At 46.4% G+C, this 574,306-nt stretch overlaps 7 protein-coding genes, 1 long non-coding RNA gene and 1 other non-coding gene across 24 annotated transcripts; 4 read left to right on the top strand and 5 right to left on the bottom strand.

The window, feature by feature from the left end:
• Window positions 1–14,563: 14,563 nt before the first annotated feature.
• On the top strand, window positions 14,564–35,789 carry CDC42EP4 (CDC42 effector protein 4). 2 transcript variants are annotated; one of them, XM_058561475.1, is made up of 2 exons: window positions 14,564–14,911; window positions 33,780–35,789. In XM_058561475.1, the coding sequence occupies exon 2, from the start codon at window positions 33,887–33,889 to the stop codon at window positions 34,955–34,957; it is 1,071 nt and encodes a 356-aa protein (XP_058417458.1). In that variant the 5' UTR covers window positions 14,564–14,911; window positions 33,780–33,886; the 3' UTR covers window positions 34,958–35,789. The 2 variants fall into 2 exon arrangements, with proteins under 2 accessions (XP_058417458.1, XP_058417459.1); XM_058561476.1 differs by lacking the exon at window positions 14,564–14,911 and adding an exon at window positions 15,378–15,980.
• Window positions 35,790–49,646: 13,857 nt separating this feature from the next.
• CPSF4L (cleavage and polyadenylation specific factor 4 like) lies at window positions 49,647–58,332 on the top strand. Its single transcript, XM_058562057.1, has 7 exons — window positions 49,647–49,788; window positions 50,338–50,388; window positions 52,360–52,512; window positions 55,332–55,427; window positions 56,444–56,537; window positions 56,986–57,025; window positions 58,186–58,332. The coding sequence occupies exons 1-7, from the start codon at window positions 49,686–49,688 to the stop codon at window positions 58,330–58,332; spliced, it is 684 nt and encodes a 227-aa protein (XP_058418040.1). The 5' UTR covers window positions 49,647–49,685.
• Window positions 58,333–63,813: 5,481 nt separating this feature from the next.
• C18H17orf80 (chromosome 18 C17orf80 homolog) lies at window positions 63,814–76,543 on the bottom strand. Of its 4 annotated transcripts, XM_058561474.1 has the most exons (6): window positions 76,292–76,387; window positions 75,674–75,784; window positions 71,664–73,173; window positions 65,844–65,951; window positions 65,177–65,281; window positions 63,814–64,011 (listed from the first exon to the last, which is right to left on the bottom strand). In XM_058561474.1, the coding sequence occupies exons 3-6, from the start codon at window positions 73,144–73,146 to the stop codon at window positions 63,989–63,991; spliced, it is 1,719 nt and encodes a 572-aa protein (XP_058417457.1). In that variant the 5' UTR covers window positions 73,147–73,173; window positions 75,674–75,784; window positions 76,292–76,387; the 3' UTR covers window positions 63,814–63,988. The 4 variants fall into 4 exon arrangements, with proteins under 4 accessions (XP_058417457.1, XP_058417455.1, XP_058417454.1 ...); XM_058561472.1 differs by lacking the exons at window positions 63,814–64,011; window positions 76,292–76,387 and adding an exon at window positions 76,522–76,543 and having other exon boundaries at window positions 64,018–65,281; XM_058561471.1 differs by lacking the exon at window positions 63,814–64,011 and having other exon boundaries at window positions 64,018–65,281; window positions 76,292–76,388.
• Window positions 76,544–76,677: 134 nt separating this feature from the next.
• On the top strand, window positions 76,678–94,020 carry FAM104A (family with sequence similarity 104 member A). Of its 3 annotated transcripts, none has more exons than XM_058561470.1 (4): window positions 76,678–76,930; window positions 81,767–81,866; window positions 91,097–91,215; window positions 93,323–93,497. In XM_058561470.1, exons 1-4 carry the CDS (start codon window positions 76,710–76,712, stop codon window positions 93,405–93,407), a joined length of 525 nt encoding a protein of 174 aa, XP_058417453.1. In that variant the 5' UTR covers window positions 76,678–76,709; the 3' UTR covers window positions 93,408–93,497. The 3 variants fall into 3 exon arrangements, with proteins under 3 accessions (XP_058417453.1, XP_058417450.1, XP_058417452.1); XM_058561467.1 differs by having other exon boundaries at window positions 76,685–76,930; window positions 91,097–91,159; window positions 93,323–94,020; XM_058561469.1 differs by lacking the exon at window positions 91,097–91,215 and having other exon boundaries at window positions 76,685–76,930; window positions 93,323–94,020.
• Window positions 94,021–94,575: 555 nt separating this feature from the next.
• On the bottom strand, window positions 94,576–109,644 carry COG1 (component of oligomeric golgi complex 1). 2 transcript variants are annotated; one of them, XM_058561465.1, is made up of 14 exons: window positions 109,306–109,643; window positions 106,397–106,641; window positions 106,066–106,247; window positions 105,752–105,922; window positions 103,404–103,560; window positions 102,645–102,855; window positions 101,483–102,274; window positions 100,786–100,932; window positions 100,149–100,310; window positions 97,159–97,286; window positions 96,571–96,679; window positions 96,020–96,129; window positions 95,862–95,940; window positions 94,576–94,769 (listed from the first exon to the last, which is right to left on the bottom strand). In XM_058561465.1, the coding sequence occupies exons 1-14, from the start codon at window positions 109,618–109,620 to the stop codon at window positions 94,632–94,634; spliced, it is 2,946 nt and encodes a 981-aa protein (XP_058417448.1). In that variant the 5' UTR covers window positions 109,621–109,643; the 3' UTR covers window positions 94,576–94,631. The 2 variants fall into 2 exon arrangements, with proteins under 2 accessions (XP_058417448.1, XP_058417449.1); XM_058561466.1 differs by lacking the exon at window positions 96,020–96,129 and having other exon boundaries at window positions 109,306–109,644.
• A 17,597-nt stretch (window positions 109,645–127,241) lies between these two features.
• Window positions 127,242–129,004, bottom strand: SSTR2 (somatostatin receptor 2). The gene has a single exon (XM_058559431.1). It carries the CDS (start codon window positions 128,920–128,922, stop codon window positions 127,813–127,815), a length of 1,110 nt encoding a protein of 369 aa, XP_058415414.1. The 5' UTR covers window positions 128,923–129,004; the 3' UTR covers window positions 127,242–127,812.
• A 42,312-nt stretch (window positions 129,005–171,316) lies between these two features.
• On the top strand, window positions 171,317–550,256 carry SLC39A11 (solute carrier family 39 member 11). 9 transcript variants are annotated; one of them, XM_058561455.1, is made up of 12 exons: window positions 171,323–171,386; window positions 174,699–174,764; window positions 198,119–198,237; window positions 202,684–202,722; window positions 236,997–237,155; window positions 307,050–307,170; window positions 400,860–401,030; window positions 479,816–479,980; window positions 483,962–484,031; window positions 544,821–544,919; window positions 547,580–547,738; window positions 548,560–550,256. In XM_058561455.1, exons 2-12 carry the CDS (start codon window positions 174,722–174,724, stop codon window positions 548,636–548,638), a joined length of 1,224 nt encoding a protein of 407 aa, XP_058417438.1. In that variant the 5' UTR covers window positions 171,323–171,386; window positions 174,699–174,721; the 3' UTR covers window positions 548,639–550,256. The 9 variants fall into 9 exon arrangements, with proteins under 9 accessions (XP_058417445.1, XP_058417440.1, XP_058417438.1 ...); XM_058561454.1 differs by having other exon boundaries at window positions 171,325–171,386; window positions 307,050–307,191; XM_058561457.1 differs by lacking the exon at window positions 236,997–237,155 and having other exon boundaries at window positions 171,320–171,386; window positions 307,050–307,191.
• LOC131418034 (U6 spliceosomal RNA) lies at window positions 383,157–383,259 on the bottom strand. Its single transcript, XR_009222829.1, has one exon. It is a non-coding gene; the product is annotated as a U6 spliceosomal RNA (small nuclear RNA).
• On the bottom strand, window positions 436,393–440,757 carry LOC131417697 (uncharacterized). Its single transcript, XR_009222740.1, has 3 exons — window positions 440,668–440,757; window positions 440,410–440,453; window positions 436,393–436,477 (listed from the first exon to the last, which is right to left on the bottom strand). It is a non-coding gene; the product is annotated as an uncharacterized LOC131417697 (long non-coding RNA).
• Window positions 550,257–574,306: the final 24,050 nt, after the last annotated feature.

The following is a 574,306-nucleotide window of genomic DNA, read 5'->3' as shown; positions in this document are numbered from 1 at the left end:
TAGTGTTTGGATCACTTCCCTCCCAGCATTGATCATCCAAGTCAACCAGGTCCTTTGGATTGGGATTTTATTACTACTTAGCCAGAGCTTCAGCCAGGGCCAGGGTTACCTCAGAGGGCACAAGGGGTCAAAGCCCAAACAACATCACCCATTGCTCTGGAGGATCCGGATGCAATGACATCCTCGGCCGTGACCCCGTGGAATCTGCCCTGGAGGCTGGTTGCAGGGACGTGGGCCCAGTCTAGTACCAGCCTGACTATGAACTGAACAGAGGGCCCCTCCTCGTGGCCCTCATTCAACATGCAGCTCAGGAGTGGGGCTGCTGGGTAGTGGGGGCTGAGCTGGCTGCATCTCCTCCTTTGCTCCAACTTCCTGCAGCAGCATTGTCTTCAAGGCTTTGGGATCTGCTCAGCAGCTCCTTGTGGGGCCCAGAGAGAGTGGCTGATGAATAGAGTCACCATAGGCCCTGCTTTACACCTGTTGTCCTGGTGTAATTATTAATACAACTCTCTGGGCCGGCCCCGTGGCTTAGTGGTTAAGTGCTCGCGCTCCGCTACTGGCGGCCCAGGTTCGGATCCCAGGCGCACACCAATGCACCACTTGTCCGGCCACGCTGAGGTCGCGTCCCACAAGCAGCAACTGGAAGGATGTGCAACTATGACATACAACTATCTACTGGGGCTTTGGGGAAAAAAAAAGGATGAGGATTGGCAATAGATGTTAGCTCAGAGCCGGTCTTCCTCAGCAAAAGAGGAGGATTAGCATGGACGTTAGCTCAGGGCCTATCTTCCTCACAAAAAAAATAAATAAAATAAAAAATAAAAATACAACTCTCTTTCACTTTGGTCAATAAATTATCTGAGGGGCCGGCCCCGTGGCGTAGCGGTTAAGTGCGTGCGCTCTGCTGCTGGCGGCCTGGGATTCGGATCCCGGGCGCGCACTGATGCGCTGCTTGTCAGGCCATGCTGTGGCAGCATCCCACATAAAGTGGAGGAAGATGGGCACGGATGTTAGCCCAGGGCCAGTCTTCCTCAGCAAAAAGAGGAGGATTGGCATGGATGTTAGCTCAGGGCTAATCTTCCTCATAAACAAATAAATAAATAAATTATCTGATCTTCCTATTGATGAGTGATACTTGACAAGGGGCCAGGGCCCCACTTCAAGCCCCTCCTACAGGTGGGCCCTGGGACTGCTGTGTTGAAGTTCTGAGAGAACTAAAGGGACCATCTCCTGGACACAAGCTGTGATCTGGGACTCGGTGGGGGCATGGAAGAACCAGCAAGTCAAGTTCCTTCCAGCACTGGGTATCCTGCTCAGTTCTGCCTCAGCCAGGATGGGATACTGTGACCCCAAATTCAGAGGGAAGCTCATCTCTCTTATTGCTTCCTCAGACCCTATGTCCCGCCGCTTGAGGGTCTGTGCTGTCCTGAGGCCCGTTCTCCCTCCTGAGGGCTCCGGGACACAGGTACTAATGTCTGGAGGACACTGCCCTGCGTAGACCTTTCTCACGGAGGGGGTCTTGTTAATAGAGTTGCCTGAGAGAACAAGAAACACATCCTCCTTCTGTGGGATCTCCCCCGCCCTCTCCCCACGCCCACTCCCCAAGACTGATGGATTGTCCATGACATTTGATAGAAACTTGGGGGAAATCCTCGCTGGTGCAAGGCTGTCTTCAGGAATCTTACTGGTCAGCACAGTTGATAGAGCAGGAAACACAGGCCTTGGACACAGGAAACCCGGGTTCAAATTAGGGTTGCCAGATAAAATACAAACCAATTTTGCATGGGACATATTTATCCTAAAACATTATCCATTGTTATCTGAAACACAAATGTAACCGCATCCTCTCTTTTTACTTGCTAAATCAACCAGCTGCCTCAAAATCTAACTCTACACCAGATGTAGAGGCTGTTGCAAAACTTTCTGTACCTCAGTTTCCTCCTCCAGAAAATGGGGATGCTGAAAACTCCTCTGGATCCCTCCAAGAAAAGAAGGTATTAGAAGGGAGATTACATGTGAACATAATTTGTGAACCATATAACACTCTACACTTGTAAGGGATTATTGCTATTGTTCACGGATAAAATGCCACTTATATGGAATCAGCCAAGAGCTTCTGGCTTTAGGCACAATTCCGACTCATTCAGTCCTGACTTCCACTCCCTTACCAAGTCCTGTTCTACCCAGCCTCGGGACTCTTCCTAGCTGGAAATCAGGTCCACAGAACACTTCTGAATCTTAGAAGTTTGGATGTCTCTTTGGGAGAGCTACACCTGCATTTCGGAGTGTATTGGTCATGCTAGAACGCAGCAGCACACTCAGATAAGGATCATTTGGGGAGGGTTTCACGAAGAGACCACACACCATGTTGTGGTAAGGTGTTCGGGAGCTACACAGGATACTACAGACCCCAGGGTTAGGAACAGCTGGGTGCCATTACCACCCCGGGCCTGACGTGGCGAATGGAGGAGGAGGAACTGGAACCTGCAGACAGAGAAGGCTGGATGGAGAGAGAGACGCCACCCAGGGGCAGGTTGGGAGCTGGAGAAGCACCATCTCCCGACCTGGACGTAGCTCTCCTTCCGTCCTCCACTCTCCCGCCTGGGCTTCTTATGGTCCAAACTCAGCAGAAGTCAGAGGGCACTGGGGTGCAGTCCATACAGGCCAGCGTCCCCAGGGGCACAGAGCAAGGAGGAGTGTGGACAGGGGGGTCCCAAGCGTGCCAGCAGGCCCACAGCGGTGCTTACTTGTGCCTTCTGATGTTGATGTCCCCATGGAAAGTTCCACTCTTAGACCCAAGGTGAATGATAGGCTCTTCTCTTACTCTCTTTTCTCAGTGTTGATAAAGAGTGGAATTAGACCTACAGATGCTTGCTAGGAGCTTACACCAGAATAGGTGGGATTTTCTGGTGTATTAGAGAATTTCAAGGGTCTTTGACTTTCTGTTGCCTGCAACCTCCTACACCGGCTAGAGCCCTAGGACAACAATGGCGAGAGCTGAACTTTGTCGGGCCGTACCACACCCAGCACCGTGCAGAAGGCCTTTTTTTGCAGCATCGTTAATCCTCAGAGCAGCCCCACGATGCAGGAATTTCACCTCCTCCTCATTTGACAGATAAGGACACTTAGATGTGGAGAAGAGAAGGGACCTGCCGGCTAAGTGCCAGAGCCGGGATTGGACCCCAGGCCTCCCTGGCTTCACTGCACACCCTCTTTTAACCACCAAGCAGCCTTCTCCCGGGGTTCAGACAATGCTGGACCTGGAGGAGGGGATTTGGGCACCTGGGGAGGCCTTTACACTCTGGGCGGCAGGCCAAGCAGGAAACATTGTTTCAGGATAACGATGTCCCCAAGGGTGGGCAGACGTTTTCCCTAAAGAGCCAGATAGTAAATATTTCCGGCTTTTCAGGCTGACAGTCTCTGTTCTAGCGAAAGCAGCCAAAGACGATACACAAATGAACGCGTGGCTGTGTTCCAATCAAGTTTTATTTATGGACACTGAAATTAGAATTTTAAATAATTTTCATGTGTAATGAAATATCATTCTGGTTTTTATTTTTTTCCGAATCATTTAAAATTGTAAAAATCATTCTTAGCTCATGGGCCACACAAAAACGAGTGAAGTTTGCTGACCCCTGGTCTAAAGTGGCTTCTGGTCGAGTCTACACTTGCTGGAACCTCTCTGGGGTTCTGGTGTGACCCCTAGATAAGGTAGTCGAGGGTACTGTGGTAGGTTGAATAGTGTCCCCTGACAATTCATGTCCACCTGGACCTCAGAATGTGACCTTATTTGGAAGTAGGATCACTGTAGATGTAATCAGTTAAGATAAGGTCGTACTGGATATTAGGGGGGCCCTAAATCCAGTGACTGGTGCCCTTCTAAGAAGAGGAGAGGACACAGAGACACACAGAGAAGTCCACGTGAACACGCAGCCAGAGGTTGGAGTGATGCATCTGCAAACCAAGTAACGCCAAGGATCGCTGTTCTGAGAAACTGGAGGATGCAAGGAAGGAGCAGTCTCTGGAGCCTTCAGAGGGAGTATGGCCACGCCCACACCTCGATTTTGGACTTCTAGCCTCCAGAACTGGAGAGAATAAATTTTTGTTGGTCTTTTCCGACAAAGGAGTAATGAACTCTCTTTGGAGCTCCAGTGTGACTCTTTTATCTCTAGGAGTTTAGTTCAATAGACTCGGGTAGGCTGGCAGGATCCCAGGAACAGGCAACCCCTGACCTCAGGCTCCCCTCCCGCTCCTCCCCCAGCAGTCTTACATTTCTGTAGAAAAGTGCCAGCCAGCCCTGCATTAAACTGGCAACTATGGGATGCTTGTTTTCCTGTTTCTCCCCAACCTCCCCCCTTCTTTAATTGTTTCCACCTCTCTACTAAGAACTAAACAACAGCCATTACCCGAGGTCAGGAAAAACCCGCACCACCACCAACCTGCAAAATATTAATCACAGATGCTGGTGACCAGAACTCCTTCCGGGGGCCTGTCTCCCTCTCTGGCCCTTGCTGAGTAAGCACAGGGGGTCGGGAAAGTGCTAGGCGCATTGAGAGCTGGGAGCAGAGAGGGTGCAGCCAGCCCACGCGTGGGTGGAGGCAGGACCTGCCTGCTTTCTGGGACTGGCACAGTGCCTGCTACTCCGGGAGGCCAGGCAGGCTGCTATCTGGGTCTCTGGGACTGCATACCCTTGAAAAGCAAGGCTCCACATTCCCCAACTTCTAGGACCCAACAGCACAACAGTGCCAGATGGAGAAAACCCCAATGCAGTCAAGGATGCCTGTATATATGAACAACAGCTCACGCTTAGCCAGACACTTTCCTAAGCACTTTGCAGAAATTAACTCACTCATTTTACAAAGGCAGGAGCTGAAACACAGGGCCAGGTAAGCTGCCCGAAGTGACAGGGCCAGGGGCTCCAGTATCCCCAATGCCTGGGGACTGTCCCAGCCAAAACACCATGTGTCCCAGCTGGAAGAGAGCCCCTCAGGGTAAAAGGACCTGCCCTTGTTCCTGCGGGGAGCTGGAGGTAGAACCCCTTCCCTGACTCCCCGTCCTGGACTACTTCTGTTCCACGGTCTCTTCTGGGGAGAAAATTATTGCCGTAGTTCGTGGCTCCCGGATGACATTGAAACACGGTCAGCAAACTTGGCGTTGTTTACCTTAGTGGCACGTGTTGTGAAGGCATTGGCCAAGAGCAGCGAAGATCCCGGAAGGCTCTAGAAGATGTGGATGGAGGGGAATGGCGGGAAGTCAGGGACGCCACCTCAGAAGTGGCCCCCATGTCATTGCTTGGAAGGAGATCCGAGGAGGTGGGGCAGATGGAGGCGGTGAGCTGGTGGGGCCAGCAGGGTGGCTATGACCACATCTGTTTGCAGTTTTCCGGCTCGCCTCCCCACCCCCACCTCACCCTGCCCTCTGTAATCAGCCTGCTGTCTGTGCTTGTCCGGCCTCGTCCCCCTGCCTAGACCCGTCCTGCAGACGCTGGGCCGTGAGTCAGAGGCCGGCTCATCTCTGTTGCCTTCTGTCGGCTCTTGGGATGGGGGTGGAGTTGTTCCAGTCACGACACCATGACTTCACCTCAGGGGGAGTTCCTGGGGTGCTGCCCCAGCGAGCGTCCTGTGCACGGCCTGGACCAGGGGGGACACCCTCAGACGCCCCAGGATCGGGCAGCGAGGACACACAGGAGAGAAGCAGGCTGAGTGTGAGGGAGATAACAGCCATGCAGCACAGTGACTAGACGGCAACTGACACTAGACCTCAAAAGAAGAGAGACTCAGGAAGTGGGTCAACTGCAGGACCTGCCGGCCTCCTAAAGGGGCAGCACTCTCTGACCGCTGCCCTGGAGGAATGAGAGCCCCGTGCTGCCAGGCTCTTCTGAGTCTTCCCAGAAATCCAAGTTTAATGTAAATCCCCCTTGTGCTTATTAGCAACTGAAAATATAGAAAGATTTTAAGCATTGTTGTAGCAGATGGTATCTTCCAAAATGGTTGCAACAATATTGCCCATCGCATGTGCTCTTCTTGTAATATAACTTTGACACCCCTCCCATCGAAAGGTGGAGTCCATGATCCCTCCCCTTGAATCTGGGCAGGGCCGGGCTTGTGACTACAGCAGAAGTGACGCTCTGGGACTTTCAGGGCTAGCTCATTGTTATGGGTTGACTTGTGTCCCCACAAAGATGTTGAAGTCCTAACCCCCAATACCTGTGAATGCGACCTTATTTGAAAACACAGTCTTTACAGATGATCGAGTTAAGATGAGGTCATTAGGGTAGGCTCTAATCCAATATGATTTGTGTCCTTATACAAAGAGGACATTTGGACACAAAGACAGACACTCACAGAGGAAAGACATTATGAAGACACAGGGAGAGCACCCTGTGAAGACAGAGGATGAGAGCAATGAATCTACAAGCCAAGGAGTGCCTGAGGCTACCAGAAGCTCAGAGAGAGGCATGGAAAAGATTCTCCCTCACAACCCTCAGAAGGAACCAACCCTGCCAATGCCTTAATTTTGGACTTCTGGCCTCCAGAACTGTGAGACAGTAAGTTTCTGTTGTTTAAGTCACCCAGTTTGTGGTCTTTTGTTATGGCAGCCCTAGGAGACTAATACAGTCATAAAAGGCCATATAGGGGCCTGCCAGGTGGCATAGCAGTTAAGTGCACGTGCTCCACTTTGGCGGGCTGGGGTTCTCCGGTTCAGATCCCGGGCACAGACCTACGCACCACTTGTCAAGCCATGTTGTGGCAGCGTCTCATATAAAGTAGAGGAAGATGGGCATGGATGTTAGCCCAGGGCCTATCTTCCTCAGCAAAAAGAAGAGGATTGGCAGTGGCTGTTAGCTCAGGGCTAATCTTCCTCACCAAAAAAAAAAAAAAAAAAAAAAAGGTCATACAGTTTCCACCTGGTTCGCTTGGGATGCTTGATCTTGGGACTTGGCTGCCATCTTGTGAGAAAGCCCAAACTATCCTACATGGAGAAGCCATACATGGGTGGGCTGGCTGACAGCCCAACTGAGATCCCAGCTGACAGCCAGCAGTAACCACCAGACATGTGAGTGAGGATGATCCAGAAGATTCCAGTCCCCAGCCATTAGTCTTCCCCCTTTAAGTCTTCCCAGCTGAGACTCTTTACATCATGAAGCAGAAACAAGCCATTTTTCTGTGCTCTAATCCAAATTCCTGAGACCCATAGAATCCAGAGGCATGATAAAATGGTTGTGTTTGGAGGCATTTGTTCTGCAGTAATAGTACCTGGAACAGTTGATCTTCAGACTGCATCCGACCCACAGGCCAGAAGTTTGCCTTCGGATGAGACCAGCAAGGCTGGCTGTGGGCTCTGCAGGACTAAAACGCTGCCCAACCTGGAGGGATGGCTTCTCCATGCCTTCTGGGAGAAGGGGAGGCTGGAATGTGAAATCAAAAAGGTGGGAAAGAGGGGGAGGAGAAGAGCTAAGGTGCAAGGACAGGATTATCCAGGTAGAGACAGGATGTGTGCACAAGAAGTCACCCTCAACTAGCAAAGATCCCATTTTAAGAGCCTAGGAGCCAGGAGATGCTGTTCTCCAGGACACTTGGAGGAGGGAGCTCTGCAGAGAAACTTGTGAGTCTTGCAGCCCCACTGCTGTAGGGCCTCGCAGGGCTTTTTGGAGATCAGATGAGCTAATACATGTAAAACCCTTAGAAGAATGCCTGGTAGCTTATGGAAACTGACATATAATGTGGGTTTACTATTGTTCTGATCAGGGTTGGGATTTTCAGACAGTGTCCTAAAGCCTTGGGGTCTCCCAGAAGTGCCCCAAGAACTGCATTGACAGAGGTAAAGTGGGAGGGGCTCTGGGACCCTCACCCCGCTTTAGATACAGCAGGGCCACCTTGATGTTTTATATCTTGTGCAGTTTCACTTTGGGGGTGGAGGGGAAGATTCCCCTGCTTATACAAATAAAACCTTTGAAAACCACCCATGTAAGGGAACAAGCACTGGTCTGGGGTTAGAAGAGCTCACTCTTGTCCCAAGTTCTGCTAGCAGGTGGCTGTGCGACCGTGGACAGTCACTTTACCTCTCTGGATTTTATTTTCTGAGCAACCTAGGTGATCGCTAACATTCTATCAATGTCCCTAAAGTAGCAAAACTATTTGCTTAAAAAGAAAGGGAAAACATTCTCTTCTGCAAATATCCAGGTAATTAGTTTATTATAGATTCAATTACAAGGCCCATAAGCCTCCTCAGCCAGGCTCTCTCTCCCTGTTACCTGCTGGTGGCCTTGGGCCAGCAAAGTTCTGCTTTGCTGGAGGACTTCCTGGATGCCACAGAGCCGAGACTTCACTCGCTACTCAGGAACTCTGCTGACCTGGGCCTGGGACCTGGTCTGGGGCAATTTGCTGCCTGAAGCTGACTCTTCATGGCTAGCTTTTGCCTTCAACCACAACTGCTTTCTGGAGAGCAACTGGCTTGTGGAGGTGACAGAGGGCTTGGGGAGTGGAGACAGCTAGTGTCCTGCGGCATCAAGCCATCAAGCTGGGAGAGTAAATTGGCCTTGACATCAGGCTAGGATGAGCTATTGTTTTGACTCAAAGGCTTCGCAGGAGCAGAAGGACACACACATGTGCATATTATACACACACACACGTGTGTGTGCACACGCACACAAGACAACCCTTAGGAAACGGAAACCTCTGGAGGAGGGAAAACAAGCTCCGCAGCCACGATGATGAGCTTGGACGATTACACCCAGCCCATAACCACGTTTTCTGGCACCTCTTCCCCCTCGTCCCCACAACAAGAAGGGACGCAGAGATGCCAGGCCCTTCTCCACTCTTACCACTTTCTTTGCAGCCATTGGCTCAAGACACATCTCATTGGCTTGCATGTGGGAGCAGATTCAGGAGGGAAGACAGACATCTCTTCAAGCCCCTTTCTTCCAGAAAAGCCTCCTTCTGTGTGCCCAGGGAGCTAGGAAAGTATAGGGAGACCCCGGGGTCAGACAGAAGTCTGAGAGCATCAGAAGTTCAACCCAAGGGCCTGGGGTTTTAGCGGGCTCAGTGCAAAGGGAGGGATGGAGGTGGGAGCACCCCGACAAAAAGCACAGGCACAAGAAACCACTGATTTGAGGGTCCTGTTCCTTTAAGCGCCTGGAACATCTGGGTGGATATGTCACATCACATTGGTACGTGGAGGATGCTGAGTGATGCCTTCACCCGTGGGCCATGCACTGAGCCCCAGGAAGGGATTTAATTGAGGTCTTTGGTGTGGATGTGGGCTGAGGGAGGAGGAAAGGCAGAGTGGGACATTACTGTGGCCTCCTAAGAACTGCCTTGAAGCAGGGTGCGTGGTTCTCCTCGAAAAAATATAGAACTTTCCTGGGAAGATAGGAGTCTGCCTGCTTGGTGAAGATGGTGCCCACTCTCCCCTAGCAACCTTCCCTCACCCGCCATGGCTCAGTATAGTAACAAGATCACTCAGGCTTCAGCCAAGATCTGTTTCCTTTCCTGCCCTCTCGTGGTTTTGTGGCTAGAACTGTGGGCTCTGGAGCCTGACAGCTTAGGTTTTTCCAATCTAGGATCTGGATTTAGCTGTGTAATCTTGGGGAAGTTACTTAGCCTTTCCTGTTTTTAAGCTGAAAGATGGGAATAATGATAGCCACCACTCCCTAGGATTGAGATGCAGAACTCCTAACCTACAGTAAAGTACTCAGCAGTGAGCCTTGCTTTTTCTAAGTGCTCCTTATTTAGGCCACATGTGCCTGGGAGCCAGGCTCTCGGGGAGAAGAAAAGCCTCTTTTGGGCACAAACAGAAGCTCTTCCCTTCCCCATGGTCCCTTTTCTTTCCATCTCTCTGGCGGCCCAGGAGGGGTTCTGGCTATCAGGGGCTGCCCTCCAGCAGAGCTGGGTCTCTGTCTACCCTGCCGACAGACAATGACAGAAAGCTCCGGGGCAGCCCCCCGGAGCCTGACAGACTCCTTTATCAGAAGTCCAGGACTGCCTCTTGCAGATAACGTGGTTCATTTTTTTCTGTTAGCTCAATTCTGGGAAACACAAATGGGGATGGGCCCACTCTGTGCCCAAGGCGAGACGCTCAGGAACAAAAACTTGGTGCTTAATTTTGAGACCGGGCAGCATCCAAGTGGGGACCACGGACCTCACGCCAACAACATGAGGTGGGTACCCATGTGGTCCCCATTTGCAGATGAGAAAACTGAGCCCTGAGAGCTCAAGTGACTTCTCCCAGGTCATACAGTGCCAGTTAGGATTTGAGCCCAGGACTATCCGGCCCAGGGCCTGTGTTCCTAATCCAGATCTTTGAGCCCTTTGAGCATCAAGAGGAAGCCTCTGCTGAAGGGCAAGACTGGGCTCTCCTACTTGTCCCATCACTGGTGGGTGAAGCTCTGGGCTTTAGGAATCTGGGGACCACACGGAATATTCTTCTCAGGGTCCCTGCTTCTGATACTCGCTGTTTTTAGCTGAAGTCTCTGCTATTTTTCTGAGGAGCCCAGAGCTGTGGCTGTATCTTTCTTGCCTATCCTTTTCTCCCTCCCAGATAAACAAGACATTCAGTGTCATCTCCCACCTTCCTGGAAATGTCCCGGCTCAGTGGTCAGGGGCAGCATGTTAATAACATGACGATACACAGTGACAGACAGGACTCCTAAATGGAGTGTGAAGGGGCCTGTGCCATCTGTCCTTTCCCTGGCACAGGGACAGAGAGGGCCACGGTACCCAAAAACCTGAAGTTTGACTTAGCAACAATAATAATAATAGTAGCTTGGATCCTTTACATTGAACTTGACAATTCACAAAGCAAGATCACATGCGTTATATCCTTCCATCCTTCTGATAACCTCCTGTGGTCCAGATTGTTACCATGCCCTTCCTACAGATACGACTCAAACAGACAAAGTGGCTCCCCAGATGTCACCCAATCCAGATGTTCTGACGCCATGTCTGGACTCATTTCCAGTAAACTCCATGGCCTCTCTGCTCTGAAACCACCCCTGACCCACCTCATCACCTTCTTCAGGCCCAGCTCAACCCTACTGCTGCCTCCTGACCCCAGAGTCCCCAGCCTGGTGAGCAGCATCTCTCCCTCTGGGCCAGGGGTCATCTGAGACACAGTGCCTCCCTCACCCCCTGAGTCCTTGGGTGCTGCTGTCCTGGGAGGATGTATGACCCTGTGGATGGTCCAGCAAGCTCATTGAGGGGGTTACTAAATACAGCTCAGCTTGAGGCCAGGGTTACAAGCAGAAGAAGAGAGGCCTGCAGGGTCCTGGACTCTGCTCATTCATTCTTCTGGCCAAGGTACTACGTGCCAACCCACACTGGAGATTCAAACGCCAATCAGACACCATCCTGTCCCCAAGGAGCCCATGGGGGGACTTGTTTTACTGTCTAGGTGCATTGGCTGCCCCAGAGCCCTGATGTATGTTAACTCCCTGGGGGGAGGGTGGGTTCCTCCCTCCAGGGAGGTGCCTGGAGCCTGGGGCAAAAGAGCCCCCAGAAGTGGGCTTTTCCCACAGTGTGGAGGGGCTTACCCTGAGTCCTAGGCTCTCTGCCAATAGTCTGGTATCCTGGGGATTTTCCCAGGCTGCTCAGGAGAAGTTGCCTGGCCCGTGAAAGGGCTCCAGGTGGTTCCCAAAAACACAGAACCAAGGAGTTAAAGAGCCTCTGCCCAGCAGGGTGGGAGTGAATAGCCCAGGGAGGGCAGGTCCTCAGCTCACCAAACTCTGCTGACATCAGGCCCTGGTGACACCCTGCGTTGTCCACTCAGGACCATCTCTGCAGAGCTCTGTGGGAGCGTGGGAGACTCAGGATAGAGGCGGGAAGTCAGAGCTTTGTGTGCGAAGGAGTCTTGGAGATCAGCTCATTCCAGAAAGTGAAATGACCTTCCCAGAGCTATACTTTATGGCAAACACCTCTATAGTGAGTGGGGCCCCCAACGTCTCTATAAGGAAATAGGATTAACATATATAAGGGATCCTCTTAAGGGCTGGGGCAAAATGATGTTGTGGGAGATCAAAATTGGCCACCCTGAAATATGTCTCTTTACCTTGATTATTTTCTCTGACCAAACTGCCTAAAGAACTTAACACAGAAGACCTGTTCCAGGAAGGAGTTACTATCATATGATGGCTGTACTGTAACGTAAAATAGATGTTACAATAGGAAAGGCACCAGAAGCCCATCTTATCAAAAATTCTGTCTCTCCCAGGCCACATTCTCTAGGTGGCCCTGCAAAGAGTTGCCAGACAAACATTTACATTTACAAGGGAACTCTCCATGTGTAAACGTATCTCCCCCTCTGTATTGGGAAGAGGGGGGGATGGCCTTATCTGTGGAAACTCTTATCAGCACTGAAGGAGAGGACTTAAATCTGCATACCCTTGATTACTGTAATTTCTGTCTCCCTCCCCACCCCTAACATCCTCCTTTGTCTTTAGCTGAAGATAGTATTTAAGATGAGAATCTCTGCCATTGTGTTGAGAAACTCAGTTTCCCTGGTTTCTCCCATGTATACATGTTATTAAACTTGGTACTATTTTCTCCTGCTAACCTGTCTTTTAATTATTTGGCCAGCCATAAGAACCTTGAGGGAAAGGGCGGAGGGAGAGTCTCCCTCTCCCCCGACAATATGAACTAAAATGCCCAGAACCCAGTGCTAACAAACACTGGGAGGTGTGAGTTTGGGGCGGGCAGATGCACGTGGGAGCAGGCCCCTGCAGCTGTAAGGATCACGCATGCCCAGGTCCCAAGGGCAGGCCCCAGCAACTTGGAGAGGCAGAGACACACGCCCAGGCCTAAAGGCTTATAGGTCAAGTTACACCAAAGGTGCAGTTAAGACCTCAAATCCCTCTCCAAAGTCAGGGGCTTAGAGCTTGCCAGAAATTTCAAGGTAGGTATTCAAGCTTCAGGTTTTTCATTTTCATTTTGTTTCATTTCAATCAGTTCCCTAAATATCAATAGACAGCTCTGGTCTGAAAGGTTGGAGCAAAACTTAGCCTCAGAGGATACCTAGCGGGCAGAGGCTACTTGAAATTCACAGGTCTGGAATTTCAAACACCAGGGAATATTAGCACTTTCTTGCAATCATGCCTCTCCACCAGGGAGCCAGCAATGCAGTGCAGACCAGTGTCTAGCAGCAGCAACTGAGCTCCTTCCCTGGGCAGCATGTCTCCACTGTGTGCGTCCTGAGGGCAGGGACAGGGCTTTATTTATCTTTGTCCCCAGAGGCAAACCTCAATGAATGTTTTTGGTTTTTTGTTTTTTTGTGTGTGTGTGAGGAAGATCAGCCCTGAGCTAACATCTATTGCCAATCTTCCTCCGTTTTTTTCCCCCTTTTTCTCCCCAAAGCCCCAGTAGATAGTTGTATGCCACAGCTGCACATCCTTCTAGTTGCTGTATGTGGGATGCCGCCTCAGCATGGCCAGACAAGCGGTGGTTCGTTGGGCACCCGGAATCTGAACCCGGGGCCGCCAGTAGCGGAGCGCGAGCGCTTAACCGCTAATCCACGGGGTCGGCCCCTCAATGAATGTTAAATGTTTTGAGGAAGGAGCCTCAAATGCAGAGCACTGAATTTGTATAAGGGGCAGAAGAATTCCAAAGGGCCTGAAAGACTTTGTCCTGGAGGTATGCTTAATTGATATGTAATCTAACTGGGAAGGTCAAACCCCAGACACCTGTAAAAAAGAACAAATTACTAACAGCCCTAAAGACAAAACAATTTGTTAAAAATGGAGGGAAAGATAAGGGGGGGAGGTGCCTCGGAGAATCAGGAAGGTTATTTTGGGAACAGATAAGACTTAAGCTGTGATTTCAGCAGGAAAGGCCAGCAGTGGGGGAGGACTTACAACTGGGAGCAATGTGGGGGAAAGCACCAGCCCAAAGGGACCACTGAGGGGTCCCCTGGAAGGCCGTTTTGGTGAGAGGGAGTCTGGAGCCTCAGCCATCTCCAGCCCCTTCCTTTAAAACCCAGGGGAGGGAGCGACTGATAGCATGAGAACTTTCACGTGGTGCTGTGTCCGCTTTCCTGTTGAACGTTTCACCGCTGGCATTGATTAGTAACGATCATTTACAAGTGGAAGCGATTCCTCTTCAAGACCCGAGCCCCAGGCCTGCTTCTCATAGCATTCAGGCCTGGTACTCAGGAGCTCATCCCGCTTGAGGTTCAACTGGAGCAGAACTTGCCTCAGCGGATACTCAGGAGGCAAAGGCAGACTTGGGAAAGTGGGCTGGCCAAAGACAGGTCACCCTTCTTACACCCACTCTGGGCCTGGCCTCGGGCTGGCTCCTCCCCGCCCCGCTCGTTTCCAGGAAGAGCCTGGGATGGAATCCACGACCCGGGCGGCGCCGACCCTCGGGCTCCCTTCTCCCGTCGGTCCTGGGTCCGGGAGGGAGGGAGCCGGGAGCACCGCCGGGACGCGGTTGTCGGTTTCCAGTCACTGCTCCGAACAGGGAAGAGCCTTAGGAGGGCCTCGCGCTGGGCCCCCGGGGGAGTCGCGCCCTGATCCCGAGGGCCCGGGGTGGGGGGTCGGGGCCCGAGCGCATCGAGCGGGGGCGGCCCGGGGCCCCATCAGCTCGGGTCCTGGCCGACCTCCGGGCCCAGGCCGCCCCACCTGAAGCTCCGAAAGTCTCAGGCTTTCGGATTTGAACCTAGGAGGCCGAGCGGCCGGGCTGAGGTTCCCAACAGCCATTGGCTGCGGCGGCGCCGTGACATCAGCGCGGAGGGGTGCGGGAGGCAGGGCGCGGGAGGAGCCTGGAAGGGGAGTGTCCGAGCGGCTCCCAGCCCTGAAAGCCCGAGAGCGAGAGGGAAACAAACGCGGGCGCTGACATGGGCCGCCAGCCCCGGCGCCGCGCGGAGCCCACGGAGCGGAGAGCGCAGCCGCGCCGGCCGGGCGCTCGGGTCTCTGCGGACCGAGGTAGGCGACGGGCACCCGCTTCTGCCGTAACAGCCACCTGCGCCCTGCGAGGCCTGAGTGCGCTCGGCTTGGGGGGCTCGAGCCCCCCTATGGGGTGGGGAGGATTGAAAACGCCGCGATAGGGGACCGTGGGGCGGGGAGAAGGGCACAGAGACCCCCACTCCTCGGCGCCGGTCGCTTCTCACCGCGGCGCGTGCGGGACGGCTCGGGAGCCCGGGACCCGAGCCACGCACCCTGTGTCCGAGCGGAGCGGGTTTGGGGAGGAAAGGGTGGCAGCCGGGCGAAGCCTCTCTCCGACTCGATTTCCTCTTCCCAGACTGGGATTCGCTGGTCCGGCCCAGGGCGCTACTGGGGGTGGGGGTGGGGTGGAGATGGGGGTGGGGTGGGGTGGGACGGGGGCGGGGAGCCGGGGGTGTTAAAGGTCCACCCCCTTGCCCAGGAATGGGGTGTGTGCCGGTGTGGGCAGGAGCACAACAATCGGCGGCGCGCAGCCCGCGGTCTCCCCAAGAGGGGCGTGTGTGCGCCCCGAGTTCTCCATGAATAACCGAATTATTCGCTTGTAGTGGTAGAGGCGTGTACACACGCTCTCTCGTACACACACTGCAGCACACACCACCCAACGTCACCGGGCCGGGGAGAAAAGAGGGAAGGAGCTGCCTGGAAGGGAATGGCCGAGGAAACAAATACTCTCTCCGTCCTCCCCTCCCTCGCGAACCCTTCCCTCCCCGCCAGGCTCCCGCCCCGCCCGCCTCCTCGGAAGACCTGGAGGCCGAGGCGCCTCTTTGCGGGGTGGGGCCCGGCGGAGCTGGCGGCCCCTCTGGAGCCTAGGAGGGAGCAACACGCGGGCGGGACCCGCGCGCGGGGTGCACCCGGGCCAAAGCGCTGCTGGCGTGGCCGCGGGCCGGGAGCGGTTGGTTAATGATTTAATCACCCGCTTGGGGCGGCAGAGCTGCGATGGGCCGTCTCTAGCTCCGCCCTCTCCCTGGAGCGCCCCCAGCCGGGAGTACAAAACTGCCCCCTGCCCCTGGTTCGTGCCCTGTGAGCTCCTCTGCGGGCTGGGCCGCCGCCGGTGAGTGCCCTGGCCGGGGGAGCTGGGCGGGAATCGGGAACGGGGGCTGGAGGGCTGAGGCTGGGCGGGCTCCCTGGGAGAGGACTGAGCCGGGAGAGAGAGTGTGAGTGAGTGAGTGAGTGTGTGTGTGTGTGTGTGTGTGTGTGTGTAAGAGACTGGGGGAGGGGTGCTCCCTGCTAATTCAAACCAGATTGCTTGTGTTTCCCGACGAGGTACTGCAGCCTGGGCTTTGGAAGTTTTCTTTTCTCCCTGGGAGAATGGAAGGGAAATACGATGATTTTTCTTTCCTCGTTGTCACCACTTGCAATCTGACCGGCTGCCACGGCCCTCGGCTGCGTCCACGGTGCCTATTCTTTGCCCCTGTATCTGAGCAGTTGAATGGGGAAAGGGTCCCTGGGCTGTGAAGCCCCCGGCTCCTCTCTAGAGCGATTGGGGTGTTGGAGGGAGAATCTCCCTCATCCTTACCCCAGCAGCCATCTGGACCAGAGAAAGCCTTCCCCAGCCAGCCAGCCAGCGTACACAATGAGGGGCCCAGTTACAGGAGGGCCTCCTGCGATGCAACTTCTCTGCACAGTCTGGATTTCTAATACTCCTCACGCCTCCGCCCCCTTTCTGAGGCTGGGGTGGAGGAGGGGACCACCGGCAGGATGGACTGAATTTTAAGAGAACAAAGAACAGGGCACAAAGGAAGGGGGAGCTGAGCTGTGGATTTTCCCCAGAAATGGGGAGTTGGCTGGACCAGGGCTGGGTCCAGCCAGGCCTCTAGGTGGCCCCAGGGCTCCGGGAGCGATAATGGGGCATCCACTGGAGACTGGCGAGGCTCCTCCCTGTGGGGTAGCTAGGACCCTGCTGTGAGTGGGGGTGCCAGGTGGGTTCCAGCTTTCATCAGGTGCCCCGGGTGAGCTGTCCATGTGACTGACTGATTAGTGTGGTTTATCTCCTCTGAACCTGGACTTTGCCCCTGCACTCCTTGAGGACAGCTGCTCTTTCCCACTACAGGGCTTCAGTGAAGCTTGGGAGGTATCCAAGTGGGTTCTTCTGGTCTTCCCAGGGATCCTGGTAACCTCGCAGGGACTGGGAGGGAGCTGGTGTGATAAAGTAAGCCCGCTCCCAGGAGGTGGCAGTTTGGGGTGTCTTGGCCCCTCTGATGTCTCCCTGAGTTCCTGGGGCCCCTGCTCATTGAGAACCAACTGCTCATGTTGCACTCCCCAGCTCCAGCCTCTACTTTGAGCATTTCTTCCATTTTCTGAGGTTTCCATCTTTTTCTCTTTCTTGGCCCCTCTTCTCTTTTCCCCTCATGACTCTCTTACACACGCCCACCCACTGATGATCATCCCCATCTGATATATGCACCCAACCCACTCCTGTCCTGCTGCCTCTTAGAACCTGGCAGTCCAACTCTCACGGGACTGGAAACCAGGGAGCCCCAAGCAAATAAGAGTCTTATCTACAAAGTGGGACTGTGGGCGATGGGCATGTGTTGGCCTGGGAGAGGGATCTTAGATCCTTCTTTTCAAGTCAGGAGCTTTCCCAGAAGGGCCTCAGCTTGGCTGTGGTTCAGGGATTTCAACCCCCTCCACCTTTGGAGTGGTTGACTGATTTCTGTGGCCAGCACAGGCTGTGCCCAGGTGTGTGGCAGGCAAGGTGTGCTGTTGACCCACCTCTGTCTGTCTCTCCCTCCTTCTCTGGTTTGGATTAGTTGGGAGGGGAGAGCTCAGAGGTCAGAGCATCCGGGATTGCTTTTGGGCAGTGACTCTAGCCTCCTTTGGCTGGAGGTTCACGGGCTCAGAGGAGCTTGTCTCTCTGTGGGGGAGGGAGGAGTCTGTCCCTTGGAGGAACAGGATCTGGGTTGATGCCAGAGATAAGGCTTGAGGGCGGAGGCACAGGGGTTGAGCAATCTTGCCCTGGAAGCCGGGCTTAGGTTTTCTGACCTATGTACCAGAGGCCTTTCCTCAATGTTGGGAAAAGGAACCAAACCCTGGAGTGTTCTGGTGGAGGGTCTTGGAGGCCAGCTCCAGCAGTATTTCTGGGGTGCTCCAGGGGGGATAGGCCCATGCCAGCCGTCTCTGGACAGGGACCTGGATGGTTGTGCTGGGAGGGATTCGTATGTGGCTGGGCGCGGCCCTTCTTTTCTCGCCATGCGTGTGAAGGAGGTGAAGGAAGTTTAGCCATTAGTTTCCCACATTCCCCCTCACCGTGTCCCTGAAGCTCCAGCTTGAAATACGCATCTTGTGGAACTTTGGGCTTCCTTCCAGTGATGTCCATCAGAGTCTCCCTCAGGCACTGCCAGCTTGCAGCGCGGGGCTCCATGCCAGGGTGGCAGCGCTGGCATTCAGAGCCCTCCTTTGCCAGGAATGGAGCTTCCTGGTGGTCTCCACTCAGCCTCCCCTGTGGAGGGATGGTCTCTCCTGGGGGTCAGGCGAGGGCAGTTTGGGGCATGTCCATGAATGAGGGCTTACACTTCTTACCAGCCTGGAAGAGACCGCTCCGCACTGCTGGCACTTCCCCCTCGCTCCTTCATCCCAGAGGCTGAGGGCATCTGAAAAGCAGCAGTGCCAAGACCACTCGGGCCACCATCTTCTGTCCTGGCCATCAGAGTGGCACATGGCATCAGCCACGGCAGCCTCCAGCCTCCCTGGGGGTCTCTGAGTTCTCCCCAGACCTGTGTCCACACAGTTCTTTTGGTAACTGAACTTGACCTGCAGGCCCTGGCTTCTGATCTCCCCAGTGTGACGGTGACGCCAGGCTCTGCTGCTCCGGCTTCTGTTCCCTGCCCCTTTTCCTCTCCACCCTCAGGTTCCCACTCAGTGCAGCCCTTCTCCATCCCTTAGAATGTCACCCTCGGCCCTGAAGCATCAAAAGGGGACTAGTGCCTGCCCCACCCCACCCCCCACCATGGGGTGTAGTAAGGCTCAATCCAAAAGTGGGAGTAGCAAGGCTGAGAGAACTCAAAAGGAACCTCCTTAGGGCTGGCAAGACAGTTTACGGACACCTCTAATGCGAATCTGGTTCCGTACAAGGACCAGGCTGTGTTTTATTGGGGGTTGATCATGTTGAGGTTTTGTGCATTCTTTGTTGCTGGTAGCACCCAGGGTCCCCCAGAGTCCCAAGTTATCGGACCCTCATCCTAGGAAGAGTGGGAGGAGTTTCTCTTTTCCCTCCTCCACCTCGTCTACCTGTTTCCAACTGAAATCAGAAAGAGCTTAAGTCCTGTCCCGAGAGAAGCCAGGCTCCTCCACTCTGCATCAGTAAAGGTCAGAGGTAAAGAAGGGAGGAGGGAAGTCAGGCGGGGAAAGAAACCATGTCTCTGGCCGCTTGACCCCACCACTGGTAGGGACTGCGATCTGAACCAGGGTTTCGGAAGCTTGGAGCACCACTCCCCCCACAACTGTTCTTCGTAAGGACCCCAAGGACTTTGAAAGCGGTCAGCCCTGGGGCCTTTTGGATTAGGTCTCCTCAGGCAGCACTGGAGGTGTGTGTCCCGGGTTAATAATGTGTGTTCTTTGAACTTAGGGGAGTGACAGTGGCCAGTGTCACTGGGGATGCTGGAATTCTCCTACCTTTCAAGGTATGGACACAGGGCACCTGCTGAGAGAGTGAACATGTCACAGCATCATCTTCACGGCAGATATGTAAGGGTGCTTACCCCTTATGCGTGCTTGTGCTAAGGGCTTTACATATATTAGCTTAGTTAATCCTCACAATAATGCTAGGATGTACATAATGTTATCAGTCGCTTTGAAAGCTAATAAGGAAACTGAGGCACAAGTAACTTGCCCAGTGTGGCCGAGCCAGCTTATGACCTGGGAGTCAGGCTCCAGGGTCCATGCTCTTCACTCCCACGCTGCACGCTCCAGCAGGGGAAGATCTGCCGGCTCTGGAGTGAGTCCAGATCCACCCGGCTCCCTCTGGAGACCCCCGAGTGTCCTTTCACTCCCCACTCCTCAGCTGAGCACTCTGCCCTTAGGAGAAGCAAAGTGAAACCAAACAAGGCCAGGCAGATCTGATTTCAAGCCCCGCCGCTTCCTTCGGAGCCCCTGCAGGAGGGAGGAGCAGCCCGGTCTCTCCCAGCTGAGGGAGACTTGCGCTGCAGGGGGCGGTGGGGCCCCTACCGGGCACCCCTTCCCCTCTCCTGGCTCTTCCCTCTGTGATGGGAGCTGGAGAGCTGGCAGCTCCCGGGAAACACACATCTCCAGGAAAAGCCCTGTAATCAAGCGAAGTTGCTGGATGTCCTTCCTCGCAGTCTTGGCTCCAGAGTTGTCACTTCCTGTTACTCCCAGGCCGTGGCTCACTCCTTTCCCTTCGCTTCCCGAGCTGCTCTAATCCCCAGGTGGTGAGGGAGGCTTTCTCCCCCCGCTCCCATTGCCTTCCCTCCCCTGGCCTGAGATGTAGTCCTGGGGTGAAGAGGGAGGTGAATGCACGGACAAAGATGAAGGAGCAGACTGGAGAGAGTGGCTCAGTCCCAGCCCACGAGGAGCCGTGTTCCCAACAGGGTGGACTTCCTAGAGGAGGGGAGGCTGTGGTCTGTATTTCCTAGGACTTCTCTGTACGTTCCCTGGAGTGGTGAGGAATGGGGTGCCCAGACGAGGGAGATTTTAACCTGAAATTCTATGCAAAACTGCATCCTAAGGGTGTTCATGCATCCACAACCTCCATCAGATCTCAGAGGCCTGGGCCCCAGCAATGCTTCTGACCCTTCCCTGATATGCCTTACGGTGGAGTGGGGAAAGTCCAGGGCTCAGAATCAGGCAGACTGGACTCTTCTCCCAGCGCTGTCCTTAGCAACTGTAGCCTGGGGCAGTCATTTGACTGTAAGCCTCAGTTTCTTATCTGCAGATGGGGCTGATGATACTAACTCCATGGGATTGTTGGGAAGAATACATGAGCTAAAGTCTTTCAAATGCCTAGGACAGTGTGTTATTTGGGGGAAAAAAAGAAAGAAAGAAAAATTAATCAAAATTAAGCATCTAGCTTGGTGCAGAGTAAAAGCTCAATGAAGGTTAGTTCTCTTTCTCATACTTCCTCCATGACCCATAGTCCAGGGAGGGCATGTCCATCTGAGGTCCACGAGTGGGATCTAGGATATCATTTCCCGGAATGGGTTCCTTAGCACACAGTCTTGATAGCTGGCACATCCTACCCTGGGAAAGAAATGTTATTCCACAGCTCTCTTGATTACAAGTCAGTGTTTAATAGACTGGACATCCTCTTCTATATTTTCTAGCAGTTAAAGGGTAAATTATCCAAGCCATAGTGTGTTTTCCTACAATTTGGCCTGGCTAAGTGATTGGCATCACCTTCCCATAAACTGTAGGAACTATAAATTCTCTAAGATGATTGAGAATATCTGTACGAATCCAATGGTGTGCATCATGATTGATGGAAATACCCTAGAACAGCGCTGTCAATAGGAATATAATGCTAGCCACGTATGTAACTTTAAGTTTTCTAGTAGCCACATTTTAAAACCTAACAACAGGCGAAATTAATTTTCATGTTTTATTTAACCAAGTATATCCAAAGCATTGTCATTTCGCCACATAATCGTAAAAATATTAATGAGATATTTTACATTACTTTTTCATACAAAGTCTTCAAAGTCCAGTGTGTGTTTTACACCTATAGCACATCTCAATTTGGATGCTAAATTCATAAATTTAGAACTTGGATTTCATGAAATTGATAGTTGAAAAAGTAGATTCACGTACTCAAGTTGTTTTAAAGATACTTAAGGTTTCCAATAATTGAATCAAGTATCAATTTTTTTAATTTAAAATAATTAAAATAAAATATAAAATAACTAGTCCCTTAGTTGCACTAGCCACATTTCAACTGCTCAACAGCCCTATGTGGCTAGTGGCTACTGTCTTGGATGACTGAGGCTTAGAATGTCACTGTAAATGCCAGGAACAGAGATGTTCCATGTCAGTAGTAGTATTCAACATTATATTGGCAATTGTAGCAAATATAACAAGATAAGAATGAGGAATGGAGGAGGCAGAATTATTATTAGTTGCAGATGGTGGGCTTGTCTACTTGCAAAGCCCAAAAGATTCAATCATAGAGTTGATTAGAGTGTGTAAGAAAGTGCAAGCTTAGTAGAGTGACCGTTAAATATATATAAATAAAAAAATAGTAGCTTCCCCATATACCAGCTATAACCAGTCAGAAGATATAGCTATGAAAAGGGGGAGGATGCAAAACCCATTCACGACACCAAGAGACCATAAAATAACCAGAATAAACATGACAAGAAACGTGTAAGACTTGTCGGAAGAAAACCCACAGAATTTAATGGAGAATGTCTAAAAGACTTGAATAAATGGATATGAGGAATTGATGTTGTGACAAAAGCGGTTCTTCCCACATTAATTTATTGTTTTCTTTCAATTCCGGTATAATCCCATCAGGATTTCTTTTGGAACTTAATAAAATGTTTCTAAAGTCCATCTGGAACTACATTAGAAAAGCCAAAAAAATTTTAGAAAAAAGTTAAAGGAGGGACATTATTACCCTACTAGATACTCAAAACGTATTTTACAGACGGACAGTGTAGGCCTGGTTTAGGCATAGCAGATAAAGAAGTCTGGAAATAGACCCATGGGTGGGTGGTGTCTGTATATAACGAATCTAGTATCTGCTGAAGGTAGCATTTGATGCTTTACTTGTATTTTATAACAATTCTATAAGGAATCAGTAACTAACATTATTGTTATATTTTAATTTTTTAATCTATTTTAAATGACCCACAATTTTATAAGCCACAGACATCTTTACTTTGGTGTATTTCTTTCTAGTATTTTCCTCTATGAGTAGTTTTTAGTTATTACATTACCTGATAGTTTTAGAAGAAGTGAATATTGTCATAAACTTGGGAGTGGGGAAGGTCTTTGCTTCATGGTATTAAAGCCAGAAACCATAAAACAGGTTTGACCATGTGAAAATTAATAAGCACTCTATGGAAAAGAAAACAACAAAATCACCACAATGAAAATGAGTGTATGATAAAATTTGCAGAAATATTTGCAAAATATGATGGTCAAAAAATTTTAATAGCTTTAATATTTTAAAAAGTCCTACAAATCCCTTGGAAAAAGTGAAGCCCGCTCCACCCCTAGTAAAATGGGCAAAAGTCTTCAACAAGCAATTTACAAGAGAAAGAATACGGATGCCAATAATATATTTTTTTATTTTTTATTTATTTATTTTTGTGAGGAAGATCAGCCCAATAATATATAGTTTTTAAACGCTCACCCTCATTAGTAATTAAAGAAACGCAAATTACGAGTTTGTGAGGGTGGTGGTTGCTGTGTTTTGTTGTTTTTGATTCAACTAAATAAAATATAACGCCTGGTGTTGAAGACCATCGTCCCATGTTGGTGGTTCTGTAACTTGTAAAACCTTCTGGAGAACAAGTTAACAATAAGAAATGAAAGTAATTGGGCCGCCCCGTGGCTTAGCGGTTAAGTGCGCACGCTCCGCTACTGGCAGCCCAGGTTCGGATCCCGGGCGCGCACCGACGCACCCTTCTCCGGCCATGCTCAGGCCACGTCCCACATACAGCAACTAGAAGGATGTGCAACGATGACATACAACTATCTACTGGGGCTTTGGGGGAAAAAAAGGAGGAGGATTGGCGATAGATGTTAGCTCAGAGCCGGTCTTCCTCAGCAAAAAGAGGAGGATTAGCACCGATGTTAGCTCAGGGCTGATCTTCCTCACAAAAAAAAAAAAAAAGAAAGAAACGAAAGTAATTTAACTCACTTATAAGGATGTATCCTCCTGAAATAAGAACTTGCTCAGGCTGAGCTGGAAGTATGTTTGTTACAGAGTTCAAACAAAACTGAAGCAGCCTAACATTCTTCAGGGGCCCACTGAATGTAAAATTTGGGAAATTAGGACTTAATCTAAAATAATGGAGCGTTATTTATTAACACGTAAACATGTTCAACCAAATGTAAACAATGGTTGGCTTTATTTATCCATCAACAATGGAAAGTACTGCTTGTGTAATAAAAGGGTAAAACGTTGAAATCAGCACTATCTGATAGAAGCACCATGCAAATCTCATATATAATTTACATTTTTATTTATTTATTTTTTTGTGAGGAAGATCAGCCCTGAGCAGTATCCACGCCAATCCTCCTCTTTTTGCTGAGGAAGTCTGGCGGTGGGCTAACATCCGTGCCCATCTTCCTCTACTTTATGTGGGACACCGCCACAGCATGGCCTGACAAGCGGTGCCTCAGTGCATACCTGAGATCCAAACCTGGGCCACCAGCAGTGGAGCACGCGCACTTAACCGCTACGCCACGGGGCCGGCCCCTATAATTTACGTTTTTAATAGCTACATTTTAAAAGGTGAAGTTAACATTTTATTTAACCCAATATATTCAAAATACTGTTATTTTAACATGCAATCAATATAAAAATATTAATGAGCTATATTACGTTCTCTTTCTCTAAGTCTTTGAATTGCAGTGTGTATCTTACCTTTTAGCACGTGTCGATTTAGATGCCACATTTCAAGTACTCTATAGCCACATAAGGCTGGTGGCTGCCATATTGGACGATGTAGGTATCAATTATTTAATAACCCCCAGAGAGGCAGCAGAAAGTGAAAGTCACTGAGAAGTTCTGGTGTGGACCATTTCTTTCTTCCCTGTGCAGTTCACCCGATGAGCCCTGCTCTGACAAGATCTTAGTGTCCTGATAACCGGGGGTGAGTTCACCCCCTTCCCCAGCAATACTCCTCTCTCCCTGCCTCCCCAGCAGGGATGCCTGGGGAACGTGCATCGGCTGCTTGCAGCTGTGGGAAGCACGTGGTGAAATTGAGGCCTTGTTCGCATTCCCTTTCCCTTTCCTCCAGGAAGAGGCTACCAAAGCTCAGGGTGTTTATCTCCGGGAAATGGGATCTGCCGGGACGAGGCTGGGCAGTGGCACCTTGGGCCAGTGAGCCTGGTCTGGATTGGCTGGCAGGCAGGAGTGTGGAGCAAGCACAAGGTACCCAGCCTGGCAGGTTCTAGGAGAGAGGTTGGGTCAGGGTTCTGGTCTTCCTTCTTTGCAGCTGGAACTACGGAGAAACACAGGGTGGAGATTGGAGCAGCACAGGCATGAGAAATATTTGAAGCAGGACCTTGTGCTCGGCCCATTCCTAAATATGCCAGTGGAGTGCAGGCTTCTACTTCAGGGTGGTCCTCCCCACCCACCTCTCACCTCCCAGGAAATCAGAACATTGGGAGGTTCCTCAGAGCAGGAGGTGGGAATGAGATCCTGAGTAAGGAGGAGCCCGTCTGAGACATCCCTGGGAGCAGATCTCTAACGGGGAGTCAGTCTAGTGAGCCTTGGTTCCAAGGTCTACCTTAGATAAACAGCCTCCCTGATCGCATCCTACTCGTGTCCCTTCGTGTGGACATTCTGAGCTGTGGACATCTGAATGGGCCAGGGGGCATCACCTCATACAGAAAACCATGTGTTCCAAGGTCTGCCAGAAATGGGCTCAAATCACCATTTAGTAGCTGGGAGAGTGAACGAGGGCATTCACCCCATCTGAGCTTCAGTTTCCCTTTCTAAAAAATGAGGGCAATTGTGACACCCTCCTTGCAGGGTGAGGGGCATAAGTGTAGGATGTCCCCAGCACAATGACTGGCATGTAGCAGTCACCCAATAAATGGGAACTGCTGCCAGTCTTGCTACTTCTGCACACGACTTGGTGGTTGGCCAGTTGCTGGAACACTGGGGTGCTGGTTGTCCTTGTGTGACCCCCGCTCCTCATTTTCCCTGCTCCCTTGCAGCCATCAGAAGAACTGAGCTGGGGCTGTAGAACCAGCAGAAGCAGAACCTTTAGCTGCCCAGGGTGTCCCAGATAGGATCCCACTGTAGGATCGCCCATGTGGGAGGCTGGCCTCCAGCTTAGAGCTTCAGTGTCACTGGAAATTGTCCAGTCTCCGGTGGTGGTTGGGGAGGATTGTTATCTCCCATCTCTTGCTCAGTTGAGGAGGCTCAGGCTTCAGGAAGCAGCTGTTGGGAAGTGAGTTCTTTTGGGGGAGTCCTAAGCTCTCTGTTTCCCCTGACACCAGGTTGTTATAGATTGCCCACTTTCTCCTCCCAGACAACTTAGAATAAAACGAGGACCTAATAAACATGTCCAGCTTGCAGGGGAGGGTTTGGGGGGTAGAAGAGAAAGAGAACAGATGTCACTGGGAGATGTTTTGATATGAGAGAGTGTGTGGACCAAGACCCATCCTCACCCAGCCCCTGCTCCATCCCTTGTACTGTGCCCTGAGAACTAGATAGTTCTAAGCGGGTTTTGAAATTAAAAGTCTTTTCCGTAAGCCTTTGATGCTTTGGGATTTTTATTATTATTAAAGCAGCATTACCACATTAAAATAAACTTAAAAAATAAAAAGGCTGTTTTCCTCTCAAGGCTGACATAACTCTTAATTTCTCCGCATGCCCTTTGAGTCTTTATTCGTGAATGCCTGTTTGTGCAGGGTTGTGATCACTGTGTGTAAACAAGTACAAGGTCTGCCTGTTTTCCCTTCCACTTAGTGCAGTTTGGTAAAGTCTCCACAGCCCCCACTTTTCCTGCCTGCAGGATCATCTGCTGAGCCACAGCTCCTGGTTTTCTCAGCCACTTCCTTATTGTTAGCTATTAGCTTGTTTCCATCTTTTGCTATTGTGAATAGGGCTTCAATGAATACCTGTGTGTGTGACTCTTTTCCTGCTTTGAAATAGTTCCATGGGGTAGGTTTCCCAGTCTGGAGGTTGCTGAATCAGACTCATTTTAAAGCCATTATTTCAAGAAACTACCATAGTTGCTGATGCCCCAAGACCACTCCATCCTGGGATCATTTGGACTCTGACAGCTCTTGGTCCAAGGTTTTGTACCTCTCTGCCTGCCTGGTGGCACCGAGTACCTGCTGCAGGGGGAGAGGGAGGTCCTTCCTTTTCCCTTTCCCAGCTCTTACTATGGGCATAATATGGGTAACAGACACTAGAAGGTCTAGCCTGGTGCCTGGCGTTGTTAGCATGGGAAAGACCTTTAGACTGGGAGACAGGAGGCCTGGGCTCCTGTGCCACCTGGGTCCCTCACCAGCTCCATGGCAAGTACTTCTCCCTGCCCCAACAGCCTCGTCAAGGCCACCAGGGTGAATAATCTTGGGGGTGTCCTCCATCTCTCCGTCTTGGGAATCTATAAAGTTGCAGGATGCCTCAGTGGGAGTCATTTGACACCCCCAGGTGTGTGCAAGAAAATCCACTGGGATGTGGGAAGAAAACACCAGCACTTCTATGTATATTGATTTTTTTAAAAAAAGAAGGAAAGCTAAAACTTATTAATTGATGCGTGGATTGACAATAGATATGTATATAATCTACAAAAAATACACGTATGTATATGTACGAATGTGTATATATGTGTGTGTATATATATGTACACACACAACATAAATTACATGCTCCATGTTTTTGATGTGCTGGGGGCCCCCACTTTGGATAATGCATGGCTATTTCAGTGGCTGAAGCCTGGTGTGGGAATAAAGCCTTGGCTTCGATCCATGACCTAGGCCAAGTCCCTTAATTTAGTGTCTCCATCTCTGAGAGTGTGGTCCTTCCACACCCAGGTATTTTAAGGACATATTTGACACAGATACACAAGTGGTGCGGGAGCTATGATGAAGATATTTCATGTTCCCATCCAGGGCTTTTTTTTTTTTTAATTGTGGCTATTCAGGCTCAGATTATTTTCAGACAATGCTTCTTAACCTCCTGGTACAAAGAGCGCAGTTTCAAATATGAGGGCTTTTGGCAGTGCACGTGAAGGAACTGAGAGATTCTGAATAGTACTACAGTCAGCAAAAATCTCCACACAGCCCCCGCTGAAGTTCCTCTGGAAACATGTAACAATGTGGATCAAAGCAGCCACAGTTCTTGCCCATTCACTAGCTGCCCATCAGTCCTGTCGCACCGTTGGAATAAAACAGTCTTCCGCTTTCACTGGGGCTACTTATCTTCACAGGATAAGGCTGGTGAACGTTCCAGAAAGCACCAGACCTTTCTCTGGTGACAAAAGCCATAGCCTCGAACCTCTCAGAGAGAGTCGTAGCCCGTGTTACACTGAGTTTCTTGCACAACCTTTTCAGAGAGTTGTTCCAGCTGACAGACGTTGTGTAGCAGAGTGCCTCCCCTGTTTTTGCAGAGTTAAGTTCTACCTAGTGGTGGAATGTTGGTCGCACCCCTGGGAGAAAGGTCCATGGCCCACCAGGTGAGACCCACCACTGGGAAAGAGGTTTGAAGTGGCCCTGGAAGGCCTGGCCCCTTTGAGTCTGCCCTTTCTCTCCTCCCTCATCCTGCCCCTCAGCAGCTCCTGGTGCCTTTACCTCCAAAACATGCCCTGAATGTGTCCCCCTCTGTCCATCTCCTTAGCCACACCTGCATCCTGGCCCCCATCCTCTTTGCCCTGAATTCCTGCTGCCCCTGCTCCATGCCTCCAATGCCAGCAGCCATGGGAACTTCCAAATAGGAAGATCGGATGACGTCTACTTAGGAACTGCTGTTGGTTTCCTTGCGCACCTAGAACACCATCCAAACTCCCACCTGGTCTTACAGGGAGTGCCCTGTGCGATCTGGCCTCTGGGTTTTCATTCCATTCCTCAAATGCCACAGCTTGTTCCTACCTCAGGACCTTTGCATGTGCTGTTCCCTCTGCTGGAATGTTCTTGACGTGCCTGGTTCCTTCTCATCATTCAGTTCTCAGCTCACAGTGCCCCTTCCTCAGAGGGCCCCCCCCCCAGGCCCATGACTCCCACACTTGCTTGAATTGTCCCTTGAGGTGACAGTGAGGACTATGAGATACTGTTTAATTAGCTTGTTCACAGCCCCGTTTCCCACCCACCCACACTCATACTACAGGTGTGCCCTGGGAAGGCAGGGGCTTGTCCACCTTGTTATTTTCACGCTCTGTCTCCAGGGCCTAGAAGAGTATGAGAAAATTGGTGAGGATGCAGTAAGTCAATGAATGAATGAATGAAAGAAAAAGTAAATGAATGAAGACTCTTGTAGCCACAAGTGAAGTCATCATGCGCCAAATGCCCCCTTCCGTCCACTCACGTTGGTGTCCGTATTGGGTGGATGGTTAGAACACCCCTGGGAAACGATGGAGGGGCAGCCGGCCGGTGGCGTGGGCGTTGAACATGTGTACTCTGTGTGCTGGAGTGAGCTGCGGGGTCAGCTGCAAAGTGGGAGACCTGCCTGGCTGCCCAGGAGAGCCCAGGTCTGTCTCCTGCCTTGGGCCCGGCTGCCAGGGATGGGCCACTGCCTAGGCATCTGGAGGGCGTTGGTCCAGCCTGTCCTTCTCTCTGTCTAGGAGCTGCTGGGCTGGCTGGTCTGGGAGGGTAGTGCTCTCCGTGCAGCGTGTCTGGGAGGATGAGTGAGAGGTCCAGGCCAGGGCTACGCTCTATAGCCCCAGGAGCAGAGCTGAGCCGAGGGTGTGATGTAAACCCGAGCAGGGGTCTGGCCTTCCAGGGAGGCTCCTTGCTCCTGCCTTGGAGGAGCATCCCGTGGTCAGTGGGGCCAAGGGTGCAGGAACCGGGTTCCACCAGAGGCGGAGGAGAGGCAGGGAGAGCTGTGAGTTGCTGCTCCATTTTCCTTTGCTCTGCCAGGAAAGTGGGACGTGCTTCCGGGGAGGGGGGTGTCCCACCCAGGGCAGGCCATGGGGAGTGGCCACCCTGTCGTCAGGCAGGCTGTTTTAGCCACTTCCCCAGAGCTGAGTCACTGTGCTTAGCAACACCCCCCACCCTGAGCCACCGGCTCCCTTTGGCACGATCCCCTTCCGGGGGTGCACTCAGGCCTCCTGCACTGCCTCCAGGACGGGCCTGGGCCACCTGCTTGTACTTAAGCTCCGTCTCCTCACCCCCAGATTGTTCTCTGTTAGAAGCTTAGGGTGACGATGTCACTCAGCGGCCATGAAACCAAGGACCTAAAAACAACCCAGGGAGTGAGCTCTCCCTAGCCCTTGAGCCCGGCCTGTCCAGTCTGAGTTCTAGCTCAGGGAGCCCAGAGGCCCAGACCTCACCCCGCCCCGGGACTGCCAGGTCCTGCAGCCCCTCCTCACTGGACAGTGGGACACGTGGGAGGCTCCATGTGGGCCCCAACTCTCAGGACTTTTTCATGCTGGATATTGAAGATAGCTTGTTTTCTCACAAGCCACAAAGCCCCGTTCCCACCCCAGGACGCAAGACCACAGGCAGCAGATAGCATCGGCCAGACTTGTCGCTATCTTTCTGGGGTGTAGGGCCGTGCAGGATGCTGGCCATCCCAGGGCTGCCCTAGGGGTTTCCCTGCCAGCCCCCCTCTTTGCTGCTCTCTAGACCTACCTACAAGAATGTGCTAGGAGAGGGGTGAATGGGATAGTGGGGACCCTCCTCCCCAGGATACCTGGTCCCTGTGGGTGGCCACAGGGGTCTGCACCCTCTCTGCTGAGTCCTGGGTAGCTGGGCCTGTGGTTTCCCTTTCTCGCTAGTGAGCACTTATAGTTGAGGAAACCACCGCACTTAAAGTTGCTTCCTGGGCCTGGGGATTCCTGCCATTCTAGTGAAACCCTTACGCAACTCTGGAAGTTCATATAATGTGTTCCCACAATTCTGACTGTTTACATCCCCTCTCTGCCCCCTTCCTTTCCTTTTTTTTTTTTGTTGACCTGGTGAACAGTACACGCTTTTTTTTTTTTTTACATATGTGTTCTCACTCCAGGACTGGGATTCTCGATCTGGGGCAATTTTGCCCCCCAGGAGACATCTGGAAATGTCTGGAGACGTTTTGGTTATCACAAGTGGGGGAGGGATGCTACTGGCATCTAGTGGGTAGAGGGCAGGGATGCTGCAAACACCCGACAATGCATAGGACAGGCCCCACAGCAAAGAATGATCTGGCCCAAAGTGTCAACACTGTCAGAATCTGCTCTAGGATTATACAAGAACTTTCTGGAGGCAGCAGCCAGGCTCTTCCTTTCTCTGGATTCCTCTGGCTGCAAGTGGGGAGGAGCATTCTATTGGTGTTGGTAACTGACCAGTGATGCTACCCACCAAAGGCCAGAGAAAGGCCTGGAGTGGAGAAGAAAGAGCGCTGGACCAGGAGACCAGCTTCCAGCCCAGCTCTGCTCTCGAGGCCATGAACCGGGAGAAGTCACTGCTTCAGTAAACCTCTCTCTTTTTTAGCCAAAGAGAATTTTCCCCAAAGTTTGGCCTGAAATCCCTCAGGCTTCTGCTGCTACCAGAGGGTTATATATGGCAACTCTTTCCTGAAGCAATGGCAAGGGGAGGACCCTGAGGCCAGTAGTTTTCATGCATCTAGTTTAGGGGTCAGCAAACTATAGCCCACAGGCCAAATCCGGCCCACTACTTGTCTTTATAAAGTTCTATTGGGACACAGCCACACCTAAATGTTGACATATAGTCTGCTGCTGCTTTCCTACTACAAAGACAGTTGAGTAGCTGTGACAAAGATGGTATCGGCCACAAAGCTGAAAATTTTGTCTCTGGCCCTTTATGGAAAATGTTTGCCAGTCTCGGGCCTAGCTGTTCCATGGCTAATTGTTTAGAGGCTAGGTCTCAGGGTGTGGGCAGGAGGGAGGGTTCAGGTTAGGGGTAGGGGAAGCTAACTTCTCCAAGGTTTTGGTGGGGAGGAGGAGAGTGAGGAGGGAGAGCTGATTGTAATGGGGCACCCAAGGCCTTCCAGGAGAGTCCTCACCTGGCTCTGAGCCCAGCCCAGGTCACCTGTGTGGCAGGTCTGCCCTGGTGCCTGGCTCCTGCCGCCCGCCCCAGAGAACTTTGCTGGAGTGACTGCCTGGGTGGGGGTCACTTGCAGGCGGGGGAGCCACCAGGCTGGGCAGCAGCAACCGGACAAGGAACAAGAGCGTGGGGGCTGGGGACTAGAGGGCACAGAGCGGTCAAGCCGGGAGCCCTGGAGCCGTGCTGTAGGCTGAAACGAAGCCAGTGCTGTCACTGGGCTTGAGAAGGCAGAAAGGGAGAAACTAAGGAGCAGGGGCAAGTGTTGGCCATTCAACAGGTGTTTGAAGGCCGACTGTGCCATGTACCGCTAGATGGGATTCAGTGGTGAACAGGCCCTTTGGAACTCTCCGGAAGCTCATAGTCCAGTGGGAAGATTACAGGCCAGCCAGCAGGGAAGAATGATGTAGCCAGTGCCTGCTGAGAGAGGGGACATCCAGAGTGCTGGGGGCTGGGGGGAGAGCTGGCCGGGAGGACTCTCCCTGGCTAAAGACGGTTTCCCGGAAGAAGTGACGTCTCAGCTGAGCCCTGAAGGATGTTGGGTGAATCAGGTGACGGGGTATTCCAGCAAGGAACTGCATGTGTCCTATCCTGGAGTCCAGGAGACAGAAGCTCCGGGACTGGGGCAACGTGCAAGGGTAGCAGAGCAGCGAGTGATGGTGTTGGGAAGGGAGGCGGGAACTGGTCACCAGATCAAGGGGTCTGCACTGGGGAGTTATGTTTTAGCTAAAAGGTGGAGGATGGACTGGAGAGGGACCGAAGGAGAAGCAGGGAGCCCTGTTGGGCTGATGGCAGGGGCCAGGTGGGATGTGGTGGCCTAGCTTGGTGCAGTAGCCAGGAGTGGGAAGAAACCTGGAGGGGGCACTCACAGGTTGAGCTTTGCAGTGGGAAGGGTGGCCTGTGATGAGGACACCATTGAGAATTGTGCTGTTAGCAAAACGGGTGGCCCAGCACTGCCCTCACCCACCGTACTTGGTTACATCCCTGCACCCGTCTCTCCCTACCCTGCTCAGCCCTGTGCTGTTGGGTTTAGCATCTGGGGCAGGTCCCACCTGAGGGAAAGGGGCTGGTTTCGCTCCAACACAGAACTTCAACTTGGCCCTTGCCAGGAGCTGCGTAGGTGGGTGGTACCTCAAGCTTTCAGATGGCCCCCTGCTGTTCTTTGGTTCAGGTTAATCACCTGGGGGTCTGCAGATCCTAAGGGACCTAAGCCATCTAGGGTCTAGTCCCTGCCTCTCTGCACCCCTAATGATTAAAGAAATTGGGAGAGAGTTTTCCAGTCTTGATTTCCCTGCGAGGTGGAGGGTGGATCCTCGGCAAAGAGCTTGGGGCCCCACCATGGAGATGTCACAGGCGGGATCCTCATTTATGGGACACCCAGCACGGACTGGAAGGCTGGGGAGCTGGTTCTGTGGGTCCAAGTAGCCCCACCCCAACTCTGATTCAGAAAGCAAGCTGGGCCGCCCACATATGTGGAAGTGCCAGGCAGCGTCTCTCTGGGCCCTGTGCTGTCCTATCCCTCCTTGGCAGACTGTGACTCACAGTAACTTCACAGGGATGGAGGTCAGACAACAGGAAGAACTTACAGCATGTCTCCAAACTAGCTGTTCACAGGAGTCAAGTCATAGACTCAGAATTTCTTTCCTAGACTAGTGTGTGGAATCGCCTATGCACCTCCACATCCTCAAATGTGGTCATGTTCTCTCTAGCAGCATCCTGGTTGCAGGGCCAGGTGGGGGCGCTGCGTGTCCTTTTGAAGAAACATCATCTCTTTCTTGAGTTTCAGGGAAAGTGTCTGTGGCTACTTGAACTCTAACCAGATTTGCAAAGAGCGCTCCCCTAACTATAGAGCCTGTGCATGAGTAAATAGGCAGGGTTATACAATTGATTGCTGGCTCATTTCACATTATTTCATTTTGGTGGGAGCTGGGGTTTAAATAACACCCATGGGTAGATGGGCTTCTGTGCGTGACCAGCCTGGGTTAACCCTTTGCCTGCTGTTCTCTTCTTGCAGCTCTATGACCTCCTCCTTACCACCCCCTCCACCCACCGGACTTCAGATCTGACCCCAGGCCTGCCCGCTGCCTCGGGAGGGCCAGCCTCCCCTCGTCATCGGGCAAGATGCCGATCCTCAAGCAACTGGTGTCCAGCTCGGTGCACTCCAAGCGCCGGTCCCGAGTGGACCTCACGGCCGAGATGATCAGTGCCCCACTGGGCGACTTCCGCCACACCATGCACGTGGGCCGGGCGGGGGACGCCTTTGGGGACACCTCCTTCCTCAACAGCAAGGCTGGCGAGCTGGACGGTGAGTCCCTGGATGAGCAGGCCTCCTCCTCATCCTCCAAACGCAGCCTCCTGTCCCGGAAGTTCCGGGGCAGCAAGCGGTCACAGTCGGTGACCAGGGGGGACCGGGAGCAGAGGGACATGCTGGGCTCACTGCGGGACTCGGCCCTCTTCGTCAAGAACGCCATGTCGCTGCCCCAGCTGAACGAGAAGGAGGCCGCAGAGAAGGGCTCCAGCAAGCTCCCCAAGAGTCTGTCGTCCAGCCCCGTGAGGAAGGCGAACGCTGGGGAGGGCAGCGAGGAGGAGGCGGGCGTGGGGGAGGCGGTAGCCCGGCGGAATGGGGCCACTGCCCCCCATTCCCCCGACCCCCTCCTCGATGAGCAGGCCTTCGGGGACCTGACAGATCTGCCCGTCGTGCCCAAGGCCAGCTTTGGGCTGAAGCATGCGGAGTCCATCATGTCCTTCCACATCGACCTGGGGCCCTCCATGCTGGGCGACGTCCTCAGCATCATGGACAAGGAGGAGTGGGAACCAGAGGAGGAGGACGGCGGTTACCGTGGTGACGATGACCCAGCAGGCAGTCTCACCGAGGCTCCCCCTTCAGTGGCAGAGGCCCCTCCCCTGACAAGGCAGGAAGGCAAGGCGAGCCCGGACTTGCCCCCGCTGCCCCCCCAGGCTCTGCATGACGAGGGGTGGGCCGCGGCAGCCCCCAGCCCAGGCTCAGCCCGCAGCGTGGGCAGCCACACCACGAGGGACAGCAGCTCCCTCTCCAGCTGCACCTCGGGCGTCCTAGAGGAGCGCAGCCCTGCCTTCCGGGGGCCAGACAGGGCCCGGGCCACTCTCCCAAGGCAGCCCGACAAGGAGTTCTCCTTCATGGACGAGGAGGAAGAGGATGAGATCCGAGTGTGAGGTGGGCAGGAGGTGGCGGCTCCACACTCTTGGCTTCATCTCCTCCCTGCCCCCAGCCCACCACCACCTTCCCCCCTCTCCCTTCCCCCTTCCCCCTTCTGGTGCATGGGCAGCCAAGAGCCTGGCTTCAGCCACAGATCCTGGACCTCATGGATGAGGGGCATTGGCCAAGCCTGGGGGCCTGTGGAGGACTTGAGGAGCTGGCCTGGGTGCCGACTGGGTGCCTGACTTCATTGCACACCCTGCCCTCCCCAAGCTCTGTAGGACGGGACTGTGTTCTGGAAATAGAAGTCAGTTTTCCGTTTCCTCCACCCTGGCCTCAGATGGATGCCAGACGTCAACCTGACTTCCCGCCTCGTGCGGCAATAGCAGGTCAGCTCAGTGGCAGCCTCGGTACAATGGCTAAGGACACTTGGCTCACCTTGTCTCTCCTGGTGTTTCTGCTGTGACTGGCGGTGGTTGCCAGGGTAAATGCATGTGGCAGGAGGAAGGCGGTGGTCACACGTCCCAGCCCCTCCCTACTCCGTCCCTGGCTCCTGCACCGGAAGCCTGGAGCCCCTTGGAGTAAAGCTGGACTGAATATGTACACTAAACGCGTCCCCTTCCCGGGGAAGAGAACAGGATGGGGAACGGAAGGAAATCCCTGGGCTTCTTGAATTTTCAAGAAGGGGCCCTTCCAGGACAACACTAGGAACAGGCTGCAGCACTCGCTCAGTCTCTATGGGTTTGTTTGTTCGTTCTTGTTCTGTTTAAATCCTTCTAGAGCAATATCAGGAACGTGTTAGCAGGTCTGCCACCAGAAGGAAAATCAAATCCTTTTAGAAAACCTTTATACTAAGCGCTTCCAAACTTTATTTAGAACTATATGGTGTCGGTGTCTGTGCGTGTATGTCTCATTCTCCCCACAGCTATTAACAACTAAAGGCGGCCAGTGTCGAAAATTTCTGGAAAATGATTTTTTAATAATATATGCTTCCTATGGAGGGATAAAAGCTTTTTTGACTGGGTTATTCCCTGTCTGCCCCCTGCCCCGACACACACACACACACACACACACTCACACACACTCTCTCTCTCTCTCTACTTCCCCCTCCTTTCTTGGGCCTCTCCCAGCTGGCCCCCTCCCCCACTTCTGGGGCAAGGGTCCAAGGGTACAAGGTTCCCAGATTTAGCATTATAGTATAAGTATGCCGCATGCCATATTGGAACATACTTATGCTAAAAAATTACTTGCTGTTATTCCTAAACTCAAATTTCCCTCTGTGTCCTGTAACCTGCCCAAGGGGACTGAGTGGGAGCTCAGGTATGAGCCCCAGGGTTAACTGATGATTATTTTTCTGTCCCGTGAACAGGCTGACCCCCCTCCTCCTGACCCCTTGTAGCCAATGAGGGGAGGGACAAACAGAACTAACTAGCCCAGGATCCAGCCCCTCTAGTCTCCCATATTTTGCCAGATCCTGGCTCAGACACTAACTTAGTTCCTGATTCGAGCGCCCTGTCGGTGCATAGCTCCCACGGTGGGGGAGGAATCGGAAGGGTTGTGCAGCCTCTGCCAGCTGCCCTTGAACCCCATCCAGACAGTGGTCAGTTCCAGATTCTAAACTGTATATTTTTTTCATGATATTGTTAAAACAGTGAGGAAACATTAAAAAAAGCCCTATAGCACGCCTGGTGTCTGTCTCTGCTTCTGGGGAGGGGTTTTTCAGGAGCGGGGGGATGGGGGTGTGGATTGGGGGTCCTGGGGCTGCCCGTGCCTCCACAGCACTTGGGGCCCTGATGCGGTTTCTCCCTCCATCCCTTTGGGCCCCTCCCCTCCTTCACTGGCCTCCAGCCGCTCCAAGGACAAGGCCCCACGTGCCCCTCTGCCTGGGCAGGCCCTTCGGGGCTCTGGGACTTTGGCGTCCCAACTACTACATACAGTTGGGGGCCTTCGGGCACTTGTCTCTTAGCTGCTTCATGCCTCATACTTCCCATCTGTGAAATGGGAATCCTGCTGCTCTTGCGGGCGGGCGTCAGACACAGTCACTGACATGGCGTTGGCACAGTTGTTAAACTGAGGGAGGCTGTGTTCTCCCAAGCCGCAGGTGCCGACACGTGGGAGCTGTCGCCACCAGGACACAGCAGGCTCTGCAGGCTGGAAGAGATGCCACCCTCCCCTTTCCTCTGCTTTTACCATCTGACCTGGAGAAGCAGCTTACAGGCGGCGTGTTCTCCGTTCAGCCTCGTGGCCCAGTGGGGTAAACTCGTGTCCCCATTTTATAGAAAAAACATGCCCAAGAGGCCACATGGCCACCTTCTCCAAAGTCATCAAGTAGTCAGTCAGAACATTATTGATTCAAAATGCTCTTCACCTCACCACTCAACGGGCACCTCGAAGCTTCCTTCCTCCAGGAAGTGAGGTTGGGTGTCTGCCCTGGGGGAGCTCACTGTATCCCCCAGCTCCTGCCTCACCACCCTCCCTTCCTCACAGCCGCCTTCCCCTCTGCCTGGGCGTCTCTAGGAAGGGGACATCAGCCTGGCAGGGTGGCTCTCTGCTAGCTGAAGCCCCTCACACACCCTCCTTCCCACCTGGGCCCGGCGTGGCTGAGTTCCTGGAAACCCGCTCCTGCCTCGAGCGTCTGCAGAGAAATTTGGGCTTGTACCCATCCTCCCTCTCCCTGGGAAGCAATCAGAAGCATAATTAAACTGTCGCCCAGGTCCCTCTGCCCCTAGAGCGGCTCATTAGAGCTAACAAGGGACGGGGTTAAGAGGAGTTATGAGCAGGCGGTGTGGTGGCCCCGAGGGAGGAAGGGAGACGGGGTGGACTGGGGCACATCCACAGCCCAGCGGGGATGGGGACCCTGGGGGCTGCAGTCTAGCTCCGGGCCACCGGGGAGAAAATGCACTGTTCATGAGGCCCAGGTGTGTGCAGGGAGAGCACCCAAGGAGGAGCTGTGGCTCCGACACAGTGCAAACTCCTCGCTCCACCACAACCACGCACCCAGGATTCTTGAGGGGCTGGGAGAAGTCAGCCACCCCGAGGCCGCACACCTGCTTTTTGACTAGATGGAAAAGCGCCAGCCATTCAGGAAGACCCAGGGGCCTGTGGAGAGACCTGGCTGGCCCCACACCTTCAGGAGTATGCATTCTGGTTGGGGGCCCAACGGGCCCACCAGACAAGTAAGGGATAACCAGGGAGGGGGAGCCTAGCCAAACCAGCTCTAATCTTGCTTCGCTCTGTGGCCTTGGGCCAGTTATTCTCCCTCTCTGGGAGGTTTTAGTTTCTCCATCTTGAATTAGGCACAGCTTAGTTGTTTTCAACTTTTTACCAGAAGTTTTGTTTGCAACACAGTCACATGTTGAACCCCTATACATCAACAGACCCAAGCCAGAGCTTCCCCAGGTGGGGTTAGGGTTGGGGGGGTCCTTACTCTCTCTCTTTTGGTCTCTAAGTTTCACCCGAGAAACCTAGGGCCTCCGCAGAGCATGTCTCACCTTAAAGATGTTCTGTAGGGGCCCTTCTACCTCTGACAACTCAAAGCAGGAGCCAGGAACTTCTGGGTAATAATTTAGTTATTTTAATTCAGATCACAGCTAACATTTCCAAAAATGTGATGGGACCCCAAAGCCTTCTGCCCCAGACAGGGCTGCAGTTATGGCCTAAAGATGTGTTAGCACCAGCCCTGCCTGCCCCAGTCCAGCCATCATCAGGGCCTCTCCCCTCCACCTCCCCCCACCCCACGAGGGCTCTGCTCACAGTTATTGGCCACATACAATTCTGTACTATTAATATGATAAGGGCTGTGTGTGTCAGCTGTTGGGACTGCCTTATGCCAGGCACTGTTCTTTGTATTGGCCTCACTTAATTCCCACAACTCTGTGAGGGCCATACTGATACCACCTGCATTTCACAGATGAAGACACTGAGGCGGCTAAAGGTGAAGGAACCGGCCCAGCCCCACTGGGCTCGTAAACGGAGGAGCTAGACACAGACCTGGGCATGGCTCCAGGACCCTTCCTCACACCCACTATCCCAACCTGATGATTTACACATTGGGAGCCGGAATGACCAGGTGGGGCCAGTGACCTGGCTGGACGGGGCAGCAGAAAGAGAGGCCCAGCTGACAGCCCGACTCACGTGGGGCTATGTGCCCAAAGGAAAGGCGTGCTGCCCGGGGAGGCGCTGGTGGCCCCCAGCCCCTTTCAGCAGCAGCTGCTGATTCATGGTGTCCAAAGGGCCCACCAGGTAGTGCAGAGGCCCTGCCCAGCATCACTCAGGGCTGGCCTCTGTCTCTGCTGGGTGGGACCAGGGCCCCGGGCTGGGCCCCTTGCCTCCCAAGCCTGCAGCCTCTGGCCTGTGTTCCTGCTGGTGTCCAGGTTGGTCCCACAAGGTGCTCACCTCTGACTCCATTCTCACACACACCCAAGCTGCCCCCTCCTTCAGTATTGCATCATGTCCCCAGAAGAAAGTGTTCAAAGGGATAGAGGATGTCAGGACACATGAAGGAGGGGATAATTAGGGTCTTCAAATTTTAGGATCTGGTCCCTCCCTGCCCTCATTTTACAGAGGGGAAGACAGAGGCTGGGAGAAGGCGGCACTGGCCAAAGTCCCATGAGTGGAGCAGAGCAGAGCAGAGCAGAGATTGTGAATTGGACCGGGCTGGCTTTGGCTCTGTGGCATGGAGATGAGGGACAGCAGAGCTGGGAGTGCGGTAGTTGTCAGCGGGCGGGGGGGGGGGGGGGGGGGAGGTCCTTTTCAGGTGTGTGCGGCACTCCCCACCCCTCCCCGGCTCACCTTAGCCTTCACACAACAGCCTCCCAAAGTGCCCTAACTCCCCCCACACTCGGGCAGGGCCCTTCCTGGCACGTCTCTCACTTGCAGTGATAAACTGTACCAGAAGTATCCCTGGACCCCGAGGACCCTGAGTGAAGATGAAGGAAAGTTAGGAATAAAAACGGGAGAGCTTGTCCGTCTAACTTCCCCTTTGCAGTCTCCTGTAGGTCCGTGGCTTCCTGCCAACAGCCAGATGGGAGACTGGAAAGAACGTTTTGGGGGAGGGAAGGGATTTGCGGGCAGATGGCTTTGGTGGCTTTGCCTCAAAAACCTGTTGCTTTAACCCACTGAGCTGCTGTTCTCCAGGACAGAGACTCCCAGGAGGGGCGGGAGGAGCCAAGGAGAGCTGCCTTCCCGGCAGGACTCCAGCCCTGAAATGATACTTGGCATGTTGAAAATATCCGTCAAGGCCACAGGGCTCTGCTGAATTTTGTTTTGTTTTTACGCCCTGCTTTGTTCCAAAAAGGATTGGAGACAGTTTACAAAAATATGTAAAATACAATAGGATAAAATTAGATCAGAGAGAAAACAAGGCTAGAACAAACAGCACAGTGAACCAAGAGGGTGGTACACAGAAGTGTTCTCCAGGTGGGCCTCCACAATTCTCAAAGGTGGGCTGCAAATTGGGCTCTGAGCGTCCCACTAGTCAAAGTGAAGAGGGAAATCCATCTATTATGAGACTCACAAAGTCCACAAGGTTGAAACGATCTCAGAAGCAGCTCAGCTTTTTTCTGACACTGAGGTCCAAGAGCCATTCTCTTGAGATCTTTGAAGAGGTAGGGGTGGGGTCCCAGGCACCATCCTCAATAATAGTCTCATAACAGATACAGTCATGTGAACCCCATCGGGCTGCTTTTCTGCTCAGTACAAATTGAGGGCTTGATGCCAAGATGCAGATCAATAAAACCAAGGCTATGGAGGCCAGACCCAAGTGATCCAAGTCATTCACTCAAGAGATACCATTTAGATTCTTCCAAAGCAGGATTTCTCAACCCCAGCACTACTGACACTTGGGGCCTGATCATTCTTTGTTGTCGGGAACCATCCTGTGCATTGTAGGATGTTGAACAGCATCCCTGACCTCTACCCACTAGATGCCAGTAGCATCCTCCCAACCAGTTATTATCAATCCAAAGTGTCCCGACATTGCCAAATGTCCCATTGGGGACTGAAAACCACTGCTATTACAGGAGTGGTGAGATACTTTTTTTTTCCACATAAGGGCCAATTTAAGACAAAAAAGCTTTCAGGTCACATGTTTTTTGCTCAAAGTGAAAAAAGTCTTATGGAGCCTCCTGGGGTGAGACATACATACTTGCATCTTAACCTATCTACTTTACTGAGAAAGCTGGCACTTCTTTTTAGCCAGTAACATGTCACTGTGAAGGTATTATCTGAGAAGTCGCCACACACGACCTTCTAGTCTCTCACCCTGGAGTCAGCCTAAGGAATGTATGAGGTGGCCCAGGCCTTGGGCTGCTGTCTGCAGATCCAGGGCAGTGAGCGGCCTGTGTCATCTCCCTCCCGGCTGACTTGGAAGATGATACTACATCAATATCATTTCTTGAGGCCAAGTTTCCTCCCCTGTCCCCCGCCGAATCAGGGCTGACGATAGAAGGTCTTAGGTGGCATTCTCTGAAGACAGAAATCCACAGCACACATTCACTTATTCATTAGATATTCACTGAGCTCCTCCTATGAGCAAGCACTCTGAGAGGCACTCGGGGTGGGGGTACAACAGTCCACAGGACAGGAGACAAGAAAGACACGGCCCCAGGGCATCACTATGAATTTTGTGGGCCCCTTCCCCCATAAAACTGTTAAAATTATATTTTATAACTGTGTTAGTAAAAAGATGAATGTATTAATATTATAAAGAAAACCTTTTCTTCCACCTAAAAGTTCATATATTTTCTTCTGATTTTAAAAGAAATTAAAACATTTTCATGGGCTTCTGCAAGTACTGAGGGTCCCAGCACTGTACCTGCTGGAGATCCTGACGGAAGGAAGGCACATGATGGTAGCAGAGCCCTGCCCTCAAGGGCCTGGACGAGGTGGGGGTGGGGTGGGGGCAACAAGCAGACCATCAACAAGCAAGGAAATGAGTGAAGGCATTGCATATGGTGCTAAGGGCTTTGGAGGAAAGAAACGGGTGGTGCTGGGTCAGAGAATGCCCTTGGGGAGCAGTCTAGAAGAGCTGATGGGGAGGCCTCCCTGAGGAAGTGGAGTTTAAACCAGACCCAAGGGGGAGGAGGAATCTGTGATGCAAAGAGCAGGGACGATGACGTTTGGGGGATCGAGGACACATCTAGCTTTGGCCTGAGCATCTGGGTGGTGGTGACATTCCTGAGAGGGGAAGACTGAAGGTGACACTGATTTCAGGGCAGTTAGAGTTTGTTCTCAGACATATGGAAGCCATTACAAGGAGAAACAGCAAGAAGGCAGCTGTCTGTGAGGCGGGGGCTATAGACTAAATGTTTGTGACCCCCCCCAACCTCATGTTGAAGCCCTAACTCCCAACGTGATGGTATTAGGAGGTGAGGGTGAGGTCTTGGGGAGGTGATTAGGTTTAGATGAGATCATGAGGATGGGACCCCCAAGATGAGATTAGCGTGCTTATAAGAAGAGGAAGAGACACCAGAACGCTCTCTCTCCCGTGTGAGGACACAGCGAGAAGGTGGCCGTCTGCAAGCCAGGAACTGAATCTGTCCAGAGACAGAATTCAAAGCCAAGCCAAGAAGTGAGACCAAGGGCAGCTCTACGGTTTGATGAACACCCAACAGGACGGAAGGTCGGGATGGGTGGGCTTCTCCCCGCTGGGTCCTGCTGAGTCTCCCCCCAGGGCTCTCCCTGGGTCAGGGTGGTTTACCCAGGCTGCGAGTGAGGAGGGGCTGCCCTCTGCTTGCGCGCTCCTGCCGCCCACACCCACTGGGCTTTGAACACAAAGTGGGCACAATTGACTCTTTGTCAATAGTCGGGGCCTGGAGGGTTTTTCCATCTGTACTCTGTCTGTCTGCCTTGTGACCCAAGAATCATTTAGAGATAACAGCCTGGAGGGCAGTCTGTGGTGATGAAAATGGAGTTTTTCTTCCAGACTCAATTGACCCAAAGGCAGATCAAACTTGTGACCTTGGCCCCCAATCCATCAAAGTGAGTGCACCAGGCCGTGGCTGGGAGAATTAATCCATCATGGTGTCCAAGGCCAGCTGGCGGTTCTGTGTTCTCTAGAAACCTTCCTCTCTCTCTTCCAAGTGAGGGCGAGGGGTTCGTGAACCCCAGGAGGTACGCAAGACCATCCACTGAGACATGGGGGATATTAGAACTTTGTTGATAGTTATGGTTTATCTTGGCCGTCTACATTTTTCTATTTTACAAAGCACAGAATGCTTTAGGGCTGTGGGGAAGTCTCCTTTCCTGGATGGCTTTTCAGGAACTTCTGGATTCTAGCACATGGGTTGCTGGAAGCCCTTCTTTCAGGCCTTCCTTGGAGAGTGGGCCAGGACTTTGCAGCCAGAAGGCTCTTTCTAGAAGGCAGATCAGACCCCACACTGCAAGTCTGGCTCCTTCAGTGACTCCCAAGGCCCAGGTTCAAGGCCCTTCCCAAGCCGGGCTCCCAGCCCCTTGAGCCTCTCAACAGCTGACTAGCCAGATCCAACCGCAAAGAACCAGAAGTGGTTTCCCAAATGCATCGTGCTGCTACTGCTGGGAATATTGTCCCCTATCGCCTTGACAATGCTCTACCCATTGACAGCTTTGTTTCACATCCTCCCAGAAATCTTTCTTTGATAGCCGAGTGAGAGCTAAATGGTCTTGTAGTTGCTTTGCAAATGCCTTGCATCCTACCTTGTAGGATTCAATTGCCTGTTTATTGGTAACTTTCCCCTGTCTCGGTTTCCTTATTGTTGCTGTACCAAACTACTACAAATGTAGTAACCTAAAACAACATGAATTTAGTATCTTACAGTTCTAGAGGTCAGAAGGCTGAAACGGCTTTCATCAAGCTAAAACCCAGGCTTTGGCAGGTCTGCATTCCTTCCGGAGGCTCCAGGGGAGAACCTGTTTCCTCGCCTCTTCCAGCTTCTAGAGGCCGCCTGCATTCCTTGGCTTGTGGCTCCACCCTCCATCTTCAAAGCCAGCAGTGCAGCATCTTCAAATCTTCCTCTCTCTCTTGCTTTCCTCTCTCCTTTGCTCCCTCCCTCTGACCCTCTTGTCTCCCTCTTAAGGCTCTTTATGATTACATTTGGCCCAGCCAGATAATCCAGGAGAATCTCGTCATCTCAAAACACTTAACCACATCTGCAAAGTCCCTTTTGCCAGGTAAGGTAACATATTCAGAGGTTTTGGAGATTAGGACATGGGCCTCTTTGGGGGGCCATTATTCTGCCTACCAGAATAACGATAGCGGCTGTGTCGTCTTCATTCTGTATCCTCCAGAGTGAGCAGAAGTTCAAAAATATTTTGAGTGAATGAATGAAATAATGAATGAATGAATGAATCCCCAGAGGCTAGGCGGGAGCAGAAGCTAGACAAGGGATGCCAGAAGGACTGTGGATAAGTAGAAAGAAGCCAGAATATAACCTGAGCTGGCCCCACGATGCCACTTCTGCCAACTCATTTTCGCCAGTGGTCTGGGCCTGTGGCATCCCCTGAGCTGCTTGTGACAGGACTCATTTTCCACAGGGCACAGAGCAGTGGGCAGAGTGGGGACCTGTGGAGGCTTCCCTCTGAGCCCCAGGAGGCTTAGGGCAGCCTCTGCTCAGTCTGGAGGGGCTCTGGGCACAAAAGCAGAAGAGAGGGGAGGGCGACTGGAAGACCAAGACACATGGTGGCAACATGAGGAGAAAAGTTATGGGGACCCCCCCTGGGCCAGGGCTGACTCCTTGAGCCCAAATGTCTTGTCTTTTTGACTCTCGGACCAAAAATACAATCCACACGGCCACTCATAAGCCCAGTCATGATCTTCGATCTCGTGGATCTTGGTTGTCTTACCGGCCGCGGGTGGGGCCATTTCCCACACTGCAGCTTGGTAGGCTGGAAGGAGCTTGGCTTTGGGGTCATGCAGACCGAGCTTGTGGTCTTTGGGAAGCTCATCTAAGCCTTTGAGCCACAGTTTTCTCAACTGTAGAGGAGAAACAATAATGACTCTCTTTTCAAGGTTTTGTAGGAGTTAGAGTGTACACAGTCAACTTCAACTCATTAAGTCCTAGCACTTGGCAAACGTTGGGATTCGAGGTCCCCATTCTGACATGTGCTGGCTGTGTGAGCTTAGGCAGTTGCTCCACCACTCTGGGCCTTGGTTTCTTTGTAAAATGGGCAGAAGCAACTGGAATGGCTGCAGTGAGGACCAGAGAGGACCCTGGTGAGAAATGTGGGGTAGGTCATTACTCCTGTTAGTGCGCCCCAACCTCCGGGGGAGAGAGATGCCTTTCCCAGAGCAGAGTTCCTAGAACCACTGGACTCCCAGAGACCAAGCTCCCAGGCAAAGACAGAGCAGGACCATCCCGACACTGGACCTCTCTGCCCTGCACTTCAAGTGGCTATTGTGAGGCCAACAGCTGTCCCCAGCAAGTGGCATCTCTGGGGCACAAAGAGCAATGGAGAGGGCAGGGCACACTGGTGCGTGCATTGTCCCTGGGGCTGAGCAGCAGCAGCTGTGGGTCACTGGGGGCTCCTCCTGACTCCCACTCCCTCCCAACACCGTGGCTATTCCAGCCGCCAGGCCCATCCCTCCTGGACCTAGAGCAACCCTCCAACAGCACCTGAACAGCGTGGAGCCCCTGCCCCCACAGCACCTTGAATCAGGGGTCCTTAGGAATAATAAACTTGAAGAAGGGGTGGCCCTGTGGACAGGACACCTGGGGCCGTGAGCACCAGGCCACACCCATTCCTAATGCCTCATGGCACACATCTCCTGGGAAGGACAACGCTAATAACACTACTCCCCCATGTCAGGCATCCACATGTACTTCTCACTTATCCTCAGGCCCCAAGGAGGTCACGCTATGGGTCCCATTTTACGGATGCAGAATCTGTGGCTGAGAGAGGAGATTAAATGACCAGCCCAGGATTACAGGCTGGGGACTGGCAGAGCCAGGATTTGAACCCTGGCCTGCCCGATATCACAGTCTGCACACTTTCCACGAACCCAGGGTGCCCAAGTGGGGAGTAAGGCAGACGCACAGATACCAGGGAGGAGGGCGTGGCCACACTGTCCAGAAAAGCGCTGGCTGCAGCTGAGCCGAGGCCAGGGGCTGGGCACAATGACCTCTGCCAGTTCCCGGCAGCAGAGAATTCTAGAGCTCCCTGCACCCCTGCATTTCAGAGCAACGCGTTTATAAAGGGAAAAGGGCAGGGTGCTGATGATTCAGAAAATCTGCAGTGGGAATTAAATGAGAGCCTCATAATGATGGTGATTAAAAATTAACACCACTGTTTAGCGATTTGCGCGTCCACTTTGCAGCCATGAATTAATTAATAAATGAAAACACAAGTGCTTGGGATAAGCTCCAGGGCACAGAAGAATGGATTGTGAGGTTCCAGCAGGGACATCCCAGAGCTGGGACCCCCGGCTCTAGCCCTGGCCCCTTCTCCAGGGCGCTGCCAGGGCTTCTCTGCCTGGGGCTTGCTCTTCGTCTTTGCAGAATAGGGGTGCCGGTCCACTTGGGAGCTATGAGGTAGTATAAACAGCAGCGGGGGGCAGCCCCCCCAGTCTGAGTGAGACAGAGGAGAAGGAAAGGGCCTGAGAGGTGGGAGACCCAGACCCGACTCCCAGTGCTGACACTAACTAGCTGTGGGACCTGGGCAGCCACCCAGCTTCTCTGTTTCTACTTGCTCATCTGTAAAAGGGTCTTCCAAAGCTCTGTTTCCAAGTGGGAAGATGTGTCAGTTTCCTGGGGCTGACATAACGTTACCACAAAGGTGGTGGCTTAAAACAACAGAAATTTACTCTCTCACATTCTGGAGGCCAGAAGTCTGAGATCAAGGTGTCAGTAGGGATGGTTCCTTCTGGAGCCTCTGAGGAGAAGCTGTCCCACGCCTCTCTCCTGGCTTCCGGTGGTCGCTGGCCTTCCTTGGGGTCCCACAGCAGCTGTACAACTCCAGTCTCCTTCTCTGTCTGCACACGCCTTCTTCTCTGGGGCTCTTCTGTTTCTATGTGTCTCAAACTCTCCTCTCTCTTCTCTTCTAAGGATACCAGTCATTGAGTTTAGGACTCAGCCTAATTCCAGGATGATCTCACCTTGAGATCTTTAACTTAATTACACCTGCAAAGGCCCAATTTCCAAATAAGGTCACGTTCACAGGGGTTAGGACTTAGACTATCTTTTCGGCGAGACAATACAACCCACACCAGAAGGTATTTTGGAGAAGCAAAAACCATGAAGGCAAGGTGCTGTCATTCTTATGCCAAACTAATGAAGCACTGGGAGAAGGGACTCCATCTCCACACCTGCGGGCCAGGCACACAAAGGTGGGATGGGGAGTCCAGGTGGAAGGTGGGACCTTGACCAGAAGAGGAGGGGAGAAGCTGGCGGTGGGTGGAGGGAGGAGTCTCTGCTGGGGCCCCTTTCATGCTCAGCCCTCATCCATGAACTCTTCTGGGCCACTAGAGTGCTGGGAGGGCTCTTAGTAGTAGTAGTAGTGGTAGTAGTAGTAATAGTAGTGAGGAAGATTGGCCCTGAGCTAACATCTGTTGCCAATCTTTCTCTTTTTGCTTGAGGAAGATGGTCCCTGAGCTAACATCTGTGCCCATCTTCCTCTCTTTTGTATACGGGACGCCACCACAGTATGGCTTGATGAGCAGTGTGTAGGTCCGCATCCAGGATACAAACCCGCAAACCCCGGGCCGCCGAAGCAGAGCACGTGAACTTAATCACTATGCCACTGGGCCCACCCTCTAATTATTATTTCTGATCAGCCCCTAAGCAGCCTTCTGCCCCTGACTTTCCCCCACAATCCATTCTCCAGGGTGCTGTGCCTTGCTCTCCTAGCCCTTCTGGGGCTCTCCATTGGCTTCACGACAAAAAACCAAGCCCTAAACGACATTCCAGGTTCAGGTCCCTACTCCCCCAGTCTTGTCACCAACCACTTCCCTTCTCTAACACCATGCTTCTGCCAAACCAAACCCCTGACCCTTGACCTGCCACGTTGCTTCAATGGCCCTGTGCTTTCCTACTGCGGGCCTCTCTTCTGCAAACATTCTCCCCTCATCATCACCAGACTCTCCTTTGAGAGCCCTCCCTGCCATCCCTCCCTGCCCCTGCTTATGCACCCCCCCCCACTATTGTCATCCTGTTGTGTAATTGTGTTGTTGAATGTCTGACTCCCCCACTTGACTGGGCCATCCCTGAGGGCAGGAACACAGGCCTTTGTTCTGGAATCCCCAGTCTCTAGTACAGAGATGCTCTGTGGATGTTTGTGGAAGGAAATCCTCAAGAGACCTGGATTTAAATTCCATCGTTATCACCTTACCAACTGTGTGCCCTTGGCCTTGCTGAGCCTCGATTTCCTCATCTGCCTGCTCTGCCAAGTTGGAGTGGGCCTTAAATGAGCCTGTGTTGACAGATGAATGTGTTCTTGGGACGACTAATCAATGCATGTGAATAGGGCCAAGAGAAGCAAGGGCTCTACCCCAGAGACCCCTCGTCCCCACCCTCCCACAGCCCCCAGCTCGCCCCTCGGCCTTCCCAGGAATGTCGTTGGAGGGAGGCCCAGGCTTCTGGAAACTCTTGAATCCTTTCCTTGCCCCTCCCAGCCTCGGCTCCAGGTGTCTATCTCTCCAGCTATTTTCTTTTCTGATCCGAGTACAAAAGAACAACAAATCTAGGAGCGACAGCCACGGGAAACAAAGCCAGCAGGCTCGTTCTTGTTGGCCGGGCTGCGGGCCTGCAGGGCGCTGCCCCCCTCTCGCCGCTCCCTCCAGGAAGGAGGGCGTTTGGGTTCTGTGGGCATCAACTCCAGTGCGACTCAGCTCCAGTTGGAGGGGGAAGGCCAATTAGGGGCCAGAGCAGGGGGAGGGGGGCAGCCTGCTCTAATTAGAGCCCTAAAATGCTCCTTTGAAAGTGCTTTCAGATGTCCCCAGCCCTGGGGGCAAGGGTGGTGTAATCATAATAAAACAACATTTGCATAGAGATTTCGTTTACAAAGCAGTTTCGCAGGGGCGGGAGGCGCTGGGTGGCCCCGCGGAATCCTGGCTGGGAGGCCTCGGCCTCTGGCTGGTCCCGCCCCCCAGCCCAGCTCGCGCTTGTGTGCGAGGTAAACAAAGCGCTATTCATCCGCGATTTCCGATTCCCTGGATTTCATTCCTTTCCCCCTCTGTCCCATGAAGAGCTCACTCCGGGCTTATCACTCAGGCCAGAAAAGGGGTGTCAGGAGCCCCAGTGGGAGGAGTTGGCTGGGACCCGATTGGGAGGAAAGGGGGAGGCAGGTCTGCACCCCCCATCCGTCCCCACACCGTCTGGCCCCCGAGCTCCTGCGACTCAGAACAGCCGCGCTGTGGTCGGTTTGTGCAACTCCTCCCAGCGAACCTGCGGCTGTGTCTTCACGGTGCAAGGATAAGCGCGGGTTTGGTAACGTCTGTGCGTACGCTGTGTGCGTTTGGGAACACGCAGAGATAAGCAGTGTGGGTCTTGGCTAATCCCGCCCCAGCAGCGTGCACTGGGAGTGGGACTTGTGTACACAGTGTGGGGGTGTGGGGCCCTGGGGCGTCTGCACCTGCACCGGGTGGGAGGGTGAGACAGCTGGGTCGCACTCTTGTACAGCTGTGCCTAGAGAGTAGCCCGGCAGCCACCTGGCCACCAGCGTCTGGGGAGAAGGGGCTCGGCAGCAGACTCTGGCCCCTTAAGGGCTCCAATGAGTATATAGGGTCCACCTGCAGGGGCTTGAGCAGCTTTCAGCAGCCCCAGCGGGAGATGGAAGATGCAAGAGGTCATTGCCGGGCTGGAGCGGTTCACCTTCACCTTCGAGAAGGATGTAGAGATGCAAAAGGGAACTGGACTCCTGCCTTTCCAGGGCATGGACAGTGAGTGAGGACGGCCGCCCCTCGGGGACACCACACCATCCTCCCATCCCTCCCCCAGCCTTCTCTACAGGCTCCCTGATGGGTGGCCCCGTCTCTCTGCTGCTCACCAGGGAGACTGACCGGGGAACTTGGGCCCACTGTCTGGGATTCCCAGCTTAGCCCCTCTCTTCGCAGGGGCTCAGGCCTCTCCTCTTACATCCTCTTCCGGGGGGAAAATGGGGCTGGCTTCTGGGCAGCCCATTTTCCAGACTGGGAAAGCAGGGACACACAGAAGGCGAATTGAGGGAAGCCAGGCAAGGCCACATTGGCCTCCCAAGCTCCCAGGCTGGACTTGGGCCCCTCCCTCACCTCTGTTTCAGAGTTGGGGGGCTTAGTTGTTGAGGTCTGGAGGCTGGTTCTGGAGACCAGCATCCAAAGGGCCAGGACATGGGGGTCCCAGCGCCAAGCCTTGGGGAGGTTCAGGGGGGACTTGCTGATGGGGGTGAAGGCCCTCTGGCAGCTGCAGCCTGTGGGGACGCTACCTTCTTTCTTCGCTTCTTCCCATTCCAGAGTCGAACTCAGCTGTGTGCAGCTTCTTCGCTAAAGGGCTCTGTGAGAAAGGTGGGTCAGCAGGTGGGGCCTGAGATGGGGCCAGAGCAGAGGCTGGCTGGGCCGCATTGGGTTTAGCCTGGCCTGGAACAGGGTGTCGAATTTGCTCCTGGGGAGGGGAAGCTGGGATGGGGCGGAATTTTAGACTTAAAAGTAGGCAAAGGGCGTGGGTCCATCAAGAAGCCTGCCAGCCCCCCTCCCCCAAGGCTTTCCCTGACTCGGCAGCATTAATTAGGGTAGCCAGGGCTGCTTGGAAGGGGCATTCCTTTCTTTCCACCTTGTTGGGCCTGGGAGTTTCGTGAGTTTCAGCCTGTGTATTCCCAGGAGGCCCCTGACTGCTTCATTTTCTCCTATTTTCCTCCTAGCCAGGGAAGTGGCATCCTTCCCCCCACTCTCGTCCTATGACTCAGTATGGGACCTGGTCACCTGTTCTGTCCATTCCTTATGTCCTAAGGTAGCTCTGGCCACAGTCTATGAAATGCTACCTACAAACATCCCCTCTTTCTCCCCTGCCCTGACTTGGATCAAGCTGCTCTTCCAAGCCCGTCTCCCCAAATGTAGCTGTTTGGGGCGGGGGGGCTGACCCAAATACAGGGGTTCTCAGCTTTTCTTCTGGCTCATAAACCACTCACAGGCTCTTCCTATAGAAATATACAGGTGCCCAAAAAGTCTTGCCTTCGATTTGGGGGTTCCCAGTCCCCCTGTAGATCTAGGTTAAGAAACCTGCCAGTATGAATGAGTTTAGGACCTGCTTTTGGGATCCGAGTGCTTCTGTTCTCGGGAGGGTGGGAGGCTAGGGGGGACCCAGGCAGGGAGGACCTGGAGCCATTTTTGCCATGTGCCTTGTTTGTCTTGGAGCCAGCCTGGGGCAATTGGGTGAGAAGGGAAATGAGCTCATTGATCACTCGAGGCTTTGTGAAGCCAGGACTAAGTGACGCCTCCTCAGCTCGGCCTGTTCAATCTCTCGAGTAGTGGCTCACAGTGAGACCCTCTTGCAAAGAAAGAAAACTGGTCTTGTGGAAGCTCAGACTCAAGTCAATGGCCAGGGGTGAGGGGAGCGCTATTTAAAAAGAACCTCTGGGGCTGGCCCCATGGCATAGCGGTTAAGTGCGCGTGCTCTGCTGCTGGCGGCCCGGGTTCGGATCCCGGGCACGCACCAACACACCGCTTGTCAGGCCATGCTGTCGCGGCGTCCCACATAAAGTAGAGGAAGATTGGCCCGGATGTTAGCTCAGGGCCAGTCTTTCTCAGCAAAAAGAGGAGGATTGGCATGGATGTTAGCTCAGGGCTGATCTTCCCCACAAACAAGCAAACAACAACAAAAAAGAACAGCTTCCCAGCCCCCCTCAAATTCTATGAGAGAGTTGGCTGAGCATGAGGCCAGTCCTGCTTAGAAACTTAGGACCTGGGGTGTCCTTCCTGCTGATGGCAACACCACGTTAATGAAAATGATAAAGAGGTAAATATAATATTTCCATTTCCTTCTAAATTGTTTCAAAGTTGGCTTTGATGTCACCATGTTAGGTCTCCAGAATCAGGAAATATAACGTTTATTTTTTTAAGACATGAATTCAACAGGCCCTTAATGAGCACATACTGTGTGCCAGGGACTGTGCTGGGTGGGGGTCCAGGGTTGGAAACCCGCTCTGCTCTCTTGGGGGAACCCAGCTGTAAGCCTGGAGGAGGGGGGTAAGGCGCTGTGGGAGCTGTCCCAACAGCCAGGGGCTTCCCGGGGTTTGAGAAGGACAAGGGCAGGCCAGGCAGAGAGGAAAGCTTGGGCAGAGGGGTGGTAGTAGGAACAGCCGTTAAGACAACAGCATGTCCATGTCCTCCGTGTTGTCTCAGGCCCTCAATTCTTGCCTCCCCCAGGGTCCAGGTGAAGGGAGGCCACTTGGGGTCTGAGACCCAGCCCTTTCCAGGGGTGAGCTCGGCCAGGCTGTGGACGAGTGGGGGCCTCCCAGCTGGGTGCTTGGGTGTCCCCAGGGAGGCTCTGCCCGTTCCGGCATGACCAAGGGGATAAGACGGTGGTGTGTAAGCACTGGCTCCGGGGGCTGTGCAAGAAGGGCGACCAGTGCAAGTTCCTGCACCAGTACGACGTTACCAGGATGCCCGAGTGCTACTTCTACTCCAAGTTCGGTAATGCCCCTTCCTGGCTCTGGCCCCGCACCTGGGGGTGGCAGTGGGGGCCGTGAGATGGGAAGAAGGTTTGGGAGGGGCACCCAGAGGAGGCCTTGCATGTCCCAGGTGGCAGACCAGGCTTGTCTGAGCCTCGGATGCCAGCCTCTCCAACCCCCTAGGAAAAGTGGAATTGTCCTCTGATGCCTGTTCCACTGCCCCACCAGGCTCAGGCACACACCAGCTACCCCCAAGGGAAGGAGAAGTGGGGGCTGGAATCAAAGCTGAATTGCTTCCCTCCCCAGACCTGGCTAGTCACACTCCCAGACTGACTGTCTGGAAATAAGTCTCAAATGGTCCATCTGTCAGTCAGTCCTGGGGTTGGGGCGGGGGCAGGGCGCAGGCCAGCGTTTCTGAAACAGCAGGCCTTTGGGAGCCACTTTCACGATGCTTGCCACACCCACGAAGCACCTGTACCGCTGACCGGTCCCATCGTCTACTCTTTCAACTGTCTTGCTATTTTTAACTCTTATTTTAGAAGAAAACTTGACTTTGCTTCCATAAATGGAAAACTAGCATCACTTATTGGCAATAAAAGGTAACTGTAAACATACATTCATGGGGTTCAGAGTATAGCCCCTAAAATTATCTTGTGTGGTCAGGTCTGGACCAGCATCTTACCTCCCTCTGACCTCAAGTGCTCCTTTTGTCATCCAAGGACTACATGGGGGGCAGCCCCTCATTGCCCCCCTCATTCCATAATGGAATCTGTGAACGTGTCTCAGATCTCATCCCTCTCCATAAAACTTTACAGCTCAGTGCTTTTCAGAGCTGGAAGGAGCCTTAAGGATTATCTAGTCCAGTGGTTTTCAAACTGTGTTCCCAAAAGAGTGACCTGGAGGGAGAGAGCGGGGACAGTCTCCAGGGACACCTCTGACTGAGGAGACTTGGCTTTGAAACTGAGCCAGCTTTGGGGGGCCTGCAGCTGCTCCTCATTAGTGTGATTGGCGGGGAGGTCATGGGTATGTGGGAAGAAAGCAAAGCTTCCCCCTAGGTCAGCAAGAGCTCCTCCCAGGCCCAAATTCTGTTTCCTCCCTGCTCTTCGGAGTTAAGGGCCGGCCGTGGCAATTCATGAGGGCTGCCTGAATGTGCTCCTTGAGAGGAAGGGCCAAGTTTGTCTGGAACCCAGCTCCCCTTGGTCATGACCTAAACCTCTTTCATTTTAAAATGCCACTTATTTATTCCTTCAACAAACCTTGGCTGGTTTTCTTTTGGGGATCGGGGACTGTGCTGGACATGGCAACAGGAATAGGACCAGGTCCCCTCCTGCCCTCAAGTAGCTCCCATTGTGAGGGGCAGGCGTGTACATCAATGACTGCAATACACGTGACCTGTTTTTGCTCTTGGAGTAAATGAATATCTTTAATAACATATCAAAGTAATTATCATTCTTATTGGTAGTAAACTGTCTTGTCTTAAAAAATATTGTTGGGGAGGTGTGGGAGTGGGAAAGGGCAGTTGAATGGGGCCTGGGAGCCCAGGGTCCCTGGCCCTGCTCCTGGACGTGCTCCTCAAGAAGGTACACTGGGTGGCTCTGCAAGGCCGATTGGAGGGTGGGGTGCGGGTGCCACCTGCTGGCCGTGAGAGGAAGGCAGAGACATGCATCCAGGCCAGGGCAGAAAGCAACACCTTGCAGAGATGACTTCCCATCGTCTCCATCTATCAGACGTTCACCAGCGATAGGGGGATGTCACTGCCATTCCTTAGAAGGCTCAAGCCCAGAGCTAGCTCTCTACCAAGTGCTACACCCTGACGATGAGTGAGTGAACCCCTCCCCAGTGTGAGGAAGTGGGTGACAGTGGGCACGACATTTCCCTTCTCTGAGCACTGGTGTCCTCGTGTGTGAAATGAAAGGGCTGGGAAAGAATGTGGTTTAAAACTCTTAGGAATCAGTGGTACTCTTCTTCACTTTGCAGAAGCCCAATGTATAAAACAGATTTCTTTGGAGCAGTTTGAAAACCAGCAGAGGACACGCTGCAAAGCTCCTTTTGGCTCTGAAGAGCACTGAGTTGTAGACTTTTGAGGAGGATGAGATTGGAAAACACCAATTCTCTACTTGAATGAGGTGAAAAATAGGCTGAATCTTCCCGCATGTTTCCTTTAGAGCCCTTGGGTCCCTAAGAGAAATCTAAGGGCTCTTACAACAACTCCTGGGTCATCGATGCAAACAGGTTGGCTCCTTCTAGGAGACATGAGTCTTGGTCTCATCTACAGACAGATTACAGGACAGGCTAGTGAAACTGCAGGTGTCCCTCTGGGCAGCATCTCTCTTCATTCCCGTGCCAACTGTGAAGCAGTACTCGGCTCTTCTTGGCATTTCCACCAAAAAGAACCACACCCAGAGGCTCTAGAAGCAGTGCAGGCTTCACTGCAGAGATGAAGAGAGAGCTTTAACCACAGCGCATGGCTACATCTGCATTCAGTGTCTTCTGTCTTCTTGGGTCGTTAGCTGCTAGCTCTGGGTCTCCCTCCATTCCTTCCCCCTAATAGCCTCTAAAAGACTTCAGCTCCAGTCCCTCCTTCTGGATATCTGGCCCTGCCCCAACTCTTCCAGATGTGGATCTTCATACCCAAGCCCTGCTTAGCAAATGTTATTGGGATCCACCCTTCTTAGATTGCAGGAAAGATTAGAAATATCCTGCTGTCTTCAAAAAGCCGCTGACGACCAGAAGGAAGGGAAGTGGCTTATATGCAAAGGGCAAGGTCAGTCCAGCTTGGGGAAGGCGGAAGTGACCGTAAAGATGAGCCCGCTTATATACAAAGAACGCTGGAATTTTCAGGTGATTGCAACAACAAGGAATGTCCCTTTCTTCACGTGAAGCCAGCTTTCAAGACCCGGGACTGTCCTTGGTACGACCAAGGTTTCTGCAAGGATGGTGAGGCCCTGACAGAAAGGGGATGCTGGGGAATGTGGGTGATCAGGATTGGGCTCTCCTGTCAGGCGAGGGATGCAGATTCCTGGTGAGGCCCCGTGGGATCTGCCCCCAGGTTGAAATCCCAACAGAAGGCCTTTCCATAGCTCTCCCCAGGCTTGTTCCCGTGGAAAAACCCTCTGTGACACTATGACATGCAGCGTGGTGTGGCACATGACGGGCTTCCTGGAGCAGGCTGACTTGGGTTCAAATCCCAGTGGCTTCAGAATGTGTCGGCTGCCTGACCTTGAACAAATGACTGAACTGCTCATTTCCTCACTTCTAAAAGGGGGAAACACCTCCTCATAGGGCTGTTGGGCTGGTCAGATGCAGGACCCCATCGGAAGCCCTGGGCATAGGCTCTGGCCCACAGGGACACTCAGTTCACGTGCATTCTCGTCTCTATTCCTCTTACCCACCTGGGGGTGTCCCGAGTGTCACTTAAGCATGTCCCACCTACCCCATTACAGCCTCACTTAGGAGGAGGATCCTCAGCAGAGACTCTGTGCTCTGAGCACTTGTGTCCTTTCTTTTCTTGTGTCTTCAGGTGTTCTTACTGAGTTCTTGGCAGCGTTGGTTTTGGGATCGTAGGGGAGGGGTACTGAAGGAGGATTAGTAAGATGTGGGGGTAGACTTTCTTCAGCTGTACCTTCCAAAGCTAAATAAATAAAAGGTAGCAAATTATGGTCCACACCCATGTAAGTCCTCCAAGACACTGTGTTAGGGACACTTCCTACCCTACCATGTCAGGACTGGCCAGCTGACACCTGCCCCAACACATTCCAAGGTTCCCTTTCGTGTCTCAGTCACAGGACTAGGAGGTAGGTGCTGCGGGGCAGTCTGAAAGGACGGGAAGGTTTATACACCCCTGTTAAGTGGAGAGCCTGTGACTGTCCACACCCTTCCCGGTGAGCGCTGTCATGTGTGTTTCCCCCCTTGCTCAAGCAGACGCTTCTGGCCATTTTCTCTTTGCCCAGCAGGGTCTCGATGTAAATACCGCCATGTCCGCAGAACAATGTGTATTAACTACTTAGCTGGCTTCTGTCCCAAGGGACCCAAGTGCCAATTTGCACAGTAAGTATGACCCCACCAAGTGCTGGGCCCACTCTCTGGCTTCCAGATCTAGATCCTTCCGTATCTTCACTGGCCCAAGGTGAGAAGTGAAGTGTCGGGCAAGCATGTGCCCACAATGTTTTCCTTGCCTTCCACCACCCCCCCACCCCCCTCCTCAGCGCTGTTACCTGCACTGAACTCACCCAGGCTGTTAATGTATGTTCATGCTGGGGATGGGCATACAGCTCTTCACAAACTGTTCTAGAAATAAGAGTAGAAACATTTAACACCTACCTCCCCCCGCCCAAATCCTTTGCAATTCTCCCTCACTCCCTGGCTAGGATACGGCTCCTTCCCTCGGGGTTCTGAAACAGGAAATCTGCAGCAGGCTGGTGCCGAGCATGTTAATGAGCAGGCAATGGGAGGGTTAGAGCCAGGCTGTAATTGTCTTTCTCTATACTTCCCTCAGTCCCAAGATGAATCTTTTATTCAACCCAAGTTATATGAAGGTGAGTGCAGGCAGGAAGGGGGCAGACACGTCTCCCTCCCTTTATGCACACTCTTCCCTGGGGAACTCTTACACCCAAGCACTGCACCATTCCCAGCCACCCTCACTCTCACATGGGCTGCTCTGAGTACCAACCCTGGGAAAGGCACACGCCATGGTGTGTGTGTGGCACATACATGTGGTTGTTCCTCCCAGACCCTCCAACCTCTATAACCTCTACTTCAGGGAGGACTTCTCAGCTCTACCCCTGAGGCTTTCCTTCTCCTTAGCTGGATAACACACGTTGGTTTTTGTTAAAGAACACGGAGCCCAGCTCAGGACTTGTGGTCCAAAGTTGCTATTGTGAATCGGGGCCATTCTGATTGTGCCTCATCCCTATGGGAACTGATACTCTCCCAAGCACTGATGAGAGCCTTCTGATATCAGGGGTCAGCAAACTACGGCCTGCAGGCCAAATCCAGCCCATTGCCTCTTTTTGTACAGCTGGGGAGCTAAGAATGTTTTTAAGACTGGGGAAAAAAACCCAAAAGAATGTTTTGTGACATGTGAAAATGGTAATTTCAGTGCTCATAAATGGTTTTATTGGAACAGGGCCAAGCTCATCATTTACATATTGTCTCTAGCTGTGTTCAGGCTTACGATGGCAGAGTTGAGTGGTTGCAATAGAGACCAGATGTCCTGCAAAGTCGAAAATATTTACTGTTTGGTCTAGAAAAAAAGTTTGCTGCCCCCTGGTCCGGATGACTGAATGCTAGACTGCCAGTTAAGTCTGATGGAGGCCGAAACAGGAGCGCAAACCCTGGGGGCAGCTTCTGAGCTCTTGTTAATTAGTGGTCCTATATCCAGTCAATCAGCAAGAGGAAGCCCACAACCAGGCTGGGATAGCAATGGCAAGGGAGCAGGGCGACCTCTGCTGGTTCCGAGTGGGACCTTTGCTAGAGGGTGGGAAGCAATCTTCAATGACTGGGGAATTCACAAGCCCATTTCTAACTTGCATCAAAAGGTATGCTTTCGGCAATTAAAATTGTACACAAAGGCATTTCAAACCCTGGTTTCAGCCTGAACACCTGGCCAGAGCCCCTGCCCTCAGTGTAGTCGCCAGGTCTGCACAGAAGGAATACCTGTGGCAGGTGTCTCCTCACCACTTCACTTTATCTGCAGCTCATCAACTGGCCCCGGGGTTCAGCACCTCCTGCTGCTGCCTGGGAACCTTGCAAGCCCCCTCCTCTGACGGAGCGCCTGCTTCTCCACCTGCAGATGAGGCCCCACGAGCACCGGGTCTCCTGCTGCCTGGGCTCACGGCGCTAGAGCAGGGCCCAGGCTACAGGGTGAGTCAAGGGCTGACCGGACTGGCTGTCCCTCTGTTGAGGGCGAGGGAGAGGTGATCGGCTGCAGAACGTGTCACTCCTTTTCTGCTGCAGATAAAACCATGCTGGGGTTGAGGACAGTGAATTAACCCAGTTTCGGGCACACTGGTGAAACAAATGTTACCACTGGAGAGGCTCAACCCCCTCATCTTATTTGCATCTCTTGCCAGACAAGACTGTTTCTTTAAAAGCCAGTAAGTTAAATATCTTTCGTTTCTGATTCTGCTGCCTACCAATTCTCTGAGTGACTTATACACAACGTCCTTAAGGTTTGGGGGGCAGTTTGGTAAGGAAGGGAACGTAGCACCTTGGTTTTCCTTTTTTGACTATCTTCTGGCTTATCAGGAAGAAAAACATCATGTTTTCTCCTATCTTCATGAGATAACCTCTAATTGTCCTGAGCTTTGACTTCTATTCTGCAAGACTATTCTAACAGGATGAGGTGAGGGAGCAGAGGCCCTGCCCTTCTCGTATGTTTGATTTATTGGCCTCTGAGCCTCCAGAGCCCTGTTCTCTGAGGTAGTGATGCTGGGCTTGAATCGCACGGTCTCTTTCAGGCCTGAAATGGAGCTTCATTTATGAGCAGAATCCATCAAATTCCTCAGAAAGCCAGCTAACTATCTCCTATGATTCCCTGGACAATTGAGGATATTTCTCTTGGGATTTGAATTTATAAGAAGTCGTATCATTACGAAAAAATAACCTCTGGTCTGTCTGGGGAACCGAAGACCTTCTAGTGAAGACAGCCAGTGGCCATTCTGTGGGACCCTCTGTTCCCACGTTCCAGTGAGCCCACTGTTGGTCTGAACAGGAGACAAGGTGCATAAGCAGCCTGCTGCACTTAGGTTTATTCCTTCTCCTGTAAGTGCATGAGCTACCAAAAATACAACAGGATTGGAGGCAGGCTGACTGTGGCGGGATGCGTTATCCATAAAACAGGGGAGCAAAATGTATGTAAAAACCAAAAGCACAAGTGTATTGGAAATAGTCATTATCCCTAGCTCAGCTCCTGCACTGCTACAGACAAGTCCGGGCTGCACGCGGCAGTTCCTGTGTACATGGCCTCAACTGCTGCTATAAGCTGGCAGTTAAATCCAGTGGTTTTCTTTAGTGTGACTGCTGCTTCCCTGTATGGCTTCCTTAAATTTAAGATTATATTCTGTGCGTGCCTATGTGAGGAATTACAGGGAGGTAGATGGTACACACAAGGCTTACCCTGGGGAGGTAAGGAGGTGACACGAAACACTTAATGCTACACTATCTCTGCCATTATACACGTCCAACACCAGTGCAATTTAATCCACTGGGAGAAGAGCAGGGAGGCAAAGTGGAGCCTTTTGGAGAAATGGAGAACAGGTCAACAATAAACACATGCAGTGGGATGGGTCCCCCTTCCTTTGGCAGATGGAGACAGCTGCCTGGCCTGCCTGGGGCTTGAAGGTGCGGCAGTCTAAAAGAATGCTGGTCCAGGAGACAGACTTTGGGAGTCTGAATGCCAGCTCCACCCTGGGCTGCATGTGACAAATACCACATAGCTATGTAGACACATTACTTAACCCCCTCAAGCCTCAGTTTCCTCATTCTGGAAAATGAGAGTGATAATAGCACCTGCCTGGGTGGTTGGAAGGATAAAAGGAGAGAACGCATGTCAAGAACTCTGCACAGCACTTGGCACAACGCACGCACCCAAATGGCAGCTGGATTTCAGTGTGGATCGTGGTGGGCTCCCTCTTGGTTCAAGTTTAGAATCTGAACATAGTATGATGCCACAAGAGGTTTTAGAAGAGCTGTTATTATTTCATTCCTGTGTGTCAGATGTTGCTGGAAGTAATAGATGCAAGACTTCTAATCTCACCACATGTCTGCAAAGTAGGTATAATTATCCCTACTTTACAGTCCAGACCAAGGAGGCTCCATAAACTAGATAACTTGCCCAACCTGACACCCACCCATTTCACGGGTGAGGGCCTGGAAGAGGCAAATGACCAGAACAGAGGCATATATATATATTTTTAAATCTTTTTGTTATCAAGAGTGATGGTAGTCATATGTAGAAGGAACATGGGGGAGGCAGGTATTGAGAGGAATTAAGATCGACATAAATCACAAAAAAAAATGACTGAAAAGAATAGTGGCAGCAGATAGGGTTTCCCATAAAGTGTAAAACAGCCCATTGATAATACAACAAAGTCATTTTATTTTTAATAGCTAAATATTTTAACATGTATGAGAAAAAATGTACTTTCTGTAGTAAACTCAATTATTTTAGATATTACCACTGAGGATTAAACTCAAGTAGGTGGCACCAGGGATAGACTAACTTACAGACCATGTGAGTTACAGCCAGGGTGTCCAGACATGCCTATGAACATTCCCAACCTTCAGTAACAGAGCCTCGCTGTAAGTCTTCTCAAGGATGGAGAGGAGCCCGGGTATCGCTGAAATTCTTCTGTAGGATGGATGGGGAGGTGGATATGGATTGCTTGTATAGATTCTCAGGCTGAATTTCTATGCACATTGCTGGAACACTTGATCAGGAATTCACGATGCTGCCCTGGAAGCAAAATCTAAGCACTGTTGCTTACCTAGGAAAGCTCTTGCCAATGCCACAGAAGAGGATTTTAAGAGATTAAGGAGGATGCTTATCACGTTAGGGGCATTCTTGACTTCTTTTTCCCTTGGCTTTGTGAAGAGATGAGCAGTTCCTCCTGCCATCTGAAGTGCATGGGCTTCTGCAGATACAGCACAGTCTCACTTGTCTATGATTCCAGTTTTGAAAAGAATTTCTAGTCTTTCTGGATGAAGTCTCGAATCTGCCAGACCATGTACACAATTGGGACTGGCTATGCAAATGAACTTATCTGTAGGAACACTGGCATATATGAACAAACTTGCCTAATCCTCACAAGGCAAGTTTACATCAGTATTGCAAACTGGAGCTCTGATGTACATTCCTCAATCATGCTGAGTTTGTTTTCATCTGACTTTAGGAAAACAATCAATTAGTTATCAACTTACCTCAACAACTCAAACTATTTGGACATTATGAAGAAATCTGTAAGATTTGATAAAAGGTCTCCGAGTATTTTCTCACCCCAGAAGGCAGCAATGAGTAGACAGGGAACCTTTCCCTCTGTTGCTTTGTGGACGTTATCAAATAACTTCAGGATCTGGAAAGACTTCTGATGGCTTCTTGAAAGTTACCCACATCATTTTATTTAAGAATCAGTGCTCAGTATCTAGTTCAAAGAAATCAGTTAAGACTTTTTTTGCTCTTTCCTACTACATGTGAGTTAGAATTCTTGGTACTGACCAATGTCAACCTTTAGAAACCCTTTGGTCAATGTAGGATTCTGCCTTTGTCTTAAACTTGGCAATATGAAGCCGATATCCCTTTAGAACTGATGGATCATTAAACTGGCCATTCTTCTCATTAGAGAATTTATTTTCAGGGATGTAAAATACTTATTGTGACCCTAAGTTAAACTTTGTCGTTGTCTTAGCATTCTGATGACAAGTGACACTAGTTTGTTTATAGTGGTGCTAAAAATGTTCATGATGAAAATCCTGGGGGGCTACAAGCTGCCCCTTGGTGCCACCACTGCACTTACGTGTTATGGGTGGTTCAGGGGCAACACCAGGGCACTAAGGCACTAAGTCAAGAAAGGCTTCGCCTACTTATATGTGTTTCCTAACCCAAAAATGTCTTAGAGCAGCGATCCCCAGTCTTCTTCATTGCTCCAACATAGAGACCACGAGGTGTCATACTCCTCCAAGGGTGGAGGTCGGCACACTTTTCTGTAAGGGGCCGGATAGTATTTTCAGCTTTGCAAGCCATGTGGTTTCTGTTGCAACCACTCAAACCTGCCATTGTCGTGTGAAAGCAGCCACAGACAACACCGAACCAAATGAGCAGGGCTGTATTCCAGTAAGACTTGATTTACGAGAATAGGCAGTGGCTGGATTGGCCCTGCAGGCCTTTGTAGTCTGCCGGTCCCTGCTAGAGGGGACTGGGAACTGTGAAAGAGGACACCGCTGGGAGGTCATTCTCATCTACCTTTGAACCTTGAGAGTTTCTGGTCTAGAGTAAGGACAGAGGGGAGGCGCAGGAGAATCCCTCCCTAAGTGTGTCTCTTAAAGAGCATTTACAAAGAATAGGCACGAAGCCCTTTCAAAAAGAAAGATACTGTTTTTGGAGTTTCACTGAAGTTCCTAGTAATATTAAACTAAAATAAGTAAATGTAGTACTCTTCCCTCAACCATGAGTTCTTCCTTATGGAGGATTCCAGTATACAGGGATATACTTCTGAATACCTTGGTGTTAGCCATGAGAATCTGAGGCAGAATTCAATTACTCCCACTGGCGATAATTAGAGGGAGAGGGGAATAGGGGATTGGGAAGAGAAAAGGTAGATAAAGCAGAAGGTGGAGCCAGAAATCAAGTTTTGAGAAGAGAGAAGGAAGAGACGTGCAAATAAGTAAATGCTGGCCTTAGGACAGCACGCTTGCTTTTTTGTAAATTTGAAGGAGCTAGGACAAAAGAGGGACTGACCTCATGTATTTTGGCATGAAGACATCACAGGCAAAGCTAAGACAGAGGCATATCTGTATATGATATATAACCAACCCCGTACTGGGAAAGGGGCTGGAGAAACTGTTATCCATCTGTGTTGTCTATGGTAAATCTCCTCACAGCCTTTTCTACCTGTAAGTATCCAAGTTACTCTCTAGGGCCCAAAGCAGAAGTCATAAAATTACGAAAACACTGGATATTTTGATGGGGGAAGAGACACAGAAAACCTACCAGCCAAAACAACCCTAACAAACTGAGAGGAATATCTAAATACTCCTTTTAGTAACTGGGATTCTGAAGTTTCCAGAAGAGAGAAATAAACAGAAACCATTTTCTATTATACGAATTTAAGGTGTATAAAAGGTGACTTAACATTCTGTTTAGTATGCTATTTTAATTAGCTTAAAAAACATTTGTCAAGGATTTTCCACAGGCTCACCTGCAGCTCTGTACTCACCCTCGCTTTTTTTCCTCACACCAGCCAGAATCTGGTCATAGACCCAAAAGAGCCCAACCATTCCCAAGGGGAAGGGCCTGATGTATGCTGATTTTTTGCCAATTCAAATACTATTCTATTCCAGTATACATGTAGCCTAGGGTCTAGTATAATATGAACAGGAAAATGCCAAGGTTTAGAGAACAATTTTTAGGGAGAAAAATTTAAATTGAGATATTGGTTTTTACTGAGAGTTGGGAAATAGTTATTTAAAAATTTTAACCATAAACGTAGTCATGTTCATGTCTCCTTAAACAACAAGCCTTTATGATTAAACAAACTGAAGTTTTTTTCAATAACTTTCACATACTTTTGAGAGCAAGCCAAAGAAACATCCAGAAGAACCAGGTCTGTCCACATTAAAACAATTTACTTCCTAGATAATTGTTTTAGATTCCAATAATTTTATTCTTTTCCCTCCCTCTCCCTGCCCCAAATACAATTTAAACTGTTAAATATGGGCTGCAGTCGTCTCCACCGTACTCTCCCTGGAGTTCCAAACTTCCGTAAGGGGTGTCCAGGCCAATGTTACTTACGCCAGCGCTGCAGCTCTTTGGATAAACAGAGATAAATGTAAGGATCCGAGAGGCCACTTCTCTCGACTGTTTCTACCTCTCGCCTCTACAGGTCACTGCGCTGTATTTTTGTTTTATAAATTTGGAAATAAAGTCTTAGGCACAACAAGAAGTTTCTGCTTCACTCTCTTCAGTCTCAAGGTATAGATGTGAAAAATAACCTCACTATCAACTAAATGATCCCTTCCAGGCAGGCAGAGCACTAAGGGCAGGCCTCCCCCTCTGAAGGAAATGACGGGAGGTTTTAGGTCCCACAGGCAGCTGGAGCACAAGAGGGCAGGGCCGCTGCGCCTGGCCTGCCGCAGGCCCTCCTGCTTCTGGAGCTGCTTGCTTACGAGGCACTGAATTAGCCAGTAAACCCCGGCATTTTAGAAGTCTGTGAATTCTGCTGGCCTCTAGTGCTCATCGTTATCTTGCACTTTTACACCACAAGTTTTCATCTGAAAGCATCTCGGCTTTTTTTTTTTTTTTTTTAATTGTGGAAAAATACTGGGCTTTTAAAATATCTTCTTATAAATGTCTTTTTTATTTTTAACTATATAGGATATATTTTTATAAAACAATACTTTAAAAAAATAAGCAAAAGTTATCTTTAAAAGAGAAATGAAATTCAGCCATTTTCCTTCTGGTAAGATTTAGTGCAAGCTGAAACTCATAACTAGAAGGGTGTTTGTTTTGTAAAAGATAAAAGTAGATGAACCCAGACAGCTATAAGCCTTGGACACACTGATGAGTGACAGCTGCATTCTGTTTCTCCTTTTCTCTTTTGAGGTATCAACCTGTTTGGTTTCAGTCCTAAAAAAGAAGTTCTTAGGGAGGAGCTAAAAAGTCACCAAGAAGAGCCCTGATCTTCCAGCAGGCAAACAGCTTGAAGGCGAAAACACAAGACCACCAGATCTCCAGTGACAACATTAAATGGAGCACAAGAGCAATTATGTAAATGCTAATCAAATCTTATAAAGGCCATTATAACCAAAACCTCCAGTAAAAAACCCCAGAGCCTCAGGCAATAATAGCTCATTCACTAAGGCGTGTCAGATACTGCAAAAGTGTAATACAAAAAGCACTTTGGAGAATCCCTTAGAGGTGCCTATAGTGGGATGTGACCTGTAATTGAGGCTAAAAATATAGAAAGGCTTACTCAGATGCCTGAAACTCCAGCTACAACAAAGGACGAAGTATCCTGTGAAGAGCATTGTGATGCCACCAACTCCACTCTTCATGGTGGTGCTGCACCTGATCCAGCCTGTTAAAAAGAGACATGTCTAATTGTCACAGTGACATGTACCTAGGGGCCACAACTTGTGAGTTATTCAAGGAGTCCCAGTTAGCTTGGGCAATGGAATTGTGATCCAAAGAGTTTACATACCACTATATATATTTTTTTTTACACAGATGAAAAGGCTAAAATAACTAGACCTTAGTTTTAATAAATTTAAATTAGTTACTCTTGTTTTGGGGAGTCTGGTTAAAATCTTTAGCAGGGAGGAGATGTATACGATTGGTTAACTTGAGATTACATTCTTCCTGGCTTTGGGACCATCAATGTGGGAAAGGGAGATGTAGGGGCAGGTATTAAAAAATGAAAGCTGTGCAATAAATGGCAGCTGCTACTGTGTTAGCTTTGGTGCTTTCAATTATGTCAGACTCCGGAATGAAAACAGATAAACTGAAGAGGAGGAAGACTACACACTTGTCTCTTTTTCTCTTTTCTTTAGCCTTGCTGTAACAGTCATGGTTAAAGTAAGAGAAACTCCAGATGCTTGGAACCAGCAACAGAACCCAACAGTCAAGGACTCCAGCCTCACCTTTCTGTACAGCTCCCAAGAGTCTCGTTAGAGAGAAGTTGGAGGTTGTAAGCCTGGTCGGGGGTTCCGAACTCCTTACAGCAGTCGAACTTCTTTCCAACAAAGGAACTACGGTTCCAAACAGAAGTCACTGTTGATAGTTCATCTAAATTCACCCTCTTCCCTAATACTCAGTACCCAAGGTTGCCAGGGCTAGGCCACAGGAAAAGTATCAAGAGGTGGATTAATGTCTGTATTGGGCTGCAGCTAACTAAGTGCTGAAAGCCCAAGCAGTCTATTCCAGGTCAAAAAAAGGTTCTTCAAAAGGCTGAAGGAGCCCCTGGGGATCAGGACCCAGATACCTTTTAGACCTGATGAATATATTACCCAGATGATCGATGTGTACATGCTTAATGAAATGAATAGCTTGTATCTGCTAAACATCTTAGCAAAAAGCATGACCTTCTACTATTATCATATTAACTACTACTTGTCACTACATCTATAGTCAACATGTCTATTACCCCATCGCTACTACTGACAGGCAAACATTCTTATTTATGTTCAACACAGGAATAAGTAGAGTAGAACCAGAAAGCAGTGTTTCTGCTACTTAATTACATTTTTCCTGCACCTGTGTTTCTCTTTCATGACAGGCAGGGAATCTCTACTATTGCTGGTTCTCTGGCCTTGGTTTGGTTCATCAGGCTAAGGGAGAAATTCAGCAAATATTTATGACAGGTTTAGCAGGTGTGGTAAAAGCCGCTGTGAATGTAAAAATACTATCCAGACTACCATCATTATATTAAGTAACAATGAAAAGAACCATGCTGGCTTCCAAGAAATTACACAGAAGATAATCTCTTGCAAAGTGAAGATTAGTCTCTTAAAAAACAAAGCAGGACATAATCTATTCATCTTGAAAAAAAAATCTGAAGAAAAAGATGGGGAGAAAACTCCATGAAAACTGCAATTGTATAACCACTTTCTCTGCAGCGTCAGGAACTGTACGGCTCCTTGACTGTTCTTTCCCAGGCAGTGGAGCCTATTTACTTCATCACAGGTTCAGTCCAACTTAACGTGAATGACGTCAGTTCAGCCCTGAGCTGGGATATATTAGTACCCAAGGCCCAGGAGAGGCCAGCTCAGAGCCCACACAAGTCCTGTTCGAGTTTTTTTCAATGCTTCTGCCTGCTGCCCAGGTACTCTGGGTTCTGATCGACATCCTTACGGCCTAGCTGTGGGTCTAGGACTGCTATCACCGCCTGCCATCCTTCTGCTGTCTCATCTCCTAGACACTCTCCTTCACCTGCCAGTGTTGACATCCTTACATTTCAAACCCAGTGACAATGGCTTCACTCAATACAAACGCTGAAAACCCTCCTCCACCCTCTCTACCTCTAACATTTCCTGTCATCCGTCAGGCCTTGTCAGAATCCCAGACGTGTGATCTCTCACCCCTTATGTCTCTGGCTGCTAATTAATCACATGCTCTTTTCTAAAACACCCCCTTCATGGACTCCTCTGGCTAATACAGGACCCAATCCTGGCTTGTCATATTTGTGCTCAAGTTCTGATCCTGACTATTCTGAGCCCCTTCCTCACATGGGCCCCATGTCAAACATCTCACACAGATACCCTATTGATGGAAATCCTGTTTGAACGCTAGAGAACAGCCTTTAATTAGCCGTTTCTTGGCCTTTACAAATCCATGACCCTATAAGGTTTTCTCACTTTACCTTCTAGTATCCTCGTCAGCCAAGTTTTGCTTTCTGTAGTTATATGAATTATGTTTTTTTCAAACCACCCTTTCCCTCGCCCACCATTTGTTTGGGAATATTCCCCTGCTGGGTCTGAGGCACCTGTTCCATTGCCATCACCTACATCAACAGTTCTTAAACTTGGCTGCTCTTCAGAAACACTTGGAAAACGTTTGAAAATATGATTCTTAGACCTTACTTCAGAATTAATCTCTGAGGATGATGCCTAGGAATCTTTACAAAAAAATGCCCATGTGAAACTGCTGGTTGTCCAGACTTGGGAACTAAGGACATTGATCTCTTAAACTTTGAGTCCCCAAAGACAAGGCCCTGAATTCTGCAAAGGCTCAGCCAAGTGCTCCCAGCTCAATGCTCTCGAGGCTACGCAGACTCTGAAAGCTTCCCTTTGAACAATGAAAACCAATTTCTATTGCTGAGGACTCTTAGACAATTGTACTTGAGTCTCCTGAGATTTAAATCTTGAACTTCTAAAATCTATTTTCACTAAGGCCAGGAAAACTACTCCTTTTGGTACTAAGTCCATAAAAATCTTTGTCTCTGAAGCTCAAAAGATGGCTCCTAATGCTGCTGAATTCCATAAGCCTAATTCTCTTATTCCTGATTTACTGTAACACAGTGGCATCCTCAGAACAGTCTGCTTTGGGATTCCTAGCTTAGGCCACCAAAATATATCCATTTTTTGTCAGCCATGAGAGCTTTTGGTTCTACCTTGTCTCATCAAAACGACAAGATAGTCTTTTATGCCTCTCAAGGCCCTGGGTACCTTTCCATCTGGTGGGATCACTTCACCTAAGTTTACTCAGATACCCTGATATATGAAGACTAGCTGCTGTTATAGGTTTCTCTATGTAGAAAAGAATATCTGACATTATCTTGAAGCCCAAAAGTCCAACAGAAGAAACAGTGCCTGGAAAAGCTTGGCAAAGACCATCACGCAATGTCAGATGTCAACTGTCAACTGAAACTTGATGTTGGGCAAGTTATTTATCTTCTCTGAAACTCAGTTTTCTCATCTGTAAAAGGGGATAAGCCCAATCTCCCAGGTTTGGTATAAGATTACCTGAGATAACCTATGTAAATAGGCAAGTATTACACCTGACATATAGTTAACTCAATAATTGTTAGTTCACTGGCCCTGCCTGGAAGTAACAAAGAAATGAGGTGCCTTCCTGAGATAAAGAAGGCTGAATGGTCTATCAAAGGTCTTGCCTGCGTAAGAAAATATACACCACATGCTCTTCTGCAAAGATTCTAAAAAAGTTCATTTTAATTTGCAGTCATTGGAGGTAGACATTACCTGGTGAAATTACAAAGCTTTCTCAGGAACCACACTACCTTTTAATCCTTGTAGATTTAGATGGCCTTGCTGAAGTCCTTGGCCAACTGAGGAATAAGGTCTTGACCTGAGATCCCAGGGTCTCCTCTTGTATCCTCTGTTCATTTGTGGCAGCATCAAAGTCTGAACATTAATCATGGAGCCAATTTCTATAGTTTTTCAGTTTCTAACAGAACTAAAGGCCCAGTGATAGCCACATTATTGTCTGATATAGAAATCCAAACTAATCACATATTATAGACTGTAACCAATAAGAGAACAAATTAGTTTCTAACCTCTATTCTAGAGGAACTTCTTGTTGATGAAAAGACTATTTTTCCTCCATATTCAATCTCACAAGCCTAGTGATTTAACGGCATAAATTACTGTATCTCTTACCTTATTATTACTGTATTCTTGGGACCTATTAAAGTGTGTCAACTAATAAATCAACCATGACATCTACCACTAACTGCCCCACAGAGTAAGCCTGAGGCAGAGCTTAAAGACCATGGATGTGTAAGTCAGATGGACATGGATTTGAATCCTGACTGCCCCGTACTGTAGGAAGATGGAAGATGTGTGAAGTTCAGATTCTTCACCTATAAAAAAGGACGGACAGTGATATCACCTCGGAGTTGTTCTGAGGGTTAAATGAGATGATAACGTAAGCACCTAGCATGACGACTGAAACCTCATCACTTGATAAACATTAGTTCCCTCCCTAAAAGTGAAAGTGGATGTATCAAGAACACGCCTTAGCACTATAAAAGATAGTGCAGAAAATAAAGAAGACTTTCCACTTGCTAGAGAGATTTGCTATGGGCTGCGTTTGTGCAATTGAAAAACACAAAGAAGTACAGAGATATAACAAACACCCATGTTTCTAGCTATGGCATATTTTCTACAATATAGTTTAGTGGAAGGGATTAGACTAGGTCTCAGGAAACCAGGTTCTACTTGCAACTCTACCTGCAACTTGCCAACAATTTATTGGCAACACAACCTAGGACAAATCACTTACTCTCTGTGGGCCTGTTTCATTATCTGCAAAACAGAAAATCAGGGGCCGGGCCCATGGCTTAGAGGTTAAGTGCGCGCGCTCTGCTACTGGCGGCCCGGGTTCAGATCCCGGGCGCGCACCGACGCACCGCTTCTCTGGCGATGCTGAGGCCGTGTCCCACATACAGCAACTAGAAGGATATGCAACTATGACATACAACTATCTACTGGGGCTTTGGGGGGAAAAAAAAATCACCTGCCCACCTCTCAGCGTGGTGAGGCTGAAATAGGAAAACAGATGGAAGCACTCTGAAAACCACAGAGCAAGACAAAGGTTCATATTAATTCTACGTTTCATATGGAGAAGGAGCTTGACACTACAATTCTGACCTTGAGACTATAACTTTGTAGACAGCCTAGATGTTAGACCTGTTTGCAGAACTGGGAACGACTGAGGCAGCTGAAGAAAATGCAGCTTTACCTAGTAACGCTCTTTCCTTAATACACTGCCTTTGAAAGCACTGAAGAGGGATAATTAAAATACAAAAGGAAATAAAAGTTTTCGAGACCAGACAAATTGGGATTTGGTGAATACGTGAGCATTTACAAACTATAAGAGGGAAAAAATATATCCCCTCCAGAAGAGCTAATACAAGTTTTTCAGGTATAAATCTATCGTGAGTTGCTATAGACTCCTGTCAAAATAAACCTAAAAGAGCCAATGCACATACACAAGATGGATGCCTCATTAAACTAACTGCCCCTAGAGAACCTAAAAAAAGAAAAAAATCCAAATTTCCTGGTGAAGAAAATGAAGAAATTTATGTGTTGTAGCCAGAGAGGTAGTCCAGTAACTAAGGGTGGGAGTCAGCAGAAGCAAGTGAGGATGCCTCAAATGATAGTTGGGAACTTGTTGGCTGCGACTTGTGGCTGTAGTCCTAGCCACCAGTTAACCTATTCTAGGCATTAGCAAGGAGCATCTAGAAGTTTCTGAAGAGACAGATTCACAATCCAGATCAGTATCCATGTCCAGTCTCTTCCCCCTAGTCTTTCTTACCTAATCTCTCACGTTCTGAGGCTCAGTATCTGGTTCCATTCTTGGGTCCTAATCTCTGTGGACCAATTTTTCTAGTGCATGGACTTCTACAACTTTTGCCACTCTCTATTCCTGGTCCTCATCTCCTGAACTTCCACTTCCACCTATCTGCTTTGACTGCCACACATCCTCGGACAGTTTTAAACCCATCCTGCCCCCAAGTTCAAAAATAGCATCTGCTGGTACCTTCTTTGCTACCCTAAATTCCTCAATATTGCATTTGACCATAAACCTGGAAACTATCTTGTGTACAACCCGGTCCTGATTGAAATCTGAACACGGTGCTTGTTCTATTTAGGTGGACCATGAAGTCTTTATGCTTTTCTTGAGTCTGTTCAGCCTGAATACCCACCCAATTTCTACTGGCCATACCTCTTCTCAGTGTAGAAATTCAACTGTTATCAAAATCACCAGCCAGCCTGTCCTAATGCAGCCTTCAACTCCTGGTGGAGGGGAAGGGAGAGTGATAAACCACGGTTACTGACCCCTGGAGCAAGAAGTAATGTTTTAAGTCCAGTGCAGTGGAATGCCTACCTAGACGTAATAAGCTAAATGAGTGAAAATATCAGTATTCTGAACCTTAATGATTCAAAAGGCACAGAACTGTTTGGATGGGCTGGATGACCCTTGGAAATTAGCGTGTTTACCTTGAGACAGTCTTTCCCCCTGGGGACTGAGGAGCTGGGGCTTCTGGGCCATTGCATTCCAACACCGAGGCTGCCCTGGCAACACCCCTAGGCCAAGATAACCAGGATAGAGCTCTGGAAACCACTCCAGCCCCAGGGAGCTAGGAAGTGTCTTCCTGTCAGCGACACTGATCTGACTGGTGAAGGGGCTTTCAGAAGTGTGACCCTGGGTTGAATGTAAAGACTGCTGGCACCCAGGCTGTGATACTTGGGGCCGAGAGCCAGATTGGGGCTGCAGAGAAGTTCGTTCCTCACTCTCCATCAACGCCTTTACATTAGGGACTCGATTATGATTGCAGGTTTCTGCTTTCTCTTCTTGAAGAAATTTTATAGCCAGAGAGGTAAGACTTTGATTACGTGACTGTGATACAGAAAGGAACTCGTGAGTTGTCTCCCTTGGCACGAACAAACTTAAATTGGGACCTTCATCTTGAGAGTTCTTCTCTGTGGCTGAATCATCGGTATTGAAGTCCTTCTTAGAGTCATCGCTCGTGGAAGTCATTTCTGTCACACACACACTTTTTTCTGCATTTCCTTTTCTCCCACATGCCTCTACTTCAAGGTTAAGTCCTTTTTCCTGCTTCTCCCTGACTTGGATTCTACCTAATGGGCTAACTTTAAAACTTAAAATTTGTGATTCTGTGTTCTTTTCCTGAGACTCAGAGTCTCTAAAATTAGTAGAGACATCCGAGAGGCGATCCCCGGCCTTGGAATCTCTCTCACTGTTTGACAACGATGATCTTACTCTTTTAACCCCATAATTGACATTCAGGGGAGAATTATGATAATCATCAGTAGGCATATCTGGTAATTTTGCTAGAAGCTTCTGTCTTGGGGGATCAATTTTGTCCAATCTTAAATTAGCAGAAGTGGTCTGTACATCATTAGGTAAGGCTGAAGAATATTTTCTACCTTGATTTGATGAAGAAGGAAACAATGGGCCAAGAGGTAAAGATGCTTCAGTTTCTGAAGGATTACTTCTACTTTCCCCTGATTTAGGCAAATCTTTGGCAAGTTCTTTTTCAGGAGTAGTGTTCTCTGATGCATAAAACTGAGCCTTAGTTTCTCCCTGGAAAGTAATCTTTGGTTCAGTATTTTTTAACATTTTGAGGGAGAGTTGAATTTGATTCTTGACGTCTTTATGTGTCTTTGTATTACCTGCTTTTTCCAAACCAGCTAATAGTGGAAAGGACTTATCTGTCCGTTCTGGTGTGTGCCTTTTCAACTTAGGATTTCTTTTCTCCTTCTCTGTCCCAAACTCCCTCTCTTTAGCTTGAATTAAGTCTTTGACTGGCCCTTTCATTTTTTTAGCAGGTGGGAGTGTAGGTGGCGGGGAGTGACAAACTTTCTGATCAGCAGGTATATGTGGTCCTATCATCTTACAGTGTGGCAAGTGGGATTTTAATCGCTTAAATGGCTTTTTACAATACGGACACACTTCCATTCTGGGTGGAATATCACTCTCCTATTCCTGAAAAAAACAAATGTGACATTATGAGGAGCACATAGTTTGTAGAATAAATACCAATATTATATTTGTGTCGTACCTTTTAAATTCATTTGGAAGAACTCACATTGAAGGAACTTATTAAAAATTTGTTTTGATCCATTCTTTCTCTTACAGAGATAGAAAATAGAAGACACAGTTTGATTTTAGATAAATATTCCTGGCTCCATTTCTGCTTGGTATTTTATATTTCTTAAAGTCTTCTAAGAATCAGTCATTACAAAAGACAATCAAAGAGGTTTTTCAACATCCTTAACTAGAAGGTGAGCAAGACCAAAAGACTTAAGTCTAATGAATTAATTAGTGGAAGGAACAGATGTCCAAAATACCATTCAGAATAAAATGTTTGCTATTTAAGGTTGTAGCAGGTCAACTGGATATCACATGAGTATAAAAAAATTGTTAAAAACTCTTAAACACATCATTCAAGGGAAGAATGGTAAAGAATAAAAAACTGAGGCCAGGATTTGAAGGTTGTTGATTAGAGTAGTGGTTTCCAAAGTGACATATGGAAGATCCACTGGGATGCAAGAAGAAAATACTAGAACTTCCATTATCTAAGCACGAGAAATGAAGCTCTACTTTTAATATATTAGTAATATGCATACAATCAAGTGTCGCTTAATGACGAGGATACATTCTGAGAAATGCGTCATTATGCAACTGTGCCGTTGTGCGAACATCATGGACCGTACTTACACAAACCCAGATGGTATAGTTGACTACACACCTGGGCTATATAGTACTAATCTTATGGGACCACCATCATATATGCAGTCTATCATTGACTAGGACATCATTACGTGGCACATGACTGTAGATATATACATAACACACATATATAAAAGTACACATAATGCACAAATATATATGGAGAGGACATGCTCTCAAATTTTTTAATTGTAGTTTGTAGTACAATGGATTATTGGCAAATTTGTTTAGTTTGACATCTTTTGTGAAATTTACACCATGTAAAAACATTAAAAAAATTTATACCATGTTTCATTTGTACCTCTTTGTTATCTTCTTGAGTCAGGAAAAACAAATATTTAATTCCAAAGCCCTGCTGAAAGTTATTTCCTTTTTTTTACATTTTTTATTTTTTCTATAAAGTTCTAGAGGGCAGGGAACATGTCTAACCTGTGCACAGCTGTATTCTCAAAACCTAGCACTGAGCCTGGCATGTGATATCTGTTGAATGAATTCTTTCTCTGGACATACACCATTATAAGGTACTGTGACTGCGAATATTTTCTGACCACTATATAGGTCAAAAAGTGAGACCTTGAAACCACTAAGAAAACAAATAGATATAATGCTGGCCAATCAATTTATCAAAGCAAGCAACCCACCTTATCCTACATGGAGTCAGGCAAAACAAAACTGTTTTCTGCCAACAGACTTTACAGTAATTATTCCTACTTTGGAGGTACCCCTTTGACAATATAATGAAAGTTATGAACCGTTTATTTACAAAAATACACACACTGAAGCTAGTCAACAGGCTTAGGCTAATAACTTCAGAAGGGGCTTGAGACTTCTGTTAGACGTGTCTGCCTCTACAGTACTCCACCATCACACTTAATCCTACTAGAAAGATCCCTGTACCCTCACATAACAACGTCTTAATGTGGGTCCTGATTAATAAAGGAAAAACAATAGTATATACTGGAGTATCTGAGGAAGCCATTTGGTTTAAAACTAATTTGGCCTGGGCCAGCCCCATGGCTTAGCGGTTAAGTGCGCACGCTCCGCTACTGGCGGCCTGGGTTCGGATCCCGAGCGTGCACCGACGCACCGTTTCTCCGGCCATGCTGAGGCCGCGTCCCACATACAGCAACTAGAAGGATGTGCAACTATGATGTACAACTATCTACCGGGGGGCTTTGGGGGAAAAAAAAAAGGAGGAGGATTGGCATGGATGTTAGCTCAGGGCTGAGCTTCCTCACCAAAAATAAATAAATAAATAAATAAAACTAATTTGGCCTGACCTTGTTTTTCCAAAAGGGCCTGACATGGCCTCTTGAGCATGCGTTGTACATCTGCTTTAAACATTTACTGTGTTCCAAAGACAAGAATGATGCCCCTAAAGATAAGGATGTAACTTCCCCCCATATCAGCATTTCTTTAAGGATAAGCACCTCTTCCTGGAAAGCAAAGATTAATTACCCACCTGCTGTGCTCACCTTGTGACCACTGACCTGCTCACCACAGACCTGCTGTGCCAGCTAAGCATGTCGTGACAATAGTAAAAGAGATATTCCTATCATGTGTGATGTGTGCTCTCTGTTCGAAGACAGAATATAACTACTCTGTACACCCACTGCTTTGGTGTCTTCCTTCCTTGGGGAAGGAAGGCTCAGGCTATAGTCCTCAAACTTGGCTCGAAATAAACTCACCCCAACTTTGATTTATAGATTGACTATGAATTATTTGCGTTGACAGTACCTAACTGCTCTCTTACCAGAGCTTCTCTAGAAGGATGCTAACTTTTCGGTGGTTTCTCCTCGATCTCCATGCTTCACGATCTCCATTCCTAGTGTGGCGTAAAGAAACTCGATTTTAACGTCAGTCTCTGGAAGACACAATCAGAGAAGTAACTCGAGCACACACAGTGAATAAATGTGGCACAATGCTGACTCAAATACAAACAACCGGGGTATCAGCAGGGTGCAGTTCCGGAAGGCAAGAGTTAAGGCTTCAAGAGCCTCTCCGGCACAGGGCCAATCTCAGCTACGCTAATCTGCGCCCTCACCTCCAGCGCTCTCCTGGACGTCTCCTCCCCTGGCCTGCCCTCCTCCCAGCTCCCCTACTTTTTCCGAAAGCTCCCTGCTGCCGCCAGCGGAGTGGGCGGGGACCGCCGGCAGCTCCTGCGACCGGGCCGGCCTCCCCACAACCCCAGCCCCAGGCGCTGGCACCGCTGGGACACCCAAGGGGCTCCTTCTGGGGCTCCGAGAAGCCCCCACCTGGCCTACCACTCGATCGACTGCCCTCTCGCCTCAGAACAACAGCCTCCAGACCTAGCGCCTAGGCCGTAGGAAACAGGCCCTCCCGTCAGACGCCCCCAGGGCAGCGCCCTCACCTCACAAGCCGTGCAACTCCAGGGAGCCCTCGTGCCAAGCCCCCCACCGCAGCCCACGCGCGGATTCCCAACTCCCCCTGCCGGGACCTGCGGCAGGCCGTCTGCGCGACTGCCTGATGCTTTTCGGCTATTTTTTTAAAAATTGCTACCTCACAGGGATTTAACTCAAATACTCGTATCACATTATTATGGCATAACTTAATTTAATTTAAACCTGACTTGACTTTTACCCTGTCCCCGCTTGGCTACAAACAGGCGAAAACTCGGGTCACCTCGTAGGAGGTCCTCCCTCCCAGAAGCTCCTAGTCGCTCCTCCCCCTCCAAGCCCGCCTCTTCCCGTGGGCGGGGTTACCGGTCGGCGCGGCCGGGATCACGCCACTGCGCAGCCGCGAGAAGGCGGTACCACGGCGGCTGCGACATGGGGGGGCGCGGGGCAGACGCCGGAAGTGGCAGTGGTACGGGTCCTACCGAGGGGTACTCACTGCCGGCAGCGTCCACCAGAGCCGGGGCGAGAGCTAAGGCCCGAGGGGGTGGGCGTGGCGGCCGCCGAAACGCAACACCCTCTGTTCGCTCTTCTCGCGGAGCGGCGCCGCGTCGCTCGCCTCCACCGGCTGCCATGAGCGAGCGCCTCCGCCCCAGGTGAGACCGCGGGGACCCCCTTCCTCTCCAGCCCCTCGCCGATGCTCCGTCTTGGGGGATGGAGCCGAGGGGGCGCGCGAAGCGGAGTCCGAGCAAGCGTGGGCCTTGCGGGTCTCCATCTGGGTGCCCTGCGGTCCGCGGGAGGAGGGGAGAGGGATGCGCGAGTGATCGGGGTACCTGGCCCCTGAGGGTGCTGGAGGAGCGACCCTCCAGGGTCTCGGTCTCTCCCCATCCTATCTTTTCTTCCTCTGTCTTTCCCTATTTGGAGTGAAGTCTGGTCAGTCCCGGGAGTGAGACGGTGGCCCTACAGCGTCCCTGTCCTAAATTTAGGAGGATGGGGGGATGGGAGGAATGTGTGATCTTCGAGAGGGAGCCCCTAGGGCGTCTGTGAGGGGACAGGGCGGGGAGCTGCCGGCTCCCCAAGGTCAGAAAGAAGGATTGGGCTTAACCCTGCCGCTGGGAAGGATTCGGTTAGACTGAAGAACTTGTGCCCTGGACGGTTGTGAACACAGAAGGGCAGCTGACCACAGTGGCTTGCGGATTCTCGGGCTGTAGCATTAAGAAGAGGCAGGATTCTAAACTGTTTGCGTGGGGAGCCGTTTGACTCCGAAGGCGGGAGATAGGATTACATCGCGATGCGCTGCTTTCCCACGGAGCGTGGCCTCAGGACCCGTAGGGGTTTTAGGCTTGCGTGTACTGAGTAGAGGCCAGACCGAGCTGCGGTTTCTTTCTTTTCTTTTTTTCTCCTTATTTCCTCCCGTAAGAAGGTGGGGAGGAGAACGTTGGGATTGGATACCTTAGAATGAAGAGGATCAGCATTACTTCAAATTAGAAAAATCCCTCATGGTGAAGTTTGGAGTGAAAACCTATAGATTACCAAGTCCAACTCTTTCGTTTTTCTGATGAAGAAACATTTAGAGAGCTCCGTTGATTTACCTGGGTGTTTCCAGGTTCACTCCTTTCCTTTATTCTGTAATAGTCTCAGTGAGACTTAAGTGAGTAAAATAGGATTACCTTGGCAGATTATGCTGGATCTTTTCTTGTTTCATGTTTTCTTGGCTCTGAATGTAATTGATAGTCTTTCCACAAGTACCCTGCTCTGAAGCATAGTTAATTCATCGGATTAAGGTTCTGGACAGCATCCTGAGGTTATTTGGTCTAGTAGTGAGAATATAGGGTTCTCCAAATTTCTGCATAGAATTATTGCTTTGGGTCATGTAGTGAGTGGGGCATAAAGCCTCTACTTGTATAGAAAAGTAGAGTAGACTAAATAGGAAATTAGGGGCCCAGTTACCAACATGCTACCAAAGTTAGTTACGAGATCTTTAGATATAGTAAGTCTCGGTTGACTGCCATTTTTTTTCCTCCCAAACCCAGTTTATACTTCTGATAGTCTCTTGGGATGTCTCACATATCTGAAAAAGTCTAAATATTTCCTACAAAAGATTCCTTTTATCCAGGGCTGTACACAGATAATCTGAATGTGTTTACACTGGTAGCAGATTCATTTTATCTAGTACACAGATAATCTCAACCTGTTTATACTGGTAACTTCTTTACTGTGGAAGAAGTCGTTTGATTTGGATAGGAGTTTCTTACCTACTTTTCTCGTCACCCCATGTTTCATGGAGTATGATGGACCAGCTCTGCCAGCCCTAGCTGTCTTAGTATCTCCAAGTCAGTTCACTTCTCTGGCTCTCTTTCCTCGATTTTAAGATGAAGGGTTGGTCAAAGGTGGTGGTTTTTCAAACTGTTCCACAGTATAGTCACATGTCACTTAATGACAGGGACACGTTCTGCTAAATGTGTCATTAGGCGATTTTATTGTTGTGTGAACGTCATAGAGTGTATTTACACAAACCTAGATGGACTAGCCTACAATACACCTAGGCTATACGGTACTAATCTTATGGGGCCACTGTTGTATATGCAGTCTGTCCATTGACCCAAACGTTGTTATGCTACGCATGACTATTGCCTGGGGTGGCTATGGAGCGTGGATGTGTGGCAAGGAAGCCCCTACTTGAGCCAAAATAGATCCTTTATGTCTTATATATATTGAAGGATATTTTTTCAGTGGGAAGAAAGGGTTCTGTTACTTTTTAAAAAAAGGTTGAAAACCACTAGTCTCTGTCCTCAAAGATTTCTTCTATGCCCCATCTCTAGGAGATGACAGAAAGGTTGGAGAGAAATGAAATGATGAAAAGTGAGGTAATCAGCCATCCTTAGAAATAACAGATGCTGAGCAATAATCTGTAACTAGATGGAAAGAGAGAATATTATCAATTTTAGGGTGGCTGCTAAAATTTATAACCTGGTCTGTGGCATTAATGTTGAAAGTTGTAATCTAACTGATTGTGGAGATAGGGTTGAGTGTGAAGCTGTGATCTTGGCAATTATTAACGATATTGTTGCAAGAAGAATGTTTCAAGGACAGAATCTGCGAAGAGCCTAGAAAAGGAGAATGAAGAATAGGTAGGGCTCATTCTTAATCCAGTACCATCCAACGCAGAGGCCCCCCAACAGGCCGAAGAGATAATTCTGGTACTTTGAGAAATTAGTTGATTATGAGGCAGGGATATTCCATGTGACTTCCCCAGAGTTTAGTTGAAATCTGCAAAACCAGCCCATCCTCTTTCTTCTTACGCTCTTTTTGTCTTGCAGCCTCCTTGACACTCATAATCTTGTTGCTAGAAGGATATATCCCCCATTATAGATGAGGACACTGGAAAGTTTTGGTCAGGCTCATAAGTTTGGTTAGAGTGACTCAGCAACCCAAAGCACAATCAGCTGTTGGCACACTGATAAAGGAAGAGTTTGGGGACCAACATACTGCTGTTCGATGAGTTTCTCTTTGAGTGTCAACTGGCCTTCCCTCAGACATTGCTCTGTAGTTGCATCACATTCCTACGAACATTCTCTGGTCATATTAGGATGAAAGTAGCAATTTCTTGGTTCAGATCTATAATACACATCCATTTAATGGTTATTAAAACCTGGTATTCATCTAGTTTGTAAACTTCAAGTACTTCAAAATAATGTGTAGATAAGATCTAATCTCCTGGGAGAAGGTAGGGAGCAGAAATGATCTTATTTTATAAACAGCTGAGTCTTAGGATGAGATAAATGGTGTAGCCTTCGGCAGGTTGGTTAATGCTTTATCGGAACCACACACCTACTGTTTATCATTCCAAAACTAAACTGGATCCATACTCATTAATAAAGTTATATGTATTCAGACTGTTGCAGAGTATAGGGAATTAAGCTCAAGGTGATGACTTCAAGTTTCTTCAATATCCAGACGTCAACTCAAAACCTTCGGATTAAGGGCCTGCCATGTAGGCCCTGCCAGCCTACTCACATAGAAAGTATAATACTGTATAGAAGATACTGTATGCTCAAATCCACTATTTGCAAAAAGATGTTTTTCCCTCTAGCTATAGAAATTGGAACCTTTAAGAGTTCTCATTATAGTAAATGATGCTGCTTTGTGTAAATTGGCCAGCACTGTCCAATAGAATTTTCTGCAGTGATGGGAACTTCCTGTGTCTGTGCTGTCCAATACAGCTGCCACTAGCTCCACGTGCCCATGGAGCATTGAAAATGTGGCTAGTGTGACTAAGGAACTGGATTTTTTGTTTTTTGTGAGGAAGATCAGCTCTGAGCTAACATCGAATGCCAATCCTCCTCTTTTTGCTGAGGAAGACTGGCCCTGGGCTAATATCCGTGCCCATCTTCCTCTACTTTATATGGGACGCCGCCACAGCATGGCCTGACAGGCGGTGCATCATTGCGTGCCTGGGATCCTAACCCGGGCTGCCAGCAGCGGAGCGCGCGGACTTAACTGCTATGCCACCAGGCCGGCCCAGGAACTGGATTTTTAATTTTATTTAATTTAAATTTAAATCACCACATGTGCTAGTGGTTAACATATTGGACAGCAGAGTTCCAGGCAATTTGACTTAAAATTCTACCTCTCTTAATTTATTTCTGTTTTCTAACTGGGGTTTAGAAGTCCTTTTGACAGCACTTGATTTTTGCATAGAACACGTACAAATTTTGTCTCTATTGCACATCTGAAAATACTTAACTGAGAAAGATGTGTGATTTTTCTTTAAACCTGGAATTTTTAAGCAGCTTGTGCCACAATCTCAAAATAACCAATCTGGTGAAGTAATTTATATCATAATACTAGGGAGTGAAGTGAGAATGATCAAGTTAATGTGTCCAAGAGCAGCCTTTACAGTGATTGTCCAGAAAAGTAATTTAATACTTTAGAGGGCATGGAGCTTTTGTTTAATGTGATAATTGGGGAAAAATTAGAGATGAAAGGAAACTAGAGATTAGAGGCTACCACGGACCTCTAATGAGATTCCTGTGTAGCACCATTTCTATATGGATTTTGAGGGTAAATAGGCAAAGGCAGCCACTCCTGTCTTAGATGTTGTCATATGGAAGGGAGCAAAATGAGGTAACTTGGAATTGTAATTTCAGAAAATGTAGAAAGACAATAACCTTAATTAGGTGGAGTTTGAAAGCTTAGTCATTAACGTCTTCCTGCTCCTATTTATTCCCAATAGGCATTTAAAATTGTCAAGCTTCTTTTTAGAAATTAGTTGTGCTAATTTAAGATTGACCTTACTGCTGCTGTTTTATATTTTTGCTCTTTGTGCGGTGATCGTGTATTTCCAAAATTTTTTACCTGTTGAGATATCATATGATGAATGATATTTTCTGAGGTGAGCAGGCAAATTTATATGTTGTCATGGTTTACAATTTTAAGTGTCCAAAAGATCAATTGTTAGGTATTTTTTCCTTCTTGTGATTTAATTTCAGGAAAAGGAGAAGGAATGGCAATGAAGACGACCACCATCTTCCCCCTCAGACCAAAAGGAGTAGTAGAAACCCTGTCTTTCACGATTCCTGGGACACAGAGGTAGGAAGTGTGGGCAGAGAGTCTCTGCTCTTTTCGTTACTTGAGCTAAATAACCCAGTTTCTTCCGTGTAATTAAAATTATTCTTCAAATAAATAAAAGTGATCTTACTTGATTACAGTGGTTTCAATCCTTTTTGAGTCATGGCCCCTTTGAGGAATCTATGCACCCTCTTCCTGGCAAAACGGTCTATGTCTGCATATAGTTGTATGTACACACACTCCAGAATTTGTATTTATTAGAAGTTTCACAGACCTTTGAAAGCCCATCTTTGAACCCCCTATTTGATATTTCAGAAACCAACTTATTTTCTAGTAGTTTATAAACCATTAATTGTCCTTAAGACAAGTATATTTTGTTGCTTCCATTCACGTCTTTAAGAGAAACTATATAAGCATTCAGAACATATAGTGTATATGTATGCAAAATCCTATTTTTATGTGTTTTTACTTTTTCATTGTGTTGTTCTAAAAAGAGCTCTTTTGGGAGGTAGAGGGGAGGGGAGAGAGAGGGGGAAAGAGCTCCTGAAGCTTTGGTTTCCTGAAAGAGTGCTTCAGTATGCATCCTGGGGAGAAATGTTCTGTGCAGTCGAAAGGCTGGTCTACAGTGGGGAAAGGAAGCTAATATTGAAGTGATGCTACTATTAAATTATGCACCCAAAGACCTGACCCTTAACAGCTGTCACCCTAACAGAGAAGCTCCTCAATGGCAAAGATTCCTAAGCCCTAGCCTCATAACTTAGGAGAATTCTGTATATCACAATTCTTGCACAATCAAAATAATTTGTACTTTAATTAGTTCTTGATAATAGGATTTGACCTATATGCAGTCTTTACCAGAAATCCAAAGTAACTCCCAAGGGAAAAAAAATCAGTAACTATCATGTCGGTAATACTCATTCAGGAACAATTAATGAACAGTGCAGATTAGATCCTTCTATATGGACACTGGAGTTTCTGTAGCTTTTATCTTTCAAAAAAAAAACTTTTACCTTTTAAAAATCTTTGTATCACTTTTTTTTTCCTCTTTTTTCTTAAGATTAACAGAAAGGTAATTGAGCTTTTGTTTAATGTGATAATTGGGGAATCTCACAGATGAAAGAAAACCAGTGATTAGAGGCTCCCATGAACATCTAATGATAAAACTGTAACAATAATTGAGTTTCTATTATTCTTTTGAATTATAAGACTATGCACTAAAAGACTGTTGCAGTGGTTACTTTCATGGTATCAGCGTGAATATTTCTTTTCCTGTGTCTGTATGTAAATGCCGCTGTATGATGTTTACATTAGTTCAAATGGATAGTTGGTCTCTAACTCTTTGTATTGATCTTTTTTCCCTATATCTACAGTTTTGATGCCTGAGAACAGGAATATCAACGTCATTTTTTAAAAATTAAACATTTGTGATCTCTTATTTTATATAAGACTCATTAGTATTAATTTTTGTTTTAATTGCTGTTTGTGGAAAATGACCTTCACTCCCTTTCTAAAACCTGTGCATTGGTATCACAGAAGAACACAGTGTGTTGTTATGCAGCCTCTTGGTTCATGTGTCTTGTTCTTACTTGTCCAAAGAAATTCAGCGGTTAAACCACTCTGTAATCATTAGTCTGAAGGATGGACTAGATTACCCTTGTTAATTAACAGTGACTACAGGTGATTTTTGTCTGTCATGGTAATCTGTCCTCGCTGGTAGACCCCTCATGGGCAGTTGGGACCATCCATTTCAGCCTTGCAGACTGAACGTTTACCAGCACTTGGAATGAGTGGCCTCTTGTGCAGGTCTTCCACAACCGTGGGATTAACAAGTAATGAGGCCGAGTGAACCCAGGGAGAGCCAGAGAAGCAAAAGGCAGGGGAAGACCTTTAAAATGGAAAGTTAAGCCCTGAATAATTGAATCGTCACCACTGGAATAGATCATTATTGTTTATTGCACAAAAATATCAAGTGTAGGAGCATTTGGCTGCATTTTGACAATTGTATATAAAAGGGAAAATAATAAAACAATTACTAGTGGATTATTTTATTAATTTATAAAATATATTATTAATGAAAATGTTATCTTTTAATTCTAAGGTAGGGGCAAAGATGTGAGTTTCTTTACAACTAACTTAATTAAGAGAAACCATTTCCTTGTCTTTCCTGAAATACTTAAATAATTTTAGAATTCTTTTTCTTGTAACTTGAAGAACTTTGATTTGGAGGGAATTTGTTTTAATTCTAAGAGAGATTTAAAATTGTTATTCATAATTAATTTCCTAAAGTTACCTTTTTCTCCTAAATGTGGTAATATTGGCAAGTACTGGGAAATAAGATGTGAGGTGTTTGAATTATGTTCGTCTATAAACTATGCCACAAGTAAATCATAATTATCTGTAAAACGGAGATAGTATATGCCTCTTTTTTCCCTAGATACTGTGAAGCTAAAGAATGTGAACTCACTTGCCAGATTAGATGTGTAAAGAGAAACTTTTAATCTACTTGGCATTTTCTTTCTTTCATTTTAGTAGGTATTATTATTTCTGCTTTTCAGGTGGAAAAATTGGGGCACAGGAAGATAAAGTAACTTGCCAAAGATACTCAGCTAGTAAGAGGCAGGGTGGGGAGCCCCAAGCTTGACTCCCCAGCTGCTTGCTCCTGACCATGGTATGTGCTGTCTCACAGGAGACAGGACGGAAGTTCTGAGCGACTTGGCTAAATATATCCAGGGGCAGCTAAGTTCTACACATCCCTCCAATCATGGGAACAGAGAAGAATAATTTTCCTCCCCCTATCTTTTAGCTGGAAAATATTTTTCTGAGTAATACTCTGATATGGTATTAGCTAGAAAGCAATTTTAGATTTCTAGCTAGAAAAAGTGAAGAAATTGGGGTCTAGTGATTTTTTTTCAAAACTCTTAATTGGTCTTTGAATTGAAGATCTTGAATTTTAATTCAAGGGACTTAGATTTAATGACTTGTGAGCCTTAAGATATTATTTTTTATGTATTTTATTTTTATTTATTTTTTAATGTTCATTTTTTAAATTTTTGGTGAGGAAGATTGTCCCTGAGCTAACATCTGTGCCATTCTGCCTCTATTTTGTATATGGGATGCTGCCACAGCATGGCCTGACGAGCAGTGTGCAGGTCCGCACCCCGGATCTGAACCCATGAGCCCTGGGCCGCTGAAGCAGAGCGCGCAAACCCAACCACTATGCCACCGGGCTGGCCCCTCTATTTTTTAAATCGAGATGTAATTTAGAGGTATAGGAATAAAAAATTTTTTTGTAAAGCCATTCTTGATGAATCATGTTAGTTAATGTCTAAGTCAGCTTCATTTTTATCTTCAGTGAGCCAGAAATGAAACGATTGATCAATTTGTGTTCCTGTTGGGTCCTGTACAAAGGTAGCCACATTCCCTGATCTTGGACAATTATTTGGATGGGTAAAACTAGCTCGATTTCACTTATTTAAATTTGTTCTCTTAGGGGCTGGCCTTTTTGGTTTCAATTGTATCTTTACTTGTAGTAGGTGTAATGCTCTTTGCTTTCAGCTTTGATATCTTTATCTACAAATTACACTAGATGTTTCCATGTAACTCTGGCTTCTGGTATGTAGGTATATGCCATATAAAAAGTGCTGCTACCTGAATAAATAAAAGCAGTGTCTTTTTTAAATACGAAAACCCCAATTTTTTTTATACCTTTAACTCACCAAGACCATTTTGATTTTTCAGATCACTATGAAGTAAAGACAAGTAGAAAGTAAGAAAATGTGGAGATAAAACAGAAGTGGCTTACCTGGAACAGCCTCTGCCTTTTTCTTGTCTCTACTAGAAGGGGAAAATTTTTGATGTCATAATCCTAAAATCCCAAGGGTGTTCTTTTTTTTTTTTTTTTTTTGAGGAAGATCAGCCCTGAGCTAATATCCATGCCCATCTTCCTCCACTTTATGTGGGACGCCGCCACAGCATGGCCTGACAAGCGGTGCGTCGGTGCTCGTCCAGGATCTGAACCCGGGCCGCCAGCAGCACGCTGCTCCACGGGGCTGGGCCCCCCAGGGGTATTCTTAGTGGGAATGTAGAGGCGTTACAAAAAAACAACAGAACCAGGGGAATCCCTGTGTCATGAAAATTAGGATTCTATAAACCCATTTGTTTTAACTGATAAGAATTAGCAGAATGTTGGGTGATTTTTTTTTTAATAGTGTGAATTTGGATGACAGTGGGAGCATTTAGCATAATTTTTTTAAAAGATATCTTAAGGCTCTTAGTTTTTGCCCATCTCATCTTTAATCTATAGTCGGGTAGTAGGTACATCCTAAGAGAACTGTTTTGGCAGACTCTGGGGTAAAACTGTTAGGGTTGTGTGTTTAAAACCCAGTAGCAAATTACCTCTGAAATTAACCTCTAAAAGGGTCCGTTCAAAATAGAGGAACACGTCTTTTCAAAAGTTAGTCTAACTTGTAGTGTGCATTTTAAGAAACTTTGCTCCCAGTTGAAGTCCTTGAAGTGTTTGTAGTACATCACGTCAACTCACAGCATATCAAGCTGCCCCAAGCGGTTTCATATTGAAACTGAATGTTAAGTCTGTTAAGTAATGAGGATACAAACCTGTTTTTCTACAGGTGAGGATTATTTTTTTGGCCTGTTGAAATTTCAGCAAAATGAAGTGATAGATAATGGAATATTTTAGTTAGGAAGAAACTTAAAACATGTTATGTGGTCCAACTTCATCTTATAAAGATTGACACAGAAAAGTGGCCACCTGCCTTTTCTTTCCTTGCAGATTTAGAAAGTGGTTTAAATTAACCTACTGAATTCATTTGGAGTCTTATGGTCTCACTGGTATTCGCAGACCTGGAGCCCTCCTAAATTATTGGCCACTTTGGAAGCACAGAATCTTATTACATTAGATGCTCGGACAGACTTGGCAAGGATCATCTCTTGCACATAATTCAGATTCTGCAGTGGCCTTAGAATGATGTTCATTATGACTCCAGGCATGGAGTATATGCAGTGAATGAGATTTCTTTTTTCTTTTGAGGCTAACGTGAATTAAAAGCACCAATGAATGAGGAGATGGAGGTGAGGGGAAGCTGGGGCTTGAAAGAAAATAAAACACGCTGTTGATCTGGTTTTCTAATTAAGAAGAGAAAGTATACAGCTCTAGGTAATAAATACAAACATTTATTCTGGTTCTGTTTTTAATGAAGCAGAGAGACTCAGTAATTAATAATCCTGCCTGGGGGGCTTTCTGAAGGTTGTTAGCAGAAATAGTCTTTGGAGTTACTTCATTTCTACCATGGGTATAAATGGGTTATCTCTTCAACTGACTCCACACCCTGGGAAAATCAAGTGAAGGGTAGGCCTAGCTGAGGGACCAGCAGTTCCTTACCTCTGGTATATCACGTGAGCCCTGCGGACTAAGAGAATGAACTGCAGCTTCCCTGTCCTCTGCTTCATGTTTATATAGATTCTTCCTTTCTGCCGCAGAGAAAGAAGTGTCCGTCTGCCTCTATCTGCTATACTTTCTGTCAAGGCTCCTGAAAGTTCTTTCTCGTATTTCTCCCTTCTCTTAACCTCGTCTGATTCTTCTCATCCACTGCTGCTTTGATGAGCTAATGTGCTCTTGCCCCTTCCCAGCTAATCTTGTCTCTGCCTTATTTTCCCCTAGGCTCACTGTGTGCTCTCTCTCTCTCCCCTTCGCCACCAGCCATCTTCACTGCTGGTGCTTGCCCACCTGCCTTCCCTTGTTTCGGGATCCTGGCCGCGTCCTTGACTAAGGCTCACCGCTGCTCTTTCCATTCAGCAAACACATCCTGAGCACCTCGTATTTTCCAGGCATTGTCCTGGGTGCTCAGAGTCAACTTGGATATCTCCTTCATTTCCTTCCTGAATCCCTCCCATCTCCCTCTGGGTGTGACACGTATACCCCTTCATTTACATTGCCACAGTCCTCATGCGGGCCTGCTTTCGTGCTTGATGTATTAGAGAACTTCCCAGCTGGGCTTCTGCTCAGTCTGCCCTACCTCCTTCATCCCACACAGATCCCTAGAATCCTCACTCTTAAGTCTAGATCTGTGCATGTCTTATATGCTCACAGCCTGTTCCTACAGACTTTGGGGCACTTGATAATCTAGCCATAACTTCTCATGTATATTTTGTCTTACCAACTCTTCCTGGAGTGGGCCCAGCCACACCACACTATTAGCTTTTCCTCCCCAAAACACTCCTTTCTTCTGATTTTGCTGTTATTGTTCTCCCTGATTATTACACCCTGCTTATTAAAACTCTTCTTCATCCCTCTAGGCCCAGTTCAGACACCATGCATTTTAAGGAGCCTCTCCTAGTTCTCTCCATCAGCACCCATTTCTAGATTCCTCTCACTGCGATAGCTGTGTACCACTGTATTGGTGGCTGTATTTCCACCGTATTCTTCTTGATTAAACTCAGTAAATTCTCATTGAATGGTTAAGGAGCCCCAGTGAAAGACCACCTGGTACACAGCAGGCACACAAACATTTGTTTGGACAACGGTTGGATATCAGAACTATCTGTGGCTACTTGAGCCAGGTTTTCCAGAGGTGGGGCCCTGGCATGAATGCTTTTTAAAAAAGCCCACAGGTGATTCCAGAATAGACTGTGTCATGACAGTTCTGAGTCTTACCCAGTTGTCTGCAGTTACAAAGACGTGTACTGGTAGATTTTATTATTGCCTAAGCGAATCTAGAATCCTCCCTTTTCACACAGATCTTTACCACAGGATTCTTAGGAGTTGTCTTGGTATATTTAGGGAGATACTCTTGGTCAGAATCTTCCTAACTTTAACTTTATTGGACTTGTCTACACATGGATTTGCAGGGGGATTTTATTTCACAGATCGTGACCTTATTCTCTTTTGATTTGTAATACAAATTTGTTGTCAAAATACCCTGGTCAGATATTAGCACTGAGCCTAAATGGAAAATTCAGAGAAAAGAAAATGAGCGTTGGAACTGTCGATTTGGATAAATTTTCTGGTGAGTGGTCTCTGTAAGGAATCAGGATCATGGAGATAAGATTCCTATTTGATGAGTCTTTCTCAGTCCCAAAGTCTTTGGACTCTCGTTTCTCTTCGGTAAAAGAATTTGTCGTCTTTTTAAGAACAGGTGGAATGAGGTAGACACTTCCGTACTAGTTTATCAGTTGTAATTTTCAAAACCATGCACTGTCGAGTAGTGGTCCCTGACCCCCGCCCCCCAAGCAAAAGCTCTACTAAGTGGGGAAAATATGATTTTTTTTCTATCTTAAGTTCTTTGGTTTTATAAGACAAAACGATTTACTTCTGTGTGTATCTTAAGGCACTGATAGAGACTTAATATTCGATTTTATGCCTTTAGGGTTAAAAGGAAGTAATGGTCTTTGCTCTATTCCATAAAGTAGACCACTTTGATGGCTGACGGTGTTAAAATTGGTATAGTAACTTTCAAACTTTTTTGACCCCGTCCCAATAGAAATGTTTTATTTTGTGACCCAGTACGTACCAAATGTAGTTGTGCATAATTGAACAAAAGTTCACGGAACAATTACCCTTAGTATGTTGCACTCTGTTTTCTTTTATTATGCTGGTTTGCTACCCACCAATGGGTTCAGTTTGAAAAACACTGGTCCATCTGTAGATTGTGAGATATTCCTTAAAGCCTCCCCAATAGTGAGAAGACTCGTCTGTTGGCAGGAAATTGGCAGGAAATAGGAACCAAAACGTCTTTGAAAGAAATGTATTGTTCTTACGTTTGATGCGTATATATGTAGCGTTTTATATGTATTAAAATAACACATCAAGTGCATTCACAAGATTCCCAGATTCTATATAGGCTCTCTTTTATTGATTTAAAAGTATCATTGGCCTGCACAATGCAACTGAATGCAACTGAAGCAGTTTTAGAGGTTCTTAAGTAGTTAAGGGAGGCAAAACGGTCTTTCTGGAATCTTATTGACAGTCTCTCTCTCTATTTTTTTTTGGTGAGGAAGATTGGCCGGGAGCTAACATCTGTTGCCAGTCTTCCTCTTTTTGCTTAAGGAAGATTGTCCCTGAGCTACCATCTGTGCCAGTCTTCCTCTATTTTTTTGTATGTGGGACACTGCCACAGTGTGGCTTAATGAGTGGTGTGTAGGTCTGGGCCTGGGATCCGAACCCGTGAACCCTGGGCCGGGAGCACGCATACTTAACCACTACATCACCAGGCTGGCCCCCAATATATATATAAGTCTCAGTCTTGAAGTTAGAGGTAACTGAAGACCTTAACTCTATTTTGTAGTAACATTCGTTAGTTCTTATCATGATCAAATTTTTTTTCCTCAAAAGAAATTTTTTTTGTAGAAGCTATAGAAAATAAAGATATTAAAACTAACAGAAGGTCCACGGGGCCGGCCTGGTGGCGTAGCTCTTAAGTTCGCATGCTCCGCTTCGGCGGCCTGCAGTTTGTAGGTTTGTTTCCCGGGCACGGACCTATGCACTGCTTATCAAGCCATGCTGTGGCAGTCCCCCATATAAAGTGGAGGAAGATGGGCACGGATGTTAGCCCAGGGCCAATCTCCCTCAGCAAAAAGAGGAGGATCGGCAACAGATGTTAGCTCAGAGCTAATCTTCCTCACCAAAAAGAAACAATAATAGAAGGTCCAAATTCTAAATATTTTGGCATATATATCCTTCCAGACTATTTTTGGTGTACATATATGTAAACATTAAAGAAAAACATTTTAAAAACCAGCTAACATACTATACATACTGTTTTGTAACTTGTAAAAAAGATAAGGACATCTTTCAATATTGGTATGTATACATCTCTATTATCATTGTTAACCGCTGAATAGAATTTCATTGTTATGAATTATAAGCCATGTATAATACTTTTTACACATGCATTATAATTTAACCAGTTTCTCTACTGGTTAGACATTTAGGTTGTTTTCAATTTTTAGCTATTATAAACCAGGCCACACTAAATATTTTTATACGTGTCTTTATGAAGTCGAGTTACAAGGTTTTTAAAATGGACTAGAAATTGCAGGTAAATGTATCATCCCCCCTTTTTTTTTTTTTTTAACAGTTATTGTACAGAAATCTTTTCTAACCTGTTTATTTTAAAAGAACTTTTACCTTTTCTCAGAATAGTGTCACCTTTACTACTATAGTGTGAAATAAATATAATTTGAGACAGAAACTTGACTTAATAGAAACTGATTCTAGTTCTTGCCTTCATTTTCAGATAGTACCTGTAACGAAAAACAGTAAAGAAAACAGACTAAGAGGAAACAAAGTGTCCTGCGCGGTGGGTTTCTTATCTAGTGGAGTAACCTACTTGTTAAATATTCACGACCTCCCCAGGTGCGCCAGCGGCAGTTCTAGGGTGTTCTACTCAGGTTAGGAGAGGCTTTTATGGAAAACAGTTTTATGTTTGAATTGGCTTTGACTTCTTAAGTCTTTGAGTAGATGTAATTGCTGCTGCTGCTGCTGCTGCTAACCCTGCCATCTGACTTTATTCAGCCCATTATAATGCTTTCATGAATATTTTTTTTTTACTGTAGAAAGATAGGTTGTCCCCTACTACCTATGGGCAGTGGGATATGTGACCTATGTTAAGTAGCTCCAAGTGACCTATGGACCATGATGAGTCTTGGCTTAAGCCTTAATAATGGATGCCTTTCATGAACATTGCTTTCTTTGCTGTTTCAGATAAGTATATCTATGTACGTACAGTTAGGTATAACTTTTGATCAAAAAATGGGGAGAACTAGTATTTTAAAAATTACTTTTAGAAAGTATTTATGTGGAAACATTTTATTTTGTCTATGCATTTATTTTTATAATGAAAATACATAACAACCACATTGCAAAAAAGTTACAGTTAAGGGTAGAAAAAATAAGCAACTATAATCCCTCTATTCTAACATAACTACTATGGTCTGTTTCTTTCCAGTCTTTTTTATTATGTGTAGATTTTACATAGTTGTAGGCAGACATTTCAAAACCCATGTCTTGTCTAAGGGAATATAAATTTTGATGTATCAAAGGGCTAAGTTAAAAAAAATTATACACCAGATCATTAATTACTAGAATTCTAACTTTCTCATACATTGATTCCTTTCAGCACAATATTGTGTTGAGTTGTAAATAGAGAAGGATACTGCTAATTAAATTATTGGGGTTGTCATTTATTAGAAATGCAATATTAAAATTGTAAAATACCAGGGCCGGCCCCGTGGCTTAGCGGTTAAGTGCGCGCACTCCGCTGCTGGCAGCCCGGGTTCGATCCCGGGCGCGCACCGACGCACCGCTTTTCCGGCCATGCTGAGGCCGCGTCCCACATACAGCAACTAGAAAGATGTGCAGCTATGACATACAACTATCTACTGGGGCTTTGGGGGAAAAATAGATAAATAAAATTATAAAATAAAATTGTAAAATACCTTAATTCTGAAATGGATCCTTACCATTGCCTTCTCTTTTGAGAATCCTAGCATTGGAAGGAATATTTCTGAGGGCGACTCTTACTAGGGATCTGCACGTATCTTCTTCAAGATGACTAAGACACCAAGTCATTTTTTACATTAAAAAATCAGGCACGCTTGTGCACACACATATTAAATTGCAAAAATAATATAACTTTCGGGGGCCGGCCCGGTGGCGCAGCAGTTAAGTGCGTGCGCTCCGCTTCAGCGGCCTGAGGGTTCGCAGGTTCGGATCCCGGGCGCGCACTGATGCACCGCTTGCCAAGTGTCCCATATAAAGTGGAGGAAGATGGGCATGGATGTTAGCCCAGAGCCAGTCTTCTTCAGCAAAAAAAGAGGAGGATTGGCATTGGATGTTAGCTCAGGGCTGATCTTCCTCAGGAAAAAAAAATATATAACTTTATAAAAAGTGTATTAAAGTCTTTCAGGATATGTGTTCTGCATTCAGAGAATATAACTTCATGTCCATGAGATGATAACCACAAAATTGTCACAAGTTTTTATTTTTTGTTTTAACTTGTGCCCAGGAGCCATCTTGTTATGAGGACACCTTTTTTATACCCTGTACCAGTGGCTGATACTTTCCCTTGGAGGCTGAGAACTTCCTCTTTTGATTATTGGCAATTATTGGAATGAATGATAAAAGCGGGTAGAGAAGATGCATAAAGGAATGAAGATGTAGTGGAAGGGCTTTGCCCTCGGCAGGCCTGTGCTGGAATCTGGGCCCTGTCACTTCCTAGGAATCTGTAATGGGGATCTAACCCCAGTTGACCTCACAGGGTAGTTGTGAGGAATAGAATGAAATATCTTATCTTAGGTGGACGTACTTTGTAAACTGTAAAGTCCAGTGTATGTTTTGATGCTGGTACCCCTCAAACCTAATAGGAAAAATATTCTTAAATAGGGTATTGTAAATTTAACTACAGTGTAGCTCTTAAGAAACAAAATAGCCTAATGGTGACCCTGTTTCTTTCTCCTTCCAGTCTTCAAGCAGTGACAGTGGCGGGAGCAGCAGCAGCAGCAGCATCCACAGCCCGGACAGGGCCAGTGCTCCAGAAAGCAGCTTAAACCACGTCGTCGCCGTGTCCAGCCCTAACACCCCTCAGCCTGTGCCCGAGCAGTCTGCACTATGCCAAGGCCCTTACTTCCACATCAACCAGACCCTGAAGGAGGCCCACTTTCATAGCCTACAGCACCGGGGACGGCCTCTGACTTGATGCGCCGGCAGCTTCTTGCCTTCTGTGAAGGGACAGCGCTGTGCAGATTTGATATTTCAACTTATGATGTTTTAAAAAATTGCACAAAAAAAATGCCTGTTGGCTTTTCAGTCTATATTTGAAATAACAGGTTAACAGGCAGTTGTTTACTTGTGGTTTTGCTGCACTATTGCAATTTCAAAGGGGCTTTGAAGCAGTTTTTTATAGGATTCTTTTAAGGGTGGGTATCAAATCCATGTCAAGGTAATGGTATGAGGAAATCTCATCTGTGTGTGGATTCCATAGTTTGTCCAGTTCAGATTGATTTCCAAATCTGTCAATTAGAAATTCTACTTTATGTAAAAAGGCCTTTTAAAAATGCGGGATCTTCAATTTTTTAAATTCAATAAACTAGAAAAGAGTACCTAGTTTCCATGAAAAAACATAAGTTTTTTTCCAAAATACAGAAAGCTTGATTCAGTCTTGCACTGAAATTAATTGCCATACTACCTCTTAGTATGTAGATGTCCTGTTGAAAGTACCGTCTCCTTCGTAACAGGAGAACAATCAGATCTCAGTCGAGACTGCGGAAGTGAAGTACCCTCCCTAATAACTGTTTTCTCTCTTCGTTATATATTTGTATTTCCAGAGAGAATGTCTTTCAGACTCTTGTATACCCAGATGACTTGTTACCATTATTCCGCCAGAGCCTACATGTCAGACTTAGTAGAAACATCGCACGGTTCTGAAAGTCAAGAAATAAGTGATGACTTGTTGTCTTACTCACAGACTGGTTATTTCAGCAGCTTATGTGATGATGTCACTGATGATCTACCTTGTAGTGTCAAGAATTAAGGTGTTGATAAATGCTGACAAAGTGTGAGCTCTCTGAACTGATGTCTGAAGTCCCAAGTGTTGTGAAACTTGGATAAGGGTTCACTCTATGCTTAACGTAACCCCTAACTGTAACTAGGGGGCCACATTCCACCACTGAAACTGGAAAGACTAGTGTGGCTTAGAAACAAATGGGCGGAGGCACCTTTAGAAGAAATAATGCAGTAGTATTTATTTAGAGAGAGAGAGAGATGTTCCCATGTTACTTAGTCATACTAGAGAGCCAACCAAGTTTGAATAACGAAGGCGTAGACGAGTCTTCTTCCTCACTGACAAGCTGTCTGAACAAGGAGCCAGGATGCGTCGGGTCATCTGCTTGGGAGAGTGCCGGGGGGACAACCTGCCATTGCATGTAGAGGAAAGTGCCTTAGAGTCTACCCGAATCCTCCTGCCTGCTCACACCCTCCACTTGGCGTCCACACAGCACACACAAGCAGATCTGAGAAGCACGGATAGCTGTAGGAAGGGGGCTTTGCTCCTTGTCAAGGTTTGAAAAGGACATAGGGGACAGAATGAGATTTTATTATGTGACAGAACTAAAATTTGAAGATGAGGACTAGCATAGGAAAAGGGTAAACACATGTACCTCCTTTCCATGGTTTGTTCCTCTAATACGGATAGAACTGAAAGGTCAGTTACTTGAAGTAGAACTTGAGAGTTGTGGGAGGAAGTGACAGCACAGGCCCATGCTTACAGAGTGGATGGTTTGTGCAAGAACTGTTTTTTTTCACTACCATCCCCCAAGTTTTAAAACCAGATGTTTGAGGAGGATTTTGGATCGTAATGGGTTTGATGGCAGGGAATATGGAAAGGATGCGTTGCTAATATTTTGTCTAACAATAAAGCAAACAACAACTAAATGCTGTAAGAAGACAAGCTGTTTGAGCTCTCAAACACACGTGTACACAGCACAATTCAGAAATACCCAGGAGGACTCCTGCAGGCTTATGGATGGCAGCCTAATGAAACGAAACGTGTATTAACAAGAAAATGTAAAACTTCAGAAAGCAAATTTCCTTTTATTTCCCACCCAACTAAAAGAAATGGAAGATGAAACCATTACCAAAACAAAACAACAGTTTTTCCAAATAAGTGCAATCATAGTGCTGTGTTGGCAGTTAACTCTTTTAGCCTATTAAAAACAAGAAATAATCTCCATCCTGTCCTGCATATTTTCTACAGACAGCCTTGGCAGCCTGAGGTACATTTCTATTATGAGGCTACTTGAGAGTGTAAATGGGCATCTTTTAAAACTTCTATTAGCTCAAGCTAGGAAAACCTTGTACTTCTCTATTGCGCCGCCATTAAAAGCAGCATTAGTGCATTGTGTCCTTGGGTTCTTTATCAGTTATTAAAGGGGAGCTGACTGGGCGGCTTGGTGGGAGCTGGGGGCAGGATCAACAGGGATGAAGCTCTTGCTCTCTGCACTAACCTGGGCTTTCGTTTCGATGCTTCTGCTGGTTGATTTGGCCTTTCGGGTGCTCGTCATGCTCAGTGGAAGAAGCCCAAACCTACGAGACAAGATGAAGGAATTTCGGTAGCACGAACAGGAAGATTTGGGGCCCGGCAAAAGCCTCTTGGCATCATTACCTGATCTGACTCGATGCCAGTGGCAGTATGTTATGGGGTTCCTGGGAGTTGAAGGTACTGCTCCTGGGGGTGAACTGATTCTCTGTACCGGTAACCAGTCCAAACAGAACCTGTCAGACGGAGGGAGCAGAGTAACATGCTGGCTGGGTTTTTTATTGTCCAGTTAGAAAATCACTTCTTGGTTAGAAATCAATCACACTGCTTCTAACCATTTTGGGGAATGTTCCTTTGAGTATGTTAATGCTTCAAAATTACTTTTATCACTGCCCACAGGTCAAAATCTCAGAGGCAAATAGCTCTTTTATTCCTCGTTCTGAGGCCTTGATAAAACCTTAATAATCCCTATCTACAACGAAAGGGGTCAGATTGTGGTTTCCTCGAGGTGAGATTTTACCTAATCCTCTTTCAGCCCTTAAACTAAACTCAGCTATTGGTGTCTTACCCTCCTCCCAACATTGCCTCCTGGAGAATTAGCTGCTGGAGCGGGTTTATTTTATAATTCGAGCCTGTGGCACTTCATTCACACTGAGCATGTTTTGCAACTGACTTACGGAAGTTCGCTGCACCAGGCGATTAAGGTTGCTGTTGAGATGTGGTGTGAAAACATCCAGGTCAAATGGGTCAATGAGTCCTTCCAAGTAGTCAGCTACTTGCTCAATTCTGAAAAAAGGATTAGGATTATTATTCTCCACATTTTTAGGACAAAAACCAATTTTATGGTATTTTAATGCTATAGAAATCCTGAAACTGGATTTATTCTCCTTAATTGCTGGCTTAGTACCACTTGTCACTGATCAGCGTACTTAAGTCATCCTCAGGAGTTGGAACCTGACGTGATGCCTAAGTCAGGTCCATTCCCTCCCCGTGTTGTTTTTAGGGAGAGCACTAAAGGCTCAAATTATACCCAACAGTTGGTAGGCTGAGTCAGAAGAGGAATGAGATTCCACCTACTACACTTGACCGTGGAATTTATCCAGCAGGTGGCCACTATTTGTCTTGCTGGTAATATAAGCACTTACTGTTTAAAACAAACAAAACTAACGTGCAATAAGAAGCTGACTCTTCGGTGGGTTCCCAGAAAGGGGCTATTTGCATTTGGAAGAGACTGCACTGGAAGAGCCAGTGTAGGGTGAGGCTACCTGGAGTCCTGTTTGCTACGGCCACTTTTCACCTCTTCACCCTTGGCTGTCAGAACGATGCTGAGATAACGCAGATCATAAAGCAGCTGCAGTGCCCGATTCTGGGTCATTGGAAATGCACCTTCTTTCTGCAAATGAATTTCCCGTCCCCACACATTAAGGGATGACTTACTACACGAGCACAACAAACAGCTTCATGTTTTGGTTGAGTTACAGCTTGTTATTTCAGAAGCAGAAGCTTTTTATACTCATATGGCCAGTTTACACTCACAACAACAAAAATAAAATATTACAAACTTGGTCTTAAAACTAAAAGCCTAACAGCAGGGAAGAGACCCCGCCCTTAAAAAAAAAGGCCTCAGCAGGGCTGCCCACTCTCACCACTCCTGTTCAACACAGTACTGGAGGTTTTGGCCAGAGCAATTAGGCAAGAAAAAGGAATAAAAGGAATCCAAATAGGTAACAAAGAAGTGAAACTCGCACTATTTGCAGATGACATGATTTTATATACAGAAAACCCTAAAGAATCCATTGGAAAACTATCAGAAATAATCCACAACTACAGCAAAGTTGCAGAGTACAAAATCAATCTACAAAAATCAGTTGCATTTCTGTATGCTAATAATGAACTAACAGAAAGAGAGCTCAAAAAGATAATACCATTTACAATTGCATCAAAAAGAATAAAATACCCAGGAATAAATCTTACCAAGGAGGTGAATGACCTATACAATGAGAACTACAAGACATTATTGAAAGAAATCAATGATGACATAAAGAAATGGAAAGATATCCCATGCACGTGGATTGGAAGAATAAACATAGTTAAAATGTCTATATTACCTAAAGCAATCTACAGATTCAATGCAATCCCAATCAGAATCCCAATGACATTCTTCACAGAAACAGAAAAAAGAATACTAAAATTTATATGGGGCAACAAAAGACCCTGAATAGCTAAAGCAATCCTAAGAAAAAAGAACAAAGCTGGAGGCATCACAATCCCTGACTTCAAAACATACTACAAAGCAATAGTAATCAAAACAGCATGGTACTGGTACAAAAACAGACACACAGATCAATGGAACAGAACTGAAAGCCCAGAAATAAAACCACACATATACGGACAGCTAATTTTCGACAAAGGTGCTAAGAACATACAATGGAGAAAGGAAAGTCTCTTCAATAAATGGTGTTGGGAAAACTGGACAGCCACATGCAAAAGAATGAAAGTGGACCATCTGCTATCGCCATTCACAAAAATTAACTCAAAATGGATCAAAGACCTGAAGGTGAGACCTGCAACTATAAAACTCACAGAAGAAAATATAGGCAACACACTATTTGACATTGGTCATAAAGGAATCTTTTCGGATGACATGCCTACTCAGACTAGGGAAACCAAAGAAAAAATAAACAAGTGGGACTTTATCAAATTAAAGAGCTTCTATAAGACAAACGAAACCAGAATCAAGATGAACAGACAACCCACCAGCTGGGAGAAAATATTTGCAAAACATACATCTGACAAGGGGTCATCTCCATAATATATAAAGAACTCACACAACTGAACAACAAAAAAACAAATAACCCCATCAAAAAATGGGCAGAGGAAATGAACAGACACTTCTCCAAGGAAGATATACAGATGGCCAATAGGCACATGAAAAGATGTTCAACATCACTAATCATCAGGGAAATGCAAATCAAAACAACACTAAGATACCACCTCACGCCCGTTAGAATGACTATAATCACCAAGACAAAAAACAAGTGTTGGAGAGGATGTGGAGAAACGGGAACCCTCATACACAGCTGGTGGGAATGCAAACCGGTGCAGCCTCTATGGAAAACGGTATGGAGATTCCTCAAAGAATTAAAAATAGAGATGCCCTATGACCCAGCCATCCCACTACTAGGAATCTATCCAACGAACCTGAAATCAACAATCCAAAGAGGCTTATGCACCCCATGTTCATTGCAGCATTATTCACCATAGCCAAGAAGTGGAAGCAACCTAAGTGTCCCTCGAGTGACAACTGGATTAAGAAAATGTGGTATATATATACAATGGAATACTACTCAGCCATAAAAAAAGACAAAATCGTCCCATTTGCAACAACATGGATGGGCCTGGAGGGTATTATGTTAAGTGAAGTAAGCCAGAAGGAGAAAGACAAACACTGTATGATCTCACTCATATGTGGAATATAAACCAACAGACGGACAGAGAAAACAGTATTGTGGTTACCAGGGGCAATGGAGGTGGGCACAAGGGGTGAAGGGAGTCATATATATGGTGATGGACAAACAAAAATGTACAACCCAAAGTATCACAATGTTAAAAACTATTAAAACATCAATTAAAAAAAAAAAAAGAAGGCCTCAGGTGCTGTAGATGGTTATTTCAAAGGAAAAAAAGCTCCTTGCGTGAAGTAGAAGCATTTTGAGGAAGCTCAGGAGACAGGACTTACCTGAATTCTTTCCAAAATCAGGAGTTCGGCCTGTCTTAAACATGTTACTGATGAAATGGAATATACACAGAATGCTTCACAGCAGGTATGAGAGGAGCAAAGAGTTGGGAGACAAGAACCCCCTTAAATGAGTCCCTCGTGTCCACACCCTGGGCCCTGCAAGTCTGCCAACTTCCTCACAGCTCCCATATCTGTGTGACCAAACTGGATCCTGAGGAAACTGAGAGGTCAGTGATCTGCCCAACGCCCGCCGTCAGCACATGGCGGGGCCCAAGCCGGAAACCAAGTCTCTGACTCTGCAGCTTTCCCCTTGCACTGAACTGCCTTCCAGTGAAGACCCGCTTGACCCTTGCGAATGGGTGGAATTAAACTCGCAGAGCTGGCAGCCACTACTAATTAGATAGGCCGGGCGGAGTGACCCATAACACATGGAATCCTTGATGTGAACTGCCCAAAGCCAAGAAAAAGCTAAGGTTCTTATTTCTGTTTTTAATGGAAAAAAATTCAAACACCTACCTTCATCTGTTTTTCTTCTGGAAGTTTCTCATAGGCAGCTACTACTTGAACCATACAGCTTTTCAGCATCTCCTGCAGTGTCACCTTTGGCAAGGCATGGCCTCCAACCCGATTAATTTCCTGGCATAAGCTAAACAGGAAGGACTGTACATACCAGGACGGCTGAAAGAACAAAGGAACGTTGAGTTGCTAACCTGCACCATCAAATGATTCGCGGTGAGCGTGGGGCCATTATCGTTATTAGGGGAACACTCCAGGACCGTGACCTCGCCAATTAGACCCTCTCACAGCAGACAGTTACAGACACAAGGGACATTTGCTGTCATTCCCTTGGCGGCCTGGGCCTGACCTGGCAGGTGGCACTGTGTTTTACTGCTGTTGCTGCTTTCCCTTTAGGGTAAGTGGTTCACTAATTAGCACAGAGCCCGTGCTACAACAGGAAAGAATCATTAACTAACTTCTCGAACAGTCTGTTGTTTACTTTGCATCCACTTTGCCCCCACAGTAGAAAGTTATAAATATTACTTTCAGCTCTACTTCAGAAGCTGTATGTTGAATGATTTTCTTGTCTGTCCTTTCCACATGGCAGGTTTTTCACATGTCAGCCATGGGCTCTCTAATGCTGGCACTTGCTTACCTGTATAGGGAGTCGGATCTTGGATGTGACGCTGTTGCCAGACTCTGCTTCCTCCTGAATTTCTAGTTCATCCCAGCTGGTGGCCGTAGCCAGGACTGAGCCAGCATCATCTAAAAGTAACGACTGGGCGAATCCATGAGCCAAAACCTGGTAATAAAAGGCAAATATCCACATAGGCCACTCCGATCCTTTGTGTAGAGTTTATTTTAAATTACTAGAGTAATCTCGAGAACTTCTTCCGCTGCCTAGATCACGTGTGGGATGGTGAAGAGCAAACATCACTCTTCTTTTGGCTAATTACTGGATATCAGCAATGGGAATTTTGTTGCTAACGCTAGAAATCTCAGGGGCTATCTCTTAAGACATCAGTGGAGATTACAGGGAATGTGATTTTTAGGTTGAAGGGCAGGAAATATAGACCCCTGTCCAGGGAGGAGGTCTTTCATTCTCACCAGGTAGAAGGGAAAAAAAATCCAGGTTTTCTGTCTATAAAATCTAGGCTAAAAATGAATGGAAAAGTTTTTACATTTGCACTCTCTGGCAGAGATAAGTGAGAGTAACTGTATGAAATAAGAATTGTTATTCCCTTACTATTTAAAGACCTTATTGAGGTTGGCCAGCCTGGAATATGATAAAAGGGAGACAAAACGGGGACTCCCTGGTGAGCAGGGAAAGAACCCATTTCCATGCCCCTCACCTTCACAACCGCTGAGCTCCAGACCCGGTAACCCATCACACTCTGCTGGAGGAGGAGTTCCTTCACTTCCTGCCACTTGGCCTGCATAGGAATTATTTCCTGCGTTTTCCCCTTTCCCTGTTTTTTCAGAGCCCTAGAGTCCCTTGCTGGTTTCTCCGAGCTCCCCGATTTTCCCAAGATGCACTGCTTCAGGTGGGGACACAGTTCTCCCAGGGACTGGCAGAGTCTGGCCATGAACAGGACCGCATGCAGCTTGACACCACTGAGCACATCCTGCTGCCCTTGCACAACGTCTTCAATGCTCTGCAGCTCCGCCCGGATGCAGTCTGTGATGTGCTGGATGCACGCCACCGAGTGGGTCCGCAGCATGTCCTGCACGGTCCCAGCATCGGCGTATCTGTCAAAGGCACAGTTCCTCGCTTGCAAGGGGGAGACGTCCTTGGACAGTGACGAGTCACCAGAGGGAAGGTAAGCCAGGAGGTCCTCCAATTTAACCTTCAGTTTAGAATCGAGGGCAGAACAGAAGTTCTGTACACATGGGCTCACAGCCTGAGCTTTCATGGAGAGCCCACTACCGGCAAACTGACTCCGGTTCGCCACGTTGACCCAGGCGGCATCGGGCGGCAGGTCATTAGGACTCTCGGACCAGAGGAAGAGAGCCATGTTATGCTCCAAGTGGATGTGCTTATTTGAGGTGGAGTTGCTGGTGCTGCTTTCAAGGTCCTGCAGAGCTGAAACGAGGAGCTCTTTGGAGCTCGTGGAGATGGAGTCGAAGCCTTCTTTGGTCAGAGTCTAAAAGAGAACGAGAACATAGCTCTCATCATGATGTCTTTCAGGAAATCTCAAAACACGAGCACCAACTGGCAATCCATCCTAGCATTCCAAACGTTCTCCACCGTGCTCATTTGTTGGCAGAGAACAAAGTCATCACTCATGGACGTGGACATGTTCCTGAGCAACTGACAGAGGCCTGGTCTCTTTTTCAGCACCAGAGTCTGGATCTCTGTTCATTTCTACGGTTCATTTATCCAGAAGAGCCACCCCTGGAGTAAGTCAGCAGGGAAAGAATACACTTAGGAAGCGACAGGAGTCTCCCCAGACAGTCAAAGATCACACTAGGATTGGCCATAAAACAACTGGACCGTGTGACTTTCCACCTTACCTGCAATCGGTCAAGGAACAGTTGCTGCATCAAATCTTCCCAGAACAAGAGTGGCTTCTCCAGAAGCCGCTGACATATCACATCCCAGCTATGATTGGTGGACTCGTTGGTAAGTAATTCCCACATGGCATCCCGGATCCCTGCGAGAGCTTTCATGCTCTTCACATACATAAGCAGGTTGGTGATCCCATTTTTAATATCTTCATTACACCTGCAACAAAATCATTTTCTTTGGGACCCATGAGATTCATGGTTTTCACACTTTTATTAAGAAAAACAGCAGGACTCCATTTGAAAACCTCTTACCTGGGTCCCAGTATATAAATATATTTATCTGAGAGCATTTATAAATATATATAAACACAGCATTTCTGGCTCGATTGGGGGGTGGGGCCTGTAGCCCTTTTACCAGGCCTACCCTTGCTTCCCTGAGACATCTAGAAGAAAGTCTAGAGCCCTGTAGAATGGCTTCAAAAACCAGTGCCTTAAATAAAAGTTTAGGAGTGGCAGAACTCTTACATAAAGAGAATTTAAAATCTTTTACATAATATTTTGAAAGACAAATTCCTCCTTGGTTCTCCCACAGTGGGGGCTAACCCACCATGAAGGCAGTAACAGGTGGCTGAGTGAGTGGCTGGCATGACCTAGGGGGTACCCAGAAGAGCAGGCTTCTCCCTCATTCCTCACTGGCCCTTGTATGGCCACATACAAGGCTGCATGCATGGCTCCCCCAGCCTCGGGAAAGCTCTGGCTACTTACATGTGGATCCATTTCTGCAGTGTATCTTTCAGGTACTCCTGGCTGATGGGATGTGCAAGGGTTCGGAGCACTGGCTGGAACTCAACGATGGATGCTGGCAGGTGTTTGAACCAGCTGCAGAGCTTCATCTCCTCTTGGAGAACACCAATGCCCTTTCCTAAAGAGAAGGCCAGGTGAGAAGTAAATGGGCCAGCCTTTGAATAGCATATTTAAAAATGGACCCGAAGGAATTTCCAAAGATCATCTAGTCTTCCTCTGGGCACGCCAGACTGGAACTCTGAAATAAGGGGAAAAAGAAAAGTATAGAATATACTTTCCAGGGCCTCCCTCATCAGAGAGTGTGGCAGCCTCCCTCCAACTCTGGTCATCTTATTGGTTGAGAAGAAGACCAAGGACAGGGAGGAAAGGAATGAGGAAAAAGAGAGAGGAAGAGGAACGCAGTGCTGTGCAGACCTTGACATTTTATAAGCAGAACTTCCGTTGTCACAAAACAAAAGGCGATGGTTTCCCTTTCCTCACCATCCTCCTCCCTCCCCTGAACTGATGACCACTCGTTCTGATCATGAGCTGTGGTAGCTCTTTGACCTCTTGAGAAGGGCACAGGCCTCCGTGGTGCAACTCTAGGAGGCCCGTTTGTGGCATTCTGTGTGCGAACACCCTCTGGACTTGGAAACCCAGGGGTCCTTCTGAGGTCCCTTGTACTTGTTTTCCATGACAAAGCAGCCAATACTCACCTCTCGTGAGAGGGAAAAAGGATTAAATGTAAGCACTGAGAGGAAACCAAGGCATAAGGAAGTGGTCGCCTCGCTGAAAGATAAAGCAAGGCAGAGATGAGACTACTTAACACACAGCTCTCTCTGAAAATGACACATGGCTGTCGCCACACCCCGCTCCTTTCCCTTCTGCCTTTGGCTGTCTCCTCCGTCTGACCTTCATGTTCTGGAGTTTCCTGAGGCACAGTCCTGTGTCATCCTCTCTTTCTTACTGATGACATCATCCATCCCCATGGCTTCAAACAACAGCCTTGTGCAGGGGCGCCACAGATGTGCGTCTCCGCCAGACCCCTCCCGCTCTGTCCCAGACCCACTGTCGCCTGCCTACTCCACATTACACTCCAGGGTCTCAACTGTCTCCAGTGTAACATTTTCAAAAGTGAGCTCATCACCAGCCCTTTCAAACTAGCTCCTTTTCTAGTAAACTCGGACACTTCCCTTCCACACTCTGCACAGCCAACCCATCGCCACATCATCTCCTCATGAACAGATGTCCAAGTTGTCCAATCAGTTCCATCTCTACTGCCCCCATGGTCTGTCACCTGGGTCACAGCGACAACATCCTAAGTGAGCTCTCAGCATCCACTCTAGCCCCATGGGGATCCACTGCCACATAAAAGCCAATTGCACTTAATTCCATTTGGGATAAATGCTACCAAATAAGAGTACAGGATCCATCGGAACATATAGCAGAAGGACCACCAAACCTGGAAGGTCCTAGAAAGCTATCCATTATTCTCTGGATAAAATCAAAACTCCCCAGCCTGGTCCACAGGGCTCTGCATCATCTGGTCACATCTCTTTATTTTTTGTTTTGTGAGGAAGATCAGCCCTGTGCTAACATCTGCCAATCCTCCTCTTTTTTTTTTTTTTTTTTAACTGAGGAAGACTGGCCCTGGGCTAACATCCGTGCCCATCTTCCTCCACTTTATATGGGACGCCGCCACAGCATGGCTTTCCAAGTGGTGCGTCGGTGCGTGCCCGGGATCCGAACCGGTGAATCCCGGGCCGGCGCAGCAGAGTGCGCGCACTTAACCACTTGTGCCACCGGGCTGGCCCCTGGTCACATCTGATAGACTAGCCATGTCTCTTCTCATGCTGCTCTTTCCCTCACCCAATACCTCTTAGCCTCACCTGCTCTCTTTCAGTTCCTCAAATATGCTAATATCTTCCTTGCCTCCGGACCTTTGCACATTCTCTTCCCTTTCCTGGAACTCTCTTCCTTGCCTTCTTCTCCCGACTAACTCTTATTCAACCTTCACATTTCAGTTTAAATGTCACTTCTCCAGGGAAGTCTTCTCTGACCTTGGTGAGGTCCCTCCATTCAATGTGCCCAAGTCAACTTGTACTTTGCCTTTATAGCAATGACCAATATTGATATTAAGCAGATATTTGTGTATTTGTGAGTTCAATATCTGCCTCTACCACTAGACTGTGACCTCCACGAAGGTGGGGGTCCATATTTGTGCAGTTCACAGGTGTACCCCCAGAGCCTGGCACAGTGGCTGGCAGATGGTAGATGCTCAGTAAATTAGTGAACGAACCAGAGAATAAAAAGGGTGGCTAAGAGCTCACCAGTGGGGTGCTGGCTTGTGATGGTCTCCAGAGTTGAGAAGAGCAGGCCACACGGCAGGGATGGATCCGGCAGCAGGCCTTCTGGTAAAGTGTAGAAAAGGCCATGAGCCTGGTTCAAAGTGGTGGCCAGCAACTCCACTAATGAGCAAATCTGAGCCTTGATGCCAGCACCTACGAAAAGAAGCCATCCTCTTTTAAACACTTTCTTTTAGTAAAGTTGAAAATAGAGAATGCTCTGGATGCTTGTCTCCCTCAGCCCCTCCTTCTCCATTCACATGTTTAAGGACCAAATTTTAGAAAAAAGCCACACCCACCATGGTTCGGCTGGTTGAGAAGTTTCTGAATAGCTGCCTTTCTGGCCAACAGGAAGTCTGTTAGGGCCTGGCGAGGAGAACTCTCTTCTAAGAGCATTATGGAGCACAGGGCCTCAGCCACGGCTTGGTCAGACACAGCTTGGCATTTGAGCAGCATCTTGCTTTCGTGCAGAATGGCTGACCTAGAGCGATGATGACAAAGGTCAGCAGGGAAGTTTTTACATCTTGGGAGAAGAACCTTGGTACATCAGGAAAGAAGACACGTTCCATAAAACTGTGGTGGTGAAGTGCGGCCATCACCAGAGAAGATCTTTACGCTGGATCCACTTACCGGAAGTGGCTGGCTGCTGCCACCTGCCGGATGAGTATGGGGAATCGGGAGAGGACGGGGCTGTATCGGGAACTAGAAGAATCCAGCTGGAGCAGGTTATGAAGGTGGCAGCAGAGCAGGTAGAGCTGTGTGGCGTGCAGATACCGAGAGGCCTCCATCGAGCTCCAGATCTTCTCAGGAATTTCTAAGAGTAGCTTGATCTGGGCAGCCATGCTGTAGAACTTCTCCTGGGATGGCTGCTGTGGCTGCAGGGAAAGGCACAGAATGAAGTCAGAAGAACAAAGGCAAGGTCAGCGTTCGGCAGGCTTGGGGAGAAATGCAGGGTTATTTTTAGGTTACAAAGCCTTCATTAAGCCTGATTTGATGCCACTCAGCCGGGCATCAAAGTTCAGTATAGTAGAATTACTGGAGTCAGGAGTGCTGTGCAGCCCCACTGGTTTTTCCTATCAGTTGTGTGCACCTTTGCTCAGCCCCATGGAGAAGCAAACTTAATCTGGTCATCTCACAGTCTGGTTGTCAGTGACCCTCGTAATGTCTCAAGAGCACGGAGCCGTACGGACCACCACTCAAGTGAGCTTTCTCCTTCCCTTAGTTATGATGTTCCGCCTTCCTACATTTTCTCCTGCTTCTCTCAGTGCATCATGGACTTCTTTGCTGGCTGTTCCAAAACCCTCCACCAAATCTTCGTCTGGTTCGGTTCTTGTGCCTCTACTCACTCAGTCTGTCCTCTTACTTCAGGATTCTCTTCCCTCAAACCTTACCTCTCAGCAGAACACTACTACCACATCATTATTTTTAGTTCTCACCACTCCCCTGAATCTCATTCGAGCCCTTCTGCTGCTACCTGGTGTTTCACTGCCATTCCATAATCAGTGTATGTAAAACTAAATTCATCTCTCTATCAAAAATTTTAGCCATCTTACCTCCCTATATATCTTAGCATATACCACCACTCTGCTTCCAAATTCCCAGGAAGTTCATGTCCTTCTGATGGTTCTGTGGCTATCGTACTATCTAGCTACCATCTGTTATCACTTCCATGAATCTAATGCAGGTCATTATCATCTCACACTTAAGATTATCCCAAAACATCTCACGTGTGCTGTGTTCATTCTCTACCCATTCCAATCTACCCTTTTCCTTTGCTGTCAGATTAACCTTCTTCAAAGGCCATTTAGATCACATCTTTGCTCAGTTCTAAAAGGCTCCTCACTGCTTAGTATCTTAGCCCAGTGGTCAAGGATTTCCTCTCCTTCCACTACTTTCTTCCAGGGGCCCTTGAATCCCTTGGTTCTCATGTAGGGGGGAGAGGGGTGATTTCATCCCCCAGGGAACATCTGGCAATATCTGGAGACATTTTTATTATCACAACAAGGGAGGAGGGCACTACTGGCACCCAGTGGGTGGAGGCCAGGGGCGCCTGTCAACATCCTACAATGCACAGGACAGCCTCTGCAACAAAGAATGGTCCAGCCCCAAATGTCAATAGCACCAAGGTTGAAAATCTCTGCTTTAATCAAACTGATACCTGTTTTTAATTGTCTTTACGTATTCCAGACCCATATTCCAAATCTCACCTGTCCCAAAGGCCCCTCCTTACTGAAAAGAACCCAAGCCTGAAGTGATTTCCTTTAGAATTCTTCTGGAAAATGAACACAATTATTTTGGGAATCAATCATCTATTATCCTAAAATGTTTTTTTCTGCTATTCTAAATTATTTACATTTTTATTACCAACTTTCCATGGATTTAATTCCTCCACTAGATGGTAAGATCCTTCAGAGTCAGAATTGGGGGACTTCTGTTTCTTTATGCCTTGAACACAGAAGCCACTCAAAAGTTTTGTGAGTTTGACTGAAAATAAATCAGATATAACAACGATAAAGCTAAATACATTTGTAAAGTCAGGCATAGTACAAGTTAGCTTTTTAAGAAACATTGAAGCATGACTCAGTTATAGCAAAGGCTGGCCACCTACCGTGGGACAGGTGTTAAATGCACAGCTTACAGAGGGACAGTCTCTCATTTCAAAAATTAGCGAAGTATTTCCAACCTTCTATGGTTCCATTGTGCAAGCCCAGCCTACTGACCAGGATTCTTCTAAAACCCAGGTTGTTTTAACAAGTTCCAAACTGGAGCTAAATTGTACTTTTGCAATTTCTTCTTCCATGGGGCTGTAAGGTTCTTCTCCCGGGTTGTTAAGAACAAATTCCTTCTTTACCTTTCTCACTCTCCATGACGGTACACTTTGTCATCCTTAAATCAACATTCTTTAGGAACACAAAATGCTGCTCCAATATAAGGACGTGTTTAGGGCCACATCCTTCCACATCAGATCTAATCATTAGTTTGGGGGGAAAGGCACTTAGGATATAACCTGATTAGAATAACCTTACTTCCCTAAAATGAAAATGTTCCACTGTTAAAAGATGATCGCTTGATGGCTGGTACTATCCTCCAGCAAAGGGCAGAACAGCTCTTTGGGATTGTGGAAGTTATTCTTGGGAGTGGGGTGGGGTGCGAGGAAGACTAGGATGAGGAATAAAGGACTTGGGAGGGAGGTGTCAATATAAGGGAGAAATCTGTTCTAAGAACAATGTCAGGGAATGAACTGAACTGAGTAGCGAGAGAGATCTCCGGCGTTTTCATCTCAAGTTGCAAGGGAGAGCCCAGCGCGCCCGCCAGGGAGGTCAGGGCATCAGGGGCCGGGAGTCAGGAAGGCTCCTGAAGAATCGGCCGGACGGCTTTTTAAGAACGGATCCGCAGCCTGTGAAAGGACAGCGGACGTTCGCCCCTGAGGAGGGGACGCCCAGAGCGGCGACAGGCTCCTCCCCAAGCCGGGGAGGACCGACGGGGGCGGGACCGACCCCCGGGAGTGGGAGGGCGGGGCTCTGGGGTCCCGGGCTGACCTGCGGGTCCCGCGGCGGCCGGGGTGCGGCCGAGCCGGCCTGGCGCAGACGCGCGCAGTACTGGTCGGTGGCCTTCACGGCGTCCACCAGCCCCTCGGCGCAGCGGCGCATCTGGCCGATGGTGTCGGCCGCCTCGATCAGGTCGCGGTACCGCTCGCCCACCATCTGCCGCAGCTCCTCCTTCTTGTGCTCGATCTCGGCCCGAACCTGGCGCTCCAGCCCGCGGATCTCCTCCGCTCCATGCGTCTCGAAAAGCGCCGCGGGGTCGCGCAGATCCAGCCGCTTCAGCGCGGGGGACGCGGCCGCAGCTGCCATGGTGGACCCCTCGGCGGTCGGACAGCTCACTTCCGCCCGGCGGCCCCGCCCCGCGGCCATCTTGGTTGGGGGCGGAAGCGCCGCCTCCCCGCTGGGGCCATGCTTGTTGCGGGCGGGCGATGGGTGGCGCCGGCCCTGAGCGGCATCTTTTTAAAGGGAGGGTGTGGTTACGTTAGATCGCCCAGGCTGACCGTCCGTCTGCTGAAGCCCTTTCCGGCGCAGGCGGAGTCTTTCCTCGTCGGAGTTAATTACCGTAGTCAGGAATCCGCCGTCTGCCTGTAACGCTGCAGCGGGCCGCTCGTGTCCCTTACTAGGCCCCTGCGACGACGCGATTGCACTCTCGGCCGGCCCCCTTCCCCTCGGACACCCGCAGCCGCTCGGTGTCCTGGACCAGCTGGGAGCCGGGTGGACGCACAGGGCTGCCCGTGGGTGCTGGACTGAATATTCGCTCCCTGTGCTCCCTGCTGGTATCGGCATGCAGCCTCCTGTGGCGTCTTTGTTATTCGTTATTTTCTATGGTCATTAAACCAAGGCAATGTTAGAGAAGAGAAGAAGTTTGAGTCCGTGTTTGTTTTTTGGAAAGAGTAACTTCACGGTTGCTCTGACCCGGGCCGGAGCGCAGGCACAGGCTGCCCCTTAAGGGGATGCATGTGCGCTTGCTGTGCTTCTGTTTTCCTTTTGTGATTGACTCGTTCTTTGGGGCTGTCGTTTTTGTTTCAAACTAATGTTTAACCACTAACGATGTTTCCCAGATATAGCCTTACGTTGGCACCAGCCGGGGGAGGAGGATCGTGGGCGGAGAGGAAAAGACCATAATGCCTGAGAAAATATAACGCCTAGGGGGTAGGAGGGCGCCTAGCGCTGACTCAGTAATAATAAAACTTGGAGAGTATGGCTTGTTTCTTGTATGTATTTCCAAGACCTTTTCTTTTAAAAGACATTTATTATGGAAGATACACCCATACTAATGTAGAGAGAATGGTATAATGTGCCCACCTGCCAGGTTTTACATTTACTAACCCGTGGTCAGTTTTATCTTATCTATATCCCTACCCACTTCCTCTCCCACACACCACCTCCCAGACATCGAAGAATTTCAATCTATAAACAAACCATTCATTTATAATACTCTAGTTTACTTCACAATAGCCTTACAATGTAGGGAATATTTTCATTTTACAAATGGATCAACTGGGACCCTGAGAGGCAAACTGATTTACTCAGTAATGATATAATTCTCAAAGTCCACAAAATTATGTGTCTGATATACACATCAGCCCTGCAAGGTAGGTAGGAATAATTCTTCTATTCATGACAAAAACCCGGAGAAGCTTATTTATACCTGCCCAAGTTACACAGCTAAGTGACAGAATCAGCACTGGGACCTAGAATTTTGAATTCCTGCCTCTTGCCTTTTTTACTTTGCCATACAACTGCCCACAAACTCAAAACCCTCCCTATGGCAGGTCTGCAATTTGCTGTCCCTGCAGTCCCATTCTGTAGGGGACACTTGTTGGTGTTTGGCTGCCCAGCATCTGCAGAACCGCTTTTCTATGTTTGGGCAAGTCACTTCTGTATGGCAACATCTTTTCGCCTTAAAGCTATGCTGGGATCGGCCAATCAGACAGAACCACCTGCGACTTTCAATGGAGAGCTGGTGATGTCAAGAAGCAGGAACAGTGGAGATTTCATTTTGGTGGTGGCAGAGGTATCACCTTCAACATCACTCTCCAGGGGAAGCACCCAGCTGCTGGTGCTGGCAGTGGTGCTGGTGGCAGCTATGGGTGACCACAATGATGTCCTCACCAGAACCACCCTGTGGCATGCTTTGCCTGGATTCTGAGTGTTTAGCTTCCTTTTATTCTTGTCTGTCCCCTGAGCCTGCTCCCTCAGCTTTCCCAGAGATTCTATGAGCTGTCCAATATCTTACTGATAAATTTCATTTCTTTGAAAATCAAAATTATTTTCGGTTGCTTGCCCTAGAGACCCTAACTGACACACACTCCTGCGAGTTTCCAGCTCCGTGAGGGTTTGGCTGACGTCTATCTAACAGCAAGAGGGAGGGAAGTCAACGTATCAGTCAGGCTGTGTGGACCTGCCTGGGGGTTGTATGAGGTGGCTTGCACTTGTGCACGCACCCGTCATTTCAGGTGGAGAAAAAGCAAGCTTGTCAGCTGACGTCTCCACTGTGGAGTGTGTTCTGAAAGCAGTGGTTTCCCTCCCCTTCCTCTCTGCTTCCCCAGCCAAGTTCATCTGGCTGCCCTGAAGATGCCACTGTTGTTCTTCTGCCTGCAGAACTGAGCACCTAACAGAGGCTGTTATCAAACTTCTCCTTGCCTGGGCACTGGAAATGCTCTGGGGTTGGAGGAAATGTATCTTTAACTCTTTCCTCTCCTGTCTCTATTCCTATTCTCCTGCTTTGAGGGAGCAGCCCCTTCCTCTTCTGCCTGCCTCTGCTTTCTAGCCCTATCAAAACCAGGATGTGGACAAAGAGCCCGGCTCCTGCAGCTGAACAAGGCACTGTGCTGCGGACAGAGGGGCAGAGATGAGAACTAGAGTCTTTTTTCCTTCTCTCGAGGAGGTGTGTGTGTAAAAGGCACCTCCTAATTTTATTGCCATCGTTTAGTTTTGGCTTACGGATGAGTGCCTGTGTGTGTGTATTGCGTGGTAACTCTTGGTGTCAAGTTTTCTTCCTTTCACCTTAAATCCTTAGGGGTAGAATTTTAAACATCCAATGTTTAAAGTTCAAGAGATTATGTTTAGATCATCCTGGGCCCCTGAAATCAAACCTAGGCATTCTGCCAATTATAATAGCTGTAATTCTGAGCACCATCTAGGTGCTTTGCATTATTATCATTAATTCTAACAATAATCCTACAGCATAGGTGGTCTTACACTCATTTGATGGGTGAAAGTTCAGCGGGACCAACTACCCTGTCTGAGATTACACAGAGAGTCAACGGCCGAGCCCGTCTTCAAATCCCGGTCAGTCTGACTCTAACGTCCTCGATCTTTCTACTTTGTCACATTATTAGCTTCTAAGAAAATTTCAGGACATCAAGAGACAGATGGGCCAAACAATTGTGAGCACCATTCAGATGGTACCTGCACTGCTTCCCACCCTTTGCCTGAAGGCGGGTCTCTGCCATTGTACGGGCAGTTTGGGGGACCCAAACTGGAGATGCTCTCCAGTGATGTGGCGGCGGGTGGCACAGGGGTGGCCATGCCCGGTAGCAAAGTGTCTACATGCTGGAGCACCATCTTTCAAAACTGGGAACGCGTTCTGACATTTTTACTTTCTCTAGGCCCATCGGCACTCTTATCTCATTCAGAACATTGAGGGGGCGAGTTTCTCCTTTCTTTTTAATAGAAATATATAAAGCAAGCCAGCATAAGGCCTAAAATAGAAGAGTTTTTAACAGATTTTTGCAGACACCACATGTTCTTCTTTTATGCAATATGTGGTCTACCACGTGGGAAAGGGTCCTGTAGACCTTGGCTCCCAGATTAAACGATTCAATAAATGTTTGCAAAATGAGTAAGTGGTGTCATGCGTATATGTCACGTAATCACAAAGCGTCTACTCAAAGGATGCATTGGAAAAGGCCAAAGGGTCTTTTACCCTCGATTGCCTAATAGTTGAAATACACAAAGCAGTAAGACGGTTCACACCCGTATCACACTTCACTGCCTTGTTTCAATACCTGTTCTTTCATGCCAGGTGGCTGTATTTTTGGCCTGTATTCAAGCTGAAGAGTGAATCTGCTGAATCTTCTATCTGTATCCTGATGATGTTGGAGGGAGGGCTCTTCTCTCACAGAGTTAGGATGGACTGGGGACTGGGCACACCCAGAGAAGAGATAATAAATGGAAGAGACAAAATTACCCAGGAAAATTAAAATAAGAAATTTAACTCTGGCTAAGTTAGAAGGAACGGAAAGGGAGAAAGCAAGAAAGAAGAAAAAAAGATAAAAGAGAGGAATATGACAACAAATTAACAGAGAGCGAAGAAAGGAAAGGGAAATTTGACCTGGTAAAGGACAGACTATGTCAATAAAAGGAGTGTCAGGGCCTGGGCAGAAGGCTGGATTCCACACTGCTGCCCAGTGGGATTCAGACATTTGGTGTTTACTCTTGGCTGAGATGCCAATGGGATAAAGAGAGCCTAATGCAGTCGTCTTGACATCTTATCTTTATGGCAGTGTTTATCAGCCTGTGTCTACTGGAGGTGACATTTGTAGTAGAAGGGACGGGTATTTGACTTAACTGTTTGCAGATACCTGAGACTCTGCCTTCAACAAACAGCCAGGTAGGCATCACACCTGATGGAGGGAGCCTGGACAGCTGGGCTACACACGTTCTCAACACCTTAACTACAAAAGGTGATAGCAAGGCTCACACTCCAAACTCTTTGTCCTTAACTAGTGTGTAATTGAGCACTTACTATGTTAGCAAATTCTGCTGGGGGGTGCTACGAAGAATACAAAAGATATTTGATTAAAAGTCAACGATTCTGTAACCAGCTCTCGCTTCTTTTCAAGTCTCCTACATTGTCTCTTCCCCTCCCCCACCCGTTCCATATGATGAGCTTTCTCATATGTATGGAGAAAACAGATGTAATCAGACAGGCAAGTCCTCATATTAAATCGCTATAGCTACAAACCTGCTTGAATATATACTCACACCTTCTGCCTTCTCTCTTGTTGCAAAGAACAAAGCATTCCTGGTCCTTTGGCCTCTCCACTTGACCTCTGAATCTCACCCTTCCCACCTCTCAAAGGCCTCACTTCCTTCTCTCTCCTACATAGTTTTCTCCCTCTCAGTTGGATCATTCCCACTGTCTTAAATATATTCTCTAGTGTCTCCCATCTTTGTCTACATGTCTCCTTCTAGCCCCTGCTCATTTCTCCTCTCCTCATCTCAATGAAACATCTAGGCCTTTGGTAATTGCTCTCTCCACAAGTCACCGCCCATCCTCTTCCTCAACTCCACCCATTAGGGCTCCTTGCATCACCACTCCACCCACCAGAAGGCCTCCCTTTCCATCTTGTCAACTTGTCAGTAGTAACTTCTCAGTTTCTGGACCTTTCAGCAGCATTTGGCTTGGTTGATCTGCCCCTCATTGACACAGTTTCCTCTTGACTTCTGTGGCATGCTCCAGGGGCTTCCCTCCTACCTCACTAGCCACTTCTTCTCAATCATTTTTTCTGGCTCTTCTTCCTTGCTTGACCTCTCAATGTTGGGTGGGCCCAGGCTCAAGCTTTGGCTATGGTCCCCTCTTGGTCTTCTTTCCCTGTCTAGGCTACCCCATCCTGCCCTGTGGCCATAAGAGTTAGAGGGCACTACAAGTGGTTCAGGTGGGAATTGTGATGGCGGTGGAAATGGAGAGAAAGGAACAGATGTTTGCAGATGACTCCTACATTTGTACTCCAGCCACGAGCTCCTGGATTATACCTCCAGCTGCCTCCTTAGAATCTCCACTCGGATGTCTAAGAAACATCTCAAACTTAACACGTCCAAAATAATAACTCTCTTCCTGAGACCCATCCTATACTCTCCTGCAAGTCACGCCTATCACAGGAAATGGAACCACCCAGTTATTCTTGGCTGAAACCCAGGAATAATCCTTGATCCCTCTCTCTCACCATCCACACCCGCTCCATTTACAAGTCCTATAGACTCTTCCTCCAAAACAGGGGTTGATGAACTTTTGCTGTAAAGAGCCAGATAGTCAATGGGCTTTGCAGGCCCTGTGCTCTCCATTACAACTATTCAGCGAGGCCACAGTAGCACGAAATCAGCAATAGGCAGTAGTAAATAAATGGGCGTGGCTGTATTCCAGTAACACTTCATTTACAAAAACAGGCAAAGGGTCAGTTTTGGTCCATGGACCATGGTTTACTGACCCCTGATCCAAAATATATCCCTGTCCTTTTCCATCTCCACTGTCACCACCCCAGTCCGAGTCATCAGCTTCTCATCTGAACCACTCGAGTTACCTCCTAATTCCCCGTGTCTGCTCTTGTCCCCTTTAGTCACTCTCCTCACCACCAAAGCAAGCTGAATCCTCAAGAGTGTGAAGCATCCCCTGCTTCAAACCTCCAGTGGCTTCCCCTCCCTTGGAGGAGACACAAACTCCTGTGGAAGACCTCCAAGACTCTGCATGACCTCGCCCATCCATCTCCCTCTTCTTCCTCCTCTCTCCCTCTGCTCTAGCCTCACTGGTCTTCTTTCTGTTTCATAAACAAGGCTTGGCTCACTCATTTCTAAGGCCTTCACTCTGGCTGTTTCTTTTGCCAGATCTTCACATGGCAGTCGCCTCCTCTGAGAAGCCTGCCTGGGCCACCCCAGTCTAAGGTAGGAGAAGCTAATATTTATCAAGGGCTCACGCTACGTCAGCCACTGTTATAAACTCTGAATAGGAACTGCCTCGTTCAATTCTCACAAAAAACCCTCTGAACTAGACCTTGTTCTTGTCTCCACTTTATCCAGGAGGAAACTGGGGCCAAGGGAGACTATATAATTTGCCCCAAATCATCGAGGAAGTAGCAGAGCTGAGATACAAACCAGGCTGTCTGGCTCTGGAGCCTATGACCTCAGCTACCACTCTTTACTGTCTGTGTATTTTCATCATAGCATCTGTCACTATATTGCAATTACGTATTCATTTATTTGTGTACTTGTTTGAGTGTCTCCCCTACAACAAGGAGCAGAGATCTGGTCTGTCTTTTGTCTCGCCAAATTCACAGCTTCTAGAACAACGTCTGGCACACAGTAGACACTCGATATTTGTTGAGTGCATGAATAATAATTTAACTTTGTAATAAAATAATTTATTGGAATGCTAACAAATCTGTAAATATTCAAAGTACACTTTACCTTAGAATTCCTATGAAAGAAAGAAAATGATCAGATTTACTCTAATTTCAGAAATGTTGAATTAATTCATATTCTGATCCACCCTCCCCTCTCCCCCAAATTATGTGAATTCTTTGGACTTTTGAATGTTACAGCATTAGAAAGAACTCCCGTCCATTTTAACCTTCTTATTCCCTTATCTCGCTGCTTCTGGGCTGTGCATGAGTGTATTCACACACGTTGATATTCCAGGGCAGCAACGCTGAGGCCGAGCATAAGTTCAAGGGGAGGTGGTCACTGCCAAACTGGTTGAATGTCTTCAACTTGAGGACAGAGATCTATAAGAGAAGCTATTGTATTACCGTAATGCTGCCCTCGCCTTACTTAGAGAAGTACAATGGCTTCCCAGGTACCCGTAGCTGCCATCTGAGAATATTCAGCTGTAATGATAAAGGTCTGGTGGGATATTTTCCTCATGGAGACAGCATAACAGGAGAACTAGCTTGGGAGGAAGCAGTTTTCAAATCCACCTTTCCTGGGGATGAGCCATTGGCAGGATCACGCCCCAGCCTGGGCTTCACACAACCTAAAATTATACATATCAGCTAAAGATGGCTTAAAACATTTAGAGTTCAAATCTCGGGCAATCAGCTCTCCGAGGAAGCTGCAGAGTATCAGGAGGAGGTATGCTTGCAGGAAGCTCTACTAAGCTCTACTTTACTGGCTTGTGAAGTTTGTTTTTGTTGTGTTTTGTTTAAGTTCTACCAGGTAAACCAGAAGCATCAACCCTGCTTGGCCCAAGGCTGGATGATAAAAGACTCTGAATCCTTAGACACGAGAAAATTTACACTTTGGGTCTTTTGGAAATATAGTTTGGGGGAAAATGCAACCATTTGACTAAAATGAATTGAATAGCCAGGTCAGTTTTTGATATGCTTTTGATATAGGTGGGGGGAGGGGGAGCATATACTACTTGACCTTCGAATTTGAAAAGTTGTGTGGATGAGTTCTTGCAAAGGGAGACCATAAGCTGTATTCTGCTCTGTCAGAGCCCAAAGCAGGGTGGAATCTTCGGGAGTTGACCCCTCAGAATACTATGTGAGTGGGTGGAACTCTTAACCTTCCATCCTTTTTGCAGATCCCAAGCCATCCAATGGTTATTTTCTGAAAATCTAGTCGATCCTCTTAGGATTTAGAGAGCGCTTCTAACAATGGAAGGCCCCAAGGGCCCCTCAGTTATGGCTGTTCCTTGGCGGAAGTTTTAATGAACTGACTCCAGCTATTCCAGTAGACCAGGGGCAGCCTTGAGAGTGCTGGGGTTCTGAGATGGGGGGATATCTCTTGCATTAGCATGCTAGTGATTTTCCACGTGCCTCCTCCCACCACCCTGTCCACTCTGTGCTCCTCCCTGGGGGCTGGCTTCTGTGGACTGTCTCATTTGGCTCTCTTGCCCTCTGGCCCTGGTTGAGTTCAGCCATGGGAAGAGATCAAAAAGGGATCCACTGTGCTTCTGGCTGTGGCTGAATTACTTTATGACCACAGCTCCTGTCAAGTCTTACCTTCCTCATGGTTTCAGCTCTCTCTGGGCTCTCACAAAATCATCCCTACCCTGGCCCCTTCGGCTCTAGGGCTGGTAAGGGCTTCCACCTTTAGCTAGTCTCCTCATCGACCTCTTGCTGATTCCCTTACGCCGCCCCACACCTCTGTACACAGCTCCTTCATTACATTCGTTTCAGTTAAACCCCTTTGAGTGTGCCATCTGTTTCCAGCTGGACCTGAGAGCAATACAGATGGTTATAGACCCGGGATTAACGGCGTGATCCTCTTCCTCTGGTTAGCACCAGGCCTCAGGACAACCACTGTCTCACACTGGAGGAAGAACAAAGAACTACCTCAGCAATTTGTAACGTGCTGTGAACTGGTAAATTTCTAGAATGCTTCAGTAATATGAGGCTCTGTTCAGGGAGGTGAGAAGTTACATCCCTGGACCATTCTCGTGGAGACCACAGTTTAGTTAGGCTTAGCAGAGGAGGAAAGTCCTCTGGCCAGAAAGGAACATTGTGTGTAGATAGAAATCGTGTAACACCTTATGGGGCAGACACATAATGCGTTTACTTTTCTGCACCTGACTTGCATCAGATATCTGGTTTTGTTAGTGCCAGCTAAGCTTCCTAATGGCGTAGAAGCCAGAGTTTAATGTTAGCCAATTTGGAAAATGGTTTGTTGTTTACCAACCAAAATGTTTCTGGTTTTGCTATGATTAAAGGTGAGGGGAACCTAATATTTACTGGGCCCCTCTACATGCCCAGTAATAAGGAGATCAATTATTTAAAATATTTTCTTTCCTCCAGTCTTTACACAGTCCTGTAAGATAGGAGGTGTTACCCCTGTTTTGCAGACAAGGAAGCGTGGGCTCGGGAATGTCAGGCGCTCGCTCCAGGTCACACATCCCACAGGTAGAAGTACAATTCTTAACAAAGGGGTTAAGAAGGCAGGTTCTGGGCAAGTGACACAAGTATGCTAAGCCTCAGTTTCCTCATCTGTAGAATGGGTGTCAGAGCAGGACCTCCTGCAGAGCTCTTGTGGGAATTGAATGAGGTGTCCCATATCAAGTGCTTAGAACAGGGCTTGGTACATCATGAGCACTCAGAAACTTAGCTAATTTTCTTTTCTGATTTTAGCAGTCTAATTTGTAGTTAAAACTCTATTTTAAGCAGCTGGAAATTTTTGTTACGTTTTGATTTTGAGTGAAAGGAAGATGAGAAGATGACAAAAGTTGTGTTCTTTGACCTGATTTTAAAACTCCTGACGTCTCTCTATCATCAGTTTTGCTATCAGCAAGACCTGGCCTGCCTTTACAGCATTTTTAGGGCACCCTTTCATCATTTGCTTTACAATGAGTTATCCATGCTTTTTAAATTAAGCTACAAAATCTGGAAGACATCAGATAGGGCCATTAAAAATCAGCCCGTGGACAAAATGGGATTCACCAGTGGTTATCTATTTTTAAGCTTTTTTTTTCCTTTTGCTTCCAGACAAATGATTGCTAAGACATCTAGAAAAGATTTTGTAGGCTTTTCGTTTGGCTTAGAGTTTAAAATAAATTGTAAAATTCTAAAGTTTCCAGTTCAGTGTTTTGGGAAACCTGGACAGCGTGGGTTATGTCACCTAGGACTAGGCCCACTTTTCTTGACATGTGGGGTCTTTTTCAGAGGCAGCTGGGAACAGAGGTGACTTCACATAGCTGGCCTAATGAACAGACTTCAGTCTGAGTCCCTTCAATTGAGAATAAGATTTCATGTGAAGGTAGTTCATAAAACAGTACACTTGCAAGTAAAAAAAACATAAAGTCACTAAAAAGAAATGTTTGCTTCTTGCTTTCTAGTATATACAATCAATTATAACAGCAAAGATAGAGGTAAATTTATCTGACAGAGAAACACACACAATTACAAAGGCAGTTACAGCTTATTTGAAAGCAACAGCAAATTTAGCTATTTCACCAAAATACTAGACATGCAGGAATGACATGTTAGCAAGAATAACCACATTCAAAATACTGTAAGAATAATAAAAATATCTAGCTTATGTGCACGCCTCTTCTTGACATATTAAAACCATCAATTACATCATGTATTGAAACTGTTTTTGCAGTGGGGGCTGCTGAAGGCTTTTTTGGATGTCCCAGGCAGGTTTCCTCGTATCCATAGAGCATGGAAGGAGAAAGAAAACTCTATTAAGCCTTCAAAGACAGGGGTGGAAACGAGCCCAAAAGCTTGCATTTCACTATCGCCGGCACCTTCAGAAAGTGGGGCAGTGACCGTGTCAGCATCAGTCAAAAGAGCAGAAGGGGGAGTGAAATGCAGTGTGAGAGCCTGTGTGTGAAGAGTTTTCAGTCTCCTTTGGTAATGATTGATCTACTGTTTGTAAAAACCCGCTGTTGTTTGTTGGTGAGTGACAGCTGGAGGGTGATGGATAGATTAACTATGGAATCAGGAGTAAGTAGACTTTAGGAAAAATGCACCTTACAGGTTCAACTATCTTTAAACGCGTTCTAAAAGTCAACTCCATACACTCTGCACTCTGTTCTTTCCTGTCAAGATGGTCTGCAGGCTGCTGGAAACGTGAATGGACCCTTTTCTTGGGGAAAAACTTTCAAATCATTCTTGGTAGTTGAACTGTCTCCTGTTACGTTTGCTCCCGATCAAATAAGGTGAGCTTGGTGGCTACTCGTGGCACTTCATTGTCTGGCTAGTCTGGCTGATTTCCTCCTCCAAACAGATGGGAAACCAGTCCTCGTTAGTTGGTTGTTCTGACGAGGAACCTTTTCTCCTGCTCAACTATGTATTAAACTGCTTCTGTCCGAGGCCGTGCAATGACCAAAGGGAGGGAGAGATGGAAACACAGAAGGAGGCCTGGCTCTGGCTCATCTACCCGTAGGATTAAACGCCTCCGCTGACTGTTTCGTTTCAAATCAGTTCCCAACCTCATTTTATGAAAACTAATTGTGTCCTTCTAATTGTTTGAAGGTGATCATTATAGAATTCTCAAAAAGAAAAGGCATTTTTAAATTTTCAAAATAAGTATTAGAGAACACTGTTTTGAAAGAAAGATGGAGGATATAGTTAAAAGAAATTAACTCTGACAGGCTAAATTTCAAACATGTAAGACTCTTTGCTCAACAGCAGCCCGTCCCCTTGTCTTGACTCTACCCAAAGTACCTGGACCTCCGATGACTTTGGCCCTCTTTAAGGTGAAGCCAACCTCTGATGACAGGCTTTACTGCTGACACGACCTGCCACTCCATTGTTTCCCTTTGGTTCTTCTCCAGCAATTAGGATTTACTTTATGGGTCCTGGAAGCCATAAAGGAAGCCTGGAAATCCCAAACCCTCTTAATATCCTTTTCCATATCAACCAACAGCCCAGAACCATGTTGCTGATGGCAAACCAGATTTTGTGTCTGCTCAGTTGGACTAGAAATGTTCCATTTAAGGTCGAGGAGGAATGGGTTTCCTTGGCTGCAAAGACAGCCCCCAGCAGAGGCCACACGCGGCGTGGCTGAGGATGCTATTCTGCCACCTTCCAGTTGACAAGCCTTTGGGACTAGGAGAAGTTGAAAGGTGGAGAGGAAAGGTTGAAAGGTGGTGGCATGAAGGTGCAGAGGAGAAGGAGACATCTGTGTCTGATGCCTCCTAGAGCAAGCCTGCGATAAATAAGACAGCACTCGTCCACCTGGGGGTTTGGAAGAGATATTTTGGAGACAATTTTAATCTGCCAAAAAGCATTTAAGCTGAAGCCAAACAAAGTGAGTCTTTATGCAGTCTGAGCCTTTGCTCTGCGAGCGTCTAGCCTGCGAGTTGGCAGTGCGGCTGGGACTAAGCTAACATTAATTAATCTTAGGAATGAACCCTGGAGATCAGACTTCTGTTCATCAAAGAAGAATATAACAACACTTTCTCCTTCATCACATACTGTCAGGGACTTAGAAAGCAAACAAGATGAGCTGATGTAGATGTCCCCAGCCATGGCAGTGGACTGGAGTGGGACAGTGGACAAGGGGAGGACTTCTTTTATGCTTAAGAGACTCTTTTGTGGAGGTGCGCTCACGGCTGAGGAAGAGAATGGCAATTCGTTTTCGTGGTGGCTGAGCATCTCAGCTTCCCCGGAAGTGTTCAACTTCAGATTTGTATTAAGAAGCACAGAGGAAGAAACGTCTGTTACGATGTTGTTCTTGATGAGAATCAATTTGAGAATTATTTTGAGTGGATTTTCTGCAAAGAAATTGTATTGTTTTTGTTATGCTCAAGTATTGCTGTTAGCAGAATGTGTCCTTTAAGTCGGTTGACTAGTGCAGATGATTGTAGTAAACCGTTCACACCTTTTTGCAAACTTTATTTTTTAAAAAATTTGAGATGGCCTGTTATTGCAGGGCCAGCTGGCTGGGGCTAGGCATGCAGTCTGTGATCTGGCACAGAATCCTCTCAGTGAAAAACTAGCTCATGCACAGTGTCCCCCTCCCCTATCTAGAAAAAACGTGACTTAACATCCCTAGACTTCAAATGAATTGGCCAAATTATAGTTATCTCGTTCTGTGGAAAGCCTTGGAGAATCTCTGCATTGGAAGTCTTGCCTGAAAGCTATAGAATGTGTATTACGTGTGTGCGTGTGTGTCACGTGTATGTGCATGCATATCATATGCACACACTTGAACATGCCCTTCACATGCATGTGTGTCACGTGTGTGCATGTGCTCTGTTGTGTCTCGTGTGCATTGCATCAAGTGTGTGTGTGTCCGAGAGCACAAAATGTAGCAAAAGTATAAGCTGAGGTGAACTTGCAAGCCTTAGAAGACTGTCCACGTCTCCTGAGAAGGGATGCTGGTTAATGTTAAGAAAACAACTAAGCCTTGGTTATGTTACACAAGAACCATTTGGGTTCCTTGTTAGAAAATAATACCCATGAGAAACAATATCAGCTCACTCTGTGGTGACCCTATTCCCTCACCTGGGGATGGGAACCCTCCCAAGAACTGATACCCCAGCCATCTGTCAGGTGGTGGCAGCACTGCCCAGGGGCAGCATTGCTGCTCCTTCGCAGAGCCTGGTGAGTTTACGGGTAGTCCTGTAGAACTGATCATGGGTTTTCCTTTTTTGAGACGAGCAATTTTCCCACAGGGTCCCCGCACTGGCCACTTTGTAATCTATTCTTTGTGAGGACCTAGGACAACTGTGTTTCCTTCTGTGTCCAGAGCTAAAACAGTCTTATTTGGTAGGCCAAAGCATGCCCTTCTTTCTCTCTTCAGTGACTGCTACTGCAAGGGGACCTTGTCTATTGCTTAAGCAATTAGAGGCGCCAGTCACTGAATAATTAGAGTGGGCAAGGCTGTGGGAAGCCGTTTTAGATTTCCTTTTAAGTGGACCTTGCATCGTGTTCCTCAACAGGGTTTTCTAAAAGCATGGGGCAATTCTATCTCTAACCAGTACATTCCTTTTCTGCTTCTAGTCCTAGCAGGATCAGGATCAGAAGTGAGCCAGCCACCTCTCCCAACCAGACACCATTATCCTGGCAAAGAAGTCCTTTTCTCCCCCTGATCTGTCCCTTCAATAAATGCCAGGAAAGAAGAGAGAGATGAAAAAATGAAGCCTCTCCACTTCTCCGAATAAACTCCCTCTCTACCCACCTGAAGTTGAGTCTCTGTGCCATCAGCTCTCTCAGGTTTAAAATCTTTGTCCAACAGGAGGCAGACGTTCACCGAGCCCAGTAATAAAGCCACAGCATTTTATTTAAGGACATTATACTCACTTTTAATCTTAGGAGAATCAATAATGTTTTGTATTCAGCTTGGCTAAGTCTTGGTTAATATTTAGCTCAGTTTTTAAGCACAGGCCAGATACATACAACCTGACACATCTAAAGGAGAAAACCGGATGATCAGCCTGTGTTCTGTCACAGCTGATTTAAAGGAAGGGGTGGGCAGTCATTGAAAGTGGCAGTGGGGGTGGAAGGTGGGAAAGCTTGTCCTTGAGCTGTTATTCTCAATCCCAATGGTAACAAAGATACAAAAGCTTTTCACCTGTAAGTAGAATACAGTCCCTGGTGCCTACTTTCCAGATGAGCTGCTAGAAAAAAAAATGAGAGACTCTGCCTATGAAAATATTCCCAGAAATTCACATATTAGAAGCAAACAACCACTTAGGTGAAGGTTTGCTCTGATAGAACATTTAATTGGAAATTCGGTGTTTTTGAATCTGGCAAAAATGTGGATTAGACAAGTGACTGATTATAAGTTATTACTTATAAGCTCAAATGCTTGGATTGCCAACTATTATGATTTTTACGATGACACACGTTTCAGAAACACTAATCGGTCCCTCCCAACCATATATGGAGGCCTTGATGGTTTTCTTGCCACCTCTCTTCAACAAGGCCAAAGTTCATTTCTGCCTTCCGTTGTGACTTTACTGTCTTGATTGAACGGTCGCATTTGGAGCTGATTAGGAGCATGTATCTCGACAGCCATTTACTTCCTACCTCTCTCAATGACCGACTGTACACTTTTCCAGCATGGTGCTCCTATCTAGGGCAGCTGGGGCTGAAAGCTTCAGCAATCAACACTTGTGTTCCGTCATGGAGAGGAGGTTAAATCTGTGTAAGCAAATAGACTCCAGGTCACTGCCGGCTCTGGAAGTCCCATCCGCCAGCCCACATTTTCTTCTCAGCATACCATTTATGATAAATAAATAAATCCATGCAAAAATAAAAAGAGGTGCAATTATAAGATGAGGCTATAAGGAAAGCTGTTATACAAAAATGCATGCAGTAAAATCCCACACCATTACTAAAGGGAAGGTCAGATCAAGTTCAGCTCAGGACTTCCTAGCAGCCACAACTAATGGAGGGTGACTCCTCCTCCTCCTCCTCCTCCTCCTTTGTTTCTTCTTCAAAAAAACAAGCAAAAGAAGTAAATGCAGTGTCCTTCCATCATCCAGTGTCCTTCTCCTTGTGTCTTCTTAGACTCTCCCAAGCTATGGCATGAACCCCACCAAAGTTTCAACTCTATGTCCAATATTACTCAACTCTCTATTACCAAAGCACAAGTTAACATCGTTCCACACAGGCCACAACATCATACTATCTCTCCTGATACCTTTCTCACTAAATCCACTTAGGTTTAATCAGCTCTTAACTACCCATGCTAATGGAAGCTCAGTAGTAGCTTGCATAGTCCAAATGATCAGATATCCTAAAATCAATGGCGTACATTACTGTTTATTCTCTCCCAGCATCCAGCAGGTTTATCTTCATAATTAAATGCTGAATTGAGGCTAAGATTAAATTTTAGAATTAAAATTGTGTTAACATTTAAATTAAAATGTTTATTCCCTCTTTTGGATAAAAGAAACAACCAGAGAGCAAGTCATCCTAGAAGGAGATATTTCAAAAAGTGGAGAACATCCTTTCATATAGTAGAAACCTGACTGCTTATTTGGACAGACTTGTAGCATCCAACTCAAAGCCCTCATCTTTTAGCCTTAGAATGATCATCCTGCTGATGAGTACCCACCATGTACCTGGGTATGCATTTCGTTTTGAGACTTTGGGTGGCTGCTTGGACCTCAGCCTCCTTGGAGGCAGTTTCTTTGATTACAGGGGCGTAAGTGCTATAGAATTAGTCTATCTGCCTTGAATTTATTTCTGCCAATTCTTGGTCCCTTGGAATCACTTCCCTGAGTAAAAATCAGCATTTATTCAAAGACTCGGGAACATCTCATATTATAATAATGGTAAAGTTGGGTTTAAAGCAGTTCCTTCCAAATCTGTCCATGTTTTTATGAAGAAGGAGGAGGAGGAGGAGTCACTCTCCATTAGTTGTGGCTGCTAGGAAGTCCTGAGCTGAACTTGAGCTGAACTTTCCTTAGCAATGGTGTGGGATTTTACTGCACGCATTTTTGTGTAACAATTTTCCCTATAGTCTCATCTTATAATTGCACCTCTTTTTATTTTTGCACGGATTTATTTATCTGTCATAAATCTCATTGAATATCTTTTTCTAGGCCACAGTAAGTACTTTTGGGAATGAGGTGGCACGAATTATATAGACAGATAGAATAAAGGCAGCATATTAACAACAATAGCCACAGGTGGAGTTCTTAGTCATTCTGACTGTCAAACAGCTCTTGCTTAGGGAGCCGGAAGAGGAAACCTCATTTTTAAATATGGTAAAATCTGTATGTGAGACAAGAAGAGTGAGGCTTTTGCATAAACCCAGAGATGATGGCATCCTTACAAACACTTGAGTGTATATTTGTTCATACCCTGGAAATTGTGATCAGTGAATGAAATGGGTAACATTTCCTATCACTTGTATACAAGCCCATCTATAATTTTGGGGACAGACAGAAAAACGTCACTGATGCTGTGAAGTACCTGTCTATGACAGTGCTTGAGGAATAGCTCATAGAGTCCGTGGCATTAAAGGTCAATGTTTAATGTGTATGCGATGGGTGAGGAAGGTGGTGTGGGCATACCTGTGAGGGATGGGACTCTTGCCAACGCTCACACCCACGCACCCCCTACATGCTACATATTTATTGTTTGGTGCATGTGATTATGTTTTAGGAGCAATATCCTCAGGTCTTTAGTATGCATTGTGATTTTCTTAGTGCCCAGCTTTGTATCAAGTCCTTAAAAAACCCCTTTGAGGAGCTGTTGAATTACATTTCCATTTTCTTTCATTAGGAAGCCATGTCTGGCGTTAAAAAAAAAGTAATTTCATGGTTTCTTATAAAGGTGTAATTTTGCTTCGTTCTTATTCATTTTCGTGGTGGGGAGAATAAAATAGTTTCCCCACAAGAATTACAGTCCATTTTTTGCCTTTCAGTTCAGTGATTTCCACCCCCTCTCCCCTTCCATGGCTCCCAAAGAAAAATTAAAGCAATTTGAGAAGAAAAAAATGCAATCTTATAACAAAAACAGGCCTGTCTTGAAAACACAATGGTCAATGACCACAACCATTTAAGTCCTTTTGGACAAATGAATAATTCTTTGATTATATCTAAGAAGAGAAAACACATGAATTTATGTTCTGTGTCCTCAAATGTCTTCTCCCTCTCCCTTTTTACTTTCATCTAACTTGCCTGAAATTAATGAAGCAAATACCCAGGGGCAGATGCAGGTTTTGTGAGGCTGGAAGCTTATACAATTTAAGGAATCCTCTCTAAGAAAAAGAATACAAAAATATCTTACTTTTACAATGTCTTACAAAAACGTATGGCCATGTGAACATATTGCCCAAGTAGGAGAGATCCCTGAAGCTTAAACTTTATTGGCTTCATGGTATGTCCATTTCTGCAGGTACCATATTGTAATAAACGTCCACCTCTACTATGCACACTTGAATTTGCTACTTGTGTACTTGAGCACAGGAAACATAGGTAGTGACTGTACAAATAGGAATATAGAAGTATAAGTGTAAGACCACAACATTACATACTGGGTTTTAAACACACAAACACAGAGATATAGTTTTCTATTTTTCTTGAGCTTCAGCATTTCTAAAGGTCATATCCAGGCATGATCTCCACTTCTCCAGACTTTGAATTGTCTGCCTGCCTTTAAATCTTCACTTTCAGGGAGAGGTAATCAATTTAATACATTATCGTTCACTCAGACAAGCTGACTCAAACACTGTTCTTTGAATTGGACTCATGCTGAGCAATTCCCTATTCTAGAAGCCAGGTGTGATGGGTGGGAGGAAGGAAGGAGGTGAGGGTGGGGAGCACACTGCCAGTTGGCAGAGCTTGGTGTTTTATTTATTTATTTTTCAGGCAGTTCAGATACTGGTCTGGAGGTCTCCATTGAGGAGGGTCCTCTGGGTCTCCGTGGTCTCATTCAGTCGGGATTTGTCCTGCTTACTGTCACTCCGTTCCCCGTCATCTGTGCCGCTCACCTTGACCAAGCAGAGGACATTCTGGAAGCTCTTCTTGAAGTTGTCAGACAAGAAGGCATACAGGATAGGGTTGGCACAGCTATTAGCGTAGGTGAGGACCACTACAAAGTCAAACATGCCTTTAAGGGCTGGAGTGGGACTGATGGCCACAGAGACCGAAGAGACATTGAATATGTAGAAGGGGAGCCAGCAGAAAATGAAGACAGCCACCACTATAGACACCATCCGGGTCACCTTCTTCTCAGACTTTTTCCTCTTAGAGGAACCCACTCGGATTCCAGAGGATTTCACTTTGATGATAATGAACAAGTAGCAAAGACAAATGATGGTGAGGGGCACCAAGAACCCCAAGATGAAGGTGTAGATAATGAACCCAGTGTACCATGCCCCAGATTCACCTGGCCAGTTGATGGTACAGCTGCTTCTCCCCCACTGGTTGCTCCGAAGCCCAGCATATATCATGATAGGCAAGATGACCAGCAGAGAGACTCCCCACACAGCCACATTGATCATCTTGGCTGTCCGGGGTCTCCTCCACTTGGCCGACTTGATAGGGTGGACCACAGCCAGGTAGCGGTCAACGCTCATGACTGTCAAGCAGAAAATGCTGGTGAACTGATTGATGCCATCCACAGTCATGACTACCCGGCAAATGGCCTTGCCAAAGGGCCAGTGGACCAGAGCCACCTGCATGGCCAGGAAGGGCAGACCCAGCATGAAAAGCTCATCTGCGATGGCCAGGTTGAGAATGTAAATGTTGGTGATGGTCTTCATCTTGGCATAGCGGAGGATGACATAAATGACAAGCGTGTTGCCACACAACCCAATGATACAGACCACAAAATATATGAACGTGAGGACTGCATTGCTGGTCAGATCATAGTATGGCTCTGTCTGGTTTGAGCTGTTGGCAGCTGCCAAGGAGCCATTGAGGTCAAATGAAGAGGAAAGCCATGCATGGCTCCCATTGAGTAGTTCATATGCCATATCCATGGCTGCCTTGCAGTCTTAGGCTAGTTCCAACCAGCCAAAGATCTTAATCTCACCTTAATGGGTCTTGGAGGCAAAGGATCCACTGTGACATCTGCAAGAAAAAAGGAAGAGGCTCATCAGTCAGAGGCTACTTAAGCTTTCACCAGCTTTCCATGTTTCTGGTTTACTCTCTCACACATACTCTTCAATGGAAAAGTGTATCTTTCCACATCAACGTTGGAGCTACCAGCCAATTCTCATCAGTGTGCAGACTTTTTCAGTTTTTTTCCAATAGTGGGGAAGGGTTTGGGTTAAGTCATCATAGTTTACCTTGTCATCTTTGGTGATGCACATGTGGGAGATGGCTGTGGCTGCAAAAAACGTACTTTGATTTGTAAGAAGTTGACTGGTCCAAACGGTAAAAAGGCAGAGCTTGGGGAAGTCCAGCCCCTGACCTCAGAAGGCTCTGACACTGGCATTCTTGGCCTTTTCCCCGTGAGGAAATCTATGCTGACTTGTTGACTGCTTTGGAGGCTTTCTATTCTGAAAACCTCATAGTGGAAAAATCCCAGACTTTAGAGGTAAAACAAACCAGGGTTCCACCCCCGAGCCCATGTGACCTTGTGCCCGGCACTCAATTGCTCTGACTCTCATTTGTCAAAATGGGGTGTCATGAAAGTTAAGTGATGAAATGTATGTGAAAATGCTTAGCATTGTGCTGGGCTCATAATCGGAACTCAAAAAATGTTATCTTTTCCCCCTTTTTCCTCTGCCTTCTCACTTATCTCTAATTTATTGAAATCTGCCTACACAATGAAAAATTTATAGTCTTAAATATTAAAAATAAAAATCTGACTTGCCTTTATTTTTAAAATGTATGCTTTAGTTTATTTTTGTTTCTTCTGTTTTCGTTTCTCCAGTACCCAATGCCTGACCTCATGCCTAACTAAGAAAAGAGAAGAGTCCTTTCCTAAAATCCCTCAGCGAGACGCTGCTCCAGAAGGCTCATCTTCTAACACTCCGGGGAATTTGCCTGAGATCCCCCGATAAAGGAGAAAAACAGGAGCCAGGCAAGAGGGAGGCAGGCTCATTCACAGAAGTGAATTCCAAACCCTGATGTGGCTCATTCACATTCACCATCCCCTTGATCTTCCCAACCATCCTATGAGGTGGGGATAATTATCCCCATTTTGCAGATGAGGAAACCAGGGCTTAGAGAGTTTAAGTAACTTGCTCCTATTCCCTTGTACATAGTTGGTGGAGCTGGGATTTGAACACAGGACACCTGAGTCTTCTGAGCTTTTCACACCATCACCATCTGCTGCTCAGTGAACTGGAAAAATAGTGGCAGATAATTGGGCTTTGGTTTGAAGAAGCTGACTCCTGTTTTACCTCCATGCTGAGAAGATAATTATAACATTATTGGTTTGGCCTAAGATATAAAACAATAACTCATCAATTAAATGATTTATCTACAGTCATTCAGAAAAACATCACCGGGTGGCTTCTTTGTTCTGGACACCAAGGACACAGGAATAAACGACATGGCTGGTGCCCTCTAGGAGATGACAATTTAGGAGGGGAGACAGGCAAGGAATTCATATAGGGTGTGAATTGCATGGAGATATGACCAGAGGACTTCAGAATGCCTTCCTCTCCTGGGTGATTCCTAAGAGGAATGTTTGAGCTGGGTCTTGAACAAATGAAGAGTGAAGCAAGGAGGGCAGGGAAGAGGTCATTCCAGGAAAAGATGGTCAGAGGGCAGTGTGTTCAGCACATAGTGGGAATCATGTACTTGGTGGACACACTTCCTCTGAGCGGGGCACTTTTCCTGGTGCCTGAGTGAAGACTGGAGATTGCTCCTTTATGCTGGAGAGACTGCTGATGAGTTAAAGGGAACTTAGCCAGCAACAAGTACTTGAGGCTCCTTGCCCACCTCTGTCTCTGATTCATTTTGCACTGCCAGGCACATTGCTTATTATTTCTGTGCTAATTTTTCCCCACCACACAACTGTCTGTAAAGTGGGGTCTGGTCTTTGTGGCTGACCTTTTCTGCAAAGTCCTTTAGAGACCCAGGATTTAATGTCCACATTGAGTAAAAAGCATAAACTGGCAGCTATTAAAAATAGAAGCTGTAGGGGGCTTCCCGGTGGCATAGAGGTTAAGTTCACGCACTCTGCTTCAGTAGCCTGGCAGTCTCGGGTTTGGATCCTGGGTGCGGACATATGCACCACTTAGCAAGCCATGCTGTGGCAGGCGTCCCACGTAAAACAGAGGAAGATGGTCACAGATGTTAGCCCAGGGCCAGTCTTCCTCAGCAAAAAGAGGAGGATTGGCAGCGGATGTTAGCTCAGGGCTAATCTTCCTCAAAACAAACAAACAAAAAACACACCAAAAAACAGAAGCTGTAAAGAAACCACTTTTGGTATCCCTGGATTAACTTGGCTTGTTTCGGCTATCATTTCTGACTATCTTGTCAGTTACTTTGATTTACAGACCCAGACTCCTGTTTAAGCCACCTGCATGAGAGTGTACATCAATCACTAGCATTTCCAGGGTGCCATCTACGTAACATGCAAAGTCACACTCCAATGTCTGGGTAAGACTGAAGACCCCTGGTTTGCAGTAGCCCTGTCTAGAGCTTCTGGGATAGGGATGATGATGGTGCAGGTGTGTGAGGGAGGGCTGAATGCTGATCTCCAGCCCTAACTCTGACTTTTGGGCTAGAGACTCACTCAATGGGGTGGAATTGCATGGGGTCAATTTTTTTCTGAAACAAGCTGAGAACAACATTCTCCCCTTTTGAGACAGGCAGCAATAGACAGGGTTCAGAGCTTGGTGAAGGTGGCAGAGGTGGTAAGCTGTGAGCTAGTCCCGAGTGGGAAGGCTTCTCCAAGGAAGAAATGAGTTTAAATCACAATGAATCTTATTTCATCAACAATGAAGTCAGCTCCCTAAGGTCTCCGAGTGACTTCGGCTTCATTTGGGTCCCATTGAAAGCCGAGTCCAGTGCTGGGCAGGCAATGCTTACTGAGTTGTGGTCAAATTAAATGCAGAAGGAAGTTTAGTTTTCTGCTTTCTTTATTTTTCCAGCCTAATAATTGTTAGATACTGGAAGTGGCTGGTTGTTGGTTTCCTCTAAGACTGAGTCTGGGATCTGTAGGAGAGGCGGGTGAGAAGGGTCTGGGCATCCCCTGCCCTTCCCGGAGGAGCTGTGGTTACCCGCCTAAGAATTGAGCGTTGGGATGGGAACCGGGCATCAGGGGTGCTCCTAAATCCTATTCAGCTTCAGTTTTTTCCTTCCCCCTAGCATCTTTTCCCCATTCAGCTCCCACCCTCACTTCCCTCCGAGCCTGCTAAACCCGAGCCTGTCTCTGGGCGGCTGGAGGGTGAGCCCCACTGGCGGTAGAGACAATAGCCAGGTGCGGGCCACCGCCGCGTTAGAGCGCCTAGGAAAAGCCCCAGGCGGCTCTGGCCAAAGGGCATGGGGGAGAAGGGAGACTCCGGACTGCCCAGATGGTTCCTGGGCTGGCACAGAAAATCCTCCTCCTCGCCATCCAACTCGCTGACCCTCCGACCCAAGGGTTTCCTAAAAGATTCTTTGCTATTTCCAGGAGGACTAGGGGAAGATTAAAGATTGTGGTGCCAGCACCCCCGTCTCCAAATGCAGAGGCGGGGCCGAGGCATCAGGAATAGCTGGGAGCGGGTGACAACCGCTCCAGGACTCGGCCAGCGACTCCGGGGCGCGGGCCACTCAACGGTTCGGTCTCTCCCAATCCAGGCAAACAGTCCTCTCCGCCCGGGCGCCGGGGAAGCGGACTCGGGACCGTTTCGGATCCGTGTCCCAGGCCAGGAGAGCAAGAACAGCGGGGGGAGCCCCTCTTTTCTCTGCTCCGCCACCTGCCCCTCATAGGCTCGGATGTCGGGGTGCGCGCCCTCAGGAGCCCCGGCGATGTCCCCCCGACCAGCCTCGCTCTCCTCGCCTCGGGGCTCTTTTGCAGGCGGCTGGGAGAGAAGTTATCCCCGTTAGCTACCACCTGGACACTCGGCTGCGGGATGAGGACTGGACGAGGGCGCACGCCACGCACACCGGCATGCGGCTGTGCGGACAGGTCCGTGCCAGCACACACGACCCACAGCCCCCTACTCATGCCGGGACACCCGCTGTCGTTCTTTCCCACCAAAATGTCCCCCAAAAGGCACAAGAGCGGAGAACCACGCACCGCAGGACCTGCACTCCGGCACACCGAGGCGCGCACCACCATGCAGCGCAGATGCACCAGGTGCCCAAGTGCGTCTCTGTCTCTCTGTCTCTCTCTGTCTCTCTCTGTCTCTGTCTCTCTCTCTCTCTCTCTCTCACACACACACACACACACACACACACAGAGGCACTCCCACACACACCTCACCTTTGCTTTTCCGCTGCAATCCGCTAGCTCGGCTCGCCGGCACCAAGCGGCTGTCCCCGACCCAGCGGGGCGCCAGGGCTCGCAGCAGCTTGACCCGCACCCTGTGCTCGGCGTCCCGAGCTGCCGGCTCAGGCTCGCCCCTCGCGCCGCGGAGAAGTCGCCGGCGCGCAGACCCCGGGCGCCGAGCCGCGAACTGAGGCTCCGGGCGCGGGTGGCTGCCCCGCTTGCACTGGCCCTGTGGAGCTCGGGCCCCTCGGCACATTTTCCCCCGCCTCCCGCTCCCGTCCCGGTTACGTCACGGCAGCTTTGCTCCGCCTGCCTGGTCCTCTGGGAGGACAGGGGTGAGCCAGGCGGAGAAGCCTGCCTGTGGCTTCCGGCAGAGCTTGCAGGCAGAGTGGGGGGTAGTGGGGGGACCCACATGCGGGGGCGTGAAGGGTCAAGGGATTTCGGCCTCCCCAAGACTTGTGGCAGAGACACAGACTGCTTTCCCTCCCCTTTTACAGAATCGGTTCAGTTTCACCCAGCATATTCTAGGCAGCTGGAGTGGCGGCCGGGGTGACCAGGACTCGCCCCGGGACCTCTGCCATCTCCTCAGTCAGACAAGTTTGCAAAGCTGTGTCTACCGTGGGTCATCCCTGGGAGCAGGGCGCAGGGCGAAGGGCGCAGAGAGCAGGGCCAGGGGAAGGCAGGGAGAAAATGGGTCCAGGAGGAACCATGCAGCGGCCAACGCCCCTCCGCAGAGTGTGTGCGCCGGCACTTTGTTTCCAAAATTCAGTTCAAGGAGCAGGCAGAAGCTCCGCAGGGGAGCGACTCATTCCAGCTCTCCCAGCTTTCCAGAGCTTGGAGGCGCAGTGGCCATAACCATGTCCGCGGCACCTGCTGCTCTGACCCAGCACAGCCCTCCTCCTACGCTGTGAGGGAGCAAAGGGGAACATGCGAGAAGTGGGAGTTGTGTCGCATCAAGTTGCAGCTATTTATTTTTTGACTGTGATGATTCAGCCTCTTTTCCAATAGTGTAATAAGTCATAATCAATCCTGCAGCCTCTCCTTCCTCACCCTCCTCCAAGTACACACACTCACACTCACCATCCTGAGTAGTTTTGGAGGATGGGAAAACAGACAGCAAACAGCAACAACAGTTTTCTCTGTGGACGGAGCTGCCTTTGACTGTCATCCTGTTATCTGATTTACAATTTACCAGTGAAAAGTTAGTCAGAGGCTGTTTAGCAGATAGGGTGAGCCCTAGAGGTGGGCAAGTGACCTGGGAAGGGAACCACCAGCTAAGGTCACAGTTTCTATCTGGACCATCTCATTTCTATCTGGACCAAACTGCATTTGGGGGTACCCACTGTAGGAGTGGAAATCAGGGTTTCTGTTAGATTTGTCTATTTCTGAGCTGTTGGTTGTGATGGGGCTCGAATCCGTCAGCTTGGTGCTCAGGGGCTAGACGGAGGTTGAGCTGGTGACTGCCTCATGTCCCAGCTGATCTGGGAGGCAGCTTCTCTTTGGACTCATGTGTGCAGGGGAGAGGGACCAGGGCAGGTGGCTCACTGGAAGAACCATCAGCTGGAAGACGGAGGGGTAGGGGTGAGACCAGGAGGGCAGAGAGGAACTGAACTCAGGAGACCTCCGCACGCTCAGGGGACTCAGCTGCAGCAGGAGCCCTTGTTGCCACCTCTACTTTAAAACCAACGACCCAACTGGTTTCCAGGAAAAGAGGAGGGAAAGGCAGATCCAGGAAGTGCCTACTCCACTCTCAAATTCTTTTCCTGGGGACCGTGTTATCTTTTCAAAGGTCTTCAACTGTTGATGCCAAACTCATGTATCATTTAAAAAAAATAATCAGTTTTCTAACCTATACAAGAAATGAACCATTGGTGCTCAAAGCCCCCTCCCCTCACAGGTGACCCTGATGGGACAATGCATGGTTCTGTTTTTAGTTTTAGTGTGAGCACTACCATCCTGAAGGATGAGCTGAATGACCATCTCCCCTCAAGGCAGCTCTGGTGATTAGTTTGGCTCCCCTCTATATGCTTGTTGGTTCCCAACGTCAGGAGTTCCCTGGGTGAAAATCGAAACTGCTCCCCCTCCCCCGCCCAGCCAGAGGGCAAGGAGAGACGGAAGAAAGAGGCAGGCCACTCCAGATTGGTAGGTGGCGGTTTTAAGAAGCAAAGGAACTTACTTATGAGGCTTGTCTCGGGTGGCTGCAAGACGAGTAGATCTCTGTACCAGGGCGCAAGAATCTTAAAAGTTGATATCGATGCTTTAACGGGGTTCAGTCACGTATTCAGTCCAGATGGTCTCAACAACACATTGCTCTCTCAAGGCTGCATCCTTGAAGTGGCTCCTCGTGCGGGACCGGTGGGCAGAATGTACATTCCAAGGACAGGGGAGGCAGGTAAGGATCCTCCGACTGCCTGGGTCCAGCTTGTGGGTTAAGTGGTGGTCAGGTCTTCTCAATGGCCTCCTCCAACAACACTCTTTACCTCGGATAACCTGATACAGTGAAATCCCTCTTCGCATCCTTTCCTTGTGAAGTCTTCTCTCTCCCTTCCCCGTAAGTCAGGTTGGGTGGGCCCAGCCTGCAAAAAGTACTCGCCCATTCACCTCAGGCACGCCTGTCTCCACTGCAAGGCTGGGTGAGTGGGGTCTGAACAACATTGACCTTGACAGCAGAAAATGGGTAATCTAGAACAATTGTTGATTTTGTCCAGATAATATGGGCCTCCCCTTCCCCCCTTTGAATGCCTTGAAAGAGCTGTTTGACGTTGCTGCCACCTGCCCTCAGCAGCCACCCTCAGGTTCCACTTTCGTATCCGACTTCTAATGGCTATTCTTTTGACTTTCTCCTCCATCTGCTGAGTGAAGTCTGTGCTGTGACTCTGGGGCTGTCTCTTCTCCCTCTGCAGCTCAGTAACTAAGTAACACAACCTTGAGCCAGAAAAATCTAGAGGTTAGAGAGGAAATAACCGCTGCACTGGTTTGTTTGATATCTTTAAAGCAATTAAATAATACCCTTTCCTCTTTCAGCACTTATCAGAGGGACAATAGACAGCAGGAAATTAAGAACAGGAGCAGGACAAAGGCCCAGGCCGGTGCTCAGCCTGTAACATGGGGAGATGCTGCTCAGTTCACCTTCGGTGAGAAGTTCGCAGCCAAGGAGCACTGACGTAGGTACGCAAGTCCCAAGCAGGTCGTTGTGTCTCTTAGCGGCTTAATAAATTAAATGGGGGAAATTGTTCATCTGCAATGAGTTTGCTGGAAGTAAGCCTTGCAGTTAAGCCTGGAGGAAAGCAGGAGAGCCCTGGGAGGAGGGCTGGGCCTGGTTGGAGTGGTGGATACCAATCCAATCATCCAGTGTGGTTTTTATTGTCTCCATGGGAATGCCAAGGATGAGGTTCGCCATTTCTATCGATGTGCAAAGAGCAGTGCTCCTGTTGTGGAGAACGTACAGATGGGACAGAGGAAGAGGAGGGCCCCTGCGTGATGATCATATTACCTGAACTTCCCGGGACACCCCTGTTTTCAGCTGTTCTGTCCTTTGTCACCCACAAGCCATCTGCATGTTACCAAAATTGAGATCTTGGCTTCCACGTTCTATCTCCAGACTGCACCTTGTACCTGGTGGCATGAAAAATCCTTTCTGACATCATGGGTCCTGATGTTTAGTTTGGAAAATATGGAATATGGTCATCAGAACTTTTTAAAAAATTTGGCCATTTGGCATAGTGGGTTTATCTCTTCAGATACAGAAGGGGTTAATGTGAGGACCTTTCTTTGCTTCTCTTTCCCCCACCCCTTGACAGGTGTGAATCTGGCTTGACATGTCACCATTTTTCTCTATTAGCATCCCCAATCCACAGGGGATACCTTGGCTGAGAGAGTGAGCAGGTGATAAGACCTGGAAACCATCCCAAATAAGTGTAGAATCAGGGATCATGGTTAGAAGACACTATGGTTAAGATGTTATTCCTTTTTCTCTTCCCTCCCCAATTTTAGCAGAAATGCACATAAACATAGAATCCTGGAGCCAGAGGGACCGTAGAAATTTTCAAGTTTATAGCTCACATCCCGTCATTATACAGGTAAAGATACCGGGCTCAGAGAGGCCCAGTGACTTGCCCAAGGTCATCCAGCTAGAGAGAGGCAAAGTCCAGAGTGGAATCAGCTCTTCCGGATTGCAGGTGCATGCTCTTTCCACGCGAACATGACTCCACGTGGAGTGTGAAAGCTGCAGGAGAGGATTTCCAGCTCTCCCCACCCTCTGGCCCCACACTTCTCTTCCACCAGTACCTTCTCCCTGATAACCAAGTCCCTGCTCTCTCACCCTGGCCTGAGTCCTCGTTTTCAGTCCCTTGGCGACAGAGTTGGAAAACACGTGACCATCCCCCTCTGATTTTTCCCAGAGTGTGCTTTCTAGAGCACTGACTCTGCAAGGCGCCCTGTAGAAAAAGAGCATGACCAGTCTGGGAAACATTCACTCCTTCTCTTGAAGATCCACCAGGCTTATTAACAACATTCATAGGTAACATTTATTAAGTAGCTGTTATATGCGTCGGGGGCTGAGCGTTTCACACATTTATTTCATTTAATGCTCCCAACCTTTGAGGTATGTACCCATTAGTATCACTAACGTTGTTATTTTGAGAAATCTTGCAGTGAAGAAACCTGTTCATCTTAAACCCAGTGTTTCCCCAATTTATTTAGCAGTGAGAACCTTCCCTATGAATAAATTTTCACACTTCTTGAGTGTTTATGGTGTGCCAGGCACTGTACCAGACACTTTATATTAACTTATTTAATCCCCACTGAAGCCCTATGAAGTACGTCACCACTATTACTCTCCCACTTTGTGCATGAAGCAACCAAGGCACGGAGAGGTTAAATACCCTGCCCAAGGCTACACAGCTACCAGTGACAGAGCTGACCCACTCTGCCCTCCCAGACACCAAGGCCTGAAGCACGGCTGTGAAGAGCTACACATATTAGAGAAGGGGTCCCTCCTTCCTCCAATCAGAGGCTGACTCAGGTGGAGGAGGGGCTGGTCCTTCCGCCAATGAATAGCCTTAATTGTTTAAGCCCTTTTTCCCTCAGTCTGTCTCCCATCTCAGGGTGTCTTTGTTGATGAGTTCTGGATTGTTTCCAAGTTCTCTGAGGCCCTGACAACCACCCAGTCTTTTCTAGGACCCCTTTTCCCTTCCCTTCCAGACTGAGCCAGGTAACTACCAGTGTCTGGGGCTCTCCTGCTGTCTGACCTGCCCCCCACGCTGACTTGCTCATTAGCCTGCTCCCCCTGGCAGGCCTCTTCCTGAGCAAGGGGAGCTGCCTTTAGGGTCAAATTTATAGACTCACAGAAGCCAGATGGCCCTCAGAGAGCAGCTAGTTCAGGACTTCGCAACCAGGCTGCACATCAGCATCACCTGGGGAGTGATTTTAAAAACTAAAGATGCCCTGGTGCTGTCCTTAGTGATTCTGATGTAATGGATCTGGGATGGGGCCCAGACAATTTTTTTAAAGCTCCCCAGATGACTTTAATGTCAGCTAGAGCTGAGAACCACTAAGAGTTAAACCTTCTCCTTTTAGAGGTGCAGGAACTTTGGATCAGGGAAGTGAGTCTCTCTTCTGGGTCAGACAACAAGCAACTGAGCCTCTTTACTTCAAGTCCACCGCTATGGACTCACGATGCCTTCCATAGTTCCAGGAATCCGCTTACGTGGGTAGAGGGAGCGCTGGGCAGCGTTTGTGCAGGCATGGGGCCGGGGAGCTTCTGCTCTACTGGCAGATGGAACCAGTTTTCCTTCTCATAGGGATAAGCCCCACTGAGTTGCAAACACCCACGTCTTGTCGTGTGAGATGAGGTGGGGGTGGGGGAGCGGACCCCGGTGCCTCTTGGCAAGTGCCCATTGCAGATACACTGTCTCTAGTAGGAATGAGTATTCACAGGCCGTGAGAGGTGGGCAGCAATTTCACAAATGGGCCAGAGCTAGTAAATGGGACTGTCGCGGTGGTTTTTTTTTTGTATTTACAGCAGGGAAAATCAGAGCCAGGTTTCATCCTGGCCAAAGTTATAGAATTACCACACTGATCATCCTCCTATTTCTGGCACATTCCTTCCCAGGGTCTGTGTGCCTGTGTGCCACCAGCAGCCAAGGACCTTGGTGGGGAATCCCACCACATCCTTTCTCCATGGAAAGCTCCTGCTGGCTGTGGACATTCTCCTTGTCCTTTTCTTCCTGCTCAAGTGGCCAAAATCATAATTCATTCTTAACGGAACGTAAAATATTTACATTTTAAAAGGATTGTGGGAAGGAACAAGCCCACAGGGGAGGATCTCCAAGTGGAGGTGCTGGCTTGATGTCGGCGGAGGGGTCTCCATGCCGAGAGGCGTCTGTCTCTGATGGCAGAGCATGTAGCTGTCTCTTAGAGTCAGGAATTTCTGCTGCTGACAGGGCTTTCTCCCCCAAGAAGCGAAAGCCAGGAGTTAATCCAGTAACGGCAGTTCATAGATTTAAATGCTGTTTCCCAAGAGGCTGCAGTTCCTTTGCTGGCCCCGGGGTGGGGTGAACGCCCTGAACTCACCACCCGAGTAGGCCTCTGCCAGTGTGGGTCCGAGGCCTTGCAGGATGGGACCCAAAAGCCCATCCCTTGGCCTTTCTTTTCTCCTCTTTTCTCTCTTCCTCACCCCCCTGCCAATCCGGGGATGGAATCAAAATGATTGCAGTACCTGGAACCTAGTTCTTTCCAGCAGATTCTGAAGTCTTTTGGAATAAGCAGCCTCTCCCTGTCTCCCTTTCCCATGGTAGTTGTGTCCCCTCTGGCATCATCGATGAGGGTAATCTCCTCTCTCCCGGGTCCCTGTGTGATCGGCTGGCCTTGCTGAGCGTGAGGCAGCGGCAGCTTTTCGCAGCCTTGGCGGGGGTGAGAGGAGGAAGCATTGAGGGCAGATGCAGATTCCGCAAGGGGACCTTTTACAACCCAGTGGATTTGGAAAAGGGTCTGGAAGAGCTGTCTTGGGGAGCTTAGCACCTGTTCTTGGGCTGCGTGCTGAAGCCCCAGGTGAGGCTGTCACCGAGTGGTACAGAAGTTTGTGTGAGGCAAAGAGGACAGATTTTCCTTCCTTTCCGCAGGAGGTGGCTCCATGAAGACCCGTGCGCATTGACACAGGCTTCATGGTCAGGAGGGGCTTCCTTGAGCCAGGTGAGGCCCGGTGATGAGACCTGGCCACTTTCCAAAAGCGAGAGTTGGGTGGCAGCTTCTCCCTTCTCCCTTGCGGGGGCCCTGTGTCAGCTTTGTTTGCTGGTCCTGCTGTGGGTCCCCAAGCTGCATGGTGCCTGCCTGCTCATCTGAGGCCCCAGAGCAGATGGCTGGACCAGGGAGGGGGGTCCGAGGCTTCCACACCCCACAAATCATTCGTGTGTCCCCTCTTTGCTCCCACAGCTCCTCCTCCTCCTCCTCCCCTTCCTCCTTCTCCACCCTCTCTCCCACCCCACTCTCCTTCTGCAGCCAGATCTCCTCTTTGACAGATTGTCCCCTTACTGCTGCCAAAAACTAATTTCTCTGTGCCACTTCTGATACTCAGTCTTTCTCCCTGGCAAGACCCTTTCTTTTTGTTGTGAAGCGTGACAATTCCTGGGTTTTGTTTCCATCCTGCTAGAATGTGGAACCCTTTTGAATAACTGGATTTAGGGCTTAGGAGGTGTCTTTGCTCCTAGTAGAGGTGGGTAAGCACCTAGTGGGGCCCTAACCCGACCAGACAGAGCAGGTGACAGGGGAGATGTGGCGTGGCCTCATCATGGGATGCTGCAGGACTCACTTTAGGGTTCTTTCCATAATAAGCTCATATAAACAAAAATTAAAATTTTCATACGACCTTTCTAGGTATACAAGGCATATACAAATTTTAAACTACTTACCAGAATATGGCTTGTTCTAAAAATCAGACCCATCCCTAAAAAATGATGATGTGGCACCGATGAATCTATTCTAAACATTGTGCTTTGGGCTCCAAAGTGAATTTTCAAAGAGGCGTTCCAAAAATGATTTAGCAATGGCAATGTTGAATGCATATTTTGTTTTCCAAGATGAGCAATTTTTAGCACTATTAGATGTGAGACTGTTTAGAAATAGCCAGTACTCACTTTGATGTATAGTTCTGATGTGATTGGCACAAAAAAACAAACCAAAATCATAAAACAGGCAACTGACAAGGTGATCGTGCTTCTGGAGATGATATCTGCACACGATGCTCCTACACAGGTACACACCTTCATTCATTCATCCATCTATCCATTCAATAAACAAAAAGACCATATCAGAGAAAAAGGGAGAAAAATTGTTTTCTCAGCTCTGCCATCAGACGTCTCACTGTGTCCTGTGAGGTCTGTGAGGGAACTCAGAAGCCCCCACGTCAAGTCCTAAATCCTTAGCAAGTGCTCAAAAAGTGTGCAGAGCAATAATTTCATTTGATGTGCTCTGTGGACCTTTCAGAAACCAGATGTTTTTTGTGGTCTCATATCTCACATAGGGAAGAGGCTAAAAAGGTTGTCATCTCTAAAACTGTCTTTGTCCCTGTTTTTGGTATCTTGCCACAAAGCTGGCAGTCCGTCAAAAAGCAATTAGTGGTGCATGACTTAATGAGCATTTGATGCATTTCTTTCGCGGAGTAGGAGGGCAGAGCCGGAGCCCTGAGTAGACAGAGGCTGCCTGGTGCGCTCGAATTACACATCCTGGTTAATTTCTTCTAAAATGATATCATTCTCTCTAATTTGAGGTCCAGATCATAAAATACATGCCGATAATACACGCTGATCTTTAGTACAAGCTGGTAGAAGGATTTGTTTGGCCAGTAAAATCTTTTTATTTTAAATTTAATTTTATTTTTATCGAGTTATATATGTACATGGTCAAAATGTCGAATCATAGGATTAAGCTTCTGATGAAAAACAGCAGACTGCTGCGCCATCCTTCTCCGTTTCTGATGCACTCCCTAAGGGCAAACACTTGCAATTCTTTTTGCCGTTTCTTCTGCTTATTTACCTCCATGTTTACAAATGACACACTTGTGCTTCTATTTCTGGAATTTTCTGTTTTAGATTCTATTGATTTCCTACTATGAAAGATCCACAACTCACCTCTTATACAATGAATTTCCCTACCCCCTTTCCTCTCAATATGGTTATCACCCTTTTTGTCAAATCAGTGGTCAGTGTTTGCATTATTATAACTATGTAAATATTACTTAAAGCTGATCCGAGCACTATTCTCTGCGGGCCTCTTCTTTCTTGTAGAGGCTTTTGTTTTCCCCGGAGTTAATGATTACCCCTTTGGTTTTTTTTTAATGTGAATGCTTGAAACTGAGGTATCACTTTTATTTTATTTATTTATTTACTTTTTTCTTTGCTGAGGAAGATTTGCCCTGAGTTAACATCTGTGGCCAATCTTCCTCTTTTCTCGCTTGAGGAAGATTAGTCCTGAGCTAACATCTGTGCCAGTAGTCCTCTATTTTGCATGTGGGATGCCACCACATCATGGCTGGTGAGTGGTGTAGGTCTGCGTTCAGGATCCAAACCCGTGAACTGGGGCCACCTCAGCGAAGCGCGCCAAACTTAACCACTACGCCATGGGGCCAGCCCCTGATTACCTCTTTTTTAAAAAAACAAGCTTGCTTATTTTTCTATATAACTATCCATAATTCATCCCCAAATTCTGACACAGTTGAAAATCTCTAAATGTATTCAACATGTTGGTTTCATTTTTGGCTTGGAGGCATCCTTCCTGGATCCCTTTGTCTTTCTGCTCAGTCTGGACCGATTATCCTCTAAGTCTGTTGCATTGCTATCATCTCAGGACTTCTCTTCACCATCATCCTGAGGACTTTCTTGCTTTCCAGTGTTAGTTTTCTGTTTCCTCTTTCTAGCCCTGTGTCAGGCTTCCTTCTTTGTTTTAGTGAAACGTGACCTCCAGGAGCTTCTTGAGAAAGAGTATGTGGTAGCCAGCCTCCAAGACAACCCCCAGTAATCCCTGTGTCCTGGTGCCCTCCCACATTGTATCAAGATTGGTCTATGTGACCAAGAGAATACAGCCAAAACAATGGTATGTCACTTTAGAGATTAGGGGATAAAAGACATTGTGGCTTCTGTCTCCGTGAGTCTCTCTGGCTTGCTGTCTCCTCTCCTCCTATTCCCCTCCCCACCCTCTTCCCCTCCCCTCCTCCTCCTCCTCTCCTCCTCCTCCTCCTCCTTCTTCCTCTACTACTTCTTCTCCTTCTTTTCCCTCTCTTTTTTTTTTTGTGAGGAAGATCAGCCCTGAGCTGACATCTGATGCCAATCTTCCTCTTTTTTTTTTGCTGAGGAAGATTGGCTCTGGGCTAACATCCGTGCCCATCTTCCTCTACTTTATGTGGGACGCCATCACAGCATGGCCTGACAAGCGGTGCATCGGTGAGCACCCAGGATCCGAACCCGGGCCGCCAGCAGCGGAGTGCGTGCACTTAACCGCTATGCCACGGGGCCGGTCCCCCTCCTTCTTTTCTTCTTCTTTTCTTCCTCTCTCTCTCTCTGATCATTCTTCCTGAGAAAAGCCAATTGCCATGTTGTGAGCAGTTCTTCGGTGAGAAACTGGAGCCTCCAGCCAACAGCCACATGAATGAGCTTGGAAGTGGATTCTCCAACCCCCGTCAAGCCCCAGGTGACTGCAGCTTCAGCTGACACCTTAATCGCTCCTTCATGATCAACTCCCAGCCAGAACTACCCTGCTAAGCCACTCCCAAATTCCTGACTCGTAGCAAATATGAGACAATAAATGTCTATCGTTCTAAGCTACTAAAATTTGGGTGATTTGTTATGCAGTAATAGATATGACAGCAGTAAATTTTTTGATACTGTGCTTATCTAAGTCTTTATTATATCCTCACTTTCAACTGATGATTTGACTGTGTATAGAATTCTATTCTATAGTTAGAAATCCCCTTCTCTAAGAATTTTGAAGGCATTCATCCCTTGTGTCCTGGCTTCCTGTGGGTGTTGATGTGTCTAATGCCTTTCCTTTCTATGTAGCCCTTTGGAATCTTCTCTTCATTGCAGGTGTTAGGAAACTTCACGAGGCTATGACTTGGAGTGATCACTTTTTTCTTTTATCATTTGTTGTGCTTGGCATTCAGTGGGCCTCTTTAATCTGGAAACTCATGCCCCTTATTTTTGAAAGATGTTGTTACATTCATTTTTTGGAGATGACTCCACTTCTCTTGTCACTGGTCTTTCTTTCTGGCACTCCTATTAATTAGACAGACCAGTTCTCCAAACCTCTTGGCTTTAATATTTTATTTTCTATCTCTTTGTTGTTTATGTTTTTCTTTCTGGGTGATCTTTTATCTTCTAACCCTTCTATTACATTTTTTATTTCAACTATTGTATTTTTCATTTCTAAGAGCTTGTTCTGTTCTTAAAACATTCTCTGTTTATAACCTTCTGTTCTTGTTTCGTGCATGTAATATTTTGGTATCAAGTTTATAAGGATTTTATTCATTTTTAATTTTCTTCCACTTCTTGCTTATCTGTTTCCTTCAGATTCCTTTATCGTATTTGTTTTTATCTGTCTCTCAAGGCTTTCTGCAGATGTCCTTGGGGATTCTTGAAGCACTATAATGCATGTTGGAGGCTGTTTGTGCACAGGTGTTGATTAGTGGATTCAATGTAGGATTATCAGGTGGGGACCAGGTCAACTGGTTGGGAAACCTCCCTAATCTTTAGATTGTTTTCATCAGGGCTGCCAGCTTCCCCAAAATCCCTCAAGCTGGATCCTGGGGCTTTATAAGCCTGGCTACCAGTGCTTTTAGAACAAAGTAGGAGAAGATGGTTTAGAGTTTCACTGTTCAGTATGTCGATGTTCATTTAATTTCCCTGTTTGCAGTATTATTCCACAACCCCACCTTCCAGTGGACCTGGTGTCCCCAAGTCCAGGCTGGCTATTTCAACCACTTCACAGAGTGAACTTTATTTTTTTGGACTGGGATAGGGGCAGCTACTCAGTGTGAGGCTGGATCTCAGGATCTAACCACTTCTTATAAAGTCATTCGATCATCCTCCTCTTTCTGACCTACCTGGAGCCTCCAATTCCCGGCTCTTTCTGCAGTTCTGCAGCTTGCGTGGGCTTTTTTTCTGATTGACTTTACCCATTCGGGGTCATATTTCATTTTCTCTCTTCTGCGAAGTGCTTTACCTCCTTGGCCATTTTCCAACTTCCAAAACTTTGTTGGCATTTTCTTGTTTGTTGTCATTTCTTCAGTCATTCTGTTCTCCCTACAAATTTTTGCTTTTTAAAATTTCTTTACTGTCATTTTAGAGGAATTTGGAAGGGAGAGGAGAAAACTGCCTGCGCTTCATCTGCCATGTTTACAGGCGGCCTGCACGGGGGGTTTTGTTTGGTTGGTTGGTTGATTTTATTCTGTGTGTTTATCTACATGCATGTTTTTAGTTTTTGTTTGACTGTTTTTAACCAGCTAAGTATTAGTGGCTTGGTTAGCTTTAGACTTGGTCATTGACTTGGCTAGCTCAGTGTTACCAAGCTTAGATCAGCTCACTGCTTTGTCCCCAGCCACAGGATGACTTGCTGCCTACTCCAGAGCTCACATTCATTAATCTGGTAGTGGTGGGGATGGCGGCCACTGAAAGGTCCAGCCCAGAGTGGACCTGGTATGGTGCCCATCTGTTCACTCTGGACGGACTTAGCTTCTAATGAACATAAATCTTTTGCTGGAAATTGGGCCTGTGACTAGCAAAGCGGAGTGGCTCCCTCAAACATGTGGAAATGTACCTTCTTTCTAATTAGGGTACCAATACATGGCGGATGGTTATCAATTGATCTTTCAGGGCCAAATGATGTAATTGACCACCTCCTACTTCTTGAAACTCTGTCTTCCTTGAACCTTCCTTCTTCCAGCTTGCTACCTTCTCCTATCTCTCTGATCCCTCATCTGTCCATCTCTTCACTTAACCAAATCTATTGAGCATCTGCTATGTGCCAGGTCCTGACTGAATAAGATACAACTCACCCATCATGATATGTGTACCGAGGCTATAATGGGAACCCAAAAGGAAGGGCCTCAAACCCAGATTTAGGTTTTAGGGAAGGATGTCCAGAGCAAGGGCACCTGGGCTGAGACTTGAAGGATGAGTAGGAGATTTTAGAGTAGAGAAGGAGCTTAAAGGTACTCCAGGCAGAAGGAGCAACAAATGCAAAGACCTGGAGGCAAAGAAGAGCCTGGTGACAGGCAAAAAGTCATTGTGATTGGGCCATAAGGTTAAGGAGGAATGGGTGACAGGAGTTGGGATTGAAGAGGCAGATGGAGCCCATGCTATGTACATCATACTAAAGAGTTTGGATTTTATGCTGAAGGGAATGGGGGGATTTTATCAGGAGTGTGATAAAATCAATTTCTCCTTTCACGGAGAGAACTGGCCTGGGTATGGAAGAATGGATCAGAGGTGGATGACACTGGTTGGGGGAAAGAGAGGACCAGTTAAAAGGCTGCTGGGGTGATTCAGGAGAGAGGTGATGAGGGCTCAAACTGTAGCAAAGTGTGTGAAACAAGAGCCACGAATTTGAGACCTTTAAGAGGGAGGACTGTGCAGACCTAGTGGCTTATTGGATTTATGGGATGAGGGAGTGGGGGTGCAGTGGGGAGATGGGCACCCCTGGATTTCTGGCTTCAGAAACTGGATGGATGGTGGTACCATTTACCCTAGAGGAATAGAGGAGGAGACTGCATCGTGGGCAGAGGAGAGTGAGTTCCGTTTTGGTTGTACTGAGTTGAGATGCCTACGGGACAGCTAATGGAAGTGCCTTATAAATGGCTTGATCCGTGAGTCTAGATAACTGGGGAGAAAGAAACTGAGCTAGACATTGAAATTTGGGAGTTAGTATCTAAAGGCGATGGTTGGAAGTGAAGGAGTAAATGAGGTCATCCAGGGAGAACATAAGGGTGAGAAAAGAATGGGGAATGCCAACATTTAAGAGATGAGTCCTGGGGCTGGCCCGGTGGCGCAAGTGGTTAAGTGCGCGTGCTCTGCTGCGGCGGCCCGGGGTTCGCTGGTTCGTATCCCGGGCAGGCGCCGACACACTGCTTGGCAAGCCATGCTGTGGCAGCGTCCCATATAAAGTGGAGGAAGATGGGCACGGGTGTTAGCCCAGGGCCAGTCTTCCTCAGCAAAAAAAGAGGAGGATTGGCAGATGTTAGCATAGGGCTGATCTCCTCACAAAAAAAAAAAAAAAAAAAAAGAGAGATGAGTCCTCTAAGAGATAGAGAGAGAGAGAGACAGAGACAAAGAAACAGAGAAAAGCAGGAAGGGAGCCTGATTGCTGTCCCGGAGGGCAAGAAGAGAGAGAGTCTCGCAAGGAGGGAGGGTTAAGGAACAGGAGAACTGAAAGGTGAATGTTGGATTTAACATCCGGGAAGACACTGGTGCCTTGGGAGGTGGTGTGGGCAGAAGGCAGATGGCAGCCTCTTGAGGAGGGAGGAGGCGTGGATGGAGAGGTGGTGGAGACGGGAAGTGTAGTCAGTTCTTTTAGCAGCTGAGTTGAGAAGAAGAGGGAGACAGCAATGGTTAGAGGAAAGCATATGGCTGAAAAGAGTTTCTTTTTAAAGGTGGTAATGTTATATATATGTAACAGGAGAGGGAGAGGGAGATTGATGAGATAGGAAGAAAGATGGAGTCGGACAGCAGATGAAGCTTCCTTGCATTGTGTTTGGAGAGACTTGTACCTACGGGAAGTGACTGCAGGCTGCAGGTGTGTGGGTGTGGGTGTAGACGTGGGGTGCATATGCAAGAAGCAGGAAGAATTTGAGAAATTTTTTTCGTCCATGAATCATTCATGTAACAAACAGTTTTGAGCATTTACTCAGTTCCAGACACAGCGTGTCTTGCTAGGGATAGAGAGATGAAATGAACCCCAGCCTTCAGGGACCTCATTGTCTGGGAGGGCAGATGATGTCCACAGAAAAGTGTGCAAAATGTTAGGGGAATCCTGCCTCTGCCTGGAGTGGGGTGGGGTCAAGAAGGTGACGCTGTGCCTACCCTGGAGTGAGGTCTGAAAGGATACAGAAAGAATTTTCCTCGTGGACACAGGAGAAAGTGCATGCTTGGCCATGTGGTTTAACCACAAGTGTTTATTAAGCACCTGTTCATATTCGGCACTGTGCTAGGTACCCTGGATGTAACGGCAAATGAGATGCCACTCCCCCTGAGCGGTATGCACATCTGGCAGAGGAGACATGCAGGTGGTTTGCACGTAATGTGCTAAGTGTTCTGACAGTAGAGTGGGTGTCCTTCAAGGGGCATAAAATGTAGTTTGATGTGGAAAGAAAATAGAGTATGGGAGAGGGAAAGGCAGGCAGGGCCAAGGTCAAGGTGTAAAGGGTCTTAGGTACTATTGTGAGTCGAACTGTGTCCCCCTAAAACATATGTTGAAGTCCAAACCCCCGGTTCCTGTGAATCTGACCTTATTCAGAAATAGGGTTTTTGCAGATGTAGTCAAATGTGGAAATAAACCTAGACCACAGAAACGAGAACAAGCAAAAGCTATTTATTCAGAGCTTGCTATAGCCAGGAATCAGCCACCATCAATTGCATTTGGCACAGACTCAAAGGCACAGAGGAGTGGGAAATCTTTGTAGTGGAAAAACGAGAAGGCCTGTTTTGCCCTGATTGGAGGCTATTGGAATGGGGAACTATAGGTGGGCTAACTAGGAGCAGGGCATCCTGTGCGATTGGTTAGGGAACATATTTGGCTATCTCTGGTTGGTCCTAAGTTGGAAGCAGGGGCAAAAATTAGAGAAGCTGTCAATTTTTAATCAAGTCCTCGCCGTTTGGGGCCAATTGCTACAAGGGTTACTCTTTGGCTTCCTGGACTGGTTCCTGAGATAAAGGGCTGGCTTCCTGGACTGGCTGCAATTATTGGTCAGAGTTCTCTTTTTATATATGATCTGGCCATTGTCTATTTATATATTTAGTCTCTCACAAGTTAAGAAAAGGCCATTAGGGTGGGTCCTAATCCAATACGACTGGTGTCCTTATAAGAAGAGACATAGAGACACAGACAGGGGAGAAGGCCATGTGCCAATGGAGGCAGAGATTGGAGTGATGCGTCTACAAGCCAAGGAACACCAAGGATTATCAGCAACACCAGAAGCTAGAAAGGGCACGGAAGAATTTTTCCCTAGAGCCTTTGGAGGGAGTATGTTCCTGCTGACACTTGATTTCAGACCTCTAGCCTCCAGAACTATGTGAGAATGCATTTCTTTGGCTTTAAGCCGCCAGTCTGTGGTACTTTGCTGTGGCAGCAGCCCTAGGAAGCTAGTATAGATCTCCTACTGGGTGTTAGCTGGGGGAGGGGCAGCGTTTCCTGTGCATGTGGTCTGTGGGCCGCCAGCTTCGATTTACCAGAGGGCTTCCTAAGAATGTTGATTCCAGGCCCCTTGCACATTCCCATGGAACTGGAATCTCCGGAGAGAGGGCTGGAGAACCTGAACGGTAGCAAGATTCCCAGGTGATTCTTACACATACTAAAGTTCCTGTTTTTGCTCATGGACAGTCGGGAAAGGATTTGAGGTAAGGGAGTAATGCAATCAGACTGTGCCTAAAAAAGTTCATCCCGTGGGACAAGCAATCTGTTTCTTCAGCAAATATCCTACAAGGAATACAAAAACAGGATGGAGGGGAAATCTGTAAGTTAAAAATGTCTGAAAAGACATATGAACCAATTCAGCGGTTAGTAAGTGACAGAGCCAGGTCTGTGTGTCCCTGAAGCGTATGAGCACTGCCCCCACCCCAGTTCTCACAGAAGCTTCCTGACCTTCCCCCGCCCCCCATGACAGAAACATATCCCCCCTCCTTTTTGTTTGGGGAACAAGGTTTGCTCATAGGTCTTCACAATCGGCTGCTTCTTTTTCTTTTATCTCTCTGCTGGTCCTCAAACATTAGTGTGCACAAGAATGGCCTGGGACACTGGCCCAAAGCCCAGACTTCCTAATTTAGCAGATGGGAAGGAGCCCAGGAATCTGCATTTAGACAACCTCCCCAGGTGATTTCTCTGAGGTCGGCCTGTTCCTGGTATGCAGTAGGCAATGAGCACGTGAACAGATGGGCCACGGTTGCGTCGGTTCCTGCCTGTAGGTCAGATCCGTGTCTTCATCCCACCCGGCTCCTTTCTTCCATACTCTTGCCACCTGTTTCAGTCTGCTCAGGCCACCATAAGAGAATACCACAGACCAGGGGCTTAAACAATAGACAGTTCTGGAGGCTCAAAGTCCAAGAGCAAGGTGCTGGCAGATTTGGCATCTGGTGAGGACTCTCTTCCTGGCTTGCAGACAGCTGCCTTCTTGCTGTGTCCTCACATGGTGGAGACAGAGATCCTCTGTCTTGTGTCTCTTTCTTATAAGGGCACTAATCCCACTCAGGAGGGCTCCACCCTCATGACCTAACTACCTCCCAAAGGCCCCACCTCCAAACACCATCAAATTGGGGATGAGGGTTTCAACATGGATTTTGGGGGGACAGAAACATTGAGTCCATAGCACCACTCCAGGAGGAGATTGAGGCTTTGGACCATTTTTGGGGGGGGGGGGGAGTAAGGGTGGTGGGAAAAACCAGTCCTGTGTCTTGCCCGTCATGTACATTTTCAAAAGAGATCTTGCTCACCCTCCTCCTTCCCAGCCCCCACCCCGCCCCTAGCCACTTTCCTGGTGACCATGCTCATTGGAACACATCTCTTCTTTAACAAAACAAAACAAATTATTATTGTTTTAATTACAGAAGAATTGCATGCTCAATGAAGGTAACTTGGAAAACACAACAAAGCACAGAGTAAAAAACAAAAACCTGGGTGACCCTCTTACCCAGACCCGGCCTCTGTAAAAATGCTGTGCATGGCCTTCCAGCCTTTTCTGGGCGTGGTGTAGCTTTGTATACACACACCCTCTTCCTCCAAGCACATCCAGCAGCATGGTTTCCCCAGCCTCCCCATGCTCCTTACTGCCCCACGTGCTTTGCGGGATTCCAGACCCATCTGTGCAGTCCCCAGCTGCCTGCTCCCTCGCTTGCTCACTCCTTCCGTAGGAATCACTGTCTTTGGATGATATACTGCAGGCTGATAATGCCACATGCTTGACTGACAGCACCGAATACTACATATTCCTTTTTCCTGTCCTCCTCCTCCCTGCCCAAGGACTGAGGGGGGTTGGGGGGGAGGGTGACATCCTCTATATTAATGTTGTAAAATTTTCGCATAGCAAGTGAGAAAGGTCAAAGACATGGATTCCCTCTGCTAATTGAAAATTAAACAGCCAGCAGGGGGTATTTCCCTCTGTCCCTCTCTCCCCTTAGCAGAGATATCCTCTTGATGTCTACGGACAGGCTCTGTCCCATCTCTTGTTAGAGACACGGAGGCTGGCACCCGCCCCTGCGATCCTCGTCTGATGTTGCCAAATGTCACTGGATCATAGTGACTAGAGAGAGTTATGGTTTTATTTGGGGGTAATAAACACGAGCTGCTTCAGAACCAAGAGCAAATCCTGTTTCCATGCAAATGTAGTTTGTAATAAAAACCTGCCAGGACAGAAGTATGGGGACTACTCTTCCCAGCAAATTGCTCCCTTTGACAGAGCATTCTTCAGTTACTCTGGGAGGGATCAAAGCAGCTGTGGGAAAGGTTCACCTCTGAAGGATTTGGGTGTGTGGCCATTTCTGTTGAGTGAAGAGGTGACAGGGAGGCAGGAAGCCGGGCAGGGTGGCTTGGATATTGTAAAATGTAAGGCAGAGAAACAGCCCTTGTGCTTTCTCAACATTGTCGGCAAAGCCATATTTTAAAGTCATATTTAAAGTTCCTTATTTAACAGTCCTCCCAGAGCTGGTAGAATGAGTGCCCTACAGATTCTCACTCTGAAGATGAGATTGGGTGAAGGAGGAGGGGATACAAATATCTGCTGTGTGCACTCTCTGCACCTCGCCCAGTTATGTTGCTTTAGGTGCAGAATCTCACCCGATCCTTAAGATAACACATAATCTCCCGGGATTGTGTCTTCCCGGGACAAATGAACTACCCACCCCAGCTCCAGAGAGGTCGGTGACTTCCCTCAATTCTGGCAGCTAATTGATGCGTAATTGGAGCCCTTTTGACTCTGAAACCTGAGCTCTTTTCCCATGCTTTTGTTCACCTTCCCTGCTCACTGAAGGAGCCCAAGGATAGACAGCCAAGGCTATCCCAGAAGTCCAGAGAGAATGGTATTATCTCGAAGCTAACGGAAGGGCCCAGCGCTACCTAGAAACAGATAGGTTTCCAGGAAGCAGAGTTGAAAGTGGACAAGACCCCTCAGGGGCTCTGAGAGTCCAGAGGTGCTTCTGGAGGAGGGTGGTTCTTTGTGGGGCGACGGCAAGCAGATGGTCCAGGTGCCATGTCAACTTCATCTTCCTGACCAGCTGTCACTAGGAAAATGTGCCCTCGGCTGAAAAGAGCCACAGAAAAGAGGGGAGAGAAATTCAGTCATCCAGAACTTATTTATTTTTTATTCTTCTCCCGCCCCCACTGCCAGATGACGGTGGTCTTCATGGGCTGGAGATGGCAAGAAGAGCCTTCCAAGTCAGCCATTCGTATGATGAATTGCTGGGCTCTGAGGTTTGTGTCTCCAGCCGGGGATTGTTTGCCCCACCCTTGCCCGCACCCACTGTCAGGTCATTCCCCGTGGTCCATCTGTGCGAGGCTGCTGTTTGCGTACGCTAGCGCTGGGCAGCTATCCGGCCAGCAGGTGACTGCAGCCCGCCTGACAGCAGCATTGCCGGGCAACACTGGATGAGTTTCCCACAGATCCCACTTCAGCGGTAAGGCTCCTTGCAAAGCCCAGTTTCTGCCCAGCACGCTGCGGGAACATGTCCTGGGCCGGGTCAGAGACAGCGGGACTCCACCCCTGGAACCCATCACAGGAGAAGTGGTCAAAAGCACTTTGATTGAGAAGACAGTTATTTTCTCCAAGAAGTGTGTGTGTTTGTGTGTGTGTGTGATATGTAGTACGTGTTTGAACTGATCATTTTGGTGGACCATGGGGAAAATTTCACAATGTTTTGCAAACTTTTCAAAAAGGATTTTTGTTCTTTAGAGTTTTCTTCTTATGATTTCCTCCCTATTTAAAATTTTCTGATTAAAAAATATTTTTTTTTTTTTTGCAAATAATTCCTGCTCTATGCTATTGATGATTATTACATTTGGAGACTACTTTGGTGTCCAATAATAGAGGCTTGATGAAATGTGCCATTTTTGTAAAAATAACTAGATGCATGCATGGACAAGGATATGAAATAGCCAGTGTTTCAGAAGCTCACGGTATACAAGGTGTCTGCTCAGGGCCTGGCAGACCTTATTTCATGTAATCCACACAACAAGGAACTTTTTTTTTTTTAAATTATTTATTTATTTATTTATTTTTTTCCCCCAAAGCCCCAGTAGATAGTTGTATGTCACAGCTGCACATCCTTCTAGTTGCTGTATGTGGGACGCGGCCATGAGGCCGGAGAAGCAGTGCGTTGGTGCGCCCCCGGGGATCCGAACAGGGCTGCCAGTAGCGGAGCGCGTGCACTTAACCACTAAGCCACGGGGCCGGCCCAGGAAGGGACATTAACATTCGCTTTTTATAAGTGGGAAAACAGATGGTGGAGAGGTCAAGGAATTTGCCCAAGGTAGTGGGGTTTTAGCTCAGGCGGTTTAAATCTAGGGTCCGTGCTCACAGCCACTGTCCTCGAACTAATGCTGCTTGTCACAAGCGGTGAGATTGTGGGCATTTCTGTATTCATTCTTGTCTCTATTTGCTGACTTTTAACATGCACACATTGCTTTTGCAATAGGGAAAAAACTTCAAACTATATAAAAGTAGAGAGAAAATAAAAAGATAAAAGAGTCTGAATTTTTTTGGAATGAGAAGAGTTTAAAAAATTACCAACCCACGTTCATCCAATTATTCGTGCTTTGCTGTTCTGGGGGTGCTTTGTCAATTTGCAAAGTCGTTACAATAACCAAGTATGTATTTCTGTCCTACGTTGGTATACATATCACTTTGTAATCTACCCTAATTTGTTTTAAGGAATTGGTGGACACTAAGACTGTTTCTAACTTCGCTATTCTGTACACAGAGCTGGAAATAATTGATTGGAAATAAATTAGATGTAAAAACCAGAAAGTAGAAGAAAATTGAATTGTAGAAAAAATAAAGTGTTACAGGGGCCAGCCCCGTGGCATAGTGGTTAAGTTCGCATGCTCCGCTTCTGCGGCCTGGGGTCCGTGGGTTCGGATCCCGGGCGCAGACCTATAAACTGCTCATCAAGCCGTGCTGTGGCAGCGTCCCACGTACAAACTAGAGGAAGATTGGCACAGATGTTAGCTCAGTGACAATCTTCCTCGAACAAAAAGAGGAGGATTGGCAACAGATGTTAGCTCAGGGCCAGTCTTCCTCACCAAAATAAATAAATAAATAAAATAAAGTGTTATAAAACTACTTCAGGGTGTTCCAGAATTACTAATGTTTGGGGAGACACTGGATCAGTAGTTTGGGTCAGATTGTCATCTTGACAAAATTACATTCAACCAATTGCATTGTAATGGATGCTTGTCTTTGTGGTTGCCCACCGAGAGAACTGTCCGCTGTGTGGAGGAATCCCACTTTATGAGACAGAGCTCACCTCTGGAATAACCAGGTATGGGATTTCCCAGCCTCCATTGCAACTGGGGCATGGGTGCTATGAGCTGGGAAATACTAATTATATGTACCTGCTTATCGCTTTGGATGAGAAACCAAAGGGACCTTCCTGAATCCATTCTTGGGAGGGTGGTAGCGACAATGGTGATTATGTCCTGATTCCAGAAGGTACAGTGACAGTGGTTCTGGAAATGGCGTCCAGGGTCTGTGATGATGCAGACTGCAGTGCCTACACCTTGGAGGTTGTAGCACCGCCGTCCTCACTGGGTTAGTTCTATGGTGTAATTGTAGGATTGCGCCTGGCTGTTTACCTTTGCTCCTCCTGAGGATTCTGCCAGCTACTCAATAACCATTTAATAAATTTTATTTCTATTTAAATAAATCAGAGTTAGTTTCTATTGCGTGCACCTAAAAGCTCTGATGAATGCACACGTGCTACCATTTATTTCCATATATTTACCATGCATACCTTTAATCTAATAACTTTATAAATAAAATGATAGTAGGGCCAGGAAACAAATTAAGGATTAAGAAAGTTTTTCAGAATTTAGGTGCTTTAAAAATTAATACAAGGGGCCAGCCCCATGGCATAGCGGTTAAGTGTGAGCGCTCTGCTGCTGGCAGCCCGGGTTCGGATCCCGGGCACACACCGAGGCACCACTTGTCAAGCCATGCTGTGGCGGTGTCCCATATAAAGTGAAGGAAGATGGGCACAGATGTTAGCCCAGGGCCAGTCTTCCTCAGCAAAAAAAGAAGAGGATTGGCATGGATGTTAGCTCAGGGCTGATCTTCCTCACACACACACACACACACACACACACAAATAAATTAATACAAGATATTTGCATGATTATAATTTATGGGTGAGTTAAGTTTAAAATTTTATGGAAGTCACTGGAAAGTATTCTAGAGGGATCTTATTTCTTCCAGCTAATAAATTGGGTCGAATATTGAAAGTTTCCAAGGGCCATGCAGGTTGGAATGAAAACATTACTTATAATGAATCTCATACTTAGTCATTTTCCCAAGTGATGGTGCATTTGCATAATAGTAGGAGTTTTGTGATGAAGTCTTTTGATTTTCTACGTGGCTGCAATTCTAGCCCATTTAGTCTAATGTCATATTATTAATAACCCATTCTTGCACACCATTGAAATCTCACTGTCTGGGGGATATCCAAGAAAAGGAAAATATTCTTTTTCCAGCCATCTTCCCCTTCTCCACAAAAGTATGAAACTACATATAGATGTCCTTAGGTTTAGGATTTTGTGAGGTTTTTTCTTTTTTTTTTTTTGGTGAGGAAGATTAGTCCTGAGCTAACATCTGTTGCCAATCCTCCTATTTTTTCTGAGGAAGATTGGCCCTGGGCTAACATCTGTGCCCATCTTCCTCTACTTTATATGTGGGACACCACCACAGCATGGTTTTGATAAGCAGTGTGTGTGTCCACGCCAGGCGTCTGAACCTGCGAACCTCAGGCCACCAAAGCAGAGTGCGCAAACTTAACCACTACACCACCGAGCTGGCCTCAAGTTTTTTGAGCATGTATTTTATTGGGGTTTTACTTAAGGTTAGTGAGAGGAGGAAGTTCACAAACTAGAATCTAGAATGCAAGGAGTTGTTCATATATTCTTGTTCAGCAAGAATCCTTTCAACAAACTTTCCCTGAGTCCTTCTCAAGTGGCTCAGCTCTAGGTGCTGAGGCCATGCTTTACTTACGATTAATTTCAACTGCAAGGAATAGAAAATCCAAAAGAAGAGTGGCTTACATTAGGTAGAAAAAGCTAGAAGTAGTCCAGTGATGGTATTGTGTCCCCCATTGCTAGTGACCCAGGATCCTCCTGTCTTATTGCTCTACTGGTGGTTGCTTTCATCCCTAAAATCCCTTGTGGTCCAAAAGGGCTGCTACAGTGACAGCCATTGCATCACATTCCCACCAGCAGGAAAGAAGAAGCAGAGAAGAAGAACATGCTTCCTCCTTTTAGGATACTTCCTGCTTGGAGCTTAGTCACATGAACTTGCATAGCTGCAAGAGATCCTGAGAAACATAGTGAGGCCATATGTCCAGCTAAGAATTGGGGTTTCTTTTATCAAGGATGAAAAGGAGAATGGATTCCTGACGACGGCTAGCTGTGTCTCCCCTAAGCAGTTGTAAAGAAAAGGATGCGCTTTTTTTCCTGAGGGAGGAAATCAACATGTATACTTGTTAAACACCAGGCAGTGTATTACACGTGTTAGTAGTGGCTATGGGAGGGTAAGAAGGGAGAGGCAGCGTAGTATAGTGCAGAGGCCCACCAAACCTGGTCTAGAGTTTGACTTCCTGGGCTTGAATTTGTTTGACATCTCCTAGCTGCGTGACCTTAGTCAGGTTCCTCACCCCACCCCTGCTTCCTAGGACTGCTACATAAAACACAGGATACCCAGTGTCCCAATATTTGAGACAAGCTTGTACTAAAAAAATCATTTGTTATTTATCTGAATTTAAATTTAACTAGGTGTCCTGTATTTTTATTTGCTAAATCTAGCAACCCTACCCCTACCCCATCTGTAAAATGGGAGTTATTCAACTTAATAAACAGTTAGCCAGTGAATGAATATATATATTTATATATTCAAATAAGTATATATATATTTATATATATTAAATAATATGTATTTTTATATATACACACACATATATACCCTGAGAGTTTATTATGTGCTGGATACTGTTCTAGAAACGGGGATGAAACTTACACTATGAGATTATTTGAAAACAAGAGAACCCACGCAGAGAGCTGGGCCTGGCCCAGATCAGAGCTCACTGACTAGTTATGTCGAGGCGACTCCTTGTCTTCGGCCTGGGGAAGTTCTGATGGAGAAGTGGCTGAGGGATCCCAGCAGGACGACTGCTGACGGGCGATACTTTGGCGCCCGTGACGGGGCAGACAGACGCTGACCATGCTGAGTGGCCGTGGGATGTGTCCTGCCCACCCCAAGATCCAGTCCAGGCCCTTGCCTCTCTAAAAAGCCTTCTGGGGCTCCTCTGACGAAAGCCTTCTCCCCCTCTGCTGGATGCCTTGTACATGTGTTTATACCTCTCTTTCAGCCCTTAATGAACAAAAAGTCCGTCCACCTTCTCTCATTGCATAAAAGATTGGAGGTGCCTGCATTGGTGCTGCTTTTCTATTTCTCTCTCTCTCATTATTATTATTACTTTCTGGAGCTCTTGCAGGGTTATTTGATGTTCTGTGGTCTCCCTGCCTCGTTTGTAAACTTCCCCAGTTCCAGGGCCATGGCCCACAGTCCACAAGACACGGTCCTTCCAGGTTCGGTAGCTGTAAGGTGCCTCAGTGTGTCCTGAGAGGTAGACCCCACCAATCTTTCGAGTCTTTGGATGAAGAGTAAGTTTCACCTCCCTCCCCATGCCTTTCTCTGAGCATCACCTGGGGGAGCCTGCAGAGCCCTCTCTTGGTCTGGCCACTGGCCACAAAGCTGTCAGCCGACTGCGTGGCTCTCGAGCACCGACCTCAGGAGCTGCCACAGTGGACAGAGGGAGGGTGCACCTGACAGCAGCCCTGCCTCAAGAAGTTTCGAGTATTGGGCCTCACTGTGAGATCTTATTTGAAGAAAGGGTTGCTTGACTGAATAAAAAGGAAAACTAAAGCCTCTATTCTAGATGAAGGGTTAACGACCTGGTGTCTATCGATACGTTTCAAGGCACCGTGAACCCGTCTGAATTTATATGCAAAACTGGGATGTGTATATACGCTTGCAGTTTTCTGGGGAGCACATCCATAATTTTTGTCAGCTTTTCAAAGGCATCCCTAACTAGAGAAGTTTAAGAGTGCTTCTTCTAGGGACAACTCTGATTTCTTATTTGCATTTCAACTCCAGCTGGGCCCAGTGTCTCCTCCCAGGGTGGTGCAGCCCGTTCCTCTGGAGTTCAGTTCCCTTTAGACGCTATCTGAGTTCGCCTCCGCCTCCCCACCTTGCTGTCGGTGGGGCGGTGGGGGGTGCTCTGGGAGCGCAGATGCATCTTAAAATCAGCCTGAGTCAGGCATGATTAAGAAGGTAAATCTGCTAGGGGAAGTAGAGGGAGACAGATGACTCCTATTAGCGTCTAAAACCAATTATAAATGCTTTTGCATTATCTACAGCTTGGGATTTTCTGTGCCACTGCATGCACGGTTGGGAGTTGGCTGCTCTAGGGTGTAGAACAGCAGAAAAACAAAAGGGAACAGGGGACTTCTTGGCCCTTGAGTAAGGAGTGAGGCACTCTGCCCTCTTCTACAGTAGGGCACTGTTTTCTTTCACTAGAGCAGAGGTTGGCAAGCTTTTCTGTAAATGGCCAGAGGGTAAATATTTTTGTCTTTCTGGGCTATATTGTTGCAGCTACTCAACTGTCCCATTGTAGCAGAAGGGGCTGTAGACCACACGTAAATGAATGCCCATGGCTGTGTTCCAATAAAACTTTATTTAAAAAAACAGGCAGCAGCAAGATTTGGCTCATGGGCTCTAATATGCGCACCCTGGAACTAAAATTTATGAGGGCCCAGGTCACGCCTGCTTCCTCCTTTCCTTTGAAAGTTTCAAACAGTGCAGGTTAACATGCTCCTGTGGCTCCTGCTCAGTCCCTCTGGAGTCCCCTTGTCTTCTAGGAGAGACTCACTTTGATTGTAAATTGATCTTGATATTTTTTGTGTGTGTGTGTGAGGAAGATCAGCCCTGAGCCAGCATCAGTGCTAATCCTCCTCTTTTTGCTGAGGAAGACTGGCTCTGAGCTAACATCTATTGGCAATCCTCCTCCTTTTTTTCCTCAAAGCCCCAGTAGATGGTTGTATGTCATAGCTGCACATCCTTCTAGTTGCTGCGTGTGGGACGCAGCCTCAGCATGGCCGGAGAAGAGGTGCGTCGGTGTGCACCCGGGATCCGAACCCGGGCCGCCAGCAGCGGAGTGCGCATACCCAACCGCTAAGCCATGGGGCTGGCCCGATCTTGATATTTTTTGGGCTGCGTTTTGTGCAGCCTAGTCCTTGGCAAAGAGCACTTTAGCTGACTTTTCTTGTTAATGACTCTTGTTTCATAAGCCTGTTTAGATGATCCCCCTACAACTCCATCCAGCTATATAACGCTTTTCCAATCTGTGTTGATGGGTTCCTGGAGACAAGAGATGGAGCCCAGGACTCCTCAAGGGCATTGCTATCCAAAGCCTCACCCACCAGGGTCTTCCCCACTCACAGCCAGGCAGCAGGGCCCTTGTGGGTGCAGCCGCCCTCTCAGAGGCCCATTTATGAAAAAAAATTAAAGACGTATAATTATACATTCATCTACACAGGTATCTACAGCATTTAAAATTATGGTAAAAAACATATAAGATAGAGTTTACCATCTATGAGACAATAGAAAATATGTATATTGGTCTCTGTCCCAGTTCCTGGCACAGAGCTCCTGAAACCCTTGTAAATTCCTGAGTGATAAGAGCACTGGGAGCATCTTTTGTTCTGATGAGGGGGCTCTGGGGGGGCTCCTGGATGGGGGCTGGTCACCGGAAAGACCAAGCCATGATTAGAGGCTTGGAATTTTCAGCCCTGCCAGCATTCCCTGCAGAAGAGAGAAGGGCTGAAAATGGAGTTAATGATCAATCATACCTACATGATGAAGCCTCCGTAAAAGTCCCCAAAGTAGGGGGTTCAGAGAGCTTCCAGGCTGATGAACACACCAGAAGTTTATGCACCTCAACTCCACGGGGATAGAAGCTTCTGCACTTGAGACCCTCCCAGACCTCTCCCTGTGCATCTCTTCATCCGGCTGTTCACCTGGATCCTTTATCACATCCTTCAATAAACTGGTAAATGTGTTTTCCTGAGTTTTGTGAGCCACTCTAGCAAATTAAATGAACCCAAAGTAGGAGGAGGTCATGGGAACCTCTGATTTATAGCCAAGTCAGACAGAAGCTGTGGGTAACCTGGGGACCCACTACTTGCAATTGGCCTCTGATGTGGAGTGGAGAGCAGACTGAGCCCTTAACCCCTGGGATCTGACACTGTCTCCAGGTAAAGAGTGTCAGAATTGAGTTAAATTGTAGGACACCCAGCTGGTGTCATGGAGAATTGCTTGGTGGGAGGAAAAACCCTCACACATTTGGTGACAGAAGCGTTAGAAGTGAAATGATCCGTGTGAGCAATAAAGGAGACACACAGGAGGGAAATACCGAGATTTTCCAGTACCCCATCTTAACCATTTTTACGTGTACAGTACAGTATTGTTAACTATATGCACGTTGTTGTGCAACAGATCTCTAGAACTTTTTCATCTTGCAAAACTGAAACTCTATACCCATTGAACAACAACTCCCCCACCGCCCAGCCCCTGGTAACCACTATTCTACTTTCTGTTTGTAGGAGTCTGACTACTTTAGATACTTCATATGAGGGGAATCATACAGTATTTGTCTTTTTGTGCCTGGCTTATTTCACTGCGTAATATCCTCAAGGTTTAGCCATGATGAAGTGTATGTCAGAATTTCCTTCATTTTTAAGGCTGAATAATATCCCATTGTATGTACATACTACATTTTCTTTATCCTTTCATCTGTTGATGGACATTTAGGTAGCTTCCACTTCTTGGCTATTGTGAATAATGGTGCAATGGACATGAGGTGCAAATATCTCTTCAAGATTCTGTTTTCAATTTCTTATGGCTATGTACCCAGAAATGGGATTGCTAGATCATATGGTAATTCTATTTTTAATTTTTTGAGGAACCTCCATACTGTTTTCCACAGCAGCTGTACCATTTTACATTCCCACCAACACATTTACAGCTTTTATTTTTTTTTAAAAAAAAGAAAAAGTGTAAACAGGATAGCCTATATAGTTTTATTCGCTCGTTCATTCAAAAATATTTTTTGAGTGCCTACTCATGGCTAGGAACTGGTGTACTATATTAGACCAGATAAATCCTTGCCCTGTTGGAATTACAGGCTTGTGGGGGAGACAGTCAATAACAAAAAGAATTAATTCCACTAGAGAAATTCCGCTAGAGAAATAAGAGAAGTTATGTTTGGGGAGGTGGGGAGGAGTAGCACTGGGGCTTCCAGGATAGAAATGGAGGGAGTGGTCCCCCTTACCTCCCTTTCCCAGTCAGGTAAATGCATTTGCAGAAACCCACAATTGAAGACTTTGAAAAATTGGGGTGAAATTCATGTAATATAAAATTAACCATTTTAAGTGAACAATTCAATGGTATTTAGTACATTCACAATGTTGTGCAGCTGCCATCTTTATCCAGTTCCAAAACATTTTCATCACTCCAAAACAAATCCCATACCATTAAGCAGTTACTCTCCATTCCGCCTTCCTCCCTGTCCCTGACAACCACCCATCTGCTGTCTGTTTCTATGGATTTACCTGTCTACTCTGCCTATTTTGTATAAATGGAATCATACAATATGTGGTCCTTTGTGGCTGGCTTCTATCACTGAGCATAATGTTTTCAAGGTCCATCCACATTGTAGCGTGTGTCAGTGCTTCATCCCTCTTTATGGGCGGATAATCTTCCATTGTACAGACATATTGCATTTTGTTTATCCATTCATTAGTTGATGGACATCTGGGTTGCTGCCACCTTTTGGCTACTGTGAATAGTGCTGCTATGTACATGGGTATACAAGGATTTGTTTGAGTACTTGTTTTCAATTTTTTTGGATCACAGACTTTTGCAGCTTAGAGATCACTCAAGTTCCATCCCATTATAAGAGGCAGAGCAGTCAAGACTTGGAAGCAACCTGGGTGCCCATCAAGGGATGAATGGATAAAGAAGATGTGGTATATATAGACAGTGGACTACTACTCAGAGATAAAAAAGGATGAAATCTGGCCGTTTGTGACCACATGGATGGACCTTGAGGGTATTATGCTAAGCAAAATAAGTCAGAAGGAGAAAGTCAAATACCGTATGATCTCACTCATAAATAGAAGATAAAAACAACAACAAACAATCACATGGAGACAGATATTGGATTGGTTGTTACCAGAGGGGAAGAGCAGAGGGAGGGGGGTAAAGGGATGATTAGGCACATGTGTGTGGTGATGGGCTGTAATTAGTATTTGGGTGGTGAACATAATGTAATCTATACAGAAATCAAAATATAATGATGTACACCTGAAATTTATATAATGTTATAAAACAATGTTGCCACAATAAAAAATAATAAATTAAAAAATAAAATGTGATTAATTAAAAAAAAATGAAGAGGCAGAGCAGTGACATGACTTTGCCACAGCAAGTTGGTAGGAGATCCAGAGCCTGGACGGGGCTGGGACTTCAGGCAGTGTTCTGACCCACACATGCTGTGGTTTCACTTCCATTGCTTTCCCGCCTGGTTGGGCTGGCTTCAGCAGGCGCTGAACCACGTTCTGGATCTTGAAAAGTCTCTACTCTTCTCACATAGTCCCCAACTCCCGTAAACCACCTTCACCCAAAGAAAAGCACAATCCATGCGGTCAGTCATTCTAGAGTCCCACAAGCCCCTGCCCACTCCGGGCTGTCTGGCTCCCACCTGTAGCATCTGCAGGGTCCTCTGGAAGGTGTCTCCTGAGGCTCTGATTTCCCTCTGAAGTTCCTAAGAGAGCTGGAGGGAGGACCAGGCTGTCCTTGGGGAAAAGGTGGGGTTGGCATTGGAGGTGGGCTCTGACTTCACACCTGCCTCATGTAATTCCTTTTGTGAGGTCGCCTTTGCTTGGGGGCAATGATAGATGTTATGGGCCAGTAGAGGTGACCAGGGGACATTGTGGAAGCCCTTTCCCCAGGAGGAAAGCAAAATCTTTCCCTCGGTGGATCCCCCCCAAATGGATCCCCCCAGTGGATCCCCCAGAGCAAGGAAGAGGTACTTGTCCTGGGATTGAGATTCAAAAGATTCTAGAATTCTCTAATCAAGTTGCAGAGGAGGCCAAAGTCCTTGGTTCTGAGGTTTTCTCTTCAGATGCTTCTGTTTCAGGGTGAGTGGTTTGTTAAACTCCAAGGATTACCATTTGGTAATACCTGGATGTGCCATCATTGGTAGGATTAAACATAAGCCAGAAAGAGGAAGATGGGGGAGTGGGAGAGAAAGAAGAACAGAGCATACACAGTAGAAGAAGACACACACGTGAGAGAAACCTACCAAGGTGGAGAGAATTGTGCCTTGTGGGACCAGTAGCCTAGTTGTCTCCCTGTCTCAAAGTTCCCTTGAGGGACTGAATTTTCTCTAGAATTTAAGCCTTTCCAGCACTTAGCAAGGAGTCCATTGTGTGGTTGATGCTCAGTAATGAATCAATTACTGCAAATGAATTACATCTTCCATTGGAGTGAGGCTAGGATGGGGCATGCAGAGCTCACCAAGCTGCCATCTGGCCCAGACCTTTGGGACTTTTTCTCCCCTGAGATGGTAAATCATTTGTTGGGCAGCCAAGTAATGTAGTTACCTTTACTCCAAACAGAATCAACAGGAAATATCAACTGGTAGTTAGGGTTCAGTTCTGGAAATAATCATGTTTCCTACCCAGGTCACCCTGGCTTCAGGTCCTCAATTGTCTGATTGACAAAGGTTGTGAGAACTCTGTATTCACTTATTAGTCTAATGGACAGACTATATGGTGGCTTCCAAGGGCAAAGCTGCTTTTATGTTCCCCTGTAATCCTTGGGCATAACTTACCACTGGGGAACATCTACATTATCTAATTTATTCCTTTGAAGCATTTCATTTTTGTTGTTTGCTGCTTAAAGGTCATTTCCAAATAAATGTGGAACGAAAGGTCACTGCACCCAGCAGAAAAATCATCATAAAGCAGCTTTGGTCCTGTTCAATTCCAACGCCGTCCTCCTTGCTGGCAGAGCCTGTTCTTTTGGTTGTATGTGGCTAATTGTGTCGCCTTTTGCTTCTCGGCTCTGGATTTGGGGATGGGAGTTAGCAGTTGAATGGCAATAGGTACAAATCTCATTGCAAATCTTTGTTTGTGGAAGTGCAGGCTAAGGTGCAGGGGCGGGAGATGGGGATTAAGTCATTTCCAGAGATCACCAAGGAGTAATACAAGTTCTGGCTGGCATTACTGAACAACCATGCTCCTGGCCCAGATGAGTTGGATGCCAAAGACTTGTAGATGAAATTGTGGATTTGCTGAGCAGGATTTTGGAGGAACACAAGGAAGGGAGATTATGGCAAAAGACCAGGGACGTTCAACTTTGTCTGTGTTTTCCAAATAGTTAAGAAAGAAAAGACTTCAAACCAAGACTTGTTAATCTACTGCCAGTCCCAGGTGTGTTCTTAGAATAGCGTACACTGTAGATGGTCTGTGTGCACTGAAAGACTTGAACTACAAAGAAGAAGCTGTTTGGCGTTATCCATTGGCTTTGTTGGCTGGTAGATGTGCTATGGACGTGGTACCGTGGGATTTTAACAAGGTGTTCAAACCACTTGGGCCTGATGATTGGACAAGCTGCGTGGGCTTGAATGCTGCCCATAAGGGCAACATCCCAGGTAAGCGTGGGTCAAAACAGAGGGAAGGGTATCTGCACATAAAGATGGGTTGCCAGAATAAGAAAAAAGAGTTATGGTTAGGAAGATCAAGAGGATCAAGGAGGAAGACAAACTGGCAAAGAACAGTGGGAGGACCAGAAGTGAGATTTGTGGTTGGGAGAGGAGAGAGAGAGAGGTGGCTTGTGTAGAGCATGTAGAATTCCACAGACTGGCTTAAATTGAAAGAGTGGGACAAAGGTTCTGTGCTGAGTGCTGTACCTGTACTCTTCCTGCATCACAGCAGCTCTGAGTTCTCTCATTTTATAGAAGATGAAACAGAGGCGCCAGTCAATAAGAGCTATAGGCAACGTGGGAATCCTGGTTGTTGGACTCCAGGGCTCATACCCTCAACTACTTACCACATGGCTCTCTGAGGATACAGCTGACACAACACACAGGAGGACCTCAAACACTGGGGGAAGGATGTCAATGAGGTGTCATTACTGCCTATCAGATTTGAAAAAAAAAATTCCCACTCACCAATACTGGAAGTGGAATTTGGAGAAATCTTTCAGAAGTGTGATTTGGCAGTCTCTATCAAGATGAATATGCACATACCCCATGACCCAGCTTGCACTTCCAGGAGTGGATCCTGTAGAAATATCCTCATCAGCACTTAAAGATATATAAACAAGAGCAATCATTAGAGCATCGTCTATACTAGCAAAAGATTAGAAACATCCTAGAAGTCCTTCAGGAGGGGACTGGTCAACTAAAATACAGTTCATCTCCACAATGGAATACCATGCAGCACGAATAAGAAGGAAGAGGTAGAGACATATGGATGGGCTTTGGGAGATATCTATGGTGAGAAAAGCAAGTGCAGACTAAGATAAATATGATATTATACAATAATATAATTTAATAATTATGTAATTAATATAATTATATATTGTATAAATACAGAGATATATGACTATACATATGTGGGTATATATGTGCATTTGTATATATGCGTATGCATGTATATGTACATATGTACATATACACACAGATACATATATATATATACACATGTATACATATGTGTGTATATATATAAATAGGTGTGTGTGTATACATATATACACATATACATATGTACACATGTACATTTATGTTTGTGTTATATACACATATACATATGGGACGATTTTTTTTCTTTTTTATTCTTTTTGATATTTTCCAAATTGGAGAAGGACGAGGCACAACATGAGAAGAATCAGTAAGGCCGCATAGACAGAAGCTGTGTGCCATGAGGAGGGCGGGCAGGACCCACCCTTCCCCGTCCTCGGAGCACTCTGAGAGGGTGTATGCTCAGCCGTATCACACTCCGAGGGGAGCGGCATGGGTGGTGAGGGGCCTGGGCTAGGTCATCAGAAGAACAGTTGGAAAAACCCATATTCAGGTAGGAAGAGGGAAGAGTTGGGATGGCCTGAATGCTGCCGTTAGGTAACCGCAAAAAGGTGTAGGAGGTTCCAGAGGCAAAGCTAGAACTACTGGGTAGAAATTCCACGGGGAGAGACACAACCCACTTACCAGATTGGCAGTGGGGTTCTTGTCACACGGAGGGTTCAAGAAGAGGCCACACATCCACTTCTGGAGGATGTTGTAGAGGGTGTTTATGCATTTTGGTGTGCCACACCCCCAGATCAGCCAATGACCACTGATCTGGTACAGCCATCGACTAGAATGAGCTAAGGCAGTGATTCTCCACCGTGTCTCTGCCCTGACACTCTAAAGGATTTGTGGCCCTTCAACCCCCAACAGTTTCCCCAGGGCAGTTATTCTCAATTACAGGACCTTGCCAATCCAGATGTATCTCAGACACTCCTGTCATTAGTGTGGGGGCATGCCTCAGTCTCTGCCTGTAAAATGGGCATGGTATATCAGTAATTAGCTTCAAAGGTTGTTGTGAAGATCAAATGAGTTGCAACAAGTAAAGACTTTAGAGTGGAACTTTGTGCATGATAAAGTATTAGCTATTATATATAATTTTTAAAAATTCCTGAAATATCTGCCTGCCCTCTCCACCCCTATCCCTAACCTGACCAGTTGAGAATCTTTAGTCTAAGCTAGAAGGAGATCTTTGAACCAATGGATTCATTGGTGAATTCAGCAAATTTGTTTATTGAGTGCCTATGGTGCAGATTCATTTCTTTAGGTGCTGGTGATATAAGGCTAAACAATATCAGCATTGTCTGTGAGCTCTGGAGCTTTCATTCCGGTAGGGAAGACACAGACCAATCAAACACAACACGACACAACCCCTCCCCCTTTCCCCTACAAATAAAAACAGATAAATGGCGTGTTGTAAGTTAAGTTTTCATCTGCTGATCCCAAGATCCACACCCTTTTCTGTGCCCCCTTCATTCAATGAATATTTAATGATCACCTCTAAGTATTTAAAATCCACCCTGCTGTGCGTTGTTCTATGCCGAACCACCAGCCCTTATTGACACCTCTGGTTCCTGAAGTCGGTCCTTGAAGCTGAACTTTCTAATTCCCAAAGCCCAAAGGGAAAAAAGGATCCGCCTCTCTCTCCAGGCCGGGCTTGCTTCAGAGGCTGGACCAGTGGGTTTAGCCCACTGCTGCTCCCCGTGACACGTCAGCCACTGGCTCTGTGTCCCAGTTCCCTCTAGGTTGTCTTTATCTGGCTGTAAAAAGGTTATGTTAGCCTCTAGTCAGTTCCTGTCAGATCAGTAAGGGACCTCAGAGCTCACACAGGCCCTGAGAGAGAAATCTGGTTGAAAAGTCGAAGGGCTGATGGCTGGCAGCATAAATGTCATCGAGGGCTGCTTGTCATGCTGATGCGCTAACTGCCCTCTCTGGTTTCATGACTGACTTGAGAACTCTGGGGTCCTAGGTACTACGGAGGGATTTGTCTCTGGTTCACAGGCCCTCACAGATACCCTATCTCAGCTCATTTTCAAGGGTCAAAGCCAGCCTCTGCCAGCAGCACACAGCTGTGGCCCAAATGTCCAACTTACTTAGCCCGGCAACTTACCCCGTAGTTTATTATAGACACTCTATAATTGAAGAGGAGCATCAACTAGTTGGAGGGAATTCAGAGGAAATCCACAACGAGGCTGAGAGGATTGGGAAATGGGACTGATGTAGGAAGAGCCTAGGCTCAGAGGAAGAGCCTAGCAGAGGAGAATAGAGCTGAGAAAAGGCCCATTTTACACATTATCGCATAGAAGATAGTGACAAACTGCAGTTGAGCCTTGCTGAAGAAAAGGATTAAACTGTATCACAAGAGATTTCAGTTAGACCAAGCAAAATTTGATAGCAGAATACTACACCTTATTGAATCTAAGACTCCATCAATCTGAGGATGTGCTATTATTTTGAGAACCACCAAGAAAGAAAAAGAAAAACATATTGCCCAAAAATGACATGACTTGCTTGTACTTAGAAATTTTAAATTTTACTTATTAAAAGAACTCTTTTATACTTAGTTTTATATTATGCATATACATAAAGGAAAATATACATAGATGCATACATATATATAAATATATATGTTATGAATACATATGAAGCAAAGATAATTAAAATTAATTGGAAGGGGAATCACTTCCTGAAACTTCCCCATATCTGAGCTTGATGCTTCTCAATCACTTTTCAAGTCAGAGTATTTAGGTAGTATTTTTTTTTCTCATACAGTATAATCTCCACCTAGAGTGTTGCTGACCTAGCATTTCTTAAAAGAATCCATAAAAAAAAGAATCTCTTGATTTAAGCCAACTTTGTAGATTTAAGCCAAATATGTAGAGGAGCATTTCTCAGCTTGAGCATCATCCAAATGTCCTAAAGGGCTTGTGGAAACAGAGGTTGCTGGACCCCACTCCCAGAGATTCTGGTTCAATAGGTCTGGCGTGGGGCCTGGGAATTTGCATTTCTTGCAGGATCCTGGGTGCTGCTGATGTGGTCCAAGGACCACACTTTGAGTAGCACTGATGTAGGACTGGCCCACTCTGCCTCCTTCAGGAATGTTACTGAAAACATTTGATTCCCCACCTCCTCACCTGTTCTCCATGACCATCTATCTCCCAGGGGCCAAAAGAGTCCCCCTCTGCTTCTTCCCAACCTCCAAGGCCCTACTGAGAATTTTATGCCTGTGCTTCCACTGTTGGAGCCTGATCAGGCCGTGATCGCTACTTCCCACGTGCCACCTGGGTGGTGGCAATTGTAACATTGCAAGATGAATCAGATTTCTGAGATGCCAAATTGGGGTAGGGTGGTAGTTCCTGCATCTTAGAATCAACAAGATACAGTAGTTTACCTTCTCTGCATGCCTTGAGGGAGGGTGAGGCTCAGGCCAACCTGGAGGCAGAGGTGGGAGCTTCCCCTTAGTCCCCAAGCCTTCTGGAGCTACTCAGACAGCAGCTAGCAACCAGCACTGCTGACGGTAGGAACGGAGCTGCCAGTGCCCTGGTTTGCCCTTATGCCTTATGTTACCAGGAGGGAGGATCCAGCCAGATGGTTTCCTCTGGTGATTCTAACAGAAACCACCCAGTCGTTTTTTTTTTTTTATTTTAACAATGCTGTTAGAAAGCCTCCAGTATCATTCAGCATGGCACTCTAATGAAGAGGGGAAAGGCCTTCCTTGTGCTCTGCGGGTTAAATAATAAAGAGCAGCTGTAAGTGGAGGGACAGGCGGCGTGAGCTATGGCAGCGGGGCTGCTCGTCTTCATTAGTGTCATCTGCAGAAAGCTTCATCTTAGACGTGGGGTGGGCCCTGAGGTCGCCCAGCTGGTCTCTCCAGGAGACTGCAGAGATCAGCTTGGCCTTGTTTTCGAGAGTTTAATGAACTCCGTGGCAGGCAGAAGCGCCCTGATGTCTCCCTTCCGTTCTTGTTGCCCGAAGAGTGTCTCTTCTTTGTCTGAGATGGTGGTTCTCAAGTGGGGGCTGTTCTGCCCCTCAGGAGACATTGGCAATGTTGGGAGACATTATCGGTTGTCACAACTGGGAGAGGGGGCCCCTGGCATCTAGTGGGTAGAGGGATGCTGCTAAGCATTCTACCATTCACAACAAAGAATGATCCAGCACAAAATGTCAATAGTGCTGTGCTTGAGAAATGCTGGCCTAATAAACAAAGCAACCACTGAATCCAAGATGTTGTTTTGGACCGTTGCATTCTCTTTCTTGAAATCTGGAGGAAAGAATGAAGAGAGGAAATAAAACGACTCTTTAGGCAGTATCCACTGCAGTCCTCCTGCAGTGTGATGCTGTCATTGCTAATAAAAAGCTGTAAGACACTTGGCACTTTTGGATGGTTTCTCCTGATATTGAAACAAAAAAAGAAATAGCACATGCACAGACTCACAGACTGCTTAAGGGATAAATTTTATTCAAAAACCCCGTGTTCCTCACATTTGATGTCTATAGGAATATCATGGGGATCTGGTTAAAATGGAGATTCTGATTCATCATGTCAGGGTGTGGCCTGAATTTTGCATCTCTGCCAGGCTCACCACTTGGGAGCTCCTAGGCGGTGTCCGTGTTGCAAGCGCATAGTCACACATTGAGAAGCAAGGCACTAACCTGACCTTTGGTATTCCTAAGCCTGTGGGGGGCCTGGGATTGTGGCTCCCACCCGTCATTTACATTTGGATAACAGGAGAGGCCTTTGCAAAGCTCTGTGCATGAAGAGTCAGCTTTCCTTCACACGTGTGATGTGATGTGGCGTGACTGACTCATCCTGGTTTGCCCAGAACTGTTGCAATGTAAACCAAAAGTCTTGCATCCAAGAAATCTTTCAGTCCTTTGAAAACAGGACGGTTGGTCACCCGGTGAGCCCCCCTATATCCCCAGGGGAAAGGTAAGGTTGGACCTTTCGAATTTCCTTTAATGAGGAAGGCTCTGAAAAGGAAAGGGGACTCAAGGAAAGCTTTTTATTTAGTTATGTCAGTTTCTCTCCTTTTCTGGGAATAGAAGCGGGTATGATGTCAGGAAACTCCACTGCCTAACATCGGGGCACATTTTGTGTCACCAGGAGGATTGTGTTTCTCCTCTTTTACCTGTAAATTGTGCTGTTCACCAAAATGTCCCTCAACCTTCCGTCTTTCCTTCCTCGTATCCCTGCTACCCACTGCTTCCAGACTCTTCCCCATCTCCTCCTTTGAGCAGGCCACACCCCTACTCTAAAACTTTCAGCATTTCCTGACAAGTTCTCAAGGATTTTGCCCTCAAGGGAATAACTTTGGAGTGGGTAGAAAAAAAGTGCAAGATGTCCCCAAACTCTTAAGTAGCTCGTATTCTCAATGGGTGACAAATATATATGACTCATCTTTTTGAAAGGTCAAGATTTTATATTACTAAGGTCTGCCATGCTAGACGGAGTGCAGGGTCTGTGTTGATGTGGATTTGCAGGTGAATTAGGGCAGACTCAGTAAGGATACCATCTAAACCCTCCCTTCTGTGGCTTAGCCAACTTCAGGGTAGTTGGCCAAATACCCCTGGTTAATTTCTGCCTCTGGGCCTTTGCTTAAACTAGTCTCCCCATCAAGACTGCCTTTTCCTTTCCTCTCTGCCTACCTACATCCTTTACTGTTCTATAAGGATCTCGCCGTCACCATCCCCTTCACTCTTCCAGCCCTTCATGATCTCTCTTCTAGGACTTCCAGCATTTAATCGATGTGGTACTGGTTTCCAACTGAGTAGTAACCACAGTCTGGCCCGATAAGGGTTCAAAGACAGGGCAGCCTCTTCAAGAGAAGAGAATGAATAAGCATTCACGGTCGGGGAGACCATCTTAGGATGAGCCCACCAGCCTCCTGGACCAGCAGCTGCACTGACTTCTTTGATTAATTTCGCACTTAGGGCTTTTTGTGAGATCACGTTCTAGAAGTCTTGCCTGGGAGTGTGCACTGTAAAAATTGAGTCTTAAAAAAATGTAGGTCACCGCTCATTTATTTGACAAATACTTATTAAATGTCTTCTCTGTTTACTGGAGGGAGGGCACACATTCATTATAATTCCCTTTAGGGGTGAAAAACCTAATTGGTATACATGTTAGAACAGCAATGGACAAGGGGTGGGAGCTACTGACATAGTTAACTGTTTTGCGTGGATATATTTACATTGTTGTTTTCCTGGTTTCTGGAAGCCAAGGACCGTGTGTTTCATTTATTCTCTACCTCCTGCAGCCGTGACTCCCAGCTTAGGGTTCCTGAGCTTGAAGGACCGCCTAGTATCGTGTTTATCAATTATTAATGTTTCCAAAGGCCAAATGAGGCAAATTAAAATCCAATTTCTTTGCTTTTGGCTGGAATGACAGCCTCTTAGTTCTGTAGCCCTGATATCTCATGTTGATCTGAAGCTCTGATTGGTGGTTACATTAGTGTGTCTTGGATGAATAAAAAATGGGGAAAAGAATTAATTCTTGCTTAACATTGACCAAAAACTATTTTTGGGGGGGTGTGGGGTTAGAGAAATAATAATAGGGTGATTTATAGTTAGCACAGAGATGGTTACACACTAGATAATCAATGCTTGTTAAAATGAACACAAAGTAGATTTTGGTATTAAAATGGACTACAGCATGCTTCCCCACTATGGCTATAGAAAGTTCTGGAAGAACTCAGCATAGCCCTCTCAACTCCAGAAGCAGGCACCTCAGGAGACAACATTCTAAAGTCCAAATGCCATGTGGTCCTGTGATAGCAGCTGGATATGTGTCAGGGGCCCTGCATGAAGCCCCACTTTTTGTACTTTTCTGGGGATGGAGGGAGGAGAAAAGGAGTCTTAGACTTGAACACTTTGCCCTGAAATTGTGGTTTCCTGGGAGTATCCAGGGAGCATTTGAAATGGCCAGAGGAATGGGGTCTCTGGTGGGTAGTGGGAGCCCACACGTCTATGGGAGCCTCAGGGCTCAGATGTTCTGTCTGAGCCAAGGCCCCGTCAACCATCTGTCTGTGAAACTAGAAGGCAAGAGAGTGAACGGCAGTGTGACAGGCTTGCCTGGCGGTGACAGGCAGTCCCCAGGGGCTCCGAGAGGAGCACGTGCATGGGGGAGGGAGGGAGGGACTTCCTTGGGCCTTTGGGTCTCATCACGTGGAGACTACCTCATTCTGCAGCTGGCCTGTTGAGGAGCTAATGAGGTGAGGAAAATTCTTGGGAAATGATTGATTAAAACAAATCGTGGAAATTTTCAAGGGAACCTGACTCTCCAAAAAGCTGAGTGTTTCAAACATGCAGGTGGCTTTGAATATAAGCACAGAGAGTCTATTTTATTGACTGAGAGTCTTGTGCTGAGGATTACGGGTACCTTGACTGGGCTTCGCTACTGACTTTAGGTCTTATTGAAGCCCAGGGAGCCTCGTTTTCTGTATTCACTTTTTTTTTTTTTTTTTTTTTTTGTGAGGAGATCAGCCCTGAGCTAACATCCGCCAATCCTCCTCTTTTTTTTGCTGAGGAAGACAGCCCTGGGCTAACATCGGTGCCCATCTTCCTCCACTTTATATGGGACGCCGCCACAGCATGGCTTACCAAGCAGTGCGTCGGTGCGCGCCCGGGATCCGAACCAGCGAACCCCGGGCCGCCGCAGCGGAGCGCGCGCACTTAACCGCTTGCGCCACCGGGCCGGCCCCTGTATTCACCTTCTTTTATACCTAATTAAGGTATTTTTAAATTATAAAAGGAACGTAACCTTATAGAAAGGAGAAAAAGTTCTATACTCTCATTACCCGATGCCCCAACTACTGTAATTTGTATGAATTCCCTTCCAGTCTTCTGTTACTTGCATATTTTTTTACTATTGTAATAACAAACGGCATATATTTTTGTATATTGATTTTTTCACAAAACACAATATCATACTTTGTTTCCTATGCTGCTACAGTGTTTATCATTTTGACTCACTGCATAAAAGTCCACTGCATTTATGTTTCGTAATTTATTGAACAATCCTTCTTTCGTTGAGCATTAGAGTGATGGGTATCTTTTTCTCCCTATATTTAAAAAAGTTTTATTAAGCAAGTTCCTGGGAAATCACCCTGCTGTGCCAACCCCCTAGCAGGAGCAGAGGGCACAGGGCGATTTGCAGGGCCCCGTCGTTCTTTTAATTAGACAAATGGTTTTCTGAGTGCCTTTTATGTGTAAGGCTTTCTGTCTGTGTTATTATCTGTTGCAGGCTCCTGTTGAGGTTTCTGGAATATGTGGCAAGACTGTAAAGCCTCGCCTGTTATGACGACTTCAGGTAAAAGGCCAGTGTGAATCTGGGTAACGTCTCACATAGTCTTTTAAAATAGTTGTGGAAGTCTGACCATGAAAATAACTGTAGTATTCAGGATGTGTTAAGGATGTGGAACAAGAATGAGCATTTGTTAGCGGTATATCTGGAAAGTACTTGAAATATTTTTATTAGCTTTGGTATTCTGACCCATTTCCCTGTAGTCTTGCTTACGATAGTCATTGTCATGGCTGAGCTGGAAAGCTGTGACTCTAATCTGACAGCGGAGGATGAATAGGGACTCACAGATGAGTGAAATGTGGGAGAAGTGGGGCTGATGGGAGATCTGGGTTCCAGCCCTGGCTCTGGCACCAACCAGCTCTGCATCCAGGGTCCGTGCCGCCATCTGTCAAGTGAGAGGCTTGGACCAGAAGCTCTTGGAGGCTCTTCCCAGTGCTCAATTTTATGGTGTAAGCTCCAGCCCCGTGTATATGTGTGTGTGTGGTAGGGCTGCTGCAACAAAATAGCACAGACCCAGTGACTTAGAAATTATTCTCTCACAGTTCTGGAGGCCAGCAGCCCCACATCAAGGTGTCGGTCGGCAGGATTAGCCCCTTCTGAGGGCCACGAGGGAAGGATCTGTCCAGGCCTCTCTTCTTGGTGTGCAGATGGCCGTCTTCTCTGTGTCTTTTCATATTGTCTCTCCTCTATGTGTGTCTCTGGGTCCAAATTTCCTTTTTATAAAGACTTTAATGATTTCACCTTAACCTGATTACCTCTGTAAAGACTCCGTCTACAAATAGGTCACATTCTTAGGTACTGGGGGTTAGGACTCTAACTCCTGAATTTTGCGGGAGACACAATTCAACCCATAAGAAGCCAAAGAATGGAGGCTGAATTAGGAAGCCTGGTACCTCCCTGTTAGGTGCCCCACTCCGTTACCACAGAAACATGGTGTTCTCCTTTTCTCTTCCTTCCTTCCTTTTCTTTCTCTCTCTTTCCTTCCTTACTTCCTTCCTCCCTCCCTCTCTCTCTTTCTCTCTTTCTTTCTTTCTCTCTCTCTCTCTTTCTTTCTTTCTTTCTGTCTCTCTGTCTCCCTCTCTCTCTTTCCTTCCTTCCTTCTTTTCCTTCCTTCCTTTTCTTTCTCTCTCTCTCTTTCCTTCCTTCCTTCCTCCCTCCCTCCCTCTCTTTTTCTTTCTCTCTCTTTCTCATTTTCTTCCTTCCTTCCTTCCTTCTTCCTTCCTTCCTTCTTTCCTTCCTCCTTCCTTCTTTCCTTCCTTTCTTTCTTTTCTCTCTCTCTCCCTCCCTCCCTCCTTTCCTTCCTTCCTTCCTTTCTCTGTCTCTCTCCCCCTTCCCTCCTCTTCCGTTCCTCCTCCCTCCCTCCTTTCCTTCCTTCTTAGTTTTTCAAGGATACAAAAGAATTCCTTAAAGACATTTGGATAAAGCCTTGTTCCAGATTCACAGCTGTGCTCTTGCAGTCTGTGACCTGGCACTCTTTTGCTTTGGCGATTAAATCAGAGAATCAGAGCGTTCAACATAGGAAGGACCTCAGAGGTCACCTGGTCCAACTCTTAAGTTTTGCAAGTTCAGAGAAGGCAAGAAACCGGCCCAAGGTTGCCCAGTGAGTTACCTGCAAAATCAGTGCTCAAACTGCAGTGCCCCGCTTCCTTGGAACAGGCCTGTGTGCTCCAGCCTTGATTGCTTCTGTCGCTGCTGCCACCCCAGAGAAGAAGCTGGCAGGTCCTCCAATCCAAGGTCACACATGGCTTAAGTGACAAATACCTCCCTTAATGCCCACGTGAGCACTGTCATGTGCAAACCCACAGACCCAAAGGAGGGCTTTTCTGAACAAGAACTCAGGTGTCTGAGAGGCTCTTTGGCTAGGAGATATTTTACTATTTTTATTCACCCTCCATAGACATTTTTTGGGAAAAATTGAAAATGATGTGGTTAAGGATGAGCTAGGTTTCCCTACAGTGATTTGTCATGGCAGTGGGGGGTTGGGAGGGTGTGAGAGGTGAAGGAGGTTGGACCAGCAGGCAGAAATGCTGGCAGGAATATGGAAAGCGAGTTAACTTAGGGAAGTAGATGGATCATTCGGGAAAATGGAGTTCCTGGTGGGAAGTCGGAAGTTCCAGGCACCTGTCTGCCTGTGCAGCCTTCCTTCTGATGGCAGAGGGATGGGGGAGAGTGGGGTTGTTGAATATTTTGCTCAGGGCAATTCCTGGTGCTTGGGGGCTTCTCGCCTTCTTGTGGTAGAAATGATACGAGTCAGAGTGTATTAGTCTCCTGTGGCTGCCATAACAAAATACCACAAACTGGGTGACTTAAAACTACAGAAACTGATTCTCTCAGAGTTCTGGAGGCCAGAAGTTTCGACATCTGAAATCAAGATGTCAGCAGGGCCACGCTCTCTCTGAAGGCTCTGGGGGAGCATCCTTCCTTGCCTCTTCCAACTTCTCGTGGCCCCAGGCGTTCCATGGCTTGTGGCCGCATCACTCCAGTCTCTGCCTCCGTCTTCACATTGCCTTCTCTTCTCTGTGCCCCTGTCTTCTCCCTTTCTGTCTCTTATAAGTAGTACACATGTCATTGGATTTAGGACCCATCTGGTTAACCCAGGATGATCTCGTCTTGAGACCTTTAGTTTAATTACATCTACAAAGACCCTTTTCCCAAATAAGGAAACATTCACAGGTACCAGGGGTTAGGGTTTGAACATATCTTTTTGGGGGCCACCATTCAATGCACTACACAGGGCTTCTCAGGGTCCCTGACAAGTGGCCACACATGTCCAGCCCTGGCCTCGTTCCCACCCAGCTCAGTCTGAGGGGGTCTGGAGAGCCTTGGGGTCTGCTCCTGTCTTTGACTGTGGATGGTTGCGGGACAACCTCCCCACCTTCTTCCCTTCTGCACTCCAGGGGGCTTCCCTCCCCACCATCCCATCTTCTGTGGCTCCTGGCTTGCTGGTCCCATTCCCTGGGGCGAGGGGGACAGTAGGAGACCACCGTCCTCCCTGGGAAGGTTCACCCAGCCCTACCCTGTCCCTACATGAGCTCTCTCTGAACCACAGCTAATCCACAAAAATGAGTTTTATTTCTGTTCCCCAAGAGAGGAATAAAGCTGCTTGGAATCCTGGCTCCTTCCCCATTCCCTGGGGCCTCTTAGGATATTTGTAGGCCCCTAAAGAGCTCCTCCTGCTTTTAGAGATCTCACACCATATTGCACCAAGCACATTAAAATGCTCCCGCATTCCACATTAAGTACTTTAAAGACTTTTATAATTTTGCTTTTGAAATTATTTGGCTTTAAGCTTATTTAATTTATGATTGGCTGTGATTTCTTGGCCATTACTATGCATACTTACGAATTTTCTTGAAGTGAGAAAAGCTAAGCCTGAGATTGTTTTTCGAATGTAATTAAATTTTTATGAATACCAAAGTCAACGATTAACAAGATTTTATAGACATTGAAACATTTACTAATTTAAATTTCTAAATTTCTAAGGTTGTTTTTTTGAGCCAAAAATCCAGTATATTTTTTCAATTCTTTACCATTTCATGGGCCCCGGGAAAATGTGGAGACCGCAGGTGCTATGTCTACTAATTTCTGATTGCTGAGATGGCCCTGCCTTTTTCCTGGTCTCGTCCCTCCTTCCCACTAGGAATTGGATTTTCTCTTTCCCAAATCCCAGGCTCCCCCGGTGGGGTATTCAGCCCCTATTTCCAATCTCCTAAGATTGTCGACTGCTTCCCTCCTTGGGCTGGGTGGGGTCAGGACTTCTGGCTTTAGTTGTAGTCTCCCTTACACTTTCCCTCCATCCTGAACGTCCTTATTCTGAGTCTCTCTGTGGACTTTTTTGCTACATAACCAACCCTGGCCTGATTTCCCAATTTTCACATTGTGGCCTTCCTCAGTCTGGCCTTGCCACCCCCATCTCAGTGATAGCCAGCTTCACGGGCTTGAGACCTGTACAGTTGCACAGGGCCCCATGCTCAGAAAGGCTCTGCACTTGGTTTAATGCTCTGCTGTTGCCATCTTGAGATTCCTATAATTTTATCTTTGAACTCAGGTTTTGTGAGCAAAGTCTGATGGGACAATGGAGTCTGCAATGAGCAGGGGAGAGATGCAGAAGAAAAGAAAAGGCTTTATATTTTAGTACTTTTTTGTGTGTGTGTGAGGAAGACCAGCCCTGAGTTAACATCCATGCCAATACTCCTCTTTTTGCTGAGGAAGACTGGCCCTGGGCCAACATCTCTGCCTATCTTCCTCCACTTTATATGGGACGCCGCCACAGCATGGCCTGACAAGCGGTGCCTCAGTGTGTGCCTGGGATCCGAACCCGGGCCGCCAGCAGCGGAGTGCGCGCACTTAATCGCTATGCCACGGGGCCGGCCCCTATATTTTAGTACTTTTAATGGACTTTTTTCCTGCCTTCTGAATAAAGAACCTCCCATTTTTATTTTGTACCAGGCCCCACAAATTATATAGTTTGTCCTGACTAGTAATGATGGGGGGCGCGGATGGAGTGTGGGTCTTGGTGGTTCATAGAACAGTTGGAGAAAGGTGTCAGTGGAATTAGATGCTTCCAGGTCAAAGGAAGTGTATTTGTTTTTTATGGCTGCTGTAACAAATTATCACAAACTTAGTGGCTTTGAACACCATAAACTTATTGTCTCACAGTTCTGGATGTCAGAAGTGCTAAAATCAAGGTGTCTGCAAGGATGCACATTCCTTCTGCAGGTTTTAGGGAAGAATCTATCTCCTTGCCTTTTCCAGCTTCTAGATGCCGCCTGCATTCCTTGGCTCATGGCCGTGTTGCTCTGACCTCTGCTTTCATTGTCACATTTCCTTGCACTCTGACTTTGCTGCCTCCCTCTTTTCCCGCCCAAGGACCTTTGTGATTTCAAGGGCCCACCCAGGTAGTTCAGGATCATCTCCCCATCTCAAGATCGTTGACTTAATCACATCAGCAAAGACTCTGTTGCTGTATAAGGTACCTATTCACAGGTTTTAGAGATTAGGACTTGGACATCGTTGTGGGGGGTCAACGTTCTGCCTACCAAGGGAAGCTATTCGTTTTCTAGCTTAAATCTCTAAACACTCACCCAGGACACATCAGGTTTTGTGGTTCTGAAGTTTATACAATTTTAAGCATCCTCTTTACGAAAAAAATTAAAAATGTAGGTATGAGAATGAATATTACTTTAGCATTAAAAAGGAATCACAAACCTTAGATTGAGGTCCTTTTCTTCTGAGGCTTCTTTTGGCACTTATCAAATGCTGCCGGCAATGCGTACCCTGGTTCCCTCGCCACCCAGAACACTCTCCACTCCCAGCAACCCCCTTACGGGGGGTGGGGGTCCTGAGCTCGGGCCATTGTCTCTCTATCCACCAAAAGAAGGGGATTATCTCCTGTTGATTTGTCCTCACTGGCTGAAGAGACTGCCCAGCAGTGGAGGGCATGGATGTTTCCTGAGGAATAAGAAAAGGAAAGAAGCAGCTAAATAATAATGCAACAGCTTTCGTAATAAGCCTTAATTTACAATGCACAATAAGTGCAATGTCCCAGCATCCAGACTGGAAGCATTGTGAGGGCAGAGGGTGTGTCTGTCTCATTTACTGGTGTGTACCCAGTGCCTCAGACATGCCTGTCGCACAGTTGGCGTGCAGTCAACATTTGCTGAATGACTGAATGAAACAATGGGTTATTCACGTGATCCATATGGCTATAGTGGACGAAGTAGAACGTTTTTGTCCAGTGAATCCCTGTAGTAAACCTATCGAAGTGGCCTCCATCGAATTACTTATGAGACGCCACAGAGTTGTTTGAAGCAAATGTGGAAAATATGGAAAACTGATTAATGCCGATTATCATCTCAGAGACACGGCTGATTTCATATTTAATCAGTGGTGGTTTTTATCTGGTAATTCCATATCTTATTAAGCTGGCAGTTGAGCAAGCTTGGGTTTGCATTTGAAATGCTTATCACAGTACTGGAAACTTCTCTCCCAACAATAGATTTACATAAAGGCAGTAGAACCTGCACTTTTATGCCCTCCCTTGATCATGGCTGGTGCAGGGTCAGAACCAAACATTAGACAAAGGTGAGAACGGACCTGACTGCTGCCTCAGTTTCTCCCTCAAGCCCTCGAGGGTGGCTCTTCCCTGTAAGAGGCTCAGAATAGTGACGTCAAGTCACTGGTGTCTCCTTTGGAGGGTGCTTAGGTAAGAGGCTGGTCAGAACCTCCTCTTCACTGGTTTATCAGTCATATTGGAGAGCAAGGGTCAAGGGCAACCAGGTCTGTTCCACCTGTTGGGGAGGTACTGCCAAAGCGCTTGCAGGCATTTCCATTTAGGAAGTCCTGTGATGTCATAGGTCCTGATGATGTTATCAGAACCTGAAATAAGCAAGACCCAAAGGGATAGAGGGGATCGTGCACATAGGATGGTTGATTGTAGGTATACTTCTGCAATGATTGTGCTGGATTATAAAGACTTGTTGGCAGTTGATTCTCTTTATTGCATTTTATGGTGAATCAAATGCTAACTAGTGCCTTGATTGAGGCCGGATGCTTCTTGAAGGGCACCTTAAATTTTAAAGAGTGATTTTTATCATTATTTTATACTAAGGAGATTTATTTTATGGGATTGCACTAGGGTTTCTCAATCTTGGCACTGTTGACATTTGGGGTCAGATAATTCCTTGTTGTGGGGGCTGTCTTGGGTCTTGTTGGAAATGTAGCAGCATCCCTGGCCTCTACCCACCAGCACCCTCCCACTTGCCTAATGTCCCTTGTGGGGCAAAATTGAAAGCCATTGGATGATACTATCAAGTCATGACGGAAGTAGCTGGGACAATCTGATCCAGTATACAAATGTTACTTCTATCATGACTCTCAAGAAGGTCTTTAATATGTAAAGTGTAGCCAACAAATAACACTTTTGTATCTGACCAACTTATCCATTTAATAAATACTGAACATCTACTATGTGCCATGCACTAGGGACATAGCAGTGCAAAAGACAGACGTGGTACTGCTCTCATGGAGCTTGCATTTGAGGGGACCGAATAAATAAGAATGTCAGATATCAAGAAGTGCCATGAAGAAAATAAAGAAGGGTTTGGAAGGTCTATATTAGAGTGGGTGTTCAAGGAAGGCAGAGGTGATGCTTGAGCTGAGACGCAAATGACAAGATCTAGCCAGGTGGAGTTCTGGGAGACACACTCCAGGCAGAGCTTCCAGGTAGTGTTCCAGAGGGAACAGCAAGTGCAAAGGCCCTGAGGCTAGAGTAAGCTTGGTGTTCCAGCAGAAGGCAGACCAGCCTGGCTGAAGCAGAGTGAGGAAGGGGTACAGGTGGTGCAGAGGTGAGCAAAGCCAGGTTGCATAGGGCTTCATAGGTTGAGGAACGGAGCTTGAGTTTTACTCCAAGGGCAATGAGGAACCCTCAGAGGGTTTGCAGTAGTAGACTGACAGGATTGGACTTGTGTCTTTAAAAAAATCACTTTGGCTACTGTTTGGACAATGGGCCGTTGGGGGGATATACAATGAGAATCAGGAAGATTAATTAGGTGGTCAGGGCAGGATGACAAGTCAGAGCTGTCATTTTGGGCAAAGGTGGCAACAGTGGAAATGGAGAGAAGTGGATGAATTCTGGATATATGGCTGTGTTACTGCACAAAGGGCATGATCTACTCGTTGCGAGACAAAAGCCGATCGTCAAGAGGCAAGATGGTGGCAGAGAAAGGGCAGTTTATTACAGCTTGCTAGCAAGGGGGAAGGTGGCTGACTAATGTCTCAAAGAACCATCTTACAGAACAAAGACTACAGGCCAGTTATATAGATGGCGGGTCTCCGGGTGTGGGAGGCATCCATCTGGTCTTAGTTCCTGATAGTCTTTTGTTTCACTGGATATGCATCAGAGACTGGAGCAACACCCTATGCCCTGATCTTTCAGTTGTCATTGATGATGGCTGTCAGCATAGACTCTCTGCCCAGGGGTCATCACATTCCTAAGGAACTCAAAAGAACAAAGTTATCAATTTACAGCAGCTGGGAGGGGCCATAAAATCCACAGTTAGTCAGAGGTCATTCAAATTTACCATATGGTTTCTTTTCTACAATATGGCTTCCCTTATGTCAACCTTGTGTTGAGCCAGTATCAGCGGGGGATACTTAAAAAAGTCCCCTAAACAAACAACAACAAAAACTCCCTTATATTTCAACAGCACTTCTATAAACCACCTATTACTTGCACTGCTATGATCCCATTAGCTATCTGAGCACCACTTCCAGCCCTGAGTTTATCATCCACACTTTGCCGAAGGAACCACCTGCCCCAGGCTAAGAGGCTTATCTCAGTCCTCAGGATGTGTCAGAGGTCACCCTTCACGAAAGGGAAAGAAGTGGCAAGCAAGAAAGGATGGCGAGGCAAACCATGTGTGTTTAGTTGATCTCTGTATACCAGGGTCCAGCAGAGTGCCTGACACAGAACAGAGGCTCATGAAATACTGTTGAGCAAAAGAATGAATAAATGAAGGAAGGAGAGAGCATCGAGGGATAATAAGTATTCAGGTTGCCGCGATGGGTGCTGGGCTGGGTGTTGGATGCTTCACTCCAGTCACAGCAACACGGAGAGAGCACTGTGTTCTTCCCAGACTCAGGATGGGGAGACTGAGGCTGAGAAGGATTGGGGAATTTGTCCAAGGAAGCTCACACGCCAAGCTGGAATTCCTCCTGGGCTGTCAGATTCCAAAACCTGTACTGGATTGCTACATTACCTCCTAAGAGAAACAAGATCTGAGAGAGGGAGAGAGGGAGGAAGGGAGAGAGAGGCAGAGAGAGAGAGAGAGAGAAGGAAAGATCCAGGACTCATTGGGCTGGACCATGTATGCCCAGCTCCTGTGTATTGTCTACCGCCCCCATCTTTTCTGTGCAGCGGCCAGCTGCTCCCCCTCGCCCACCCTACCCCCATGCTCCAGGGGAGGTGCTGGCAGGTTGCTTAGCCAGATTAAGCCACAGTGATTCCCCTGGAAAGGGCTACCATTCCGCTGCCCTGTGGTTCCTTCTCTGATTGTCAAGATCAGTTGGTTGTATGGCCTTTAGGCACTTAGTCCGCCTTTTTTTTTTTTTTTTTCCCTTTATATTTCAGTTTATTTTCTTGTAAGTGGACAAAACTTTCTTTTTGCAGAAGGGAATAAATGAGAAGGTAGGGAAAAAAGATCAGAAGAATGGAAAAAAGCATCTCATAGGCAAAAAGTTAAATAAAAACCTCTTCCATAGAAAATAATCCTCCTTTGTCATGGGAAAGATAGGGGCAGGCAAATTTGATTTTTTATTTTTTATTTTTTTTCATTTAAAATTTTTCCTCTTTATTTTCTTTTTTTTTTAATTTTTTGTTTATTGCAGTAACATTGGTTTATAACATTGTAAAAATTTCAGGTGTACATCATTGTACTTCTATTTCTGCATGGACTACATCATGTTCACCAGGAAAATACTAATTACAACCCATCACCACACACATGTACCGAATTATCTCTTTCACCCTCCTCCCTCCCCTCTTCCCTTCTGGTAACCACCAATCCAATCTCTGTCCCTATGTGTTTGTTTATGGTTGTTATTATCTACTACTTAATGAAGGAAATCATACAGTATTTGACCTTCTCCCTCTGACTTATTTCACTTTGCATTATACCCTCAATGTCCATCCATGTTGTCACAAATGCCTGGATTTCATCGTTTCTTATGGCTGAGTAGTATTCCATTGTGTATATATACCACAGCTTCTTTATCCATTTGTCCCTTGACGGGCACTTAGGTTGCTTCCAAGTCTTGGCTATTGTGACTAACGCTGCAATGAACACAGGGGTGCATGTACCTTTGCAAATTGGTGTTTTCAAGTTCTTTGCATAAATACCCAACAGTGGAATAGCTGGATCATATGGTAGTTCTATCCTTGATTTTTTGAGGAATCTCCATACTGTTTTCCATAGTGGCTGCACCAGTTTGCACTCCCACCAGCAGTGTATGAGAGTTCCCTTTTCTCCACATCCTCTCCAACACATATTGTTTCCTGTCTTGTTAATTATAGCCATTCTGACGGGCGTGAGGTGATATCTCATTGTAGTTTTGATTTGCATTTCCCTGATAGTTAGTGATTTTGAACATCTTTTCATGTGTCTGTTGGTCATCTGTATATCTTCTTGGGAGAAATGTCTGTTCAGGTCTTTTGCCCATTTTTTAATTGGGTTGGTAGTTTTTTTGTTGTTGAGATGCATGAGTTCTTTATATATTTTGGAGATTAAGCCCTTATCAGATGTATGGTTTGCAAATATCTTCTCCCAATTGTTAGGTTGTCTTTTCGTTTTGTTGATGGTTTCCTTTGCTGTGCAGAAGCTTTTTAGTTTGATGTAGTCCCATTTGTTTATTTTTTCTATTGTTTCTCTTGCCCGGTCAGATGTGGTGTTTGAAAAGATGTTGCTAAGACTGATGTGGAAGAGCGTACTGCCTATGTTTTCTTCTAGAAGTTTCATAGTTTCAGGTCTTACATTCAAGTCTTTAATCCATTTGGAGTTAATTTTTGTGCATGGTGTAAGGTAAGGGTCTACTTTCATTTTTTTGCATGTGGCTATCCAGTTTTCCCAACACCATTTGTTGAAGAGACTTTCTTTTCCCCATTGCATGTTCTTGGCTCCTTTGTCAAAGATTAGCTGTCCATAGATGTATGGGTTTATTTCTGGGCTTTCGATTCTATTCCATTGATCTGTGTGTCTGTTTTTGTGCCAGTACCATGCTGTTTTGGTTACTATAGCTTTGTAGTATATTTTGAAATCAGGGAGTGTGATACCTCCAGCTTTGTTCTTTTTTCTCAGGATTCCTTTAGCTATTCGGGGTCTTTTGTTGTTCCATATATATTTTAGGATTCTTTGTTCTATTTCTGTGAAAAATGTTGTTGGAACTTTGATAGGGATTGCATTGAATCTATAGATGCCTTTAGGAAGTATGGACATCTTAACTATGTTGATTCTTCCAATCCAAGAGCACGGAATATCTTTCCATTTCTTTGTGTCTTCTTCAATTTCTTTCAGAAATGTTTTATAGTTTTCGGTGTACAGATCTTTCACCTCTTTGGTTAAGTTTATTCCTAGGTATTTTATTCTTTTTGTTGCAATTGTAAATGGGATGGTATTCTTAATTTCTCTTTCTGCTACTTCATTGTTAGTGTACAGAAATGCAACTGATTTTTGTATGTTGATTTTGTATCCTGCAACTTTACCGTATTCGTTTATTACTTCTAAAAGTTTTCTGGTGGATTCTTTAGGGTTTTCTACATATAAAATCATGTCATCTGCAAATAGTGACAGTTTCACTTCTTCCTTTCCAATTTGGATCCCTTTTATTTCTTTCTCTTGCCTGATTGCTCTGGCTAGGGCTTCCAATACTATGTTAAATAGGAGTGGTGACAGTGGGCATCCCTGTCTGGTTCCTGTTCTTAGAGGGATAGCTTTCAGTTTTTCACCATTGAGGATGATATTAGCTGTGGGTTTCTCATATATGGTCTTTATTATGTTGAGGTACTTTCTTTCTATACCCATTTTATTCAGAGTTTTTATCATAAATGGATGCTGTATCTTGTCAAATGCTTTCTCTGCATCTATTGAGATGATCATGTGATTTTTGTTCTTCATTTTATTAATGTGGTGTATTACGTTGATTGATTTGCGAATGTTAAATCATCCCTGCATACCTGGAATAAATCCCACTTGATCATGGTGTATAATCTTTTTAACGTATTGTTGTATGCGATTTGCTAGTATTTTGTTGAGGATTTTCGCATCGATGTTCATCAGTGATATTGGCCTGTAATTTTCTTTTTTTGTGTTGTCCTTGTCTGGTTTTGGTATCAGGGTAATGTCAGCTTCGTAGAATGAGTTAGGGAGCTTCCCTCCCTCCTCAATTTTTTGGAAGAGTTTGAGAAGGATAGGTATTAAGTCTTCTTTGAATGTTTGGTAGAATTCACCAGGGAAGCCGTCTGGTCCTGGACTTTTATTTTTGGGGAGGTTTGTGATTACTGTTTCGATCTCCTTACTGGTGATTGGTCTGTTCAAATTCTCTACTTCTTCTTGATCCAGTTTTGGAAGGTTGTATGATTCTAAGAATTTATCCATTTCTTCCAGATTGTCAAATTGGTTGGCATATAGCTTTCTATAGTATTCTCTTATAATCTTTTGTATTTCTGAGGTGTCTGTTGTAACCTCTCCTCTTTCATTTCTGATTTTACTTATTTGTGCCTTCTCTCTTTTTTTCTTGGTGAGTCTAGCTAAAGGTTTGTCTATTTTGTTGATCTTTTCAAAGAACCAGCTCTTGGTTTTATTAATTTTTTCTATTGTTTTTTTGGTCTCCATTTCATTTATTTCTGCTCTGATTTTTATTATTTCCCTTCTTCTACTCATTTTGGGCTTTGTTTGTTCTTCTTTTTCCAGTTCCTTTAGGTGCATTGTTAGATTATTTGAGATTTTTCTTGTTTGTTGAGATAGGCCTGTATCGCTATAAACTTCCCTCTTAGAACCGCTTTTGCTGTATCCCATAAATTCTGGCATGTCGTATTTTCATTTTCATTTGTCTCCAGGTATTTTTTGATTTCTTCTTTGATTTCTTTGTTAACCCAGTCGTTGTTCAGTAGCATTTTGTTTAATCTCCATGTATTTGTGGCTTTTCTGATTTTCTTCCTATAGTTGATTTCTAGTTTCATACCGTTGTGGTCAGAAAAGATGCTTGGTATTATTTCAATCTTCTTAAATTTATGGAGACTTGTTTTGTGGCCTAATATGTGATCAATCCTGGAGAATGTTCCATGTGCATTTGAAAAGAACGTGTATTCTTCGGTTTTTGGATGGGATGCTCTGTATATATCTACTAGGTCCATCTGTTCTAGTGTGTCGTTTAAGGCCAATGTTTCCTTACTGATCTTCTGTTTGGATGATCTATCCGTTGGTGTAAGTGGAGTGTTAAAGTCCCCTACTATTATTGTGTTACTGTCTATTTCCGTTTTTATGTCTGTTAATAATTGCTTTATATATTTAGGTGCACCTACATTGGGTGCATAGATATTTACAAGTGTTATATCCTCTTGTTGGATTGTTCCCTTGATCATTATGTAATGCCCTTGTCTCTTTTTACAGTTTTTGTTTTAAAGTCTATTTTGTCTGATATGAGTACTGCTACCCCAGCTTTCTTTTCATTGCCATTTGTGTGGAGTATCTTTTTCCATCCCTTCACTTTCAGTTTGTGAGTGTCTTTAGGTCTGAAGTGTGTCTCTTGTATGCAGCATATATATGGGTCTTGTTTTTTTTATCCAGTCAGCCACCCTATGCCTTTTAATTGGAGCATTTAGTCCATTGACATTTAAAGTAGCTATTGATAAGTATGTACTTACTGCCATTTTTTAACTTTTTTTTTTTTCTCAGTGTTTTAGTAGTCCTTCTCTGTTCCTTACTTCTTCTATACAGAATTGATGGTCACTTTAGTTTGACCTCTGTCTGAAAGCTGTACTCTTTAACTCCCCTCCTCCCTCCTTTTATGTTTTTGATATCATAGCTAACCTCTTTTTTGTGCATTTGTATCCATTACGTTCTAATCATGGAAATAGATAATTTTTCCTATTTGTGGTCTTCTCTTTTCCCTTTAAATCAGTCCCTTTAACATTTCTTGTAGCACTGGTTTCTTGGTGACAAACTCCTTTAATTTTTGCTTATCTGGGAAAATTTTGATCTCTCCTTCCATTTTGAATGATAACCTTGCTGGGTAGAGTATTCTTGGCTGTAAGTTTTTTCCTTTTAGCACTTTAAATATATCGTGCCATTCTCTTCTAGCCTGTAAGGTTTCTGCTGAGAAGTCAGCTGATAGCCTTATGGGGTTTCCTTTGTATGTAACTTGACATTCTCTTGCGGCTTTTAGGATTCTCTCTTTATCTTTAATTCTGGACATTTTGATTATGATGTGTCTTGGTGTGGGCCTCTTTGGGTTTATCTTGTTTGGGGCTCTCTGTGCTTCCTGTACCTGGATGTCTGTTTCCTTCCTTAGGTTAGGGAAGTTTTCATCTATTATTTCTTGAAATAGATTCTCTGCCCCCTTGTCTCGCTCTTCTCCTTCCGGGACACCTATAACACGGATGTTAGTGTGCTTGATGTTGTCCCAGAGGTCCCTTAGACTGTCCTCACTTTTTTAAATTCTTTTCTCTTTTACCTGTTCACCTTGGGTAATTTCTTCTAGTCTTTCTTCCAGCTCACAGATCCGTTCTTCTGTATCCTCTACTCTGCTTTTGAGTCCCTCTAATGAATTTTTCATTTCCAGTATTGTATTCGTCATTTCTGATTGGTTCTTTTTTATATCTTCCATTTCTTTGTTGACATTCTCACTGAGTTCATCTATTCTTCTCCCCAGATCAGTGAGCATCCTTAACACTCTTAGTTTGAACTCTCTGTCGGGTAGGTTGCTCATTTCTGTTTCACTTAGTTCCTTTTCTGGGGTTTTGTCCTGTTCCCTTACTTGGAATGTATTCTTTTGCCTCCTCATTTTGCCTCTTTCCCTGTGTTTGTGTCTACGTATTAGGTAGGTCAGCTACGTCTCCTGCTCTTGGATAGGTGACCTTATGTAAGTGATGCCTTAGGAGGCTTCCAGTGTGCTTCCCTCAGTTCTCAATGTTCCAGGGGTGGCCCCTATGTGGGCTACGTGTGTCCTTCTATTGTGGCCTGTTAGCTCTCCCTATAGGCGCCCAGGGGGGCTGAGTTATGCTCCTGGCCAGCTGTTGTTATGCTCAGCTGCTTGTAGTTGTTGTGGGCCCTTCAGTCTCTTTATCAGGTGTGGGGAGCCCCAGCACAGTTGGCTGTAAGTTCTAATACCACATTTGTGTTGCAGTATTTCTTTTAACTGAGTAGGCCCCCAGCGTGGCAGGTTGTTAGGCTCAGGGCCTTACAATTGCTGTAAGCCTCTAGCCTATTAGGTCTCTTGTCAGCTCTCTGAGGATTGCAGCTGGGTGGGGCTGGCCTCAGGCACAGGAGCACCCAATTTTTTCAGGCTTTGGAAGGTGGGGAAACCTCCTATGTGGGTCTTTGAGAAGCACAAGTCTTCTGCAGCTGACAAGCCCTGTTGCCCACAGGTCCATACACACAGTCAACACAGTCCTGCCCCGTGTGAGCGCCCCGACCTCCCCAAGCGGACCCAGCCTCACCACGGCGGGAGCCCCACACACTCAGCCACCGCCCCACACTCTCCACCCACTCCTCGTGCACACCCTGCCCGCTCAAGTCGGCTCAGTCGCCAGGCTGCAGAGAATCCAGTCACCAATCTATGCAGGCCCACAAGTTGCCTGAGGGCTTGTTGTTGGGTGGGGCCAGTCTCTAGGGTGGGCTGCCTGCCCTGTCTGAGCTGGATTAAATCGGTGCTCTAGTGGGTGGGGCAGACCTTGGGCTAGCAGGCCTCAGGGAGAACTCCAATGGCGTCTGTGTCAGCACGCTCACACCAGGCCACGACAATGGCCGCCGCCAATGTCCCAGTCCCTGGAGAGGTCTCACCCCTCACCGAGATGCACTCAGGGCCTATTAGGTGAGTCTCTTGTCACCAAAGCACTGTGCACCTTTCTTTCTGGTGATTTTAGGATGCTTTCTGGAACGGGTGAGTTTGTGTGCGGGCCCTTTAAGAGCCAGTTTTAGTTTCTTTGTGAAGCGGGTTTTCTGGGGGTGCTCCCCAATGCTTTAGCAGCAGGCAAAGTCAGATATTATGCCGCTAGTGTCGATTGTGCTGAGTCCACAAAATGCCCACAGCGGGGGCGCTCCCCGGCTCAGGGCCCCGCACCTCCAGGGAGGCTGCCTACCTGTGAGCTGCTCCTGGTGGCCGTGAAGCTGGCAGCTTGTGAAGGCGGCGTTTTTCCTCTCCGGAAGGGAGTCTCTGCCTCTTCTACCCCAGTTAGGATTGTCCGTTGTTGCAGGAGTTCCTCTCATCCAGTTTTCAGTTCTGTCTCAGGGGTAATTTTTCCACCAGTAGTTGTAAATTGGCTGTGTCCGCGGGAGGAGGTGAGTTCAGAGTCTGCCTACGCCGCCATCTTGACTCCCTCCAGTCGGCCCTTTAATTAGCCCCTGCTCTGGTCTGTTTCTGCACACTTCATCCCTCCTCCCCTCCCCCAATTTATGGAGGCTGCAGGGCACGTTTGCTCGTGAGAGAGAATAGGCATGTGCTGGGGGCTGGGCTGGAGGTAGAAGCCAGTGTACTTAGCTTTAAGGAAACAATGTTTTCTTCTGGTCAACACTGGGCACTTCTTACCCTAAGGGGGTGAGGCAGTTTGTATGTTTGGGTTGGGGTGTGTGTGTGTGTGTGTGTGTGCGCGCGGGGTTTATTGGGAAAGATGGGAAATGGTAGGACTTGTCTCTTAGGGGTTGGCCACTCCGCTTAAGGGTGCTGGTGTGGTTTAGGGGAAGTGAGAGGTTCTGCTGATCGGGGTGTCAAGTTCAGTCCTGTGAGCCCTGAATGTCTGAGGCAAGAAGAACACCATCTCTGGAGTTAGCTGGGCTTGGTTTCCCATACCGCCCTGTCAACCTGGGGTCACTACAGAGCACTCCTGAGCCTTGGTTTCCTGATCTGTAAAATGGGGTGTCTCAGTTCATTCATGCTGCTATAACAACATACCACAGGCTGGGTGGCTTATACACAACAGGAATTAATTGCTCACAGTTCTGGAGGCTGGAAGTCTGAGCTCAGGGTGGCTGCCTGGTCAGGTGAGAGCCCTCTTCTGGGTCACAGACTTCTCCTTGTGTCCTCACATGGTGGAAGGGGTGAGGGAGCTCTCTGGAGCCTCTGGTATAAGGGCACCAACCCACTCATGAGTTCCACCCACACGACCTAATCACCCACAGGCCCCACCTCCTAATGCCATCACCTGCGGAGGTTAGGATTTCGACATAAGAATTTTGGGAGGACACAGACATTCAGACCACAGCATGGGGATAACAATACCTACCCTTCAAGGCTGTTGCGGGTTTTAAATAAGATGATGATGTAAAGGGAAAGCGTCTGGCTCGAGGTTGGGGACTCACCAAATGTCACTTGCCACCCCCTCCCCCCCTTCCCCACATTGGGTTTACCCAGGCATTGCCTAGAAGCGTCTTTTGAGTACATACTGTAATATATGGCACTATCCCAGCTAGGGGCAGGGGGTCAGTGAGGACCTGGATTCAAACCTTGGGTCTCTGTGTTGAATACAAGAGTGAAGTCAGGTCCTGCAGTATAAGCTGGCCTTAGAATCCAGATGAAGTTCTGTGGGACCTCAGAGGATGGGGACCCCATTTCTCGTCACAGGTGGGATATGTGGGAGATGAGGTCAGAGCAGGGGTGCTGAGGGAGATTGCATTAAACCTAGGCCTTGAGGGATGGTGGGATTTGGATTTGGGGAACTGGGAGGCAAAGGGCAGTTCAGTAGAAATGGTATAAAGGGAGGTATAGGGTGGGGGAGGGGGAGGGAAGCCTGTGCAAGGGGACATTGAGTAGTCCAGCCTGGTTTGGCCAGGGGGCACAAGGAGGAGAACACTGGGAGACAAACTTGAGAAGATTTAGTCAGAACCATATCATGGGAAACCTTGAATTCTAGGCTGAGGAGTTTGGACTTTACGCTGAAGGCACTGGGGAGCCATTGAAGGTTTTTGAGCATGGAAGTGACATGCTGTGTCTTAGGCAGGTTAATCTTGGCGGTGGTACACAGAACAGGTTAGACCAGGATGGAGTGGTGGAGGGTGATTGCTTTGACCTGGGTGAGAGGTCTAGAAGCTGAATCTTTATAACAGCAGTGAGAAGGGAGAGAAAGGATGGGGCTTTTTTTTTTTTTTGAGGAAGATCAGCCCTGTGCTAACATCTGCCAATCCTCCCCTTTTTTTGCTGAGGAAGACTGGCCCTGGGCTACCATCCATGCCCATCTTCCTCCACTTTATACGGGACGCTGAACAGGCGAACCCCGGGCGCACACTTAACCGCTTGCGCCACGGGGCTGGCCCCCAGGATGGGGCTTTTTTTTGTTGTTGTTTATAAAACTTCTGATAACTTTTCATTATGAAAAATTTAAACATGTACAAAAGTAGGCAGAAAAATTTAATGAACCCTTATGTGCCCAGTCACCAGCTTCAACAGTTATGAACTCATGGCCAATCTTGTCTAATCTCTACTTCATCCACTTGCCCCTCTCATGGTATTTTGAAGCGAATCTAAGACATTGTGCTACTTCATCGCTAACTATTGCAGTGTGTCTGTGTGACTGTGTGTGTGTGTGTGTGAGGAGCAACATTTTGGAGGTTGAATTGATGGGCCAGTCTGTTTTCTCCATGTGCCTGCCACTTACATGGAATATCACACAGACTTGAAATGGCTGGTGCTATGGACGAAATTGTGCCCCTCTGAAATTCACGTATTAAAACCCTCACTCGCAATGTGACTGTGTTTGGAGATGCAGCTTTTAGGAGGTCATTCAGGTTAAATGAAGCCATAAGGGTGGGGTTCTCATCCCATGGGAGTAGTGATCTTATCAGAAGAGGAAGAGAGAGAGAGAGACCTCTCTCTGTCTCTCTCCACGTGCATGCACCAGGAAAGGCCATGTGAGGACGCAGTGAGAAGGCAGTCATCTGCAAGCCAGTTGGAGAGCTCTCACCAAGAACCGAATCTATACCCTGATCTTGGACTTCCAGCCTCCGGAACTGTAAGAAAATAAATATCCGTTGTTTAAGACCCCGGTCTGTAGTATTTTCTTATGGCGGCCCAAGCAGACTAAGACAGCTAGTCTGGCTCTCTCCCCAGTCTGGGAATCTCCTGAGGGCAGAAACCACGCTACATCACCAGGTTCTCTTCCTGACACAGTGAGTGGATATGGTGTGATTGTCAGTGTGAATGAGGGACTTCCGCTGGACAAAAGAGCCCTGTTCCCGGGCCGGCCCTGTGGCGTAGTGGTTAATGCACGTGCTCTGCTTCAGCAGCCCTGGGTTCACAGGTTTGGATCCCCAGCGCACACCGATGCCCCGCTTGGCAGGCCATGCTGTGGCAGCGTCCCATAGAAAGTGGAGGAAGATGGGCACGGATGTTAGCCCAGGGCCAGTCTTCCTCAGCAGAAAGAGGAGGATTGGCACAAGACGTTAGCTCAGGGCTAATCTTCCTCACACACACAAAAAAGAGGCCTGTCCTATTGGATCCTCTGGTCTGTGGCCTCTGGGTAGGGGCATTTTTTCTGCCCTGCTTACTTTCTGGTAGGGTCATCAGGTAAAATACAGGACACCCAGTTACAGTCAAATTTCAGATAAATAACAAATATGTTTTTAGCATTGTGTGTCCCAAATATTATACAAGACATACTTATACTAAAAAATTACTTGTTATTTATCTGAAATTCAAATTTAACCAGGCATCCTGTTTTTATTTTTGGCTAAATCTAGCAGTCATACCCTCTGGTCTTTTTATAGAAGGCCTGGAGAGCAAAGCCTTTGACCTGGCGCAGTGGTTCTCAAAGAGCCGTGCCAGGACCAGAGCATCAGCAACTCCTAGTTCAGAACAGAAAATCTCAGGCTCCACCCCGATTTACAGAACCAGAACCTCGAAGCGTGTGGCTTCACATAAGACTGCGGAGGCTTATACGTGCAGGATGTTCTCTGCGGGGCCTCAGGGCTCTGTTGCACCCGCCCGGATTTGTTCCCGAGCCTGCAGAGGGCTGAGAACCGGAGAATTTATTCTTCAGGCAGGCTCTGCCAATCGCAGCAGGGCGGGGCGGGGCCTGGTGGCTGGAGGGACACGTGTGCGGGGAGGGAAGCAGGAAGTGACTTCGGGAGTGGAGCCGGCCGAGCCTAGCGAGCGGCGGCGGGGGCTGATGGAAGTGGAGTGGGGGCTTGAGAGGGCACTCTAGTGAGTCGGCTTTTCTCTCCTTCGGCGCCTGCGGTTGGGCTGGAGGCCCGGGGTCTGGGGCCGTCAGAACAAGCGCGTGGGACTTGGAAGGGCAGCGTGGAGTTTGGAAGGGGGTGCCCCTGAGGACAGGAGGGGGTTGGAGGAGCAGCAGGGCGCCTTTGGCAGGTGGCAGAGGAGGGAGAAGGGTACCCGGAGCCCCCTCTGCCCCGCTCCGGGGCAAGCTGGAGGGCGTTGACCTGCCTGCCTTAGACACTGGTTCTCCAAGTTCCTCTTCATTCAGCGCTTCACGGTGGGCGTGTGGGGGACCCAGGAGCCCTGGGAGCAGAGGTGGCCAATTCCAGCCGCTCAGAGTCCCCTCCCACTGGCTCTAGGGGTCAGCAGGACCTCTTGAATTTGCCTGGGATTCTGGTTAAGGTGCAGCAGGCCTGAGATTATGCATTTCTAATCAATCCCCAGGTCAGCTGTTGCGCGGACCACAGTTTGAGTAGTGAGGTCTTAGAGAACTTTTCCACAGTCATATCAGCCCAAACTCGAATGTTGCTGGATTCCCCTCGTGGAGTCAGGGCATGTATGTGCAGTTTCATTAAGTGCTGTCTCCACCTCTGCACCTTCACCAACATCTTGAAGCTGACTCTTGGAAGCACGGCAACAGGTTTAAAAAGGAGAGAAAAGAAAGAAATCCTATATTACCTGGGATTGCCTCATGTGCTGCTGTGGTGGAATGTGTACACATGCAGGGTGGTGTTGGCATCTTTCAAATTGGAGTAGGCAGAGAATAATTCTGCCTCCTGCAAACTAATCAAGGTTTATGTATTCAGCTCACGAGGAAGTCCGAGCCCCATTGCAGAAGCTAGTTTGTAGCTGCTGTGGCTGGTGCTTTCTGTTCCCAAAGTGCTACTGGTCTACCTATTGGAGAAAACTTTTTGTTCTCTTGGGACTCTGCATTGGCCTTGCCAATCCTTTGTAGGGCAGGAGAACTCACTTTCTAAAGCTCTCGATCTTGTAGAAGTTGTTCCAGTTTTAGATTAGTGCTTTGTACTTTATAGTGCATGAGAATCCTCCATGGAACTCGATAAAATGCAGCTTCTGATTCAGCAAGTCTGAGATGGGGCCTGGGAGTCTGCATTTCTAACTAGCTCCCAAGGGGACCAGTGCTGCTGGTTCTCTGACCACCCTTCTGGTTGTGAGGATTTAAAACAGCAAATGGAAGAAGCTTCTCCAAGGAGCGTTGGGCTTGCATTGCCAATGATAAATGCTGCCACTGTTGGGATGGAAGGGTGGCCTTGGTCTTCCCTGTGTGTCCCTTTTTCTTATATCTCAGGTTGCTCAGGTGTAAATGGAGACAGGCTCAGAAGAGAGTTTTCCCCTTCCACAGGCCCCCCCCGCCCCCCGGCCCCGGGAAGACCCATGAGCTCCCTTGTTTGCTCGTGGCTAAAACCCACGTTGACTTTGGTCTGTTGGCAAATGCAAATACTTCCTCTTTTCTGTAGCTGTTGAAAGACGCATTCAATACTGGAAAAAAAGGTGTTTTTTTTTTTGTTGGGACCCCTCTTGGATGATGAGTACTAAGAGGATGATAGCTATGTGCCTTTCTTTGTAAATGCTGTTTGAAATTTTATCCACATGCAGCTAGAAATAGATTGGTGTAATGATCCAGATGTCTTGGTTTAAAAACAAACACGTACCACTCTTTTTAGGGTGCCATAACAAGATGACATATGTAAAAGGATGGGTTTTTTAAAAAATGATTTTTTTCCTTTATTTGGTGCAGTCACTATCGTGAGTTCCATTTAGACTATGGGGACACAGTCTGAATCCGTAGATCTGTTTCTCAGAGGTTTCCAGGCACTGGGCCCAAGCCTGGGCTCCCCTGGGCTCATCTGGGTTCACTTGGACTCAGCTGGGCTCATCTGGGTTCGCTTGGACTCACAGCCTTCCTAGGTTTGAATCCTAGCTATGCTACTGAGCTCCTTGGCATCAGGGCCCCATCCACCCTCTGCCAGAGTTTCCTTCCAGGGTCAGTAGCGAGAGGCAGCGTCTTAGCTCTTGATCTGCGAGCCCAGGGTTGCTGGCTCCTCGCAGAGTGCTGGCAGGCGCCTGGCAGGGCTGTGCCCAGTGGGGTTGTGTCCAGCCCTGTGGGTACCGGAAGACCAGTGGGGAGCTGAATGAGCCTTTTGAGATGACGCCCCTGAGCCCTGATGTTTGTGTACCAGAACACAGGGCTTTTCACCAAATGGGTTTCTCTGCCTTGTAACTTTCCACAGTGAGAGTCTGATTCCCTGTAATTTCAGAGCTAGAATTTAAAACATGTTGAAAGTCTAGAGGAGGTTCCTTGAGTGAAAACAGGAGGGAATGGTACTTCCCTTTCTTTCCTTTGTGGGCAGTGGTATGACTTCAGCTTCAATAGCAGTGTGCTCGGCTGACTGGGGGAAATGCCACTTATGGCTCCGTTTCCTTGTCCTTGCTGAGTGTCTTATCAAGGTAAGCTGGCCCTTTTCAATTCAACAAGTATTTTTTGGGTGCCAGAAAGCCCTATTTTATAGGGGTGCTAAATGTGAAGAAGCATCATCCCTGTTCTTAAGCAACTAATGATATAAAAGATGAAGGAGGCAAGCCCACACAAAGAAAGTGCCAAAGGTGTGCACTGGGACAGGAGTGGAGAGGGATCAGGGAAGCCTGGAATGGAAGTTGGCATTAGGTGGGTAACAGAGGGTGCTCTGGGTCTAATGGCTGGAGATTGGGGAGGAAGGCGTTCTGGGAGGGCACCATATGAAGAGAGACTTGGAGCAGGAGCACCTGGGGGTGGTGGAAGGTTCCGTAAATAACACGGTTAAGCTGGAGTATGGTGCCCATGCAGGGTGTAATGGTAATGGAGACATAAGCCTGAAGAGTCACTGGGCTAACTGACGGTCAGTGATGGAGGATATCCTGGGCAGGCCACGGGAGGCTCCATGGGGAGCTATTGAAAGTTCCATCAGGACTGCGGCGGAAGAGCTTCAAGAGGGAATCCGAGCTAGTCACCTGTATTCGGAGGAGACAGAACCCATGACAGGCAACGGCCGGTGGAACAGGCAGGATGTGTGAGAAGGCTGCGGTCAGACCCTTCCATGCTCCCGTCCTCCAGGCTAAATAATCCACATTCTTTGAGCTCCTTCTCTTGGGAACTATTTCCCAATGTTGTAACTTCTTGTGTGGAGTCTTCTCCTCTGGCATCTCCCTAGGTGTCCTCACGTCTCTCCTTTCAGTGTTGGATGATTTCCCATTCCTAGGGGGACCAGGATGAAGAAGCCCGACCTGTGTGCTTGAGGTCATGAGGGATGGCATGGCAGGAAGGTGCATACCACCAACCCAGACACAGGCCAGCTAAGTGGAGGGTGTTAGAACACCTTAGAACATGTGCGTGTCATCGAAAGGGACTGCCAGCGGTTGACCCTCTCTTGCTCCTCTGCACACAGCTGTATCCAGCATGCTCCAAGGCCACAGCCCTGTGTTCCAGGCCTTGCTGGGAACCTTCTTCACCTGGGGGATGACGGCAGCTGGGGCGGCTCTCGTGTTCATATTCTCTAGTGGACAGGTGAGTTGTCTTGCTTCTGTTCTGGAAGTTCGTGGGGACTCTTAGCAAGCTCTGAAACCCGTCCACTCCACATAGCAGGTGCAGACTCTTTAATGCCCCTGGCCACACCTCCAGGTTATGGATGATGTTTGTCCTCTTATTTTCTCCCCTCTCCCAGGCCCGGACAGCAGGTGTGTGCAGCTGTAGACACGGTCACGGTCATGCATTGCTTGCTTCTCCCCTTCTGATTTGGAGGGAGTAGGAAGTGAGAAGCCCAGTTACTCAGGCTCCTTTAGCCCTCTGCCTGATTTCTATCTTCTCCTCTCCTTTCTTTCAGGCCTAGTGTGGGTGGTAATATGCATGAGTAAAGAAGAACAATAAGTTTTGGATGTAACTGTCCTGTCCGTGGCCTTGAGTTAGCTGGGATGATTGAAAGACCTTGGGGGAAGGGAAGGGTATCAGTTCCATCTCCAGGGCTCTTCATTCCTCCCCCACCCCCTGCTCAATGAATCCAAGCAGACCCGCCTTGCCATACCCCTATAGACCCCCACACCTGTGCACCCCACCCCTACACATCCTCCACGTATCCCCCCAGCACCGTCACTCACCCTTATCCCCCACATACCCCATGTACCCATATGCCCCCACACCCCCACATCTCTCCTTCCCCCCATACCTCACACTTTTCCTACACACTCTACACATTCCGCCATACCCCCACCCCTCCACATCCACATCCACAACCCTCCCTACCCCCATATCCCCACCCCTCCACACATACCCCTGCACCCTCCTCACTCCCACACCTCCACCCCCTACATCCCATACACCCTCACATACCCCACACATATCTCACAACCCCCACATTCCACACCCACACCCCCACATTCCACACCCACACCCCCCACTCATCCCTCATACCTTTCCCCCACCCTCTACACCCCTCCCCCACAGGCATTCCACATACCCCACGCCACTCCACAACCCCCACCTACCTCATATGCCTAAAATTCTTTTCTCCAACCCTTGACTCCCTCAGTCCAAAGGCCTAGAGGAATCCATCAATATCTTGATGAATGCAAAGTCCCTACTTTGTTCAGCAGGCGCCCTAGAAAGTGTAGGCGTGGTAAGCGAGTAAGTGATTTAAGATCTATTTAAACATGCTGTGAGGCAGATCTGGAAAGTAAAAGGCGTCTAGGAAGTTGGCAAGCCAGGCACTCTTGTTTGAGACCAGAAAAGCAGGTATTGATGCTGGCGATAAGATCCGGCCACTGCACTGCACTCCCGCCTCCTCTCCTTCCCTGGAGGTTAGGAGCCTATCGGAGACTTGGAACTCAAGCCACACAACCCGAATCCCAGGTTGCTGTCTCCCAGGTCACTGTCGACAGGGAGTGAAAAGTTTCGAAACCCAGTTTTCGAATGCGACACACCCAGGAGCTGGAGGAGAGGGCGCTAGGTTACCTTACCCTCCTCCTCTTTCACGACGGCCATGCCACGTTTCCAGGGCTCCCATCCTTGCACCCGTCTAGGGAGAGCAGCCCATGTTTCATCTTCACCAGTTTCTTTTGTGTTGACAAGGAATGATCTGAGTCGCAGTAGCTGGGGTCTACCTGGCCGAGCTGGCTGTTGAGGGCTGAGTTAAATGAGCACAGCGGTGAGTGGAACTCCACAGCCCCGTGTGGCCCCCGCCCATGCTAGGGGGGCTCTTCAGGGGAGAAGTCGTTACAGAGGTGGCCCCCTCTCCTTTGGAACTGCAGAGCCCCTAACTTGTCTCGTATTTGGGTAACCACCCAGCTCAGTAGAAGGAATTGCTTAGACCTTTCTCTGTGTGGAGGCATAGAGGGGAGCCCCAAGACCACCCCCACATTCGATGATTCACCAGAAGGACTCACGGGACTCAGCATGTGGTTGTACTCATGGCTAAGCTTTATTACAGAGAAGGGACATACAGTAGGATCAGCAGGGGAAAGACACAGGCGGAGTCTGGAGAAGTCTATGCACAGGCTTTTGATGCTTCCTCCCTCCTGTGAGGGGGCACATGAGAATGCTCCTTTCCCCAGCAACGAAAAATGCAGTTAACATGTGTGTGATGTGTCTGCCCAGGAACGCCTGTTAAAAAGACTCAGCCTCCAAGGCTTCTGTTGGGGGCTGGCCGTGTGGGCATTCTGTGCTGTGCTACTACCAAAATTCCAGACTCCCAGAAGGAAAGCAGGGGTCCGCATCAGTCACCTTGTTTGTGAAACAGTCTAGGCACAGTGACCCACCCTCATCAGTTAGGGAATGGAGGCAGCAGTTCAATGCCAAGTTCCCAGAAGCCAGCCAAGGGCCAACCTTGCCATCAGGACCTTCTAAAGACAGCAGGCTTGGGTGGGCTGTGTTAATTAACTCTTTCTGCACAGGAGGTGTGTGTGAGAAGTGGGAAAGGGCACGCCTGGGGAGACCAAGGCCACCATAGAAGTGAGCCCACAGGTGTGCACTCTGTCCCCCTGACTGAAATGGGGGAGGATCAAAAAGTAGACGCTCAGCCATCTGTTCTCTGCTGTTATCGACATTGGCTCAGCTTCACTCAAAATTCGTTTTCCTGATTTAAAAATTCACATTTTAATTGTGGGAAACTTATAAAATATGGAAAAGCTTAAAGAAATAATAAAGAAGTTCCTGATCCTACTTCTTGGAAAGGAAAACTGAACATATTTGTTCAAATTTGTTCAGTTGTATTTGAGTATACATAAGTATGTACTATCTATTCTCTTTACATAATAGGGATCAAATTGTGGAATTTTTTTATAAGTAGCTTTTCTCGCTTGATATCATAAGCATCCTCCTGTATCCCTAAATGATTTTTTGATGACTTTGATTATTTTGATTCCTTTCATTACCTAGATGGCTATATAATATCCCATCATAAGGGTGTACTGCAGTTTATTTAGTCATTCCCTAACCGTCGGACAATTAGGTTATGTCCTTTTTTGTTGCTGTTTTTAGAAATAGTCTTATGATGAACATAAATCTTTGAGCACGTATCTGATAGTTCTTTGAGATAAATGTGTAAAAGTGGAATAACAGATTTATTGACCTTAAAAAAAGTGTAATTTTTCTTCTATCAGTATCCAGTTGAATGCTGACAGAATGATTTTACTTGACTCTTTTATTATATTTGTCTGATTTGGTTAAATTATTTGGTTAGACCAACTTTGCTTATGTGGTGGCATGCCTAGAGAAGAATGTCATTTTTATGGCTCACTGGGGTCAAAACCTTCCATCTACCTCACAGCCACTCAGAGGTGGCTGGAGATGACTGACCCGGTGGCTCTAGCTACCCAGACTTTGTTGGGAGTCTCAAGGATCAGGGTGATCAACACCTCAACATGCCTGTAACATGTACATGTGGCTATAGATTGTATCCCTAACTTAGGCCACCTCTTTAAAAAATTTTTTTAGTGAAATATAAAATGCACAGTGCACATTTCATAAGTGTACATCTTGATAATTTTTCACAAATGCCTATGAAACTAGTACCCAGATCAAGAACTAGAACAGGACCAGCCCCTCAGCAGTCCTTTCAGGCTCCCTTCCTATCACCCACACCCCCGACCCCCATTCCAAGGGCCATCCCTCTCCTGGTCTCTAACAGCAGAGATTGGCTTGCCCTGTTTTTGTGCGTTATATAAATGGAGTAATCATATAGTACGTGCTCTTCTGTGTCTGGTTGATTTCACCCTATTTATTTTCCAGTTTACTGAATGCCCTTAGCTGATTGTGAGATTCCTTTCTATATATGTGTGTATCTCATGTGTGGGTTCTCATTGCCATGTGGTATTCTGTTGTATGAATACATCCTAATTGATGTATGCATATCCATTATATTGTTGGTGGGCATTAGGAGAGGTTCTAGTTTTGGGCACTCACAAACACTGCTTCTGAGAGCATTTCTGTGCATGAGTTTGGTGAGTCCCAACGTGCATTTCCGTTAGGTGATGACTCAGGAGTGGCACAGCTGGGTCATGGAGTCTGCAGATGTTTACTTCTAGTGGATGCTGCCACTTAGTTTTCTGAAGTGGCTGTGCCAGTTTGCACCCCCACCTGCAGCGTGGGCAGGTTTTGGTTGGTCCACACGCTCCTCGCCAACACTTGTCAATTTCCATCTTTTAGGTCAGCTACCTACTAAAGGTTTATAATCATCATTTGCAGAGAGAGCCGAGTAAGAGGCCACACACAGGCCAGTGCAAGCCAAATGCCACACTGAGAGAGTACTTGATTGGCTGTGGGAAGGATGGAAGGTTTTAAAAAATATTTTTCCTTTGGTTCTTGGCCCATTTTGTAAAGGCTCGGGTCCAACTTTCCAGACAGGTTCACAGACTCCAGCGTGGGCCAGTCTTTATTCACGTGGTTTCCTTAGTTGTTATGGTTTCCTCTTGTCCCAGGAAACATCCCTTAGAGACTGAAACATCTTGTTTTCATTTTCAGAGGCGGATCTTAGATGGAAGTCTTGGCTTTGCTGCAGGGGTAAGTAGCACGTGGTAGGAGGCATGTAAACGGAGACGTGTTGATTCTGACATTTCTCTGCCAAGGGGGTATTTCCAGTCTTTCCCCATGCGCCCTAGATACATCTCTGTAATCTCCGAGTGCAACTGGCCCCCTCTTATCACCGACCCTGTTTATTTCCAGTGTATGGAATGCCCAGTGAAAGAGGCTGGGTGGGCAGCTGCCTCAGGACTTGTAAAATAAGATAATATTTAGGAAGGACCTAGCACAGGGATTTGTTGGCACAAATTAAATATTCTCTTTCTCTCTTCCTCTTCCCCTTAAGAGACCTTTTATTGTAGACATTTTGAACATGTAAAAAAGTGGGGAGAATCCTATGGTATACCCCAGGTACCTGCACCCACCTTCAATCATTATGTCAATAACGCTAATCTCTCATCTGTCTTCCGCCAACCTTCTTGGGAGGTTGGAATATTTTGTGAAAGCAAATCCCAGACATCATGTAATTTCACCTGTAAATGCAATACACGTCTCTAACTGAATGACTTTTTTTTTTTAACACATAATCACCGTGGCATTATCACACCTAGCAAAATTAATAGTAATTCCTTATTGTAATGCATGCAACACCCAGTCCACATTCAGATTTCCTCCATTTTTTTCGGAGGGGTCTTCTAAAATTGTTTTGTTAGAATCAGGATCCAAACAAGATTTTCATATTGAATTTGTTTGTTATACCTTTTAAGTCTCTTTTATTCTTTGACAGTCCCATTTTTTTCCCCCATGCTAGTAATTTGTTAGAGAAACTGCATCATTTGTCTGTAGAATGACCCACATTGTGAATTCGGCTCACTGCCTCGTTGTGGTGCTGTATGACGTGTCCCTCAGTCCCCTGCATCTCCTATAAGCTGGGAGTTCGACCTAGAGGTTTTTGATTAATCCAGACTCCATTCTCCAGGCAGGAATGAATATGTTGTGGTGTTATGTATTCTGGTTGCGTCAGTCACATTAGAAGGCACATGATGTGTGGTTTTCCCTTTTGGCTGATCAGGATTTGGTTCCTTTTGCCTGTTTTGGTAGTCCTGCGATCTGCAAAAACTGCCCTGGGGGTGGGACCTCCCAGAGGTCATCTAAATCAGCAGCCGTCAGACTGGAGTCCGCGTACTTTTGAGAGCACGGAAAGACTTTCCAAGTGTTACATGGGGACATGGAGAGTGTTAACAAAATCAGTTTCCTGGTCTTCAGCTTCCGGTTTTGTTCTCTTTCCCGAAACTGCTCTGCCTGAGATGCCCTGACAGCAGGTTCTCCTTGCCGCCGTCCCTGGCACGGTTGCCCTCTCCCACTTTACAGAAGACAGACATTCTCTTGCCTTGTTACCTTGTCTCTGGGGAGCACAATCTCCACGCGTAAACAGAGGGACCTTGGAATGTTGGTGCTGGTGTGGAGAAAGTGAAGGACTCTAATCACTCACCACTGGGCACGAGTCCTTTAGTAGTTAGGATGCTGTCCCGTCCTTTGAATGTGGATCTAATCAAATTGTTAGCAGAGAGATCCTTAAAAGTAATTTTCCACGATGGACCACTCCGGGATTTGGGATCTGTAACTTGGAAAGAGTTCAAAGAACAAAATGACAACCTTGTAACAAAATATCTATTTTTTTTCCATCTTCTTGAACACACTTTCTCTTTGCTTATGTTGAAAAGATAAAAAAAAAGCAAAAATAGAAATAAAATTGATGTGTAACCCTGTCTTATTCTAGCAATGGCTACTTAATATTTGTCCATGGATATATGAATGAATTGAAAAAACAAGAAAAAAACCTCACTCATGAAAATATGCATTTCCAAGAATATTTTACGTTTTCATGTTCAATTATTATAAAATAGTGTACTATATTTTTGTTGTTATGAATCTATTCTCTGGTGCTAATAGTTGTAATGGTAACTCAATCCAGGAAATTGTTAAGCAGTTCGAGCCCTAGGCTCCCAGGAGATTTAAAAAAATTACATTGAAATGTATATAGATATAAATATATTGCAGAGAGGTATGATAAGGAAATCAATAATAGACTTGCTAGTATAAAACATGAGTTGCTCTAGGATAGAAATCTGTAGGGAAATAGGACTGAAATACAAGTCAAGGAGAAAAAGAAATGATGTGAATTTTCTGACTTTTTAAGAAGAGCTTGCCTTGTGCGTGTGTCTAGAATATAACCCAGGAACAAAAAAGTGCATAACACATAATGCACAGTTTAGTTTATGTGTATTTTTAAGTGAATAATGATGGGAATCAAACCTCTATGCTGTTTAGATCCCACTAGGTACATTGAAACAACTGATGAAACAGTTTTATTTAAACATGTCAATATTTATATGCCAGAAGTTATATCTTTTGCAACTTGTTAAACTTAAGATGAAAACATTTTAAATGTCAATTTCCAAATGAATAGAGGGGTACTTAATTTTTTGGAATTCTTATGGGGGCACACAGACAGAACGTTTGAAGAACTCTGTTCTGTGCTGTCTTACTGCTTTGGACCTGGCATTTGGGTGTTCTGTCTAGTTTACTCTTTTAGGCTAAGAGCCACTGTGAAATTTACGTAGCAAAAGACAAAAACCAAAATAAAACAAGAAAGGAAACCACAGACAAAACAGATCGAGCATAATGGTCTTCAGGACATGTAAGAATGAATTTGGGAGCATTAGAACATGACAATGTAAGGTGTAATTTCCTTAAAAAACGTCATCAGACCAGTGTATTATCGTGTTCACTTAACTCTGAGGATCTAAAATAGTTTTGCTGGTGATTTTTAAAATAGTGGGTAGAAAAAAGGAGATTCTAAAATTTATTTATCAGAAAATAAGTCATATACTTTTCTGAAGTTGACCTTGAATCTGAGCTAGTTGCGCAAAGGAACCCCTGTCAGGTCACCAGATACACAGAGAAAAGTGAAAGGATGATGTGGGGACAGATGGGACTCAGACTCGGGAGATTTCAGTGGCATTAGTGACTGGAAGTGGATTCTCATAAATGCCTCCCAAACTAGGGACAGGCAAGAGAGCCCCGGTGGCCTGAGCTGTAATAATTGCTTGTACTTATGATGGAATAGTTAATATTTAATATAGGTAACCCACTGGCTAGAGCACTGGTTCTCAACCAGGGGCGATTTTGCCCCCCATGGGACATTTGGCACATTTGGTTGTCACAATGATATCTGGTGGCTAGAGGCCAGGGATGCTGCTCCACATCCTACGATGCACAGGACAGGCCCACTTACCACAGAGAGTTATCTGGCCCAAGGTGTCATTGGTGCCAAGGCTGAGAAATCCTGGTCTAGAGCATTTTGATGTATCATCTCTGGTCACAGAGTAGAATGTGTAAAAATTCAGATATATTTAAAGTTATAAAAAAAATAAAAAGAAGAAAAAAGTCCCCTTGCCTTCCCCCCTTGCCTCCCAGAGGTCAGCACCATTAACCCTGAGTGTGTGTCCTTGGAGAACTTTATTATGCATATATGAAGTGTTGGGACAGTTAGATGTGCCGTAGTGCCTGGTATCCTAAAGGCTTTGCTTCCTCAACTCAGCTCTGAGATGCTTTGAATAAATATCTTGAAAAAGGGAAAACTGGCCATCAGTCAGTTGACTGGGGTCCCGTTGTACCTTGCCCAGGTGTAACATGTTTTTACAGTCAGCTGTGTGTACCTTTATGTGTGTGTTGTGTGCACGCTGAAGTACGTATCTGATAGAATGCCGCAGTGATGTATTTATATGATCTGTAATTGTGCACCAAAACAGGTGTTGCTGTAAGGGAGATTCTGGGCACAGGACAAGTGTATTTTAAATGTGTTTAGCAATATATTTTGCAGGTTGTTTTTTCTCATTAGCGGGGCCTTGGAAGCGTTAATCAGTTCTCCTTAAATGACTCCTCTTGGAATCTATTTGCCTATTTTTCTCCTGACTCTTTAAATCACTCTCTGAGTCTCCACTAATCATTGTCTTTCTCTTCTCACTACCCATGTCTGGCTTTGACTTTAGCCTGAGGCATAAGCTTAATGGAGAAGAAATATTACTATCAAAGAAAAAAAAAAGCATAGTCATTATTCACTGTTAGAATCCTAGAGTAATGCAACTTTAAAGCTGGAAAAGATTCTGGAAGATTATAATAGCTGATATTTATTGAGTCCTTACCGTGTACAAGGTGCTCTGCCAAGCACTGTATGTAGGTCATCTCATTTAGTTTTCCTAACAACTCTGTGAGCTATGTACCAGGGGCTGTTGTTTCCCCCCACTTTACAGATGAGGAAGCTGAGGCCCAGTGAGTGTAAATAAATTGTTCAGGATCACACAGTGAGCAGAGGCAGGATTTGAGTCCATAGTCTGACCGTAGAGCTCCCACTCTTAAACCGCAATGCCTCCTAGCTGATGGCTGGTCCAGCTGCCTCTGTTTACAGACAGGAAACCAATCCAGGGAGAGAGTAAATGACTTATCCACAATTGGAAATTGCTAGATTGGGCCAGAGCTAGGACCAAACCCAGATGAGAAGCCAGGGGCTGCCAGCATTTAGCTGCATGACCTTGGGCAAGCTGCTTGGTCTTTCTAGACCTCAGTTGACTCTGTTAAGAACTGAGGAGGTTGGACTGGATGGTTCTTTCAGAGCTTCTTGGATCTGCACATTTAAAGAGGTGAGTTCTCGCACGTCCTTTGGTTGTAAGGCCATTGTGAAGTCTTGCAGTTCGTTGTGGGTTCATCTGTCCACCTCCTCGCCTATTCAGTGGTAAATTTAAACATGTAATTGAATATCTTTTCATCGGAGCGAGAAAGCAGTCATCGTCTCAAAAGATAAATGTTGAAATGAGTTTGAAGAGGCTGAAACGTTGAGGGTCACCGTTTTAGTTTTCTTTGCTCTGGTTCTGATGTCTCTCTTTGGTGAAGCTTAAACTAACTAGGAATTTCGAAATCCATGTACATTCTCTCTCATGGAGGAAGCACTTGTGTGGAATAAACATGACCATAAAGCTGCGGAAGAGAAGGACGGCCTACCAATCGAGAATCTTACGCCTAGGCTTGAAAAGGCAATTGAATATCTGTTATTTAATCCCACAGGGAGCTGGTTTCTTGTGCAAGACATGATTTTCTTGAGCAGATTTTGGCTGAGTCTGCTTTTGTGCAGCAAGTGGGGAATAATGTTTTCTCCGAATAACTGGCTTGCTGTTGGAGGTTAATGATGCTCTCCAGTGATGGCCGCTGAGTCTGGAGGGGTGATGGTGACCGGCTGTTCTCCATTTCCATGGAGAAATGGATAGGAGGAAATGAACTTAAATTGTAGCATGAGGGAGTCAGGGAAGAGATTTCAGCCAGATCCATTGGAAGGGTTTATTCTAGAGGGAATAGCAGAGAGAGAAAAGCGGGGCTGGGGAGCAGCCATTGAATTGGATCTTCAGAAATCCTGGCTTGTATATTACTGGCTCTGCAGATCCTGGATTGGGAAGTAATAATTGCTGTTACCTTTTCTGCTTCTTATTGCTTTAGAGGTAGGGAAGCCCAATATGTCCTAATGGAAATTTTTCGATGTGAGGTCTTTTGGACCACACTGAAATGGGCTGGGCCACAGCCAAAGTACCACCAGACGGTATGAAAGGAGTGTGTTAATAGGCTCTGATGAGGCTCCTGCAAAGATCGTTGCTCTCTGTTTCTCTGAGTCAGGACTTTCCCCTTTATGAGGCTGAGAGAAACACAGGGCTCCAAGATGGCCTCTTAGGGATGTTGAACATGCTTGGACCTAGAGCAGATCCTGCCCCTGCATCACTTCGACTGGATGACTCACCGTAGCAGTTTCAGGGCAATTATCCAAAGTGGAGCTCCTCTCTTAAATTTGCTTTTTCAAGGTTTTGGGAGCTGGCGAGCCCCAGGGCCTCCGAGATTCTACTCTCTGCAGGTTTTCTTGTTCTGCACTGAGATGCAGTGACCAGGGAGGTGATGTTTGTTTGTTTTAGGGCTAAGGCTGCCCTTTAGATGGGTGCTCAGTGGAAAAGTGAGGAGCTGTACTAGGGTTGGCTTGGTGGGACTTTGAGCTACCAGCTTCAGGGATCTCACTTGCCAAGCTGAGTGTGGCACAGTGCGTGAAGAAGATGTGGGGAAGGGCCTTAGTAAGCATGACTATTCACAGCCTTGCTCCAGGGTTATTGGCACAGTCTTTAAGGGGCACCTGCCGCTTCTGCCACCTTTGCTTTCTGCATAGCGATGCTGCAAGACACTGACACTCCAAATGCTCATCATCGAGGGATTGGGACTGTTAAGGTTTGCGTGACAAGGCGTTTTATTTTTAAAGGTCTCAAATGACCAGTTTCCAGTGGGAAAACTTCTGTGTCTCAGCTAAGATGAACTCAAACCATGCCAGGCCCGGGCAGGAGACATGGAGCACATCATGGGAGACAAGGCTGACTTTTGACCTGGCTCTCCTGGCGCCCAAACAGGAGTGGTTCTTGTGAGCTCGAGGACGATGTGATGACAGCTCTGTCCCCTGGTCCTCCCCTCATCCTGTGCACCATGGGCCAGCAAGATGAGGACCCTCCTTCCTAGCACATCCTGACTCCTGACTCCACACTGGGAGGAAAGCAAAGTCTTAGTGCAGGGAGAGGGAGTGGCAAGGTGAGAGAGGAAGAAAGGAGAAGGGGAAGAAAAACTCTCAGGAAGGAAACAGATTATTATTTTTGTTATTGTATTTTTTCTTTTCAGTTTCATGCTTCAGATTTCCAATGTCCTTATAAACAGTGTGGGGGAGGAAATGATATATTACCTTTTCTCTACGGTGACGGAAAGGAGCAGCATTTGTCTTGGTGGAAAAGCTCGTGTGTATTCTTTGCCCTGCTGAACATCTGGGGCAGGGGTGTGGCCCTGAGGCCTGCCCAGAGCCCCCTGGACCATCACCTCACTTCCCTGTCTGTCCCCATCCTCTCTCCCCTCCTTCCCCAAGTGCATCCTCAGGCCACCTCCACTGTCATGGCCTGGAAACCTTCCTTCCCCCTGTTCCCTCTGCCTTTCCTTCCAGGCCTGGGTATACTCTATAGATTGGGCCAGGGCATTCTCCTTGGGGATATCTGTTTCTCTTTGTTTGAGGGCATCTTGCCTGATCCCATGAAGGAGAAGGTGAGAGTGTATGTAAGTGATGAGCAAGAGATTAAAAGGGGCCTCGAGATTCCGTTTAGTCAGATGTGAATTCTCCAAAGTCACAATAACTCTTATATATCTCTCTATAGGAAAAGGTAGATGTTTAATAGATATTTTACATCTTAAAATAGATCTTTTTATTTTATTTTATTTTTATTGATGTTTTAATAGTTTTCAACATTGTGAAATTTTGGGTTGTACATTTTTGTTTGTCCATCACCATATATATGTCTCCCTTCACCCCTTGTGCCCACCCCCGACCCCCATTGCCCCTGGTAACCACAATACGGTTTTCTCTGTCCATGTGTTGGTTTATATTCCACATATGAGTGAGATCATACAGCGTTTGTCTTTCTCTATCTGGCTTACTTCACTTACCATAATACCCCCCAGGCCCATCCATGTTGTTGCAAATGGGATGATTTTGTCTTTTTTATGGCTGAGTTGTATTCCATTATATATATATACCACATTTTCTTGATCCAATCGTCAATTGAGGGACACTTAGGTTGCTTCCACTTCTTGGCTATGGTGAATAATGCTGCAGTGAACATAGGGGTGCATAAGCCTCTTTGGATTGTTGATTTCAGGTTCATTGGTTAGATTCCCAGTAGTGGGATGGCTGGATCATAGGGCATCTCTATTTTTAATTCTTTGAGGAATCTCCATACCGTTTTCCATAGAGGCTGCATCGGTTTGCATTCCCACCAGCTGTGTATGAGGGTTCTTGTTTCTCGACATCCTCTCCAACATTTGTTATTTTTTGTCTTGGTGATTATAGCCATTCTAACGGGCGTGAGGTGATATCTTAGTGTTGTTTTGATTTGTATTTCCCTGATGATTAGTGATGTTGAACATCTTTTCATGTGCCTATTGGCCATCTGTATATCTTCTTTGGAGAAGTGTCTGTTCATTTCCTCTGCCCATTTTCTGATCGGGTTTTTTTGTTTTTTTTGTTGTTCAGTTGTGTGAGTTCTTTATATATTATGGAGATCAACCCCTTGTCAGATGTATGTTTTGCAAATATTCTCTCCCAGCTGGTGGGTTGTCTGTTCATCTTGATTCTGGTTTCGTTTGTCTTGTAGAAGCTCTTTAATCTGATAAAGTCCCACTTGTTTATTAAAATAGATCTTTTAAGATGATTTTAAGATCATTTTTCATTCATTCATTCATTCAGCAGTTAATGAGAACCTGCTGTATTACCGGCTCTGTGCCAGTGCTGAGGATTTGAGGAAGTGATAGGAGATGGTCTCCGTCTGTAAAGAAGTAATGATCTAGTGGAGAGGTGGGCCCACTACACTGGTGGTCCAAATCTGGCCCTCTACCTGTTTTTGTAGATAAAGATTTGTTGGAACCCAGCCATGCCCATTTGTTGGCATATTGTCTGTGGCTGCTTTTGCATCACAGTGGCAGAGCTGAGGAGCTGGAATAGGACTCTTACCCACAAAGCCTAAAATATTTGCTGTCTAGCCCCTTACAGAAGTTTGCTGACCCCTGATGTGGTTTATGGCAGGGTATTCTGAGGCCTGGTGGCTGTGTAAACAGCCTGAGCAGGAAGATGATGGACCATCAGGGTTACAGCTCTGCGCCATGCAGGGCCTGAGCTGGAGGTCTCGGAATGCTCCCTGGAATGTCTGGTGTTTCCCAGTAGGTGATTTCCTGGGTGCCTGGCTTTGTGGTGGGCCCTCCGGAAGGGGGCCTGGCCTTTGCTTATGAAATCGACGCTACTGCTCCCCCTTTGCAGGGGTGGGCCCTTGAAGAATCATCAGGGGATGGCTTTGCAGTAAAGCGTGATAAATCATGTGGACCCTTTTGCTCCATTCTCCTTGTCACATAAGGCACACTGTGTCAAGACAGATGGCCAAGGGCAAAAGCATGCAATTTGAGGTTGTGAAATAAGACTAGATTTCCCAGCTCAAGCCAAACTCAAGTTCGCAGCTGTCATTAGCATCCGTGGTCTAGCAGAGTGGGCTAACTTGGTCTAATGACCATGGTAGTTCAAGTCTAAGGGGCTCTCTGGCTTTGGGGATACCCCTTCATTCTGATTCAGTGGTTTGCTGCCCTGGCTGTACATCAGAATCACCTGGAGAGATTTAAAAAGGCCAGTCTGGGGCCAGCCTAGCGGCATAGTGGTTAAGTTCACGTGCTCCGCTTCGGCAGCCGGGGTGCATGGGTTTGGATCCCGGGCGCAGACCCACACACCGCTTATCAAGCCGTGCTGTGGCAGGTGTCCCACATATAAAGTAGAGGAAGATGGACACGAATGTTAGCCCAGGGCCAATCTTTCTCAGCAAAAAGAGGAGGATTGGCAACAGATATTAGCTCAGGGCCAATCTTCCTCACCAAAAAAAAAAATAAATAAATAAAATAAAGCCCCGTGCCCTGGACACACCCTGGACTAACTACATCAGAGCCTCCAGGGGTGGGATGAGGCTTCAGTAGTTTCTGGAGCCCAGGTAATTATAATGTGCAACCAAAGCTGAGAACCCTTGTTCTGATGGGGACTGTGGTTTAATGAAGGATGGGCTGGTGTCTGGAAAAAGCAGACTCCCTTCAGAGGCTCCATGCAGCTGTGTGGCTAAAAATCCGATGGAGCCAATGCGTTGGGTTGGGGTGATGGTTAGAGGAGCGCTGGACATGGAGGCTGGGGCCTTAGAACTTGGCGGGGGGAGCCCAGGAGGAGGCTGCTGCCTGTCTGTTGCAGGCTCCATGGCAGTCCCCCACGTACTTGGCAGTTGCCTTGGCTCCCAAGTCTGGTTGATTTTGAGGCCAGCCTGGGGTGGGAAGGGGGCAGTTGTACTCTCAGGTTCATTTTCCAGTTGGTCAGGTGACAGTGGACAGCTGCCCCCTGGGAACTCAGGCTCTTCCTCTGGGCTCCCTGGCCCTTGCAAAAGAAAGATGGGAGGCAGGATCTTTACTGCTTGGAGAACTTGAGCTTGAATTTAAATTCCGCTTGATGCACAGTCCTCGTTGGATCACATACTGTGTCTGGAAAATCTCCGGACTGGCAGGGCCTTCTGGGAGTCATCTCAGGCATGCCTCTGCCATCAGACAGGACAATGTTTCACCGAATCTAGACAGATGGTGGGAGTATAGCCTGTTCTCAAAGACTTTCGTGAAGCAAGACTTTACACTACTTTTTTTTTTTTGGTAAGCTAATTGAGTGTTTAGCTAGCTTGTTAGAAACTTACCTAATCTAAATGTCTTTTGCTACAATTTAAATAATAGAGTAGCTGACATCATTTCTCATAGGCATCTTAGTACAAATCACATTAAAAAGCATTTATTTAGTGTCAGTTCCTTTGAAAGATACTCTGAGTGCAAGGGATCAAAGTTAATATTGGTTAAGTTTGTCCTTTAGCCTTTGCATGCCAAGACCAAATCTATACACATGTTATTAACACAAGTACTTTGTGCAAAGGCTGCCATTGGATTGCACATTATTGCTTTTCAGCAGTGGCTTGCTCACAGGAAGGGAGAAGAGCTAGTAATCAAAGCGTTGTCAAGGGCCTGTGCAATTTCAGAAATGGCCCAAACATGTGTTCTGTTTGCAGAATAGCCATTTATTTTCTTCTTTGGAGAGCACCTGCCCAGCGTGTGGGAGCAGGGAGAGAATTGTCTTCACGCCAATCCATCCACCATTTAGTGAGACCTACTATGTGCAAAGCATTGTGGGGAGCATGCAAAGAGGCAAGATATAATCCCTCCCTGCAAGGGGCTTACGGTGGGCCTGGGAAGAGAAGTCACATTCACTTGTAATCGTGAGACAGGTCAGCGTGTGGTTGTAAGAAGGTAACGGACAAAGAGTGGTGGGAACCCAGGGACTGGGAGGTTACTTGTCGTTGGGGAATTAGACCTTATTCGTGGTTGAAGCTCAGGTTGGAGGGTAGGTAGAGTTGGGGGTGGGGAGGGAGCAGGGGAAGAAAATGAATTGTAGGCAGAAGGAACAGCAAATTGGAAGCATAAGAGTGGACAATGCAGAGCTGTTGAAGGAATGGCGATTGGTCTGGTTGGGAGGTGGTGCAGAGAGGCAGGTTGGGGCCCGGATATGGACAGCCTGGGGTCCCGTGGAAGCGAATTGCTCTGTTCTCCAAATTGGTGGGGAGACCTTGCAGGTTTTTGAGCGGGTGACATGATGGGAGCTGTACTTTCAGGACGTGTGTGCTGTTGGTAGCAGACAGCGCGGCCATAGGGGGCGTGCGGGGGAGGCTCTTGCACCACCTTAGGTGACGTCTTGACTCATTAGAGGCCTTGACTTCGGGCAGAGGCAGAGGAGTTAGGGTGGGAGAGAGCAAAGGACGCTTCTGCTGGAGAACCAAGAGGACTTGGCAGTCCTTTGTGAAGGTACCCAAAGAGGGTTCAGCCTGTCGCAGGTACTGTGTTCCGGGGGCTACTTCCCCTGAATTTGGCATCACCATCCTGGCTTATGGGTGGAGGAGCTCTACCAGAAAGGAGGAGGCGAGGGGATCTCTAGGTTTACCCTGGGCCTTTCTCATTTGAGTGGGTTTGTACTTTGGAATCTGTGTGTTGGGGTGGTCTCCATGGCAACCAGACACCTGCGGCTCGTTGTCCTGATGGTGATATTTCCTGCTGCTCTGCTTAGGATTAGATTTGACTGAGAGTAACTGAGACCTGAAAAATAGTGGCTTAAACTAGAAAAACTCCTCTGAGGAAGAAGAAATCCAGAGACCGTGGCTGGGAAAGTGGGTCAGTGGAGTCACCAGGGATCTAGACTCCTTTTTTTGCTCATTGCTTTGCCCCAGAGGGGAGCCTTTGTCTTTCTGGCCCAAGGTAGCTGCTAGAGCTCAGGTCATCACATCTGCCTTCTAGACAGCGAAATGGGAGGAGGGAGAGAGATTCCCTGCAAGTCCTGCATGACAGCTCCACTTAAATCTCATTGGCCAGAACTTATTCATATGACTTCATCTGGCTGTAGGGAAGGCTAGGATTCATGGCCTTTTAGCTGTGCTGCAATGTGCCTAACTAAGCATTGGAATTCTGTCACTGAAGGGGAGGGGAGAACGGAAGCTGGGTAGGCAGTTAGCATTCTCGGCCACGCGACCTGGTGCAGAGAGAACTTTGATCCCTAATGCTGCTATTGGTTTACCTTCTCTGTGTACCTTTCATATAGGCCGTTTTGCAAATGAGTTGTGTTGTTTCTTTCTTTAAGTAGTTCCTTTCAAAAATGGAGGAGTAATACATGAACTTGGTAAGAAATTCAAGTAATACAAAGAGTATACAATAAAAAACAAGTCCCTGCGTCTCTTTGTCTCAGCCAGGGCTTTGGGGGTCCTGAATGATGGAAAACCTAACTCAGTCTGGCATAAGGAAGAGAGGAAACGTATTGGCCCACACAATTAAAACAACCAGGCGCAGAACTGGGCTTAGATACCGCCTCACTCTGGATCACAGGACGTCAGCAAGACGTGACGTTTCTCAGGATGGTTTCTCCATCTCCTGGCCCTGCTTTTCTTTGTGTGGCTCCGCTTTCAGATACTCCGTCCACATCCGCTCAGGCTGAAGTCCAGAGGAAGGGAAAGTCTTTCTTCACAGCCCAGACGGCCTTGGAATTGAGCTTCATGGGCAAGGAGTAACTGGCCAGACTTGGGTTATGTGCTCATCCCTGGATGGTAATCACTGTTGCCACAGAGATGTAGTGTGTTAATCGGCCCGGCCTGGACCACATGCCCTGTCTCCTCTTTCTCCCATTAGATGAAGGACAGAGACTAAGAATGACTAATAATGGGGGGAGAGATGCTTCCTCTGAAGCAAAATTGAGATATTATTGCCAAAGTGGGTAGAATGGATGTTGGGTAGCCAACATACAGCGAATGTGCCCCACACTCTGCAAGGTACAGCAGATGTCCCCCCCACTCCTGTGTCAGTTAGAACCCACACAAACTTAGTGGCTTAAGTCAACAACAGTCTATTATTTCTTAGGATTCTAGGTGGCTGGGCTCAGCTGGCTGGTTATTTTGGTCTCACCTCCGGTCACTCCTGAGGCCACAGGCATCCGGCAGCTCGACAAGGCTGGAGGGTGTAAGAAGGTGTCACTCACAGGCCTGGGGCCTTGGTGCTCTCTATTGTCTGGGCCTCTGTTCACACGTGGTTCATGGGTCAGTGGTGCAGCGTAGGCTTCCTTATGTGGCGGGGAAAGAGTTCCAAGAAGGTGCAGGTGGACACGGCAAGGTGCCTGGAGGCCTAGACTCTGGAGCTTACACTTCTGGCATGTGATATTGGCCAAACCAAGTTGCAAGGCCCACCCAGATTCAGTGGGTGGGAAAAACTCTCTAGATCTTGGTGGGAGGAGCCTGAAAAATATCTTGGCTCTGCTCTACCATCTCCCACCTCCCCTTGCACGTGATGCCTGTTGACAGCCTCTCCTTCCAGAATCAATATTCCTTTTTCATCGCCTGGTGCCTTCATTGTTGGTGCCTTCATTGTTAGTGCCTACAGTCACTGGACCCCTACACAGGGTCTCCATTTGTCTTGTTTTCTCCATCTTGCATCTCAGCTTCCCTTTGGGCACCAACCCAGTGAGAGGAAATGCTGGCTTCCTAAGTTTCCATTCAGTTTGCTAACTTAAACACCCAAGGAAGAAATTTGGAGACGCGGTGAAGTTTAATTTGTTCTCTGTACGCAGCAGAGAAGCAAAACCTTTATGGACCCAGATTAGTCATAGGTGTTCTGGTCTCCTGAGAGGAAAGGGTTTGGGCTAAATTCTTCTCAGTACAAGGGCTACATTGTTCTGGAAGCAAGAGTTAGCTAGTGGGTGAGGTGGCACTCTGTGGCTAACAGTCATGTTATCTCCCCCGAATCTTTTCCTGTGGGGGACTCACGGCCTTTGGAGAGGCGTGTCCAGGCTGTGGAACTGGAAGAGGTCGGGGGAACTACCATTTTCACATTCTGTGCTTCAGCATTGCTTGGTTTTGTTAACCTGCACCTGTATTACTTTGATTTTTTTTTTTTAAGGATCAGAAATTCCCTTTCAAATTCAGGCATCAGTCCTCTTCCTTCTTTGCAGGAGAGTCTCTGCCTCATTTTATGAACGTAATTTATGGATATCAAGAGCATTTTGCTGAGGGCGGAGTGACGGAAAGAAAGTCTGTCCTGGTGTTTCTCGGGCAGGTGTGTAGGCAGAGCAGAGATAGTGCCAGACTGTGGTTTCTGTCTCCCCTGGTGCCCCTGACACGTGGGGACCATGGAGCTGTAATCATGGGCTGAGAATCCTTGCTTGCGGCCTTTCCCAAGGCCTGGAGAGGTTTGTCAGCCTCAGGATCGGATGCAGGATGGAGCTGGGGGTTTTCTTGGCCTCACTCTTCTCTCCTTCCCGGATGCCTCCCTCCCAAGGAATGGACCTGAGGAGTGCCTTGTAACACTGCCGCGTTCCCTGGGGGAGAGGAGCTCTCTCTGGGTGGGCAGCTCTGTTCCTACGCAGTAATAGAGTGTTTGAGCTCAGACAGGGAGTCTGGAGCTGTGTGTGTGTGTGTGTGTGTGTGTGTGTGTCTGTGTGTGTGTGTGTGTGCCGGCTGTGTGTGTGTCAGCTGAGCTGCTGACAATCCCTGTGATTAGCGATAAGTCCTTTAACCTCCAGGCGTCTCCCAGCTCCACCGAGACTTGAAATCCTTCCCCTCCTACCTTGTGCAAATGGTAGGACGAAAAATCCAGTCAAAACTGTTTCATGCTTCTGTGCCCTCCGGAGCTGAGAGAGCACAATACCAGGGAGGCAGACGCTTTAATAGCTTGCTAGTGCAAGCTGATCTGTGCCGTCAGGGTGCCCTGTTTGTAATCCCACATCTGATTTGGGCTCGGGGCCATGAGCTGTTTCCCCAGACTTGCCAAGCAGCGAAGGAATAGAACCATCAGGCCCGATGGAGATTTCGGCTCCATGAGAATTGTGCATTGGACGCACAAGTGAAGGGAAAGCTTCACACTTACCTGTGCACAGATTTTTTTTTTTTCTTTCTTTCTTTTTTTTGGCTGTAGCATTTCTTTGCAAACTTCTCTCCATTTCTGAAGCTCTGGTCTTCTTGTGAAGAAATCAACCACGACAGCCCTGGGGCTAAGTGAGTTAGTTCTCCAGGAGGGTGGAAAAAATATATATCTGTTAAATGCATAAACAAGGGGAAAACGGATTAGTATTGTATTTAAGGCAGGAGGAAGGGGCGCAGAGTCATTGCCTGTGCGTAAACTTTAAGTAGATTACCGATTTGAATTTGTGGAACACTCTGTAATTATGCATGAAGAGATCTGAGGGGTGAGGGGAGTCCATGAGCTGACTTCAGGGAACACTTGCATCATATGGCTTGTGAGTCCTAAATATTATTATGTGACATTGGTTTATTGTTTCATATTTTTCAAAGCACATTCCCATCCATTACCTCATCTGACCCTCACAGTAATCCTGTAGTTTGTAGGTTTTATTATTTGCATATAATAGATGAAGAATGTCCTGCATCCCATGCTGGGCTCCTTTGTCTGACCTGTCCATAGGATGCTTAGGGCAGTCGGGAAAAGAAAGGAGCTCCAGGGATCCTCCTGGTCACCGCCCCGCCCCACCCCGCGGTGTGTCAGGCACTGTTTTAGGCACTGGGGTAAAAACAGTAAACAAAGCAAACAAAAATTCCTGCCCTCCTGGGACTGCCTTTCTAGCAGAGACAGTCACATGATAAACAAACTCTACAATAAAACAGAATATGTCTGCCAGAGATAAGTGTGATGGAGAATGATAAAGGAAAGGAAGAGGATAGAGTACCCTGGCAGGGGTGGGAGTCATGAGTATTGCAATCTTAAAAAGAATAAATCAATAAAGGCTGATTGATATCAGCCCCTCCCTATAGGGGAGGCTCTCAATAATTTTTTTTGATGTAGTGAACAAATAAACAAATGCTCAAATGGATGGGTGGATGGATGGCTGGCTGGCTGGATGGATGTGGATGGAGGGATGGATGGGTAGAAGAGGAAGGATAAGTTCTACCCCTCTATAGATCTGTGCTTACTTTGAGAGCCTAAATGTGCCTAAATATTTTCACCCCTCCCCCCAACTTCATCAATCAATATGAAGCATCCTAAGTGTGACTTCATCTCATGTAGCCCCTGGAGAGGGAGATCACCTCCCTGCTGGAGAGAGACAGCGTCCCACTGGCTTGGAACACGAATGCTTGTGGATCTCTGCAGGTTGAATTGGGAAGTAAATTGTTGTCAACTTGTCAAAGGAGAGTTTGCCTGTCGTTTACTCCAACTTGGCCTTCTCTTTATGGACCTAATTCCTGAAGCCTTAGGGTTTGCCAGCTCTGTCCCTCTGGGAGCCTGGTCCCTTCCAGATCCTTGCCATTGAGAGTTGTCTCCCTAAGGAAATTTACCATCTTATTTTCCCCATCATAATCTACCAGCCCCTCCAGGGTGGGATTTAGTACTCTTGACAAGCATCAGTAGCTCTCCATGCTTATTCTACGTAGCACTTGTCTCTAGATTCTAATTGCTTGTTTACTTCTCATCTTCCTTCCCAAACTAGAAGCACCTAGAAGGCAGTGGCTGTCTTCTTCACTGTTGAGTCTTGGTCCCTAGTACAAGGACTAGAATATAATTGGCACTCAAAAATATTTTTAAAATAAGTGTTGAATGAGTGTGGTGTGTGCATTAGAGGTTTTCTGGGTTTAGGGGTTCGCTGCCTTTAGGCCCAGCCCAATTTCTCCAGGTCTTCTCTGTGCACTGACTGCCATCTCTGGAACCTCAGAATGAAATCTCAAAGTAGGCAGTAAGAAACCTTCTCCACTGAGTCTAGAAGGAAATTGGTCTTTCTGATTCTCCCAATGAAGGAAGAAACTAATTGAATGTAAGCTCGTTACATCTCTGAAGCACTTTGAAAATTTCCCCACGATTTAATTATGATGTACTGCTCAGGATGTAGTCATGCCAGGAAATGTCTTAAACCATCAGCCATGTGAGATGAGCTGAGGGCAGGGGGCAGCAGGCGCCTCGAGGTGCAGCCTTTTTCCCAATGGACGTGTGCTGGGGTAGTATAATGAGCTCTGGACTCACCTTGCTTGGGTTTAATCCTGGTGTCTCTACTTAATAGTTGTATGAGCTTGGGCTAGTTACTTATGTTTTTTGAGCCTCAGTTTCCTCATCTGTAAAATGGGGGTAATAGCATTGTCTCCTTTATAGGGTTGTTGTGTGGATGAAATGAGTAAGTATGTTTGAATCGCTTAGTGTAGTGGTTGGCACATGATAAATGCCCAATACATCTTGATTATTTTCTCATATCAAGAGAAATGGGTGGAGGACCCACGAGGAATTTGGGATTGATGTAATTTGGTGAACTTGGGTATTATGACCATTGGTGTTACTGAGCAACCCTCTTATCCATCCTCAGTTGATAACCTTCCCCACACAGACTCCTCCAAACCTTCCTTCTCAGCAGCAGGATCTTCTATAATTTCTTTGTTCGTATATAATTTTTGTGTGTGTGTGTGAGGAAGATCAGCCCTGAGCTAACATCCATGCCAATCCCCTTTTTTTGCTGAGGAAGACCGGCTCTGAGCTAACATCTATTGCCAATCCTCCTCCTTTTTTTTCCCTTTTTCTCTGCAAAGCCCCAGTAGATAGTTGTATGTCATAGCTGCACATCCTTCTAGTTGCTGTATGTGGGACACGGCCTCAGCGTGGCTGGACAAGCGGTGTGTCGGTGTGCGCCCGGGATCCGAACCCGGGCCGCCAGTAGCGGAGCACGTGCACCTAACCGCCAAGCCATGGGGTCGGCCCCCTGTTCGTATATAATTTTAAAAAATGGAATCATACCATACATAATGTTTAAAAACACGTTCTTTCACTTAATATATTCTGAATATTTCCTTGATATTTTGGTGGTTGCATGGTACTCCATCACACAAATTGCCCAATAGTATCTGTTTTCACCTTAACTGAAGTGTAATTGAAGTGTACACTAAACTGCACACATAGCTGTGACATTTTTCACGAATGACTTACTGGACATTTAAGTTGGGCTCGATTTTGGAATCATTGTTTATTTTTACAATAGATGCATACATCTAGAAAGAGCAAATGTTAATAAAAGGCTTATTAAAAAAAAACCCAGCAGGCCTCTCCCTCACCTCCCATGGCCTGTCTCTTTTCTGGAAGTAACCACTTTTGTCTGTTTCTTGAGAAATTTTCTCCCACATTTCTGAAGAAATGTCTTCTGCAATTTCCTGATTTGGAACCCAGTGTCCTTCAGTTCTGGTGAATGTTGTCTTATGTTCCTTTAATAATTTCCCCCGCTGGTCTTCTCTTCTCTCTTGATTAGTCCCATTAGTTGGCTAGTGGACTTCCTGGACCGAGCCTCTCATTTTCCTCTCTTTTCTCTCTTTATTTTATAATCTCTTTGCTGTTTTGTTCTGCATAGTGGGAAATTTCATTGACTTTAACTCCATAAAAAGAGCAAATGTTTCTTTTTCGTTGTTGTTTTCATAGTTTCAGTTTCTGAAAACTCCTTCTTGTTCTCCCTGTTTGTTTTTTTTCTCTCCAGCGTCCTGTCATTTTTCATGGGTTTATTCCATGCTGTCTCATCTCTCTGATGTTAATGGTAGATTTTTCTCTTTATAAATGTTGTCTGTGTGAATTCCCTGGGTCTCCTTTGAGATCCTTTGTTTTTCCTGTTAGTTTATTTTCTCAAATCGTTTGCTCTCATAATAGTAAAAATAGAGCCGTATAATATGCAGATATAGTGGCTAGCATTTATAGAGTCTTTAGGCCGGTTTTTGCGCTGAGCATTTTACCTGCATTATTGCATCATAACAACTCTAGGAGATAAGCACCACCTTGGAAACAGTCAAGAGCAAGGGCTCGGGAGCCACACTGGCTGGGGTTGAATCTTGGCTCTGCCGCTTACTGGCTGTGTGACTGTTAATTGCTTAACCTCTCTAGGCCTCACTTTCCCCATATGTGAAGTAGGGATAATAACAGTACCTGACTCTTCGTGTTAGGAGGATTAAGAAAGTTCCTAGCACATGGTCAGTCTTTATGTAAATATCGTTGTTATTAATTCAGTTTTACGTATGAGTGTCACTGTTATTTCCGTTTTCCATGTGAAGAAGCAGTAGCCCTGGGGAGAGAATCTCTTACCTGTGGTCTCCTAGCTGGGAGCTTGAAGTGGTGCAGTTTGGATTTGAATCAGGTCGTCTGACTCCTGAGTCTTGCCTTCTATCTACCATGCCTTTCATAAGGAAGGAGAGAAAAAAGATGGCAGATATGCCTCAGAATTGCTGGTGGGGCTAGCAAGGTTGCCAGATAAAATACAGGATGGCCAGTTAAATCTGAATTTCAGAAAAACAACAATTTTTTGCTATAAGCCTCCCCCCCCGATTATTCATTATTTATCTGAAATTCAAATTTAACTGGACGTCCTGTATTTTTATTTGCTAAAGCAGGCAACCCTAGGTGGGGGGCTTTTTTGTACTCTATCCAGACCCTTCTTGAGATTCTGTCCCATCACTCCTGACCTCTTGTCCTCCCAAGGGTCTCTGCCCCAAGGGTCACTGCCACCATACTGATGGGAGTCTTGTGCATGCCTCAGGTGAGTTAGGACAGAAAACACTTTGAGAACCCATGTTTTGATGTGTGGTGAAAATGAAATGTGATTTTGTTGGGCGTAAGAGGTGGCATCTTTCCTTTTCTTTGACAGTGAAGATCTTGCCCCTGAGCCTCACTGGTAATTTCCTTTGAGCCAGGAGAGAGTCACAAAGCCAGTAGATTGGTGGTTTGTCACCTCTCTGGAGGGAGATCAGCGAAGTGGGGGAAGCTCCTCATACCTTGATCTTTGAGTTTTCTCAATGGAACCAGACAGCTCACTCTTCTCCCCTCCTTCAAATGTTGGCAGAGGCTGTTTTCTTAGCAGCCAGATCTGGGACAGATTGGATCAGCATGAGTGAGTAGTGGTGTTGGGGTGGGGGAGGCTTGACCAGCTGGTGTAATTGTCCATCAACTAGCCGAAGTTGAGAGGGTGCTGATGGATTGGTGGCTGGGTGCCATGGAGAGGTTGCTTTGGGCAACATCGTGTTCTCACTCTCTTTGTAACCAGCTGGTGAAAAGATTCCATAAAGATGCTGCCCCACCACTCCCACCCCACCGCCACCTTTTTTAGTCTATCTGGGGTTAATGATTTTGATAGGCTGAAGAATTCTGGGAGTCCTCCCTCATCTAGATAGTCTGAATCTACCTTGAAAGTAGTAATTGGTGTACTTGCACCTCTCCATTAATCAAAATAGTGGGTCTTTGGAAGAAGAATGGCAAACTCAAACAAAAAGTCTAAATAGTATTTGACTTGGGAGCACTGTGGTCTTATTTTGGGTGCAGCTAAGATTATTGCCAATGGGCACTCCAGTCCAGGTGTGCGTCTCACACACCGTAATTGCTTAGTGAATGTTTGTTGAGTTCCACTTGGGAATGGGAACTTAAATTTGGAGCAGGACTGGGCTTGACGGCTAACGCTTTTTCAGCTCTTTTCCTCTGTTTTGGCAGAGACAGATAGAATTAGGTTGTTGGTCAGTAAATTTGAAGCCCAATTATGTCTTGGGTGATTTTCCTTGTTATAAGGAAGTTACTATAGTCCAGGACCTCACCAGTGGAGACCTGTGGTCACTGGGAATGGAAGCTGGGAGGTCCTTTTGGGCATGATTGTCATGCTTGCCTAACACTGCTGACACTTAGGGCTTAAGAATGGCCTGACACTCAGCTCTGGGCCTGGGCCTTGTCAAGTTCTAGGTGATTGTGTTGGATGATCCAACCCCATCCCCAGAGGGACCATTTTCCAGGTGGACCCTGGAAACTGGATACCCAATATTCTGTCCAAGGTGCAAACGTGGCTCATTAGAATCTGCGGCAGCCTTCCTAATGCTTTAAAAATATGAATATAATTTACATGTAATAATATGGCCAGCTCTTTTTTTTTTTTTTTTTGTGAGGAAGCTCAGCCCTGAGCTAACATCCGATGCCAATCCTCCTCTTTTTTGCTGAGGAAGATTGGCCCTGTATGCTCAGCTTTTAAAGTGTCAGCCCAGTGAGTTTTGACACTTGTAGACACCTGTACAACCACCACCCCAAATGAGATCGAGAACATTTCTGTCACCCCTGAAAGAGCTTCTATTACCTAAGTCAATTCTGTCCCTCCTCCCAGGCAATCATTTTATCATTTCCACCACCATAGATTGGTTTTGCATATTCTTTTGCCTAAATGGAATCATACAGTGTATGTGTGTGTGTCGGTATGTATATATATACATAGTACATATGTATATACATATATATATAGTGTTGTTCTTTCACTCAGTGTAATGGTTTTCGGATTCATCCACATTGTGATATTAGTAGTTTTCTCCTTTTTATTGCTCAGAAGTATTTCATTTTATAAATTTACTACCTTGTGTTTATCCATTCTCCTATTGATGGGCATTTGGGTTGTTGCCAGGTTTGGGCTGTGAGTAAAGCTACTGTGAACATTCTTGTCTAAGTCTTTGTGTGGATGTATGTTTTCCTTTCTCTTGGGGAGAGGAGAGGAGAGGAATTACTGGGTTATAGGGTAGATAGATATATTTTTAAGCTCAAGCGCCCCTTCCTAGTTTGGAGAGTGTACACGATCTTGTGGGCCAAGGCCCTGCCCATCGTTTTCACTGGGTAGGTGTAGCTAACAAGAGCCAGCTCATTCAAGCAGGTCCACATCAATTAATAACTGTAATTGAAGCTAAATGTAAATGATTATAATTTTAGCTGTCAGGTTTAATTCTATAAAATTACATGAAGCTGGTAAATTATGAGGGCTTTTCGATAAAACGAAATTAGGTACAGATATAGCCCCTGTATGAATTTGATTCATGCTTGAGTCGTGACTAATTCACATGCCAAATTTGAAAGCTGACTCAAGGCAAAATTCATGTGGCCACCCGTCATGGGTTTCTGATGGGTGACTTGATATTGAACGGACACGGCTGACGTCATTCTGGTGGGTCGCATGCTGATTTCTTCCTTCTTCCCCGTCCCTCTGCCTCCCTTCTGGTCAGGACTTCACCTCTTGCTCTCCAATCCAGGTGAATCTGTTCAGTAGGTTGTGGCGGGGTCCTGGCTTCTGTAGTTTGGAAACTCCAGGTGATTCTGGTGTGCAATCAGAGTTGGAAACAACCCACCCGATGTCTTGAGTCCAAGCCATTCTGCCAGGCTTCTGAATTATACCCAACTATCTTATGGTACCCCAACACACAGCCTTTATTTCAGCCAGGCTAATCGCCCTGCAGTCCCCACAACATAAGCTTTGGCATGCTTGCCTCCCAGACTGTTCTCACTACTCTTCCCAGGTAGAAGGTCCTACCCTCATTTTTATTCCCAAACCGTGTCCAACTTTCAAGAGCCCTTTGCCATGTTTTCTTTGATGTTCTGCTTTTTTACAACATTGCCATCTCCTTTCTTGGAATGACCTTAGGCTTTCTTCAGTTATCATTCGTTTATTGGATGCCTTCTCTATTTATCATTTCAGATGTCTTCTGTAGTCTCTCTTATTATGGTACATAGCCAGCTCCTTGAAGGCAGGACCCAGCCCCCTAGGATCTAGCATAATGTTGCTCATGTAATAGTCACTGATTAGGTACTTGTTGATTGACCTTTAAAGATTAATTTTATATCTGATTTGGAGACAGAACTTAGAGACAATACTTGGCTTCTGTACTTTTGGAGTAATTACTGCCTTGATTTATATGGATTGCAAGTTTGTGCCTACTCCTTAATTATACAGTGGCCTTCTTGAGGTTAGAGTCCATGTTCATTTGCATCAACAAACCTAAGGGGGACCTAGTCTGTAGCAAGCCTCGAGCTAGGTGCTGTTATTTTGAACTCTGTGTTTCTGTCTTCTGTAGACTTTTGTGCCCTTTCTTTAGAGGCGTGCTCATTGAATAACCAATACGGATTTTCTGTGCATTGTAAATATCTATGTGCGATAATTTCTTCTCCTCTTTTTATTAACAGAGAAATTTTTTTTTGTGGCGTGGATTTTCTTCCAGTCTTTAAACTGTCATTACCAGCATAAAAGAAAGGCTTAACTGCATCCACCATGCCAGAATATTATGATGTATCCTTTAGGAACTCTTCACAAATTAATTTTTATTTCCAGAGCTGAAATTATTCCAAAATGAGCACTTATGCAGAAATGAAAAGATTTGCCTGCTGTGAGCTAGTGTTTAGCTGATTGTTTTTGATTATTCTGTGCTGGTACCTCTGACACCAGAGGGAAATTAATAGCATTATAAAGTCTGGATCCCTTTGGCATTTTGCACGATATTTTGAGAAAAAGGATCATATGAGTTTTGTTAGATTTTGGAAACTACAGAAGGGAAATGGGAGATTTTACTCTCAGGCAACATGAGAAAGAGCTTGCAAATATCTGCTGATTTTTTAAATGTCTCCTCCAGTCCCTTTCAGCCTTCTGGTATCAAGGCTTGATTTAGGAGCCTTCAACAAAAACACACAGTCCAGGTGGGTGTCTCATTATCATTTGGAAACATTTCTGGAAATCGAGTTTTTGTACATAGGATCCTTTTCTCCCGTTGAATTTTCACTGTGAAATCAGGATCTTCTATTACTAAAACATTCAACTAATTTTATTATAAATTGATTTATAATATTTGCTTCTATATATTTATATTATTTTCAAATTATATTATTAGTTTATTTTTATTGTTTTAATTTTTTTGGTGAGGAAGATGGTCCGTGAGCTAACATCTGTTGCTAGCCTTCCTCTTTTTGCTTGAGGAAGATGGTCCCTGAGCTAACATCTGTGCCAGTCTTCCTCTACTTTGTATATGAGACACTGCCACAGCATGGCTTGATGAGCAGTGTGTAGGTCTCAGAACCCGTGAATCCCAGGCCGCTGAAGCAGAGCGTGCAAACTTAACCACTATGCCACAGGGCCAGCCCCTATTAGTTTATTTTAAAAATTTCCCCAAAGATGTGCATGTGTAGTTTAAGATCAGGTTGTTCTACAGGACTTATAACAAAAAACAGCAGTCTGCTGACCTTCCCCACCCCTGATTCCTATTTCTCAGAGATAAGCATGAACGGCCATTTGAGCTGTTTCTTCAGCTTTTTGTTTCCATATTTCTCAACCGCATGCTTACTCTGCCATTTCTCACTATTTCAACTTTAAACTTATCTAATGACTTCCTGGTGTGGAAGATGAGGATTTGGTTCTCTTATTCCCACCTGCGTCCTACACTATAGATAACACTGTGTTTTTTAGGTTAGTTCAATAGACACAGCTTAATAGTAGAATATTATTCAGCCATAAAAAGGAATGAAGTTCTGACACATGCTACAACATGGATGAACTTGAAAAGCGTTATGCTAAGTGAAATAATGCAGACGCAAAGGGACAAATATTGTATGATTCCATTTATGTGACATATCTAGAGTAGGCAAATTCATAGAGACAGAGACAGATTGGAGGTTACCAGGAGCTGGGGGAGGGGAGGGGAGAACAAGGAGTTAGTGCTTAATGGTTATAGAGTTTCTGTTTGGAGTGTTGAAAAAGTTTTGGAAATAGTGGTGATGGTTGCACAACGTTATGAATGTAATCGATGCCACTGAATTGTATAGACTTTAAAATGGCAAATTTTGTTATATATGTTTTACCACGATAAATAAGCAAATTAATAAACAAATAAAAAACAGCTTACATTGTTAAGACTGTAAATATTATTCATTTATTTCCTTTCTTGTGTAATTTTTGTGGTTTCCAGAGTTAGCAAAGGTCTAATTTTTGTCCTTTGCCTACTTTTGGGTATCACTCGTTAATTGGCCAGTAGTCTCCCACCCGGAAGTGAAATCTCTCCTCCGCACATTCAGACCTATCAGGGCTCTGCAGTTTGCTCTTCCCGGGAGCCCTCCAGACCTCTTCCCGTCAGGCACTTGTTTTGCAGGTTGTTGAACTGTTGCTCCCGACATCCTCCTTCACCACCAACCCGGGGATTCCCCTCATTTCTCTCCCCTGTCATCGACTTTCTTGTTTTACTCCCTCATACGGTGAAGACACATCCTTGAGTGTCTTCCTGAGAAAGGGTGCCGGAGAGGCAAGGTCTTCAGGTGGCTTCCCTGGAAGCAGAGCCTGACATGGGGACTCCTGCACAAGGAATTTCTAGAAGACATCCTCTAGGAGAAGCTGGCTGGGCAGTGGGAGATGGATGGGGCCGGGGAAGAAGCTGAACTGAGACGCTGGGTGCTCCCGTTCGGCACGGAGACTTTTACTTTTTCTTCCTGTTTCCAGTGTGGTACCCAACCTTTAGCTGACGGGGGTCCCTGAGTGTCTGGTGGGACAATTGCTTGGCCGCGTGACGTACGGGAAGAATCTGGGGTCTGAAGGCTTCTTACCCAGGCTTTCCGCCAGTGCTCTTTATTGGCCCATCTGCATTCCCATTTCCAGTGGCTCCAGGGCCCTCCACCCATCCCTGGGCTGTTCTGGGGTTCTGTGGGGTGAACCACCTCTCTCTGAGTCCCTTCCACTGGGCTGAGGTGTCAGCCTTCTCAGGTGTCTGCCAGTCATGACCTGCTCCTCGACCTGCCCCTCTCTTCTAGCTTCCAAAACGCTGTGGCTGCCACCGCCCCCCCCCCCCCTTCTGTCTTTGTGGTTGAGGTCTTCGCATCCCTTTCCTTTCACTCTACAGGAATTTGGGAGAGAGCAGCTTGTGTTCGATCGGCCACATTTAACTAGAACATCCTAATTTTGTGATACTCCAAAATGGACTAGGGATTTATACATTAGCACAGTAAACATTGCTATTGCAAACATTGTCAACATAGAAAATTATATTTGGAGGGAAATTACTCTCTGATTAGATGTGCTGAGTAGGTGAGTAGGTGACGTTGTGAATATTATTGTTTTTAAAGAATTTCAAACATCTAAGAGATGGAGTATAGCTCTGGGATTAAGAGCATGGCTTGGGTTTCAAATCCCGAGTCTGTCGTTTCTAACTGGGTGTTGCTGGGTGACTTACTCCACCTCTCTGAACCACAGGTTTCAAGGAAGTAAGGTGTGCAGGCATGCAGTCCACTCTGACTGCCACGAGTAGTGCAGCCCCAGGCCAGTTGCTTTGCTGACCCCACAAAGCAAACTATGGGTGCTCTTGGCTTCATGTCTTTGCTGGCACAGCTTATGCTCCTCAGCTGGAATGACCCCCTCAATCTTCTCTCAGGCCTTAGTAACTGTTACTATTAATTTTTAATAAACTCTTTGTTTTGGAAGTATTTTAAATTTTCAGAAAAGTTACAAAAGCAGCACAGGGAATTTCCATATACCCTTCACCAGTTTCCCCTAATGTGAACATCTTGCATAACCACAGTACATTTGTCAAAGCTGAGAAACTAACATTGGTACATTACCATTACCCAAAGTCCAGACTTTATTTGGATTTCACCAGTTTTCCCACTGATGTCCTTCTTCTGTTCCAGGATCCAATCCAGGAAACATGTTGCATGTAGAGTGTTCTTGTTTTCAAGTATAGTCCACGAGAGGGGAACGTGTGCCTTTAACTCAGAGCCGTAGACTGAAAGTATAATATACGTAGCTTTGTTTTGAAACCCTCAGTTTTAGCTATGCTGCTTGGAGGGGATTATATTTTGAGCCACATAGTTGCTTGTTTCCCTACCTCTAAGGCAGTCATGGGCTATTAATGGGTTTCAGTTTGTGAGGTCTGATATGTCTTGCAGAGGAAAACGTTTAACAAGATCATTATCACTGTTTATTAGCTGCCAAATATTTCCTGGTGCTGGGTTTTCTTGGAGTAGCTTATATCACAGTAGCGGGGAATGTCCATGGGATTGATTACATTTGGTTATTGCTAAAGCTGATCCATCCCAGGCTGTGGTTCTTGGATGCTTTGCCTGATGATAAGGAAGACAGCAACTTAAACATTGTCTTTACTCTGTAGCTCTTAGAATTTCTTAAAAGACTCTGGGTCAATGTGGGGGTGAAGGATGGTACTGACTTGATCTGGGGATGGGACAGTCAGCTTTGGATGGCATTAGCTTGCTCTGGGGCTTTGGGAAAGCCACTGAATCTCTTTGGGTCTCAGTTTTTCCATCTGTTAAATGAAGCTTTTGGACTAGGTAGCCTCCTAAAGTCCCTTTCAGCTCCTTTTCTTTTTTTTTTTTTTGCTGGGAAAGAGTCGTCCTGAGCTAACATCTGTTGCCAATCTTCCTCTTTTGTTCCCCCTTCCCAAAGCCCCAGTACATAGCTGTACATTCCAGCTGTAGATCCTTCTGGTTCTTCCATGTGGGCTGCCACCGTAGCATGGCCATTGACAGACGAGTGGTGTGGTTCTGTGCCCAGGAACCGAACCTGGGCCGCTGAAGTGGAGTGCGCCGAACTTCAACCACTAGGCCATCAGGGCTGGCTCCCTTTCAGCTCTCAAGAGTGCAGATCTATCAGTAGACCCTGTTCAGTGGATGATCCACTGCGCGGAGCGCGCAGTTAACCGCTAAGCCACAGGGCCGGCCCCGCCCCATATAATTCTTAAAACAACTTTGTTATATAGTATCATTGCCCCCATGTTAGTTTTTCTAAATGGAGCGGCAGAGAGCTTAGGTTATTTGCCGAGGGCTACCTAATTAGTAAGTGGCAGAGCCAAGATTCAAACTCGGCCTTGATTCTAAATCCTGCATTTTCCTGTCCATTATATACGTGGACTCAGGCAAAGGGTTTAGGATGCTTGGAAGAAAGGGCGGGAGTAATGGGTCTTGATGTTTTGGCATTTTCACAGATGGAAGTGGTTGGGCCAAGGCAAGGGTGTGTGCAGGCTTCAGCACACAGCCGGGGGGCAGTAGTCTAAGACAGGGTTCTAAGAGTTGGTTAGGACAAGCTCAACTTTTTTTTCTAAATTGAGGTAAAATTCACATAAGATTAACAATTTTACAGTGTACAATTCAGTGGCATTTAGTACGTCCACAATGTTTGCTTGCATCCATCACCTCTATCTAGTTGCCAATATTTTCATCATCCCCAAAGGAAACCCTGTACCCATCAAGCAGTCACTCTCCATTCCCTGCTCCCACCATCCCCTGTCAATCACTAATCTCACTAATCTGTCTTCTATCTCTGGATATTTCATATAATATGTGACCTTTTGTGTCTGCCTTCTTTTTTTTTTTTTGGTGAGGAAGTTTAGCCCTGAGCTAACATCTGTTGCTATCCTCCTCTTTTTGCTGAGGAAGATTGGCCCTGGGCTAACATCCGTGCCCATCTTCCTCTATTTTATATGTGGGATGCCCGCCATAGCATGGCTTGATAGTGGTGCATGGGTCCGCAGCTGGGATCTGAACCACGGACCCTAGGCCACTGAAGCGGAGTGCGCAAACTCAACCAGTATGCCACCAGGCCAGCCCCTGTGTCTGGCTGCTTTTGCTTAGCGTGTTTTTGAGGTCCATCCATGTTGTAGCATATATCAGTACTTCATTCCTTTTCATGGCTGAAAAATATTCCATTGAATGGAATATTTTGTTTCTCCATTCGTCTGTGAGTGGATATTTGGGCTGTTTCCATCTCTTGTTGATTATGAACAAGATCAAGATCAATTTTTTTTTTTTTTTTTTTTTGCTAAGGAAGATTGTCCCTGAGCTAACATCTGTGCCCATCTTGCTCTACTTTATATGTGGGACACCTGCCACAATGTGGCTTGATAAATGGTGTGGAGGTCCGCACCTGGGATCCAAACCTGCAAACCCTGGGCCGCCGAAGCAGAGCATGTGAACTTAACCACTACGCCACCAGCATGGCCCCAAGATCAATTTTTTAATTAACTCAAGTCATGCGTTCATTCACTTGTCAATGTGTAGAGATGGAAGTTGAAGTCATGATAGTGGCTGAGATACCAAGGGAAGCGTGTGAAGAAGAAGGAAGCCAAGGCAGATTCCACCTTGGACATGGGAAGAAGAGAAGAGTACATACAGCTTCTCAAACGTCAGCTTGCCTGAAGATCACTTGGTTCAACGTTCAGGTTTCTGAGTCCTGCAGTAGACCTACCAAACCAACCAAGGACTGAAGTTAGACATTCCGTCCATTTTTTTGTTTATTTCCTCCTTGGCTCTTTTTTTTTTTTTGAGGAAGATTGGCCCTGTGCTAACATCTGTTGCCAATCTTCCTCTTTTTTCTTTTTTCTCCCCAAAGCCCCAGTACATAGTTGTGTATCATAGTTGTACAGCTGTAGCTCTTTTATATGGGATGCCGCCCCAGCATGGCTTGATAAGTGGTGAGGATGTCCATGCAGAGGATCCGAACTGGAAAACCGCGGGCCGCCGAAGTGGAAAGCGTGAACCTAACCGCTATGCCACTGGGCCAACCCCTCCTCCTTAGCCCTTTTGCAGGAGTTGTTGTTATTGAAATGCTCACTCCCTTGAGCAAAACAATTGGACTGCTTTTGTCTTAGCAACATCTAGCTTGGAGGATGGGCTCCACACACTTTCCCATGGGCTCAATTGATCGATTGTGCTTTTCATTTTCTTTTGGGGAAGAAAGGCAAAAAGGACTTTGGGGGTACAGTGAGGCCCCTGCCACGTGTGATGAAACCTGATTGTGCCTTCCTTTTATAGACAAAGGCGGGGAAGAGGGAGGTACCGGTGGTCGGCTACTCATGGTTACAACTGATGTCTTCAGGGCTGACGCTGTCTGCCCAATTTTTGCTTGTATAGGCATGGTTGCAGCTGCAAGAGGACTTTTGGTATCTTCCATCTGGGGTCATGAAGGGACTGGCTGGCAAGGATTTGCCTTTGGAGCCCATCCCTGGAGTCTTGGGCCCAGTGCTCACCTCCTCCTCCTAGGTGCCTCTTTCTCCAGGCTCTGCTTCTTACGGGTAATTGAGGGCTAATCAGATACACTGCTTCCTGCTTCTGTATCAGCTAGTTAATATGTTACTACACCCAGATTAAAAAATGCCTAACAGTTAAAGGAGCTTTGCTGGTGTTGAGAGTTTCAGGCAAGCCACCTATGTTGGGAGATTATTAAAAAAAAGAAGGCTTATCGTATAATCCAGTAATCATACTCCCTGGTATTTACCCAAATGAATTGAGAGTTATGTCCACACAAAAACCTGCACAGGGATGTCTGTAGCAGCCTTATTCATAATTGCCAAAACCTGGAAGCAGTCAATATGTTGTCCTTCAATAGATGAATTGATAAATAAACGGTGGTACATCCAGACAATAAGTCAGCCCTGGTAGTCTAGTGGTTAAGATGCGGTGCTGTCACCGCTGAGGCTCATGTTCATTTCCCGGTCAGGGAACCACACCACCCGTCTGTCAGTTGTCATACTGTGGCAGCTGTGTGTGGCTGTGTTACTGAAAGCTATGCCACCGGTATCTCAAATACCAGCAGGGTCACCCATGGTGGACAGGCTTCAGTGGAGCTTCCAGACTAAGACAGACTAGGAAGAAGGACCTGGCTACGCACTTCCAAAAAAATTGGCCATGAAAACCCTATGAATAGCACTAGAGCATTGTCTGATATAGGCCAGAAGGTGAGAAGATGGTGCAGAAAGCCCGGGCAGGGTTCCGCTCTGCTGTGCACAGGGTGCTAGGAGTCGGAATCGACTCCGTGGCACTAACAACGAAATAGAATGAACACCACCAAGAGTGATCTTTAATGTGGACCTTGGATGTTAGTGGTGTGTCATGTAGATTCATCAAATGTACCTCTGTGGTGTAGGATGTAGAGAGTGGGGAGGTTGTGCATGTATGGGACAGGGAGTATGTGGGAATTCTCTATACTCTCTGCTCAATTTTGCTGTGAACCTAAAACTGCTTTAAAAAATAAAATTAAAAAAAAGTAACATATACAGGGCTGGCCCCATGGCGTAGTGGTTAAGTTCGCATGCTCTGCTTTGGCAGCCTGGGGTTCACAGGTTCGGATTCTGGGCACAGACCTACGTACTGCTCATCAAGCTGTGCTGTGGCAGCATCCCACATACAAAATAGAGGAAGATTGGCACAGATGTTAGCTCAGGGCCAATCTTCCTCACCAAAAAAAAAAAAAAAAAGTAACGTGTGCCTTTATGTGCTGTATTAGTTTCCTGTTGCTGCTGTAACAAACTACCACAAATTTAGTGGCTTAAAACAACACAAATATATTATCTTGGTACTGGAGGTCAGAAGTCCAAAGTGGTTTTAACTGGGATAAAATCAAGGTGTCAGCAGGGCTGGGCTCATTCTGGAGGCTCTAGAGGAGAATCTGTTTCCTTGCCTTTTCCAGCTTCTAGAGGCCACCTGCATTCCTTGGCTTATGACCTTTTCCCATCTTCAAGCCAGCAGCATAGCATCTTCTAGTCTCTCTCTCTGACTATGACTTTTGGTTTTGTCATCACATCTTCTCTCTAACTGACCCTTCTCCCTCTTACAAAAAAGACCCTTATGATGACATTGGCCTCACCCAGATCATCCAGGATAATCTCCCTATCTCAAGATCTTTAACTTAATCATAGCTGCAGAGTCCGTTTTGCCATGTGAGGTGACATATTCACAGGTTTTGGGGATTAGAATGTGGTCATCTTTGAGGAAGAGGTCGTTATTTTATCTACCACATATGTCCTCTAAATAACTTTTCTTTGGGCCCTTACTGTCATTTCAGACAGTCAACCCAATACCGTTTCAGGTTTGTTCTTTGATCGTTATCTGGTTTATGTAGGAGGCAGAGAGGCTGATGAGGAGAAGAAATGAAGGAAATCCAGTTGGGTCCTGGATTTGACTGGAAGGATAAAGAACAGTGATCCTCAAGGAGGGTGCCCACCTGAATTGTCTGGGATGCTTTACCATTTCAAGCATCCCAGATTCTGGCAAACCCTCCCCTGAGAGGCACATCTCTTCTGTCCCACCTTGCATCACTTGTCCATGAGAACATTGTGTATTTCCACATGTAGGGGCAGAAAAAAGTTGGCACCCAGGGGCGCAGAGGGATGAGAAGGAGCTTTGACAGAAGAGGTTGGACTTTGTATTGAGAAGCAGTTGGGGAGCCGAGGCTGGGGAAGTACCCCAAGTGACACTGAAAAAGATGGGACGTGGGGAGGGATTGGAGGATGAGATGAGTGGCCTTACCTGGATCATGTGGTTTTAGCGTCGTTGACAGTGGGACTATATGGGAGGCCCTGAAACATGCAAAGAGAGAGGTTGCTGGACAAGTCTGTGCCTCTGTGCAGCTCCTCTCTGGTGGGGAGTTGACCATGAATGGCAGCTACCAAGGGCTGTTGAATTCTAAAGCTAGTGAGACAACAGCCTGGGAAAGAGATTAGGCCATGGCGTAGAGATGGAGCCCACAGGCTTCCTTTGATGGTCTCCTGGAGCTGAACTGATAAGACATTTTCCTTCTTTCTGGGAGTTTGTGAGGCAGATGCAGTTTTCTATGGGCGGCACTAGGACTTCTGCTGGGAGAATTGAGCCCAGCGCGAGTGACTATGTGTGAATGATGGTTGGCAGAAGGGAAATCACTTTCTGCATGGATTTGTTCTTTATTGTTGCTTTTGTAATACCTGGTGCTGTCACTCTGAATGTTATTTTGGAGATGGATGATGCAGATGTTTTGTTTAAGGCAAAGCATAATTAAGTCATTTTTGGAAACCCATTCAGCATTTGACATGTCAGTGATGACTGTCCTATGGTTATGATGGGGAGTGGGTGTACTCTAGCAAGAAAATGTCATGGCCTCTATGAGAGTAAATGACCGTGGATGAGTGTTTAATTCAGTCAACACTGGAGAACCTTTTATCGAATTGACCTCCCTGAGATTTGAGTCCAGATTCGTTTTTCTCTTTTCACTCGTGTTTTTCCCCTCATTGAGATGATTATGGTCCTACTTGCTCAGTTCCCTGCAACTGCCACTTTTTGGCTTTGTGACCTTGAGCAAATTTTCTTATTACTTTGAGATTCAATTTCTTTATCTACAAATAGCAATAGAAAACAACACCTGCCTCCCAGGGTTGTTGTGATGATAAAATAAGATATCAAATGTGAAGGTTGGTCCCTGGAAACAGTAGGCGATTGATTAAAATATTAGTTCCCTTCTTTGTTTTTAGAGATAAGAAAATTGACAAGACTCATGGTTGCCTTCAAATATTTCAAAGGCTGTCAGGTATCACAGAGCAAAGGCACATTCTTTAGTGCTCCAGAGAGCAGACCTAGAGCTGATAGGTAAAATGGGAAGGAGACAAATTTCAGCTCAACATGAGGAAGAACTTTGTGATAATTAGAGCTATCTTATAATGCAGTGGAGCATCTCAAGTAGTGAGCAACTTGTCCTGGAAGTATTCAATTAGGACAGAATTTCTTCTTTCTTTTTTTTTTTTTGTGAGGAAGATCAGCCCTGAGCTAACATCCATGCTAATCCTCCTCTTTTTGCTGAGGAACACTGGCTCTGAGCTAACATCCACTCCCAGTCCTCCTCCTTTTTTCCCCCAAAGCCCCAGTAGATAGTTGTAGGTCATAGTTGCACATCCTTCTAGTTGCTGTATGTGGGACGCAGCCTCAGCATGGCTGGAGAAGCAGTGTGTCGGTGCGCGCCCGGGATCTGAACCCAGGCCGCCAGTAGCGGAGCATGTACACTTAACTGCTAAGCCACGGGGCAGCCCTAGGACAGAATTTCTCAACAGTATTCTTGACATTTGGGGCCAGATAATTCTTTTTTGTGAGGAGCTGTGCATTGTAGGATGTTTACCAGCATCTCTGGCCGCTACTCACTAGATGCTAGTAGCAACCCTCCTCCTGTCCTCCTGCCCCTAGTATGACAACTAAAAATGTCTCCAGATGTTGCCAAATGTCCCCTAGAGGGCAAAATTGCCACAGGTTAAGAATCACTGAATTAGAGGCTAGGTGACAGCAAACTAGACTCCATCCTCCCGAGGTCCACTCCATTCTACGCCAAATTGAGTTCTTACAACATTAGTCCCAGGGATTCTGATGGTGGCTTTTTGGTTTGGGATAGAACCTACCACTGAGGATTAAAGGCCTCATACATGTGAAGTTGTGGGGTTCAGTTTGAGCCATAGAGAGCAACTGAAGTCCCCACTTGCAAGGCCTTCTGTGGATGATTTAATGGCTTGTTGCTCATTGTGGTTTTGCAGGTCATGTTAGCAGCTTCCTACTGGTCTCTCCTGGCCCCCGCGGTTGAGATGGCCACGTCCTCTGGGGGCTTTGGTGCCTTTGCCTTCTTCCCTGTGGCTGTTGGCTTCACGCTTGGAGCCGCGTTCGTCTACTTGGCTGACCTCCTGATGCCTCACCTGGTGAGTACCACTCTGCTTTGGGCTCTCGTGTCAGGATATGTCCAGCTCTGTGCCATAGATTTACTTCTGTTCAAACTTGATATACCCGTTAATGTCTCTGTTAAGTAGCCAGTGATATTGAAACAGATATTTCAAGCCATGTAGGGCTTTTACCTAGAGGAATTGAATTGCGACATTTTTCCTAAAAGAAAATAAGCTCTTGGCAATATGACTAAGCATCCCCTTAGTTACATTTTGGTAAGTTCAGATTTTAAATGTCAGGTTTTATTATAAATAGAGAGAGCAGCTGATGCTGTGCTGTGCCACACTGAGTATACGAGCAGACTTGGAAACTGGGAGAAGTGAGTGACCGTGGTCATGGTCTTGACCCTTAAAGAGCTTGTGATGTCACCAGAGAGATGACAACACACCCAACTACAGCGTGAGACCATTGACAAAGCATCACACCACAAGGGCTTATTAATAGGAGGATGAGATGGGAGGACTGGGCAGCCTGGTCCTGGGTTTGAGCTCACGTTTGCCAGTTACTGGTTGTGTGTCCCTTCTCTCTAGTTTCTTCCTATAACTTGAGGCTAACTCCCCTGAGGGGCTGCAAAGTCAAAATAAAAAGGCACCAGAATTGGGGGCAAGCCACAGATTTTAGGCTTTCATACTTAAATAGGGCTGGTGGGTTGGGTTTGGGAACGATGCAGGTGTCTGCTTTCAGAGAAGCATGATACGAACTACAGCCTGAAGTCTCGCTCTGGTCACTGAACAGAGTCAAGGTCAGGTCCTGAGTTCATAACCGAGCTGCATGGGCTAGAAAGGGGTTGTTCGCTTGTGCTACTGTCAGTAGACGGAGGTCAATGTCAATAAGAAGGCAGTGCAAGCCATGCAGCCTTACCAGATGCTGTGTCCTGACAAGTCCTCGAGGTGGGCAGAAGCCCCCTGTAAGCCCTGAGCTGCTGCTTGAATTCTTTGCTCACCAGAAAGGGAGGAGGCACAGGAGGGATCATATGGGGGAGAACGGGGTCAAAGGACATTTCTTCTGTTGGATCATGGCACGCAAGGACTGGTCAGGTTCGCTGGAGTCAACTGGACATGTACCCCAGGGGGTAGGCCGATGTTCTCTTCCCTGCCTGCCTGCCTTCTTTCTTGCCTTAAATTCCCTACTGGAGAAAGAGAAGGAAGAATTCCTAGGAACTTGGCTTAGTCATGTCACAGAAGGACCAGCCTCTGGACCAGACAGCTGGATGTGATGGTTGGATGGAGAGCCATGACGTTGTCTAGGAGGAAAGACCATGTGTCGTTTTTTATTTTTTACCAAGAGCTTGAATGGCGGTGTCAGTTTCTGCCCGCTGGGCCCGAGCTTCCTTGCTGTGGAATACATCTGCTGGTAATAGCTTCGAGAGGTCCTCAATGTGGGCTGCCGTATTCTGCTCTCAAATCCACCCTGGTCAGGTGTGAAGTTGCTGTTGGGATGTATTCTACTCGCCCTGGCCGGAAGATCTTGCAGCCAGTGGCCTTAATTGTGAACAGCAGACAGGGGGCTGGCTCTGCACAGCCCCTGCTGGGTCTCGTTCTGCCCTTCCCACCTGGGCCCACTGGGCTTCTGAGGCAGTATCTTGCAGAGGGCTCTTTGCAATCATGATGGGTCACCACTTCTTGGTGCTGGGGGCAGGGAGGGGCAGTCAGGAGTATTTGATCAGCTGTCCGAAGGTAAGGGCTTTCTCTGGGCAGTGTAAATAGTCCTTGGCCAATTTGTACTGTGTAGCAAATACTGTTTTTTTTAAACCTTTTGCTTCATGTTTGTTCTAGTATATGCTTTGAATGTGGAGAAGATCTCAGGGGAAAGTCTTGGATAGACTACACAGAAAATTAGGAATGGTTTGGTAGTGTCAGGTAAACATCTAGGGAGAGAATGAAAGGGTTCGGAAATGGGCCTGATAACCATTAACACCCAGAACCTTGCTAGTTGGCGGAAAGATCAGCCTGGCAGTAAACAACTGTTCTAGGACATTTTAAAAGAAATTAATTCTTACTGTCACTGTGAGAAGGGGAATTTGTCTTGGAAGCTCTTATAAATAGATAAGAATTATTTATAATTGCTGCCGTCACTGAATACAAATGTTGCCGTAAGAGTGGTGCCTGGAAACAGTCTGTCCACCATCGCTCTGAGCCAGGCTGAAGGTTTCCCTTGGTTTCACTCTTAATTTGCTTCCCACACCCAGAAAGGGCAGCAGCTGGGATCTATGGAAGGTGCTTCCTGGAGTCTGAGTTAATGGGTTTTGATCCTGAGTCTGTGTGGCTGTCCAGCATTGATTGAGCACTCACAGGGAATGTATTGAGGGGAGGGGGGGTCTAGAATTTGGTTTCAGAATGCTCACTGCTCTTGGAGTTTATGAGCCTGTGGCTTCTGAGGCTGTGGGGAGTTCTATAGGAAAATTCAGCTTGAGACCTTTTCAGTTTCCAGTTCATTCACCTTGTGACAAAGCCCCACTGTTCAGCAGATGGCCCAGGAACAGAATGAAGTCATTAGAGCAAAAGGCTTTGGCTGCAGCAACGATGGAGGGGCTCTCATCCTGCAGAATAGACCCTGGGATAAAAGGGGTGCCTGCCTGCAGAGAACTCCAGGACCTCCTTTCTGTCCTATGGGACAGTGCATGGAGTTCAACCAGTGAGAGGAAGTGAGTCAGTGTCCCTGTCATCTCATCTGGAGAAAGGAGCCCGTGCAGGAGTCTGGTGAGGGCAGAAATGTGGTTGGAGGGGTTCTGCAGCAGTGCCCTGACTCGAGCCCTTCCCATGACCATTCAAGCACAGGTTCCACTGCCTGCCAACATCAGAGTCACCCGCCCTGGTTATATTTATGTATTCAGAACATGAAGGGCAGCAAGACTCTTGGGTTGGTGGGAAGGAAATGGTTAACTGACTCTGTTCTCTAACTCCACTTCCATTCACTCAGCCTTTCAGATTTATTTGTCCCCCTTTTGGAGCCGAAGCAAAATATTGCTCATGAAAAGGATTTTATTCATAACAGCCTGTCAGGTTGAAGCCACTGTGGCTTTGTTAACTTCAGATGCATCGAATCGCTCTCTGAACTGGGTATTTATTTTCATTTATTTATCTGGGAATAAAGGAGGGAAGGCTCATGCAGTAACTATTAACAGGAAATACACTGACAGGGATTTACAGAGACTTTGCCAAATGGTGTCTTAATGAAAGGGGAAAGGAGGCAGGGGCAGGCAAGGAAGGTGCAATCTGCTGGCCTGGGAAGAGGTCTGGCAAAAGGATGGATGATGGGGAACTCGGTTGGGCCAGCCCAAGCTCAGCGTTACCCTTAAGATGGCCCTAGGGAGAAATGGAATGGACCTTGAACAGCTGTTGGGAGATATTGACATTCTTATGATCTTTGCAGTTTTGCTTCTATCTGAAGTTAAGAGTGGCAGTAGGTGGGAAGCCTTCACCTATAGTTTAAAGCAGACATTTTCTGCTGGTGGGTAGAGGGGTAGGGTGGGGGAGAAGGAGGTGTATGTCTCCAAGGCCTCATGTCCTCTTTAGTCCCATTTGTATTACATCAACACAATACAAACATCTCATTATAAAATTTAAAAAAAATTTATGTGAAAGTCCCTTCCTGCTACGGACTGTGTCCCCCTGCCTCCCCCAAATTCATGTGTTGAAACCTAATCCCTAATGCAACAGTATTTGGAGGTAGGGACTTCTGGAGATGATCCCTCATGAATGGGATTAGTGCCTTTATAAGAGGGACCCCCTAGAGTTCCCTCACCCTTTCCCTTCTGCTGCGTGAGGACACATAAATACCATCTATGAACCAGGGAGCTAGCTCTCATCAGATACTGAATCTGCTGGGGCTTTGATGTTGGACTTCAAGCGTCCAAAACTGTGAGAAAGAAATGTCTGTTGTTTATAAGTCACCCAGTCTATGGTGATTATGGTAATTTGTTGTAGCAGCCCGAACTGACTAAGACACTCCTCTATTCCTGTCATCTCCCCAGACCAACCAGACAATCATTGTTGTCAGTTTAGTGGGTATCCTTCCAGATTTTTTCTCTTTTTTTGTTTTCTTTAAGATAACGAATTATGTTGTCTCTTTTAAATATTGAAATATGAACATCCACATTCTCTTGTATTGTTCAAGTATGCTTTAAATCAACTCTATAGCAATATGAAGCCTGACTCCATTTAGATCTCCTTTCTCTTATTTATGTGCAGGCATACATTTTTACATTTTTACACAGCTGGAATCAGTCTGTGCATTCTCTTGTGTGTTATTTTTAAAATCGAAATGATTTTTATCTGCATCATTTTAATACCTATGTAGCATCCTCCCATCTTAGTGTAGTTTGCCCAACAGTTTCCCCATCGTTGAGTAGTTAGGTTGCTCCGTGCTTTTACATATGTATGTATGTGCATCTGGAAATACAATTCTGTTTTGTGTTTTCTGAGAAACAAATGGTAACATGCTGTCTGTGTTGTTGCACTTGCTTTTTTCGGCTTGCTTTCCATCTTGGCAGTCTTCTCTCTGGGAGATGTGAGCTCCCCACCCCCTCCCTTCCCTCTCTTGGATTTGACATCTTGAGGAGGCTGCCCAAGGACCGCAGGGGGAAGGAAAGGTGGTGGGAATCTGACTGTCTGCCGCTCTCCTATCTGCGAGAGCATGGCTGATAATCCTGCCCAGACAGGCTCCCGGGCAGGGAGATTAGCAAGCAGTCTGGCTACTGCTTTCTTCTGAGGTCCCTCCTTAATTTACCTGTGTCCCCAATTCTGTTCAGTTTCTTTTAGTTTTCTCTGTGATGGCAAAGAAGATGCCTTTGCTGAAAACTTAAATGAGTAGTATGTGCACGTACTTTCACACGCACCCAACTTGTGCTGGTGTCAGTATTGGTTGGCTGGAGTTGCTATGAGGGGCCACATAGGACAACTGTCTGGAAGTGACAGGTGTCGTAGGAGGCGATTATTCCCGCCCCCCCGAGGGGTGTTTGCATGTTTTTCTCTCCTTCATAGATTTTCTCCATCTTTAACATTCTGATTGTACTTGACAAAAGCATACCTTACAGAGAAAAGGAGAGAGAGAGAGAAATGGCAATATCTTGCAGAAAACAAAAACGAGAAATTGCAGTGGCATCCACCTGAGAGTCTATAGCAGAAGCCTGATATTGTCAGACAAGCCCAGCTAACTTGATAGTGAAAATTGGCCTCGGCCTCAGTCTTAGTATTCTCTTTCTTATACTTTGTTGAAGTTTGAGGTATGCGATTCGAGATACCGTTAAGGTGCATCCTGGCGTTGATCGATTGTTGAATTTTGACTGGGCTGGAGAGAGTGTGGGAGCATGACTCTGCCCTCAGCAGAGGCTGGGGCATGGGGATGGATTGGCAGCTCTGTTATCTGTGCAGCCCGGTCAAAGAGGGTTTTGCAAACGGGCCTTTTGCTTAACTATCTGCACATCTGTATTCATTTCCTAGGGCTGTCATAACAGAATACCACAGACTGGGTGGCTTAAACAGCAGAAATATATTTCCTCACAGTTCTGGAGGCCAGAAGTCAAAGATCAAGGTGTTGGCAGGTTCAGTTTCTTCCCAGTTCTCTCTCCTTGACTTGCAGATGCTGTCTTCTCCCCGTGTCCTCACGAGGTCTTCCCTCTGTGCGGGCGCATCCCTGGTGTCTCTCTGTGTGTCCAAATTCCCTCTTCTTATAAGGACACCAGTCAGATGGGATTAGGGCCCACCCTAATGTTCTCATTTTAACTCAGCCACCTCTCTAAAGGCCCCATCTCCAAAGGCAGTTAAATTCTGAGTACTGGGGGTTAGGATTTCAACATATGAATTTTGGGGGAGGGCACAATTCAGCCCATAACAACATCTTCTAGGTTTCTTTTGATGTTTATGGTACTAGGATTGAAAGGGGACTCAGGTGGAGATCGCTCATCCTGTGGATATCATTGGAGGCCATCAGTTTAGGCACTGGGTGTTCTGAACAAGGGCTGCAGTTCTCCTGGCACCTGAACTGGGCTGACTGGGCATACCCTGAGGGGCAAGGCATGCTACCAAATACACAACGCTAATTAATACTTTAGTTTCTTTGTTTTTAAATGTTTTTCACAATACAGGTTGAACACGTGTTTTATTTTGTGAGGAAGATCAGCCCTGAGCTAACATCCATATGCCAATCCTCCTCTTTTTGCTGAGGAAGACCGGCCCTGAGCTAACATCTATTGCCAATCCTCCTCCTTTTTTTCCCCTTTTTCTCCCCAAAGCCCCAGTAGATAGTTGTATGTCGTAGTTGCACATCCTTCTAGTTGCTGTATGTGGGACACCCCCTCAGCATGGCCGGAGAAGCGGTGTGTCGGTGCGCGCCCGGGATCCAAACCCGGGCTGCCAGTAGCAGAGCGTGCGCACTTAACCGCTAAGCCATAGGGCCGGCCCCAATACTTGAGTTTCTAGTGGAGCAAACCCGTGAGCTTGCCAGCACTGGAAGCAATGACTGATGAGTCCTGGCTGGGGAGCGTTGCACAAAGCTTGTCGTTTAGAGGGACTCCTTGACAAAAGAGATGGTTGAGTCTTGTGTGAAGCAGACGGGATATTTCATCGCACTGGGGCCTCCTGGCACACTGAGGCGGCAGACCCTTCACAATGTGATATTTGGAGAGAGTGGTATTCAGGCCTCCTGGGTCCCAAGCACCCATTTCTAAGATGTAGCTAGAAGCCACGGTTGAAGTTGTTTCTTTTGCCTTTATATGCTTTCTGCAGCCTCCTGTGAGGAGCCTCACTCCTTTTAGGAAGATGCTCAGGTGTTGCTTTGGTCCCGTTGGCAGGCAGAGGAGTTAAAAAGGGGGTGGAGGCAACCTCCTAGTGTGGTGAGCTTGCTGGTTCTTGGAGAGAACAGCGGGTTGAACCCTTCCACGTGCTTGCAGGGAACGTTTAGCTGCTGGGAATGCAAATCATGATCTCCCTCTCCTCCCCTCCATGTGCTCTCTTTGTTTTCTAGGGCTGGTGGGGAATACTGCTCTACCCATTTCTCTGCCTGTGTGTGTTAGCTGTGCACACCATCCTGGCTCGTGGAGGCTGCAGGAAGAATGTCTGTGGCTTTGCAGCCAGTGGCACAGAGCATCAGAGAGTGCCTGCTTTCTGGTTTTTGACCAGAGTTCATAAACTGCTTCTGTTGGTGGTGTGTATTCCCAGAGTACCCTCAGTGAGTCTGTCATGAACACACACACATGCACATGCAGCGCACATGTGCACATGCGTGTACTCGTGTACACACACACACACACACTCACGGAAGCTGCCACTTCAGTACAGGTTGGCTTGCTGAAGGGGACTCCCCAAGCACTGAATGGTTCTTGTTATTGTAAAAAGTGTCTTCCTTGCCATCTGTTGAGCTAGGCAAGATGTTTATGAGTAATATCCAGAAGCCACCATGGAAATTTATTGAACCAGTGGATGGTTGGCAAAGACCATCTACAGGCTGGACAGCTAAAGGAATCTTAACTCTTTCCTCCCAAAGGTGCTGGGGTATGTCTGTCTGGCTCACAATGCGATGGATCAGGAGGTGTGTTAGGAGGGAGGGGGGGTGTGGTGGAGGTGGGAAGGAGCAGGGAGGTTGCCTTTGGTGCTTTCTTCCTGGCCGGATCCCTAGGTAGGTGCCTGATGCATCAGTGCCAACAGAGCAGGTCCTAGCTGTGCCCCTGTTGTCCATCTCCTCTCAGATTGTGGTGCTGGTGGTGATAATGTTGATGGCAGGTCCCAACGCTGGGGAATCAGAGTCCCAGGGAAGGTAGAGTTCTGGTATCAGAGAAGAAAAGAGGAGTGAAGCGTGGGGACAGAGATGTGGTTTGGCTAATTCTTAGAGAGGAGTCAGATTAAAGCCACTGGAAAAACTAAAACATTATTCTCTTCCATATTGAGCCCTGGGGATAAATGACAGTGGACACATCAGTGATAGTAGTATATGGCACCTCCTTCTGAAAATGGCAGAGGGCAGCCCTGTGTCTGCTGTCCAGGTGGAGGCGAAGGGATTTTCATCCCTGTGTCTCAGAAGCACACTGTTTCTCGAAATCACAGCCAGTTCCCTTTGGAGCCTCCTTTTTCCAATTACATGGGTGAGCAGTAGGAGGACTTACCTTGACTCGAGCAAGACGGAGCTGTTCTGAATTTAATGCAAAAACCAAGAGATAATTATAAACGCGATGGCAGTGGTGAACTGCTCAGAACACTGTCCCTCCAGCGTTTGTCAGACTCTCTCCTGCTTACCCTATGGGATGTGGTTTGGGTTCCTTCCCCAGAAAGCTTCCCTGACTCGCCCCATGTCTTGGTTCCATTTTGTACTTCTCCCATCCTGGCCCTTCTCTTCCCTGTGCTGTCATTACCTGTGGACTTGATCACTTGTTGCCTGAAGGCAGGGGCCTGGGCAGGGACAGGTCTGCTCTGGTCTCCCCTGTGTCCTCTACACCAGCACAGCCCCTGGCGCATAGTAGGTCTTCAGGAGGTATTTGATGAATGAATGAATGAGTGAGTGAATGAATGGAGATGTTGGGACGATCAAATGAGATCATCTTTATGAAAACCCCTTACAGCTTCTAAGTTGAAAGTGCTTAACACCTGTGAGTTATTTTCTGGAAGCAGATCCGTGACCTTTGCAATTGACCACTTTTTGGCACTACGGACGTGAGGCACAGATAATTAAACATGCAGGCGAAAAATAGAAAAACTTAACCTGAAATTTGAATCTGTTATGATTTTTCATGCTGTATTTAATTTCTTAATTATGTTTGCCTAAGAAGCTCAAGATTTATACTGCCATTTAGAATAAGCATTTTCTGAGCAATGCGATCAGGAAGTGTGTTAGGTGGAAGGTGGGGTGGGATGCAGCTGGGAAGGAGCAGGGAGGTTGCCGTTGGTGCTTTAGAAAAATACTGACACCTGAACCTCCCTCTGGAGGTTCTGATTCATCATGTCCAGGGTGGGGCCTAGGTTTCTGAAACAAAACATCCCCACAAAGGCTGTGATGTTCAGCCAAGGTTGGTGACCGCCGACTGAAGGCTACTTATAACCCGCTTTTGTTCAGGTGCTGTTTTTTGGATGATTCACTGCAATTCAAGTACCTTTCACTTTCCCTTTGAAGCCAAGTCTTACTCTTGCAAAAGGCTCAGAAAAGAAGGAAAGAAGGACTCCCTGCAAATGAGTGAGGGACAGTCCCAAGATGAAAAGGGGGAAAGGATCTGGCTCCATGGTTGCAAACTTCAGAGCACACCAGAATTACCTGGGAGACTTAAAAAATGCAGATGCCGGAGGCCCACCCCAGATCCAATGACTTAACAAGCTCTTGGGATAACACCCAGGCACCTGCATTTTAAACTAGGTCTGTAGGGGATTTTGATGCTCCCCGAAGTAAGAAAATCACAGAACAGTGCAGAAAGGCGCATGCAATGCTGGAGGAGTCTGGGAAACTGTGGTATCTGAGGGACATTTACAGAAAACGTGCTCCAAGACCTTCCTGTATGCCATGGTCTCCTTAAGAAGTTTATTTTTTATTGAAATTAAATTCATGTAATATAAAATTAACCATTTTAAAGTGAACAATTCAGTGACATTTAGTACATTAACAATTTTGTGCAACCAATACTGCTATCTAGTTCTAAAACATTTTCGTCGCCCCCAGACGAAACCCTGTACCCGTTAAGCAGTCGCTCTGCATTCCTCCCTCAACCCCTGCCCCTGGCAACCACTAGTTCACATTCTGTTTCTATGGATTTACCTATTCTGGATATTTCCTACAAATGCAATCACACAATATGGGACCTTTTCTGTCTGGTTTATTTCACTCAGCATAGTGTTTTCAAGGTTCATCCACATTGTAGCATGTGTCAGAACTTCATTCCTTCTTATGTCTGAACAATATTCCATTGTATGCGTATAGTGTGTTGTTCTGTCATCCACTTATGGGCATTGGGTTGTTTCCGAAACCTTTTGGCTATTGTGAATAGTGTTGCTGTGAACATGGGTGTACACTGTTCGAACACCCATTCTGAATTCTTTTGGGTATATATCATAAAAGGTTTTCCTTTTCCAACTGTTAAGTCAGGTCAACCTAGGTGGACAGCCAGGCTGGTGGCTCAGCTGACCCACAGTTAGCTGGGGTAACATGGTAAAGCCCTCTGAAGCTCAGCTCTGTATAAGGAGTGCCCAGGAGGACAGTTGGGCCATTAACAGGGCCAGTGGGAGGGGAGGTCTGGAGGGGGCTGGTCGGGGCAGTGCGGTTCAGTTTGACTGTGCCTTCAGGCTAGCTTGGGTTTTAAGTGCCTTTACTTTGCATGGTTACAGCGGAAACAGTGAGAATAATCTTATTAAAAATACATTTCTGACCATGTCACTCCCCATCCGAAATCTTTTGATATCTCCCCTTCAGGTCCAAGCCATTTTCTTTATCTGTTTTCTTTTTCATTTAATATGAACTTACTTCAGGGCTCTCCTCCGGGTGCCTCCCTGCCTCCTTAGCTTCAGCTCTGGCCGATCCTTCGCCACCCCCCACCAGCCACCAGCCGCTGCATCTGGTTCTCGGGACGCATGGTGCCCTTTGTCATCCTGAGCCTTTCCTCGTGTTCTTTCTCTGCCAGAAACCACTTCCCTCCTTTAGCCTTCACCTAGCCAGCTCCTGGTTCCCTTTCAGGTCCTAGCCATAGACATCCCTTCCTCGAGAAGCTGTCCTGGAGCTCTGGCCTGGGCCAGGTGCTCCTGAATCTCTGGGGCCACTGCGCTGAGCTCCTGCGTGGCAGCTGCTTCCCTGCTGGACTTAAGCTCCTTGGGGGCAGTGGCTTGGTCAGTCTTGTTTGCTCTGAGTCCCCAGCACCTGGCGCAGAGGCTGGCACAGAGAGAGGGCTCAGAAAAGGATTTGTTGGGGGAAGGAGCGAGTGTTTGTTTAAGCCTGGAACTTTATTTATCATTGAGTGCCCCAGGCCTACATCAGTGCCTGGAATGTGCTAGATGCCATGGTCCCCTCCAACAACTCCCAACATGATAAAACTTCCTCAATGTGTGAAAGGAGAATTATATATATTATGCTGTATGTATTTACATATGTGTGTGTATATGTGTATGTGCATGTATGCATTTATTTAAAAAATTTTTTTTTTTTACAAATTGAATTCTAAGTAAAGTGCCTGAGGGCAGAAGGCTTGTGTTGTGAAGAATCAGGTGGTCCAATGAGCTAGTGCAGGGTCAGCAAACTCTGTCAGGGACCAGAAAATAAGTATTGCAGGCTTTGCAGACCACATACGGTCTCTGTTGCCTCTTTAAAATCTTTTCTTTCTTTCCTTTTCTTCTCTTTTCTTTTTGACAACGCTTTAAAAATGTAAATAACATCCTTAGCTCATAGGCTGTGCAAAAACAGGGCACTGGCTAGATATGGCCCACGGGCTGTAGTTTGTAGATCCCTGATCTAGGCCAGTTGCTTTTTAAACTTTCCTTTAGTGGTCTCATGTTGTATGCCTGTCTGTGTTGCCTTTTTTCTTGATGATTAAAATTATGTATGTTAATTGCAAAAAAAAAAAAAAAAGAAAAAGAAATAGAGAGCATAGAAAAGTTTCAAGAGATAAGAAAAATCTGCTTTTAATCTCACCACATGGAAGCAACTATTTTTCATGTCTTGGAACATTTGCTGTCTGCATGTTTTCCTGTTGCTTTTTTCTGTGGATGGGAAATGTCATAGAATAACTCACAGTCGGGGAGCATGTATTGTGTGCTGGGCACTTTACGTGTGTTATCCTGTGAGGTAGGTGCTGTTGTTAGTTTTATTTTACAGTCGAGCAAACTGAGGCTCACTTGTGTGAGAACAGATGCAGAAGGAGTGGTCTCCCTAAGAAGCAAGCCCAGTGTTGCGTGGGGGGTGATCAGGGATGCGTGTGTTGAGGTGGAGCCTCTGTCACCAGCCCCTGGGTGGCTGGAAGGAGCGGAGCCCCTGTGTATAGCATAGTAGGGCAATTTGTTGTTGCAGCAAAGTGCAGCCCATCCTGGTTGATACTCTGCATCACTGAGATGTTTGGGCAGCATCAGTGCTGGTTTTGCCGTGCTATCTGGAGTCCCTTCTGTCCCTTCATTAGAGATGCCAGGGGCACTTTGGGGAGGATAGTTTTTGTTTGTTTGTGTTTCCTTATTGCTCAGCTACCCCATTTGGGCTCTATCTCTTGGGATGCAAAAGAGGAAGGAACAAAAAGAGATGCTCGTCATGGCTTTATGCTCACCATTGGATTTCGTGATGGAAGGAAAGTGTGTGCGTGGCCATGGATGCCTGTTCTCTGTGAGAGCAGAGTGTGAAGTGTCGGGTAGGGTGTGTTCCTCTCTTCCTCTACCAGAGGGGCTCCAGGTCCGTCTTGGCACATTTTCACTGTTACCACAGCCTTTCTCCTCCCCTGATTCTCCTGATAGCCTTCGTAAAAATAATTGCCTGCTTTGTCTGACACCCTGATCCTGACTTGGCTCACCCCTCCCCATTTTGCTAGAAGCTGCTTGCATGTCAAGTTTCCATATGGTAGCACAAGTGGCAGTTGGAGGAGTCCCAGGAGACTGGCTCATTGGTGATGCCCAAAGTTTCTCTGTGGCAGAGGTGCTTTAGGGCAGGACCTGTAGGTAATGAGCCTGGGGAAGTGCAAACTAATGCTGGGCCTACTTGCTGAGAGAGTTCTAATTTAGCATCACAATTAGGGGTGGAGGTGGGTTATTTATCTTATACAATGGTATTATGTTATGTGATAATATATTACGTGATGATATATGATGATATTCCATATTGGCATTATGTAATGATATAGCATTATATATTATATCTTCATTCTTTCCAACACCCTCATGCTCTCCACTCAAGTCCACATTTCTAGGTTGAGATAAAGCTTTTTTAGTGGCAACATGTCATAGTGGAACAAGCATGGGCTCTGGATCAAATTGCTCTGGATTCATAGGACTGTGTGTCTTGGGGCAGTTACTTAACTTCTCTGAGCTTCAGTATCCTTATCTGTAAAATGGATATAATTCTACTTGAGAGAGCGGACATGAGGATTAACTGAAATAATGCATATAGAGTACCTAACACATAGGCTGGCATACGGCAGGTGTTTAACAAATGTCAGTTCCCTTATATCAGGAAATGTGGAAGTTGCTGGGGATGACTTTTTGGTCATGTTTCTTACTTGCACAAGTTGTGGATTCGGGCTTAAAATATCTGTGTACGCATGTGGGTGTGAGTGTGTGTGTGTGTGTGAGAGTGGTGTGTGTGTTGAGGGGATGTGTCTATGTCTTTGTGAATGCTTGTGATCTTCAAAGGAGGAGGCCTCACTGTGATGTCTGCTGGTCTGGCCTCTGGGCTCTAGGAGGCGAGATGTCCTCTCATGGGCTGTGTGGCTATCCCATAAGCAGATGGCCCCCTTCTTTATACCACTCCCGAGGGAATGGGGTGAAAAGTTCTGCCCATAAGACTGCATCCTAGGACCACAGTCCATCTTGGCCACTTCTCCTGTGCCGTCTTTCCCTCAGAGGGGTTGTTCAAAGTGAGAATAACCAGCTGGCCAGTAAGAGACAAAAATGGCTTGACCAGGTGAGGTAGAAACCTTCAGTTATCTGGTGCCTTAACTTAAATGGCTGGATTTACTTGACTCACATAACAGGTTGCTAGTAGGCTGTCAACCTGGTTTGACACCTAGGTTGTTGCTATAGACTGAATTGTGCCTCCCCTGCCCCCCTCAAGTTCATATGTTGAAGACCTAGCCCCCAATGTGATGGTATTTAGAGAGGAGGCCTTTGGGAGATGATTAGGTTTAGATGAGGTCGTGAGACTGGGGCCCTCATGATGGGATTAGTGTCCTTATAAGAACAGACACCAGAGAGCTTGCTCTCTCTCTCTCTCTCTCTCACTGCCACGTGAGCACACTGAGAAGGCAGCCGTCTGCAAGCCAGGAAGAAGGCTCTGTTGTGTGTGTTTTTTCCACATCACTAAGCAATTCTCCACCAGCTGGTGTCCTACAATTCAGCTCAATTCTGACACTGTCTGCCTGGACATAGCATTAGATCCCACAGGTTAAGGTCTCAGTTCTACAAGACGGCCTTCCCCGACTTCAGAGGCTAATTGCAAGGCCAGGTTGTCACCTGTGCTTCTGACCAACCAGCTATATAGATCAGAGGTTCCCATGCTCCCCTCCCTCGTTTTGATTAATTTGTTAGAGTGGCTCACAGATCTCAGGAAAACAGTTTACTTACTCGATTACTGGTATATCATAAAAGGATATAGCTCGGGAACAGCCAAGTGGAAGAGATGCATAGGGCAAGGTATGGGGAAAGGACGCGGAGCTTCCGTGCTCTCACGCAGCACGCCACTCTCCCCAAATCTCCACGTGTTTGTCAACCCAGAAGCTCTCTGAACCCCGTCCTTTTGGGTTTTTATGGAGGCTTCATTACAAAGGCATGATTGATTAAATCAGTGGCCATTGGTTATTGACTCAACTTCTAGCTCTTCTCCCCTCCCTAGAGGTCAGGGTTGGGGGGGTAAGTTTCAACCCTCTAATCGCTTGGTTGGTTCCCCTGGCAAGCAGCTCCCATCCTTAGATGCTTTCCAAAGGTCACCTCATTAACATAAACTCAGGTGTGGCTAAAAGAGGTTTGTTATGAATACCAAGACACCTTTACCACTTTTATCACTTAGGAAATTGCAAGGGTTTTAGGAGCTCTGTGCCAAAAAACAGGGACGAAGACCAAATACATATTTCTTATTATAAATCACAATATCACAAGGGTCCTCACTAGAAGCTGACCATGCTGCCACCCTGCTCTTGCACTCTCAACCTCCAGAACTTTGAGAAATATATTTACGTTGTTTAAGCCATCCAGTGTATGGTGTTTTATTATGGCAGCCCAAGCTAAGACAGTGGTGAAATCTACAGCTGTTGTCCCAAATCTTGGGTGACTCAATCCTTTGCCCCTTGCATTGGTCAGTGCCACTCTCTACAGCCATCTCAACCTGGCTCAGCAGTCTTGTCATTGTCCTTCTAGGACTCACCCCTAGGACGTCTCTGTGAAGTGTCCTCTTGCCCTTTTTCTAATGTGGGGTCGGATTGTGTGCTCTGCCTTCTCAAGGTTCAGCCCAGAGTCTGGTCTGCCTTCTTTCTAAGAACTGGTGTCAATCTCCTCCCTTCTCTGCCTGCTGCCTTCCAGTTTCTTTGTAAGGTTCTAGTTTTCTTTCTAGACGGCAAAATAATTGATTCATTTGAAATATGGTGTTGGAGGAGAGCTCTACGGATACCCTGGATTGCCAGAGAGATGTACATGTGGGTCCTAGAGCAAATTAAGCCTGAACTATTGCTGGAGGCAAAAGTGATAAAACTGAGGCTGCCCTACTTTGGGCACATTATGAAAAGGCAGGATTCGTTGGAAAAGACAATAATGCTGGGAAAAGTAGAAGGCAGCAGGAAAAGAGGAAGACCAAATATGAGATGGATTGACTCCATAAAGGAAGTCTTAGGCATGAGTGTACAGGATCTGAGCAGGGTTGTTGAGGACAGGGCATTGTGGACATCACTCATTCATAGCATTGCCGCTAGTCAGAGCCGACTTGACGCCTCGTAACAAGAAAGTTTTCTGCTCTCCAAGGCCAGTCAGACATGTCCGAGGCCATTTGTCAAACCGGTCCTTTGTAGCATTAGCAAAGTAAACTCCAATTTCTATTATGATTTTGCGAGGCCCATCTAGTTGAGATAATCTTTCCATTTCCAGATATTTTGGGTAAAGGTTACCTTTCATCACAAGTTTGGAAAAATTAAATATAGACGAACATTTCAACAACTTGTACATATTTGCTCGGGTATCTGGGCTTGGGAGGCCCAGCAACATGTTCCACCTGTGGTTTATGTGGTAGGCTGCATAATGGCCCTCCGAGATAACCAGGTGTTCATCCCTGGGACCTGTGAATGTTAGTTTCTATGGAAAAAGGGTCTTTGCAGATGTGCTGAGGTTAAGGATCTTGAGATGGGGAGATCAACCCAGATTATCTGAGTGGACCCTACATGCAGTCACAAGTGTCCTTATAAAAAGGAGGCAGAAGGAGATTTGACACAGAAGAGGAGAAGGCATTGTGACCACGTAGGCAGAGACTGGAGTGACAAAGGTCTGAATCAAGGAATGCCAGGAGCCACGAGAAGGTGCAAGAGGCGAGGAATGGATTCTTCTCTAGATCCTCCAGAGGGAGCGCCGTCCTGCTGAGACCTTGATTTCACCCCAGGGGTATCAATTTTGGAATTCTGGACTCCACAACTGTGAGAGAATGAATTTCTGTTGTTTTAAGCCATCAAAATTGTGATGATTTGTTACAGCAGCCACAGAAAACTAACACAGTCTGCATCTTTAGTTCTCACCTGGGGCCACTGCCCCTCCCACTATGCAGGGCAGCTGGCGTTGCTCTGTGCCGTGGAAGGAGTTCAGCAGAGTCCTTTCTCTGACCAACTTACTGCTCATGGTTAATACCTTTTGCACATCTAAAAGCTCAGAATAGATCAGTGACTTTTGCACACATTCAGTAAGAGTTTGATCCCTGACTTCTAAATGCTTCAAGAGGTCGAAGAGCAGAATTGCCACTGGCACGGGCCCTGGAGTCCCACTGACTGAGATCAGATCCATGCTCTGCCACTTGCTGGCCGCGGGACCTTGAACTAGTCACCCAACCTCTCTCCCGCTGTGCCCGGCTCTACCTACTTCATAGAGATTGTTGTAAGGATTGAGTGAGCTGCCAGGTTTCGTTGATTCTAAGAAACGTTTCTGCACATTTTAACATCTCTAAAATTGGGATACATTTTACAGGCAATGCCGGGTCATTGTCTAATTGGAAGCTTACTTTTCTTTCTTAGTGATATCCTGAGGAATGGTGTATCTTAGAAGATAATAAGAAGGCATAATAAGAAGGCAATTGGAATTGATGAATATGGTGATCCATGCAAATATGCTTAGCTCAGTCTGCGCATTCTAAGAGCCAGTAACTATTAGCAGTGATGCTGTTGTTGTTATTTCAGTTGTGACAAGCAAGCAGAGGGTTATAGGCGTGATTTCACCATTCTCTTCTGCGCCTCACACTTTTGTCTCTCCTCCCCATGCTTGGGAACCTCTCCTGTCTCCAGTCTTTTCCATTCCCGTGGTACAGCCTCTCTGCATAACCTGGTGCAGGGGTGTGAGAGCAATATGTCTGGTCCTATCCTCCTCTTGCCTCCCCATGGTGCAGAAACCGTCCAGAAACCATCCATAACCTTGCTTGCTGGACTTGTATGAGTTGAACTCGCTGTGATGCCCTCTGACTCTGAGACCTTAAATCTTGACTTGTCTGTACATTTTTCTTCCCTCTTATTTTTGTTTCTATTTTCTCTGGTGGCAAATGGGATACTCATACTAGGTCTTCTTAAGGTTAGGGTTCTGTGTCAGTCAGAGTCCAGTCTGGGAGAGAAACCACACCAGCCATTTGAACAGAAAGAATTTAATATAAAGAATTGCTGGGGCCGGCCCGGTGGCGCAAGCGGTTAAGTGCACGTGCTCCGCTGCGGCGGCCCGGGGTTCACGGGTTTGGATCCCAGGCGCGCACCGACGCACCACTTGTCAAGACACGCTGTGGCGGCGTCCCATATAAAGTGGAGGAAGATGGGCATGGATGTTAGCCCAGGGCCAGTCTCCTCAGCAAAAAGAGGAAGATTGGTAGATGTTAGCTCAGGGCCGATCTTCCTCACAAAAAAAAAAAAAAAGAATTGCTAACTAGGTATAAAGTTGTAAGCTAGGGTAAAAAGAGAACTCTAAGATATCATAGAGGTGGTAACTGGTGAAAGCGGCTACCCCACCCCTAGGGATGAGGAAATAAAGGAAGAAGTTAGAATTATTAAAACTTAGAAACTTAGAGGAGGGGCCCCTCAGAGCTGAAACTCAAATGTCCGGGGAGGAGGTGCCAGCAGGCTGGTGCTGATGTCTTTGGCTGGGGCACAATGAAGCTGGTTCTGCGAGTATCAGTAAAAGTCCAAGCTGGAGCTGGCTGATACTACAGGAAGGAATTGCCGCTGCCATAGTGAAGCAGCACTGCTGGAGTGATGCTCACAACAGGAGCCAGCAGACAGGAGGGAGCATGGACCTTCTTCAACTCCCGTGGTTTCCCCCTAGCTTCTCTGATTGTCAGAGCCTAACAAAGAGCAACTCGCAAAACAAAAATGTAGTTTGCAAAGCCTCAGCCCTAGTGTCACAGAGATATAGATACAAGCATTTGGACTGGTTAGGATTTTAACCAGCTTCAGTTGGCCCATGAGCCCCATGATATTGTATATGAAAATGAGTGTGTCCATCAGTCAGGGTTCTGGGTTGCAAGCAACAGACACCGACTCTGGCTGATTAAACAGAAATGGAGCTTGTAAAAGGACACCAAGTAGCTCCTAGAATGTTGCTGGGGGAGGAAGGAGCTGGAAATCAGCCTCAAGGCTCAGCTTTCAAGAACAACACACAAAACCAAGTCACTGAACTGCTCTGATGAGCAGACAACCGCTGGCCATGGAGCACCAGATGCCTACAGTTTGCCCTGCGTCCGCATCCTTGCTAGACACATGACTTGGATGCAGCTGCTGCCACTTTTGGGCCAGCCAACACCAGAAAGACAGAGGGGAGAGGGGAGAGGAAGAGGAGAAGAGATGAGATGAGGGAGAGAGAGAGGAGGTGCCCAGCTGATTTCACTACCTTCTGAGTCAGTCTGGTTGGGTACATCTGATTGGCAGGGCTAGGTCATGTGACTGTGCCACCAGCTGCAACTGGGCCAAGAAACGGTTTCTGTTATAGGAAGAAGTCTTTGCCCTCTACTGAGTATCATAAAGTGGGCAGTTCCCCAGACACATCAAAGGGTTCAGATACAGGATAGCCAAAATAAGAGAAAACCAGCTACTGTACAGGGCAGTAGGAAATGGGTCAGTCACTTTGGATGGATTTCCAGAGGAGTCTACAATCCCCAACATGCTAACAATGGCTGAGGATTACTCCTTAGGGAGTGCTCATTACACGTGTGTAAAATTCCCTCTAAATATAAGGGCTCAATAAACCCATGGTAATGAGAACCCTTTGATGGTTGAGGTTTCAAGGTGTTCAGCAGGTTTACTAATGATTAGCAGCCCAAAGGGAACCTTATCTGGCAGAAGGCTAAACCTTATGAGATTCCTGGGTGGAAAAGGTCTCTTTGAGCCCAGTCTGGTTTTTAATTAATTTTCCAGCAGGCTTGCAGAGTGGGAGGATCAAATGTTATTGGATTGCAGACAAAGGCAGGGCTGGAAAGAAGGAAAGTTTTTGAGGGTGGCGTGAGAGAATGAGGTACAGTCAAAAGTGAAGACTAGAATTTGGATAGTGGACAGCTCCAGAAAGAGATCCTTGGATTGTTATAAGAACCTGTGAATTCTCTTTTCTTAGCAGGGTGCCTTCTGAGCTGCTAGGGCTGGAGAAGTTAGCCACCACCTTTCTTGTGGGAGGTAGGGCGGTGCTTATGTCACTTCAGACGTATTGCCTTCTCTGAATCATCATTGTTATCATCCTCATCTTGTTGTCATTCTCTGTGAGACCCTACAACCACTTTTGATATATGCTCCAGTCTCACCACAGTGAAGTCAGAAAATGCTAACGAATAGCTATTTAAAAATTGCTGCTTTTCTCATTTAATCTCTTTTCTGGTTACTGTCACAGAAAATATCATCAGCTGCGTTCTATCTCTCAGAGTTGGGGAATCCTGGGTGGTCAGGCTTTCCTTGCATCTTCACTGAGATATTTCAGCAGGGACCCTTTCCCACTCTGTTCTGTGGTTTGGTGATTGGACGACTTTTTTTTTTTTTTTTTTTAATTGCGGTAACATTGGTTTATACCATTACATAAATTTCAGATGTACATTGTTATATTTCTATTTCTGCATAGATTACATCATGTTCATCACCCAATGACTAATTACAATCCATCACCACACACATATGCCTCATCATCTCTTTTGCCCTCCTCCTTCCCCCCTTCCCCTCTGGTAACCACCAATCCAATCTCTGTCTCTATGTGTTTGTTTGTTGTTGTTTTTATCTTCTACTTATGAGTGAGATCGTATGGTATTTGACCTTCTCCCTCTGACTTATTTCATTTAGCATAATACCCTCAGTGTCCATCCATGTTGTCACAAATGGCTGGATTTCATCGTTTCTTATGGCTGAGTAGTAGTCCATTGTGTATATATACCACATCTTCTTTATCCATTCATCCCTTGATGGGCACTTAGGTTGCTTCCAAGTCTTGGCTCTTGTGAATAATGGTGCAGTGAACACAGGGTTGCATGTATCTTTACACATGCATGTTTTCATGTTCTTTGGATAAACACCCAGCAGAGGAATAGCTGCATCATATGGTAGTTCTATCCTTAATTTTTTATTTTTCTTTTGAGGAAGATCAGCCCTGAGCTAACATCCATGCTAATCCTCCTCTTTTTGCTGAGGAAGACCCGCTCTGAGCTAACATCTGTTGCCAATCCTCCTCCTTTTTTTTTTTCCCTGAAAGCCCCAGTAGATAGTTGTATGTCATAGCTGCACACCCTTCCAGTTGCTGTATGTGGGACGCGGCCTCAGCATGGCCAGAGAAGTGGTGCGTCGGTGCGTGCCCGGGATCCGAACCCAGGCCGCCAGTAGCGGAGCGCGCGCACTTAACCGCTAAGCCACGGGGCCGGCCCTGTCCTTAATTTTTTGAGGAATCTCTATACTGTTTTCCATAGTAACTGCACCAGTTTGCACTCCCACCAGCAGTGTATGAGAGTTCCCTTCTCTCCACATCCTCTCCAACACTTGTTGTTTCCTGTCTTGTTGATTATAGCCATTCTGACAGGAGTGAGGTGATATCTCACTGTAGTTGTTTTTTTTTTAAAGATTTTTATTTTATTTATTTTTTTCCCCCCAAAGCCCCAGTAGATAGTTGTATGTCATAGCTGCACACCCTTCTAGTTGCTGTATGTGGGACGCGGCCTCAGCATGGCCGGAGAAGCAGTGTGTCGGTGCGCACCCGGGATCCGAACCCCAGGCCGCCAGCAGCGGAGCGCGTGCTCTTAACCGCTAAGCCACGGGACCGGCCCTCATTGTAGTTTTAATTTACATTTCCCTGATAGTTAATGATGTTGAACATCTTTTCATGTGCTTGTTGGCTGTCTGTATATCTTCTTTGGAGAAATATCTGTTTAGGTCTTTTGCCCATTTTTTAATTGGGTTGTTAGTTTTTTTGTTGTTGAAATGTATGAGTTCTTTATATATTTTGGATATTAATCCCTTTTCAGATATATGGTTCACAAATATCTTCTCCCAATTGTTAGGTTGTCTTTTCGTTTTGTTGATAGTTTCCTTTGCTGTGCAGAAGCTTTTTAGTTTGATGTAGTCTCATTTGTTTATTTTTTCTGTTGTTTCCCTTGCCTTGTCAGACACAGTGCTTGAAAATGTTGCTTAGCAAATGTTATGTTGCTAAGACCGATGTCGTACTGCCTATGTTTTCTTCTAGAAGTTTCATGGTTTCAGTTCTTACATTCAAGGCTTTAATCCATTTTGAGTTAATTTTTGAGTATGGTGTAAGATAATGGTCTACTTTCATTTTTTAGCGTGTGGCTGTCCAGTTTTCCCAAAACCATTTATTGAAGAGACTTTCGTTTCTCCATTGTTTGTTCTTGGCTCCCTTAGCTGTCCGTAGATGTGTGGGTTTATTTCTGGGCTCGTGATTCTGTGCCATTGATCTGTGTGTCTGTTTTTGTGCCAGTACCATTCTGTTTTGGTTACTATAGCTTTGTAGTATTGGACGAGTTTTTTTCACTGTGAGGAGTACCCCAAAGCAGCCACATGTGTCCCAATCCCATTGTGATGGACATCTAGAATTGTAGATTTTTGCAGCCATTTGAAGTCTTCTGTCCTAGGCTGCCATTCTTCTTCCCCTTTCCCCCTCACCCTCTACTGCTCCTTTCCCACCACTTCTTTTTTCTGTGATTCATTTAGTGCCAGATTTTGGTACCAGGCATTTTGCTAGTGCCAGGGATAAAAGGCCTTATAATTATATAAACAAGCAATTACAAAGCAGTAATTGCTATAATGCAAAAGAGTGTAAGATGGGAGCACTGATAAATAGTGACTCAGTCTACTTGGGGGAGTCACGGAAGGCTTTCTGGAGTTGGTGCTTCATTTAGACTTAAAGGTTAAGTTGGAATTTGTCAGGTAGATGGCCTTGACAGGAGGTGGTGGGGTATGCATTTCAGACAAAGGGAGCAGTATATCTAAAGATATACTGCAGCAGGCTGTCTCGTTCATTGTTGCTGTGGTACAAAGTGTATGTGTTAGTTAGCTATTGCTGCATAACAACCAACCACAACATCTCAGTGACATACAACAATCAATAAAGATTGATTTCCTAGCTGTCTGCTAATTGGCTGGGACAACTCTGCTGATATCAGTTGGGCTCACTCATGCATCTGTGGATCAGCTGGGAGTCAGCTGATCTTGATTACTTTAAGCTGCAAGACTGTGGATAGGCAGGGTAGCTCAGCTCCAAGTGTCTGTTATCTGCCTTGGACTGGGGCATGTTCTCCTAGCGAGGGCAGAGGCATTAAAGGAAGAGCAGAAACAAACAAGGCCTCTTGGGGCCTCAACACAGAACTGATCCACTGATGCTTCCATCCACCTGTCATTGGTGGATGGAAGCAAGTCACTAAGCAAGTCACATGGTAGAGTCCAAAGTTGAGGAGTGGCTGTAATGGATTGACTAGTGATCCCCCCAAATTCATGTCTTTCCTGGAATCTCAGAATGTGACTTTACTTGGAAATAGGGTCTTGACGGATATAAGTAGTTAAGATGAGGTCATACTGGAGTAGGGTGGGCCCCAAATCCAATATGACTAGTGTCTTTATAAGAAGAGACACAGGAACAAAAGACAGAGGGAAGATAGCCATGTGAAGATGGAGGCAGAGATTGGAGTTCTGTGACCACAAGCCAAGGAGTGCCAAGGATTGCCCAGAACCACCAGAAACTGGAAGAGGCAAGGAAGGTTCCTTTCCCTATAGGTGTCAGTAGGACCACGGCCTTGCTGACACCTTGATTTAGACTTCTGGTCTCCAGAACTGTGAGAGAATAAATTTCTGTTGTTTTAAGTTACCCAATTTGTGGTAATTTGTTAATGGCAGCTCTACTAATAAGTAGGAAAATATACTATGTCCATGATAAGGCCATGACCAGAGCATGGATGCAGGGAGAAATAAAGGACGGGGGCCCATCATTCCACCTGCCACAGAGAGTGTGACAGTGGTGAGAGATGGGGCCAAGGCAGGTAGGCAGGGTGTGGCATATTATACAAAGCATTTATCCTGTAGGCAGTGGCGAGACTGAAGGTTTTTGGGCAAGGGAGTGACATCTTCAGATTTGCATTCTAGAAAGAAGGCTCTGGGATGATGGAGAGCAGTGTGGAGGAAGTTGGGCTAGACACAAGCTATTACAATAGGCCAGGTGAGAAAGGAGGAGTGTAGGAATTAGGGCAGCACTTGAGGAAGAAAATGGGTAGATCTATAAACAATGTTTAAAGGAAACAGTTGGATTTTGTAGTCAATTGGATGTGGGGATAAAGCAAGAGAAGAATGTAGATTGATTCTTATTTTTGGCTTGCGAAACTGAGTGAGTTTGGTACCTTCCCTTGAAAAGTGGACACAGCAAGCAAAGGAGCTGGTTATGGAGATGCGGGAGATGAGGAGTTTGGTTTTTTTTGGGTCAGGCCTGGTGTGGTGCTCATTACACCTGCTCACCTTCTCTTAGTCACTTCTTAGTCACAGACACATCTACCTGCATGGAAGGCAAGTCACATGGCCAAGCCCAAAGGCAAAAGGTGGGGAAATACACTGTGCACATGATAAGGCCACAGCAAGGACATGAATACAGTGAGGGATAAAGAACGGGGGCCCTGGGTTCAGTTCCAAGGTGCGGACCTACACCTCTCATCAGTGGCTATGCTGTGCCGGCGGCTCACATGAAAAATGGAGGAAGATTGGCAACAGATGTTAGCTCAGGGCAAATCTTCCTCAGCAAAAACGAAAAGAAAACTGAGGCCCATCATTCAGCCTGCTGCAGAGTGTGGCAATGGTGAGAGATGAAGTCAAGACAGGTAGGCAGGGCTGTATCAAATATAATCTAACTCTGTGTCCAGGAAGAAGAGGAGAATGTAGGTATTGGTGGGAATGGCTATTGGCTGCCTGATAGGCTACCACAAGCCCTCTGAGGGCAGGATCTTGTCTAATCCACCTTCGTATCCAGGTGGAAACCAGCACCATGCTTTGGCTATTAATCTGTTAAATTTGCCAAAATGACCCTCCTGCCCCCGATATATAGTATGTTCAGAGTATCAAGAAGCTAAAAGGCTACCATTTTTGTATTGGGCATTTTATTTGCAAGTCCCATGGATTATAATAATTCCCACTGTCGTTTGGAGAGAAGATTTGGAGTTGAATGATGGACAGAGCTCATACATATCTAAGATAGCTCTCCAGCCCCTATCCAGAGAGAACCTTCTACTTAGAGTAGGCTGGATCCTGTTTGTCGGGCACCACTGACTTCCACAGAGCTCAGGTTTTTAATTACAAGTGGCCCAAACTCGTACTCTCCCTACTCATTTTTAACTTTTTTATTGTGAAATATAACACACACACGTAGAAAAGTCCATACAACAAATATATAATATAATGAAAATTCTAAAGCAATACGTTTGTAACCATCACCCATGTCAAGAAATTGAACCCCCATGTTTCCCTTCTTGATCAATTCCTCTTTCTCCCTGCCTAGAGGTCACCACTATTATGACTTCTATAATTACTTCCTTGCTTTTTAAAAAAAAAATATGGTTTCATTCGCTATGTAAGCATTCTCTAAACATCATAGTTTGTTTCAGCTTTATATAAATGGAAGCATTCTGTGTGTATTCTATGCATTTTGCTTCTTTTGCTCACCATTATATAAGTAAAATTCATCCATATTGTTACATATGGCTCTTGTTAATGCATTTTGACTGTTGTATAGTATTCCATTGTATGACTATAGCACAATTTATTTATTCATTCTGTTGTTGGTGGACCTGTTAATTGTTTCCAGTTTTTGGCTACTATGTACAAAGCAAACAAGATATTACAGGATGTTTGAAAAAAATTAGAAACCAATTTTATAGACCCTAAGAGAAGATTTGAATAATAAGAAGAGATACCATGTTCACTTATGAGGGGACTCATTAAAAACTGGCCATTTTTTCGGGGCCGGCCCGGTGGCTTAGCGGTTCAGTGCGCTCGCTCTGCTACTGGCGGCCGGGGTTCGGATCCCGGGCGCGCACTGATGCACCGCTTCTCTGGCCATGCTGAGGCTGCGTCCCACATACAGCAACTAGAAGGATGTACAACTATGACATGTAACTATCTACTGGGGCTTTGGGGAAGAAAAAAAGGAGGAGGATTGGCAATAGATGTTAGCTCAGAGTCGATCTTCCTCAGCAAAAAGAGGAAGATTAGCACGGATGTTAGCTCAGGGCTGATCTCCCTCACAAAAAAAATAAAATAAAATAAAATATATTTAAAAAATAAATAAATAAAAACTGGCCATTTTTTCCCAATACAAATCTAATACAATTTCATTAAAATCTTCACGTGTTTATTTTCTGATGAAAGTTGTCAAGCTAACCATGTAGTTTATATAGAAGAATATAAGGCACTTCTGAAGGAGAGCGAGAGAAGAAGGAGGAGGAAGAGAAGGGATCTGACCTTCCAGATGCCAAAACTTATTAGTAATTAAAACAGTGTGGCATTGTCCCATAGCTGTGCAGAGCCAGTTGGGAAGACTGGAAGCAGTCTCATACATATATAGAAACTTGGTATACAGAACATGGCAGAGTTATCATTATAAATCGATGGGGAAAGGATTGACTAGTCAATAAAAGTTGGCACGATTGGATCTTCTCCAAAATTAGATTCATATATCCTATGCAAAAATAATCCCGGATGAAGTTGGCAAAGCTTAAAAAATATTTAGAGCAGTGGTTCTCAACACTGACTGCACGTTATAATCACCTGTGGGCACTTGTAAAAAATACAGATTCTAAGTCTTGCCTCCAGAGATTCTGACTAAAGTTCTGTGTGGTAGAGCCCAGGCATCTGTATTTTTAAAATCAGTTGTATTGAGTTATAATTTACATAAAATGCACCCATTTTAAGTGTACAGTTTAATGCATTTTGACAAATGTATATACTTGTATAGTCTTCACCACAACCAAATTGAAGATTTCAGAATTCCCCCAAATTCCCTTGTACCCCTTGGCAATAAGCCCCACCTCCCTCCAACCTAATCCCAGGCAGTCACTGATCTGCTGCTGTTGCTGTAGCTTAGTTTTAGGCCTCAGTAGTTAAAAAAAGCTCTTCAGGTGATTCTAATGAGTAGCCAACTAATGATAAAAGGAAGCGCTTAGAATTTGGTGACGTTAAAAAAAACAAAACAAAAAAATTATCTATGACAAAAGACACCATGAAGTTAAATCCAAGCCAAAGCCTGTGAGATGTTTGTAATGCGTATAACTGACAGAGTACTGGTGTCTAGAATATATAAAAATCTCCCACAAATCAATGAGAAAAGGGCAAACCGTACCCAATAAAAAATGAACAAACTATTTGATTAGGAATTTCAGAGGAGGAAACCCTAAAGGACCAACAAATGCATGAAAAGATGCTTAACATTACAAGGAATTAGAGAAATGCAATTTAAGTTTTCATCCATTACATTTGACAAAAAAGGAAAAAAGTTTGACAATATTGAGTACTGACAAAGGAAGATTTGGGCAAATGGGAACTTGCATGCACTGCTGGTGCGAGTGCAAATTGATACAACCATCTTGGTGAGTAATTTGGAAATATCTAGTAAAATTGAAGACTCACATATTCCATGACTAAGCAATTCCAATTTCAGATATATGCTCTCTAAACATTCTCGCAAATGTACACAAGGAGCCATGCATAGGAATGTTCATTGCAGCATTTCTTGTAATGGGGAAAAATTGCAAATAAAATACCAATCATCGGAAGAATGGATAATTAATTGTGCTAAATTCATAACAGAGTGTGCTAAATAGCAGTTAAAATGCATGAGCTAGATCTATATATTGACATGGATAAATGTCCAATATTTAGCAGAAACCAAAAGTAAGTTGCAGAATGCTACATGCAGTAAAATATTATTTAACTAGAGTTTGAAATTTATAAAATAACATGACATATTTTTATAGATATATAAAAATATATAAACATGTCTATTGAAAGTGTAAAAACACAGCTATGAAGTGTACCCATGAGCTTTTCCAGATATTTAGTACCTCTAAGTGGTGGAGGGAGAGAGGAGCTTCAATTTTTTTGCAATGTTTTATTTTAAAAATCAGAATCAAATGTAGTAAAAAGTTAACCTTCATTAAATCTAGGTGGGAGGGAGATGGATTTTGATCTTGTTAATTCTCTGTACTTTTCTGCATCTCTGAAATAGTGTCTTCAGGAGACTTAAAATCTTAAAATTGTAAATAATAAAAGTAAATGACATCAAAGTGAAGGAAAAAAGTTGTATTTGACAGTGGATTGGTGGACTTCATGTAATGGTTACCAGAATCTCTCTTCCACATTTTGTAGTAATGGTCCCTGGCCTTGCATAGTCCTGTAATTTAAGTACTCTAAATTCTTGTATATAGGCTTTAAAAAAAATGTGTAAGATTTTGAGGTGTGTGTGTGTTTGTGTGTGTGTGTTGGGGGAGGGGCAGGATTATTACAAAATCCTAATATTAAAAGGAAATGCCTACCTTGAGTGTATTCCCACCATTATAATTGAACCCCCCTCCTGTTTTTCCTTCCTGGTCATTTTGTAGTGAGTGCTCTTACATTTCTAATTTTGATAACTACTGAGAATCAAGTTGTCCAAATTTGATAATCTTTGGGTTTGTAACTGGTCATAAGAATTTATTTGTTGTAGTCATCAAGGTACTGCGTTGGTTTGAATTTCAGTGTTCTAACTTTAAAACCAAACAGGACACAAGGGTAGTGCATGCCACCAGTTCTTATTTTGTTTAATTAAGTTTTCAGCTATTTCAGCCTCTGAGATGGAATATTTGTGATGTTATGCCTTTCATGTAATGAGCTATATAAGCCATTTACAGCATCATCTGCAAATAGTGTGATAATATGTACCTAATATGTACATGTGCATTATCCATTTTTGTGCTGTGTAATTTAGGATGCCTTCTTGTCGAGAGAGAAAATTGCTCTACCGTTGAAGACAAAAGAAATTACTGGAGAGCCTCTTACAAGAACGTTCATTTTATTCTAGGTGACAGTAATGTCCCCAAATAATTAAGTTTTGTGATGTCCATATGTGAAGCCCATCACTGGAAGAGCTGTCTTCCAGAACTCAAGTCAAGCACTGATGGATAATCTATGCAATGGCTTGTGTTTAATTTTCAAGGTGGGAACTTATTACTTTTCTCTTAATGAATACAATGCTCCACCTCTTGAAACAGTGGAATAAGGAAAACTGTCTCCACTCAGAGCCTGGCTTGATAAACTACAGGAGGTGAGGATGCATGACAAATTGTCATTAGAAGTTAACTTACTCCCAAGTACAATGCTAATTTCTTAGAACGGTAGATGCCCTTTAAAAATCTGATAAAAGGCAAAAACAACGATACCAGGCTGGGTTGTTTAAAGGTAATCTGTATCCTTAAGACATATCTTGGGATGATATAAACAGAATGCTTTGACATAAATTGAATATTTATACCCTTGCTATTATCGTGTTATAAGGCATGATAGTTGCTCAAGCAATTTAAGAGAAACTTGTACTGCACGCTTCTTGTTCATTGTTATCATGGTAAAATCATTTCATTGCAAATAAAAGGATTAAACAATTAGAGGAATGGAGATACCAAAGATACCAGTGTTTACAAAACACTGTAGAATGCATCCAAGCTCTGGCCATGCTGTGAAACTCCAGCCTCTAGCACTTAGTGAGGATGGCCGACTATTTTCTTTTTTGTTCTTTTAGTTTTCTTTTTGTTTATTGTGGTAAAAAACACATAAAATTTATCATCTCAACTATTTTCAGTGTATGGTTCAGTAGTGTTAAGTATGTTCACAGTGTTGTGAAACAGATCTCCAGAACCTTTTCATCTTGCACATGTGAAACTCTATATCCATTCAACAACTCCCCTTTTCCTCTTCCCCCAACTCCCACCATTCTACTTTCTGTTTCTATGAATTTGACTACTTTAGATACCTCATATAAATGGAATCATATAGTTATTTGTCTTTTGTGACTGGCTTCTTTCACTTAGTGTAATGCCCATAAGGTTCATCCATGTTGCAGCATGTGTCAGAATTTCCTTCCCTTTTAAGGCTGAATAATATTCCACTGTATGTATATGCCACATTTAGTTTACCCATTCATTTGTTGACAAATATTTGAATTGCTTCCACCTCTTGGCTATTGTGAGTAGTGCTGCTATGCACATGAGTGTGTAAATATACCTTTGAGATCCTGCTTTCAATTCTTTTGAAACCCAGAAGTGGGGTTGCTGGATTATATGGTAGTTCTATTTTTAATGTTTTGAGGCACCTCCATATTGTTTTCCATGGCGGTTGTACCATTTTACAATCTCACCAATAGTGCACAAGGGTTCCAATTTCTCCACATCCTCCTCAACACTTGTTATTGTTTTTTGTTAGTAGCTATCCTAATTGATGTGAGATGATATATCACTGTGGTTTTGGATTTATTTATTTAGTGGATTGTGGGGTTAATTGTTCATTCTATTCTATTTATGTTGAAAATCCAAAAGTCTTTGCTAAGTGCCCATTCAATCAAATTGGATATACTTTACACAAGTCCGTTCAGTGATTACCTAATAAGAGACAACTTTGGGACCTCACAGAGCTTCGTAATACCCTATCCTTTTATTCTTCCCTTTCTTGTGTAAAAAACTATAGTCTTCGTAGTTGAAGACAGTAACTAGGCCATCCCTTAGTTTTTCTGGTGCTAGGTAGCACTTATTGAGTACTTAGTATGCGCTAGGCACTGTTCTGAGCCCTGCCCGTGTGTTAACTCTTCAGTGCTCAACCCTATGAGGAAGGTACCGCATCATCCCCATTTTACAGATCAAAGAATTGAGTCCCAGAGTGGTGATGTGAAGGATTCCAGCCTCAGTGCCCATGCTATTGACAACTGTGCAGTGCTGCCTTTATTAATTATAAATAAATTATAAAATAATCCTAATTCATTTATCCTTTCCTCATAATCATTTGTCTTACATTCACTGAGCATCTGCAAATCTTTTCACACCTGAATGTGTGCACCATTCACCCGGGGATCTTGTTAAAATGCAGATTCTGATTCAGCAGGTCTGGGGTGGCCCCAGGATTCTTTATGTCTCACAAGCTCCCAGGTGAGGCTGAGCTGCTGGTCCCTGGGGCCCACTCGGAGTGGCTAAGGGATGGAGGATACAGCAGTAGAGCAGCAATGGAATCTCACGGTTGGAGAGACCCTTGAAGGTTCTGTGGGCCGGTGCCTGGCGGGTGGCATTTCGTACCCGACCCTTTGATATTCTGATTTAGGAGGCCTGGGCTGGGGCTCAGATGTCTGTATTTCTAAAAAGCTTCCCAGGGGGCTTCAGATGCATTGCCAGATTTGGGAACTGGCCAATCTGGTCCAGCTCCCCAACTACAGTTTGAGTCACTGCCTCAACATCTCTCCCTAAAGGTTGTGTAGAGACTGGGAAGTCCTGCTTTCAGGACCATCCTGCCTTTGGGGGGAACCTAGGGTGTCACTGGAGAGTGTTTTAGTTTCCTAGGGCTGCTGTAACAAGTGCACAAATTGAGTGGTTTAAACAACAGAAATTTATCATGTCAGTTCTGGAGGCTAAAAGTTGGAGATTAAGGTGTTGGCAGGGCCATCCTCCTGAAGGCTCCACGGAAGGATCCATTGCAGGCCTCTCTCCTAGCTTCTGGTAGTTGTTTGGCTTGTGGTAGCAAAACTCCAGTCTTTTCCATGGCATTCTCTCTCTGTCTCTGTGTCCAAATTTCCCCTTTTAATAAGTACACAGTCATATTGGATTAGGGCCCACCCTAATGATTATATCTTAACTTGATTATCTGTGTTAGGTGCTGGAGGTTAGGACTATAACATCTTTTTTTTTTTCTCCCCAAAGCCCCAAGACATAGTGGTATATCATAGTTGTAGAGTTGTAGCTCTTCTATATGGGACGCCGCCTCAACATGGCTTGATGAGTGGTGAGTAGGTCTGTGCCCAGGATCCAAACCGGCGAACCCCAGGCTGGCAAAGTAGAATGCAGGAACTGAACCACTATGCCACCAGGCCGGCCCCAGGAATATACCATCTTTTTGGAGGACACAGTTCAACCCATAACAGGGAGATAGGGCATAGATAGCTGTAGGATTAGCAAATGCAATATTAAAATGTCAGACATTGGTGTTTATAGGGGGAAAATGAAATTGGGGTCCTATGTAAATAAGAAGGGTTTGGATGGAAATGAACATCTCAAGTAAATACCACTTGACAGAGTGGGGTATAGCAACCAGCCCTGTCAGCAGAGTTGTGGGCAGACATTCAGAAAGCAATGGTGTGACTTATTCCTCCCTCCATAGGCACCTCCAGTTTTTTCTGCCCAGACCTGGTGTGGATCTCCCTCCCGGGCCACTTCAGCTCAAGCAGATCAGTGCTTGTCCCTGGTGCCTGGTGGAGGGGCATCAGCCGTGCCAAGTGGGTGCACTCCTGCGTGGGCTGCAGCCCCAGATGAGTTAATGTGCTGTGCCTAGCCGCTAGCCTGGGCCTCCTAGTGCTCTGATGGCCTAATCAATGCAGACTGAATTGTTGGAGGGAGCGACTTCTTTGTTCCTAACCAGAGAAAATCGATTCTATAAGAGTGTTATTGCTGCTGCACGCAATTCACTAGAGTTATTGGTTAGCAGAATCATTAGCTTTAGGAGTAAATGAAATAGACTTGGGATACTGTTATGTTTCAGATTAACAAATGGCCTTCCTCCTCATTCGTTTAGCGTTCTGTTTCCAGGGGGAAATGGTGGATGACTCAGGGCCTGATGAAATACTTTGTGGCACAAAGGACTGGCCACCAGATGCCGTGTGACTGTGCTTTTCTCAGCTCCTGTAAGAGGCTTTGCCTTCCTCAGTGGTTCTCACACTTTACCTTGTGAATCACCTGGATAGCTGGGTCCACCCCTAGGGTGTCTGGTTCAGGAGATCTGGAATGGGGCCCGAGAATCTGCATTTCTAACAAATTCCTGCGTGTTGCTGATGCTGGCCTGGGGACTCCACTTTGAGAACTGCTGTCTTCCTGAATAAAACCCAGGCTCCTGGGAAGCCTTTTGGATTCAGTGTGCCTAGGCCTGCCTGTGCCCCACAGCTCCCAGGGAATAGGAAGCTTGTGCTTGAGTTTTCAATAAGTGTCGGTGCAGCTGGTTCTTTTTTTGTGTGTGTGAGGAAGATCAGCCCTGAGCTAACATCCATGCTAATCCTCCTCTTTTTGCTGAGGAAGACCGGCTCTGAGCTAACATCTATTGCCAATCCTCCTCCTTTTTTTTTTCCCCAAAGCCCCAGTAGATAGTTGTATGTCATAGTTGCACATCCTTCTAGTTGCTGTATGTGGGACGCGGCCTCAGCATGGCCGGAGAAGCGGTGTGTCAGTGCGCGCCTGGGATCTGAACCCGGGCCGCCAGTAGCAGAGCGCACGCACTTAACCGTTAAGCCATGGGGCCGGCCCGCTGGTTCTATAATTAGCAAGTAATGTTGCAGATAATGTGTACTGACGTCATTTAGTGGTGACGGGCCTGGACATTTCTTCCGTTCAGTTTGCCCCCAGGTCCTCACCAAAGTCCTAGTTTATGTTGGCCTGATCCAACAAGAAACCGCTTTCTTGGGGAACGTGATTACATATCAACTCCAACCCTGTAAGGGCCACGAGTGTGTATCTCAGTCTACAAACCCAGATACACCTAATATCTCTTTCTGAGCTCTCATTCTCTTGAAATGGCAAAAACTCAGTCCTCGTGAATTTAGAGTTTTTCTCCATTCCTCTCCCCTCTCCCCAGCCTGGCTGGTGCATCATTTCAGAGGTTGAGGGTCCCACGCATCTGATCTGGGTCCTCTTTGGCCCCCACAGATCGTTGCTGGGTTTTTCTTTGTTCCCTGGACCAGGGGTCGGCAAAGTTTTTTTTCTGTAAAGAGCTAGATCATAAATATTTTCAGCTTTGTGGGCCATATGGTCTCTGTGGTGACTACTCAGCTCTGCCATTGGAGTGTGAGAGCAGCCCTAGACAATATGTAAATAAGTGGGTATAGTTGGGTTTCAATAAAACTTTATTTACAAAAACAAGCAGTGGGCCAGATTTGGCCCATATGTAGTACCAAGCCTCTTCAGGTCTCTTGGCTCCCTCTACGCCTGTCTTGGGTGGGCTGATTTGTTCTTCTGCTCTGTGAACCTCTCTAAGGTCTTTCTCCTTCATGGGGGAGCCACTAGGGCAAGGGCTGGTTTTTGCTGTTCTTCCCACCACTGGATGGTGGAAACTTAATGGTCTTGCCTTCAATTCCCCCTATTTCAACGTGGCTTTGAGGCTCCCAGGATTATTCCACCATTCCAGTGCTACCCTGGGTCAAAAGAAACCATGAGGCTGTCTAAAGTTCTCTCTGCGAAAACACCCCCTGCTGCCATTTCTCTGGAGCGTGCCACCTGCCTTGAGCTCCACCCAGGAAGGAGGCCCTGGCGCCCCCTGCTCTTTGATTCCCAAATCCCTCTGGGGATTCTGTGGTTTCTCCACTCCCCGTGGGGCCTGGCCCATGTCGGGGGACAGATCACAGGGCTCCTCTTTCTCAGTACGTACCAATTCTCAGCCCTACCCACTTCACTCCTGACTTGTTTCCCACTATTGGGAATCTTTATCAAGCCTGGATGGAGAGTACCCTGACTTTTATTGGAAAAAAATAAAATTGTATGCCCATGGCTCACCATTCAAAAGGTACAAAAAGGATGTACAGTGAACAGTGAGTCTCTCTCATCCCTGTCTCCCTGTTACCTGTTTCACGTCCCTGAAGGCCACCACTTTTAACCAGGTTTCTTCTCTATTCTTCCAGAGATGCCAATGCCTATCTATGCATGTAGGTATAAGTATATGTCAATACTGCTTTGCACCCTGATTTCAACACATCTTGGGAAGGGTTCCATATCAGCACAACTATATGTGCTGTCTCTTTTTCTTTTCTTTTCTTTTTTTTTTTTTTTAACAATTGCATAGTATTCCATCAAATAGAGGTACTATAACTTATTTGATTAGTTCCCTGTTGAGGGACATTTAGGTTGATTCATGTCCTTTGCTCTTACAAACAGTGAGGTAGTGACTATCCTGGTCCGTTATTAAATAGACACTCTCTTTGTTGACCTTGACTTAATGGAGCTGCTTCATTAATAGATGCTCTGCGTTTCTGTTGTCTGTGACAGTTTCAGTACCTGCTGGTGAGACCCTGCCCTGCCGTCAGCTCACCTAGAGTCAGTTGTTTGTTAATGCAACTGTTTATGCCAGTTATACTTGTTGCAATAATTTCATTGAACCAAATGTTACACAAACTGATGAAATATGAGGTTGGAAAAGGAGAAGTTTTGATGAAAGTTTAGTCAACTGCTTTGAATAGATTTGCTGATGTTGAATTCGCAAATTTCTGTCAAATAAGGCATTGTAGAGACAGCTGTCAAAGACTGGGCTACGAACCAGAAATATTGAGAAGGCCTCTGTTTTCAGATTTCTTCCCATGTGTCTTTAAGTCCTTACACCACTTTAGAGAAACCAAGTCTGAAGATTGTAGATGAAGTATTATAGGTATGGTTTTTGTAAAATGGATGAAGCGGAACTTGATCGGTTGACCTATAGACACTAAAATGGCCTCTGTGTCACCTCATAGGATGGGCAAGTTAATGCACGTTTATTTGCTTGAAATTAAAATTGTTTGGGGGAGAGATTCTTCCCTTTGTCCACTTTTAAAATTAACCTACTAATGACCAGTTTGGACCATATTAGAAGAGAGAATATCTACTGTGTGCGTTTGGGTCCATGTGAACATGTCTGTAATATAAATTCCTAAGATTAGGATTATGCAATGGTTTGTGAATTTTCCATTTTTGTAGAAATTCGCAAGTTGTCTTCTGTAGAGCTTGTACTGATTTACACTTTCACCAGCAATGTTTGAGCATGACTTTCCTCACATCCTCACCACTATGGTGTTTTAGGAGACTTTTTGATTTTTTGTAAATAGAGATAGGTGAAAATGGCATTTTATGGAGTCTTAATGGGCATTTCTCTTCTTATAGTCAGCTTGAGCATCTTTCCATATGTTTCAAAGCCATTTACATTTCCCTTTCTGTGAACTACCTGTATCTTTCTCTTATTTTTCTGTTGCATTGTCTTTTCTTATTATTTTGGAGTTGCTTATATATTGTGGAAATTGTCATATTATTATAATTATTTTCTCAGTTTGAAGCTTATAACTTTGTTTATGATACTATGTAGATTTTTATTTATTTTGTACCTATTTGAACTTATTAGTCTTTCTTGAGTCATACGTAGTAAAATATTCCTCATTCCAAATGATTAAAAATATTATTTATTTTTTCTATGACTTTGTTTTCATTTTTTACTTTTAAACATTTGATCCATCCCCAATCCATTTTGGTATAAGAAGGTAGGGATTAAAATGCATGTATTTCCAGATAGTTACTAGAAGTCCTAATACATATGTAATTTGTTGAATATACATCTTTTCTCCATTGATGTGAAATGCCTATATTGACTACTAAGTTAGAGAATGTATTTATTTATTCATTTCTGGATTTTTTTCATCCTAAGGTGAATAACGTGCTACCGATTAGCCACATGTAGCTATTTAGCACTTGAAATGTGGCTAGTCCAAATTGAGATGTGCCGTAAATGTAAAATACACACCAGACTTTGAAGATTTAGTAATATATATATATAAAATATCTCATTAGTAACTTTTATATTGCTTACATATTGAAGTGATAATATTTTGGATATATTGGGTAAAATAAAATATATTATTAAGATTAATTTCACCTGTTTCTTTTTACTGTGTTTATTGTGACTACTAGAATATTGAAAATTATGTTCGTGGCTCATGTTATATTTTTATTGTACAGCACTGTGTTACTCTTTTCTGCTGTATTCATATATACACTTTCAATTATTGGAACTCTGTTTTGTTATCTGTTAGTTTTCCCGTATTGCATTTTGTTTTCAAAAGTTTCTGGATTATTCTTACAGCCTGTTTTTCCATATGAACTTCAGAATCAGCTGTCTAGTTGCAATAACATCTTTTAGGTATTTTTATGGGATTTGTTTCAAATTTATAGATTAATTTAGGCAGAAGTGACAGTTTAGAAGTGACAGCTTTATGATGATGAGAGTTTCTATCTAAGAACAAGGTATGCCACTCCATTTATTCAAGTCATTGATATGTCCCTTGGTCGCATTTAAGTTTTCTTCGTAAGGATTTTTCAGATTTCTGATTGAGTGTATTCTTGGGTATTGCATTTCTTTTTGTTTCTGTTATGAGATCTTTTCTTTCATAATGTATTCTATCTGGCTGTTGTTTTTGCATAGGAAAACAATTGATTTTTTCAAACTATTTGTACTGAACCACCAAGCTGAATACTGTTATTGTTAGTAATTGCTCTTTAGACGATTCTCTGAGATTTGTATATATACAATAATATCTTCATAAATAATTATGGTTAATTTTTTCCCCAATTTTTATACCTCTTATGTCTCATATCTCTCTGTCTCTCTTTTTCTCTTTTGTCTTATTGTACTGATAACCCAGCTTTTAATTATCAGATATATTGTCTGTTCCATAGGTTTTATTTCTATCCCCTTGTCCCCTGCTACTCATTCAGTGAAGAGTTTACATTTTATTTTTAGTGTTGTGCTGTTCTTTTTAACTCCTGAAGCATTTACCTGAGTGATGGGGCTGCCTGACTGGGAACAGCAAAAAGCCTATGGATACAATGAAATTCTGGAAAATAGCCCAATAATTCAAAATATTTGACACTGAAGTTGGGGCAGATGTGGGGAAGTTCATTAGCACAAGACTTTGTTTTTAAAAAAGATGAGATTGGGGCTGGCCCCGTGGCGTAGCAGTTAAGTGCGCGCGCTCCGCTGCTGGCGGCCCGGGTTCGGGTCCTGGGCGCGCCGGACGCACTGCTTGTCAGGCCATGGTGTGGCGGTGTCCCACATAAAGTGGAGGAAGATCGGCACCAATGTTAGCTCAGGGCCGATCTTCCTCACACACACACAAAAAATACTAAAGATGAGATTGGCTTTATATTTGAGCAGCTCTTATGTGAACACTAATGTCTTTCTTGTTATGCCATTTTAAGAACGCGGTCTAGGGGTTTTAACGACTATTTCACCATACTGCCAAACTTTCGGAAGTGATGTACTGCCTTCTCTATGGGTTTTCCTTTCACCGTAAGTTTAGCCCTTTAGGATCTAGTTGATGTTTCACATGTTGTTTAAGCAATAGCTGTGAACCCAGCACTGCTCCAGGATGGTGGAGAAATGAAGAGTAGAAAGGGAGGTCTGTGCCCTCAAGAAATGTACAGACTCTCTGAGGAGACAAAAGCCACGCACCCAAAGTGCGAGAGGGCAGTTCATGACATTAAACAAGCCAGGACATGGGGCTGTGTGTATTACACATAAGTGTGCTATGTGTTTGGGCATATTTGAGTGGGGTTGGGGGTAGGTAATGATGAGCAGAGGGCCTAGGAGAAGTGCAGGACTGAGCTGGGAAGAGGACAGAAGGGCTGTCCAAGTCCAGGAAACATCTGCTGGCCAAAGACAGGGAGCCTTCTGGTGGGGAAGGCAAGAAAGGCACATGATGGGGGGCATGGAACGTGAGACAGGTCTCCTTTTGTTCTCTCCGCAGCTGGAGGCAAATGTAGTTGTTAAGTAGGGGAGATGTGATGAGAGCCTAGACCATTAGAATGGGAAGGGACTCCAGGAATCTTCTGCTCCAATCTTCAATTCATTCAGAAATCTCCTCAATAGCATCTTTGCAGGGGGCTGTTCAGCCTCTATCTGAACAATGATGGAGAGCTCACCTCTTCACAAGGTAACCTTCTGTAGTTCAGTGCAGCTCAGATTGTTAGAAAATCATTTTTTCATCCTGAGTTGAGCATGCTATGAGCCAGTAGTTTTAAAATGAGGTAATTTCAGGCAAGACACCTGATTTTTGATCTCTTTTATTTTGGCAACTGAGGTTGGTGTTCCAGCTTTCAATGGTCCACTGGAGCTGAGTGGCTGCTGCCCTTTCTAGGTGAAGTCTGAACTCCTCTCCAGCCCTCCCTCCCCTCTCATGCGCTCTCAGACGTGAATACATGTGTGCTCATTAGGTTTCTTAACTGAGCCCTGCCAGCTATTTGGTCTTGTGACCCCTGGTTTTGAATTTTGGGGGATGGATTCTATGCAATGCTTATAAGTAGATAGTATCTAGAATCGAATTTACCTTATTTTTTAAAAGATCATATGGTCTTTTATTACTTCTGAACCCAACAGGTTTTTAAATTCCAAATTGTTTTGTGCTTTCCCATTTTCATACTATTGTTCATTTGAGTTCTTCTGTCCCTGAACTCTATCTATGGAAATCCTTTCTTTCTTTGAGACCCAACTTAAGTTTCACTTCTAGAAAACCTTCTTTGAGGATCTCGACCATCTTCTGAACCTCCAATAGCATTTTTGTTTCTGTTCCTATCATGTGGTACTTTTCAGAGACTACTTTTGTTTCATATTCAATTCATGGATTGCAGACTCCTGGATTGCAGAGACCATTTGTAATGCATCTTTGTCTCCCCTACAACTTCAGGTTTGTTGCTTTCAGAATACTAGCTGTTCAGCAAATATTTGATTATTGATTGGAAGCTAAAGGGGAGAAGAGAAGGTTTGGAGCTGCTGCTGTGGGGAATAAGTCACGAAGTTGATGGCTGGATGAAGAATTGCCAAAACGTGTCCAGCCTTGGTTGTTAAGTAAGCTTATGTGACTCAGATCTCTCTGCATACGTGATTTTGTCCAGGAGCAACCTACAGACTAGGAGGAGGCATAGAGAAAGTGTGCTTGGAGGCATGGAGTAGGGAAAGAATGCACATTTAATGAATGCCCTTTATGTTCAGGCATTGTGAGCAACACAATGCTTAGGTGATTTATTTGAACTTTAGAACCATAGGCAATATTCTCTCCTGTTTTACAGTTGGTGAAACCTACACTTGGGCAAGTTAAATAGCATACCCAAGGCTAAATGGCTCAAAAATGGTGAAGCTGGGTGTTGAACTCAGTTCCGTCTGACCCTAATCCTGTTTTCTCAGGACAGTGGGGACGGTTCACTGTTCTCATCGGTGGGGCTGGCTTTGCAGAAAGTTGGATGAATGCAAGTCTAGCGCACCAGCGAAAGGAGCCTTGAAGCAGCTCATGAAGTGTCCCATGGGGGGAGGGCATCAGTGGAGGTGATGATATGAACTACGAGGACAAAACCTAAAGGTGAAAGCAACCTGGTGGCCTCCAGTTGTGCATTCCACCCAGTACAGAAATCTTGGCTTCAGTTTGTTTAACAGGCAGTCACCCTGCCCTCTGTTTTGGACGATTCTATGAACTGGAAACCTATTATTTCACAAGACAGCATATTCTCCTTTTGAACAATTTTAAGAGTAAGGTAATGTTTTTATTTCTCTGTTAAAATGATACCAAGGAGTGGGACAAAGGAGAAGATGAGAAATGGATTCTAGAATTACTATTTGGCTTCAACACAGGGATTTTTCTTATCAAGCAAGCAACATAAAAACTCGGCAACTTTTCCTAGACACCGTGCTTACAATCAGAGAGCTCTTTAGAGCAATTTAACAGCTAAGTTCCCAAACAGGGAAGCAGTCTTGAGTTGCGTTTCTGCTGAATGTCCCAGTCTTCGTGGTGGGAACAAGTTCTGTGGATGACTGCTTGGAGGTCGGAGGAAGTCTGATGCTGGGGGAAAATGATTTCTTTTCCTTTTCAATTAAGTGGGATCTTCTTTAAAAGAAACACAATCAGAGGAGACTCTCAAAACCTCCTGGCATCCTGTTTCTGCCCAGGCTGCTGGCTTTAAGCTCTGTGGCTAAGGTGGGACTCCATGCGTGTTGAGAAATAGATGTTGGTAAGGCCTTGCCTCTTCGATTTGTTTTCCTCCCAGAGGTTTTCCTGACTTCAGCAGTAACCTTCCTTTACCACAGGCTTTCTGAGTCACTTGAGGGACAGAAGGCATTTTGGTGGCTGGGAAACATAGCTTAGGATGTGCCCATTGGAGACTTTAGTGGCTTTTAGCAAACTCAACATAGCCTTTGTTGAGTAGAGTGCGAAAGTATCTCAGATGCCAGCCAGAGTAAAGTCTCCTTGAGCTGGAATGAATATGTTTAATACAAATAAATCAACCATTTGACATGATTTTCTTTGACTTATCCTGGGCTTGAGTATCAAAGAGGCAAGGGATAGCCACTTTTTGGGTCCCTGATTTTCTTTTTAATTCGTGGACTCTTTTGTCAGAGACTCACCAGATTGCAATTGGAATGGAAAAGTAAACTGCAAAGGACTTGTTAGATGCCCAACATAGGCAGAAAGGGGTTCATTTAGTGATAGCAGGCTCCTGACATGATGGGTCTCAAAGCCTCCATGAGGTGACACTCCAGAAGCCTGAGTCTATGACATTGCACGTGCACATCAAGAAGAGAGGGCCTGAGGTCGGCCTGGTGACGTAGTGGTTAATTTCTCGTGCTCTGCTTTGGCGGTCCACCATTCGTAGGTTCAAATCCTGGGCACGGACTGACACACTGCTCATCAAGCCATGCTGTGGCGGCATCGCACATACAAAATATAGGAAGATGGGCACAGATGTTAGCTCAGGGTGAGTCTTCCTCAAGCAAAAAGAGGAAGATTGGCAATAGATGTTAGTTCAGGGCCGATCTTTCTCACCGGAAAAAAAAAAAAAGGAAAAGAGAGCCGTGCTTTATGCCTCAAGGGCTGACTAGGAAACAAGACCATTCAGAGTCTAAAAAGTCTTTTAGGATGGCTGTTGCTGGGGTCTCTAGGAATTCCTGGGGTAGACCCTTCTTTGAGGGCTCCTGACAAAGTTGGCGACCATCTCTTCTTCATGGTCTATGCATCTTCCTTCTACCTTTTTCCTGTTACTTCAGAGTCAATGGTGGAGCCATAGTCATGATATTTACAGCTTCTTGGGTGGTGGGAGGTGGCGTTATGCTGGGAGATGATGTTTCTAAGAGCAGAGGTCTGGAGTCAGATTGCTGGCTTTTATTTCCCAGCTCCTCCAAGGAGCTGTGTGTCCTTAAGGAAGTTAGTTCAGGTCTCCAAGTCTTAGTTTACTCATTGGTAAAAGAAGGATAAAAATTTCACTTACCGCATAGGATTGTCTGAGAGGATTAAATGAAAACATCCATGTAAAGCAATAATCTCAGTGCCTGACATTCAGTTAATATTAGCTATTATTATCTTAAGTGAGACTCTTTTAGCAAAAATGGCTTCTTATTTAAGCAAAACTCTGAGCCCTGAGGTTTCAGATTGGAGGGAGAGTCCATTGCAGGCACCTAATGAAATCCAACTCTTTCCGCGATCTTCACTTTTGATTAATATCACTCTCCCTTTAACACAAAAGTATGGACCCAAATACTTGATTCTTCTTTGCTGAGATAGGCCAACATTTATAAAGACTTTGTTAACTACTAAGGGAGGACAACAGGGAAATAAACAAGAACCTAAGAACAACTAGCTTGCAAAGTGCAGGTCCACTTCCAGGATCTTGGCACCTTCACTCTTCCACGTGACAAATGAGATAACTACAGTCCAGCCTCAGAAGGTTGGCACGAGCTCACAGACATTTTACTTTGATCCTTTTCTCCCTAACTTTGAACTTTTCTCTCTGTCGGGGCCAATCAAAGTCAAAGACCCCAAGAGGTGAGGAATCCCCAGAGCACCTTCTCTTCCTGAAGATTCTCCTTCAGGTGCTAAACCTCAGAGGGCCTGGACTTTGTTTCATGGTAGAATGTGGTCTTCCCTTATATCTTTGTATTTCTCCCTCCTTAACTACCAAAAGAAGCTATGACCTTACAGTGGGAACATCACACTGGCTTATTTACACCTCTTCCTGATTTCTCCAGGTCCCCTCTGCAGCATTTGCCGATTCTCTGCTCAAGGGCGCAGCACCTGTTCCCTCTAGTTCTGCTGGCTGGCGTGTGCTCTAGTGTAGGGTTCTGGCTTACTTTGGCTGAGAGTCCAGTTAGGTGAGAGGAGCTGTGATTCATTAGGACAAAGAAGGGACCTTTAGTTCCTGTGTGTCTTCTGGCCCTGCATCTACTTAGCGGTGGAAATGTTTTGACAAGTGGACTGTTCCATCCCTGGTTCATTTTTAGACACCAGGAAGGCAGCTGTTATTATTAGGGGTGTCAGGCTCTCCCCGCTCTCCTGCTGGTGTGTTTTGCTGTTATGTTGCCTGGTGGGTCCTCTGGTCAGCCCTGTGGACGTTGGCTCATTGAGTATTTCTCTTTGGTGAACCCCATTGCAATGATCACTCTACAGAGAACCTGGGGCTTCCTTCCAGGCCTGTAATGTTTTAACTTTGTACATTTCCCTCAGAGATTTTGCAAAATTAAGGAAGCAGTGCAGTGGTGGTCATTGTTGATCCCGCTCCATCCTTGCCAGGAAGCACTAATTACATCTCTCAAAGCTGAGCATAAGCATTGCACAGTTCAAGTTTGAGAGTCATTGCTTTAGGAACTTATTGGACAACAATAACAGGAGAGCGAAAGAACAAGGACCACTTAAAATTTTTAGCCGTAAGTTCAGTAGGGTTCATCTTTGGTAATCTAACCCTCATTTCTCATATGAATCTAGATATTCATGAGTACCAAGATGCTTTGTTATAGTTGGTGCATTAATATAGTTGGTGTCTTAGAAAGTCGGCTGGGAGATTTTAAACCAGGTGGCTGAGGATTGTGAAAGGACTGTCTCTGGGATGCTCCAGTCTAAGCCCTTCCCCCTCAAGGTCCACGACCTGCACGTCAGCCTTGCCTGGGAGCTTGTTAGAAGTGCAGAATCTGGGCCGGCCCCGTGGCTTAGCGGTTAAGTGCGTGTGCTCCGCTACTGGCGGCCCGGGTTCGGATCCCGGGCGCGCACCGACGCACCGCTGCTCTGGCCATGCTGAGGCCGCGTCCCACATACAGCCACTGGAAGGATGTGCAATTATGACATACAACTATCTACTGGGCCTTTGGGGAAAAAAAAGGAGGAGGATTGGCAATAGATGTTAGCTCAGAGCGGGTCTTCCTCAGCAAAAAGAGGAGGATTAGCATGGATGTTAGCTCAGGGCTGATCTTCCTCACAAAAAAAAAAATCTTAAAAAAAAAAAAAAAAAAAAGAAGTGCAGAATCTCAGGCCCTGACCCTGAGCCACTGAATCAGAATCGAGGTTCAACAAGATCCCTGTGTGATTCTGGTGTACGTGAAAGATTGGGACGCATGACTCTAAAAGCTGTAGAGGATGTAATCAAGATCTTCCAGGAGCAGTTACGTTGTTCTCACTCTTTATACCTTGGGTAAGCTGTAAATCATTCCGGAACTTCAGAGGCACAGGCTGGTGGTGGCTCAGGAAGCTGAAAGTGGTGGGGTAGGTGGGAGGGTAGGTGAGTACTTGGCTTTAAAGCAAATCCCCCCCAAAGGGTGTTGAGCTACCTGAACCACAGTGTCTGAAGGAACACGAGGGATTTAGGGCAGTTCAGGCCAGTGTCAATACCCAAAAAGGTCCAGAGCCTTGTGTTGTGGGGAGGTGGTGTTGGGAGTTTATATGTATTAGAGATGCTTGGACTCAGGTGGGAGCTGGGTCTGGTTCTGGTGGATTTTTCCAGGAGAAGCAGGATGTCCCGCCAGCATCCGGGTGCAGCTTTTCTTGGAGGGAGTTCTGATGCCAATAGGATGTCATGGTCCCAACAGAGCAGGCTGGCTGGGATTAAGGAAGGGCTGCTGTCCCAGCTGGAGAACTAGTGTGTTCTCTAGGGGGGTGGCGGGAACAGGTCACAGGAAGTGGGCGTGCGGCTTTGCCTCCCGTTACCTTGGGCAGCAGCACTGGTTTGAGAATCTGCCAGCTGCTTGGTCTGAGGTCTTGGTTTCCTGGCATGCCACCTGCTTTAGGCACGATTTGTTTAGGTCCGATGTTGGAGGCGGGATAGAGGGTGAGCCCTGTCGAATGGCCTCTTTGCAGTCAACTGAGTAGGGAGGAGGCAGATTGTTCCAAAACAATTTACAGCATCTTGTGTTTCCATGCCTTCCCAGTCCCCTTTCCTAGAATGTTCTCCTGTCTCCTCACTGCTTCTCAAGAGCCAGGTGAGGATGGATGAAGTTTCCCAGATCTTGTGTGCTCTCGGAGCGCACACCCCGCTCTAGCAGCACTCCTGTAGTATGAACTATCGGCGTTGCGTATTTGGCGAGTGAGTGCCTCCTTTTTGTCCTCACTTGTTATGTTTCTGGCGTGTTGCTCACCTCTTTGAAGGCAAGCCCCAGGCCTCACACCTCTTTGTATCCCGGGGCTGAGGACAGTGCCTTATCCAGAGTCGGCTTTTCCATCTCCACTGCTGACGTCCTCATCCATCATCGGCTCTTTCCTGGAATTGCCTCTGCAGGAGCCTCCTGACAGGTCTCTGCTTCCATGCCCCCCCTCACCCCCCGCACTGTCCAGTCCGTTCTCTGCATGGCAACCACAAGGCTCTTTAACACCTATAAATCACCGCACGCCAGCCCCTGCTTAGAACCCTCTGACAACTTTCCTTTGCACTTAGCATTACGGACAAAGGTCAGTCCACAGCCTCGGCTCCTGCGTAGTGACCACTGCCATCTCACGCATTCTTCCCCTGACACCTTTTCCAGCTCTGTCGGCCCCTCTTTTTGTTCCTTGAGCTCGCCAAGCCCTGTTCCACCTCCAGGCCTTTGTGCCTGCAGCTCCTTCTCTCTGAAATCTGCTTTCAGCAGCCCTATGCCTGCCTGCCTTAGTGCAGATATCACCTCCTCCCTGACCCCCTGCAAGGTGCCTGGCACTCTCGGTTTATTTTCTTTCTAGAACTTGTCACTATTCTTCATTATCCAGTTTGTTTCCAGTTTGTTTTTTGACGTCTTCATTGTCTATCTTCCCCACCAGAATGTAGGCTCCTTGAGGATAGGGGCTTACCGGGCTTGTTCTTGGCCAGATAGTTGGCACCTAGCCCGGTGACTGTCACCAGTAAATGCTCAGTAGATATCTGAGGAAAGATGGATGGAAGAAAGGGAAGGAGGGAGGGAAGAAGGAAGGAGGGAAGGAAGGAAGGAAACAAGCCAGGGGCGGGTAAGATAAGCACTATTCCTAGGGTCTACAGACAGGGCCCTGGGCCCCGGGAAGTTCCAGGCAGCCAGGTTCTCTGACTCTGCAGTTCTGCCTGCACCTGCAGGCAGGGGGATGACCCAGAAGGCTCCCCACGGCCATTCCAGCTAGAAAGCCAATGATGATCGAGAACCTTGGAGACTGACACTTTGTTAGCTTTTCTCTGGTGGTAGCTGACTCATCGCTGGTTGTCATTCCCACAGCTTTGCGGGTGAGTGAGGCTCCTGGGAACAAATGCTAATGGAGTCCATTTCCTGGGCCCCTTCGCTCTCCAGGGCAGCTGGCTGGCTGATGGTGTTTTCCAGGCGGTCTCAGCCACTTTATTGTTTATCGAATGAAGGTATTCATTCGCTTTGGGGGCTGTTGCCCTTTGGATATTACCACTAATGTGACTCATTTCCCCAAAGCCATTGTTGCTATGTGGGTGTTTCTGTGTCAGCTGTTTATTTTTGCGTATATTATGTAAGGTCCTAGCACCTCATGGTTATTTTCCGCACATCTTCCCAAGTCCCTTTCTCTGGGCATTGTGGGGAGCTGCTCTTTGCTTCTTCACATTCTCTGATGCTTTTGCAGGTGGTTAATCTAAATCTTGTTGCTGGTTTATCTCACCAGGGTAAGGGGGTGTTTCCTAATGCCTCAGTGATGTATAAGACAGGCCTTGTCCTGCTCGGACTAGGCCCTTGGGCCACACCCCTTTCTCTGCCCTGGTATGTTATCTTTCTCTTGCTTCGTAACAAATTACCATAAACTTAGTGGCTTTAAACAGCACTCAGCTATTAGCGCAGAGTTCTGTATGTCAGAAGGTCTGAGTTCTATGCTGGGGTCTCACAGGCCAAAATCAAGATGTGGGCTGTCAGCGTTCTCCTCTGGAGCTTGGTGCCCTCTTCCAAGCTCATCCCCACTGGCAGAATTCAGCAAGACTGTAGGAGTGAGGTCTCCATTCCCTTGCTGGCTGTTAGCCAGGGGCCTCTCTCAGCTCCTTAAGCCACTGATGTTCCTTCTCACATGGCCTCCCTGTCTTCAAACCAGCAATGGTGCCTCAACTCTTTCTCACTTTTGAATCTCGCTGACATCACCACAGAAAGCTCTCTGCTTTTGAGGGCTCATGTGACTAGACCAAGCCACGCAGGTCATCTCCCTGCCTAAGGTCAACTGTGCCATACAACATACCACAGTCACGGGACTGGCAGCTTGTCACAGTCATAGGTTCTGGGGATTAGGGCAGGCCATCTTTGGAGGCCATTTTAGAAACTCTGCCTTCCACACCTCGCCCAGGAGTTGAAATGTGTGATCTGGAGACCTAACAGAAAGATTTCCTTGCCTTTCTGCTAATTAAGACTTTCTCCTCCAGTGTAGTTTTCTCAACAGTGGTTGCCAACAGATGATTCATATTTCCTCTAACATGTCAGTTATTACTTTTTTTTTTTTTTTAAAGATTTTATTTATTTATTTTTTCCCCCCACAGCCCCAGTAGATAGTTGTGTGTCATAGCTGCATATCCTTCTAGTTGCTGTATGTGGGACACGGCCTCAGCATGGCCAGAGAAGCAGCGCGTCGGTGCGAGCCCGGGATCCGAACCCGGGTCGCCAGCAGTGGAGTGCGCTCACTTAACCACTAAGCCACGGGGCCGGCCCTCAGTTATTACTTTTTGAAAAATGTTTAAGTGAAAATTGGGATGGGAGGTGAGTGCTGGACCTGGAGACCAAGTTATTATTTGTGATGTCCAGACACCTCTGTTCATTTATTCAGGAGGTGTGGCCTTAAAGTGGCAGTTCTCAAAGTGTGGTCTGGGGACTCCTGGAGGTTCCTTGAGGTGCTCTCAGGGGACCTGAGAGGTTAAAATAATAATAATAAATGGAATCACTAAAAAACTAATTAACTTTATATCAATATGAAGATATTTGCCATTTTCCCTCTCATTCCCTCAAAGCCTGAGTCCTTGCTGACACCTGCCCTAGGCCAACTGCCAGGACTTTTTCCTAAGAAATAATGTTCTATCACACTTTAGCCATTGCTAACTTTCTCCCTTTGTTACAGCAGCTGAACCGATACTCTGCCAGATACCCACTTACTGCTTCTTCCTTTCTAACAGAACCCCACTTTTGTTTGAGCTGGTGATGTGCCCAGCTAGAAATCCTTGATCTGGCAGCCTCCCTTGCAGCTAGACCCACATGATAGGGATGGCAGAAGTCTCTAGAAGTCTCTAGGCTTTCCTTCTCTTCTGCCCCTCACCCTTCTCCTTCATGGACCAACGTGGCAGCTCCTGGCAATGCAGCACCCATTGCTAAGGGCGACAGGGCAGGAAGCCAGAGGAGCTGGTTCCTCTTGGCAGTGTTGGGGCCACTGCACCAGCCTGATTGTTGACCCCTGGCCTTCTTGCTGACTGAGACAAATATGCCCTTTATGTGTTTAAGTCACTGCAATAGGGTTTTATGTTTCTTCTAATCAAATCTAATCTTAACTAGTTATCGGGACCAACTTTTGTGCAAGGAAAAGAGAGTTTCTATAATTTTTCTATTTTACTACTGGTTCAAATTCCCTAAGAAAAGGACATGCAGAACAAAGCTTGCAGGTATCCACAGTGGGCCTCAGGTATCCGTGGTGGGCATGAGGGCTCAGCTGGAAGCCTGTGTGGTGGCTATAGAGAAAGGAGTCAGGTCGAAGGAGCTGGTCGTGGTGTACAGCAACCCACAGCATCTTCCTTCCTGCCCGACCTACCACAGAGGCTGGTATTTATTTTTTGAGTCCTGGACAAAGAAAAAGAACGTCCAACAGGAGGTCTGTCTAAAACCTGACCTTGGCAGAGAAGGTGGGGGGGCAAGAGGCCAGGCAACGGAATGTGATGACTACAGTGATTTCCATGGGTAGGACAATATCCTGTGTCTGCAGTCAGCTCCAAAAGGCCCAGGGTAGACTGTCTTTGTGGATGCCGCACGGACCCCAGGAAATAACCTGTGTTTGGCAAAAGAGAACAAACTTAGAAACTGCGACCTTTTCTTTGTAAGCGTCTCTAATTACTAAGTCTCCGTTGGCCCAGGGTCCCCGAATGGAAATGGGAGAGGGTATTGATTAGCTCGATGGCTCTTTAAAGAGCTAGCTGTGTTTGCCCTCATGCCTCATAAGCAGGCAGCCTCTTTTCTGTCTCCATACTTATTGGATTTTAGTTGGCAATGCATACAAATATTGCGCTCCCTGGGTAAATATTAGGCTTATGATTGGATGGGGAGACCACAGAGTGAATCTATTAAATGGAAGGGTCGGCCAGGAGGGCCATCTATATTGCAATGCCCAAACCTGGCTGGGCTGTGAATCCTTCCCTCTGTCCTCCTTTGTGCTCTGATTCTCACCCTCGGCTTTCCTAAAGTGACAGGCTATGATGGCCGTCATCCATGGTGACGGAGAAAGCAACGGTGCTGATAACCATAAAATGTCTTTCTCTGTTCTACCGTGGGATACGCTTTCATACACTCACTTAGATGTGAGTGACTGAGATTTTGTTACAACTACACTAGGTCCATTCTTTTTCCCCTTCCCTCTTGCTTCCATTGCTAAGATGGTCCCAGTCATAGTATCCGTGGAATAATAATGATGATGATGATAATCATAGCTAATATTAATTGAGGGCTTATGACATGCTAGGTGTCCTGCTAAACTCGTTATACAAAAGTCTTTATTCTCACTCCAGAGAGAAGCTCAAGTCACAGCAGGTGGGAAGCAGAACTTGGATATGCATGCTTCATCCCAGAGTCAGAATATCAGCTCCTTTTTGCAAACCACAGACGCTTTGTAGATAAAATCTTGTCTCCCCAAATGGCTAAATTGGAGGTCTGCAGCCCCTCCATCAGCCGCAGCTTCTCTTCTTTAATCTGCAGACCAGTTTAGGTGTTGTGTGCCCAGTTATGCTGGGTGGGCCGTGGCTCCTGACAGTTGTCCTCCTAGGGGCTCGCCCTTCTGGGGAAGGAAGAGTTTGACCCACAGGAGCGGTCCTCACACTCTGCTCCAGCCCCAGGTGACGGGAGCTGTTCAGAACCGCTTCACATTTGTTCTTTGCTTGCGTCGAGCCCCACTTCCTTGAAGAGCTGTTGATCACAAGGGCTGATGGCGGTCTCACTCTCCTGATTTTTATGTGTGCTCTCCATCTGGATGGAGCATAGGAGAAAACACATTCTCAGTCAGGAGGGGTTTGGGAATAAGGGCTGAGATTTTCATTAAAATTGGGGGCATTGTGCCATTTCCTGTGGGAGGTAGAGTGAACAGTCAACCCAGAGCTTTTTTTGCCACCTGAGAAATAAACTGATTTTCAGAGAGAGAGAAAGAAAATGAGAATGTTTGTGTGTGTCTGTTGGGTGAGGGCTGGTGCATACAAAGCTTGATTATTTCTGTAAGCAGATTCTAGAGGTAACTGGCTGCCAAAAATCTCATTTCAACTCAAGTTCTCAACCATTCCCAAGTCTATTGTAAGAGATGGCCGTAGTGAGTGAGCCGTCACTGTTTTACCTTCTCCTTTCTCCTGCCTCACTCTTTGGTAAGCGGAGATTGGTTGAAAAGCATGGACTGCGAGAAACAAGAGGTCTGGGTGATTCAGAGGCAGGGTGTTCGGCCTCCTGGTTATATCATCTGGCAGCACAGGGGAGGTACTGCTGAAGGTCAGCATGTGTCCTGGAGAGGCGAGCGGGGACACTGAGTCCCAAACATCCTGCAGAGGTGCGGTAGAGGGAACACAGGGGAGAGCCTGATGAACCAGGCTCTGAGGACTCGGGCCCCGCGGGGTGAGCTTGTGGAGTTTTTTTCAGGAGAAATGAGTTTCCATTGGTTCTCTGCTTTGCTTCTCCTCACCCCCTGGGGAGGTGAGAAGCCCCGTGTGACCCCAGGACTCAGGGTCCTTTGACTCAGGCCTCCTGGATTGCCATTCTCTTAGCTAATCCTCCAGCGCCTCTTTAACAGGCATAAAATGGGAGGCTTCCGGGGCAAATCCTGGTGTATTACAGCTGACTTAATTCTCATCGGTGAGTTTGCCCTCAGCAACATGTCAAAAGCTTAATTTTTCATGTAGATATTAAGCTGATGTGGCTGTTATATATTTTCTCTTATTGGCGGCTTCTCTTCCCTGTCTCTCTGGCAGTTCAACAACACGTATGCTCAGCATTCTCTTTGTTTCAGGCATAAAAGGGAAATCCTGCATTCCTGTGATATGGCTGGTTCCTGAGTGCTGTAGCTTCTGATGAGGGACTTGTCACCTGTAATAAGCTCATGTTTCCCAGCCGAAATAAACAGTATTGAAAATTTAAAGGAGAGAAAGTTGCAAGCTAGGCTTCTGACTCCTGGTTCAGAGGAAAAATTTGATTCCTTCTTTGAGGGGGAGGGAGAGACAGAGTGTACTCGGTTGATATCTTTTCTCTAAACCCTACAAATGACCCTGGTTTATTTGGTGATTATTTTTCCTGCTTATTTTTTAAAAGCTAGCCTTTTAACCATTGAAAGTGTAAAGGCTAAACAGTTTGGGGACTTTTAAAAGTTATTTGAGCAAAAGACAAGTGCTCTGTGGATCCTGGGAGGCCCTAGCTGCAGCGCAGCGAGCTGGTGCGGCCGCCACTGGCCTCTCTCCCGGGGCACTGATCCTCAGACTCAGGATGAGTCCATTTTAGGAGGAGGCGGCTCTGCCCCAGCGGCTGGAATGCCAGGGTTGGGAAGAATATTCCGGAGGCCATGATATTCTGGAATGAACTCGTCTCACCATGGCCGCTGTGTCACACATACCCTCTGGGCTGCATGATTTTTAAAAAGTATTAAAGATAAGACCAACGTCCATCGTCTTTGATCACCATCTACTCTCAATGTCTTCTTCTCCCCGGTAACTGGGGAGATGAGTTTGGTGTGTCTTCTTCCAGATTGTTTCCTGTGTATTTGTATACGCATATGTCTTGAAAATACAGAGGGGGGTGTGTGTGTGTGTATGTGTGTGTGTGTGTGTGTGTGTATGTGAGAGAAAGGGAAAGAGAGAGAGAAGGAGATGGAGGTGGGAGGGAGGGGGAAGGTGGGGGGGGAGTGGGGAAAGAGAGAGAGGGAGGGAGATATGGAGAGAATGGGGGGAAGGGAGACACGGGGAGGGAGATAGAGAGGGGGAGAGCATGAGAGAACATAAACGGCACATTGTTTATGCCTCAAGGTCCCCTGGTTGGTGCTCTGTGCTCTGGAGATGCTGTTTTTTTGTCCCCAGGGGGTTTAGTGGACAATTGAAATGGATCATATCTTCTGTTTGTCCCACCCCCCTGCCTCCTTCTTGCACATCTCCCCTGAATTTGACTGTTTTCTTCTCAACTCTCATCCTCCAGCATGTCACAGCCCTCCCCGGAAGCCCTCCCCTGAGTTTGGATCCTGGTGGCTGCAACTGAAACCGGCTTAGTTGTGTTCTCCCGGGAACCAGCCAGTTTTCCTGTCCTGGCCCTAGGCCGGGCCCTTGTGTTTGGGCTCCATTAACGTGTCCAACCCTGTAACTTTTCCCTGGGCATAGCGTGGCCCCATCTGTGAGGGAATGCTTCCCAGACACGGGAAAAGAACCAATTCCCTGCTCTCTCAGTGCTGAGACACTGTGGCCTCCCCTTCCGTGGCCCTGGCTTCCCATGGGGACATTTCAGATAGGGGAGCCGAGGCCTCTGGACTCTGATCCACTCGGCAGGGAACGGTTAGGGGCCATAGCAACGCCTACTTGGGAACTCAGCCAAAAAACAAAAAAAGAATAAATAAAAAAATTTTTTTCCTCTTGGTTAACTCTTTGGGGGACCCAGGGCAGAGTCCTCAGCCTTCGTGTAGAATAGTCTGTGGCTGAGGCTGGTCAAATCTGGCTCTTGCATTTTTCTCACTCAGTAGGTGGTAAACACCAGCCTCCTTCCTTGGTCCTTTCTCCTGGCATTGGGGTGGAGTCTGGGGCACCTGGGAGGGCTCAGGAACCAAGTGCGCAGGTGTGCTTGGAAGGTGGGGCCTCTGGATGTCAAGTGACACTCTGCTCTGCCCACCCACCTGCAACCACAGGCCAGGTAAGGGCTCTGGGCAGAGGTGGGTGAGTGGCAGTGAGGAGGGCTGGGGGATCTGACAGCCCATTAGTCATTTCCCTCCCTGTGACCTTAAGCTCGGCCATAGCCCTTCAGACTCTCACCTAGTTACCTCCACACAATTGTCCTGGTCTTAGTAATGGGGGGACAAAGGAGGCAAAGAACATCAAACAGCCAGTTTGCAGTGAGTCAGTCCAAACGGTTTCCTGCACTGAGCTCTCTGTATTTACCTTCACAGGGCATCCCTCTAAATTCAGTAAGGGAACCTTCCGTTCCTGCTTGCCCCCTTAGCTCAGGGGGTTTCTTGGGCAACAGCTAATTTTCTAGATACACATTTGATCCTACTACCAAATCTGAACATTGCTTACCAGGCCTCAGGGAACACGTTAATCTTTTCTCCTTGTTCCCACGCTGGCATGCAGGATGATGTTACAGGTTAGATGAAGGACCATGCTGCTGGAGGAGGAGGAGGAGAGGAAGGAGGGGTCTGAATGATATTAGTTGCCAGTGTGGAGGCTACAGCAACTGAGTGTGGAAAAGAACCATGCAGGCAGAGGAAAGCGCTCTCCTTAGATGTGTGGTCCAGGGGCCAGGACGCAGTTAACCCTGGATATTAACCTGTCTCGTTGATCCCACATATCCTGTCAATGACTCTCTCTCCAGCTGGCTCTCTCGTTAATCCGAGGCTGATTTGCCGGCCTCCTGCATCCACTCGGAAGGTGTACAGTGAGAACGCCTCACAGATTGTTCCCCTTGCGGATAAGTGATGGAGAAAAGCAGTCAGTACTTTTTGCCTCTGATGGGTTTGTGTTTTTTGCAAAGGGCTCTTTCCTCTGGCTGTTAGAGCTTTCCATGATGGATTATTTTTCTAGTTTAGAAAGGGACGCTTGTGATTTTTCTCTCTTAAATTAGTCCACCTCTCCCAGGAACCTGTGGACGCATCAACCATTTGGCCTCTTTCTCAGGAGGGCACTCTGATGTGGAGGCCAATTTTAGGACTTCTGCTCTGATATATTTGTTTTCTGGGTCTTCTAAATAACAGGGACACACACACACACACACACACACACACAGACGCACACACGACACATGCTTGCATATTCATATTCATCTCAGCAGGATGCTTTGTAATATAAAGGTATAGTATCTCACCGTAGCAGGTCCATGAATTTCTGAAAATAGTCACCTTCAACCTGTTCACGTCTTTCACCCATGGATATTTTCTTAGCTTCCCTCTGTGGTAGGAAGGGAGTTGTTATCTACAGATAATCTTCATGGGAGAAACACCCATGCCTGAAAGAGCCTCAGCTAGTTTGTGCAGGTGTCACTTTTTCTTCGTTGAGGCCCTGCCTTGAAGCCCCGGGGTATCCATCCGCAGAAGAGCTGGGCATTCTTCCTCTTCGAGCCCGTTGGGTATGATCTTCCCACGAGGAACCTCTACCTGAGAACAGGCACTCTGCTACCCTGTGTCATTAGAGGTGCCAGCCTAAGCCCCCCTTGGATGCTCTTCCTGGTCTAGAGTGGCTGCGTTGTTGTCCTCTGCTGGGCTTGTGACCCTGATCCAGCTGGGATGAAGTCCCACCTTGCAGCCAAGGGCTTTTTCCTCTAGATGCACCACATAAGTGGCTTGAAAAGTTATGGGAAGGAGTGGTTGGTGGGATTCTCCCGTCCATAGAGCGAGAGTTGATGTCTTTGTCTGAAACTAGAAGTTTGTAGTTTTATAGAAGGTCAGGTGTAGAACAGGCCTTAGGGATTATCTCATCTGAGTCCCCTTGTTTTATGAACAAGAGTTGAAGTGAGTTATTAACAGATCTTCCTTTCTGTTCAGATTTCACAGCTCTTGGGGTGGCATGACAGCCCTGCCTCTCTCTGTGACGACCACAGAAATGGTCGTCCATCCTGGTTTCCTTCCCACCATTTAAGCCTCTCCCTCTTCCTTGTACTTTGATCCATCTCAGCATCTTTCCATCCTTTCTTTCCCTCAACTCTTGTGGGTATTTCTCTACCCCCCTTACATGCTAATGCCCAAGTATCTCACATTAATACTTAGCTCTGAACACTGAGTACACGCTCAATTTCTTCTTTCTCTTTTTCTTTTTTAATAGGATGATGATAATAAATAGTTTGATAATAAATAGTTTCATGCCCATTTTCTGGCATTTGAGAAGGATTTGACTTGCTTCATTTATATCCTTACATCCCTGTAGAGGCCGTCCGCTCCCTGCTGTGAGGTGGTTGGTGGGAATTGGGAGTCCAGCCTAACCATGGACTCAAACAAAACTAAGTGGCTCATCCAGGGACCAAACATGGCCTTATTAGCCCTGTGTTTATAACTTTAGGCTAATTTGTTCTCATCAGACTAATTAGCATATCCCCACTGTCCTGCAGTGGCCTGGGAACTATCCTGATTTGTCACTTGGCACTCTCAATTCACTTAGTCCAAAGGTCAGCCTTGTAGGACCACGAGCCTGACTCCTTTTTCTGAAACAGACTCAGATGCCCTAACTATCACCATGGAGCCATGCAAGGAAAACCCACGTGTGCCCGGATGGGGCACCTCTACAGGCCCACCTTTGGACTTTGGTGGGCCGTAGGAGCTTTTGTCTTAGTGGGCCCCTTCCTCCACCAAAAAAAGTCTAAAAATTATAGTTTACAGCTATGTTCTTATAAAGATGAATATAATCCAGACTGGATTCATTACTATGTATTTGTTATTTATTTTTTCTTCTGATTTTAAAAGAAATTAAAACATTTTCGGGGGCCCCTAAAAGTGGGCCGCCAGGCACTACACTTCCTGTTCCTAATGGATCAGTTGGTCCTGAGGTTGATACCTCTTAATCTCAAGTTGGTGTACCCATTGCCTAGCAAGCCACATACTGAGACATCGGTGCTTGGAGATGGAGAAAGATTTATTCGAATTGACCAAAACAAGTAGGTGGGAGCCTGGCTCCGCTCAAATCCACCTCCCTATTTGAAACAAATTTCGAAACAAAGTGGTCACTCCTGATAAGCCTCTGGGCAATCTGACTTCTGCACTTCCACAGCTGCTGACGCTGGCCATCCAGTGATCGTAACCTCCCTGAAGGCATACTCTTTCTCCTGCAAAACAAGCTCACAAATCCTCGAGACCCCTGAGGCACCCCTCAAGTCAAACAGGAAAAACAGCAAATTGGTTTAACATCTGCAGTACCCCTCAGGTACCTGGCTTCAAGGCCTCTTGAAGCCTCTTCCCCAGGAGGACTGAGCTGAAGCCTCTGCCTGGTGCAGCCTCTGGAACTCCCCACCTTGCCATGGTTTACTGATGAGTCAGAAGACACTGGATTTGTTTTATGAGGTTGGGGCTCTGATGGAAAGTTTGTGCTACAAAGAGTTGGTAGAATATGAGATCTTCTCCATAACATTGGCCCCTGATTTAGTCATCTAAGGGAAGGTTTAGACTCTAGAAATTTCAGAGTAATAGAGATGTCAGAGGAGAGAGTTTTGTACTGTAGGCATTGTGATTGGTGGAATTCTGAGTTGGCCGCTAGGAGTTGCACCCCGTGGAGTGCGTGCCATAGAATCCTCTCCCTTCAGTGGGATTTCACTCCCGTTAGGTCACTGCTCAGGTTATCTATCAGTTCACTTTGTGTTCATCAAAAGGGAGATTATCCTGGGTGGGCCTGACCTAATCAGGCGAGCCCTAAAAAGAGGGACTAGGCCCTTCTTGAGGTCAGACGGATTTGAAGTGAGACAATGTCTCCTGCTGGCCTTGAAGAAGCCAACAGGCATGCTGTGAATTGCCTATGGGGGACCAGGGGGTGGAGGCTGTGTGGCCAAGACCTGAAGGTGGCCTCTAGATGCTAAGAGCAATCGCCAGCTGACAGTCCAAGAAAAGGGGGACCCCAGTCCTTCCCCTACAAGAAACTGAATTCTGCCAACAACTAGTGTGCTTGGAAGAGGGCCCTGAGCCTCAGATGAGATTGCAGCCCCTGCCGTGATCTTGATTTCAGCAGTGAGACTCTGAGCAAAGGACCCACTTTAACCCATCCTTGGATTCCTGAACCGTGGAAATCGAAAGATAAGAAATGAGTGTTGCTTTTGGCCACTGAATTTGTGGTAATTTGTTGTGCAGTGGAAACCTCTTACAGGCATGCTGTGTGTCTCAACTTGGTTGTTTACTTTGGAACTTAGGCTTAGAAGAGAGAGAGAAAGGGAAGATATTGGTCCCCGAATATCCACGGCAGGAAGCAGAAAACATCCCTTTTAGAAGCGAGCTGCTTCAGTACCCTCTCAGCTGCCAAGTCCTCATCAAGCCCAGATAAGTTGAATAATTAATTCTGCTCCAAGCAAAGTGCTGCCTTGGATAAAGCCCCATAAAACAAATCGAGTATGTTCTTCAAAGCCGCAGTTTCTCTTTTGAAGTGTTTTTCATGTCATTTGCACGCTATTTCTTTAGCATAAAAATGCCTGGGGATTTCCACCCTCACCCCAACCATCTCCCCTCCCCTCCCCGCCCTCCTTTGAGTCACTGACTGGCCCCATTTTCCACCTTTTCTAGCTGGCTTCCTTTGGGCTGTATACTCTGGTCAATAGTTCCATTTAGGAAGCTGTGTGTCTCAGCCTTGAAGGCAGCAGTTATCAGGAGGCAGAAAGACGATTTTCAGAAATGGTTTGAGGTTTCTGATCCTGGTGGTCAAGGCCCCGTGGGGATGGGATGGTAGTGAGAAGACTGCTGGCTGTGAGCAGGGGCGGGGGGCTGCGGAATTGATGGAGACACTGACTGTGAGGGTGAGAGGCAATGACGTTACCGTGAAATCTTCCCCACACCCCAGGGCCCTGCCAACGTCCTTGGCTCCCCTGTCCTTCCAGGCCTCTCCCGGTGGATGATGGGCAAAGTCGTGCTTTGTCTGAAATGGTTTAGGAGACAAACACTGAAGCCGTCTTGACATCTCAGCCCTGCTGCTGATCTTTCTCTCCTGGTCTGCTGGAGTCGGTGCTTGTGTCTCTGGTCTCCTCGATGGATGTCTGATGGTTCAGTGCCTCCAGCATGGTGCTGAGGGCACCTCTGTCCCTTCTGATGACCAGCCTCCCTCTGTCTTACTCTTAGTTTAGGCCATCTTGAACAACAGTAGTAACATTTCCCCATTTTTCTCTTGTGGCCTGGAGACCTGGTTTTCAGGTTGGGTCATTACTCCCATAGACTCTTGCTTTAGTTTCCATCTCTCTGCACCAGTGAAGTGAGTTTTCATGGACCATTGTGTGTAGGCCAAGAAGTTGAGGTTCGTGGTTCCATATCTCTGGGATTCTGCCAGGACCGAAGAGACAGGAGCACTGATTGCCCCTCTGTGTGAATACCATGCTCAGACAGCTCTCTCCGCTGAGTATAGTGGCGCCCAGTGTGTGCACATTCCCACACGTGCCCCTTGGGTTGATGGGGTTCCACCTTGAAGCCTACATTGCCTTAGCATGTTCCTGGGTGGTCACAGCATGCTGGTGGAGGGGTAGTGAGATTTGGAGTCAGAAGTCCTGGGTTCAAACCCTGCTTGTGCCTCTGATTAACAGTGTGAAGTGAAATAAGTCATTAGCTTTTATGACTTAGTTTCCTCAAATGTAAAGTGGAGGGTGTATTAGTCTTCTAGGACTGCTGTAACAAAGTACCAAAGACTGAGTGGCTTAAACAATAGGAATTTGTTGCCTCACGTTTCTGGAAGCTAGAAGCTCACGATCCAGGTGTCGGCAGGGTTGGTTCCTTCTGAGAGTGGTGAGGGACGGATCTGTTCTAGGCCTTTCTCCTTGGCTTGTAGATGGCCATCTTGTCCCTGGGTCTTCACATCGTCTTCTCTCCATGTGTATGTGTGTCCAAATTTTCTCTTCTTATAAGAACACCAGTCATATTAGTTCCTATAGGAGGGGGAAGAAAATTCCTCTACCCACTCTAGGTCCTTCTGGCTAGGCTACGAATTAAATTGACATGAGACAGAATAACAGGAGAAAAATCAAACAAATTTAATAACATGTATACATGGGAGAAACCCAGGAATGTTGAGCAACTTGGCCATCTGGTCAAAGCTGCCACCTTCTTCAGCTAAAGGCAAAGGAGGATGTTGTGGGTAGTGGTTTGGGATTTCAGAGGGGAGGAAGACAATTTACATGGAGATGGAAATGCAAATGTTTGTTAAACAAGTTTTGCTGGGTCAAAAATGGGTGTGTTGGTGCTTTTCTATCACACCTATTTTACATTATACTGTAGCTATGTGTGGCATTAGCTCCTTCCTGGGACAGGCCTTCTGTGTTAGATTCTTTTGGGCAGTTTGGGGGAAGATCAAATGCTCCTCCTCGGTCTTCTGAGCCTTTATTATCTTCAGCTTGAAATAATCTGCATACCAGAGTGGTGTATCTTGGGGCGGGCTGCCCTGAACCCCATCAATCCCATCCTCACGACTTCATTTTAATTTAGTTACCTCTTTAAAGATCCTATCTTCAAGTCGAGTCGCATTCTGAAGTACTAGGAGTTAGGATTTCAACATATGGATTTTAGGTGCAGGGAGAACAGTTCAGCCCATAACAGGGTCAGTGATGCTCGCTGTCAGTCTACATCACAAGAAGATATTGAGGATCAAATGTGGTAACACAAGAGAAGGCACGTCAGAAGCTGAGCATGGTATAGACAAGAGAGTTTGTACAAAAAGAGTTGTTTTCTGTAACATTGGGGTCAATACCAAGGATACTTCTTTCCAACCCAGTCCATCTTCTCTGCCTCAGCTCACCCTGGATCTGGTGTTGTGTTGTTCTAGTACTTCCATTCCTCACCAGAAGTTTATGGGAAAAGGCCTCTTGAGCAATCAGTCCGCTCTGTGGGTTGTGACTGTCTTACAAGTGGCTCTTTTGCTCTCTCTCTGTTTTTCTGGGAGGCAAGAAAAATCATTTTATGGTTGTCAAAGCTATAAAGATTGGTGATAAGCCAGCCTTTAGCCTTTCCTCCTCAGCAGTGCTGTGATAAAGATCTCTTCTCCAGTGCTGATAGTGTTACCGCACCAGGTTCGTTTTGCCCACAGCCCAGAAAGCCAATCACAGAGACGATGAGATTGCAGAGAGCGAGGGTTTTATCACAAGGCAGCCACGTGAGGAAACGGGAAAATGAGTCTCAAATCCACTTCCCTGAAAATAGGGACTCAGGAATATTTATCTGGAAGGGGGCATCGTGGTCTGAAATGTGGAGATAGATGATTGGAGGTGAGGAGAGGTGAGGTAATTGATGATCTGCGCGGGCATAGTCAGACTTCATGCCTCTTCATAGGGTGCGTGTTCACAAAATGGCAGCGTTGGCATGACCCGAGGGTGGAGTTTTTAGCCTCTTGACGTCAAAAGGTTGCTTATCGGACATCTGCGCAGGCCCACTTGATGGGTTGGTGGTCTCAACCGACCTGAAGTGGACAAGTGTTCGAATTCCTGAAAAACAGCTCAAACATCCATTACCATGGTGACCCAGGCTTCAAGGAGATGTTATCTATAGGAATCTAGTGAGAGTCAGATAGCATATTGCCTAAGTAGCACAGTTAACAATGGGCGGGTAAACAGCTAAAACTATAGCCAGTAATTGCAAAAAGGAAAAAAACTAGTCTTTAGTCCCTATCTACTTAATCATCAATGGCCAACTTTTTGCTGGTTTCAATAGTAGAAGGGCTGGGATTTTTTTAATTATTATTTTTTTTACTGTGGTAAAAAAAAAGATGGGTTGAGTTTCATAGAATAATTACCTTCTTGGTTTTCATAATCTCTAGCTGGTGTGACTACAAGCACACGCGCACACACACACACACACACACACACACACACACACGATAAATTCTACTGACTCATCTTTAAGGATGATAAACAGACCTTGATTTGTGAAAGTGATAGATATTGGAGGCCAAGGTACTGCACCCACCCTTTTTATTTTTCTGGGTAAACTATGATCATGTTCCAGTATAGGGAGAAGTATTTTGCTGAATATTCTGAGCGTTGGGCACAGAAAAGAATTGCTTTGAGAACTGTTCCCTAAAGCCTCATCTGCTGAATGTTAATAGGTTTTATATGTGGCCAAATCAGTATGGGAAATGTAGGATTAAACAAAACCAGTACTTTGCTGTGGGATTTCTCGGAGTCTTTGCTTATGTATGGACTTTCCCAAACTTCCTGTGTTTGTCCGTGGACTCCTTTCTGTTGGAGCATCTTGTGGAACAGGGAACTCTGGGAAATTCAGCTTAGGACAAAAGGAATCATTAAAGAGATTTTTGTCCACACACACAGGTGTGTATGGTGTCTCCATCAGCGTGTTACTTTGACTGCAGTAGGCACAGAAAGTAGTGACTTAAATAGTTTCCGTTGTTTGAGCTAGGAAAACAATCATTAGATCACTATGAACTGCTAAGTTCTCAGTATTAGTATGCAATGTGAGGGCAGAAATTGCTGTATTTGAGTGGCAGTTGATAGGGAGGGAAACATGGAGAGGAGAATCCATTGTTTTGAGCTATAGGCCAGTGTTTTTCTTATTTGACTAGTATATGTATTCATTTGAGAGGAAATAAAACTCACACCTTCCCATTGTTGATTCGAGCTATTTTTACTGTACTGTTATGTACCCATTTATAAGCATAAATATGCACAAGCATAAAGTTAGGTATACGTTAGGCCTTAATGCTTTTGGCTCTTCAACAGTTGTGAAACCAGAAACTTGTCAGTTCACCTCAAAACAACAAAATCGATAACGTCAAAATCAACAATATTTTCGTGATGTGGCAGATGATGTTTTGCTAAAAATAAACCACCAATCGCAAGTGCCAGTGGTATTGACTGCCACGATCAGCCCCCTTTGGTTCTGGCAAGTCTGTCCCACGAATGCTGCTGGATGGAGTCAGCTGTCCCACTGCTGATCTAGAGCTATTTGGAAACCTCTATCATCTCGACAGGGCTCCATGTAGTAATTTGGCCTGAGCTTGGCTCAAACACATCATCTGTCTATTGAGTCTGCCCTCAACAATTAGCCCTTGACAATTAAAACAGGGCTGCTTGGTGCCAACTCAGTTGTAAACACAAATACAAAGGCACTGAAATCGAGCTGTAGGATTTTGTTATAAAGAGGTCACCCTAGTGATTCACATTGTTGGTGTTATTCTTTTCTTTAGATTATTGTTTAAATGAAAATGCAAAATTAAAAAATTTTTATGGAAAACTTTCAGACCTCTGAGAATGTGCCTTTGGGCCCCCAATTGAGAAACACTGTTTTAGGCGAATGAGATTGAGTTTGTGGGTTTAATTTGGAGCAGTTGTTTGTAGGCTAGGTCCATGGAGGGCTGCGTGGAATTCATGGGCTCCCTGATATTGCATGGATCATTTGTATGCCTGTGCATATGTGCTGCAGTAGATTGCAAAAATGGGCAAAAATTCCTCCCCTGTTGTCATCCATACTCTGACAACATAACACTAGATCCTCCCAGTAAGAGGTACAGTTGATTTTTCCTGGAAAAATCGTCTGGATGGCCATTGACTTGCTGTGGTCAGTGGGATCGTAGCAGATGTGGTGCAAGCAGACTTGAACAGCACTTGATGTTGGACATTGCCTTCTCTTGCTGCCCCTGAAACGCTGAGTTTGCCATATGAATGCACCCTATCTAGCCTGCTGGAGGATCCCAGGCCACATGCAGAAGAATCCAGGTTTCTCAGCCAAGAGTCAGCCAACTCCTGCCTAACAGCCTGCCAGCTGCATGTGCTATCCTAAAGCATCCAACCCCCTGGCAAGCCATGAGCTGACCACAGATGCAGAGGTGAGTGCAGGCAATATTAACTGAGCCCAGGCAGATCAGCAGCAGCGCCCAGGTGACTGTAGACTTATGAGCAATTGTAACGGATTGCTGTTTTAAGCCACTAAATTTTGAGATGTTTTGTTACCTAACAATAAGTGTCTGATACATGTGCATTTTTTTTCTGAGAAGAGAAATCTTGTCTTTTAGAAGATTTTTGGAGGGATCTGATATCCTCCAAAAGGATAATATAGGTCAGAAAAAAGGTTCCTGAGAAAGACCAGCTAGGGGTTCTCAAACTGCTGGGAAGCCAGAAAAGGCTCAGAGTGGATGATGTGGGTATATTTTAATGAGTTCTAGGACTAGGTCTAGTAGTAGGCTGAGAGCGATGGATAATCATTAAGAATTAGAGAGAGGGCCGGCCCTGTGGCGTAGCGGTTAAGTGCGCGCCCTCTGCTGCTGGTGGCCCGGATTCGGATCCCGGGCGCGCACCGACGCACCACTTCTCCGGCCGTGCTGAGGCCGTGTCCCACATACAGCAACTAGAAGGATGTGCAACTATGACATACAAGTATCTATTGGGGCTTTGGGAGGAAAGAAAAAAGGTGGAAGATTGGCAATAGATGTTAGCTCAGAGCCGGTCTTCCTCAGTAAAAAAGGAGGAGGACTAGCATGGATGTTGGCTCAGGGCTGATCTTCCTCACAAAAAAAAAAAAAAAAAGAATTAGAGAGAAAATACCTCATTATTCTTAGGAACTTGCATTCCTTTAGATTTGTATTATTGTTTTAAGGAAAAGTTATATTTTGAGTTACAAGGAAAAACGTAATGGTTTGGAAAACTCTGTCAAACTCCATTTCTGTGTCAGTCATGCTAGTGGGAGACTCAGCTGTTTGGACCACAGTCCTACAGGCACTTACCTGGAACAGCTATTGGAGTCTTTGCAGACTTTTGTCTTTGCAGACTTTTGTAGAGCTGTATCTTTGCAGAGCTGTGTGGTGTTTTAAAATCTGTTTTATATGGTTAAATAGGCTTGATTATGAAAAGTAATTTGGCATCAGAAATAGAGAAGGTTTTGTCCCTCAAAAGATAATTTGAGTAATAGCATACCTATGTAGCTTAAATATAGCTGGAAATCCGTAATTAACTTCCGCCATGGTGAAGCTTCAGGCTAAGGTCTTGGAGGAGACGGGGAGAAAGCCGGAAGATGTGGCCTTGGAGGGATCATAGGCTTCAGAGTGGGGAAATCATACGTTCAGGTGGAGTCAGCTGGGCTGCCTTCCTCTGAGTATTTCTGTCAGGAGGGGGATGCAGATGGAAATTTTGGATGGAGAGTCACAGGGTATCTTAGCTACCCATCCTCAGGGCCGATACTGATGATCTTACACAATCTTCAAGAGGATAGAAGCTGGGGGTGGATAGAAAGTCATGCTTTTTGCCGTTAGCTGGAATGTTTTTAATACTTTAAGCCTTTTCTTCCCCTCTCTGCACTAATCCCTTCTTCCTTCTTTCTCAGGGCCTAAACACTTTGTGATTACCTGGATCTTTGTTTTCTCTGTTATGCAACGTTTTTCCTCTTGTTTTGGAGATTTTTGTAGTGTCATTCATTCTGGTAAGTTAATTGAATTATTGAACACTGACCCTGTGCAAGACAGCTCCTGCTTTAAGAATCTTAAGGTTTTGAGATAGCCAAGGAAACTGAAAGTTCCTGGGCAGTTTGGTAGATGTTATGACAGAAGCATGTGTGGGATGTTGGAGGAGCACAGAGAGAGAGGCATATTTAATATAGACTAGGCTGGGTTTTATCCAGGAAGGCTTCCTGGAGGAGGGAGCGCAGGCTTCTTCAGCTAGAATTTTAAAAGCGTCAAGTATGGAACAATTAGAAACTTGAAAACCTACCTCGCTGGCCACTGATTGTATGTCATGCTGTGGCTGTAGGGAGAAGGGACTGAAGCTGAGTTAGAGGTGCAATCCTAGTGCCTTGGACAGGGCAGGGTGAATTGCGCTTCAAAAACCATTAGGGACCAAGTACTTTGAATGGTTATTCTCCTTGTCTTTGAGGCTCCTGGCTGTGACCCATGATCCCTGAACATGTAGGCAAATCCAGGCAAGGAAGACGGCAGTGACCTGCCTGCTAGAACTGGAGGCAGGATTGTACCCTCTCCCCAGTGTCTGTGTCCCTGTTTGCTTTGAGGCCAGCCACTCGTCACCCTGAGCCAGCCTGGCCCTGGGCAGCAGGCTGCAGCTGGGCTGCCCGGGAGAGAAGGTCATCTATTATGTAAGCATCATCCATATTCTGACTGGTGATCAGGGGCGACATTTAATTTTTTTTCCGTTATGTGGAATAATTTAAGATTGTGTTACGAGTGTCATTATTATTGCAATTTCTCGGTAATAAAAACAGCATCAATTATTTAACATCACCTTGGGTGTCTGGGTTAAGTGGGGATGGCAGGAGGCTGAAGCAGGGAGGAGGCAAAGCCCACATAGGGCTCCAGGCCCCTTCCCCAGCATCAGCGTGCCCCGAGTCCCTGGGGGGGTGCGGCTTCTCCACTGGGGTGTAATGCTTTAGCTGTGGCTGGCAGGGGCCACCAATTAATCCTCTGACCCTTGCCTTCGCACTTCATCAGGGAGTTTCAACCTGCTGACAAACCTCAATTAAAGAGACTGCACTCCATGGGGCTGGGGAGGTGCCATGTCATCACAGAGTCCCCGGGCCCAATTAACATGACAGGAGGTGTGTGTGGGTTTGGCGAAGGTCAGGCTTGCCACAAGTATGCTGGCGAGTATAGAGGTTAGTCGACTTTGCCTTCTTCTGACAGCTGTTAGTAGCAGTGACCCATCCCAGTGGGGGAAGAACCAGAGACAGGTGAACACATCGAAGATTGCTCCTGGGACTCGGAGCAGATGCGCCAGGCTGCTTGCCTTGAGTTTTGGGGGCTGCAGGGCCCTCAGAGCTTGGGCACCTAATGGCATTTATCCGCTTGTGCTTTGCGTGGGGGGCTGTGGTTGGCCGTGATAGACCTCACCTGGAGATGAGTGCATCCTGTCCGCTACACTCCAGGCTTTTCCTTTGATGACTCATTTCTTTAGGGTTCTAGGAACATCAGCAACCAGCAGTTGTCTTGCCTGGGGCAGCAAACCCTGATGAACAGCACCCAGATTTTATTTCTTGAAGGAGATGTACATATTATTTTTGGAAGCCTTTTTGTTTTCATGTAAGGCATATTGCAGGGCTCCCCACCCTCCCATTTTATTTCCTCCTTCTTTCCCTTTCTCTCTGCTCCCTCTCTTTTCCTTCTGGAAAGTGCTAATTATTCTCCAGCTCTTGCTCCTTTGCAAGGCCTTTTCAGAGTAGGTGAAAGTTACTCTGTTTATTCTGAGTCAGGGACTTGCCCCAAACCATTAATAATAATAATATTAATAAGAATAATAATAATTCTGTCACGAGAGGACAGCGATCCCAAGTTCCATGGCCCTGGATGGGTGTTGCCTGGTGTCTCCCAGCAGCCGCCTGCCTGCTTTCTGTACCAAACTAGATTGGAGGACTGGGTAGGGATGGGGGGTGGGCAGGGAAAGGACTTAGGGGAGGGAGTGGTGCAGAAGGAAAGGAGACTTGTGGCTTGGGAAGAAGGAGCCTGTATATTGGGCGCCTTGACATTTGGGAGCTGCAAGGTGACAAGCAACCCTGAACTGTCAAAGCCCCAGCAGCCCAACTGAAGCTGCCAGGGGGTGGGAGAGGGACTCATTACCCCACTGGTGGGCAGCCCAGCAGGCTCTCAGGGCTGTGGTGGAAAGTCAATAGCAGCTTGCATTAGTCACCTGTTTGCTCTGGAAGGGATCGTGCTCCCACCTTCCTGTCCTCGCAGGGCTGCAAGGACTGAGTGAGGTAGTGTGAATGGAAAAGCTTTGCAGGGATTAAAAAAAAAAGCCCCAGAAGTGTAAGAAAGTGATAATATCAAATAAAGAGGGGTGTGCTGCCATCAGCAAAGCAAGAGGAGGATGGAGAGAAGGAGTTTCTCCCTGGGGTCTTGGTCACTCCGGCACAGGCCAAGGCTGTGTTTATTTAAGGCTTCCGTAAAGAAGTGCAGCACCCCTCCACCTGCAGTCCACATGCTCGGGGCACAGACGGGGCTCCATGGAGCAAGGGGTGGTGTCAGCCCTGCACTATGAGAGCCACCTTGGCCCCCCAGGTGCTTCCTGACTTTCCCCCACCGTCATGGGCTCTGTGATAAAGCCACCAAAGCAGGGCTGGCGTCTCCTACCACGGCTGTTCCTTGAAATTCCAAGGGATGTGCTTCTCTGTTTCCCTCATCAACAGTTGAGAGTGGAGGGTAGGAGATGTTGGGAATCCCAGAAGGCAGTCTGAAAGGAGCCCTGGGAGGCCGGCTGGTGCCTGGGCTCAGAGGCGTGCAGAGAGCGTTGCCAGTCGTGGGGTGTAGAAGAAGCTGTCCTTGGCATCACTCTGTGAGTGCTCCCTGCAGCTCCCATGCTGCACAGCTGGCCCCAGCCCTCCTGAGGCTCAACGAGGGATCAAGCGATAGGAGTGGGGGGTACAGTGTGTGTGTTGGGGTACAGGTGGAATATGCTGGGTCTTGTCTAGGTTTTCAAAGGGCAGCTTCTAAGTGAAGTTGGGGTGGGATTTTCTTAGTACGCCCCCACTCCCAGCACTGAAAGAAAGCAATACAACCAACAGAATATAGGTTGATAAAATGGTAAAAGGATGTGGCACGGAAGAGGGAGGTTTGCCCTCCTGTTCCTTGCCTGAAACGCTGTCTTCAGAAATCAGTGTGACTTCTTCCCTTACTTTCAGGTCTTTGCTCCAATGCCATCTTCTCAGAGAGGCCTCCCTCAGCGTTGATCTGAAGGAGCACTCCGTCTTCACATGTCATAGTGAGCAAGCACATGTGAGATGCTGGAACAGGGCCTGGCGCAACGCTGGAACCCAGTACATATCGCTGTTTTACGGGGACGGCTATGATAACCATGGCTATGACTTACTTTTCTTCTTAACATTATCACTCCCTGGCACTCTTCTTTTGTAACGTATTGTTGGTTTATTGTCTGTCTCTGGAAGGAGAATGCTAGCTTTAGGACTTGGCTGTTTTGTATCACCAGAACCTGGAATAGTTCTGGTACACTGTTGATGCTTAATAAGAATTTGCAAAATACATCAAGGCAGGCAGGCAGGCTTCCTAGAGAAAGTGGCAAATTCTTATCTTTACAGGAAAATGAAGGTCTGTGATTTCCTAGCATTACCAGTAATACAGGGAGCTTTGGGGTCTGATCATCCTAAGTCTTTTTAAAGCAGGGTTTCTCACCCTCGGCACTATTGACATTTGGCCAGATCGTTCTTTGTTGTGGGGGCTGTCCTGTTCATTGTAGGATGTTTAGCAGCATCCTTGGCTTCGACCCACTGGATACCAGCATCACCCCTCTCCCCCACCCCCACGTACAAAAATGCCTATTGCCAAATGTCCCCTGGGGGGCAAAATCACCCCAGTTGAAAAGCACTGTTCTCAATTAAAACCAGAATCTCTCCAAGCTGTACCTTACTAAATGGGTTCCAGTCAGATAAGCAGCTTCGAGCCTATTAATGCTGCTGCATTTCTGCTGTAATAAAGTGGTTCTCTCTCCAGATTCTCCCCCCAGTTACGCATCAATCACATTATAAAAAGAAGGAAGACAAAGGAAGGAGAGTCAGCCGACACACTCTCACAGTGAAACACGGCTTTTATTGCTGCAGTGATTCCTCAGATGTCAGCGTGAGATGTAGAATTAGAAATAATTAAAGCATATAAACAAACAAAGAGCTGTGACTGCATGGCCCATGGCACATGGCACAGACACCAGCTGTCACTTGGGGGAGGCTGGAGGGGGTTTCTGCAGGGGGAGAGACTGGCCTTCTCAAAGTGCCTTCTGTCCCCAGGATTCTGTCCATCTGTAGTGTCAACCTTGACTGTGATACGGTGTGACAGGCTGCCTCTCTCTGTGCTTCTCCGTGACAGAGCCATGAAATCCTACAGACCCCAGGATTCTACAGAGGGACCGGAGAACTTTAACGAGGGTGGCTCAGGCAGAGCCACGAGGCTTTCTTTCCCCTTTTAAAACAAGGTTAAATGAGGTATTGGCATCCTTATTAAAGTGCATGATAGAAGATATTGCAAATAAATGATCAGGACAATATCAATGTATTGGACAAATGAGAAGACATGAGAAGAAGGCCTTATGTGTTCATTTTTAACATTTAGTTGGAAAGAAATAATGAAATAAAATATCTGAATCATTAGATTCTCTTTCTGATCCCTGATCAACATGTCAATGAGAAAACGAGAAGGCGTGTGTGTGTGTGTGTGTGTGTGTGTGTGTGTGTGTGTGTGTGTGTAAGACACAGCCAGGCATAACGTTTGTGAGATTCCTTCACAAAAGAAACTCACCCAACAAAACAGTTTTTGTATTTGCTTGTAAATGGGTGCATTTCAGTGATTGGGTCATAAGCCTTCTCTCCCATATTAGAGACACATATTTTAAATGGAAACTTCTGTTTGTTTGGAATGATTTTTGCCTGGTTTTCAAAAAGTAGCTGCTGTTTTTTTCCCATCCAGATGACTCTACTCACCTTCCCTTAGCGTGTTTGGATGAAAGTGGAGGTGTGTGTTGGTGGGGTCACCGTCTTCCTTGTTCCCCTCACGGTCTTGTGCATTTGTAAGCCGTCTGCAGGGTCAGGGGTTCCCACTCATACCTTTGGCCCCATCATGGAGTCATCTGACTATAAGCTCCGTAAGAGCTGGGACTTTGTCTTGTTCACCAAATATTCACAGAGTTGGCGGCCAATAACTATTTGTTAAATAAATGTGGGGATCAAAATTAAGACTTTGCCTAGTTAATGCAAAAACAGCCAAATTAACTAGTTACAGACAAAGCAGAAGGGTGATGTGGTTGTTTAAGGCCATTGGGACTTAACTCCAAATATATTGTGTCCTCCGAGACTCTCATGGTTTCCTTCCTTGGAGGTGCTTTTGTGTGGATCTCTTCCCCTTTTGATCTCATGAGAAACATGAAGATGGTGAACTCCTAAAAATGTGACCTTGGTTCCTGTACTGAGGCTGCCACCCAAGCGAACCTGCCGTATAGGCTTCTTTTGATAGTCCAGGAACTGAGTTCATTGTGCCATTTGGTGATGATGCGTGGAGTGGGATCTTGATGTTTGGCCCCCATCTTGCCCCGTATGTGTCTGTCCCATTTCCAGGATCAGCACCGAGCCCTCAGATCCGGTTTTTGTCACCCCAAAAGTTCTACAACCAGAAAGTTTGTTGTTTCCTAATGACCCAGGCTTCCTGGCCTGACAGCTGGGTCTGGCCCGGGGACTGGCCACGCCTTGGAGCTCTTGGCAGAGATTGGCAAGCTGCCTGGGCAGCTCTGAGCTGGAGGGGGCTGGGGAAGGAAGGTGGTAGAGGTGCTACAGTGACGCCACTGCTTCTTGTTTCAGGGTGCAGCAGAAGACCCCCAGACGGCCCTGGCACTGAACTTCGACTCTGCGTTGATGAAGAAGTCTGATGCTGAGGGTCCCAGGCTGCTCTTCCCCGAGAGTGAACTTTCCATCCGGATAGGTAGCGCTGGGCTTCTTTCAGGCAAGCTCTTTGCTGCAGACCCTGGGCTGAGTTAAACGGGGTAGACTCGGGCCTGGTGGTAGGGGGAATGATGAGGGAAATGCCAGGTGCTCTGTCCTAGCCCTCCAAACTACTTACCCCGCTATTGCATAGGGCTCAACTGGCGTCTGCCCCATGCCTTCCTTTCTCGCTTGTTCTCCAAACCACCTGCTTAGTGCGCACAAGGTAACATTGCCTTTTGATCGTCTTTCCAACTTGGGCAAGTGGACCAGGGCCCCCCTGATGGGGTTGGGCTGATTTGGGTTAGAGCATATGGGCATTTGTCCCTCTGTCTCCCTCTCTGACGGACCCGAATGCTCCTTTCCATTTATGTGACTTTCGTCTTTTTGATTCATCTGGGAAACTGTGGATGTTTCTCTCACTGATTCGGTTTGGAGCTAGAAAACCTAAAACCACTGGCAGCAGAGTCATGCCTTCCCTCTTAAGTTGGAGGGAATGTGTCCCTTGAGAGGAATCAGATGGCAGTTCCTAAACCTCTGTGGGGGGGTGCAGGCTGGCCGTTGCCCACTGAGAAGGAGTTGAAGGTGTACTGGAAGGACTCTATTGTTTTCCCCCTCCTTGCCCAGTCATCGCTCACTCAGGGCATTTGGCTGATTGAAGGGCCCATTAGCATGAGGAGAGGTGGGTGCCCTTCTTTTCCTTTGACTTTAAAGTCCCGTGTTTAACCTGCAAGCCCCAGGCGCTGTGAAGTGTTTGTCCCTCGCCCTCCCCACTTCTTCTGTAGACCATGGATTTAGGAACTAAAACCATGCAAATGATGTTGAGGAGGGGTGCCTCCTTCCTTGCACAGACTTCTCTCTTGAATGAACTGGGGAGAAATAGACTGGAGACTGGTCACTGTCTTCACATTAGTGATTGAAGGGAGAAAAGTCCTTTTCCGTTTAATTTGGTATTTTCACTGTGTATGGGCTAAGATGACCTCTAGACCTCGGGGACAGTAAATGTGCAAAAGTTACAGCAATGGCGCAGCCAGTTCTCAATTATCTGTGTTCAGATTATGTCCTGCATGAATTATTCATGGAGAACTCGGATCTCTTCTCCACTTGGGTTAATCCTCACTACCTCCCACAACTTCCGATGTGAGAAATAAAAATTCATTTAGCATGAGCTCCAGTAATAGAGGGTTAACACGAAAAATCTGCCCCTGCCTCGAATCACACATGTCATTCATATTCAAATCAGAGTGACTTAGGTGCTGTCTGCTGTTCTCCTTTTGTTGGCAAGTCAGGAGCTGCCTGGTGACCAGGATTGGGTACCGTCCTCCAGTAAAGCTTGTCATTTTTCAAGCCAAGTCGTGGGAACACAGGGACAGGCTTTCTGTCACTTCTCACTAGCGATACTGGGCTAGTGCTCCTGTGTGCCCCTTTGAAAACTGTACAGTCCTGATTCTGAGCCTTCTCCAGGATGAAAAAGTTGGCCAGATTTTATTCTATCCCATTTTTTAATCTTTGAGGCCACAGGGGGAGGGTTCAGTGCCTGTCAATCAAAAAAGGTAAAAAGTGGCCATCCCTTTGATGGACCTTTTCCAGTGGGACCACGGGAATACAGGGCCAGTGGGAGATGGCTCTGCAGGGGTGTCTCCTGGCACTGCTGGATCTTCTTGGCCACGCTAGGGTGAAGCGGTGAGTGGGGGCTGTGTGGGAGGGAGATGCAATCCTGTCCACTGCTCAGGAACACCTAGGCACAGCCTGTTACCAGGTTACCAAGCAACCCTCGGCCATTGCTAACTGTTGAGGTACAAAGGCACAGGAAGCCCTTAAGGGAGCATGAAGATGTTTTGCCAACACTGAGATAGCCTAGCTGTCTCTCTCTGGAAAGGTCTCTCTCTCTGGAAAGGTCGCTGCTCTTCTCACCTGGACACACCTGTGGGTGTCAGGCAGTTGAAGACTCTAAAACTGATAATGGCTATTTGATGACTGGCCTCATGCAGATCAAGTCTGAATATGCATTATTTGTACCATCTGGATTTGCCCTTAAGCTTGCTGTAAATGGAGCAAGGAGATTGGTTTAATGGGTATTTAGTGATTAACGTCAGCCTTTTAAAAAATAATATTGGCGCTGCTGTTATAATGTCCCATAATTGGTTCAGAAAGAGCAAAAGCCAGAAGAGCCTCACTGTGGGAGAGAAGATTCAGCTGCTCTGAGCGGCGGCAGCATTCTGAGCTGGGAAAAGCATTTATGAGATACTTGCCTATTGATGTCTTGGTGCCAAATGTTTTACGATATCAACTATTCTCAAGGCTGGGGATATTTTGGGACTTAGCTAGACTAGAAGTTCTTTTAAAACTATCAATCTCTCTCTCTCTCTCTCTTTTCAACTATTTGTTTATCTATCTCCAATTAGCTTTCTTTTAATTAAAAAAGTAGTAACATGGAAAAAAATGAAGAAGTAATTTTTCTTCCAACCCAAATCCCTTATGGTCCGGGCTCCCATCTCAGACTCAAGCTGTTTCTAGTTTCTTGTGTCCTTTCAGAAATATTGTGTGTATACAGTCATACTTGGCCTGCTATTCTGTACCTTGTGTTTTTCACTTAACGGCACATTTTGGTCTCTGTTTCCTGGGGCACTCATCGATTCATCCCATTCTTGTTGTTGGCCATGATCTTACCTAATTAGTCTCCTCTTGGTGGTCCTTTAGGTTGTTTCCAATCTTTTGCTGTTATAAAGAATGTGACAGAGAGCATTTTTATATGTACATCTCTGTGGGCTATTATAGTGTTGAGTAAATTCTAGAAATTAGGCCAGGGGTTCTATACATCTGGGGTCCATGAATGGGCACCAAAGGGTTCATGAACCTCTTGAAATTTTATGCAAAAAAACTTGTGATTTTGGAAGGCAAAGGTCTATAACATCCCTCACACTTCAGATGGCTTCATGACCCCAGTGTTCATCTCAATCTTGAGTTTCTCTGCCTCAACCTCCCCCATTCAGCCACCCATTTGGGCTTACTTTTCTTTCTTTCTCACTAGCACTCTCTTTATAGGCTGAAGTAGGGTAGTAAAAAGTGAATCGATCCATTCTTTTACTAATTAACTGCCCCATTTCATTGTGGTGTTTGTTCTGAGGGAGGAAGTTGAAACTCTTTGGGAGGTTTTTTTCATTTATCCGTTAGCATGGCAACTGGAGAACTGTCTGCAATTTCGTCTATCTGCGGAAGGGACAGGAGTAGGCATTATTTTCCAGTAGAGAAAGAGGTGGATTTAATTTGGGAAATTATTTACTTGTGAAGTGGCACCTATTGATTTTCCGTAAACCTTTCCAAAGCTTGCTGGGGGGAAAAGTGAGTGGGTACTGAAGTCAGGCAAGCATAAGCTGTAAGAAACTCTGGTTACAAACAGATTTTTCTTTGATGTCCTATTCTTTTCTAATAGGAGAATTCACCTGGCAATAATAATTCTACCTAGACAGCCTGGCAGATTAGAAACCATGTTTTGCAAAATGAAACCGATGCAGACCTAGTGTTAAGTGGGTTATGAGTTTGGATAAACTGCCATCACCAGTCCATTAGCAACATTTGTTTGTGTCTTAGTCTAAACTCTTAAAATCTTGAATTCCTTATTGGTTATGCTACTGATTTGCTGGGTGGTATTCTCCTGTGGAAATAGAACTGATCTTTGGAGAGAAAATTTGCCTTTTCTGACTCAGGGTTCCCAAGTGCCCGACCCCCTGATTAGCACCTCTAGCACTTGTCCGTGCAGAGCCCTGATGGAGTTCAAGTGTTCTTTGATCCCCTTCTCCCTCCTCAAGGCACCCTCATTTCTCCTCCAGGTATCATACTGTCGTCTTTTAATCTTGTACTTGGAATCGTTTCTCTCTTCTATTTTCCCTGTTAAACATCCTCGCTTAGGTGCTTCTGGGAAAAGATTTGATAAACTGATGAACATGGGGGTATTAACCACTGACAGCTTTTACTACTGCTCGCGTGTTCGCGTTTTAACTGGGGACAGTTTCTCTAGCTGAATGATGAACCCAATAGATGTCTTTTCACACTGGCCTTTGGAGGATTATATTTTTCAGCATAGTGTGGGGCTGTGGGAAGGTAGCCAGGCTGTGTGAGGTGGAATCCCTTCTTGGAAGATAACTGCCCATTCTCTCTGTAAGACCAGCCAAATGTATTCAACACCCAACTCCTAGATTTCCTTGGCACTGAAATTCCTTAGAATAACCTAATCCTAGGGAAGGAAAGAGGATTTATTTAAACAACTTCAAGGCTCCTACTAATCGCTTTTTTCTTCTTCCGTATCTTCTAACTTTCCATGTCTCCCCTGAAGAAGATGCTCCTTCTGTTGCTGGCATTTCCGGTCTAGTTTAGTAAACTTAAGTTTGATCAAGAGTCAGATGTAGCTCCTAGAAGAAATTCTGAGTGTTTCTTTATAACTAGGTCTCCAAAATAGTGCATTTAGGGAAGTCTCTGAAATGTTACTAGTAATTTTAACTTTTTATCAGTAAGATCTCTAAAGATGAAAGAGTAACTTTACAGTTATTCATGTAGATTTAATGTCTTGGCATGTGAATTTAGCAGTTAAACTCCTTTTTTTTTTCTCCCTGTAACTGGTTGGTTAGGGGACACTTTAAAGTCTTTTCCTGGCCTGAGAGGAGTTTCCTGGGGACTAAAAAATAGGCAGGTCCTGGAGTTGTTCCTTGTTTCTGGGCTGGGGCCTGTCACCTGGATTTCTTCATTAAAGGGTTGGGAAAGAACCAAACATGTCAGCACGTGGCAATAGCACTCAAGGCTATTAAAATGTGCCACATTTTATTTTATTTTTGGTGGGGAAGATTAGCCCTGTGCTAACATCCGTTGGCAATCCCCCTCTTTTTGCTGAGGAAGATTGGCCCAGGGCTAATCCGTGCCCATCTTCCTCTACTTTATATGTGGGACACCTGCCACAGCATGGCTTGATAAGCAGTGCGTAGGTCCGTGCCCAGGATCTGAACCTGTGAGCCCCAGGCCACCCAAAGCAGAGTGCACGAACTCAACCACTATGCCACTGGGCTGGGCCCTAAAGTATGCCACATTTTAACACAAAAAAATACAAAAATATTTTGCAGAAGGATGAAGAGCAAAGTGTTCAATAAGAATAATTACCAGGAGCTCTTTAGCATCATGGGTGTTAAATAAAATAAGGAAGTAATACAGAAATACCCTCTTGAACAGGGCGCTGTGTAGGTGGCATGAGTGACTGTTAGTGTGTCCCAGCTCATGGGAACATTAATAGATGGATACACTTTATAGATGCTTTTGCTTCTGAAGAGTGTTTTATTTCGCCTAATATTTAGCACTCAAATAGCACTTTTCTTGTTTACTTGCCTTTTTTTTTTTTTCAGTACCGATTTTCTAAGCTAGGCAGTCATCTTGGAGTGCATTTTCATGAGGGCTGGGCCTGGAGGCAATTTGGCACTTGTATACATTTGCTAGGGCTGCCGTAACAAAGTACCACAGACTGACTAGGTGGCTTAAACAGTAGCAATTTATTTTCTCACAGTTCTGGAGGCTGGAAGTCTGAGATTAAGGTGTCGGCAGGTTTGATTTCTTCGGAGACCTCTCTGCTTGGTTTGTAGACCGCCGTCTTCTCCTTATGTCTTCACATGGTCTTCCCTCTGCCTGTCTGTGTCCTCATCTCTCCTTCTTATCAGTCATATTGGATTAGGGCCCACCCTGATGACCTCATTTTAACTTAATTACCCCTTTAAAGATCCTATCTTCAAATACAGTTAAATTCTGAGATGCTGAGGGTTAGGACTTCAACATATGCAGTTGAGGGGAACACAATTCAGCCCATAATAGCACTTCACATTTTTTTTAAAAGTTGTCTTCCCGTGGATGGTAATCAACCTAAAAGAATACCAGAGAGAGGTTGGTTCTCTTTCTTTCTTCTTTTAGATTCTCTTGCTGTATTTCTGTCTGTGTATCTGTTAGTCTCATGCCCAGATGGTCTGGGAACGCTGAGTAAGTGGTATGGGAAAAAGTTGAATGAAGTTGAAAAGTTACTCAGAGAGAGCTCAGGAAGACAGTTAAATGATATTAAGTCTGATCTTTTATGACCGCTGGCAGGTGCATAGTTTATGCTAATGAAGTTAAAGGGATGGGGTAGTTCTGTCCACTGACACCATCGCCTAAAGTGAGGGACTCAGGTAACTTTGGGGAAGATTGTTACTAATACACGTTTGATGTGTAGATACTCTCCTGACTGTATGTGCTTCCTAGGGCTGCCATAACTATGTACCACAGACTGTGTGGCTTAAAACAACAGAAGTTTATCCTCTCACAGCTCCGGAGGCTAAAAATCTGAAATTACAGCATTGGCAGGGCCACACTGTCTCTGAAGGCTCTAGGGAGGATCTTTCTTTGCCTCTTCTAACTTCTAGAGGCTCCCGGCATTCCGTGGTTTGTGACTGCGTCACTCCAATCTCTACGGCTGCTGTCACACGGCCTTGTTCCCTGTGTGTGTGTCTGTGTCTGACTCTCCCTCTCCTTTCTCTTATAAAAACACCAGTTGTTGGATTTAGGGCCCACCCTAATCCAGTATGACCGCTTCGTAACTTAACTGATTACATCTGCAAAGACTATCTATTTCCAAGTAAGGTCACATTCTGAGGTTCCGGGTGGACATGAATTCTGGGAGGACTTTTCAACCCCCTACCCTGATCACTCCATGACCAGGCTTCAGGAGCTTGGTTAGTCTAGAGGGGCTCGTTTGTCATGTCCAAGCGAGGGAGAGGGGCGAAAATGAGAGGAAGCAGGAGAAGGCTAATCCTGGCAGTAATAAAAACCCATTTAATTCATCAGGAGCCTTTAGAGCAGCTACCCAGTCTCTTCGTTTGAAATATTCATTGAGTGTCTACTGAGGAGTTAGGGATACTGTCTCCTTATGCAAAATTTAACATTTCCTGGGCTGGTAAGTTCTATCATATTTGTAAGAGTTCTGACACATTCATTTCAGCTCATAAGTCTATTAAACCGGGAAATGTGTTTTTAATGTGCTTTTGGGAAACAGAGCAGACAAGTAGCTTGGGCAGCGTCCGCCCCTGTTAGGATATTCCTGCCAGGCTTTTATTACCCAGAAATGTAGAAGGCTGCTGCAGAAGCCAGGCAAACTGGGCTCTTGACATATTCTTTTGTTTTGTTTTTCAGATGTTATCTTTTGCAGAAGTTCCTTAAGCTGGAGAAGTACGGGGTGGCACTTTGGTTTCAAGTATTAAGATCTTCAGGAATCCTTTCTATTTATTCACTCCCATCTCAATTGTTCCCCTCCCCACTTTTGCCTGTTATGTAAAGTGCCTAAGAAGGAATGGAAACTGGTGTAGAGCCCGTGAAACTGGGAGGACATGGAAGCCACGTACTAAGATAGGCAGCCTTAGAGAAGGAATGGGCTGGTGGGGAAGATGAAGAATTGGGGTCTGAACCTGTGTAATACAACAACAACAACTCCAGCATCTGGGATGGGTTGGTACAGCCCTGCCTTAAAGAAAAGGAGTCAAACGATAAGCTCCCTTCCCCCCAGCTTTCTTTGTCAGCACGCGCTTCTGTTCGACTTCCCATCTCCCATTTGGGTTATGTGTATTCTAGTATTTTCTTCTGCTTTCTTCTTTCTAGGGCATTTCCCCTCCTGGGACCAGAGAAAGAAAATAGCTCCGAGTACAGTATCTGAAAACTAATTCAGTTGTGTCAGTGAAACATGATTTTGAGGGTCGTAGCATTTTGGAGCTGGAGATGTTAACGGATGCGCCAGCGACTTGTGGTTGGTTATCCCAAACTGAACCAACTCTCAGGACTCTTGACTCCTTCATTACCCCAAACTAATCACAGCTTGGGGGGGAGGCAGAGGTGTTCCTTGAGGGTGGCAGAAGAGGATGCACAAGATGTCTCTTGCGACTCTTACAGGTGGTGAGCCAGAAGTTACTGCTCTCTTCCCTAAGAGCCCAGGCTTACCTGGCGATTTCGCAGCGCTCATCCTCAGCAGGCCTCGGCAAGATTGGCTCAAGTCTATCTTAGTAAATGTTGATTGTGTTCTTTCTAGTAGGGAAGCTCCTGTGGTACACATCAAAACAATTAGGAGATACGTGCCCTCGAGGAGAGTCTTCTCAGGAAACAAATATGGGCCATTATATATGGTTCAACAAAACTATATGTAAACCTCCAACAATCGCATAAGTGGGTCTTGAATATGTCCTTGGGGCTCCCACACAGAGCCCTCCATTTTGAGTTATTTCTTTATTTTTGGATAAGGAGTGGGGTAGAGTTTGAGGTTCAGTTTTTTTTCATATGGATGTTCAATTGTTATAGTACCACATATTGGAAATACTGACCTTTCTCCATTGAATTGCCTTTGTGCTTTTGTAAAAAATTAATTGGCCATATTTGTATGGGTCTATTTTTGGATGCTGTATTCTGTTTCGTTGGTTTATGTGTCTATCCTTTCACCAATATCACACTCTCTTAATTATGATAGCTGTATCCTAAGTCTTAAAATCAGATATTGTGTGTTCTCTCACTTTATTCTTTTTCAAAATTGTTTTGGTTATTCTAGTTTCTTTGCCTTTATATACAAATTTTAGAGTGAGCTTGTTAATATCTATAAAAATATCTACCTATGGGCTTCTGATTGAGATTATATATCTATATTTATATCTACTATATTTATATTTATATCTACTACTATTTATATCTACTATAAATCAAGTGGATTTATACTTAAATATTTCCTCTTATGGTGCTATTATAAATGATACTATATTTTAAATTTCAGTTTCTAATTGTTCATTGCTAGTATACAGAAATATAATTGATTTGTGTGTGTTAGCCTTGTATCCTGCAACCTGGCTAAACTCGTTTATTAGTTCTAAGAGTTTTTTGGTGGATTCCTTGGGATTTTCTATGTCATGTCTAAATAGTACCAGTTTTATTTTTTCCTTCCAATCTGTATGCCTTTTAGAGTCAGGCGTCACTTAATGACGGGGATGCATTTTAAGAAAATGTGTTGTTAGACAATTGCATTGTTGTGGGAACATCATAGAGTGTACTTACACAAACATAGATGGTGTAGCCTACTGCACACCTAGGTTATATGGTATTAATCTTATGGAACCACTATCGTATATGTGGTCTGTCGTTGACCAAAACATTGTTATGTGGCACATGACTGTATTTCTTTTTCTTGCCTTATTGCACTGGCTAAGACTTCTAGTATGGTGTTGAATAGGAGCAGTGAGAGCAGACATTCTTGCCTTATTCCCGATTTTAGGCAGAAAGCATTCACCATTAAGTATGATGTTATCTATAGGTTTATGGTAGGTGAAAGGCATACATATTTGAAAAGCCAACAGGTTCCTGAAAGATGTCACAGTACAGAAATGATATAGAGTTGGAGTGGGCCAGAGACAGTTTGACAGTGAGACTGGGTTTCAATTCTGACTCGACCTCTTAGCAGCTGCTAGACCTTGGGCAACCTTCTTAACCTCTCTCTCCCTGAGTTTCTATATCTCAAATGGGAATAATAGTAATTACCTCATGGAGTTGCTGCGAAGATAGGCTAAGTTGGTACATGTAAAATGCTTAGACTAGTGCTTAGTGCATTGTATGCCCTCAGTGAATACTAGTTGTTGTTATTCTGTCTGGACAGCAGAAAAATTGGCTGAAGCACTCAGGGTGCCTGGATATGGGATTTTTTGGCCCAGACTGGAGATTTTGCTGCCCATATTGGAAAGTACAGAGAGCTTTCCGGCTTGGATGTGGATTCTCCAGTCACTGAGCACATTTGGGTCTATAATGTTCTCCAGGTGCTCAGACAGATGTACAGCATTTACGTTTGGGCCAACTCCGGGATAGAGTATCCACACTGGAAAAGAAGATTGTCCCTAAGCTGGAAGAGGAGGTTTCTCAAAGGCAAAGGAAATCCCTGAAGAAATTAAATAAGCACAAATTTGTGGTTAAGAAAACATATACTGTAAGATAGATATAAAAATTATAGAGAATCGGGGGGTAAGGAGGAGAGGAGGCTTGTGTGTGTGGTGAAGAGCAGGGAGATAGAGTCAGGATATGTGGTAGATTTGATAGTAACATGGGCTCCTAGAGTCATGAATGGACCATGCTCCCCATCACTGGAAGGATTCAAGTACAGGCTAGGTGACCAATGGTCGGAGAAGTTGTAGAGGGGTTTCCTGTGTAGTGTGAAAATTTGGGCTGAGTAACTTGCTGAGACCCCCTTCCTGCTCCACAATTCCTCACTCATGACCCCTCTAAGAACACCTGGTGATGGCCTTCTCTGTCCATCTGGCCTGTAGGGGAAGGGCTCGTGTGACCTTAAAATCTGGTGCAGCGCATTCTGGTCTGAGATCTTGGGAGTCTGAGAGTGGGAGCTTGGGCACAGGCACGGTCTCACAGGTGAGTAGTAGTGGCAGGTGTGGCCCTCAGGGGCTGCAGGTGTCTTCTCCAGGCTTAGCTACACAGCCTGTGCTTTTGCAAGGTGTTGCCATGGTAACCTTTCCCCTTCTTTCTGCAGTCCCCCAGTACTTCTGGGCTTAGTTAGCAAGATGTCTCCCCTTGTCTGGATTCATCTCATCTCCTCTCTTTTCTCTTAGTCTCTCCATCTGTCCTGTCTCCCTCACTCGCCTCTTTGTATCTTGCTCTCTGAACCTCCCTTTTTGTGCCTGCACCCATCTTCATCTCCTCTCTTCCGTGACCTGCCTACCTTCCTTTCTTCCTCTCCCTCACCCTCAGTATGGGCAGTCCTTGGAGGATTCTCTTGGGCTCCGTTGGGCCATTTGCGGCCCCAGCGTGGCAGTTCCTGGGTGGTACAGTAATTGGAAAAGCTCTTCAGAGGCACTTTCTCTCCTCTATGTATGAAGATCCATGTGGGCAGATTTCACCCTGGGGCTCCTTCCCTCTTTCTGGAAAATCAGATCTGGGTAAAGTTCTCCTCCAGGCCTTTGCTTTGGGTTGGCTTTGCAGAGCGGAAGCCCATTAGCCTGCAGTGCTAATTAAACTCATCCAGCGATCTATCGTTAGGGTCCCTGCCATACATACATTGGTATTGCCATACTGTGACAAGTCTAGACACCTATGAGATTTATTATGGAGAACGAGCCTCTCCTTGAAGTCATCCTTCTTAGCGTCTCGGTGACAATCCTTCAACTCACCCGTCATCCAGCCCTATTTCATTAGAGTTATTAAGCACTTAGTGTTCAATTGTACTTGCTTCTTGGATGTCTACCGCAGCCAGGGGATAAAGAAGATTTGCCATATTAATTTTCTTTTTTGCAGGGTCTTATGTTCCAGCAGTACTCAACTTGAGGAGGCATTGTACTGCACTTCCCCTCTTGGCTGCTCTCTGCCTGTCTCGGCTTGGAAAAGAGCAGTAAGGATGAGGATAAAGACTCTGAGCTGGCATTTAAGGGGATCCTATGATCTGACCAAGACTTCAGAGCCGATTTTTGCTAGTGATTGGATTAAGCAGTCCTGTCACTCAGCCAATTTTCAGGATTTGGTGATCGGCCCGAAGCCTTGGAGGGCATTGTGTTTCACAAGAAAGGGAAGGAACAGGAAAGGCTGCTAGCATGCAATTGAAATCCTCTCCCAGAACTAATGAGCTGCTCCTGGCTTCCCCGCCTTGTCGGCCTGCTGCCGACAAGGTGTGGAGCTCCGAAAGCTTGTTTAAAATTCTGAATGCAGAAGGCAAGGTTTGATCATAGGTTTTGACCGCAGAACAGGACATTTTGACTCAGAGCCTATATTCTGAAAGTTTGATTAGGAGAGCTCTATGATGGTGGCTGCGCAAGCCCTGTCTTCCCTGCCTCTCTCTTCGTTTCCTCCCACCCTCAGCCCCCGTTTAAGTTATGTGTGCAAAGTCAGGGACATTTCAATAGCACGTCTCACTGGGTGTGTGGAGGTAGACAAGCACATCGCCTTTCCCAGGAGGGGACTCTCCAGCACCGTCCATTAAACACAGAGATGCGTCGTATTTTCTAAGCACAATTTTGAATTGTGTGCACAAATTGTCTTCTTTGAATCAATTGGCAGTTATTTTCTTTAATCTGTAGAGTGCTTAATGGAAATTAAATCCTCAGTTTCCAAGGGCTCCAGGACCACTGGGATACCACCGAAGGGGTTTGGAGGCATCTGCCTTGATCCTGTTTCCCATTCCTTAAGACAGAGATGCAGTTTTAAACCTAAAATGTGAAATTTTAATATTTAAAACATTTTAATTGAATGGAAATGTTGGCTCAAAATCAGGTAGCAGGTCTTCTAAGGTTGCCATGATGTCTGGCTAGATGCTCTGAAGTTGCTCGTCACCTCTTCTTTATTTGGACCTTCACTTGATGACCCCTCCAACTGACCACCCTCAGAACATCTACCTTGACCATTTTGTGGGCAGGAGACCACCTGAGCACCTGATGAACCATGGACTGTTGGGTTATTGGCATTTGGGGCGGGACAGTTCTTTGTGGTGCAGCAGTGTCCCATGCATTGCATGTTGCTTAACACCCCTGGTCCCCAGCTACCAAATGCCTATAGTACCCCCTAGTCAATGTGACAATGGGGCAAATGCCCCAGACATTTCCAAAGGCCCCTTAGGAGGCTGTGCACAGGTAGGAGATAAAATAGGGCAGGTTGGGTCTTGCACAAGGACCCCAAACCCAAGAGTTTGAATTCCAGCCTAGTTCTGCTTGTGAAGTGGTCAGCCTGGGGTCAGGCTGGGGCTGCTCAGAGGAAGGGGCGCATTTTGAATGTGCACTGAGTGCTCTATAGGCTAGCTGCTGTCCAGCTGTTGCCCCTGGCTGAGAACCACACTGGAGACCCTCGCCCCAGAAAAACGCATCTATGTGAGTTCACACACATTTTACATTCCATCTCTGAGCGCTTCTGGCCTGGTCCAGCACAGTACCTGGCACACAGCAGGAGCTAAGGACATGTCTGTTGACTGAGTGAACTAAATAAAGCCCATTTGTGGTTCTACCTGGGGGTCCAAAGACCCTTGGTGACGAGCTCCTGCCTAGTCCTCAGATGTATGCACTTCCCCTTGTTTGCATCATCTCCATCTTGAAGTCTTTTCATTCTTGTACTAACACTTGCAGAGCAGACAGTGGGAGGCTGTGGTGCAGCTAGGGATGTTCAGGCCATGAGACTGAACTGGGGCAGATCCGAAGTAGGAGAGCAAGAGGGAAAATGAGCGGTTAGGGCACTGAGTACTGGGAAGCTCAATTTTTTTCCTTTGAAGCCACAGCCCATACTTGTTGGTTGTCAGATTCTCAGTCTCTACTTTCCACCACCCACTTCCCTTTCTGGCTTCTGTTTTCTTCCATTATCGTTGTCAACTCTTATAGAAATCTCTTAATATGATGTTTTGGAATTGTGTTCTATTCTAAGAGCTTGGACTAAGAATTCCTGATTATCCTTTTGTTTCATGTTTTACCGGCCAGTTTTCTGGCGGGATAGGATCAGACTGGGTGCTGCCAAGATTCAGTCTTTTCTTTTCTTTTCCTTTTGTATAGAACTTTCATGTTCAGTTTTTCGTGAGTTCATTCATTCATTCATACTTCATCAAGCCAACCACTCTGCTTGGCTGAGTCTGATGAGTGAACTTGATCCCTACCTTCAAAGATGGTGGGAGAGTCAGATGCCTAAGACAAACCATTACACAGTAATTACAAATGGTCCTACTGTGATTCTGATGCTTGATTTCTTTAATAATCTTCAGAGGGTAGTTACAGTTGTCTAGAAAAGAACCCAATCATTAGGCCTGGGATCCTCTTCTTTGCAGGAATTTTATCATTTCTGGACCAATGAGTGTTCTTTGAGCACATCAAATTCAACCTTACTGAGAATCAGATGATTTCTTCCTTTATTAACCCATGTTCTTGGGACTAAGCTATATGGTTCAGGATGATATTATTAATGCTCCCTTTTCATTGATGTTCCCTGTGTGTGTAAAGGGGTCTTGGGGGCTCTCCAGTGTGTGCACAGGTGTGTTTGTGCGTGTGCATGCATGTGTATATTGCCATATTTCCTTCCTAATAGAAATATTGTTGCATGTAAGCAATGAAATTGCCTGTTGATTTCACAGACTATTTGTATCCAATGCACTTTTTTCCTGAAATCTGGTAGGAAAATGTAAGGTAATTGTTCACTGGAAGCACACATTAGTACCATGTGTGTGGACAGGGAAGCACGACTGAAGTGTGAAATCAGTATTCCTGCTGGTCCTTGTCAATGAATGTTCATTTACGAACTATGGGAGCTATTCCATGTGAACCTGACAATCACCAGAATCTTCTTTTTAAACAGAAACAGTGTGTCTGAAGCTCATGGGCTTGCCTTCCACTCTATTTAACATTGGTGAGACCCTTTTTGGAATACGTGTTGGAACGTCTGTATTTAAGAGCATGACGTCAGGCTTGGAAATGCTTCAGTGAACACTGGTTCAAATCAGGAGTTGTAACACCACATATCGTCATCGTCATCCGCAGGCAGCTTTTTCATTCACGGCTCTGTGTTTGGTGCTGTTCAGATCAGGACACATGGTCTCTTCCATCCAGCAACTCACATGCTAGGTCACGTGGGGCATTCATTTGCTACCAGAAGACTTCTAGTTTGCTCTTCACTTTAGCCCGATCCCCAGGAGTCCCCTGGGGAGCTGGGTCAGGAGCAGAAAGAACCACTAGAGGCCACCATGCCCCTGAGCTCCATTCTGAGGTGCTCAGTAATCACTTTTTGGGTCAAAAATAGCAACTGATTAAAATGTAATAAAATTGATATGTGAACAAACACTGCAGAACTCATCTGAACAATGAGTTTGGGCTCCCTGGAAGTGGCCAACTTGGAATGATGGCGTTATTTGAGAGACTTTTGGAAGTTTCTTAGGAGGTTTCTAAGGGTTGATTTATAATCCAAGTCTTAAAGAAAAAAAGTCTATTTTGTGTGCCTGCGGATGTGTGTGTGGTTAGGCGTGATTTTAACAACAACAGTATTGTCAAAATAACCTTCTTCCCCTAAATCATTCAAAATAAGTATTCCAAAGCCAGAGGGTCTTCCACTGATTTGTCCCTGCTGCTCTCCAGTAGGAGGGACAGGGCTTCCCACGGCAGACCCCTTCCCTGGCGCTGTGTTTTAGGACGTTTTCTCATGTCAGTTTGGCCGTTGTGGCTTTAGCTGGCCTCCTCCTGGTCTCTGGATCGAGGTTAGGTGAGAGGCTCCTGTGAGAATGCAGAGAGAAGAGAGATGCAGACAAGCTCTGGATATAATTGGTTGTCCGAAGGTGGCTGATTAAAAAAAAAATCATGCTTTGAATTTTTGTTTTCATTATTATTAAGTTTACTGTTAGATGACTCACAAAGATGATGGCATTTACTCAAAATTTGAAGAAGCGTTTATATAGAGCCAATTGTGCTTTAAGGCACCTTCCCAGGAAAGATGATTTAAAGGCCTGAAGGCTCACATGTGGCTCCAGGCATATTCCTTGCATTAGATTGTGTGCTGCTAAGACTTTTAGCATGGACTTCATTTATCTGAGTGTAATGGGCTGTGGGAGTCAGCTTTGCCTTGTAACAAGCAACTCTCAAGTCTCAGAAGTGGACAACCACAGAGGTTTATCTTGCTTTCCAGTTACCTGCAGGCTGCAGGTTGGCTGTGTCTCTACTCCATTTGTCTTCTCCTTCTGGGTCCCAGGCTGAAGAAGTAGCCCTTATGAAGACATGCTCAGTGTCATGGTGGAGGGGGGAGAGCTGGTGCAAACTTGTGATGTCCTTTAAGAATTGTGCTTGGATGTGGATGTGGTTCACATTCTGTTGCCCAACAAATCGCATGCCTGTCATTGTGTGGGGAAGTATTCTTGGCCTCTAGGGAGGCACTGCAAGTCCAGGTGGGAATGTAAAAAATGCTCTATAGAGAAGGGAGGCATGAATAATGGTGAATATAATACAGTCTGCTACAGTCCTCCCTCTTGGTCACAAATAATCCCTTTGGTTCCTTCCATATGCAAAATAAATTCACTTCTGACCCAATGGAAGATACTTCAAAATTCTCGTTCAGTCATGGAATCAGGTGTGAATTTCAGGATCTCATAATGAGCTCTTCATCAGGTCTGGATTTAGTTGCTCTTGATCTGGAGACCTATCAACTGAAACAAGTTACCTGTCCCACATGTCTGACATGGCGGAACAGGAATAGGACAAACCAATAAACACTTCCACTTGGAAGGAGGAAGAATGGCAGCCACATAGCCGTCACTGGTACATATCAATTCTGAAATCCCATTGGACAAACATATGAGGGCTCCCTACCCCGGGGATGTGGAATGTTCCTTGAGTGGACCTGTTTCTGCACCCTGGAGGAAGCTCCATTGTTCTCCATGGCTCTTAACTTCTCCCTTTGGGAGACCCTTCCTTCCTAATGTTCCTCCTTGGACACATCTGAAAAGCATTAGAGCATATGCCTTCCTTGGGGGCTTGGCAGCTTTCTCAGCCTGCTTCCTGTCTATAGGAATTGGCACGCCTAACGTTGTTCTTTAGATCTCCAGTGGTTACAGTCTCTTTTATACCAGGCTGGTCTTTTTGGGTGATATAACTCATTCTAAACCATAATTGTTACCGCCCAAAGCGGAGTTGTCTGCCCACCACAAGACATGCCAATTGTAAAGAGGCAAGGAGGTAGGAGAGAAAGGACTTTTTTTTGTGTGTGTGTGTGAGGAAGATTAGCCCTGAGCAACGTCTGTTGGCAATCCTCCTCTTTCTGCTGAGGAAGACTGGCCCTGGGCTAACGTCCATGCCCAAACTTCCTCTATTTTATATGGGACGCTGCCACAGCATAGCTTGACAAGCAGTGTGTCAGTGCGTGCCTGGGATCTGAACCTGCAAATCCCGGGCCGCCGAAGCAGAACGTGCACTTAACCGCTACGCCACCGGGCCAGCCCTAGAAAGAACTTTTTATTACTGCTTGCTAGCAAGGGAGAAGATGGGCGACTAATGGATGAAAGAACCATCTTACAGAACAAAGACTACATGCCAGTTATATACGGGGCTGGTCACTGGGTGGGGGCAGTCTTAGTTCCTGATGGTCTTTTGTTTTACTGGAAATGCATCAGAGGCTGGAGCAACGCCCTATACCCTGATCTTTCAGCTGTCTGCCCGGGGGTCATCACATTCCTAAGGAACTCAAAAGAACAAAGTTATCAACTTATAGCAGCTGGGAGGGGCCACGAAATCCACAGAGCATGTCAGTTAATCAGAGGTTGTTCAAAGTTACAATATGGTTTCTCTTCTACAATATGGCTTCCCTTATGTCAACCTTGTACGGAGCTGGTATCATTATCAGTTTTGTTTTGTTTTGTTTTTTTTGTGAGGAAGATCAGCCCTGAGCTAACATCCATGCTAATCCTCCTCTTTTTGCTGAGGAAGACCAGCTCTGAGCTAACATCTATTGCCAGTCCTCCTCCTTTTTTTCCCCAAAGCCCCAGTAGATAGCTGTATGTCATAGTTGCACATCCTTCTAGTTGCTGTATGTGGGACGCGGCCTCAGCATGGCCGGAGAAGCAGCATGTCGGTGCACGCCTCGGATCCGAACCCAGGCCACCAGTAGCGGAGCGTGCGCACTTAACCCCTAAGCCACGGGACTGGCCCTCATTATCAGTTTTTATTTCCATTTGATTTCAGTTATTCCATGGACCAGTGGCCACGCCCACATTTCTTTCTGAGATAATTCTTTTCCAGACACCCCTTTCTCTCTAGATTTAATTACAGGCACTTGGAGCTTATCAGGTTTCTGTGAGCCCATGCCATTAATCCTTTCTCCTGTACCATTTTGTCCAGCTAAAAGGATTTACCAGGAGCGAGGTGGGGTCTCGGTATTTTAATTTGTTTAGTGATCTTAACGTGCCCTTGGTTTTGTGTGTCTTGAGGCTGGGTCTTAATCGTCTTTCCTTCAGAGAACGTTTTTTTTTTTTTTTTCCCTTTATTGGTAGGAGATGAGAAACAGTTACATCTTCCAACCTTTTAAATTCCAAACTTTCTAGATTTTCTTTTTTCCTTCTCAAACCTACTGGAAAACCAGCTAATTCTTTTCTGAGCTTCTCCCTTTCTTGTAGTACTTTGTCAAATGCACCTAATAGTAACTGAGTCACATTAGTAATGTTCTCTTTTGAGACCTTTTCCCCTAAAGCCACGTGTTAGTTGCACAATCTGCCTTCAAAATTATCACAGGGGACGGTTTCCCCAAATGCGTTGCCACTGTCTAACAAGGGTCCCTGTGTTCCCATCCTCTAATAGTTTTTTTGGTGTTCACTGCCCAGCTCCAAGGTAATGCTTCATATTTTAGGTTTTCCTGTTATATTGCACCTCGCTTCTGGTACTAATTTTTGTGATTTTGAGCTTTGCTGGAGCAACATACAACCCCACATCTCAGTGGCTCAGAGCATATGTAGGCTGTGGGTTTGCTATGATTCTGCTCCACACGAATTCTTATTCTGAGCCCCGGAGGGAAGATGGAGGTGCTGTAAATTTAGGTAGCATAGTTAGGGAACACCTGAGAGGTGATATTTACATAAAGACCTAAAGGAAGCAAGAGATCAAACCATGCCAATATTTGGGGAGAAGAGCTTTTCAGGGAGAAGGGATGGCAGGTGTAAATGCGTTGAAGTGGGGGCAGACCTAGTGTCGTCAAAAAAGAGCCAAGAGGGAGGTGTGGCCCAAGCAGAGAGTAGTAGTGGGAGCTAGGAGACAGGAGGCGAAGTGGAGGCCTCCTAAGTCACAGTAAGATATTGTCTGTTTTGCTGAGGGATCCAACAGGCCCCTGGAGGGTTTGAACATGGTCTAACTTAAGTTATCAGAGGATCATCATGTCTCTTGTTTTTGCCCTTGCTGTGGTGTACTTCCTCCTGGTGTATTTCCACCTACTTATGTCTAAAATGCTTCTGGCAATGTTTGTTGGGCAGAGAAATCATAAGTTTATAAAATGTGTAGCGAGACCTTCTGAAAATTGCCTTATGGGCCAAATTTATGACTGCCGCTATCTCTAATGAAATAGAAAACTCAAGCTCTAGCTTGTGGTCCATTTTTCGCAAACATTCAGTACAATGAAAATCTACAGCAACACAAGCATTTGAAGAAGTCCTTGAAATTCATTGCGACCAGATTGTCATTGTCAACTGAGCTCTCTGAAAATGGATTTCAGCCAGATCTTGCATACCTAACAGAGCACTGGGGTAGACCCCAGTGTCACAGACACAGCCCTGGCGGCTGCACTGCCCGGTCACCCTGTCACCCTTGAAGCTTCGTCTCCAGCCCAGGTGGGGTAGAGCTCATGGTCAGAGGGCTCTGAACTTCTCTTCCTCTGGGTTGTCAACTGCTGACCTTCTCTTCATTTTCTGGAAGGAAGATCCACTTCTGGGCTCCCTGTGCTCCGTGTATATTATGAAAAGCTTCTCCACGCTGCCCATCATTGTTGCTGGACTGTAGACTCCTCTCCCTTTCCCTTCTCTCTCTCCCTCTCTCTCTCTTTTCATGATAGCTTGATCTTAAGCTGTGTCTGCTAGTGGGATGCAGCCTTGTCTGGGCATGGTTGATAAACTGGTCAGATGGGCTTGACATGAATCGAGGTGCAGAAAGGATGGGGGAACCTCCTGGGAGAGTTCAGGCTTGGTGAAGAGAAGCCAGGCACACGTGGGCCCAGGAAGACAGCTTCAGTGGCCAGGGGAAGGCTAGGGTCTGTCCCTTGAACTTTGCCCGTGGTTCAATTCTGACTATTGGATTCCTGCCCAAGTACTAAGGAGAGAGAGAGGGAAGAGAGGAATGTGCATGAAATAGGAGGAATGACATCCTGGAGAAGTGGCAGCAGCGCCCAGTACTGACACTGACACAAGACAATATGGCAGAAGACAGCTGGACGTGGTTGCCTCCAACTTAGGAGGCCCAGACAAGAGGACTAGGAAAGAAGAGAAAGGTGTAGCACTTGCTGTCTGCAAAGCGATGGGACCTCAGTGGAGCTCCTGGGACTGACCTGGGGACTCCCAGAAATACTTGTAGGAGCCTGGAGGCCTGTCTTAGCCAGTGTGGCTAGAGTTAGTGACATATGGTTATGTTCATGTTTAAGGTGATCAAATAGTGTTTTAAGCTTTTTTTTTCCTTCCTGTTGTAAGGTTTCAAGTTTGTGTGTTTGTATGTGCTCACATGTGTGATTGTATGTGTGCCTGTGCATGCATGTGTGTTGCACATGTATGTGTGTGTGCGTGTGCATTTCACTACTGTGAGTGCAATTTACATGTCATGTCTTGGAGGTTAAATGTAGTATTGAGATTAATAGAGCATTCAGATGCAATTAACTCCAGTGCTTGCTCACTGACTGAGCAGAAATTCCCATTTTTCCAAAAGATGGAGCAGCTCCCACATGTAGTCCTCTCTTGAAAAACAAAAGGCCAGATCTCTTCTGTGTACATGAGTATTCCTGGGTAAGGCCAGACGTGTGGCCGCATGTTTCGGCGATGGCACTAGACTTCGGCATATGGTTATGTGTGTGTAGGTGGCTGGTTGATGTTCACACAAAGAGAAAGTGGAGGTTTCTTAAAAATGTCTACTTAGCAGACTGTATTTTTTTAATGGATTCAGAGACATTTCAGTTAAAACAGTCACAAAGGTGTGAATACCGAAGCCGCCGCTGCTCCAGGCTGATGACGCTCGGGACCATCTGGGTCCCCTGGTATGTGGCTTCTTGTCGGACAGGCTCAGCTTTACCCACTGCCAGGATTAGCAAGGTGCTAGCATGTAAGTTAAGTGTGCCGTGATCTGGAGCAGGGGGATGGCTGGAGGAAGGCTAATGTGGGGTGGGGTGGAGAGTGGGATATCTCATTTGTACCCATGAGGTCTTAATTTACGGAGGTGACTGAGTGATGACACAGAGAAGCCAAGGCCATTGAAAGAAGAATTTATTACTTAAATTTCCTGAAAGGAGGGGACACACCAGGCCATGCAGGATCACAGGGGAAGCCTCAGGGTGATCAGGAGGGAGGGGAAAGCCCAGGCCAGAGCCTTTATTGAGGTTTCCACTGGAAAGAGAAGGCAGGCAAGGTAAACAGCTTAGGCCTGGCTAGTTTGAGTAATTCCAGCAGGCTTTGGGCTATAGGAGCTGCCCTCATTGTCCAGTACCTGGCCGTGGGACAATTTAGAGCAGGGGAAATATTGGCTTGTGTGTGAGAACTTGATAAGGCGATGGTTGACTCGCATATGGGAGACATTCTCCCAGGTAAATTGTTTGTTATCTTTAGGAATTTACTAGTCCTTACAGGGCCAGTTTCTCCCTGGGTCTGTAAGGCTCCCTAAATATCAAAACATCATAAGTTGCAGAAAATAAAAAACATGATTAATACATGGGGTGGGGTGACAGCAGGCTCTCAAGGTTGGGTGCAACTGAGGTAACCTGGAAGATCCGGTTAGGACAGCAAAACATCCACAAATAGAAAGAAAATCCATTTTCCCAGGCAAAAGAAGCTAATCCAACTGTGCCACTAAAACACTAGTGGAATGACTTGAATGGCAAACAGAAACAAAAACAAAACCCCACCAAGAGCAAAAGGCTCCCATATTCAGGCTTTTATATATGGATTTTTTTTCTTTTGCGACTGCATATTTTAACTTTCCAATGCTGATATTCAGACTTTCTGACATTTAAAAATTTCCCTTGTCAATTGGAACTGGAGACGTTTGAAGACTATGGCACGGAAGATTATTCTGATGTATGCAGACTGAGGGTTTTTCTACCAGGTCCCATGGTAGAAAACCAGCGAAGTGTCCTTGTTGCTGGAGAGCTGGCACATAACCCCATGACACTGCAGATGGTCTCCACGTCAAGCTCGTGGTCTCTAACCTCAGAGGGGCCTTGGGCAAAAGTTCCGGAGCCTTTAATACACACCAGATGTGCTCCCTCACTTGTTTTCCGTGGTGGTTAGTTCAGATCTTTACCTTTCTCCCCACACTTTCCTGCCCTTTAGAATTTTCATTCTCAACAGATGATGTCACCTCCTGTTTCACTGAGCAAATCGAGCCTCGCAGGAGGGGACTCCATCAACTTTCTTTGCCAAAAAATGTTTCTTGACTTTGCAGCCCTCTTCCTTCCTTCCTTTCAGAGGCAGTCAGGTGCCCTCGCTTCCTCCAGGATTAATTTCCCCAGCTGCGCTCTTGATCTCCATCCCCGTGTCTTCAGGGAGCTGGCCTCAACAGCTGGCTTTTCCTCTGCTGCCTTGGCAGCAGTATCCCCTGCATTGATTTCTTTCATTCAGCTTATAGAGATGCTCAAGGCTTTCCATTAAAACAGTTTTTTTTTTGATCCTACATTTTCTTTCTTCCTGCTGCTCTCTTATCTCATAGCTGACTTTCTCTGGTCTATACCAGTCTGTAATGTGGGCTGAGGACATTTTGGCATTCAGAGTATAAATCAGAACATTTTGGAAATAGCTGAAAATGTCAGAATGGTTTAACTCCTACCTTGTTACTCAAGGAGAAAAAAAGCAGACATGATGCGTATTTTGCTGCCATCCTGGAACTGCATCTGGGGAGCTCTGGATGGTCTGCTGTCTGACAAGTCAATGCCCTTGAGCTAATTGCCCGTGGAAGCGGGAGGGCTGGGGGAGAAGGTGGCTGGAGCTCAGGGTTGGGGCAATGAGATGATGAAGCCAGGGCTGGGATGTGGGATCATGCATATGACTGACGTCTGGGTTACGTCTTCAGCCTTCTCCACGTCGGCGTGCCCTTGGCACAGACAGGACCAAGTTAGGCGCTCTCCTTAATGCTTCTCACCCAACATTCACTTGTCAACATGAAGCCTTCAGGTTCTCTTCCCGACTCATCTGCCGGAGCTGCTCTCCTTGAGGATCTTCTCTTGCACATTTAATGATCTTGTCTTACGTGACCTCCAGGCTGTAAATAATATTAATAACCACTTCCTCTTTTGATTTAAGACATTACTGTCTCCAGGTTCTCCTGTTTTTTTGACTGCTTCTAAGAGTGAGCATTGCTTCAGTGCCTTCTGTGCCAGGAACTGTGCTGGGCGCCTTGCACACGTCGTGAAGTACCAACTCGCAACACTCCTGCAGGGTACACCTTATAGGATGGTACTGGCTGTAGATGAAATTGGGGCTCACAGACGCCTGCTGGCTCAGTCACTCGTTTATTAGGTAGAAAAGCCAGAGGATAAACCAGGGTCTGGCTTTCTCAAAATCTTACTTCTCTTTGGCTCACCACTTCCCGTGAGCAATTTCTTTCGTGCCTTTAGCGCCAGTCGTCACCAGCAGTGTGCCTGTGAATCCCAAACCTAGTACGTACTCAGAACTGTTTCTTGAGTGCCAGCCCTGTGCTTTCAACTGCTTGTTAGAAATGTCTGAACTGGCATATCCACCAGACTCAGCTTACTCAAAACGGAATTGATGTATCGCTGTCCACGTCCGTCTTCCTGTATTCTTTCTGCTGCTAAATGAGGCTGCTCAGCCACCCAAGTCAGAATCCAAGTCACCCTCGAGTGTTTCATGCCCACACCATGGGGTCTTTCAGTCCTCTTGATTCTCCTCCTTAAAACCCGCTCGAGTCCATCCCCTGCCTGCCAGCTCCTGCCCCGCTTCCTTGTGTTGGCCCAGGTCACCTCTCGTCTGGGCTGTTTATATAGACTCCTTACTGGTTTGCTTACCTGGAGTCTTGCCTCTCCAGTTCATGACTCCCCTCCTTAGAATTGATCACTGGCTTCCCATCATCTCCAGGATAAAGTCTCAATCCTCAGCTCGAGTTAAAGGCTCTCACAAGCTGGCCCATGGCCTCAGCTTCCACCACTCTTGCTCGTGAATGTTGCGCTCCAGTCCCCTTGAGCTTGTTGCCAGTCCATGGACAGGCAGAGGGCACAGCATGTGCAAAGGCCCTGAGGTAGGAATGAGTTTGGTGTGTTTGGGGAATAGAAAGAAGGCCAATGTGGCTGGAGCAAAGTGAGTGGAGGGGAAAAGGTATGAGCTGAGGCTGGAAAGGAAGCTCAGACCCAGAGAACACAGGGCCTCATTTGCAGTGAAAAGGAGCCTGGCTATGTGCTCTCTGCATTCCTTTTCCTTCCCAGAGCCAAGCTCCTTTTCATGGTATATGAGGCCCTTTGTGCTCTGGGCCTAAGCTACTTTTCCAGCCTCATCTCATACCCTCTCTCCTCCATTCACTTTGCTCCAGCCACATTGGCCTTCTTTCTATTCAACAAACATACCAAGTTCATTTCCACCACAGGGCCTTTGCATAGACTGCGCCCTCTGCTTAGAATGCCTGTCCCTCTGCTCTTCTAATGGCTTGCTCCTCTTCATCCTTCACACATGGGCTCATATATCACACTCCGTCTTTATGCACCACCTTAATCTGTTTCTTTTTTGGTACTTATTCTCTTGAAATGATCTTGTTTATTTATTTACTGACTTTTTATCCACTTCCCCCATTAGAATGTAAGTTCTCTGGAGGGCGAGGGTCTTCTCTGTCCACGTTTTATTTTTTATGTCATATTCCTAGTGCGTGGAACAGTGCTTGACATGCAGTAGGTGCTCGGGAAATATTTGTTCAGTGAATGAGTCTAGGACCCAAAGACTACTCTGTGGTTTACTCAGTGTCTGTTCTTGCAACCTCTAATACAATATCAGTTCTTCCCAGGACACGGCAAGGCATAGAGGGACAAGGTGAGGGAGAGCACAGAATATTTACAAACAGAATGTTTCAGCAGTGGAGTTTTAAAAACTGGTTAATTTCCAAATCTGTGTGGTGGGGGCGGTGATATTATTTTCTTCTGCTGTGTAGGGGAGATCTATTTATAAAGGTGTAATTAGTCTGTCACCTAATTTATAAATGGGTTTTAATATGTATTAAGCAAGAGAAAAGAATCTGTGCTAAGTTGCAAGTAAAAGTCTCACAGAGATATGGTGGGAAGCGTCTGCTGTGGCTGGTAAGATTATGATGCAGAAATGAGGAGACTCGGGTTCTGGTCCAGCCTCCTGTAGTGACTGACAGCGAAACTTGAGCAAACTGGCTCCCTGGGCCTCAGTTTCCTGATTCACGAGTAAGGAATTTGGCCTAGATCAGTGACTCTTCACCTTTGCCTATACGGCCCTGTTGTGGAAGGTGAGGATCCTCTCCCCTGAAAAATACCCATATATAGAGTTCTTTACCCTTAGATTTTGGAAAGTTCCTGAACCTCTGAAGCCCAGCTTATGAACCCCTGGACCAGCTCTTCTTTATAATTTTCCAAGTCAGTCTCCCCAGAGTGTGTTCCCCAGAGACCCTTCTGTTGGATGCTAGTAGATGATGAGTGCAAAGGTCTTCTTTGGTCAGATGAGCTTGGAACTGTGGTTCAAGTTAAACAGGTCTCTGAAGTGCCGAACCTCTTGAAGGTCAATACTCCAATGAGTTTCATGACTTTCCTCAGGATAGCATTTCTCAAACCTTCTGGACTGTAGAACCCTCTTTTGCCAGAACAGTTCACATGACTCATTAGAACTTTCCAGAATGCACTTTGAGGACGCTTGTTTTAAGGAAACCATTCTCTGAGATTAGTTTTGGTTGTCTGGGAGGTATAGTTTTGAGACATCTCAGTTCAGCTTTGGGGTTCCACATATGTGGATGCTTTTTGGTTAATCTTTCTATAAGTAAGATGGCCTGACTGGTCTCCCATGGCTTGGAGAATGTGTAAACATCCCTAGTCATGGTTTAAAATTTGTAGCCTTCTTTGATCAGCATCCTTTCTTGCCTGAGTAGATGTGGTCATGGGTCAGCGTGGGGGCAACTAAAGGTCTCTGCTACCCATCAAATTGGAATTTTCCACTGTTATGGACTGCATGTTTGTGTCCCCCCAGAATTCATACGTTGAAACCCTAATCCCAATGTGATAGTGATAGGAGGTGGGGCCTTTTGGAGGTAACTAGGTCATGAGAGTGAAGCCCTCCTAATGGGCTTAGTGCCCTTGTAAGAAGAGACAGAAGAGAGCTTGCTTTTCTCTCTACTCTCCATCATGTGAGGATACAATGAGAATGTCTGCAAGCCAGGAGGAGGGCCCTTACCAAGAACCAAATATGCTGGCACCTTGATCTTGGGCTTCCAGCATCCAGAACTGTGAGAAATAAATATCTATCCTATAAGCCACCCAGTCTATGGTAATTTGTTATAGCAGTCCGAGCTGACTAAGACAGCCACCTTAACAACTCAGGGTACAGATCTCACCCACACGCTGAATGCCACCATCCTGGGGTCCCTTTACCCTCTGGTGTAGCACCTACCTGGTGTCATCCCCATCTGCTGTCTTACTGACTGTGGTGGTCATCTCCACTGGATGTAGAAGCTTCCTCAGAGCCCTCCTTAAGAGACCCACCCACCTTGATGACCTGCGTGGGTCTACTTTCATTGAGAACCAACCTGGCAAGCCGAGGGTCCCTGGGTAATTCTCCTTCTGCTCTTGGCAAAGGTGGTGTGGTAGTGTCACACAGCTAATCGTATACTGTCTCGGTCAGATATAACCGTGTTGTTCAGGTTCTAAGGTGGTGAATTGGCCCTGTCCATATGGGAAGCAGGTGGCAGCAGTGATTTGAAGGGGGCTTGAAGACCTTACCTACCCCTGGAATCTCCCTCCCACTATTCCTCCTGCCTTCTGCCTCTGGAGGAATACCATTAAGATGTTCTTTATTTGAAAAAGGATGGAGGCTGCTAGGTTCCTCCCACTCACACCTGTGGATTTATTAGGCTGGATGATTACTATCCCAGGAGGCAGAGAGTGCCTCTCCTGGGGGTCTGGCCACAGAAGCCTCAGGTTTTGGTGAGGACAGCCATAGAAGGGATGAGCCCGGGATGCCAGAGGACAGCCTAGGGTTTTACCTGTGGCAGGTCCAGGAGAAAGGAACATTTAGGGAGAGAGAGAGAAAGGACAGAAGGAAAATTCCTACACCACAGTGTTATCAAGGGCTAAGCCTGCCCTGAGGTCTTACTCAGGATGTCGCAGAATGCTTTGAGTGCTTTTTGGAACAGATGAGAACCAAGCTGTAGATGGTTCCTTCTCTCCTGTTCTCCACGCCACCTATTATGCCTATGTATTGCTGCCCCACCTCCCACACACACACATGCACATTCCCACGTCCAGTAACAGCCTGTCTCCTCCTTCCATCTCTCCTTCTTTTCCTCTTAGCACAATAACCCTCCCCCTTCTTTCGTGACTGCCCCGTGGGATACACCATGTTCTGTGGCATGGGACCTGCGTGCAGAGCTTTCTGCTGGAGAATGTTTGGGGTTACATCTATCATGTGGGTGTGGTCTCTATCTGCGGTGGGAAGATGTGCCTGGATCCGTTTAGGGGGCCAGAACTGGAGCACCCAAGTGGAGGTGGGATGGGGAGCAGTTGGCCCTGTCTGTTGTTTTAGGGGAGGAAGAACATCTGCTATTTTAGGATGCTTGTGAGGCAGGAGGATCGTTGCCTGTTTCCACTTGGGTTCTGCTGGCTCTGCGCAGGAAGGAGGTCTGATGCCATCTTCCTGACTCATTCTCTTCTGACGGTGTTTTCCTTCCACACCCCTGCCAGGACCGGGAGAAATGTGAGCAGGAGAGACCCGCCGAATGAAAACAGGAAATGTTGCTGCTTCCTGAGTGCCAGCTGTCCCTCCCCACGTCTCTCCTCTTGGGAGTGTGGGACTTGAATTAGCCTGCCTCATCTCTTCTGGACGGCGGACTCTTACGCTGTGGTGGAACTGGCAGTCAGAGCTTTCCAGGCAGGAGCGGGCGTTTTGATTCGGCGGCCCTGGCTCCCAAGCTCAGGGGCTTTGCTAAGGATTTGTCACTTGAAGGGTGGTCTGGATTTATTCTGTCACGTTTACCTGGTAGGTTTCCAACTGAATATAACCGGGTGGAAGACAAGAAATACCGTAGTGATCTGCAAATTTTGCCGTAGAGGAGAGGGATTATCTGAGACGAAACTGGATTTTGATTTTAGGCTTTAATGAGATTTATTTAAGGAAGCTCTGCCAGTGGGTATCTGAGTTGTCCATTAAAGCCATGTTTCATTAAACAAGGTCTGTTTCAGATGAATTGCCTTCTGTCGTCAATTGGAGTCAGGAAGATTCAGTGCATATTCTTGCAGCACAACAGGCCAACTGAGATACCCTTGGCATGAGCATCCTTCTGGGCACCAGGTCAGGAATTGCCTGGCAGCCACCTCCCCAGCCCTCTGCCCAGCAATTGTCCACTTTTTCCTCCTGTGGGCTCAGGCCCAGCTGAGCCCTGAGCCCAGTTCTGGTTTTGGATAGGAAGGAAGTCCAGAAGGAGACACTGCTTCCAGAGGCAGGGGTGCCATTGTCACCTGTAGTGCCCAGGTCTTGATCCTGACTTCATAAGACTCCTTGGCCTGGCTTCCTGGCCATCTGTGGCTCAGACCTGTGGCTGACTCCCTCACCTTCTTCTCTGGACTCTTGGATGGGGCTCTGGACACGAACCCCCAGCCAACTTGCCATCACAGACCTCTTTGGATCGATCTCTTTCCTGTGTGACTTACAGGAACTTTTAGGTGTCCTCCAGCCAGACTCCTCCTTCTGGCCCCTCTGGTCTGCTCTGTCTAGTTGTGAGCTTGGAACGTTAAGTATTGAGACATTCTCATTCATAATGCTAAGAGTGGTAGCTGCAGGGGTTGGGGTTGAGAGCAGCAAGGAAATGGTGTGTTTGCCAGGACAGGTGACTGGAGGAGTCATAGAACTGGAAAGTGAAATTTAAGAGCAGATCTGACCAGCACCTGCTGAGGTCAGGTTAGGAGAAGACCATCCATGAAAAAGAAGTACTGGGATAACTTGGAATTGGGGGCTGGCCTGATGTGTCTGCAGAGATGTGCATTTGCATTTGTACCATTGACTCCGAGAAGCGTTTCCTGAGGATGTGCTCTAGGCTACACATATGCCCTTGCTCCCAAGATGCTCATAGAAGAGCGGACACCTGTAGTATTTGCAATGCCTTTTGTAAAGTGGACCGGAGCCTAGTGATGAAATGACTTTTCTGAAGACATATGAGGGGTCCAACATGCCCCTGTATTTAACAAGCACAAATCATCTTGATTTACAGACATATGGTTGGCATGTGACGTGGAAAATGCTGGCAGAGCTGGGACAGGGACCTGGGGCTCTCTCAACCTCAGCCCATCTGAGGGCCAGCTGGGCACTGCCTCTGTCTCTTGGTTTATCCTCCCTCTCGGCAGGCTTCTTTCTAAGCAGTCCAAGGGAGTCTTATTCACAGTGAAGAGAGGTAGGGCAGAGGGTTGGGAGAGGGAGCTTGGTTGCACATCCAGTTGAGGTTTTGTCCCCTCTGGATAGGCAGTCCAGTGTGGTGAAGGTCCAAGGGCCCATTAATCCTACCTTTGATGTTCCCAGGAGTGACAGACGGGAATGGGGAACAGAATTCTGGGGAAAATACTCCCCTACTAACCCCACTCCAGACTGCCAGGTCATCTCCGTAACGTGCTGGCTGTGCCTTTCTGTACAAGGGTATAGCTGAGTGATTGAAGCTCGAGAATGACATGTGAGAAGCCAGAAGCTTGTGGTTGGCAGCAGCCTCCAGCTTGCCTGCTAACCTACGGGCAGCTGCGACTCAGGGTGGCATCGACCACTGTTGCTTCTCTCTGCAGTTAGTGGCCGTTCTTCCCAGGCTTCCACCTCAGTCATCCAGAGCATGAAAGACTGATGACCAGCGACAGAGGCTCCCTCCCTGACCAGAGTTTAGTCAATTGTAATTGAAGGCACTTGACCTGCTGAACTTTTTAGCAAAGAATCCTGCTAAGTCAGTTTACGGAGGAGGATCCCTCCATCCTTGATATCTCATCACCGTGGTCTGCCTTTGGCAAGAATCCTGTTAAGCCAGTTTAGCAAGAATCCCGCTTCCCTTGATATCTAATCAAGTGCCTCCATCCACTGACCTCCACCAAAAAAGGGTGTCTTCAGCTGACTTTTCCCTGTGCTGGATACTGTCTGGGGAAAATCCAATAGACACAATAGGTATCAGGTTCTCTTGCCTGAAATGCCCTTATGCCCCTGTCTTCGTCAGTTCCAGCTGCTAGGACAAAATACTAGAGACTAGGGGGCTTCTAAAGAACAGACATCTATTTCTCCCCGTTCTGGAGGCTGGAAGTCCAAGATCAAAGTGCTGGAAGATTCAGTGTCTGGTGGGAACCTACTTCCCGATTCATGGACAGCCATCTTCTTGCTCTGTCCTCACATGGCAGAAGGGGCTTGGGGGCTCTCTGGAGTCTCTTTCGTAAGGACACCATTTCCATTCATGAGAGTGGGGCCTAATCCCTCCCAGAGGCCCCACCTCTAAGACCATCACACTGGGGATTAGGTTTCAACATAGGAATTTTGTGAGGACACAAACATTTATTCTCTTGCACCCTTATCCCTGGAAAATCCTTCCCAGGCTTCCATCACTTCTGTTACCTGTTCTGACGGAGCCTTCCCCAGTCATCGCTCCTTCATCATCATCTTCCCCTCCCCTGCAGTAATTACCATTGGTAATTACCGGTTTATGAAGTCCCTCTCCCCAGCAAGGCCCGAGGTCTTGTGTCATCTTCATCTCAGGGTCCCGTGTGCCCAGCACAGTGCCTGGCGTATGTTGGGTGAGTGACCAGCATCTGTTCCCACAGTCAGCAGCGACAGGAATTGCAGCCGGCAGAGTGTTTTCCTGCCCAGGAGCTCATGGGTCCCATTTCCTATATGGCAGGAGTGGAGAGGACGGCAGGGCAGTGGTTTTATGGCGAGAACAGCAGAGTTTACAGGTTATGGGAGGAGGCTGGTGATGGAGACCTCAGGCTCTTTTGTCCCCTATCCCTCCAGGCAGACAAATCTTTCCAGACAAATAAAAAGAAAAGACCAGTCAGGCTCAATTTCTTTGAAAAATTCAGATGGTTTCCCTCCATTATCTTCTCTCCCCACCTCCCCCTTCAAATTTAATGGAAAACAACATGAAGATAAACGATCTGGTGCTCACTCTGAGGCCTGGCTGCCCCTTTGTGCTGCAGGGCTGGCTCAGGCCTCCTACAGCCACGGTCTAGCAAATAAAGCATCTGAGGGATTCACAGTTGCTGGAGTTGTTACAAGTGGTTGTTGCAGAGCATGAACAAACTTTGATTATTTTTCTCATTCCTGACAAGGGACGTCCTAGAAACTAGGAAATATTACAGACTGAGATGTGGCTAAAAGACACCCAGCATCAGGGGCTGAAATGGGCTTTCGTTGTAGAACTTCCATCCAAGAAGCTAGACCTGCCCTGGCATGCCTGTGGCCCCTCCCTGTATACGTTGATGGAGTTTCTTGGTGACCCTCTTCCTAAACCCATTCCTAACTACAGTTTATCATCTTTGACTAAGAGGAAAAAAACCAAAATAATTCTTGGGTTCCACTACCTGTTTTTAAGGCCAGATCCGTTCCAAAATGGCCACCAGGAGAGGGAGTGAGTGCCAGAGAAAGACCTTGGGTCTTACTGAGTGTCCATCCAGGGCAGAGGGGTACCTGCCAGAAGAAAGTGGATGTTAAGCTAATACTACACCCCTTCTGGTTTACTTCCACCAGCTGCGTGTTAAGCCTGTTCCTTCTTTTACTGGTTTTCAAAGTGTGTCCAGTTATTCCATCTACATATACTTGTTCTCGGCATGCTGGTGTGAACCAGCTTCCCCTTTCCTTTGTTTATTCATTTGTTAAGTCATTCATTCATTCTGAGCTGCTGTGTTAGTTTCCAAGGGCTACCATAACAAATTCCCACAAACTCGGGTGACTAAAACGATAGAAATTTATACTTTCATAGTTCTGGAGGCCAGAAGTCTGAAATCAAGGTGTTAGCAGGCCCGGGCACTCTCAGAAAGCTTTAGGGGAGGGTCCTTCCTTGCTTCTTCCAGCTTCTGGTGGCTCCCAGCAATCTTTGGTGTTCTTGGCTTGTAGATGGATCATTCCAATCTCTGCCTCTGTTGTCATGTGGCCTTCTTCTCTGTGTCTTCTCTTATAAGGACATACTCATTGGATTTAGGGCCCACCCTACTCCGTATGACCTCGTCTTTATTACCTCTGCAAAAACCTTATTTTCAAATAAGGTCCTGAGTTTCTGGATAGACATGAATTTTGGAGTGATGCTCTTCAACCCACTATAGCCAGTATTCATCGAAAAGCTTAATGTGTGCTAGACACTGCACCATCTACTGGAAGTATGTTAGTGTGCAAACTCAGACATGGTCCTGCCCTCTTAGAACTTGCTGTCTGGTAGGGAAGACAATGACTAAACCATCATGCAAACATCCAGTTACGAACTAGAGCCTCTCTCCTATGGTCTCCTTTCCCAGCTCTCCCATCCAGGTAGTCATCTTCATCCGTACTGCGTCCAGGTCTCCACTTCTTATGTACAGAGTCAATGCACATCTGATCCTGTTGTCTTTGTCCCCAGCCCAAGAGGGCAGGGCTCTACTGCCAGCCTCTACCTTCCACCGCAGCCCACACCTCTAATTGTCTTGGGATTGGACACTGAGCCGCACACTGATCATCTTCAGGGTGCAATGGACCTTCACCCCAGTGGAGGGAAATAACGCACGATTCTGGCATACATTGGAATTCTAGCCACTGAAGCCACCCCATTGGCTTTCAGCCTTTGTTCTCTTAAATCTGCAAGGAGAAATCTTTCTCTCCAACTTCGCTTGAATCTTATTTTTCAAATTTTATCAGCATTGCCGATATTCTGATGGATTTCTTTGGTGTTATGACCTCCTGTAACATAATCTTTCTGAAGAGCAATGTGCTTTCTTTCCCTAATAGGCACCGACATGTAGGCGAAATTTTGAAGCTTGGGTTCTGCTTAGGAAAGGAAGATGCTAAGAACAAGGTCCCTCCCTGCACTATTGCTAGTGGATGCTGGGCCCTCTAATGGCTGCTGTTCTATAATTAGTGTCCACTTTCCCAGCACACTGACTCAGAAGCGCCGGGCAGGTGTGGATTCTGTTGTTTATTGTTGTTGTTGCATTAATAACTACAGATGCTGGTAAGGCTTCGTTCCCGGTTTCTTACCACTGTCTTCTCTGCCCTAGAGGGCTGCGCCTGCCCTCCCCACTGATACCTTTGTCCCCACCCTTCCCTCCTGCAGTCAGTTTTCTGCCCAACCACCAGTGACCCTATAACAATGCAAATCAGATTGTGTCAGAACCCAGTTGGAGGACCTGACCATGGGCTTCCAAGCCCCGTAGGATCAGGCTCCTGGTGGCCCCTCTGGCCTCATTTGCTGTCATCCTCCCCTCTCTCCTTCCTCTCATCCTCACTGGACCGTGCAGGTCCTCAAACACCCCCAGCACCTTTGTTCTCAGAGCCTCTGAGTTTGCTCTTCCCTCCTGTTGTCCACAGGGCTTGTCCCTCCTTGACTGACCTCTCTGCTCAAATGACACAGCTTGGAGAGGCGAACGCCTTCTCTCAAAGAGCATTGCCGGCCACTGTCCGTCTCTGTCTCCTTGCCCGGCTGCACCTCTCTCCGTGTGCTCATAGCACGTCAACATCCTGTTATCCGTGCATTTCTTTGTTGCCTCTCTCCCCTCCTGGATGTAAGTTCCACGAGAGCTTGAGATTTGTCTATTTTGCCCATCGCCATAATCCCAGTGACGAGAATAGGTGGTGAATGTCAGTGCGGGGGGATTGCAATGTTAAAGTAATGAAGGGGAATGAAGGAGATCATCAAGTCTGTCAGACTCTGCTCTTCCCATAAGATTCCGTTCTCCCCTCCTCAAATTAGGATTCAGTACAAAGGACATGAAATTTAAGAAAAAAAGATGTAGATGGTTGTGATTGTTGGGTTTGAGGATGAGAAAGCCAAAGCAGGATTCAGGGTCCAGCTGAGGTTTACGGGGCAGAGTCTGTGGGGCCTTTTCCTTTATTCTCTATGTCGGCCTTTGCTCGAGGAGTGCTGGAACAGGGCGTGGAGCTAGAGGGGCAGGGAGTTGGGGTGGGTCGGTGCTGCCTGAACAGTGGGGCTTCCCCTTTACAGAGCTTGGACCTGGGCAGGACCATTTCAGCCCAGGCACCGTTAAGCACAGCACAGCTAATGTCCACCTAGGTGGTCACTGCATTTTTTTCCTGTATGGATTTTTGAAAAGCCATTAGAGTTCCTGGAGGAAGCCAGAGAGAGTGCAGCCCAATTACGTGGGTTGATGGGGCTCAGTAAAGTGGCTTTTACTTAAACCGTTCTAAACACTTGGCACACCTCTTCAGGCTGGGCACTGCATAGTCCATGAAATATCACCTCTTGCCCTGGCAAGAAACCTTCTCTGCTTTCTCTTGGCAGTAGCTTCCCTGAGCATTGAGCAGCTGCTGCGGAGGAGAGAATGCTGAGTCTGGAGTCAGGAGATCTGGGTTCTTGACCTGGCTCTGCCACTGTAGAAGAGAAAAGAGAACAAAGGTGGTGTGTATGTGTGAGCATACATGCATGCAGGTGTGCATGTGTACACATGAGTGCAAGTATATGTGCACATGCAGGCATGCACAGACATACACATCCATGCGTGTACATAATAGTGTATGCATGAATGCGTGTGCACATGTGCACAATTCATGCATGTGCATGCATGTCTGTGCCTGAATGTGTGTTCCTGCATCACATTGCACATGTGTGAATTTGTATATGACCCTACATGTGTGCACGCACAAATATATGTACATGCATGTAACTGTGTGCACGGCAGTATACACGTCTGCGTTCACATACATGTGTATATGTGTGTATGCATGTATGTGAACGTGCTTATGAGTGTGAGTATCTGTATGTGTGTGTTCCTTCTTTGACAGGCTCAGAGCTTTTTAGTGAAATCAGAATCCCTGCCTCTAAGCTACAGCAGAAGGTTTTCCTGTTTGTTTCACTGAGATTTCTGGGTTTGGTTCAGGTCAGGGGAGGAGCCAAAAGCTCATGCCTTCCCTCCTTCAGGGACCACCGTGGGGTTGAAGTGATAACATGGACAGCAAAACATTTCCTTCCTGATAGCGGTCGTATAACTAGGGGTGGTTTCCCCTGGGGACCTGAACTGTCCTGATAAATTGTTTGCTCTTGAGATTGGATGCTTCAGCCCCTCAGAAATTCCCAATGTATCCCCACATGTTTGGGGGCTGCCAGTTGAAAACCAACATTTCCTTCATGGTTATGTGCTTAGTCATCTTTCCACCATCTGTCCACTGGAGCTGGTCTTACCAAGGTGACTTCTTAGTTGCTAAACACAATGGACACTCTTTGGTGCCTTATTGGACTTCCTGCTACATTTGACTCACTTGGCTATCTATTCCCTTTTCTCACAAAATACTCTCCAGCCTTGGCTTTATGGTTACACTTTTTTCTTGCTTTCCCCTCTCTGCTCTGACTGGTTTTCCACAGTGTCCCTTGCTTCTGAGGATCCCGTTGTTCCATCCATCCCTGAAATGTTGCCTTCACTCCTCCCCGAGGTTCCATCATCTTCCCTCATCTCTTGGGTAATCTTTTCCATGCCAGGTACTTCAACTGCTCTCAGTACACCACTGACTTCCTACTCTATGCTGCCAGCCCACGCCTCTCTTTGAGTGCCACACCCATGTTTCCACCTGCCTGTTGGACATCACAGGATGTTGGACTCTCCCATCAAACGCAGCATGTCCAAAGCTGAACTCATCAGCTCCCCCAAACCCATTGCTTCTCTGGCATCTACTCTAGATTAGTGGCACCAACGTTCACCTATTTGCCTGAAGCCTGAAACTCTTGGCTCTTCTAGACCAGTGCTGTCCAGTAGAACTTTGTGACGATAGAAAACTTTATATAACTGTACTGTCCAGTGTGGGAGCCACTGGCCAGATGTGGCTATTGAGCATTTGAAATGTGGCTAGTGTAACTGATTTAGTTTTAATTTTGTTTAGTTTTAATGACTTTATATTTAAATGGCTGTGTGTGGCTGGTGGCTCCCATCTTGGACAGTACAGTCAGATGGCTTCCTTTCCCTCAACTCCAGTGTGCACTTGGTCCCCATCTGTCCCCATTGGATTCCCTCAGTTCGGGCCTCTGGTGTCTCTCCCAGGAATTATCACAGTAGCTGCCAAATTGGTTTCCATGTTTCTGATCCTTTCCAAATTTGTGTTCTTGGAGTGCTCCCACTCACTTTTTAGGACTTTTCTTAAGGGTCGTCCTTGAAGTAAATCCTTTCTTTCTCTCACCCCATGAACAGGCAGAATTAAGCACTTTCTGTCCTGTGTCTCTTTTCCTACTTCTGTTATTACAATTAACAAGTATGTTTTAACTACTATTAAAACAGATCTGCGTGTCCCTCTGTGAACTCTTTGAGGAAGGACAGCTTGGTATTTTATTTTATTTTATTTTATTTTATTTTAATTTTAATTTTATTATTTTATTTTATTTTAATTTTGTTTTTTGTGAGGAAGATCAGCCCTGAGCTAACATCCATGCCAATCCTCCTCTTTTTGCTGAGGAAGATTGGTGCTGGGCTAACATCTGTGCCTATCTTCCTCCACTTTATATGGGATGCCACAACAGCATGGCCTGACAAGTGGTGCCTCGGTGTGTGCCTGGATCCGAACCCAGGCCGCCAGCAGCGGAGCATGCACGCTTAACTGCTGTGCCACAGGGCCGGCCCCCCAGCTTGGTATTAATTCATCTTTAGGTGCCCTGTGTGGGGTCTGAGGTCCAGCACTAAGAGATGTTTACTGAGCGAATGAAGGAGTGGTGTGGATAATCCCCAAATGTGGTCCCTTTGGCTTTGGATTACATTATATGCTTCTGATCATTTGTTGTAAAAATTCCGTCAATTGAAAACTCATATAAGTTGAAAACTGAGCTTTTGTAGTACCAGAAAATGACTTAGATTCACTGAAGACCCTTGATTTTGAGATATTGAATCATACATACATGCACCAAAAAACAAAGACTAAAAAAATCTTTAATAGGGCTTCGAGATTATGTGCACTTTATTAAGTACCAGTTCTTTCAAAATTGGCAATTTGTGTGTGATCTATGTTAGCAATTTTCATTTAACTCCTGTATTTGGTTAAATAAAATACTCTTCCAACTATTCTTCACAGAGAGAGAGTTTATTGAACATTCTCAACTGGGTTTTGCTGAAGGGAATGTCAAAAGGAGATTTTCTTTCCTTGAACTCAAAGCAAACCATGGTGGGGGGCACTGACTTGGAAGGATAGAAAATGGAGAAGGAAAGAGGGAAGTAGAAATGAAGAACTTGTTATGGGTGGTGGGGAGTTGGCAGCTGAAGTGCGTGTTTCTCTTTAGCAGAAGGATGGAAAAGGCTCTTCTTGATATAAACAGCGTGTTTAGAGAAGTGTTTATTTAGGCAGTTTTCAAACCAGGACAGGGAGGTTTTCTCTCTGTGCACTAACATCTCAGGGATGGCTGCCTTCCATGCTACTGCTGCCTCCCAGCTTTCTCTGCCATCCATCTGCCTATTCCTTCAGATTCCCACCTCATTCCCAACAATGCTACCAGCGGTACTCACCTTGAAATACCAAAGAAACATTCTTCTGTTTCCAGTTAACCACCTAAGCAAAGATATGGATATTTGTTCAGTTACTGTGCTAGATTCTGGGGAAACAGTGGGGAGTAGGATGGTGCCCACCTTCCCTGGTTCCTGCTGCTTATAGATCAAGTCCAAACTCTGGCTCCAAGCAGGAGACCTCCCCAGTCTGCCTCCAACTCCCCACCCAGATGCACCTTCTGCAGCACCACCCCACCATGCCACGCTGAAACTCTCCTCCCTGCTTGGCATGTTTCCCCACTGCTGGCAATTCCAGCGTCGTTCAAGACTCAGCTTAAATATTCCCTTCTCTGTGAAACTTTTCTGACTCATTCAGGCTGAGGTATCAGCTCCTTCCTCTAGATTCCGTCTACAGTGTTTTTCCATATGTTTATGAGTAGCATTGGTTATTTTGTATTGTACGTGATCAATTTACATGTTCTCACTCGCTGCTTGGTTCTTCAAGTTCAGATGCTATGTGATATCTGTCCTTGTACTCTCAGCACCTAAAACAGGGTCTGGTGTGTGGTAGGCATTCAGGAAATATGTGAAAGGAAAACAACATTTTTGTTGGGGTAATAAGGGCCTTAGCAGCCTAAGAGAACTCACTTACCCTCTTTTCTCCCCAACAATGACTTACCCCCTCATTTTCATCTTTTGCCCTCTTCTTCTTAGTACTCCATTACAACAGTGACATCAAGGTCTAGAACCAGATCTTGTTTTAATCAATTTCTTTCTAACCATGATTTTTCTCATGTGTGTGTGTTGTGGTTTTCGAGAGCAAAGTAAAGCTCCCCCCACCCATTTTTTACCCATTATTCTTACAACATAGGCTTCTCAGGCAGTCTGGCAGGAATGAGATTTAAAGAACAAATTATGTAGTATGGTTGGCCAAGGAGCTTACTGCTACACTGCACTTCTGTGGTCCACATGCTTTCATTCAATAGTATCAGGTTTCTTTTTTTTTGTGGAGGGGAGGTGGGTAGGGGGTATTGTTTTCTTAGAACTTTATATAAATGATCTTTCTGACAAGGGAACAAAAGCCCTCATTTTGATTGGCACCGTATTTGAAATCAAAGTCACAGCCAGTATTATGAAGACCTCATTTCCTGGTGATTGATTTAACATAATTGCCTCTTGGAGAACTTACCCTGGAAAATACTTCGATGCTGGCAATGACAACGATGAGCTACATTCGTTCCCCTCTCTCCCTTCAGCTTGTCTCTTGGATTCAATGAGTCGGTAAGTTGGAGGAAGGAGTTTGGTGGGCAGTGGCCAAGAAATATCCCTGAACAGTGTCACACTGAGCTCTTTCTAATTCCAAAAATTATGTGTGAACCAGCCTAGTGCGTGGTTTGTGGACCAATTGCTTCTGCATTGTGTCATCTCACATAGAATCCACAGAAATTTATAGCATCTTTTAGCCCGGGAACAGAGAGATTTAATTTAGTCTGCTGCTCGCTTAGAAAAGATAGGGAAAAAAAATCACCCCAAATCAATGGGGAAATCGACTTATCAATCTGGAAGGAAGGAACCATACAATATTATTCAACTATTTCTCTTCATCCTTCTCCTCCCCACGAAGATAATTATCTCTTTTCTTTCCTCCTAAGACTCTCAAGAGAAGGAGATTCCGTATTTTTCTTTGTCGTCTATTCTGGTCTCCCAATAACTTTTATAATTAGAAGAGAAAGTTATAAATGCCTTCCCTTATTCCGCCATGGAAGCTCATTTCATCCTGTGCAGTCCTTGGTAAAAATCAAGATTCTTACCCCTACATTGGTCCTTCATAGCAGTCGTTCATCAAATCTTTTTATTGAGCAGCTGCTGTGTGCTTTCCTGTCCAAGTTGAGGCTCCTTCTCTCAAGTCCTTTTGCCAAGGAGCCAAGAGGCAGGGTTCACATCACTCTTATTTTAACCCTTAATTAAAAGCCCTTCCTCTTTGAGGCCTGTGTTATCTGCCTTTGGCACTCTCATTTCAGTCAGCGTAAGCTAACTACTGTAACAAACAGCTCCTAAAGCCCCAGTAAGGGATTATTTCTTGCTCAAGCCATAGTCTCATTTGGGTAGGTTGGGAAGGGGTGTTCTGCTCCATGCCCCGGCCCACGCCCCTTGCTCTGTTCTGGCCCCCAGACTCCGTTCATCTGGTGGTGCCCAGGATCTTAGAGTTCTCCACTAGATCTTCTGCATTTCGCCTGCAGACAAGGAACAAGCATAAGCGAGGAAGATTTTGTGAGATATTTTTTAGGTGCCAAGTCTAGAAAAGTTATATATCTCTTCTGCCCACATTCCATGGGCCAGAACTGAGTCACATGGCCCATGTAACTGCCAGGAATGCTGGGAAGTGCAGTCTCCCTGGATGCCCAGGAGGAAGAGGAAATGGAGTTTGGTGAACGTATAGCAGTTGCCCCTCTCCCCCTTGCTGTTGGCTTCCACGTGGACAGTTCTTGGTGTGCTCTTCATCAGTCCTCCCTTCTGGTCACTCCCTGAGCCTTGTCTCAGTGCAGACTTACACTTAATATCTTACCCTCTGACCTCGGCTTCCTGTCTTTCCACACCCCTTGTTATTCCACTTCCTTCAGAGACCTCTATTTTGGACATTTTTTTACAGTCATCACTCCTCCTTACCTTGGTTTCTTTCCTCCCTTTCCCATGATCCTCTGAACTGCTCTCTTCCCAGGCCTCTCACTTCCCTCACACCTTGTCCTGCTACTTCAGCTTTGACCAGTCCTACGAGCCATCTTGCTCCCCTACTTTGGCTGCCAAGGGATGCTGAGAAAGTTCACACACAATCACAGGGATTAGTGCCCCTCCAGATTGCAAATCTCCAACTCAGCCGGGCCCTCGAGGCTCACTCAACTCTTTCTATTGTGCATTCGGTGATTATTGTTCAAAGAGTCACCAGACTCCTTAAGCTCCCTTCTCAACCTTCATCCTCTCAGCAAACAACTTCAAGATAGACAGTGAGGCAAGGCCACCCTCGTCTTCCTGCTCCCCTCACTCCAGACTTACCCATTGATTAACCATCTCCTTTTCTTCAGCCCCAGAAGACGAGGTGTCTGCTCTCTCGACGCAAGGTCAGTTCTTTGTTCTTCTTGCCTGGTCTTCTCCGCTTCCTCCTTCTTCTGTCAAGTCTCCCTTCTTCCCCTACATCCCCTCCTCTCTTGGCTCTTTCAGTCAGTTCACACATGCTCATGTGTCCTTTATCTTGAAAAAAAAAAGGTCTTCCCTTAACCCTCCTACCGCCTCTAGCTGCCACCCACTTTTCTTTTCTCATCTTTTCAACAAAACTTCTGAAAATAGAGGTCCACACCTCCCATCACCTCCTGACCAGTGAGTCCTAAACATCAAATCCAATGGGAGATTGTGTCATTGTCACTGAAATTCCCTGTACATCTGCAATGGTTAGCCTCTTATTGAAAATTTCTTCCGCTCGCTTCTATGACCCTTCTCCCTCCCAGTTCTTATCCTTCCTTTCTGGCAATATCTTACCAGTCTCCCTTTGGGCTTCTCTTTCTTTGTCTGTCCATTAAATTAGCAGTTTTATTTGTTTTTTGTTTTCCTCCTAGCATTTCATCAGCATCCCTCTTTTTTTAATTCACATTGTCTCCTGGGGATCTCTCCCAGGCTCACAGTTCTACTCAGAACTTATGGGCTGAGGCACCCAAATCGATTATCCAATCAAACTTTCTTTCGTGAATGTCAGAATCAAATATCCCCACTCTTGTTGGACATCTTGACTTGTTTGTCCAACAGCCGCTTGTATTCAGTGGGTTAGGAGTACCTGATCTCCTTTTTCCTGACCTCAGCTTTTTCTGTCTCCTTTATTCCGCATATCTGGAAGAATAGGATGGAACCAAATCTACTCAGCCTTTCAAGCCAGAAACCTCAGCATCATTTATTTCTCCTCCTTTTTTCTAATTCCCCAAATCCACTTAGTAACCAAGCCCTGCTGGTTTTGCTTCATAAATATTCTTTGAATTCCTTCCTACTACGACTGGTCTAGTTGAATTCCTCATTATAACTTGCCTGGACCATTCCAATGGCCTTGTTACGCATTTCCTTGCCTCTGGTCTTGCCCCATCTCTCACCCATCTAACGCTATGCATTTACTTGATTTCAAGCCTTCATTGGATCAGAGTCCATTGCTCCTTACTGGCACCCAAGACATGCTAAGCAATACAACACGTGGTTACCTAGTGCAAATCAAATATAGTCCTGTAGGATGAATCAAAACAAAATAAAGTATCCTGGTGCTGCACAAGTGGGTACTTGTGGCTCAGGATAAAATTACTGCAGCATCATATGTGGATTACGAAAGAGCCGAATCTTAAATGATTTAGATGAAACTAAAAGTTATGTGCTGTTGAAAATTGTTTGATGACTCAAGAAGTCTGTCTTGTGAATGCAACAATACTGGTGTCAAAGACACAGGAATGGAATGAAACTGTTTTGTGAAATGTGAGAATGAACAAAGGCAGCATTTCTAAGTTAATATATTATTTTATATAATATTTTATATTAAATGCACATATATAATTAAATTAACGAATTATGTAGTACAAATAGACATTTGACTATTTCGTCCACATCTGCATCTCCAAAAGTTTATGTATTCAAGTCAGCCAACTCCTTCCTTTTTAATGGGAAAATGGAAATTTTCCCTGTATTCAGAGTCACTGTACATTTGGGCAATAAAGAGTTTATTAGAATTGTGTTTGACCATTAGGCCTCCTCATGACTGTTTGAGCTCTATAGCACCGCATCTCTGTGACTGTACCTTGTTACTGCCCAGCTGAAACAAGCTTGGAGCTGATCAAGTAGGCAAAGTGATGTTCCAGCGTGGAACTCGGAAGAGATCATGCTTTATGAGATGCTTGGAAACTTCTCTATTTAGGCTAGTGAAGGTCCCAGAAGGCCTTTTGAAAGACCTCTTGTTCCTAAATCCAAGTCAGCAAGCAACCACCAACCCCATCTGTTGGTAATGGGTAGAACTGGTGTATTTGGGTTCTGTTGAGTGGCTTTGTTCATATCTACGGAAGTTCCTAGATTGGAAGTTAGTATGTTCTGTACCGTCCTTTTCTTAGCACTGTGGTCAGATACCAAAGAAACAGAAGGCATATTTTAGACCTTCAAGTTCCTTATAATTTAATGGAATTCAAAATGTGGAAAAAATAAGTTTAGTCTCAGAGTCTTGGAGGTGAATATAAAGGTCCTCTATGGGGCCGGCCCTGTGGCGTAGCAGTTAAGTTTGCGCATTCTGCTTCAGCGGCCCAGGGTTCACAGGTTTGGATCCCAGTTGCAGATTGACGCACCGCTTGTCAAGCCATGTTGTGGTGGTGTCCCATATAAAGTAGAGGAAGATGAGCACAGATGTTAGCCCAGGGCCAATATTCCTCAGCAGGAAGAGGAGGATTGGCATCAGATGTTAGCTCAGGGCTGATCTTCCTCACACAAAAAAGAAAAAGGTCTTCTATCTCATGCACAGTATCTTTATCTCAGTGTCCATGGAATAATTATTCAGTCCTGACTTGTATGACTCTGGGAGGAATTTTCCAGCTCTTCAGACAGCACAGTTAACAAAAACAGAAAAAAATGCGTATTTTTAGAAGCAGTGACTTGACTGCAAGGGAAATGGACTTTCCAAGGCAGGATGGGAGCAATTAGACAAAGTTTCATTTCTAAATTCCCACTTAAAACAATCAAGAGATGGGGAAAAATAATTTTTTTCACACGTACATTCATATTTAGGGTTTAGGTTTGTCTTCATTTAGAACTGAAGGAACAAATGGAAGCAGAGATCTGCTGAGGAGAGCTGGTATTTTTTTGAGAGCTTGTGTTTTTAATGAGCACTTTTTTTGCTTTCTATATTGTCTGTAGTCCAAGCAAGCGTGTACACAAATAGCCACAATTTGTAAATTGTTCCTGACATCTTTTCTGCTCTTTGAATTTCCTAAGTGCCTGCAACATAATTAGAAAGAAGCAATCTTTTACATCAGTAATAGGAAAAAGGACATGGTTTCAGCATGCAAATAAGGTGTTACCTAAACAGAAAATTATAGATGCGCAGTGACTGTTCTCGTCGTCGTGGCAGAAGAGGAGCTACTGAAGGCAATGGGAACTGTTCCTGGCTCTGTGCGCGCTGTGCTGACATTTCTCTCTGCTGCTCAGAGCCAACTACTGCGTACACAGGCACAGGGAAGATGATGCAGATGAAAGAGTAGGTATGCAAAACCCTCAGGAGAAATGCATGCAGTCTTGGTGGATGTTTCCTTTGCGGGTTTGAGGCTGCAGACTTGAAAACAGAGTTTGTGAAATGCTTCCTCTGCCCTGTTGCATAGCCCCCCTTCTGATCCAGACTCGAAGGGCCAGACAGACTTTACAAGGGGTGCAACTCCTAGCTTCAGTGGATGACCAACTGATGGATGAATTGATTCATTCATCCACTCACTCAATGAGCGTCTGTTGGGCGCCATCCTAAACTCTGGGGCTGTGTCAGCATACCAAAAAAGACAAAGTGCCTGCCCTTATAGGACTTTCATCCAGCGGGGGACAAGATAATAGACAAAGATCCATAATACAACGTTCTCTGATTCTATGGGGAAAAATAAAGCAGAGTACTTAGGATGGAAGCGTGACTGGACTGTTATCTTAGATAAGATGATTCAGGAAGGCCTTGCAGAGGTGGCTTGGGAGAGGAAACCTGAATGATGTGAGGGGACCATTAGAGTGTCTGTGGAGAGGATATCCTGGTCCACAGGAACACCTTGGTCAGAGGGAGCGTCTGGTTAGAGGAAGCATCTATGAGAAGGCCCTGGGGCTGGAAAGTGCTTGGTCTTTGAGGGACAGCCAGGAGACCAGTGTGGGTAAGGGGAACATGGAGGACAGGCAGCCAGCAATGTGGACAGGCCTTGGACGACTAGGGCCTTCAGATTTCATTCCAGGTATGACAGGAAGCCATCAGGAGGTTTTGATCAGAGGAGTTACACGAGTTGACCCAAGTTATAAAGTATTATTCTGGTGGCCGTGTGGAAAGTAGACTCTGAGAGCTGGGGGACAAGAGTAAAATCGAGGTTGAGAAGATATGTTTGTAGTGGAGGAGACGGTGGCTTGGACTGAAGAAATAGTGGTAGAGTTGAATGTTGAGCTGATGGGATTTGCTGATGGATGAGGGCTCTGACAGAGGAGAAAGACCAAGGAAGATTGCTAGACTTTGGGATTGAACAACTGGATGAATGGCTGGAGAAGAACAAGTTTGGGGTGGGAGGATATCAGGAGTTCTGTATCTGAGTTGCCTTGTAAATATCCAAGTAGCAATATCAAGCAGGCAGGTGGAGCCATGACTTTGGAGTTCATAGAGGTGTCTGGGCTGGAGATATGCATTTGGGAATGGTGAAAGCCATAGGATTGGCTGAGATCATCTAGGGAATAAGTGTAGGTAGCAGAGACAGAGAGCTGAAAGCTGAGCACCAGGGCCTTCGATTTAGAAGTTAGGAAGTTGAGAAGAATCCAGCAGAGGAGATTGATGAGGAGTGGTCATTGAGAACGTAGTTATACCAGGAGAGGGTAATGTCTTGGAAGTCATATAAGGAGTGTTGAAAAAGCAGGAATTGATGACCATGTGGAATGCTTAGAGGATAAGCAAGATGAGATCTGGGAAGTGACCACTGGGTTGGGCCAAATGGAGACCAGTAGTGACCTGACAAGAGTGGTCTCAGTGAAAGGATGGAGATGAAAGGCTGACTGAAGTGAGTTGAAGGGAGGATGAGAGATTGGCAAGTGAAAACAGTGAATATAGAAGATTCTATTGAGGAGTTTTTGATGTAAAAAGGGGACAGAGGAATAGCGCAGTGGCTGAGAGGGATGTGATTTCAATGGCAGGATTTTTTTTTTTAAGAGGGAAATATTATAGAAAGTGTATGCTAATAGAAATAATCCACTAGAGAGGGAGAAATTGATGACCCAAGAGAATTGCAGGAGCAATGTTGCTGGGTAGGTGAGAGGGGATGAACAGGAGTAAGGATGGTCTATCCGTGCGTCAGGACAGAGGGCAGAGCAGATGACACAGATACAGGAACACGGTGCATGTGGTGGTGGCAGGCTGAGGAAGTTTTCTTCAATTTCCCAGTGAAATAAGAAATAAGAAAAGAATGTCAACTGGGAGGAAGGAAGCTTTACAGGATTGAGGAGAAAGAAGGTATGGAATAGACACCTTTAGAAGTAAAAGCACATCTCCTCAAGGGAAATGTAGTAGAAATGCCAGGCAGCCCAGAGAGATTTCAAATCAGGCCAGGCATCACGGGAGTTTGTTTTTCTCCAGCTCTCTTCGGCTCCTTGGGAACAGTGCAGAGAAGATAGAAGGTTGACATTAACTAGGTATGTGTGCAGATATATGCCAGAGGGTGGTTATAACGTGGAACCACTGCTGGATAAGGAGGGAAGTGAGGACACGAGGTGAGTATTGAAAATAAAAAGGTGGTTGAACCAATGAAGTAGAGGTGCCAGTGGGACCAAAGAATTATTGGATTGAGGGTTCAGAAGGATGCCTGGAATCCTGGCCTGGAATTGAGATTTTGGAGGTAGTTCCTTTGTAAGTAATGCCCTAGGGATTAGTTGGCTGAAATAGTGTGTAGGACAAGTTCATTGGAGGTGAGGCAGGTAAAGAATCAAATAGGGGACTGAAACCAAGGTATTGGATGGTTTAGCTACATGAATACTGACATTAATTATGGTGCTTAAATCTTCAATGAATGGGGGAAGTGTCTAGGTGAGAGCTACATGATTGCAAGAGATGACCTGTTAGCTAACAGTGTTAGAGCGGTGTAAGAAAGTACTAATAGAATTATTCTCCGCTTTGGAGTAGATTCACAGCCGCATAGACTCGACACTTAATTTGAGTAAATACGGGACTTAATTTGAGTATGCAGGAATCATTGACATTCCAAGCTCCATAACAAGTTATTTAATCTGAAGGTAGAGAGGAAGCAGAAGCTAAAGAATAGCTGGTCTGAAAATGCAGGAAAAACCTAGAAGCTGATTTTAGAATCCAAATCTAGTCCACAGGAAATCGCTTCTATTTTGATAACTGACAAGTATCATCAGAAGTCCTTGAGGTAGCCAGATAAGAATTGCCCTGTTTTGATGGTACTCTAGAAACATACATGCAGAACCATTCAAGGGCTATAGTACCTTTGTCTAGTAGGCTTTTTAAGGTGATGATAAATCTGAAGAAAGTTCAGTATCCTTCTATAGCAAGAAAGATCTGTTTTAATTGTTACTGTTTTATCATATATTTAGTGATGAGTCACACTCATTAGGCATTTTTCTTTTTCCAGATGAGCTTTAGAATCTCTTTATCCAGTTTAAAAATTTTATTGTTATTTTGACTGGAATTACATTAAAGCTATTAATTTGAAAAGAGTGTGTAGCTTAATGGTTTGCAACTTTAATTCAAGAACACAGAATGCCTCTTCATTTATTTCTTATTTTATATATGTCATTGTGTCTCATGTTTTCCTTTTTATTAAAGTCTACTGTTCAGGACAGGCCCCAGAACCTTCCTGCTTACATATCCCACCATAGCAATATAGTCTGGTCGTTAGGATATTGGACATGATAGTTTAGAACAGAAGGCTACCTGTCGGTCTAAAGCAAGATAGGGCACAGGTAAATTAACGAGTGTCTGTGTCTTCACATTGGACACTAAATGAGGCTGAGAGCAGATTATCCACTTCCATGTAGTTGTGCTTCCTGCCATTTTGTTCGTGGGGCTAGATATCATACAAAAAATGTAAAACTAAAGACTTCTGAGCACAGCCTTGTACTGCAGTAGATGAAGAGCGGGGGGATAGAAATAATGCTCTGAGGATTCATTGTCTGAAATGCGATTTAAAATAATGCACTGTTCCTGCAAATGGCTGAGTGGCAGTCCAGCAGTACGTAGACCAGTGCTGCCCAGGGCCGTCAGCAGTGACGTGCTGCTTTGTAGAGCCAAACCCGGGGCAGCCAGCAGGCCCAGGGGCACTGTGGTCAGTTATAACAGATTCTCCTTTCCATGGGCAGAGTCAGACTAAAGACTAGTCCCTACTTGGGCCCAGCAGGAGAAGGTCACGCTTCAGTCTTTGAACTATGATGTAGAAGGAGAGAGAGCATTTCCTTCCCTCCATAATAAGGAGGGATGGGGCATGTATGACAGACATCTTCATGGCTTTCCACCAGACCAGGTCTTTTTGATGAGGCCAGAACACGTTTTGATTGGCTGTTTCTCCCTTACAACTTGCTGGCAATGGGCATTTCTCAGTCAAGCCTCAGGAAATGTCACCTCACCCTGGATCAGTCACACACACCAGAGACTCGAGCCTGGAATACCTTCCCTGTAACTAACTGGCTAGCTCCTCCCTCCATGAAACTAAAAAGCTTTGGTATTAAGGATGCCTGAGCATCGGTTTTGCACCATTTGAATATAACCCAGGAATATACCTCAACTGGCTCAGTCAGCAAGAAGGTGCCGTTCTAGGTCATCTCTGTGATTTTCATCCAGATTTTTGGCAACAGCCCTCTGTGGCTTTACAGAGGATTTGAAAGCGGTGCTGAGAAAACAGAGCTGGTGCAGGCAGCTGCGGTACCATCCATGCCTGCGAGCGCAGGGAGACTCGTGGATGCCTGTGTTAACAGTGCTCTGCGTAGAACACAGCCCCTGACCACGTTTTATGCACGTTTTCACTCACATATGCCTGTGCCTCCATTGAGCCAATCCACCCAAGGGATTCAGGGCCCAGTGATGAACCCTCTCGATAATTCCATTTAAAAGCATCTTCTGCCTCAAGTAGGCGGTGAGATCTTTCATCAAGAAAAGCAGTCGACCCAGTTCCGCTGAAGTCAGACGTTCTTCCTTGCCCGTGATTGGAGCTCCAAATGAAACTCCGACTAGATGAGACAGACGATTGCGTTAAGTGACTTGAATGAGTAAAAGAGCAGAGCAGGCCAGCTTAATGATATGGTTTAAAGACATCTATGTGGAGCTACAACCATGGGGTCAGTCCTGGAGCAGTCAAAGAAATTAGGGACAGAGCAGTGAAATTAATATATTATGGCCTTCTAAGAGTCCAGAAACATCTTTCTAATCATTGCACTTGGATTTTCTGAGCCTCTCTCTTCTCACTGTCTCTTGAATTGTGGATGTATAGGTAGTGTGTTTTCTAAAGAAGGAGTTAAAAAACTGCTGTTTTGATAGCTTCCTTAGAATGTCCTACTCTGGAATGCTCGGATAATTTAATATTATTATTAACAATAATAACCACCTCTAGCATATGTCATGGGGTGGAGGAATAAAACAGACCAATAAATCCTAGGCAATAGCTTCTTATGCAGTAGAAACTGAAGAAAAAAATAAACATGATCTGTAGCTGCAAGAGAGAAGCTAAAGTAATTCTGCAGCCTGTGAAGCAAAGTGCGCACATTTATTTAGGCAGCTGGGATGTTTTCACATCTATTAAAGCAGATTTTATGAAATTGGGGACCTCTCTTGAAGACAATTTAGAAGGTGTCTTCTTGTCATTTGCCACTTAGAAATTTCTAAATCAACAACAGATTTTGTCATATTTCCCAAAGTGATCCATGGAATGCTAGCTCTGTGAGATACCCATTAAAAGAATAAAAGGGAAAAAAAAGATTCTGTGGTAGAATAGGTTTGGGAAATGACATATATTATATTCTCTTTTGGCAGAGTAATAATACCCACTTAGCATTTAGAGGCTCTGGAAATCCTACAGAGAAGAAACTTACTTAACATTATTTAACCCAGAATTTTCCAAACGTTTTTAACAGCTTTATTGAGGTACAATTGATACGCAATAAATTGCACACATTGAAAGGGTACAATTTGATAAATTTTGACCTATCTGTACACCTGTGAAAACATCATCACAATCAAGATAATTCCTTTTTATTGCTGAGCTGCATTTCACTCTGTGGCTGTATCAAATATGTTTATCCATGCACTTATTGACAGACATTTAGGTTGTTTCCAGTTTGGGGCTGTTAGAAATGAGACTGCAATGAGCATTCATTCGTCTGCAAGTCTTCGTGTGCGCATGTGCTTTCATTTCTTTTGGATAAATACCTATGAGTGGAATGACTGGATCATATGGCAGGTGTATCTTTGACTTTTTAAGAAACTGCCAAACTGTTTTCTAAAGTGGTTCTGCCATTTTATATAGCAATCACCAGTGTATGCGAGTTCCAGTTCTTCTGCATCCTCGCCAACACTTAGGATGTTCAGTCTTTATAATTTTAGCTTAATAGACGTGTAATGATATTTCCTTGTGGTTTTAATTAGCATTTCCCTGGTGACTAATGATGGTGAGCATCTTTCCACGTGCTTGTCTGCCATCAACTCCTTCTCCTCTCGGGAGTCTGCCAGGTTCCCCTGAGGTCCCTCTCCTTGCTCTGCTTCCTGGAAACTCGCTCAAGGTGGTAAACTGGGAAAATCATAGGGCTCACTTCATTTGTTTCTTCTCTCTCAGAGATGCTGTCTTTTATTGCCCATTGCCTGCTTGAAAATGGTTATTTAATATATTTTGTCTGTTTTGTTTGTTTCAGGTGGGAGAGTAAATCCAATCCCTGTTACTCCACCTGTGCTGTAAACAGAAGCTTCTAAACATATTGTTTATGTTTTTTTGACTGTGAAAATCAGTTTCTCTTCTGTTTTTTCATCTCACAGAACTTTTGTTCTCTGGAACACATATTGGCAAAGATGAGATTATAGTTAGTATACTTGGTCGGGAGTGCTGTGATTTTAATCAGTATATACCAGATTTAGTTGATGTATAGCCACAGTAATACTTGCTTGCATTTTCATTATGTGAAATGTGTGTGATATGTATGTTTCATCTTCACATACCAGGTTTGTAGTTGGGGCAGATGTTATCTTTTCTATTTTAAAAATGAAGAAAGAATGTCATGCAAGTTTTTAATGAACATCTCTCAGTCACACTGATCCTGAGTGAATATAGGTCTAGAAATATCCTTTTGCCTTTATTCTGGTCAGGTTGAAGCCTGCAAAGGATGTACCACTGGCTTTTAGGACTAATGTGGATTTTATCTCTAATCCATCATCATACTGCTGTGAATGTGAACTTTCTAAAAATGCAGAATTGATGCAATGGTTTTTCTATTTAGAAGCTTAGAATTTCCAACAGTTGTAGGATAAAGTCCAATGCCCTTAACATGACATAAAAGCCTTTATTATCTGTCTCTTGCCTGTTTTTGTAGTGTCATCTCTTATTTTCCCCCTCATACACCCTGCATTTCAGCCACATAGGGCTACTTGGAGTTCTAAAATGACTGCCTCATTCTTTTACATTTCCTTGCCTATAACACATAATGTTCCTTCTGTCTGGAGAACCCCTTATCCCTCAAGATGTTTCAGCCATCACTTCCGACCTGAAGACTTCTTTGACTTTCCAGGAGAGTCAGCATTACTTTCTCCTGCTACTCTAGTGCCTCAGCAAACCTAACACAAGTGTTATCATTTCGTATTAAAACTAGCTGTGTACTACTCCTCTCCCCATCCACCAGATGCACTAAATGGTGAGTTTTTTTGTGTGTGTGAGGAAGATCGGCCCTGAGCTAATATCTGCCAATCCTCCTCCTCTTTTTTGCTGAGGAAGACTGGCCCTGGGCTAACATCCATGCCCATCTTCCTGCACTTTATATGGGACGCCGCCACAGCATGGCTTGCCAAGCGGTGCGTCAATGCACGCCCGGGATCCGAACCGGCGAACCCCAGGCCGCCGCAGCGGAGCCCGCGCACTTAACCGCTTGCGCCACCGGGCCGGCCCCGATGGTGAGTTTTTTAAGCCAGCGACTTGCTCTCTGTTCGTCCTCCCATCTCCAGCACGCCTCAGACAGTGGCTGGGACGCAGGGGCACTCAAGGAATGAGGACACCAAGACTATATTTTCCTCCTAGTGCAGACCTAGCTTGTTGGTGAATCAGCAGATGTGGGCAAAGCCCCCTGAGTGTGCCTGACCCTGTTAGAAGACCAGGGAAATTGTAAGACTTCATCAAGGAGGTCTGTAAGTCTACTGAGGAGATAGTCTAGTGGTCTCAGCCTAACACTGTGCTTTCCTGCAGTTCAGGGCAGCATCCATCTGGGATCCTCGCTCAGGCACTATTGTGTTTGTTCCATTCTGGACTGGAGCTTTGGCTGCGCAGGGTCCAGTGTGTGTCTGTGGCCTGTTTGAGACAGATGGTCAGTGCAGCCAAGGCTTCTCAGAATTGTTTCAGAGCAGCTGGTTCCTCTGTCGGTCTGTGCAAGAGAAGGTTCAGCTTCTTTGGATTTTACGTCAGAGTCTCTCAATGTCCTTACATTCTACGGAATGAGGTGGTGTTTTGGTTGTTGTTAAAATTTGTTTGTTTATTGTTTTTAAAGAGGTGGTACATTTTTCTTTTTTAATTTTTTTTGTGTGTGTGAGAAGATCAGCCCTGTGCTAACATCTGCCAATCCTCTTCTTTTTTTGCTGAGGTAGACTGGCCCTGGGCCAGCATCTGTGCCCATCTTCCTCCACTTTATATGGGACGCCCGCCACAGCATGGCTTGCCAAGCAGTGCGTTGGTGCGCGCCTGGGATCCGAACCGGCAAACCCCAGGCCGCTGCAGCAGAGTGCGCACACTTAACCGCTTGCGCCACCGGGCCGGCCCCGAGAGGTGGTACATTTTTATATTGAAGTTGATCACTATGATTATTTAGCAGAGAATATTTTGCTCCATGTTTAAATAATGGTCTAGAGAGGACTTTTATATGATGTCTCCCCAAATCTTTCTTTCACAGATTTCCAGGGGCAGCAAAGTTACAACAAAATATGATGTTTTAAAAAATGTTAGAATATAGGGTTTTTGTCTTTTTTTTGGCAGAGATTCAGAGTAACCACAGTGTGATGCCACCATGTCTCAAAAATATTTTTTAAGTACTTGGCTACAAGTGTACTGTTTCAAATGTACTGTTTTGCCCTTCCACATCGTTTATTGTACTTACTTGCGTTACTTCTTTAGAGCTGAGTAGTAGCTGATATTGAAAAGCTTAAGTATGAGTATGAAAAACTGTAAACTTTCTATGTGTGGGTTAATTTTTCATGGGATTTGAATTTCAAGTCTAAGAAAATATTGTAAGTACAATATGAAGTGAAATTTCTTTTGTTCAGAATTTTTTTTTTTTGAGGAATATTGGCCCTGTGCTAACATCTGTTACCAATCTTCCTCTTTTTCTTTTTTCTCCCCAAAGCCCAAGTGTGTAGTTGTGTATCATAGTTGTAGAGTTGTAGCTCTTCTATGTGGGACGCTCCCTCAGCATGGCTTGATGAGCAGTGAGTAGGTCCGTGCCCAGGATCTGAACCTGCGAACCACGGGCTGCTGAAGCAGAACGCACGAACTTAACCGCTACACCACCGGGCAGGCCCCTGTTCTGAATTTGATATTAGTTTTCTAGTTATCGGATCGCAGTCAGCTGAGCGTTAGCTCCAAGATGTGGGGTAAGGGTGAGGGTCTTGCTGGCCCAGAAGCCCCTTCATACAGCATCTTGGTGCTTCTGTCCCTACAACCCTTTGTCCCTAGGACAGGAGTTAATAACCCAGGATTAATTAATAACCATTTGGAATTGCAAGACATTTTTGTGTATATGTACATTTTTCTAAGGAGACTGCCAATACCTTTAATCAAGTTCTCAAAGACATCTGTAATCACAGAAAAAAGTTAAAAATCACTTTTTTGTGTGTGTGAGGAAGATCAGCCCTGAGCTAACATCCATGCTAATCCTCCTCTTTTTGCTGAGGAAGACCAGCTCTTCGCTAACATGTATTGCCAATCCTTCTCCTTTCTTTTTTCCCCCAAAGCCCCAGTAGATAGTTGTATGTCATAGTTGCACATCCTTCTAGTTGCTGTATGTGGGACGCGGCCTCAGCATGGCCGGAGAAGCAGTGCGTCGGTGTGCGCCCGGGATCCGAACCTGGGCTGCCAGTAGCAGAGCACGCACACTTAACCGCTAAGCCACGGGGCTGGCCCCTAAAAATCACTTTTTAAGGACAAGATGTGGGAGCTGTCTGGGGAAAGATGAAGGCTAACTTTTATTTGGCACCCTGCTGATGTGAGGTGGCATGCATTGATGGGTAACCCTGTTCTACATTACCTGTCTTTGCTCTCTGAGGCAGTGACTTCTAGGAGCCTAGGGTCAAGGTAATGCCACATGGGCAGAGCCAAGTCGTGATGCCACTATTGAAGTAATGATGCCACTGTTGGATGGTTTCATTAGAGATCCTGTTTCTCAGACACTGTCTTCCAATCTCAAATCTCTTAGGTTGTTATCACGAGAAGCTAGTCCTGATCTTTTCAAGAATCCACTTTGGAGACAGGAGCGTGCTGAGACATGGATCAGCTCCAGGGCTCCAAAGATTCGGACTAAACAAGCACCTCTGACAGACCCAAAACCAAAGCAGAAACTCTTGATAAATGGAATGGGATTTTTTTTGTTTTTAAATCCGAGGACCACTATGCTGTCTATGATGGATGAAAGAACCACTTAGACATTGACATTTAGCATTCTCAATTTATCTTCCTAACAGAAATTTAAGGAGCAACAGTACAGACCACTTAAGATTTTAAGAACATTTAGAACAAATTCATTATTAAAGAGGAGTAGAAATGACTTGAACTCTGTTTCCACAGGAGGAATGCAGAATTAACTATTGCAGACAGGTTTAGAAGTGAGAAAGAAATGAGAGAATGAGAGAATGAGAGAATGAGAGAAATGCTAAAAGCAGGGAGAACAAGAGAAACTCCTACCCTTGTATTACCTTGAAATACCACTGCTGCTCTGTCTGGATCTGCAGCTCTCAAATGGGCATTATCTCCATTGATTTTGACTGAGTTTTTCTGTGGTCAAGCAATGGAACCAGCATGATAGCCCCCCAAGCTGTTTAGGAACCAATTCTAGGAAAGAATCAAGATCTACAAGTCATTTTCTCATTTATCTACATGAAACTGTTGGAAGAAGCAGCTCGTGAAGCTAAAATTTTATCTCATTCTTCTAAGAATTTGAAAGCATTAGTTAGGTGACAGCTCTGCTGCCCTTAAGTTCTTCTCGTGAAAGAATGCAAATGAAGCCTTGTGGGTTTCTGAAAGTTCAGTCTCTGAACTCAGAGAATATTCTGTCATTTTAGATATATCTAAAAAAAAATTTGACAGGGTCAATCTTCGTGACTTTTTTAATTCTATTAAATTTATAAGTGGAGAAGCTAATTAGCTGGCTTCTCTTCATGCCATCTATTCAGAAAATATGTGTTGTGTATGTCTACTACGTTCTTGTCACCATTCCTGGCCCTGCCCTCAGGTCCTGCAGCCCAGTGGTGGAAACAGGTATTACATAAACCCATGGAAATACATATGCAGCTATAACTTTTGAGGTGTTTCATGCAAGAAATGAACAAGATGCTAGGATTAGGACCAGAAGGAGATATACTTTATTTTTTTCATTATGATATTATTGTTTTTACAAAAACGATGCATGCTCTTTGTAAACATTTAAGCAATATAAAGAGTCCAGAGAAAAAGGTAAGAAATCTTCTCAAGTCCTACCTGCCAGAAATAATCAATATAAACATTTTGTAAATACAATTCTAGATGTCTGTATCTGGATAAACGGATGGATGGGTGGAAAGAATTAATATAGGAAGAGGATTACATGCTATTTTAAAAATAAATATTAAATGTAATTATATTTCAATTTAGCTGAAGCCAGTTGAGGTATAGCTAAAGGAATTGCTAAACTTTAGATAAATATTTCTTTACTAAAAGAGATATTTATTTGTAAAAGACCTATAAAGATAAGAAAAATGGTATGAGAACCATTAGGAAGATGGAGTTGTTGTGTTCTAATTTTTTTCCTTTAAAAATATACAAATATTTTATACATTATGGAATGATTCCTTCTTACAAAAGTACACTTTCTTCTGCCACCTTTCTCCTTGCTCCAGATTATATTCATATTAGTTTTATTTGATCATGATTCATAATATTTACATCTCTTCTGGCTGTTACGTCCTGTATAAATGCATTCATTGATCACCACAACGTCTGTATGGTGGTTTCTCTGTTCACGAGTCTCTTGAATCAATCCACAGGTGAATGGATTTCATCATAAAGCCATCTTTTCAAGAAGGGCTTTTGGTGCTCTCATTCCCTCCTGATCTTGTATGTTGAGTTTGGGACCATTTATGAATAAAGCTGCTATGAATGGTTTTTTTTTTTTTTTTGACATACATTTTCGCTTGTTTTGGAAAATACTTAGGAGTTGAATTGCTGGATCATAGGATACATGTGTGTCATACTTTATAGGAAACTGCCAAATGGTTTTCCAAAGTGGTTGTACCATTTGACACCCAGCAGTGTGTGAGAGTTCTAGTTGTTTCACATCCGTGCCAACATTTGGTATGGTCAGTCTTGTTAGTTTTAACCATTCTATATTCTAGTGTGTATGAAATGGTATCTTGTAGTTTCACTTCATATTTCCCTGATGACTGAAATGTTGAGCACATTGTTATGTTCTTATTGGCTACCTGTATACCTTCTTTTGTGAAGTGTCTGTCCAAATCTTTTCCCATTTTTTATTGGATCTTTTGTCTTTTTATTTATCGTAGACGTTCTTGATATATTCTGGATACAAGTCCTTTGTTAAATACATGTATTGTGAATATTTTTTTAACCCATCTGCAGCTTGCCTTTTCAGTTTTGTTGTTGTTGAGGAAGATTGGTCCTGAGCTAACATCCACTGCCAGTCTTCTTTTTGCTGAGGAAGATTAGCCCTGAGCTAACATCTGTGCCAATCTCCCTCTATTTTGTATATGGGACACCGCCATAGCGTGGCTTGATGAGCAGTGCATAGGTCTGCACCGGGGATCCTAACCCACAAACCTCAGGCCGCCGAAGCAGAGCACGCGAACTTAACCACTAGGCCACCAGGTGGCCCCATGCCTTTTCAGTTTTTCATTGGCATCTTTTAATGAGAAAATGTTTTTAATTTTGATAAAGTTTAATTTATCAAATTGTTTTTATGATTTGTGCCTTCTGTATCTTTTCTAAGAAATCTTTGCCTACCCTCAAGTTGTGAAGAGATTGTCCTGTATTTTCTTCTAGATGCTTTATAGTTTTAGCCTTATATTTAAGTCTGTAAAACATCTTTAATTTTTGTTTATGGTGTGAGGTAGGGGTCAAGATTTCAGGCCTTTCTTTTTTCTTTCCTTCTTTCTTTCATATTGAAATCCACTTGTTTCAGCACCATTTTGGAAAAGACTTTCTTTTCCCCATTGAATTTTGGCGCCTTTGTTGAAAACCTAGTGACCATCTAAATGTGGGTTAGGCAACAGGTTGGATCTCCAGCTCTGGCAGGGCAGGGCTAAGGGATCCACATCTCCTTCACAAACTGCAAGTGCAATGTGCCTCCTCCTAGGCAGTGTGGTGGGAGCTTAGCTGAGATTATTCAACCACTGCTAGCTTCCTCTCAACCCAAATGCTGCTAATGCTTGGAGATGACAGGGAATGGGGCACATGCAGGCCGACAGAAATCCTAGGGTAGCTCTGACAGCTGCCTGAGTTCCGTGCTTATGAAGAGTTGTTTTCAGGGTCCACAAGTGCAATCAAAATGCCTCTAGCCTGGACTTGGACATCCCTATTCTGAGAGCTGAGAGGGAGTTCCCTGCCCCTTCCTCTTCCCTCGTCTCTGCTCATCTCCTCGCTGCCACCACACGTTCCTTCCTCATTTGTAAACTGCATGAAGAGTGGATCTCTGCCTTGCTATTTATGCTCACAAGACCCCCACCAGTTGAGGAGTCTGATAACTAGTTTGTTGCCTGACGATGAAGGAAAGGACCCTGGTGACAAAGAGGTGTGATTTCAGAATCTTGCCATCCTACCTGCCTTTTGGCATCCTTGCCCCTCCATTCAGATGTTGCTTATCAGTCAAGCCAGATCTGCCGTGGTAGTTTTCTCTCTCTTCAGAGCAGCTGTGAGCTGTAGTATTTGGGAGCTGCTCAGTCAGAGGGGCAGGGGTGTTAGAAATAAATAATTACTGGTATTTGCAGCCTTTCTTCAGATTCTCTGCCCAGCAGCTGCTAAGTTAGTGTTTCTTACAATTAATAATTGAACTTCCACCTTGGGACAGGCTCCATCTAAGAACCACTAACAACAAGAACTACTAACTTATTTATTCTCTTTCCCTCTTGTTGTGTGTGTTTGCTCTTCTCTCTGCCTGACACCATATTATATATATTTTTAAGCTTTTAGAAGTAGTCCTTTCATTATGGACACCGTGTCTACTCCAGGGCACAGAAGGTGGGGAGGGATGCTATGCAAAGAACGGGAACTCCTGTTGGAAACAGTGAAGCAAAAAATCATCCTAACCAAGCCCTTAGGTGGTAGTTTGCAGTGTTACTATGTTAAGATGAGGGCAGTTGACTTTTAGCTTCACTCATCTAATAAATATTTATTGAGACCTTCTATATGCCAGGCACTCCTTTAGATGCTGGAGATACTTTAGCTGAAAAACAGAACAACAAACAAGCAAGCAAAATCAGGCCAAGTCTCTGTCAACATAGAGCTTAGAAAAGTTGTTGCTGTGATACCAAAGTAGAGTGTATTACTTTTCAAAATACCATTAGTAGAGTAGTAGCCAGGTGGAGAGCAGTTATTAGAGGGTATGTATATATATGTGTGTATATACACACACACATATATAAAATTATATATTATATGTAGTGATATATAATCACACATATACACATACATATATACATACATATACACATAACTAGTTAGATAGATGAATGGCCAATGATTAACTGTTTTGATGTTGTTTATTTAGTTCATAGCTTTTAGCAGCCTTGTATAATACCCTTCTCCTTTTCTCCTAGTGACATTAAAAATACACAAAGCTTACTCTGCCTCTGTGGGTTGAGAGGAGGAGAAGGAGCAGATGAAGCACCAGTTAATCAGTCTTGGTAATATACGTAAATTCTGGCCAGTGACACTGGGGAGAGATTTGAAATAATTTATTCGACTCACATGTGATCTGTTGGTGTCACTTCTTTTGTTTCCCATATCATGACAGATGATGGCACCCAGCTATGTACAGGGCGGTGTAAGGGATGAGGACACAAGTGGAACACGGCCTCTGCTCTAGCCATTGGTGTAATTGAAATCTGCCTCTGATGTTTTCCACTTTGTCTGGGGGCCAGTTTCTGATACTCTCTTTTTCTGGCCAGATTCTCCCATAAAGAACTCCTGGGAACAGCCTCCCACCCACAACCCAGCTGCCCTGCCCGTGTTCGTTGGCCAGAGCCCCGGCTTCCTTCTCCCCAAGGTTCCCTGTGGTTGAATGTCACCTACTCCCGGCTGTGCTCTCAGGCATTCCCCAGCAAGTCACCATCCCACCACCTGAGTCGTTTTGAGAACCGAGTAGGAGAAAAAACCAATTCTGTGTGAAGAGTGGAAATTTTCTTTATAAAATCAAGGGCTCTTCCTGGTGGAGGGGAAACTTATTTTCCTTTCTTAATTATAGACTCCGTACTCTGGATGTGATATTAAAATGTAATTGAACAGGTGCCAACTGGAAAAAGCCCCCAGTGGCCACAGGTGGAACAATTTAAGCAACAAAATCAACAATGTCCTGTTGGATTATAACCCAAAGTATAAAATAAATACCCATGAGTCCATACCTATATAAGTAAATGATTGAATAAATAACAGTATTTTAAAGAATAATATTTTCCTTATAGAAAAATTCCCAATAATGTATATAGATACTCCTCAAGGAGGTGAACTCTCCTTTCGTCCTTGAGTGTGGGCTGTTCTTAATGATTTGCTTCTGAAGAGTGGAATATGTGAAGAGGGGGAAAAGTAACTTTCTCCTGCAAACTTACAACCTTGGCCAGGTGATAAGTTAGAGATAAGTCACGTCGACAGGATGTGCCCTTGATGTGATGTGTTAAGGATGGCACTTTACCTCTGTGGTCTTCCTCCCCCAAACCCATAACCCAGTGTAATCATGAAAAAAACATAAGATAAATCGCAGTTGAGGGACATCCTACAGAATACCTGACCAGTATCTCTCGAAACTGTCAAAGTCGTCAAAAACAAGGAAAGTCTGAGCAACTGTCGCAGCCTGGAGGAGCCTAAGGAGACATGACAACTAAGTGCAATGTGAGATCCTGGGCCAGAAAGGATATTGGAGAAAAACTAGTAAAATCCAAATAAAGAGTGGAGTTTAGTTAATAGTGATGTGCCAATATTGCCTCTCTCTAGTGGTGACAAATGTACCTAGTAATGTGAGATGTTAACAAAAGGGGAAACTGGGTGAGGGGTGTGAGGAACTCTCATGTACTATCTTTGAAACTTTTCTGTAAATCTAAAACTGTTCTAAACTAAAAAGTTTATTTCAAACAAAACAAAGCAACATGTAATTGATTAGGAAGAGTGACGCCAGTGGAAAGAGTTGAGAATGTAATTGCTGACATCGATTTCAACATACCAACGCTTTGGCCTTCAGTCCCTAAAGTTAGGAAGTCTTTTCTGATGGGAAAACGAAACTGCTCCTGCTTTTGTTCATACTGGATTAGTTTGGAGGACCAACTTGTGCCCGCCATCCAGGGCATGCCGGCTATTCATGACTGTTAACTTCCTATTAAATTGCCTCTCATTCTTCTCTCTGCCCTTTTCTAACTGAATAAACTGGGAGAAGAGCCTCAGATAAATGGTCAGGTGGTTGTTTTTCAGTACTTTGCTTTACCCCTGGCTGATGTTCAACAGAGACACGTTTAACAACATATGTGTTAGATGCCGTACAATGGGAAACGTTTTGGAAGGTAACTCCCCACTGATTGTGGATGAACTTGGACGAGAGAGTTTGGCACCTTACCATCTTCCGTCCATTAGTTGCAAAGCAGGTTGCTGGTCTTTGGAGTTTCTCTCTTTCTGATAATTACCTGAAGAAGGTTGCATTTATTTCTAGTACTATTATTTTTAAGATTTCTCTCTTTTATAGGGTCTGCTGAAATGAAGCCCAGGTACCAGAGGCATTCGTAACAAATGTTAAGCACTAATTAAGCAGTTAGGAAAAAAAGGTGAAAGCACAGAATAGGTACGAATCACCCTTTCTGACACCCTGTTCTCTGTGCAGGCTGCTCTAGCAGGTTCCTACTGAATCTTGAACTGCTGGGAGGATGAACGTTCTTAGGATTACTGAACCTGGATTACTGCTCAGAAACGTGCTTTTCTGACTGCAGAGAGGCACAGCCTCATAGCTTTAGGTTGGGTCCCAGATAATTTCTCCATCCGTTGAGTTTCAAGCTTGGTGGAGTTGGGGCAATGGGAGGCTGCAGCCAAGAGTGTTGGTTGGACCAGGGCCGGAAAATGAGACCTGGATTCCTGTGTAACTCTGGGCAGGAAGGCAAAGACAAAGCAGGGCTTGATAAGGGGGGCAGTGACTTTTGTTCCCTTGTTAGATGCTACAGGGATAAAAGGAGGGTTGTAGGTATTTTTTTTTTTTAGTTGAAAATAAGAGCTATGTAAAATACAGCATAATGACACCTTCCTGTCTGCCCTTTCCCTTTCCCTGTATTAATTCTGGCTTTTGGTTTTTTGATGGAAAATTCATGGCATCAGTTGAACCACTGTGTGAAGTGTTGTGACTTGACTACTTAATTATCCTGGTCTTTCCCCTATCTTCTGGTCCTTACTTTGCATCCTACGTAGTACATTGCATTTGTTTTTCAACCTACCTGTTAACCAAGATGGGTAGAATTCTGAGATCCTCAGCTCTGGAGCATGGTCTATATTTTTCTTGTAACCTGTCATTTACCTCCCACATGTTATTGTTTAAGGGAACAAGGGGCCCTCACCACCATGCCCACCCTTCTGGAGGGCCTGATGGGGTGGAGCTGGCCAGTGAGACAATATCGGACCTCCACTGGACTTCCTGTGTGGACCTCCCATGCAGGAAGCCATCCTTAGTTTCCAGTTAGTTCAAGGGAGAGTCAGATCCACTTGTGAATTGGGAATACCTTCTGAATGCTTTCTGAAGCCAATTGTGAGTCATGAATACCTTTTGACCCCATGATATCAGATTTCAGAAGAGTTTGGCCTTTTTGAAACAGACTTTTGCCAATCCTGGCATTTGGGGAACGCGTGCTTCCTGTTTCTCGACCATCTTCATAATCTTCCTTGCTGTCTCTTGAGATTATCCCTTTTTCTGTATATTGAGACTTAAAAAAATTTTTTTCCTGGGAGGTTTTATGTATAAGACTCTGCCTGCATTTTTAAATGTTGCTTGTGCAAATGAGCAGCTCTCAGATCTTTAGTGATATGGAAATACCTCATGCTGGTTCAATTATACAGGTTTTTCTGTGCATTCACTCATTGCTTTATTCAGTAAATGTTCATTGATCATCTCCTCTGTGTCAGGTACTGGGGATGTGACTAATCAAATGGACAACCCGCCCCCCCCCTCCCCCGTCCGACGAGAGCTTGTGTTCGTGCTGGGGAGCCCCAGTGGTAATCAGAGTGGAGAGGGAGAAGGTGTAGGAACTAGACAGCAGTGAGTGCTGCAGAGAAAAATAAGGCAGGAAATGGGGTATTGGGGGGTGCTGATGTTTTAAATGGGATATTGAGATTGTTCACCATGAATAAGGGCCTGCAGGAGGTAAGGGAACAGCCATGGGGCTACCTGGAGGAAGAGAAAACCAGATGGAGAGGGAAGAGGAGAAACAAAGTCCATGAGGTAGGAGTGAGCTTGGTGAGTTCCAACGGCAAGAAGGGCCCTGGGGCTGGGAGGCTTGGTGTATTTTCCTGAAATAAGTGAAGAAAATCTACTAATGGGCTTTTTCCTGAAATCTCCAAGAGAAGTGACATCCCTCCTACAGTAGTAGCAAGAGCAGACAGTATAGGTGTCGGAGACAGTGAAGGAGTTAACATGTCTCCAAGAGCTTCGTTTATTGCCAGGGAGCCGCCCTGGTCTGGAGAGGAGGGATCCCCTTGTGCCCTTTTCAGAACGAAGACGAAGTCCTGTCCAGTCACTTGCCCTTGGTGTGAAAACACGAGCCACTGAGAAGCCGGAATAAAGCACACTTGTCCCGGGCTCTGTCCAAATCCATCGTGACCCTGTGGAGCACGTCTGATGGGCTCCCAATAGGCAGGTATCCAAGTCCTGTGGATAGAAAAATATTTCATTGAAAATATTTCATTAAAATTGTACTTGAGGGTCTAATTGCCCACCCTTCAAAGGAGTCAGGGAAATGGGCCCAATTTTAAAGCCAACAATAATTTTGCCTTGTGAGTTGCTGTTCAAGATCCAGTGTGATAGGTGATCATGAAGTGATGGCTTAAGAGAGGAGGGAAGATGGAAGCAAACCTAGAAGAGAGGGCGAGAGAGAGAGACAAGTAGATTGGAAAGATCTTGAAGCCTTTGCCAGCGTTTTCCCTCAAAAGCACACCCCTAACACACACCCACTTTTCTCAGTATAACTTGAGACTTACATGGCTTTTTCCGATACATACAATGATCTTTAGAAGTGTGTGTATTGCTCCCCTTATTTACTGAGATGATGATGCTTTTGAATCTTTTGGTAAGATGGTGCTTAATTAGGTTTTATCTAAACCAGGACGGACACTAACTCACATTATGCATTTTCTCTTAGCTCACCCCATAACCAAGGACCTGCACGGGCTGGGTGTCTGGCTGGGGTCTGGGGACTTATTTCCTGGCTGTGGGCACAGGGAAATTGAAAAGGTCCCTATAGGATCTCAGTTTCTGCGATTGTGGCCCCACTAGCGCTATCTTCTAACAAGTGGAATCAAACGTTTAGAACTTAGTAACATGCTCCCTTGGTTCTCCTCTACTGGACTTTGGCTTTGGGGTCAGGGGACGTTAAGCCCTGATGTGAAGCATTTGGCTGCTGCCCACTTCTCTGCATTAAGCATTCCACGGTAGCTCTTTATTCTTTATTCAACCATCATAATCCAACCTCTGTTTCCACCTAATGGTCTGGACGTTTTTGGACATGGCAGAGCATGTCCCAAGAGAACAAAAAGGAAAAATTCCAAATGTAACTTTGACCCCTCACCCCAACAGAAGGAGATGCTAACACTGTAAGCATTGAAAGTGCTCTAGGGAAAAAGGAAAGCAATGAGTTAGAAAAGAAACCCTGACTCTGGGATAGATAATAATTAATAAGTGAACACGTACAAACTGAGTAATCAATAAGAGCTGCATGAGTGTGAGACAACAGACACATGCATGGCGGTGTGTGTGTGTGCGCGCTAGTGCGTGCGTGCACGTGTGCACTGGTGGGAGATGAGGAAAGGAAGGATGGATGGATTGTGGAGCATCTGGCATCACTAGGTTTGAATAGCTTTTCCATAAAACTCTGTCTCACATTGCAATTTTGCTGGCATATGCTGGACAACCTAAGGGGGTTCTAGGAACCCTCTGCCCTCCTAGGAAGTCCTCAAGAGGGTGGCAGCTGTGTTCAGAAAGATGCTTGTCACCCTGGCCATTACGAAAGCTGCATCTTTCTCCTTTGGCAGCTCTCGGGGACGTGAAAAATGCTCCACTCTGCCTGAGTGTAATTAAACTTTGGGCTGAAGTTTTAGCCTGCAGCTTTGCTGGTAAATTCAATAATGATGAATTAAGTGGAATATTTACAGAGTTAATGTGAACGAGATTTAAAATAACGTATACGGTTCACTTAATTACATTCCTTGTGACTCCCTACCCCCCAAATGTTATTCCAGCATCCAGTCTAATTGCACTAGCTTTTCCTTCTCAAAATAGCCCTTGTCTCCGTTCCTCCCTCTGCAGCGATTTGCTCTGTTTCTCCCCTACTATGTTTAAAATATATTTACCCACTTGGGTTTTTTGGTTGTGAGGTTTCCTCCCTCCCCCCATTTTATTCAATCTGTAGCCACTATAACATTCCTTAGGTTTATTTGGGGTATAAAATGATTAGGCCGTATTTTTAGGAGAAAGAACTAGAAAAGACTAGGTCCTGAACACTGCAATCTTTGTCTTACTTGCTTTGTCCACAGTTGGGTGGGAGACCATGGCTGTGCTTTTTCTTCTTGGGGAGGGGGAGGGAATGGGGCCCTTGCTAGGTATCGCCAGTACAGCTGCACCCCAAGTCACCACCATGACCTCCCCCCGCCCTGCCATCGAGAGCGCTTCTGCTCATCTGTCCACAGTTCCATCTTTTGTCTCAGAGTTGTCCCTGGTGGTTTCTTTGGAAGCAAGGTGAAAGTTCTGCAGGTGAAAGTAAGAGACAGACGCCTAAATTTTCTCTCTGGACTGGTAACTTCTGGCTCCTATAGCAGCCCCTTCATCTGCACAATGGGAGAGATTTATAGGACCTTGAATCACCAGGCAGCAGGATTTCCCCCTTTCTCCTGATGTGAGCTTTGCACAACATCCCTAGGACAGCCTTGCAAATAGATGCCCCAGCTCTTCATCCTCTGAGCATCTAGCCTCGCTGAGGAGGGAGCTCTCTCCCCAGTGGTTTAGTCATAAAATTGTGAGAGAGAACCACGTGGGTCTGGGTGGGAGAGAGTGAGGAGAGATGCCCTGCATCCGGCAGGGAATGCGGAGTGGACTCTGGACTTTGCTCTTTGCTTTGGAGCAAAAATCATCCACGCTCACCTGTCCCAGAGGCTTACTTTCCCCAGGCAAACATTTAAGTGGTTGTTTCCAACCCATTATTCTCTTGTTCCACTGTCAGCCTCAAGACTTGATTGCAGCTGCAGTTTGTCCTGATCAAGGAAGGACCTTGTGGTTGAAAGGGAAGAAAACCCCTTCAGACTAGCCAGAGGAAGAGGGGAGAATGCGTTTTGGTGAGGAAGATCGGCCGTAAGCTAACATCCATGCCAATCCTCGTTTTTTTTTTTTTTTTTTTTTTTTTTTGCTGAGGAATACTGGCCCTGGGCTAACATCCGTGCCCATCTTCCTCCACTCTATATGGGATGCCGCCACAGCATGGCTTGCCAAGTGGTGCGTCGGTGCGTGCCCAGGATCTGAACCCCGGGCCGCCAGCAGCGGAGCGCGCGCACTTAACCGCTCCGCCACGGGGCCGGCCCCCGAGGGGAGAATGCATTTTAAGGACACAGAATCCACAGGTGATGAGATCAGCTGGGCCTCGTGGGGCACTGGAATTAGGAAGTGTGCAGCTGACGGCATGTGCTTATTCATTCTACTCTGCCTCCCCACAAAGACCTCTCATTTCTGCTTTCCATCTGCTTTCTTCACTCTGCAAACCTCCGTCTCAGCTCTGCCATAGCCGGTTAAGGGCTACCCCAGAGCTCCCAGGTTGCTGCATCCTCGGTTTAAGAGAACAGTAAAGTCTAAGATAATCTGGCAGAGTTGCGTGAGTTGTGTACCTGCCTGGTCCAGTTGACCACCCCTGGGGAGCATAAGAGAGCACGCGTGTATCCCAGGCTCTCCTGCGTGGGGAGAAGGCACCCCCCAGAGGATGTGTGTGGGGTGTTGGGTAGAGAGCTGGGGACTCACTCCAGAGGGTCTATAAATCTGGGGATGTGGGTCTCGGCTTACAGCTCCCTTCCACCTCCAGGACTCTGTCTGCTGGGTGGGATCACCTGCCTTCCTCCGGCACCAGAGAGGAGCAAAAACACCATCACGGGCATCACTCTTTGCCTTTCCACCTGCAGATCTCCGAGTGTAGGCATCATCGCTGCAGCTAGGGAAGGGGAATTGCCGAGGATTTTCAGAGATAATTAGGTGAAGAATATCATAGGCTTATTATCGGGCAAATCTTTTCCAATTAAAAGAGAAGCGAAACTGTGAAATGATGCTTCAGGCCCATCAGGAGCAACATTGGAGCCACTTAACAGTCAGTCAAAAATCTGGAGGAGAATGTGGCCAAGGAGGAGGAGGGAGAGTGATCTCTCTGCATCTGGAGAGCGTCTGGGGCTATGTGGGGCCAACTTCTTGGCTGCTTCCTCTGCTTTGAGATTGAACCAAGATTAAAAATGGATGAGTGGTCATTTGGGGGTCTACCCACAATGCTTTGCAAATGAACGGATTGCCTCTGGGCACACCATTTTCAGAGGTAAAGCTAGGAGTAATTTCCTGCCTAGTGCTGGCTGACCCCTGGCAGTTATTCTGAGACCCTTGCAGGTGAATGAATGGAGTCTGGATAGGAATATTTATCCACTTGTCCTGTGAGAGCGGTGCCGAAGTGCAGGATGTTCAGAGCTGTTCCAGGGCTCTGCTTGTCAGGGAGAAGTGGGGCATTTCCCAGGCCTCTGCATGGTTGATGTCACAACCAGAGAGAGTTCCACGTGAGTGTACCTGTCTTCCAGGGCAGAGTTTCTCAATGTGGTCTGCTCACCCTCCACATTAGAATCACCTTAGACACTGACTGAAAATGTGATTCCTTCCCTATTGTAAACCTATTTAAATGAACAAGGTAGGTTTTTCAAGTGCAGCTGTAGAAAAATCTATGAGTTATATTAAGCAAAAAAAGCAAACTACAAAACTGAGAACAATATCATTCCTTTTGGGTAAAAAAACCTGAACTGTTGAAAAGGACATATGTCCTGGTATTAGTGTAATATTTTTTCTGGAAGGATACATTAGAATCTATGATCGCTGGTTACCTTGGGAAGAGAGAGGTGGGGCTGGGAGAGAGAGACTCCTAGTTTTCATTTCAGTCTTTTCTGTTCTATTTGCGTTTATAACCTTGTATCTGTGTTACTTTTATGCGTTTAAATGTCAGCAGGGATTATCTGGGCACTGGGATTACATACCGTTTTCTTCTTTATGCTTTTTTTATATGAAGAAAATCAATTTTAAAAAATGCAATTTTAAAAAATGAATCTGCCACTCGCTCGTGGTACCAGATTCTCTGGGGAAGGAGCCCAGGGTCCCCTATTTAATATGCACACCCATATTTGAGAATGAGGGGAACCAGAGCATGCCACTGCCAAATATTCCACTCTGGCCTGTTGATTATTTGGAGCTGAAGACACTTGAGAAACAGCAGGTGCAGGAATGGCTCTCCAATCTCCCTGTTTCTACCTAAAAACAGGACATAAAGTGGCCCTTGATAAAGGTGCCCTCCCTGTACCAGGAAGGTCAAAAGGACTCTTCGTCATCAGAGAATCTTCTCAGCCCAGAGAAGGCACCAAGAGGAATCCATGTAACAGGCCTTACTAAAACAACCCTTATCTTCTGTTAGTTCCCTCAGACATTTACCTTCCCATTTCGTCATTCCTAAAAGCCTCAATCTCTTTTTCTTTGTCTTGTCATTTCTCTACAAATTTGTTTTTCTTTGTTAAGATGCTACATAAGCCCCAAGTTCTAACCACCCCTTTGAGTTACTTATCACTGAGTTTCTCCCACATGTATGCGTGCTGCACATGTTAATAAACTCTGTTTTTCTCTTGTTAATCTGTCTTTGTTAGTTTAATTTCCAGGGCCCCAGTCACAGAACCTGGGAGGGTAGAGGAAGTATATTTTTTCCTCTCCTGCAAAAATCTGGCTCTTAATCCCAGATGCTTCCAAATGGATATTTTGACAAATGCCAGGGCCTCCTCAGTCAGCAGATGCTGTCTGCTGCTTGCTTGTTACTTTCACTGCTACCACTCAGGGGTGACAGCACTGAGGCATTTACTTGGGGATGCCCCCTTCAAATGCACATGCCTAAGCCTTGTCCCCAGAGAAATTGATGACTTCATCTTTGGGGACCGGCTGGAGAACTCTCTCTTTTAAAGTGCTCATGTGGTTAGGCCAGACCTACTTGGCTGATCTCCCTATCTTAAGGTCAACTGTGACTAATCACAGGAGTGAAATCCGTTGTACCTACAGTCCCAGGAGTTGTACAAAGTGTGTATACAAGGGGGAGGAGGGTATCTTGGGTGTTAGCTTTAGAATTTTGCCTACCGTATGGATGCTAAAAAGAACATTTCTGTTTTTACTGTTAATATGATATTTACTGTAGATTTTCGATAGATACATTTTGATTGAAACTAAAGATAGTTCCCTTTTATCCATAGTATTTTGCATCTATGTTCTTAAGTGAATATGGCTTAAAATTTTTATTTCTTATGTTGTATTTCTCTGGTTTGAATATTAAGGTTATATCAGCCTCATTCAGAGTTGAAGGATTTTCCTTCTTTTTTTTCTTTCCGTTAATTCTCTGAAATAGTTAGCATGGGATTGAGATTATTTATTCCTCGATAATTTGATGATATAGGGGAGGGGGAAAAAGCTTTTCCTCTACTCTCTTATATTCTGTGTCTGAGGCCTGTGAATTAGACTGACAAAAGACAGAGTAACAGGAGAAAAGCATACAAATTTTATTTTTAATTTTATGTGCATGAGGGCTCCACAGAAAAGAAATGAAAACCCAAAGAAATGGTGAGGCTTGAGGGCTTGTATACCATTTTAACAAAGGGTGATAAATTGTAGAGAAGTGACTAGACAAAGAAAAAAGATTTGGGCTTCTAGGGGCCATAAATTGCAGGAAGATAAATATGTGGGGGAAACTAATGGCAGATAAGGGTTACTTAGTAAGGTTTGTTATACAGACTCAGGTTATCTGTGGTGTTCCGCTCTTTCTGGTACAGGTTGGGGAGACACCTCTACAAATGAAAGTTTATGTCACCGGGAAACTTATGCCCTGCTTTTAGGCAGAAGGGGTGAGGGCAGAGAGTACCTCCTGTGGCTGCTGTTTCTCAATTGGCCTTAAGCTCAAAATAATCCTTATACCAAAGTGATATATTTTGGGGTAGCATATTCTGATCTTCAATAATCTTTATCAATAATACCATTTTGCATCTAATGTGTTTGTGTATACACGTGCGTGTGTGCTTCGCCCAACACACCAGAGGCCCTTCACCTTGGAGACGTGCTGTGGTTGTTGCCATGGCCTTGTCCAAGATTTATACTGCTTCTCCGTGTTTTATATCATTTTTTCTATTTACCATGCATTTTCTTCCCTTTTTTTGTACTTTATTGGGTTGATTGATTTTTCTCTATCTCCCTCTTTTTTTCCTTACCCTTTATTAGTTTGAAAGTTTTTAATTCAATTTCTTTTTTGTGGCTACCTTTACTTTTTTTTTTTTTTTTTGGTGAGGAAGATCAACCCTGAGCTAACATCAGATGCCAATCCTCCTCTCTTTTGCTGAGGAAGATTGACCCTGGGCTAACATCCGTGCCCATCTTCCTCTACTTTATATGGGACGCTGCCACAGCATGGCCTGACAAGCAGTGTGTCCATGTGCGCCTGGAATCCGAACCTGCGAACCCCGGGGCCGCTGCAGCGGACTGCGCGCACTTAAACTGCTGCGCCACCAGGCTGGCCCCTACCTTTACTTTTTTAACATACATAGTTGACTTAATGATGTTTAGAATGAATCAGAATCTTTACCCTTCTCCCTAGCAATCGAAGGACCTTAGAGTGCTTTAACTTGGTTTACCTCATCATTTTCCAAGTTATTTTTCTAATATTTTAGTTCCACCGTTTTTTGATACCTCCAAATTAGTCACTAGTATTAATACTGTTTTTTTTTAATAGACTTCATATTTTAGAGCAGTTTTGGGTTCACAGGAAAATTGAAAGGAAGATACAGAGACTTTCTTTTTTTTTTTTAATTTTTTAAAAATTTTATTTATTTATTTATTTTTCCCCAAAGCCCCTGTAGATAGTTGTATGTCATAGCTGCACATCCTTCTAGTTGCTGTATGTGGGACGTGGCCTCAGCATGGCCGGAGAAGCGGTGCGTCGGTGCACGCCCGGGATCCGAACCTGGGCTGCCAGTAGCGGAGCACGTGCACTTAAACACTAAGCCACGGGGCCGGCCCTACAGAGATTTTCTATATACTCCTTGCCCTCACTCATTCATAGCCTCCCCCGTTATCAACATCCCCTACCAGAGTGGTACCTTTGTTACAATTGATGAGCGTACATTGACACATCATGATCACCCAAAGTCAGTAGTTTACATTAGGGTTCACCGTTGGTGTTGTACATTCCATGGGTTTAAACAAATATATACAGCATATATCCACCATTATAGTATCATACAGAGTATTTTCACTGACCTAAATAACCTCTGTGCACCACCTAGTCATCCTTCCCTCCTCCCTACCTGCAAGCAGCCACTGATCTCTTTACTGTCTCCATAGTTTTGCCTTTTCCAGAATATCATATGGTTGAAGTCATACAGTATGTAACCTTTTCAGATTGGCTTCTTTCACTTAGTGATATGCATTTAAGTTTCCTCCATGTCTTTTCATGGCTTGATAGCTGGTTTCTTTTTAGTGCTAAATAATATTCCACTGTCTGGATGTGCCACAGTTTATTTATTCATTCACCTACTGAAGGATATCTTAGTTGCTCCCAGGTTTTGGTGATTATGAATAAAGCTGTTGTAAACAGTCATATGCAGGTTTTTGTGTGGACATAAATTTTCAGCTTCTTTGGGTAGATACCAAGGAACATGATTGCTGGATTATATGGTAAAGGTGTGTTTGGTTTAGTAAGAAACCACCAAACTGTCTTCCAAAGTGGCTGTGCCATTTTGCATTCCCACCAGCAATGAATGAGAGTTCCTGTTACTCCACATTCTCATCGTTTGGTGTTGCCAGAGTCCTGGATTTTTGCCATTCTAATTGGTATGTAATGGTATCTCACTGTTGTTGTAACTTGCATTTCACTGATGACATCACAAATAAGCATCTTTTCATATGCTTATTTGCCATCTATATATCTTCTTTTGTGAAGCATCTTTTAAGGTCTTTAGCCCATGTTTTAATCAGATTTTTTGTTTTCTTGTTGAGTTTTGAGAGTTCCTGGTGTATTTCGGACAACAGTTCTTTTTCAGATGTGCCTTTTGCAGAGATTTTTCTCAATCTGTGGCTTGTCTTCTCATTCTTTTTTAATTTTTTATTTATTTATTTTTTCCCCCAAAGCCCCAGTAGATAGTTGTATGTCATAGCTGCACATCCTTCTAGTTGCTGTATGTGGGACGCGGCCTCAGCATGGCCGGGGAAGCGGTGCATCAGTGTGCGCCCGGGATCCGAACCCGGGCCGCCAGCAGTGGAGCGCACACACTCAACCGCTAAGCCACGGGGCCGGCCCAGTCTTCTCATTCTTAGTATTGCGTTTTGCAGAGCACAAGTTTTTAATTTTAATGAAGTCCTGCTTATCAATTGTTATTACTGTTTTATATAATCAATGGTTGCTTCTGTTTTCCAGCGTTTTTGCCCATTTCTTTGCTCCCCTTTGCACTTTGCATTGTACTCCTTTCTGGATTCTTTTACATGCTTCCTTTAATATATTTCTTCACTCAGGATCCATGGGGGTAAAATCTCTTAGTCTCAACTAAAAATATCTTTATTTTTCTCTGGCTCTTGAAAGAAAATTTGAGTTGCATTTAAATGTCTAGGTTGACAGAAGTTTTTATTTCCTTTGGCATTTTGACAATATTATTCCTTTTAAACTGCTTCCATCAGACTGAAGAATTGTGTTATGTGTTGTATTCTCTGTAAGCGTTATAAAACGTATACAACAGCAGTCTCATTTCAGTTCTCTGTCTTTCTCTCTGGTTGCTTATACATTTTTTTCATTTGTCTTTCTCCGTTTCAGTATGATGTGGTTTGTGTGTGTGTGTGTGTGTGTGTGTGTGTGTTTATTGTTCTGCTTAAGACTTGGAGTGCTCTTTTAAACTGAATACTTTTATCATTATTATTTTTATTATCATTATTTTATTATCATTATTATTATTGTTATTTCTGGAAATTTTTTAGCAATCATCTCTTCAAATTTACCGCTCCCTCATAGTCTTTATTTTCTTCTGCAACATTTATTAGATGTAAATTTCATGTTCTTATCTCCCATGTGTCTTAAACTTTTCTTGATGTCATCCATCCTCTACCTCTCTGTGCTTCAGGTCTATTCCCTAGTTCATAGATTAGTCATTGAGCTGATTCTAACCTACTCTTTAACTTGTCTGTTGAGTTTTTCGTTGAAATGACTGTAGTTTTTATTTTTATTTTTATTTTTGGTGAGGAAGATTAGCCCTGAGCTAACATCTGTTGCCAATCCTCCTCTTTTTGCTGAGGAAGATTGGCCCTGGGCTAACATCTGTGCCCATCTTCCTCCACTTGATATGTGGGACACCTGCCACAGCGTGACCTGATAAGCGGTGCGTAGGTCTGTGCCTGGGATCCGAACCCGCGAACCCCGCTTCGGGCTGCCGAAGCGGAGCGCATGAACTCAACTACTATGCCACCGGGCTGGCCCTATAGTTTTTATTTTTTAGTTGTCCTAGTGGGTTCTTTTAAATATGTCTGCTTTTTTTTTGTTATATGTGGTTCTTTTCTTCTGGTTTTAATTTCTTTTTCTATGTCTTTAATCAGGTTAGGCATATTTTATATTATATTTTAAATTGTAAGTCTGTTCTATAAAGGCCGTGTTTCTCCCTGTCTGTGTGTTCACTGACTCTCATTCATGGTGTATTGTTTTCTCCTAGGCTTTGTAACGTTTTAGCATCAATCCATCTCTAATGGGGTGCGTTTTTCCTTGAGGTTTCCCGAGGTTCATAGCAGAATCCTTCAGAGTAGTTTCGTGTTTGTTTCTGGAAGACCCCTTTGCAATAACGCTAGTCTGGAACCTATTTTTGCAGTGATGGACAGGTTGGGGTTTTCCTAGACCACAAAGAAAGTGGAAACTGAGAGTTCCAAACTGTTCAAGGTATAAGCCCAAGGTTTTTTATTTTTCAAGCATTTTTTTTTTCTCCAGAGACCAGGCAAAAACATGTGATCATCCTTTTTGTTTCTCTGTGCAGCTGGATGGATTTTTTTTTTTTCCAGGCCACCCTTCCACATAGGGACAGAATTTCATTTATAAAATTTCACCTCTTGCCTCGTGTGGCCCAAGACATCATCTTTGCCCCACGTGAGCCAGAGCAGCCAGATCCTATTTGTGGGACCCTTGGTGATCCTTAGGCAGCCTCTGAACTGGCTTTGGTGTTTAGGCTCTGGTTTATAGCTTCCTTATCATTAATGATTCCCTTTCTTCATTGCAAGCTCAGATGTGTATTTAAAACCTTTTCTGTTTGTTTATTTCATCCATCATTACTAGGTGATGTGGAGAGAGATTTTTGTGTTATCTTGATCTTTAGTCTTGCTGGAAACAGACATATCTCTAGCAGAAGTTTAAATGTGCGACACATATGCTTGCACGCTGTCTTCAGTCGCTTCCCGGGTCCTGTGCGTCCCAGCTTCTGCCAGGCCACAAGCCATTCTTCAGTATCATTTCCTGGAGCTTCAAGAGTTCAAGACGTGTGATGTTTCCATAAATTTGACAATAAAATTAAAATACAAACAAATGTTCATGATCACCAAGACTGATGTAAGAGGCGGGCAGGTTAAGACTTCTGTTTGGCTGTTAGGCAGGGAGGGAATTTTTGGCAGGGGACTAATTTTATAAGTGGTGAGTTCATTCCTGAATATTTTTGGGTTATGAGCATGTCTGCTTTCCTGGTCCACCTTGCAGAACTTGGAGAAGACATGCCTTGATAAAGAGGATCCTAGAAGTTGTTATGAGCATCCATCGTGTCCAGAACCACATGTTGGGCACTCACCATTGTAGTAGTGGTCTCCTGTTAACCCTCTCACAATCCATGGTTTATTCGGTGAGCAACAGGCCATTAGATGTCCAGCTTTAGCTGAGCTCAGCCTGCCCTATAAAGGACAAATCTATGGGAAACACCCAAATCTGCTGGTCCACATTTCTCACTGGGTGGACATTGATCTGTTTACATCAGGATTCCCTGGATTTTAAGAAAACAAATACAGATGCTTATGCTCTGCCCCTGATTTGCCAAAATCAACTTTCTTGGGATGGGGCCAGGGAATCTGCCTTTTAAAATTCTCCAGGTGATTCTCAGTCATATTGCAGTGTGAGAATATTTGTCCATGGTGCCCACACTGAGGTGGTGATGGTGAAACCAGTGCATTCCTAAGAATCTTTTGGGCAGACAGAATTTCCTTTGAGATGGAAAGACTACGAACAGTGAGAACCAAGATCTTAGGTTGCTTTGTGCTTGAGTGTGGTGTAGGGGAGAGAGATTCGGCTCAGTGGTTTATCAAAAGCCTCTTCTTTGGAGGTGATTTTTTGGGGGGAGAAGGGAATGGTTTAAAGCCACTTGGTGACATGAAAAGAAAGGAGGGGGAAAGAGGACAGGAGAAAATCTAACTGAGGATTAACTTCCTTGGGGTTTGTGTTAAAACGTTGCCTGGATTTCAATTAAGCAGAGCACCTTCTTCCCATCCTCAGTTGGTCAGGTTGCCATGGCAGCAGGCATACTGCTATCTGTAGCCACCCCCACCCCCCTCAACCTGCCGCTGGCACAGGCGATCCTATGAGCTCCGCTGAGCCCAGACCTGACTTCTCCGCAGGCTCAGGGCTACAGTGGCATAATGTAGGACAGATTTTGGGGGGGAGGTGAGAACTTGCCACTTCAGGTGGTTTATGATGGGTAAATGCTACACTCTAATAACTTCAAGAAAATCTGCCAGACAGCTCTGTCTGGGTCAGACGTTCTGTTCCTGCTCGTGCTTTGGACTGGATTCAGGAACTGTATGAGCTAAGGCATCAGAGGTTATGCTATGGGCAGAGCACACCTCCGTGCCACCTCCCCTTAGCACTCCTTCACCCAGTGTCTTTCCAGGGGTTTCCCGTGGGTCCTCCTGGAACAGGGTTTCTCAGAGGGGGTTCCGTGGGCTTGCTGCACTGACACTTGTTCCCATGTTCCTGGTTTGATAAATGGAGGAAGTTATGGGGTCTGTCACCCTAAGAGAGATTACAACAGGAGGAACACATCCTGGGCATAAGATGATGTATTCCATTTGGTGCAAGGTGAATAAATGATAGTACGACTCCCAAGTGAACATTCCCAGTAAACGGTTGGCAAAAGGTCTGAGCTGGACATACAAGCGTGGGAGTCCATTCTTAATCAGTGTTCCTGGATCCTTTTTTCTCCCCTAAATTATATTACCTAGAGTGCCCGTCACACCTGTGGACCCCTGAGCCCTGCCCAGGTCTGTCATGAGTTCCAAGAATCAGCACTTTAAAAAAAAATTATATATGATTTTTATAAAAGTTGTTTAGGTGACATTTCTTTTTAAATTTTATTTTATTATGGTAAGAATACTTAACATGAGATCTACCGTCTTAACAGATTTTTAAGTGTATGCTACAATATTGTTGACTTTTGGTACAATGTGTACAGCAGATCTCTGGAGCTTATTCATCTTGCTTAACTGAAATTTTATGCCCATTGAATAGTAACTCCTTATTTCAGGCCTGTGGAATACTTCACCAGTTTGGGTGTCATCCTTGCACAGAGGCCATGCTAATCTTCTCTGTATCTTTTGTGAGCGCAAGAATCTGCACTTTATTCAAGCTCCCCAAGTGGGGATTTTTGTTGTTAGTTACTTGTTTGTTTATTTTTGCATGCTCAAGTTTGAGAACCGCTGTGAAAGACTCTAAACTTGGCCTGGGCTCAGTTCGGGTCCTCTACCATCCAGCTGCTCACAGACTGCTCCCAACACACCCACGTGGCCTCAGCCCCCCACCTCTCTCTGTGCGATAAGAGCTACGGTGTGGTTGAAGATAACTGGTGCTCCATCTCAGCCCTGGGGCCCTTTTTCACAGTAACGGTCAGTAGTAATCTGAACGTTATATGGAGAGTCTGTCCTTCTGAAGCCTTCATTTTCAGCAGGCATTTCTGCCTTTAGCTGAAGCTGAAAGACGACAGAGCTCTCAGCAGCCGCATCTCTCTCCTCCTCTGAACCTCTGCTGGAGAGCATTTGTTCTCCCAGGAGGAACCAGGCCATCCTTCATGTGTCCCTGTGGTCGCTGTCTCAAGAGGAACAGTATGAGAAGGTGTGTCCCCAGCCTGACAAATGATTCTGCTCTGCCCCATTAAATCTTCTCAGTTCCCCAGGCAGGGTCCGCCCTTTAACATGAGGACGGCCTCCTTCATCCCCACTGATTTCACTGATAAGTCCCGCTCCATTAGATTTCTCGTTTCTTTTACTCCTGCTGTCTCAGAATCAGTCCTTTTCTTTGCTGTGTTATCTCCAAGCAACCTCAGGTCAGCACAGACACCTTTGCCTGTCTGTCTCCCTTCTGACCCAGAACTTCCGCCTCAGGAAGCCAAAGGCTCAAGAATTCAGCCTCCGCTCCTGGGGTCCACACGGAGCCCTCTGCAAGTCAGTCAGGCGTCTCGGCAGAGTGCCCACTGGATTCCCACCCTTTGAAGATGTGGTGGCCCCCAAGTCTTAGCCAAAAATGGTAGCGAAGGAGATGTGTTTCCCCTGCTGGGAGCTGCATCCTGATCGGTAGATGAGTTTCCAGAAACCAGTTTTGCTCCTGGCTATTTCCCTTCTTACCTGTCTTTCTGGTCAAATCCAGGGAGTATAGAGTGGTGCTTTTTCTTCCTGGCAGTTAGCTGTCTGATGCTATTTCATCAAGCCATTAAGTTTCAGTTTCCAAGGTGAATTTCTAAAAATCATATATATATACAATTTTTAAAAATATTAAACCTGAAAATGGAAATATAATGGCTTAATGAAATAGCATCACATATATAATATATATGGAGTATATGGATCATGTATGTATTTATGTATATGTATGTGTGTACATATACCCTCTATCTATCTATCTGTCTGTCTGTCTGTCTGTCTATCTATCTATCCATCTATCTGTCTGTCTATCATCAATTTTCTCTGGATAATGAGCAACCAACAAGCATGCTTCAGGGATGCCTGTGACCTACTTTATTCCCATCTCCCTGGTTGTAACAATTTTTTAGGAAATGCAAACTGGTGTTAATATTAGCCTAAGTAAACTACAGTTACATGAGGAATCTACTATTGAAAAAAGGAAAGAAAATAAAATAGGAAGTTACTTTGTATTCCAAAGCCAAATAGACGCTCTTAAAGGGCACCAGCCCTCTCCTTTTATTGATGGAAAGTCTCTATTATCTTTAGCAGCAGGTGATCCTTTCCGGAAGTTGAAAATGTCAACATGATTGTGGAATTTTGAAAAGCGTTCACATTATTGCCAAGGCATGGTTCTACTCTGGCGACACAGGGAATTGGGAGTTGATGGTACTTGGAAATTCTGCAGCAAATCCTATCATGATCGAATTTTCCTTCTCCACCACGGACCTCTTGCTCTTTTGGATTTAAGTCAAGAACGGATTAGTGTATTTGCACACCATTAGCCTTTCTTTTATACTTTTATAAATGCAATACAAGTTCATTGTGGGAAGTGCCACGACGTGGTTTATATTGCCCTCGCTGTGTGCCAGCCAGAGCGGTCCATGCCGCTCTCATCTACTCCCCACAGCAGTCCTATAGTAATAATATCATCCCCATTTGGGGGTAATACTATCATCCCCGTTTGGCAAATGTGGAAACTGAGGCACAGGGGGCATCCAGTGATATCTCCAAAGCTACAACACCAGGAAATGGTGGGGCTGGGAGAGCAACTAGGGCGGGTGGGATTCTGCTGCTGTAGAGTGAGTGTCCACAGTGTCTCCTTCTTCAGAACCAGTCTTCCTTGCTGCTTTCTATGCAGTGACACGGTGAGTCCTCTGTGTCATTACCTTGGAGAAAAAGGCAAACAGAGAAGCCTGAAGAGGTAAGAAAAGAGGAAAGTGCTAGAGAGCCTGCCTGCCCAGGACTTTTCCCTTGTCCCCCTGGTTTGTGCCTGCCAGAGGACTGGACGCCTTCAGCCAGCACGCCAGCAATTTATGCTGTGCCCACCTGTGCCCCTGCCTGCCCACACCCACTGCCTGTCCTTTGCTTTGATTGATAGTCCCCAGAAGAGGATCAAGAGAAACTGCCAGAGCACCTCTAATCAAATAAATTGATCATGATCTGATGTAGGCACATGTGCATATTCTCTCTCTCTCTCACACACAGAATGCATATGCTGACATGGCGAGTAACGGGAAACTTCTGGGACTCGCAGCCATTGTAGCTTTCTTCCCCATTAATCCTGGTGAGGGACACAGGTGGCTCCTGTGTCCGAATCACATTTGCTGATCTGGTGAATGGGGAGGTGGTGGCAAACTAGCAACCTAGTGCAAGACCTGCCAGGAATTTCCCCCATTCTGCCTCTCTAGTTGTGCCTACAGATTTGTCTTTCCATGGTCCACTCCCCACCCTCAGGTCAAACCTTGGCAGAAGTTTGCCATCGTGTGAAGTGATGTGACTTGGGTTCTTTTTCATGGAGAACACCCAGTTAGGAGAGTGGTTTTTCTGTATTAGTTGGGACCTCATCCTTGTAGAAGTTGTCTTTTTCTTAACAGCGTGGATGGCTATGCTGAAATTTACCTTTGCACGCTGTCTGAAATGTTTCTTGAACAGATTAATAGCACGAAAATATTGCTGGGGAAATATTTAGCTAATTAAGAAAAACTTTTAGAGACAAACGTTTAGCTGCACTTACTAATGTGTAAATTATTTGCATCTCAATGATATGCTAATTGCTCCTTACTTATAAGCCCATGCTGATTGGAAATGAGCCCACCTAACCCATGAATGTCCATCAAGGCTTCACCTTTCTGGCTTTGTGGGTTATGCTAACAGAAGGCTTCTTTTCAATCAAAAGAATACAGATGCTTCTGCCCATTATAGGTTCTCTGTGACAGAATATCCTACATCCTCTTCCCCAGAAAAAGGACTTTCTCTGCTCATCCTTGTCGAGTGATTTGCCATTTGCTTCCACATTTTATCTCCTGGAATTTCTTCTTGGTTAGTAAGATCATCTGTTGAGATGCAACTCACCCAGCTATCTCATCCCCAAATGATCCCTTGTTAGTCTTTATGTGATTTTCTTGAATCTGATCAGTATCTGGGAGCCTTTAGTCTTGGTGAGGAAGGGCTTGCCTGTGGGAAAGAAGAGGAAAGCAGAGGAGAGGGCCTGTGCCCACTTGCACGCACTGCCTCCCTCATCCTCTGGGCTCCTCTGTCCCTGAACCTACTCTTCTCTAGATACACATTTGGGTGAAATGTGGGTGACCAAGACCAGGACTGGCCAGGTCGAGAAGATTGGCTGCTTTCTTGGGCAGAGTGGTTAGTCTGCAAGAACTCACGGCCAGGGGACCATTGTAGGGAACTGGGGATTTGCATGGGCAGCAAGCCTCGGGTGAGAAGATGGACCTGAGTGTGGACCTGAAGGCCAAGTTGAAGTCCTGTTTGCCCTCAGATGTCTGTTTTGTTCTGCAGCCTCGGGTGAAGCCTGCAGAGTTAATAGTCACCCGAAATTGGCTAATTACTTTGTAATTACAGGGTTCTTGCAGAGAGCAAGGCTAGGCAAGGCTTGGAAACTACAAGATGGCTGAAGAGTTGAGACTGCCGTGGTGTATAGAGGTCACGAGTGCTCCAACAAAGGGTGCCTGGCATCAGGGCTGATGAAATGGGGCCATCTCAGAGCCGTTGCTGGGAGAGACACTGACGTTGCGTAGTCCAGTGGTTTTCATATGCCAGCTGGTGGACCAGCTGCCTCAGCCCCACCCCAGAGCCCTTTGTAAATGCAGATTGGCAGGCTCCTCCCCCAGAGATGCTAATCCAATAGGTCTGTGGCTGGAGCTGAGGATCTGGATTTTTTAATTCCTCAGATGATTCCGACACGAGGCCAGTTTTCAGAGGCACCAATCCGGTCCTGAAAAGGAGACTTCCCTGACTACGGGGCAACTAGAGCAAGGGGATTCTCCCTAAAACCTCTTCCTGTCCCCACTTGGAGGTGAGGGGCGCCACGCAGAGTGAGCACAGTGGGCATCAGAGCTGCAGCGGGAGGGTGGAGATGCATCCTGAGGCTTCTGCGTGGTGGAAGGAAATGTTCATGCCCCAAATGCTTCTGAGAGTAGGTCGAGGGAGGCCTCTTAGTGGAGGTGGTGGCTAGGCTGGAAGGGATGGAGACTGAGGTGGTGTGGTTGTTGAAACAGCTCAAAACTGGCTGTCAGAAGATCTGGGTTTCTATCCCTGTCTGCTACTTTATAGCTTCATCATTATTAGTAAGATCACTCAATATCTGAGCCTAGGTTTTCTTATTTTAATCAGAACGTTTTTGGTTGCTGATGACAGGAATCAACTCAATCAGCTGAAGCCAAAGAGATTTTATCAGTTCACTAGTGGGAGGGGTATTGAAAGCTCATGGAATCAGGGAGAGCTTCAGGAACAGGCCTCAGGATCTGGAATGGGGAACTTGGCACCATTGAGATGACCTCTCCACCTGATGCATTTCCCTTGTCTTTGCTTAGTGTGGCTGGGCATCAGTCCACAAGGGCGGTGTCCACAGGGAAATGCACACAGACCGAGGATTCTGATTGGCTGGTTTGAATTGTAAGTCCCACCCCTGAACTGACCACTGTGCTCTGGAGACCAGATCAGGTGTAGAGTTGGGGTGTTGAGTTTGGAGAGGTCTAAGGCTGAACACGTTAGTCTCCTCTGTCTGAGTTCATGAATCAACCGTAAGAAGCAAAGGAGGCGGGGCCGGCCCCGTGGCTTAGCGGTTAAGTGCACGCGCTCAGCTACTGGCAGCCCAGGTTCGGATCCCGGGTGTGCACCAACGCACCGCTCGTCCGGCCATGCTGAGGCGGCGTCCCACATACGGCAACTAGAAGGATGTACAACTATGACATAACAACTATCTACTGGGGCTTTGGGGAGAAAAAGGAGGAGGACTGGCAATAGATGTTAGCTCAGGGCCGGTCTTCCTCAGCAAAAAGAGGAGGATTGGCATGGATGTTAGCTCAGGGCTGATCTTCCTCACAAAAAAAAAAAGAAGCAAAGGAGGCAGATGGAAATAAAAAATTCATCTTCGTTTCTGATGAAGGTTAGGTTAGAGGCAATGGCTGATATACATCAACAGTGGGATTCATAATGGTGAAATGCAGAATTAGGCTGACTTACCTGCCAACTTACAGACACATCTGTGGGGCCCTCTGGGCTCTGGACCCTGTAAAACTTGCAGCATGGAGCATTAGACCAGAAGTCGTACTACTGTGGGCACCCTGGCACTCAAGGGAAGGGGAAGGAGGCTGAACCATGCATGTCTGGGTTCTCCCCCTAGATTCATCTCTCAAGAAACTCACTCTGTCCCCTTGCAGAGGTGTGAAGAGTGGGACAAAAGGCCAAGAGTATTTAGGAGAAAATCCCTCATGGAAACAAGAGGAGTGAGGAAGAAGCATCCTACACTCCACCCAACAGGAGGAAAGACTGGTCAGTTACAGGAAGAAGCCAGAGTTAGGAGTAATGGCTGAGTGGCTAATTGGAAGGAAGAATATTGGGGTAGGTCACAGAGCTAACCCATTCTTTATCTGTAAAATAGGATTTGAAAGACCCATAGAGTTATTTCAAATCTTCTTTTACAGACATAGGATTGAAATATACCATTTAAATTGAGCCCGAAGGACGAAGGGCTCAGAAACGACTCAAAGGATAACATTTACATCACAGAAGTCTCAGAACAAAAAATATTGGCCCTTTCAAGTTCAAGCAACATTTGGCCAATGTTTAAGTGGCAATTTATAATTCCTGTCTAGCGGGCTTTTATTATTCTCAACACCAAAGCTCCCTAGGGGCCTGGAAGGTAACAGATTGTGCCCGACTTTGAAATATTTTGGACAATAAGTACATCTTCTAATAGGAAAAATCTTGCGTGTGTATTCTTGGTTCTTTATTTGGCTACTGGAAATTCTGCATTGTGCCCATCTTGGCCTCTAGTAGTTAAAGGAAATTCGGTTGAGAACCATTGATACAGGGGAATATATAATAACGTAGAATATGTTCAGGCTTTATTGCTATGTAAAGTCATGTTTCAAACAGTACGATCCAATTAAAAAATGTGTGTATATATGTACGTGTGTTCATCTATACACATATAGTATAAGTATAAAAAAGATTGTCAGGATTTTTTAAAGGTGGTCACCTCTTTGTGCTTATTAATATTTTCTATGTTTCCTATAATGTCTGAGAATTTTTGTAGGCTAGAAAATATTTTAATAAATTTTAAGGGACAATAATGCTTTTTATTTTAGGACACAAAGAGATGTCGATTCCTCTGGGCAAATGAATTTGTTTCTCATTTAGTGGACATTCCTTATTTTATGAACAGTTGGAATGTGCTGTCCCTGAGGCTCATCTTGGGGAATTTCTTGGGCCAGGACACAGTTCTGTAAACACTGGCACTGGAAATAGCCACTCCCTCCTACTCGCTGGGGATGAGCGATCCTTTAGGCCAGCTGTGTCGGAGGCTGTGTCTGAAGGCATGGAACATTAGCCCTGGAAGGGGCCCTGAAGTCAAATTTAGCTCATTTACAGTTGGAAGAAGCTCAAACCTTTAGAGGTTGGGACTTTCCTAGGGTTACGTACCAAAAACTGGATATAGAGTTGGCCTGAGAATTCTATGCCATGATTCCATTCATTGAATTGTGTCTTTCTAAAGAGAGAGGAAAATCTGGTGCAAATTTAATGTAGACAAGTATATTGAAGACATAGATGTCTAAGGACATGAATCAGGCTTCCCTATGGTAGCTTTTCCCTACTCCTTCCTTCCCTCCCTCCCTCCTTCTCCCCTTCTAGCCGCTTAGCTCCTTAATCCCTTGACTATGTTTGGGACTCTCACTTCCCCCCACTTTGCGAGTCTCGGTGGAAGACAGAGCCTGCCTTTCAGGATAGAAGTTGGACTTCTAGCCTCTCTTCAGGTGGTGGTGACTTTGGCTTGGCCAGTTGGATGTGCCTGATAGCCAAGGGGGCAGCTTTTCCAGCAGGAATGGCCAGCACTTGGGGCCAACAACTAAGCTAGGGCATGTGGTGTCTGGCATTCGGGATAGCAGGTGCCACCTTGAGGGTGTTACTGTGGCATTTTGTCAATGGACCAGGAAGTTGTGGTCTCCCTTGGCCCTGTCTGGGTTCCAGGATGGGTTCTGTGGCCATCCTGGGTTGGTTCCATGAGCCCCTCAGTACCTTTCCAATGAATGAGTTGGCTTCTGTTGCCCACCACTGAGGATAGTGCCTGGTAAACTCTCCCTACTGAAGCTGGACGTGGACGTAAATTCTCCTTTGCATCCAGGTGAAGTCTCTTAGTCTTCTTGTAATAAAGACAAAAAGCAAAACAAATTTCAGGCTTGTGCTTATCGTTCTTCTTTTGTTGTTATCTCCAGCGATTATCCTGTGTTCCAGTGTTAATTGTTTGCTTCCCGAAAAGCAAGGAAATCCGTAAACCAAGAAATGTTTATGGAATTTCAGTCTCACTTAAGCCTTTTTAGTACTACATTTTCCTTTCAGTTATGTTTGTTTCAGTTTCAGTTTGTCTTTGACAAAAGAATGATTTTGTTTTCCTATTGTAGTTTGCAGAATATAATGCTCTTTGTTAATATTGGCAATATGTATACTCTCTTGATTGTAGCAGCTAAGAGTTTTCATTAATCCTGTCATGTTTTGATTCCTGGTGACTGACTCTCAGGATAAGATTGGAAGTGCTAGATATAAATAGGGGGAGAGATTATATAGAGTTAGACCATACACAGACCCTACATAGACGCTACATAAACTTAGGAAAGATGAGAGAATGCCTTAGTTTGGGGGAATTTGTTTTCTCTCAATTCTTCGCTGGTGGTTGTATTTCCTTGTGATGGCCCATAGCCTCTAAGGAAAAAAACAGGATTTTTATTTGATGTAAGGAAGTGATGGTTCCTATCAAGACAATTCAATTACTTTTCACCTTCTAGTCTTAAATTCCTTTGCCTTTCTCACTGTGTGTTTGGAAGAGAGTCATATTTATCCTTAGATACCCAGATGTAACTAAGGGTCAGGTACCTCCCTGTCTACTGCTTTGAAACACCTCATTAGGCAATAATATTTGGACTGAAGTAAATTGAACTACAGAGGAAGGACCTTGACTAACTTGTAGTTGGGTGGTCTAAAACATTAATTTTTAAAATTTAGTCTGTATTCAGGGTGAGAGTGGAGGGCCGTATGGCTTGTACAGTGCAGAGTCCTGGGCCCCTCTCCAGGGGTTCTAGTTTAGTAGCTGCCAGAGTGGAGTCCAGGAATCGGCATTTTAGATGCTCCCACCATGACCCTGCAGTGGATGGTGTTCACTCCACACTTGGAGATATAGTGGTCTAGGGTCTTTATTCTCAGCATTAGAGAAGATGGCAGAGCGGCATTATGTCAAAGGCAAAAGTGAGCCAAGTCACAATTGTTAATATTAGCAATTGGACACGAGCCCTGAAATAGGTGTTCTTCTCTTAGATGTCTCCTCCTTGACCTGGTAATTTACAACCATGTAAGTGAAGCGAGGAGCTACCATCTGTGTGGAAAGGCTGAGAGTCCTTTGCAAAGCTCTTATAAGCATAGTGTTCTCCAAAATGCCCTTTCTCTGCGTGTGCTGGGACTGTTTTGAAGCAAATGTTTTCTGCTGGTGGACCCTTCAAAAGCTATTGAGGTCTTTCCCAGCAGGGTGTCTGTACAGGGTGGGCTAAGAAGAACTGTAGAGACAGCTCTGCTGTCTGCTTGGGATTTATTTTTCGACCATAATTAATTCATCAGGAGTGAGTTCACATTGATAAAATGGTTGTTTGTCCCTTTAAAGTAGAAGAGCTGACCTGGTAGGTGGGCATTTTAATCTTACTGGAAATTTTGGCTCCGTTGACTGAGAGTAGAAATTATTTCCTCACTTAGATGTTTGGAACAAGCAGCGTTTCAGTGGGTGGTTTGCTTAATGGATGAGAAATCTTTAGCTAGTGGTGAACCCATCTCTTCTTCTGATGTACATTTAATTTTTACCAATTATGCAAATCTATTTGTCTCTGTGTTGTCACTAAGCATTGCTTATTCATAAGCATCAAAGGTAAGGCATGGATTGCTTTTGGTGCCTGGAAAATATGTACTGACTGAAAAGACAAGGGAATCGAATCAGCCTCCTGACACAGGCAGCCTTTTGCCCTCTGAAAATCATGTGGCTTGTGATTATTAGAATGATAACTGGATATCAATTATAGTTACAAAGATTGTAAGTAAGTTTATCATCATGTTTCTTAAACTCCAGATCCTTCTCTGCCTAAAGGCTAATAACTAAGTATAATAAATACTTCAGTTATCTTCCCATGAAGCTTCCGTGGTCTCTAACGGAATCTTTTCCTGCCCTGGGTGATACATGACTCATCAGTGCATCCTTGAAAGGTTTTACGCTGAGACAAACTTGTGGCTGCTTTCAGAGTCGACGGCAGTCAGTTTGCCTGACTTCTTCCCACCCTAGAACTCAGACCTTAAATTGGGCAGAAGTAGGACCGTCAGATAAAATACAGGATACCCAGTTAAATTCAGATTTCAAATAAGCAGTGAATACTTTTTAGTATAAGTATATTCCATCCAATGTTTGGGACATACTTAAAATATTTGTTTTATCTGAAATTCAAATGCAACCGAGCATCCTGTATTTTTATTTGTTAAGTCTGGAACCTCTAGCAAGGGTCCTGTCCACACTAGCTTCTTTTTGCTTTATGTACTGTTTGCAAAACTGCTGTGTTGCGTACAAGAATCCAGGGTTGTGGAGGGAAAGAAGACTAAGAAAGCAAGGGAAGCTCTCAGATATCCTAAACTTTCGAAGAGTTTTATTCCAATATTAAGAGAGAACAGTAGCTTTTGGGACCATATCAGGTAGTGGATAAATGAAGCAGATAACCCTTTTTTTTTTTTAAAAAGGCTAAATTATGGTGTCTTGAACTCTCAAACACGGATTTAAAAAATGGAGGCTGAAACTCTAGCGGGGCCAGGTGGAAACATCTGTCTGATGTGTAATAATACCTGCTGCTCCCGGGGAGCTCTCATTAGTCACTGACAAACCCAAGTGGATCACAGGAAAATTACCCGTGTCTGTAAGGAATTAGCTAATCATATTATCATTACTTGAAGAGGCCTCATTTGGACAGAAGACCTTTCACAAGAGAGGAAAGAAATATGCCTGAAACTGTGAAAAATGTTTAACTTCACTTGGAGTCTAAGAAATACACATTAAGGGAAATGTCATTTCCCCCATAAATGAATACATTTATTTTTAAAATGAGAAATACCCAGGCTGACTAGGAAATGTGTGAGAACTTGCAGGCTCTGCTCATGGGAGTGTAAATGGCACAGCCTCTCTGGAAATTAGTTAGACAGATGCATCAAGGCCCTTTGATCAACAGTTCAATTTCTGGGAACTTTGTCCAAATTTCTGATTGTTTATGTAAGTTAAGAGTTTTACGGTGATATTTATGAGAAAAAAAATTAAAAATAACCTAAATGCCCAATGGTATGAGAAGGTAAATAATACTTGTATTCCTTGAAATGCTTGTATGGTTTTTAATCATATGGAGGAAATGCTTGTGTTATGTTTAGTGGGAACAAAAAGCAGTCTACAGTTATATGATATCTCAGGTATGTAAAACCACATGGAAAATCATGGAAGGAAATACACCAAACGTGATATATTATTTTTTTTAGGTGAGGTGATTATCTGTGATTTAAATTTTCTTCTGTGTACTTTTAGGGTTTCCAAGTAATATGCATTTATATCTTTATAATCAGAAATGAGGTTATTGGCAGGAGTATTTTATTTGGGTCACTCTCTCAATGGTGAGATGGATCAAATGGCTGACCAGCCCTGCTTTGACCACTTAAGCCCATTTAACTTATTAAATTCATGAAATTTAAATGAATGCTCTGCTGTTGGTTTTATGCCAAGACTTCACATTTGCAGCATATATGTTGGCAGTTCAAAGGGGTTCTAGAGGATCTGAGGACGTTCCTGGGTGAGTTGCCTTGTAAGGCTCAGAGAAGCTGAGGAATTTCTCCTAGGAAAAGCACTGTAAGCATCATTTTTCCTTCTTGCTTTACATTGTCTCTTGCCAAATGATAGATTGATTGGAATTATATTGCCAATCCACAGCACTCCCACCTTCCCAGTTCCTGAAGTTGAGTCACATCTCATGTGTCCAGTGGGGTCTAAAGACAGCATTTAATGCTGAAATGTTGAAGGGTCTGAATCACCCCCTTGAAAATGTTCTTTCTCTCAAACCACCGGGACTTGGCCCTAGGAAGATCAAAAGTCAAAAGAATTAATTTGTTTTATTTTTCTCTCCATTTCAACTGACGCCTCTCCTTTTTTGGGAAATGGAAGCCAAAATCAGTTGGAAGAGGTGGTAGTGGACGGTGAAAGGGGAGCAAGGGGTAAATGAAGGGAGTCTTCTCAGTTTATTTTCAGATGCATATGCCTGCATTTGCATTTGCAAAATGCATGTGTGATACAGCTCCACTCTAGCTCAATTTTCGGAAACTTGTTGGCCGACGGTTAGTTACAAGCAAGTACCTGAAAGATTTAAGGATCTTTGCGTCAAGATTCACCTCCCTCCATCTGCAATAGGATTTTTTCCTCCGTGCCAAGCTCTGTTTCCTGGGATAGGTCGGCCCCTCTTACATAGTCCAATGGTATATATGAATCATGAAGCGATAAACAATGAATTAGTGTCCGAAGTTAAGGAGGTACTTTCCCTTGGTCGTGCCCATTCTTGGTGGGAGGGAGCAGAAAGAGTATGCCCCCATGTGGCAAGAGTGAGGCACTGCATCATTTAGCATCTGGAAAAGACAGAGCAACCATTCAAACTCGAATAAAAAAGAAATGGTTTCACAAACAATAGGCTTAGAAATAAGCAAAATGCCCTCAAGCCATTAGAAACCAGAGTCACAGAGGCTAAGAAATTTAGAACATATTTCTGTGTTTTAAGTGAAACAAGTGGAATATGAAACTCTACGTTAAAATGTCTAATCAATAGTAATAGCTAATGTAAATTGTGCCAGGCACTGTGCCAAGGTCTTTTACATATATTTTAGTTCTCATAACAACCTTACTAAGTAGATATGATTATTAAACCCATTTTACAACCAAGGCACTGAGGCACAAAGACAGCATTTGCCTGAAGCCTTATGGCTAATAGTTGACAGAGCCGCAATCCCAGAGTTGACGGGGCCATGATCCCGCAGTTGACAGAGTCACAATCCCATGGCATCCAGTGTAATCTACCAGGTGTTCTCTTCATTTGCACTGACTGCAAGTATGTAAAACATAAAGGTGCATGAACTGGGCAAGAGGTAGGGACAAATGACAGTCATTGTGTTAAGGGTATTGGGGACGTTTTCTCTTTGGGGAATGGTTTTTAATATAGTCACGTTTACAGCTTTACAAAAAGGAACAGTGTGAGAGTTGTGGATAGATTTCGTTTTGAATGTCTCTGAGCTGGGGGGATTTCTGCCAAGAATGGGACAACCACGTTGACTCTGTCTTGAGTTTCCATGTGACTGTCAACAAGGGCCTTCGTGGGCCTTGGTTTCTCTAGGTGCCAGAGTTGATGCTAACCAGTGTTGAGTAATTAGTTCATGTTCAAATTCTGCATTAACTATATAAAGGAAGCCATTCTCATCCCATAAATGATTAAAGAAACAGAACCAAATTCTTAGCAAGCGTTGTCACACTCATGTTGATAATTTCTTCTTCCCCAAATTATGCTGATTCTCTGGGAAACAAGAAAGAAGGAAAAATGTAAGTAAATATAAGTAAAGATCTTCCTCTTTCCCTGCTTTTGATCAGCCTTTGGATTTTGTTCGTGCACGTATAGTACCTAGAGGATACGTATCGCCAACTACTCTTCCTTTTTGTTTTGTAACGGGTTTAGGAAGAAGGTATTTTTCCAGGGGTTTGAAGTTTTCTGCGCTGAGCAGATGAGGATTTGCCTATTTGTGCTAATTCAACCGAATCATCTCCAGTGATATCTTGGGGATATTTTTGAAGCTCTCGAGGCTGGTGATCTGTTAATCAGCGTTGCCGTATTCATTGGAGCCTGAGGTTCCGTCATCGGTCCTATTAGATTGGGTCAATTACATCATCACGGGGACAGCAAACATCCCGCCTCCCTGGTGGGACCGGTCCCACGGGTTGTGAAAGCAAAGGTTAACTTGGCATTCATCTAGCAAGATGTTCTCAGTCTGAGGTCCTTGCATCCATAAGGATTCAAAAATTATTTCAAAATCATCTGTCGTTTTGCTGGAGAGAAGATTGTAGCTTCCACTGTACTTTCAAAAGCAGTTGCTGATCCAAAATGGTTTAGAGCCACTGATCAAGGCCTTTCACACTTCACAGGGGAGGAAGTGGAGCCCTCAGGGGGAGGGGGCTTTCCCAGGCAGCAGGGTTGGCTCATGGCCCCCCCAGCTTGTGTCTGCCGGACCAGGTCTGCTTTTGCTCTCTGAGGCAATGTGTTGGGACAAGAATCACATCCTGTGTTTGGGGGCAGAGGAAACCAGGAAGCAAATGTGTCACATAAGGTCACCCTGTGATTCAGCAGGGAAAGTGAGCCCTGGCTCTGTCTGTCTGTTCCCCTGTGGTCCTCATTCTCAAATGAGGCAACGCGGTGCCTCTCCGGGAGAGATGAAGTGGGGGGATGACGGGCTGAGCCCCGGCAGGGGGTGCCTTCTTTGTGTGGATTCATAGATGCTCCAGTTTAAAAAAAAATTTTTTTGATGTTGAGCAACTTTGAAGTCTTTCTACTTTCCCAAAAGAATTGTAACCCTGTGTTCCGTAGTTGGTGTTAATAAATATTTTCTACTTACAGCTGCTTTACACTTAGAGATAGTAGGTCTAGTGGGTTAAGAAACAATGTTTTCATGAAACATCTTCAGGTTTGTCTGTGAGTGGGAATGATTATAAATATGAGATTTGCACTGAGCCCTTTCCCCTCTGGTGTCAGTCAATGCCGGCTCACCAGACCCTCTCTGCAACCTAAATATCTCTGAACTAAACATCTGAGATTTCAAGCTTCTAAATGTTACTTCAGGGACTGCTCCCACTACCTTTTCTGGCGAGCAAAGGAGCAGATCAACACTCTCTCCCTCCACCCCCAGTCAGCCACGGGGCCCTGGGTAAGAGGTGGCCTCTGGAGGCAAAGGACCTGGCTTGACTTCTGCATCCATCTTGGACTGACTGTGTGACCTGGGACCAGTGATCCACCTCTCTGCTCTTCAGGTTCCTCATTCATTAAAGGGAACGGTCTCTCCTTCATGGGGCTTTTGTAAGGATTGAGGATTAATTGAGGATGAGTTCTCAGTACCACCTGTTAGCCCATGTTGCTGATGACGTTGTCCATTTCTGAACTTGACAGACATCGGCTGTTCCATCCCTAGATGTCCTTCCTCTTTGCCAGCCCCTACTTCAAAAGTGGCCAAACCTTTCCTCTGTCAAGAAATCTCACCAGCTCTTGTCACTCTGGCACACCCCTACACCCCACCTCAGGCCTGACAATTGCCTCCATTAATCAGTCACCCTTTGCCCACAGCACTGATGTTTCACCTGTTGCGTGCGATGGTTTAACCAGCCTTTCCAGGAGTGGCAGGAAGACTCATTGCTCAGGATGCATTCATACTCTCTGTAATGATTTATTTGGACTAATTTTCCTCGCTGCAGACTCATTAGTGGCTGTTACCAAATGGTGGCTTATTAAACTTTCACAAGTACGTCATGCGTTCACACCCTCCGGTTTCCCACTAGAGACGGCACCGACATCAGTTTTCACACATTAAGACTCCAAGGCGACGCGTGCATCTTTACCTCGATTAGTAACTCTTTATGCCTCTCAGTGTTCCTATTCAACACACGTATGGTGCTGGAATGTGCTAATGGTGCCCCCATCTCTGTTGCTCTCTGTGCATTATTTGCAGGAGATTCAGAGTCGGATCTTTGTGACGCTGACAAAAATAAGCACCGCCTTCAATGCTTGTTAGAGAATTCATTTCTGTCCCTTAGATTTAAAGGGATTTATTTGTGTCTTCCCTGTCTGTCCCCCCTAAATTATGAAGTCCCAAAGGGAAGTGTTTTGGGGTTTTTGTTGCCCCTATCAACTCCCACTGGAGGGCATCTAGGTCAGGTCTGTGCTCTCAGAGGAAGCCCAAGGAATCAGCGGTGTTCACTGACTGGTCCAGGAGACAGCCCAGCGCCCTTCGCCATGACGAGGCTTAGTTCCTAGACGGCACTCGGGCCTGCTCTGCTCGAGTCTTTAGTGTTTATGGGCTTGAAATCCCAGATGTATAGTTCAATTTCCCGATCAGCCTCTGCAGCCTGAGTCATCAGATATCGTCAACTCAGAATGCACAAACGCATCCCCCATGTGTGTACAGATACACGTGTGCAAACATACATGAAAGCTGTCTGATATCAGAAGCAACAAAGGTGGTTCCGAGTGGCAATCACATGCTCGCACACGCACGCATTCTCACACACACAGTGTGGATTCCGCACAGTGACTGTTTGGCTTTGTCTTATGCAAGTATTGTCCATTTGAGACAGCTGCATTCTCAGAGGCCAGTTTTGTGACTTGTGGCTACTGACCATTGGAGGGCTGGCTTCCCTGCATTTCAGAGGCTTAATAAAAGGCCCCTTCTCCCTACGAGAGCTGAGATTCAGCTGTTTGTGGAAGCACCAACTGGGACCTGGGGAGGAGGGAGTCTGCCTGCCCTTTGGCGCTTTCTTACTCTTCAGGCTGTACTGGCTTGATGTGAGTAAACAAACACAAAATGCTTTTCAAAAGAAGTGGTTTTTTTCTTTGCATGTTTTTTGAAATATAAAACAGTATTCCACTTAGGCAGGTTCATCCCAAAGGGGCATCAAAGATTTGATCAAGTTTACATAGTGAGATTCTGGTCTTTAAATGAAGCCCCTGAGGGGGTGAGATAAACAGCCTCACCTTGCTTTACAACAAGGACTGAGGAGAGGCCAGACCAAACGCCATGGTCTGAGATAAAGGAATCCCCAAAGTTGCCTCCTGTTTCTTAATTTGACTTTGGGAAAATTTTCTGCAGCTTTCAGCTTAGAGATGAGAGTTCTTTTGCTTGTGGAAAATTTGTAAATAGAGAACGAAGTAGAAACACCACAAGAGGGGCCAGCCCCGTGGCTCAAGAGGTTAAGTGCGTGCGCTCTGCTGCGGCAGCCCGGGGTTCACCGGTTCGGATCCCGGGCTGGCACCGACGCACTGCTTGGCAAGCTCATGAACCAACCGCATGGATGGGGTACTGTAGTTGGCCCATGAGGGTCAGAATGTCCTATGGCACACAGGCTGACGTTCCTCTCTCTCTCTCACTCTGTGGCTGCATGACTTCCCATCTCTGTCCATGTGCATCTGCATCCTTCTGTCTGTCTGTCAAGCTCCTTCCTCGTCCCATTCTTGCATGGTCCATCGTGACTGCCCTTACACTACATGACCTTTCAGATTCAGAGCCCGCACTCGAGTCCCGAGTCCTCCCACATTCCAGTCTCGCTTCCCTGGGGAGAGAATCTGATTGGCTGAGCCTGGCATCGCATCAGTTCCCCCTGAGTCAACGTGACCGGGAGAGCAGGTCACATCTGACATAATTCTCTAGGGCTATGGGAGAGAGGGAACATTGTAGCAACAGCCACAGTCCACACATGGCCCTTTCGTCCAGTCTCTCATTTAATCCTCACAAACCCCCCCGGAGTAGGTGCTATTATTATCTGGTTTTGTGAATCAGGAAACTAAGCCACAAAGAGGTTAAATGGCTTGTTTAGCATCACACAGCTGATAAGTGGATGAGTCAGGAAGTGAGCCAGGCAGCCTGGTTCCAGAATCTGTGCTCCCAATCACTACTCAATTTCTCTTAAATAGGCATTGTTAGGATACCCCATTTTCATCTCTTTTACTCTTTATAGTACCTGTACATTGGGCACTCAGTGTCCATTCAATGAATGTTTGCTGAATGAATGAATGAGTGAATGAAGGACTGAGGGATGAAGGAATAAACAGAAGAATACACGGTCCATTAGGAACTTAGGAAGTAGTCCATTTCCCGGTCTTGAAAGCTTCCTCCTGCTGCTGCTTGTCCGGGTACCAGCGTGCACATTTTCAGAGTACTGTCTCTTGCCCTCCCTCTCTTTTTGCTCAGACAAGAGTGAGAATGGGGAGGCGTATCAGAGGAAGAAGGTGGCGGCCACCGACCTGCCAGAGGGCCCTGCTGGCCCGGTGCCTTCTCGAGGGAACGTGGCACAGCCCGGCGGCAGCAGCTGGAGGAGGATTGTGCTGCTCATCTTGGCCATCACCATACACAACGTCCCAGGTGAGCTCTTGCCCCCAGCCGTCCAGTCCCTGCGTACAGGTACAGGCGCTCTGTCAGCTCAGTTGCCTGGCTGGAAAAGGGGCAACGGCAATCATGATGCCGGTCCTTTTTTGAGGGGAGTGGGGGAGGGAGTGCAAATCTTTCTTGACTTTATTTTTTGGGTTACTTGTTCTGGATTGATCATTTTATGTTAAAACTTTCTGGGGGCTGGCCCGGTGGCTCAAGCGGTTAAGTGCACGCGCTCCGCTGCGGTGGCCCAGGGTCGGCTGGTTCGGAACCCCGGGCGCGCACAGACGCACTGCTTGTCAAGCCGTGCTGTGGCGGTGTGCCATATAAAGTGGAGGAAGATGGGCACGGATGTTAGCCCAGGGCCAGTCTTCCTCAGCAAAAAAAAGGAGGAGGATTGGCAGATGTTAGCTCAGGGCTGATCTCCTCACCAAAAAAAAAAAAAGACAACTTTCTGTTCCAGTTACTTCAAACAGTTTCATTCCTATTTCCACCTGTGAGTTCCTTTCTTTACGTCTTTGGTACCAAGTCATTTCGAGCATAAATTCATAACCACTGCATGATCACTGTAGGTGTGCCTTTTATAAACATGCGACGTCTCTGGTTCTGCTTAATGCTCTTTTAAAATATTGAATTCAGTAGAGTTTAACACTGACATTTGCCATACCTGCTTTCTTCACATGGGCATCTTTCTGAACTGTCCTTACCAATCCTTTCCTTTTTAGTATTTTGGAGTAATTTGTTTTGTGTCTTTGGATTTATTTTAATAGAAAAAAAATTTATTGATGTTCTATTTAAAAAATAATATATGTTTTAGAGTAACTAGAAAACACAGATAAGCATAAAAAAGGATAAAGATATTATAAAAAAAATAAATCAAGGAAACCAGAGGAACTCCTTGGGTTGCATTTTGGAATTCTAGCTCTACTACTCACTAGTTTATCGTGACAAATTCCTTGAGCTTTCTGAACCTTGGTCTTCTCATCTGTGAAATGGGGATAATGCTACTACTGAGGTAACTGGGATATTATTTACAAAATAAACTACATTTATTTTCATAATTAAATAAGATGAGATATGTGTGTGTGTACACACACACACACACACACACAGATTTGCTTGGGCCATATGAGCAGTTGAAAAATGGTAGTTGTTATTAGCATTAACAATTCTCCTGCCCTCCTTTCCAGCTGTGATTTCCTCATCTTGAGTTCCTAAACATTCTGATCCATCTTTCATTGTTTTGGAACTCGAGTTTGAGGAATGACCTTGCTCAGGGAGCATCCCCGGGTGATATGTTATCTGAGTCCTTGCAGAGTTCATAATATCAACCTGTGACCCTGTTACAGGAGCAATGACTTGATTGGGCCAAGGTTGCTAGAGGCACATATTTCTCTTTGAAGCTCTTACAGGTGTTGCTCTGTTATCTTGTGGCTTCAGTACTTGTGGAAGCAAAGGCTACAGCCAAACCGAGTTTATTCCTCTGTGGGTAACTTGGTGTTCTTTTGCTTATACAATGAAGACTTTTTTGGTCATCTTCAAAGAATGAAAATTTCAATATGCTATATGCTCCAGTATATATTAACTCTGTCTAGAACACTTTGCGTCCAATTACTGTTTAAGCTCAGATCTTCCTCTAGATGAGAAGCACTTTTCTCTATTATTTCTATCCTGATCTTAGGAATTTCTAATGTATTATCATATAGGCTGGTTTGCCCCAAATTTGTCTTCAGCATCTGTTTCTCTCTCATTTCCCTCTTGGCTCTTTCCCTTTGGGTTGTGAGTAAGCGCTCTGGGTTGGTTTTCTTGAGCTTCCTATTCTGTATGCCTTGAGATAAAGTCTTATGTGGGACCCCAGTGCACGAAGTGGAGCAACGTGGACTTGCCCTGGTGGGAGGGTCTGGTCACGTTCACCCTCAGTATCTTAAATAGCGCATTGCAAGACCGAGGGCTCTGCGGAGGACAGCTTGAAAACCTCCACAGGCACTGTCAACCTGTTAAATGCTAATCATTAGAGAAAGAGAAGTTACTTGTCTTGTCTCTTCAGTCATAACAGTCGCTGTCTTTCTGCCATTTGAGACTCCTTTAACCAGCTGAAAAAGAATGAAGATCTGTCCAGTGGGTTTAGAGCCAAATGAGATAACCATACTAGCTTGAGGTATCCTGTGGTGATTCTCTGTCTACCTGCAGAACAAAAATTGTTGTAAGATCCAGATTTCATAGCAATGGACTGTAAATATCCAGGAATCAGCTTTCTCATACCACCCTGCCACTGCCCTACCGTGTCCCGTATGCTCAACTGGAATTGTTTCCTGGCTCATTTTGAGAGAAGGTCAGGGAGAGGCCGAGTACAGTCTCTTAAATGTTTATTGACTCTAGTGAGAACGTGGATTAAGGCCAGAAACAAAGATGTGTTAGTAGGAAGATGTGCAGAATGACACCAAAATTTGATGATCCTAAATCAGCATGGATTCAAGTATTCTTCTTCCCTAACAAGACACCCTCTTCTGGATCTTTGGCATTTCCAAGTCCAAGTTCAACCTTGTAATTCTTTTTTGGTGAATGCAGAAGTATCTTTTGAAATGAGGATCGAGTGGCTCAGAGGAATCTCAGCTGAGCTGTCTTTACCAGGAGCATGGTGGTGGTAGTCACTGGCTCAGTAAACTGGAGAGCAGCTGGCTTGCCTGGATCGAGAAGTTTGAAGGGAAATTTCTTTCCCAGTCTTGCCTTTATTAATTGCATTTTAATAATGTGCCCTAGATACTTGAGTTATATCAGTCGTAAAACAGACCAAGATCCCCTGGCCTCCTGTAACTGTTATAGCAGGGGAGATAGACAATGAACATGGCAATAATAAGTGAATTATGTATTGTGTGAGCAGGTGGTTAATGCTAAAATGAAAGAAAAAGTTCAACAGTGCAGAGGAGGAGATACAGAGTGTTAGAAGAAAGTGTCGCAATTTTAAGTAGGGTGGTCAGGATGGGTCTTATTGAGACCTCCTTGCATTTGAGTCAGCCATGAAGATCTCTGGGGGACAGTGAGTATTCCAGACAGAGGGAGCCACCAGTGCAAAGGCCCTGAGGCAGGAGCCTGTCTGGCACCTGTGAGGATTAGCCAGGAGTCCAGTGTGGCTGGAGCAGGGGAATGGGAGGGAGAGGAGTACAAGGTGAGGGCAAGGAGGCCAGCCCTGCCCCAGGTGGAATTCAGAGGCACTGTTACTCTGTGGGAGATGAGCCACCCCACCCCGTTTGACTTGTGCCTTAGAAGGTTCTCTCTAGGTGCTGAATTCAGACTGGACTTTAGAGGGGCGAGAATGGAAGCAGGGAGACCTGTGAGGAGGCCACTGCAGGAATCCAGGTCAGAGACGATGGTGGCTCAGATCAGCGTGGTAGCGCTGGGGGTGGTGAGAAGGCCTCCCATCCTTGTCTGTTGAAGAGGGAGCCAGTGGGATTTGCTGATGGATTGGGTGTGGGATGTAAGAGAAAGAGGGGAGCCAGAAGGAGCCCGAGGTTTCAGGGCTGACCGGCTGCAAGGATGGAGTTGCCGTCCACTGAGGTGGGAAGACTGCAGCTGGAGCAGGTTTTGGAGGGAACATCAGGAATTCAGTTTTGGACTGTGAGGTTTGGTTGCTGGTAGACATTCAAGTGGAGATACTGTCTAGGCAGTTGGATGTACGAGTTTGGAGTTGGGGAGTGAAGTCCAGATTGAAGGGATAAATGTGTGAATCATTGGCGTATGCGTGTTATTTAAACCCATGACAGTGAATGAAATCATCAAGGGTCTAAATACAAATAGACGCGTCTCCAAAGACCCTCCCTGGGGGGCTCATTCCTTGAGTCTGGAGCTTCTAACTCCAGCCTGAAGAGAAGCTCACCTGCCCGCACTTCCCCACCAGCTTCATGCCCTTTGATGAGAGTCATTTCAAGAGCTTGTCTGTCACCAGCTTGCCTTTGAAAAGGTCTTTTCTTTAACATTATCTTTTATAGTTTATTAAAAATTTAACCAGAGCTTTGACGTTCCCTGAGACTCTGGGTTTTAAGATAGACTTTTCACAGTGACTAAATGGATAATTGATTTTTTTGAAGTTTTTTGTCTTTGCTGGTTCAGTTTTATATGTCCTGAGGATGACATTTTCTTAAAAAAAAAATTGTTTTTTAATGTGGAAGGAAAAAGGAAAGCTTGTTAGTTGAGTGTCCTGTCTCCTGGAGATTTCTGGAGTGGCAAGGACACACACGTAGGCATCTGCGCACACCTAGGGCACTTGGGTTTATATTTAATTCATATGTGCAAGGACAAATGAATTCTGAAACTTCTGTGGATCATGGTCCTCCTTAAGAATCTAATAAGAGCTACGGACCCTCTCACAAGAGAATGTTGCACACATAACAGTTTGCAGGCAGTTCGGGTGTTCATAGACCTTGTGAAGTCTATCCACAGCCCTAGAGCAGGAAAGAACCCATACTTAGAGGAACAAATGTGCAGGTGTGCCAGCAGTGTAAACATTTTAGGAAGAAACGGTAGTGACTGATGGAGGGCAGCAGATGTGAGCCTGGCTGGCCTGTGTGTTGGATGCAAATCGTCCAAGGGTGGAGATGCCTCTCCACCTCATTCCATGTTCCTTCTCTGGCTTTGCTTGTGTGCATTTGTGGGGTGGGCTGGGGTGCTCGAGTCCTCTGGAAAACGATATCCCGAGGAAAGGACATGTTTTCTGCAAAAGCAACCCCAGACTGTAGCCGTTTGAGCACACTGTCTGTTAAAGTGCTTTTCATGCAGTATCGTAGAGACTCAAGGGCTCTGAGCCTTCCCAAGAGTCCTGGGCCTTAGGAAAACAAGCTCCTTTCCGTGTCTGAGTGGAATTAAAAATCAACTAGCAATTGAGTTCCTACTAATCTCTTCTCACGAGGAGCTTATGGTCTCAACAGCGCACTATTCTGTGGCTTTCTGCATGAGAAAGTTAAATTCAGAGCTTAAAGGGAATCTAGAGGTTCGCTCATTCAAACCCTACTCCATCTGAAAATTTAGAGGAGTGTGTTAAATTACCACGGTGGTTCCTTCCAGCTCTGGCATTGGACGATTCTGTGAAAAATAATACAAATAATACAGTGTTACTTTCATTTATTTAACGGAGTTGTCATCCTTCCTTTGTGACACCTCACTATATCCTGTGTCTGTTTCTGTCATGATAGTCATCACCCTGAATGGCAAATATTTAAATGTGTTTGTTTCCCCGGATAGATGGAGCTCCTTGCAAGAAGGGCCATGCTGCCTTCTGTTTTGGGTCCCTTCTTAGAATTCATATTGAATCTCAGTATATATTCGAGCACCTGGAATGACTGGTACGTGGTGGCACCTAAACACCGTTCTAGGAGAGGAGAGGCCATTCAAGAGGCAGGTGTCCCAGCTCCCTTTTCACCTCGGCCACCAGGTGGCCTAAGGGATGATTTTAACTTCTGTGGGTCTCTGGGATACAGTGGGCTTTCTTTTGTGTTTGAAGTTATTTCTAAAGATCCATAGAAGAAGAGGCTAGATGAGTTGCGTGCTTTTTATTTTCCTCTCATTAGAGTCAAGAGTCAAGTTCACTTTCCTGGTTGTTGCTGTGACCTAGACAGAGCTGGGGGATACTGCTTGTATCTCCAGAACAGCATGATGGCCAATTTTAGTTATTTGGCTTGGCTTCATTGACCCCTCCTAATAGACCACAGTTCATGACTTTAAATGAAATTCTTGAGGTTTTAATTAGAAGTGATTTTGTTTCAGGGAACAAAAACCCACAAATTTATACACCAAAATGTTAACAGAGGTTGGGTATTCCTGGGATTATGACTGATTTTTATTTTCTTCATGTTTTTGTGAGCTCAGCTTTTCTGTAATGAATATTTATGACTCGTGATCAGATAGAAATGTTTTTTGGAGGGTGGATCTCTGTCACCTAATCACCTCAACACCCGTAACCCCCCCAACACACGAAAAAGTGTAGAAGTAAGACTTATTCGTTTACGGCTGAGATAATCTTACTGGGGTTGTTTTATTACAGGTTGGAAACAATGAAGGGTTGTATTAGCTTCCTATGGCTGCCATAATAAATTATCACAGACTTAGTGGCTTAAAACAATCCAAATTTATTCTCACAGTTCTGGAGGCCAGAAGTCTGGAATCTGTTTCACTGGGCTAAAGGCAAGGTGTAGGCGGGGCTGTGCTCCCGCTGGAGGCTCTAGGGGAGAATCCGTTCCTTGCCTCTTCCAGCTTCTGGAGGCTGCCCACATTCCTGGCCCTGTGGCCACATAACTCCAGTCTCTGCCCCCGTGGTCACAGTGAGTTCTGTTCTGTGTCTAATCTCCCTCTGCCTCCTTCTTATAAAGAGTCTCGTGATTGCATTACCCACTCAGGTAATCCAGGATCATCACCCCATCCCCAGATAATGCAGGATAATCACATCTGCAAATCTCTTGTCATGAGAGGCAGCATTCACAGGTTTCAGGGATTGTTGGTGGTGTCAGCCTGGGCGTTCAGTTCACCCTGGTGTGGTCTCCACAGCTGCAAGGGTGGCTTTGAAGGGGCAGCACTTAGAATTGCAGGAAGGAGCCAATAGCTAGAAAAGAGAACTTAATGAGTCTTCATTTTCCTGGGACAAAGACTGAATAGAAAATTCTATTATTAGATGTGGATCTTTCCATGGAAAACACTGATGCAACAGCCTCTACTTCACGTTGCTCTGCTTCTAGAAACCGGAGAGGTGTTCTCCGTGGCCAGAGACCCTGGCTCGTTAATGAGTAAGCCAAGCACCACTCAAAGCCACAAATCATTGGCGGTAATAAAGTACACTGATAATACTAGAGGCTGCCACTTACTGGGGCCTTTTAATGTTCCAGATGTAAGGTACTCTATGTATGTGATTTAGATATTTGTATCCCTGTTTTATGTCGTAGACACGGAGACCCAGAGAGATTAAAGACCAAGGTCAAGGTCACAGAAGCAGGTACAGGGAGAGCTTGATTCAGGCTCATCTCCAGTCTGCCTCTTGCTACGGTGAGCTACATTTCTTTCCTTCCAGTGGATCACAGAGGTTCTCAGAGGTGGTTACAGAAGAGTTCAGGACATGCCTCTCACTTTAGGAAGCTCGCCACCTTAGACGTTGATGCCTGTGGCGCCACGTTGGCGTGTTGATGTGATTATCACTCTAGATGCAACAGGCTCAGTTGAGCAAGGAGATCTGGGCAGAGGAGACCTGGACGGGAAGCCTCATCCACACACACGGCCTGTCACTGTGGGCGCTCTGCAGATATGTGTAGAATGAACGCCCGTGCAGCCCCCACACACCCATCACCACCGCCAAGTGAGGGCAAGGCAGGACCCCAGCGGATCGTCAACCCTTTAACCACATCAAAGAGGGTGAGGTGAAGAGATGGGACAGCATGGGATTTAGAGTCAGGAAGGCCAGGGCATGGATCCAGGAGCTGCCAAGTGCCTTACTAGCTGAGTGACCTTAGGTAAGATCATGGGAGTCTGTTTTCCCATCTGTAAAATGCAGAAATATCTATCTCGCAGTTCAATATTAAGTGAGATGACAGCGATGGCAGCAAGCAGGGCACTCAACATGTTATCTGCTATGAAGTGCATATCACGATGCCCAGAACAGTGGGACCTGAGAAATGTTAATTCCCTCCTGCCCTCTCCTCTTCCCTTATACCTCTCCTCCCTCCTGCTTTTGACTTCACTTCGCTCCTCAACGATCATTTGGTTCTGGTCTTGGTGGTCTCGAATGGGACCGTCTCAGATCACTTTTATTTTCATCTCCAACAGGTTATATTTGAAGATGCTTTTCCTTTACCCCAGGAGTTTGGAAACACTGTAATATTCTCCTTTAATTATCTGTGTCTCGGTGGGAAGCCTGACATTATAATTAGCGCAGGCTCCTGTCTAGGATGACATTTTGCTCAGCATATCATGTTCCTGTTTCTGTGCTGTCGCAGAAGTGGCTAGCACAGTCCTTAATTACACTGTTGGGTTTGAGCCTGAGAATGGACATGGATGCCCAGAGGGTGAAATTGCAACTCTGGGATCCCTGTGTGATCCCCAAAAATGTGACAGGGCAACTGTTAGATTCGCTATCAACTCCTGCCACGTGCTACAGACACACAGGTGCCCGCACCCTACTCTCTGGCCTTCAGATCAAGTAAGCTACATTCTAAGGCTGCACGGGGATTAGGGTTAAAATCGAGACTCATTTCCATACTAAATTTGTATCCTCCTCCATATTATGTAAATTAAAGAAAAAAATCAAAGCAAGAGAGTTTGAACACATTTTTGTGTTAGGACTCAAAGTTTCCAGTAACTTCCAGTTGTCTTTCTACTATGGCCAGGCAGGTATTGGCTAGAACATGGTTTTAGTGAGGTCTTCTAGACTTGTGTGGTCCAAGACAGCAGCTACTAGCGACATGGGCAAGCAGAGGCTTTAGAGTCAACAGGCCGGGGCTGGATCCTGGAGCCACCAAATGCTCTACTATTCGTCAGAATTAAATAAAATGCAAAATTTAGATCCTCAGTCATACTTAGCCACATGTCAAGTGCTGAATAGCCAGCCATCTACAGCTAGTGATGCCTTATTGTACAGCACAGATACAGAACAATTCCATTATCAGAGAAACTTCTATTGGATGGCATTGCTCTAGACCCTTAGCAAAAAATGTAACTTCACGAATTGTTTAGAGCCTACCCAAGCTTGTCTTGGGATGAGTTCTATCTAGGGGAGACATTTTGTTTCCTGAGACAGCTGTTCTCAGTCATGGGGTGTGTCAAAAATATATTATGAATAAAATACTTTAAATATCAAAAATTGCAAATAATTTTTTTAATAAATTAAGGGTGATACAGAGTCATCCCTGTGGTACCAATCACTCTTGTTCCCTTCGGTTCTGATCTGGTTTCTTATTTCTTGAGTAGGGGACAGCAAGGGATGAGGGTGGTTTGTGCAGGGGAATGTGCAGCAGGCTTGTCATCATGTTCATGCCTGATGTTGAGGGAACTGGAAAGAGCTGCTCCAAGGACCAGCTCATCATCCTCTCCTCTGGGTGTTATGGGTTATCTGCAAATAGACAGACACATCCCCATGCCCCGAGCAAGGCAACGTCATTGGTCTGTGTCGGCTTAGCCCCCTCACAGAACAGCTTCTCCCAACTTGACTCGGATTTTGAAGAAAGGACATTAACTGTCATATGAAAATCACTGCCACATTTATTGTCATATTTTTGCCAGAGACATTGCCCAGTATGTCACCCAGTGCTCCTAAATAAGATACTTATTTTAGAATGCACTGCCTGGAAAAGCTTGGCCTCCCCTTTGGAAACAATATTTGTAATTTATTGTGTATATCTTTTTTTCTAACCTTTGCTGCCAGGAAGCACAGAGCCCCATTCGCTGCTTCGATAAGAATGAAATACATTCTTATGGTCTGATTATCTGAATTCTCTCATTTTACAACCTATTGTTCTAGTGCACTTTAATCCATTTCAAAAGGAGAGGTTGTTAATTAATCGGCGCAAGTGATTTTATTCCTTTGTTGCTAGTTTTTTTCATTTTGTTTCCTGGGCACAGATTATATTTCTAACCAGATACCTGGCCTGAAAAATGCTTTTCTCTGGTTATAGTGGAGACCAGGTGAGAAGTGATGGTTTATACTGTTCAACCAATCGATCAACCAGTACTTTCTGGAGTACTTTCTATATGGGAAGGATCTAGATCACCCCTGTCCAATAGAAATATAGTGCAAGGTATATATGTAATTTTCAATTTTCTAGTAGCCATGTAAAAAAAAAAGTGAAAAGTAGGTGAAATTAATTTTTTAAAATATATTTTATATAACCTAAAATAGCCAAATTCTTATTATTTCAGCATAGAATCAATATAAAAAAATTGAGATGGGGGGCCGGCCCAGTGGCGCAGCCGTTAAGTGTGCACGCTCCGCTTCAGCGGCCCAGGGTTCACAGGTTCAGATCCCTGTGTTCAGATCCCACAGCCATGCTGTGGCGGCATCCCATATAAAGTAGAGGAAGAGGGCACGGATGTTAGCCCAGAGCCGATCTTCCTCAGCAAAATGAAGAGGATTGGCATCAGATGTTAGCTCAGGGCTGATCTTCCTCCCAAAAAACAAAGTTGAGATATTTTACATTCTTTTCTTCATTCTAAGTCTTCGAAATCCAGTGTGTTCTTTACACGTCTGGCACATCTCAATTTGGATGCCCAGTTTTCAGTGGTTCAAGTGAAATATAATCCTAGTCCTACCAAGACAAAGCTGTGTGTAATGCAAAAAATATTTTATATTTCTTCAGTTTTCAAATTTAAACTTAAATTAATTAAAATTAAATAAAATCACTCATTTTCTGTCACACTAGCCAAATTCCAAGTGCTTTGTAGCCACACGTGGCTAGTAGCTGCCGTGTAAGATGGCACAGATCTAGATACCCTGAGATACAAAAAAGAATAAAATACAGTGCTTGCCTTGAAAGAGCTTCTGATCCAACAGAAGAGAGGAAGTTTATACACACACATTATAACGCAGTGGAATGAATCCATCATCACGGGGAGTCATCACAGTATAGGCAAGCCTTCAGAGCAAGGGTGTCATCTTTCTTTTGGGTTGGTGAACATGGAAGACTTTGAAGATGGTGCGATTTAAAAAATAATATTTACGGGGCCAGCCCCATGGCGTAGTGGTTGGGTTTGTGCTCTCTGCTTTGGCAGCCCGGTTCACGGGTTCAGATCCCGGGCGCGGAACTGTGCACCGCTTGTCAAGCCATGCTGTAGCAGGTGCCCCACCTATAAAGTAGAGGGATATGGGCACGGATGTTAGCCCAGGGCCAATCTTCCTCAGCAAAAGGAGGAGGATTGGCAACAGATGTTAGCTCAGGGCTAATCTTCCTCACTAAAAAAAAAAAAAAACAATTTACTGCTTTAAGAGTTGCGATTGAGGGGCTGGCCCAGTGGCACAGCGGTTAAGTGCGCATGCTCTGCTGCAGCAGCCCTGGGTTCGCAGGTTCGGATCCCAGGCGCTCACTGACGCGCCACTTGTCAAGCCATGCTGTGGCAGCATCTCATATAAAGTAGAGGAAGATGGGCACGGATGTTAGCCCAGGGCCAGTCTTCCTCAGCAAAAAGAGGAGGATTGGTATCGGATGTTAGCTCAGAGCTGATCTTCCTCACCAAAAAAAAAAAGGAAAAAAAAAGAGTTGCGATTGAAACCAGCCCTTGTAGGACTGATCGCCAGTGTTTCCATCCACAGTAGAGGGGATTGGAGGAGGCAGCAGGAATGCCCTGCACAGAGGCAAGCAGGAAGGGTCAAGGCCACTGCTTGGGTACCAGACTGTTCTCTTTCTTCCCACTAGTTAATGAGGTAACTAGGAGGTATCTATGGCCACAGCACCGACCCACCTCCCTGTGTGCGGGGCAGATCATTTTGTCTCAGGAGTCGTCTTTTCTGCCAGAATTTTATCACTGCTGTTCAGTTCAGCTGGGCGGCTACACCATAGGCCAAGGCTGCAATGAGAAATACCTTCAGACCCTTTCCTCCTCCTGAAGAAGCCACTCAGAGGATAGTCCCTACTGCACATGGGCCAGCTGCTGCTGTACTCATGAATCAGAGACATTACTGTGTCACTAAGTAGAAATTCCAGAGTCTCATGTGATCCACACTGGCTTTACGACGATCTTTGACAAGAGCTTGACTTGTCTTTACTTCACTGTAAAGAAAATTGCAGCTTTTCTGAAATCTTGGTTTATAAAAATACCTGGCACGTTTGCTAGCAGGATAATCCACCAAGGAACCATCTCATCTGCTGATGTGGCCTCATTTGTTCAGAAGCTGTAGCAAATAACAAGTTTAATCAATTGATAACATTTGAGGTGCATACTTTATAATAATAGTCCCAGCTCATTTGTATTCATATATGCTAATTTTAGTGCACATTAATTATGTATTTAATAAGTCCCTGTTTATTCTATTTTGTCTCCATTCCCTTGATAGCTGTTATGGTGTGGAGTTGAGAATAATTAAAATGTTACTTGTGTTTTGCAAATAGCAATTAACCAAGGATGAATTCTGAAATCAAAATTCCATGTTCTTTCCTTTTCCCTGATTAGATACAATGAGTGAAATGACACCTAAATGTACTTCTAGGTCTATTCTTCGCTCTGTTGGTTTGTCTCACTTTTCGGGGTGAAATTGCCAGTTCAGTTTCCCACTTAGCACAGATGTGTCATGACTTTACTTAAACAACTTCCATTGCTTTTGGCTCCCATCTTCTTGTTGACATGGAGACCCATTCAGAGTGATAAGCTCAGCACGGGGGTTTGGGAGAGGAAAGGAAAAGACAGGTTGCTCTGCACTGAATACACAAGGGGATGGAAGTTCTGCAAGTTCAGTATGTGTGAACCCCTTGGGGGCTTGTGATGAATCCAACCTTCCTCCAATACCTAGATTTCCAAGCTGTTTCAAACCACTCTCCCTTCAGTGGCTTAACCACTGAAGGGAATAGACAACCCCATGGTCTGTGTTTTCTGCATATTACCTGCCCAAAGGGGCAGCACCGCATCCTCATTCAGGATCTTATCCTAATCAGTTGTGATTCTGCCTGCTCATGCAGTGGTTGGTAGCTATTGGGAGTATCCATTTGGTCCCATTTCTTTTTGTCTTGAATCTTGGGTCAAAGCTTGCCATGCCCCAATGTCCTACAAATTACTAGAGCATAGCAACTCCCTCTGCCCTCTAATCTCCTTCTTCCCCTATTTCTTGTATTTCCTAACTCTGGAAGTGGCCCTAAGCAGTTAGTCTTTGTAGCTCATCCACGTGGCTTAAGTTCGGCTTAAGTTCTAGCCTAAGGTAGCTATTGTAAATTGAACTCAAATGAGGGCTTGAAAATGAATTCAATCCCTTCTGCTCAGTAATTGTATTCAAGGGAGAATGAACAAGGAGAGGCATCTCAAACAGATTCATCTTATTGATAGGCTACCGAAAATAATTAATTAGAAAATATCTCAAAGCTCATGGAGACAATAAAATTTGGAAATTGCATTTGAATTATAGCAATTTAGACCATATAGCCAAATTCCCCATTACTATGGATAAGGAAGAGGAATCAGAATCTACAGTTTCTGTCTTATTTTGAAAATAACTGACTGTGTGAACTGTGTGATTGTGTGTATGACAACTTCCCCAAGTTGTGATTTCCAGATCCATGAAGGAAGGTGAATAATTCTGCCCGCCCCACCCTGCTTCCCAGGTGGTATGAGGATAAAATATAGCCATGGACATGAGCCTGCTTGAGAAGTGAAGGTACTGGATAAACGGCGGCTGTCCTGATTATTGGATAAGGCAGTTGAAAGCACTGTTTGTGGGCGCCTCCACTTCCAAATTCCATTGCCTTTCAGCTGCAGAGCTTTGCGCTCATCAGCTCTCTTCTCTTGCTCTGATTAAAGTTCAGGGCTGTCATTTCCAGACGCTTTCTTCGTTTGCTCCTCTTCTCTGGATTCTCAGAGATCCTTCCTGGCGCCGGGACCTAAGGGAAGAGGTAGAGCTGTGCTGGTGGGAAAAAAAAATAATCTCTGAATCCTGTTTTCAGGTGCAAAGTCGTCTTAAATGTCAATGCAGCAATATAGGCATTTTCTCTCATCTTTTAATCAAATACTTTTCTCCAGCAAAGCCATTTGTTTACAAAATCAGCAAGTCACAGTGGCGACTTAGCTTTCCTTTCTGTGCCCTGTTCTCAAGGGTCAGCCTCCCCTTCACCCTGTCGGTGCAGGGGATGTGGGAGAAACCAGCTGATGCACTGCGTTCCTGACCCCTGCAGAGGACGGAGGAATACGCCAAGGGGAGGAAAGTGGAGAGGTGGAATTCCAGGCACTGAGGACTCGGGCGGATGCTGGGGCATGTATGGCTTTGGTGAGGATTTTGGGGGCCGTGCACCTTTCCCTGCTCCTTAGGCTCTACCCTGTAAGGGACCACTTACTCCGCCCTGGTTTGCTTGGTCCTCCAGGACTCCAGCTAAGTGCTGGGTTTTACCTCCCAGTAATTCTGAAGAGTGCCCTGTTGCCTAGAGACAGGAGCCGGTGCCTGGAGTGAAGATAAGGTTGTCAAGGAAACCAAGCCACAAATTCCCTTGTTTTTCTTCGGGTTGCTGGACAGGAGAGTAAAGGATTTTTCCTCTGACAACTAGAAGAAAAGTATCTCCTTTTCTGTGTGTGTTTTAAACAAATTGATGTGTTGTCCAAGACACTGCCGAGTTAGTACCTGAGTTGACAAACAGGGAGTTGAGTTTTGCACTGTTTTTTTAAATCAGTGAACACCTTCTGATACAGACAGAATTAAGCAGCCATTTTAATCCTGATTTTTTTCAGATGTGTGGACCCCAGGACCCAGCCCCTCTGTATTATATAACCTAGTTTTACTGAATTCTGAGTTTTCATTTATGGCCCCAGCTTTTCTCTTTTCATGATGATTTGATTTTCTTTTTGGAGATTCATAGCAACAGCATCCCCCTTTTCTATTCTCCCTCTTTGAATTATTTGCATGTTTCAGGTGGTGGTAATCAATAAACCTAGACATCTTCCTCTTAGCTCTGGTGTTTGTGATTCGGAAATAAATCCTTTTTGTGGACTTCCTCAAGGGATCCTTGTTGAAGCCACAACAGTTCACATCTGCTCTAGGGTGTTGTGTCAGTGCACTGAGGAATTGGAAGGGCCACACCCAGGAGTGGGAATTTGAAGGCACAGGTAAAGAGCTCTTCATTTATCAGTGGTAGCAGTTTAGCTCCTAATGCTAGAAGCCTGCTGGGAGCTTGAGGAATCATCTGTATGTGAGTGTGTGTGTATGTGGTTGTGTGTGTGTGTGTCTCCCTCTCCTCACCCTCTATGGCCTTACACCTTTTTCTACTTGTCTATTAGAATTAAGAAAGGTATTCAAGGCCCATCTCCTTTTCTCCTTCCCTCCTGCCTGTGTATTCCCCTTGAGTAGCATCACGAGTTTTCTGAGTCCCTCTGATCTGTTTCTCTGTGCCATCCCTGGCTCTGCACAGATCTTCTGCTCCACTAGCTGGCATTCCTAATCACACTCCTTTCTGTCCCTTTACTGAGTTTTTGGGAAAGTTTTGGATCCCAGCGCTCCATGGAGGAGTTGGACAGTTGCTCAGCCAAGTAAGGGAGTGGAAGCAACACTGAGGGGGACGCTGCTGCTGCACTAGTGACCGGGAAAAACGGCCCCAGGAGTGGTGGTGGTGGGGGGGGGACAGTTAACTCTTTGTGGGCGTGTGAGTACTGTGGGGGCTGGGGAGGAAGGCAGAGGGGTCGTTAGACAGTATAAGAAGCACGGGATTTTGATGAACAGGAAAGGGAAGCGAGAGGAGAGACCTAGGTGTTTCCGGAACCCCCGACGTGAGTTGTTCTTGGCTAAGATATTCCTCAAGTGCTAACACACTATTTTGTTTTGACCTCCAATGTGGGGCTGTGGCTGTCTTTTCAGATTCTTTTCCATGATTCCCCTCCTCCCATCCAACGCTCCCTCCCCCCCATCCACACACGAACAAAGAACTGCTGAGGGGAAACCCTGTGCTCTGATTGGTCTAGAGGCTGCCACACCCCCTCCCTCTACTCCCTCCTCTCTTTCCCTCTGTCCTCCTGTTTCTGGCCCACTCTTCATCAAACCGATTTCTACTCACCCTTCAGTGCCCAGTTCAAGGGTCACCTTCTTGTGGAACATCACCTGATCCCACCTCCTGCCCACTTTCCCAGTGTGTGTTGGTGGTCCCTCCTGGTGACCCCAGCACTCTGGACTCCCCCCAAGCTGCATTTCCCATCCTGTTCCATAGTGACTTCTCCCTGGCAAGAACACAGGCCCTTTGAGGGCAGGGTCTTGCTGACCCCTTGCTGATTCCCCAGCACCAACCATAGATCTGCAACAAATGAATGAGGGGGTGGTGAGGGGGCCCACAGCCCTGGCTCTGCCTGTCATGTTGGGGTGCTTTGTGAGGGTGCCCTGAGCTGCTAGGGCACAGCAAGGGAGAGAGGGGAGGTATAAGAAAAATTAAAGGAGTAGCTGGGAAGGCCTTGAAGATGCACCCGTTTCACTTTGCTTAAGATGACTATAAATATATGCATGAGATGGAGTCATCGCAATAACTTGGTCTGGGGTTCCAGATGACCCTTTAGATACAACAAAATTCTGCTATTTGGAAGACAGTGTCAAAGTCTAGAGGGGAAAATAGTCAAAGATTATTCTGCAGAGGACAATTTCTCCTAAACCTACCATTTCTAACAGGAAATGGGACTACTTTTATTACGATTGTCCATACATCACATCACCCGACTAAATCATCAGTGATCTTCCTTCTTCATGTAAGCTGAGAGGAGTCACAGAAGTTATTTGTTTTCTGACTTCAGAATACCTGTTGTTAGTCGACAGTGAGCTGGTGAGTCTGGTCTGTCATCTTACCTGTCTAACCTGGAGTCCTCCCACCTTAAGCATGTGTGGCTCAGCTCTGTGTGGAGGCCCAAAGGGAACACAGGGCATGGCACAAGTTTGGGGGATGGAATTTTTGGACAACACAACATGAAGGAGCACGAGGTGGCATGCGCCTCTTAAAACTGAGAAGGAGTCGTTGTCTCTAGTTTTGCAGTCAGAGCTGACCGCTGTCTAGGTTCACTCCCTTGAGCCAATTTTTGACCTGGCTATGATTTCTCTTCTGCAAAGTGGAAACAATTTCTGTGCAAATTACTTCTCAAGATGGCTTGAAGGATCTGCCAAATGGTAGCAGAGGCAAGTGGAAAAGCCTAAAGTGCGGTCAATGCACTGTTACGTTGTTCCCACAATCGTTAGTGTCATAGGCTGGCCGTTAGGTTTCTAGACTCTCAAAATCCAGAGGGACCTTTGCAGACAGTGGCTCACCTTCTTCGTTCTTAGGATTGGTTTTGTTCCCAACCCTGAGGGGAAATGGAGAAGGAACTGGTACAGTCCCTGGTGAGCAGAGAGGAGGGGTGGGGGAAGAAGACTCAAAGCTGAGAGGGGCCCCAGGGGCCATCTGGTCCCTCTCCCTCTGTATTAGTTTCCTATGGCTACTGAACAAATTGCTACAACCTGGTGGCTTAAAGAACAGAAATTTATTGCCTCACTGTTCTGGAGGCTAGAAGTCCAAAATCAAGGTGTCGGCAGGGTTGGTTCCTTCTGAGGACCATGAGGGAAGGATCTGTTCCAGGCCTCTCTCCTTGGCTTGTAGATGGCCGTCTTCTGCCTGCGTCTCTTGACATCGTCTTCCCTCTTCACAGGTCTGTTTTATAAGGACACCAGTCATATTGGATTAGAGACCCACCCTACTCCAGCATGACCTCGTCTTAACTAATTACATCTGCAATGACCCTATTTCCAAGTAAGGTTACATTCTGAGGTACTGGGGGTTAGGACTTTGACATATGAATTTTGAGGGTACACAATTCAGCCCATAACACCCTCCTTCCAGGAAGACCAGACAAAAGATGTTTAACCTGCCTTTTAAAAACATATACTATGAATATAAGCCAAATATAATCTAATTAGTCGCTCAGATGAGTATATTGATGGCATGGCGATTAATCTGTAGCTGACATGAAGCTGGGAGGGATACATAATTTGTGGGGTGGTTAAATCGTTAAACCAAAGATCTCAACATGTTGGAATTCTGGGGAGTTCTAACAAGGTAAAATGAACAGAAACAGGGACTAAGTCGAGTCCCAAAATTAGATTCCCCCAAACAAGCAATAAAAGCATATTCAGGAGCAAGATGAAGAATTTGGATTTTAATTCAATAATAAATGTAATCATTCATTCAGTCACTTATTGATTGAAATATTCGATGCTCACCTGCTCTCTGCGAGGCGTGAAGTAGCCCTGGGAGTCCAAGTCACCCTCATGAAGGAGTCCTCTCAGGGCGCCTGCTCCATCTACAGTTGCTTGTCCACTCCCAGAGCGGGGCGCCCTCCTCCGATTATCCAAGGACAGAAGAGAGCCCCACGCCCTTGGGCTTGCAGGATGAGAACCCCCTGCAGGCTGGGCTGGAAACAGAAGATGGGAGCAGTGGCTAAGATGACTGGACCTTTTAGGCTGGAGAAACAAGATATCGGTGGTACAAGCTACTTCATGTCTTGGAAGGACCCCCATGGGGAAAAGAGTCTGAGTTTGTCCTATGTCCCCTCCCAAGCCGGAAGTAGAACTAAGGAGCGAAAGGTACAGGGGAGTAGATGTTAGCCCAGGATAAAGAATAACTTTTTGGCAGTTAGAACCGTCTAGAAATGAAATACTCTGGTCTGTCTTGGGAGGTAGTGACATTGTCATGGCCAACATCTATTGAGTGCTTACTATGTGCCAACTTGCTCTTAATACTTTCCAGAGAAAGAGACCCCAGCATCTGCCAGAGTCAGCCATTCCTGCATCTTATGTAATGTAACTGCCTCTCAGGAACCCTTGAAATCAGAAAACACTGGTGATCAAGCTAACTCCTTTTTTCCTCAGACCACAGAGTTTGGAAGGAACTAGTTATTTGTTTATTAGTGGAGTAGAATTAAATTTTTCTTTTGGAAAAAGAACTCTTTTCTTCATATTTCTCCACTTAAGCTTGGGCTGGGCTGTGGTGTATGAAATCTTATCTCCGCTACCAGGAAACGATTATTTATCTGAACGCTCCCCTAGAATCCGCTAGGCACTCGGGGGCATTAGTTTGGGATGATCGATTTCATAGCTGACTGTTGACACTTTGGGTTTGTTATATTCCATGCGAGCCTTTCTCTGTGCGCAGCCAGCAATCAGTGAAGGGATTAGGAGCCCCGACTCCCAGCCGTGATTGACAGATGCCCCTGCGGATCTGGATCCCCTTCTCCGCTAGCCTGGAACGTGTTCTTCGACCCCCATTGCTTTCCTTAATATGCCAGTTTTGTGCTCCTGGATAATTTGCAAATGCTCTTCAAGCGACTGTGCCACCGCTTTCCGAATGTTTTGCTTCTAATTAAGAAAGGGAATTGGATGTACTGTTGCCTGGCTAATTTTTTGTTTTTTTAATCCCCGGCCTAAGGATGAGGGTGGGAAGGAAGGGCAAGAGAAATAGCTAAGAGATGTTTAAAAAAATAACTCTCTGATGCCACCAGTGACTGAAGCTGTGTCTGGGAGTTCATTCCTGTGAGAAGTGGAGGGAGCCCCAAGTTCAAGTCCAATTTAAGGAGTACAGTCGTGGAAATATGAATATACTCTACAACTGGGCGGCCACCTTCAGGAACTTTTCTCAGCCCACAGAAATGTGGACAAGATGATTTTGAAGGAAGCATGTGGAACTTGGAAGACCAACCTTCCTAATGGGCTGTCTGACTTCCCAGTTAGGATAAGAGCTTGACTGCATATATAGAAAACCTGAAATAACGGTTTCTTCTCTCATTTAAAAGAAGTCCAGAGTGGCCAGCCCAGTGGCGTAGTAGTTAAGTTCGTGTGCTCCACTTTGGCCGCCCGGGGTTCGCAGGTTCAGATCCCAGGCCCGGACCTACATACTGCTCAGCAAGCCACATTGTGGCGAGGTCCCACATACAAAATAGAGGAAGATTGGCACAGATGTTAGTTCAGGGACCATCTTCCTCAAACAAAAGGAGGAAGATTGGCAACAGATGTTAGCTCAGGGCCAGACTTCCTCACCAAAAATAATTAATTAATTTAATTTAATTAAAATGTTTGGAGGAAAAAAAAAATTCCAGAGACAAGCAGTCCAGCACAGGTATGACAACTACAAAACACATTTAGGTACATAGGCCCCTTTTAGTTTTCGGCTTTGCATATAGCTTTGATCTTTAAAGTTAGCTCATAGTCCAAGATTGCTGTTAGAGCTCCAGTTATCACTCCTTCCCTCAGATAGTACCAAGGAGGACAACTCTAAACTCTTGCTTTGCCTTCTGGAAGGTTCTAGTACACACTGTTCTCTTACCAAGGAAAGGAGGAGAATGGATATTGGAAGGCAGCAGCAGCTTCTGCCCCACATAGCGGTCTGTTAGAGAGTCTCTAAACCAGTGATGTGCGCTGTGAAAAGGGGCCCCTGTGTGAGACCACTCCCTGCAGAAGCGGCGGTATGGTGATTAAGAGCCTGCCTAGGTTTAAATCCTGGCTCAGCCACTCACTAGTGTTCTTGGGCCAGTTATTGAACTTCTTTGAGCCTGCATTTCCTCTATGTGAAGTGGTGCTAATTATCCATGCTCATGGTGCTCCCGTGGCCAGTAGTCTACATTGCAAAACCAGCAGGGCGCCCGTATCATGTTAATGTTGTGTGCTTGCCATCGCCTCCTCATGGGCTTATTGCACCCCCTCTCCCACCTGGGCTGCACCTTTCTCATGCATTCCTTCTGGAACCTTCCGACTTTGTAGGGTGAAATCATAGAAGAGCTTTATTTTCTCACTTCACTGTCTATCTAACTCCTCTGTTGGTTCTCCCTTCCCTGTCCATGGATGATTTCATGGGCAGATACCTAAATTTTCCAGTAAGTTTTAGGAGGATGAGCATTTTGTCGTGTTCACTGCTGATGAGCCAGTCTGACATAACTTCATTCCCTCATTCAGTGTAACGTTCCTGCTCTCCACCAGCAGCTCCTGGTCTGATTAGCCTTAGAAACCTGCAGTGGGTCGGAGGTGGGTGGTCCGTCTTTTCCTTGGTTTTTTACCTCCTGCCTCACTCATCTTGCTGGTTCCTTGGGTTGAAGGAAAAGAGAGAGAGGAGGTTGGTCAGGGGGGTGTTTGGGTGGTGGGTGCCAATAGGTCTTCCTGAAGATTTCAGTTGTAATTTAGTTTGGTGTCCTCAAAGTAGCAAATTCTCAAGGATGGACCCTTTATCTCCTGGGGTCCTAATTTGAGGGCTCTTGCGAGCCTCCTCATGGGGATATCCACTGATGTGGGCAGGGCACCCTGTGGAAGACCACTTAGGAGTCCCCTCTCACTCCCTGATGGTCCTCTCTGCACAGATTCCATCAGAGTCGGTTTACCCTCGTGGGTGGACCTCTGAGGGTGAAGCTTTACAGATTGTTTGTATCTAGTCACCTTCCAAAATGTCAACTTGGCCCTTTGTCCTCTGGAGATGCAGGCTACCCCCAGAGCAGCCCCCTCTCCTCAGTCAGCCACTGGCGTTCTCCCAGCCACCTCCCCCTCAGGACTCTTCCAGGAGATGTTCAGAGAGCAGTTCTCCAGGGAAACATGCCAAGCTCTACGAGCTTATCCTTGGGCTGGCCCTCACTTTGGCTTGAGTAGGGAGAAGTTCTTTCAACCTCTGAGTGCACTCTGATAACTCTCTCCATGGGGATATTTGATACGGTTGTCCTCCTTGCTCGTCCCACTTTACGGCACCCCCGGGAGCAGCACCAATTTGGAGGGACTACTCCTCATTAAGACCTCCATAGAGTGTCAGGCACTTCTGTATAGATCAGTGCTGTCCAACAGAACTTTCTCTGACGATGGAAACACTCAGTATCTGCACTGTCCAATATGATAACCACCAGCTGCCATATTGGATATGTGGATATGCAATCTTGTTTAATTTTAATTAATTTAAATTTAAATAGTCACATGTGGCTACTGTATTAGACAACACTTTTAGAATGAGAAGGCGATGCCAGCTATTTTTCTCAGCAAGAGTTCTGAGACACTATGTGTACTTGCTCTGCTCTTTCACAAACGTCGTCCTCAAAGCCTCCTAACACCCCTCCCCAACCATAAATAAGTAGCACTGTCAGTTCCAAGTTTTAAATGTTGGTTCCCAAAGCCACACTCTTGGGGAGATGGATGTTAGTCTTTGTTAATGGGTGCAGGTGTCATGCTTTGCAGCCTCTCTGCCCTACTCTGTCCCGACTGGAGGCATTTTACTTTTTCGAGAGTAGTGTTTAAAGTCTTTGCCCTGGTGTATCTTTTGACCACCTGCTAAAAAGAAGCTCATCACGTTCCTGGCAGAAGTACTCCCAGCGGTGCCATAATGGGCTTTTGGCTGAGTAATCAGCATCTGCCTTTCTCTCCAGGGAATGCTTGGTAGATTGGATGCTGCCAAGAGTTGCACAGGATTCTGGTGATATCTATGATTATAGAGAAGGACAGAACTAGTTCCAGAGTTTGATACTTGAATGCAGTTACTTTGGTTCAGGTCCAGCATGATAAACAACCATGCCGTTTTACCAGATTAATCTAGTACTATCTACAGTAACAGAAAATTAAGATTATGACTCTGAATGTGCAATAGCTCTGCTTATTCTAGTTAGAGGAAAGGGATGCCTTATTAGACTGAAAAATCTAGTTTTTTAGAGTACTTTAAAATGAATTCAATTTTATTACTTCAAAGGATAAATTAAGTTTCCACAAGGGACCAGAAAAGACTTCTGTGTCAGTTAGGATTTTTTGTTGCAAGCAACAGAGGTTAGCTCTGCCCAGCTTAATCATAGCAAAGAGTTTATGAGAAGTATAAGGAGTAACTCAGAGAATCAAAGGGAAAGTAGAATAGCCGGGCCTTGCAAGACCAATAGCGAGGCATCCCAAATCTGCAGCGACAGATGTGAGCTAATGGACGGTCTCTTCAAATGGCTAACACCAGAATGACTCAGGAGCAACCGTTTTCTGCCCCTCTATCCTTCAGCTCAAGGTTCAGTCCTGGAAGAAAAAATTCTGATTGGCCTAGTCTGGTGGAGGAATTTCTCAAAGAAAAGCAGAGTGCTGTCTCCAAAAAGAAGGGATAGGGATTCTGAGCATATGAAAACTGAGCCCCTCCCAAACACAATGTCTCTTTAAATAGTATCAAAATATTTTCAGAGATAGGAAGGAGTTATGAGAACAGACTTTGTTTTTATCTTTGCATTTTTTGCATGTATCGTATAATAATAAAGTTCATCATATGAAGGGGACTTTGGAAATTATTTAGTTTACCCTAATATGCTCACTTTACAGATCAAGAAACTGGATGACTTGTCCAAGGTTCCATAGCTAGGTAATAGCAGAGATGGGACCAGACGCAAGTTTCTTGATGCAGTATGATGTTCCTGCTGCTGTACCACTCTGCCTTACTCATCAGCAAATGCTTTTAAGTTGCTTGAAAGCATATTATCTTCTTGTGTGGCTAACCATTCCTTTTGCAGTCTTACAGATGCAATTAAATTGCTTAGGCATCTTTGTAGTAGATTGTATCCAACTCTAGACTCTAGATTCTAAATCATTCAAGTTGACATTACTTTTTATTGTTACTCTGATTTCAAGTAGCAACCAAAATATCTAGGATACAATGGTGATGATTCTTAAACTTGACTCTGGGGGAAGATCTGCTGAAAGAGAAGGCTGCCAGCCCATCAAATTGACTGCCCAGATCTTTGTCTTCCCCCAGAAATGATCTCTGGTTAAATTAGGATGACCTTGGGGAATAGCTTTCTCTCCAAATACGTTTAGTTTTTATTTCTGGCCAAAGGAAATATAATATCATTTCTACCAAGGCCAAGTTTGGAGTGGGGGGAAATGGCAGTTTATTCAGTGGCCTACTAAGTTGGCTGATAGAAATAGTAACTCTCTCCAAAGCCTTGTATTGTTGGACAGCTTTGCTGATAGAATTTTTATTGTGGATGCAATTTCATAGCTTTATAGATAATAAGGCTTTGCTTTAGATCCAATATATTTTATGGCAAAATAAGGCTGTTTCACCTAACAGTGGCTGCTATATTCATCTCACTGAGATAGTTGAGTACCAAAGACATGGGCGATGTGGTCTCCGGCCCCTGAGAGCATATCATCTGGTCAGTGGGGGGAGGAAAGAGTGAAGAAATCGTGTGTCTGGTTGAAAAGGAGGAAAGGGATAGAATACCATCTTGTTTGAAAAAAAAATCCCAGGTTTTCCCCAGTGGTCAAAGAATTTTAGAATTGGAATGGACCTCAAAGATAATGTAGGTCATCCCTTTGTTTTAACTGGAAATCGAAGCTCAGAGAAAGTGTGACTTGCCAAATAACACTGCTGCTAACAGAGCTGGAGGAGGAAAGAGGCTTGAGCTATACGTTTTAATTACAGCATCTCAATGACTGTACCTCTGATGTGCAAAGATGCTGGCCCCTCCCCTTACTTCTAAGATCCAGGTGGGTTTCTAAAAATATAGTGCATCTTTTTTCCCCCAGAAAATCTTTTCCCACAAAGCTTTAAAATTACTATCAGTATTTTTTTGTTTTTTCTTGTTTTAAAATCCAGTTGTACGTACGGTAAGATGAATCTTAAATATACAGCTCAAAGGATTTTTACATATGTATACAACCTTGTAACCACTCTTCAGATCAAGACACAAAACATTTTAGCAACTCCGAACTCCGAAGGCTTCCTCATATCCCTTCCTAGGCAGTAACTTCCTCTAAGAGGTGACTGTGCTATTCTGACTTATTTTACCATAGGTAGGTTTTGCCTGTTCTTGAATATCATTTGATGAGATCATACCACACATTCTCTTCTGCATCTGGCTTCTTTTGCTTTGAGATTCATCCGTGTGTGTTGCATTAGTTGATTACTATTTTGCTATGTAGTATTCCGTATTATTTATATTCCGTGGATGGACACTAAGTGTTTCCTGTTTGGGGCTCTTAGGAGAAAAGGCACAATGAGCGTTGTGTACGTGTGTTTTGGTGGAGTCGTGCACTCATTTTTCTTGTGTATGTACCTAGGGATGGAATTGCTGGGGAATGGGGTAGATATATGTTTAGCTTCAGTAGATTAACTAGTACTATCTTAGAAATGGGAAAGACATTTTCTTACCATAGTATTTGGTGATTATTATTACTGGTGTTTTCTCCATTAAAAAAAAAAAAAAAAAAACCCAGAGGCTTAGAATAGTTAAGCAGACTTCCTTTAAACATGGCAGATTTAGCACATGCGTTTCTGCTTCTTCCCCAAATCCCACTAAAATGACAGTAAGAATTAAAAATGGAGACCTATAAAGACAGAGACCTGGAGAGGTGAGAGGTCAGCAGATGTTCAGAATATGAGAGCAGACGAAAGAATGCTAATTGATCGACTTAGAGTGGAGAAAGGCCTAAGCTAAGTAAAGGGAAGCCACTGAGAAGCCGCTGAAACATGCTGCGTAATCCTGGGAAGCCGGGAGAATCCGAGGCGCCAGGCTGGGAGTCGAGTGGGGACAAGATGGGACAGTGAACAGGCAGTTGTTTGTAATCTGTATCGGGAGTAATTGGATCTTTATCCCACACCAAACAACTGGACAATCACATCTCCTGCAGCATGGCAGGAGAAATGTTTATTATACAGATAGAAGAACCCAGAGAGGCATCTAGCGAGTGACTTGCGGGAGAGGGTGGGCTTGAGAGGCCACAAAGAAATAAAGAAAATGATCAAAGTCGATATGAGGAATAGTGAAAGCAAGAGTATGTCCTCAAGGGAGAAAAGGAAAGGACTTTTTTCTGGAGAAATTGAAGGGTCTCAGACAAATGATCTCCAGACGCTGACATGTGGGAGCCCACCTACCAAAAGATGACTTGATGCCCAATCCCGGTGGAGTTTCATCCACAAGAAAGTGGACTTTGTGACAAGCCCGCCCCACTGAGACTGGACTCCCAGTGAGCTTTTAATGCCTTATAATTAAATATGACCTGACAGCCGCAGTTCCTCAGACTTCTGAGTGATGGCTACTGTATGAAAGATAAAGAGCAAAAGCTAATTTGGAGATAATAGAAACAATGCAGTGATCACATGAAAACCAAAAAATGATTAATATCCTCAGAGGGAGAAGAAGAGAACACTATCACTCATAAAAAGGGACAATCAGTTGAAGAAAGAGCTCTTGGAAATAAAAACCAAGATAACTAGATTTAAAAAGTAGAAGGGTTAATTAAAAGATGAAGTTGAGGAAATCTCTGAGAAAATAGAATAAAGACACAAGGATGCAAAAGATGAGAAAAGAAGATAAGAAAATGAGCAGATGATCCAGTGGGATCGGCTGCTGACTAATTGGCATTCCAGAAAGAAAGAAAATGGAGTTTAAAAAGTGCAAAAGTGATAGAATAAAAATTTCCCCAAACTGAAATAGATAAATTTTCCAGACTGGAAAGGCCTCCTGAGTCCAGCCCAGTAAGTATAAAAGGGACCCTTGCCAAGACATCATCGTGGAATTTTAGAATGCCATTGTTAGGGCTTGCAGGAAGGGAGAAATGGTTCTAAATCAAAAGGGCAATAGGTGAAGGGGTTTAAGGGATACAAACTTCCAGTTATAAAATAAATAAGTCATGGGGATGTAATGTACAGCATAGGGAATACAGTCAATAATATTGTAACAACTTTGTATGGAGACAGATGGTAACTAGACTTATGGTGATCATTTCGTAACATATATAAATATTGAATCACTATGATGTACACTTGAAACTAATAGAATATTTTATGTCACTTATACTTCAATTAAAAGGAAAAAAGGGCATCAGACATTTTGATAGCCGTTGGATACAACAGGATGCTGGAAGGAGGCTTTCAAGTTCCCAAGTTTCAAGCTTTCAAAGTTCTGAGGAAAAATGATTTTAAACCTAGAATTTTCTATGCCCAGTCACTGATTCACTCAACTGTGACTCAGGGAATAAAGATTTTTTCAGAGCTTCATTAGCTCCTTTCTTAGGAGCTATTGCAGAGTGGCTGGGAAAAGTGGGGGCTGAGGGGACAGCAGGGATAAAATAAACCAAGAAAGAGGCAGATACAGAACCTCGTAAACACTGGCTACTTCCGCTAGTCCAAAGGGTCACTAATTGTAACTGGAACAGGTCTCTCTCCTCATTTCTGTGCCTTAAAGGACCTTAAGTCACAGTGGTTTGGTGTAGGTTGGCGCTGAGTCACATCTGGTCCCCGTTAGGGCCTCAAGTTGACCTGGGTGCCCGCCCGACATTACTGGAGTGAACTGATGAGGTAGGGTACAAATCCGAGCCTGCAAACAGAGAGAAGGGAGGCTTGAGGCCATGTCTCACTGATCAAGGGAGGGGAGGAATGCCGGCCAGGCCTTCTGCACTCGTGAGTATAAATCCGCCATCCTCAGAGGCCTGACAGCGTGTATGACAAACAGAACATCAGGCATCGAATGTGGCCAACTCCACGTGCTAATTGCAAAGTCTGCTGAATTAACAAGCTGCCGCTGCGGCTGCGGCTGCCCAAGCTTGCTCGTCAGCCCCCCTTGTACTTGGCCTTTATAGAGGCCCAGGATGCCTCTCAGGCTGGGGCAATTGGCAAGGGTGGGTGAGGGTTTCACATGCAGCCTGGAGATGGGGGTGCGAGTGGGGTTTGTTCAACAGTTCCATCAAAACTGCATGAGATGGAGGTGAAGGGTTCTCAAAGAAATGTGGGGTGCTGTCACCAAAAGACGGGGGAAGGGATGCTGAGCATACAAGAACTGAGCCTCCCCCCAACCCACAGTGCCACTTTAAATAGTATCAAAATATTTACACACGCAAAAAGGAATTATAAGAGCAGACCTGGTATTTGTTTATCATTACATTTGTTCATCCATGTATCACAGAATAGGGAAGTTCTGTGATGAAGGGGACTTTGGAGATTATTTAGTTTACCCTAATATGCCTATTGTACAGATCAAGAAACAGGATGACTTGCCCAAGGTTCCACAGAGATGGGAGCTGAAGTAGGTCTCCTGGTGCAGTGCGTTCCCGCCGCTGTTTCACTCGGCCTCACTCGTCAGCAAATTTTAAAGTGCTTTTAAGCCTGTTATCTTCTTGTGTGGTTAACCATTCCTTTTTCAGTCTTACAGTTGCAATTCAGTTGCTTAGGCATCTTTGTAATAGATTGTATCCAACTCTAGATTCTGAATCATGGCCTTGCACCCTGGCTTGGGCTGGGAGTGGCGGTGAAGTGGGACGCACTCTCACCAACAAGGGCATGCGTCCTCCTGCTGGCCTTACGTTACCAGGCCCGTGTGGCCGGAGCTTCCCATGACAGTGGCTGCTGGGCAGAGCTCTATGCAGGACGCGAGGGAAATAATAGGCAGTGGTTCCAGATCCCCCGGACTTAACACTCAAATGGGGACTCAGAATAAAAATGTATCAAGACAGTGTTTACAGAGAGACGTGGAAACAGGTACAATGGCTCTGGCATGAACTACAGACGTTTGTCTATAAGAATTCAGTTTGGGTATAAAGTTGGTGAGAACGAGGTGTGATTGATGAGGGCTGATATCAAAAAGCTATCTGACCCAGGCACAGCAGGAGCACCAAGCCTGGGTAAATAGTCTCCCCACCTCCCCAAGGCCACTAAGGGGGAGCTAGGCGGGAGGTGACGCAAGACTGGTCCTTTATTCTACCAGATACCACTCAAGGGTCTGCTCTGTGCCTGATGGAGATGCAAAGCAGAGAAAACAGATGGATCTGCCCTCCAGGGGCTGAGGACCTGGCTGGGGAGGGGCAGCTCTCGGTAGGTCTGATTCCAAGCAATTGAAAGGAGACGCTAGAAGTAACCTCACTGCAGGGCTTGCTGCCACCTTTTAAATCCTTTAAACCCTTCACCCATGAAGGAAGTGGCATCTGTAACTGCCTAGAGCTTCACCGTCCACGTGGCCTCCCACACAGTGGCCTGTTTGAGCCATAGGCCTCAGCTGGCCTCTTTGTACCTCTGGGGTATGTCACCTTTCTCTGCCCGAGAGTTCACGCCCAAGCAGGTGGTGCAGATTCTGGGTGCAAAGGTGCTTTGACCTGGGTAAGGCTTGGGGTCCTAAGTTGTTTGTGCAGAGATAGGGATACATCGGCAACGTCTACCTCTGGGGTCACTTACCAAGGCCTTGACTAGCCGAAAGGCCGGATGGATCATGTGGCCCTATCGCAACCCTGAGGGCCCAGGAGCCAGGAAGCATTGTCCGTGCTATGCCCTGACTGAGGGGCTGCACTGGGGATCTTTGACAAGGGGCAGCAGGGAATGGGGGCCCAGGTGCTTCAGGGGTACAGCACACTTGGCATTGGGAAAACCAAATCCCTTATTTCTGTCTGTAACGAGAAAGGAAGACATTTGGTTTTTATTTGGTAGAAGGGACCAGGGATTTAAAAGAGCTCGGGATCACGGAGCTGCATGCTTGCCCTTGCACACTCTGTAGGACAGCTCAGTGACTTGTCCCAGCAGGCAGAGGACCGCCGTAGACGCTTCCATCCTGCGGTCACTTGGCTCCCGATAGTCAGTGATGGAGACTTTGGACACATCCATTGGGCTCTGGGACTACAGCCGGCTGACACATATGGGCATCTTCTTCCTTGTCTCCTTCTAGCTTCCTCCAGGCACCTACAAAGCTTTGCTGGTTGCAATGCGAGATTCTCTCTCATCCAACAGCTAGAAACAACTTATTTAGCTCCTCCCCTGTCCCCATCCGTAGGTGTCCTGTCTCTTCCCTTCTCCTCCCCACTCATATTGGCCAGGGTGATTTCAGGGCCAGGTTCATCCCTGGGGCCACGGGCTTGCTCTCTGCCCAGTAAAGGGAATCCTCTGCTCTTATCGGCCTCCCTGGGCTGTACCTCAGAGGCAGCAGAGTGAGAGGCACTGGGATTCGTTCCTTTAATCAGAGCTGCCCTCTATCAAGAGCCTTCTGTGGATCAAGATATATCTTATCTAATCCTCACAGTGATTCTGCAGAACTGTGAGTCTCTTTTGATAGATGACTTGGTATATTTTTGAGACATTTTAATCTGAATGTACTGGAATTCTATTAGAGAGTGTTTTTATCTACATTGTAAAGTTTTTTTTTTATTTTACTATTTTGAATAGCTTTATTGAGATATAATTGAGATACTATAAAATCCACCAGTTTTAAATGTACAATTCAGTGTTTTTTAGTAAACTTACAGAGTTGTGCAAACATCCCTTTAACCCAGTTGTAGGTCTTTCATCACTCTGAAAGATCCCTTGTACCCATATGCATACATAATAAATTTTCTAACAGCTTTGTTGAGATGTAATTCACGTACCATACAATTCACTCGTTTAAATTGTACAGTTCAGTGGCTTTTAGTATATTCAGAGTTGTGCAAGAACCATCACCACAATCAATTTAAGAACACTTCATTGCCCCAAAAAGAAACCCTGCATCTCTTAGCTGTTACCTCCCAAGCCGGATTCCCTCCCCAGCCCTAGGCAACCACTAATCTGCTTTCTGTCTGTATAGATTTGCCTGTTCTGGACATTTCATATTAATGAACTTATACAATATGTGGTCCTTTGTGTCTGCCTTTTTTCTCTCAGCATAATATTCTCAAGGTTCATGCACGTTGTCACATGTGTCAGTACCTCATTCCTTTTTACTGTCGAATAGTATTCCATTGCATGGCATAGTAGATTTAAGTAGCATGTTTGAGTCACGTGATGCAGATACACTAATAATTATGGTATTTCGCTTTTCCACCTCTTCTCTTTCCTGTTCTCTAAATTCTAAAGAGCCCATCCCATTTCCGGAACTGACTTGGAGTGTGCTCCTCGTCTCTGGACTGTTTTCTCCCTCTCGATTCCCTATTTGCAAACAAGCAAACCTCTCCACCATCCTGGAAGTCCTTCTTTTCGCCTTACTGTCCTCTACCTCTCTTCTTCCTCAGTTTACCCGCAATATCTAGCCCCCTACCACTTCATGCAAACAGTGATATTGACGCTAATAGTGACCCCTGATTGCTAAATCTCTTAGATGCTTCTCAATTCTTCTAAGTCTCCTGGTCCTGGTGGAGCATTATACGTTGTTGACTTTCTCCTCGTTTCTGGAGTGCTTTCCCTATTTGGCATCCACTTTGCATCTTCCTAGTATCCCTCCCGCCTCAGGGCAGTGTTCTCACTCCTGCTTGCTTGTGTGCACATGTGCTCTCTCTCATATATACGTGCATGCAACAGTGGGTGTGCACACACACACTCTCACACACGCACACACACTCACTCATGTCCAAGTGTGCAAGCCAAACCCTTGCCAGCGCCTCTTCCCGCGTTCATTAATCAAAGTAGGTTCCTCGCCCTCAGCTGTCTTCTCTATTGCTTTGGCCTTCTCACACCCTCTCAGGTTTTCAACTCTCTTCCCTGTACAAATGCTTCTCCTTCGCCACATCTGCACCTTCCTTCTTTCTCAGGCTCCTACCTATCACTTCTCTCCACTAGCCAGATGCTGACATGTTGTTTTGGAGTGATGTTCGTGTCCCCCCAGAATTCATATGTTGAAGCCCTGACCCCCAGTGTGTTGATGGTATTTGGAGGGGGGGCCTTTGGGAGGCCATTGAGTTTAGATGAGGTCACGAAGGTGGGGCCCCCATGATGGCGTTAGTGTCCTTATAAGAAGAGGAAGAGACCAGACCTTTGTCTCTCTCTACCGTGTGAGGACACAGTGAGAAGGCAGCTGTCTGCAGCCAGTAAGAGATTCCTCACCAGAACCTGACCATGCAGATACTCTGATCTGCCTGGCACTTACGGAGAGTTGGTAGAAGGAACTGCTGGTATGATTATGTGTACTACAATCAATTAGTCTTCCCAAAACCTTTGGCTCTTTCTTCCAGTACTCCTCAGAATAAATAGAGCCTCCCATTCCCAGCACCCATCCTTTAAAGCCCTCCTCTAATGCGTCCTTCTTGTCTGATCACCTTGGTGGAAAGGAAGGAGGAGGAAGGAAACACATTCAGGTGCCCTCCACCTGCCAGTGGTTGCCTTATTCCTATCTTATTCAGTACTCACAAAACCCATTCTACAGATGTGGAAACCGAGTCCTGCAGAGGCTCCATGTTACCTCCAGCAGTAGAGCAGACTGCTCGACATTCCTCAAGTACATCATTTTTATTGTTTATTATTATTCACAGTAACACAGTCATATGCACTGCTCTGGATCACAGGTGTTTGTGTGTGCATGAATCTTACATCCTCAATTAGATCATAAACTCCCAGTGGGCAGATCCTTGTTTTGTATCAGGCTGTTCCAGTGTCCAGCACATGGGGAGATCAGCATGTACATGTATACACTCCTACACAGGCACTTACAGGCTAGAGCACGTTCTCTGTTCGGGAGTAATCTTCCCCAAAGCTCTGCAGGCATTCAAGACATTTCAGCCCTGCAGGCATTCAAGACATTTCAGCCGTGCCCCCTCAGAAACTCGCAGGGCCTGCCCCATCCCTGGGGACAGCCTCGTCTTGACAACTCTTGTGTGAATCACTTATTTGGCCTTTGGCACCTACCACCTTGTATTACACTGTCATTTATCTTTTTTGTATGTATGTTGTTTTCCTAAGTAACTCTGGAAATTAGAGACTGGGCGTAGTGTCTTTTTGTATACTGAGCTCTTCCGATATCTTGCAGACCGTCAATGCTAAGTCAGTCTCGAGTATGATGCAGTGATGCTGTGGGATCTGAATGTGTGTCGTTTGCCCTGGGTACAGTGTGTCCTCTGCAGGCCTGGGTTCTGTTTCCCGGCCTCCCATTGTTGAAATATGCTCTTTGTCCTTCTCTCCCTCCCTTTCCCCTGCCATCCACCTCTGCCCCCTGCCTTCCCCCTCATCTGGCATTTCCCCAAGGGAAAGTGGAAAGTTCTGCCTGCAGAGGCCAAGTGTCCGGCCGCTGCCTAATTGCTCATGACAGCCCAACTCCGCAGGGAGGGTGTACTTCCAAGAATCTGGAGCAGGGGTGCTGGGAACAGCAGAGCGACAAGCCCCCATGCATATGGGGTGACCCCAAGTGAAGGCGGCAGGGCAGACCCGCCGGCTGGCTTCCCTGGGTGCTGTTGCTGGGAGCTAGTGGATTTGAAGCCCATCACTGCCAGGAGGCCAATGAGGGAAGCCTCATTTAATAAACAAGATGTGGCTTCCAGGCTCCTCTGTCTCATATATTGGAAAATAGGTTTTCCGTTGTGACCAGAGGCCTGCTGAGCCAATCTAAGGAGTTTCTTGCTGCCTGAGGCTGAGCCCAGGGCTCCCTCCTCATAACTCAGTGTCTGAGCTGGAGTCAAAAGTTATGGAGGCTGATTGACGTGCTGCTCTGAATGGAATTTGCATCTCATTATGTTAACATTGCGCTGTATAAAAGTCATCCCAATTGTGACTTCTTTCTTGTAGTCATCTTCTTTATCCTGCTTCTTTCCCCTTCTTCTTCTTTCCCCTTCTGTTTGTTATGTGTTCATTTATTCACTCGTTTATTTGTTCGTTCATCCCACAAATATTTGTTGAGACTCTGCCTATTATGTACCAAATGCTGTGCTAGTCACCAGGAATATAACATGCAACAGTCCTTGCCTTCATAGAATCCTGAATTTAGGAAGAGACAGACAGCACCATAAAAATCACACACATAAGGAGTTACTTGCCATTGTGGCAAGTAGTAAGATGCAGAAGCTATGACCACTGAGCCATTGAGCAGGGAGTTCTGACCTCACATGTGGGGAGGATTTGGTGGTTTTAAAAATATGTCCACAGCGGCCAGCCCCGTGGCCTAGTGGTTAAGTTCAGCACACTCTGCTTTGGCCGGCCCAGGTTTGGTTCCTAGGTGTGGACCTACACCACTCATCAGCGGCCATGCTGTGGTGGCAACCCACATATAAAATAGAGGAAGATTGGTGCAGATGTTAGCTCAGGGTGAATCTTCCTCAACCAAAAAGAGGAAGATTGGCAACGGATGTTAGCTCAGGGTGAATCTTCCTGAGCAAAAAAAAAATAAATAAAATAAAATAATCCACAAATTCTTGATATTCTTCTCTTCAAGAAGTGGAGTCTAAATCACCTTTCCTTTCACCCAAAAGGTGTGCTGGATTTAGTGATTAGGGAAAAGCAGAAGTGATGGTGTGCAACTCTATAGACTAGGTCATCAAAAGTCTCTAGGGATTCCATCTTGCTCTCTTTCCCTCTTGGATCACTTGCTCTGGGGAAAGCCAGTTGCCATGTCATGAACAGCCATATGGAGAGGCCCAGGTGGTAAGAAACTGAAGCCTCCAGCCAGCAGCCACACAGGTGAGCTTGGAAGTGGATCCATCAGCCCAGTCCAGCCTTCAGGTGACTGCAGCCCCAGCCAACACGTTGACTGCAGCCTCATGAGACCCTTGAGCCAGAACCACCCAGCTAAGCTGTTTTTGGATTCTTGATCCACAGAAACTGTAAGATAATACATGCTTATTGTTTAAAAGCACTAAGTTCTAGAGTAATTTGTTACACAGCAATAGATAAATAATAGAGTATGATGGAGATTAATTCTTTGACACCCTGCTTATCTGGAGTTCTTATTATACCCTCACTTTTGGGTGGATGACTTGACTATAGATTAGTATGGAATCCTCTCTACAGTTGGAAATCCTCTTCCCTCAGAATTTTGAAGGCATTCACCCACTGTGTCCACTGTGGATGTTGGTGTGTCCAATGCCTTTCTTCCCCCACACCTGACTCACAGAAACTGTGTGACATAATAAATGTTTGTTGTTTTAAGATGCTAAGTTTTGGGGTAACTTGTCACACAGCAGTAGATAACTAATACAGAGAGGCAGAGAGGAGAGAATGATGGCAAACTTGCTTGAGAAAGTGAAAGTTATACTGGGACCTGAGGGGAAAGAAGGAATTGCCCAGGTGAAGAGGTGGTCGGGCGGGGGGCAGGGATGCCAGGCCAAGGGCACAGCACACATAGGACCTGCACCAGGAAGGAGCATGAGGAGATGAAGGAGGAGAAAGGAGGCCCATGCAGCTGGAGAGGAGAGAAGGAGGGAGCAGGGAGTGACTTGAGATGCAACTGGGGATGTAGGTGGAGGACAGGGCACCAGGACCTCAAGGACCATGCTAAGTATTTTGCATTTCATCTTGAGAGCAGTGGGAAGCAATGAGGGTTTTGGTCAGGGGAGCAACGTTATCAGATTTTCTCACTCAACTGGAAAAATGATTGCCTGGGACCCAACAGAAGAAGGACCCATACCGTGCTGGTCCTGACCGCCCACTCTGGCCTTGTGGGGGCTGATCTGCTCTATTCTGTTCTCCAAGGCTTTGCTGCCTTTTCTGGGGCAAGCCCCTTTTCTTTATTATGGGTGGTTTGTACTCCTGAACCACACAGCAGTGATAAGTATGAGCTTCTGGAATTCCTCTTCCTACAGGAAAGAAGGTGCTGGGACCCACTGTGAGCAGTGTGTGGTGACTATTCCCAGGGGTTATTATCTGCTCCGAGGTACAGTCTCAATTCCCCAGGATGGGTGAGGGTGCTCTCAGGAGAACACCACAGGTCTCAGGCACAGCTGGATGCTAACAGCGACCTAGATTTTGAAGGCTGCTCTTACCAGTTGGAGGCAAGACCGTGGGTTTCTCAAACTTCCTTCCAGCCTGAAGACTCTGTCTTTTCCCTATGTGCTGGCCTGTGCAGCTCACTCAGGAATGGGGGTTGCAGTTGGGGAAGCCCAGAGGTCTGGTTCGTGTTTGTAGGGCAGGACTGTGTTGTTCCTACTGGCCCTGCTGTGAAAGGAGAAACGATGCAGGATTCAGTTTCTGAGACTGCTGAGGTCTGCCCTAAACCTTAATCTCAGAGAAGCAGAACTTGTTTACCGTCATTGCTTGTTCCCTTTCTGTGCACCTTATTCCATTAATTCACACAGAACAATGTGCACATCAAGAGGCATTTTCTCTCTTAAAAGCTGGAAATCTATTACCCTTAATCCTATTCTTCCCTTATCTGTCCATTCCTCTGTTCCACACGATTCATTCTGTCATCAAATCCTATGTATTGTAGTAAATAAAGAACTCTGTCCAGTCCAGAGGTTACAAATATAAGTGCCTCAATGGACCAGGCAGTTCGTGTAAATAAGGCAACCCAGCTAGTAAAAGACAATAGGGAGGGGTGGAGACTATGGCTAACTGGAGAATGCTTGCCCAGGACACAGGACTTCTAAAAATGTGCCTTCTGTGGCCTGTCTGTGGCCCTGTTTGGCTGACATCCTGGGAATCTGTGACCCTGCATTTGATCGTTGACCATCCTACTTCCTTCTCTCAGCTGTACAACAGCCTTTTATCTGGAAGTCTTGCTGTAAGACCATCCTCAATCTAGCTTTACCCCCACTGTGTCCCCAGAATTATCTTCCTAAAATGGCAAATCTGCTCATTAATCCCCCACTAAGGGCATCTGCTGACTCACCAGAACCTGCAGGATGCAGTCTAAACACCTGCACAAACATCTCCAGGTTTGCCAGACCAGAGATGAGAGGTGAGGCTTGATCATGCTCATAAAGTATTTATTCGGCATGGCAGGAGGCCCATACCTCAACAGATCTTGCTCCTTCTCCAATAATGCTTGACCCAGGGGCCTGGACTTTTGGATGTTGATGGCTTTAAACTGCCCCAGGGAATGAGGTTCCGTGGGCTCCCTCATAACAAAAAGATTCTTTCTTATAACTAATTCAGATGCTTCAGAGAAAGGGTGGCCTTTAATTGGATTGTTGTTTCCTGCCTCTGGACTACCCAGTCTCCCCTGCACAGTGGGTGACTGATAAGTATTTACCGAAATGAACCAACAGGTGAAATCCGAGCCCTGGCCATTATCTTCCAGGCAGTAGGCCTGCTTCTGGAGTGGTTCTCACCTTGGTGACAGTTGCCCTGCTTTCATATCCTGTCACAAAACCATTCTTTATCTGATACGCCCTTTGCCCCAACAAATTCCTCTTTGACTTGAGTTTCCAGGTGGCCAGTCCTCGATTGTTGTTTTCTTTGGTCCCAAGTCCTGGGACATGTGCCCAGTTAATAACAAATAGAGAGAGATTGTTTGGCATGGGGTGGAGTAAAATATTGCTCTGCCTTCGAAGTGTTTCTCTCCATCAGTGACTGGGAGAAAAATGAAATCCTGACCTCTGAGAACTTAATGCTCTGTCAAATGAAGATAATACAGTGCAGACAAAAGAAAATATACTAGGATGAAACCGCTGGCCTTGTCACTGAACATTTCACCTGTGGTCACATTTCAGTGTCATGGTCTATGGTGGCTGCCTCCTTTCACTCCATCTGTGCCTCACGCTCTCCCACTGACCAGCCTTGACACAGCATCCTGTCCCAGTGTTTGGGATTGGGGTCTCTGCCTCTGGTGTTGTCTAGCACTTAGGTTCAAGTCAGGGGAGCATGACCTCTGCAATACGTACCATTGACTCATGTCCTCGCCATCAATTTTTGGGTGGGACTGTTGTTTGGCCATTGTAATGATGAGCCTTCCTGTCTCTCAAAATTATGTGTGTGTTATTCTTATACTCTCCTTTCTGGGGACAGGTTATTGAGCATGCCTAATGAAAAAGTAGGTTTTGAGAAAGCAATACAGCAAAAAGAGTTGAAAAATTAAGGAATGAAAAATATAAACTGAGACTGCTAACTAGTTGTGTCAAGTTGGTCAACTTCCTTGACCAATTTTCTCTTTTATATAAAAGAAAATGGTTAAACACTAACTAATCTGCAGAGTTTCTCCAGATGCTAATGTGGTGTCATTCTCAGATGAGAGAGATCGTTAGAGAAAACCATTAATGCACAGAAACAGGCAAAAGGATTCAACTGGAAGAGATAATGGCAGAGAGCTATTGGGAGAGCTTGATGCAGAATGGATACTAGCACAGGGCGAGATCAAGACACTTCTGATGGAGGGATCCAGGAAGTGTGGAGTAAATAGCTTGGGGTGCTGGTTTGGGTCTCACCAGTTGGGAAAGGACCCCGGTTTCCCAGGCCCAGAGGACACAATTAGAGGCCACTTAACTCGCTAAGTGCTGGGGAGACAATGATTAATAAATTAAAGGCTACTTGAACTGTGCTAAGTGTTCGGGATATAGCGGTTAATAAAACATGCTGCCCCTGCTCTCTTGGAGATTTCTAGTCCACTGGGGAGAAGGACATTAATTAAAGAATTATACAAATCAAAGTGAATCTTCAACCTTGATAGATCTTCCTACAACAGAGAGGAACACAGTGCTGTAAGAGCACATAACAGCAAGACAGGCCCAGTGAAGGGCTCCAGGGAAGGCAGAGAAGAATCAACTGGGGTGGGCTGTGCATCCTGGGAAGGGAACAGAATGTGCAAGGGACGGGGGCACGGTGACTTTGGGTTTGGCAGAAATGTAGCTACCACGTGGAGTTTAGCTGGCCAGATTCTCTGTGCACTTGACTTTTGCTAGCTTAAAACTTGCCTTTACCCCCCAGATTCTACGGACATCATTGACTGAGTGTGTGACAGTCTGAATAGTCAGGAGGAAGGATTCCCAGAGAAGGGAAGCAACTGTAGAACCCTCAATATTTCAACCTAAAAAAGAATTGCCTTGAAACTTTTGAGTTATTACAGCGGAAGTCACAAATGGCAAATACTGGTAGAATCCTATTTCAGAACCTCTTGAGGTGTGTTTGTTCCAGCAAGCTGATAGCAGGTCCCCTACACTGTACCGCACACATGTGGGATCACCTCTATGCTTAGAGGCTGCCTCTAGGGCCCTGGTCCATAGCATCCCTCATAGCACTGCTTCCAGTGTCCCAGCCCTTAGTCTCATCGCCCGTCTAGATGTACATCCTACTCATACAGAAGGAAGGAGTCTAAGACAGATCAAGAAGTCACTGTGCGTACTCCCAGGTCATTGAGGAATATCCTGGATGTGTTCTAATCTCGAAAAAATTCCCTAGGATTCATCCTGAAATCTTCTGTTCTTGTAACAAATTGAACATTTTGAGACATGGGGAAAGGAACTTATTTTGGTATCTAGGACTACTTTCCTATCCTGATGAAAAGGCAAGATGTGATGTATAAAATAAGACATGCATGTGGGAGGGTGTGTAGAGCATTTCCCTTTGAAATTGGGTTATTTACAGTAAGACAGGAAGACAAATGTAAAAATTTCACTGGCACAGGCTGTAGGTTAATTGTCTGGAAGAGCCAGGATCGAAGGCATCTGTAGTTACAGTATTAACTAAGAATAGAACTTTCCATTGGCTGTTCTGGCACCCTCGGAGCCTTCACTGAAGCTCCCCATATGTTTGTAGATGGGGTGGACTGAGCTTTCCATCAGATTCCAGCTGGGTGCCCAGGCCCTGAATCCTGGTTTCCCATCCAGTAAATTACTAAAATCCAAGGTTTTACCCCAAGACCTCAGAATGTGCTCACTGTCCTCTAAGGCTGTTTTCAACCTTCCTGTAGTTTTCTGATAATTGTGATTTATGGATGGGGAAAAAAGAATCTCATCTAATGAGGTAAAGAAAATGAATATTCAGTAGTCTGAAGACTGGGCTTTGACCAATCCAACAACATTTTCTGGAGCATAAAACATTTCCAGCCAAGCTAATATATTTTGCTGACCCAAGGTATTTTTGTATACCTATATGTGAAATACATTTAGCATCTCTGTGACGAGACCGGGAAGGTTCAGATACGTACATACCTGACTCTTGAAGCTCTTCAGATTCGACAGGAAGTGCGAGAAAACTGCATGGAAAAACAGAAAGCTGGTTGCCCACCGTTTCTGTGCTTGTTTCTCCTTAGCTCTTTTCCTCCCTCCCGACAGCAGTTGATTAAGTCTCCACTAAAGTCCTTCCACTTCCCCTGTACTCTCAGATCTGATGATTGTGCCTCCAACTTCTCTGGAAACTTTGAGGCCATCTGGGGGAAGCTCCTCCACCCCCCAGCCCCCGCTCTCTACCTTTGAGCTTAAATGAGGTCACAATCCTTCTTTCAGTCTTCTCTCCTCTTCAGAGATGGAGAAGCCCAAGTATTGTAGGGCTGGTGCCTCTGCCTGCTCACGGGCTCTCCCGCCATCTTTCCTCAGTACTTCTCTCCCTCTCTCTTTCTCTGAGGTTTCATCAGTTACTCTCTTGCATCATTCGTTTCTCTTGCATCATTCTTCCTCCTTCTCTGGCTTCTTCCTTTCAACCTACAAACGTCTCTTCTAGCCTTAAAGAAAAGAGAAAGAGAGAAGGAAGGAGGAAGGAAGGAGAAGGAATTATCTTTGACGATAATTTCCTCTCAAGCTCTCATCCTATTTCTTGGCTTTTCTTCATCTCCAAACTTTTCCAAAGTAGCTTGATGCCTTAGAATATGATCCCTCCAACTATGCTCACTGTGTTGACATTCTGATTACAAACCCGCTATCTTGGGCATTTTTGCTCTGTGTTGTTTATCTTCTGAGCACTTCTGAATGCTTCGTTTGTACTTCCTATGCTTTTACTCCCTACCCAGAGTTACCCCCACATCCTCCTCTTCCCACCCCACCTGTTTCCATGTTTTGAACTACCCTGCAATCAAGGGGCAGCCTTTCCCTGGCTCCTGAAAGATGAGACTCCCGCATAGCCTTTCCCTGCTGGCTGAGGTGGGGCCAGGAAACTGTTGAGACCCCCTAACTTTTTGGAAAGTTACACTCACGTCTGCTTTCTCGGTTCCTGTTCCTTCTTCAGCCATCACATCTGACTTGGTCACCTGTTGTCTCTGACTGTTCCCTCTCCCTTCCCTTTGCAGGTTGGTTTTCTGCCGGCCCTTTAGAAGTTGATGTTCCATTTGATCTGCTCTGTAGTTCTCTGGATCTATTGTCTCATCCGGATCATTTTTACCTGCCACCATGGTTTCAGACTATCTGTATGTTGATAACCTCCAGATCAATATTTACAGTTCACACTTCTCTCCTCTGCTCCAGGTCATATTGCTTATGGCCTCTCAACCATCTGGCTGCAGTAGATTCATCAGAATGTACTATAAGCTTCAAACTCAACATGTTAAAACCTTGAGCCTGCATCATTGGCTATAATCTCAATTTCTATTAATATATAAACTCATTTCCCCAAAAAAGAAGTGTGTTGTCCTTGATCTGTTTTCTTTCGTATCTAATTGATGTTCAATTGCACCTTATAAATGCCTATGAAGTCCGTCCTCTACCTTCCATCCAGACTGCCTCAGTCTCCCTTCAGTTAAAATCTCCTGAACAGACATTTAGTGGGTCCCACTCTGTGCTCTGCTACAGGGTTAGTTAGGTGTGCTTCCTGTAGTTTAGGGAAGGAAAGAATCCCCTACACTCGTTATTTCAAAACTGTGACTTGTGTTACCATGGACCTAAGTAGGCCCAAGATATGAGGAGGGCCCAGAGGGGACCATGGGGGAGGCCAGAGAGGGCCTCCTGGAAGTGGGGACATCTATGCCTAGTCTTAAAGAGGGATGAAGAGTAGAGAAAGAAGGAGAGCGTCCCGTCGAGGGGAATAAACAGCAAGCACTGCTCTGCCAGGTGTAAGGCAGTTTGGGTTCATACCACAACTGCAAGCAGTTGGGACTTGCTGAGGGATGGCGTCTGATAGGAAGTAGACCAGAGGAACAGGCTGCACCCGTTCCAGAGGGTCTCTTACGACATGCGTGAGAGCCGGGGCTTTATCCTGTAGGCAGTAGACAATGCCACTCTGAGGGACACTTTACACAGATCACTTCGGCAGCATCTTGGGGAATGCATTTCGAGGGGAGAAACTAGAGGTGTGAAGGACTGGTTAGGAGGCGGTTCCAACAATCCGAGGAACGTTAATCAGTGCTGTGTTATTTAGGGTACTGTGGCTGCTACAGACCCCTGAAATACAGTGGCTTATGTAAGATAGGAGTGTATTTGTGTCTTGGTGTTTATGTGCCTTATTCCAGCTACAAGGGAGGCTAGGAATAAAGTCTCTAGCTTGGCAACCCTGTGCCAGCTCAAACTGTGCTACGGGGAAGGAGGAGAGAGTGCATTTAGAGGCAATGGACCCAGTCTCCCACAGTCATGATATTAGAGATACTGCTGGGGTAGATTCAACATGTATTAGGCTTGGCAGTTGACTGTCTGGGGAAACAGGAGAGAGGGGATAATTGACAAATGCCACCTGTTTCTGGCTCAGGCAGACAGGTGTTGCTTCAGGAGAGACGGGAAGTATGTGAGAAGGAGGGAGGCTGAGAGGAGAGATGAGGCATCTGGTTGGGATATGTTGACTTTGAGCTTCCTGTTGCTCCTCTTGGGGGAGATGTCCAGCTCTTAAACTCGAAATGCCAGCTGTGAGCTCAGGAGGGAGGCCCCGGCCAGTGATATGAAGGGGCAGGCAAGAGCACAGTTAGAGGAGGCCCCTCCCAGCAGGGCACTGACTTAGCTCCCTCCCTGTCTCCTGTCATTCCGTCCCAGCCGCTAGCTCCAGCCACACTGAACTCACCATTCCATCAACAGCACATGCCCTCTGAGAAAGCTGAACCTCCACAGGTAGCCGTACACTCTCTCTCTGCAGGATCCTTGCCCTCTTCTCCCCCTGGCAAATCCCTGTACATCCTCTAACATCCAGCTCAAAAGCCATCTCCTCCATGAAGACTGCAGGCACATTGGAACATCTCTATGTCAAGGTCAGAATATCTCTAACATCACTGAGATCCTACATCTCATTCCACTGTAGGTCCCAGAGGCTCAGCACAGAGGTGTACAGATGTGAAATGCAGCTGAGTGTAAGGATGTGGCCTTTCCCAGCACGGTCAGCTGCTCTCTTCCGTGGGCTCCCAATCACTCCAGCATACATTACTCTAACTCGCACCTGTGTGCTTACGTGCTTGTCTCCTCACCACCTAGGCTTCGTGTTCTTACTGAGCAGGGACTGGATCTGACTCCTCTTAACATCGCCAGGGGCTGCCTGGGGCTCGGTAGATGTCTGTAAGTCAGTTAATAAAAGACAGTGTGTAAAGACATGCTAACTTTCTTATTGGGCTGTTTGGAAAGATTATTGAGGGGTCTAGAGTCTTTGAGGAGACTTCTTGGGAGAAGTGGGGTTGGCAACTTGACCTTGAGGGTGTGTGGGGTTCTTACAGACAGGGGGTTGGGAGAGCATGCAGAGCTGGGAGAACAGTGAGGGCAGAGGCACAGAAATGGGAGTGAATGTGCCTGTCAGGATGGGGGACCTCAAGGCCGCCAACCTTACTGGGACAGAGGATTCCCCCTGGGGAGCAGAGGAGAACGTCTGGTTTAGTAGAGCAGAGTGCTGCCTTGGTGGGCAGGGGGCTTAAACATCAGCAGAGGAGAGGCAGCAGGGAGCTGTGGCAGGTTCTTGGGGAAGGATGTAATTAGAGTGTCACTTTAGAGAGAGGAATCTGAGAGCAGGGTGCTAAGAAGCTGTTCAGATAATTCCAGAACGAGGTGATGACTGTCTTGACTGGGGCTGTGGTGGTGTAAACAGAGGAAGGAGGGAATCCGAGAGGCATTTTGGAAGAACAGACAGTTCTTGGTGACATACTGGTTTGGAGGCCAAAAAGGCAAAGATGGATAACTCAAGTTTTCTATGTAGTTTCATTGGTGGAAGTTGTTAATTTGGGAGGGAGAGGTGCCTTTGTAGGGCAGGAGAGATAACAGGCTCCCATTGGGACCCATCCTGTGAAGGCAGGGCCCGCTAGGAAGGCTGCAGGCAGCAGGGGTCCATCTGCAGCTCTGTTCTTTTACGTAGGTTCTGTTGCCACATTGACGGGCTGTGACCTTGTCATCCATCTTCTTACCGTGACCCCTGCATATTCAAATGAACAGTAGAAATTTCAATGACAGTTTTAATGACACTTGGTGGAGTCGTGCATTGGCTCTTTTGCCATCTTTCTCGACCCCATTGACTACTTCCCCTCCCAGCAAAGTGGTAGCTTCAGATTCTCTCCCTAGAAGGTGTGTGTCAAGGGGCTTAGGCAGGTGTGTTAGTTTCCTGTGGCTGCCATAACACAGTACCACAAACTAGGTGGCTTCAGTGTCTCACAGTTCTGGAGATAAAAAGTCCAAATCACCGTGTTGATGAGGTTGGTTCGCTGGAGGCTCTGAGGGAGAATCTGTTCCATGCTTTCTCCTGGCTTCTGGTGGCTGCTGGCAATTCTTGGCTTTCTTGATTTACAGACACATCACCCCAATCTTGCCTCTGTCTTCACGTTATCTCCTCTGTGTATCTCTGTGTCTGTTTCCCCTTCTCTGCTCTTATGAGGACTTGTCATTGGATTTAAGGTCCATCCTAATCCAGGACGATCCTGACTTTAATTATATCTGCCAAGAGCGCTTTTCCAAATAAGGTCGTATTCATAAGTACAGGGGGTTAGGACTCAGACACATCCTTTTTGGGGGTGACACAGTTCAACCCACTACAGTGCAAGGAGTCTTTTTATAAATAGAATCTTTGTTCTTTTTTTCCATCCGGGATGCGTGGAAAGTCTGAAGCATTTTCCCACGACCAAAGGTACTGAAATTGTTTTCTTTAAAAACAACAGCGTCCTGTATCTGCCCTTGTTCAAGAATATTGGTAATAGCAGCTCCACTGTCTCCTCGCTGTCTACATAAAGTTGGATTAAAAATGAAATAAAAGGGCCGGCCTGGTGGCATAGGGGTAAGTGCACGCGCTCTGCTTCGGCGGCCCTGGGTTCACAGGTTCAGATCCCGGGTGCGCACTGCTTGTCAAGCCATGCTGTGGCGGCGTCCCATATAAAGTGGAGGAAGATGGGCACAGACGTTAGCCCAGGGCCAATCTTCCTCAGCAAAAAAAGAGGAGGATCGGCATCGGATGTTAGCTCAGGGCTAATCTTCCTCACACAAAAAAATAAGAAATAGAATAAAATGGTGGAAACTTCAAAGCATTGAGATGCAGGTGAGAAGATGAGCGTTAGTTAAAAAAAAAAAATCATCACTCCCCAAAATTTTCTGGGAGAAGGGATTCTCTGAAGTGAATTTTCTTGTCTTGGAGGGAATGGAGCAGAAGAGGAGCAAAGATGAGAATGGCCGGTTCAGGAAGCAGCATGATGATGGAAATGCTTGTTGAGTTTCCACAGGTTTCCTCACGGAACTAGTAAATACGACTTTGTCATGTGACGTTCACTTTGGTGATGGTAGTGTATGTGAAGCATAGGAAAGAGGAGAGACTGAAGATGCCAGACCAGTTTGTGAGAAGAGCTTGGGCTGAGATGATGAGTGTGGGATAAACAGAAAGAAATCAATTCAGGAAATATTTTGAAGAAAAAAATGAACGCTGATCCAATATAGAGAAGAGAGAAAGGTGAGAGAGCAGTTGTGGTCTACGTGGGAGGATGAACTTGTAAAGTGCAGGGATTGCTCTGACACACTGCTCCGGGGCCCCCAGGACATGTGGTAGACATGTAATAAGTACCCCCAAATTGAATATTGCCCCTCTCATCCTAACTGTCGGTTCTTAAATCAACATGGAGGAGTTCTTGCCGGGCCTCTCAGGAAAGCTATATTTCCTCATGATGTGGTCATGCCCCAGCTCAGGGATATTAAAGTCAGCGCCCAAACTGAGAAGAGAAACCAGGGCATTTATAGTAGGTCTTGTTTGGGAGGTGTTTTCCGAGAAGGCCTAGTTGACCCAACATTTAACCTATATTAAATCAGGTTCTCCTCCTCACTTTCTCTGAACAGTGTTGGCCCATTCAGAGGACTAACTGTGTTTCGGGGGGTTTTTTGGCATGCTAGAGTCCACAAGCTGTTTGAGTTAAAACAAAAAAAGTGTGGTTTAGTCCCTCTTCCCCTGGGCCACTTGGTGGGCCTTGGGTGCACAGACCAGGGGGGATGGTCAACGCTCAATCACTGTAAGAAAGAGGTCCATGCTGGCCTTGTGAGTGGGTCCAGGGTCATTGGGAAAAGAATCCCCTGATGCCACGTACTCAGAGTAGAAGGAGGTGTAGACTACAGGTAGGCATGCCTCCTGGGCCCCTTGTACTCCTTGCCCTCTTGGGAGGGGAGCAGCTGCAGGAGATCAATGTTGGGTGGGTGAGGGTGGGGGAAGTTGATGGCATTCCCTTCCCCAACAGCTGCCATGAGTGAAGTGATGGGGTGGTCAGTCAGATGAGCTATCTCTTTAGTGCTTGTGCTGGAGTAGCAGAAGCCTGCCAAGGATTTATTAAATACTTCTTATGTCCTAGGATATTTGGGAGGCTCTCTAAGCCAGCCCCCTAAATGCCTTCTAAAGGCCATCCTGCCAATTGGAGAAAAAAATAGATGGACACTAAGCGAACATCTGTTTTTTGTGCTGAGAGCCTGATGTAATTCATTCCCTGCCCCAGAAAGTTCGACAAGGTCGGGGTAGGATGGTCAAAGCTCTTTCATCGTGAGTGCAGCTGGGTAATAGGAAATTAGGGGTAAAAGGCCTCTGCATTTCAAGAGAAAGAGATCAGAAAAATCCTGAAGCACATAGATTTAACCCATAAAAAAATGCTTTAGTCTAGAATACTGTTTATTCTTCGTCTCTGCCCAATTCTAAGAAATTTGGTTATCTGCTTCCTAGACCTTCAGTGGATGAGGAAGAAAAACCAAAGGAAACTTGAAAGGGAAAAGGTCTTGCTCTGTGCAGGCCTGCTGACAACTGTGAGATAGGAAAGCATATGCCCTAAGGACAATGAATCTGACATAAAATCGATGACACATGTTGCTCATACAGACGCCACCTCGATAAACAGACCAGCTGGGGGTGGCTCCAATGAGGGACCTGACGTTCCCTCCTACCTCCAGATGTCTGAAGCCATCATGTTTCATGTCCTCACACTGTAATGAATGTTTCTGAGATGATTCTGAGTCATCATGCAGAAATTAAGTTAAATTAAGGATGCAGGAAAATGAATATTGCCTTTGAGAACAGTTTCTATCAAAATGAAGGAAAATATCAATGCTTTAAGAGTAGATCCTCAGCTATAGGAAAAACCATGTTAATTAGACTGGCTCCCCTGAGTTTCTGAGTAACTGAGTTTCACTCCATGAGGGTGTGTGCACTGATCACGGTGGCCAGCCTGCGTGGCAGTGTGGGCCAATGGCTGAGACCAAGGCCAGCTAATCAGCCCATGAGGCCTGCCGTCTCTGCAGAGCTGTGTGGACTTGGCCAAATTCTATCACCTTTCTAAGCGTCTGTCGGCCTTTCTGTGAAATGGTGGTTCTAATATGATCTCCCTCGTCAGATGAATGAGAAAATGTACATAAAGCATAGTGCCTGTTCCAGAAACTTCCATTACTATTTGTATTAGTTTCCTAGGGCTGCCATAAACAAGTACCACAAACCGGTGGCTTAAAACAACAGAGGTTTATTCTCTCACAATCTTGAGTCTATAAATCTGAATTCAAGGTGTTAGCAGGGCTGTGCTCCCTCTGAAGGCTCTAGGGAATTCTGTCTTCCTGTATCTGCCCGCGATCCTTGGTGTTTGTGGCTTCTAGATGCATCTCTCCAGTCTCTGCCTCCCTGTTCACATGGCCTTCTCTTCTCAGTGTCTGTGTGTCTCCTCTTCTTGTAAGACATCAGTTATTGGATTTCGGACCCACCCTAATCCAATATGACCTCATTTTAACCAATTACATCTGCAAAGACCTCGTTTCCAAATAAAATCACATTCTGAGGTTTCGGCTGGACGTGAATTTTTGGGGGGACACTATTCAACCCAGTATACTCTTCACTGGTGTGATTTAGTTTTCTGAGCAAGATCCCTGCCAAATAAATAACTCCCTCCCCCACCCCACCCCATCCTGTCTTACCTCGCAGGCCACAGGAGATCTGAGCCTATTAGCAGAACTTCTTTCATTGGGCTTAAAGCTTTGTCCTCTGTTAAAATGCACAAATAGTTCAATGAGGATGTTGTTGTTGTTACTATTGTTGTTGAAGTCTTTGTTAAATACTAAAGCTGAACGTAAATGTGTTTATTCAGGCCTCATCCCAAATCCTATAATAATGCAATTTACAAAGCAGTTCACACTTGACCTCAGCCAATCCTCACTGCCCCCTAGAGATGTAGGCAGGTGAGACGGCCTCATATTACAGATGAGAAGAGTGCAGTTGAGAAAGTTCACATAGCAACGAACTGTAAAAGTTGACTTCTAAGCCAGTAGTAGCCAGGTGAGAGGCCAGCTCCTTGCTTCACCATGAACAAGCTGTTATCTTCGGTCTCCGAACCACTGTTTTTCCACCTGTAGAATGGAATGGATAACATCTTTGAAATGCTGCTGTGAGATTTAAATTAGATCACATGTATGTAACCCTGGAAATTGCCCAGTAAGTGCTAGTTTTTCTTCTCCTCTGTCTAGCAGTTGTCTTATTAACTGTCTCCCGGTTTTACTTAATGCTTGCCCTGCATGATCCTGAGATGGCTTACATTTGGGAAGTGTCAAGTGCAGTGGTGGGGGTGCATGGGAGGGGAAAGAATGGAGACAGTGGCTGTGGGTCCCCACAGGATCCTAGCATCTGTCTCGGGTGGGCACCAAGTGGACTTCCTGGAGGGTAAGTCCACTCTGCCATCTGGCATTTGTGAGCACATGTCCTGGTCCTGCTGTTTGTAATGACATCTCCCCCAAGCAGGGGGTCTTGCCCGTCTGTAATTCCCAGTTCTTCCCAGACCAGCCTTATCCAGGGAGAGGTAACATGTGGCAGCTCCGTGGGATTTGCCTGGAAAAGAGGGTTTCATAAATAACTTAGAGCCACAGGGGGCCCTAGGGAAGCACTGATGTAGGAGTTCCGTGTGAATATCCATGATGGTTCAGAAAGAAGCGCAGATACAAAGCAGGCGAGCACCAAGCTCTCCTCAGCAGAAGAGGGAGAGTCAAAATCTCATTCCTAATTTCCAGCCTGGCTCTGTGTTGAGTGCTTCCATCACTGGACTCCAGAGAACCATGTCAGCTTGGTCCTTCAAGACAGAGCAGAAAACGTGCCTTAAGGCAGAGTCTGGCCTTGAACTCAGGGAAGGGTGATTCCTGTGTGATGAGACTTGAGAGTCACTCTTATAGCCCCAGTCCCTGTAGCTGCCCCCAAGTAATTCCTTGATTGATTAGTCCAGTACCGCCATGATCATCTTGCAGGATGCAATCCCTTAGGAAAGACTTTTGTTAGGAGGCTTCTTTTAGGATGTAGATCTTCCCACTGGTTCTGCCGTATACCCCGACCTTTTTACCTTGTCTGGTTGTGCCCTGGACCTGGGTCCCCATTGCCTCCAATAGGCAGTACTAGACTCAACCTGACATGCTTGTTACAAATGCAGCTTCCCTGTCCCTTTTGCATATCACTGAATCCAAGTATGTGTTTTTGAGGATGGCCACAGATGATTCAGCTGCAGCCCATCTGAAGACCAGCCAGGGGGACTGCTCCAAGGATGGTGGCCAGTGGGGCACCTCAGCCTACTGGAAACCAGGCTGCAAGGCACCAGGGTCTTTGGTGGTGCTCCAGGCTTAGAACCACAGAAGCTGTTATAGAGACAAAGGTGAGCTCCACAGTGGAGGATCTCAGGGCTGTAAATGGGGCTGTTGAAAGAAGGGAGCAAAGAACAGCCTGGGATGGTGGAGAAATGGGTGCTCATGACATTAGCTGGAGCTTTTTTTGTTCACCATGTGGCCCAGCACCATTACTCCCTTGATAATGAATGCCTGAAAGTTAGACAGGTGTGAATCAGAAGATTGTCCAGCCAAGGTGAAACAGAACAGAGAGGAGATGCCTCAATGCCTGAGCCTCGTGGAGAGAGAAAGCAGGGAGAGGAGAATAAGAAGATGGCATTCTCTGGGCTCCAAGTCACCCTGGGCTGATGGGATGTACCCTTGACCTTGGCCTAGAAAGAAGAATAAGGCAATCCAGTCTAAATGACAAATGTATACAGCTAGATCCAGACAGCTGGGAGATGTTCAAACCACAGGCCACTGTTCCCTCTTCAAAGAAGCTTTTTAATTTTTTAAATAAAGAACGGGGTACACAAAATGGCCCATTTGTCAGCAGTTGATTGGGTCACGGCCTGGCTGATTGGATTCTTAAGGCCAACTGACAAACCCAATTAATGCAAAATTGGGAGTTCCCCTCTAGGCATGACTTCAGACTAGTCTGTTGACCTTTATTTGGTGGAAAGGGTCTTAGCAGGGTCTTGGCGGGCTCAGGTTATTCCGGGGAGATGTAGCCTTGGCCAGTTTAATTAATTACATGCTGCTCTGGAGCTACTGTTTTGCAAAACGAAGAGCTGTAACGGAAGACCTGTTATTTCGTTGCTTGGAAACTAGTGCTTTTACTACCCAAAGTTGTCACCAAGCCTTTCTGGGGTGGCAAGGCGAGCTGCCACAAGCTCTCCCAAGTCATAAATTTCTCAGGAGCCAGGCATAAATCACTGGAGCAAGAAGATGGAGACTTGGGTGGAAATTGTCCCATTACAGGCAACTTGAGACCCTGCAAGGGGCAAGAGCCTGGCTGGTCCCTGCTGCTGGCTCCAGCTGTCTATTACACAAGCATATCCTTGTTCATTTGCGTTTCTGTGGACCAAGTCGCCATGCGGAGTGAGGATGGCTACTTATCTAGAGAACAGAAACCAGGAGTGATGCTGTGACCTTTTGCAACCAAAGAAATCCAGAGATCCAGAGCGGTTAGTTGGAAGCCCAGGCAGCTTTGACTTCACAGTTGTCACCACTAGCACTTCTGGCGTTGTTAATGTCGTCCTTGCTCCTTGACTTAAACACATCTGGGCTGATAGGAAGTATAGATGCCTCCCAGTCCAGGCTCTGTCTGTGGATTCAGAAGCTGTGGGGAAGGTCAGTGTTGTGGTCTCTAGCCCCCACCCCTCCTTGAAGAAGTGTCTACCTTGTTCATGGTTAAGCCTGAATTTTTTTCCCCCAGGTCTATAAGTCAGTGATGGTAAAATTGTTCAGGTCCTCTTCTGGTGGTTATGGAGGTGCTCAAGAGCTGTGGTCAGCCTGGGGCCAGGTCACAACCTGTGCTTTCGGCCACACTGCAGCGAACACCGCACCATGATATCCCATGCCTGTGTGATGGAGGAAGATGGTCTCTCCCTGTCTGTACAAGATACACCTGAAAGCAGCAAACCAGTCTATGGCTAAAGCATGCCTCTCCTCAATTGTGCCAAGGCATAGCTTCTCTAACCAGCTCGTTCAGATCCAAGAATATCTGTGCATCTCTGTCTCTTTTATCTTCCCCATGTTCTCTATTCTTTTGATCATTCCTTCTACTCATTTCACTCATTTGTTTCATTCATTTATTCACCAGCCATGAGCCAAGCCCTGTGCTTGAGAGACGAAACACGAACCTGACCACAGGAAGTCTGACTTACCTTCCTTTCTGTCTCTCCCCTCAGCCAAGCCCTGCCAAGTGGGGACTGGTCTCCCTTATTCATTTCCTCACTCCCCCAGAACCACAGGCAACATTTTCTCGAGCAGGGGCAGTAATTCTACACATGGGTTTTGAACATTCACTGTGTGGCTTCCAGAGCCATGAAGATACAGAAGATGCCCAAGGCAGGGCTGTGGTCCCAAAACCCAAGTAGCTTAGAGACCGAGTAAGGGTAGAGGGGTGACATATAAAAAGTAGATAGAGAAAAATAAAGGGCAAATATGTATGTCGTTGTGCTAATCCTGGGGGTGCTGGTGGGCTGGAAAGTCCCGGAAGATCTTGAACTTAGATGTGCCAGTAAGGGAACAGAGTACTCAGTTATAATGAGGAAGGAACAAGTATGGCATGAAGGATGGGAACCCCAAAGACTGCCCTTACTGGGGTGGAGGGATAACAGCAGATTCAGGTAGGAAGTATTGGGGAGTGAAGTTCAGCCCCTTCCAACAGGACCCCAGTTAGTCCTGCTCAGCCTCCTGAAGATCAGTCTTGCAGGGAAGGATTATTGTCCAGTGTTGTTGGAAAGGCCTCAAGGGGAGGAGGGAGAGTCTAGGAAGTAGCTTTTCCTCTCAGGTGTGTCACCGGGCCAGGTGAATGAATGACCTGGAAGAATAAAGAATGAAGTGTCTGGATACTCATATTTCAGTGAGAGAAGGGGTGGGGAGGGGAGGTGGATGTGGCCGGTTGAGATGGAAGAAAGCTCCCCTCCCCTCAGGAAAAGGAGCGCTGGGTGGTGGAGAGATGCCCACCCTTTTGGGGAGCGGGGGATGAGGGTGGGAACTTACTCTATGCATCACCACTCTTGTTTTCCCTCCAGGCCTTTGACACCGTATCCATTTCTTTTTCTGATGACTAGTTTATTGCGTTTTTAAAATTAACACGGTGTGAGATGTTACATTTTCCTTGATTGTTTGACATCTAAAAGGTAAAAATCATTCTCTCTGTAAATCACTCATTGATTTCTCTCATTTCTGAGGCAGTTGGCCTCAGCCATGGCTGATGGGCACATTACAGCACAGTCTTGTTTTATTAGGAATCTGAGCCATGTGCTATATTATCCAATGTCATGTCTTCTCATTGATGGCGTCTGGTGTGAAACCAGAGGCGGCTGCAAGAAACTTTAAAGATAATCAATCAGACCACAGAGACTCAACTCGGAGGCTCTGTCATCCAGGGAAGGCTGATTCACCAGGAGAGGAGGCCACCTCCTGCAAGGTGAGCCTGCAGGGCCAGGCATGCTGCGATTCCCCATTTCCTCTTCTGAGTCAGCTCCTATAAGGCATAACACACCAGGCGACTCTCAGTGCACATCTGTGCTGTGGTTCCTCACTGTTCCCCGAAGTGTAGGGCTGTTGTCAGGACTTTTTTTTAATGAGCAACACATAAAAAATACAGAACAGTACCTGTAGTAAATGCTAAATGATGTTGACTATTATTTTTATCATTATTAATTATAACCAAATTATACATTTATAACAATCCCTTACAGTTTACTCATGTGCCAAATGTGGATGAGAGTGCCAGCTTGCCTTGTAAGTGTAGGATATACATGTGTTTGCCATCAGCAGCGGCTCAGTACACATTTATTGAATGAATAATGCAGACTGTAAACTATAAGATCTGAAAAAACTTAAGGCATTTTTTGCTGTTCTTCTAAATGCGTGGTGCTGGTTCCAAATGCATATGTTGCTCTGCAGGGCATTTGTTGGGCATTTCACTCTTGGCCAGTGTGATTGGTGTATCAGCTCAGGTCCTCTGAGAATCAGGTGCCAAGAAGGGATTAGTTGTGCAAGAGATTTGTTGGGAGAAATGCCTGTAAGGATAAAGAAGAGGGAGCAGAGGTGGCAGGGAGAGCCTTCAGTCTGTGATGCAGGCCTGGCCCCTGTGAATGCAGGGGGACGAAGGAGGACTGGGGAGGAACAGCACATTTCCAAGAATGTTTCGGTCAGGACAGCATGGGAGGAGGTCCTTGAGCAAAAGGCATCATCTAGGAGGAGTCCCACATCCTGCAGTGGTCCCCCCATGTTCAGCTGGAGGGATGCTGGGGATGGGGGGCTGGGAGCAGCTGAGGATGGGGGGATATGGTGGCGGGTCCTGAAGAGCAGCAGCTAGGCCATCAGTCACTGTGTTCCCCACAGCAGGAGATCTGAAGGATGCGTTTTTATGGCCCCTGCAGGTGGTCAGTGGGACTCCACCTGGAACCGGCTGTAACCTCCAAAGACAATGAACTGAGAGTGTCTGCTGTTTTTCTCCTCCCACTTTGGTTTCTACTACTCATCTATAATTGGTGGACAGAGCTCTAGGTGTGTTTGCTGAAGCTTCCTCTGGAGGAAGGAAAAGACTGAGCAAGCTCCTGAGGGTGAGCAGGGGGCAGTTAGAGGCAAGACAAGGGATCATCACAGATTGTGAGGCTCTGTCCAGCAGTCCTAGTGCTGAATTCCGATAGATAGCTAGTTATGTGAGGAGCCGACTGTTTTCCTAGGAGAATTGACATCCCAGGAAAACACTGAACACATTTGCCACAACCCTTTGGCAGATAAGGAAACTGAGGCTAAGAGCCAGAATGGCACATCTAATCCAACACCACTGCTGCCATTTTGTTAGTGGCCAGATCTGAGAATTCACCTTTGGTTTTCTGGCACCTGGCCCACTATTTCAGGCGCCTTGAGGGGCATTGTAGTTTGGTGGAAAGATAGGGTACCTAGAATTCTGAGCATCTGGACTGGCATTCTAACTTCCTAACGAACTTGCTGAGTGGTTTATTCAACAACATATCAGTTTGGGAACCTTGCCCAATGCTGTTGGGGATTACCAAGGCATTAAGAGCAGATCCCTGTTCCAACGTGCCTACAATTATCACCACCAGCCTAGCCTATCTATAAAATGATTCTTCACAAAGATCAAAAAGGTTGGGGTGGTATCTGGAAATAAAGCAGGTCTCTTTCCTATTTCCTTTGTGGTTTGTTAATCAAGGAACTGATTTATTTCAAATTTTCCAATAATATTAGATATGGTGGTTTTACATCTAAAGAGGGCACGCATGGGGTTTTTTTTTTCCTGCACCTTGCATTCTTTTTATTGTGGTAGAATATACATAACACAGAATTTGCCGCTTTAACCATTTTAAGTGTACAGTCTGTGGCATTAAGTACATTCACATTGTTGTGCAACTATCACCACCATCCATCTCCAGAACTTTTCCATTTTCCCAAACTGAAACTCTGTTCCTATTAAACAATTATTCCCCGTTCCCCGCTCCTCCCACCCCCCCGCAACCACCATTCTACTTTCTGTCTCTATAAATTTGACTACTCTAGGTGCCTCATATAAGTGGAATCATATAGTATCTCTCTTTTTGTGACTGGCTTATTTCACTTAGCATAATATTCTCAAGGTTCATCCATGTTGTAGCATGTGTCAGAATTGCCTTCCTTGTTAAGGCTGAATGATATTCTGTTGTATGTACCTAATGGGTTTTTAGAGGTTGTGAACCTCTGCTCTGTTGTAGCACAGATGAGAGATAACACTGGAAAGGTTAGTGCCACGCAGGGCAAAGGGTTGTTGACTATCGTGGGCTCTGGGATCTTCCCATATAGTATTAAGGCATTTCTCTGAGTGAGAGCCACTGGCTAATAGTGTGAACTCCAGGCCATGTAGGGAGGGCAGTGAGCAGTGAAGGATGGCCCAGGGGAAGGCGTTTGAGAAATTCGATCTAGAAGCCAAGCAGGATCCCTGCTCTCTCACACCTGGCCATCTCTCAGAGGCTGGCTGGGGTCCAGCTGCACCAATGACTGTGCCATATGCCAGCGTTAGAGAAGTGAGGAAGGGCATGCAGGGTGGAGCTGGCAGGTCTGATGGTGGGAGAGGCAGAGAAAGCTGACCCCAGTTTCTGCGTCAGAGGTAAGCACAGCCCCAGAGCAGGATGGCTGCTTGGGTCAGCTGCTGGAAGACTACTCTCTGGCTCTGGGGTTCTTCCAGGCTACCTTGTGGCCCCAGGGATGGCCACAGGGACAGAGGATGCTAGGGCTCCGTGAGGGCAGTGTTATTTCATTTATCTGCTTATCCTATTTGTGCTAAGCATTTACCTTGATGCTGGAGATCTGCATGATGATGGAGGAAACAGACACAGGCATGCCTTACTCAGAGCTCTAGTAGAGTGTGACAGTGCTCATCTAAGCCACCTCTTCTACAAAGCTCCCATGACAATCCCATCAAAAATAGCTCACATGGGAGCCGGCCCAGTGGCGTAGTGGTTTGTTTGTGCGCTCTGCTTTGGCAGCTTGGAGTTCACGGGTTCAGACCTACACACCACTCATCAAGCCATGCTGTGGTGGCATCCCACATATAAAATAGAGGAAGATTGGTGCAGATGTTAGCTTAGCAACAATCCTCCTCAAGCAAAAAAGAGGAATATTTGCAACAGATCTTAGCTCAGAGCCAATCTTCCTCACCAAAAAAAGAAAAGAAAAGCTCACATGGAATACTCTTCCCAGACCTGGATGGTTTTCCTTTATGACACTTATTATTACCTCACCTTATATTCCATCTCTTTGTTTATCTGGTCTTCTCTGTCTCTTCTACAAAAAAGTAGGATCTGAAAGAGCGGAGACTATTTTATTTATTGCTGTCTTTGAAGCACCTAGAGCAACCACTGACCCAGTGCAGGTGCTGAATAATTACTTATTGAGTCAATCAGCAAAAGAAATAATTGCAGTAAACATACAATTTAAATTGTGGTGAAGGACAAGTAGAAGGTGCTATGGGAGTATATAATGGGCATGCCTGACCTCGTTTGGGGGCTGGGGGAGGTTTCTCTGAGGAAGTTACATGAAAACTGAGATCTGAAAGATATAGGTAGATGTTAACTAGGTGGGCAGAGTGGAGAGAGGAAGAGCCACAACCAGAGGGAGCAATGGTTCCAAGGCCCTGTGGTTAGAGGAAGCATGACTATTTGTAAAATCCAGGGAGCTAGAATACAGAGAGAGAGCGCAAGGGGTAAGACAGACAAGGCCAGATGGTGCAGGTTACCATTTTTGCTTCCTTCTAAGTGTGAAGGGAAACCATTGGAGGGTTTCAAGCAGAGGAGAGCCAGGCTGAGATCTGTGTTTTCAAAAGGTCCCATTAACCCAGCAATTCCACTCTTAAATTTATGCCCCAAAGAATTGAAAACAGGTACTCAAACAAATACTTGTGTATGAACGTTCATAGCAGCACTATTCATAGTAGCCAAAAGGTGGGAAGCAACCCAAATGTCCATCAGGGGATGAATGGATAAATAAAATGTGCCATATACACACAATGGAATATTACTGAGCCATAAAAAGAAGTGAAGTACTGCTAAATGCTACAGCGTGGATGAACCTCGAAAACATTACGCTAAGCAAAAGAAGCTAGACATCAAAGGTCACATACTGTAATCCATTTATATGAAATATCCAGAATAGGCAAATCGAAAGATACAAAAAGCAGACTGGTGATTGTCAGGGGCTGGAATGAGGGGAAGGAATAGGAGCGACTGTTTAATGGGTGTGGGTTTCCTTTGGGGATGATGAAAATGTTTTGGAACTAGATAGCAGCAGTGGTTGCACAACATTGTGAATGTACTAAATGCTACCAAATTGTACACCTTAAAATAGTGACTTATGTTATGCAACTTGTACCTCAATTTGAAAACATAAATGCACCATTGGCTTCCAGTTGTCCAATGTAGAAGGCAGTGCCTTGCACTAGTAGACCCTCAGGCAGTGTTTGCTGATTGTGATAACTATGGAAGGAACAGCTAAGACATCCTTGTGTGCCCAGTTACCTCTACAACACAAGCACTGTCCTACTTGAGGCCATCCTTGAGTGTTTGGAGGCAAAGGCCCAAACCTCTCGTGGCCAAACCAGCCCAGAGGTCTATAATTCAAGGGCATTGCAAACATATTGATCAGTCCATCTTTACCTTCAGCTCATTGGATGGAAAGAGCACCTTCACCCCTGTTTCACGGTGGGAAAACTAGGTGCCTGTCTGGGGTGAGGCTGGGGTGGCCTCTTGGCCCTTGGTCAATAAGAAGATAAAAGAATGAATGATCTCTTTATCCCTCTTTGGAGAAGATAAGTGAATCCATGAAAACCAAAAGTTCCAGGGACTGGAAAATACTAATGTACCTGGAAAACATATTTACAATTACTAAATTACTAGAGTTTTTTCCACCCAGTGAGGGATAGGGCTGTGATTAGACCCCCTTTGGGCAACAGTTCCTTCCAGACGAGTTGTCTTTCAACCTTTACTGCAGCTGAATGAGGGACGGCAGTTATGGCCTGCATGACATAGTGCCCTATAGTTGGGGAAACCTTCCACATCACCATCTCACTCGATGCTCACTGCCATCTTGTGGGGGAGGTGTTATTACTACCCTCCCTGGTCCAGCACTGAGGCCACTAGGGCCCTACGATAAGTGATTCACGGAGGACACTCAGCTGGTAAATGATCTGAGGCCACTTGGCAGCATCCTCATTCTTAAATTTACATCCCACTTTCCACCCTAAGACCCTGTGGCCTCTTTTGCCAAGAGGCGCTCCTGGCAGCTTGGTGGTTGCCATCCACCCTCTAGCTGCTGATTGTGGAGGAGCCTGGACAGGCTGATAACTGGAGTGCTGTCTGGGCTCTTGAGGTTGATGAAAGATTTCCCATTATCTCCCTACCAGCACGGGGTCAAGTTCTGAATCAGACTGTCCTCTGCAGGATGAGGAAAAAAATCTCTCTTTGGGAGTAACCTTAGAACACAAAGATAAAGATAAAACTGACAAATATGTCATTACCAGCTTAAAAAATAGCCGGCTTGTAGTTGACCTGCTTTTAAAATTTGTGGCTGCAGGGGAATATTGCTGGTGATTTCATCTGAAAGGAAAGTGCCCCAGCCCTGGCCAGCCCAGCTCTCCAGAGCTCCTGGGCACAGTTCTCTGCATGCCACTGGTGGGTGTCCCTAGTCAGACTGACCTGATTCCAGCCTCACTGGGCAGATGGCCCTTTGTGGTGGGTCTGCAGAACCTTGTGCCTGAACTCCCACTCCTGCTCTTATTCATTTTTCTCTCTTATTTCTGGGCTGAAAATTGCAGATGTGTTCTACAACTTCCACAAGATCAGGATCCGACCCCAGCTCCTGTGCTGGTAACACAAGAGTCTGATAACATGCCCTCCAGGATCCCTCCAGCTTATGTATGCTCCCCCCTTACTCTGTCCAGCACCAGCCGTACACAGGCTGTGTCACTGAAGATACCAATCAGGCTCTCCTTGTTGCCTGAGACACACCACTGGGGCTACCTTAGGGCAAAGTGGTCACTGAAGAGGTCCACAAGGGCTAGAACAGTAAGAGGAGCGCTGTCATTCCCCCTAGTGACCCAGTGCCTGTAACCAATCCTATAATTACCCACCAAGGGGATCCACTTCGGTTATTGTTGTGGATGAACCAGGGGACATCTTGGGGCAGGGGGACATGACTCTAAAGTGTAGGAATACCCCCTTTGCCCTTGGTGAGTACAGAAGAGCTTGGCCTTTATTTCCACCACTGCTTTACCGCCATGAAGGCCCAGGGTTTGGAAACCAAAGGGGACCATGCAGCATACTGCTCCCCCGAACTCTCACAGAGTTTCTGAGACCCCAGTTTCTGTCTCCCACCTCCCCCAAAGGTCAGCCATTCTGACAGTCCCTCACATGGCCACAAGGAACTTCCTGAGCCAGATCTCTGCCTGAGGCTGAGAGAAAGAAGACAGGGAAGTAGTTGTGTGAAAGAGGCCTGGGGTTAGTGCCCCAGGGCCTCCCATTGGGCTCTAACTTCAGAGCATATGGCAGAATAGCACCAAGCCTGAAGGAAATCAGACACTGGTTCCGCAAGAAATCAAATAAACCTTTATGAAGGTAGACGGGAGAGGACCAGACAAGCAGAGGCAATGGAAACAGTTGACGCATAATCACATTTGCCAGGGTGACCTGCAGGCTCCTGGGAGGCAGGCTTTGAGAATGGAATGGGTATGACCAAATGGGCTGGGTCTGCCTCGCTGGGCTGGGCACTGCCTATCTGCCTCCTGTCCTGGAAAATTCTGTTAATCCCCAATTCAAAACTCACTTCTTCCATGCAGCCCTCACTGACTCCTCCAAGCCAACCAAGCTGGTCCTTCCACCTTAGAGTGAGTGCTGTTTCCTTGATTAAAACACTGGTATTTCAACATGTCCCCACTTCTAAGCAAATACCTGGTACTGAGTAAGCTCTCAATAAGTCCTTTGGGTTAAATGAATAAGATAGTCGAATGATGAATTTACTTTTATTCAAATACAGAGATGTGATGTGTGGGGGCACAAGTTTGCGAAAGGCTCAGAAACCTCTTAATTATTTTGAATTCTCCCTAACAGTATTTCCCAAAACAAGTCCCACAAAACATAGGTTCTGTAAGTTGTTAACAGCTGTTATCTAATAAAAGGATTCTGTTGTCAAGTATGTTTGGAAAACAAAGTTGTACAGGTTTCTTTACTGCAGAGAATTCTTCGAGCCTTTAAAATGTTAATAAGGATTCTGAATCTCCAAGAGAAGAATATTCAAGATTTCCAAAACTCATTAGGTTGGACTATATGAAATTGCTGTTTTTTAGCTAAAAATAAAAAAGGACACTGATTAAATAGCGGGCATTTCAGATGGTTCAATCTAATATTTGACTATAGAACTCTTTTAAATTGTCACTAGTGCTCCATGGAGCCCAATTTGGAAAACAATGACCTAGGACATTGGTTTTCCTTTTGGGGGTGAGGAAGGAGATGGAGAGGAAGGGGGAGGGTTCCTGGAGGAGATTCTAAGTCACATCAAAAGCCTTTTCACAATGTAAACCGTCTCCCGGGAGATTCAGGTATGACTGTCCCCACCTCCACCCCCTGGCAGCCGCCTGAAAACCACAGTCTGAGGAGAGAACCTCTAGAAAGACCAAATGCTTATCTGCTGGAGGTCAAGGCCTATTTCCTCATCCCCAACAAGCAGCAGCCTAAAGGGGCCCTAAAAGTCAGAAGAGCTACAACGAGCAATAAAGAACATGAATGATCACCAGTCAGACCCCAGTGAGGCTGGAACTTCCTGCATTCGGGTTGTCTGTCTACAGTTGAAGAAGAGGGTTGTGTTTGAGTAGGGGTAGTGGGAAGGGCTGCAGTGAGTCTGAGCAGATGAGGTCAAGGCAGCACACACCACTCCTTTGGGAGACCCCAACAACAGCATATCCATGGGCTCCTGGGTCCTTATGAAGGCCAGGCTTTGCCAACTCATTATCTCTGGAACATCCTAGACTCTCCTAAGACTGGGTCTACTGGGGCCAGTCTACATCTGCTCATAACTTGCCCCAGAATGGAGCTCTGGTCCCTAATTAACAGCGGCCTCCTGTATTCTTTCCTCCTCATTATGGAAATAGCGTGGCCCTGCCTGCCTTTCTCTCACTTCATCCTTGCTGTTTGATGCCTGTTGATCTGAGAATTGCAACGTGCTTGTAAGGACATTGCAATCAGCCAGCAAATAGAATTCCTTTTCCCTGGGGATGAAGGGTGATGGTTGGGGATCCTGACCAAACCTACATTTGATCTTAGACAAGTGAAAAAGAGCAGAGTTGGGGCTTGACAGACATGGGTTCAAAGCCTTGTATGATCTGGAGCAAGTTACCTACCCTCCCTGGATCTAGCTTTCTTATCTTTAAAATGCAGACATTGATCGTATCTCCACCCCGGAGTGGTAGGAAGGATTATGTTTGAAAATGTGAAATATAGTGGCTAAAAAATAGCAAGTGCTCAGGGGCCGGCCCGGTGGCGCAAGCGGTTAAGTGCGCGCGCTCCGCTGCCGCGGCCCGGGGTTCGCTGGTTCGGATCCCGGGCATGCACCGACGCACTGCTTAGCAAGCCATGCTGTGGCGGCCTCCCATATAAAGTGGAGGAAGATGGGCACAGATGTTAGCCCAGGGCTGTCTTCCTCAGCAAAAAAAAGAGGAGGATTGGCGGATGTTAGCACAGGGCTGATCTCCTCACAAAAAAACAAAAAATTGCAAGTGCTCAAAAGACATTACCTTCCCCTTTCATTACTTCTGAGAGTTGGCATTTCCTTCCAGCTCTTGCACTGAGACACTTTAAAAGAAAGTTGGGAGGCCTGGGGTAGAGTTTGGTTATTAGCATGATGTTTTATTTGGTTTAATTTCGTTGACCTTAGCTAGAGCATGCACTCTACAGTTTGCATTGTTTCATAGATTAAGTCAGGACAGAATACCCAGAAACAGGTGACAAAATGGCTGTTGATTGGAATGCTGTGTGGTAAGGGGGCAGTCAGGCCCATTGAAGGAGATTCTAGCAGAAGAAACAGTCCGATAGGAGGCTGAGCAGGTGCCTTTGTCAGAGGATTATACTCTGTGATTTTCCCGGTGGGGAGGTTGGAAGGCAGATTGTTGAGTGACCCAGCGGCGTGGGAGGCAGGGTGAGTTCACAGCCTCCTGATGGAGAAGGGTGATTTGAGTTGTCTGCAGAGCTGGTTCCAACATGGCTGTGGGTGAGGCTGTGTCACTGGTTTCCTTGATCATGAATATCTGATCTCAATAAAAATGAAAGGATGCATCCTGTGTTGATCATGTCAATACCGCTGACAGCTCAAGGCGTCCTTTGAATTGTTTCCTGTAGGGGTGAGTTGATGCCGAGCTACCCACATTTTCTCACTCAGAGCTGCTGAGGGTAGTGCATGAGACTTAGGTGACTGGGGTGAGAGTGCAGCATCCCACGTGGAAACCAAAGCTCTCTCTCTGTCTTGGAGCCCAGGACCCAGCTTCATAAACAGGAGGGAGCAACAGGCCCAGACGGCTCCGACAGGCTCTTTGCTGAAAGCAGATTATTTGCCTTGATGTCTTTTCTAAACAGCATACGCTAAAATATGCTCCACAAAATCCATATATCATGGGACCTGTCAGGAAAAAAACAAAAAAGGATTCCATGGCCAAAGACATTAGGACAATTGCTATGCTGTACTTCTTTGGAAGATTCACAAAACATGTGTACAGATTAAAGACATCTGCTTCCATACCCACACACACATGTTTATATGCACATATATCTGCACAAATGTATCTGCATTATAAATATACATACATACATATAAGTGCACAATAAATATATGTACACATATGCACATGTATAAATCTGTGTATACATATATGTATTCATATATACATGCATGTATACATACATATATATATATGGGAGGGTGTATATGTATTTAGGGTCAAATGTGTTTGACAGGCACTTTCATGAAATGCTTGTTAACATGTAGCAGATCTTGCAAACCCCAGAATTCACTTCGGGAAATGCTGTCCTAGGTCTTTCTCGGTTTAGTTGTTTTAAGTGGGTTCTGGGTAAGCCAGACTTCTGACTGGAATTATCGGCAGAGCCAGGCTTCTTTGAAAATGTTTCACCTACTGGTCACAATCTTAAAGGTACATCCAAAGCAGTGTCCCAAAAGGAATTGCCTGTAGCTGTCAGGCAGATAGAGAAATCTGAGACCGGGCCAGGTGTAAGCCTTCAGGGAGTAATGGCGCCTTCAACAAGCGGAGAAGGCATGCCCTGCCTAGAGATGTTCAATGTTTTGAAACTGTGAACCTCCTCGTAGGCCAAGCTAAACTCTGCCATGACTCCAGCACAGCCTGCAGAGAGGAAGGCTTGAAACCTTTCCCCTACCCAAAATGGACAGTTTTGGAATAATAACAAGTTTAGGGCTGGGAGAGATGTCAAATATTTGAACTTCCTGTGGCAATATCAACGGTGACGTCCCTGAAGTTCTGTTTTCTGCCCCTGCCGAAATATTTCTGTTAAGGGGAGCCCTGATTCGCAAGGCATCTGGCTCTCTCCACAGGTAACTCTGATTATAAGGGAGTGCTTCCTTGTATGGAGCCAAGAGCCAGCCCCCTCTGTCTTATCCTGGCGGTCTTTATACCTAAGTTCAGAACGTTGCACTTTCTTAAATGTCGTATCTGAGCTAAATGTTTTAGCTCATTTTCCATCCTTCGAGATATCTATATCTTGTTTCTATCCAGCATAGAGTGTTCTCAGTTTTGTCCTCTCTCATAATTTTTCCTTTTACGTCCCGCTAAAGTTGTTGAGGTTAACATTGAATGGACAATAACAGCGGCTGAGCCATGTGGCTTAGCTTTACCTATTGCATCCCAGGATTGCATAAATTCATTAATTTACACCTACTGAGTATAGTAACTCAGCCAATTATGAATTCATTTAGCTGCACCATGATGCCACTGCATTGTTTTGTATGGTTCATATGGCATCATGAGAATCAGTAACCACGATGAAATCCAGATGCATTATAATTTTTATCCTTTGCATTCTCCAGCTCTACCAGTTAAAAATTAATCAAAAGAATTTTGTAGTTAGTTTGAAATGAGTTATTAATGAATCTGTGCTGCTATCTCTTGATTGCCACTCCTGTGTGTTTGCATATTTTAGAGATTTATGGTCCAGACTTTTAATAATCTGTTCTTGATTTTTTTTTTTTATTGATATTTTAATGGTTTCTAACATTGTGAAATTTTGGGTTGTACATTTTTGTTTGTCCATCACCCCGTATATGACTCCCTTCACCCCTTGTGCCCACCCCCCACCCCCACTTCCCAGGTAACCACAGTCCAGTTTTCGCTGTCCATGTGTTGGTTTATATTCCACATATGAGTGAGATCATACAGTGTTTGTCTTTCTCTTTCTGGCTTATTTCGCTTAACATAATACGCTCCAGGCCCATCCATGTTGTTGCAAATGGGACGATTTTGTCTTTTTTTATGGCTGAGTAGTATTCCATTGTATATATATACCACATTTTCTTAATCCAATCGTCAGTCGAGGGACACTTAGGTTGCTTCCACTTCTTGGCTATGGTGAATAATGCTGCAATGAACATAGGGGTGCATAAGCCTCTTTGGATTGTTGATTTCAGGTGCGTTGGATAGATTCCCAGTAGTGGGATGGCTGGATCATAGGGCATCTCTATTTTTAATTCTTTGAGGAATCTCCATACCGTTTTCCATAGAGGCTGCACCAATTTGCATTCCCACCAGCTGTGTATGAGGGTTCCTGTTTCTCCACATCCTCTCCAACATTTGTTGTTTTTTGTCTTGGTGATTATAGCCATTCTAACGGGCGTGAGGTGGTATCTTAGTGTTGTTTTGATTTGCATTTCCCTGATGATTAGTGATGTTGAACATCTTTTCATGTGCCTATTGGCCATCTGTATATCTTCCTTGGAGAAGTGTCTGTTCATTTCCTCTGCCCATTTTTTGATCGGGTTGTTTGTTTTTTTGTTGTTCAATTGTGTGAGTTCTTTATATATTATGGAGATCAACCCCTTGTCAGATGTATGTTTTGCAAATATTCTCTCCCAGCTGGTTGGTTGTTTGTTCATCTTGATTCTGGTTTCATTTGTCTTCTAAAAGCTCTTTAGTCTGATAAAGTCCCACTTGTTTATTTTTTCTTTAGTTTCCCTAGTCTGGGTAGGCATGTCATCCGAAAAGATTCCTTTAAACCCAATGTCAAATAGTGTGTTGCCTATATTTTCTTCTATGAGTTTTATAGTTTCAGGTCTCACCTTCAGGTCTTTGATCCATTTTGAGTTAATTTTTGTGAATGGCGATAGCACATGGTCCACTTTCATTCTTTTGCATGTGGATGTCCAGTTTTCCCAACACCATTTATTGAAGAGACTTTCCTTTCTCCATTGCATGTCCTTAGCACCTTTGTCGAAAATTAGCTGTCCGTATATGTGTGGTTTTATTTCTGGGCTTTCAATTCTGTTCCATTGATCTGTGTGTCTGTTTTTGTACCAGTACCATGCTGTTTTGATTACTATTGCTTTGTAGTATGTTTTGAAGTCAGGAATTGTGATGCCTCCTGCTTTGTTCTTTTTCTTTAGGATTTCTTTAGCTATTCGGGGTCTTTTGTTGCCCCATATAAATTTTAGTATTCTTTTTTCTATTTCTGTGAAGAATGTCATTGGGATTCTGATTGGGATTGCATTGAATCTGTAGATTGCTTTAGGTAATATAGACATTTTAACTATGTTTATTCTTCCAATCCACGTGCATGGGATATCTTTCCATTTCTTTATGTCATCGTAGATTTCCCTCAATAATGTCTTGTAGTTCTCATTGTATAGGTCCTTCACCTCCTTGGTAAGATTTATTCCTAGGTATTTTATTCTTTTTGATGCAATTGTAAATGGTATTATCTTTTTGAGCTCTCTTTCTGTTAGTTCATTATTAGCATATAGAAATGCAACTGATTTTTGTAGATTGATTTTGTACCCTGCAACTTTGCTGTAGTTGTTGATTGTTTCTAACAGTTTTCCAACAGATTCTTTAGGGTTTTCTATATATACAATCATGTCATCTGCAAATAGTGAGAGTTTCACTTCTTCGTTACCTATTTGGATTCCTTTTATTCCTTTTTCTTGCCTAATTGCTCTGGCCAAAACCTCCAGTACTATGTTGAACAGGAGTGGTGAGAGTGGGCAGCCCTGCCTCGTTCCTGTTCTCAGAGGAATGGCTTTCAGTCTTTCCCCGTTGAGTATGATGTTAGCTGTGGGTTTGTCATATATGGCCTTTATTATGTTGAGGTACTTTCCTTCTATTCCCATTTTATTGAGAGTTTTTATCATAAATGGATGTTGTATCTTGTCAAATGCCTTCTCTGCGTCTATTGAGACGATCATGTGGTTTTTATTCTTTGTTTTGTTGATGTGATGTATCACGTTGATTGATTTGCGGATGTTGAACCATCCCTGCGTCTCTGGTATAAATCCCACTTGATCATGGTGTATGATCTTTTTAATATATTGTTGTATTCGGTTTGCCAATATTTTGTTGAGGATTTTTGCATCAATGTTCATCAGCGATATTGGCCTGTAATTTTCTTTCTTTGTATTGTCTTTGTCTGGTTTTGGTATCAGGGTGATGTTGGCCTCATAGAATGATTCAGGAAGTGTTCCATCTTCCTCTATTTTTTGGAATAGTTTGAGGAGGATGGGTATTAAATCTTCTTTGAATGTTTGGTAAAATTCACTGGAGAAGCCATCTGGTCCTGGACTTTTATTTTTTGGGAGGTTTTTGATTACTATTTCAATCTCTTTACTTGTGATTGGTCTATTCAGATTCTCCATTTCTTCTTGGTTCAATTTTGGGAGGTTGTATAAGTCTAAGAATTTATCCATTTCTTCTAGATTGTCCAATTTGTTGGCATATAATTTCTCATAGTATTCTCTTATAATCCTCTGTATTTCCATGGTATCCGTTGTAATTTCTCCTCTTTCATTTCTAATTTTATTTACTTGAGCCTTTTCTCTTTTTTTCTTAGTTAGCCTGGCTAAGGGTTTGTCTATTTTGTTTATCTTCTCGAAGAACCAACTCTTTGTTTCATTAATCCTTTCTACTGTTTTTTTTTGGTCTCAATATCATTTATTTCTGCTCTGATTTTTATTATTTCTCTCCTTCTGCTGGCTTTGGGCTTTGTTTGTTCTTCTTTTTCTAGTTCTGTTAGGTGTAATTTAAGGTTGCCTATTAGGGCTTTTTCTTGTTTGTTAAGGTGGGCTTGTATCGCTATGAGTTTCCCTCTCAGGACTGCTTTTGCTGCGTCCCATATGGTTTGATATGGCATGTTATCATTTTCGTTTGTTTCCAGATAGTTTTTGATTTCTCCTTTAATTTCATCAATGATCCATTGGTTGTTCAGTAGCATGTTGTTTAATCTCCACATTTTTGTCACTTTCCCAGTTTTTTTTTCCTGGTTCATTTCCAGTTTCATAGCCTTATGGTCTGAAAAGATGCTTGTTATGATTTCAATCTTCTTAAATTTATTGAGGCTTGCTTTGTTTCCCAACATATGGTCTATCCTAGAGAATGTTCCATGCGCGCTTGAGAAGAATGTGTAGTCAGCTGTTTTTGGGTGGAGTGCTCTGTATATGTCTACTAGGTCCATCTCGTCCAGTTTTTCATTTAAGTCTAATATTTCTTTATTAACTTTTTGTCTGGATGATCTATCCATTGCTGTAAGTGGGGTGTTAAGATCCCCTACTATTATTGTGTTGTTGTTGACTTCTCCTTTTAGGTTTGTTAATAGTTGTTTTATGTACATTGGTGCTCCTATGTTGGGTGCATATATATTTATAAGTGATATGTCTTCTTGATGGAGTGTCCCTTTTATCATTATATATTTCCCTTCTTTGTCTTTCTTAACCTGTTTTATCTTGAAGTCTACTTTGTCTGATATGAGTATGGCAACACCTGCTTTCTTTTGTTTGCCATTAGCTTGGAGTATTGTCTTCCATCCTTTCACTCTGAGCCTGTGCTTGTCTTTAGTGCTAAGATGTGTTTCCTGAAGGCAGCATATTGTTGGGTCTTGCTTTTTAATCCATCCTGCCACTCTGTATCTTTTGATTGGAGAGTTCAATCCATTTACATTTAGGGTAATTATTGAAATATGAGGGTTGAATGTTGCTGTTTTGTCACTTATTTTCTGGTTCTTTTGCATTTCCTTTGTTTCTTGTCCCATTTGTTTTGGACTGCCAATTCAGTTTGGTTGTTCTGTATTATGATTCTTCTAGTTTTCTCTTTGTTTATCATATGTGGTTTTAATTTGATTATTTGTTTAGTGGTTACCTTGAGGTTTGGGCGAAAAATCTTCTGTATGAGATAGTCCATTATCTGATAGCCTCCTATTTCCTTATACTAAGTCAATTTAGTCACTTTCCTCTTCCCCTTCTAAGTTGCTCTTGTTATACCTTATTCTATCTTGTGTTGTGGCTGTGTGTTTACAGTGATGAGGTTAAATTTATTTTTGGTGAATTTCTTCCTTTGATCTTTGAGTTTAGTATTTAAGTGGTTGCTAACCTATTCCGGTAAAGATCTACTATTTCTCTGATTTTGTCTACCTACTTTTCTCCTTACTCCAAGCTTTGTGTTCCCTTTCTCTTCTTGTTTTCAGGCCTGAGGGCCTTCTTGAGTATTTCTTGTAGTGGCGGTCTCGTGGCCATGAACTCCCTTAGCTTTTGTTTATCTGGGAGAGTTACTATTTCTCCATCATATTTGAAGGATATTTTTGCTGGATAGAGTATTCTTGGCTGAAAGTTTTTGTCTTTTAGTATTTTGAATATATCATTCCAGTCTCTTCTAGCCTGAAAAGTTTCTGTTGAGAAATCCGCTGAGAGCCTGATGGGAGTTCCTTTGTACGTTATTTTTTGTTTTTGTCTAGCTGCCCTTAATATTGTTTCTTTGTCGTTGACCCTGGCTAGCCTTACCACTAGGTGTCTGTTCTTGATTTTTTATGGAGGATTACTAACAATTTCTTTGGTCATGTGATTCCTGTCTTCCCTTGAATCGGGTCTTACCTCTTTTTACGCATGCGAGTTTAGTTTCGTCCGGCCGCTCTGGGCTGGGAAGCGCTTGTAAATCTTAACCTCCTTTTTAGGACGCTGACCCACACTGGGATCACCACATCGTCACCTGCATCTGCCATATCCCACTTCTCTGTCAGCTAACTCTGAGCTCCCTACTGTCCGGAGAGAGCCCCTGTCTGTTCTGCATCTCCCTCATCAGAAACACAGGATTGCACATTCCAGGCACGAGAGCAGATTCTCTGTGGTGGGACCAAGAGAGGACAGCCTGTGTGCGGGACCTGCTAATGTAGCTGCTCAGGGGAGGATTTTCCGAGCGCCTGCCGATCTGTCGTGGGAGTGTCTTGGATCAAATCTGACATTAATTAAAAGAAGGCCTCTGGGCTTTGAGCGCCTCGCTGGCTGAGTTGCATATTTTATTAATATTTGGCATTTATGCCGGACCTTAAATGTGCCAAGTGTTTTGCCGTGATTTATGAGATCATTGTTGCTGCTCCTTTGCTGGGTGGTACCTTGTTCAACCAGCTGTCAGTGATTTGTTGCAGGTGCATAATGAGATCCAGGGCCATTCTCCCAACTCCTCTGCTCACTGGCTTTTCCTGCTTTTGTTTGCTAGTTTTAAAAATACCATTGCTTTATCCTGGTTGGTTTAGTCCTAACTTTCCTTCTAGCTTCTCTGCCCATCTGCCTCCCTCTGCTGCCCACCACCTCCACTTCCTGACTTCCTTGTGCTTCTTCATCCCTTTGCAATCTGCTTTCATCTGTCTCTTTATTTTTATTTATTTATTTATTTATTTATGACAATTCGTCCTGAGCTAACATCCCTTGCCAATCCTCCTCTTTTTTTGCCTGAGGAAGATTAGCCCTGAGCTAACATCTGTGCCAGTCTTCCTCTATTTTGTATGTGGGTTGCCACCACAGCATGGCTGATGAGTGGAGTAGGTCCGTGCCGGAATCCGAACCCGCAAACCCGGGCTGCTGAATCAGAGCACGGGAAACTTTAACCACCTGGCCACGAGGCCAGGCCCTCATCTGTCTCCTTATTAACACTTTACTTGCAAAGGTTTCCTTTAACTGATTTCCAGACAAGTTCATAGACCTTTTCCCGTTTCTCATCTGTGACCTCAGCAGCTATTTGAAACCAGCCCCCCACACTGGTTCTTTCTCCTCGCTCTGGGTCCCTGTTTGTGTCCTGAGCTTGACATTCCTAATCAGAGAGACCAGCGCTGAGTTTCTATATGGCAGACTGGCCCTGCCTGACTGTTAGAGTGTTATGAGGATTCAAGAAGGCAGGCCTTGTGAAAGGGTGCTCTAGTGTTTTAGCATTTACACAGCTGATTTAGGCATTTGTTTCCATGTATTTGGGCTACCTTTCCAGTCTGTTTCCATCCACACATGTGTGAATTTGTGTGTGCATGTGTGCATGCACAGTCACACCTGCACATGGTCCCTTCCCCTCACACCATTGCTGCATTCCTGTGTGTGTGAGCTCACACCTGATGCTTCCTTTCGCTCATACCACTGCTGCATCCCTGTGTGTCTGTGAGTTCACACCTACACACACTGCCTTCTTTGCACACCATTGCCACCCCTCATGTGTGAGAGCTGATCTGTTCCCTAGAGAGGCTCTGTGTCTCCTACATCATTTTCCTGGCAGATGTTACCTGGCTGGGGCCCATCACTCCTCGTGTTTCTGCTTAGGAAGTAGCTGTGTGAAGAACGTTATTAAATCATTTTCAACACTGTAGAGGTGTTGTAATCTAAAAGTCGAAGGCACTTAAAGTTATTCCTATACGCTCCTCTTCTCTTCCTTGATCCTCCCGCATCTTCTCTGCCCCGACTGCCAAGTCGAAGCAATAACCTCATGAAATGAAATTTTAGATTTGTCAGGGAGGCCTGTTGGGGAAACAGATTTGTATAACCGCAGAGGAAGCCCTCTCTAGCTTCCTAATCAACCTACTTCTGCATCTGTGAATGTGCTCCCAAGCTAAGGATCACCAGATATTTGAGGAAAGCCCAGAGGATGGGAAAGAAGAACCAAAATAAATAGGACAACCTACGCTGGAGAAAACAGATAACCCAGGAGACAAAAGAGAAGCTTGTAAAAATTCTAAGTAATATTTTAGCTGATTCAAGAGGATGTTTATTGTACTCATAAAGCAAGAACTGACTATAATGAAAAAGGAACAATCGGGAAATAAGAGAGAGTTCCTCAAAATTAAGACTATAATTGCCAAACAAAATTTTTTCAAGTTAAGTGGATAAACTAATAAGAATGTTTTGGCTGAAAGGCCATGCTGGTCATCTGGGAGGTAAAGTAGAAAACAGTCCTCCAGTTCATAGAAACAAAGTCAAAGATGTAAAATGTGAGTACAGACATGTGGGGACATTTTTCCTAAGCTGAAAAAAAACACAACCTTGCAGCTCCTAATGCGGAGTGGTGTGAATGAACAAAGAGCTCCCACTCAGATGGATCTTGGTGAGATTTCAAACCTCCAAAAACAAAGATGAAAAGTTTTAAGAGCTTCCAGAGAGAAAAATCAGCTTAACTACAAGGAACTGAGAATCAAATTAGCATCAGACTCCTCAGCAGCAACACTGGATACTAGAAGATAGTGGAATGGTGCCCTCAAGATACTGAGGAGAGGTCATTTTTGACCTAGGATTTTCTATCAGGCCAGACTACAGTCATGTACCACATTATGTTTTAGTCAATGACAGACTGCATATACCATGGTGGTCCCATAAGATTAGTACCATATAGCCCTAGGTGTGTAGTAGGCTGTACTGTCCAGGGTTGTGTAAGTACGCTCTATGATGTTTGCACAACGACGAAATCGCCTAACAACGCATTTCTCAGAATGTATCCCCATCGTTAGGCGACACCTGACTGTATTAAGTCACAGAACAAAATGAAAATGATTTTTACATATGCAAGGACTCAGAAGTTTATCACCTACTCATCTCATGAGCTCAAGGAGACCCTCTAACAAAATGAAGAGGAAAACAAGAAAGGGGAAACATGACATGTAAGAAAGGTGGCATTATAAATGCTGTGTGGTTCCTGTTTTATGAGGTACTTAGTCGAATTCATAGAGACGGAGGTGGAATGATGGTTGACAGAGGCTGAGGGGAGGGGGATGGAGAGTTACTGCTTAATGGGGCCAGAGTTTCAGTTTTGCAAGAAGAAAAGAGTTCTGGAGATGGACAGTGGTGATGGTTGCACAACAGTGTGAATGTACTTAATGCCACTGAACTGTACACTTAAAAATGGTTAGGATGGTAAACTTTATATGTATTTACCACAATTAAAAGTAACAATGTAAAAAAGAAAGAAAGAAAAGTGGGATCTAATTAAGACCTAGAAGATGGGAAGAATATCAGAAAGAATCAAGAAAGAATCCATTGGGCCTTGATTCTTGGGACCATCTTCTTCAAAGAGGAAGAGTTTAAAGCCTTAAGACTGTTTTTCCTTCTCCTCATATAGAATATATGTAGTCTCTGACTATGTAGAGAATGATATGTTATCATCTCAATATTGTAAATTCACCTTTTATTTGAATTGCATTTTTTTGAATTAGCCTAAGAAAAAAACGTAGATGAAATATATCTATAGAACAGTATCAAGTGCTATAACTTTGGTAGAGTAAAGGTGGAAAGAAAGCAGAGGTAGGAAGAACGTAGACTCTATTTCTCAACATTTATAAGGAAGACTCAACCGAGTAAGGCTGAGAAGTAAGAAACTGGTACTGTCAACAGACTATGTAACTCTAGACTATGATAAATTAAACAACAAAGGGATTAATATGTTATTGAAAGTTATAGTGGTACCCATCAGAGAACTAAAAGTCAGAACTGTTAAAAAATATTTTACCTCTTAGGATTGGAACTAGGGATGGGGGAATACACATAAGGAAATGTGTTACTTTAGACTTTTTTGAACATTTTGAACTTTTTCTTCCACATGTAGGTATATTGCTTTGATTAAAAAGTAGCAAGTGGTGTAATTTAAATTAACCATTTTTTTCAGTTTCCAAGTAAGAATGTAAAATGAAGTGTTTTTATGTATCTAGAGTCTTAGAAAAAGTAAAACTGAGAAATGGTCTTCAAATACATGCAGATGATAGCAGTTGAGGTAGTAAGAGTGCTAGTGAGGATTTGAACAGAGGGGATTCTGGAAGGCAGTAAAGGAAAGGGGCAGAGAGCACAGTCCAGGGTATAGAGACCAGTTTCCACATCTTTAACAGGCTAGTTAGGAGTCAGGCTAGGAGTCGTGCTGTCTCATAGACATGAAATGTCTTGTCACTTTAAACTGAACAAATCAAAAACCATGTTTATCCTTTATTGCGCAGTCCGTTCCTTTTTCAAGCCTCCCCTGTGAGTTAATGCCGTTATACCCGTTTCTCAGACTTCATGTTGACATCCCTTTTGCCCCTCCTGCAGTTTCCCCTCGTACCTATGGGCTCAGCAAGTCTCAGCGGTACCTGCCAATGGTCTGAGGCTGCTCCCCCTCTCTGAACTGACCCTCACGCCACGCCTACAGACAGCAACCTCCTCCCAGCCAGTCTCCCCACCTCCCTTCTGTCCCCAAACTCCAGCTTTTCTGATACTTCAGTATTCTTAAGATCCCTCTTTCTAAATGTTTTGAGCAGAGAAATGAGTTTCTAATTTTATGTCTTTAATGGAATATTCTAGATTGTGAACCACTTAAAGATGGGAACCATGTCTTACATGTCTTGGTATCCTATACAGTTCCCAGCACTTAATGGTTATTCAACAAATATTTACAGAGCGATGGTGCCTGAATGGATCTTCTTGCTGGCGTTGACTCCGTTCCCAGTCCTTTGGGCCCTAAGCAAGAGAGGAGGCATGAGATCAACTAAACAAAGGAGTGAGGGTGACGTGCTGTGAAATGGAAGGGTCGCGTGGGCTGAACGTCTTACGAGCTCTGTGGCTTTGGGCATATTGCTTGACCGTTTTGAACCCCAGTTTACCTCTCTGGAAAGTACAAATAACAATATCAGTTTTGCGAGATTTGGACAGGATTAAGTTAGATAATGAACACGTGCCTGGGGCAGTGCCTAGGACAGAGCTTCGCTGAATTATTGAGTCTTTTGGTTGCAAACTGCAGAGCGAGAACTCAAAGGATTTAGGAAAAACGTAGGGTATTGAGGGATGAAAGGATGTTGACACATCTCACATACCCACAGGAAGGACAGAGATGCAGCTGGGAATCAGGCTTCAGGGATAAATGAAACAGAGACACAAACACTTCCAGGGCCCGGTTTTCTTTATGTCAGTGCTTCTCTCAGCACACCTGCTACATTCCCTTTTATACGCTAGCTTCTTCTGAGAGATATAGAGTCAGGATAATGACAGCTCCTGACCTTCCCATCCTGTGGCTGCCTGGCCCTCTTCTTTCCTTGCTCAGCTAAAAACTCCCAGCTCTGATTGGGCCCACAGGGCCAGGTGCTCAGTCAGCCATGGCCGGGAGGACAGGTTCACACATCACGGCCGTGACCACATAGGGCCCACCCTGAGGAGCCTGCAGGCCACCACCTAGCACCTGGCAATCACTGAACTGGGATGTAGAAGGCAGGCAGTTATTTTCTTCTGTTAACCTTCCTGGGAAATGCCATTGCTCCCTATAGGAAAAATATGTCCCCACCTTAGATACATGCATTGTACTGTACTACCTGCGATCAGTGCAGGAAAATATAACAGTGACCTGAGACATCAAAATCTTTTTCTTGCCTGGTTTTTAGAAGTCCTTTGGTGGGAGTAAGGTAGGGGGCATGATAAATGAACCTGTGTCTTAGGTTATTCATCATTCTAAAAGAACTATCAGAGTCTAATTTTGTTCAAAAGTCGTCCAAGGGGGTTAAAAAATCCTTTCCTCTCAATTTCTTTTGACCCTCAAGTCCAGGTGAATTACAAAAATATGAATAAGTCCCCCCACACCTCCAAAGGTCTCCCCCATTCAAGCATGCCTAAGAGTTAGTTATACCCCATATGCAGCTTCCAGGGCAGAGTGCAGCCAGGTGCACCAATGGGCAGTGCAGGTGTGATTCCAAGGCAGCCGGCCCCAGGCTGCCTTTCCTTTTAGCAGGGCAGTCCCGCCCGACCTGGGACCCAGACTGCAGTGCCTCCTCCTGTGGGATCAGCGGAGGAAGAGCAGGAGGCAGCGGCCGCCCACCTCCCAAGGGCCGCAAGACCCTCTGGGCAGGATCATTCCCAGTGCAACTCTGTCGATTCCCAAGGAATGCAGGATGTACTGCAGGGGAACAGCCAGCTCCCCGGCTCCCTGGCTTTGCCTGGCCCCAGGCGTCCCCGGTCTTTTTGTGGAGAAGAGCGCCCTTTCCATGAAGCAGGTGAGTAGCTGGGCTGTGAGCTATCTGTATGTGTGTGTGCTCTCAGCTGCAGGCATTTCCAGCTAGGAGGGGTCTCTCGCTGAATTCCTGCTACAACTTCCTTCCAGTGGTTTGTGAAACTCTGAAATGGGGATGAAGCCATGGGAGTGGCTTTTGGCCACACTTTCCCCTCTCCCTTCTGGAATTCTCTCCCACCTCAGAGCAGTTTTCCCAAACGAGGATCAGGCAGAGAGAGCCCTGTGATGGGTGGGTGGGAACCTTCAGGGCGCAGTGTGGTGCTGGGGGCTCCCCACTGACGGGGTTGGGGCAGCGCTTAGCAGAGCCTCCATCTGCAGCCCCAGCTTCAGATGAGTGCACGTAGCACAGGATATGCTTGTTTTGGGAAGAACAGTACCATGCAGGCCGCACTCTTGACTGCCTGATGTCCTCCCATCATCCTGCCTCTTCATGTTTGCAGAGCTTCTTAGGCTTTCAGTGCTTCCTAAACCACCAAAGAGATTCCTTGGTAACTTACAAGCTTCCCAGAACATAACCTTGTCGGCTTAAATACTGTGGATTTGTCAGGTCTGAGCAACCAGACGCTTCCCTGCAAGCTCAGTGGCCAGGTGATTGGACAGAGGCCTGGAGAGCAGACCACAGTGCCTGTCTGGCCCCTCTACCACACCTGATCTGTCCTTGGGCCTGCAAGTTAATCCTTTAGATGGAGGACAAAACCAGGTGTGGCAAGAGTGGAGTGTGGAGAGGGGGAGCTGGCTAGAGGCGGGCGTCTGGGCATGAAGCAGGTATTGTTGGTGGGAACAGCTCAGCATTTTCTGTACCAGCAAAGGCATCCTCTCCCTTTTTCTCTGGGAACACAGGGATCTGATCTTTGGTTGTTGAAAACTAAAGCAAATTGAAATTGACTCTTGGATGTGGGTGTTTAACAAGATGCCTTCACTTGCTGTTTAAAGCTGTGGCTATGTGTGTCTGTCCTCCTTCACCCCAACGAGGAGATGCCTCTTCTCTGCTGTCTGCTGGAGCTGGGCTCAGTTCTAAGGAGGCAGCAGTGACTGGAGGAGAGCAGTTTTCTGGGCCCATCCTTGTGTAAGCGGGTCCCAACTCGAGACAATAGAATATGCCAAAAGCACACTTGCAAACATTAATTAGAAAGTGGTTATTTTAATTAGGAGGGGATTCGTGTTGGAGTGTCTTCAATTATCAGCATCTCTGAATAAACTCTAAAACATGACTTCATTGATATTGATAAGAATTTGAGTTAAATTCAGCTCTTCTGGAACACTTCTATTTTTCATCTTTCCCAGCACTTTACCCCATGTGAATGACAGCATTTAGTAATCTATACTAGAAAAGTATGTCGAACCACTTTTTCAAAAAAATAACAGTAAGTTGATAATTTCCATCCTCTATAGAGCCTTTGCCAGAATCCACAGGGATTCTGTGGCAATACCTGGTGGGTTCCACCAACATTTTATTTAATAAACGTGTAATATGATCAGAGTACCCTCCTTCCTGGTTTCTCTTCCCGCTAGACATCTGCGGCCAAAGAGAGGCCAGGCCAGGGAATCAGCATATTGTGGGCCAGGCTCCAGAAGGCTCAGCCAAGGCGTGGGATCAGAGTGGAGATGAAGACATCAGGCCTGCCCTATGGTGTGTCTAAGCCAGAGAGGTTGACTCTTCCAACGGCTGAAGGCCAGGAAGCCTATACTCTACTACGATGTGACATTGCTCCTCACCCAGCATGTTTCCCTCTCCCAGCTCAGAGACAGTGCCCAGATGGGCAGGAGCAGAGGAGGGATCAGAGCTAAGCTTGCCCAGCACCCTTGGAGGCTCCTAATGCTGCTGGGGTAGGTGTCCCCCCTTCCTCACGGCCCTCATGGCCCCCTTGGCCCCCACTGTCCCCTCCAGCAGCAGATGCTCCAAGATGGTTATTTCTCTCTTTTTCAGTGGTGACCTATTAGGACCTGGGAACATGTAAAGTGGATGTTTAGACTTGCTCCTAGAGCTGAGTCCATATTGAATGTTAAAGCATCATCTGGCCAGAAGAGCTGGTACTTTTCATTCCTCTCAACCCCTCCTCTCTCCATCACAGTCATCCCTGACTGGGGAATAGCTCACCTCCTTCAAAGACGGATCTCCACCCAGGGAGAGATACTTTCGACCTTCCTTCAATGAGTTACTCATATCTTTCAAAATCTTCCTCCCTCAAGATAATTTTTTTCCCTTGCTTAAATCCCTCTGGCTGTAATTTGAGTCATTTTTCTCGTGTTCCATCCTCGGTGGAGATGGGAGCAAATAAGCCATCCTATTTCACATTATTTCTTCACCTTTGGGATCTGGTGGTGGTGGTAGCCATGTTTAATGTATATTGACCCCCCACAGGATGTTAGCTGCTGTCTTAATGGTAATATTTTTTAAATCAAGGAGAAGAAGCCATGATGTCACCCCTCATTTCCTGCATGGCCTTTGTGTTGACATTTTCTGGACTGTAACAAGGAGATTCCGTGGCACCCACATAACCCCCCTGAGCTGCAGAGAATTGGCAGCACAGACACAAGATGGAGAACTGTGGCTTCATGGCAGCACACGGCAGGTGAAAGGCTGAGGTTTCTGTTCGCTGGGACCCCAACAGGAGCCCCCAGTGTGAAGGGCACCCGGGAGGACTATGATCATGAGCTGGGATGAGAGAGATGTAGCATCCAGAACGAGGGAAATGAGACCCCACAGGCTTGAACCCTGGTCCAAACCACCCCGGGACAACCACGGTCTCCTTCCAAAGCCCCACTCTTGCTGAGATCATCTGACAGCCGGGTGCATATCCAGAGGAGCATAACCAGAAAGAGGATGGGTGTCCCCACAGCAGCTCTGAGTGCACTGTTTCCACCCCAGCAGTGGTTTAAGCTGAAGCAAGAAAACTGCATTTCTCTCTACCCCATACAGGCATTCTTTCCCATACACCAGGGAACCTGATGCTCGTGAATGTCGGGCAGACCTGAAATCACATAGATGCCGCTATTTGGGAGACTGGTGAGGTCTCCTACAAAAGACCTGTGAACTCCACCCCATGCCCTTAAAACTACAATTGAAAACGGAAATACTAGTTGCTATGATCTGAATGTTTGTGTCCCCCCGCAAATTCATATGTGGAAACCCTAACCCCCAAGGTGATGGTATCAGGAGGTGGGGCCTTTGGGAGGTGCTAAGGTCATGAGGATGGAGCCTTCATGACCTATAAGGGTGGGTTCCTTATAACAGAGGCCCAAGAAAGCGCCGTAGCCCCTTCTACCATGTGAGGACGCAGCGAGAAGGCACCACCTGTGAACCAGGAAGTGGGCTCTCACCAGACACCAAATCTGCTGGCATCTTGATCTTGGACTTCTAGCCTCCAGAACTACAAGAAATAAATATCTGTTGTTTATAAGCCACCCAGTTTTTGATATTTTGTTATAGCAGCCTGAATGGACTAAGACACTAGTTTTTAACTGTTCACTTTCCTGCCAACCAGTTAAACTCCAGGAGGGTTCTAGAATAGTTTAAAAATTGTGTTCAAATCTCCTTCTTTGATGGGAGGTTAGTGCTGCTCAACCTGGGAGGATTTTTCCCCCAGGGGACATTAGGCAGTGTCTGGAGATGGTTTGGATTGGCACAACTTGGGGAGAGGGAGTATTCCAGCATCTGATGGATAAAGACCAGGGATGCCACTCAGCGTCTTACAGGGTGCAGGCCAGCCTGTTACCGCAAATGTCAGTAGTCAGAGACCCTGTTCTGAGCACATCATGTACAATTCATTTGATACAACCGTCCTGTGAGCAGCGCATTGTTATCCTTCCTTCATTTTTATAAGAACCTTAGATAAAACACCAGGATTTGAGCCGGGTCTGTCTCAAGAAAGAGCTCCTTTTTGTTGTTCTTTTCCCCAGGGGAGAGATGGAGATACAGGAGGGCCAGGGAGATGGAGAGAGGCAGACACACCCACCTTCCAACCCCAGGAGAAGACTGGCGAGGGCTGACTCAGCTTGAGAGCATATTCTCAAGTTTGTCTTCAAGACCCCTCTCCCCCTGCATCCGGGGACTCACAGCGCCAGGTTTAGTGGTTTGTTTTCCTTCTCTTTGCTCCTGAGTGAATGGCAGTAGCTGTGAAAGAGACAATGGCTTACTCATAATATTCAGGTACTTTGGATTCTTGTCTTAATTGCCTTCCTAATTTGCACTTTGCGTGGAACACCTGGGGTTGTGTGCTCCAGTGGCGTTTTTCCTCTGCTCCTTTTCCACTCAGCAGGGTCTTTCTACCATCTGTTGATCTTCAGTGTCTGCCTTAATTCTTTTATGTTTTTTCCGTGTGTGTAATTTGTCTTGGTTTCTTGTTAGTTTAGCTCTCAGGTGTTATTCCACCCTCAGACACGCTAACAATTGCATTCTCTTCCCCCATTACCTCTGCTTCCTCTTCCCTTTCTAAATCGTGGAGAAAGGGCAGGGCAGCATGGGGCAGGGGGTTGTGGTTCCCTCCCCCAGGGTCATAGGAGAGCAGGGAGGAAGGAACCATCCCAGAATGTTCCCCCTGCTGTTGGCATGGCCAAGGTACAGGGTGGTGGAGAGACAATATATTCCCTTTGTGGAGCTCTTCGGGATACAGAGGTTGAGATGCCGGCTCTCACTGCCCACACCTGGGAGAAAGCCACAAGCCCAGGTCAGCAAACTGAGGTTGGGGGGTGGGGAGGGGCTGTGTAGAGGACTGAGGGTCAAAGCCTAGTTCTGCCCGTGGACACTGAGTTGCTTGGGACAGGCCCTTTCTCTCCTGTGTTAACTGGGAACCCCCCTTGCCCACCCCCAGAGCTGCTGGGAGCAATTATGTAAGTGAGGGTGCCGGGGCTGCATGCTAAATAACTAGAAAGGGTTAGTTTGTTAATTTTTCTAGGTCCTATTGCTCTGGGCAGCAGTATCGTTTATATTAAAATGACTAATTAGAGTAAAATCTTTAACAAAAGAGCTGACCAGCTGTTGTTTATGGTTTAGAAAAGCAAATTTTTTCAAAGGGGAAGGGTTTGCCCCTCTGGTGTCAGGAAACACCCCTTGGTCCCTCCCTGGCTTTTAACACGTATCCCCAGTGGGCCAGGGGTATCTTGAAGATCTCTGCCCTCAAGACCCACAGTTACCCATGGGAGTGGTTGTGGTCTCAGCCCTGTTGGCACCAAACAAAACAGTTGAGAGCAGCAGGTATGTAAACACTGGACTGGCCAGATGGAGGCATCTCAGATGTCCTCCAACTTCCTATTCTCATGGGCATGGGCAGCTCCTGAGATTCAGGGGCTGCACGAAAAGAAGCTGCCTCCTCCCTGATGGAAAGGATGCCTGAAGCCCTCAGACATATCCACTGCAGCCCATCCTGAAGTTCAGCTCCCACCAGTGTCGAGCACCCCACCTAGAACACTCCTTCTCGCCAGCCCTTTTGGAAGCTTGTCAGATGCATCAGGCAAACCTGAAAATATTGAACCTGTATCCCAACCCCTCCCTGGAGTTGTGGCTTCTGTAGTATCCACCATGGAGGAAATTTCTGGAAGAGAAGGAAAAGAACAAGCAGCCATGGAGAACGAAGAGCCTGGACCTCAGAATCAGAGTCCACCTGGGCTCTCAGACCAGCCCCTCGTCAGCTTTCCTCTCCGAGCCATAGAGTGGAGGGGAGGATTCCCACTTGTAGTTCATATATACGGCTTCGGGCCCAGGGCCCAGCGTAAAAAGGGCCTCCACCTTCCCATTTCTCAAGAGAAAGACCAGAGAGACGAAGATCTTGAATACAAGGCTTAATTTGGAACCTAGAGTCATCTTAGAGGAAAGTCTTGATGAATGAAGACTCAGCCTTTATTAAGAATTGACATCAAGAGCCTTAAAAATAAATAAAAATAAATAAAATTTTAAAACCTTGGTTTTGCAAAGTCTGGTTGCTCCAACAGTGTTGACTTGGCAGGCCACTTCAGCCTGAGAGCTCTTAGGAGTGCTTTGGGGGCTTTTCTGCAGCCCACTATGGGGTGTGTCATGTATGCTGGGAGGCTGGGCCCAGGAGCCTCAATGCTGCTGTCTGGTTTTGGAAAGACTCCCAAACTCCTGGCTTCTGAGTCTGGCAGTGGCCCAAGGGTCATGCCAGGTGATCTCTGGGGTTTCCTCCACCTCTAAAGTCCTAGGATTCTGTATCCCATGGTTTGCCATTATGAGAAATATGGGAAGATATTTGGTGGGGCTTCAGAATCTCAAATTCTCAGCCAGCAGCCTCTGGTGGCCACAGCCACCCCATAAGGTCCCCATAGGAGATTGAAGCGCAGAGGGTAAAGTGAGGCAGAAAGGAACGCTTTATGCCTTAGAGGGTCTTTGGGCTCCAAACCCCATTGTGGTCTCTTGGTGAACTGGACTAGATCACGGGTGAGCTCATTCCCCTTAACACGGGACAAGCCTAAGCAGCCCTCTTGTCCCTGGGTTCCTCCCAGAGTTATTGTTATAATCCCAGTGTCCTTGGCTTACTCCAACTAAACAGGGCACAAAAACAAAAAGGGGCGGTTCAGAGAGACAGTGCATCCTGAAAGACAAGCCCTTCTTTCTTACTCAGCAGATTTTGCCCCCTTCCCTCTTCATAACAAAATTTCCTCCTGGCCCCAAAAGCCCTTGGTCTTATTTCTGACCAGTATTGGTAATTCTGTTTCCTATTTGGATTGAGGTTGAACTCCCCCATGGGTGTCAGAAAGTGTCTCAACGTTATGCTTCTACCCTATTCGTCCCAGGCCACTGGGGCAGTTCCATCAGATACTTGTAGACCAGCATTGTCCTTCCACATTTGATCATAGTCAGGGTGTTGGTGAACTTGGCAAGCTCATGAGTCACACTGGAAAGGACTTGGAGAATCATCTTGTCTGTCCCCAAGCTTCAAGCTAGGCTATAGCCACCCCATCTCAGAGTAGACTGGAACAGTCTCTACCATTTGAGGATGGCTTGTCAAATGTCGGTGATAAATGAAAAGCAGTAGGATATATTGGAGGATACGAGGAAGTCATTTGGTTTAAAACTAATTCGGCCTGACTTTGTTTTTCCAAAAGGGTCTAACGTGGCCTGTTGAGCATGCAATATACATCTGCTTTAAATACTTACTATGTCCCAAAGACAAGAATGATGCCCTTCAAGATAGGGCTGTAACTTCCCCCATACTAGCATTTCCTTAAGTATAAGCATCTCTCCCTAAACTAAGGATTAATTACTGACCTGCTGTGCTCACCTTGTGACCACTCACCTTGTGACCACCGACCCTCTGTGTTCACCCATCTGCTGTGCTAGCAAAGCAATCTCATGACTATTGTAAATGGGACATTCCTATCATATGTGATGTATGCTCTTTATTCCAAGACGGTATATAACCACTTGATACACCGTACTTCTTTGGTGCCCTTCCTTCCTGGGGAAAGGAAGGCCCCAGGCTAGTCCTCTGATCTGGCTCGTAATAAACTCACCCCAATTTTGATTTATAGGTTGATTATGGATTATTTGTGTCAACATCAGCAGTGACATCATTGGGCCACCATATCGATTTTGGACTTCTTGTTGCATGAGCTAATAAAACCCTATGTGTTAAGGTCAAGGGTCATCAAACTCTTTCTATAAAGGCCAGATAGTAAATATTTTAGATTTTCGAACCATACAGTCTCTGTCACAATTACTCATGTCTAATGACATAGCGCAAAACCAGCCGTAGATAATTCATCAACAAATGAGCAGGGCTGTGTGCCAATAAAACTTTATTTATGGACACTAAAATGATATAATTTTCATGTGTCTTGAAATATTCTTTCTTTGATTTTTTTAAACTATTTAAAAATGTAAAAATCGTTCTTAGCTTGTGGGCCCTGTTTATATATAGGCAGTGGGCTGGATTTGGCCGGGCCATCGTCTGCTGATCCCTGGCTGAAGCTCCTGTTATGTGGATTTTCTGTTACTGGCAGCCTAACGCAATCTTACCTGACACAGTGATGGCGATGAACCTTATTGGAAAGTGATTCCTAACCCCTCATGCTTTCTTATGTCTGTTTCAGAGGGTCTTGCTGTTGGAGTTGGATTTGGGGCTGTAGAAAAGACGGCATCCGCCACCTTTGAGAGTGCCAGGTAAGCCAGCACCTGGTGCCCTAGAACATGGCACTGCACCCAGTGGTTCTCTGGAAATGCTTGTTACCTGGATGAGCACCCCCACCCCCTCAGAGCTGAGACTGGTGGATGTGGGGAGGAGGTCAGGTGAAGCTCCTACCTGAGGTACTCCATCAAAGAAGCAGGTTTACACCAAGTGTTTCAAGTGAACTATCCAATGGGTAACCACTTTGAAAACACAACATGGATATAATCGCATGCTGTTCTCCAAACTCTTTAACTATATAAAGACTAAAGACAAAAACATGTAGCAAAGGCAGCAATTGATGCTCTCAACTGCTCCCTCCTTTCTGAAGCCCTCCCTTGCTCTTTCTTGACACTGGCCTCTATTGGTTTCTCCCTCTTTGTGACTGCTCCTTTGCAGGTTCTTCTTTGGGCTTCTCGTCCTATGGCCCTTTCTGAAATGTTGATGTTGCCCAAGGATCTGTCTCTAGGGCACCCTTTCTTCTCACTTAATGCACTCTCCTTGAGGAACCCTCTCCATTCCCAGGACTTTATTTTCCATCTATCTGCTGGTGATGCCCAAGTGGATCTTCTGCCTAGATTTTTCTCCCAAACTTATTCCTCTGGGCCCCACTATCTTCCAGACATCTCCACTTAGATGTTTCACAGGATCCTCCCGCTCAGCATTTCCAGAGTTGAGCTTATTGTCTCCATCCGCTGTCATGCAGAACCTGCCCCTCCTCTGGTGTTCCCCATCATCACCTAGCACCCAGTTGACCAAGCCAAACTCACTGTCATCTTTGACTCCTTGTTTTCCCTCATCTTTGATAGACAATCACCAGGCCTTGTAAAAGCTTCCTATCTTCTGCCTCCCTTGGATCAAATAGGGCCTGAATAAGGTTACAGCCTTGGGATCACAAAGGGGGCTTATCCCTTAGGCTCCACATGGTCCACTCGTGCCCACAAAACCACAAATACTACAACCTCCAGGCTGAAGGAGAGCAGGGTGGAGCTTTCCATCCAAGGGCAGCAAACCCAGATGCCTTCAGGGGACTAAAGAGTAACAAAAATGAGTGGAGGCAGTGGGAATGGTGAGGACAGAGGTGAACCTCAGACAGATAGCACATACACTGTCTATAGATACTTGAATCCATAATTATTTTAAAAGCATAATTCAGGTCAAAGACATGGCCCAGGGGCCACTAGTTTCTGACCCCTGCGTCTAGCTCATTCCACTGCCTTCTGACTGGTGCAATCTCAAAATATAATTTTTATGCCCTAAGACAATGGCATCACCTCTTTATAAGGGTCAACCCTGTGTCTGTTGACCCTGGTTGTCAGGAACTAATTTCTCTCATAGCCCCTTTTCCACCCTTCCCTGGTTACTGAACTTGCCTCTTCGGGGCCCATCACCTCCTTCCATCTATTCCCCCAGCTGGCATGGGGCCCCTGCATGTTAAGCGTAGTCACTGCCAGTCACCAAATTCTAATGCTGTCTGTTAAGGGACATGTCCGCTCTATGAAGCCCCGAACATGTGTGTAGGCTGGCATGTTCTAGGTCGAAATTTTCCCTGTTCTCAACTTCTTATTCCCACCTGTGAGACTCCCAAGTCACTTCCTCGCCCTATCTCCAGTCATTCGTTAACATGATTCCTATTGTGAAAATCAAATGAGACAGTAGATGGGAGGGGACTTCAGAATGTAAGAAATGTCACCAAAATCAAGGGCTAATTATGATCCATAATGCCTTGCGGGCTGTTCTTCTAGCACTGGGCTGGGCGGGAGAGTTTGGCTCTTCGTCACTTGGCATAGCCATTTTGATCTTGGCTTTGTTTCAGCCGCGAGGAACTTCAGAGTCAGGCAGTATCCAGGGGGCTGGGGAGTCCAGATGGGCTGACCCCGTGAGCATTCAGAGGCCAGGTCCCCCCACAGCACAGGGAACCGCACACACTGCAGAAGGTCTGTGCCCAGCCTATGACAGCGCTGCCCCAGGCACTGCGCTCACAGGCCAGGCTTTCTATCGTGTGGGGCCACATCTCCCGTGACATCAAGATGTCAACTCCAACGTGCCTCTGTTCTGCACCAGCACTTTCTGCTAATCTTTAGAAACACTTCTGAAGAAAGTAGAGCAAAATCTTTTCCAACCTGGCACCTCCCTACCCTGGACCAGACAGATTGTCTCTGAGTTACATAAACCCTCAACAGGACCCTCGAGCTGGGCTTGGGCTGGGGCAGCAGGCCATAGTATTTTCAGTCTCACAAAGCCTCTGCTAAACAAGCTTCCCTGGGGGATTTTCATGCCCCCACACTTCATCCAACCCCTGTCACAGCTCTTGGGGCAGAGCTCTTGGGGCTCTGCCGCCATCACTGTGTCCAGAGGATCCTGGGGGCCCCCTGCACTGCAGGCCCCAGACAGGGGGAGCTCTCCCTCCAGCAGACCCTACCCTTCAGCCCGTTTTCCCCACTTAGAAATCTATGTATGGTTTGTGGTTTGGGGTCTTCCTTTCCAAATGCCTGTGGTCTTACTTTGAGTGGTACAATGCAGAACAGCCCCCAGGCAAGGCTTGTTAGCTCTTCTGCTCTTAGCTCACACTACAGACTGGGGTTTCATGAGAGGATAGGGAGGAGAGGGTGGTGGAGAGGTAGAGAGGAAAAAAACAGCCAGGTTAATGCTGGGTGGAGGGGTGCAAGAACCAAGTGATCAGATAATTAAACATGTCTTTTAAGAGAGAGGTTTTGCTTTTTAAAATTCCAGTTCTGTGTGATTAACAAGTGGCACACCTAAAACATGACATGGACAGGTTGAAAATACAGGAATGAAAAAAAGATACAAGGTGAATGCTGATGCAAAGAAAGCTGGTCTTACAATTTTAGTATCAGACAAAACAGACTTTCGGGCCGAAAGCCACATAAAGAATAAAGGTCAATACTTAATGAAAAGAGAAACCATAGGTTGGTATAACGATCTTGCATTTGTATGCACCTAGCAACGTAAGCCTCAAACTGGTTGAGAAAAATTGTCAGAAGCGCAAGGAAAACCACACACAGCTGCAGTCATGGGGGAGGAACATGATTTCCCTTCTGACACTGATAAAAAGTTAACAAAATGTACGTAATGGATATATATAGAACCCCAACCCAGCAATTAGAAAACTTAATATTCTTTTCAAGCGTATGTGTGCATGTTTCCCAAAATTGATTAGAGTGCTGTGCCATAGAGATAGTCCGAATACCCCAAAATCAATGCCTTTCAGACCACATTCTCTGACCTCAGTGTGATATAATTGAAAATCAATAACAAAAAAGATAGCTAAGGGCTGGCCCGGTGGCGCAAGCGGTTAAGTGCGTACACTCTGCTTTGGTGGCCCGGGCTTCGCGGGTTCGGATCCCAGGCGCACACCGACACACTGCTTGTCAAGCCATGCTGTGGCGGCGTCCCATATAAAGTAGAGGAAGATGGGCATGGATGTTAGCCCAGGCCCAGTCGTCCTCAGCAAAAAGAGGAGGATTGGCATGGATGTTAGCTCAGGGCTGATCTCCCTCACAAAAAAAAAAAAAAAGATAGCCAAAATAATCTGTTAGTGGGCAGTTAAACCCATGGGCGCCGTGAGATTAGCAGAGCATAAGCTCCGAGGGAGGGATGCAAACCAAATTATCTGAGAAACCAGTAGATGGAGGGGCAAGCTCTTCCCTCATCTCGGGGGTGCTTCATAGAATGGGTGGTATTTCACCAGGAGTGGGGGTCGGGCAGCTTGGATAGAGGAGATGATAGTGATGGCTAATGCTGTGAGCAGGGTCCCAAGGTGTTTTCAGGTCGGTGGATAGATGATGTCACTGAGATGAGTTCACATGCTGCGTTATGGAAGATAAGACTGATGGCTGGAGAAGAAGTGCATTATTCAGCAAGAGGTTGGCAACTACGGTGGATTCTGACGCAGGGAAATGACGAAGCCCAAGAGGTGATTTAAACGTTAACCTGGCTCCAGTGGAATAATGTGGGGGGAGAAGGTAGATGGGCCAGTGTGAAGAATTGAGCAATTGAACAGATATGTGTTGTCCAACCACAGCTATGTGTTTTAGCAGCTACAGAGAAGATAAGGGATGCTGTGATGATGGTGGGAATGAAGGGGGACTGATGGAGGAAGAGGTTGTAAATGCAGAACCAACAGACAGCTTTCGTCAGCTGGTTTTGTTGTTGTGTGGAAGGGAGAGGTCAAGTTCAGACGACAAGGAGACGTATGTAGTCATGTGGTACTGTGGAAGGGGCTGAGAGGGGAGAAAGGATGGGTTTGCATGGATTTGGGAGAAGAAGAGTTGCCTTGCGCATGCCATGTGCACCAAGCTAGCTGAGCCAGGTAGTTTCCTGTTCATTTAGTGTGGGGGTCAGCAAACTACGGCCCATGGGCCAAATCTGGTCCAACCTGTTTCTGTAAATGAAGTTTTATTAGAACACAGCCACACTCGTGTGTTTACATACTGTCTGTAGCTCCTATGTGCTGCCAGCGTTGAGTTTCATAGCTGCCACAGAATTCTTAAGGCTGAAAATATTCACTCTCTGGCTCTTTACAGAAAAAGTGTGTAGACTCCGAATTTAGTGGACACCGTCCATAGTTTCAGTCCAGATTCATCATCAAACGCACTGACGCCAACTTTCTTTCTTACGACCTCTTTCTTGTGCCCTGTTGATGATGCATCTGGAAGCAGGAGGTTCTCTTCTCTCTGTGACACCTATGGCATCACAGCCACCCCCGAGAGAAGAGAAAGGTAAGAAGTTAATACTCCAGGGAGGCACTGTCTTCATTTCCCACTTGAGTTTCTCTGACCAGGAAAGTCGACAGGCGGCCCATAGCGTATAATTCGTGTATGGCTGCTGCCATCTAGTGCTCAGATGCTGTTACTTCACCACCTTTATGGCACCCTCCCCGTTGCCCACTTCCATCACATCCACCTTTCTTCCTCACCAGGTAGCTTGCGCCGGGGTTTCCGTTCAGAATTCAACGCCCCCTGAATGATAAAGAGTCTCAGCCAGCAAAGGGCAGCCTGTAGTTCAAGGGAAGCGCAGCTTTCTTCTTTCTGATCTGGTCCCATAGCAATTTCTTTTGATTTCACTGCAAAGAAATTCTTCAGACCACAAGTCCTTAGGGAGTTTGCTGCTTAAATGGTTTTCCTTTCTAAAGTGTCATTACCTTCACAGAACTTATTCTCCGGAGAGGAAGCATGCCCTCAGCTCTCACTTAATTCACTGGCGGGCATCATTCAAACCATTAGGGAGAGCAAGGTTATTTATGCTTAAAAAGTTTTCTTCACATATCACTTCCTGTTTTAAGCTTTGAGCACATGTTGGGAGGCGTTTGTCCGTGAACACACCTGACCGACAGGTGCAACAGGCATCCTGGAGCAGGCTGTGTGTCGAGAGGAGGCTGGCTTCAGACTTCATGGTGTGCCGTGGATGATCCACAAAGCACGTCTCCAGGGTACGCCTGGACGTGTTTCCTGCCAGGTGCCCCGACCAGCTAGTGCTGACCAACACCCAGACACTTAGTGAAGGGTGCCGGGCTGATGAGCCTGCATTTGGGCCTAATGTAGCTCATGAAGTTACACATGGGCATCACAATAAATTTTAAGGTATATGTTTCCCTCCCAGATCAGAGGAAAACTTAAGTCACATATATCCTTTTGCCTGGCTTAAAACCCAATATGTATGTTGACGTATTAACAGTCATGTAAGATAGCAGTCATTAGTCAACTAAGCAGCCATTTGTTTAGAAGCAAAAGCAGCAATAGACACATCGTTCTGGTCACTAGTCAATGTTAACCAGCTGATGAGTATGTCTCTATGTGTAGGACCTATTATGTATGTGCCTCTATCAGTCCAAGTAGTCCCCCAACTTTGTTCCAGTATATTCTTGAAGCCAGGTTTGCAAGTTAAATGTAGAGAAGCTGAAGAGGAGACTTCACTGTCGTGGTGGGGAGGGGTCTCAGAGAACTAGAATATAAACCTTTCCATTGTTGTTCACTCAAGCATCTTTCAGGGAGCAAGCTGCCATGGCCGTCTCCACATCACAGACTGCTCTTATGATGCCCCTAGACCTCCCTGAGGAGGGACCAAGTTCTCAGACTTCTGGAGAGTTCTGAGGATCTCCCTTCCCCAAGGCTGCCCATCCTGACCTCTTCCCTGCCCACTGAATTGGGTCTGACCATTTCCCAATCCTGGGGGAAGCCAGAGCCCAGCCTGGTCTCCCTGGAGAGTGGTCTTGACAGAAAAGTGCCTGGGAGAGGAAATTCTTTCACACCTTGACTCCTTCACTCCCACCTCTTCCCCCGCAGAACAACACACGCTCCCCCCACCCCCACCCCCGCCCTTCAATGACTTCAGCAGAATTGGAAGTAAATTCCTGTGTTGTTCTTTATTTTCAGTAGCAGACTGCTCTCAATTTTATTTAATGCAAAAAAGCCCTTTTTTTGAACCCATCAAATTACCTTGTCTGGAATTCTAGAGTAGTCTATTGGCAGCTCTTTCTCTTAAATTTTTTTTTTTTTTTTTTTTTTGTGAGGAGATCAGCCCTGAGCTAACATCCGCCAATCCTCCTCTTTTTTTTTTTTGCTGAGGAAGACGGCCCTGGGCTAACATCTGTGCCTATCTTCCTCCACTTTATATGGGACGCCGCCACAGCATGGCTTACCAAGCAGTGCGTCGGTGCGCGCCCGGGATCCGAACCAGTGAACCCCGGGCCGCCGCAGCGGAGCGCGCGCACTTAACCGCTTGCGCCACCGGGCCGGCCCCTCTTTCTCTTAAATTTTTCTTCCCAATCTTCCCACACACTGATAGCCTTACCTTGAATTATTAAGAGATGGTGGAATTTTGCAGGCAGGCAGCGGCTGGCAGACAGTGCCACCGTGCGGTGGTTTGACATCATAGCTTGCTAGGTGATGTACAAGAAAGGAAGAAGTAGACCTCAGAAGGCCCCTGAGAGGTGTTGCTGTCTGAATTAGTGTGGCTTGTACAGCAGTCATACCTGCAAAAGTTGGGGACCATGTACGTATATATACAAGTTTATTAAAAGCTCTGCGCAATTTTTGACATAGTAGCATTTTTATATTCTGGCTATTTTGACCCTGATATTTCACGTCTCCAAGCACTTACAAGTTTCCATCGTTGTCCTATTTTCCCGGGCCAGAGAATAGCAATATAGCTTTTATGTGACCCTACACAGACAGGAAGAAAAAATGTGCGTGGACCACGAGAGAGCAGGAGGTGCTCCACACCTTTGATTGTCTGTAGAGGACGATGGAGGCGTGAAGAGCCCTAACTTCAGAACACCCCAAAAGTCAATTCGACTTTTCTTTATCCGTTTCAGGGTGACACATTTATTTTTATAATGACTTTTTTTTAAAAAAAATAATGTTATTTATATATTCATCCTGGAAGTAAAGAGAATGGGCCTAAAACCCTGCCAGACACCTGGGCGAAGCGAGACTAGGTCTAAGCAGTTTCTCATGGGCAATTTTAGGTACAATCCGTCTGTCCATTCAATCCACATAGAGATTACGGAGCGCAGGATTTATGTTTTGGAGAAAGATACTTTAGGACAATTATTCTATCCATTGCAACTGGGAAAACTTGGATCATGGGGCTCATGGGCTGGAAGTGGTCTAAGAGATGGTTTAGCCTCTTAAATATTTTTTTTTAGCAGTCGAGCCTTTTCAAAAAAGATGCTAAGTGCACTTTCTGGATGGAATAGAGGCTTCCCCTCCCAAACGGCTCCCCCTCTGCTCTTGGCAGAAAACCCCACATCTAGCCCAAGTCCCTAGTTTTACAGGCGAAGAAACGGAAGTTCCAGGGAGTTTTCTGGTTCCTGAATCCTAGGGCTCTTTCCTCTGCTCTAAGGGCTGTCCTGTCACTAGATAGACATGTTTCCATTTCAGAGAACGTAAGGAACTTACAGGATGTCCCCACTTTCCTCTTAGTCCTGGTTCCCTTTTGAGGTTCACTCCCCCCAAGGCTTTTTTGACACTTTTCCCCTCTTCCCCATTTGAACTTCAAGAAGTGCCCCTCCCGTCTTTGGAACACGGCGAAGCTTTTGGGAAACAGTCTGTTTGGTGCATTGCTGTAGGAAGCTTGAATAAAAGGGGCAAGAAGTTTGGGGGCTGGGGAGCAAACGGGGAGAAACGAATGTCCTTGTCCACAGCCTGGCAGTTCCTCCCTCCCCCTGCCCCTCTCTTTCCTGGCCCCTTCTCCCTCCCTGTGGGTGTTTATGATGATGCTTTTCATGCTCCAGCAAGAGCAGCATGATTCAGGAAAAAAAAAATTGCAGTGTTTTGCCAGTAAGACGTCTCCAGTGCCTGTGTTAGCGTCCTCAGTGATTTTCTTTGACTGAGTAATGCTCTCGGGGCACAAGGGCTTCCTCTTAGAGACTCTAGAGGCCCACCACATCCCCAGGTCTGTGCAGACAAATAGTATGTCATCTTACCTGGAAACCTGGTAACTCTCCAGTGATGAGGAAGAGAATCTGGAACTTAATAGCCATTTACCTGTGAAATATGCCCCTCGTGGAGCCTGGTGCTCATAAATCCCCGCATTGGATGGATGGACAGATGGACAGATGGGTGAATGAAAGTCTATTTATTTATCATTTACCTGCTCCCTGAGATTGTCCTTGACAAGCTGTTGAATCTTGGTCTGGTTTCACCCGTGTACCTGGCAGACTCTGAGGCCCTCTTTCTACACTCCCCAGGACCGCTGTGATCAGTAACATTATTTTAACAAAAAGCCATTAGAAAAGTAAACGTGTCACCCCCAAAACGACAAAAAGAAAAATCTGATTGATTGTGGGTGTTCTGGAAGTTGGAGCTCTTTATACTTCTGCTTCCTCTACCAGTGCAGATAATCAGTGTCTGAGGTGACCATCGGGTGTGTCGGGGTGACCCCATTCAGAAGGCCACTTACCATCATTCGTCCCTTCCTGCTGGTACTAGAGAGGGGCCATGTCTCACTCTGAAAGATGGTCCTCCTTTGAAGGATGGAGAAATTTTCTAATGGAAACCTCCTGACAGCGATGCTGCCATTCACAGCCCCGACACACACACAGTGCTACACGGACAGAGAAATGGCCCGGGAGGATTATGAAGAAATGCACTCATTTCAGCACTGTCCTCCCAGTGACACCTCTCCGTCAAGCAGGTAGGACACTGGTTCACCAGCACCTGGCAATCTGACCGTGTCCTTCACTCTCACTATCCACGTGAGTCCCATGAGAGAGGGGGATTGCATCTGTGGTTCTAAGACTATTGGGCTTTGTGGGACAATGAAAATGTCCCCCACACATGTGAAGACTGATGTAGAGGTGCCACCTGTTATGTTTTGCAAAGTAAAGGCTTTGAAATAAAACTGCTATCACAGACTCTCACTACCAGTCAATTCTTTTATGAGGTGTCTCTCTTGGAAAGTGTATTTATCACCAAAAATTGTTCATCAAGTCAGGATAAAACTAAGTCCTTTCTGCTTTCCAGACAGGAACTCACTTTCCTCTCTCTCTCTCTCCATTCAAACTCATGAAAACCTTGTTCAATAATGCTTGATATGTGATTATGTTCTTAATACAAACTAGTCAGCTTTACCCCCTGGACAACACAACAAGACCGATCTTGACTCTCCAGCTTATTCTGCTACTGTGCTTTAACCTATGTTGAGAATCCAGTTTCTCTAAGTAGGCATGATATACTTTTAAATATTTTCCATATCTATCCCCTTTCTCTGAACACCGAAGCCATCTAGGAGAGGGGGAGGAAGGGGCATGGGGGTCTCCTTGAGAGAGGGAAGTCACAGCCTTACGAGGGACCTTGATTCTTGAATTCCTAGTATTATCCAAAAAGAGAGTGACTTAGCTTGGAAAAGAACCTGATACTGGTAGAGACTAAATTTCTTTTAATTGACTAATTTTTTTCTGCTACTGTGTAGAAATGGGGGCTCTAGGCCAGGATAATATCAGGAAATAAGATTAATTTTTTAATGCACGTCTTCATTACGGGGTGTAAACAAATGAAATGTTTGTTTGCCCAACATGGGGTTTTGGTTGTGATCTGAGAGAAGGCAAGGAACAGCCACCCAGGCAACTCCAGACACTTGTCCATCTGCTTCTGAGGCCAGAAAGAAAACAGATCCTCACCATGAGGAGGGGGATAGGGTGCCCCCTACCCCCAGTTACTCATATTCAGAGGAACACAGGGAGGCCCTTTACCAGGACCCGCCCAGTTTAGACACTGTAGTTGCTCAGCCCATTCCCATCCCAGCCTGGTTTCCAGGACATGAGCTTCCCGCCCCTGCCCACCCTGAAGGAAGATTGGTACAGAGTGGTTTCCACAGTCTTCATGGAACCCACACACGGGCCAGAGGCCCGAGTCCAGGAGTATGAGGGTCTCAGGTGTGCATGGCCAGACCTCACGTTGCTTCTGCTCTTCTGTGTCTTGGGCTTCATGCCTGACACTGCACCTTAGCTCCTTACCTCAATTTCCCTTTGGCCTTCCCGGGCTGACTTTGCTGTCACATCTCAGCACGGAGCCCTCACACTCTCTGGCCCTTGCTACGGGGTTGTCGGTAAACGTCCTCAGCCTGTATTGTGCCTTGTACGGGTTTCTCCGTCTTGCACCCTCGCCCAGAACAGAGCCTGGGCCGTCTCTTCTGTTCTCTGCACGGGACCCAGGACCAAGCTGTGCGTGGTCTGCTCTGCACCAGGGAGGTAGACGGCCTGCCTGGAATCTTATAGATGATTTTCCGACGGGCAGCCCCCTCCAGACAGCACAAGCTGCTTCCCTCTTGCCCGCCTAGTTCCCTGGACTCATTTTCAGGCCTCGAGTTGCTTATAACAAGCTGTGCAGGAGGATGAACAGGGCAGCGATGGGAATGGAGGAGAGAAAAGTATGTGTCATCTCTAGCGCCTGGGAAAGCCACAAAGAAACCACACTGCTGTTCTCAAAGAGCCTTGCGGGGTCCGTGCCTCCCCCCAAGCCTGCTTCAGGCTAAACAGAGTACACGTTGTGTAGAGATCTGTCCCCCGTGCCAAGATGTCCAACCCTGTCGCCAGGGACTTGGGTGGGGGTAGCTGGGGGCAGTGGTGGAGGAGGACGGGGCGGCAGCATAAATGGCCCCTTGTGCTGCTGATGAGGGAGAAGCTGCTGCCCCGCAGACACAGGAGGGCAGCACGGTGCCTCCCTCCTTGTCCGGGGAGCGTAACTTGTGTGGTTACACTGGAGAGGCCCATCACTGCCCTGTCCTCCTCCTGCACAGCTTGTTACAGGCAACACGAGGCAGAAAGCAGCTGTGTTTTCCAGAGCAAACCACTAAGGGGGCTCCAGGTGCGGCTTGGCTGGTCTTATTTCACAGGGTTTTGCTTGGCAAGCTGCGAAAGGCAGCTTGGACACATCAGTTCTTTGCCCATGTGGCACTAGTAGAGACAGCTGTCATTATGGGCTGTTTACATGCATCGCTTAGTCCTCACTGCCGTCCCAGTATGGAGATGAGGATATAGAGCCTGGGAACGTCCTCTGAGGTCATGCTCATGGCAAGTGGCAGATTCAGGGTTTAACCAAGGTCCATCTGATGCGGAAGCCCGTGAATGAACCACCTCTGCCTGGCGTTCTCACCCCACTGCTGCCTCTAGCAATCATGGAACATTCATGAAAGCTAACATGTACGGAGTGCTTTCCATGTGCAGATCCTGTGCTCATTGACTCATATGTATTAGCTAATTCTTAAAGCCCCTGTGAGGGACAAATGACCATCCCCATTTTGCAGATGCAGAACGTGCCCGGAGGCACACAGCACGGCGGGGGCGGAGGCGGATTTGAACCCAGGCAGCCTGGCTCGGGAGCCTGTGTCTTTAACCATTGCACTCTCCTGCCTCCCAGGTCATGCACCTGCTCTGACTATAAAGGCTTGAAAACTGTCCCCTAAAGTGGTGTGGAAAAAGGGGTCAGCTGAGTTGTAAACAGCGTCTCGTCTCCGATGGTGAACGCTTTTGCCTGGCTATAGGAGTTCTGACTCCATTGTCAGATGCGTCTTTAACATCATGTCTCATTCGGCATGTTGAGAAATAGAAGCATATATAAAAACTCCCCAGTGATGGACAGACTTTCCAGCTGGTCTCACTGGAAGCAGGTATTCATGGTCGAGACTGTGTTAGGCATCACTCCAGACATTTGTGGCTGCAGTAAGACCTGTGTCCCTTCCCGGGTGCCTCCATCAGCAGCATGCTGAGGGAAGGAAGGGGAGAGAAGAGAAAGCTCTGAAGAGACAGTGCTGAGATGGTGTGGTGGCCATTACGTCATGACCCACTTCCCTACCTCACCTCCGGAAAGTGGTTGGACAGATGGGCTGGGTCATCTGGAGGACAGAGCTCCCGAGCAAGAGTTACCTGTCCTGTCGGTTCGAGGACAAGAGGAGGTGGTTGGCTGCTTGGGAGCCCCAGGTTTTCAGAACGATGGTATTATAGTGGAATTGTGTCCCCTAGAAAGGTATGTTGAAGTCCTAACCCCTGAGACCTGTGAATGTGACCTTGTTTGGCAGTAGAGTCTTGGCAGATGTAATTTGTTAAGATCAAGTCATACCAGATTAGGCTGGACCCTAAATCCAATATGACTGGTGTCCTTATGAGACAAGGAGAAAAGACACATTCAGACAATGCCGTGTGACAACACAGAGATACAGAGAGAAGATGGCCATGTGAAGACTGAGGCAGAGATTGGAGTGATGCAGCTATGAGCCAAGAAATGCTGAAGATTGCCAGCAGCCACCAGAAGCTGGAAGAGCTAAGGACGGATCCTTCCCTAGAGACTTCAGAGGGAGCGTGGACCTGCCGACACCTTGATTTTGGACTTGTAGCCTCCAGAACCGTGAGAGTGAGTCTCGGTTGTCTTAAGCCACCCAGTTTGCAGTACTTTGTTACAGCGGCCACAGGAGCTAATACATAGGGTTCCCCAGCTCTCCATCCACATACTCTCCGTCCCTCTAACCCCCACTTAGCTTTCTTCACATCCTCCCACAATGGACACTAAGCCCTGAGCATCGCTGTTTTAATCCATATTCTCCTCTATCCCAATGCATTTTGTTTTCCATACCCCTTTGGTGGCTTTTATTTTTTATTTCAGGAGGAGGTTGTGGTTTTTTTTTTTTTTTCCTTAAGTCTCTCTCAGTTCAATTTGGACCAAATTGGAGAAAAGCAGTGGCTTTCTCCTTTATTCACGGCTGCCTTCAGACGCTGGCCCATGGGAGAGTCAGGGCTGTCCCCCGTATTGGAGCTATTAAACTGTCGTAAGAAAGAGGCCTTTGTCACGGGGAACACGGCGCTCGGCTCAGAAACAGAGACAGATTGTGCCAGAAAACAAACAACAAAAAAAAAGGCTCAACCACAGAATTCTTTGGGACTTCAGTCATCAGCCTCTCGCTTGTTCTTAAAAGACAAATTTCCTTTCTTCAGTGTAATTCCATCAGATAGGTCGTCAGGTTTTAATTCTGTCCAGAACGGAGGGCCAGAGGCCCTCCCCAGACCATCTGCGCGGGGCCTCCACCCAGCTCGCGGGCTGCATTACCTCATGCCTGCCTGCCTGCAGGTGGGGGAATCGGAGGCCCCCCAGGCCTGCTCAGGGGGCCGGGCAGGAGAACGAGGGCCTGAGTTGGGTGTTTTTCGGTACAGGGAAGGGAGAAGCAATTGGAGAAGCCAGTGAGGCCAGGTTACAAACGTAATGTTACAAACATGTGATGACTTTCATAACTTTGCCTTCGATCTGGGGGAGACCTCAGCCACCCACATTTTATGCAGGAGAAAAATGGAAGTGAAGTGACTTACCCAAAGCCACGCCGTTCCCTAGCGTCAGACCATGCCTGTCTGCTCAGGACCGGCGGCCAAAATGCCACTTGGCCCAGCGTGGTGCTCAGGAACTGCCGTGGGCCCGGAGCCTTCTCTTCAGCACGTTTGCCACGGTGCCCTCAGCCCCGTCTTAGAGCTTTTACCCTTGACCGTCTTTTATCACTTCGGGGTTACCATCCCCAGTTGCTACTCAGGTGGCCAGTGCAAGGTGCACTTCACAAACCGCCGTGGGGGTGGGCCGGGGAGAAGATGGAGAGAGGAGAGGACGGGGCTTTACCTGGGCCTCGGGAGGGAGCCCGCATCCTGGTTGTGAAAATAAATGCATGCATAAGGATGATGTTTTTAAGGCAGCACGAGTGCCTTGACATTCGGAGGATGTGGAGGAAGTGGGAGTTGGTCCTGTCTTTCTTCCCAGTCCCCGGAGCAGTGCTTCTTGGACCCTGACTTGAGGACTAAGCATGAAGATCACCCCCGGCACAATCGAGAACACGGGTTCCTGGTCTCCACTTCAGACACTGAGTCAGATCGCAAGGTCTGGCCCAGAAATCAGCATTTTTCACAAGCTTCCTGTGCTGCGGATGCACCCATGGCATGAGAACCATATTTCTAGAAGGAAAGTAGAGAAGAAGGGCTTTGGGGACCACCAGCCGCATTTCCACGGTCTCTTCTGAAGGGGGATGTGCTTCCTAAGACCACGTCGTTCCCAAGTCAGGGGAAGAGAGAGGCATGACTTCAGAGCATGCAGCCCCTGATCTGAGGCCAGCATCTCATTAGAGATGAGTGACAATGAGGGAAATGCCGGCTTTTTGTTACATGAGGGCAAATTATTACACAATTTGCAGGACCTTACCCAAAATGAAAATGCAGGGCCCATTGTTCAAAAAGCAGGAAGAAATCGTTTTCCTTTCTTCCGTGACAGCTCTCTCAACCTGTTATAGTGTTTTGTTTTTTAAATTTTTAATTGCTGTGAAATATACATAGCATAAAACTTACCATCTCAACGGTTTTTAAGTGTACGGTTCAGTGGCATTAGGTGCGTTCACATTGTTGTGCAACCATCAACACCATCCATCTCCAGAACTGTTTTTCATCTTGAAAAACTAAAGCTCTGTCCCAATTAAACAACCACCCCCCATTTCCACCTCCCCTCAGCTCCCGGCACCCACCATTCTTTCTGTCTCTATGAATTTGACTACTTACTCTTGGTACTTCGTATACATGGAATCATACAGTATTTCTTTTTGTGACTGGCTTATTTCATTTAGCATAATGTCCTCAAGGTTCATCCATATTGTAGCATGTGTCAGGATTTCCTTCCTTTTTTTTTTTTTTTTTTTTTGCTGAGGAAGATTCGCCCTGAGCTAACATCCACGCCAGTCTTCCTCTATTTCGTGTGTGGGTCGCTGCCACAGCATGCCTGACAAGTGGTGTAGGTTTGCATCCAGGATCCAAACCCATGAACCCAGGCTGCCAAAGCAGAGCATGCCAAACTTAACCACTACGCCCCGGGGCTGGCCCCAGGATTTCCTTCCTTTTTAAGGCTGAATGATATTCCATGCGTGTAAATACCACGTATTTATTCATTCATCCATCAATGGGCACTTGAGCTGCTTCCACCGTTTGGCTGTTGTAAATAATGCTATTATGAACATGGCTGCACAAATATCTCTTCGAGACCCTACTTTCAATTTTTTTGTATAAATACCAGAAGTGGAATTGCTGTATCACGTGGGAATTTGATTTTTAATTTTTTGTGGAGCTTTGTCATGGTTTTTTATTTGCTATTTAATGTTGTGCTCCCATGGGTATGAGGGTACTTCTGGGAGGAGTACAGACCCTCATGGGCAACCAGGGCCCACACCCTGACCGTGAATCGGGTGCGTGGGCCGTGTGCGTCTGACCCTGACCTTCTCGGAACCCAGGCCCCTGAGTGGCTGCACTGGTCGCTCAGCCATGCGTGAGGGAGAGTAGAAAGAAATCGGGGCAGAAAAAGTGAGGGTAAAGGGGCTACAATGATGCCAGGGGAGGTGAACCCATATAAAGATCTGTGATTCCACATGGTTCCATCAATTGTTGTTTAACCAAACGAACTTCTCATCGTTGGCCCCACGAATCTAGCCACGTTCCCTCTTCAGCCAGGCTGGTGGGAAGCTCCGTGAACCCAGATCTGGACCTGGGGCAGTGACGGGAAGTGCACAGGTGATCCTGCCTCTCTGCCAGGCTGGGGGAGTGGGGTCCTGTGGGGTGCTGTGCTCTAGAGTCTAAACACAGACGGTCTTCAAACTCAAGCTTTCTTCTCTAAGCCTCAGTTGCCTCATCTGTAAAATGAGGTTGCCTTGAGGAGTCAATAAAAGCGAAGGTCAAGCTGTTGGGGCGGTGCCCGCTGTGTGGTAGGCACTTGACACGCGAGAGCTGTTAACGCTCTCAGCAGCAGGGTGTGGGTGTCTACGGCTGTGAGTCTTCATCTGTGACTGGTGCGTGCAAAGGCAAGATGAGGTAGAAATTTCCCCGTGAGGCTGGCTAGGATCTGGAAGAGCATGTTTCTGTTCTGACTTCAGATGCTTTATGGCGTCTGCTTGTTAGTAACACACGTGCAATTTGTGTCATTTAACGTAACCAGGATGTCACTGCTATGAGTTGTGTGCCACGTAACATGTGGACACTTAAGTAACCACACATGACCATCCGTAACTTGGGTCCTCTATCTTCTTAACGCACCCTTAGAGTCCAGCTGAGTTGGGTAGGGGGCCCACTCCCCAACTAAAGACTGAAAAGAGACCTGGCATAACATGCTCCTGGTGTGTTAAACCAGACAGTAGTTTAAAACGTAACACTTCTTACAACCATTATAAACGTAGCTAAAAGCATATTTTTATAACAGCTTTATTGGGGTATAATTCCCATATTATATAATTCACCCATTTAAAGTAAACAATGCAATGGTTTTTAGTATATTCACAGAGTTGTGTAGCCATCGCCACAATTTTAGAACATTTTTGTCAGTCACCCCGAAAAGGAACTCTGTGCTCTTTAGCAGTCACCCCCATTTCCTCTCAACCCTTTAACCCCTGGCAACCACTAATCTGCTTTCTATCTCTATAGATTTTCCTATTTTGGACATTTTATATATATCGTAGAACATGTGGTCCTCTGTAACTAGTGTCTTTAACTTAATACAGTGTTTTCAAAGTTAATCCATGTTGTAGTGTGTACCAGTATTTCACTCCTTTTTATGGCCAAATAATATTCCGTTGTATGGATACACCACATTTTGTTTATCCATTCATCAGTTGATGGACATTTGGGTTGTTTCTACTTTTTGGCTATTATAGATAATGCTGCAGTGAACATTTGTGTACAGGTTTTTATGTGGACATTATTTTCACTTCTCTTGAGTATATACCTAGGAGTAGAATTGCTGAGTCAGATGGTAAATCTATATTTAACTGTTTGAGGAACTGCCGCACTGTTTTCCAAAGCGGCTGCCCCATTTTACATTCCCACCAGCAGTGAATGAGGATTCTGATTTCTCCTATCCTCACCAGCACTTGTTATTATCTGACTTTTTGATTTTCCCCATGCTAGAGGGTGTTATGTGGTTTCGAAGCCATGTGGTTTCGATTTGAATTTCCCTGATGGTTAATGATGTTGAGCATCTTTTCAAGTGTTTATTGGCCATTTGTGTATCTTCTTTTGAGAAATGTCTATTAAAGTCCTTTCCTCAGTTTTTAAATTGGATTATGTGACTATATTATTGAGTGGCAAGAGTTCTTTATGTATTCGATATACAAGTCCTTTATCAGGTAAACAATTTGCAAATATGTTCTCCCATTGTGTGGGTTGTTTTTTCACTTTCTTGATGATGTCTTTTTTTGTTTTTTTTGAGGAAGATGGGCCTTGTGGTAACATCTGTGGCCAATCTTCCTCTCTTTTTTCTCTCCAAAGCCCCAGTACATAGTTGTGTATCATAGTTGTAGAGTTGTAGCTCTTCTATATGGGACACTGCCTCAGCATGGCTTGATGAGTGGTAAGTAGGTCCACAGCCAGGATCTAAACCAGCAAACCCCACGCGGCCAAAACAGAACACATGAACTTAACCACTATGCCACCAGGCTGGCTCCCTTGATGGTGTCTTTTATTTATTTATTTATTTTTTGTGAGGAAGATCAGCCCTGAGCTAACATCCATACCAGTTCTCCTCTTTTTGCTGAGGAAGACCAGCCCTGAGCTAACCCGGGATCCGAACCCAGGCCGCCAGTAGCAGAGGCCGCGCACTTAACCGCTAAGCCACGGGGCCGGCCCTGATGGTGTCTTTTGAAGTACAAATTTTCACAATTTTGATGAAGTCCAGTTTATCTCTTTTTGTTTTGTTGTTTGTGATTTTGGTGTCATATCTGAGAAACCATTGCCTGATCCAAGGTTACAAAGATTGACTCTTGTTTTCTTCTAAGAGTTTTATAGTTTTGGCTATTATGTTTAAGCATTTAGTTTATTTTGAGTTAATTTTTGTACATGATGGGAGATAGGGGTCCAACTTCACATGTAATTGTCCAACACCATTTACTGAAAATAGTCTTCTTTCCTCCTTTGAATTGACCTGGCAGTCTTGTTCAAGATAATTGATTGTAAATGGGAGGGTCTTTTTCTGAACTCTCAGCTCTATTCCATTGGTCTATATTTCTGTCCTTATGCCAGTACCACACAGTTTTGAGTACTGTAGCTTGGTTGTAAATTTTTAATTCAGGAAGTGTTAGTCCTCCAACTTTGTTCTTCATTTTCAAGATTATATTAGCAGTTCTGGGTCTCTTGTGTTTCCATATGAATTTTAGAATCAGTCTATCAATTTCTGTAAAAAGTCAGCTGAAATTTTGATAGACTTTGCATTAAATCTGAAGATCAATTCAGGGAGTGTTGCAGCTTACCAATATTAAGTCTTTTGATCCATGAATATGGGATGTCTTTCCATTTGTTTTGGTCTTTACTTTCTTTCAGTAATGTTTTATAGTTTTCAGTATACGTGTCTTTCACCTCTTTAGTTAAATTTATTCCTAGGTGTTTAATTCTTTTTGATGCTGTTATAAATTGAATTGTTTTGTTAATTTCATTGTTAGATTGTTTACTGATTGTGTATAGAAATACAATTGTGGTGGGGTTTTTTTTGGTTTTTGTTTTTTTGTTATGTTTATCTTGTATCCTGAAGAATTCTGAACTCATTTATTAGCTCTAGTATTTTTTGTGTGTATGGATTGCTTAGGATTTTCTATATGTAAGCTCATGTTATCTTCAAATAGATAGTTTTACCTCTTCCCTTCCAATCTAGATGCCTCATTTATTTTTCGTATCTAAACGCTGGCTAGAACCTCCAGTATAATGTTGAATAGAAGTGGTAAGAGTGGATGGCTTTGTCTTGTTCGTTATCTTAGGGGGAAAAGTTTTAGTCTTTCACTGTTAACTATGACGTACAATGTTAGCTGTGGGTTTTTCATAGATGCGTTATATCAGGTCAAAGAAATTCCCTCTATTCGTAGTTTGTTGAGGGTTTTTATCACGAAGGGGTGTTGGATTTTTTCAAACGCTTTTCCTGCATCTAGAGACAATTATGTGTTTTTGTCTTTTATTCTATTGATATGGACTATTGCATTGATTTTCAGATGTTAAACCAACCTTGCATTCCAGAGACAAATCCCACTTGGTTATGGTGTATAATCTTTTTTTATATGTTGCTGGATTTGGTTTGCTAGAACTTAATTGAAGCATTTTACATCTTTATTCATAGGAGGCATTGGTCTTTAGTTTTTATTTTCTACTATGTCCTTGTCTGATTTTGGTATCAGGGTAATACTTGCAGTCCAATTAGATATAGCAGATGAAAATAACTAGAAAACCACCCAATTTTTTGGATTTGTACAGCTAGATAGATGTTAGTGCCTGTCACAGAGATTGAGATTCCAAGGGAGGAAGAAGAGAATGATGAGTTTGATGACTGAGTTAAGAGCAGGTTGTGAAAACCCTTTGGATTTTACCTCTGTTGACCTAGCAGTTGCTAATCTATATTAGGGAAAGTGTGGTTCACAACCCCCACCTTTTCCAGGGCAATTGATGGGCCTGTCACCTACCCTTGGAAACTCTCTCATCTACTTTCTGATCAAAGAATGCAGGAGTAGTTCCTGCTGTATAAGATGCATGTCCAGTATCAAGGTGAGACTTGCTGTCAGACCTCTCACCTATGCTTGGCTCCCACCTTGTTACTCAGTTTCAGACCTGGGCCTTAAGTCTCTGGGTCTGAATTCTGACCCCATTACCTACCTGATGTATGGATACAGAAGTCCTCACCCTGCACTCCATGGGCCCTGAGACTTATCGCCCCAGGCTCCGATGGCATGTTCTGCCTTCTTGAACTTGCTTCTTCTCTTCTACCTTTTACTTTACCTGGACTCTTCAGACTGTCTTGTCTGCTTGAATTTTGATCTGCTTATCTGTCCTTCCTCATTGGTGCTGCCTTTCTCTGTTGCTCTCTTATCTCTAGGATCTTGACTTTTGTTTCCCTACCTGGACTTAAGTCTTCTTACATCGTGTCCTGATACCAACTTGACCTCACCTCTCCCCATTCCTCCCACAATGTCTAGTCTGTCCATCTTGTTGGTCCTGGATTTCCCTGGCCTGTCCCATCCTGCTGCTGATCATATCTCGACTGTGACCCATGGTATTGACTTTCAGGTAAAAATTCAATTTCTTTCCCCGCGTGGTGTAGTTATATACATGAAAGCGTATCCTTTGACCAAGGGTCTTTGTAGATGGAGAAACCAGGAAGTGCTGCAGCTTTCCAGGGGAGGATTACCTTTAAGCTCTGTGGAAGGTTCCTCATGTCACCCAGCAAAGCACTGGAAACCTTTCAAAGCAGACCGAAAACTCAGACATCAGAATCACAAACACAGCTTTCTGGCAGGGCTATATCCAAGACTTGAGCTGGTTCCAGGACATCCCGCAAATGTTCTCTCCATATTGCCTTTTAGATTACTTTCTATTAAAAAAAATTAGGGGCCAGCCCGATGGCACAGCAGTTAAGTGTGCGCACTCCGCTTGAGCGGCCCTGGGGTTCGCAGGCTCGGATTCCAGGTGTGCACCGACGCACCGCTTGTCGATCCATGCTGTGATGGCATCCCATATAAAGTCGAGGAAGATGGGCACAGATGTTAGCCCAGGGCTAACCTTCCTCAGCAAAAAGAGGAAGATTGGCATTGGATGTTAGCTTAGGGCTGGTCTTCCTCACCAAAAAAAAAAAAAAAAAAAAAAATGAGAAGGGGGAAAGGATAGATTAAAATGAGACAGAGGGTAAGCAATAGGTGTGGTTTGCAGACAGATCACCCGAGATTGCTGCGTGTTCCCAAAGGAGCAACCAGATCAATGTGATCAATAACCAATTTGATCAGATCAATAACAATCAAGGTTATAAGTAAATATAAAATTTCTGGGCCTGGAGGGGAAAAAAATCTGAGGATGCACTGAAGATAGCTCACCACATTTCTGGTGAATTTAATGAAAAGAAACTTGCAAACAGACATATCCTGGAAAACGTTTTGAATTACAAAGATAAATAAAATGTCACAGAACCATTCAGATAGGAAAACAGGTTACTTGTAAAGGAATTAAATTCAGATTGATCCGAAACTAGCTCAAGTGAAAAGGAACATTCATTGAAAGGGTACAGGAAATTAGGAGGGAGAAAAACTGTAGCCTCATGAACGACTGAAATTGGGCCTAAAAACCTCTCTCTGCCTCCCTCTCTGTCTCTCACATGCTCACACGTACTCACATCCTCTCTTCACCTTTTATACACGGCTCAGTAAGGCAGTCAGTCAATAAGGCAGTCCATCCATAATTTCTTTGCTCAACAACCACTGGCCATTGAATACACCTCTCTTTGTTAAATCTTAACTAACTAAGAGAGGGAAGATATTGGCTTAGCTCATCTCTGTTCAGGAGGGGCTCCTAAACCACAGGTCAAGGCCCAGTATATGTATCAGTTCACTTTGGACCAAGTGTCTCCTCCTAGTCCAATCCGTGGGCTGCCCAGACAAAAAGAGCTCAGTTTGTTCCTGGTCAAGCAAATGAATTGAAGAAAAAGCCCAAGAGTGTGGGTCCGGGTTTCTTAGAAAACAGAGCCTAAGGTGAAGTTGCCATGCTCCAGTTTATCAGGAGGTGCCCTCCCAGAGAAGCAAGAGTGAGGGCAAGAGCGAGTGAATGGCACGGGGAAGGCGAGAAAGTACGTCCAAGGCCCCTCATTGAGTTGGCCGTAGCTTCTCAAAAAAATAAGTCTTGATGCTCGGTCACGGGTCATGATGCGCATCTTCAAAGAGACTGAAGGGGACTGCTGAGTCTCGGATCTGTCTGTGGAAGGTACAGAGCAGGTGGGAGAAGAAAGGACAAGCGGTTTATCTCATGATTCCTTCGCATCTCCTGCTCGCTTGGTCCAACCCCACCCTCCCCCCTGTCCCCCTGCCTTGCTTCTAAGTTACATTACCCATCCCTCCAGGCAGCTGCTGTGGGTCCAGTCAGGGGGATGTGCACACTGCAGCTGCCATGGGTCCACCCACCCTGGGTGAGACACCAAGTCTTTACTCTTGAGGAGGCTGAGACCATCCCTGATGTTAGGAGGTGACCAGCTGCAGGTGAGACTTTAAGAATGGCATGATGTATTAGTCATGGTTCTCCAGATAAACAGAACCAATAGGATGTGTACATATAGAGAAAGAGATTTACACGTGATCACGTGATTATAGAGGCTGACAAGTCTAAGCTTACAGTATGGTCTGGCAGACTTGAGACCCAGGAGAACCAAAGATGCAATTCTAGTCTGAAGGCAGTCTGCTGGAGAGTTTTGTCCTACTCTGGGGAGGGTCAGTCTTTTTCTTCTATTCAGTCCCTTTGACTGATTAGACAAGGCCCACCCACATTATAGAGGGCAATCTGCTTTACTCTACTGACTTAGATGTTACTGTCATTCAAAAACCTCCCTGCAGAAACACCCAAAATGATGTTTGGCCAAATATTTGGCACTCCCTGGACTAGTCAAGTTGACACATAAAGCGAACCATCACAGAAGAGAATTTCTGGATCTGCTCAAGAAATTCTCTGCCAAGGTCCAGAGTTCAGGCAGGCCCACAGGGAACTGAAGTGGAGCACACTGATCCCTTACACTGGCCATGTCTGGCACAAGATTACTACCATTAGTCAGTTATTGTTCTGTAGAGATTATAATTGATTATGTGTTTATCTTTAAATTCTGTTGGCTTGCTTCTTGCTGATAAAAACTTTATCATTTAAACTTGTTATACTTTGAGGATATTTTTTGCCATGCTTGAGAAGAATGGATAAAAAGAGGCTTCAGGGTCTGGCCCGGTGGCGTAGTGGTTAAGTTTGCGTGCTCAGCTTTGGCGGCCCGGGGTTTGCGGGTTCAGATCCCAGGCTCGGACCTACATATCACTCTTCAAACCATGCTGTGGTGGTGTCCCACATACAAAAAATAGAGGAAGATTGGCACAGATGTTAGCTCAGGGACGATCTCCGCCCGCGCCCCCCCCCCCCCACAAAAAAAAAAGAGGCTCTAAAGTTGAACTTTGTTACTTGCAAACTCTTATTCCACACCATAGGCTTTGCCTTCCTAGTCACGTTCCCTTTGGTGGAAAGAAGATGAACCATAACTTACTGACAATATAACAGAACAAGCGTGCATGTCCTTGTGGGTGTGGGTGTGCCAAGGGAGATGACTGGGAATTTGTGCTCCTTATAAATGGAAATGATGACGTCTTAAGAATTGTTTGAAGACATGCGAGTTTTTCTTCTCTTTCTCTTCCTTGAGTGATTCCTTACCAATTTCTAATCTACCCCACAGCACTCCGCACATGTTCCTGCCTGTGCACATAGACATATTCTCCCTCAGGACAGGCCCACATTATTTCAATTATAATCAGTATAACAAAACTATTAATGATATGGTTTACATTCTCTTTTTCATGCTAACTCTTGGAAATCCGTTGTGCATTTTCCATTTACGGCACATCTCAGTTTGGATTTACCATGTTTCAGGTCCTCAGCAGCCACACGTGCCTCGTGGCTGCCATATTGGCTAGCGTAGCTCTCAGGCAGTGGTTCTGAACCTTCGTTGCACGTTGGAATCACCTAGGGCACTTTAAAACACTGCTGTCTAAGTCCTCCCCTGCAGAAGTTCTGATTTAATTGGGCTGGGCTGGGTCCTGGGCTCCTCAGGCGACCGTTATCTCTTTAGGGTTGAGAACCACTGGTCTACAGGGCACTCTCCCTGGGAAGCTGAGTGTTTTCCCCTACTCTGACCAGATGTCTCTTCCCCTCCATCGCCATGAGACTCACTTCGTAAACAGAAATTAAGCAAGCTCTAACTTGGGTCATGAGTAGAAGAAAAACAGAAACAGGGTGGTATTAAATTCTGTCTGACAGGCAAGAGTGAACAAGCTCAATTCATTTGTCTTCTCTGGGTCCGTTTACCAAGAGACTCAGTAATTATTTGTTTTGCCGCTGCCCTTTAAGCTTGCAATGTGTTTCTTGCTCTCTGAGAATTGAGGATCATTTAGGAACACTATAGATTTGGCAAGATTTCCCTTTATGTTCCATTGGGAGCTTCCAACGGGAACGAAGGCATTCCATGAGGAATCCTGATTCCTGGAGAGAACCACAGGAAACCAAGGATAGCGTGACTTCTGCAGAACCCATTTTTCTCTGCCCTAGACAGCGAACTCTGCTTCTCCACAAATAGAAACCAGTCCAGACAAACCGCAGAGACTCGGGTGTCTAAATGCATCCCAAAAGATTGTTTCAGGGAAGTGGACGGAGGAGGCATGAGTAATTCAATCAGCAGGAAAACAAACACCCCACATCTGAGACCCAGGGTGTCGCAGGCAGCCTTCGGCCAGTTCCAGGAGCTCAGGAACACCGGGGGCCCCATCTGCCCAGCTGGTCCCTGACACTTAGATTACACTTCCCAGGGATGGCACAGAGCTGGAAGCCGTGTCTCCTGGGGAGCAGAAAATTGCTGAGGGTGTCCTGGGGCCTGTGAAACCAGAGAAAAATATATGGAGAATAGAATCATTGGGAGGAAGTGATACTTGCTTGATTTTTACTCTATTTGGATGGTCTCAATGCAGAATTCATAAAGAAGTAACTGGCCCAAGCAAAAGCTTGTTGCTGGAGTGAACGAGCTTGGGAGGATACAAATGGCCCAGACTTTGCCACTGAGCTAGGCAGCCCTCTGGCTGCTAGGAGGCCAAACCCTTTATATTGACCTTCAGGTAGAGGAGATGGGCCAATCCATGCACCCCTATCCATCCAGCCTGTCACCCAGAGCCTGTAATTACAAATGGCTAGCTGGTATCAAGGGTACAATGTGGCTACGGATGAGAGAGTTGGTACAGTTCAATGAATAACTCGCACAGGTACAAATTCCATGAATTTACCCGTGACATTCACAGATAGTCACCTTGCGTAGCAATATAGTTCATACAAATTCAACCACATATCCCCTGTTCTTCTAAAGTTTACCTTCTCCTTTAAAATAAAGGTGTGGGGAGAGGGAGCAGGATCTGGGTGACCAACCGTTTCCTTACTGTGTTCCCAACCAGAATAGTGTACTTTTGCAACTGTTTTAATGAGATATTTTTAGTTTTCATTGATATTATTTGTAAGAAATAGAACCACAATTCATATTGTCTTAAGCTAAAAAGAGAATTTACTAGTTCACAGAGCTGAGCAGTCCAGGGATTCTGGCTTCAGGCACAGTTTGATCCAGGGACACAAATTATATCATTAGGCCTCTGCTTATTTTTCTCTCCCTCAGCTCTTCAGTGTTGGCTGAATTCTCAGGCTCTACATGGTGGCAAGATGGCTACCTACTAACAGCTCCAGACCTATGTCCTCCCAGGTTCAAGTCCAACAGAAATAGGCTGTCTCCTCTCGTAGCTCCCTTGGAGTCTGAGTAGACTATCACATACTCCCCCTTGAACCAATTACTGTGACTGGAGGGATAGAATTACACCCATTGTCCAGAGTAGGATTGCAGTCTACTTCCTGGAGTTCAGAGTGGAGCCTCTGCTGAACCCCATGGACCGAGGGTGGGGAGGAGGTTCCCAGAGGGAACTTCCTGGTCCCTCTAAGGTACGAGAGGGGGCCTTCATATGCTTGGTCCTTTGTGGTTGATTCCGTTGGTCCTTCTTGGCTAGAATGCACACAGAGAGGTGGTACTTTGGCTTTTATTGTGTGACAGTGTCATTGCATGCATAGAGTCTACCATCAAACTCAGGGCCTTGCAGGACCCGTTGTAGATCATACTGAAGAAAAGAGCTTTGTAAAATGCCCAGGGCTTTGCAAACCCAGGTCTTCTTTTTACTGTTATTCCTTAGGACCAGTGAATTTACCTGCTCCCTTTACTTCTTTAGTCTAAATGACTGAAGAATTGGGGAGTTATTCTTCAGAGATGTAACCCGGCAGTGTTACAGACACAGACTCTGAAACCAAACTTCCTGGGTCTACGTCTAGGCTCTGCCGTTGACTAGCTGAGTGGCCTTGAATTAGTTACTCGAGATCTCTGTACCTTGGTTTCCTCATCTGTAAATTGTGGCTGAGAATAGTATCGTCCTCCGATTAATGAGTTAATATGTGTCAGATGCTCAGAGCATTGTCTGGCGTATAGCAGGTACTCTATAGTAAAAATAATAACTTTTACTGTTATGAAGTGTGTTCGTCTATTTAGGGATCATCAAACAGAGAAATTAGGTAGAAGTTAGCCAAACCTGTCCTACATTCATTCAGGGTCTTGGTCTCTAAAAACCCTGAGTCCACGGGGTTGGCAAAGCGGTGTTACTGTTTTCCAAAAAGGATTTAAAGACTGGATCTATCTGGTCTTCAGTGTGGCCTTAGAAAAACTACTTCAGCCCATCAGAAATGTAGGAACAGGAAGCCTTACCCTGTGTGCTTCTCGGGCCTGTTATGAAGACAGAGAATGTGGGCAACAAGCTTGGACCCTGTGGGGTAGAGATGGCCGGAAAGCCGCACCCATGGGCATCACCCGCGCTGTTGTTACCTTCACCCTGGCAGGAAAATGCCCGTTCAAAGGCCTTCCTTTGCTTGCTACGTATTCTTATTATAATAGTTCTCCCATCTCTTGCCCCCACAGAACTGCTGTTATTAAAAGGCCATCAGCTCTGCATATCATGACTTGGCTGTAAAAGTGTCTGCAGGTTGGAACTTGAGTCTCAAGGGATTTGATTTTGATGCACGGGGTTTATGTTGTTGTCTCTCTTCCTCCTGAAGCATAGACACAACAGGAACATATTTCCACTGGGACTTTTCACTGCCTTATGGTTTGGAAAGGATCCACTCCTGATGGAAACCCCCTAACATTTCAGGAAGAACCTATGAAACAAATCCGAGTGGGAGGAGGCAGAAGAATGAAGACACGGCAATCCACGGCTCCAGTGCCTGGTGACGGGGCGATAATGGAGCTCGAGAGACCCAGCAGCCCATTTACATCTTCTTTGTTCAGCTCAGACTCCCAACCCACAAGGACAGCTGGAATCCATTCTTAAAATTCCTTGGAAAAGAGAAATTCACATCCTCTCCCAGGCATCCTTCCTGCTTTTGTGCAAGAGTCATTGCCAGAACTCGGCACTATGGATCTTTTGGATAGACATTCTTTATCGTGGGGGCTGTCCTGTGCATATCGGATGTTTAGCAGCATCCCTGGCCTCTACCCACTAGATGCTAATAGCACTTCTCCCACCGGGCAGTTGTAACAACCAAAAATGTCTCCAGACATTGCCTGATGTCCCTGGAGGGGCCGAATCGCCCTGGTTGAGAACCACTGCCCTAGGCAGTACATCCTTCAAACATTTGAAGGCCTACTGCGTGCCAGGCACTGGGCCAGGTGCTCGTTAGAGGAAAAACAGTAGGTTCCTACCCTGGGACTTAGAAGAACAGAGTTAAAATCAATTGCAAATTAGTGTAAATGCGTAGAACATGGATTGGTGTGTCCAGGGTACATTAGTGATCTGTTCACGCTGAGAAATGTCTCTTTTCCGTGAACTGTGTTACTTACTGTCTTCCAAAAGAGCTCTTCCTGGCCCCAAGGCCGTCTTACTTCGCTGCCCCTCAGAACCATTCTGTACACCCTCCTCAGTGGGAAGGGAGCAGCTGCTCCCCATCTCCCGGAGAACCACACTTCAGAGGCTTGGCCCGCTTCCTCCGCGCCTCCCTCTCTCCAGGCGAGATTCCAGAGCTCTAACCTCATGGGAGGCATTGTGGGTAATGCCGAAGTCATGTCAGACATCTGGATGAGAACTGCAAGATGTGGCCGGTTCTTCCAGAGCTTCCAAACTCTGCCACCGGGATGAATGTTAAAGTGTCCTGCCACCGTGTCATGACACCCACACTTGATCTGGAACTTGAGGCTGCAGGTTCTGCAGTGGGGCCACATGCGTCAGCTCCATCCCCCTCTCTCCCCTTTCTTGCCCTCTGTCGGCTCTCAGAGGATTATTTGTATGTCTCTTCTACTAGGGTCTGAGAACCTGAGGGCAGGGACTGTGCCATCCTGACTCCTATGACTCCTTCCCTGGCAGCCCCCAGCCCCCACTTTTGTGGTAGTGTTTCTAGGAGATGCTCAGGAACCACGCAATACATCTAGATGTGTGATGTTATGTCTGCAAAGAGTCAACTGTCCCCCTGGCATTTAGGTTTCATTCAAACTGTATGATTCCGAGGTAGTTCAGCTCATTCCCGAAAGATTAGACAGAAACGACTTTATGGTTCTGAGACTTAAAATTGCCTCTCCACCCTTGTTGTTGATGGGAAACTATCGAGAAAACCTGCATCAAGTTCCTTGTCTTGATCAAACTCAGCAGAATAAGCACAAGATGCAAAAGATGAACTTTAAATTAAAAAGAGAAGCTGACCCAAACCTTGCCCATCTCCTGGCAAAGAAGCTGGTGACAGCATGGCGCTTCACCCTCGGAAGGAGCGTGTAGACATGTTGACATGAAACTGAGGTTTCTGTGTTCTTGACCTTCTTCTCCCAAGAGCTTTCGTTCTCGCAGAAACCCTGTAGCTTATTCTCTATCCGGGCATAGGTAGGATATCGGACGTATGGCTCTGGGGCAGGCTAGCTCCCCCGTGGGGTTTCCCATGGACTGATTTGTAGGTGTGAGACTCCACCATACCCAGAATCTGGAAACAGCCTCCTGAAGGGTGAACACACATGGCAGACCTCCAGGATTTCAGCAGCATGTCTCCCACCAGCTAAGATGAATCACATGTGGTGCAGTTAACACAGCACATAAGCCTTTTGTCCCCTGATCCCCCGCTGACAATGTTCACTATACTGGCAGGTCTTGCCAGCCGCGATCTCTGGGTTGCTGTGTTCCCAGAGACCTTTAAAAACAGGATAGACAGCTGTTTGTCCAGAGTGTTTACAGCACAGCCCCAAGGCGAGGGGTGGATTGGACCCTCTCTGGAAATACCTTTCAGCCTTAGGGGGCGAGGACAAGGGGGTGGCTCTTATTAATGAATGATATGAATAAACAGATCCCAGCACACATTGTGGGGGCTTCTTGAAGCCCCTCTCCCCCCATCGGAGCTGCTCCAGGATTCTTAGGAGTAACAGACTAGATAGATTCCCAAGAGGCCAGGCCAGAGCTGCTCTCCCTCCCAGCACCCAGCAAAGTCTAGAGTGATTTCATCCCCCCACCCCCTGCCCAGAGGCATCCTTCCTAGTTGAGGAGGCACGGCCAGATGTTCACACAGGAGGAACATTTGAACCATGGGAATAATGTCTGTCCCATCCAACGCTGTTTACCCAGCACCTAGGACCGTATGTGGCACAAATAAATACTTATTGAATGAATGAATGAGAGGAAAAGGGTTTAAAGCCATTGCCTTTCAGCTGAGGTTCTTTTTTTTTTGTTTTTTACCATGGAACATTGTAAACAAACATATAGGAAGGAGAATGATAACTCCCTATATGCCCATCACTCACCTTCAGTAATTATTCAGCCTTTTTTTTTTTTTTTTGGCTTTTATTGTGGAAATTTGTAACCATACACCAAAATGGGAGACTGCCGTAATAAACCCCATATGCACATCACCTGGCTTCAACTACTGTCAACAATAGGCCCACCTTCACCGCACTGAAAATACTAGACAGTCCCAGGGCCGCCCTTTCGAGAGTAACCAAATCAGCTTATTTCTGAGCTGTTTAGAGAGACGTCTAACATCTTATAATTATAGTCAACTTCCTTTCTGGAAAGAGATCCAGAAAATGGCTTTTTCTTTCCCTTTGATCTAAAAAGCAGCCCCCAGCATCAGCCTGTGTGCATGTAAATGCAGACGTGGAGCCGTACATATAAAAGCACCCCACCTCCAGCAGGTCATTATCTGTGTTTATCTTATCAGGATACTGTTCAACCAGGCACACCTAGAACAAGGCGTTTAGTCTTCGCAGCCCGGGCTTCTGTTCCTAGTCACCAGTTCAGTTTATAAATCCACGTCCCAGGCAGAAAACAATATGAAAGGCAACATTGTTTCTGGACAAGGCTGTAACTGTGATGACAGAGCTCGTGTGGCTCCTGTCTGCTAGTAAAATGCCAGACCCCGGGTTGCGGTCTGGGGACCTTGGCACTGTGCATCTTCTCCTTCCTGAGCTCGTCCCGATGGCCACATAGAGATCCAATCAGACAGAGGAGCATTCACTGAGTCCCTGGCGTCATGGGGTGGTGGGTTCTGCTCTGAGGGGCGTGGTCCCCGCCATGGGACACATCCCCTGCGGTGACTCGGTGACTCGGAGGGATCTGATCCGGGGATTTGCCCTGAGGTGTAGCAAGCTCATTGCTCTGGACACTTGGATTTTTACTTCTTTGAGATGGTTTGGTGGCAGTGGGCGCTGAGGGAGATTATGGCAGGTCGGGGGAGCCCGAGTCTCTCCCAGCCTGGCTCCCCACCCCAGCTGTCTCCTGGGTCCTTATGGGAACAAATTGAAGAGAGACATCTTTGTCTGGGGGTGGCCAGGGAAGTTTTTGCTGTAAAATGACATAAACAAAGGTACTTTGCAAAACCGTAAAAGTTGATGCTATTGTTATTAACAGAAAGGAACGTGAAAGCTGTGGGCCAAGTGTGGTAGAACCCATTGGCGGTCACCAGCCTTGGGTCAGGCTCCTCGGCTCTGTATACGAAACGCAGAGGCTGAAATGGATCTCACAAGGCTGTTGTGATGTACTAATATATTAATTGGATAATATAATAAGCTGATAGTATATGTAAAGCATCTAGCACAGTGCAGAACCTGTAGCAGGGCTCAAAAAAGGCAATGATAATGTAACAATATTATAATAATATTTATGTATAAATATTATTTATACATAATTATACGTTACACATTACTTTATAATGTATAATTATACATTACTTTATAATGTAATTATTAAAAGCAAGTTCATGGAGGTGCTAAAAAGAGGAGAGTAGGTCTGTGTGGGTAAATTGGAAGATTCCTGGTGGGGCGTGGCAGTAGATTAGAAGAAAATTCATGTGAAAATCAGAGAGCGGGGGCACTGAGTCTTCCACGAAGGAGGGTGGATTTTTTATGTTGGACGTGAACCACCCCTGCAGGCTTTTAAACAAGACAGGGACAGTGAGGAGTGTCCACTAAGCTCAGTGGAAAGAGGAAGAGACTTGGGAGTCTGATCTGGGTTTAAACGTGCAAGTGTCACTTGACCCCCCCAGCCTCGGGTCTTTGATCTGTAGAATGGAAATTCATGTTAGCCACCTCACAGCCTGCAGCAGTCTTGGGAGGCACCTTTGAAATGGTGACTATTATTATTTGTGCTTTAGAAAGATCATCCATCAGTGGGGTGGAAGATGGGGGTAGATTGAAGGAAGGAGCCACGAGAGGCAGAGGCCAAGGTCAGGACCCAGTTGAGGACACAGGTGCAGACGGAAGCTCTCCTGCTCCTTCCTACCCCTGAGATCTCAGCTGAAATGCCAGCTCCTCTGAGAGGCCGTGTTTCCCTTCCCCCCTCCCCATATACTCTCCATCCCACCAGCCAACCTGTTTCCTTTTGAGCTCTTCACAAGCTGTAATTATATGTATTTTTCCCCTTACTTAATTATTATCTGTCTCTCCCTGCAGACTCTTTGCCCCACACCAGGGTGTTTCATCATGCCCGGCATCCAGGTGTTACAGACGCCCACCCCCCACATTAGTCTCCCATGGCTGCCATAACAAATTACCACAAACTGCGTGGCTTAGAACAACGGAAATGGATTCTCTCACAGTTCTGGAGGCCAGAAGTCTGAAATCGAGGTGTTGGCAGAGCCACCCTCCCTCTCAAGGCTCCGGAGGAGACTCTTTCCTTGCCTCCTCCAGCTTCTGGTAGCTCCAGGCGACTCTTGGCTGTTGGCAGCCTAAGTCCAGTCTCTGCCTCCATCTTCACACGGCCCTCCTCCTCTTCTTTCTGTGTGTCTCTCCTCTGTTTGTCTCTTATAAGGACACTTGTCATTGGATTTAGGGGGCTCCCAGATAATCCTGGATGATCTCATCTCCGGATCCTTAACTCAATTACATCTGCAAAGATCCTTTTTCCAAATAAGGTCACATTCACAGGTTCCCGGACATGGGCATTTCTTTCTGGGGACCCCCATGCAGCCCACTGCATCCTCCTTTGAGCGAGGTTCTCCTGGAGTAAAGAAGTTTCCAGCAATAACAACTTGCCAAGTGCCCTCTGGGTGCAGAGCACCATTCTGAGCACAGGATACAGCAGGAAGGGTCCTGCTGTCACGGAGCTTGCCTCCTTCTAGTGGGAAGGACTGACAGTGAGCAAAGGAGCGTGACTGTGTCAGGCTGTGGACAAACATGCTGAGAAGAAGAGTCAAGCCAGGAATGAGGTGGAGCAGGACTAGGATAAGTCGGCGAGTGGGGGGAGGGTGGTTCTATTTAGATGGGTGCTCAGGGGAGGCCTGCAGGAGGAGGGGATGTGGAGGCAGAGCCCGGAATCAGGTAGGATCAGAAGCCTCTGGCCCACTGAGGGTGCATTAACGGGAAGGGGATTTCCCATGTCTGTCCTTTTTGGCATCCCTGACCTCTGACCTCTGTGTAGGCCATTTCCTTGATTTCCAAAGACAACCAAAGAATTCCACACCAGACCAGGAAAAGGGGCAGATTTCTCTTAAAGGGAGGAGAAAATGAAGGAAAGTTCTACACTCAGTCACAGGGAGAGAAGCTCTGTACCTGCCACACACCTGGCCTTGGCCTAGAAAGAGGGAGCAAGAGAGAGAGGGCCTCGCCCTGGGAGGAAATATCAGCGTGGATGTCCCCAGGGTCCCTACCACCTCCAGGCCACAACGCGCGGATGGCAGGGTCTGTGAGGCAGCCCAGTGACAATTGTCCGGCTGACCCCCGCCCCAGGTCTTTTCACAGGTGGCCCAGGGCTTGTTAAAGGGAAAACGCTGTCTCAGATTGTGGTGGACAGACCGTGACGTGACCCCTCAAGTTCCCACTGAGTGTTCCTGCCTTGTTATCATCTTCCTGCCGCCTGTCCTTAGCCAGCCGTAGAACCACTGGAGATGAAAAAAGTGGAAAAGACTAATCAGCCTGGGGGACAGCAGACACCCCTCCTCCCCTCACAAAGCGCCAGCCACAGCCCCACAACAAACGAGTGTGGAGAGGCTCACAAACTGGGCGGAGCCGAGCTTCAGCTGGTTCAGGGATTTGAACCCGGCAGAAATGGCTCTTTCTTGAGGAATTTCAAAGCCAGCTCAACTACAAAAACAGAGGTTCCACAGTGCTTAGGGCCATGGAGGGGGGCACCGAGGGGGCGTCCCGGGGCTGGAGATGGCAGAGTGCCCTGTGAAGGGAGGGGTCCCGGAGGTGGGAGAGTGTGCCATGGAGGGAGGGGTCCTGGAGATGGCAGAATGGCAAACAGTTGAGGTCACAGGGACTGTGATATCTGAGGCACGTCGGGGGGACAGTTCCTTTGAAGCCCGTGAAACAGGAGCCAGAGCAGGAAGCTGCAAAGGATACCAGGGCTCAGGGAAGTGTTCTGACGGAGCCAATTCTAGCTTTCCTGACTGTAGTCTAAATACATAAGAAAATTATGCAACCTCAGAGTGAAGCACTCTCTTCAGTTTAACCCACGTGTTCTACAGTGGATTCTGTGAGGTCAGCTACACAGCACCCAGAGCCCCCAGTCTTGGTCCTGGGAGCCCAGCACATCCGTGCTCAGCAAGCACGAGGGCTCCGAGCTGCTTCTGCCCCTTCCAGGCTTTGCTTCCCTGAGGCAGGGGCTGCAAGTCTCAGCTGCAGGCTGGGGGCCTCAGCATCACCTCCTCTCTCTCCTCTTCCTCCAAAACTCCCCAAGCGTGGCACACAGACTGAGACCGTCCGCTGGAGACTCAGGGCAGGAAGGAGGGCACAGCACGTCGACCATCTTTTTCCCCAAAGAGCCAGACAGTAAACATTTTAGGCTTTGTGGTAACTCCTCAGCTCTGCCCTCGTAGCTCAAAAGCAGCCGTAAACAAGATAAATGGATGGGTGTGGCTGGGCTCCCATAAAACTCTATTTACAAAAACAAGACAGGTTAGATTTGGCCCACAGCCATAGTGTGCTGACCCCTGCTGTAGACAGTGGGGAGCTATGGAGTGCTTTTGAGCAGAGAGTAGCATGACCAGTTCTCTGCTCTGGGAAGATGACCGCGGCAGCTGCAGGTGGCAGAGAGGGCCTGGGCGGGGAAGACTGGACTTCTCTTTGCTCAGGGTCTCAGACGGCTGTTGGACTCCGTGCTGCCGATCGGGCAGAGATTACCTGAGATAATGAGGTATCTGCCACATTTCTGGAAAGCAAGATGCTTGCTACTCTGGGCCCACCCAAGGAACAGACCGTTTATTGATCTAATTTTTAAATAAAATATTTGAATCATGCTTACAAGGCTTTCAAGCTCTCTCCAGGACAGGACCCACCCGCCATCTAGGCAGCCAACTGGTTAAAGAGCTCTTGGCAGGCAACTCTGCCAATCTTCACATCTGGGTTGATTAAAGCTGGGAGGGAGAGAGGGAAGGAGTTCAGTGGTCTGCACAGCTCGTGCAGCTCGGGAGAGGGGGGCCCGTGAGGAGCCCAATGCTGACGCGTCCTCTTGGGGATGAGATGACAATTGGGGAGGGGGCCCAGGTGAGGGGTGGCCGAAGTCGTGCCTAAATGGGGGGCTCAGCCTTTTCACCTAGATTGGAGGATGCCGTTGAATTCTAACTTTAGTAGTTTCGTTTTTTTCCCTTCCATTTTCGCCTGGGGACTCTCCAATTTAAAATGGATCCAGCTGTTTGGTTTATATGAAGATATTTGGCATCTGATAAAACCCATGGAATTCTGACAGAATTTAATATTCTTTTAGTGCTGGGTGAACCCAAATTGTGTGTAATACTAGCGCTTCTTGGCAGACGGGTCTTGTCTGAGAAAGTGGACCCTGGGTAGGTCAGAGCCCAGTTTAGACGAGAATGAGTGACTGACAAGATGCTGCTGAGAAATGTCGCCGTGACCTTTCAAAGTCATTCTCTCTGCTTCCCCTTCTCCCTCCGCCCCCAGCTGACCAGCGGGCGCAGTATCTCCATGGACATTGACGTGGATATATGTAAATCTTTATTTTCCTCTCTCTTCGCACCCCTACCCCATCTCATTGCCCTAGGGTTTGAACAGTTTTACAAAAATGCACTCAGCACAAATGGTTAGACATGTAATTGAGGTAAGTGGGGACGGATTGCAATCTGCCAGGTCAGGCCAGAGAGACAGCCCTGTTCCTGTCTCCTGATTCCTCAAGGCCGAAGTCACACATCCTGTTTAGCCCCGTTGACCAAACTTTGACAGTATCGCAGCTGGAAAAGAAGTATCTGATCCAGAAATCCATAGTATGCAAGGCCCCGTGAAGGTTTCGAGATCATGTTCACGAGCAAACGTCTACACGTGGACGTGACCCAAATGTGAGTCAAGTGCAATCACAAGCTGTATTCATATTTAGTTTCCACTTGGGAATAATCCTCCAAAATGCTCTTGTGACGTCAGTGGAATTAATCTCAAACAGCTGGAGTAATTTAAGGCACTGTTTCAGTTACAAACACCTTTTGATCCAGCCACCGGAAGGTAAGCATTCTGAGTGCAAAAGCTTCAGCCCTTGCATTTCTGGCACAGAGTAGGTGATTAGTCAGTAACTATGGAGTTAATAGATGAATCGAAACCAGCTGGTGGGATGCCTGATCATCCGTTTCCGAATGGTTGTCTGGCTAACCAATTTTTTTTTGATAATAAATCTGAGAGGGGCAGTCCGAGGTCAGATGAGAGACGTATAGAGGATGCCTAGGACACGGTGCGGTCATTTTGCACCGAGAGAAACAGGTACAGAGAATGTAGTAACTTCCTCAAGGTCACTGTGAGGGGGCGACTGAGCAGGATTTGAGCTGCGGGATTTATCCTAAGTCTCTTGCCCACACTGCGCCATCCTCAGTGAGGACTGCGCTTCTGGGTCACCTGAGGACCTTGTTCCGTAGGCTTCGTCCCCAGGGAAGCGGCATCTGTGTTTTGAAACAGCTCCCAGATGCTCCCCCACCCCAGGCTGCCTTTGTGTTTAAAATCGCATTTATAGAATTGCTTCTATGAGATGAGGCTTCAAGAGATCGTGAGATGTGCTGAGAAGAAAGAAGACATCTCACATCAAGTGGAGTGGCCCTCTTCATACTTGCCCCTTCCCATTAAGGGCACTGCTCCTTGCATATTTGGGAAATCTGATCTGGTTTGTCTGCTCTGGAAATTACCATGTGATGGCACTGTGTTTTCATCTGCCCTCCCAGCCCCGCCTTGGACCTGGTCACATTGACCTTGACTACCTCAGGCCTCCCGCTGTGACCTTCACCAGCTCCCGGGAGAGAGGGCAGGAGCAGAGACTATGGGGTGGGCCTGCCGTCGCTGACTGCCTCTCTCTTCCCTTCCTGCCACCACACGTGGTTCTTCTGGTGTGTCAAGTGTCACTGAAGGATTTGGGGGAGCCCAAAGAGCCTTACAACACAGGAGGGAAAGAGGTTACACAAGTGCTCCACCCTTCAAGGGGAAAAGTACCCAAGAAGCTAAAACCTCCACAGGGGCCCCATGCGAGTCCCCCCAATTCCTAAATGTTCTCCCTTCTTCTCAGAGCCAGGCTTCCCTCAGCGAGTGTCCTTGCTTTTGTCCTCTGCTTCCCTCATTTTGAGGGACACCCCCCCAGGCCCTTCCTCAGGGGTTGGCTCCATCCCCTCTTTGCAGCTGTAGGTTCCCAAGACCCACATAGGCACGTGCCCCAGAAGTTCCAGGAAGTCCCACTGGGGTGGTCTTTGTTACCCACGTCCCATAGAACAATCCAGACTGGGCTCCTCGAGCCCCCCACCAGCCTGGGTGCAGAGGAGCCTTGCTCTCCCCAGCAGGTCACTCTTGGATCACAGACGTCCTCCCTAAAAAGGAAGGAAAGTGTGTCCTTCCACACAGCTTGCTCGGCCCCTCAATGGAGCGCGTGCACCCCCGTGAGCGCTCTGGCGGTGCCTTTCTTTGAACAGCCCCCTCCCCCTTTTTAAATTGAGGTGAAATTCACATAATATAAAGTTAGCCCCTTTCACGTGAACACTTCAGTGGCATTTAGCGCATTCACAATGTGCAACCACCACCTCTATCTAGTCCCCAAGCATTTTCACAAATCTCATTCTCACTACCTGGAGCAACCAACCGCCAGTCTACTTTCTGTCTCTGTGGATTCGCCTATTCTGGACATTTTAGTGGAGTCATACAATGTGTGACCTTGAGCGTCTGGCTTCTTTGACTGAGCATCATATTTTCGAGGTTCATCCACGTTGTGGCAAATATCAGGACTTCATTCATTTTTACGGCCGAATGATATTCTGTTGTATGCATACCACGTTTTGTTTATCCATTCGCCAGTTTGAGGACATTTGGGTCGTTTCCACCTTTTGGCAGTTGTGACTAGAGCTGCTGTGGACAGCTGTGTGTGGACAGTATTTGTTTGAGTACCCTTCTCCTGTCTTTGGGGTATATCCCCACAAGTGGAATTGCTGGGGCATATGGTCATTCTGTGTGTCCTCCCTCCTGCTTTTAAACCGTGCTCCCTCGGATCTTCCGCGTACCCCTAGAGCTGCACAGGGGCCCACCCAGCTGAAAGTTTTCAAAGGATCGCTTGTGAAGCCTGCTAATTTCTCAGGAAAGGCAAATCCTCCTCCACATCTCTGTCCTGGGAGAGTGAAAGGAGGTGAGATTTTTATCCTTTCAGCTGTGTTTAGAATGACTTAGGAACGCTTTAGCATGAAACTGAGTATCTGGCTGTCCCGTGCAGAGGATACCAAATACATGCAGCATTTTGATTCAAGAGGAGGTCGGGAGGGCTCCATAGCACAGGTGAGTGAACATGGAGGGCTGGCTGGCCCACCTCGATGCCTGGGCACCAGAGAGCAGCCTGGGGGGCAGACAGGACATTGGGCGTCTGGGATAGGGGTGCCCAGGGCCTGAAGGGTGAGTGGGCAGATGTCACAGATGACCTTGAGATTTTCGCCTGGAGCACGGTGCGGGATGGAGTAGCTGTGGCACCGTTTCCTGAGCACCGGGGTTCTACCGGGGGCCCTGCACTTCCCACCTCTTCCTGGACCACTCTGCGTCAGAGCCGGCAGCTCGACTCTAGGGATTCACACGTGCACCTGACGCCAGTCCCTTCCTCTGGGGCCCTCCTGCCATCCCTGGTCTGCCTGAAACCATCCCTTGCCCTGCGGAAAGTAATTTGGCTACTAGAGGCCTCTGTGAAATGTATCTGAACTGCTCCTGCCCTGATGCTCTCCTGTTGCCAGCCGAAGCCCTGTTCAACTCCAGGAGCCACTGGGGTACCCCTGGGGGGGCAACCGATGCATCCCCCACTGCCTGGAAAGTGGCCCTCTGCGGGGGCGTTTGTCCCGAGTGGAGGGCAGTCCAGCCCTGGACACACGTGTGATGGTCTGGCAGCCACTGATTGGCCTGACCTGGGTGGAGATGGTTGTCCAGCATGAGGTCATGGCTGCAGGGTTTCCAGTTAGAAAAGTGAATTGTTTGCCCAGAAAATATTAACATCTTCCCTTTCCTGCAGTAATGCTTGGCCACCGGGCCCTCTCATGGCTTGGCACGGGCTTCCATCCCCAACAATGGCGCCACTTTGTGCTTCCCCTGGGCCCTTCATTCAGGCATCTTAGGGCCTATTCTTGTTCTGCCGGGTGCCCACAAAGCACAGTTTCCTCATTCAGAGAGCGGAAACAGGCCCCAACAGGCCCGGCCGAGATCGGCGGCGTCAGAGCACGCTTGTCTTCCCGTAAGTTCACGGTTAATCTGCCCGGAGCATTTGACAATCAGCTCAAGTGGCCTCTAAAGCTGTTGGGTTCTTCCCGATTTGTAACCAGCTTGGGCCATTCGACTGGCGTCATGCAATCCTTGCACACAAAGGAGCCCTCTGATGCCACTGCTCGTAAGTGGAACACACCCAGCTTCAAATCGTGGCTCTCCAGGAGGTGTGTGGCCTTAGGGATGTCCCTTAGCCTCCCAGAACCTTGGTTTCTGCTTGTGTAAAAGTGGAATAATGACACCCACCTGGCAGAGATTTTGGAGGTTCAACAACAAAGCATTTAGCTCAGTCTTGGCAAACACTCGCTTAGTAAAGGTAGCTGCCGTTGTATTTTATCCTCGTCATTGTTAGCATTGTGGGCCTTCCCCTTTCCACGCCTCATCCTCACAGCGGTCTACGGCTCAGCTGCTTAGGGTCTCTGAATTTTCAGCCGTGGTTTTCAGACCTTCTCCCACAGAGCCCTAAAGTTTCCATGGTGGGAACAGGGAGCCAGGCTTTGCTCTCATCTCTTTTAAATATTGTGCTTCTACCCAAGACTTCATTTGAAGAAAAGGATTTCCCTGCCTGGTGAATTTGGAAAGTACTAGTTATTCCTTCAGGCAATGGGGGATGGATGCTTTGCCAGGCAACACAGTACCTCTTCCTTTAAGGCAAGCAGCAGAAGGATGGACCAAATGACCTTAGTGGTCCCGTTATGCCCCTGATTTGATGACGCTCTGATTTAAACCTCTTTTACTGCAACTTAGGCCCATTCAACAGGGAAATCTGCTGGCTGGCAGTGTCCGGTCAATCTGCCTTTATAACCCTGAATGCGTTGCCCTAATTCCTGCCTGTGGGGCACACTAAGGCTAGTAGCTCAGGTGGGCACCCTGGGGAGTTATATCTTGGGCCACAGCTGGGCGTTTACAGCAGCACTTGGAACAGAGATGGGCAGGGCCTGGCACGCAGTACACTCCAGCCACACGGGACTTCTTCAGATTTCTAGAACACGCGGGGATCTTGCCCACTTGCAGGACTTTATTCTTGCCCTTCCCTCTGCGTGGAACGTTCTTTTTCTCTCATGCTCACTCTCTAAGAGCTCACTTTCAATTTCACCTCTTCAAAGTGTCCATCTCTGACCGCCCTTTCTAAGTTGGGTCCTCCCCTGAAATTCTCCGTCAGATCCCCAAGCTCGTGCCCTTCTCAGCATTGATCGCAGTGGAAGTGTTTGTTTGCTCACTTTTTTGCTTGTCTTTTTTACTATCTGTTCCCTGTTTTCATGAGAGCATGGAATGTGGTTCAGTACATTTTTGTCGACTAAGTGAATGAATTTCTGTTCAGCGGAGTTTAATAGAAGATCATTTTCCTGCTCAGCATAGTTTCTGCCCCTTGCTCGGCCCATGCTGAGTCAGGTCAGCTGGAATCAGAGGCCACAGTGTGACAGCCATGTGGTTCATGAGTTTAATGTGCTGTCACAAGCCCCAGGGGGCCTGGGAGAAGCCCATGTGCTGCAGACATACTGACAAATTCAAGCCTTTGGGGGCCCAGACCGCAGAAGCCCAGGTTTACAGTAGCTGTGTAGGGTCTGGAGGAAAGCCCGATGAGTTATCCTTGACCGTTGTTGTCAGGACTGGCTGTGCAGGCCTGCCCCAATCCAGGGAGGTGGCTCTGTCAGCTTCCCTGGTCAGAGAGAAATGTCTTCTGTCCCGGCTTGTTGGCTCCTTAGCATTTGCTGTTCACTTTTATGATGTGTTACTTCGCTCATAAATTGTCTACGCGTTCCACGAGCCTGGGCAGAGCCTCCAGGCCACAAGCTGGACACTTGCACCACTGAGTTTACCAGGATGTGGTGCCATCAACATTGCTCTGACCTCTGGCACGGTGAGGCCTGATGCTTCCCAGGCAGGGGAGTGGGTCAAGGAACCCAGTCTCTGACTCATGAGCTGTCCGGAGAGCCTGACAAATCCACTTTTGAAAGTAGCCTGCGGATATTCTTGAGCCGTTAACAGGCTCGGGGAAATAACCCCGTGGCTCCTTGAGGCCAAAACAAGAGCAGAAAACTTCGCTATGAGTCACTGCAAATATTTACCCCCGAAAGTTTGATTGTGAAATCTTCTAAGCTCTTGGATGGCTCTACCCCTGGGATTTACAGGACCCCTCCGCCAGCAGCAGTCAGATGTGTAGTGTTGGAAAGGGTCAGGCCAGATGATCCCCCACTTTCAAAAGCAGCCTGGGAAGAGTCCCAGAATCCTGGGACTCACTCTTCTCTAGGAAAATGCAAAGGATGGAGTCGCAGATGCTCTGGGCTCTCCTGGGGAACTGTCTCTCACGGGACCTCTGACTTCCAGCTGCTCTTTGCTTTCCTGGCTGTGTGTTTACCTAAATGAGGTAACCCTCTGCCTCCCAGTAGGAGCTTTTCTCGGCCAAGTGCTGAGTGTGAAATCTCCTACTGATCCAATCTGTTGTCACCGCTATCTACGTCAGCCTTGAGGAAACGGAGCAGCAAACACAAAGCAATCATGACATTGGATATCTTTCTTCTTTCTTCCATGAGGGTGGCTATTTTATCCATTCGTCTGCCCATCTTTCTGTCCTTGCAGCCAGGACCTGTGGAGAACTAGCTACATGGGAAGGTCAGAGTGGGTCTTTGGCCACCATTTGCTTGTGGTGGATTAGAACATAGGGGGCACCCAAAAGATTTTGCAGAAAGCAAAGCCTTCTTGAGAAGCCACGTGACCGATTTTCAGTCTGAGGGTCCAGTGCCCACAGCTTCCTGGACTGCCCTCAACAGGGAACAAGAATGGGGTGGCTCGTTGCAGAGACTCTGGGCAGGTATTCCTCTCATAGGTGCTGCTTCCTTCCCTGCAGAGAGACCAGGAGGTTCTGGTGGACAGTTTTCATTTTATTTTGTTTGCTGACATTTGGGTTCTCTTTTAAAGGAATGGGTGCCTCATGGTAATGCTATAGGTCTTAGGTTATTCAGATTTGAACTTTTACCCCGTGCTTGAGATTGACTCATAAGTCAAGCAGTTATATAAATAATAGTGCTGATAAGAAGATAGCTGAGCCTCCGTGTGAATAAACAGCTTCCTTCAGGGTGGCAATCACCTGGGATTGCAGGCAGAGAGCTGAGCTGCGTAGCCAGATTACAGACAAAGGTCTGGAAATGAAGGTTCCCTCAGACGTTATGGGGGCTCTTAGCTCAGAGACCATGAAAGCTTTTTGGGGGCCAGTGAGTTTCTTATAGTCCAGCTGGGAAGAAGTTCGGGATCAGCCTGATACGCCTGCCGTGCCGGCAATGAGCTCTGCTGTTGACTCTTGGTAGCTTCAGGGGAACATTGTCCTCTCTCACTTGAGGGTGGATGTCCACAGCTATGGTCGGAAGAATAGAGGGGCAAAAGAGATGAGGGGAGTGAAATCTGTCTCTTCTCTCCTTCACCCTGCCACCCTCACCCAGTCTCTCTCAGCTGGACTAACATCCACCACTGGCCATTCCTGCCTCCCTCCCATCCTCTACCCAGGCCAGCCATGGCGAAGGCTTAAAAGCACAGTTCTAATCATGTGGCTCCTACTTAAATGGCCTCCAGCTGCTCCTAAGACAAACACCAAATCTTTAACCTGAGGCTCAACAATTCCACTCCTGGTATAAACCCAAAATAATGGACACAGGCACTCTAACAAAACTTGTACACCCGTGTTCACAGCAGCACTATTCACAATAGCCAAAAGGTAGAAACCATCCAGATGTCCATCAGTGGATGAATGGACAAACAATACGCGGTCTATCTATACGATGAAATATTTATTCACCCATAACAAGGAGTGAAGTACTGATACGTGATACAATGTAGATGAACCTTGAAAACATTGTGCCTAGTGGCAGAAACCACACATAAAAGGCCACATACTGTACGATTCCGTTTATGTGCTGTCCAGAGTCGGCAAATCCATAGAGACAGAAAGCAGATCAGTGGTTGCCTGGGAGGAGAACGGGATGAAAATGTTCTGGAACTAGATAATGGTGATGGTTGCACAATACTGTGAACGTACTAAATACCATGGAACTGTACGCTTAAAAATGGTTAAGATGGGGGGCCAGCCTGGTGGTGTGGTGGTGAAGTTCACACGCCCGGGGTTCGTGAGTTTGGATTCCAAGTGCAGACCTACACACCGCTCATCAGGCCATGCTGTGGCAGCGTCCCATTTACAAAACAGAGGCAGATGGGCACAGATGTTAGCTCAGGGGCCATCTTCCTCAGCAAAAAGAGGAAGATTGGCAACAGATGGTAGCTCAGGGACAATCTTCCTCACCAAAAAAAAGGCTAAGATGGTTAATTTTATGCTATGTGAATTTTGCCATAATTAAAAAAAAAAAGTCCCTGCTCTCTCCTCTAAGCCCACCTCGCATCACGCCATTTTCCCTCTGCTCGCCCCCTCCAGTCATGATCAACTCCTCCTGCAGCTTCCTGCCACAGGGCTCTGCACAGGTGGGCTGTTGCCTCGCCGTGATGTTCATGTCCGTGCCTGGCCAGCCGCCCTCAGGAAACCCTCAAGAACCCCAAGGTCTGGCATGGTTGTCCCTCTTGTGTTCCAATAGCTGCCACCCTTCCCCTGCAGACCAGAAGTGCCTGGGGGCTGTGGCCCCCCTGTGTTGTCAAGTTCTACTGTTTGTTGCATCCTTTGTCGTGTCTGAGAGAGAAGGGGAACTCAGCAGTTACTGGTGGATCCATTCATCCCTAACTCCCTTCATTATAATCCCGCCAGCGGCATGGGAATGCTCTCCTCGGAGTTTCAGAGCACGAGGACCGTTCCTCCAGTTCCCACATTTCCATCTCAAACACACTTCTTTAGTGCTCTCTTGTTCTCTTCCCACTGTTCAGAGGGAAGGCATTTTCCCATAGGAAAAAAAACAGGTTATAAATGGTGATTCAGTTCCTGAACTCCCTCACAAGCTTTACGTAACCCATAAGGTACTTAAATCCTTATAAACTACTTGTGCATGAGTTAAATGGGCTTTTGTGAGCTCAGTGGGCACCCAACCTGTCATTTATCCCAGAGCTTTATAGGAAAATTTGCTGGGAGCTCAAAAAAAGTACATATGTTTTGTATTCCAAAAATGCTGTTGAAATTTGGACTCTCTCCTTCTGTTTGTGGGATGGTGGTTGATGAATATGGTTGACCCTCTTCTGAGATGCATAAAGGGAGAAGGAGCCAGATTGAGCTTGGAATTCAGGCTAAGAGGAGAACGCAGTGGGCCTTGCTGGGCTTGTAGGTGGTGATGTTGTCTCCAAGATGGCCGTGAGGGAGGGGGGGAAGGCCCCCTGTGGGTCTCCTTCCCTCCGTTTCTCCTCACACACTGTAGTGCCTGGCTCTGTGCTGTGCTGGTTCTAGAGACCCTCTCAGGAGGATGGCTAAAGATCCTTCCGAAATTGAGTAGAACCCTTCTAGCTTCATTTTCACAATATTGCAAGTCTCCATTGATGCTGTGCCTGCTGTATACAGAGCCCAGTGTGTGCTGTGCAAGGTCACAGATGGGGTTTCTCAACCTCTCGACACCTTGACATTTTGAAGCAGGTAAAGGGGGCTGGCCTGTGTGTTTTAGGAGGTTTAGCAGCATCCCTGGCCTCTTTACACTAGATGTCAATAGCCTGTCCCCAGTTGTGACAGCCAAAAATGTCAACCGATATTGCCAATGTCCCCTGGGAGGTCAAGCCACACCCAGGTGAGAACCCTTGGTCTAAGGAAATAGGAGGAACAGTCCATTTCCCAGGTGGCTGCAGCCCTTTCTGGAGCATAGAACTCGTGCCCATCTGGTGGGAGATTCCCCCATCAGGGCCAGGACCTGATAGGTGTAAAGAGGGCCGGCCTGGACTCTGGCTTTGGCTGGGACGCCCCACTACTACCTGCATGGTAAAAGGTGCCTGGGACAGGGTGGGTGTGTGCATCTTCTTGGAAGGCTCTGGAGCCAACCACAGTTCTGTTTCCCCAGAGCTCTGCCCAGACAGCCTCACTTGGGCTTTTGGGGAGCCAGTCTCCCCTCCCGAGCCTTTCCTGAGCCTGGGGGGGTGGACTGCTGAGGTTCTCATTGCCCAGCGTTGCTCATGCCGTTTGGGGCAGATAATCCTTCCTCCTCCTAAGCTGCAGAGGCCTCTTCATCAGGGTCACCTCCCTCAGAAACAGTTCAGATGTGGGACATATGACTGTATTTCTCTGTAGCGGTGGTCCTTGAAGTGTGGCTCCTGGCAGCATCAGCATCACCCGTAAAATGTAAATTATTGGGCCCAGCAGTCTGTGTTTTAAGAAACCCTCCGGGTGATTCTGATGCACTCTCAAGTTTGAGAAAAGGACACAGGAAGGATAAACCAGAAACTAAAAAGATTGACTACTCATGGGGGGACTGGGCAGGGGCTGGGGATGGGACGGGTAGCCTCTTCTTTTTTACCCTCATGTAAAGTATTACCTTCCTGGTTTGGATCATTGTGCTCTGGTTATGTACATTGTTAACATTAGGGAAATCTGGGTGAGGGGGACACAAGGACTCTTTGTACTATTTTTGCAACTTTTCTGTAAGTCTAAAATTATTTCAAAATAAAAAGTAAAAAAAAAATAAATACAGAGTACCTGGCACATAGTAGGGACTCTAAATATTTGGTGAATTATTAAATTTGTATATGAAAATATTTGAGAAGTCTTGAAGTAAAGCAACCTATTCAACTTTGAGGGGGGGGGAAGAATAAAGACATTCTCCCACATAACCACAATATGGTTATCCCACCCAAGAAATGGAACTTTGATATAATAAAATTATCTAATAGACTGACCCTATTCAGATTTTCTAATCATCCCCAATGTCCTTTATAGATGTGTTTGTTTGTTTTGGTATTGCATTTGGTTGTCTCGTGTCCTTCATCCCTTTACTGGAAAGCAGCTTTCCTCCCTTTTCTGTCTTGGATGACACTGACATTTTGGAAGAGCCCAGAGAATGGGCTGTTGTCGATAGGATGCCGTGGGGGAAGGAGACCATCTCAGCAAACTCCTCTTCACACAGGCTGGTTCTTCTTAAGTCTCAGGTCTAATTTGATCGGCTCTGAAGCCCCGTGTCCCTGAGTGGCTGTTCAGGTGGGGACCAGGCAGCTGTCAGCATCATTGAGCTTCCTTGGCCACGTGGTGGACACTGGTCTTTCCTTTCTCCTCCTTTTTTGTCCATTTGGAGTCTGTGGTTATGCCCTCCTCTCGCTTTGAACTTGCCATTCCTTCTTCCGCACAGCTCAGTTACCCCTTGGAGAGAGTACAAGAACCAGAGATGACAGTGTTTAACTGGCTTCCTCCCACGAGGAAGGCGGGGATTCCTGGTACCTTGGGAATGCACCCCCTGGGCATCCATTGGAGCCAACTGAGATCTACATATAATAGCAAAGGAATTCTTTACAGTTACTGACTTGATCAGAGAGAAAAGGACACCAGACATGTGTCAGAAGCCAGCCATTCATTTGAAAATACTGGGAACCTCTTTTTCTGTTAAAGATAATTCAGTAGTACTAATATTTTAGGCAAACAGAGATCTTTTACAATGTTTGTGCTAAGTCCCACTGCCCCCCCAGTGGAAAATTGGTAATACATGGCTTCATGGTATGAAATATTGCTCATAGTCACAGGCTACCCCTCCTACTCTGAGATTACAGGAAGATCCACCCTCTCTGCACTCTTTCTGTAGGAGTGTAGTAGGCAGCACTGGACACATGAGTGAAGCCCTTGAGCTCTGGAATCAGCAGATCTGAGCTGGGATTTCAGCTGTGCTACTTATGGGCTGATGAACTTGGGAGAGAGATTTAACCCTCTCAGCCTCAGTTTCTTCATCTATAAAATGGGTTGATACCATTTCCTGCACAGGGTAATCGCCAGAGCAAAATGAGGTGATGCATAAACAGCACTTAGCATTGGACCTGGCATTAGTAAGCCGACCTGGTGCTCTTGCTATGGTTGCAGTTAGCCAGGTGCCTCTGCAACCAGCACCCAATGTTTCTGAAAGAAGTGACTCTAATTAGGGTGGCTGCTTCGCCCACCATCTTGGTATCATTAGTAGCATGTGCAAAACAGCAGGCACGGAACCTTCCAGCTAATGATTCTCCCAGCCTACCCCCGCTGGCATTGGCTTCATGGACACGCATGCTGCCCTCACCCTCAGCTCTCCGTATTGAGAAGCCCAGAAAACATGGTCGGTTCCCAGCAGCAAAGCTCGGAGTTTCCAGCTAGCTAGACAACAAGCCCCAAAATACACAGCACGAGGAAGGAAAAGATTTCTTTTTTGTTAGATGTCTTTCCAGCGTCTCGCCTGGTTTTCTTCAGGTCCGGTCTGCACTCAGAGGCAGGGGCTGTGGGCTTTCAATGCTCTTAGGCTTCAAGAGTAGAGAGCAGTGGTCTCACCGACGTAGCGTGTGCTGAGTCTTGGGCAGGTGCTGTTGTTTGAGGGCGAGGGTCCAGAGCGGGGCTTCAGGGCCATACCTTCCTGTGTCTTGCTCTTGCCCCTTCACCAGCTCCCTTAGAGAAGTCTAAAGAATGACGATGAAGGATGACCAGACCCTCGAACCCTAAGGTCTTCACCCGCTGCATTCGCTCCTTGCAGGCATCCCCTGTTGTTCGCAGGACATTGACTCAAAGGCTCCCTGTTGCAGCTTGAGCCCTCCTGTGCTCCAAGTTGTCTTGGCTGTCAAGCCATTGATATCACCTGCTATGAAGTTGCAAGTGCGTAGACCCTCCCTTTCCCTGCCTGCACTGCCTGTCTTTGCCAGCTGAAGAGAGCAGGAAGTTCAGAGGCTCTGAAACCCATTTTGTTTGCAAAAGAATATCATTCCTCTTTGTGCTGGGAGCCCAGGCTGGTTGTCAAACAACAGACTACATACAACAGACTACAGCTTTCTCTTCCCAGCCAGGGAGAGAAGGGAGCATGTTCTAACTGTATGCAAATAGCCAGCGATTTCTCACCAGCGCTCACAGCTTCCTGATCAGTTTGCATTAAGTGCACTGTTCAATTACTCTCCCTGGATGAGGAGGAGGAGGAGGAGGAGGAGCAGGTGGTGTTCAGCTTTGAACTCAGTCCGCATGCCCCAAGGATAAGGGAAGGTATAGTTCAGTCTAAACAAGGGAGTGGAGGAAAAAAAAAAATCCCTGCTCTGTAAGTTTTGCATTGGCCAGGAGCCAGGCAGAGAGAGCAGTGTGACAGAGACTACAGTCGAAGGCTAGTGAAAGCGTATGTTATTCAGCAGCAGAGCATTCAGCTTCTAAGATCGTGCCCAGAAGATTGTTTTGCGGGTGGAAAAGAATGGAGCCTTTCAGCCGCTCTCATTTGGCCTGCGCTGCAGTTTTCACTGAGCAGCCATTTTGGAGTTTCCTCTTGGAGTGATTGGTTTATGCTGTCCAGATGTGCACAATGTGATGGTTTTGTGTTTTGGCTTTCCAGATGTGCATGGACAGGAAAATGAGCTTTGGCAAAGGTGGAGGCCTGTCTCTGCAGCCCCTGGAATCTGGAGAACCCACAATGCCGTCGTTGTGTAGGAATCACAAAGCTTAGGATCTGGAAAAGAGCTTATGGGTCGCCCAGTTTAACCTCCTTATTTTAGAGCTGAAGACGGGGAGGCCCAGAGACTTGTGACATGCTCACCCCTGATGGATTACCTGCAGCTGGGAGCAGACAAGACATCAACCTTGCTAGAATTCACCGCCCGTATCTGTACGCACGTCTGTTTCATCGCTGTGTGCACCTGGCACTCTTCTAGGTGCTTGGGACACATCGGTGAACAGACAAAGATTTCTAGCTTGTTCTGATGCCATGTCAAACATGGGGGAAAAAGTAAACAATAAACATAAAAAATGAGTACATTGTGTAGTAGGTTAGAAGGTAAGAATTACTAACTGAAAAAGAAGAAGAAAAACAGAATAGGGTTAAGGGGGAATGGGAGGCTGGGTGGTTTACAATTTTTGATAAGGGGGTGACGGTAGACTTCATTGAGAAAGGGACTTTCTTAGTTATCTATTATTGTCTAACAAAATAGCTCAAAGTTTGATGGCTCCAACCAGTAAACATTATCTCATGTTTTTTGTGGTTAGGAATTCAAGAGCTGCTTTGCTGAGTGGTCCCTGCTCTGGGTCTTTCTTGAGGTTTCAGTCAAGAGTTCAGCCAGGGCTGCACTCATCTGAAGGCTGGACTGGGGCTGGAGGATCCGCTTCCAAGATGGCTCCCTCACGTGGCTGTTGGCAGGAGGGCTCAGTTCCTTGTCACATGGGCGCCTCCATATGGCTGCTTGAGAGTCCTCACAACGTGTTGGCTGGCTTTCCCCAGAGCTAGTGGTCAAGAGGGACAAACAGAAGCCACATGTCTTCTATGACCTAGCCTTGCAAAAGTTACGTGACCTAGACTTGAAAGAGGTGAAGAAGTGAGACAGAGATATCTGAGAAGGAATGTTCCAGTAGAGGTGCCCAAAGATAGGAGTAACCAATCGTGTGTGAGGAAGAGCATGGAGGCTAGATGGCTGGAGTAGAAGGAGCTAGGGGAAGAACAATAGACGAGGTCAGAGAGACAGCAGAGGGCAGGAACATGGAGGTCACTGCAGGCCAGGGGAAGGACTCAGACCCTGCCTCTGAGTGAGACGGGTGGCCACAGCCGTGATTGGAGCAGAGGAGCAGCATAAGCAGACCCAGCAGATGTGCAGAGAACAGACTACAGGGACAAGAGGAAGAAGCAAAGAGGCCAGTTGGGAGGCTGTCACTGTGAACCAGGAAGGAGATGGTGGAGGCTCCCACCTGGGTGTAGCAGTGGGGGGAGGGAAGAGCGCCTGGATTCTGGACAGATTTTGAGGAAAGACCCATCAGGATTCCCTGCCGGATGGGGCATGAGGTGTGATAGAGGAGCCAAGATGACACCAAAGTTTATGGCCTTCCTTCCCCAGAGCTGTCACTGGCCACTCTTCCCCCGCCTTCTGTGGTTTTATGTAAAGAGATGAGGTGTGGAAGAGGGCTTGTAAGCCAGCACCAGTTCCCTCGTTCCAGGGACCCATGCTGTGTTCTTAGGTTTGTCACTCACCATTTGTAGGCCTTGGTTACTGCATCTACAAAAATGAACTTACACCTGCTAAGTGAAAGAAATAATAAATGTTTATAAAGGCACTTAAAGCTCTTTAGAAGAAAGTGCCAGAATGCTGGAAAAGTTTTTAGTGGTTTGCAGTGGTATTGTGCATGCTGGAGGACTAAATGTTTTTGTTGCAGCCCCTCCCCTAAGATGTTGATCCTGCAGATGGACTGACTGAAGCGTTCAAGGAGTAAGAACGTGGAGAGAAAGATGTCAGGAGGGACGGAATTAGGTATCCTGAGGAAATACCCTACACAGAGCTCCAGCCCTATGGTCTAAGGAAGACACCCACAAGCCGGGTTTGCAGGGAAGGAGAATGCCAAGCCCTCCTCATCCAAACCCTCACGTGGTCCTCTGCTGGGGTCTTGTACAGCCGCCTTTACTATGTATATCAAGTTCAAAAGCAAGTGCGACTAAGCTGTGCTGTTAGAAGTGAAGATAGTGATTTCTCTTGGGGCCAGGGCAGTGAGGAACAGGGAGCCCAGGGTTGGGGGGCCCCCGGGGTGCTGGTAAGGTTCTGTTTCTTGATCTGGGTGTGGGTTTCGTGAAATTCATCAGTTAGCAGATAAGAAGGCATAGCTTAGTTTTGTCTGTTTGGGGACTTTACACACAGCATTTACTATTTTGTGTCTCGCCTCTTTCACTGAAATTTTGTCTCTGAGATGCCTCATGCTGTTGCATGTAGCTGCAGATCATGCATTCCCATTGCAGTGTACAGAATTCCATTGTGTAAACGGAACACGCTGTATTTATTCATTCTCTCCTTGATGGGCATTTGCTTCGTTTCCAGTTTGGGGCCATATTGATGGGCTACTGTGGACCTCCTAGTCTTTTAATGAACGTGTAAGCACCTTGCTCTTGGGTGTATACCCCCTGGTGCTTTTTAAATCCCACAAGGCAGCGTCTTACGTGGCAGATGCATAGGATTGATTTGTTTGCTGGGAGACTTAGCAAGTAGAGATCCCTAAGGCATCCCTCAGGGAGTTAGAGAGCCCCTGGATATCTGGGGGGCTTCTCTACTTTTCTGCAAGGCGAGGTGCACAGTGGTGGCCTGAATCACCCTCAGATACCGCCTTGCCTTGTGGCTGGGGCCCTTCCCCGTCGACTTGGGGGAGGGCAGCAGACTTTAAGGAACGATGGATCATCTCTTCTTCCCAGCCTGTGGCCATAAGCCTCGCAGAACTGAAAGAAGGGGTAAAGGAAGATCCCTTGTGTGCTAAGCCAGCTGCACAGAGCAGGTAGGGCCGGGCAGCCCTACCGGGAGCATCCAGCCCCTTCCCACCTGTGGACTCATCAGGCACCTTGACAGGCAGCCGAGTGGGAAGCCGGTGATGTCATCGCCAAGCCCAAACAATCAGGCCTTTCACGGCGGGACGATAACAATCAAAACAGTGTGTAAGGGCCTGCCACGCAAGAGCACACACGCTCATGGCACACGGGAGGATCTGAGAGCCGAGGTGAAGCAGGGCCTGTCAGGAATAGGCTATTCTCCTCTCATCATGAGCCAGCCAGAGGACATAGCCTGGAGGGCCAGGCTGTGGGGTACAAAGACACTTAACTTCCCAATTTTCAGAGAAACCACGACTCTCTCTACCACCTCCCCCAGGATGCCTCGCCTCCAACCCCAGAACTAAACCCTCCACTGAGCAATAATCTGTGGTTGAGGTTCAAGCGGGAATGTCCCATTGCACGACTCCAGGGGGCACCACTCACCGAGAACACATCGTGCAAGGTGCCCCCAGAATTGCGCAACACTGAGGTTCCAAAGCTATGGCCTTCGGAATGAGGAAGCAGGGGGCTGGTGGTTCTCAAGTGTTGCTTTTACCTTGAATCCCAGGAATCTGTCTTGCCCCAGCTAAGCGCCCTAGAAGACTCAGCTCCACTGAGCCTAGAAATTCTCAAATAAGATGCACGAGATCGGATGTTTTCCTTGCTCAGTCTGAGCAGTTTCTGGTGTTCAGATGTTTGCTGAGGAAGAAAGTTCACCTAAACTTTGCTTACTCTAGGTCAGTGGGTCTCAACCAGGGGTAATTTTGCCCCCCAAGGGGACATTTTGCTATGTCTGGAGACAGTTTTGGTTGTCATGACTGGACGGATGCTACTGGCATTGAGTGAGTAGAGGCCAGGGATGCTGCTAAACATACCACAGTGCACAGGACAGGCCCACAACAGAGAATGATCCAGCCCCAAGTGTGAGTAGTGGCAAGGCTGAGAAACTCTGCTGTAGATGAGATGTTCAGACCCCATTAACCCTGGAGGTCTCTGGCTAACATCTCCCCTGATCCACCCCGCTCTCCTTGTCTCCCAGAGCTGGCCAGAACCTCAGCTCACTAGGTGAGTGGGCATAAGGCAGCGCCTGCTCCTCTGCTGGGGATTGGAGCCCAGGTAACCATCTCTCTCTCTGACAGTTCGATGGGTTTGGGTGAGGCCCAGGGGACCTGAAGTGCATAGAGTAGTGGTTAAGTGTCCTTATCTGTAAAATGGGGATAATAATGGTAGAAAACGCTTAAGAGGTGGTTGAGAGGACCAAGCGTGTTGCTACATGTAAAATGCTTACAACCACGCCTGACACTTGGTAACACTCGATAAATGGCAGAGATGATTATCATCATTTTTATTCTGGCTGGAGGACCTTCGGCTCCTCTGATGGGCGTGGTAATGAAAGACGGTTTCGGCCGCAGGTTGTTGCACCAGGGTCTGTGGTGATCTGCGTTGCTCCCGGCACATGCTTTGTGCCAGCACACGCTCAAGGCCCGAGATGTTCTTAAGTGAAAGCTGTGAGTGGAGACTGCTAATAAATGGATTTCAAGGGAGCCCCCTCCGAGCGTCCCATTCAGCACAGGGGTCTGCCTCTAGAAGATGGGGTGGAGAGCCCTGGGATGGAATCCGACATGTGGCCTTGGGAAGACCCCCAGGGCAGGGCTGGGACATTGAGCACTCAAATTTTCCCTCAAAAGCCAGCAGACTCAGCTGGCTGTGAGTCTTTCCCACCCACAGGACAGATTCTTAGAAGACAGATGTCTAGGAGAGATGAGCCTTGCCTCTAACGCACTTTTTGTTTTTGTTTCTGTGTTGGCTTTGACTTGGGGAAGAGGAGAGAAAGGAAGACCTGGATCTCCCTCCCCTGCCATCTCACACCTTTGCTTACTCTGTTCCTTCTTCTTGAATAAAATGCATTTCCCCATGTCTGTCTATTAAAATGATCCCCATCCTACAAAGTCCTTCTTGAATGTCACTTTCTCCATGAAGGTTTTTGGGATCATCTTTCTCTGCCAGAATCCTTCTCCCCCTATGCTTTGTGCTTCTCTTCTGGCCTTTAGTAAGTCCTGTGCTGTCCTGTAGTTACTTGTATGCAGCTCTAGGAGATTGTAAACTCCTTGAGGATGGGCGCCCTTCCAAACATCTTCACGTGTGGCACGAACTCTCGCACATGGCCAGGGCTCAGCGGTGGATTCTGGAGTCGCTCCTGAAAAGAGGCTCCCAGCTGGCTGTCAGTTGCTGTTTCTGGCCTTGGTTCTGACCAGGAGGTCACAGAATCAAGAAGGTTGAGGAGCATGAGTTGGAGAAGAAATTTGTGTGAGGTTGGGAAGGTCACTGGGCTGTGAGGAACAGGGGACCTGAGTGTCTATCTCAGCGCTGCCTCATTCAGGAATCTTGGGCAATTTTAACAGTAGCTGCCATTTAAGGAACACCCACTCTGGGCTGAGCTGTGACCAGCACTTCATAGTGATTATTCCCTATCTGCAGAGGAACCCTGAAAATGGGGGAGTTTTATGCCCATTTTACAGACAAAGTGAAGGCCGAGTTTCTTGTAGCTTGCACTGGGTCACAACACTGCCCCTGGGGGTCCCACCCAGGTCTGTCTGGTTCACCCACTACGTGTCACATCACCTGCAAAGACCTTGAGCTTCTCCGCACTTCTGTTTTCTGCCTTAACAATGAAGGTGTTGAACTAGGGGCCTCCAAGGGCGTTTGTAGTCCGAGTGACTGAGTGTTCTCTAACTTTTAACTCTCAGTGCTAAGCGGGAAGAGGAGGCTGGAGATGAGAAGGCAGCCCCCGGGGAAACGGGGTCAGGCCTCTGGTTGCCTCCAGGCCTCTCAGGAAAAGCAGAAGCAACTGCCTGCTGGGATGACCTTTCTTCTGTTGCCCACCTCTTGGAATTAGTGGTATCCAAAGATAAGGGCAGGGAGCCCCCCTACCCCCACCCCAGCAGCCTGGAGGGCCAGTCTTGCACCTGAAAGGCCCTTGGCCGCCTGCCTCTACACAGCTGGCAGAGCGAGGACGGAGAGAGGCGGTGGGAAAGCATTCTTGGCCTCTTTGCTTCTGCTCTTGCTGCAGACTGGAGAGGCAAGCCGATGAATGGGTACCTTTTCCCTGCCTGCACCTCCCTGGCACCCCTCATGGGCCCGGCCCACTCTGTCTGCAGGGAGTCAATATTTGTGAGTGAGCCCAGCACCTTCCCCACCCCCAGGGATTTCCAGCTGCTTCCTGGCCCTAAGCTGCCTGAATTGCCCCTTTGTGTTCCTGCCCCAGGCAGAGAGCAAAGTGTCTGCTGCTGTCCCCGCAGGGAGGCCGTCTCTCCTGCCTCTGCTGCTCAGCCTGCTCCTGGGTGTCACTGGGCTGGGCTGGAGACGAGCGGCCCGTGGGGACTGACCTGACACCATGGGGCTGGTGAGAGTGGGAGGGAGATGCATCCGTAGGGTCCAGGGGTGGTTGGAGCTTGTGTCAGACCATCAGAAGTGCTGGATGGGGACTTTTTAGAAAAACATCTGCTCAGCTTGCAGGATTCTGTGTACTTCCTCTGTGGCTAATTAAAATTCTCACCCAGGCTTGCCTCTGCCACGTGCCAGGCTTCTCGGTGCTTCCAAGGATGACCAGCACATCCCAGGCGGCCCGGGACTTTCTCGGTTTCAGCACTGACTGTTCAGTGTCCCAGGAAACCTCTCAGTCCCGGGCAAACAGGGGCAATTAGGCACCCTAGTTCCCCTCACAAAACTCAAACTGCATTCAGAGAGTTCTGACTCCTTAACATATTTGTTCACACTGCCAGTGAGAGAGCTCGGAGAGTGGATAAACCGTGGCTGCTCACCTCCACCCCAGGTCAGAGAAGGAGAGCGGTGTTTGCTCATCTTCCTTCTTGCCATTCTCTCTTCCACCTTGGTGTTTAAAAAAATCAATCAAAATCCTACGAAATGAACTTGAAAAACATCCCTCATTTCCCCTAGTGCTGGATAGAGTCTGCCCCTTCCCAGCAAATTCAGATTCCTAAGAGGAAGGAAAAGGGAAGTCTGGACGCTTCAAGCCAAATCCAGCTCCTGCCCAGAGGCAACCCTCCCCGACAGACAGACAGACAGACAGACAGACAGAGACCCTGGGCTCATCTTCCCATTAGAGGCCTCTCAGGGCTGCTCTTGTCCCTGCCGGTGCAGCCTAGCCCCCAGGAGTCACCCCCCCCACCCTGTGACACCCCGCCCTGTAACTCTCCTGCCTCCCTCCCCCCTTCTCCCTCCTACTCTCCCTCTCTCCTCCCCTGTTCCTGATCTCCCCATCAGTGGCCTTTCCTGGCCCTTCGCAAAGGATCCCCTCCCTTGTTACTCCCAGTCGGGTCTGAGTGACAGGTCACCGTGGGGCTTGGTTTGTCACTGAAGGGCAGGGACGCTGTCAGGGGATGGCCTGTGGTTTCTTTTCTTAAAGAGCCCTTCATCCCCACTTCTCTCTCCCTGCTACTCGTTTGCCGTGGTCCAGACTGGTAATGTGTCTTTGTGCTCCCACCGGGAAGAACCAAGCACAAGAAGACAACAGCTTCAGTGTCTTCCCAAGGGCAAGGGCTTGGGTTTTTCCCCTGACTTTGGGATTCTGTTTGGAATCTTCATGGCCTGTGCTGGAAAGGAAACCTCTGATTTAGGCTTTCCCTTCCCAAAGTAGACAATGGACGGAGTGGCCCAGCAAGCCCCACTGCCTCGGGAGGCCAACACAGAGTGGCCTTGGTGTGGAGGCCAAGGGGGAGCACAGTAGGGCTACAGAAGGGCGTGAGCACTCCTGGGGCTTCTTCCATGCCCCAGTGCCCCCAGTAGGCTGCACTTGTCCCTCTTTCAGAGTGTCCCATCCCTGCCAGCCAATCTAGGCCCCCACTGCTCCTAAGTCAGCTCTGAGCTTGTGCTTCCGAGGGACCAGCGCTGCCAACCTGAGCCCTGTTTCCTTTTTGCTCCTCGCACCTAGATACACAGTGGCCGTTATCCCCGATCGCTCTTGTTGATACATCCCGTCTCCCCAGGGACCCTCTGCTTTGATGCTGTAGGATTCCCTCCAGAGCTCCCCAGCTCAGGTTTTATACACAGAAAGCACCCAGTCTGCAGGCTGCTGGACACACTCATAAGTGGCCACTGGTGTCCTCGGCTCCCAGCGGCGCAGCCCCTGCGATGCTCCTCAACTGAGTGTCCCAATAGCAGGGGAGTTCCAGAGTTGGAGACGGGCGTTGCCACCATCCTCATCCTCCTCCCCTTTGATGACTTCTTAAGTCAGCGGTGCTCAGCACTGTCAGCACATTCTTAAAATCTGCAGACCCGGGGCTTGACACCACAATTAACCAGAATCTCCGAGGGTGGGGCCCAGGCGCTGGCATCTGCTAAAGTTCCCTGGTGGCTGGAATGTGTAGCCAGGGCTGAGCGCTCTGGTTTAATTCACGGTCCTGAGCTGATGCAAGTGGTCAAGCGGAGCAGAGGGTGTGCAGTGGACGGAGCCCTTCCACTGAGTCACCCCCACCTAGTTGACATCTGACATGGTGGGCCAGTATTGGGGTGTGTGTGTGCACATGTGTATGTGTGTGTGCACATGTGTATGTAGGTGCAGTGTGTGTATACAGGAGAGCCAAGAAGGTGGGAAAGGCAGAGAAGCTGTGGTCCAGCCCTTGCCATGGGGTTGACGAGCCCAGGAGCACTCAGGAGAGATTCCGTGATCACCCAGCAAGGCAGCGCCCTGCCCAGAACGACCTGGCAGGATCCCAAGGGTGCGGCACCTGGTTGGGCTGGAAGCCCCATGCTGGAGCCAGTGCAGGGCAGAGGGAACACAGCCTGCCAGGGATAGAAGAAAGGGGTTTCTGTGCTGCTTATCAGGACGGTGGCTCCAGGACAGGATGTGGAGGAGGCTTCCACAGCCCGCCCGGCGGACGGCTATAGTCAGCGCCATGTCACGGTGAGGACTTTGGACAGGGAACCCCACCTCCAACTTGCTGGTGACATTGGGTGGCAACTCTGTGGTTAGGCCTGGGGTAAGTCATGGGCCTGCCTGTGAACATGGGGGACAGGTGACAGCAGTGGGCAGCAAGCCAGCCACAAAGTGCCGTTTCCACGTCAGATAAGGGGCACAAAAACTGCTCAGACACCTTGATCTTCCTCATTGAAAGAAACCTTGGATCCGGGGCTCTGCAAAAGGTAGAGAAAGCTGGTTGTATTCACTCAACCATTTGCGGGAAGCGAGAAAATACTGAAAAAGTTTGGAGGAAAAGGACTCCACTGTGAAGATCTGTCCAAGAAGGCAGGGCAAAGGCTGATGAAATATTGGCAAGAATTTGCCCTTAAGGTTCATTTCTTCAACAGAAAGATATCCCAGATGTCCCCTGCCCCTGGAATAAAAGCTCAGGGTCAGCTTGGTCTACGAAAGTGATAGCAGAAGCCTCTAGAACAAGCTGTATTTCTGCCCAGGGCTGGCGAGAGCGTGCTCCTCAGCATCCTATAGCTTGAGCAGGGCTGGACAGTGGGATCCAAAGCTGGGTTTGGATTCCTAGACCAGGCCCAAGAGGGGAGGCTCTTGACTCTGATCCCAAACCCAGCTCCCCGAGGCTGCTCTCATCACCCTCCCTGGACAACAGAGGAAAGTTGTGACCCTTTTATCCTGCCCTGTAGACTGGCTGAGGGCGATAGTTAGGGACTCAGAAAAGGAGGAGAGAGGCAAGCTGACCCAGCAGAGCCCCTGCCACACACACACACGTACTTAAAAGGCAAGGAAACAGAACAACAGCTTTTTCCTAAAAATCATAAGCCGGATTTCTTTTTGGACCCTGTCTAATTTCTCCTCATCTCACTCTCTCTTGTTAAGCTGAGACAGATCAGGGCTGCCTTGGAGAATGTGTAGGCCATGGTTGACTCCCAGGCCTCACCTAGCAGAGGTGAGACCCAGCTGCCTAGGACAGACTCTTAAGGGTCACCCAGAGGCGACCAGGACTCCTTGTCCATTGCAGCTTTCCATACTCAGAAATGCAGCAGAATGGTCCAAGCTCATCAAGGTGCCCTGTAGACCCTCCCAGGAGCTCTCATCCCCTCTGTACCAAGGGAAAGATCTAGTCTCCAGGCAGTTCCTGAGGCTCAGCGGGGATGGAGCCTGGAGGTGACCAGAGGAAAGATGCCAGCCCAGGAGGAACAAGAGTCCAGGCCTCCTGGGAGTTTCTGTGCACCTGAACAGACCAACCAGCACGCAGGAGCACGGTATCAGAAAGACCTTCGTGTTGTACAAGCGTTCTCCGAGGAGGTACTCTTGGCCTGTCCAACCTTATGAGTGATGTAAATATCTCACAGAAGTATCAACAAGAGCAAATGAATGCATGCTGGTGGGGAGTCAAGCAGAGGTCAGACATCCCCGTCAGATCTACTTGAAGCAGGACTCTGTAATGGGGTGAGTTTTGATTCAGGGTAGAAAGTATTCTGAGCCTGTCTTGGAAAGGGAACCTGTGAGTTCTTGGAAAGGCCCACCCTGGCCCCGTTCTGCTTCTTGAAGCTAAGTCAGCCATCTTGTTGGCACTGACTGTCCTACAGTCCCATTCTGTCGCCCCTTCTATGACTAGCTCACACTGAAACCTCTGTGATAACAACACCCCCACCCTACAACAGACGTTGATTAGGTCCTTACTGCATGCCAGCTCCTCTGTGCTAAGGGCTTTAGAGGGACCGCCCAGGTTATCATCCAGGCAACCCTGTGAAGGCGGAGGGGAAGTGGTATTGTTCTTCAAATTTTACAGTTGGGGAAATGGAAGGTAGCACAGCCAACAAATGACAGATCCAGGATTTGAACCTAAGAAGTCTGACTGCAAAGCCCAAACTTAAACTACCACATGCATGGCGGTGAGGTCCTAAGGAGGGATGGAGAACTCAAGGCCCAGGGTCTCTGATTCCATCTCATCAGATCTTTCTGTAGCCAGTGAGATTTTAGGGTAGGGGTCAGCAAATTACACCTCATGGGCCTAGTCCAGCCCATCACCTGTTTTTGTAAGTAAAGTTTTATTGGAACACAGCCACACTCATTTGTTTACACATTGGCTGCTCTCCCACTACAATGACAGAGTGGAGTAGTGGCCACCGAGACCCAGTGGCCTTCGAAGCCTAAAATCTGTACTATCCGGCCCTGTTCAGAATAAGTTTGCTGCCCTTTGCATCACGGGATGAGGTCAGAGCATGTCTAGGCCCCTCTTTCTCTAAGAAGTAAAAAGAGAGGGCTACCTTAGATAACACAGACGGGATTTGAGGGAGAGGTCAGCAGACGCTGAGCGATCAGTTTCCTCACAATAGTTTCCAGCGCGCATAATGAGGGTTCTTAATTTCTGTGCGTGCCTTGTCTCCCTGGGGGTCGCATAGTGCGCTTGCAGCCATCTCGTTCTGTTTCTCCTCCCTTTGAACTCTAATACCTCGTCTGTGTGCGAAGCAGGCCCTTAAGGCTTGGCTCCAACCAATTGACCAATTCACACAACTCTATGTCCTGCAGAGGCAGGGAGAGAGGACTGTGGTGAGCACCAAATGGGCCCAGAGAAGTCAAAGAAGTATAGTGCCCGTGCCAGACCCACACGGAGAGCCCAGGGGGAGCCAGGCCCAGACCCAGGGCATCACCCTGAGATTCTGCATCAGTACTTCCTTGTCTCATTTCTGAAGTTGCTTTTGGATAAAATGTGATATACCCATCTCCGTGCCAGGAGGGAATGGAAACCAAAATGTATTGAGCGCTTCCTACGTGCTAGGAACTTATAGGCATTAGGTCACTGGGTCACGTGGCAAGCCTTCATGGTAGATGTCATCGTCCCCATGTAACCCCGTGTTATTAACGAGGACCTGAGGCGTTAGGTCATCCTAACATCCAGCCAGCGTGTTCTGTGCTGCATTGTAGCTCCCTAAAGATCAAGCGTCCCTAGGGACCAAGGACAGCACGAAGGCCTGGAGCGTATGTGTCACCCCCTCCCTCTCTTTGTGCTGTCCACTTACACACGTGCCCTAAACTTTCTCCTTCCTCCACCTGTCTCATGCGTCACCTGGATCTCTAACGCCAAAGGACGGCGTTGGGCCTAGGCCAGGGGCTCCTGTGTGTGTGGGTGCTCCTTCCAGACAGCTGCCTTCATGTGCCTTCTTCGTCCTTCAGGAATTTAGCCATTGGAATTGGGATCCAGAATTTCCCAGAGGGCCTCGCTGTCAGCCTCCCCCTGCGAGGAGCTGGCTTCTCCACCTGGAGAGCCTTCTGGTAAGTGCTCCAGAGCGTCGGCCGTCAGAGGCCAGGGTCTCTGATATAAAGCTCAGAGCAGTCCTCCGTGCAGGTTTCTTCCTTCAGGAACAACCTCTTCTGACCTGGAAGTGAATCCAGAGCTTCTGGTACAACACTAACAACCTGGTTGAATCCTTCACCCCCAAGGCTGGGAGGAACCTCAAGAAACTCGTCTCTTGACCTTCAGCCTTTACGTAAACCAGCCCAAATGGCCATGTTTCCTGTTTTAAAACCCCTCCATGGACAACCACACCATGCCCATTCAGTGTTAGGTTTTCTCTCCCTTGGGTAGGAAGAACCGAGGTCAACCTTGTGTCTACTCTAAATGTCACATGCCTTAACGTAGGCTTCTGTTACCATGGCCTGTCCCCGAGAGCCATTACCTTAGCTCCTATCATAACCCTTGTCAGTGTGAAGACCAGGATTATGTCACCTCCCCTGGTCTGGGGAGATGAGGCCCATTGCACTCATGCCGACTGTTTTCATAGTCCTCAGGGGCTTTCTAGTCTATTCCTTAATTTTACCTTTTCAGTGATGTGTAAGGTGAGTCCCCCATTTTCAGAGGACGGAACCATGGCCCAGAGTGTTGGTCAGGTGACCAGCTCAAGTCACCTGGCTCATCAGCGGTGACTCCAAGTCTCATCTTCTGCCACTCAACTCAGGACTCTGAGCCCCAGAACACCTCGTTGTTAAAACAATTGCCACTCTAGAATGTATGATCGGAACATTTAAAAGGACTGCTAATGACTACAATTTAAAAATACCTTTCAGGGGCCAGCCTGGTGACATAGTAGTTAAGTTTGTGCACTCCGCTTCAGCGGCCTGGGGTTCGTGGGTTCGGATCCCGGGCACGGACCTACACACTGCTCATCAAGCCATGCTGTGGAGCCCACTCATATACAAAAAGTAGAGGAAGATTGGCACGGATGTTAGCTCAGGGACCATCTTCCTCACATTAAAAAAAGACAAAAACCCTTTCATTTTATAAGGCCTTATGACTTACAAGTTCTTGCACATACTTAAATTATTTTATTTCCACCCTCCATTACTTCTTTCTCCACTGTTGGAGTCTGCAGAATTGAGGGCAGGGCAAGAGACCCTAGAGATTTTTTCCAAGGGTGAGTTGCATGAGCCAGAGGGGCCTGACTGTCATCTCATACAGCAGAGGCACCACGGGAGGTGAGGGGAGGGAATGAGGCCTTTGTGGTCAGTGTCCAGACCCTGAGATTAAACTTTTTTAAATTCTCACTCCAGTCTGGGCTTGACATCAAACCCATTTTTTCCTGAGGTGACACAGCCAAGGCCAGGAATTGTACACACTAAGGAGCGGCAAGGTCCCCTGGCCTGTGCACACAAGCGTGGGAGCCAGGAAGCATGGCCCCACAGAGAATTCTGCAGCACAAACAGGGTCTCCCCCATGCCGGCCTTCTGCTTCTGGCCAGGGAGAAACAGGGAGGGGGTCGGAGTTCACGGTCCTGGATGTCTCTCACCCACATTTTACAGATGGAGGGATTGAGGCTCAGAGGCAGTATATCATGCCAAATGCCCACAGCAAGGGGCAGTGGGAAAGATGTCCCAGCTCCTTGTCTATTGGCATTCAACCTGTAGCAGGTATCTTTTCCAGTGGGGCTCAGCTATGGGGTTCAGATACCAGCTTATCTCCTGCTCTCTGAATCCCCAGTGCTCCTGTGGCCTACTGTTTTAACCAGGGCACATTTGATTTCAAGCAACAGAGACCCACTCTTGCTAGCTCAAATAAAGGGGTTTTTTTAAAGGAGAAATCTCATCTTAATCCAAGATGGAGGTAGTGGGGACAGGCCCTCAATATATACAAGGCCAGGAAGGTCCGCCTCTGCAGCAGAGGTGGGTGGGTACAGCTCCTTCAGAAGGGGTGCATTTGTGGTCTGAACCCCCAAACATACCAGGCACGACTGTCCTTGGGAAATGTCCATACCACTTCTAATCAGCGTCCTATCGTTCAAAAGGCAACGTAGGCATCAGCTGATGAATGGATGTAGAACATGTGTGGTATCCATACAATGGGATAGAATTCAGTCATAAAAGGAATGAAGTATTGATACATGTTACAACATGGATGCACCTTGAAAACATTATGCTAAGTGAAATCAGCCAATTAAAAGGACTACATACTGAATGATTCCATTTATATGAAATATCCGGGAGAGGCAAATCCATGGAGACAGAAGGTAGACTAGTGTTTGCCAAGGGCTAGGGGGAGGGAGGAATGGGGAGGGGTTTCTTTTTGGGATGATGAATAATGTTCTGGAATTAGAGAATGGTGATGGTTGCACAACCTTATGAATATACTAAAAACCACTGAACTGTACACATTCAATGGGTGTACCATAGGCCATTTTTTTATTTTAATAAGACAACGTAGGAAACTTAGAACTCTAAAAGAAACACCTTGGAGGGGAGGTGTCTGCTGTAACCGTGAAACAGGGAGGTGGGGAAGGAGAGGGAGGTGGTTAAGAAAACGACGGAGCGCTTTTGCAGTGCCGTGCCAGGTGTCGTGTGGAATAAAACGCATCCGTTTTCTAGAGTTGAGTCAGCAGTCTGAGCATGTTGAGTGTCTGCTGGACTCCCCCAGGTCACACGTGTCTCTGTTCCCTCTGTAGGTACGGGCAGCTAAGTGGCATGGTGGAGCCTCTGGCCGGGGTCTTCGGTGCCTTTGCCGTGGTGCTGGCTGAGCCCATCCTGCCCTACGCTCTGGCCTTCGCTGCTGGAGCCATGGTCTATGTGGTCATGGACGACATCATCCCCGAGGCTCAGATCAGGTTGGAGAGCTTCCCCTCCCTTGTCCGTCCCTGTCCGCAGCCCAGCCCAGGCCCCAGCCTCGGATCTGCCCTTTCTTCTTTTGCCACTCCTTCCTTTCCTTCCACCCCTTCCTGCCCCTTCCCAAGATCATCCCCACCCCCTCCTCAACTGTGCTCTCTGAAACGGAAAGAAAGAGGAGGCATGGGCGGTGGGTGGAGAGGCAGATGAGGTGATATGAGGAGCGGCATACACCCCCACTCCCCTCCGATGACACAGACTATTATTTTTGTATATTCTCTCTCTCTATCTCGATTTTTCTGGGGCTGGAATGAGGGGAAAAGTGAGCTCTAAAATGTTAACCAAAGCTATACATCCATGTTTTCTCATTGTCTAGCTACAGGCCAGGTATTGCGGGGGCGGGGGGGGGCTTCCTTTTTTGTTTCATTGTGGTTTTTATAGCAGAATGATTTTAAGGCTAGATTACAAGGTCAGATTAAATAATATCTTCAAGGAATAATTGCCACTCTTTATTACTCAAGCGTGGATTCCAGAGCCATGTTGGGTGACCTTGGGCAAGTTACTTATTTTTCAGTGCCCACCAGTAAAATGGGAATAATAATAGTACTGACCTCGTGTGGTTATCCTGTGGGATCACATGAGTTAATCAGTTTGCCTGGCATATAGTAAGCCCCAATAAATATTACTTGTCAATGTTATTATCATTATTAGTAGTAGTCTTCTGTTTTCTATTGGAATTGGACATTGCCAAGGATGATTTCAGCCTGGACAGTCTCCCAGAGTGCGTTAAAGTCTTACTTCTCTTCCTTTCCTTCCCTCCTAGTGGAAATGGGAAGCTGGCGTCCTGGGCCTCCATCCTGGGATTCGTGGTGATGATGTCACTCGACGTTGGCCTGGGCTAGTGCTGAAGTGCCTCGGAGCCCAGGAAAGGCAGCATGAGGAAACTACGATGGTTGGCTTCTATGGGACCACATGCCCCTTTCTTCACATTAAAACATTTTTCCTTTTGCTTCTTTTCATCTCATTATCCTAATTGACTCTGATTATAGTATGACAATTTTTACTTTTCTTTTGAGAGAGATATTGGTTTTATCTGGAATTTCAAGGTGTCATAGAACTACAGATTTTTGCCTGGTCACTAAATGGACTCTTTCTTCAGTGGGATTACCAAGGACATACAGATCAGGAAAATCTCTGCTTTTGTACCTTCACTCTCCCTCGCTAGATTTAATGGCAACTCCTCAAGGTCACCTACAGAAGCAAGCTACCAAGAGAGAAGTTGCCTAAGCATTTCTGCCTGGTGACTCAGAGCACAATGGCCAGGACATTTTTTGTCTATCCCTCCTGATCTGTCACCATAGATCCTCTACCCATCTAGACCGGAACTGGAGCATCGTGGACATAGCAAGTACTTTCCAAGGCCCAGCCAGCCCAAGGAAGAATGTATCTTCCCCTACCTCCCCCAGGGAGATGCTGTATGGGAGGGGATACAGAAAAGGGAAGAAAATGAGCTAGTCTTTCTCTCTCTCTTTTTAAGGCAAAGATTGACACTACTGAAGTTAAGGGAATTAGGACAACTGTGAACACACAGGGAGCCTGTGACAAGAGGACAGAGTATGGCTTTGATCTCTAATGATTGCAAGAGCAAAGTAGTTTGTCATGGTGTCCAAATCCCCCAGATGTTTATTTTGATAAGTTGATAGCTTCGTTTTTCTAAGAGACTTGGGGACACCAGCAATCTGCTAGAACCCAAACACTTCATTTACTTATGGAGGGAGCCACTTAAGCTAATTTAAGTGAATGAAAGACATTTAGAATCTGCACTGGGTCCCTCTCTGTTGACCATTTGGTAGCTTGTAACCTGACCCAGGACTCTTAAGCTGCAGCAGGCTTTGCTGGAGTTTGGCCAGAGAGTTTAGGATTAGAAAGGAAGAAGGGATAGGAGAACAAAAAAAAAGGAGAGAGATTTTTACATTTCCCTTTTAAAGTAAACTTTAGCCAAGTCATCATTCTGAAATGACCCTAAAGAATGACTTGAACGAGACTAGGAGCGAATCTACTCCTTGTTACACGTAGCTTCTCCAACAGGGTGATAAAACATGTCTGCTTCAAACACAGTAAGGCCTGCCATCCTCATTGGTCAAAGGAGCGCATGGGACCTTGACTGGGCTCCACTGGCAAGGCAGGCTGCCCAAGAGCCAGGTATTCAGACATTGTGTTATCAACACCTGCCCTGAGTTTACATGTTTCATTGCTTCCAAGGGTGAATACCCTGCTCTGTGAATGCTCTAAGAACCCAAGGGCCAACCCTATGCTGAGTCTATGTGTGTTCTTCCAAAGCACTGATGATCAAAATTGAAGACACATTCAGAGGTTTGATTGGTTGAAATTAATTGGTTTGGTGGTTGGTGTTTGTGTATTTTTATGTCTTTGTATGTAGTTCTGCATAATGCAAACTTCTTTCTGATGGACAAGACCTCATACTGTGATTAATATCAATAAAAGGGATATTGTCATGGATGACCTGTGCTTTGTTCAGTCCTTCTCAAAGCTGCTTCTTTCCAGGATTGATAACATAAGAGGTAACTAAAGTTAGTCCTAATATTTCCTCTTCCCAGCACCAGTAGGAGCAAAGGAAAGGGGTGAGATGAGAAGAGCTAGTTAGATTCAAGGTTGCAAACAACAGCATCCAACCCAACCTTACTTAGACCAAGAATTTAATGGAAGGCTATCAGGGAGCTCACAGGGGAATCAAGCTTGAAAATGGGTTGGAGCCAAGAAAACTAGAGGTCTGGGACCATGGTCCAATCACATCTCGAAAACAGCTTGGTTTGGATGCCATGGCCTCCAGTGTTGGTCTCTGAATACTGGACACCGCCACTCAGACTGCTGCCCTTTGATGCCACCACCACCACCACAGGAATGAACTCTAGCCCTGATTCTCTGTGCCTTGGCTCCACATTCAAAGTTCGGGGCTGGAACATCTAGCTGGCAGAGCTTAGATCCTGTGCCCGTGAACTAGCTGGTCCTGCCCCCTTCCCAAGACTCTCACAACAATGGATTTTCAAATTTTGGAATGAGTTTAGGTGGTGGAAAGCCAAAAGAAGAGAAAAAAGTTCATTAAGTTTATTACAGCCTCACTCTTTTGCTATTCAACATCTAGACACACTAAAATTCCTCTATTTTCTCTTAAAAGAACCTTTCTGCTTAGATAACAGAGCTATCCCTCACACAATGGAAACTTCACACTTCCCTCTCCCAAAGGGAGCTACCCCAGTGGCCAGCTGCCCCAGTGGTGGAGCATTCCTTTCTTGGGTTCAAAAACTCTTAGCTGGTGGAGTCCAAAGTTGAAGAGAGTGAGAGTCCTTAGGTAAAGTGGAGGGGGCACCATCGCCACTCCCCCTTCTTCCAGACCTGCTTAGTCTGGCTATGGGAGAAACAGCACCACATATTGATCACTGGTTCTGAGCAAACACCAATCTTAAGGGACAATATCTCAAGCTTGTTATCTGTTGTCTCAGAGCTAGTCCTGAAACCAATTCATGTCAGTTCAAAACAGATGACAGCTTCTGGGTAATAGGATCAGATTACACGGGTATCTGCCCACTGCCTTCTCTCTTTGACCATAAAGTGAATTCCTTGGTCAGAAGCAGTGTCCTATAGGATGCCATGATGATAAGACAGACAGGGAGGCAATTCCAAATCCAGACATATGAGCCTGTCTCAGTGAGGAGACATCTCTGCCTTTTCCATAATGGAAGAGGTCCAAGGTCATCAGTCTGCAACTGAGTAGTCCGCGGGTGTCCCTGAAGTATCATCAGTATCGGGGTCATGTATCATCGTTGATCCTTTGTGCATTCAGTGACCAGGTCTGCGTCAATGACAGAAAGCTATGTGGTTGAATCTATGCATAGTTCCATTTGGCAACATGGGCACTTTTATTCTTTAATCAGTTGAGAAAGCAATGATGTGCCTGGGGAAAGGAACTGTCCATTCATAGAGTAGATTGTCTAGTGAATTATTAAGAGCCTACTCCCTAGTGGGGACTTTGGGTGACTTTTACTTGAGGGACAATTATTTTCACATTTGGCCCATTCTGAGAGGTGCAGCCATATATGCCTCCCCAAACCTCTCTGTCACCAAACTCTAATCTTGCCTCTTTCAAGTGCTTGACCATTTGGCCAGACCATTTGCCACGGCTCATAAACTGGTATAGCTTCATGCATCAAACTATCTTTCCTTCCAAGCAAAGTGGACATAGAGGGATGTGCTTAGAATTCTCCCCACGGGGAGGTTTTCTCTCCATCTACTATCCTCATTGGCACTATAACATCGCACAGTCCATTTCTAGTTTGGGCCAGCACATACGCAGAGCCATGTGTAAACCAGGCTCAGTGGTTTTTCTTCTCTCAGCCACTGGCTCTTGGGAAACTCACCTTGAGGACACTGTTAGATTGATGAAGGGGTCAGGAACAGGCACATGAGGCACGTGAGCTACCTGTGCGTGCAACTTGTGCCTTCAGGACTGGTCAGGCCCAGTCCCGTAGAAGCGATTTCCAATGGGTAATGGGATTTTATAAGTGTGGTAGATGCTCCAGTATATGAGGGACAGCATGGGGGACAGATGACAATCAGTACTTCAGGGATAATCACCTGGTATCCAATGGTCAGGCTCTCCTGAGGCCCCAAAGTCACTCCTACCTTCTCCTGCTAGCACAGCAGACTTGGACTCTCCATAAAAATTATCTATCAATACATTCAGACCAATTTAAAATTATCTTCTTCCCTCCATTGCCAAGCACCTTAAAAATCTCTTCCCACACATATTTCCCCAAATTTATCAATAAAAATTAGAAAAATCCTGAAATTATGTTAGTTTTGAATTCTTATCCTCCCTGATTTGAGTTTCTCATTGCCCTTCCTTTGGGGCATGCTGGGATATATGGTCATGCGTCACTTAACGACAGGGACATGTTCTAAGAAATGCGTCATTAAGCGATTTTGCCATTGTGCAAACATCGTAGAGTATACTCACACAAACAACCTACATGGTACAGCCTACTATACACCTAGCCTATATGGCACTAATCTTACGGTACCACCGTCGTATATGCGGTCCATCATTGACCGAAATGTAGTTGCATCGTGCATGACTGTCACTCTTGTCATTTCTGGAGACAGTACAGGGTAGTGCACGAGGAGAACTGGCTCTCTCTTGTAGGGTGACTCTCTTAAGCAAAGGAATTACAGTGTCTTAAAGAAGTGTTTCAGAAGACTGGAGAAAAGGGGCTGTTTCAGCTCACAAAGAAGGCTCTTTGAAGACTGAGAATTCAGAGAACTCCCAGTTTTTTGAATCCTCCTGTATGTCTGCATTTTGATTCTCTGGGTCCTCCTGCTTCCTGGGTCAATGTTCCAATATTCTATGGAAAGATTATAATTTTACCAACGTAGAAATTCAGCCAATCCTTGGGATCAAATTTTGCCTGTTTTTCTATTTTTCTCAGTCTTATGGACACAAGGGGTAAGAGGATCCTAAAAAACTGTCATAGAAATCCCTAGGTTCAGGCTCTCCCTTGAGCTGATTTCAGGACCCAAGCTTGCCAGTGTCTTTTTTTAAGCTGCATGGCACTGCTTAACAGCCTCTCTCAATCCTAGCCTGGACTGTTTGATGAAGAAACAACTTATTCCCTCAAGGCTTTTGCGTTAATGGACCCTTCCTTCATTCCAGGTGACTGGTATGAGAGTGGGGATGGGGGAGGTATTCGGGTCTGGATCTTCTCTGGGGACCTAACAGAAGACATCTTCATCCCACTGTGCTGGGGGAAGGACCAAAAGGCCACTAGTGAGGTGCAGACTGCGCCAGGCTGGGTGCTGCGTGCTCTCACCACCTCCTGTAATCCTCCTTGACTTCGATATTACCTATCACCCACTTCACCGAGGAAGGTGAGGTCCAGGAAGTCTTACTCACCAGCTGGTGACAGGCAGGGTCGGTTCTGCTTTGCGCAGAGGATGCAGAAATTGACTTCCGACTGTCCTCCCCTAAAGCTTTCCTGGCGCACCTCCTGCACACCTCCCCCCCCCCCCATAAATGTTGGTTGAATCTGTGAAAGTTCAAGCAAATGGGAGCCCAGGGGCTGTTCTTTTTGCCTCTTGTGAACTGAGGTATGATTTCACCTAACAAAGACACCGATCTTAAGCGCGTACAGCTCCACCAATTGTTCCTACGCAGCCCTGGGCCGGGCCCTGAGGCAAGGTCTTCCGAAGCCACAGGCGTGGGGTCCCCGGCTCCCGCGTCTCCTCCCCGTGGCTGCATGCCCTGAGCTCAGCAGGTGCGATCGGACCGGCCCGCAGGGGCAAGCCGACTCGCCGGCGCCCCGGCAGGTGAGGCTGGGCTACCTGCGCCGGCGCACGTTCCCGGGGCGCGGCGCCGAGTGGCGGCGGAGCCTCCCGGCCTCGGCCTCCCGGGGACGCCTGGCGCGGCGCCGGGGCGGGTCCCCGGGCGGCGGCGGGGCCGCTGTTTACCTGCGCGGGGCGGGGGCGGACGCGCGGCGGCGCCGGGCTTTGCACGCAACGGGCAGCGCTCCCGGGCCGCCCTGGGACGCGGCTCTCTCGGTCGCCCGCCGGCGGAGGGGCGCAACCCGTATCCAGCGTCACCCCGCTGGGCTACAGCGTGGCCCGTCCGACGTCCCCAAAGGGGCCCCTGGCTTCCCGAGGCTCCCGGCTTGCTGTGTGCGGGCTGGTCGCTCCCAGCTTGTCCCCTCCAAGCGTGGACCCTGGTTCGGCGGATATGGAGTTTATACAATGAATGTCAGGAGCGCTCTTGGGGAAAAATAATACAAAAGTACAAATTCAAAATTAGGCACAGGGCTTTGGAAGGGACGCCTGTGAGCCAGCGTCCCGGCAGTTCAGGCTTCATTGGCTTTAGGGTAAGTTCACCTCTGGTCTCCGTGCTTTTAACTGACTCTGCTTGAGCACGGGGCAGGGAGGCCTGCAGTGCTGGGGCATTCTCCAAAGCTTCAGGAGTCCTATGTACTGTTCACTTTTCCATCATCTTCCTAGCACAGTCCAGCCCTGCAACTGTGAGAAGTATGTTCATAGTCAGGAGAACTACAACTCACAGCGCTGCTTCTCTATCTTCCAGGAGAAGGAAGAACTAAACCTACAAGGAGGACTGTTTCCTTCTCCTTCCAGCAGGATGCAGGAGAGAGGCTGGACCTGGGCTGCCAGTGAGAGCTCTGGGAAACAGCAACCCTGAAGCTTCCTATGGATTCTATTCAACTGTCTTCCCTTCTAGTTACATCCTCTTGACAGTGCCTTGGCTGTCAGTGGCTTGATGGCAAAGGACCCCTGCATGGCCACTGTCTATTCCCAAGAGCTGTCACTGAGACCTCTGCAGCTTCTGATGGGCCTGCTCAGCCTCAGGACCCCCCCCCCCCCCTGGCAAGCATCCTTAGGGTGCCCGGCTACTGCCCTCTGTTCCAGGACATGGAAGATGTGCATGGATGGATGAGCTAAGAGGGCAAATGGATTATGTCAGCCTAAGGAAAGGCGTGTGGTTCTTTGAGCAGGTGACCCTCTCGACCTGTATCTCAGCATCCCTGCACCCCACGATCCTCCCCTAAATTAAAAGATCAGATAGGAAATTGTGTGGGATCTTTTCTGATATAGTCTCCACTCTCTGGCAAACTATGAACCATGAAGTTAATATGTCTGTTGCTGGCCTCCCTCCGTCTAGCAGGGAGGGTATGGGTCTAGCCTATTTGGACTCGGTGAGGACCTAGCCCTGGGGTTTTAGGCCAAGCTAGCATCTCCCTTCACTGATTGAGAGCCGTGACCTCCAAGAAGTCCAGGATGAGTCAGGGAAGAATGAAAACGTAGGACAAGCCTGGGGGGATCATGCGAGGAGAGGCCCTTAGCCGAAGTCTGGGTTCCACTTTCTAGGTGTGCAGAAAGGATGTTAGAGGTGTACCCCCTTCTCTGACCTTTGCCTTTAGGGTTAGGATTCAATATGCACTTGGGTCTGCAGCCTACATTGGCCAATACCACACCCTGGAGGGTGTCCCATGGAAAAGAACGGTTAACCAATTTAAGGTTGGTACTTAAGTTTATACTTCTTCAAAGTTATTCCTCAACAGGAACCTGCTCCCTTTCTGCTTTTTCAGTGAAAATGCTGGTTGAACTTAATATGGGAAATTATGGAAAAAGTAAAATTTTTCATTTACTAACAAGCCTATAATACGAGTTAAAGGAAAAAAGACGGCTCTTAAATAAATGGTTCATGAAGCTGTAGATTTCTTCTATGTGGATGTTGGTCATATTTGGTAACTTGGTGGGAGATGGTCATTGTGTTAGTTCTCTATTGTTGTATAACAAACTGCCACAAACTGAGTGTCTTACAGCAACACACAGTATTGTCTCAGTTTCTCTGGGTCGGGAGTCTGGTACAGTTTAATTGGGTTCTCTGCTCAGGATCCCACGAGTCTGTAATCAAGGTGTCAGCTGGCTGTGTTGTCATCTGGAGGCTTGACTGGGGAAGAATCTGCTTCCAAGTGCACTCAGGTGGTTGGCAGAATTCACTTCCTAGAAGTTGTAGGACTCGGGCTCCAACTTCTTGCTGACTGTCAGCTAGAGGCTTTCCTTAGCTCCTAGGGGCCACCTGTAGTTCCTAGGGGCTGCTCACAATTCCTTGGCACCTGCACTTCCCCAATATGGCCACTTACTTCATCAAACCGACAAGGAGAGCCTCTGGCTGAGTTTGCTAGCAAGAAGGAGTCTTATATAATGTGACATAATCACAAGAGTGACATCCCATCACCTTTGCCATAGACTCTGGGCTCATAAACCCAGGTCACACGAGTTGATTTCAAATGTTCGTGGTCATTTTTTTCACCTGTCAGGATAAGCAACAACAAACTATATGCAGGTATGGTAGGATTTTATTCTCTCTCTTTGCATGTACACTTCAGAGTGGTCCAATGAATAGGTAGAAGGGATGAGTGAGCAGGGAGGAGACTGGAGTCAAGGGCACCCACCTGGAGAGATGGACCCTGCTATGTGAGCCCTGGGGAATCCTGGTCTTTCTGCCCTCCTCTTCTCTGAGGGGTTTCCATGGGCCTATCCCCCAGAATTGTGGGTCAAGGCTATGGCCAGCTCTTGGCTTCTTCACATGACCCAGTGACAGGAACTGGAGATGCTGAGAGCTTGGAGAGGAGCATCTACAATCTACCCCCTCCTACCACATCTTCTCTCATTAGCACAACAGAACTAAGGGTAAAAATGCTTCAGATTCAAGTTACTGTTTCCATATAGACACCCAGTGGGATGTGGCTGAGATTCCTTAATTCTGGTCACTGCTCCTAGTTTGGTCTAGGAACTTTTACAAATCAGCTCCCAGCATAACACATTCCATGGCAATAGCTATCTAAGTCTCAGCCATTGGCTGTACCTTGCAGGTAAAAGGAAAGGAAGGGTGAGATGGGGACAACAATAACCCAAAAACAGAGTCCACCACCAGATCTATAAGAGTGTATAGATCTAGAAGTCTCCCAAGGATTTTTTTTTTTATTATCTGTGTATTCAAAACTTGTATAATAAATAGACTTGCATAATAAAAACAACAACAACAATCTGGTAGGTCAAAATCAAGGCTTAACTTTCTTGCTTTGGAGCCCAAACTTTAATGTAAGAGAAATGTTTCAGGTTGTCTGGATTAAAAATGGATTATGCTCTGGAAACCATAAGGGTTCATGAACCCATATCGTCCTCCTTCCTAAGAGCTGTTTCCTTATCCAAAGCGGGGTGACGTAGCTGTGTATGTTTGTTTAAGGTAGAATTCTTGGCACATGTAAAATTCTTGGCAAACCCATCAGGTTGGCAGGTGCTGAAAAGTAAAATCCTCTTTTTCCAAACCAGAAGAACTCTGATGCCAGTTTCCTATCATCATCCTCACAGCTCCAACAGGCAGAGTGCCACCTCTGTTAGCCCTCAGTAGACCCGGGCAGCAGACGCAGTGACAGCCTCTCGCTGGATGACACAGCCATCAGGGCTAAAGGGAAGGTTGGGGTTAGATCTCTTCCTCCATGGGCTCTGTCATTCTGAATATTCATCCTTGTGAAAGACAAGGATGGAAACAGTGGATGGCTTAGCCTCCTCTTAAGGTGTGGGCTGCAGTAGGGTTGGGGTAGAAGGGGCAGGCTGAGGGAGAAGCAGAGAGGGGCATTTACAGGGATGCAGGTTGGCACCCTTGGCACCCTTGGAGAAATGTGCTGCCACGGGCCTGGATGGCCAAATGATATGGCTTTGGGAAAAGGCAAGCTTCCTCCAGTGAGCTCCCTGAGAATTCACGGCACTGACTGCATGTCTGTTGAAGAGATGACAATGCTGATAGCGGCAGATTGCGATCAGCCTTGGCTGGGGAGCTCCATGCAGGGCTTTGTGGTTTGGAAAAGTGCAGCAAACAAGTAGAGCACAAGGCTCCCTCGGAAACACACCCTTCTCTGCCCAGGGGCTGTCACCATCCCCACACCCAGGATCCTCCCACCATGAGCTCAACTTCCACTTCCTCCCTCCTTTCACTGCTCAGGGAGGCTGGTCCCACCTGTTTGGCCCCTAGGGAGATTACCCATAAGCACCTGATGCCCTGCTTTTTGCTGGGTCATTGACTTCCTGGGTTGCCCATGTCCCAAGAATTGGTTGGCAGATATAAAGAGGAATTGAGCCAGCCCAGGGTGTGAGATGCTTAAGTAAGTTGAAAAGGATGTTAAGATCTTGCCGATCAGAAGGAGAGATAGCACCTATGCATTTGGTTGTGACTGTTACAATTCAGATATTGAACTGATGATTTTTGATATGATCTCTATAATCTTAACTTTAACCAACACAGTTTGCTAAGAACAAAAACAGCAAGAGGAAAAGATTCAGTGGGTAACATTAGCTTGAGCAATGCACCAGTTAAAAATGGAACTGCTGCTGTCTCAAACATCCTACAAAAATGATAACAGTGTCCTTGAAAAGTGATTTTTGTCTAGCCATTATACCTGGCCAGTCCGCCCTTCCTTCTGCTCAGTAAGTCTTGGTGGCAGTCTTCCTTTAGACCACACCAACAGCTTTGATCACAATGAGTCCTTTGCACAGTTGAGGAATTTTAGGACTTGCTTGCAGTCTACCTGGTCTCATTGTGTGACCTAAACCTGGTATGACAGCAGAAGTATTTGGGGAGTAAATGTCACTAGAAGCCACTCTGGAATCCTACCAAAAGTAGTGAGTGACTTTTTGTCCAACACCAGCAGGAGTTTACTCACCTTTTTACTGTCTGGTTGAAAAAGGCAAAACCAAATCTATTTTAGCCACTGCGATTTAAAAGCGAAGCCAGGTCTGATCATTTGCCTTACGGTGCACACATAAGTTCTTACATTGGCAGACTTATTCTTTACTCTGTTTTGATCTTTAGAATTTGTTTTTGTTCAACTTTTTATTATGGAGAATGTCAAACCTACACTCAAGTGAACAGAATGGTGTCATGAACCTTCACGTACCCATCACGCCGTCCCGAAACCACCAACCCTTGGCCGGTTTGCTGCCCTCACCTTCCTTCTCCTCATTATTTTGGAAAGAAAAAAATCCCAGACATCATGTCATTTTATTCATAAACAGGTCAGTGTATATCTCAAAAAGGGAAGGATTTCTTTTTTACATGACCGTGATACAATTAACACCCCCCGCCAAAAAAAGTGACATTATATAATTTACTTTAAATATTGCTTATATCTTATTCCTTCCCTTTAAGTTGAGCGGTGGCCTTTGGCCAAAAACAATAGAATCATGCCCACTATTATTCAGCTCAAATATCCCATGTTTCTAAGGGAATTTGTACTTTTCTCAAAACTCTTTCATTAGCTCATTTCATTCCCATAAATGAGCCTGTAGGGTAAGCATGGGGAATGAGATCCAGGCAGCATGGCTGAATCAGCACTTATCATAGCTCTGAACTTGCCTTGCCCTTGTGGCCTAGGCAGAGTGTGCCAATGACCCCACCCCATAGGGACGGCAGATCTGAGCGCACCCTCCTCCCTTGTTCCCTCACTGTGTGTGGAGTGCCAGCGCCAATCTAGGAGTCTGCAAAGGAACAGTTGTTTGCCCGAGGAAAACGTTTGTATAGTCCTGGCTGGATGACTGGCAGTTGTGGCCAGGGAGGGTGGGAAAGAAGGGGATGACCGGACAAACAGGACGGCCAGGAATGGTTTGCAGGCTTGTCAAGAAATACACATAATAACACGGCAGCATCCTTAGAGACCACTGCCAGGTTCTCTTAGGACACAAAATGCCCCAACTTCTGTCGTGCCTGCCACCTCGCTGGCGACAAAGGACAGCGCTACACCTTTCTGGTTGGTGTTGAGTTGGTAGGGAATCTCATTTCGGAATTCATGCTTCCAACCTCCCTCTTCCCAGGTGGGGTTCTGTCCTCTGATCCACTGGCCATGTGAGCCAGGGGCATGCAGTGTACATGTGCGCGTCGTGTTCGCCAAGCAGCTGCAAGAGCCCTCTGCCCACGTGGGAAAATGATTTCTCTTAATGCAGCTTCTCGGGGCTGGTTTTAAGAAAAGATGTGTCAGAGTTTCAGGGGCACCTTCTCTGTCTCTGGTTGGTTTTGAGAATGACAGCCCAGTGCCCCCCTCACCCGGGTCCCCACCCCGGGCTTTTAGAAGGTTGACTGACACTTTGCGTGTCAGTTAGAGCTGCCTGCCGGCAGCCTGGGGCTTTGCTAGAGAATGTGGATCATAACTTGCATTGTGTGCATCAAGGGCCCTGACAAGTGCTGATGGATTGGGCTGCCTTGTGGATCCGGGCTCTGGGCGGGGACAAAGGGGAGCATTGTTTGGCGGAGCAGGCCCCTGCCTGCGAACCCACTCATTTGCCTGACGGTGGAGACAGGTGTATCACACACTCAGCGTGCCAGAGCGACGCTGGGTGATTAAGATCTTGGCTTTGTTCCCCAGGGCCAGGCTTAGAGAAGCAGATGTGCAGAGAGAACGGCCATGGTCACTCTCCTCTTCCTGGAAACCGAACCCTGACTTTTCTTCTCTTAGCTTGCTCTTCTGAGCTCTGCTCCTAAAAACAGCATCTTGTTAGGGATGGAAACTTTGGATTTTGTCCCGACTTCTTGCCCTTTTTAGCTTGAGGAGGAGCGGTAGGACACTGGGCATCCTCCCTGGGGAAGGCAAGTGTGGACATTGTTGAGCCGAGGCTGAGAGAGCACCTCCTGGTGTCTCCATGTCGGCACCTGGAGGGACCATTTCATGTCTCCCAGGAGACTTCCAGCCTCACCCACCCCAGCCAGGGGCATTGCATGGGGAGGTATTTTCCTTGCACCTTCTGGGGTGTTGCCATAACTGCTCCAAATTATTTTTGTCATTTCTTTAAATTAAAATTTTGTTAAGTACCCGATAAATAAAGCTTAATAAATCAAACAGCATGATAAGATTTTTAATGAAAGTCTGTCATGCTGGGCTCTCCTTTCCATCAACCGTGAATCTGCTTGCTCCCTATGAGCACCTCCTTCAATTCGAATGTACATGTTTCTTTTTTTTTTTTAAAAAAACATTTTTTAATTTTATTTATTTATTTTTTTCCCCCAAAGCCCCAGCAGATAGTTGTAGGTCATAGCTGCACATCCTTCTAGTTGCTGTATGTGGAACGCGGCCTCAGCATGGCGGGAGAAGAATGCGTCGGTGTGCGCCCGGGATCTGAACCCGGGCCGCCAGCAGCGGAGCACGCGCACTTAACTGCTAAGCCATAGGGCCGGCCCTGTACATGTTTCTTTTGATATTTACCTCTGATTTCCCAATACCATGCTTGTCCTGGCATTTCTCCCTCTTTTGGTTTTAGACATCATCTGTTGATTTGTCTTGAAAAGTGAACATTTCCTTGGCCTTACATTTGGCTTCACGAAATGAAAGCCTCCCCCCACCCCCCGAGGCTTCACCAAATGAGGGTGTGTTTCTCTCGTGTAACTTTGAGTGCGGTAGAGGTTCAGCCTGGGATTGGAGCAATGACTCTGTGGTGTCACTGGGGACCCTGCCTCCCCCTACCTTTCCACTCCATAATCCTTAGCGTGTGCCTGCCTTGCATTCATTCTTCCCTTTTTCCTAAATAAAATGACCCAGATTTTGTACGAAGTTGCAGTATGTGTAGCATGGTAGACAGAGAAGTCTGTGTCCTAATCCGTAGAACCTGTGAATATCCTACATCACAGGGCTAAGGGGAGGCGAGGCTACAGGGGGATTAAGGTTGCTAATCAGCTGACTTTGAGATGGGGAGATTATCCTGGATTATCTCAATGGGCCCAGTGTAACCACAAAGGTCCTTATAAGTGGAAGAGGGAGGAGGAGAGGGTGAGCAGAGTGACGTGATCTGAGAAAGACTCCACTGGTCATTGCAGCTTTGAAGATGGAAGGGGCCAGGAGCCAAGGAATGCAGGCGGCCTCTAGAAGCTGGAAGAGGCAAGAAAATGGATTCTCCCCTAGAGCCTCCAGAAGGACCCAGCCCTGCAGATGCTCCGTTACCTTCTCATCTCCTGTGTGGCTGTTAAATAGTTTAATACTGCTCAGATTCCTGGTCCTTTGTATGTGGCTCTCTGTCTCTGTCTCTGTCTCTCTCCATTCTTCCCCTCCTACCTCCTTCCTTTGAAAGTCTTCTTTTTATTCCTAATGAGCAGAGATTTTATGATATAAGATATGGTACGGTCTGTTTTCATTCATCACGCTGGGATCTTGATAGCCCCTTTCAACCTATAAACTCACGTCCATTTTCTTATGTTATTTATCTCCCAATTTCCTCCCCTCAAAGTTTTCTGTTTCTCTCTTGGAGTTTTTATCTGTTGGGTCCTGGAGCTCCTGGCTTGATCCTCTTTGTTATCATCCCTCTTGTATTCACCATGTCTTTTTTCTCTGTCTCGTGGCCTTCAATTTATAGTTGAAAACATTGTATTTCAATTCTACTCCTGACTTTTTCTTTTTAATGTCTGCTATCATAGTTTTCATTTCCAAGAGCTCGAGTTGCCGTAATAATCCTTCTTGTGGCCTCCTGCTCTTATCTCTTGGCTGCAGTGCTTTCTTCGTCTCTCTAAGGATAGTAATGGAAGGAGTTAGTCGTTTTTGTTATGTTTTGTTTTCTTCTGCTCCCTGCATTGCCTCCCTTTCCCCTGGGGTTCTTTCTGCTCCCCCACCCGATTTCATCGTTTTGGTCTCTGTCTGTCCTGCTCGGGACTTGCTCCCAGTGTCTGATGATGCTTACCTCATTGCAAGCTCTGTATGGGGGGCGGGAGCAAATGGGAACTGACAGCTGGTCAACCCCACGGGAGGGCATTTGGGCAGAGACAAGGCTTTTCATTGGAGACCCTCAAATATCACTGTCTTTAGGTCTTTTCTCTTGGGATGGTCAATTTTACCATAGAGGAATCCAGATATTTCTTGTTGGAGGCTGGTCGTAAGTCAGTTGCTAACATTTGGAGAGCTGCCTAATGGAGAGGCATGTAGACATTCCTTTAATATGCCCGTCTCTGACCTCTGCTTTGCCCCTGCCCTCTGCAGTGCCCACATCTGGACTCTGGTTCCATTTCTCTAGAAACTAAAGCATTGGTCTCCTATTGGGTTGGGGGTGAAGGTGCCTGGCCACACAGGGTGGGGCCGTCCTGGGATCTGAATGCCCCAGCAGCCCCTGGTACAGTGAGGTCATCTTGAAAGATAACTTTCAAGAAATCTGCTGTTCCCACCGCGCCCCACACCCTGCCTTCGGAGGGAACCAATGCCCCTAATTCTTTGGCCTTTCCAATGTTCCGAGGTGCGGGTCAGCTGCCTCGTGCAGCCGCCTCCTCTGCAGACGGTTAGGCTTCAGCTTTCTTTACTCAACTTAATCAGTTGCCAACTTTCAAAATTGTCTCCTGTCCTCTCCTCTCTCATTCTTTTTGTGTTTCTGACTATTTTTCACTTTTTAAGTTCATTTGCTATCATTTCAGTGGTTTAGGGAAGGCATGGAAAGAACCATGCGTGCTCAGTCTACCATGTTTAGCTGGAAGCCTTCCGGATCTTTCACTCACCGTCATCCCAGTAACACACTCCAATAGTCCCAGCCCCAGAAATCTCTATATTTCACTGGTAGGAACTGAATCCCAGAAATATTAAAAGCAGCCATGGACACATAGCAAATGTTTAGTTGGTTAGTTTGGGCTCACAAACATTAATTAATTGTGTCAGATGTGCTATACACAGGATATATAAAAATAAGTAAGACAAAGTTGCTGCTTTTAGGGAAAAAACAGGGTGTGTGACAATTATCGAGTGTTTGTTAGGGTTTCATGTGTTATCTTGCGTATTCCTCAAATAAAGCTTTCAGAAAAGTTATGTAAAGTTTAGAGATATGAGATAATCTGCCTGAGTTTTCCTCCTGAAAGTGACAGTGGCCTGGAATTTAAGCCCAGGTCTTTGTGACACCACAGCCAATGCTCACTGCTTCAACCCACTCTGCCTTTATTGTTCTGACTCTTTCCAGACCTGACAGCTCATGGCTGTGCTTCTAGAGTCTTATCTTAACATTTAGCCTTCTATTTCTCTGCTCTGCCATTCTCCACTTGTTTTGTTTGTGTCCTCATGTTTGCACCTAAGTGTCACAAAAAAAAATGGCTGCTGCAGCTCTGTGAATCATGTCCCTATCTATAGTGGGTTGAATCGTGTCCCCTCAAAATTCATGTACACCTAGAACCTTAGAATGTGACCTTATAGGGTCTTTGCAGATGTAATTAAGGTAAGGCTCAGATGAGATCATACCTGATTACAGCAGGCCTTAAATGAGCATGTCCTTATAAGAGACAGAAAGGGGCACACAGAGACAGAAGAAGGCCATGTGGAGATGGAGGCAGAGATTGGAATGATGCTGCCACAAGCCAAGGAATGTCAGGAGCCACCAGAAGCTGGAAGAGGCAAGGAGGGATTCTTTCCTAGAGCCCTTGGAAGGAGGTGTCCCTGCTGACACCTTGATTTTAGCCTTCTGGCCTCCAGACTGTGAAAGAATATGTTTCTGTTGTTTGAAGCCCCCAAGTTTGTCGTAATGTTGTGGCAGCCCTTGGAAACGAGTACACCATCCAAGGCTGGAAGGAGAGGGGAAGGCAACACCAGCTGCATCCCACCCTTTTATCAAGAAAGCAAAAGATTTCCTAGAAGCACCTCATCAGACCTCCTGTAAGATCTCCTTGGCCGGAATATGTGATGCGGCCAATCCTAGCTGCAAGGGAGTCTGGAAAAACAAGGGTAGAATGTCCTTTTTCCAAATGTGGCAGTTCTGGGTTCTTTTTTTTAATTTTTTTTTAAATAATTTTATTTATTTATTTTTCCCCCAAAGCCCCAGTAGATAGTTGTATGTCATAGCTGCATGTCCTTCTAGTTGCTGTATCTGGGACACGGCCTCAGCATGGCTGGAGAAGTGGTGCGTCGGTGCACGCCCGGGATTCGAACCCAGGCCGCCAATAGCAGAGCGTGCACACTTAACCGCTAAGCCATGGGGCCGGCCCAGCAGTTCTGGGTTCTGATGACACTCTGTGTGCTCTGGTTGTAAAAGTGACCAGGACACACCAAGAAGCCAGCTTATTGCTTCCCAAAGTCAGGAGACTAGGGAATGTCTCCCCCCATCTCTGCCTTCCCCTTTTCCTACAACCTCCGTTCTTCTTGCTCTCTCCTGCTTCTCTAGCTGCCTCCAGCCTGTGTGTAACAAAGGAGTGTCGTGAATGTTAAATTAGATAATATGCAATGAACTCACCCAGCACATGGTTTGTGCTCAATAAAAGTATATGAGAAGGGGCCGGCCCCGTGGCTTAGCAGTTAAGTGTGCGTGTTCCGCTGCTGGCGGCCCGGGTTCGGATCTCGGGCGCGCACCGACACACCGCTTCTCCGGCCATGCTGAGGCCATGTCCCACATACAGCAACTAGAAGGATGTGCAGCTATGACATACAACTATCTACTGGGGCTTTGGGGGGGAAATAAATAAATAAAATCTTTAAAAAAAAAAAAGTATATGGGAAGGAGGCTTAGAAAGGTAAGATTAGATATAAAAGCTGCAAGTTGGAAAAGACTCACTGAATGCTGAGAAATATGCAGCCTTAGCAACATTTAAGAATTGAATGAACAGCCATGCATCTCAGATAAGTAAGTGCTGCTCTCTCGGAAGCTGGGTCATGATTTGAACCAATACTTCTCGCACTTGAATGCACATTGAAAAATCACCCAGAGTTTACCAAATGCAGATTCTCAGATTCCCACTCTCCACCTCTGCTCATTGGATGGATCTGGGACAGGCCTGGGAATCTGCATTTTTAACAAGCCCCACCAAGGTGATCCGTCTGCTTCCCATTTGTGACCAGATTCCTGACATTCTTTTTGGCCCTTAGAGTCTGAGCTTCTATGAGAGCTGCCTGACTTGATTTTCAGATACTTTTTGAAAGAAGCAGGATAAAGCTCTCTATTCCTGGGTTTTTGATAGGGATTTTGGCATAACAGGCCTTCAGTCTCCAAGGAACTTTCCACAAAGGGGGCTCCTGAAGTGTTTTTGAACGGCCTTGGGGCTGGAGGCACACCGGGTTGGAGGCAGAGTGTTGCTTGTTTGTTGTGGATGGGCGGGAAGAACCACGGCATTCTGTGGTCTGTTACAGGGTTCCCGTAACCCTCTGTGGGCATGCACACACATTTGCACAGCCACCTGCTGGAACGAAGGGTCTGAGGCTTCTGCAAGGGCACCTGTACCTGCTTTCCGAGCGCACAGTTCCGAGCGAGTGGGGAATAAAGCTAGTTAGAAGTGGAGTTGGGACCCTGTCACCATTACCATCCCAGCAGTGGTTATTTCTCTGCCCTGCCCTGTCCAGACCTGACAAATGTTCCTTTGTTGTGTGAATTCCTCCATCTCCCCACCACCCTTCCGTCAGAGTGGATCTCTTTCTACATATCACACACACATTCTCCCAGATACATCTTCCTCCCTCTCTGTGACCATCTCCTAAATTTTCTGTTATGTAAGTAAAGCACTAAAGATAAAGCACTTGGAAGAGTGCTGCACATAGGAAGAGAGAGATGTGTGCTGGCCATTGTTTACTGTCATATACCACCGGGCACACCTCTTGCTGACCTGGCTCTCCCACACGTCCTCCTGGCAGCCCCCCTCCTCGCCCCCGTCCGTCCGCCTCCCTCACCCACCCTCTCCTCCTCTGCCATTCCCAGCTCTGCGGGGTCTGGCCCTGTTTTATTGCCAGCCCATTTCCCGGCTACACAAAGGGGTCCTTTGTAACAGCTCCTTCCAGATGTTGAGTATTTGGAAAACATTCCGATCAGAAGGTGTTTGTCCTCTAGATGCCCTCAGAAGAGGAAAGAGTCCAGGACAGGGATTCGAGTGTAGCAGTCCTAGGTCTCAGAGTTGGGACTCCCTGAGGGAACTGGGGAAAATCATGGCGGCTTTGTAGCATCATTTCCCATCTTTGTCAGTTTGGTCCCAATCACTCACCACTTAACCGAGGTGCAGCGGAGGTCCCACACCTGCCCCTCTCCTGTGTGTGCACCTTCCAGTTGACTGCGCTAGGTCCCATTCCCGTCTAATCTGATCTGACAGTCGGTGAGAAGCGCAAGGTGTTGTGGACTGAATTATGCCCCCTAACATCCATGTGTTGAAGCCCTAACCCCCAGTGTGACTGTATTTGGAGACAGGCTTTCAGGAAGGTAATTAACATTAAATGAGGTCATAAGGGTGGTGTCCTAATCCAATAAGATTGTGGCTTTATGAGGAGAGGAAGAGAGCGCTCTGCTCTCTCTCCCCCATGTGAGGACACAGTGAGAAGGTGGCCATCTGCAAGCCAGGAAGAGAGCTCTTAGAGGAATCGACCGTCCTGGCGCTCTGATCTCAGACTTCCAGCCTCCAGAACTGTGAGAAATAAACGTCTGTTGTTTAAGCCACCCAGTCTATGGTATATCGTTATAGCAGCCTGAGCAGACGAAGACACAAGGCAAGAATTGTGATTCAGGGCCGGCCCCGTGGCTTGGCGGTTAAGTGTGCGCGCTCTGCTACTGGCGGCCCGGGTTCGGTCCCGGGCATGCACCGACTTGCCGCTTCTCCGGCCATGCTGGGGCCACGTCCCACGAGCAGCAACTGGAAGGACGTGCAGCTATGACATACAACTATATACTGGGGCTTTGGGGGAAAAAATAAATAAATAAATAAAATTATGAAAAAAAAAAGAATTGTGATTCACACTCAAGCAAAATCATAGCTTCAAGAAGATGGGTGATTTTTAAATAGTGGACACACAACCAGAGCCTGGTCTTCTGATTCCAAATCCAACGCCCTTCCGTTACAACATGCCTCCTCTTTATCATTTCTTCAAGAAAAAAATAACCTCCCACCCCTTTGGGGAGTTGGCCTGCAAGGTGGTAACTGGGTAACTTTTAATGGCACCTCCTGGCTCTAGTGTGCTCCCTTGCCCACTTTCCCAATGATTCCTGGGAAGTCAGGAAGCTGATTCATAAACAGAGAAATTGAGGCCCAGAGAGACTGGAAATTCTGCCCCAGGTCACACAGCAAGTGAGACAGATGCCAGGGCAGGACTGGAATGCGGCTCCAGCAGGGCCTTTTTCCAAAGGCTCAAGGTTGCAGAAGGGTGGGAGGCTCAGTGCTGAGGTTCAGCCATTCCCAGCCGTGCCCGGCCAATGGCCAGGCTATGTGCAGGCTGCACTGGGCATCCTCCTCCAGGCCTCTTGGAAACTCTACCTGGTTATAGGCTAGACCCCTGTGTCCACGGGTCAGCCCCTGTGTGTCCATGGGTCAGCCCCTCTGTATCCACGGGTCAGCCCCTCCATGTCCAGGGGTCAGCCCCTCTGTATCCACAGGTCAGCCCATCTGTGTCCAGGGGTCAGCCCCTCCGTGTCCAGGGGTCAGCCCCTCCATGTCCATGGATCAGCCCCTCCGTGTCCGTGGCTGAGCCCCTCCGTGTCCGTGGCTCAGCCCCTCTGTGTCCGTGGCTCAGCCCCTCTGTGTCCGTGGTTCAGCCCACTCTGTGTCCTTGGCTCAGCCCACTCTGTGTCCATGGGTCAGTCCCTCTGTGTCCGTGGGTCAGCCCTTCTGTGTCCAGGGGTCAGCCCTTCTGTGTCCAGGGGTCAGCCTCTCTGTGTCCACAGATCAGCCCCTCTGTGTCCCTGGGTAAGTCTCCACGTCCTCTGTGCTCCCCTGCTCCAGCCTGGCTTGAGTACTCCATGTTCTTCGTCAGAAGGTGCCACCTTTAACCGCTCTGGGCCTCAGTTTCTCTTTACAAAGTACCCATTCTCCTCCCGAGGGCCTCTTACAAAAAGCAGGGAGAGAGGACCTCAAGAGAGAAGGGCTTGGGAGGTGGTGGGTGTGGGAGGAATCGGGCATAGGAGACAGCTGCTTGGGGAGAGTCAGGTGAAATCGTGGTTCTTCCTCTGACTGTGCAGCTGCTGAAAAGTTGCTTTTCACTTCTGTAGAGTGGGGCTAGTCACGATAATAATACCTAGTTGGGGGTTGTTGGGAGGATCTCATTTGGTGCTCACAGTAGGGTGCCCAAACCAGCCCAGTCTGCCCAGAACTGAGGTATTTCCTGGGATGTGAGACTTTCAGTGCTGAAATCAGGAGAGTTCCAGGCACAGCGGGACAAGTTGGTCAGCCTGCCTTAAAGCGATCCTCTAAGGAAGGAGTTATCCTATGTTTTTGAGGCAAGAACTAAATATTGGAAGTTACAGAGGGCCTCTTATAGCTTAGATTATTGACCAGTTTAAATACACCGTCTACCCGCTTCCCACTATCCCTGCATTGTGGATGTTGGCCTTGGCTGTGTCACTTGTTTTGGTCACTGTTAGTGACCATGCCAGGGGCAGAGGCTTCGAGGTTTGGCTTGGTTTGGCTCCTGTGGTCCACCTCAAGAGGAGCATGTCCCAGGTCTCTACTGTCTTGGCTCCAGAAAAAACACAAGTAGAGTGGATCTGAACCCAGCTGTGGCAGATTGTGTTAATGATTAACTCTCTGCCCTGCCTCATGAATGAATCATGCCACCCTGAATCCATGCCCCTTTGCAATGTGAAGTTGCCATTGTGTCATCAAGAGGGGGAGCCTGTTTATCCTGCCCCACCCCCCTCCTTGAACCTGGGCTGGCCACCTTATGGCTTGCTTTCACCAATAGAATGTGGCCCAAGTGATGTGTGTGGGTTTCAGAGCCCAGCCCTTAAGGGGCCTGGCATATTGGACTCTTACTCTTTTGGAACTCTGAGCCCACCATATTGGGGAAAAGTCAATCTAGTTTACTGGAGATTGAGAGGCCACATAAAAGAGAACCAGGATCCCCAGTGGAGAGCCAGCACCAACCACTGGACATATGAGTGAGGCCAGCTCGGACCGTAGCCACATGAGTGAGTTCAGGTGAGATCAGCAGCAGATCTGCCCAGCCAACCCAAAGAATCATGAGAAAGAAAGAAATCGTTATTTTAACCGCTAAGTTTTGGAGTGGTTTATTATGCAGCGATAGATAACTGATGTCAACTCATAGCCTGGGACCCAAGCTCAGCCAACAGGCATCAAGCCACATTGCCCAGCTGAGTCTATTCCAGATTGGCAGAACCCCAGTCAACCTGCAGGCCTGCAAGTGTGGAAGTAAATGCCTCTTGTTGTAAGACATTGAGTGTTCCAGTGGTTTGTCTGTAACACAGTTGTGCCAATAACCGACTAATACAGGGGGTTTCAAACCCAGGGGAGGCTGGCTCCAAAGCCCATTCTTAACCAAATTGCGATACTGTGCTGTTGTCCCCTAGGCCACGAAACATCCAAGAAATATTGATCCGGGTGCCCAACGACGTTCCCCAGCTGCCCAGAGATGCCCAGAAACCCTTGGTCCAACCTGGGTCCCATTTCATGGCATTCGTTGTGGCGGCTCTTCCAATACTCAGAAAAAAGAAAGGAGTGTAAACAATATGTCCTTAAATATGAATTAAAATAGCATAGATGGTACCCAGGAGGGCTGAAGCAGAGAGAATCATTAACAGTTGGAGGAATCTAGAAGAAAATACAGAAGAATATGTTCCTGACTTCAGGGTAGGGAAGCTGCAAACTCATAACCATTTTGAGGAAGTTCAAAAAAAACTAAGCAACAGGCCGCCTAGAGATCCATCCGTGTGTAGTAAAACCACAATGGAAATAAAAGGAATAACAGACAAAATTCAGCGTGTTTGTCCTTCTGGGGAGGAGTGAGAGGATGACTGTGGAGGACTGCACACAGAACGTCCGGTGTGGGTCGTGTTCTGGATCTGAAGGAGGGTGGTGGGTTCCAGGTATTCACAGTCCTATTGCACAGAAAGGTGACATGGCACAGGAAGCAGCATAATGGGATGAGTTTGAATCCTGGTTTGCCACTCACTGGGGTCTTGGGCAAGTGACTTAACCTCTCTCTGCCTTAGTTTCCTCATCTGTAAAGTAGAGATTGATGGCAACAGTACCTACCTCATGGAGTTATTAGGAGGAAGTGCTTAAGACAGGCCCCGACACCCAAGTGCAATTAGTTAACAGTTAAACAAATGAGTTACATACGTTAGTTTGTATATATCAACTATTATACAATATATTAGATTGAGGTAGAGGGTATTAATTTGTGCTCATTCGTCAAGTCAACACTGATTAAGCATCTGCTCTGAACCAGGCACAGGGGCTTATGTGACTCAGCAGCCGTAAGCTGGTGAGTTATGTGGCCCAACACCATTTATTGATTTAGAAAGAAAGGGTTTTAATGCTGCCAGTGTTGTTATAAAGACGCTCTTTCACTGAGGTATCACGGACAGGAGGGCTGGGGACGCTTCATGGAGGAAGAATCTCGCTCAGCTGCTTCAAACCCCTCTTGGGGTGTGGGACTGAATGAGGTCCCCCAGCTGGTCTTCCATGGCCGTGGATTCCACCTCAGCCTTGAATGGGAGGGATTGTCGTGCTCATGGGGAGGAGCTGGCTCTGGAGTTCAATAATTAATTTGCCACAATTAAACCAGAGACTTCTGTCTCCAGCAGCAGATAAGCAAGCAGAGAGCTAACAAGGGAGGAGGGAGGGGCGGCTTTGACAAACCGGTTGTGAAGGGCAGGCGAGGCTGATTGAGTGTCGATAGGGGCCCGTCATTGCTTTATTGTGGCAATAACATTGTCATCAGGCATCTGGGGGATCTAGGAAGGCAGGCGTCGGCTGCGGCGTAAGGGGGGAAAACCCAGCCAGGCTTTCTTCAGTCTGCTGGGCCACCAGGGAAGGCTTTGGGGTCCCCGACTTGGGGTTGGTGGTCAACTCACCCTGTTCCTTCCTGTCTGGGCCTGGGAATAGCTGCAGTGTTGACATGTGACATCTCCACCGAGAGCCACCTGAAGTCAAGAGAAGACTCTTATGTAGAGATGGTGATCAGCCCAGGGGGAATGCCTTCCCTGGGAAGTGGGGAAGGGAACAGGCAGCAGTAGGTTAGACTCTAGGAAGAACTTTCTCCTGCAGCAGTGATAATCAGAACAGCTGGCGTCTACTGAGCGTGTGCTATGCGCCCAGCACTAGGCGCTCTACGTGAATTCACTAATTCCTGTAGCCACAAGGTAGCTACTTTTGTTAGCCCTCTATAGAGGTGAGGAAACTGGGTCCCACAGAAGTTAAACACCTTGCCCAAGGTCACATAGCTCCAAAGGAGCAGAGACAGGAATTGAACTCAGACAGCCTCTTCTCGAAGCCTCTAGGCTCCATATATCCCAGCTCCCACAGGTGCCCATCACTCAGACATGTTTTAGGACAGTCTTATCTTTGGAATCTTTCTTGGTCCTCTTGTCCTGGCATTAATCAGCTGGTGTGGCCACATACATGCTCATCACACACATGCACACACAACATATGCACACACACACTACACGCGCACACACATCACATGCACACACACATCACGCAGATACCCCACACATGCATGCACATACATACCACACACATCACACACATACTATACACATGCACACACGCATGTCACACACACACACACACACACACATTTGAGGAACTGGCATGGCTTCAATAGACTCATTGACGGGACAGTAGTAGGTTCTCTACCCCAGGGCAGCTGTGGGAAGACTGATGGTCTTCCTGGGATACACCGAGGGTTGTGCTGGACCCAACACTTGGCTGCCAACAGCCACACTGGAAAACAAATCTCCTCCTGGCCCTTGAAGTTGTCCACCCTGGCTGCACACTGGGCCACAGGAATTGCGTCATGCTTCATCTTTGCAGGAGGTCCTTCTGGGGGTAATTTAAACTCCTGAAAGAGATCGTTTAAATGTTGCAGTGGGCTTGAGATGGTGACTGGGGACCGTCCCTGCCTACATTGATTTTATTAAATTGAGGCTCAGTAAGGGTGAGAATCTCGTGTAAGATCATTGAGCTAGTGACTAACAAATTCAGTAGGGAGAGGTCAAAACCCACAATGCAACCTCGCAAAGCCCCACCTCTCTGCCAGGGTGGGCAGAAACTCTAAGACAAAGTGACAGGTGCCTGCACCCCCTTGGTCCTGAAATTACTTGGCCTGTCTGTGAGATGATCCAGCAGTGACTAGGGAATGATGGTGTCATTGATGCAGCCCCCTCCTCCTGGGTGGGGGTGGGGGTTGCTCTGTGTTTTTGTTCCCAGAGTTAGTCAAAAGGAGATCAATGCATCCTTGCATGCGCCCTTCTAGGATTTTCCTCCCTCATTCATTCTGGAAGAAGGGGTGGATTTATGGAACTGTCATAGGCTGAGGGACTAACTGATAATATGTGCAAAATTAGGGGTGGCCTGGGCTGGGCACTGAGTTCTGAGACATAGATCTAGAGTAGGATTTCTCCACCTCAGCACAGTGAACTTGGGGCTGGATCATTCTGTGTGGTGGGGGGCTGGCCTTTGCATTGTAGGGTGTTTAGCAGCACCCTGACTTCTACCCACTAAACGCCAGTACCACCCGCACCCCAAGCTGTGACATCCAAAAATGTCTCCAGACACTGCCCAATGCCCTGAGGGGAGCGGGTAGAGATCACACCCCTGGTGGAGAACCACCGGTGTTGATATTTTAAAATTTGGGGGTACGACTGTCTTCATGTCAACAGTTGCCCTGCCTCTTAGTCGCGGTGCCTTCTCCATCCATCCCCACCCTTCCCACCTGTTCAGTGGGAGTTGTGATGACTGTGGATTAAACCATTTGCTTTGGGAGTCAGGAGGGGGGCAAAACGCATGCCTTATCTCACAGTGCCTCTACCACTAGCGAATGAGGTGATAATTTCAAGAAGCAAACCATGCTTCGGAGGGTTGGGGCAGGGGAGCTGCAGCAATGGGGCTTTCTTTCCTTTCCCCTTAAACGCCGCGTTCTCTGCAAGGGCCGGGAATGGCCCACTGAGACTCGAGTCCGCTCTGCCGGCGAGGACAAGCAGGCAGCACAAACGCCCCTCTGTGCTTCCTCCACGGAGAGTTTCCCTTCCTCTGCCCTCCTCCCCCTTCCCTTTTAGAGACTCTTATT

The sequence above is a fragment of the Diceros bicornis genome, chromosome 18, assembly GCF_020826845.1.
Source record: "Diceros bicornis minor isolate mBicDic1 chromosome 18, mDicBic1.mat.cur, whole genome shotgun sequence".
Classification (NCBI taxonomy): domain Eukaryota; kingdom Metazoa; phylum Chordata; class Mammalia; order Perissodactyla; family Rhinocerotidae; genus Diceros; species Diceros bicornis.
The sequence above is the reverse complement of the archived record's forward strand: the minus strand, read 5'-3'. Positions and strand labels throughout refer to the sequence as shown.

What these genes read in the sequence shown, in the direction of transcription:
- CDC42EP4 (XM_058561475.1), top strand. Translation starts at nt 33,887, where the DNA reads ATGCCGATCCTCAAGCAACTGGTGTCCAGCTCGGTGCACTCCAAGCGC.
- CPSF4L (XM_058562057.1), top strand. Translation starts at nt 49,686, where the DNA reads ATGCAAGAGGTCATTGCCGGGCTGGAGCGGTTCACCTTCACCTTCGAG. An exon ending in GCCTTTCCAGGGCATGGACA is followed by an intron (nt 49,789 to 50,337) that starts GTGAGTGAGGAC and finishes TTCCCATTCCAG; the next exon opens with AGTCGAACTCAGCTGTGTGC. An exon ending in TCAACCCAAGTTATATGAAG is followed by an intron (nt 57,026 to 58,185) that starts GTGAGTGCAGGC and finishes CTTTATCTGCAG; the next exon opens with CTCATCAACTGGCCCCGGGG.
- C18H17orf80 (XM_058561472.1), bottom strand. Translation starts at nt 73,146, where the DNA reads ATGGAAGTGTGTCCGTATTGTAAAAAGCCATTTAAGCGATTAAAATCC. An exon ending in GGGGGAAAGACTGTCTCAAG is followed by an intron (nt 65,952 to 71,663) that starts GTAAACACGCTA and finishes TTGGAACCGTAG; the next exon opens with TTCCTTTGTTGGAAAGAAGT. An exon ending in CTTGGGAGCTGTACAGAAAG is followed by an intron (nt 65,282 to 65,843) that starts GTGAGGCTGGAG and finishes TCTTTTTAACAG; the next exon opens with GCTGGATCAGGTGCAGCACC.
- FAM104A (XM_058561467.1), top strand. Translation starts at nt 76,710, where the DNA reads ATGGGGGGGCGCGGGGCAGACGCCGGAAGTGGCAGTGGTACGGGTCCT. An exon ending in AGCGAGCGCCTCCGCCCCAG is followed by an intron (nt 76,931 to 81,766) that starts GTGAGACCGCGG and finishes ATTTAATTTCAG; the next exon opens with GAAAAGGAGAAGGAATGGCA. An exon ending in ACGATTCCTGGGACACAGAG is followed by an intron (nt 81,867 to 91,096) that starts GTAGGAAGTGTG and finishes CTTCATTTTCAG; the next exon opens with ATAGTACCTGTAACGAAAAA.
- COG1 (XM_058561465.1), bottom strand. Translation starts at nt 109,620, where the DNA reads ATGGCAGCTGCGGCCGCGTCCCCCGCGCTGAAGCGGCTGGATCTGCGC. An exon ending in TGTTCCTTGACCGATTGCAG is followed by an intron (nt 102,275 to 102,644) that starts GTAAGGTGGAAA and finishes GTTCTCTTTTAG; the next exon opens with ACTCTGACCAAAGAAGGCTT. An exon ending in GGAGCTCAGCGGTTGTGAAG is followed by an intron (nt 100,933 to 101,482) that starts GTGAGGGGCATG and finishes TTTTATTACCAG; the next exon opens with GTTTTGGCTCATGGATTCGC.
- SSTR2 (XM_058559431.1), bottom strand. Translation starts at nt 128,922, where the DNA reads ATGGATATGGCATATGAACTACTCAATGGGAGCCATGCATGGCTTTCC.
- SLC39A11 (XM_058561454.1), top strand. Translation starts at nt 174,722, where the DNA reads ATGTGGCAAGACTGTAAAGCCTCGCCTGTTATGACGACTTCAG. An exon ending in GTCTTGGCTTTGCTGCAGGG is followed by an intron (nt 202,723 to 236,996) that starts GTAAGTAGCACG and finishes GTGGTTTTGCAG; the next exon opens with GTCATGTTAGCAGCTTCCTA. An exon ending in CCGGGGACTCACAGCGCCAG is followed by an intron (nt 479,981 to 483,961) that starts GTTTAGTGGTTT and finishes TGTCTGTTTCAG; the next exon opens with AGGGTCTTGCTGTTGGAGTT.